Source organism: Pygocentrus nattereri, chromosome 26 (assembly GCF_015220715.1).
Source record: "Pygocentrus nattereri isolate fPygNat1 chromosome 26, fPygNat1.pri, whole genome shotgun sequence".
NCBI classification, from domain to species: domain Eukaryota; kingdom Metazoa; phylum Chordata; class Actinopteri; order Characiformes; family Serrasalmidae; genus Pygocentrus; species Pygocentrus nattereri.
In genome coordinates this window covers 10,550,438-11,083,026 of record NC_051236.1, presented here as the reverse complement: position 1 = coordinate 11,083,026, position 532,589 = coordinate 10,550,438, and the positions used below count along the sequence as shown (strand labels likewise).

Genomic DNA, 532,589 nt, shown 5'->3' with positions numbered 1-532,589 from the left:
TGAGGTCAACTTAAGAAATATTACTGATCTGAAGCTTCACATTTGAATTTCCCATTCTGCCTTAAATGGTGTGATAGTTACATTCGGACACCTGTACAGGTGTCAGAAACTAAACTGCTCCATTCATAGTTTTTCTTGATTGCTTACACACATTTCATTTTCACAAAAAGAAATTATGCAGGTGTCTCAGTGAGCCTCCTGCCATTTTTGGACTAAAGAAAAATCAGGTGTGCAGAATAGAAACAATAAAAATAAACATGTGAATAATTACTCAGTAAAAGGCTAATTCAAAACATTCACAATACCTTGTGTGTAAATAAGTTAGTAAGTAAGTAAATGAATAAATGAATAAATGTAACTGCATTCCCATTTGGGCAAAGTGATCTGCAGTGATGTGGCCAAACAGTGTTGTAAAAAATCTTCTATAATCTACTTGAATACATTCTTCAGTCTTGGCAGTTCCTGACTCACACGTTCTCAAATGTATCCTCCACAGCATCGAGCATGATGACCTGCTCATGAAGACTGTGCTCATAGACCTTCCAAAACCAAGAGAGAAAAAACTTTTTCATGTAGATTTAGAAATGGTGAAAATGGTGAGAGAATTTAAATAGAGGAAATGCTTTATACTTTATTAGACACTCGTGTGTCTTTCTCTATTTGTGTTATATTCTTTATGTATTTTGGTAGTCATGGAAAATCCCATTTTGCTCTTATTTTTCCTCATTCTCTCACTGATACAGGAGTGTGGAGAAAAACACTGTAATGTTTGCCCCATTGCAATCAGAGCTCTGTAACTAATTTACAAATATATATAACTTTTGCCTTTATCTTCTCAAAAGGTTTAAAGAGAGAATATCATGAAAATTGTGATTAGAGATTGAGACCAGTGTTCATTGTTCTGTAAAACGTATGTTCATAATCAGAGAGAAATGCAGTTAAATGTGTTCAGAACATAAGTAATGAACACAAGATTCAGATTTTCTGTCAGCATGCAATAATAGCCTGTAAGGTGGTACAGATCATTCAAACAACAAGCTGCAGAATAAGAATTCAACCTTCAGCCTTGTTGCAATTAATATATCAAACTGCATTTAGCAAAAAAGAATTTACTTTAGCATTTAAAATGGTTTCATCTGAAAACATATATTTATATCATGACATGTACTGAAACCAGAGAGAGAGAAATGTTTATCATACCCGTATGTACATTTTCAGCCAAACTGCCCGCTATTTAAATGCAAACAGAAAGCGAGTCCCCCATCGGAGCTCAGCTTCAGCCTCAAAACTCTCAGAGACTTCTGTTTTCACTGAACACATTTCCTCATGTCATTCGCACACATCAGATCAGAGTCTGTTTGCTATGTGTGCCTTTCACTCTGTCATGAACATATTACTGTATATATCATTTACATGTTATCAAATAGCACTACTGATGAACATGTTATTCATGTCTAACAGTTACGGCTAAAGAGTGACATTGTGTGTCTGAGGGGCTGCTGTGGTATAGAAGAATGCCAATGGGGACGACATATGGATTGATTGTAGTATCCTTTATTGATCACATTCTCCATTTCCAACAGGAAACCAGCAGTCTTTGGGTCTGGAATACAATGACTATGTGTAGTACCGAATTTCAGTTACAAGTCATAAGATATGTACTTAATAGGAATACATTGTACTTGGCTAAGCTAGGCTTATTTGGCTCATATATGAAGTTTTAAAAATATAGATTCGCTTTTGTGTGTGCTGAGGTAATATGAGGTATGAGCAAAGACTTTCTGTCCTTAACTCCTGTCTGTGGGCAGGAAGGAAAAGACAGGGAACTTAGTCAAGTGCATTCAGTGGTTGCAATGTGTTAAAACAGTGTCAGACACCACTGAACTACGTGCACAGAGAGAAAATTGCTCCAGAAATTGCTCCCCACAAAATCCTGTATCATGGCAAACTTCATTTTTTTAATTGATGTCGTACATAAACACCGTTAAAGATTCAAAACATACAGTTTATACATAGAAAACAAGCCACAAAAACAGCCTGTTCTGAAATCATCATTTCTGTGATGTCATGAAAGCCAAGAAATATACATACATCCACCTATTCAGCCTACAGCCGATTAGTCCCTCCCATTCACATGGGTGTTATAAAGAATGTTTCAGTACTTTTAAGTTTAATAAGGAACAATACATGGCAGCCAATCAAAGCATAGATCATTTTCATATACCAGCCTCAAAGGAATATTAACAAAAATAGTCTGTTTAATTTTAAGGGATGAAAAGAGGTTTGAAATGGGTCAAGCAACTTTGACTGTTTTTTGGTGTATAAAACCCCACTAACATCATAAACTGACATCCAGGAAAAAATATAAAATGCTGGGAAAATGTAGAATATGGGCCCTTTAAGTTCTTTCCCTGTAAGGAATGAATTAACTTCCTTAGACTTATTTTATTTAACTAAGGAAATTGCATCAGATTGCAATCATTTCTGGTCTACATTTATGTCCTTGCCCCTCCAAAGAGTCATCCAACAAACTTCACTTGAGCTAATATAGTGATGGAGTGGCCCTTAAGACAGCTTCCAAGGCGAAATGGTGTGGACAAATCAACAAGAGGACAGTATTGAAATGAATGGTCAATGTCTGGTGGGTCCGTTACATCAGGCATTCATTCAGTGCAAAGGACAACCAAGTAATGAACATGACAATTTAATTTAAGGTCACAGTAATGTGTGTAATCACAGTAATCTGACCTCTCAGATAGGGGCAGTGCATAAAAATAGCTTCACCTAAAACAGCCAGAACTCCACCATACAACAGGCTCAAGAAAGTGGCCTAAACGCAAATCCATTCAGGAATTCCATGCAGACATGTGCAGTACAGTGAATTCATACAGATGTTCATACAAAGACATACACATCTGCATTGTGTGAGTTTAGCTAAGCTCAGGCTCTGCTGAGTAAACAGCGCCATAGCTGAGTTCAGCTGTAGCATTGATAAATAATGCATATCAAGACGGCATTTTTACAGAGGAGCACAGAAGCATAAGAGGGAATGGAGGATAGCTTCTCATCTGTTCGGCCATGCGTTTCCATGACAACAGCAGAGTGAACAATAAGCCAGTTTTATGTGTGCATGCTTCCTATCAAGATCCCTAATGCTCAGACTGGCAAGATTGATTCTTTCAATACAAATATATTGAAATATGTACATTTTATATATGTACATATTAGCAGATTATTTAGTCTTTGCATTTTGGAATACACATGTTAAATTACACAGAGCTTGTTTAATATCTTTTCTTTTAGACAATGAATGTTTTTAAGCATAGATATTGAAACCTGTGCATGTCTTTTCCATTGTGGACACCAATCCCCTGTTTAAGCTTGAAAGGCTTTAGAATAAATGGCTTTTCTCTCAGCAGTGTCTTCCTGTAGTGTCTAAAAATGATTTAATGAACTGCCACCACAGAGGGCCCTTGGGGTGAATAAACAATTAAATGCCTCAGTGTCTGGAGCGAGGGAGGATCTCTACAACCGCACCAGTAGAAAGGTGGGAACTCTACCATTTTTACTCCTTATTGTGGGTCCTTCCTGGCATGCAGAGGTAACGATGGGGTAGGACTTCTATGCAGGGTTGTGTGTGGTCACGTCCTGCAAGGCACAGTGAGCAGAGATAAGCCTCTGTGCCTGCTTTGTCTCAGAAATTACTTTAATATCTCAGACGGTGAGAACCGACTGCTCCACATTCGGCACAAAAACAGGTTAGGGTAGGTTGCCATGACGACTCGGCTCGCTTCGTCCTGTGCTTGAGCTCCAGGTAGAGTCTCTCTCGTCCTCATCGGCTCTCGAAACCTGGAGGCAATTTGAACGCAACAGCCAGAGCGACCTATATTTCAAACGACAAAGGCTTCGTGTACTATGTCATCAGTTCATGCTGCAGCAAGGACACATGAAGTAGGGAACGTCCACAGATAAATAAAGACAACTGGGCATCATGGGAAATCATTTCCAGCGTTATTAGCTAATATACACCACCAGCAAATCATTTAGAATGACAAAGGGAAAAGAAACTATGTTAAAAGTGAAGCATAGAGCTGTACAATATGGACAAAACACTAGTAATGTGATGATTCTGCTACAAATCATACTTGTGAAAAACGCAATATATTACAAATGTATGGTGGATTGATAATGTTACACAGTAAAAGGCCTGCAATAATACTCTTGTTGGATTACATGAACACACACATACATACACACACACACACACACTTTCTAAGCTGCTTATCCTTCTGGGTCGCAAGAAACCGGAGTACCCAGAGGAAACCCACACAGACATGGGGAGAACATGCGAGGACCCCGGTCAGGGAATCGAACCTAGGCCCTACTTGCTGTGAGGCGACAGCGCAAAACTGTTTTCATTTAACTGTGTTCATTAAATTCTGAGTAACAGTGAATCTGCAGAGGTTTCCTCAGGGAAGCAGGATGATCTAAACATTTCCAACCAGAAAAGGTCCTCCGTGAGCAATCAGTGATATCACAGGTACACACAGCCCAACTAGTCATGACTCTCCATTAGAGTCTCCACAGCCTACAGCTTTTCACACACACACACACACACACACACACACTTTCTAAGCCACTTCTCCCTCAGGGTCACAGGGGGGTGCTGGAGCCTATCCCAGCGGTCATCGTGCAGAAGGCAGGATATATCCTGGACAGGTCACCAGTCCATCACAGGGCGGGCAGACAGACATGGACTGTGGGAGGAAACCAGAGAACCCAGAGGAAACCCACATAGACACAGGGAGAACATGCAAACTCCACACAGAGAGGACCCCTGGCTGGGGAATCGAACCCAGGCCCTCCTGTGAGGCGACAGCGCTACCCACCGTGCCACCATGCCGCCCTAATCAAAACACTAAAAAAAAAAAAAGAAGCTCACGTAGAACTGTGAATGGTCAAAATGCTCAGACTGTAAAGGAATTACTTTACTAATTCTGAAAAAGTAATCTCACTACTCATTACTTTATTTCTATGTTACTCTATCAAAACCACAAATCTGTGCTAACTGGAAAGTACAAAGGAAGACCATGTAGTTGATTTAGTAGTCATTTATTTGGGGATACATAGAGAAATCAGGGTAAACATCTTTTAAAAGGTTATTTAGATTATGAGAGAGAGAGAGAGAGAGAGAGAGAAAGAGAGAGAGAGAGAGAAAATAATATAATATGCTAATTATCTAATAGAAAAATACTGCCATGGACAGGAATACCATAGTAAAGTTGATAAATGTCAATTTATAAGCACATTTCTTTATTAAATATGTGACCATCAATATTTTAAGAATTTTAAGAAAGCAGATGACTTTGCATTTGTTCTAGAATACACATTTTGTACTGTGCAGGGCTTATTTTATATCTATTCTTTTAGACTATAAATGTTTTTTAAGCATAGACATTGAAAAAGAGAGACAAATACCAAATATAAGCCTAGCGTTGTACAGTAAAAATCTGCCCAAAACTCAATATTTTGTTGTAATAACGTAAAAGATCAACGTAAAATAACGTAAAATAACGTAAAGAGCTCTGATCGTTTAGCAGTGCTCTAAAACATTTATCATGACTCTCACATCCAGATGGAATGGCTTGTTTTTTTTTTCAGTTTTCAAGCTTCCTTACTTGTTTTTAGGATTTTGTTTTCAAGATACATTGATGATAAATGCTGAATTCCTGTAAACAATCCACATGATGTTTACACGCCCAGCCAAATCCCCTGCCTGCTTTTACTGCTTTTGAACAAGGCACGGCTTCTTATGCTTGAATAAAATCGTGAATTTGGCTGACGCTAAAAACCAAGACACTAGCCAGGAAAAATGGTCCAAAAGAAGTGCCTGGAATAAACTCTTCATGAATACACTAGCTGTGACGCTTACAGAGCTGTTTCTGAATGAAAATAGAGTCTGGTGTGTTTAGGTGATTGTGAGACTCTCTCTTCTCAAGCATGGAGAGCTTCATCTGTGATTAGATGCTTAATTTCAGCCGAGGTTTAGCTGAGGTGCTTCCTGCGCTGCCTATATTTACTAAAAAGTCATGCATTCACTTATTACAGACATATAAGTGACACAAATAATGTAGTTCTTATCAAAGGGGAATTCCACCAATTTCCCAGATTTTCTACGTTTCCGTGTGTTGAGATGTTAAGTAAGTCAGAGTGCTTTGATGTGATATAGTTTAATTTATGCGTTATCCAAAATGACCATTGAACAAACACATTTTCTGAGTTCTTATATATAATTTTGATGGAAATAATATAGTGGTAGGTCTAAAAAAATATTCTTTGGGTGCTGTTTTGCCTTACAATACCCAGCATGCGTCTTTCTGCCCTGCATATGATTTAAAAAACAATTTACAGCTACAGGTTATTGCTAAACTATCATAAAACAATGTCTCAGGTATGAGTGTATTTATAATCATTTTGTGTAATAACTTTCTGTGAGGGAGTTTCTGGAGGACTTTTTAAGATGTCCTTTTCCTATCACAACCACTGTAAACAGAGCTGCACACATCAAACCACTCTTAATGACTTTGTTTACACTGTAGTTAATTAATCATCCAGACATTTTGAAAAGTCATTGGAATTCTATCTTAAGTCACTTATTGTAACGTTATTACAGGAATATAAACCATAATGCTTTAAAGTGATCACATTACTATAATGTGGAAATATGGTTAGGGGTTTCGTTTGTGTATTGCTGCCTTCCTCAGTATCAGTATTGCAAAGGCCAAAATCATAAATGATTCATCATGCAGTCCTAGTGAAGCCTAGTGCACTTCTAGTGTGGTGTTTTCATTTACCTTCAGCTGACAAGGGCATAGAAAGGTGAGGAGAGGTCAACTGCCAAGCTACAGAGGGTATATAGGGAAAGCCATCAGTAAGGCCTGTCTGTCTTACTGATGATCTTTCTAGAAAATATCACAACCTGCTACAGACAGCAAGACATTGAGATGAAATATAAGATGCTGCCACAACTGCAAATGAATGAGAAGACGGAAGACCTTTTCTACACTGTGTCCCTGATCATTCTTCTGGAATATTGACACAGCACAGAAAAGAGATTTAGACGGAATATAAGATGCCGCCACTGTAGATGAGAGCTCTTTTGCCCTCTCTCTGATTTTGACTTTTGTGGCCGTGACAGGGTATTGGATGATTGACCGTGCGTGTTTTTTAATGGGTTTGTCCACAAGCTATGTTGAAATGTTTGCTTAGTGAAGGTCAAACTGTTTCAGCTTATTGTGATACAGCACACAGGGGGATTAGAGAATCAGGCATTCAGGAGCATCTCCCTTTACCAGAATTGAGTCACATAGTCACTATGATTACATGGATGATGAGTCAAAGAAAGATAGAATTATTATAAATATAACATTATGCAAAATCCAGCTATAAGACAAGTCGATATTTCCTTCACCTGATCAAGGCAGGAACGTTTGTAGATAAATGTAGATAAAAACAAAATGCAATGGTACGCAGATCATTTAAACCCTATATTTAATTGAAAATAGTACAAAGACTACATACCAAATATTGAAAGTGAGAAATTTTATTGCTTTTTTCGAAAACTATATGCCCATTTTGAATTTGACGGCAATAACACTTTCCAAAAAAGTTGGGACAGGAGCGACAAAGGCTGGTAAAATTGTGCAATGCAAAAAAAAAAAAACAACAACAGGTCAACACATGATTTGGCAAAAAAAAGCATCGCAGAGAGGCTGAGTCTTTCATGGACACTATCCTCCGGTCTAAAGACCACTCAGCTTATTATCAGTGCACAGTTCAAAAGCCAGTATTCATGATGGTATAGGGGTACATTAGTGCACATGGCATGTGTAACTGGCATATCTGTGAAGGCACCATTAATGCTGAATGATATATATATATATATATATGTTTTGGTAATATTTGCTGCCAAAACATGTATATATTACAACAGCATTACTAAAAGAGTCTGGGTGATAAACTGGCCTTTCAGCAGTCCAAAACTGTCACCACTGAAAACATTTGGTGCATTATGAAATGAAAAATATGACAAATGAGCCCCTGAACTGTTGACCAGCTGAAATCCTGTATCAAACAAGGAAAGGAAACATTTCACTTTAAAAACTACAGCAATTGTTTCCCTCAGTTCCCAAACACTTACAGAGTGTTATTGAAAGAAAAGGTGATGAAACCCGTCCCACTATTTTTGGAACGTGTTGTTGGCATCAAATTCAAAATGGGCATATTTTTCACAGAACAAAAAACAATTTTCAGTTTCAACATTTGATTTGTTGTCTTTGTAGTATTTTCCTTTAGAAATATGGTTTACATGATTTGCACATCATTGCATTCTATTTTATTTACATTCTGCACAGCGTCCCAACTTTTTTGGAAATGGGGTTGTATTTTTCCTTCTGCTAAAGTATATTAGTGAGTAAAGGACTCTTTTACTCTGTTACATTATAGCAATTTATATTCAGTTACTAATACTTTTTGTTTAATTTCAATGTTTTGATGGCGGCAATACTTGTAATTGGCACTGTTTTGTAATTGGTAACATCTCTGACTTTTGAGCTTTGCATTTTAGACCAAAGGAATCCCCAAAAATGAAGAACAGAGTTGCACTTTCATTTTCTATGCTGAAAATCCTGGATGTAGTAGATACTCAGTACTTAGGTAGATTTTAGACCTGCTACTTTTGTATTTCTACTCAAGTTATTTTACTTTTACTTAATTATTTTATGTATCAATACTTTTACTTGAGTACTGATTTACCCATCTCTATCCTCCTCTGAGCCTGATCATGAACAGTGTTGGCGTTTGTTTTGATGCTGCTTCAGTAGCTGTAGCCTCAGACAGCAGTATTTGGTAGTTAATATCTCTAAAGAACATCAGGCTGTTTTCATAGTTCATTTTCTAATGACCCACCACAGTTTGTTTTTGTTTGGTTCTTTCCTTTGGTTCAAATTGTGAACTGCACATGAACTAAATTACACATGTGGGTGTCTGTTTATTGATCAGAAGTTTTGCAGGGATGCAAATATCATTATTTTATTGCTTGTCTCTCATTATTTATAGCAGCTTGCAGTGCAGGAATGATATGAGTGCTTGTAAAGAGTAACATTTTTTAACTGTACTGATATTGGAGACAGTACAGCGAAGAAGTGCACTGGAAAAAAACAAGCTCTGGTGTTGAATTTCCTTGTGAATTAGTTTGGTTGAGTTGTTTGTCAAAACCAAATTAAAGAAAAGCTGGACAGTCTGCACCAGCCATGGCAAGTCAGAAAGCGCCTCCAAGCTGAAATGTCTGTTGGCGCTGGTCAGCACTTCATGTCATTTAGTGACAGTGGAGGTTTTTTTGTGCACGTTCTCCAGTTCTTTGACAAATAGTGGGTCAAATGCCCGCTCGCCACCATGGTTCTGGTGGCCCTGGTGTGATATGCATGAATGTCAAGGGGAGTTGGATTCCAGGCTGAGTCATAAACATTGACAAGTCTGCACAACTTTAATGAAGTGACAGGTGTAGTCTGAATGAGTTGAGAGAAGTTGTGTGGATGTATTTATGAAAAGGATTTGGGTGACTATTGACTTCTGTTTGTTAGCGACTCATAACTTCAGCACTAAAGTAAAGTAGCAAAAATTTGGACACTGAGCTTTTCTTGGTTGATGATAAACAAATTTTTTGCAAACCATTCTTTTAAATGTTAAATGAAATGAACGAAAATGGTTGTACAAGTGCTGTTTAATGCAACATTTTTTTGGATTTTACCAGATGATCCAATGATAAACATCACCCACCAAAGTCCTTTGAATGTTATTTTTGTTCCAGAGCTTCTGAAGCTGCTAAAATGCAAGTTACTGGTGGGAACAAAGATGGCCAAGCTTTCTTATTCAAATTCAATAGCAGAAAGGAATATTTACAAAGTTGCTGCTCCCTCTGCCTCTCCTTTCAAATTGATCTGCTGTTTTAGGATCATGCTCAGGTTTCAATTCCACCTGGACTAATTTCTCTATAGATGAAGGGAGAAAGGCAGAAAAAAGAAGTGATGATGTCACGATGGGATAAAGAGTGGTGAGAAGTGTTAAAATTGGAAAAATGAAAAAGAAACAGGACAAGAGCAGAGTGATGAAATGAAGCAAAGAGAGAGAGACACAGACAGAGAGAGAGAGAAAGGTAAGAGTAAGCTGTGAGATGGAAAAGCACAGCATAAGGCAGTAGAGAGGCTTCCAGCAGGGTAAGACTGGGGCATGGCAGAGAGCCAGCCCTTCACACAGGCACACAGGGGCCTGCCAAGGACCAGGAGCCAAGAGAGTCTGACAGTGACCCCTCCACCAGCTCTCAGTGCTGCTGCTGGACTCACATGCTTCAGAGAAACTGCCAGGGACAGGTGGATTGATACTAACACTTTTGAGAATTGAGCATCACATAAAACCAAGTATCATGTTCTTTTAACACTTATTTTAATATTTATTTCTATGAAACCGAGTGCATATTTAATGGTAAAAAAGAAGGAGAAAAAGGGGATTGCAGCAATAATTGTGCAGGACAGGAACTGCTTACCCTTGCGCTGTCTTTCTCTGCTCATACAGACACATACAGTGCAGAAGAAGTAAAGCATCTTTTGGAGTTTGTTATTTAACCTCAACTTATTGTTGCTTTTGTGACAAATTCTTACATTTCTCTGAAAGGGTAAATTTTAGGAGAAGTAAAATGTTCTTCAATTTAATGTGTAAATGAGATTTGAATGGAACTACTAATATATATATATATATATATATATATATATATATATATATATATATATAGATTGCAGCTATAACAGCTTCAACTCTTCTGGGAAGGCTTTCACAAGAGTTAGGAGTTTATTATTGGAATTTTTGACCGTTCTTCCAGAAGCGCATTTGTGAGGTCAGACACTCATGTTGGACGAGAAGGCCTGGCTCGCAGTCTCCGCTCTAATTCATCACAAAGGTGTTCTATTGGGTTGAGGTCAGGACTCAGGTGCAGGCCAGTCAAGTTCTTCCACACTAAGCTCGCTTATCCATGGCTTTATAGACCTTGATTTGTGCACTGGTGCACAGTCATGTTGGAACAGAAAGGGGCCATCCCCAAACTGTTCCCACAAAGTTAGGGGCATGAAATTGTCCAAATTCTCTTGGTGCTGAAGCATTAAGAATTCCTTTCACTGGAACTAAAGGGCCGAGCCCAACTCCTGAAAAACAACCTCACACCATAATCCCCCCTCCACCAAACTTTACACTTGGCACAATGCAGTCAGACAAGTGCCGCTCTCCTAGCAACCATCAAACCGAGACTCGTCTATCGGATTGCCAGATGGAGAAGCGTGATTGGTCACTCCAGAGAACATGTCTCCACTGCTCTAGAGTCCAGCGGTGTCGATTTACACCACTACATTCAATGCCTTGCATTGCGCTTGGTGATGTACGGCCTGGATGCAGCTACTCAGCCATGGAAACTCATTCCATGAAGCTCTCTACGCTGTTCTTGAGCTAATCTGAAGGCCACATGAAGTTTGGAGGTCTGTAGCGATTGACTCTGCAGAAAGTTGGCGACCTCTGCACACTGTGCGCCTCAGCATCTGCTGACCCCGCTCTGTCATTTTACGTGGCCTACCACTTTGTGGCTCAGTTGCTGTCGTTCCCACTTGCCTCCACTTTGTTATAATCCCACTGACAGTTGACTGTGGAATATTTAGTAGTGAGGAAATTTCATGACTAGACTTGTTGCACAGGTAGCATCCTATCACGGTAGCACGCTGGAATTCACTGAGCTCCTGAGAGCGACCCATTCTTTCACTAATGTCTGTAGAAGCAGTCTGCAGGCCTAGGTGCTTGGTTTCATACACCTGTAGCCATGGAAGTGACTGGAACACCTGAATTCAATGATTTGGATGGGTGAGTGAATACTTTTGGAAATATAGTGTATGCATCATTTGACAGAAACAAAATTACTTGCAGTAACATCTATATCAATACATATAGATTACAAACTAACTTCTATATGCCTGAAAGTAGCAGATGGCCAACAATTATTATTTGTCAGTTCTATGATGTAAATACAGTAAGCCAGGTAAGCAGCCGCTGCCCTTGGTACAAATATATCATAGCATCATTACGATGACTCATATACATATGACTCATTGGGCCGCTATCACTCCATCTTCAGCTTTATATTTTTCCTTGAACGTGTTCTTGAAAAAGAAGGTTCTAAGAAAAAGGCTACGTCAGATTCATGATGTGTTCTTAAACCACAGAACTGTTTGCTCCTTTGTGCTTTTGAGTGTGTGTGGATTCTGTTCTTACCTTACTTACAAATCCCAAATAAGAAAACACTAGTGAACGTCAGAATCTTTGTGAAAACTGCATGTTTTTTTTTTGCAGGCGTGAACACAAGGTTTGTTCCAACAGCAATGGAATTTCAAAAGGGCGTCTTTACAGGAGATCACAAAAACATTTTGATGTTAGTTCATGCAAAATTACATTATAATATACAGTAATAATGTTGGATACTTTGGTTAGTTACTTTGGTCAAGTTATCATGAAATTTGAAAATGAAAATGGACAATGACTACAAAAATGCTGATACAAGTTATTGTTTATATATCACCCATGCCATTTTATTACAACCTGGTAATAGTAATAAAACATTTTTGATGTCTGTAATCAGACACCAAATGATTTAATATTTTAGTAATAAAACTTAGACCCACTTACAAAAAGAGACTGTCTGTATTTGCGTTGGTGTTACTTGCTCTCAAAAAGAGAGACAAAAACTGGAGATGTTACCTATATCTCGCCTACCAAAGACGCACACACGGCATCGGCCACAGAGGTCACACCAGGCGCTGAGCGTGTGGGAGTGGATGGGGGAAACAGGTCAGAAGTCTTGAGACAAGACAGAATGTGTCCATATGTGTTTGTGCACGTCGTCAGAACGTAAGAACATCACGATACAATAAACGGTTTCTCTTCCAGCAAAATGTGAGTCAGCAGTTTATTTAGTCTCTGAGGATCTGTGTGTGTGTGCGTGCTGTTGAGCAGCTGGTGTTTAAGATGCAGGATTGATTGAAGGTTCATCTTCACTTGGGGTAAAGTTGTTTTTTTTTTAATGAGCAGAGAAAGCTCTCATTTACTGCAGTAAAAAGGGCGCAAAACAGAAGCGAGTCCTTAGCTTGTCCAAGGTGAAAACGTCCATTAAACTGCGTCTGATACACAGATGAAACGTCAAAGACTTCAAACAGTGACCTCTAGAGTCGGACAGAAAAAAAAACAGCCTGCATCTGAAGAAGCTTTCATCTGTAGGTTGAAGATACACAGCAAACACAACCAAGAACTCAACCTTACAGCTAAATAAAGGAATTACACACAAGTAGAAAAGCAGTGAGAATTTCTGATTGGTGACTTTTTATCTAACCTACTTTTATTATTAAATACTATGCAAGTGATAACCACAGTTGCATAAGTGATTGCGTATAAATGTTTATTAAAGGAAAATTTTACCTTTTTTTCCCCAAACATCTAATTAAATGGTGATATAAGCAAAGCTGATCAGAGTTTTAATGTGAAATGCTTAATTGTAGGTTGATTTTACTGTGGTGGCAACAGGAACCCAGGGTCACAGTCTACAGTGCACATATAGCCTTTCTATTTTTCTATCCAAAACCACCAATGAACCAAAACGTCTTCTATATGAGTGCTTATTTGTCAATATGTTCATATTTCAATAATTGAATTACACTGATTTTTTTTAATGCTGGAATTCCCCTCTAAACACTTCAGTCATTCCTTTCACCACCACTGTAGACAGTCTAGTTTCTACAGAATCTCTAGAAGTTGCTAGAATGGAGCATTTAACAGCAAACCACTCTAAATACGTTTGTTTACTTTGTCTTAATTATAAAAATTTCATAAATAAGATTTTAGTACAAACAGTGCTGTACTGCACATGGCATGCAAACAAGCTTAAATGAATCATACTGAGATTTTAGTTGAATAAGTAAATAAAGTAATAAATAAAACTACTGATAAATTACTGCCTGTTGTAAAAAAAAAAAATTAAATAAAGAGAAGGAACAAAACCCAATGTGCAGCAAACTGTAAAGCTTTCAAAAGAACCCATTTCCAAAATGTCTTTTAAGAAAGAAACTAAGAAACTAAGAAAAATGGCAAGAACAAAATCCTCCAAATCTCATGGACCCTTTCCCGCCCCCAACTAACCTTTCTTTTCACAGGACAAAAGTGGTCAGAATGAAATTCTTCCAACTGAACACACTCATGAAAAAGCTCAGATGAAAGGCAGGAGCTGAGTGAACCAGAAGCAGAACCAGCAGGGATTTATGATAAGAAGTTAATTAAAATCTTTATTTCATTACATGTGTTACATTCAATACCCAATGTGTTTCTTTAGGACACATATATGATAGGCATAAATACAAACGAGCGTTCTTTTTTGTGCCTTTCCTAATAGAATGAGTGAGCGAAACTTCACACCCTCATATTTACAAGTAAAGTCCAACTTTATACAAAGTCGATGCCTTAAATATTTACAGAAGAAAATAAAGAAGAAAGCACATCTCTAATCAACCAAATAAAGGTCCAAGTCTTGAGAAGCGGTTTGCTGAAGTCGTTTATATTCTGATATTCTATATTCATTTTCATCAGCTGGGAATTTTGTGATTTTCTACAGACACAAAAACAGATGTGATTCATTATCTTAGGAATACTTGTCAACTGGTTATGATGTTCTCTCAACATCAAACTTTCCAATTGTGAGGAAAGGGACTCATAAGAGCAACACAAGACTTGTCCTTTACTGACTAAAGGCATTTTCTCTTTTTAAATGGAGGGAAATGAAAGAAAATGAAAAAAGCAGGTTAACCTGAATGAGCATCATGGACCAGGTACAGTAATGTTTTAACAGTCATTCCTTTCAATCGACTATTCTCTGTAGTGACCTGTGTTTTAAAAGCTGTATGTCAAAAATACATGACAGAGACAAAATGACATGCCAAGCATCCCTCATTAAATGAGAGATGAAACATGATTTCCTGTGGATCAAATAATCTTTTTTTTTCATATATATTTCTAAAAAAAAGGATGAAAAATGAAAATAACGTCTAAAAAGACCAGTGTTTCTGACATCCAGCAGAAATTACAAAAGAAGAAAAATTAGTGGCACCTACATTTACCAGATAACTTATAAAATAGGATGAAAAACAAGAGGAAATAAAGGATCGAAGCCCTTATGACTGTTTGAATTGAAATCGTGTTTGGAAGGATCACAGTCAAGCTGAACTAAAAGACACTAGCTGGTGAGGGTGACAAGCGAATCCCACCACAGGTTTAACTGCACAAATCTAGAGTTGAAGGAGGACGATAGTAAGCGCCAAACGTCTGGGATCTCTACAAGTACTGGAGTGATCAGTAGTTTGTCAGTGACTTTAAAATCTCAACCACTTTGGAGGACCTTTAAAGTCATCTTCACAACCGTTAGATAAATACATAAAATGAAAAAATCCAAACATTCTCTGAATGGAGTATTAACGTTAATAAGGACTTCTGTGAAGTCAAAGTCCACGGATGACAATATTTGAGAGAGAGAGAGAGAGAGAGAGAGAGAGAGAGAGAGAGAGAGAGAGAGAGAGAGAGAGAGAGAGAGAGAGAGAGAGAGAGAGAGATAAAGCTGAGGTCAGCTTGTTGGAGTGCACTGAATTACATGACCATGTCAATGCATATGAAGAATGGTAAAACCACCTGAGTTTGAAAAGAAAATAACATTATGCATCAACACAGACGTGTGTGTGTACATATCTGGAGGAGAAAAGCCAAAGTCAACCTATCTAAACTCCACTGCTGACACTGACATTAGTGTTTACTATGGATAGTGTTCTTAGAGTAAATTGTCTCATCTTGCATCTAATGCCTTCTCCTTTCCAGTCTTGGATGACGTAAAAATAAAAGCACATGAAATACAGTAATGAGAAAAACGGAAAAAGCATCCATTCTGGCATCAGCGTTTGGATCAGCTAGGAAGCTGTCATGGGGCAATGGCTGTAGCCTTTGACAGCTGAGAGACTATGGCCATTTGGCAAAAACAAAAACAAAAAAAAAAAAAAACAGCAGTTCCCCATCGATCATGGAGAAGAACCTCTGTGTGTATGTTTAAGGGTTGAGGCTAGTCTCTCCGACCTCCTGAAACAGTGATGTGTAGAACTCAGGTTCCAGCTGCTTGTTCCGGTAACGGTTAACAATTTCAGCTATTTTCTGTTTCCGTCGTACATGAGGAGGACTGTACGAATCGCTCTCCAGGCGCTTTCTCCGACAAGCATTTATCACCGTCTGTCTTACTAGGAAGCCTGAAAAAAGCAGAGGATAACATAGTTAAGCTTTCCTGTCAAGTTAAAACTTTCCTGTCAAGCTGGTTATTTAAAAAAATAAATAAGTAAATTGCCTGTGCAAAAGCATGTGGTTACAGATTTTATCCAATATTTGTTGAAGCCCTACATCTTTCATAATAAGTCGAAAACTGACAGACTGCAACAAAATTTTAAATCATAATCAGTGAAATTTTCTGTCTTGTACAGATGTGCTCAAAATGAGGCTAACCAATAAAAGCTCCACTGTCACGGGTGCAGTCCAAGCAAACGTGCATCAAGATGTTAATAAAGCAACAAAAACTTATATGACAAACAACAGAGCGGCAATAAAAATGCAAAAAGGTCAAAGAAAATTTATGGCAGACCAAAGCTGAAAGGCTAGGGAATAATGGTGATTAACTTTATCACCTTTTCAACATAGCGACCTTTTACAGTCATCATTTTCATTTGCCTTGGTATAGAATTAGATTTTAGAACCATTTTGCCAACTGTGTTTGCACACTGGAATTAGACCTCCGCATTTAACCCACCCGTGCAGTGAAACATGCATGCACACTAGTGAACACACACACTAGGGGGCAGTGAGCACACTTGCCCGGAGCGGTGGGCAGCCCTATCCACAGCACCTGGGGAGCAATTGGGGGTTAGATGCCTTGCGCAAGGGCACTTCAGTCATGGCTTGTCACACAAGGGGATTGACCGGGCTTCTGGTCACAGTGCTGGTTCCCTAACCTCCAGCCTACGACTGGCCCACAGTCTAAATATCTTAGTATGCTTGAGGAGACGATTGATATCAATTGCTAACAGTTCCCTTCTAATTATATTTTTCTCACAATTATTTTTCTTTTAATGTGCAGAGTTAGTCCGTGTCTCGAATCGGTCCTGATCTGTCGTCTGGCTTTAGAACATTGTCTTTTCTCTTACCCACCATCAGACTTGTTGAACTAATAAAGCCATGCCAGGCATCTTTTCACATGTTTAAGAAGCAGTTTTTAGGATGTAAACATAATGGGGTTTACTCTGTATGTGTCTTTTAGTTGCAGTACTTAATAGAAAAATGATATTCATCATTGCTTTAACTCAAGAAAACCATACTCATTTCTCCTTTTTCAGTCTTCTTGTATTCTCAAAATATTGAAAAATGCACAGACTTGATTCAACTACGTTAAAAATTGCATCAGTTTTCATACTTGGTGAGAACAGACATTAAGGCCCTGAGTTTGTGCAGCAAAACTGCTTTTTACATCTCACAACTTACATGTGAATGCATGTCCACGGCCATTCAAGCACACTGCAGCTATGCTGTCAATGCTGATAATTAATGATCTTGACATGCTGTAGATCAGCAGGTCAAGCCAGAACAGTCAAGCCAAATAAGAGTGAGCAGATACTGGTAAACAGACACATAAACAGAAGCCTACCCAGTGATCGCCTGCTGACCACCATGTTATCCACTAGTGGGATGACCATGCTGAACTTCCCCATGGCTCCATGCAGCTTGATCCGGAACAGACCCGTCTTCAGTGGGTGGATGAAAATGACTGGGACATCCTTCTCTGAGGAGCTGGGTCTGAGACAAAGAATTTACAAACTTATACAACACAAATCAAATCAAATGCACCAAACATGCACACCACCCTCACAAGTTTGGGGACACTTAGGTTCTACTTTTTTTTTTTTTTGGGCCAAAAGAGTTATAAAGCTGTGTTTTTTCCAATAGTTTAAAAATAAACAAATAGAAGGCAAAACTTCTTCAAAGACACTTTGAGGAAAATGAAGCTGAATGTACATATTCAGGTATATATTTTCTTTACATAATAAAGTGTAGTAAAAAGTAGAAAATTTCAAAATAAAGCAAAGTATCCCCAAACTACTAATGAGCAGTATAAATCAGAGTTATGAATACTGACCTGGAAGCACTACTGTTGACCGCACTCTCCACTCCTGTGCTGGTCTCTGCCAACAACTCAGACACAGGGAAGTTTTCTACAAGGATACAAATCACACTCAGGTCAGACGCTTAAGACCTGTATTGACTGCTCACTAAAAGATTGTTATGTGGTTTAAAGAGCTAGACAGCCATGCATTCAGAGCCCTACATGCTTCCTGAGGGAGGCTGAGAGTTTTTATTCAGCCAATAAACACTGAATTATTTAATCTTCCAAACAGCAATGATTAATTTGTGAATAATGGTCTGACAGGTAAACATATTATTGTTATTATTACTATTGTTATTATTTTAAACAATAGCGAGCAGCCACAAAACTGCTGTCTGATATCCGCATACACATTTTTCTTTTTTTTTTTCTGAATTTTATTTTTTCACCTCTAAGATCCGCTTATAAGTTCTATGTCACAAATTGTTCTGATGATGTGACAGTTAGTCCACAGAATAAAACAGCATATATACTGTGCCTATTAGACTAAGATTTGTACATGAGCTCTGTTCTGATTGGTTACCTTGTATTGTGCCTTATTCAAAAAGCAGTCTGGGCTAAAACACTTATCATTTTAATGTGAATGAGTGGGGCTAAATTGTTTTGAAACTTTAACAGTGTTTACACATTACATCAAACTAGAATATTTCAATAAAGCAAAGAAAACGTTTTCCAATATACAGACCCTAAATCACAATGTCATCATAATAAAGATCATTACAAAACCTGTATTTATTATGTCTTATTTTGGATTCATATCCTCTCAGCAGTAGTCTCTCCAATGCACAACCATTTTTGTTCCTTTTTTCTCTTACCAATGTCATCATATCGCTCCACCCAGACTACCAGTACTTTAGTCTCTGGACCCAGAGGAGGTATACTTCTGCCTGATGGCAGCTTCTTACTCTTCACTGTGGGAGACTGACACAAAGAGACCAATCGTTACACAATACAGTAAAGAAACACATATATCCCAACTGTGTTTTTGACTCAGACACTGTGCTGATATTGTGGATGTCCTGCCTTTGAAACATGTTATTGGATGTGTCAAGGGCAGACACGCAAAAAGAGAATCTTGTTTGCTGTACAGGGATTTCTGCTATGGGAAAAAACATCAGCAAATTGTTTCCCTGCAGTACGCAGTGCCAAATTCTAACTTTCTTACACTAGGTCTGCAACTGTGCAAGTTTCTGTAATACCAATTTCTCTTCTGGAAAAATGGCTGGCTCTAAATATGGTCACCATGGTGCACGTGTACATGTTTACCCGTTGTGTAGGGCCCATGTTGTCCGAGTGGTTGGGGAAGAGCTCCAATGTGAGGTTGGGTTGTTTCAGCAGGCTTGGCAGCAGCTCCATCTGAGAATCAGAGTCTGCTGTGGGGAAACTGTTCTCTGATGACTCCGCTAAACATGCCATCGTGGGGAAACACAAACATACACACAATTCTTAATGCATTTTAATTATCAGTTTAGTTAACACTAAATTAAAACACTAGATTTAAGTATGATTTTTTTATTTTACTTAATTAACATGTATTTAACACTACTACACAGACTCAAAATATTTTTATTCAGCAGTTATTTCATTTTCCTTACTACTGACTGGTGCCCCACCAGACTAATTGAATTTGAACATATTCACAAATATCTACTATTAATAACAAAACGAGTATTTTACACTGTGCTGCGTGAGATCCAGAGTCTGTTTGGTCAGATACAGAACTAAAGGCAAATCAGATTTTGTCAGCTGTAGTGTTAACATTAGTCCCACAATAGTTGATGTGGTAGCAATGTATACTTTATTATTGTGAAGTTTTTAATACATTTCTCCTTTTTCAAAGCAATAGATCACTCATTTTTTATACTGAGGCATACGTTTGTTAATTAAGAAGATTCACTGGCTTGGTGGCCCTGATTGGTGAGTGCAAACTATTATATCTGTCTACCTGAAAAATGTATTATTATTATCATTATTATTATTAATATTATCACTCGGGAGTAGCCACTGATCATTGCAAGAATAAAAACATGAACATACAAGAAATTAAAGCTCTGAAGGCTCCATATTTACCAGAGGAGTCACTGAGTGAGGGCACCACAAAAGCTATTTCAGTGAGGGCATCAGCATAGTAGAGAACCCTTTTCTCTCCATTAAAAATCCCAACTCCAGTGTCTCCCACAGCCACACACTCATCTGCAGCAAGAAAAGGGACCAAAAAAACTCTTTAAATCAATATTTAAATCAATAATGTCAGTAGTACCAGCCTGACAGACAGAAAATTATACCTCATCACCATGAACATCTTCTGCATTAGAATTATACAGTGGAAAGCCGAATTCGGATTGCTGACCGAAGTGTGTACCTGGTGTATCAGTGCCATTGGATGTGTTGATGGTCCAGCTAGTATACACACTCCCAGTCCAGCCTGGGTGTTGTCCTACTTCAACTGGCCAGCCCAGAGACAAGAGAAGCTCCACAAAATGTGGCTGCACATTCGCAGAAGACTCTACATTTCTCAAGATCTGCAAATACACACAAACTCAGTGTACCACAGACAAAAACTTTAATAGGACAAACACTTTCTCCTTATAAGTTGTTTAAATGCCACTGGTGGCTTAAAGAAGGTGCACTGCTATGACCTGCCACTGACTTACCTCTTGGCTGCTCTTCTGTCCTGCCTTCATGTAGAAGATAAAAACTGTGTCACAGGGACGGCATGGCAACAAGTCTAGGTAGCCGATGTCATCAAAGAAGCCTGACATAGTTGAGTCTAGAGCAATGAGGTGAGGAGGCAAACGGCTATTACCTGGTTCCTGGAAACAAAATATACACACATAAAATAACACACCCCAGTTGCTGGTCTAATATTATTCACTAGTTTGATTATTTTTGCATTTTCTGCAGCATCAGCAAAACAATCAGTCTGGAATGTTACAAATTTAAAGCAAAGCAAAAAACATTCAGCGACAAAAAGCAGTAAAATAAAATAACACATACAAATAAAAAAGGCACACACAAAAGGAAAAACAACATATATGACAATAAGCTATCCTCTAAATAAGAGAACACCTATTATGTATAGTACTGTGCAAAATCAGCGACCACCCTTTCAATTCAAATATAAGGTATTTTCAGATCCAGGAAAAAGCAGAAAACCTATATTTAACTGAATAATTCACTGATGCCTTAACAATTCAATATAATATCTATTTTCTTTTTTTCTATATAGTGTGTCCAGTTTTTGGCTTTATTATTGCTTACATTATTTGTGTGAGTTTCTGTTTTCAAAGAAATCTACAGGGGTATTTTTCCACAGTTAAGTTCAGTGTTGAGTTGGTTATATTTTCTGCTTCTCATAATCTGAGTAACATTAAAAATTTAGACTCATCAATCGATAAAACCACATCTCATATGCTGAATTTCACTGGTTCTCCTTCCAATCTAGTTCTTTTCTCAGGAACATTCTCTTGACAGCTACACAGCCTCAAAGCGTTGAAGGATGAACAGAAACATGTGATTTTTTTCAGAAATGAAGCAAAAGTGGATCTTAATTTTCTCCTCTCTCTCAAAAATGAAAGCTTTAAGTGCTGTTTATCTATTTAATAAAATTTATTTTCTACCAAGTTTTGCAAAGTTGTTAGGAGTCCCATTTTCCCTGTATCTTTTAATCATATTTTGAGCTCCAATTTTGGAAACTCTTGTTTTTTTTTTTCCCATTTGTTTGTTTTCCTTTGCCTTTCCTTGTGCAACTGAACTGAACTCCTACAGCTAATCTCCTTTGAATCTCTTTTAACCATTTTGGATGCAGAATTCTGCAAGGCAGTGAAGGTGTGCATGGGTAACTGCTGAGATCGTTTGTCTGAAGGGGTGTCAGTGACTCCTTTGGGAACTTTTATTGGGAGGACACAGCTGTAACTCACTGGTTTGAAGACAGGAAGGATGGAAGAGTTAAAGTGTCGGTGGAGCACAAAAGTAAAGAGGACAAATAAACACTGACAGATTTAATCTATTTAGAGTGTGAGGCATTTGTTTTTTGTTAAGTATATGTTTCCTGCTTTTTCTGACACTGAAAAAACTTGATGGCAGATTTTGACTAGAAATTCGATAATCAAATTGGTGGTCTCTGATTTTGCAAAGTGCTGTGTAGGCTAAATGGGAATATGCTGCATAAAAGAGAGTATAATACAGACTAAACCAAAGCATAAGGCTTAAAGAGAAAACACTGCTAAGAAAGGGAGGAGGGGTTAAGTCTGATAGCTTCCAATACCTTGAGGGCCTCTAGCGACAGGAAGCCAAAGTGTGAAAGAAAGAGGCGAGCAGTTTGGAACTCCTGTGCTGGAGGAGGAGGTTTACAGTCGGTCAGTGGATCAGGGAAGGGTTTATTCCTCCACAGATCCTCAGTATAGTGCTCCAAAGCGGTCTCATACTCCATCTGCTTCACCATCACACCACGCAGCTTATCATGCTGCAGCTCCAGCTGAAACATATGCACACATTGGCTAAGTGAAAGTACCCCTGAATGGCTTAATACATTTAATACGCAACATAAGAAGTGGTTTATGAGACAGTAAATACTGACTACCCACATTCTCTTTCTAACATACTCTGAAAACAATGAAAGGATTAATAAACAAAAATGTATCCTTTCTACTGAAATTCTAAGAAAGAAAATTCCCTTTTCCCATTAAATGACACATAAAGGTGGCTTTGATCATGTTCACCATAATATCTGTCACCTAAAACAAACACAAAACACAAACACACCACTGCCAGCTTAGACCAAACTGTGAACCTTGCCCGCCTATCCACACCCACATATACCTTATATACATATTTTATAGTCACATTTTCAATATATCTAGTATTTCAGCTATAATGGGCACAAACCCCTAAAGGCCTCTTAACAGTGGATTTTCACAATATATATAATTAAACAATATATATAATAAAACATTAACTTTTAAATACATACACATTAAAATGAATGTCTTTAGGTTCATGGTGGCTTTTGTAGTTTGTTCTGTTTGCTCCTTTCAGCTCAGTGCGCTAAGCCAAATCAGTTTTTTTTTTTTTCTTCTTTTTTTTAAATCAGAATGGGCCAATAGCAAGCGTCTAGTCCTTCTGAGTTGCACTGACTAAAAATTCTAACTTTATCATTACTGGTTGGTTGGTGGTTGGTATGGTGTACAATTCTGCCTTCTACACTGTAGACTAGGGCTCAATTCCCTGCTTGCGCGAGCACCCAACACTATACCAATAGGTGGTAAGACTATGGGCAAGACTCCTAACACTACCTTTGCCTACCTGCATAAAATGATCAAATTGTACATTGCTCTGGATAAGAGCATCTGCCAAATGATGTAAATGTAAATTTTGCTTGATGTTCATAGCGTATTTCACACTGAACAAAGTTTTCAGTGCGTCAAAATCTGTTTTTGTCCATAAAAATCAAAAATCAAGTGTGAAAAGCCCTTGAAACAATTAAACATTAATCTAAAGTTAAAAATGAAAACCACTTTACGTGACCAATATTCCTCAACAAGTGGTCCTGTCTCTATTTTCAAACATGATCCCAATATAATTTGTGTTAATGCTGTTAAATGCAGCTGCTTAATTTAACTGGCAAATTACAAAGTCTTTGTCTTCAGTGTGCCCATAATAACAGCAAAGCAAGTAATTATTGTGTGTACACCGAGATGAGCAATTTGTGACAGCGCACCACATCCCCACACTCGTGTTCAAACTCACAACAGAATCTGAGTACTTCAAGGCTGTAGCACAGGACATGTAGGATTCCTGACAGTCAAAAAACACAGCTCAACCAATTCTGGTCTTATTTAAACAATGCATGTACAATGTCACGGTTATTTCATCAAATACTTTTACGCTGATAACCCCAAAAAGCACAAAACTGTCATTTTAACGTCCAAAGGTGAGATCATTCTTACCTCCTTATCCACTATATCATGCAGGTCTGGAATGCTTAGGTCAGCTTTCACAAACGGAATCTTGTCCACCTCTTCTGGGAACGGTCTGTGCTTAACATTAAACCGAATCCCCACGTCATTTTTGGGAGTTGGCCGACCCTCTGGAACAAACACCTGCTGTAGGATGAGGGACACTGAAAATGAGAAACTGGTCTACAGTATTTTCGTTCACTGTGTTTTATTTGAAAGAACAGCTTTGTTGTATGTAAGATGTATTACATTGTATTGTATACACTGAAATGAGCCTTTCACTATGATTGTTTTTAGTATATTAATGTTTTAAGTATATTAATGACCTAACTATTTGTGAGGATATATATTACCTTCTGATTGGCCCTGGCCCCTCGAGGCTGATGGAACAGTTGCATGGTCCAGGCATGACGACCACACATGCCTCGGATGAGCATTGTGACAGATGGACAGGGGTCTGAGCAAACACACATGCACAGCTGTGACATCATCTTCACTGTATGGTAAAAACTTTTCTCTCATTATTTCTTTGATGGCCACTGCCATAAATCATTTCTAGGTATAACTTTTTAAATCATCACTAAGCCGTCAACATTAATATTAAAAACAGAATTTTATTATTTAAAAATCTAACTTCTGTAAGCTAATAACACTAGTTTTCATTTATTCTACACACAATATACATACATCTGCAGCATCATCCCAGCATACGTAAGCTTAATATGCTTTACTCACTCTGCTCATTGCCGAGGGGCTGCTCCAGCATGGCCAGAATGACTGAATTGTCGAGGACATAGTATCTAAAGTTACTGTGAGAGGTGGACGTCAGCCTGGAGTATTTAATTAGCGTGTCCTCATTTAGCAGGCTGCAGGGGGAGGCAGGGCCGCTTGGGGATGGGAAAGCCCCCACCACCTGCATTATACTGGAACAGAAGAGAACAGAACAGAGAACTGAGCGATATGGCAAATAAAATTGGTTCAGCAACATCTGCACTTACTGCAATTACTGTATAAATATCAGTTCCTAAATCTCAAAGCTCTGTCACATGACAAAAAGGCGTTGGTTCAATCATCAAAGGTCTTTTCTTTTTGTAGCTAAGGGGAAAGTGCATGTATCTGAACAGAAACCAGTAAAGAGTCCACCAGAAAATGTTTCTTTTTGTGTGAAAAACACTGATAGTCTATTTCATTGACTACCAGTTTTATTATAACCATATCTCACTTTACAGCATGTCAAACTTACCACGACAATGTGGCTTCGGCCGCGTCTTTGACCCTCATGGAGGCAGGGTTATGCTCTTTGTCACCTTTATACCTCACTTCCTGTTCACCTGTCTTTGACTTGCTGCCCGAGATGCCAAGTTCCACAATTTCTAGCACCTCTATTAGGCAATCCTGCAAAACAAAAAGACAGCAGATATGCACTTGATCATACTACGAACATCACATATGAACTATGAAGCATCACATATCATAGAAACTAAAATTAAATTATTATTATCCCAAAGAAAACAGAGACAGAAGACAAACAAAACCTGTTTTTAGCTCATTATATTACTATGATAGCAGTCACTGCTTCTACAACCTTAACTTGATCAACTGGATGTACAGACCTTCTCATTGAGCATGTCAGGATGTTCTGTGAGCCACACACAGAGGCACTGGAATGCAGCTACGATCATAGAGTGCAGGTCTCTAGAGTGGAGGGGAGCAGGTCTACTGCACTGGTACACAATATAGCCACAAACTGAACTGACAGCCCGCTTACGATCCGATGACTCCACACTCGCCTTCACCTAACAACAAAAACACAGCACACAAGCAGTACGGTCATAAACATTCACAAAATAATCTAAGTTTTTGTACAACAAAAAAATAACGGGCTGTTTTGAAAAACTAGGTGCCCCCAAACTTTTGACAACCAATGCTGCCATCATATCACAAAATAGTTCCACGCACCTTGGCAAGGCCGGCGAGAAGCTCGAGAGCGGCGAGCGAGATGCTCATGTCAGGTCTCCACTGTGAGTTTAGTCTTTGGGTGACCAGATGTATGCTGCGGATCAGCAGGCCAGCCGCCGTGTCTGTGTGGAGAGCTGGGATATAACACACAGCACGCCACAGAGAGCGGGTTAGTCACACACACACACGCCAAGCCAAGCACAGACACACAGCCAGCAGCCAGCAGTGGTAATGTCATACATACAAGCACACGTATGCACACATGCATGTATTCTAACATACATACACTAACTGCACACGCTACACTATGTCATTCGTACACATCAACATCTAGGGATGCACCGATCTGACTTTGTCTCTTGATACAGATTCAATTATCTAACCTCAGGATACCAGCTGATACAGAGGACATCTGACTACTTTTTCACTAATAGAATAGAATAGAACAGAATTCAACTTTATTGACATTGCGTAATTTAAAAAGGGCCCATATTCTATATTCTTCTTGTATTTGATTTTCTTTCTTGGAGTCCACTTCTGACATTTGTGCATGTTTATGTACCGAAAACAATCATAATTTATTTTTACACTGACATTTTCCAACTTTTTTTATCTCTTAGAATTAAACAAGCTTTTGTTATTGTTCCTTCAAAATTGATATATGCCTTCTGCTCTGCTTGGATGCCCTGTACTGTGCCTCATTCAAAAAGCAGTGTAGGTAGAAATATTCCATATAGCTTCAACAGTACTGGAAATGGCTAAACTGCTACAGCCAAATTAGGTGGATAAATGTGAACGTCATGATAAAGCAACATCACAAAAATAGTCGTAACAGGCTGCTTTCGCAGCATAGCTTCCATACAGAGACAGTCTGGCCAGGGGCGTGAACAATACATTTTGGAACTTCTTTATGTACTGCAACAAACTCTTTTACTTAAAAAAGTGAGAAAAACATTTCCATGATATTTCCATAAACACATGCTGTTAAAACTGAAGAGTGTATTGAAAATTGATGTGAATTTTTAAAAAATTCTTATTAATCAAGGACTTTTTAAAATGAGGTTCACTGGGATTCATATTACTTCATATTAAATCATATTCTTCCAATTTATTTTAAGGTCTCAAAATCTAACTGATCATGGTAGACATCTTGAAAAACATCCAAATCACACCAAAATGACTATTTTTCTGTCCTACATTAAATTGATGAAAATGCAAAAGCCTGAAATAGTTGCTGATGAAACTGACATGAAGCACAGCAGAATTAGTGAAGCACTACTGCACAGGGCTTTTATTCTGATGTGCTGTCATGTTCTCTAAAGTTAGCCTTTTAATCTGACCTGCTGCATCACTTCACAGAGCCATTACTAAAAACACAAAAGTGAACATTTGATGGATAAATCGTATCGAAAAACATGGTTCTATTTTAGCGTATCTGTGTCTAAAAAGAGGATAGAAAGTAGAACTGTCTCATCTGGTCACAATCTGTTTAGCATCAGTGCTAATCCTGAGTTAGTGTATCAGATCAGGTGCATCACTATCAACATCAATGATCAGATGAACATGGCATTCTAAAATAAAAAAAAGTATGAATATAAAAAAGGTCATATACAACCCCAATTCCAATGAAGTTGGGACGTTGTGTAAAACAAATAAGAACAGAATACGATGATTTGCAAATTCTTTTCAACCTATATTCACTTGAATACACTATAAAGACAAGATATTTAATGTTCAAACGGATAAACTTTATTGTTTTTTGCAAATATTCACTCTTTCTGAATTTGATGCCTGCTACACGTTCCAAAGAAGTTGGGACAGGGGCATGTTTACCACTCAATACCACTCAATAAGTGCTTGGGAACTGAGGACACTAATTGTTGAAGCTTTGTGGGTGGAATTCTTTCCCATTATTGTTTGATGTACAACTTCAGTCCGGGGTCTCCGTTGTCATATTTTGCGTTTCATAATGCGCCACACATTTTCAATGGGAGACAGGTCTGGACTGCACCCAGGCCAGTCTAGTACCCAAACTCTTTTACTATGAAGGCATGCTGTTGTAACACGTGCAGAATGTGGCTTGGCATTGTCTTGCTGAAATAAGCAGGGACGTCCCTGAAAAAGACGTTGCTTGGACGGCAGCATATGTTGCTCCAAAACCTGTATGTACCTTTCAGCATTAATGGGGCCTTCACAGATGCACAAGCTACCCATACCATGGGCACTAACACACCCCCACACCATCAGAGATGCTGGCTTTTGAACTTTACACTGATAACAATTCGGACAGTCCTTTTCCTCTTTGGCCCGGAGGACACAACGTCCATGATTTCCAAAAACAATTTGAAATGTGGACTCGTCAGACCACAGGACACTTTTCCACTTTGCGTCAGTCCATCTCAGATGAGCTCAGGCCCACAGAAGCCGGCGGTGTTTCTGGGTGTTGTTGATATCTGGCTTTCACTTTGCTGGGCAGAGTTTTAACTTGCACTTGTAGATGGAGCGACAAACTGTGTTCACTGACAGTGGTTTTCTATCCGTTACAGAATGACGTGGGGTTTTTAATGCAGTGCCGCCTGAGGGATCGAAGGTCACGGGCATTCAGTGTTGGTTTTCTGCCTTGCTGCTTACTTGCAGAGATTTCTCCAGATTCTCTGAATCTTTTGATGATATTATGGACTGTAGATGATGAAATCCCTAAATTCTTTGCAATTGAGAAACGTTGTTCTTAAACTGTTGGTCTATTTGCTCACACAGTTGTTCACAAAGTGGTGAACCTCACCCCATCCTTGCTTGTGAACGACTGAGCATTTCAGGGATGCTCCCTTTATACCCAATCATGACACTCACCTGTTTCCAATTAACCTGTTCACCTGTGGAATGTTCCAAACAGATGTTTTTTGAGCATTCCTCAACTTTCCCAGTCTTTTGTTGCTGCGTCCCAACTTCTTTGGAACGTGTTGCAGGCATCAAATTCAAAAAGAGTGAATATTTGCAAAAAATAATAAAGCTTATCCGTTTGAACTTGTCTTCGTGGTGTATTCAACTGAATATAGGTTGAAAAGGATTTGCAAATCATCATGTTCCGTTTTTATTTATGTTTTACACAATGTCCCAACTTCAATGGAATTGGGGTTGTATTTAAAGTGAAGTTTTGGTTCTTACGCTAGATCACCTGCTACATACAGACTCAAACAACTAGCCCATTTAAGACATTGCGTGCAACATTTAAAAAGACACCATGCCTTGTAGACAAAAAGCACTGCAAAGCATACCGTACGTTCACAATATTCAGACAAACTTCAGAAAAACAAAGTGTGTAACATGAAGTCCATTTGAGACAATCCATGCATTTCATGAGAACGTCCCATTTATCTCTAAAGAAACAATAAGCATGACCAGGTGAAGACAGCTGCCAAGTCTGTCTTTTCTGAATCATCTATAACCTGTTTTAGCCAAAAGGCCAGCACTGAGTCTCTGAGGACTTACCGTAGTCTCGCAGCAATGCCTGGGCGGGTCTCTCGCTGTCAGGAGTTGTGGCCTCTGAGCTGCCTGCACTGGCATTACTGATTCCACTGTTATTGCGACTATGGCTCTTAGCCAAAGAATGACTTCCATCCACACTTCCCTTCACATGGCAAAAAACAGAAGACAGCGCTACATACATTTTACTTTTCCTGTAGTATAGACACCACACTCCATAGATACCACAATGCACAGCAGTGCTTACTTACTGATTACGAGTATAAGGAGAAATGTAGTCAACTTACTACTTCAGCTTGGGCACCTATAGATTCCAAAAGTGCTGAATCCTGAACAATATTCAGCATTGCAGCTGTGAAATGAAAACATAACATACATTTAACCATCTCAATGGCTCTATAAGAGAGGATGATGGACAAAGATCTAATAAACTTATCCAAAAGTGCTAATAGTTGCAAGATTCTAACTATATAACAGCCAAACATTATCAACACACACTAAAATCAACAAAATTCATAAACAGAACTATTGAGGAAACAAACCTAATATCATCTGTGTATTGATGGGATCTGTCTCTGTTTGCAGGGCACCAATCAAGATATTCACCAATCGCAGCTTCAGCGAGAGGAAGGTTACCGCTTTGTCATGAAGTGAGTTGTCATCATTGCTGAATTTACCCTCCAAAAGAACCTGAATATAGTGAGATTAAGCAACCAGTCAACTACGTCAGTCACCTCAGTTAGTAACAGAGATAGTATGAAAATTTCACATTATGAGTTATCAAAATGAACAGTTTTGGTTCCATTGTGATAAACACTGAAAATGTTTAAAAAGCACCAAAGTTTGACCACAGACACAATAAATACAAAACAAACACAAAGAGCACTCTGTAGAAGCTCAGTACTTACTTCCACAACTATTCATTTAATTATTTTCTTAAAGATGACAATCATAATTTGTTCATTATTGGGTTTTATACCATGGTGTTAAATCTTTCTATTCAAACTGTAAATGGAATAGTTAAGCACTCATTAAACAAAAAGACACATCTATCACCAACAGTTTCTACCTCCGATTTGACATTGCCAAAATGGTGTGGGAGAGGCAGCATGGACAGCAGAATGTTGATGGAAGCTCTTCTAAGTTCAGTGGGGTTCACATATGACTTAAATTTGGTCAATTCACTGTAAAAGAAGGAAAATCGTTAAGACATTAAGGCACTCAAAACTATTCAGAAACATCTGGACTAACATTCAATTCTAAAAAGCATTTGAGAAATTAAATTCCATTGTGTTATCAGTCAAAGAAAAAATGGATCCTTAGCTAATGTAGCTATTATGATGTACTACCAGAGAATGTATACTGAGGAGAACTGCCACTCAGTACTGTCTCCACCAGAGGGCGCTCCTGAGTGATTCCAAAATTAATGGGTTAAGACAGAGCATTTGAGTAAAATTATTTCATATACTAGTTTGTCAATGCTAAAACATTTTATATTTATGACATTTTTAATGTGATTGCTGTATTATTAAATATGTGTGGGACATTCAGAAGAGTTGTTTTTTTGGTGAAGCTGGTGTGGCAACTCTAACTTGTTAAGTGGTTGTGTTTTTTTAAGCTAAATATACTTGTTCTAGGACCCCCAACCCCTCTCCTTTCATCAATTGCCAACTGCAAAAACAGTAGTAAAAGCAGTTTCTCAATTCACAGGACAGTTTACTGCTTGTACAAAAGGTGGCCCACTAAGAGTGAGCATTCATTCATTCATTCATTTGTTCTCAATACAAATTTATGCAACTTACTCCAGTTCATTTACTATAATACCTACTGCATACATCCAGTAATCACAAATTCAACAGCTCTGCCATGGAATTGCTTCATTGCAATGGAACATGACTAAAGATTTATTGCTACTTTTTCACACAAATGCTTAGGTAACAGGCTTTTTATGATTGAGCTTTAAAATATTGTGCATAGAATATATTAATTTCAGGAACACAGAACAGCATAAAACATTTTCACACTGCTGTTACATTTTTGAGTGATTTTGAATTCGAGTTACAGGACATTCTAATGGTACAATGTTCAACGTCAGTGAGTGTGAACTACACCCAAACCTTGTTTGATGTAGAAAAAAGGAAACATAGAGGTAAGTTCACTTGACAAATGGTTAGAAACTAATCTAATCTAATTTCATTTTCAGCTGTATAGCTCCTTTCACCCCCATTAATAGAGGACTCGCTCGCGGACGCCCTTTAGCGCTTTACAGTCATGTTTTTCATATATCGGGAGAAATAAGAAGTGGCCAGGCTCGACTTAAACTGGCTTTGAAAACAAGCAAACAAACTGCTAACATTCATTTAGAAATAGACCAGGTTATATATTGAGAAGCAAATGTTTTCTGTCCTCACCGATCAGGTAGAATAATTTCCAGTGCAGATATAAAGTATGGAACCACTACATTGATCCCTTTCAGATCAGAGCAAAACAGAGCTGAGGAGTTCAAAATAATACTGGCCAAAACTGGCCTGCAGATGAAGTCAGAAATCTGAAGGCCTTGGATGAGGACCATGTAGAACCTAACAAGAAAGAAGAAAACGAAACAGCCGAGTTTATCACCAAAACCTTGCTTGGACAACATACACAAGCATTTAAACAATACATTTTGCCTTATACAATCATACATTTTGCCTTATACAATAATTATATGGATAAAAAGATGATTTCTGTTCAGCCAATGTTAGGATCCAAATTTAAAAAACACAATATTGTTTAACTAAAGAGCAGAGAACAATAAACTGATCATCTAATGCTTTCATCATATTACAGTGCAAAACTGCTGATGGAAACCTGATGACAAATCTTTCCTGTATGCCATTTTATCATCACATCTACTGTACTTGCACATGTTCATGTACTGCAGGCTACTGCAGGTTACATAATTAGTTTCATTTAGGTGTCATGTTTTCATTGCACTGTGAGAGTTTCAGAAATGTCAGAAATACTACAACAGTAATGTGTACATACAGTCATATGCAAAGGTTTTGGTCAAATTACATGTTTATTGCTTTATAAAATATCCTGCCTTTTTGTTTTTTTCCCCCCAGTATGTAAAACTCAGCAAATAAATAGAATTTTACACTCAAAATGACAGAAAATACCATATGTGAGATTGTTCCCTACAGAAGATGTTTTCTCACTCAACAAAACATGTAATTTAATCAGGAACATTCACACTCTTGCATGCAACTGTATCTAGCATTCGGCTACAATTCACTACAAATGGTTCACCAATTACTCTACCTGGACAGGTAAACAGGTAGAATTTCCTCTCCTGTTTTTTTGCTGCAGAAGATTCTGCAAAGTGTTCCACAGGCCTCCGCTCGACCAGACTCATAATTGTCTGGAAACTCATTGGCATCAAACATGGGGTTTGACACCATGGTGTCAGTAGACAGCTGAGAGCCTTTTCTCCTCAATTCAACTCCAGCCTGAGTTGCAAGGGCTGAAAGAAGGAAAAGGAAAAGGAGAAAGAGAAAAAGAGATAGAGAGAGCAAAAGACAGGAAGACAGGCAAAGTCTAAGTGACGGCTTTAAATGCCCACTAATAAAAAGGTATTAACAGGGATTACAGACAAAGAGATCCACAGGCCAAAAAGGTCTTTGGAGACTGTGGTTAAACTAAAAATACTGTGACATTTCATTGTTTTTAAGTACTGCTCAATAAGTTTCATTTTACAAACTATGATCATTTAAATAAGTATTCTTTATGTTGCAGACCATTACCCATTTTTGTTACTATCCTTGTACTGGTCAATCAGTTGTTCACAGCATATGATCTGGTCATATGTTTCATCATCTCTAAAAGACAGTAACTTACGAGCAACTTCAAAAGCACCTTAATAAAACCTCTATACTTTCATCCTGAGTACAATAGCTTTTTTAAAATCACACAAAAAATGAGTAATAGAAATTTTCAATCTGTGAGTACAACATACAGAAAAAGACAAGCTCTCCTGGTCAGCCTCCCTGTTATCAAGCACATTGGTTCAGAGTTTTTAAGACAAATGTGGAAAAAGACAAATTACTGCTGGTCAGCATCTCTGAATAACACAATAAAGGCACAATATGGCAGAAACAATTTGCACACACATCCACAACATGCAGAAATATCCATACAAAACTTAAAATAAAAATAACTAACAAAAATAATCAAATGATAACCAAAGAAAAGCTACTAATGTAAAACACCAGGCGAAACTGAGGATAATGTTGGTTGTGGTGTTTCTTTGGAGAAGATCGGTTAGTAGAGGTCCTTTAGGTGGATGATATGGGCAAGAACTGGTTGTATGATGGAAGGTTAAGTTGCATCCAAAAGGATCAATCACAACAAACATTCTCAGCCCTTTACAAATGGTTTGACCTCCTAATTATCATTTCATAAGGGGAATTCAGAATATTTGTTGCATTTGAGCCAATGACATTTGGGCAGCAGTCAATGTACTTCCGGACCCCTAATACCAGAACCAAGCAGTGTATGGTCAAATCTCTTGCCCCAAGAAAACAATACTGCGACAACAAAATGTGACAGTGTCAAAGCAAAAGATAAATAAATTAAAAGAAAATTAACCAAATAATTGCAACTGGTAAAGCTTGTGTTCCTACTTACAAGATTTATAAGAAAGAAGAATTTGGAAAAATGTTGCTGCAAGATAACAGAGATAAAATGGAAACAAATCAAAGAACAGCAATAATAGAGATCCAGAAACTATGAAGAATGTCAAAATGGTTCTTTGTTTGGTTTTGTGACTTCAAATACTTTGATAGTTCTAAATCTAAAGCTAGGAAGCAAATGTAGTGCCTACAACAAGATACTGTGTTTCAGTTATTCGTCATGCATGAGTAGAAACAGAACGAAAAGGAAATAAGCAAACATAAAATGGACAATCAGCCTACCTAAAACTACCCACAATTCAAAATGAAATAAAGTGTTCGCCATTCAGCTCAGAATACTTTCAATGAGTTCCTGAAAACAATCTTTAATAGGTTTTTTTCCCCAAGTATTAGACAGGTTTTACACAATTTGTCAAATCACTACAAATGATCTGACTTGACAGTTCCATGTGTATTTGACAGGTTCTTTGTCAAGGCTCAATATGGTTTCCAAAACAGTTTCCAAGACTCCAGGTTTGAGTCTCTAAATACTGTTATAAATCAGTGGTTATCAAATAATTCCTCAGGGATGCCAGACAGTACAGATGTCTGCGCCAACCTAAACTGCAACACACAGGGATAGAACAAAAACCTAGACTGCCTGGGGGACCCTGATGAATGGCTTCAGAACCAATGTTATAAATCACCTTGATTACATTGATTATAAAGACAAAATATGCTGCAAATCTTCACTAAAACAATTAAGAAAGTCACTTAAAATCTAGCAAGGCTGGATGGAATCCATAAGCTTTCTAACTTCTTGGACTTTGTACCTCATTAATGAAGTAATACTACCACCACCACTACTACTACTACTACTACTACTACTACTACTACTACTACTACTACTACTACTACTACTAATAATAATAATAATAATAATAACAATCAACACCAGTAATGATGACCCTAAGCACTACTATATGGAAAACTGTTCTTACACACAAGTATGGCCAAATATTCAAAAGGCAAAATGTTGTTCAACATCATAGATATTGTTCATGACAGTTCATTTTATGAAATATACCTAATATTCACTTTTGTTGAATTAAGTCTTCTCTGGTAAAAAAAAAATATCCTGCTTGTCCTGCTTTACTAAATGGTTTTAAATGTTAAGAAAATGCAAAAGTATACTATATTATATTATACAGACCACTTCTGTGGTTATACCCAAATCCTCAGGACCTATTAGCACACCTTCTTGTTCTGAGTTTTGAGAGCTAATATTTCCACTTCCCTCACAGGAGTTTTAGGACAATTCAGCACATTATTACAAAGTTTCTATCAGGTATTCTGAGCTGATCATTCTGCTACCCTCATGTCACAAATGACTCCAAGCTCCAAATGTGGTACAATCTTGCAGGTAGGAATAGCCTATTTTGTATGAGAAAAAGAAGAATGGAAAGAAAACACTAACAGGAAAAGGAAGAGAGATAAATGAGAAAAGGAAAAATAAAACCAAGTTACTGCAATAAGATGTAATTAAAACATTAAAGGTCTGAGCTCAGTTAAGATCTTACCAGTCATACTACTTTCTCTGCTGAGGCCAGAATGAAGTTTGCAGTGGACAAGTGCAGCATCAAACAGCCACTGACCAAACAGGTTCAAGACACTGTTGACTTTTGGCCTGGTAGGAGCAGGCAGAGGTCGAGGCTCTGAGCTCGTCTGGTTTGGACTGGAAAGGGGAGAGGTGGAGGAAGGCTGATGCGACACTTTGGACTGGCCAGTCTGGAAAGTCAAGCAGAAAAAAAAATTGCTTAGAAGCTTAAAGACTCAACACACAAGACAGCTCTGCTGCTGCTATTATAGAGGACTTCACCTTTTACAAAGATATTACGTATCTGTGTAGAAAGGGTTTATGGGTATAGCTTGTAGAATCCTAGTTTGAATGACTCCAAAATTTTAAATATATATAATTTGCAAATCTTACTGTGCATTTAACAAATGTTCATTAGGCATCTGGTAGCATTGGAGGTGGGATGAAACCCAAAAAATTCTCAATCTGAACTAATGCAAAATTAAATGGAGAAGTTTGAGGATAGATTTGCAGAGCAGAAGTGTGAATACTTAAAACAAAATGCTGATGACTGGCAATGACCACAATTAGTTCAGGCTTCAGATGCTTCAGCTATTACTAGCGATAACAATCAAGGTGTAATTTGATACAATTTCTTACTCACAGCTGTCCAAAACAAGCTGAGAAATTCTGTGGAAAGCACATATTCTAAAATATTTAATCCCTTGCACATTTGTGTTCATAACTAAAAAGAGGAGATACTTTATGATTCAAATTTGATGAAAAGTTATAGTTGTGCAGATTTGCTTTGCAGGAAAAAAAAACTGTTACATTTTTGCAATGTTGTCATTCCTTAACAAAAGAAAACTCTATTTGTTACACAAGTCTTGCAGGGTTAAGTCAAATGACTTGAGCGCAACAGCAGACAGAAAAGTCTGGGGTGCCCTTACTAACACCCCAGAACAGGAAAGACCATATGAGATCAGCTAGAGCACAACAGCATTACAAACATTTGCTATAAGAGTTCCAACAATTACACAGTTCATCTGCACTAAATGTTCTTGAAACTGCTGATCAAGGATTGGTCTTTTGAGCCACTCCATAACACATAAGAGAAAGTGATCATAGGTGTGCGAGATAATCATCATCGGATACACACAGCCTACCAGAGATAATCACTATAACTACACAGCACTTAAATAGTACAGCTATATTGTTATATTGTTATACTAGATCAATATCTTTCCTTGTATGGTCATACCGTTGTGGTTTTGCTGGTAGTCTTGGTTACTGCTGTGGGTCTGTGCCTGCGGCTATGAGGGGGTGTCGTGTTGGTGGTCGTAGTGGGCGGTGGCATGCTAAGTCTATTAACAGGAGTGGGTGGGGCACTGTCTGACCGAGGTCTGGATATACCTGGTAGATTGAAAGAGACACATGCACATACCCACGCACAAAAATGAGACAGAATCAAAAGTTGTGACAATGACAAGCAGCTGTAAGCATCATATACTCAAACATGCCAAATCTGGCCTCCAGCCTTAGTGGTGCAGACTTACTTCTAAAGAGATAAACCTGTCACCACATTGGCTAATTCAGAACAGACCTGGACACATCCAGTCATTAAGCACCAGTTTAAATCCCCAATATTTGTAACCATCAACAGTACACTTGAGCATGTCAATTCTGCACTATAGTATGGAAAAATGCAAAAAAGACACAATAGCACAGAAAAGTTGCTTTTGCCATTACAAAGGCCAAAAAGGAACATAAAATTAGCTATAAGATCTACACTCTATGAATCAAACACCAGGTAATTAAAAAAAAAAAAATCAAGAACTACAAAACAATCATTGTAGATTGAATGTTTTGTATGGTATTAGTACATACATGTGCATGCACATAAAAAAAAAATCTAAACATTTACAATGCTGTACGGTAAGTACTGATTGGGTGAGTAGAGCGATTTGACACTGATTAGGCATTGTCCAAAAAAAACCCTTCTGTCCACAGATAGTCAGAAAAAGTGCAAACAAATGACCACTACTGCACACAACATCAGCAAGAACACACTGGCATTAGACTGGTGAGATCTTTTCCTTCCTAAGACACTTCAAGGCCTGTAGACAGATTTTGATTCCCTACACTCTCCAGAGGTTCCATCACAGAGACAGACTTACACCTTGTCCTAACAGCAAGCACTGCTTTTTTTTTTAAACAGACATGATATCTACCTGGTGCAATTGCATTTCAAGAACAATGTCATATACAGTAGCTGCAATATATGTATAGGGTACTAATACAAGATATCACCCAACATTTGAAATGTCTCATTTTTTTCTTTTTTTTTTTTTTAATCATCACTGGGGACTGTTACCATGGTAGCTCGATTGCCCTCATTGGGCATAGGTCTAATTAGACAATTATAATAACAAAAAAGGTAGGCTAGGACAGTTTAATAGTGGACTTCAGTTGGCAGTTAGCAAAAAAAAGGCCTTAAGTGGTGTTTCAACAATAAGAGCCAATCAAAGTGAATGAAATTACACCAATACACAGAGGTAAGCACAACATTAGCAAAAACAAAGATAAAAATGGAGTAAGTGGCTCCTGCATAAACAATTCTTCATGTTACATCATCTCCCTTCAGGTGCTTCGCCTCAAGAATACACCCATCAATCAGCTTAAGAGAGTTGCTTCTAATAACAAGACTGCAGAGGGAAGCCTTCAAAATTAAATCTACAGATACAATCTAGAAAACAGACTCAGGCACTTCTTTTAAGAACTTGCCCACTACAATGCAAACAATGCACCTGCTGAAAGTGAACATTTAATGCATATAAGGATATTCCCACTGAATTTATTTATTCTCATAACCTAGTTGCATTATATTAAGTATAATAGGCTGGTCATAGATGTAGATATATTCCCTTCTTTGCTCCATCGCATTGATTAGTTTCTCCTCATCCATTTTGTTGAGAAGGAACATCATCGGGATGCATTAAAAATAGAATCAGGGTGTCTGTTGCATCGCAACACATTGCTTTCTGATGCACATGGATGATACAGACAGCTTTAATGATTATAATGGAAGTGGTCAGGTTTTTTTTTTTCATTTTGCTCAGTCTGCTTGCTGTTAGGACAAACGTGTCACAGTTCTTCTAAGGCAAGAGTGTTCAACTCTGGTCCTGATTCAACTCATCTGTTAATCATTTGATTTAGTGGGTGTGTTTGAGTAGGGAAAGGACTAAAGTGTGCTAAAACCGGCCCTCCAGGACCAGAGAATAAGCATTCAGACACAGCGCTGCAACCTAAACAGCCCAGCGAATATCTGCCTATTCATGCTGCTTTCCCTATTACCTCGGTACCCAAGGCATCAAAGATATAGCATGTTTTACGAATAGCAAACGATATATTTCACAACATGTAAATGATTTTGTGCTCAGTTTGGCGCATTACTTGCACATGCACCATTTTAAACCACCCAATCAAATTCCAACCCAAGCAACATTCTGATTCACGTAAAAGGTACCACATCATGACCATGTTAAAAAATACCATAGGCTGGTAGCCTGTCACGAAAATTGTTCCTAGATACAGCAACACCTGGAGACAAACAGGATTAAAAATGCAAATATATCAAAAATATTGTTGCACACTTATACATATACAAAGATCATCTTGAGAAAAATCTTATGCAAAGCAGAAGAATTTACAAGTTTCATCAGGGATTAGAAACAAGTGATGTCAATCAAATTTTAATAATCGTTTCAGTTCTCTTACATTTTCACTTTTTTGACAATTTTACTTTAGCTATTTTTGCCTGGACTGTTTCTAATCCCTGGAATTTGTGTCACAACAATCTCCAAGACTCCAAGAACGCAAGCATATGTTCATTGAAGCACACCTCAACGCGACCTACACACTACTCCATCCACAAAAAGAATCAGGTATGATGTGAGGCTAACCCGGTACTTGGTTAGTCATTATTTGATTAGGTTGTTCAGGTTTAGTATACCTAAAGAGGGAAGTCTCTCTCGAATATAGCTCCTAGACACTGTTGCTCCTGAGAAAGAAGAAACATAATAGTTCCACTGATGCAGGGTTAAAAACATCTCAACCCACACAGGTCACCAAGAGACACAAAGTGTTTAGTAATTTCTAATTATACCTATGGCACACGCACTACTAATTAGTCTGTAAAGTAAAGCAAAGAAGCTTGAAAGCGATGTAGAAAGCACAAGAAGTAGAAAATTTCAGAACATCTGCAATGTTGTGAATTTGAAATTTCTTCCCTATTGATTGTGTGAGTAGACTTGATGCCCAGCATGAACTTTCACAGAGTGACAAGCTTCAGCAACACTAAATGGAGGGCCTTTTACTTACAAAGACCACAAAAGCCATGGTTTGACTCTTTGTGAAAGGATCAATAATGTCATTATTTTATTGGAATGCATTTTGTTGAATCAAGTGGCTGAGGTGCAGTTTGAACATTAATGGAAAGCAAACTGTGCATCTAACAGTCATTTTAGTGAACTCCTATTGCCCAGATTACATCACGGGAGTGTAAACAGAGGGTGCACTTTTTCTGAGTACCATGAGAGGGCAGAGTTTCATGACTCTTGTTTTTCTTAAACACTGCCACACCTAGAGGAGGAAACAGAATCATACTGTGGCACAGATTATAGATCACAAAAGTTGAAACTGGGACATTAACAAAAACAGAGTCAGACTACTATGCAAATCAAAATGAAAATAAATAGTAATTTTATGAACTAATCAAGTCGATCAGACGCTACACTAAACATAGTACTTTTTAATTTCATTACACAATATTCATTTAAGGTTGAAAAAATAAATAACTACACTTAATTCAATAATATCTCTCTTAAAATGGTACATAAATCATTGACAAACGAAGTATGAGTTCTAAATACTACAAAGGCATGTTGTAGGCACCTGGCCATGATATGGATATGGTGCACAATTAACAGGGTGAAAAATGTCACTGTAATATGCAAAACTGTTCTATCTATTTCTATGGTCATCATCACTGATATGGTTGCAAAGAATACAAGGCATCTCATGAACCAAACAAATAAACTGCCACAAAAATGAGTACCTGACTCTGTTCTTGTTAATACCCTTGTGTCGCATGTCATAAATATGTAAGCAAGGCTACAAACTTTTATGCTTAAGTTTACATGAGCTCAGTCAGTCTTACCTAGGAAAGCATCCACCAAACAGCTGATGCCCCTCATGGCCCTGAAGAAGATCTGAGGCAGCTGTTTGAGGCAGGGGTGCTGGATCACCTCCTGAGGCACACTGCTCACCCCAAGCAACTGCTCTTGAAACTTAGGAGTTGAGCTTACGATGACAGGGTTACTCAGATCCACTGGGTTACTGAGGGTGGAAAACAATAAAAGAGTACATGTCTACTTACTCCTATTCTGATGCAGGTACAGCCTCAGGAAAGACCATGCCTCATATGTAAAATTATGCAAAGGACATAATACACCTGCCACAATCAGTTCCACCACACTAAAATGTGCAAAATACATCAGACACAGTCCTGAGCTAAAAATATATGTGCTCATGCAGTCATATACAAACATCTGAACACCCCTGGTCAAATTATGTTTTATTGATTTCTAAAAGAAAAACAACAAAAAATTAACACATCCTCTGCAAGGAACTTAAATTGGCTTTATCCTGCAAATATTAGTGCAGTTTTTATTTCTTTGTCGAGTTAAAGGAAAAAATAAAATGTAAAATGTGGCATAACTTTTCCACAGGTCATTTCATGTTTTATTTTTTCATTATGCTAAATTCAGCTAAACTGTTTATTAGCTGAGTTAAGGATGGTCACATATGGACCAACTGGGAAAGATGGTCCACATGTGAATCTCAGCAGCCTGAAGAATGTGCATTAAACCGTTCATTCAAATGTGCAGGATTGTGTTGCCTGTGGAGGATGTGTATACAATTTTATTTAGAAAATCAACAAAACATATCATTTACCAGCAGTGCTCAAAACTTTGTATATGACTGAACATGTCTGTAGTCACCAACCCTCTGCCTTGATATGTACTTTCCTGCACAGTTTAACCCCAACCTGTATCTGACAAGCTGCCTCCACTCATCTAACCCTAATTCATCTGTTCCAGCCAATCAAGAACATCTGAAGACATTAATTAGCTGGAACATGTGCAGCACATTGTGGCTGGAACTAGACTCTACAGGAAGGCAGATCTCTAGGACCATTGGATTATTGGGTTATGCCTTTGTGCTACAGCAACTGTAGCATTGAGGAAAGAGCTTAAAGTTGTTTCAGGGGAATCAGCTTGAGAAGATTCATATTAAATGAACTAAATTAAGTATGTGTGTTGCTGCATACCTGAGCATGTGTAAAAAACGGTACCAGGTCTGCGCCACACAGTCATTGTCCATCTCTGCAGGAATGAGACTAGCATCCTCATCTGGCACTTTGAAAGGAGGGAAGGATGGTCCATATGTGAACCTCAGTAGCCTGAAGAACAGATCCATAGTGAACACAATATGTACGACAAATCTTTTATTTAGTCAGTGAGCTACAGGAAGTAACCCTTACCTCATAAACAAATAGCTTATTAAAATATTTACAAACCAAAATGAATTTCAATTTAAAAATAACAGTACAATGAGCATCAAAATATGTCCATTTTTGAAACTGTTGGGATCTTCCATTTCATTCCATAGTATAATGACCTGGAGGTGAGAGCGGCGATAACTTTGCTCCACTGTTCCACCACTGGTGGGTGGTGTCTCCAGTTAGCCAGCATCTCCCTGGCAGTCTTCCAGTATGGGGGGGTGGGGAAACAACGCGTGCAGGCCAGAAACCAGACCTCAAACAGTACACTGATAAGCTTCTCTGCTAGCTTCTCAGCTATCCCACCTAGAGGGGACCAAAATAGCAGGCTTGTAAACACTTTTGAAAATAGCATGCAACAGATAACATTCTTATTGGGTCAAAATAAGCACTGGGTGTCTCGGAATGGTTCGGTGACAATATGAAACTGTGTGGACACTGTGCAGCACTGTTCTCGAATGGACAAGAAAACCTTCATTCTGAAACATGGTAGGGGGAGCACCTACTGACCTCCTACAGTAGGTGGGGCAAGTAATGTGTCATTGATGCGGAGCAGGAAAAGAAGCAGCACCTCCCAGGTTTCTCTAGCCATGCTGGAAGAATCTCGGGCCAGCTTCTGCACTGCGGACAACACCTGCTGACACAACCTGAAGTGCATTGGGCTGAACTGTTCAGGCCTATGATAGAAGGAGAGTATGTAGATTCACAATCAGGCACTAAAGTTATATTACAAGCTATCAGAGAAAACACTTGTGCACTGCCATTTTTTCTTTGTTGGTAAACTCTAAAAACAATTCTAAATAAATCCTAAATAAAGCAGGTCCCGTCTGTAGGCAATGTGGAATGTGTTTGTTATTAAATAAATATTTCAAAGATACCCAGTATAGTACTTTGTAATAGTATTACCACATTTACCATGAGCACTGAAAGAGAGAATCTACTTTTATACTATAACAATTACAACAATGAGTTCTGTTTCTGACTCATTCATCAAAAACATCAAGCAAATACGGTTTGCAGTCAATACATATAGAGCAATTCAAGCAATCTGTCGAAGTGTAGCACCTGTTCTTACTTAAAATAGGTACACATAATGTCAATTCTTTAATTTCTTAGTGGTATAAGTTTATACTTTGAAAGTGATTCAGTTTATGCTATAAACTGGCTAAGAGGTCCGTCTGTCATTGGCAATTTTAACAGTTCATCTTTTGTAAAAATAATGATGACACTGCTGCTCCCTTAATCACTTGATCATAACTGAACAATTACCCTTTTTTCTAACACTGAATGAAAGATACTTTAAAGAATAAAGAATTTTAGCAGGCTAGTTGGTAAAGATGTTAGGTTTCCTAAAACAACAGAGTCTCCATATTGATTTAAAAGCCATAATTATGTAAACTTATATTCCCATAATTTTTTTTTTATGTTTCTGCCAGCGATCTGGAAATGAGTAGACTACCATTAATGCACACATCTGTTCCTAGCTGAAGAGAACAGAAGTGGTATATTTGATCAATTAATCACTTACACACACACACACATATCTGGTTACCTTGGTAGGAAGAGGTTGTGAAGATGTTTGAGGATAGTTTGTACATAAAGGTTGGGCTCTTTGATGATGGGTTGGGGTATGGAGTCTCGTGGTGACACCAGTGCCATGATCCAGTCAGTATAGACATCCACACACAACTTAACTGTATCTCCATCCAGAGGAAGAGTCAGCCCATAACACAGTACTTCCATAGTCCATTTCACCTAGAGTTGACACATGGAAAATAATTAGAGACTGTGAATGCAAAGCTTTTACACAATTGACTGGTACACAATGGTGTGGTAAATGTGTATTTCAAATATCACAAAAATTTCCAAAGGCTACCACTTTTTTGCACAACAGAAGACCTCTGAGGCTCCTGGTTCTGCACTTTGACAATCAATGTTGGTGAAAGCAGGTGGACACATTATGCACAAAGGTATCCAGAGACCCTTTCTAAGTAGTGAATTCACCTATTTTAAGGTACACAGTTGACACAGACATTCAATTACATGCACACAACTTGTATAATCTCAATTAAAAGCCATCATGAATCTACACCAGGAGGAGCTCATGAATGATCATTTGCCGTAGTAACTATTAAAACGACAGACTTAGTTTTCAAATGATGTTAGACTATCCAGTATTACTTTATTTTAGATTTAATTAAAACAGTTGTTTTTAAAAAAGCAGTTTAACTAAAGACCGAACAGAAAGCAGTGCTATGCTGCATTAAACCACATTATTGATTGATTGATTGATGGCAGTGGATCATGTAGGCTATAGCCTATAAATATGTTTGCTAGCCAACAGTTACCTATGTAGTCAGTCCCCTGTTGAAAAAGCTTTAAAAATGCAAGTTACCAACTTATTGTTGATTTTTGTTAAAATTATGCGTATGAACCTCTAGTTGGCCTTAGTCAGGGGTCATGTGCGCTCGTTAACTCGTCTTCAGCTAATATGTGATAAATGTAAGCGAGTAGGCTACTTTATGTGAATGTCATATCTGTTGCATTTGGCTGAGCTTTTTCATTCAATAAGGCCTAAAGCCTTGTTGATATAAAATGCAGAGCTGCGATTGCTGTTTTCACAGGTTGTGTCTGTGATTTTGGTTTGTCTGTTCACTACTAATCGCAAACTGGTTACCGGTCAAAAATAATTTAATTCACATGCCTTGATGGGAGGACGCAAAGTTATCTTATGGACAGAACTCTTTTACTCTTTGTAATTCCCTAAATGGATATTGCTTATTGCTATTCGCACATTCAGCTTTCACTAAAGGCTTGAACATTTTCACAACTTTTCACTTCCTCCAAACAAATAAATCCAAATACATGAAGGAAATAAAGTCACAGTCAGAAAGGGTGGGCCATCTCTTTCTTTCGTGTGTTCTCTTACACTGTAGAAAGAAATCTGCCCACAGTAGAATAATATCTCAAACATTACAGCAAGTCCTGGTGATAGACTAGCTACTGCACAAAACTAACAAACAGACAAAAAAAAAACATGCAATTATTTTTTCTAATTGCTGACAATGCTCATCTAAAACTTCAAAAACAGGCTCTGTGCAATAATCCAAAAGCACTATCTGCTGGCAGAAGGCATGAGGCCTGTGTGGAAGCTTGGGGGTGGGAACAGTCAATAAAAATCTGATCCAGGGAGGGAGGCAAAAGGGAATTCACAGGATATCCTTCTACTGTTATCAGGCTGCACAGAAGCCTGCAGGAACCACGGCTACAATGTAACAGAGGGGGAAGTAAATTCTACCAATTTCTTAGTTGTTTTTTGCTTCTCAATGTAAATCCTCCTTGGGTTTGTGAGCTATCTAAATTGAATCTTCTATTATTTACTGCTATTTCTACACAAAATGAAGTGAGATACATACACGTACACAGACAGTAGTCAAAGGAAGGGTCAGCACTTACATACCCACACAAACAAAATACAGAACTAAAGAAAACGATCCATTCAATCGATCAGCAAATATAGGCCTGAAGAAGCTCCTAGGACGCCAAACGAGCGACAAAGTAGTTTCCTGTGCAATTCTTATGAACATTTCCAAGGCAAATCATGTAAATACATTGAACAAAGAGAACACTTTTGCTCTGCTAGGAGAGAAAATGCCTTTACAAAAATAGACACACCATGGCCCTGCCCTGCTAGTGATAGTGACTTCACAACCGAATGCTTCAAAGAGACACTTTTCCTCAAAATAGCTCTTGTATTATTTATAAGATTACTTTTGAAATGTCAAAACACAAAAGTGGACGAAAAACAAAACAGCTAGCATATCATCACTGTCTGAACCTCATCCAAAACAGTAACTTTTCAGGAGAGGGTAAAAACAAATATTTTACAATAATTTTTTAAAAAGACAAATAAATCAAATAAAATAACATTCATGTAATTGGTTTTACAAGGTTCTTTCCCAACAAGGATGATATACAAACATGGAATATCAGCATTGTCCTCCAAGTTTTTGGCAGTGGTAGTTTCAGGGCAGATATCTATTAATGTAGACATGATAGCCTGCAGTCTCTTACTAACAAAAACAGCGTTTACTGCCCAGTGTAACTCAGTGGCCTTAAGAGTGTTTGCAATAACATAATATCCTTTTTTAGTTTCCAATACTGATACTAACATTGAAAGCTTAAGAAACAGGCAATACTGATCCAACACTTTTTCTTTAAAAAGTACAAATCTACTACTCTTCTACTTTAACTTCACTTAAGACAAACATCTAAAAGTAGGCTATCATCTGACTGAATCAGAATCGTTCTTTTCATCCAACTAATAATCAATTCAGCATTTTCTGTTGACATCGGTTTGATATTGATACCTGGAATCGGACTAGTACCATCTCTAATAAATTTCAATTCATATTTTAAATCAATTAAATCCAGGCATACGTGCAAAAGAAATACAGCAAAACTCTCCTGTACACTTTAACATCACATACTATCACTGGGGGGCACTGAACAATTTGCAAAAAGGTCAGTTTGTTTTCAATTTCAAGATGCTGTCTTGTTTTCTCCTTTAGACAAACACTCCCACCTTACCTCTTTATCAGTCTTGAGGAGGCACTCAGGGGACGTAGCTCCAAGGCTGCCCCCTAAGGGGCGTACCACTGCATTGGCCACTTCACGGCCAACTGTAGGTGGGTAGGAGTGCAGCACGCTCAGGTGGCCTGGATCGCTCTGGACCACCAGGTGTAAAGACCTCCACTCAGAGTACATGGCTGAGGCTTCTAGTGGATCCAGCTAAGTTCTGAAAATGCAAGAAGCACCAAACATCAGGTGAACAGCTCATAAAATAGCTGAAGAATGAGTGAATTTAAAGACAGCAATACAGAATTGAAAGATACATTTACAGATATCAGCATTTTGTGATTAATCAATTATGAAAAGCTGCAATAATGCTTACTCTAACCAGAAATAGGCAGAAAGGGCCAGGAAAATCAGGATTTGCGTTTAACATTCTGTGACCAGCTCCCACTGCTCATTTGCAAAGCAAAACAAGCTAAGCAGAGGGTTACCATGTTTTGACAACAGCGAATAGTTCATCGTCTGCCTCTGTTCACCTACCACAAACAGAACAGTAATCTGAACTAGGGAACTACTCCAACAGGGTCTTCCTGTCATTATATGTGGGCTACACAAATAATCATCTATTCCTGTGCACAGCAAATCCAGTCTCTTCAGTTATTTAACTGCAAAATACCAGAGGTACTTCACTCCATTTAGTAGTAAGACAGCAGCAAGTGCTCAAATAAACTATATACAAAAAATTTTAAAAAAAAGGTAATATCATTGTACTGAGAGAAGCTGCATTCATTATACATGCAGTCTGGCTGGCATGGATCAGTCTGAAGCATACATGGTAGCTTTAATATGACCAAAAGCTCTGAAATGTTCAAAATGAATCTCGATTTAGTAGCACAACCCCTGAAGTACAACAAAGCAGCCAAGTATAAACTATTGCAACAATGGTTTTGGAATGTTGATACGGCTGAAAGCTGTAACACACAAGAAGTGCTGATCGGTATTGACACATATCAATGTCACAATGTCTTCCAAATGTACCACAGTATCAGATGACATTCAAGCGTTAATAATGATCCCATGCTTCCTGTGTACTGGTGCTAAAACAAGGTCTTACAAACCTGACATAGCTTGACTGCTTTGTTCTGCTTTGTCTTTATCTTAAAATGACACCAAACAGAAACTTACACAGTACTGTAAGCTCTATCCAGACAGAGCCCACCTCTCCAGAAAAGAAATATACTATTTATTCATCCATGTATTTGATAACCTTCTTTCGAAACAAGCACCCAGCAAATGACATGCCTTACAGTTAATGGTCAGGTCCTCCTGAATTCCATGACCAAAGTGCAAAAAAACAAAGTATATTATGTGCATTATCATGCTTACAGTGGTCATTAGGCATCAACTACAACAGTAAGAATATAATTAAAATAAAAAAACAACAGTGTGCCAGTATCATGGTATATGAGCCCCCTAACAAAGCAGTTCTTAAATGATATGAGCTTTGTGACCAAACTCACATTTCAGATTAAGTGACCCTTATTAATCCCACAATGGGGAAATTGAACCCATCAGCGCAGTGAGACTCCACATACACACTAGTGAAACACACAGTAGAGGGCAGTGAGCACACTTGACCAGATCAGTGGGCAGCCCTATCCGCAGCGCCCGGGGAGCAGTTAGGGGTTAGATGCCTTGCTCAAGGGCTCCTCAGTGCTGTCTACTCAGGGGATCGAACCAGCAACCTTCCGGTTGTAAGGCTGGTTCCCTAACCTCCAGCACATGACTGCCCCAAATGGCTGTTCAATGGAGGTTTTAATCAATCAAGACATTAATATGACTCAACACAAGTCTAGTCAAATAATGCAGGCCGATCTTTAATTATGTTGTTAATTAAATATATTCTGAAGTCTATCATAGTCATAGCTGTTTTATTGTCCAAATCATGGAGGCCTACAAAGCCCACTAATTAGCAGTAAAAAGCTATAATTGTTCTATTTCCTATGTGAAAAAAGTTGTGTGCTGTGTCTGTACTGTTTAGTCTCAGATGTTCCCCTTGAAATATGAGTGCTTTGAAAAACCACAGCTGTTCATTATAAGTACAAATGGGGATGCACTAATCACTGCTATACATAATTAAATATCACAATACTTTCTGTCCAGCTGGAAAGAGGCAGCACATGGCTGAAGTGATCTTAGTCAGTAGCATACAGCTAAGTTCAGCACTGAGGATGAACTTATTAAAACAAAAAGATCAACTGACATCACTGATATTCTCCAGGTTGTTTCCAGACATTCCTATCCTACACTGATCTCCACACTGTTGGAAAGGTATGTTAATATTGAGACAAAACCATTAAAAATCTGTGACAGAACTAAATGGGTTTCCACATTCCACTGCCATAACACTGTTTATCATTTCCAACTCACTCTGTTAAACTGACACAACAACCCACAAATTTCAACACAACCACCTCAAACTGAATGGAGAAGACTACAGGAACAAGGGGCTACTTAACAGAAACCGTAATGGACACAGATACCTACACAGATCAATCGTAACATTAACCCACCTCCTTGTTTCTACATTCATTGTCCATTTTATCAGCTCCACTTACCATATAGGAGCACCTTGCAGTTCTACAATTACAGACTGTAGTCCATCTCTTTCTCTGTATACTTTCATAGACCCCTTTCATCCTGTTCTTCAGTGGTCAGGACCCCCACAGGGCAGGTATTATTAGGGTGGCATGTAATTCTCAGCAAGGCAGTGACACTGACATGATTGTGGTGTGTTGCAGGGCTGCAGGAGTTTTAAACACCTCAGGGTCACTGCTGGACTGAGACCAGTCCACCAACCAAAAACATCCCGCCAACAGTGTCCTGCGACCACTGATGAAGTACTAGAGGATGACTAACATGAACTGCGCAGCTACAGATTAGATTCCCTCTCTGACTTACCATCTACAGGGTGGATCAACAAGGCAACTAGGTATTAAACAAGGTGTTTAAAAACTCCAGCAGCACTACTGTTTCTGATCTATTCGTACCAGCACAACGTCAGTGTCACTGCAGCGCTGAGAATGACCCACCACCCAAATAGTACCTGCTTAGTGGTCGTCCCGACCAGCGAAGAACAGGGTACAAGGGGGCTACCAAAGGATGCAGAGAAACAGATGGACAGTCTGTAGCTGTAGGACTACTAAGTGCACCTATGTGGCAGATAAATCTGATCAAATGGACAATGAGTAAAGATACCAGGAGGTCATAATGTTATGGCTAATCGGTGTGTATCTCACACAATGACAGGTTAAGAGAACACAAGTACATGACAGAACGTTTAGGAGCTATCTTCAGTACCTCTTCTAATCGGGAAAGCTTCATTTACGCTTACAGTTACAGTGTGCCATGTCTACAAATACAGCCAGTAACTGCCCCTGCAAACAACTTTACAACCACGGCGATGCTATATTTGGCTAATCCTGCTAGCTAGTTAACTCGCTGAAACACCACAGACAAGTAGGACTTCCGTAGCCCAAGCTAGTTAGCTAGCTACCTGGCTTAGCCTCGAAGCTACAAAACAACTCGGTGATGCTCAGAAAGGCATGAAGCTAAAACGTGACCTACAAATAATCGAATTTTCTCACCGCAATACTCCACTCACGTTGTCTGTCCGCCCAAACCTGACTGACACGCGTCAGCCTCCCGTTTCTTTCGAAAGAAAGACATCGCTAATCTCGTCTTGCTAGCCGTGTCAGTCAGGCAGTTGAACTGCTAACAAACCGAGCGCGGAATGTTCAACTGCAGTTCACCTAAACTGAGATTAGTTTGCGCCGTCTAACTGCTGTTTTAGGATGAGACAACACTGGTCAAAAGTCCGAAGGTGACTCTCCGAAATGAAACCAACCACCATCCCTTTCTTTCCAGCTTTAGCAAAGGACGCTGGCTAGTAGCACAGCCACTAACGTTAGCTGTACAGCTAGCACAGCTTTCTTGTCGTGTTTGATCAATCACATGATTTGACAGATTCACACTTCAAAACAACGTCCCGTCTCTAAACTGGCGGGTGTACGAGCGCTGCCGCACACTGTCCGTTTTCTCTGAAATAACCCAACATGAGCAACTGAAAGGCAAGGTGAACTCTTCTGTGCGGTTCCACTCTGGTAGCTCGGTATTAGCCATGCTAGCTCGCCCGTTCGCTCGTGTTATTGTAGGCCGCAATGCGGGACAATCTGGCAGGCGACACGCACAGCTCTTCAGCGCAGCAACGACAAGGACAGCCGTCAGCTAAGATTACCTGCTTCGGGTGTCATAGCAAACGCTCGCAGCTTTTCAAGAATTCTGCCCGGAGAAACTTTGCAGCATCTTTGTCACTAACTAGCTGGATCAGATCCTCCTTCCCATCGTCATCCAGCGGTAGGGTTTGGCTGCAGCCCCGAGAAAATGATCACCTGCAGGGGGCGCCACATGGAGCTCAGAAGGCTGGAGTGAGGAGTAGAGGGATCAGGATGGGAGCAGGTAGTGAGCACAGCAGGGCTCGGCGCTCCAACTGGTTTCCTTTCGATCCGACACTGAGGTTAGTATTCCTACGAGTACCAATAGTTTTAATTAATTACTTTATTTCTACAATGAAAACTGAAAATGCATAGCCCCTAAAGTGACATGGTGATTATTTTTTAATAAGGCGTGGCCACGATTTGTTATATTTAGGCCATGAGTTAAGTTTGTGGTTGCAAATGAATAAATTGAGGACACAAATTGGTATTTTGAGGCCACACGGCCACAAGAAACTTGACTGGCCTCAATATATTAACTTGTGGTCTCAATATATTAATCTGTGGCTTCAATATGTTAATTTGTGCCCTTGAGAAACTGAACTGTTGTAATAATAATAATAGTTATAATAATAATAAATTGCATTTATATAGCACCTTTCACAAACCCAAGGTTGCTTTATTATACTAACTCGTGGCCTGAAAAAATTAATTAGTGGCTATGCTTTAAAAATAAAAAAAACACTGTCACCTTAAGGCCTCTGTAGGAACATAACGTCATCAATAAAACTTATTTTAAAGTCTTTTTGTTAGTCTTAAAAGTTACTACACTTTAGGTAAAGTAAAAAAAATAACACTTGCAACATCTGCTGTAAAAATATACAGACCCACCTTTTGCAGTAGTCTCTAAAGTGAGATTCCCTGGTTTAAAGACCAGACAAGTGGCATAAAGGTGTTTATATGAACATTTCAAATGACAGACAAAGCAGCAGACAGAATGGAGCATATTACAAGAGCACATAACAAAACAGCTGAACAGCACATATTGTCAGCATCAAGTACATCAACTGAGAGGTGAACAGAACACACACTAACTTAATCCTCTCACAAACCAGACTTCACCAAATAAACTAGATATATGAAGTTTCCAAAATAAGACAAAGCTTTAGCTATCAAGCTGAAAGGTCACAACAAAGAGGAAAAAAAAGTTTGCACAGTCCTCAGGGTGTTTACACCTGGCTTTTCATGTGGTCAAGTGAATTCCAATTTTTTTTTTGATTTCTTCAGGTTTGCATATTGATGCAAGGTGTAATCAGGCCCTATATTACATCACCTTTCATTTGAACAACATTTAATAATCGTCTGGGGACTGAGGACACCAGATGATGCAGTTTTGAAAGTTGTATTTTTTTGGTCTTCTTGCTTCATGAAAGTCAGCTGCACAACCATATGTTGTTGCAATTTTTAACCATGTATTTTCAGTGGGAGGTGAGCCTAGCCCCCTCATTCTCCGATTACACAGCCATGCTGTTGTAACTCATGCAGAATAAGCATGGATGTCAATGAAAAAAGACAGTATGTAGCAAGCAGAATGTGTTCCTCCAAAACATGCAGATGTCTTTCAGCATTAATGGTACCTTCACAGATGTGCAAATTACCAATACTATGGTCACTAATAGCCCAGACCATGACAGACCATGACTTTTTAAACTTACTCTGTAACAAAATCTGAATGGTCCCTTTTTCCATCATTTCCAGTCCATTATTTCCAGTCCATTATTTACTTAAACAATCCTGAGCCCATGTAATGATATCCATCACATAAACAGCCTAATTTTAATACAGTGGTGTTTGAAGGATCAAAGGCCATGAGCATTCAGAGATTTCTCGGGAGTTCATGGGTCTTTTGATGATATTATTCACCACTGAGGGTGAAATACCTAAAATCCTTGTAATCCCTTGTTGAGGAATGTTGTTCTTAAACTAACGGATTAATTGTTCACCCATTTTTGGCAAAGATAAGTGAACCGAGACTTGCACTCCTTTTATACCTAAGCATGACTGCATCACCTATTTGAGAGGTTTTTGTTTTGTTTTGTTTTTTTGTTTTTTTTAAATATCTTTGTTTTGTGTTCAAATTCAAGAATGAGTTTAATCACAAAAAAAGCAATGATGTTGAGATAAAACAGTAAATATCTTGTCTTTGTACTGTTAAAATATATTTAAATATATTTGTTTAAATTTATGTCAAAATGTATTTACAGGTCACTGCTTTCTGTTTTTATTTGCATTTCACATCCATTCAGTCAAAAGTACTCTTTCCTGTGCTATGAGCCTGAGTATTAGGAATCCAGATGGCAGCGAAATAAAGACCACCCCCACAACTTCTATCTGTTGTAAATATAATTTATAAACGGCCTTTATTTCTTTTAACCCTTTGATCAGCTCCACAAACACACATCAAAATAAAACCTACGTATGTACTAGAAAAATTGATATGTATTTCAGAATGGTTATTTGTTCTAAATAGGTTCTGGTGATGGGGAAATAAAAATAATAATATCAAAGGTGTGTTTTTGTTTAAATAGATGTCAAAATGGACTTTCAAATCGTTGCTTTCTGTTTTTGTTTGCATTTCATATTTAGTCTCACTTTTTTTGGAATTGAGGTTTGTACAGTGGTTGTAACCCAGACTGGTACAACCAAATAAAGTAACACACAAATATAAATTTGATTAAAATGACATACATTCATATATCACTATTCAGTGTGAGCGTGGATTATGTCTGCTTAATATTTAATTTTTCAATGTTATGTATGACTTATAAACTACCTTTATTTTTTGACCCTCCAATCAGTTTCACTGACATACATCACCCCGCGACCCTGATGGAGAAGCGGCTTAGAACATGGATGGATGGATGGATGACATACATCAAACAAAAACAAGTATGTAAGTAGAAAAATAGTTAACTATATTTCAAAATGCTTACTCCTTTAAAAAGTACAACCAAAGATAGTTCATGTGCAAAATAAACATACTAATATCAAAGGTGAGGTGCAGTTAAAAACCCTGAAAACCAGTGAATATCCATGGCACTCATCGAGTTATAAAGCCTGCAGTGTAGCCTGGTTATGGACTCATGTCCATAAAAGAGTGTCATGAATATTCAGTTGTTTTCATGGTTATTTCTCAGCTCTCAGCAGTTATTTCTCTTATTTGCTGGTGGTAACTGGTAGCCTTATGGACAAAATGCCTCTGTTAGTACCACAGGTGTATTTATCATCTCTAGATCAGTAGATAGCCGTCATAATTTGTTGTATTCTTTGTATGGATAATCGACTAGTGGAAGTGACTGAGACAAAATTCAATGGGCCAATCAGCAGCTAATAGAACTTTGGCTAGTTAAACTATCCTTCCCATCATATTGCAGGCCTAATATTTTAACTAGCCAATCAGATTGCTGAATTAAAAATCCAACAGTCAGATCAGAGCACAGGTGGAACAATTCAGCTAACTAATCAGATTACACAAGGAAAAAAAAATCAAGGCAGATTGCAGAAGTGAAAAGTCAACAAGCCAGTCAGATCATAGGACTGAAAGTTCAACCAACCAGTTAGAAGATAGGGGAGACAGTTCCACTAACTAATCAGATTGCTAGGCAGAAAATTCAGTCAGATTATATGATTATCAAATTGTAGAATATATAAGGGAAAATTCAACCATCAGTCAGGCAACACTGAAAAAAATCAACTAGACAATCAGATTACAGGAGAGAAGAGCAACTAACCAATTAGAGCTCAGCCAGTCAGACTGCAGGACTGGAAACTCACCTAGCAAGTCAAATTACAGGAGTGAAAATCCATCTGGCCAGTCAGATGGCAGGGGATAAAATTCACTACTTTTTTTTCTATATAAATCATAATCCCTAAGGTCGAGTTTAAATAAAGTATGCGTGTGAAATATGACTGACCTTTCAGAGACATTCAGCATCTTTCCAGAATAATGAATTGTAATACATGTGATTGGCAGCATGTGATGCAGTGACACCAAGAGCCACAGTAAATTATTACATATGTTGCCCTTAACATGTCTGAGATGATTTTGATTTGCGTTCATAAATTCTCTATGCTGAAGACCTTCTGAAACATTTTAAATGAGCTTCAAGGCTTGATGGTGGCTGGACTTGCACGATTAACAATTGCAATTGCAAAATTCTTCCCTCATATTGTGTCTCTTGTCTGCAAAAGCGGATTGTGGAAGTGAAGTGGAATTCAACTAACCAACCAGATTGTAGCTAAGACAATTCAGCTAGCAATCGGAGCTCAGCAATCATATTGTATGACTGAAATGTATCAAATTGCTGAAGGAAAAAAGAACAACATGGTCAATCAGATTGCAGGATTGAAAAATCAACTAGCCAATCAGAGCTCAAAAGGGAAAATTCAGCAGGCCCATTAGAGCTCAGCCAGTCAGATCACAGGACTAAAAATGTAACTAGCCGATTAGATGGTAGGAAAGAAAATTCCACTAACTAATGAATTTGCAGGACAGAAAAGTCAGCCAATCAGATGACAACCAGCCAATCAGATGACATGAGGGAAACTTTAACTAGCCTGTCAGATTACACTAGCCAAGAAGATTGTATGGGAGAAAATTCAACTAGCCAGTTTGATGAGGGCTGGACATAAACTATTTAACACTAATTTTGGGGACTGTGTTCAAAAAGGAAAGTTGTAGTGATGTTACTTGTCTTAACGGCCTGTTATGATTCTCCCATCCACTAGATGGAGCCACCTCCACACTGAATATAGCTCACAAATACAGTTTAACACAGTCCAGTGCACATTTGCATTCTCTGTACAAGAATAAAAGGTACATTAAAGCAGAAAGAAAGGATGAAAGAAAAGCGTGTTGTTGCTCACATTCCTTATTGAGTCTGATTGTTCTGGGCAGCACATTTCAATTATTTTTTTTTATCCAAATGAGCGAGTTGTCCTTGGGAGGTACTCTAATTTAGTAAATCCCTCTGTCTTTGCTGGCATTGAGTGGGCCTCAGGTATGCAGATGTAAATGTACATGTCAGCAGAACAATTATGCTTCCTTCAGGCCTTAAGTGCTGAACAGAAAGGCTTGATTACAATCTGATGATGAGCTTGTTCTTTTGCACACTGTCGTATTGTCTTCAAACATTACCATCATTCATATCTACATTTTTCCATACTAAGAACGTATTGTTCTTTATCCTTAAGGTCTGACTGATCATTTGACGATTTGATATATCAGTTTGTGGCTTTATATAGTGCAAGCTGTAGCCTGCCACAGAAAGACACACACCCACAAAATAGCTTTTCAGAAGCCTAGTAGTGAAAAAAGAGAAATAGCAGTTCATTGTACGAAAGAGGAATGTTATCTCAATGACAATACTCCTCTTGTGCTGCTGTGCTCTGTATTACTTTGTTGCTGATTGCTTAATAACACAATGTCATTGTCTGACATTCATTGCGTTCCAGAGGAAAGAGATGCTATGCTATCATTAAAGAATGTTCATTGTATATTTTCTCCATAATGTACTCCAGTCTATATTTGTTTATTTCATCTCTAAGATAATCTTGTATATATGCAATCATATCAGTACATCTTGTTATGTTGCCAGAGTAATCTAATGCAGGAGTGCACTTGAATTGACACAGACATAGATTGTAGTCGTGCACTGATCCAATATACTGGATCCGCCCTGGCACTGATGCTGGGAATGTGCATTCTGATTAATTTTGATATTTGAGCATCTCTAACCATTAATGAACAGACAATTGGTTAGCTGCAGACGAGGAAAAGCAAAAAACAAAACATCACAAACAGACTTCAGTTGAAAATTATGTAGAGGCTTAGAGGCTAACGGGCAAAGAACATACCATGCAACAAATGGATGTGACGCATCCATAACATGTCCAGTGTGCTCTTGTTTCTTAGTGGCACAGTATAATATTGTGGGGTCCACCACAAGGCCGCACTGCTGTGGGGAGCTTAAAAGGGATGTTTGTTGTTGTTTAGCTATTAGTATAGTTGTATTGTTTATTGTAATTATGTCCAAGGAGGGTGGGATTTATTGAGTGTGTTTATCTAACCTCCTCATGTATCGTGTCCCCCTTCAAGTCAACTTGGTGATGGACTTAAGTTAACGACTTAAGGACGGTGGTTGCTTCCCAGTCCATCAGGCGGCTGCTCCCAAAGAGACAGAGCCTAAAGGGAAAACAGATAGACATGCTGCTGACAGAGTTGAGCACAAAGGTTTGACAGGCATATCCAGCGTTCAAGAAGGCTGTTCAGAAGGAATTGGCCCTGGTACACTTCCTGAACACACTGCTGCCAGGGGAGCTGTGAAGGCATGCTCAGCCCGCTGCACCGGCCATCCTTCAAGCATCTACCATTGAGGTAGAGAACCCAGAGCTCATCCTCAGCATTGAGATGCTGTGGTGAGCAACACAGTGCTACATAGCAGAGGAGTGTGAAGAAGAGACGATGTGCTGAGCAGCCCCCAAGCAACTCGTGTGGTGGTGGTGCAGGAAGCAGGGACATCACACAGTAAATGATGCAAACCTTAGCCAGCCAGGAAGATCAACAGCTACTGTAGATGAGTGGGGTACACCTGACAACTGGGAAATGATGACCATCCAACTCAAATCCGTTACCAGCAGCTGAGTTGACCTGAGAGGGAGAAGGCAGCTCACGGTCATGGTGGGGGGCCTAAGCCAAGTTCTAGCTCGCACCTATACAGGATGCATGCACACTCGAGTTGGATTTCCTCACAGAAACTAGGGCTGTGCTCGACCTCAAGAAGGAAATGCTTGGAGATGGGACAATTGAAGATTTTTGCAGTGGACAGCGATGGATCCCCAAGAGTCAGAGTATGACAGCTCACCTAGATCAGGGTATGCTGAGGAGCTGGTGTGCCAAGAGAGGACTGGGGGCTCCCACTGTCAAGGAGCAGGCACTCTGCAGTACTTGCGCTGCCCAGGAAAGTGGATAGGCCAGGACTCCACACACTTCAGAGACTGTTCAGACTGTGTGGGTCACAAGGGCAGCCAACCCTTGGGGAGTTGTGTGGTGTCCGCTATGGGCCACACCACCATGGGGAGTTTTGGGGTAGTTATTAGTTAGTTATTTAGTTATTAGTGTAGTTTTTTGTAATTGTGTCAACCCTCCTCATCACTTATATTTGTGTGCTCTAGCGTAATCCATACATCTAGTACTACAGAAATGTAGAGACAACAGTGGCTAAATTATGGCTAGATGGACTGTTCTGGACTATAATAATAGAGTCTACCACCAGGGCTCATGGGACATGTGAAGTAGAGTCACACAGTGCTCAAATATTTTTTTCCATCTTCCCGGAATGAAACATAATACATATCCAAATAGTGACCCTGAGATCTTGATCTGTTTTTGAGTACCTGTGTACATCCATAACTGATACAGATTGCATCTCTGGTAGATGTGACAGATCCTTATTTATGTTTTATTCTTTGCTACTATGAAACTAGGGCTTCAGCTAGAGGGCTAGAGCACTGGTACTGGTAGTTCAAATATTGGAATTAGTATTAGGAGATGTTAAGACTGGTTTGGGTGCATTCAGACACTACACCTTAACACTACATGCTCCATCCACTGGAGGGGCTCACTTTGTTCACTGAGATCCTTAAACATAAGCAGGAGCAAATCTTTAAGAGATGGCTTCTTGTGTGGATGCAGTAGTGGGATCTAGCAGCAGGACATGTGGTGGAGCAGAGGAGCACCCTAGTCCTTCATCAAATGATCCAGGAATTGTTATGTTCTGTATTGTGCCTCTATTTACCCTCCCTTTTGAACAGTTTCTCATCTCAAGTCTTAGGCTGTTTTTTCTACAGAGTCAGCCCTTGGGTTGCCCAGGGATCTTCAGGTGAGGTGGGTGGTTCCTCCCACTCAGCTGACACTGACACACTTTAGCCTCAAAAACCTTACTTCCTCACCAGGGTAACTGCAACACGTAACCATTAGCCAGTCCCTGAACTTCTTTAGAGAGGTTGCTTTATTTTGGTGGGTTGCTGGAATTCGTAGCAGAGAGAAAAAGTTGAATCACTGCATGCTTAGTAGATTGTACAATCATTAATAGGCAATATAGTCATTTGCATGCCACCAAAGTGCTGTTTAAGCAGTCAGTTTGGGATGCATATGTAAGTGCGTTTCAAGCTGGATTTTCTACCTGCTAATGACAAGCAGCCATGTGGTGGGTTAAACAGCAGCTGTCACCTAAATCAGCATTAAAGGACTTCAGGGTGCAGCAACAGCCAACCGGGGAGGTTGATAATGCCTTGACACGTAAACAGGGGGCAACACTGTTAGAAAGACCGAACTCAGCTCCTGCCACAGCCACAAGGACTCCTACCTCTCTCAAATGACAGTATGCTTTTTTTATTCCCAATAACTACCCTGTGGAGTGGTGCTTGTCGTTCTCTAATTACTTGTGTTGTCTCAAAGCTGCTGTTGTTGTTTTGGAAGTGCTAAGAGGGTCGAGCGCGACTTTTAGTGAGAAGTAAGACAGTTAAAGCTCCAGGGGGCATAAATAATACAATGCTACACTTGCTCAGAGACAGAGCGAAATGAAAACAAACACATTTACAGTGAACTAGAGAGAGAAGACAGAAAATAGAAGGGGTGCTTTAGCACAGAGCTTTTTTGCTCCCCTCAAGATCAAAAGCAGAGTCAAAGTGGAGCAGAAAAGGCCTAGAATGAGCCTAGTCATAGCCAAACTGATGTTTACAACATTTCCACTTCAGAACTGTCATCATTTAAACCATATGTGCTGTACCGATCATTAAAACACGTGCATGCACGCATGCACACAGGCACAACCTATATCTTTGCACAAGCACGTACAGATACAGTGATGAATAAAATATCCCAGCCTACATTTAATAAAGAGAATAGATGGAATATATAGAATAAAATGCAATTCATGCACATGACCTTGAATTATACAACAGAGTCCAGTCCTCTTCCAAGTGCAACTCAAAGACACACAGAGGTCCCTAATCCGTGCATTATGCATGCAATATTTATCAGATCTCTAAATGCAACCATTCATTCCATAGGACTATATTTAAACTTCCACTTTAAATATTAGCGGAATGACGGAGCGCACACAATTCTGTTTATATAGCGAATTTAATTCAGCCATAAAGCTTTTCTGAAAGCCTTTCCGATCATCCATAATTCATCAGTGATTTCACTTACACTTTGTTTTGTGTGGTTATCATTACTTGAAAGGTCATTGTAGATACAGAGAGGAACGTGGACTTCTTCCACTGTTGTATGACAACCATTACCAAGCACTGACTTACCACTGTGCTAGTGGTGAAAATAGTGACAAGAAAATGTTTTTGATTAAATGTAATTTCTGTAAAAAAAAAAAAAAAAAGTATGCATAGAGACCTTTTGTAAACATCCATTTATGTATTACCTAATTACTAATGCCCTTCTAAGACTAATACTTCAGCCTACATTTTGTCATTTCTTATGTAAGGTGGTATTATATAGCGCAACTGCATCTCTCAGCTTCATTGGTTTCTAGGAAATCACAATTTTGTATCAAAGTTCAAAGTTTTATTTGTCATATACATAGTCATATGCGGTACAACTAACAGTGAAATGCTTGGATAACTGCCTGCTCACATGAAGCAATAAGGCAATAGAAGCAGCAGTCAAATAATAAATAAAGAAAATAAAGAAATATACACAGTGAAGATATGGATGTGCAATGTACACATGGCATGGCATCAGTTTTGTGTTGACTGGAGACTGGGGTTCAGTTCCCCACCTGGGTAAACACTCTACACTATACTAAGAGTCCTTGGGCAAGACTCCTAATACTACCTTCAACTACCTGTGTATAAGAGTGTCTCCCAAATGTCATAAATGTAAATGTGTTGTCTTATCCTTAAGTGTTCTCTCACTACAATACCCAGCATGCATTACGCAAATACCTAACACCATTCTCGCTGCCAGCCACTTATCTGGAGGCCAATTAATACTTTTGTGGTGCTAGCATAGTAAGTCGTTAAACCCTTTTCTTTATTGAAGGGATTAAATAATACATACTGTCTTGTATGTATCCCGGACAAGCCCCAACATTTGTCATGACTGGCTGAACATCATGACAAATAAAAGGGAAGCACATAGTGAATAAATGAAAAAACCTCAAAGCTGTTGTAGTATATCAACATTTTCTTTGACCTCCAAGATACATCATCAGAAAGGGGTTTTCCTAGCCTTTAAACCTGGAAATCTTGCTCTAGGGACTAGGGACTAGGGACTCTGCGACATGAGAAGAGTAGGTATGTTTACACAGAGGTAGCAGTGGTTACATTTTTCATTTTGACCAGAATGTCCATTCAATAATTTCAGGAATATTGACATCAAAATCTCATCTCTAAAACTTTATACCAGAAGAAAAAATGTTCTTACCTTTTATATGTACATTTAATATACTGAGATTGAGTTCCAAGCAATTTTGCCTTTCTATTGGCCCATTCATCAGGAAAATTTCAGTTGTAAAATGCAAAAGTTTGGGCACCCCTGGTGCAAGTACGTTTCATTGATTATGTAAGTGAAAACAAATTAACATATCCACACAGAGAACAAATTCTGCACATATTAATGCATCATTGCACAATTTCTGAATTTAACATAAGCAAAAGTTATGCCACATTTTATATTTTGTTTTTTCCTGATATTTTAAACTCAGAAGGTAAATAGAAACTGCATTAAAATGCTGAATCAAAGATAGATTTTTAGATTTGTAGAGGAGATATTAACAATTTGGGATATTATGACATTGGTATATGACTGTAACGAAAGAAAAATGGAGTTACAAGACTTCGGCGTGATATAACTGTGATATGCTTCTAACTGCTTTGCCAATTGAATTATTTAGAAACTTATTATCAGCTACTTTAATGTAAAATTGAATTACTAATAAAATATGAAAGAGCTATTTCATGAGCTTCTATGTGCTTGTTGGAGAATCAGTGACAAGTTTCATGCTAAATCTTTTGGTACTGAAAGTGCTGGTGGGAACTGAGAGGTATGCAGCACGTTTGCATTTTACTCAGCAGATAGTTACACACGTGAAGGCCACGGGTTTTCAACATTGAAACATTACGAAACTGCTTCATTTCTCCCACACCACCGCATGCTCTTTCTCTGTATCTCTCTCTCTGTGTATGTCTGTCTCTCTCTCTCTCTCTCTCTCTCTCTCTCTCTCTCTCTCTCTCTCTCTCTCTCTCTCTCTCTCTCTCTCTCTCTCTCTCTCTCTCGCTCTCTCTCGCTCTCTCTCTCATTTTCTTTCTCTCTCTGTATCTCTCTCTGACCTGTCATTGAAGGGAAACCCCCCCCCTTTCTCACCAAACACCAACTTTTTCTTAATATCTTTGGCATCTTTTTTGTCTCTTTTTACTAGAACAAGCACCTTTTTCTTCTGTGGCCACATCTAAATGTCATAGCAGGGGTGGAAACTCAGTGTCACCAATGTGTGACCGTGGACTGTCCACACGCTCATATGTCTTTCTATTTTCCATAAATGAAACTCATATTACAAATGAAACTTATAAGGAAATGACTTGTGATCAAATCATTGCAGGGGATTATACAACAGTACAGTAATTGGTGAGTAAAATTAGCTTAGATTTGTGAGAATTCATGAATGTTTCTCACATGAAATGTTGTTGATTTATGTGGTGTAGACCAGGGCCACCCAACGTGGGGCCTGTGGGCTAAACTTAGGCCATGAAGACTTTTGATTTAGACCACCTGGCACTGCTCCCTCAACCACTGAGAGAACAAACATTTTTATGTTATAGTTTCATCATTATTATCCATCCATCCATCCATTTTCTAAGCCACTTCTCCGTAAGGGTCGTGGGGGGATGCTGGAGCCTATCCCAGCAGTCATCGGGCGGAAGGCAGGATACACCCTGGACAGGTCTCATTATTATTATATTTTTTTATATTATTTTTTGGAAGTATTTAAGTACAAAAATGCAGTGCATTGTAATATTATTATGTACTATATTGTTATCAAATAAATTTTTAAGAACTTGATTTGAAACCTATGTACCTTCCATCCTATATATACAGGGTTTTGTCTTTTTTGCCCACAACTGACACCCAATGCAAAAGTTTTGGTGCCCCCAGTGTAGCCAACCCTTTAATCTGGGGCTAATACATGTTGGATGGTGAAATGAGGTGAATTATACATATCATAATCATTACAATCGCTTGTACTTTCCCGTCATGACAGACTTCACATCAAATTTCATCTCCTGTGTGCACTGCTGTTTGTTGCTCACAGACAAATGAATGCAAACAAACAAACCCAGTCAGGATCTCTAAAAATACATAGCATGAGAGAGGTGACAAAGATTCTGAGAATATGCATCACTTCTCTCTCTCTCTCTCTCTCTCTCTCACACACACACACACACACACTCACACTCTCTCTCTCTCTCTCTCTCTCTCTCTCGCTGTCTCTCTCTCTCGCTGTCTCTTCCCTCATTTCAGCCAGCACAAATCAACAGCACATATAAACAGGGCCTGGCTGCTGAATAATGCATGGGGAATCTACGTACCTTTATTCCACACTCAGGCCTTCCCCCCTTCTCCGCAGCGTTGCGGCAAGCTTCTCATTTTCTGTGACAATGAAAGTGAGCCGTGGCCGAGACTGATGAAAAATAACATCGCTCTTGATATCTTTGCAGCAACCCCCCCTCCTACTCCCCCCTCTCCATGATAAGGAGCGATTGTAGTATTTTAGGCGAAGGGGTTTTGCACATGGTACCAAAAAACATCACTTTGGTGTAAGAGAGCTACCATTTGAGAAAGCATTAGAAAATTCAAATGCAATTCACGTGCCTTCGCAGTGTCTCTACATGGGAACGCAACCTGAATCTGTTCTCCAACTTAATTTGGAGATCGTAGTAATGAATTATTGTTTGTTTATTTGTTTGTTTTTTCCATTTGGTAGTTCCCATATTGTTTAACATAATCAAAACTGTCTGTGACATGGTTTTAGACTCCTATTCATAATGGTGAGCCTATTATCATTATCATTTAGCACAATTAGACAGTCAATTATCAGACATTTATCAAGGCAGTTCAAAAGGGCATGCATGTCATTTATTCCTCTCATGGTCTGAGATTTAGTAGTCCGGTTGCTCCTCAACTAGGTTGCTTGACAGGGTCAAATATGCCAAACTCCATAACATTAACAGCCATCACGTTAGCCAGCGTACGAAACTAGCATTGTTAAGAAAGATCACATCATGACAAGGCAGCCGAACGTTTCTGCCCCCAACGGAAATAGCAACAAGGTTTACTCATAACACTCATATGCATTATCCCTCAGCCTAAAAGCACATAAAACAACACGAGAGTGCTCCTTTTTTTTTCTTTCTTTTTTTTTCTTCATTTGCTACGATCACAGACGCCATCAGAGCTAATAGGCTTTCCAATGCAATTACTGCTCTTTGGAATCAGGTAACCTTTAGAGGATGATTTCAAGAGTGACTCATCTTTGCCTAATTTTAGCGGCCTGCTCCACACTTGATTGGCCTTGAAGTAGACAATTAAATAAAATATGACACAAAATGGCAGAAGGCTAGATGGAGAAGCTATAGGCTTGGACTCTGGGCTTTATCCTACTTAGTTTGACAATGCATTCAGCTCTGAACAAATGTGTGACAATTTCTCTTTTTATTATGTTGCCTCAGAGCAGGTCGGTCTTCATACATACAGCAGTAATGATGCTGAATAATGTGCACTTTTTAAATGGAACAAATGACAAAGTGCCAAAAAGCGGTGCTAAATAGGACTAATGTGTAGTGTTTATATTGTGGAATATATGTTGCATAATGAGTGAATTCCAGAATTAGCGTTATTCAAGATTCAAGATTCAAGAGTTTTATTGTCATGTGCACAGCAGAACAGGCAGTTGCACTGTACAATGAAATTCTTACTTTGCTGTTCCTCCATTCACCATATATACTCTTAAGAGAATAAAAAAAAGAAAATATAAGAATAACTCTATGACTGCTAATTGTGAAAAATAAGTTCATACAATATTGTGCAAAAGGCAGAGACCACCCTTTTGATTATTTAACTTCTAGTCAAAACAGCCAATACAATGTATTCATTTTTCAGCACCAAAAAACACATTTTAGAAACTTAAGATGAACAGTTCTGGAGTGAATTCAAAAGGATGGGATGATGGTTTTATATATATATATATCCCTCCCATCGACCCACCACCAATGGGAGGGGCAGTAGTAGGGGTTCGGTGCGTTGTGGATCGGGCAGTGTCCGAAGGTGTGGGCCTTGGCGTTCTGATCCTCGGTTGCTGAAACTAGCTTTTGGAACTTGGAACGTTACCTCACTGGCGGGGAAGGAGCCTGAGTTGGTGCGCGAGGTTGAGAGATACCGGCTAGATATAGTCGGGCTCACCTCAACACACAGCTTGGGCTCTGGGTCCAATCTCCTTGAGAGGGGCTGGACTTTATTCTTTTCTGGAGTTGCCCATGGTGAGAGGCGGCGGGCAGGTGTGGGCTTTCTCATAGCCCCTCGACTCGGTGCCTGTATGTTGGGGTTTTCTCCGGTGGACGAGAGGGTAGCTTCCCTACGCCTTCGGGTTGGGGAACGGGTCCTGACTGTTGTCTGTGCTTATGCACCGAACAGCAGTTCAGAGTACCCAGCCTTCTTAGAGTCCTTGGGAAGGGTGCTTGAAAATGCTCCTCCTGGAGACTCTATTGTCCTACTGGGGGACTTCAATGCTCACGTGGGCAATGACAGTGAGACCTGGAGGGGTGTGATTGGGAGGAATGGCCTCTCTGATCTGAACCCGAGTGGTGTTCAGTTTTTGGACTTCTGTGCAAACCACAGTTTGTCCATCACGAACACCATGTTTGAACACAAGGATGTCCATAAGTGCACATTGCACCAGGACACCCTAGGCCGCAGTTCAATGATTGACTTTGTAGTCGTGTCATCGGACTTGCGGCAATGTGTTTTGGGCACTCGGGTAAAGAGAGGAGCTGAGCTGTCAACTGATCACCACCTGGTGGTGAGTTGGATCAGGTGGTGGGGGAAGATGCCGGTCAGACCAGGCAAGCCCAAACGTATAGTGAGGGTTTGCTGGGAACGTCTAGCAGAAGAACCTGTCAGATTGATCTTCAACTCACATCTCCATCAGTACTTTGACCAGATATCGGGGGAGGTGGGGGACATTGACTCAGAATGGGCCATGTTCCGTTCCTCCATTGCTGAAGCGGCTGACTGTAGCTGTGGCCGTAAGGTAGTTGGTGCCTGTCGGGGCGGTAATCCTCGAACCCGGTGGTGGACACCCCAGGTGAGAGATGCCGTCAAGCTGAAGAAGGAGTCCTACCGGGCATGGTTGGCCTGTGGGACACCAGAGGCAGCTGGCAGGTATCGACAGGCCAAGCGATCTGCGGCTTCAGTTGTCGCCAAGGCAAAAACCCGTGTATGGGAGGAGTTTGGTGAGGCCTTGGAAAGTGACTTTAAGTCGGCTCCGAAAAGATTCTGGCAAACCGTCAGGCGACTCAGAAGGGGAAAGCAGTGTGCCACTAGCACTGTATATAGTGGAGATGGTGTGCTGCTGACTTTGACTGAAGACGTCATTGGGCGGTGGAAGGAATACTTTGAGGACCTTCTCAATCCCACCGACACGTTCTCCAGTGAGGAGGCTGAGTCTGGGGACATGGGAATAGGCTTGTCCATTACTGAGGCCAAAGTCGCTAAGGTAGTTAAGAAGCTCCTTGGTGGCAAGGCTCCAGGGGTGGATGAGATCCGCCCTGAGTTCCTCAAGGCTCTGGATGTTGTGGGGCTGTCTTGGCTGACACGCCTTTTCAACATTGCGTGGACATCGGGGGCGGTGCCACTGGATTGGCAGACTGGGGTGGTGGTGCCTCTTTTTAAAAAAGGGGACCGGAGGGTGTGTTCCAACTACAGGGGAATCACACTCCTCAGCCTCCCTGGCAAGGTCTATGCAGGGGTACTGGAGAAGAGAGTCCGGCTTATAGTCGAACCTCGGATCCAGGAGGAACAGTGCGGGTTCCGCCCTGGTCGTGGAACACTGGACCAACTCTTCACCCTCTCCAGGATTCTGGAGGGTTCATGGGAGTTTGCCCAACCAGTCCACATGTGCTTTGTGGATCTGGAGAAGGCATTCGACTGTGTTCCCCGGGGTATTCTGTGGGAGGTGCTTTGGGAGTACGGGGTACATGGCTCTTTGCTACGAGCCATTCAGGCCCTGTACAAACAAAGCTGGAGTTTGGTTCGCATAGCCGGCAGTAAGTCAGACTCGTTCCCAGTGAGAGTTGGACTCCGTCAGGGCTGCCCTTTGTCACCGATTCTATTCATAATTTTTATGGATAGAATTTCTAGGCGCAGTCAAGGGATGGAGGGTGTCCGGTTTGGTGACCTCAGGGTCACATCGCTGCTGTTTGCAGATGATGTGGTCCTATTGGGGACATCAGGCCGCGAACTTCAGTTTTCGCTGGATCGGTTTGCAGCCGAGTGTGAAGCGGCTGGGATGAGAATCAGTACCTCTAAATCTGAGACCATGGTTCTCAGGCGGAAAAGGGTGGAGAGCCCTCTCTGGGTCGGGGATAGGCTCTTGCCTCAAGTGGAGGAGTTCAAGTATCTTGGGGTCTTGTTCACGAGTGATGGTACAAGGGAGCGGGAGATTGACAGGCAGATTGGTGCTGGGTCAGCAGTGATGCGGGCTCTTTACCGGACTGTTGTGGTAAAGAAAGAGCTGAGCCATAAGGCAAGGCTCTCGATTTACCGGTCGATCTACGTTCCCACCCTCACCTATGGTCATGAGCTTTGGGTAATGACCGAAAGAATAAGATCGTGAATACAAGCGGCCGAAATGAGTTTCCTCCGCAGGGTGTCTGGACTCTCCCTTAGAGATAGGGTGAGAAGTTCAGTCATCCAGGAGGAACTCGGAGTAGAGCCGCTGCTTCTTCATGTCGAGAGGAGCCAGCTGAGGTGGTTCGGGCATCTGGTTAGGATGCCTCCTGGACGCCTCCCTCGGGAGGTGTCACAGGCGAGTCCACCTAGGAGGAGACCCCGGGGAAGACCCAGGACACGCCGGCGCGACTATATCGCCCAGCTGGCCTGGTAGCGCCTCGGAATCCCCCTTGGAGAGCTGGTGGAAGTGGCTGGGGAAAGGGAGGTATATATATTATTTATATTTAATAGCCTTAATTGAACAACAACAATAAAGACAATAATAATTCCAGCAGTGTTTCTGTTCCTAGAATCAGAATAATATAACAATATGTTTCATTCTTTTATGTATTTCCCTTTGTCATTTAAGCTAAGTGATACTTTATTAATCCCACAAATGGGGAAATTCCACCTCCGCATTTAACCCATCCGTGAAGTGAAACACCACATACAGACTAGTGAATAGACACACAAACTAGGGGGCTGTGAGCACACTTGCCCCGAGCGGTGGGCAGCCCTATCCACTGCGCCCGGGGAGCAACTGGGGGTTAGGTGTCTTGCTCAAGGACACCTCAGTCATATGTTGTCGACACTGGGGATTGAATTGGCAACCTTCCGGTCATAGGGCCAGTTCCCTAAGCTCCAGCCCATGACTGCCCCAAAAATTTGCGACTTAACAAATATTGTCATATGATATACAGTACAGTGCAGGCAGATACCACCCTTTTAAATTAAAATTTCAGTCAAAACAGCCATTAAGTCAAAATTATTAGTTTTTCTGAGTCAGGAGAAAAGCAGGAAATGTATGTTTATCAGAAAGTTATACAAAGTCCATCAGCGCTAAGTATGATACACTCTATATACACTCGACTTTTACTCCATCCTTCTAATCTTAAAAACCACCAGTTACAGCTGTGTCTTCCCAACAAAAGCTGTTCTCAGAGAAGTCACTGAGATTGTTCTCCTTAAAAGAGACACTAACATTCACACAAACAACTATTCAAACTCACCTTTTTCTTGTATGCATCTAAAAAGAAGACATTTCTGAGCAGATTAGATATAAGATACCCACTAAGTGAAAAAACAGAGAAACTGAGAAAACATGATTTCTATCAAGCATGCAAGTTCTGTCCCCACAAAAACTTTCCACAGCAGAGAGAGGAGAAAATCAAGCTCCACTTTTGCTTCAGATCTGAAAAAAACTCAAATCAGATGTTTCAGTCCGCCTTTCCACTGTGAGAAGACAACTCAATGGGTCTTAAAGGATGTATAGCTTTCAAAAAGCTGTTACTGAAAAAATGAGAAAGTTCACTCTCGAAAGTTGGCTGCATTTTCTGCTTCTCACAATGCAGGTTATCCCAAAGACCAATTTACATCTCAGATGTCTAGTTTTGGTGTCTTGGTGCAAATGTTCTGCTTAATTGTGTCGCCTGAAATGAATGAAACCTGTAATAAAGGTAAGAAGTGGACACACTAAAAATAAAGATATAAGATTGTCATTTTATTAAATATTTTTTTTCCTCTTTTTACTGACACTAAAACACATAACTTGTACTTGACTGTAAATTAAATTAAGGGATGGACTCTGACTTTTGCACAGTGTTGGATATAAATATGCACCTACTTATATTGGCTAACAAAACAAACCCGTTCTTTATGTTAAAAGGTCTATGACCAATTTCTTTGTCTCAGCACAATTCGCTAAAACATGCATTGCACATCTACATATCTATATATGAAACACATTCAAACACGGATTGTTCAAAGCATTTTCATTTCATGGTCTAGCGCTCTGTTAGCATCTTTGGCTGTGCTAGTTGGTAAGACTGAAACTTGACTGGTGGTTACTCAACAGTCAGGGTGACCTTTAAAAGAGGAATGAAGTGTGCTTAAACGTGTCAGGTTCAGTAACAGGCTCGTATTCACACAACTTCTGGCCTGTCCTGCGCTTCACAATCAATCAACGTTACTTTCCACTAATCCCACATCCCCAGACTTTAAGTGCTTTTGGACATCTCCATGGTAGAACACAAGAGGATGAAGGTTAAAATAGCTGTCGTGTCAAATTAACATGTTTTGGCAAACAAATTTAGCGCTGTTTAGTTAAACCACTACTTGGATTGCCTCATTGTATTTCAGCAACGTTTGCAAGCACTCTATATGAGCATTTCTGCAGCCAAATGCATTCATCTCCTGCATATATTTGTTGTATAAAAGGCGAGTAACCTCTGACTGGTATGGTTTTCTGACAAATATTAAGCTTTGCCGAGCACTCCTACACATTCTGACCTACTAACTTTAAAGTGAACACAATTACTGTAAGGGAAGTTGCTCACTCATCATCTTCCAGTGGACCAGAAGATCTAGAACATAGCTCGTTCTGTTCTCTACAGTTAACACAGACGATTGCAATTAAAGCAAAAGTGGGACCTGACAGGATTCAGACATTTGAAAACATGGTTATCTCCTGCGGTTTTGCCAAAGAACAATAGGCTCTGAGAAGAGCCTGCGAAAATATTTTGTTTTGAAACATGTGGCTGTTTTTTAGGTTTGTAACTACAAAGGTGTGAACCAAATAATGCAAGAAAGACCACAGCTCCTTTGTGTGACAAACATTGCATGAGGTGTGGTTCATGTATGCTTTCAGTATGAGCTTGTAGTTTGGCAGCCTTCCCAGATATCAGTGTATCTTCAGAATATCGTTGGTAGATGTTCTGTGTTTGCTCAGTATGTGACGTACGTGTGTGCTGTGCAACCTGGTGAAACTAGAATAACTTCAAATGGCTTCAGCTTGACCCTCGAAGCTCTGCTTTGCCATAAAACTACAGCTCGTTTTCCTCCAGAATTAAAAAAAAAAAGAAATCTGCTGATATTTCCCTATACTTTAAAAATGAAAATTAGAAACTGCACACTCTTTGATGTTTTCTGGGTTTTTTTCTCTCTCATTCCTCTCCTCTTTTAAACCATTTTTTTTCTTCATGATTTTCTCTTTGGTTGGTTCCAAATTCCTAACCATCTGTGGGTATGTGATACTTCTCCTCAGTACAATGGGCCTGGGAAGGAAGACAGTGTTCCACATAATCCTCCAATTCATTCAACTCTCACATCATATCATGCAAATGGGGCTGCCGTTTCAGGACCCACAATCCTGTTCCAACCGTATGCCTGAGTCGGGCGCGATACAACAAATTTATTATGCATGCGTTGCGCTAAGCTTATGGTAATAAGGTATTAAATTAGTGCTGGACATTATTGCTCTTCCAGATCATTTCTGTTTGAGAGATTTTTCATAAAAGTCACTTGGTGCTAAAAGAAACAGATTGGGAGGCAGATGAGGCAAAAATTCATATTTCTCTTCCAATGTTTTGAGCATTCCGCTCACTCTCGGCGCTTTCATGCTACATTTTTTTCCCTTTTTCTTTTTCAAGAGCATACGTTTCAGGCCTCAACACACAATCAATTACCAGTGTTGTCCTCTGTTAAATCACTGACCATGATAAACCTATTTGGACAATGCAGCAACCATTTAATTTCACCTAAGATGAAAGAGAACACTTAAATTACAATCCTCCCTCAGTCAGATGAGCCACGTCTTACCTTTGTTTACAAAGCCCCGGCCTAACAGTTCCAGATTCTGCTTTATTGAAATGATCAGGCGAAAAAGTAGGCTGCAATCTGAACTTTTAAGTTGCAGAGATTCAATCAGTGTAGCATAGGCTACATACCCATTTTCAAATCACTGCTCACATATGGAAGCATTCAGAATGATGCCTCATTTATCAAGCTTAGATTACAAACGAATAGCCCTCAAAAGTAAATTCAAACCATCTGTGTTGATGACACCTGAATAGCCTGTCTGAAAGCCAAAGAACCACCATTAAAAATGACTTCTTGTCAAGAAGTCATAACAGTTTGTGACAAAGAATAGAACATGCCTGGTAACCACTCTAGTGCTGCTGAAACATGCCATATAGGTTTGCCACTTTTTCTTTTGTATTACTGCACTATAAATGAAGATCTATTTATCTTGTCAGATTATGAAGACTGAGCTGTTATGACAGGTACTAAGAGTAACAACATATGTTTAACTAATTACACTCACATTGGATTAAGTCTAGAATGATTGTCTATACATACAAACCCAATTCCTACAAAGAAAACAGCACAAACACAAGAAAACAAATGCATCACCTCATCAACATCATTGTTTTTAGGGCTTTGTAGGGCCATCATTGTTTTTAGGGTAGAAAGGCCTAGTCCTTTATGAGCAAAGATGGAGCAAGGCTTGCCACTCTGCCAAAATGCATCACTAAAATGTACAAGAGTTTAAAAACAATGTAGAGATCAATAGCAAGTATTTTAGATATTTCACCCTCCACGGTGTATAATATCATCTGGAAATCTGCAAAAATACCTGTATGTAAAGGGCAAAGGAATGCTTTTAACCTTAGACTTCACTGTATTCAACATAGCATTCTTCTGTGATGGATATCATCACATGGGCTCTGTGCTGCTTGTTGTCACACATGCAAGTTAAGACTGTACTCTGCACAGAGGAAGTCATATGTCAACAACATTTCAGAAGTGCTGCTGACTTCTCTGGGCTCAAGCTCATCTGAAATGGGCTACATTTTCTGTGGTCTGATATATTGACCTTTCAGATTGTTTCTGGAAATAAAGGTATATAGTGGTAAACATGCTCCCAGCTGTGTGTGTGTGTGTGTGTGTGTGTGTGTGTGTGTGTGTGTGTGTGTGTGTGTGTGTGTGTGTGTGTGTGTGTGCTTTCATATATATCCTATGTGGAAAAATATCCCTACAGGTTTCCCTGAAGAACTAAGAGTGAGTCTCCTGAAAACAAGCTGTATGGAATTTAGTCATTAACACTAATTATATATATATATATATATATATATATATATATATATATATATGAGAGAGAGAGAGAGAGAGAAATGTGAAAATCAAAAAAATCATTTACTTCAAATATAAAGATATGTTTCATAACATTGGTGAATAAAGTTGTGGTGCTATTAGAGCCATATTTAATAAAAAGGACTGCATCCATGTGGTTCGACAATGATTCATACAATTTATTGATGAAGTCATCAGGAATAGCAAAGAATGCAGTCCCAGAGTTCATCAAGATTCTTTGGTTTTGTCTTCCAAGCTTCCTCTTTCATCCTACCCCAAACATGCTCAATGATGTTCATGTCTGGTGACTGGGCTGGCCAGTCCTGGAGCACCTTGATCTTCTTTGCCTTGAGGAACTTTGATGTAGAGATGGATGTATGAGATGGAGCACCATCCTGCTGCAAAATTTGATTTTATGATTTTTATGATTGGGAATGTAATAGGTAGCTAATACTTCTTGATATTTTAGGCTATTGATATTGCCTTCCACCTTGCAAATGTTTTGCACACCCCCATACAATGTAACCCCAGACCATGATCTTTCCACCACCAAACTTAACTGTTTTCTGGGTTAATCTTGGATCCATACAGGCTCCAGTAGGTCTCCTGCAGTATTTGCAGTGGCTGTGGTGTAATTCAACTGAAGATTCATCTGAGAAATCTTCTGCCACTTTTCCAGCGTCCATGCATTTAGCAGGCTGTGGGCCTTGGCAAATGCCACACGGTTTTTTAATTGCCTTTTGTTTAGTGCTGGCTTCTGGGCACTGATTCGACCATGGGGGCCATTTCGAGACAGAATCCTACAAACTGTTCTAGTTGACACAAGGACTTGAGGTGACCAGGCTGAGAGGGTCTGGCTTTGGATTTTCTAACCAACAAACGTTCCTCCTGAGCAGTTGTCTTGTGGGGCCTACCGGACCTGGGCTTGTCAAAAACATCTCCAGTCTCTGCAAATCTTTTTTAAAATCTTTGTACTTGACACTGAGACACATTAAAGGTGCCAGCCATCTCTGCAGTGGATCTGGTCTTCAGCCTCTTGATAATCAAGGCTTTGGTCGCAGGGTGGATTTTTGGCATGTTGTCAGAGGTCAAGTTGCAGTTCAAGTGAAGGTCTGGGGTGCTGGGGTTCTTTTTATAGACACCCACTAATTAACTGATCAATTAGTGAGCACAGGTGAGGCTGTAAACTAGGATTGGGTGCATTATATGACAAGGCGAGAAAACTTTTGTCTTGCCAAAATCTGACCTTTCTGTGTTCATTAAATGATCAATATTTCTGCAGTGAAGCAAATTTATTTTTGTAAATTAAACCTCATTTGGGAGGGTTTCAGCTCACATATGAGTCATTTCTAAAACCAATGGATGAATTTAAAGTCAGGTTATAAGCTTTTGTTTCCACAACAAAGATAAGTGACAGAACTTCTGTCAGGGACTCTATATATATATATATATATATATATATATATATATATATATATATATATATATGTGTGTTAATGACTAAATTCTGTGTGTCCATCCTTTATTACAGCTTGTTTTCAGGAGACTCACTCTTAGTTCTTCAGGGAAACCTGTAGGGATATTTTTCCATATTTCCAAAGTTCAGCATTTTCTGCTTCTCACAATCCAAGCAATTCCAGCACAAGCATTTTTATTTATATTTATTTTAATGTTAATTATTTTCAAACAAAAATACAAATTTACTGCCCAGATAAATGTTAGATACCTTTACAAATGATTTTCTCAGATGGCCAGTATATTTTAGTTTAAGGATGTGTATATAATTATTATTAATTTACTGGTCTTATTTTCATAACAAGCCTGAATAACAACAAAAGGAAATCCTTTCTTCTATCTACTGGGATTCCAGCACCAGTAAACACATCTTACAATGCCAGCGTTTCCTGAAGAACAAAAGGCTTTGCGCAAAGTTTGGTTTACAATATCTCTCTGATAATGTTCTGCTTGTAGCCTATAAGGGAAAGCACAGTATTCTAATCCAGACCAGAGTATGGAGGTGTTTATGGTCATATGCAGGTGGTGTGACTAACAGAACATAACTGTGTGTTTCATAATTACCTAATTACACTTGTCATCATCATAAGGTGAGCTACACTGTTAAAACAAAACTCCAGCTGGAGTTCTACAGCTTGCCTCTACAGGAAGTTGTTCTGTGGCTTTAATCCAAATTTGACTGACTTAAAACATGAAAAAACCACATGAGACACGTTTGCTCATTAAACAGGGATTTTGAAGTTATTTAGCAAGCCTTAACTCACTGTTCACATTACTTGTCAACACAGACAGCATGATATTGGGATTCTGGCATTTTTAATGGAGCTTTTAAAATATGACATGTTTTCAAACTTGAGCACAAACACTATGCCTAACTCAAAATGGAGAGTATTAACAGAGAGTTTGTTCCCCTTTGCTGCTGTAACAGCTGCTACTCCTCTGGAAAGGTTTTACATTAGATGTTGGAACATTGCTATGAGGATTTGATTGCATTCAACCACAAGAGCATTAATGGGGTCAAGTACTGATGCTGAATGATCAGTTCTGGATTACAAAGGCCACTCCAACTTAACCCCAAAGGCATTGGATAGAGCTCCATCACTCCAGATCCATCACTCCAGAAGTAGTCCTGGTCTGACTGCTTCACAGTGCAGTACTGGTGGGCTTAATACCTCTCCAGCTGACTCTTGACATTGAGAATCCCATTCATCTAGCAGTGCTTTTCTATTGAAATTCAATCTCAAAGTGTTTATTGTCATTTGCACAGAGGAAACAAGTTTCCTTATATACAATGAAAAGCTTACTTTGCTCCTTGCTAAGAATGCCAAATATAACATTAAAAATTCAACAGAGTATATATACAAGCATATATATTAATCAAGAAATAATGCACTAAATATAGGCTATTAATAGAGGTTTTTAAATTTGCAACAGGTTAGCTTACAATGTATAAATTACAGTGGTATGGATGGATAGTGCTGTGCCTTGCCGGGAACATGATTATCTGCAGCAGAAATGAGTGGTAAAGTGCAATAGTGCAGTTGTAAACATGTGCTACAGTAAAGTGACAGTAGGTGCAGGTTATTCCTGAGGAAAGAGTTCTTTACCAGTGGGATACACATCACACGTCTGTACCTAAGTCTGGGCAGACCGAAGTGTGAATAGTTATTTCTGATTCAGAACTCTGATTGTGGTGGGGAAGAAGGAGTTCTTTAGTCTGGAGGTCTTGAACATCATACTCCTATACCTCCGGCCTGAGGGCAGAGGTTTGAACAGTCCGTGCTGGGGGTGGGTGGTGTCTTTGATGATGGAGGCAGCTTTCCTTTGGACTCTATGGTTGTAGATGTTCTGCAGAGAGTGCAGTGGAGAATTGGTGATCTTCTCTGCAGTCTTCACCACTCTCTGTAGGCATTTACGGTCCATCACAGTCAAGCTGCCGTACCACACGGTGATGCAGCTGGTCAGGAGGCTCTCAATGACGCAGTTGTAGAAGTTGCTGAGGATCACCGGAGACTCCTCAGGAAGTACAGCCGCTGTTGACTGAAATTGACTGAAACAGTGTGTGCAAAGAAAAGGCAGCTCAGATTTTGAAATCTAAGTGTTTTCATAGAAAGGACATGTTGTTGTTTTACATTGTTTCTGTAGCCTGTGCATGATGTTGTGTTGAATGCAACCCAAGTCCAGCCTACAGCCTGTTCAGACCGTCTCCATGGTAACAAATTTTATAGTCTGTGTTTGGAAGGTAAAGTAAAAGCAACTATGAAACTCCACAGTTGACAATATAACTGGTTGCTCATTTTCTAGTTTTATCAAACTTTAGTAGCCATTTTATTCTATGTATTTAATATATTCATGTGTTTGTTGAACATTTCAATAAGTGAGCTCAGTTAAAAATGTCCATGATAAATTTGTGCATTAGCCAGTGGAAATAATGATTGTTACCAAGGTAACTAGCCTACTAATGTCAGCCATTCACTGACTGGTAGATGTCTAAATTCATCAAAATGGAACTGAACGGCCACTGGACAATTTTCACCTTCTAGCTAACAAGATTGTTGAGTTTTTCTGTTGAAATAGAGGTTGTTTTGATGAGCGTTTGTTCTTCTACTCTGCCTTGTACTCTGCTCTGATGAAAGGCTTGCTTGGTGGTTGCAGTGAAGGTCATAAACATTAACCTTTAGTAGATGTTTTTTATCGTGCTGTTTTGTTAACTTTTAGAAAATGGCTATGCCTCTTAGTTTACAAACAAATTCAGTTAGGTTTTTCAAAGCACTTGCTCCCTTTTCCTTTTCATATTTTTATCAGCTTTCATACGGTTTCTCCTTTGTGTAAGAAATCTACACGGGGTTAAGGACTGAGGTTAAGTTGTGATGATTAAACAGATGTATTTGTAACATGCAATCAAAAGTACTGCTCCTGGAAACAATGCAGAATGTAGGTGTTTTTGTTTTTTTTGTTTTTTTTCTTTCAGCTTTGGTACAAAGTTCAGAGACCCTGATGTAAAGAAAAGTTAAGCTTCTAAGAAAAACAACCTTGACTTTAAGCCCCTGTTTACATGGCTTCAAGTGCCTAAATGTTTAATAGTAAAGATAGGGTGCAGAAAAAGTGTTTACCAGTGTTATGTTCAAGACATGTATTTAAATTAATTTAGTGTTAGATAAATGTTAAAGGGAATTTCAAGCTGCTGCCTGCGTAGAACTGTGTAGGCATCTCAAAATGCAGAATGATTGAGAGTGACATCTCTGAGGCAACATAAACAACCCAGTCAGTGTGCTTCATCCCTGCACATTTGGGGCTCCTCGCCAGAATTATAGAGCACTTTGCTCCTCTTGCCTTTTTGAATGGTGAGTAAAAAGAGCAAAGTGTAGAATGAGCTGTTTAATAGTTATTTTAAAGATCTAATTATATTTTCCAGGTAATGTTCGAGAACCTTTTCGAACCACACCTGTAAAGTACAGTTGTGGGTAAACACTGTGAGCCTTGGTGTTAGAGGAGGTTAGCTGACAAAATACTAAGCTAATGTATCATTTCATTCTTACAGTTAATCTGGACCTTTTTCTATGATGTTCCCATAAATTACAAACGTTGAAGTTAATTTGCTGCTGTTGGAACAAAAACTTGTGTCTCCAAAATGGTAACTTTACAGGAGAAGGAAACAACCAACTTTACTTTTAATGCAAGTCAGTGGAACCAAGTAATTTTGGGCCATTTCTTTGGGTCCACAAATTTATACACAATGTAAAGGACAACAGACATGTTCAAACTATTTCAAAAACTGAAAAACTGTTTTGTTCTGACAGCAGCAATTTGCTTATAGTAGGATATTGCAACAGGTGGCTAAAGCAAGTAGGAAGCAGCATCTAGCTACAAACAACAGTGGAATGAACATTCAGGACAAACATTGTTAACAAATTTAGAAAAGCTTATATAACCTGCTTGTTGGAAGTATTGTCTGGGACTCGGATCAGCAGGAGAGCAGTCAATTTATGTGAGGGAGAGGACCGCGAGTAGCTGATGTAAACATACTGCTAGCTCTGATTAGTACTGTGGCAAATGTCAAACAGAAGAAAACAGCAGAAAAAAAACAAACATTACAAAATAAAAGTAACAAATATCACAAAAACTATAGATTATAGTTCAAAGAAAATCCTGAAAATGAGTAGACATGGGCGTTGACAGAAAAACATCATGTTGGGGTCAGAAAACAAACTATATTCACTGTATTAGCTAATTTAAAAATTTGCAAGGTATATTTCATATTGACTCAAACCCACCCCCATATTTCCATCCCTGCGTATACTGCTGTCTAAATGTTTTGAACGTCAACTCTGTAGCATTGTTGCACGTTATTATTGTTGCTTCAGCGTGAATCCACATAGGCCAAATATCTCGCATGACTGTTAAGGGGCCATTAAAAAAACAACAGTTTTCTGTATTTCACTACTTCCACCCCGACCCTTACTGTTTCTAGTCTGCATATGTTTTTGAAGCAAACCTGTCCTCTCCAAGCAAACCTCCACAGTGCTTTTCTAAAGTCACTTGCACAAAATAATGACCACAACCATCACATTGCAGGTTCTGCCATCCAGATCAGAGTGACCAGAGTTTCCAATTACTACCTCTGTGGCAACAATGTGGAAAACTGATACTGTTTTTACAGCATTGTGGCCCACTACAGAACTCAGACTACATTATTCGACAGTCACTCTTAAAACGAAAGTAGAAAGTAGGAAGTAGGAAAGTAGGGTGCGAGCTGTAATGTACTGTCTTTTCTAAATAATGTCTCATATTCCGCTTTGCACTTAGTAGGCCGCTCACTGTTGCACTGCATATCTAATGGGTTTAATCTATCTAAATAGTGAATCACTGTAGATTTACATCATCAATCAGCAGCTCACTGTTTATTTGCTAATCGTGTTGATTCTTAATAGAGATAAGAGTGAGAGAGCGAGCGAGAAAGAGAGCGTGAGAGGGGGCCTAAGCATTTCTAATGGAGGCAGTCACGCATATTACTCTCACTACGCTGGGGATTGACTGAGCATGCCACATCATAATTGTCCTTATTTCTTTAATTCCGTCGTATTTACTCAGATTAAATCCTCACATTAATAATGTTTTCATGACTAACTAATGGCTTGCACCTTGCCAAGAATCGTTTTCCTCCACCACTAATTCAAATTGGTCCAATTAATCATGTGAAAGGTAATTAGCATAGTCAAATGAGATGTGAAGGCTTGTCAGTGCTCGGGGGATTTGCCTTTTCTTTTCCCCTGTTTCTCGATACAAATAAAAAATTAGTCAAGGGTGGTGGTAGCGGGACGCCCAGGCATGCGCGCTATAATACTAATGACTGTGTTTCTTTGTGGTGAAGCGCGTGGGAATGACAGCCATATTCATCCACACTGCTGGCACATCAGCCCAGCTGAGATGGAGACTCAAAGAAGAATCTACATGGAGGAATGAGAATGGGGAGCAAGAAAGAAGGATAGAGGGACAGGATTGGAGACAGGCATCTCTGTATGCTGCTTTAGGCAAGATTTTTGTTGTTGTTTTCTAGGCAGGAGGGAGTGTTCAAATGGCTTGTGGCAGTTCCACTATGGGTTGTTTTTTTCCAGTTCATACAGAAGAAAGTATCGGTGTAATTTACCCAAATTTCCACAGATAGCCCAGAAACATCATAGCACGGACAGGAGTGACACTCAATAACAATAACAACACTGCACACAGCACACAGCCAGGATTTACTATTACTATTACAGAGAGAGCTCTGTGTTCAATTAATTACAGAAAATCATTCACTCAAATGTATTACTGACTGTAAAAAAAAACACAGATATTCCTGATTCATAATGCATTAATATCACTTGGATAATCCCCTAAATTACAGTGTCTCTAGATGTAAAACTCATTCAATTCAAACTGGGCTTTAATGTCAGCTTCACCTGTATACAACTCAGGTTCTTGGTGGCTCAAAGCAGTAGCTAGTGACATTTCAGTTACTGCACTTAAAGGAGACTTGCACTCCTTTTTCAACATTTCATGATGAAATAGTTAAGATGTAAACTAAGAGTGGTTTGAGAGTGCAAGGCTCCATTATAGAGGCATAATAGTTCACAATAGTGGCAACGGGAACCAGACCTCTGAAGCTTTTAATGCCTCTTAAAGCTCCTTCATGGAAAATTATTACCTGAAATGGTTTTTATTATGTTGGCTTGCTTTACAAGTTTTTTATTGGATGTGAAGGTTTTAGTTGAAAACACACAAGAATAATATATAATTATAGTTAACCTATAAAAAAACAAAAAAAATATATCATATATATATATAAAACCGCGACCCTGTTTGGACTAGCGGGCAACGATGATGATGATGAGATATATATATATATATATATATATATATATATATATATATATATATATATATATATATATATATAAAGATACATGTATTATCCATTAGTGTTGGAATGCTGGACAATGTAAAACCTAATAGTCCCCAAAACATGCCACTATTTTACCACTTTCAACATTACATATAACACTCTCCAACTGATATAATACTCATCAGCTGAGTTAGGTGAGAATTTTAAAAATGACTGGATTAAAAATTTGATGTGGTTTTATTTCTCCAAGTGCTTTTAATGATAAAACATTTACATCTGCTGAAGAATATTTGTAAGAAAAGGACATTTCTTTTTACTCTTATTTTAGTCTTTAACTTTTAGTTCGTAACCCCTTTCAATGTGACTGACTTTCTTTCTGTTCTGCTGGTTCAGCACCTGTTTTGCTGTTGTTCACATCTCTCAAAACAAAACAATAAAATAAGTAAGTTCTGTATGAAAGAAAATGGCGAAGAAGGTGGGAATGAGGTTACAAGTCACTAGCAAAATGAGATGCGCAATTAAGGCTTAATTGTTACTGAGCTACTAGATCAGCATTTGTGTTGTGGCTGGGGCTTTAGTGGAAATGCACGAGAAGTCAAGGTTCTCTAAACGAGGAAGCGATGCAACCACAACAGCATCTCTGGCACAGGGACAGCGAGGTCAGAGGAAGTGTTTATACCCTCCCCCATCTCTGTACAGGTGGTAGGGGGCTGAAATGTCACTTACTGAAGAAGCAACCGTCAACACACTTCAAAGCATTCTGGTTAACTCTGCGTTATTTTAAGCACCTGCACGCTGCAGCAGCGCTGTGCACAAGATTAAGTTGGACAAGCTTGCATCTTTTCATGCATCTAAGGAAATTGATGAAATACTGGAGGTGGAAAGAGCTCTGCATCAACTACTGTTGAGGATTACTCAGAACAGTTTTGAAAAGGTCGAAGTGATTGCGTGAATGAGATACTCTGGCATTTCTTCAGTCTGTTTCACCCAAAGGACAGATTTACTGTGTTACGAATTTGTCCAAGTTAATTGTACAAATCTACAGTTTAAATGGACTTATAAAAAAATGTTGCTATTATTGTGTATACACATTAGATACAGTAGATGCAGCTATTTTGCAATATATCCATAGAACATAATACCATGAACAGGGGTTCAAATAAGGTCTGACGAGTGGGGGGACCAACATCAGGAGGCAGCAGCCAAAATACAGCAATGTAAACATAAAACAGTGTAAACAGTGTTTGACTGCAAGTGTTATCACATTGTCACAATGTCTAATTCTGCATATGCAGGAATAATATCATCATGTATTCTGACACAGTCGGTGTTTTATCTTTAAATTGTGGTAATGAAATTCTTAGTCTGATCTACAAGTTACTATAAATATTTTTGCAAAATACTTCAATAATAATATGTGATGATAATGAAGCACTATTAATAACTGTTACAGCATAAATCATCACTGTACAGTAGATACTTGTTGAAAATGACTGCAAGAAAGACAGGTTAATGCTTCTTTCTCTTTGTCATTGATGACTTTAACTAAAGGAAATAAGTTATTTTGGATTTAATTTGAGTTATATAATATATTGCAATAACTACAAATATATGAAAAGTCTTTCACAACTCTGAACAAAGTGAAATGCTCTCGTATGAGGTAACTGAAGAATCTGCTTCAGATACCAGACTTAACAATGGCATCTAAACATAATTTTTAGTAGTAATAACTGACACACATAATATTGATGTAGTGACGTTAGCTCTTAGGCTGACTGCTTGTCAAAACTCTGTCCACTTGGTGGATAAAGCTGAGTATACACTCTAAGGCCTAGGACACACCAAACTGACATCTAAGAACCAGCACCAAGACTGTCCAACTGATGATCTCCTTCTTTCATCTCAATCACGCTGCAAAGACTGCAGCTGATGGCTGATGTGTACTTAATGTGCCTGCGCGACTGCGCAACTCTATAGCAGCAGTTGACCCTAGTCTAAACTGTGAAACTGCAGTATACAACATACATATTGTTTCAGTGTCTTATAATTGTCCATGTTTAAGCAAAAGTGAAAGTAAACCACCATTAGCTTGGGCATTCAAGTAGCAAAAATTGCTAAAATGTCAATTCCTAGTGTGAAAACTTTGATGCTTACACTGCCATTGAAAAATTCCATGTGTGCCTTCTTGCTTTGCTTTCTTTCTTGCTTTTATTTCTCTCTTTCTTGCTTTTCGCTCTCTCTAACAGCTGACTGCCAACACCAATTCGACATGCAGTCAGCCAAAAAAGAGCTGACGAGGACCAACTAGAGCCAACAGACTCTCACCAACAGCCTGATGGCATCTGATGGCCAACAGTGGGCTTGGAGTGTCCCAGGCCTCACAGCTGTATCTGGAGTTTTGCCTGTGGTCATTACCTGGTCAGTAATACAGTAAAATGAGACCAAAACTCTATCAAAACAAGAATGCAAAAGAAAACAAAAAGCTCTGACACCCACTATACTATATGGAGGTGGACTGTTGATGGTTTGAGGCTGTTTTGCTGCTACTTGTCCGAAGGCCCTTGTTAAGGTCAAAGGCATCATGAACTCCACTGAGTATGAAGAAGTTTTGTCCTAATAAAAATAAATAAATAAAACTGGCTGCCTTTGCTCGGCAGATGCACATTGGTCACAGTGAGCCCCTCCAGCATGATGGACTTACACAAAAATAACTGTAGATTGATATGCACTCTCAGTCTGCTGGACTGACCCTGCACTGAACTTATATAAATGCATAAAATAATGTTTTGTGTATTGCCCTTATCATAACAAATCTTCATAATATTTTTGTTTTATTATCATTTATTTATTTTTGAATAGAAATATTCACAAGTGCCTTTTTTTTGTTTAAAGATTTAATTACATTGAAGAGCTTTTAAAAGGGACACAGCGTTCACACAGGTTGTGGTGCTTTATTAGCTGTTGTTGGCCACAGCTGTGCCATACATAAGCAGAGTTTTCTCTTTACTAACAGCTCATTCACTACTCAGCTCACATTCTCTCACATATCCCCCCTGGTCGGAACTGCCCCTGTCTTCACAGTAAGAGTCTTTACCTTAATAACCTGTAAATAAATGCTGAAGAATTAATAACCAAAACTAACGTTTGCAAAAACATTTCTTGAACACACTATAATGTTCATGTACATTACACTGTAAGCTATTTGTACTTTTATTTCACAGTCATTTTAAAGATTTTATTCAATTCTAACTATTGTAAACACAACATTGTGGTGCCCACCATGGACTGCATTGCCATGGGGACCTTGGGTGGTGTGGTCATGCAAAGTAGGGTGGGTTTTATATGTATGTGTTTATCCACATATGTCATGCCCTGGCTGTGTTGGGGTAGTGCTGGGCTGAGCGGTTCCCCACTGGTGTTCAAAATAAAAGAGCATTTCCATGTTTTCCATGTCTTCTTTTGTGCCAGCACTGCAATATGTTCCTTATATCTACAGTACATATCTACATGTTGTTATAGAAAGAGAATGCACAGTGTAAAACTATAGTAAACTACACATATTAGAATTACAGCAAATACAGTCAGTTCAGTCATCATAAAATGTCTTAAAAATGTATAGGGCCACCATGAACCAGCTCTAGTGCACCTTGCTGTACATTCTGCAAGTCACTGGAACTGCACTTGGAACACCATTCTTCCACTGCCTTAATTGGTGTTTTGATGATGATGGTGGTGGTGGTGGACAGTGCTGTCTCCATGTCAGTCCAAAATCTCTCATAGGGGTACAAATAGGTGGAGATCTGATTATTGTGAAGGCCATGGCATCTCATACACTTAATTTTCATACTGAGAAAACTATTTGATGACCCGTTATGCCCTGTGGATGGGGGCGTTACCATCTTTGGAAAATTCATCTGACTTTGTTACTATTGCCCTTATCTCTATGACCAGTGCCTGTGGTTTTGCCTCACTTAACTCTCGAATGAGCATTCATCTTTGTAATAAAATCTCTCACTGTGTAGTTATAGATGCGCTGCTCTAGCTGATAGTCTGTTCATGTCCTGTATTGACATGTTTTTTTTCTTACTTATGGTAGTAAAGCAAGAGCATCACAGTCACTGAATGTTTGCTTTTGACCACAATTTTCAGCCTTATTTACTGACAAATTTCCTATAGAGCTAAATGCAGATGTCACTTAGTCACTGTTCCTATTTAAACAATAGCCAGTTGAGCAGTCTAAGCTCCTGCCATCCAAAATTGCGGTCAGCTTGTCCGGCTCTGTGTTTCTATACTGCAGCATGGTAAGATGTTAATTGCTTAATTGTAGCATGCAGTACACCCGTCTGAAAGCATCTGCACTTGTTATATTTCTCCACTCATTTATTTAGGTTTTTCCATTAATTTGTCGCCCATCTGCATATACACCATCAAAGCTGTACTAATCCACTTTATGGTTATTATCTCACTTTTTTGTATTATTTCTAATGCATTTAAACTTTCCATGTACAGTTACATGCAAAAGTCTGGGTGCTAAGTTGATTTTTTGTAAAGTAGAAAAATATAGTCACTAAGTCAAATTAAATGTGGCCTGTGCAAAAGTTATGGCACATTTAATATTTTATGTTTTATTTGTTCTATTAAGTTAAACTACATAAAAGAAGTTATGCACTAAAATTTGCAAAACATTGTTACATTTAAATGTTATCCCTTGTAGAGAAAAGGATAACTTATTTTCACTTAGGACATCAACCAGACGTGTCCCATAAGACTATGCATTAGTTCATTTCATTAAATCTTGCTTGTTTTTATGTTAATACTGTACAATTTGAAACAATGTTCTTATGCTTTCACGTAATGACTTTTTGCAATGCATTTATGAAGGATGCAAATCACTGAGACCCTTAAAGCCTTTAGGGATAAACAAAATACTGAGTCTATGCAGTTCTCTACACTGATCATATTTAGGATTACATTCCCCTAGCATTTGAGTCTGACTTCAGCTGTCTCCACAAACCTGGAGCGTCATGTTCTCTCCTCATTCACAGTGTGAGCTATAAGCAATGGAGGCAATTTAGCCAGAACTCCCAAGTATTGATCAAGGCCCAGTGAAATAAATAGGCTGCCAGGCTCCTATCACTCAGAGCTGACAGCGTATGAGTAGCCGGACCTGCTCTCAGCAGCTATACTACATCTCGCACAACCCAGCCTGTCATTAAAGTCCACTGTACATCACGCTCTGCTGCTTCCAGTCTAAGAACAGAGCAGATCTCCATGGTGTATAGATGTACGCAACATATGGATATGCTGAAATGCAAGGCTAATAGTAAGACAGGCTTTTAAAGTGTCATCCAGAATTGAGCGCAAGATTTTTTTTAACAGTAAATGTGAAAATGAAAGGAGTAGACCAGCATTTTTCAACCTAATGTCTGTCTGTAAGATCTGTTGCATGGTGCTGATTTCCATGGTTGACTATTTTCATGCATTGATCCTGTAATTAGTAAAAGAATAGAAACTAAAAATAGACTAAGAGTAGAATCCAGTGAGTAGATGCTGAAACACCTTCCTATCTGCTTCTGTTCTGTGTTTTGAATCAATTGTTTTTCTCCTCTGTTCTGAGTACAAGGAAATTATTATCTATGGTAATAGACATGTGCTGCAGATTGAGATTAGCTTGAAATGATGCAATATTCCTTTAACATTGCAGTATATGTTTCAGAATAAGTCAAGGGACTAATTTCCTTTCACAGTCTCTAGACCTCCAGAGGTCAGTGATGCTCTATAGCCTCCTAAAGATGAAGAGTTTAGTCATTTGTGATTTTTCTTCCATGTTATTTTTGTTGTATGTTTTGATATGATGCCATATGACTCAAATCATGCTGTAATTTGCGGTGAGAAAGATCAGAAGGAAAAAAAAATTCTAAACATGGATTTCTGCAACATACAATTAAAAACAGAGGGTTTGAAAATGTTATTTTTAGAAGCACAAACACTGCCAATCTCATTGCAATGGCATAAATGTTTGATATTAAGTAAATTAGATCTGTAGCTAAAAACATTTTGTAAATGGATTTTTATCAGTAAGTCAATGCCATTAGTGGCCCTGGTCGCCTCTGCCTTGGGGGTCAGTAATTAACTCCAGTCAAGCACAGCTAAACATTTTTGACATTTTTCCTCGTCCAGAATTAACTGTCACAGCGGAGAGAGAAAGTAATCTTGTCACATCGAGTTTATATAAGGACTGCCGAGTGCGGTCTGCTTACTCTCTCTCTCGCTCTCGCTCTCTCCCGCTCTCTCTCCCTCTCTCTCCCTCTCTCTCCCTCTGTCTATGTCTCTCTCCCTCTCTCTTTTTCTCAGTGATGCCTCATGATGAAAATGATGGAAAGTATGACAAAGCACAGACTCGCCTAGATGTGAGCTACTCCTCTGCCACCAGACTTTTTCTTTTTCATTATTTTCTATTTTTTCCTCAACTTGAACCAAATGTAGCTTACACTCTGTGCAAATGACTTCCCACCTTCTAAAAATACGGTACATTCTCAGCTTATTCGTTTGTAGGGTTTTTTTGTCCAGGTCATGATTTTTTAAATTGTTTTCATACTGTAAAACGTACCTTAATTTATTTTTATAATTCAGGCTAAATGAGCAATTAGCTAGTTTACTCCAGTGAACAGCACGTTCAACTGTAGACTACAGTGAAATTTTCTCACTTGAAAGGAAAATGTAACCTTCTAAAACTGATAGCTCCAGTTCTAAAATCTGATTGGCTGAGGCAAATTTAAAGGCAAATTCATTTTTATGTCAAAATATTAAGAACAACGGTGCTGCTCAGAGTTGCTTGCATGACCGTGAAATGTAGATGAACCAAGGTCGAGAGTTTTTACTAAAGGTAAAATTGCAACATTTTAGCAATGTTACTTGAATGTCATATAAACTTCAAATGTTACTAACATAACATTACAAATCACATAGAGATTTTCAAAGAGGTGATCATTTAGAAACACAGACTACATGAAGCAATTAAAGCTTCTACATGAAAGACTACTATATTATCACATAGGTTGTTGATATGTGTTCATGATTAGTCTATTTAATAAAAAATGTGAATGTTCATGAATTGATTGGAATATGAAATGATGGAGTACTGAAGGTTCTTATTATAGTAGTGCTGAAATTATAACTTTTATAACTTGCTGTAAAGCACAACCTCAACACATATTAACATGCCACTAACTATAGTTAATATATAACATTAGTTATTAATTAGCTCTCCAAAAGCCTAGTGTTTGAAAAGTGGTGATAATTTTTTGAGGTAGAGAATGTTATCAAAAAGTACTGTGGATTACAGTAAACTATCTATAGTATTCAGTATAACTTAAATTTATGAAATGGGAATCCATGGTATCTAATTCATATTTAAATCTATATTGTATATGTTATTATTGCATATAAAAATATATCGCATATAAATAACATAATGAATTATACACTTATACACTGCACATATTTGATGGGTAATAAACAGTAGTCAAACTTAGCACAAAGTACAGTAGACAGCATGTATAATACATAACTTAGTATTGTATGTGTATTTCTTATTTAACAGCAAACCTAGAAACACAGAAATATAGAAACTCATGTGACATTAGTTGGGAGTTACAGAGGAATGTTATACACTGTTCTATTTAGAGGACTGTTATACAGAATGAATACAGAGAAAGCGTCTCAATGTGTTAGCTTGACAGTTCCAGAGATCCAGAGGAGAACCATTATTGCCAAGCTTGCCTTGGAGGTAAAAGAAACTCTCAGACGACGACTAGCTGGTGGGTCTAGTTTACTTACAGCTAACTGCTTTAGCCTTGAGCAGAGCACTTAACCCCAAACAGCTTCAACAAGCCTGCTGTGTCCAACCCTGTTAAATTCAGGACTAAGATTTATTACAAAAGACCACAGAGCTCCCTATTGAGACAATTATGGTAAATTGCCATTAGCAAAAAAAATTAAGTGCTCTACTATCATATAATGTGGTGCACAAGACAATCATGACAACAATGCCTTTTTTAGAATGTGGACTTGAATTATATGAGTACTTTGTATTCTTTTATTTTCTTTTCTTAAAAGAAAATCGGATTCTGTGCAGCAAACTTTTTCAAGTAGCATTTTTCCTGTCTGAAGTGGCTAAATCTATATAGTAATGATTGGCACTTTCTATAATATTATGTGTTAAAGAAAAAGATTTCAAATACATCTGAAGATGCATCTCCTTCATTCAGCTTAAGTGAATGTAGCCTTTCTTTTTTCATTGCATAGAACTGAACATGAAATAGTCATGATTTTGTAATCATAAAGCAATATCTGTTCTGCACACAGTAGGCATGTCTATGTATGTATGTATGTATGTATGTATGTGTGTATTTTTCTATCTATCCATCTATCTATCCATCTATCTATCCATCTATCTATCTATCCATCCATCCATCCATCCATCTACACTATTGTGCAAAAGTCAGAGGCCACACTTCATTTATTTAATGCCTGGTCAAAATGTCCATTTATGACATATTATTCATTTTTCAATATCAGTAAAAAGCAGAAAACATATATTTAACAGAAATCTATACAGAATCAACAACTAAATATAATATCAAACTTTTATTTAGCATGTTCAGTTTTTGCCTTTATTGCATATCTTATTTTTCAAAGAACAGTTATTTCACACCTCCAAAGTTCGGTCTTGGAAGTTGTTTGCTTTTTCTGCTTCTCACAGAAATACTCCAAATATATTCAGTAATGTTGAGGTCTGGACTCATGGCCAGCAGCTTCTCTTTGTCTGTTTCCTTTTCTCAGTAACAGCTTCTTGACAGTTATACATCCCTTCAGACCCACTGACATGGCGTGGAGCTGTCAGATAGCATTGAGTTGCCTTCTCACAGTGAAAGTATGGACATAGGGCGTTTTCACACTTGTCCGGAATACTTGAGTCCACACCTAGGACTGACTGTAGTCATTTGAGGGAGGGGCTCTTTATTGCTGGTTTGCTTTCACACACAAGAAATTCATTCAAATTGTAGATCAATTGCACAATTGTATATATCACTTTTCTGGTTTTGATTATTTTTCTTGTATTAAAACACTCAAGCAGAACAGTTGAGAGTTTTTATGAGTTGTGGCCTTTTGCATTTCAATGCCTCTTCACTCCATACATCCATGAGACATTCTTCTCCTACACTTTCCACAACAATCCTTCCTTCGAAATTTGAAAAGGGAGGTGATGTGATAAGTCGAAGTAGTCATGAACCACTCATGCAACACCATCCCTCAGTCATCTATTCATATACATATTCCTAATTCTGGATCCAGGTTTGAGTCGGGGTGATACATAACTAGCTACATAAAGAAACAGAAGATGCTTTTGCTCAAATGGTTGGCATACATGACCAAACATGTGATAATCTTGCTGTAAAAACATGCTTTAATGTAGTCACACACTATAGCTTAATGGTGCTTAGTGATACAAAAGCCTCTACAATGGTGCCTCTGGTCAGAGTCCCAGTGAGATGTATGAGAAGCATATGCTGAGGTAAAATCTGGACATGTTATTGGGGGCCATTTTATGGAGCACTCTCTCCATCATACAACTCAGAGAGATGGAATTAAACTGTGCGTTTGGGGGAAAAAAGCCTGCCTCAAAGCTTCAATAAAAGCCATTAAATATCCCTAATAAACAACTGAAATGGTCTATAGCATGGTTTTGGAGGGAGCAGAGAGAGAGAGAGAGAGAGACAGAGAAAAAGAGAGAGCAATCAGCAGTTATAAGAGGAAGTGCTGCTCACTGCAAGTCATTTAATTAGAGCGAGAGCTTGTTTCACTTTCTCTAATGAAACACAAAAAGATCTGTGCAGCACAGATCAGTTTTATGCCATTTTCATGGCTGAGCATGAAAACAAATCTAAATTAAATGAAAGACAATGAAAACACAAACTAAAGCTCTCTCTCTCTCTCCCTCTCCCTCTCTCTCTCAGGCTAACGTTTCAGCTTAAATAAGTCCTATCATCTCCATGACAACCGTTGTGTGGGTAACATGGAAACATATTAATGTAAAACCATGGCAACGTTTTCCAATTGAATTAAGCAGCACCTGTGCACATTACAGAGAGAGAGAGAGAGAGAGAGAGAGAGAGAGAGAGAGAGTGTAAGAGCACATAGCCGGGCTGCTACTGGCAGCTGTGCCTGCACTCGTTTCAATTCCATGTTTATTTTCCACTGAGTCGGACATTTTGTCAGCAGATACGAACATTCATTGTATACCTATAACAACAAAGAGCCCTTATATAACATACGAACAAAAGAATATTTGCCTTTTCAGTTCTGCATGCAGTGGAAACAATGATTGGCTGCTCTCACATTAGAGCAAGGTTATGTCTCTTTATATGTAACATTATATGAAGTGAACTCAATTTCGATTTTGGTGGTAATGATTATGATGTAGATAATGGTAAGAAAGCAGAGATAGAGAGAGAGAACAAGAGAGAGAGAGAGAGAGAGACAGAGGTGGGGGCTATAAAGGGGTAGAAAATGAGAAGGCAGAGGGGGGAGGGGCTGACTGGGGAGAAAGAGAGTGGTTGTCAAGTGTAGAGGAAAGAGGAGGAGAATCAAATCAACAATGCATTTGCTGGTGAAAAAAGGTGTTTCCAGGCTACTGTTTGTCATTACCTTTAATGATGGCATAGTTTAATATATTGGTGCACAAATGAGGAGTGGAAGCATTATATAAACAAATGCAAACAAGACCTACTGCAAAAGTTTTATTGTTTTATTTATACCTTAGGCTACTAGTTTATCTATCAGCCAGTGCTGTGCAGTCGTGCAGAAGAAAAGCATTCACTGTGTAGATGGAAGATTTTGTTTTCTGTTTATGTTTGTTTGTTTTATGATTTTTGTTCTAATGGAGAGAGACCCATAGCACATAGAACAACATCGTGTATATAGTCTCAACATTGTAGATTATTAGCTATAACAGAACAACAACAGGATGTGCAGCGTATGTTAAAAATATAATAAAGGGCCCATATCCTACATTTGTTTTGGTCCATTTGACTACAATTTGCATGATCTTTATTCCTTAAAATTAAACAGGCCGTTAAGACTAGAACATATATGTATATATGTGTGTGTGTGTGTGTGTATATATGTATGTGTATATGTATATATATATATATATATATATATATATATATATATATGTATGTATGTATGTATGTATGTATGTATGTATATATGTATATATATATATATATATATATAATGTATTTGCTGTCCAGCCCTCTATTGTGCCTGAGTCAAAAAGCAGCCATGGCTGAAACACTCCTTTTAACTTCAGTGTGAAAGAGCAGGGCTAAACTGCTAGGCTAAGATAAGCAGATATACATTTGTTTTCTTGACATCAAAAACAGTCAATTCACAGTAGATTGTTTTTGCAGGTTTCATATACGGATTGCATGGACAGTGGATATGTACTTATGACATTTGGGTTTATGCACCAAAAACATTCAGAATTATTTTTACATCTTACAGCTTGGAATTAAACAGGCTGTTTTTGTTACTTTGCCTTTTACTAATATCTCACTGCTGTGGGAATAAAATCTCTGTTGAAACAGTCCAAAAACTTCATTGGCAATGGGCGGGGCTAAACTGCTGTAGGGTGAACAAACAAATATATGTAAATGTTTTGTGTAACATCACATATGAACTGGTTGTGATTGGTAAGTTTTGATGTTTATAAAGTGCATCCAACTTTTTTTATTTAATTAAATATTTTGCCATGAAATGGTCCCTTTAAAAGGCTGAGCTGTTAAAACGTAAACTGAATACATGATGGAGACCCAAGGCTACAGTTTTGCCTTTTTTAATGGAAAAGGAGCAAAATTAAACAGGTGGTGTACCCATAATGCACGGCCAAAGGGGTCCACCACTAGATTCAAGGTTTGTTATGTATGCTGGTCAGAATTTACTGACTAAGAGCTTTCTTTCCTTCACAAACACATCACAGCAGCATGGCAGTGTAAACCCATACTAACTAGATTCTTTTAATTAGACCTAGTTCAGCCAGGAACCACAGAAACCTACTAACTCACCTTAGCAGGAGAAGATATCATGTAAGGGTTCTTCTACTTTCCTCAGTCAGCTCTTCTCACAGCTTCTGAAGGTCTTCTGGAGGTTTATTTGACTCCTTACTTGGATGCAATAAGGTGCAGATGAGGCCTGTTGGAGCCTCTGAATATTTTTTGAACAAGTTACTAAAATGTTTTAGCTTTCAATAGAAGGACAATTTGTACACATTTGGGTTAATTTACAGTGGATGTAACTAAAATGCATTTTTTTCAATTTATTTGGCTTTTAATGTTCACAGCATCAATATGGTAAAACAGTTTGCCTTTGAATGCATTATAATAACTTGCATACTTTCTGTTCACTGACCATAGATGCTGTTCTCTACATAGGAGTGAATAAGGAATTCAGAGCAGTTTTAGAAACCGAGGGTAATTAATCACTGGGGTTATCACCTTCCATTCTTCAGGGACTACTCTAGAGTTAATTGTTAATTGAGTTATGAGCTCTACCACAAGGGGCACCGCGAGCTGCAGACGGCATGTGCTCAACCCACTGCTGTTCCTTTTATCCTCTCACAGCTCATTTCATTTTCACACAATTAAAATAGAGTGAAGATCCATTTTGCTGAGCTGGGAACAGACTGAGATGGTGCAGGTCAACCTCTATAGAACACAAACTGACTCATATGATCACACCAATCACAGGCACAGTTTTAACAGGAATATCTCTACATAGCTGTAGAAAAGGTCTTTAAAGTCTAACCCAAAGTGGAAACCTAATATTAAAAACATTTATTGTCTTATAAACTTATATATACCACATTGATATTCTTTGTTTAGCAAATGTTGCAAGCCTAGACCAGCTTTACAGAAGGTTAGCAAAAATGCCTTTCAATCTACAGAGACTTTCTGGTTAGAATATCTAAGCTTAGAGTGCATTCATTTCAAATGATATTGATTTTCAATGCGTGGTAAAGACCACACTGTTAGGACAGACTAGATGTAATCTTTTTGCCATGTTTTTGAGCTAATATTAATAAGATCTCAACCTCCTCCTAGCCACAAAAGCATGGCTGAGCTACATGGCGTTGCATTTTAAACTGGAAACTGGAAACTCTACTCTTGTCAATACACACTGTGCAATATATCATACCCACTACCTTAATGACACACTCACTGTGCGCTTCAGACTGTAAATACTGCTGACACTCCTAGTTTTGTTTATGCTTATTGCATTGTAAAGTACCTCATACCACTTCTCATATAAATACAACAAATCTGTTGTATATTCTATATAAATATGCAAATAGATATATTTCTATTTCTACTCTATTATACTTTGCTCTAACTTGTCTATTATTCATTAATTTCTTCTAACATATAAGTTTATGTGCTATCTATCTATCTATCTATCTATCTATCTATCTATCTATCTATCTATCTATCTATCTATCTATCTATCTATCAGAATAAAATGTAGCATTAGATCATTTAGATTTGTGAGATATGTTGAATGAAAGTTTTGAACATTTTATAAGTTTGATTGATTGGCAAAGAACCCTTTAACCACTAAACTCCTGGCTTCTTACATCCTGAGGCTTTTTACTCATGGAACTACATGTAAAACAGAAATCTGAACTGGCGGCTCCTGGCTGTTTAAGGAACCCTAAAGGCTTGTATGTGGGCCCAGACTCTTATGACTAGTCACTAGTCACTATGATCAGTCACTAAATAATGCAAAAAAAAGATTAATAACTGAATTAAAAAAAAAAATGAAAGGGAATTAAAACTGCAACCTTGCGGTTATGGATATTAGTGGACCATCAGCACCTCACTAAAATTTCATATCAAACCTTCCAGAACTGTTGAAATATGCTGACCTGGTGTTTCAGTCTGCACAGAATGCTAACTGGTTGCCCTTTAGGAAATAACAGTTGCATTGCAAACCCAACAACCCTTTTAATGACCCTTTAAGGAGGGCAGTTAATACATAGATTCTTCAGAGAGCCTCCTGTTCACAAAAACAACTCATCCAGTCAGGTAAAGACTGTCATCGTCCCCGTCCCAATCCAAGAGTGCTCCGTCTCTCCAGAATTTTGCATGCGCATGTCTCATCAGCACTAAAAGAAATGAAAAATTCTATCGTGCTAAAGATTTAATACCCGCCTTCATCTTGACTGTAGCATAATTGCAGAATGTTATGTTCTGCGCTCTGAAAAATAACAGCCCTTATGAATATTTATGATAAATATAGCTATTTGTGATAAATATTTAATAGTAGCTCTTTCAGAAGACTCAGGCTTTGCACAGACCAGAGTGCTCACAGGCTGAGAGAGAGGCTTGCTTACCCTTCTCAATCATTAACTGCCCAAATTAGTGCAGACTATTTTGAATTAATTACTGACTGAATGTCAGAGTTTGAGCTTGCGGCCTTCATGTGGGTTCTTAGCAGTGTTTGTGGACGTTATCTCCTTATTTGGTGTTTTGTTAATGTGTATGTTCTTAAAAATAAAGGTGCAAAAAGGATTCTTTGAAGCAATACCATAAAAGAACTACTTTTGGTTTAATGGATGGTTCTTTAGAAAACCGGTTCTGTATATGGGATGTGTGAGTGTCAAGAACCTTTTTAAAGCTTAAAGAAGCTTCACATAATGTAGAGGTCCTACAGCAAGAACCTTAACATTATGTGAAGAGTCTTTAAGCCATTGGAGGCCTCTTCACATTCAAATCTCAGTGTAAAGAACATTTTTAAAGTTTTAAGAACCTCCATGTAATGTAGAGCTTCTAGGGCCAACCCTAAAATTGATATAGAATCTAAACATTAGGTGAAGGATCTTTAAACCTTACAGGGTTCTTCACACTCAAATCTGTTTTTTAGGGAACCATTTTTGCAATTTGGGCACGTAAGTGTAAAGAACCGTTATAAAATGGACAGAGCCTTCAGTTAATGTAAAGAGTCTAAGGAGAACTCAAATTTGTTTTGAAGCTTTGCATTCTGTGAGGGTTCTTCATGCTCAAGTCTCATAGTTGTTTAGAGAACCATTCTTGCACATGATAGGTGTGAGTGGGAAGAACCTTTTCAATATTTGAAGAACCTCCACATAATGTAGAGGTTCTAGGAAGAACCTTTAAATTGGTATTGAATCTTTACATTAAGCGAAGGTTCTTTCAACTTTTAAAGGGTTCTTCACACTCGCACTCAAATCTTATGGTTCAGAACAGTTTTTCTACATGGGATGTGTCAGTTTGAAGAACCGTTTTAAAGTTTAAAGAACCTCTGCGTAGTGTCAATATTCTAGGAAGAATACTTAAATTGGTGTAGAATCCTTACTCTCAAAATTCTTTAAACCTTCAAGGAGTTTTTTGACTTTCACTATTTCTTTTTTCAGACATGATGCTTTTTGGTAAATGGCATGTGTGCGGGAAAAGAACTATTTTAAGGTTTCAAGAACCTCCATGTTATGTCAAGGTTCTAGGAAAAACCTGTAAATTGGCATAGATTCCTTATATTATGTAGAGGTTCTTTAAACCTTTGAAGGGTGCTTTACTGTCACAAGTACTTTTTCAAGACACAGTTCTTTATAGAACCACTTTTGTATGTTCTTTGTTGGCGATAAGGGAACTGTTACTACGCTGTTACTGCAGTTTTGAAAAAGGATGGAAAGAAGAAAAAGGGCAAAAAAAGAGGATAAAAGAGTGAGTGAGTGAGAGAAGATGAGTAAAAGCGTATTTGAGGACAGAGAGAGAGAGAGAGAGAGAGAGAGAGAGAGAGAGAGAGAGAGAGAGAGAGAGAGAGAGGGAGAATAAAAAGTGAGAGAGAGCCCGATGCGGTAATATAATCATGGAGATAAAAGGAAAATCCTGTAACATGCACTGACACACTGCTTACATCAAGAGCAGCGAAAGAAATGGGAAAAATGTACTTCTGATAAAAAAGCCATGTTACTCTTAAAATATTAATGTGTCAATGAAAGCCTCTAACACTTTCTGAACACCATCCTCTCTGAATCCATAAGCAGCTGCCCTCCACATAATGGTGAAAAACAACACTTCCTCCCTCTCTCTCTCTCTCTCTCTCTCTCTCTCTCTCTCTCTCTCTCTCTCTCTCTCAGCTCGGTATAAAAAAGGACACACATAAAAAGGTTGAAGGGTGTGCTGCGTATCAACATGTTTTCCATTTTTTTGTTCTGTTATGCACTGCGCACCGTGTGTGTTTGAGACTTTATTTTTCTCACTTTTTTTTTTCCTCCTCTTACTTCCTGTGACTCAACCATGAGGGAGGAAATGCCAACCAGCTGTACCTTATTTTTGATGCGAAAACATGTCTTAATGCGTGGCCCTCCGAACAAAAGCAGGAATCTGCTGCGCTGTTTTTTTTCTACCGCTCTTGTAAATTCCTGCACACCTACTTCATTTGCCCGGGCCTATTCAATGGCAAAGTGCAGTTAAAGGGCTTGCATAATCTTTGCTTATTTAAGTGTGTCATGAGCTGAAAGTAGCTTATATAACTTTACTAGATGGCAAAAGTCTGTTGAGCGCTCCCTCTGTTGATCTAAATTGTACACTCCTGCATACGGGCACACTCGGCCTTGATATACAATAAACTGGGCTTCGGCTGTGATAGTGTATTTGTGGTGTTTTTCATCAAACAGGCCCAGCACCTTTTAAAACTGTTCAGTTACCAGACTGAAAAACACAGTGCTTCATGCTGCAGTGACACAATGAATCAAAGTTCAAAAGCAGCTCTTGTGTTCAGCAAAGCTAAGACTGGGTATCATTTTACTGCGGATTTTCATCGAGCCCGGGTTTGTTTAATGGGAGTGGTGGGCCTGGATACCGCTTTCTTTATGTTGCACTAGATGCTGATGTGAGGAGGGGTACGCCAGAGCTGGCTTTTGGGGGCTGAGTTTTTCCAAACATTGGCCCTGTTCCACAGAGAACACTGTGATATTGTCAAGATAAACCTGTCATTCTATATTCTTCTGGATGAACTGCTGGAACATTGCCGGCACGTTACATAACCCGAAATGGCATTCCTTCAAACTGGAAATCTTCAAGAGGTGCTGAAAGAAGTCTCTCCTGTTCTGCCGTGTTAGAGAAGGGAGAGATCTGCTCTGTGTGGCTGGTTAAAAAAAAGCAAAGGACAAAGCAATTTTACTTGTTTGCACATCATTGCAGTGTTGTTAATAATGTGATGTTTTGTAGAGTATGTTTGCAAGAAGGTTTTACATTAAGGAGGATGTACACATACATACACATACACAATATATTGTCTGGATTTTTTTTTTGTTTAATACATCATTTGAAAATGGAATGTGTCAAATGATGAATGGAACAAAACGGCCTAAAACCACTTGAAAAAAACATCCTGTTACATTAACTTACATTAAATTGAAGTATGTTTCTTCTTATTTAAATCAAAGCATTTTCTGCTTTTCACAATCCATGTAATCCCAAACACATTCAGTGATGCTGAGGTCTGGACTCCAGGGTGGTCAGCCCATTGGTCTGAGAACACCAACAGCTTTTTTTTTTTTGTTCAATTAGCATTTTTTTTCTTTTTTGTCTGTTTCCTTTTCTTGGTAACAGCTTCTTGGCAGCGACACATCCTTTCAGACCCACAGAATTGACTTGTCTTCTCACAGTGGAAGCAGCTGTGGATGTGATGGTAACAGATTTGGTGATCTACCAGGTCTTGTGTGCTTGTTAAGAGTCTCATTTTCTCTTCATTTATCCATTTTTTTAACTCCAGTTTTGGAGAGTTCTATGGGTCCCTGCTGGTTAAATCCCATATAAATAAAAATAATGTGAATGTATGGCTACAACTTAGTAAGGCATGGGAACTAGATAATTCAGCCATAGGAACAAGATCCTAATGCATAACTACAAACTACAGGCGTGGCAACGAGATAAGCTGTGATCAACTAATAATACAGAGCCCTGCTGGTGTCATTCAGTAAAAATAAAAACAATGTGTGGCCACGCCGTAATAAAGCATGAGATACTAGATAATTGAGTCCTGGCTATGACTTAGTAAGGCATGAGGATGAGATCCTAATGCATGGCCACCACTTAGTAGGCATGGAAATGAGATAATTAAGCCTTGACCACAGCTTAGGCATAAGGCATGATCTCGTTCCGACACCTTACTAAGTCATGGCCACACATTATTTTCATTTTTACAGGATGTCACCAGCAGGGCTTCGTAGATTTCTGTTGTTTTCTATTTATCACTTTTGAATTTGTAACTAGATGATCTACATGTAAAGAACATCTATATTCAAGGGGAGATGAATCAGAATGTGTGTGTGTATGAGAGTGTAATGATGAGTCCAATCATTCTGAGTGTCCACAAACCCTGCTGGTGCTCTGCTGAGCTCTACATTTAGCTTATTAGTTTTAGTGAGGTGTCCAGTGTTAGGCCTCGCTGCTTCTACTATCCGATAAGTGCCCTGCTCCTGCGTCTTTGTATCCTTAGCAAGGCTAAACGCTTTAGCTTCCCTCTGGGGACATAAGGACACGAGAGTGACCACAGATCTGTGTCTTCTTTTGCTAAGCTGGTACAGATGATGAAGGAAAGAGAGGAAGAGAGAGAGAGGGTCTGTGTATATGGTTTGGGAGGGAGAGTAGTAAGTTAAGTCAAGGTCTGTTTGTCACCGTAATACATTTTATTTCTAAAACTCTGTAATCTGACCTGAAAGGCACCATGGAGGGAATGACATTAGTAGAAATGTGTAATCTTATAACTTCAGAAAGGCAACATTTCCACACGATAGCTTTAGAAAGACATTTTCTATAAGATATAAGTGTCTGAAAGTCTTTTTTATGCCTGCATGTAGGCCATCTGCTAGTGGCTTTTTTTATTCCTCTGAAATTTTAATACGGATTCAGAGTTGAACTGATGCTTTGTAGTATCGGGAAGGATTTTTTTTTTTTAGACATTTTCAAGGATGAATAAGATCAGAGCTGGAAATCTAATTTAGCAGCAATCCAATCTGAGATATCTATGGTTAATTTGATTGAATTCCAGAGAGTTCCATCCATTCTGTCTGTAATACAATTACAAATATTACGATTGCTATTTTCTATGGCTCTCCAAGCAGGAGTGCAGAACAAATTTAGAGATGTTGACTAAAAGGAAACCTCATCAATTGATGTGTCACTATTTTAACATCAGGCCGACATCAGACATTTGTTGATGTAAATATTCTTTCGGGAAAAAGCAATATGACTGAAAGCAGACAGGCATGCTTGAATTACATGTCTTTCAGGCACGGTGTGTGCGCTGCTATAAAACAAAACACTTGTGAAGCCCTAGAAGAGCTTGACCCAACAGACATCCTATTAAATATACTACACTTCACTCTTCGGAAGAAAAAAACGATTCTTTGAGCAATACTACAGATGAACCACTTTTGGTTCCCTAAAGAAACATAAGGTTTTCACAGAACATAAAGGTTTTCGACCTATTTAAGGGTTCTTCCTATAAACTTCACATTCTATTTAGGGTCTTTAAATTAATCTTATTTTAAAAAAATTCTATAAGGAATCATCCTTTGAAAGGTACATTTGGGAACCAAAAGCGGTTCTTCTAAACACTCTTAAAAATATAGGTGCCACAAAGGGTTCTCTGTGTGATGCCATAGCAGCACCTTTGCTATCCTAAAGAACCTTTAAATGGGCAGTACTTTTGTACATGAGAGGAACCATTTGAGAGTTTTATGTACCTCCACATGATGTAAAGGTTCTAGGAAGAACCCTTAAATTGGTAAAAAAGACTACATTTTCTGAAGGTTCTTTAAACCTGTAAAAGCTTTATACATATACACTCATATAACTTAGGCATAGTTCTTCAGGGAACCAAAAGTGGTTCTTTTATGGCATTGCTAAAATAACCATTTGTGTAACCTTAAAAGTGCATCCTTAAAAAAGTAGTTATTCAAAGGTTTTTAGGCACGGGTTAAATATAGAACCGTAACCATTTGGACGCTTTAATGGTTCTTCTCTATGATGGAAAGCCTGTTGTACATGGTTCTTTAAAGAACATTTTAAAAATGGTTCTATACAGCACCAAAAGGGTTTCGCTTTTGTTGCAAGTTCTAGAACCTCATGTACTATACAGAACCCTTTTGCTAAGAGTGAACAGCACCTGTTTGACACCTTTATTTTTAAAAGCCTTTGCTAAAAGCGAGGAACACTTATTAAGTTCCACATGTTCTCCTCTGGAAGCTTATACTGCTTCAAAATAGCCTCTAAATTGCACAACTGTTGCAAGCTAAAGGATTATTTTGCACAGGATGGAGGTTCTTTTCTCCAGCACTCTCCTCTGCTGGTGACCTTTACTGTTTAATACTCCATGTTTGGTAAAGGTCAAGCTTGTTGTGGCTCCTCACTGTGGATTTTGATGCACAATTGAAAATGCTGGGAGAAGCGCAGTGATGTATAAATATTTCCCTGATGCTGTCACAAACACAGAAAGGCCAAATAATCATGATGAGATTTATGGTTTTCCATGAATGCATCTCTGTCTCCCCCTCTCTCCGAGGAATTTTGTTTGTCCGCACTTCCAAAAAAAGTGACAAAAGCAATTTATTATGCTTAAATATTTTACAGCGGATTGCACGGCATAACACTACTGTCATTGTGTTAGCATCTCATAAGAACGCAGTGCATTTTGGTTGGCTCAGCAATGCTAACCGATGCCAGGTTTTAGCTTGGAGAGATGAAACAGCGGCCCCAGACGCTGCAGCGCTGTGAGAGTGAAAGGTTGGAGTCTAATAGAGAATGGGTGAGTCGCATGCTCTTATGCTGTGATGCACATTGTGCATATGGTGGGAGAGCATTGATTCTCAGGCTATTCAGACATCGGCGTACACCAGTGAGGTTATTTTAGCTTCAAGCCAACAATGACAACTAGAATACCACTGCACAATATTTATAGCCTGTCCTTATTGTGAACCTCACGCTTCTGGTGAAGTTCTTGGTGCTGCAAGCCGCGTGTTTACAGTACGTAGATTTTGCTACAAAAGAGGCAGTTGGTCGTTCATTCACAAATGGGTTCGTGAACAGATTATGACCATGTCAATGGCCTCAGTGTTTCAATGAATGTATGATATTTATATGTATGATCTGATATGCAAACGATGCTTATATAATGCATATAGATTACAACAGGTATAAAAACAGATAAAAAAAGATACAACTAACAAAACATATATCACATTTTGAATGTATACAGATATATGTAAACATGTATATGATTACCATGAAACAGAATAATAATAGAGAGTCAAAACTGAGTTACAGCAGCAACAACAAAAATACTGTAAAAAAATGCAGATATTAGGAAATAATACATGAACAAACTACAAGTTTTCAAGACTTAAGTCCCAAAAGGGAGATTTAAAAAATCTTTCCACATAATTAAATGGTTAAGATGTAAACAAGGTCATTCAAAATGGTTTGGAGTGAAGTGTTCTGTTCTAGAGAAACTTTTTTTTTCACAAAAAAAAAAAATTTCACAGATTTGTTCACAGTGGTTTTCAAAGATTTGTTCACAGTGGTGGTGATAGGAACCAGACGTCAGAAGAGTTTCATGTATGCAAGCTACCAAGTTACCTATCCAAGCTACCATTTTACTCAGTAAAAAGCTATTACAACTCTATTGCCTGATGCCTGGGACATTGTTTTACAGTAGTTCTAAGAAGCAGTTTTGCCCTAGAACATATATTTTTATACCCATTCACGACAAAAGACACATACAAGGTATAAAAATTAAGTTTTGCCACTATCTCACCATTTTCAACATTACACTTCAAAATCAGTAGAAATGTAGGTTCACTGGTCATTTTAGATCGTAAATAAGATGGCTATATTAACAGTGTAGACATTATGGCCTCTGGTTCCTGTCACCACCACTATAAATAAATCTGAGTCAAGTTTCGCTACAATGCACCATTTCACACAAACCACTCTGAATGTCTTTGTTTATGTCTCAGCAGTTGAATTATGCAGAAAGATTGGTGGAATTCCCCTTTAATGAGATTTCACACGTGCACATGAGTATATTATACATGTAGGCACAGTTCTAGCTAAGATAATGGCAACGTAATCACATTAGTATAACTAATATGCTACAAGGCTTATGATACACCCAAACAACACTGTGAGGGAATTTATAAACCAATTATGTTAGTGTAAGGACATTATATCAATAGCCCTAGAAACAAGACAGGAAATGTATTAAACTCTATGCTAAGCTGAACCAGTCAGAATGATAAACAACACTGACCTAACCTTAGACACATGTAAGAACAGTAGACCTTCCAGGTAATTAAGCTTTGGACTGTAGCGTGTTTTGAAAAAGTTTCTATGTCATGACATAAACGCTTCAATGATGCTACGTGTGTGTGTGTGTGTGTGTGTGTGTGTGTGTGTTTAGTACTAAACACTGGCTCAGTGCTATCAGTGGAATAAATGCTCAATTACTCCTTGTGTTTCTGACAACCGCACTTTTATAAATAAATAAGTGGTTGTAAATTAAATTAAATTGTACTACATGTAATATTAAAGTTTATGCTTATGTATATTGCTAAGCAATATGAAAGAACTCTTTAGCGCTGCACCTTTAAGACAGCTATTTTAAGATAATGAAGACACCACACTTATCTATCAGAATCAGGGCACACCTGCATTACAGCCTCTGCCTGGTTTCCTGATCACTCATTAAAGACCACATTAATAACTAGAAAACTACGCTATGGGGTTAATGGGTTTGTGAATGAGCAGAATTAGCACAAGATAATTTGTTAACATAGTGGGCACCAAATGCAATTAATGAAAAGGAAAAGAGCGAAGTTTGAGTTGAAGTAAAGAAATAGTAACATTACAATGCACAAAAAATCCATATATTTAATGTGCCATAAGGTCTTGTTTATGACTTTTAAGGGTCTCCATCACATCTTACCCATGTGTTGAAACATTATAGCATATCTGGCCCACCTAACTCTGAGCTGAGGCAGGATAACGTCAAAGCCCTACGGTCATGTACAGCTCAGTTAGTGGAACATATTTTTCTTATGCAATTCTACTAGAAACATTAGGAAATATTTAAAAGTAATGTGGCTCATCGTCTATTGTGTGTACTTATGCTGTTTATTGTTTGCACTGACAGTGTAGCATTTTTATATTTGGTTATAGGAGTTAAGAATAGTTTGATTCCAAAACGCATTATAGGCCACTTTCAAGAATTTTCTTAATTGCCTTTTTAACAATATATTTTTTGGGAGAGGATTTAGACATACAAGAAAAATCTAGGTCATAATTATGATTAATACCACTTTTATTCTTTTCAAATTGTTACAAAACAATACACACACTCAATTATCTATCTATCTATCTATCTATCTATCTATCTATCTATCTATCTATCTATCTGTACAGATACAAATACAGATATGTATTTGTGTAGTTGACATATATAATAATAATAATAATAATAATAATAATAATAATAAAATCTACTGTAATGCATGACCCTTAAATAATAATAAATAATAAATAATAATGAATTACATAAATACATTACTGAATGAAAATTATGGCTTTAAAAAAAGTCACTTATTTCTCAAAGAAGCAAAATTTCAGACAAACTTTTTTTTTTCTGGGAATATGAGTAACACGGCATGCAACTCATATGTACATTCATACATTATATGTTATTTAGTGTATTGTATTATTACATGTACATATGGATTAAATGCTCTTTGCATCAAAACGTGACCTTTTTATAAGTTCACTGCTGTCTCTAATGGCTGTATTGTACAGTATTTATCACACACACACACAGACACACACACACACACACACACTGACGATATTACACTGTAAGATGCCTTTTGTTCACCTCGTGTGGTGCTTCACAATTCTTTCTTCTCAGCTCGGTCTCCTCTAGTCTAAACATGAGAGGGCTGAATGCGTTAAAGCACCCTGTCAAGCCCTGCATGTTCCCTACAGAGCACAGGCATTAATCAATTACAGCAGGCTTGTGAGGAGAAAAGAGAAAGATACATCAGTCCATACTTCTGCAATATGAAAAGTCAGTCTAAGTCGGTCAAAGGCAAGTCTTAATCCCCCTCTTCTCATCTCTCTCCCTCTCTCTATCTCTCCTTCCATCTGTATGTGTGTTATACGACTAGGAGAAATGGACTTACTGGTTAGGTGGTGATTTTCTGTAGCAGCTTGAAGAAACAGAGTGAATATTTGAATGGTGGGGAGAGAGAGAGAGAGAGAGAGAGAGAGAGAGAGAGAGAGAGAGAGAGAGAGATTGAAAGCGAGAGAGAGAGAGAGAGCGAGCGAGCGAGAGAGAGCGAGCGAGCGAGAGAGAGAGAGAGAGAGAGAGAGAGAGAGAGAGAGATTGAAAGCGAGAGAGAGAGAGAGAGAGAGCGAGCGAGAGAGAGAGAGAGAGAGAGAGAGAGAGGGGTGAAATAGAGAGAATATGCACATTTTATCCAACAGGGACTTTCACTTTCAGCCTTTCTGAATCAGCCAGCTCTTTCTCAGGTTGACAGAGTGGATTGTGAGAGAGTTGAGTGGATGAAAGGCGAATGTAAAACGGCAGAGAGCCCAACGATAACCAAACTGCTGATCTTAGTCATTTCGTTGGCTCTGAGTCAAGGCTTTTGTTGAGGGAAAATTCAACTCTTCGGCAAAAGTAGAGTGCACTCGTTTTGATTTTTAAATGTCACAGTTATTACGAGTAAGCAAGCCTCTGCATTTATTATTCATAATGCAAACAGTATGAGTGTTATTTAGAGGACGTGAGAGCACAGACTGAGACTGAGAGCACGTGAACCTCATGATGCACTACGGCGATTTCAAATCAGTTTAATGAGCGTTAAACAAACTCTCACCACGCGTTGGGCTCAGTAAGGAAAATATCAGCCGGCTTTTAGAACATGTTGCACTTCTCACATTCTTTAAAAAAGGGTTCAGGATTCTTCGGGGCCATAGAAGAAGCACTTTAGGTTCTCTAAAGAACCATGTTTGAACAAGAGATTAGCACAAAGAACCTTTTAAAGTTGTAAAGAACCTTCATACATACAGTTTAATGTTCTCCTTAGAACTTTTACATTATGTGGAAGTTCTGCAAACATAAAAACTGCAAATATCTCATTTATAAAAATGGTTCTCCAATGAACCATATGTTTAAAAGATTCTTTAAAGAACCATATGCAACAGGTTTTCCTTCATTTAACCATGCAAAGAAGAGTGCAGGCTAGAAACTATACACACAAAAACGGTCCTGTATAGAAGCATGGTTCTATTTAGTACGTATATAGTACCAAAAAAACTAAGTTCAGTAGCAATAGCAGAACCATATTTTGGTGCTACGTTGAACTATATTTAAAATGATCTCTGACAAACCATATTTTTAAAAGATTCTTTAAAGAACCATATACAGTAGTATTTCCATCATTTAACCATAAAAAAAGAAAAAAAACAACAATGGTTCTTGGGAGTTGTCATGGTTCTATATATAACCATTGGACCCTTTTTGACATCTTTATTTTTAAGATTGTACAGTAGAAACTGGATATTCAGAAAAAGGGTCCTTTATAGTGCCTTCATTAAACCAAAAAGGTTCTATAACTATAGCACAACTATATTTTCGTGGTACATAGAAGCATTTTAAAATGGTCTTTAAAGAACCATTTACAAATTTTTTTCTATCATTTAACCATGCAAAGAACTATGGTTCTATATGTAACCACTGGCTTTACTAAAGAAACCTGTTTGGCACCCATTTTGAAACTGTATAGTCAAAAAAGGGGTTCTATTTGTGTAACAGTTTATTCCATCCCCTAACCATGCAAAGAACCATGGTTCTTGGGGTTGTCTGGTTCCATGTATAACCAAAGGCTTTACTAAAGAACGCTTTAGATTGTATATAGAACCAGGGTGCATTATAGTACCATTTTTACAAGTTTTCCATGATTTAACCATGCAAAGAGCCAAGCATTCCAATGGTTCAGTAGGCTGTCGCAGTTAACTCTAATAACTCTGCCAATGTGCTTCAAACTGTATAAAATGTCTTACTGGTCTCACAGTTATGATAACATACTATATACAGTAATTATGTTAAAGGGCAGGGTCCTGTTGTATTTTACAGTATAGAACAGGCTATTTAAGTTTATATACAGTCTAAACATGCAAGTTCTCTCTATTATGTGAAACACAACAACATTTCCCTCATTACTGTGTGGAAAATGTACAGAATGTAGGCGTTTGAAAGCTTCATCTGGAGCTATTTTTTGGGCCTGGAATAGGATTTCATACTCTCATTGGTGGATGCCAGTAGGCAGAAAAGAGGAAGACGAGATCAGAAAGGAATCGACCCTCGCAATAAACTCAAAGCTGCACTACACTTCACTAAAAGAAGCCCACAAGCTATTTCACCCAAACAGGTTCACAACAGACATCTAGTCATATCAGCAGCACAAAATAATGTAGATGCTGAAGGCTGCCATGGCAGAGTCCAGGCTGTTTACCCTTCCTCAACTCGGAATATTTTATAGAGCCGTGCAGTGGTCAGGCATCGGGGGTGTGCAGCATGCAGGTTAGTTTCCACCAGTGACCACACACATTTAGCAGAAAAGGAAGAATTTTGGTGGGGTGGAAGGCCGGTGTTAACAAGGTGCTTTCCAGCCTTTGATAAAACGAGCTCGCTCCCAGAATCTCAATCGAGTCTTGCACCTCGTGCAAGTCCGTTAGATGCTCTGGATTCTGAGATAGGTCAACTACTTATCAGAGCAAGCGTCCATTTCCTCTCTGTCATACCAAAACCTTTTTTATCGTATCTCTGAAGTAGTGACTTTATAGAAGAAGAAAAGATGTTCTTTAACCCTTTCAACTGTAGATGTTATTCACTCAATGACCTAAAGGTGTATAATTAACTAACTACTATAAATTGTTCATTAAACTGAGATGCAAGACAGAATTATGACCGTGAGGAGCTGAAAGCCTTTAGGTAATAAGAGGGGTTAGTATACAGTACTGTGTGCAAAAGTCAGCCAAGAAAATCATTTAAAATCATGTCTCTCAGCAGTTCAGTAACAACAACAGGTTTTCCCATCAACATATCAACAAATACAAATGCATACACAGTTGTGTGCAAAAGTTTGGCCACCCCTAGTCAAATTATATTGTTTTTTTTATTTTGAAAATAAGTGAACACACCCTCTACAGAGAACACACTTTGATGTATTTTAATGCTGTGCTGTGGTGCATTTTATATTTTGTTTTACTAATTTTTTTTACTTTATATTAAAATCAGGAAATCAACAGAAATAGTGCACTAAAATATGCAGAAAAATTCCATAGTTCAGTTATTTTCATATAGGAAATCAGGAAATAGGAAGTTTTGTTTTCAAAAAAGTTATTAATATCTGCGCTAAATGTATACAGTTAAAAGAACACAGGTTTGTTTATTATTTGTTTATACCTGTTTATTCTAATGTTTGAACAAATAAAGTCTTACTGCACAGACAAGTGGCTTTACATGACATTTTCTCAGACCTTTGCAGGTTAATATAATATACAATGAACATGCCATTTGATATATTATTAATTATTCAGATATAGAGTAAAATAATCAAAAATCTGAACATTTTTAGTTCAAAAATGGAAAAATGATTTTTGATCTGATCTGACAGTGACAATTTGCTGTCTTCTCAAAAGAAACATTCAGTATCTACTCCTCCGAAATTCATTTTACAGTAAGTAGCAACAAACTCAAACTTGAGCAACAAACTCAAGGTTCACACCAGCAGTTTTAACCAAAGCAAGCGCAAGTTGCTGTACCAACTGATCCTGGTGTAATTTCCAAAAACAGTGAGGTGTGAAATTTATGTTTAGCATCTGTGAATTTCTGAAGTGAGGCTAAACGCACCATTTTCCGATGATCTTTGAGCCACAGTGCTTCAGGGAAATTTTGGGGAAACCCATAAAATTGAAGTGATAAAGGGGCATGAAGGAGTTAAATAAACATACATGTACCATCACTCAACTGCCTCAAATACTACCTACCGCCTCTATTCGCCCACTGTAGTGCAGTAACGCACCCACACAGGATTTCCCTGCTCTGCCTACTCACCATTCTCAGGAACAGCTTTATTATTTAGCATTGTTACTATTTCATACTTTCACTTGCAGTAATAGTACAGGGGGCTGGCATGCGTCTGCCAGTCATTAGACAGAAGAAGAGGAAGAAGAGGAGGTTAATCATCAGCGGCATTATTAGCTTCCACGCGAATAGCTGAACTGAGGCCACCATGTTGGTTTATAAAGTTGTATGCAAAAGTTGGAACAACCCTGTCCAAATTACATGTTTTGTTAATTTTCTAAGTGAAATAAGTTACATATAAATAAAAATAAGTCCTCGAGGACTTATTTCTATATAAATAGAAATAAGTCCTCGAGGAGAGGCTTAAAAATGGTTAAACAAACACACCAACATCCAGAACATCACTATTTATTATTTATATGATATATATATATATATATACACTCATTAGTAATTAATATTCTATAAATTTTGTTTATTCAAATATTAACACTTTTCTCAGCAAATAAACACATACTACTCAAAAAAATGTGTCTTGGGTGCCTAAGACTTTTGCATAGTACTGTGTGTATATATATATAAAATGTCTCACAAAAGTGAGTACATCCCTCACATTTTTGCAAATATTTTATTATACGTTTCGTGGGACAACACTACAGAAATTTGGATATAGCTTAAAGTAGTCAGTGTACAGCTCAACACACATGTCTACATAGCTGGAAACACAAGTGAGTACACCTCACAGTGAACATGTCCAAATTGTGCTCAAAGTGTCAATATTTTTATGTGACCACCATTATTATCTAGCACTGCTTTAACTCTCTTTGACATGGAATTCACCAGAGCTACACTGTTTGCTACTAGAATCTTCTTCCACTTCTCTATGATGATATCATGGAGCTGCTGGATGTTAGACACCTTGCGTTCCTCCTGCTTCTGCTTGAAGATGCCCCACAGGGGCTCAATTGGTTTTAGGTCTGGAGACATACTTGGCCAGTCCATCACCTTTAGCTTCAGCAAGGCAGTTGTCATCTTGGAGGTGTGTTTGGGGTCGTCATCAAGTTGTAAAACTGCCATGTGGTGTAGTTCCTGAAGAGAGGGAATCATGCTTCAGAATGTCATAGTGCATGTTGGAATTCATGTTTTCCTCAATGATCTGCAGCTCCCCACTGCCGGCAGCACTCATGCAGCTCCAGACCATGATGCTACCACCTTCATGCTTGACCATAGGCAAGAGACAGTTGTCTTGGTTCTCACCAGGACACCACCACACGTTGGACACCAACAAGTTTATCTTGGTCTCGTCAGACCACAGAACCTGGTTCCAGTAATACATGTTCTTGGACTGCTTGTCTTCAGAAAACTGTTTGCAGGCTTTCTTGTGCATCAGCTTCAGAAGAGACTTCCTTCTAGGACACCAGCCACGCAGACACAGTTGATGCATTGTGCGGCGTATGGTCTGATCGCTGACAGGCTGACCTCCCTCTCTCCCTCTTCTTTCACCTCTGCAGCAATGCTGGCAGCACTCATGCATCTATTTTTTGAAGCCAACCTCTGGATATGACGCTGAACACATGGCCATGCTGAATATCCAGTGGCCAGTATAAGCGAATTGTATCCAAAACACCAAATTTTACAGCCCTACTCCCCATTCACACCTAGAACCTTGTAACTCTAACAAGTCACATGACACCAGGGAGGGACAATGACACAATTGGGCACAATTTGGACATGTTCACTGTGTTCACTTGTCTTCACACTGTTGACTTGTGTTGCCAGCTATTTAGATGTTAATGGCTTTGTGTTATTTTCAGAGAACAGTAAATCTGTACCACTATACAAGCTGTACACTGACTACTTTAAGCTATATCTATGTTTCATTTCTATAGTGTTGTCCCATGAAAAGATATGATAAAATATTTGCAGAAATGTGAGGGATGTACTCACTATGTGGTTTTGTGAGATACTGTATGTGTGTGTGTGTGTATATCTATCTATCTATCTATCTATACATACACAAAATGTGTCATAACTATTGCACAGACCAATAATGTACAAAAATGTTCATATATATATGTACAAAAATGTTCAACATATTTTCGCTTAGAAAATCTGATGGTGTGATTCACTTGAATTTGAAATGTTAGAAGTGATTACAAAAATATTTACCCCCCCCCCAAAAAAATCATTCAAGTTTTAAATGTAAAAAGTGTGTTTCCAAAAAACTACATTAAAAAATCTAAAATCATGGAACACTGAATTGTTTCTTAGAGAACTGTAATCTATTTGAATCACCATCAAGGCTTCAATTACCATTAAATATTTATAAAGCAGCGCTTGAGTATTTATGAGCAGATTATGTCAGTATTTACAAGATGACTTTTTACAAAGTAAAAGTCTGTATTGTGGGGATGGAACACATTATATCACAATACTTCACGGCATTTTCACGATGCATGATAATAAATTGGAAAAAACAAAAAAGAACCCATATTGCAAAATTATTATAACAATTGCTATAATAATAAAAAACCTAAAATTGCAATGATTTTTCATAAACTGCACTGAATTAAATCTAATTAAACAAGGCCTAAATACAAGTTTGGGCACCCTGATCAAATTACATTTTAAGCTTTGTCAATTTTATAACCCGAAAATAAAAACAAAATTACGGCTTATTTGATAGGCTTATGTAATATGCATGTTGAAAATTCTTATACAATAACTCCAGCATAAAGCTCTATTTTTAAATTTATTTACTGGTTTAGAAGATGGTTAAAACAGGATGGGTTAATATGTTCTTGAAGCTCATATATGTTTTGGCATCATCCTGATTACTTTTTGCATTACAGTGTTCAAAATGGTGAGAATCAGTCAAGGGTGAGACAATTCTACAAATCACTGCCCTCTGAACCAAAGGAGTTTGAGAGATGCATAAGCTAGATGCTTGATATCAAGTGGGGAAATAAACAGCTGATGAATAATAATCCTTCTAATCCTCTGTTACATGCTGTTCCCAGGTAAAGCTTTCTCCAGTTGTCCAAGCAAACCTACCGTGGTTGTAAACAGTTTGCTGACAGAGACAGAGTAAAGAGTTCTTTCCAAGTACATGAGATTCAACAGTCAAAACTCTGTATATGCATGTTTGAAACCAAGTTTTTTATGATTATCTATGCCGATACCTAATACCTCAGATCCCCCAGCTGAACTTCTCTGACTTTCTGTTTTAATCACGCACAAGGGTGGAAAAATACAGAACAACTGTACTGAAGTGAAAGTATGAGTACCTCATCAAAATCTTAATCGATTAAAAGTGGAAGAATGGAGCTAAAAATACTTGAGTGAAAGTATCTACACAAACACCCAGAGGTATGTAAAAGTAATAGATAAATGTTTTAAAAGTTTTAATCTTGTTTTGAAACATTTATTTTTAAAATCAATAGCTTAAATTCAGTTGTCCTTTTCTGGTGGTATATGATGCCTTCACACAAAGACTGAACATATTTGTAGTTTTTAAAGAATGAGTTCAAATGTACAGGAACTGACAGTCAAAAAGAGAAGAATGTGATTCAGTAAAAGACTTTCAGGTGTATTTGATTCTATTTAATCTACATGTTTTCAAACCGTTCAGGTAGGTAACACTGATTGATTAAAGGTTGTTTTTTATCTGGCTCTGGGTGTCATCTATGCATGTTAATCATTCGTGATTAATGTCCACCGTCTAAAAATAACACATTATTTGTTTCATTCTAAAGCTGTATAATTGTGGCTTGGAGGGCAATACAAACCTACACATATATCTTCCACATAACATAGACAACATGGATTGCTTTAGCTTGTCTTTGCTAAGTAGAGTATGTATCAGACAGATACGTTTGATGACAAAAGTGAGTAGGATGTATAATTACTCATCTGTGGTCCTTGTAGCTCTGAGCAATGGAAATAAGCATTCACTAGAAATGTGGGAAAACAAGGGCATATAATAATATAACTCATAATAGCAATGCCATAAGAGTAAACCATGATATTTTCCAGGTAAGGTAAGCGGACACAATCTTTTCTAAGCATTTTCCTCTGTAGCACAGATCAAATTCTGTAACACAATGTTTATAAGCTACCCGCTGTCCAGCTCTATCATACTGCATTTACACTGCAGCAGAGTGAGGCTTTGTCAGTTAGCCTTGCTGTAATTTCTTTGTAGGGCAGCAGTCCTGTATGGGGGCTTATATGAGTGGCAGTAGGGGGGCAGGTAAGGAACCAAAAAGATGAGAATTCTAAACTGTATGGAAATGAGAAATAAATTTTGAAGTGGCGTGTTTCATTATGTGTCACACACACAGCCAATCTAAATGCTGAAATCGGTGATGAGAGAAGTTGGAAGGAAATAATTACAAAGGTTGAGAACAATATTTAAATTAATATAGTTAAAGCACAACACTGAGTGAGAGATTACACTAGAATTTTAAAAAACATAAAAAATATTAGGCCTTTTTCACCTGTGGCTCATCAGAGCATAAAAATTGCCTACAATTCTGCATGTACTTTTCCACTGGACAGCTAAACTTTCTCATGTTTAAAGACATGCCCCAAATCAGCAGATACCAAGTAAGTGACTTGCTTCTCCAATGTAAATTGGTTTATTTGTTTATCAATGCGCATTAATCAACACAAAGTAAATGTGCCAATGTTGGCCAACTAATATTTAACTGTAGTCCATGAGGCCTGATGTTATTAGCCCAGGCAAAATGGACAATTTACACAATATACACCCTTAATAGTTCAGCCATAGACTTTAGCTATGCAACGTGGCCATCTCTACATGACATGACTCTTCCCATTAATGTTTTTTTTTTTCTAACAACTGTTGCTAAATAGGGTTGTGTGTGAACTCTTACACTCTTACTTTTAAGGGTACCGACTCACCATTCGGTGCCAAATTTTGGTTCAAGTCTAACACACAGTCAGGGCAATGGCAAGCCGAAAGCAGTTTCAAATGTGGTTACACTTTTCAAAACTTGACAGAGACAATGCTGTCTTCAATATTTGTAATGTGAAATGCATGTTGGCCATGGCAACACATCTAGCCTGAGCAAACTCGTCAAACACCAAATGTATCTAAAAGCTGAAGAGTGTATTTGATAGCCTGAAATACAAGTCCCCCACAGCAGCTGCAGCTATCGTTAGCAGCACGCCTGCAGCCAGCGCCAAAGAAACTGAACCTGCCATGGATGACAAAACTTTAATTGAGGCATTGACAACTTGGTGAACATCTTCAGCTGTTGGAAAAAATGGGGCTTTTTCTTTCCTTTTAAAAAAAAAAAAAAATATTGAAGTTGAGAAGTTTGAACTTACTGTTCACAACTTATGAAATTATATTTTTTGTTATTACAGAGAGAGGAAAGTACCAAAAATGTTCAAATGTGAAGGGTACCCAACCCTATTGCTAAACTGGCCAAACTTTACAGAACATCGCATTAAGTCTAATCAGAAATTGCAGCACGTATTTCTCAAAATACCAAATTTGAGAGTGCATTATATTATTTATTTCAAATATTATTTTGTTCCATGCATGGGAAAGGTCACACCTTTGAGACAGACTGAATGTTGTGTAATCAAGCTAATCTTAACATGATGACAAAGTCATAACTGTTTCTAACTTGCCTTTTGATTAGATACAACAACATAGTGGAGCTTGATAGCCTAGTACTTTAAATAAGAAACTTTTTAAGCAATTTTATGAAGCCACAATAAAGAACATCGGGTCTCATTTATCAAGTGTTCTTAAGGATACATTTCTTCTTAAAACCCATTTATGCAGTTTTCACAAAGATTCTGACATTCACCAATGTTTTCTTATTTGGGATTTGTTTTTAGGGAAGAACAGAATTGACAAGTACAAGATTGACAAAAAATTGACAAGAGTACAAAGGTGTGAACAATTCTTTATCAGGAGTAAGGAGGAGCTTTCTCAAGAACACATTTAGGAAAAACTTATTTTTCTACTTCTCTACTGTAACGTTGGCATCTTTTCCACTGTAGGTATCAAACATTTTCCAGAGCCATATTGTGCTGTGCTGTTATTGACTCATGAGACATTTACAGTTCTTCCATTTGATGTGTTGCTAAGAACCAGCCAATAGCAAAGAAAAACTACACATGACAGTGGCTCAGAGGTTAATAGGCTAACAACTACACACAGCTTAACTCATGTGATTCTTGCTATCACCCCAAAGCCAGTCACTTGACTTTGTGCTCTCAGGTATGAGTCTTTATCTGCCAAATGTGTTACCATGATTTTGTTGGAACCAAGCCTGTACACGCACCAGCCACTTTATTAGGTACTTGCTAGTAACGGTTGGACCCCCTTTTGCCTTCAGAACTGCCTTAATTCTTCATGGCATACTTTCAACAAGGTGCTGGTGTAACAGGGAGCGAGAAGGCGGACACATATGCAGAGATAAGCGAGATTTATTAAGGGCAAATCCAAAATCAGGGTCGAGACAGTCCAGGGTCATGGAGCCAACACGGATCGCACGAGAATTAGACATGACGAGAAACACACCAAACAAATCCTAATCAACAAACAGTACAAACAGAACATCCAACACAGCAGATAACACCAACAAACACAAGGGGCAAACACAGGACTTAAATACAACAGGCCTGACGAGGGACAGGTGGAAACGATCAGGGATGGAGTCATGAAACGAGAGAGCTGGACCAAAACAAATGCACATGGGCTAAACCAAAATATGAACACAAGGACAGGACTGGGAGGGGCCAATCATGACAGTTGGAAACATTTCTCAGAGATTTTGTTTGTGTTTGTTTGTGTTTATTTGAGTTACTGTTGCCTTGTGGAACCAGTCTGCCCATTCTCCTCTGACCTCTCACATCAACAAGGCATTTTCGTCCACACAACTGCTGCTCACTGGATATTTTCTTTTTCGGACCATTCTCTGTAAACCCTAGAGATGGTTGTGTGTGAAAATCCCAGTAGACCAGCAGTTTCTGAAATACTCAGATGAGCCCGTCTGGCACCAACAACCATGCCACGTTCAAAGTCACTTAAATGACCTTTCTTCCCCGTTCTGATGCTTGGTCTGCACTTCAACAAGTTGTCTTGACCACCTCTACATGCCTAAATGCACTGAGTTGCAGCCATGTGATTGGCTGATTAGCTATTTGTGTTAACAAGCAACTGAACAGCTGTACCTAATAAAGTGGTTGGTGAGTGTATTGTGGTTGGTCTGCTAACTAAGCTACCATTAGCTTAACAAACAGGCTACAGCCTAAACCAAAAAAAAGTTTCTACTTTGGGCTTTTACTAACACCCTTCACTTGTCTTTGCTCTCTCAAAGGTGGGTTTTTATTGTCTACACTTGTAAGAGCAGTTCACCAGTTTAGAAGGCCAGGGCCCACTGGCGGGCCAAAAGTTTTATTACAGACTTCTATAACCTAAGAATAGCTCAGTTTGCCCTGAGTTGCCTACAGTTGCCTGTAGTTATTGAATAATAAGCATTCATATGTAATAATCCTGGGATTTTCTGAGGGGTCAAACCTGTTCTGTGGTGAGCACAGCTACATCACTTACAACTGGGCAAGTCAGTGGACTGGGCATACCTAAATGCAAGACAGGGTGCACTTGTCACTTGAACTTCAATGAGCACTATCAGTTAAAAATCATTGAACACTTCTCACTACTGTAAATATATTCTAAATTAAAACTGCCCTCTTATTCATTACATGCTAATAAACGAAGTTCAGAGCTGATGTGTCTAGAGTCAAGTGAACTGAAGTAGCATAAGGATAAAAAGCTATTGCATTATAAAGAGCATAATTACACCTACTTACACATAACTAGTTTATGCTAAGTTTTGTATGCTGTTCTGTCAGGTTTTTATACAGTACTGATAAATATGAATGACAATGGAGAGAGTATCAACATGCCTAACCAGCTTAAAGGTAGACTTAGCAAAAACCATTAAATCAGAATATAATGGACTTTACCACCTGTGGAGAATCACAGCAAAGATGCCACATTACATTGAGCTACACATGCAGAACGAGTGTTCATGATTGGTGGGTGAAGCTGCAATGTGGGTGGGCTCAGGGACTTGCCTGCTCTGCACTTGTACAGAGAGTAAACAGTACGGCAAATCTCAAGGCATATACAATGCATGTTATGAGAAATGCAGGGGAATGAATATGTTTACTGGAAATGTCCTGTCACTGTTTTTCTGTCAGTCAAAAAAATTGTGAAGAGATGGTTCACATTCAAATGAGGGAGAAGCTTACTGTGAATATGAAACCACGTGAATGCATAATATGATTATTTTTGAGTATTATGAGTATTTCCATGTCTTTTTGGCTTCTTTTGACTGATAATTACTTTTTTCTTTTAATTTCAATTTTTTCCCCACTAATGTCGACTGTTTGAGCAAAAGCACTCCATCTGAATTCAGTTCGCCCAGGTCAATCATAAACAATTGTGAAATACATCTAAGAATGATGAGGCACAATGAGTGTAATGCGAACAGCGGATGCTTTTGTTCAGCGAGGCGACCCGTGACGAAAGCTCAAGTTGACAGGCTCAGTTCGGATAAACCAGGAGTTCACTGATGCCCTCATCATTCTGACGTTAAATAACACTTGCGTAACCTCTTCTTATTTATCCCCTTTTGCTTGTGATGGACAAATATGGAGAGGAATATACACTCACACGCCGACCTATTATGCTCATAGAGGCTCAGAGGAACATGCTGTGCATCTGCATTGCATTTAACAAGCAATCGGACAGGACTGTGAATTAAGCTGTTTGAGTGTGGTGGGGGAGTGTGTGAGAGAGAGAGAGAGAGAGAGAGAGAGAAAGAATGGGAGAAAATAAATGCATTCATCTAAAAAAAAAAGTTAATTATTGCCAGTATAATTATTTTAGAAAGTTTAAGCGTCCTCTAATGTGGTCCGTTTCCTTTCATTGACACTATAAAAGGAGAAGCTCCATTTGTTCTTTTAATTGGTTAAGTGGTGGAGTGATTAAGGCAGACTAAAGCTGGGATGTAATTGTGTAATTGGTTTCTGTTGGTTGTTGCACAGAAGCCAATCAATTGTGGTAAATAAAACTAATTTTGCCATATTTGTTCCCTTTTTGTGTAACACCAGGGGATGCAGAGAAGGGCGGTGCCGCACATTCCAGTCCCATGATGCCATAGCAACCCGCAGCTTGTTAAACGCGTTAACGCGCACAAACATGCAGCATCTAAACCATGCAGGCGCATACATGCGCGATAACACATACACATTCACCCTCCCTCCACCTCTAAGCTGTTGCTTCTGTGGATTGGCTCCACATGCCCACGGAGTACCCCATCTGTGACTTTTATTAAACAGGTTCCCACCCGAGGACCCTGTCCCACACAAACACACACACACACTGCGTGCTGCATAACAAGCAGCTTGATGCACACACTGTCCTGGAGAGAATACAAGTGTCCTACTGTGATGACAATGACAGCTCACTCTTGCTCACACACATACACACCGTGCTCAAAAACAAACACGAAGACAAACAGAGACAGGTGCATACTGTTACAGTGAGGTTATATATAGTGAAGCATGCAGAAGTATATAATATACAGTATTGCACAATGACATTCATTTTTCAGATCATTCTGAGATTACATTGAAGATAAACCACTTGCAGGAGAAAGGGGAAGGTCAAAAGAAAGTAAGACAAGAAACCGGGGTTTCCAAAACTGGAGTTAAAAAATAATAAAAGATACAGAGAAAAAGAGACTCCTAACAACCACACAAGACCAGGTAGACCAACAAAACTGTCCCCATCAGATAAACAGAACTTAAAAAACAGAAAATCAAGCTCCACTCTTGCGTCATGTCAAAAAAACCATCCACAGGTGTTTCTGGCCATCCTTCTACTGTGAGAAGTCCAGACCTCAGCATCACTGGATGTGTTTGGGATTAATTGCATGAGAAAATCCAACTTCTAAGACTGAACTTTGGCGGTGTGGAAAATTATCCCTGCAGATTCCCCTGAACAACTGAAAGCAAGTACAGTGGAGATTGTAAAAAAATAAAGCATGGACACACTAAATACTAAAGAAAATTATTTTATATTTATTTGTTGAGGCCTTTGTGTAATTTTCTTTTAAATCTATACTTTCTGCTTCTTTCCTGAAAAATGAATAATGTACTAAATGAAAGGTGGTCTCTGACCTCTGCACAATACTGTACACAAACACAACTTTTACTACCATTTAATATGACCTATGTGAATGAATGTCACTGGCTTGTTTATTCCAGCCAAGACATGTCTGGTGTCCAAATTTTGTAGCTTTAGTTTAGCCCTGGAGCTGGGGCTAATGTTATTAAAAAACACTGTCAACAGACACCCAAATATGTACTGTAAAATACTCACAACGCTCCCAAACTGCATCCAGGTCTTCATTAAGGTTGCACAGACTTGGTTGCACAGACTGTGGTTTAAGAGACAGTATGACTTACTGTGAATTATTAAATGAACAAAAATTCACTGTGTCAATTCCATCTCCCTTTTGTCTACACAAACGTCACTTAAGCATGGAGGCCATAGATTACAGTTTACATTTTCTAACTAAAGATATATGTTGGTAATCTAGAGTCTCAATGTCAGCGTGACGTGTGAGAACATGAACGGGAGTTGGATTCTGCAGATAAATCGGAATCTGGCACCACAACTGGCGTCTACAATGGCTGCCTCTAGCATCCAGCTACACAGTGGTTCTGTTCATTTTTGTCAGTGTCAGTAAGTCATACTGTGTCCTAAACCACATCAACAAGTCAGTGCAACTGTGATGAAGACCTGGATGCAGATTGAGAGAAACTGAATGTACTATATGTATAGAAATGATTTGGGTGTCTACGCTGGTAGAAATAAAGGTACCATGCAGGTACACGATTCGTTCCTCAAGATACAAACAGTGTAAATGTTCCCTCAAAGGTACAACAGTGGTTTTAAGGTCCAACTGTGTACCTTAAATAAGTTTTTCCTAGTGGAAAAGTTGATATTTGTATCTTTTTATAAACTAATGTTTTAAAACAGAACAATTTAATAAAAAGCCTGGAGACGAGACGGGGGATGTGGAGTCAATACATCTTAGAAAATATCATTTCAGTGGATTCTGGTACAATTATGTTCCCTGAGTAAAGGTACTGAGATGTACCCCTGAGGGTACCACCACAGTGACGAGAGGGGTACTGCCCCAGTGACAGTGTTGTACCTTTTGTATTGCCTTCTAGTGTTTGTTAGCAATATTAGCCTCGTAGCTCCAGTATTAAACTAAAGAAGCAAAATTTTGACACAGAACATGTTCCAGCTGATCGGCTACATCTGGGGTAAGTTAAAAAAATGTGTAAACGTTTGGATTTTTTGGATTCTTTAATATGTTCTGGTGATTGTAGTGATCCCCACTGCTGAGCTGGTGCACCTGGCAACATAGATGCTGTTTCAATGACTGAAATCACCTACATGTTTCCTTACACTGGTCACACAAACATCACAGATAAAAAGGAATTGAAAAACATTTTAATCTATTTGGAAAGTTTGGAAAGTGCTGCGAAAGTTAGCTACATATTCAGCTTGTGAACATACTTCTATAAAGTAACTGTGGACACTTTCATGGTAACATCAGGAATAAATCTGCCTAAAGGGAAGGCCATTTAGGCACAGGTCAGACAGCAACAGTTACCTACCTAGCTAACATTGATTTATACAAATATGGTGAAAGTCTGTCCATGACATTTTTATTGACCAAGTTATATTTTGGTTTGTCCATCTGAATTTTCTTAATCTTCTTAATTCTCAAATCTTAAGCAAATTAGTCAGTAACTGCATGAAATAAATGTAAATTTTAATTTCATTTATTTATTTTTTTAAGTTCCCCCCAAATGAACGGAACATGTGTTTTATGATCTACACATATTGCCATATGCTTACAATTTACTGCTGAAAGCCAAAAATCTTAGATGCTCTTTGTATGATTTTATAAAAATATTTTTACAGAGCAGATCACTGAAGAGACGGCATCTGTTTATAGTTTATAGCCTAGATTTGTGGGAAAATGAGTCGACTTTCAGTAGACAAAAATACTGGCAAGTCCAGCTTCTTTTATTATAAGGGTTTAAAATGACATCACCCATCTATTTAACAGGGAAGAAGACTCATATGACACCCACTTTTTGAATGCAGCTTATGAAACATGAAAGTTATGAAGAACATGACGAAGTGCATTTTGGAACCACCGGTGGTCTCAAGGAGTTGAAGAGGTTAAGGGACTCTTTAGGATAAGATATAGTAGATGAAAGTAAGCAAAACAGAGAGCTTGTCATCACAATTATTATAATAATGTTACATCTAACTGCAGCTGTCATAAAATAGAATACTCAGGGTTATGGCAGGTGGAGGGGATCTCACTAGAATACCTTAGTTAAACACAGTAAGCTAGCTAGCTTTGTAGATGCCTACTATCGCTCTTTGCAAAATGATCCTGAATAAAATAAGTAGAGCTGGCCCAAACAGCATTTTACAGGCTGAATTAGAGGTGGGCGGTATACTGGTATAAAAGTGAATACCAGTATAAAATTCTCTTGTGATATGAGTTTTGCAGTACTGTGGATACCAAGATAAACCCAAGCACAGTAAAACAAAACAGTGCTGCCCCGAGACAAACTAAACCTGAGCATGAACACTTTAGATATCATTTAAGCTGTACCGTATTAATATGTATTGTTGGGCATATGCCATGTGTAAGTCATGCTGCACGGTTTTTGCACATACTTTCCATTTTCACTTGTTTGTTTTACTCAGTGAACAAAACAGATTTTTCCTCTTCACCCAGGGTTGCCAGATTGGCAGTTTCCTCTTATGTACAAATGATACAGTGGCATAAACACCTTTGTTTGGTCTACTTTTTCATAATAATACTATTTTAATAAATGTGTTTTTACACCGTTTCAGACGTTCGAGTTTGGACACATTCTAGGTCATTCGCACATACAGCGCTTGTGCTGTTGAGTGGAGCAGCAAGAAACGTCTACAGATCTAATTTTTACCAAACAAACAAATAGTTAAATCTGTCACTTTGCTTAATAAAAAGAGATTAAAAGAGCACTGTACATTTGGCTCAACTGTTTCAAGCCTGGTGGATGAGGAGACTGATAAACACGATGAAGAACAACAAATCAGCTCATAAAACCCATCCAATGGTTGTGGAATAAACTTTCCATGATAAACTTAACAAGCCTGGAATAGTGAGTTGTGTTTGTTAGACGTAATAAACAACAAAAACAAGGTGCAAAATGAAATTGAGGATGAGTGAAGAGGTAAAAATAAACACGAGGAGAGGCTGCAGGAGAGAACCACTAAAACCTGCTTCTGTACTGAAGAAGCTACTCGTGTTTTTTAGTATATATACAATGAAGAATACTTTTTAGTTGCTGCAATAATAATAATAACAGTTACAGTGGCAACAATACCAGTACCAGTATTACTATTGTTATTATTACACTTTTTTGGTATTGTGATATCATATCATTATAGTCTGAATAGTAGAAAATACTGTGATATAAATTTGAGTTCATATTATCCACCCTTACTTCAAATGATGATATTTCTGGACAAATACTCAAATACCTCTCAAACCCACCCACAAAAACAAACATATATACATCGTCTGTAGTCATTTGTCTGACGAAACAGGGGAACAGCAATGATGGTCTAAACTATATTTTAAAAAATAATTTATTTAAATATGATCATCTTAGAGTAGCAGTTTCAGAGCAGCTCCTGCGCTGTTCTAACGGTGTGGAGGCGACTCTTCTCTGAAACAGCTTTAAAAAAAATCTTTCATCAAAATGATCACACCTGTTATAAAACTGTATAATTAGGAAAGATTGGGGGAAAAAAGCTGATATTTTTGTCTGAATAAATTCCTTCAGAGGCAGTAAGGACTTGATGAATGGTGGGATTTGGATAAGGATCACTGTACTTACAAATATGAGATGAGTCACCAAACTTGTCATATCTTCTCAATATACCAGCATCTTACAGTGTATTTCTGCACTGAGCAACTTCTTTATTAAAAGCACATCCACATATGATTTCTTAAGCATCTTTGCTCTTTTAGCTTTACTGGATGTGCGGACAGCAGCACAGCTTGTGCTCTGAGACGAGGTGATATGGATGCCTGGCATGAATTTATTATGCATTCAGCTAAATTAGCTGTTTTTAACATTTTCCACATATTAACAATCACTACTGCACCTAAAGGCATTTGCTGATGAAAGTCATTTTCATTCAATCCATTACGCTCTTAAAAATATAGTTCTTTAAGGGTTCTTCAGTAAAGGGAATGGTTCTATACAGAACCATTTCATACTTAAATGGATTTTTGCAATGTGGAATGGTTCTTCAAACTGATGGAAAATATGGTTCTATATAGCACCAAAAAGGTTCTTCTATAGTTACGATCAAGCTTGTAGCAATAGAAGAACCCTTTTTGATGCTATATAGAGCCATTTTCATAAAGGTTCTTAATAGAACTATAAAAAAACACTTTCACCATCACTCAGAAACATCTATTTTAGGACTACACTGTTAGAAATAAAGGTTCTGTGCAGGTATATTTTTCAATCATCAAGGTTAAAACAATGTAAATGTTCCCGCAAAGGTACAACTGTGACAGTTTAGCACCTTCTTCATGAGAGTTTGTATATAATAATGTTTGTGGCTTAATAGAAGGCAAAGCTTCCGAAACCTAAATAGAGAAATGAATGCTAACAAAACAAACAAAAAACTAAAGCGTTTAAACTATGAATGACATAATGCATAAACAAGCCCTAATTACGTAAACAAGATCAGATGACCCCAGGGTGGACCAGCCTGGCATGGGGACTGCTATGGTCACCACAATGACAACACAATGTTACTGTTGTTGAAGGAGCTCTCAGAAATCTTTCAACTCTTTTTGCTGCAGGGAGTCGATGACCATAGACAACGATATCAACACATTTCCTTGTGCTTAGAAAACAAGTTGACTTACAGTAGAAGCCAATGGGCAGATGCTCATGCGAGTGCTGTTTATGTGCATTTTGACTCTGACTGGCTTTTCTGTACAAAGAACCATGTGAGGTTGGGTTGGAAGATGCTTTAGAGTATTGCTTCAACGTCCTGCTCATTTCATGTGCATCGCATACATTTTCTAGCATTGTTAAACCTCTTTGTGCCTTTCTGCTCTTTCTCACACAGCCTACCCAACCCACTCAAAGCAGGGCTGCTTTGAACTGCCGGAGTTCTGTTCTCTCTCCATTCTGCAGTCACTGAGAGTTTGGTGGAAAACTACATGATTCATAACCCTGCTGTAACAAGTCAGTTTGCGGGAATCAGGTGTTTGGACCCTTTTCACCTCTCACTGACCCCTAACTTCACCCCAGTCGTCTCGAGTCTTGGCTGGACGTTTCTTTATCTGGCCTATACTCACCACTGCTCTCCACAGTGGGTGAAGGTAGTTGGCAAACGGCTTGATGCCTCTCCTCTCCTCTCCTCCCCCCTCCCTCTCCCTGCCTCTCTCCTTCCTCCCCTCGTTCCCTCTCCCAACGGCAGAGGTCGCCTGGCATTTCACATGGAAGGGAGAACGGGAGGGCGAGCAGTGAGCGCGTGCTTACATTCTCCTGCTCCATGACAAAGCAGAGAGAGAGAGAGAGAGAGAGACTGGAAAACCAGACCAACCCCTAGCCAAACAAACTGCGTTAGCCTAGCAGCATGTGCACGCGACAATTTTAAGCAACAACAACAAAATAGCTGAAAACGCGCGCGCTCTCCAAAGTTCGTCCTTTCGCACAAGAAACCGAACCCCAAAACCCCCCGCTCCCCCCCAAAAAAACTCGCGTTTTCGCACGAGCTTTAAATAATAGTTAGTAAAATATCGTCAGGCATCACCGCACGAGCTTTCTCTTTTTCTTTCTTTCTTTCGCTGAAGTAAAAAACCGCGAACGGATGTGAGGAAAGAGTGCTTGGAGAGAGAGAGAGAAAGAGAGTGAAAGAGTGAGAGAGAGAGAGAGACTCAACCCCTTTTTCTTTCAATCGTTCTGTTTCTTTTTGTTTGGGTTAACAATAGAGCGAGTGAGGGAGAGAGGAGAGGGAGAGAGAGCGCGATAGAGAGAGAGGAGTTAGAGAGAGAGAGAGAGAGAGAGTGAGCGAGCGAGCGAGCGAGAGAGAGAGAGAGAGAGAGAGAGACTCGCAGACGCTGAACCTGTGTTCATGCCTTCAGTGTAGCGGAGCGGGCGATGGATGTGAGATTTTATCCTGCACCCCCTTCCAGCGTGGGCTCCTGCACGCTGCCTACCGACTCCAGCCTCGCCTCTCTGGACTATTACCACTGCAACAAGGTAAAAACACCCTGACCCCCCCACCCCCAAATCTACATCCACGCTTCTGCCGTTCCTGCACCTTACTTTCTTTCCTCTCTGTTGTTTTTCTTCTCGCTCTTCCAGAACAACAAAAATGTTTTGCCTGTGTATGTTCTTGTGTGTGTGTGTGTGTGTGTGTGTGTGTGTGCGTGCGCGCGCGCGCACGCGCTCCAACGCGCGTCCTCTCTCTAGTTGTCGTGCCCACGCTTATTAATTAATTGCGCGGTCGTGGTCGAACCGGTTGGTCTCCGCGTGCGCGCGCGACTTCCACTAAGCAAGTAAATGATTAAATGTGAAAACAAACGAAACACAGATGCTTAAACTTAGTTGGAAAGAGCTCCGGCGCGAGAGGCGAGACGAGGCTGGGAAAAGCAGAAAAGCCCCGTTGGAAGTTGCACGGCGAAGCGCACGAGCGAGAGCGAAACGCTGACGCAACGCTGTTTGTATTCGGACACGCGAAGCGCTGGCTGTTGTTGTACTTGCTGTCGCTGCTGCTCTTGTTTGTGGGACGCTGTCTTCCTGTGCTGCTTAATTTCGTTAGATTCGCTCCTCGCATCCCGGTGCCGCGGTGACGTAGCGGCGGGTGCACGTGCTTAGAGGAGTCCAGCGATTCATCAGCCGCGGATCTCCGTCTTGGGCCAATTATTCGCTAAGCTACTCCGCTTAAGGAAAGTAGCATTGACTAAACGGGATTCGGCGCACTACAGTGCTCGTGCAGTGCGCGCACTGTACTATTAGCTCATGTGGCCGCGCATTGCTTTTCACCAACGCCGTGCGTTGCACTAATGCTACATACACGCTTAGTGCCACTGTAGGCAGTTCAGTCGCGGCTCGACCGTGAAGTAGGTAGATGTTCTGCGAGTGCGTGTGGCCGCAGGCTGCTTAAGCCGCTGGAAGTAATGGAGCCGCAGTCTTAGATGCGTTTGTGCCTTTTTTTTGGGTCAAGTTTGCCGGTGGAGTGAAAAGCTGCGGACGCGCACTTTGCGCGCTCGTTCCGCCGCACGGACCAACTTGCATCGCTTAAAAGTCCCGTTTCTGTGTTTGACGCTGAGGATAGAGAGAGTTTTAGAGTTTGGCCTACAAAGAGGTGTTGCACCTGTTATAAAACCTTCTGGGTTGTGCTGGAACTGGAACCACTAGTGACTTCTTAAGCTGAGCCTAATTGATAAGGGACTCAACACTGTCTGCCTAATGATGGCACTGAACTCACCCCCACACTTGAGAGAAATGTGCATGTCATATGTAGACTTAATACATGTTCATATATAATGCGTGTAATATGCATCAGATTGAGAGCTGCATGAGAGGTTCTAGCATGACATTTTTGTGTAGCGCAGTCTGAGCAGTTCACATTAACGCGCAACATCGTTCAAGCATGTAAGAACCTTAAAAATCTGCATTTTCTATTATATTCGCTTATATAAGGTCAATCAAGTGTCCGTCATTGAGCTGCATTGTTCGCTGATGAATATGTCTTCCGCCCACATTCTGAGCGCAACAGACTTCGCAGAATGGCAAACTGTGATGGGAGTAATTTGCCACGGTGGGTTTGATTTAAAAATACATAGATAGTAGGCTGTTATTTTAAGCGAATCACTGGTTCCACTGTTTATTATGGCCAGTGGAGAGAAACAGTCATCATCCAGAGTTCACATTCGATCTGGTGTCTGGTTCCCGCATTGAGCATTTGTTCAAAATCACAGCCATAAAGTGGTCACATTTAGACTTCCCTGAGCAAAGCAATGAATAAAATTGCATACGCCAGATGGAATGCTAGATAAAGGCAATCAGTAATAGTGGCTGCAAACATCATGCGACTGAGCTATAAGTGAACTAATATAGGGTGGTAAATAGATGGAAAGCCTTGATGTATGAAAGGCATTGCCTTGCTCTTCAGCCTGCGGCATTTGCTCTTAAACTTCTCCATCTCGCCTATAACTAACTCATAATTTGGTGATGTGTGTTTATAGAAGTGTGTCATGGAGTTTAGCTTGTGGCTTGGAACATATGGAAAAGATCAGCACGCCAGCCAAGTGGAGTACAGTATACTGACTCCATATGCTGAAAAGTGATCTTATGTGAGTGGACATTATGCAACAAATTTGAAGGGAAACGTCTGCTCTCCTCACCACAATGGCTCTTTATCCGGCCCTGCTTTAATAACGCAGACATTAAAACATGACTCTGATAGAGGGCCGGCTATGAGTTTGTGTAATAAAAGCTAGCATGGAGATGTGCGCTGGTGTTCTGTGGCGTCCCATGAACCGGAAACGGTTCTGAAAAACTAGGCCAACTGTGATGGGTGGCTCTCATTTCCTGTTACTACCACGCTTAGGATGCTGGCTGCTGAGTTCCCACACCTGTAAATGTCTTTTTTCTCACAGTGGAAACGTTACCATGAGGCACTTGCTGCACAGGAAACCCAACACTAGAAGTAGGGAAGGAGAATTCCCATTCCAGCTAGAGAGTCTTGTCACTCTAGCTCACCTGAAGCTGGTGGATGTGGTGACCAATATGGCGGTGCACATTGCTTGTTGCTATGGGAACTTCAAACTACATGCCAAGATTAGGTTGTATGTGAATGGACAGGAGTGGCAAAGCCACAGTCATCGAACAAAAGAATAAATGTGGGCTTCCATTTTGAAATTCTGTGGTCTTCAATACAGCCCAAGCACAAGCCACTTACACGAGGCTACATTATATTTCCATTCAGCGTCCAAAAAAGGGAAATAAATACATTTCATACATATATTATACATGCATTCAACCTGTGGATGACCGTCAGGAACAGTAGGCTGCAGACATTCCAGTTGCCCCCTATAAGAATGCTGCTTCGCGTAGTATGTTTAGCATGGACAAATACCAGTCAAGTGAGAATTTGTTAGCTCATCATTTATCTTGTAAAACTAAACACATATAGCTTCAACACAGTTGTAGCTCCAGTTAGCAGCTAGCATCAAGTTTCTGGTGACGGTATGGCATAGACGTGTTGCATTTTGGACAAGGGAACACGTACAGGTCAGTTGTTTTCTTCTAGTGGATTGTAAGCAAGGCAGTGCTAACTGAAGTAATTCAGGCCTTCTTCTGATGTTCTACAAAGGCTGGAATTGAGGCTTGCTGGTCAGTTTTATACTAGAGGTGGATGATTTGGCAAAAAATGTAATGTAAATACAATGTGAATACAATGATTTTGTTCAACATTTCACACGCTGCAGTGCACTAAATTGAATAAACAAGCCCAGCAGTGCTGTTTTGTAATGAAACATGCAATTGACAATATCCACAACATGATCAGAAAGGCATTCTGTGGTATAATGTGATGTAATTTACCACGGCAATGATACAGATCACCATATCGCATATACGAATGCTGTTTACATTCACTAACATGTGCAGCTCTCTCTTACATATGCCTCTGAGCTCAAGTTCATTTTCTATAGAGTTGTTAGTCATACTCATACTTTTTGCCTAATCTTCTCTCTCTCTCTCTCTCTCTCTTGCTCACCCGTCCCCCCCTCCGTTGTGAGTGGGTGTATTGTTTGTTAAGCATACTCTCTATGCATTCCTCCAGTAAAGGCCATTTCTTCATAAATGCATGTTTTGTCCAGAGAATATTTGCAGAATGCATTATGACTTGTGCATAGCCTCAGGCCCATTCGCTTCATTAAAAAATGAAGTTGGATAGGTTATGAGAAGCTGGCCCACTTTCCCTCCCCCTTTCTAACCTTATTGTAAAGTATCGGCATACATTACAATTCAAAGACTGAAATTAAACCAGACAAACATAGCTGGAGTGCAGGCAGCTCTCCCAAGCTGAAAAAACGGTGCATGTAAGTTTTCACAAACAAACAAGTAAATAAATAAGTAAATAAATAAATAAGTACTAAGAATATAAACTGGCAGGGAGTTTGTCAAACACATACGGTAAACAAGACAACCTGAAACAAGTTTGGAAAGATAATGTATGAAAACGTGTAGCATACACAAAATACATGTTTTTGTTATATAGCATAGTATGGGCCTACTACGCAAGCACATAGTTCTGTACCTGTCAAAAAGGAATGTAAAGAATAAAGGCCAGTTTATCCAGTTAACACCAGCTTATGCTGATGTTTAAATAACAGGCGAAAACTTTTTTGACCCCATTTTCAGTCTGATTCAGAGATTCGTGAGTGGGTGGGGATTGCATGCTATCTGTTACATACCTGATGACTGTAAAAGACCTTGATTCATTTAGGTAGAGTTTGAGGTCGCATTAGTGGGCTCATCACATTATTCAGAACATGCTAAGTCTCTCTCTCTCTCTCTCTCTCTCTCTCTCTCTCTCTCTCTTTCTCTTGTTGTCTCTCTTTTGCACTCTCTCACTGTCTTGCTCTCTTTCTTTCTCTCTAGCTTTTACTCGGCCGCTTAAACCAACTAAAAATAACTCTCAGGCAGTGCAATTACTGGAAATGGGTAGCAGAGTGGTGAATCTAGGAGTGCAAATGTCTTTGGTTTAAATAAGGCATAAAACAGAATTAATCTTGAGCAGTAAAACACATATATAATAATAATAGTATAAATGTATGTTGTTTTAGTATGCTGTAGAGGTGGGCGGTATAACATACAAAAGTATAACATCACATCAAAACATCACACAATTCACATACAGCATTTAAATAGGATTAAACAAAAAAAGCAGCAGCTATCAAAACCATGAACACTTTGGATTTTTTTTTTTGCTCGGTTTGTGATGAAACATGCTGTTAGTCACTATTCTTTGTGGTTTGACACTGTCTCCAATACACTTAGGAAAGCATAGCATGACATTATTTATCATGATAATGATAAATATCACCAGATTGCTCACCCCTATTATGCTGAATAGCAGAGAAATGCTGTTTTGTGGCCACGTGGGTACGGTCTATGTATGTTGGTATGTGTGTGCAACGTATTTAAATTGCTAATACACCCTGAGGCAAAATCTATGGAGCATGTGATTCGATAGGAATAAGCCTCAGGTGTACAATTGTAACAGTGATTTAACACTGGTGTGCAAAGAGCACTTGTGCATGTGCGCACGCACGCACAGATACACACAAAATCTTATCTAAATTCTCATAACTGATAGCTTTGCATAATCTGGATTTTGTCTACCACAATGACGTATTTAAACCATTATTGACTAGCGCGGTCTAGAATAGTTTGTATCTATTCATATTCACCATCACAGCAAACTAAATTGTTGTCAGTGTAAAGTAAAAAATGCCTCTTGCTATTTGCTTAACCGATTCCCCACAGCACGGCCTTGTTTACAGTCAATATGTGTTTTTTTTTACTTTTTTTTCTCTCACATGACTCAAGCATTGTGGAGATATGAGATGTGAAATGCGTTGGTAGGCCAAAGCGCTGCAGCTTGCACACGCCAAAGGTAATTAGGCGGAAAGAGGCAGTCTTGGCCTATAACTGGCTCTAACTGAGTTTTAGGCTGCATCGGCCCATTCATTCATTCTGCTGACTGGAAAGATCCATGTTGCAGTGGTGCTGTGCTCTCATCAGGCAAAGAGCTAAGCCATGCATATCATAAAGCAAGGAATGCACCACTGGATAAAAATGCTGGGGGGAGGGGGCAGGGGCAGGGGGTTGGAATGAAAAGATCAGCTCTGTTATGAATATTTATGAGTTTGAAATGATGGCCATCAAACTTCTCTGTGCATTGTCTGAAAATGATTTGATCAGCTCCCAAAACACCAGATGAAATGTTAAAAAAGCTTTAAGCTCAAAGACCAAATTACATGTTGTCACTTATTTTACAGTCTATGCCTTTCATATATAATTATAAGTGTGTGTATATATATATATATATATATATATATATATATATATATTTCACCTAAAGTTATTTTTTGCCTCTTGTAAACCACATACTATGTTAAGAAAAAATGTGAAATGTCATGATGCGTACCCTTGTGCCTGGTGAGACCTTTCTAATGGTTTGCACTCTGCACTCTGAATGAGTCAGAGCCATGCAGTAGCATGTGTGTTACTCTGGTCTGACACTGGCTTGCTGGTGTGCGATGTGGGGGCCTGTGCAGACCTTATGCTTCATGGAAACCCAAAGTGTCCACAGCATCTATCCCGCTCTATTTGCTGTGGCTGGCTGACTAATATCAATTCCTGGCCGACTTTTTCCGAAATTTAAAGGCGTCTGTTACGCATCGATCAGTCAACAAGCCATGATTAACAAATGCAAAAATAGCACATCCTATATTCTCAAAAAAAACATTTTATATATATATATATATATATATATATATATATATATATATATATATATATATACACACACACACACACACATACAGTTTGTAGTAAATGTAGTTGCTGCTTTTTGAAGCCTTGCCTTGTCAGTAGCAGTGGGAGTGCTAGCCTAGCAGTGCGCTAATTGGCCTTGGCAGAGAGACAGAGTTGGAGCTCTTGTGAGGGGGGTCGAGGCTTTGAATGGCTGCTGGCTGGATGCTGAATAGCAGGCTGATTCACTAATGCACACTGTAAATAATAATGATGCCTGTCCACAGGGAGAAGAATGCTGTGGACTTCTGTTGAAACTTGCTAAAATAGCAGAGGTGAAAAGAAAAGCCTTTTCGTGTGTAGAGATGCCAAAGCCTGCTGAGAGGATCTCACAGCCTGTAATGTACGATAGTAGTTCCAGGTGCTTCTGGATGAAAATACTTGTCCATACTGAAGATAGATTCCATTGTTCGATTTTTGGGAAAGCAGAGATTATTTCATAGCTAGACTGTCAAAATGAATCTGTGTGCTTGAACTGTAATGGCTTGTCATGGTTGCCTTTGCTGGGTAAAACTGCATTTGGGTAATAGCGTTTAGAACGTAATCGGATGCTCGAGACCGCTTCACTTATAATTACAGTCATTGGAACGAAGTGTATGTCTTATGAGCGCCCGTAAAGACACAGATTGAAGATGACCTCAGATTGAACTACTGAAAGCAACCCAAAGAAGCCATATTAATTCAAATCCCCGTCAGCACTTAGGGCACTTTGATCAGGATCAGTCAGTCCTTGATGTGGGCCTGCGTTTCCTACCCATCCGCGTTACAGAAACGGCGGTGTGCCGTGGTGCTCTAAAACACCCCTCGCTTCAGGAAGTGGTAGAGGGTTCGGCACTAACTCGCACCCCCCTCCTCAATTTGCATCATATTTCTCCTGCTCCTTGTTGTATCAGTGGGGGAGGGTTAACTTCAGTGGGTAAGGGAGTGGATTTTTCTGGGGTGCATTATTTTTCAAGGGTCTGTAATGTCAATCAGTGAGGTGGAAACCCAAGAGGAAGGAATGGCGGGTTATGGGTTGTGGGGAGGGGGACGTCAGATTTCTTTCTAAGGCACACTATTTTTCAGCAGACTATAATGTCAATCAGCAGAGTGGAAACCCAAAATGAGCCCTGCCACCAGATGTTGCCGCACTCCGACTGTCACTTGAAAGACAGAGGTTTATTGTTCTAGTGCACCCGGCGTGGTTCAGAACTCAGAACCCATAAACTGCTGACTGATGCTGCTCTCTACTGACGTACCAAAGCCAAACAAGGCCTAAACTGTTTCACCCTTTGAGAAAGTCACACGCAACGAATGACGTGGACATAAAAGTGTTTCTGTTTACCTTATTTGCTGATTTTTCTTATATGCCATTGTTCGATAAACAAGCACAGTATATCAGCCATGATAAAAGAGCAGATGGATGGAGCTGTTATGGCTGTTTCAAAATGGCGCCAAGCACGTCAAAAAAAGGCCTTTTTCTGTGCGTTCACTTCCGTTACAGGCAGAGCCATTGTTTTGTACACCCTCGTAGTATGGTATCTTGTGTAAGTTTGAAATAGGAAATATCTTTGTGGCAGCAGAGCCTCAACCAAACAGGATGGCATCTCACAGTTAGCACAGTTTCTTTGTCACCCACGTGTATGTGGTTTTCAGTATTGCACTTTTTGGTCAGGAAGTGTTTTAACCCCTGCGCAAATGTGTGTGTGCTGAGAACACAAGCAGTTGGAGGTATGAAGACTTTTGTGAATTTGCTCTAAGTTGCCTGCATTTTTCAATGACTGTTTATATTAGCCGGATGCTGTAAACCACTTGCAAGTTGCTGCAAAGACACCTGGATGTGATTGAAATCAAACTGCCGGTGTTTTTTTTATTGGACTGATTAGATTGACTCTGTTTTGCAGTTTGTTATATATCTGTAAATCAGATTTTCAGTTTGCATCAGTGGTTTTACATTGCCTCATATGTAATGAACTGTAATTCAGTTTACTGTAGCAGTCTTTTCAGATGTAAAATCCAGAGGAGTTTATCAGTCAACTGTTAAAATACTGTTGATTTGAGATGTGCTTCTGCTAAACTTAAACCAACATATGAGATAGTAGTAAAAAGAAAAAATATCATCTGTATGTAACGGTGAATGTATGCATTGTGGATGGATCATTCAACTGCATTGCTTTTGTGTTGGTTGAATGAGTTAGAATAATATTGAATAAAATATGTAATAAAATATGCACTCCGTTTTGGATATATATATATATATATAAATAATTGTAAGGGAATGTTAAGGGAAGTCCTGATCATGATTTTTTAAATGGTCAATGCCAATTCTGATTTAATTTTCCATAGAAGCCCATTACCAAGGTAGAAGAGGAAAAAACGTTATTTTTTGTCTTCCCTGTTTATGGCAGAATTACCTAATATCTTTGTTTTTTATCGAAATAGTGATATATTTTCTCGCGATTTTGAGTGAATAAATACATGAAAAAATACATTTAAAATGAATTCTGACATGCTATGTCAAATTAATAGCTCATAATAAGTTATTAGATTTCAACAAGGTAAGTTTGTATTACAATGTAATTATTTTGACGTAACAAATCAAACTTTTAACATTCTGCTGCCGAACATAGAAATGTTTTTTTCCCCTCCTCCTCCATAGATTTTCTTACAGTCAAACTGACTGACTTGTTTTTTTTTCTTGCCGATAAGCGCATGAAGCACACAAGCACATTTACCGCGCCAGAGTTGCAGTATGAATAATATTAATTGCTCTGTAATATATATCAACAATTTAAAGACTTAAATTAAAAATCTGTTTAAATTTCATGAATTAAATAAAGTGCTACATCAAAAGTAGGAAGCAACTGACAATGAGTCATGCATAATTACGCTCTGACATTTCAATGCAGATGTGGCTGTGGCATTCAAATACAGTGTGAGTGCCTCACCTTACCTGCCTCACATTATTTACATCATAAAATTGGCGCAGAGATCTGCCAAAATCAAATGAATGAATTAGCTGATTGCATGTTTGGAGCAAAAATCTAGCGAGTCTGATTCTGTGTTATCCTAATAACTGTATTTAACAGGTACAGATTATTCCACATTTGTACATGTCAAACAGGCCAGTGCATAGTGCTCCAAAATGAAGTAATGCTCAAAGAAGAGAATGATGACATAAAACTGCTGATTCTAATCTCTCCAACAGCAAAATGCATGAGACAGCAGTGGTTTAGGGAACTGAGTGCTAGTGGAGATTCTGTGATCCCAGGGTGGGCACCAGAGATGTTGACTTAGTACTAAAGGCTTTCTGCTGGCCTCTCTGTGATTGGCTATTCTTGTGGCCGTTTTATTCTTGTAACCCTCCAGTTGTTCTGGTGGTAGTGTAACATAGCCTCAGGCCTCCTCCACTGGACACAGTGCTTACTGCTGCTTAGCTAAATAAAAGGTGGTCCAGAAAGCTAGATAATCTTATTGTAAATGACTGTGTCTGTATTATGATGTCCCTTTCGCATTCTGAATATTTGGCATTTATTTTGGCTTTCATTAAAGCCTACTCTCCTTTACCTTCACCATCGTATGCTCAGCTTGTTTGTCTTCCCTGACTGGCGTTCTCACTGTTTTGCTGTTTCTGATGAGGGACTTTTTAAAGGAAGCGTTACATAAATACAATGAAACTGCTTGCCTTATTTTTAGCCCACCCGCTTCACAGTGTAGACCTTTCTCATCTGTGGCTTTTCAGAGAGCCCTGCAAACTTGTAGTTTAAGCTTTTGAACTCGGCTTGCTCAGAAATCTTTGTTCGGCGCGCGAGCAGGCATTTAGGATTATTTTTTTAAAGGGCAACATCTTGTTTTTGTACTGCATTTTGCAGTTCTTTCTTGTTTTTTTTTTTTTTGTTTTTTTACCAGCTGCTTTCTCCATTCTCGAAAAACTTTAAACATCAACATTTGAAATTGCACAAACCTTTCTGTCGGAATCAAAACCTTTGTAACCTCTTTGCGCAATGCAGCTTTTTGCCATGGAGAATGAATAGATGTGTCTGGGCACTGCAATGCAATAAGAAATGATTTCAAACAAAAAAAAGTTACTTATAAGATGTGCTGGCTCTAGTTTACTGCACTAATTTTTATGTATACCTTATGGGAAATAAACTTCCACGTACTGGAAAACCTAGACTGTAAAAGCACACATGCTGCACAAGCTGAACACTAACGTTAACTTTATTTGCAATGCTTTCAGCTGAGAGTCCAAACAGATGTAAGTCTGCAGTAATCATAAAAAGCATGCTCTGTTATAAAATACATTGGAGTTTTTTCATTTTAAAGTTTTTTACTTTTAAGTGATGCTAATATGATAACAGATGTTCCTTATATTTTGGAATAGAGCTTTATGAAAAATGTCTTTTTGAGTGATGTGATGCTGTAATTTTGCTAATATTTATGGACTTGTGGATATACGTTTAAGAGCTGCTTTGATCACTAAAGAAAGAAAAAAAGCACAGACTTTCATTAGAAAATTAATTGTGTGAGATTTTCATGGCGTCAGCAGTAGTTTGTGTTTTTCTTAACCTTGAAGTGGTTTAGCATGAAGCCTTTGAGTCCCATAGTGTTACCATGAAATGCTTGTGTGCAGTATTAGCATGAAGTAATAGCTGACTTTGATGTAGCTTTATGTGAGGGAGTTATTTTGGTAGCTTGCCGTGGTCGCTTAACATAACAGAAAGTAGCTCGGTAGTGTGAAATAGACTCTCATCACCCTCTTTTTATCAGGAAATGAAACGTTGAAGAGAGGAAAGAGAGCCTAGAGTAACAGAAAAAAGGGAGAGACAATTTCATGGAGGTTTGAGTGCCTGTAATGTGGAAAAAAGTTTGACATGGCCTGGGAGTTGCTGATATTGTATCTGTGCCGATTATCAGAACATTTGGGAGAAATGTGAGGGACATGTGGAAGCTGTTCTGATGCCTACCTGAGGGAACTGGTCCTGAGGCCGGGGCTAGCATGAACTGCTAAAGCTAGCTGGGCATTCACCACAAAGTTTGCAAGGTTAGCTGAACTGTGACCGACCACATTCTCCCAGTGGGGTTTGAGGAACAGGGTAGTGGTCCAGTCGGTGCTAAAGCGTTTCTTCTCTCAATGATATCATCTGTGGAAGTACAAGAAATGAAAAGGCTGTTCAGCGCAGCAGCGTATTCCAAGTGTTCTCAGTCTTTCTGTCATTTCTGAGAAGTGGGGCTACAGCTATGTAGATTCCATAGGCTATGCAAAGTGTATATGGGATAAATAAACAGAGCGAGAGAGTGGTATGTATTGGAGGGAAGGAATGCAGTGGCTGGCTTTATTGAGAAAGAGAGAGAAAGAGAGAGAGAGAGAGAGAGAGAGGGAGAGGGAGAGTGAAGGGTTGGGCAAACACAGGCAGTTGTCTTAGCTTCCTATGGCATGTCCTGAGCAAACAGTGGCAGAGTTGGCTGGCTTTAAGCCCAGCTTAGGATAGCTCTGGGGCCTCCAGGAGGAGCTACCCCCAGGGCCCTGATATACACACACACACACTGCATACTCATGTACATACTTTGTTCTAATATGCTATACGTTTCAGAACACTTTTACCACAAAAGATGCCGTGAGTATTTATAGAAGAGTCATTTTTGCTTTTCTGAAGACCCTTTCAATGGATAAATCCTTAAAGGGCCTGCACTCTGCCTTTTCTTGTATTTATATTTGTCCCCTGAGGGCCACTTATAACATTTGTGTGGTTTTGTGTATGAAAAGCAGTCATAATTAATTTTTACATTACCATTTTCCAACCTTTATTCATCTCTCAGAATTAAACAGACTGTTTAATGTTTATTTCTGTGTGGATATATGTAAATGAGCTCTGTTCTGATTGGTTGCTGTATAGTGTGGCATGTTCAAAAAGCAGTCCAGACTGAAATGCTCCTTATAGGATTATTGTGAAGGGGCAGAGCTAAACTGTCATAGGCTAAACAGGTGGATATATATATATATATATATATATATATATATATATATACATACATGAATATGTCATCACAAAAATGGTGAATTTAAAATAATGGTGAATTAAAAAAAGTTTTTGCAGCATGTGAGGAATGTATATACTGGGCAGTTAATCCTTTAAATGGCCCAAATTGTGTAACTGAATAGTAAGCTTTAGTATGTAATAAGCCTGGTATTTTAAGGGGTTAATAGCACACTTTGGTACTATTGCAGACATTTTTTAAAGAGAGTACAGTAAAGAGTGTTGGACCAAAATGAAATAACATTATAGGCTTAATGGCTTGTTTATAGGAAAAAATATGCTTTGAATTTTTTTCACTCAGATGTGTATATAATTTCTACATGAATAAAGTTTATTACATCAGTACCGTATGTCTTTCATTAACTTTCAAGAGCAGAATGTTTATGCAATGATGGACTACTGAGCTACAATTTCTACATTTTATTTATTTTACTCATTTGTAACCCTACTGCAGTCGCTGCTGTCGGAACTAAACATTGTATCTCCAAAATGGCAACTTTACAGGAGAAGGAGTAAATATACTTTACTTTTAATGTTAGTCAATAGAAACAGAAATTTTTCCAAGTAATCTTCGACAAATTTCTTTTGGTCCATTTATCATGAAATATACGCAATGCAAAGGCCAAAGGCTCTGAAAAGCAACAAAAATAGAGATATGACAACAGCAGCACAATGCTTTATTTCTGTATAATACTAATCTCTATAAATGCTATATTTCATCTATCTGTATGTATCAGCATTGGTAGATATGTGATTGCTAGATATTGAAAAATATGTGACATTGGCATCCACCCATAATTCAGTGCATTCCTAGTAATATATTTTATTCATGATTAAAAGGGTTCTATATATAACCCTGTATAGGCAATGTATAGAACCTTTAGAAAAATGGCCCATAACATTTCTCTTACTGCAGAATCCTGTTTAGTGTTACATAGAACCATTTTAAAGAACCTTTAACATAATTGAGAAGAAGCATTTTGCCATGCAAAGAACTATTTAGGCATTTAGATGCTTCTTTGAGTTGTCCTAGTTCTATATATAACCATAGCCTTTACAGAAGAACCCCCTTTTTAAGAGTAGAATGGTTTACATATGCAGAATCACAGACTGGCTGTACTGTATGGTTACAGAATTTGCTCATGTCACGTTTTTGGCTGCCGATGAACTCTCTTGATAAGATGAATAAAAAAAATCCCCCTCTCCACTTCAACAGACAGTTTACTCTCTTATTGCAGTGTTTACAGTTGACTGTCCTATGTGTGAACTTTGAGCCATACAGGGACCATACGGGGACCCTCCCAGCCATAATCATAACACCTCCAATTTCCTGGAACATACCAATGAATTCAGTTTGCTATATTAAGTGTTTGTGTTAAGCACATGAGTTCTATACTTATCCAGCAGTCTGTCAGATTCTTATCTCGACTCATAGTCATTTAATTTGTCTCAGGTTTATTTTTAATGGTACGAAGGAGTATTCGAGCTTTAGTATGATTATAATAAGAGACTCTGGAGGCTCTGTTTACAGACTAGTTTCTTTTCTTCAAGTTTTGATCCCTGCGGAACTCTCTGTGTGTATGTGTGTATAAATGTGTGTTTGTGTGTGTGTGTGTGTGTGTGTGTGTGTGTGCCGGTGTGGAATGTGATGTGTTGTTGTAGCAGAGATAATGTACAATCACAGTGCAAACAGAAAGCTCTCTCATTCCAGCTCACTCCTAATCACTCCTAATCTTTGACACAAAAGACACTGGAATCTGTCCCCCTCTCTCTCTCTCTCTCTCTCTGGCTCTCTCACTGTTTCTCTCTCTTTTCTTATTTTTTCTTTCTCTCCTTCTAGCTCTTCCCTCCTCTTTTTCTGTCTCATTTTCTGTCTTTCTTGCTTTCTCGCTTTCCTCGATGTTAATATTTGTCCTTTTTTCCTCTCTAATTCCTTTTTCTTTTTTCTATTTTTTTCTGTCTTTTCATCCCTCACCCTTTTTTCCTCACTCTTTATTTTTCCTTGTCTTTCCTCTTTTTCTCTCTCTCCATCTATTACTCTGTCTCTGTTGCTGAATCTTCTTCTTCTCTCACATTCTTTTCTCTTCTCTCTCTCTCTGTCTCATTCTCTGTCTTTCTCACTTTCCTCAATGTCAATATTTTTCTGTCTTTCCTCTCAACTCTACTCTTTTTTCTCTTTTGTCTCTCTCTCCTTGTTTCCTTCTTTGTCTTTCCTTCTCTTTCCTCTTTTTCTGTCTCTCTATGTTACTCTGTCTCTATTGCTCTCTCGTCTTTTTCTCTCACTCTCTCTCTCCCCCTCTCTTTTTCTGTTTCTCTTTCCCACTCTCTCACTTTCTTTTTTCCTCCCTCTCTCTCTCTTTCTCTCTCTCCCTGTGTGTGCGTGAATGGTTGGATGACAGATTGGAGGGGCGTGTGGGTTGCAGTTGGTAATCACATACAGCATAAAGGCACTATGGCAAAGGAACTGACGGCTGTCTTTATCATCCCCTCTGCATGTTGGAAAAGCCATTTAGTACAGTTTCACTCAATTGCAGGGTAGATGGCTTTTTGTTAGCATTGAAAGAAGGTGCACGGGAAGACATTTCCCTCTGATTGATGCTCTTGCACAGTCCGGTTTGCGATGTTTCCTGGCTGTTTTGATGTTATAAAGGTGATTTGATACATTTCCGTTGAGTATAGAGATTAATTATTCACTCGGCAGGTTGTTATGACTGTTGTCATCAACAGGAAGTGCCTTTTGTTAGAGAGAGAGAGAAAGAGAGAGAGAGAGAGAGATATTGAGGGAGAAAGTAGATTATGAAGAAAATGCCTGTTAGTGTATGTAGCCTCAGGACTGCGTATGTTTTGTTTGTAACCAGTAATGTTCTGTAATTGGCTGCAGACTTTTGAAGGCCTCATGTTTACGTTTGTGGCATCTTTTCCTTTTTCACATGTTTGAGGTGAGGTTCCGTTTTTTTCTTTTTAAGACAAGAGTTTGATGTCGTTTGTAAACATTGTTAAAGTCTCAAAGCATTTGCTCCACACAATAAATTCTTTTTGTGGTGTCACCAAAACCAACGCATTTGCATATAACCATCTTTTCAGCCTGCAGCACGTTTGCTCCGCCCATACGTAGTGAAATTATGAAGTGTTCCAATCTAGACAGAGCTCATTTACATGTCATTGCTGTTTTAACAGGTAACTTTCCAGGGAAAAGCAAAAATATTGGACCATTCCTATTGGTCCAGTCATCAGAAAATGTTCACACAACATGAAGGACAGCACTGTGTTTAAAGTATTTAAAAACGAAATGCAAAAAAAAGGAGATAACATGGTTTTGATGTTATCAAAAGACAGCAAAATGATCTGTTAATGGCAGAGTAATGAAGACAGCCTGTTTAATTCTAAGGAAAAAGAGACACTGTTAAAGTATAAAAATGAATTAGGCTGTTTGTGGCACATAAAACCACACAAGCAGACCAAAAATACAAGAAAACAGCCCATAAGAAAAAGGTGCTATATGGGCCCTTTAATCCCAGTAAATCAGGTGATGAAGAAAGAACACTTGAACGGATAACAGTTCAGCTAAATTTCACTCTACCCAACCCAGATTCCAATCAAGCACTGTTTCCCCCCAAACTACTGTAAATCCAGAACAGGCTGCTACAGTACACTTACTCTGCGCTCTGTTCTGTAATTATCCCGAACCCACAGCAATCCGTTTTGTATAAACTCTTCGCCGTTTCTTTTCTCTGCTGCTGCTTTTTTCTTCTCTCTCAGCCTGCTGAACCTCTGACCCCCAGTGAAAACGAGATAAAATGTTTGTTTTTCCAAACGCGGTTACGGCGCTCACTGGCGCAGGGTAAACTTCAAATTAAGAGTGCCAAAAAAGAAGGCACAAAAAAAAAAAGTTCGGCTGCTGTTGCTGGCATCTGGTCTTAACCAGGTCATCTTCGTCAGCCTCCTTTTTGCATACTGGAGCTAAACAAACAAGCGTCTCTTAACACTTTTGTGATTGACTTTTTAAAGGCGGCTAATCAGGAAAGCCAGATGATGCTGCAAATTGGACTAACAGACACTGCTTCTGTATTTTTTGTGTGTTTTTTGGTGTTTATTTCCCTCTGTCTGTTCTTTTTTAAATGCCCCTAATTTACTCTCCTGCTGTCAGCTGCGATTAGGGAGAAAAGAGGGAGCATGTAATGCAACAAAGTCACAGTGTTATTGAAGCGCTCTTATTTTAGAGTGTATTTCTTTTCCTTTTTTTATTTGTCTGAGCTGAGGTGGAGGAAAGCAAAGCACCTATGGCAGGGCTTTTTGGTGGGCTGAATGCACCATGCAGTTTTGGAGTGTTCCGTGTCCAAACTGGCTGCTTGCCAACGTGCATGCATCTATTTTATGTAGAGAGAGAGAGAGAGAGAGAGAGAGAGACTGATAGATGGAGTATATTTCTAAGGAACGCTGCAGGGGGAATAGCACAGTTGAATATTTGTAATCCTTGTTTAGGTTTTAAATGAGTTTAGAGATGAATTTATTCTCCGTGCCCCAAACCCCCTCCTTTTTTGACATTTGGAAGCTACAGCTCTAAAGCCATGACTCTGTAATCTTTCCTCTATTTCTCCTTTTCCCTTTTTTCTGTCTGTTATTGATGTGTGGTTGGATTATAAACTCTTAATGAGGCCCTTTCCTTTATTTCCTGTACAATGAGTGCTATCAGGCAACTCTGCTTTAAGGACAAAAAGAAAAAAAAGAGTGTTTTTGTGAAAATGTTATTTATAGTTTGCCCTCATTGCGAATAACACCATGAGTACTGTCAGCGTCGTAGGTTTTCCATTATTGACTTGTCAAAATAAAAGGTACAATCAAACTGCTGTTTTTTTGAGCATCATAGCTTTGGGGGAAAAATAAAAAATGACCTTGTGATGTAAGAAAAATGAATGACGGAAGTGTGCAAATAAACATGGCCCCATTTTAATGACAGAGAGCGCCCCTCCCTCCCTCCGCGAGTGAATAGAAAGAGCCAGCTAAGAGCAAAGCAGAGGCCCTGCTCTAATAACAAGAACACCATGGCTGTATCTGTGTATGTTTAAATAGACCTCAGGAATTTTAAGAGGAAAGAACTGCAGATCTAAACGAGAAGGCACTCCACTGTTAGCAAAGTTCTGCTAAATACAGGACATCAGGTCGTTCCTCTAGGCTGCATTTGGTTTGAGCTGATTTCTTTCCATTGGGCGATTTCATACTTTGAGCTTGAATACAATATACAGATATTGTTGCATCCAAGACTTAATACCGTACACATGCAAATCACATAAAGCTGAATCTGAATGACCTCTGATGGGCTTTGTATGTTCATAAAACTCTTTATGATAAATCTTCTTTCTTCTTTTTCTTCCACAAGCTTTCAGGAAAGGAACTTTTCAGCCACCTTTAGCTTCAAACTGGTCAGCCTAGCTGCACGCTCTGAAAAATGGCTTTATTGGCTGTGAACTTTGTGTTCTTGAGGAAGTGAGAGGTGTCACAATTGAAAAGGTGTCAGATAAGGAGCTGAGTACAGTGTGTGGCAGTCAAATTAAAAGCACCCTCTAAAGAGAGGAGACAAAAGCACGGCCGTCTGCGACGTAAAGAAACAAACTCTGTCTGTTAATGTATCAGCTGAGGCCTTTCTCTCCAAACTCCCCCTCCTTCGGTAATAGCATTTCTGTGTACTTGTCCTGTCAAATCAGCCCTGGCTTTTTCCGAGCTATTTTCGTAATATTCTATGTTCGGCGCAGAGAGCAGCTCTCACAGAGACGAGAGCAGAACTGCAGAAGAATATCAAGCCTTCACTCCAGGTAATACAAGTCTGTCTAAAACGTGTCAGAAGGATATTCTTTTTCAAACTGCGTACAGTGAAAACTTAAAGGAAAACTTCAGTGAAAAATGTATACAATTCTCCCCTTAGATTCAATCTAGTCGACTAGCTAAGACACTTCTTGTCTGAAGTTTGCTGCTTTAGTGCACTGAAGCTTATATGGTAATATAGCTAGCAAGTAAGCTTACTCTAGTGAAACATAAATCAACACACACCCCAAATCGTGTCTAATTGCTAATGAATATCAAATATACATTTATGTGGGTTCTGACACTGTGGCACTGTTATCTATAAAAATCTGCAAGAGTATGATAAACATTTGTCCCTGCTGTAGATAACCATATGTAATGCTGTGTCAGAAACCACATAAGCAAGACTATATAAGATTACTCGACAACTTGACGTGGTTGAGGCGATTGTGTAATGACTTAGGCATGCTATTTTCACAATGCTAATAGATATTCATTATCTTCTATCTCTTGTTAGCTGCATTAGCCTCTTAGCTCCAGTGCAAAACCAAAAAAAGCAAACCTTAGACACAAAACATGACTTGGCTGAACTGGGTAAATTTGATTATTCATTGAACTAATTTATCAAAATTCCTGCATGTAATCATAATCATTAAGATGCAGTTCATTCATTCAATCAGTTCAAGTTCATTCATGGAAAACTTAGATTTCTTACAGTAGTGGTGATGGGAACAAGGGGTCCAGATGTTTACAATGCAAATATAACAATTTTATTTACTATACAAAATGACTAGTGGACCTATGTGTGTCTTCTGAGTTTTTATGTGTTGATAATGTTGACAATGTTGGTAAAATAGTAGTAAATGATGATAAGTTTTCTTTGGTGTCTACTTTGCCTTATAGCATGCCTGGATAGCATGCCTGGATTTTAAAACACAAGAATGTGTTTTAAAATTACATAAACCTTCTCAAACCTTAAAGCTGTACTATGTAAGATTTGGAGTTTTGGAGACCTCTCTGGAGCAAATGTGTAATTGCACGCATTATGTGCGGAAGAATATTTTGTAACATCAGTTTTGCTTCAGGCCTCTTCCCCAAGCAGATGAATCTGATGATTCGAATGGGTTGAAAGAGTATTGAAAGAGAACTCAGTCAAAGCTTGGTGCCTTCCAAGGATGTAAGTGAATTATTTGTAAAATTGTGTAATATTGATTTTGTATTTGAGACCTAAACATTGAGCCGGTCATTTTGAACCTGTGCATGACATTAAGATTTATGACGTAGTCTGAACTTTAACAGCTTAGTGGTGTTTTTTTTTCCAATTTCAACAAAAAATCTTATATAGTGCAGCTTTAAAACTTTTTGTGAACTTGTAAAGGCTTATCCATTTCATTATACACAACTTTGAGGAAAACTTTTCCCCTTTGAATGACTTCTTTCAGTCTTTTACCACACATTTAGGTTTCTAACTAAAAATGTTCCTTACACGTGTATGTCTTCTGATGCTGGGCCTAGGTGTCGCACCAAGAACACCCACTAAAACACATAAAGCATAGGTTGCTCACTGACAGTGAATAGAATAAGAAAGATGGCTGGCGCTGACTTGCACAGTGCACACTGGATCACTGTCTGAAGGTATTGTGTGAGATCAGCGTTGTTGTACGAGCGCTCCACTGTCCTGGTGTTACACTCCACATATGACAGAGAGAACGCGAGGTGCAACATAAAGCTTTTTTTTCCTTTGTGATGGTGCTTTCTCTGTATTTCTGCATGAAATCCATCCAGGGTCTTAATCCAACAGCCATCTGGAATAGCATGCTAAATCAGACATCAAAAGCCTTCGCAAAGCCGCCGGTGTTTCGCCCGGAGAATCTAGTTCCTCAAGCGAAGTGTTGCGCTTTACAAGTGTTACGCTTACACAGAGAGAAGGAGAGAGAAGGAGAGAGAGAGAGAGAGAGAGAGAGAGAGAGAGAGGCTAAAGTGGTAGAGTGTATGTACGCCAAAGCCTGGGGGGCATGCGTGGGGTGATGCTTTCATGTGCCTCAAACGTGGAAAGACAAAAAACACAGAGGCACAAACACACGCCTGGGTCTTTGTAAACGTTGCTGTTGTCGTTCGTGGCCAATGTGTAAAGAGAGGCAGAGAGTGAGAAAGAGAGGAAGGGTGACACTGCTGGCTATACCAGTGTGAAAGCAGAGAAAGAGTGAGAAAAAGAAAGAGAAAGAGGTAGAAAAGCCCAGTGACAGTTATGGGTTGGGGAGAATGGAGAGAGAATAGGGCTCCAGCGCTCGGATTAGAAGCGTAACAGCTGGTGTACAAAGCCAGGATACAAAACCTCCAACAAGCCCCTTAGGCTCATCATTTGCTCGCATAGACACAATAAAACATGCACACTCGGAATCATATACACCAAGACACACATGCCCGTATACATCAACATACAGCCATGCTCTCACATAACACAGACTATTCATATAATAATAATAATAATAATAATACGGGTAAAATAAATACAATGTACAAAAGCAAAAATGTAGAATATGAGTCCTTTGAATCAAAGGGCATTTTTAGATATTATATTTATTATTTGATCAGCACTTTTCGAATACAAGGCATTCTGTAGGTTACATTTATTATACATTTAATAGTCATCTACAGCTCTGTTCACCATTCTGGACACATCTAACATTTCCATATTTTGCTCCAGCTTCCAACTATTTATTTGAAAGCTATGAATTTGCACATGACTTGCATATGGAAAGTGTTTATTAAGACTTTCTATATCTTTTTATTTGTAGTTAAATGACCGCTAAAGCTCACTAACACTCTGAGACTACTGGTCAAGAGTTCTTTTAAATTCATTTGTTTGGCTGACCCTTTACAGCATACACACACACACAAGGAAGGAACCAGAGCAGGATGGTACATGTGTTAGCGCTGATTATGACTTTCTCTCCTTTCTGGAGTGTCTGTATTTATGTCATTTAGCCTGAAGGTCTCCTTTGAGTCAGCAGTGAAGTCTCTGACACCTCTCTATCACACCTCTTAGCACATCAGCCTTTTATTAAATGTGTACAGTGAGTTAATTAGGGATTACAAGATGAAACTGGCTCCAAGGACCTCCAGCCCAGAACACACACAAGCTTCTACTCCGGTAAGGCCTTGCCTGCGGGTCGATTCGCGATGACGGCTGTGCTGCCAGTGGCGGCAGCTGCCTCGTGTTCACTGAGTTATTAAAACAATCTTGTGTGATTAAAAATGCTAATTTCATTCTGTATCGTTTTGTGAGTTTACATATTTTGTTTTATTAAGCAAATTAATTATACGGCAAATGAAACAAGGCACAGCTGATTGAATCGTTTGTGCGGCTCGCGCCCGCGAAGCCGATTTGTTTCGGGATACAGAATCCGATTACGTTAATAAAAAGAAATCAAATAGGATGGCGGCCAGGGTGCCTCCAGTTGCCATTGCTTTGACGCTGGGATGCTGCTGGAGTAACCTGAGGTTGATGTAACTGCATTTCTTATGTGTGTAAGCTTTGAACCTGCAGATCTATGGCAATAATATGTTGTATTAAGTTTCCAGCTGGAATTTGAACAAGGGACTAGCAACCACCTGGGATACCATAGCAATGACCTAGAAGTGACTTTACAACCACCTGACATACTATAGCAACAGCCTAGCAACATCTTAGCATCCATCTGGGATACTATAGCAATGGCCAGCGACGCTTTTACAAGCACTTGGAATAGTATAGTAACAGTCTAGCAACTCTTTAGCAACCACCTAGAAGACCATAGCAACTCCTTTAACTCCCTCTATAGTTTATTTTAGTGCCTATAAAAAATAAATGTTATATTTTCCCAGTAATGCTAATAAAGGTGTAGTTCCAATTTATATATTTTATAAACATTTATGTGTCAGCATCATGCATTGAATTCCCATATTGACACAATTCCCATATCGGTCCATCCCTATTTACCACAGTTATTCATAAAAATGGATGAAGGTACCAGCAAAAATCAGGTTCCAAGATAGCTCCTTGACTATGCTAACTACTTTTATCAAATATATCATACAGAAACAGTTGTCAGACAACAAGCATGTGTTGGGCTGATCAACTGCATTTGAGGTAAGAGCAAAATTCTACAAATGTCATTTTTTTTTGCTGAACTGTCACTTTAAATGAGCCACATTTCCCCCCCATCTGTATCACTTAGTTAAAACATACAGTAGGCTTTTAGGCTTTTATCTCTCCCTCCTTGTGCTGTGCTTATGCAAGCCCGTCATGTTCCTCACCCAAATGAATAACACATGTTCTCCAGCAACTGACAAGGGTCATCAGACCTTGCTGGGCGGAGTAGTCGGTCAGCGCCTAAAACAGGCTGTAATGCAGTCCCGCTCAGATATTTAATATGGCATCTGATGGCGAGGTAGACGCTAAGCCTTGATTATATGCCCTCATACAATGTCCAATCTGTTCCACCTGCCATCATATCCCCTGCCCTTCACTGTGACCTTTCGCTCAGCCACTTAGTAACCCGCCCTAGCGCATAAGCAAGAAGAATGCTCTGCTTTGCTTTAATAAAAATGGTTTTAAAAAGGACTCGCAAAGAATGAGATCCCCCCTTTTTTGTCAACAGCCCTGTTTTGATTTTTCCCCTTGAGGGAGCCATTATGAGTATGTAAAATATTTGTGGTTTACTTTACTATGATTGGCCCAGAACAGAAGCTACGAAGGGATTCCGTTGTGGGCTTGGCAGGTCCTGCAAATCCACGGGTGAGGTTTGATGGCTGTTCCTTTGACTTGTAAGATGGCTGCCAGTTTCCTGGACACACACTCTATCCCCCTCTGTCTCTCTCTCTCTCTCTCTCTCTCTCTCTCTCTCTCTCTCTCTCTCTCTCTCTGTACCTCTCGCTCACTCTCAATCTTCCTTGTTCCTTTACTTAAGCAGTGACATTAATATAAAGCAAGCATGAGGGCAGGAGGCTCTATAAGTTATCACTCTATCATCTCTTCACATTTCTTCTCAGCCAATCCTCTCAGGAAGCTGGCAGCACAGCCCTGAAGTCTCAGCAAATTAAGAGAAAGCTTTAGAGAGCTTGGCTCAAATCCAGCACTTTTTTTTTTCTTCTATTCAGTCGTTTTTCTTTTTTTCATGCAGTGGTCAAATTAAAATCTCTTTTTTTCTTGTTTTCTTCAGCGGGATCAGCTCTTTTACACTTTTATTGGTAGACGTGGATGTGTGCGAGGGAAGGGAGAGAGTGACAGTATTGGAGATGGACTATTTGCGCGATGCTCACACCCTCAGGCTGTTGCATTTTTTTTAAACAAATGCTTCTAAACAGCAACCACATGTAAATGTTTTTAAGGATTTTATGTGCTTTTTTGCCTCCTTTGTACCTCCATCTCCTACCTGCACCACAACTGCCTGCCTCTAGAGAGCACATGTGCATGCTATTGTTTGCTATGCTCACGATTTTGCGCTAAGCTAAGTGAACTTTCCATCCATCCATCCATCCATTTTCCAAGCCGCTTCTCCGTCAGGGTCGCGGGGGGGGGGTGCTGGAGCCTATCCCAGCAGTCTTCGGGCGAAAGGCACGATACACCCTGGACAGGTCGCCAGTCCATCACAGGGCAGACACACAGACACAGACAGTCACTCACACACTCACACCTAGGGGCAATTTAGCATGTCCAATTGGCCTGAGGCATGTCTTTGGACTGTGGGAGGAAACCGGAGAACCCGGAGGAAACCCACGCAGACACGGGGAGAACATGCAAACTCCACACAGAGAGGACCCCGGTCACCCGGCCGGGGAATCGAACCCAGGCCCTCCTCGCTGTGAGGCGACAGCGCTACCCACCACGCCACCGTGCCGCCTAAGTGAACTTTCTGATCTGTAAAAGTGTCTTAACTATGTTAAGAGTTAAGAAGTGAAGCTACTCAGGTTAAATTCACAACATGTAATCACAGCATCTGCCTTTGTGGTTTATATAGTTTAAACCGATGTTTTTGGTAGTATATCCAGAGCTAATGTTACCTAAAGCTGATCTGATTGTTACCAGCAAGCTAATAGAAGTCTTTTGCTCTTACTCTGTGCAGAATGCGCAGTGAGACAGATGTTTAACACTATTTGTATGTAATCTAAGCAGCTATATGTATGCTTTGTCTCTCAGTTAACCGATCTAAACATCTCCCACCTAACGGAGTCACAGACAGAGGAGCTAGCGAGATCTCTTAGCAGAGCGCTAGCAGTGTCATAGAGAAAAAAGCATGCGTTAATATGTATGAGTATGTTTTGCATTGAAAAAGTGTTATAAAAATGAAAGTAACAGGTGCGAAAGGGTGAGTCGGCCCATTATACACATTTTTTTATTGTAGCAAGCAAATATTTCATTGTTAAGCGCATATTTAGGATTGATTTTTCAGTTAGCAAAAAAGCAGAAAACATATATTTAACAGAAAATTACGCAGAAGCCTGAACAACTAAAGGTTTCACTCTTTTCAAGAGACTTACTGTCAGTTTTTCAAAGAAATCTACAGGGATATTTTCCACACCTCCAAAGTTCAGTCTTAGAAGTTAGTTGCATTTTCTGCTTCTTATACTCATGATCTAAGTAATCCCAAAAACATTCCACATGTCGAGGTCTGGACTCCGGAGTGGTCAGTTGTTCTAGAACACCAGCTGCTTCTTTGTTTGATTTGCAGATCAGTCTCCTTTTTGACAGCTACACATCCTTTAAGACCCATAAGATTGATTTGGCCATTCACAGTGGAAGGATGGGCAGGAACACCTATGGATTTGTAAAGATTTGAAGCAGGAGTGGAGCTGATTTCACCTCTCAAAGACGAAAGCTTTAAATATTTTTATCTGATGGTGACAGTTTTGGTGGTCTACCAGCTCCTGCACGACTGTCAGATGACCCATTCTCTCTGTATCTTTAAGAATTTTTTGAACTCAGGTTTTTTCACTTGTTTTCCTTTGACTTATTTTAGCAAGAGGATTATTTTAAATTTCCTCAAAAGCATCTGGAATTTATATTTTATACTTAGTGTTCAGTTTGAATAGAAATTCTAAATATTAAGAGTGATCTTTTACACAGAACTCTGTATAGTCATGTATATATGTGTATGAATCTAGTCATGTTCCAGTGCTCCGGGCTGTCCAGATGTCTCACACATAGCAGGATCTTTTGTGTGTGTATGTATGTGTGTGCTCATCTGCACGCGTGTGTATGTATGTATGTGTGTGTGTTCGAACTGGCCCCTAAATGGGTCACTCAGCCTGGATCACCCAGCCCACACACACAATGACCCCACTGTTCTGCCCTTATTACAACTCACCAGGTGGCTCTTTGGCAAGGCCATGGCCAAATAACACTCAGTCTTTCTCACTTAGACACACACACACAAATGAGCTCACTAGACATGTACATACACACACACACACACACACACACAGTGAAGGGACCTCGAATAGGCATGAGGGAAATTACCTGTGCTCTAAATATCTTGCACTGAAAAAAGTGATGCATTGAATTTACTTGATTTTGAATTTAGATGTACATCATTTCCACACAGAGAAGGATTACTGGTTTCTGACCTCAAGGCCAGAGAGGGCTCGAATAGTCAAATCCTCAACAGACTACGGCTGAAACAATTATTATTCATAATGTCAACAGCTATGTTCGTTGTCAATTTTTTATTTACATTTTCAAAATTGCTAGAGTGAGCTCACAACTTAACCTAAAGAGGGCAGCAGTTCACCTATAGGGTCTTATTTATATGAGCAGATAGTTCGAGAAAAAGACCAATTATAACCGAAAGTTCAAAAATAAGTACAGTCTGTGGGCATTTCCTAATAACGAAGGATAAAGTAGTCACATACAGCATATTGAGGCTGTCCAAAAATGATTTTATTCATTGATTTATTTTAGCAACAGTTAAAGATGCTGCAGCATAAAGAGCTATATTGCTAAGCTGCATATTTATAATTACATACTTTTGGAAATAAAGTTGCTGTACAGGTACATTTTTCATGCGTGAAGGTACAAATGATGTAAACATGCCCTCAAAGGTACAACAGTGGTGTTACGGTCCATATTTGTACCTTTTCATAACCTAATGTTTTAGAACAGTACAATAAAATGAAAAGCCTGGAGACAAGATGGGGTGTGTGGCATCAGTACAACTTTCTAAGACATTTTTAATTTTATTACTAAAAGGTTTTTCATTTAAATATCGAGTGAGACTACAATAATAAGATTTTAATAAAGTTGTTATATTACATTGGGTAAAGTTGTTATATTACAAAGGGTAAAAAGGCAGTTTTTTTAAATAAAGGCAATGGCTCTGTATAGAACGATTTGCATGCTTAAATGGTTCTTTGCATGGTGAAAGGGTTCTTCAGATTGATGGAGAATATGTTGTAAATGATTTTATACAGAACTTTTTTGAAAAGGGTTCAACGTAGCAACAAAAAGGGTTCTGCTATTGTTACGTCTGTTATGTCTAGCTTCTAACAAAAGAAGAACCCTTTTTGGTGCTATGTAGATATATATTTTCAGTAAGATTCTATATAGAACCATCTATAGTACATACTCCATCCATCTAAACAACCTTTTCATGCTGCAAAGAACCATATAAGCATGTAAATGGTTACTTTGAGTGTTCATGGTTCTATACAGAGGCATTTTCATTACTAAAGAACCCTTGAAGAACCATCTTTTTAAGTGTGTTGTCTGCTTCTGTTTTTGCATTACGACTCAGCTTGGCTTACAAGAAAAAAGGGAAATAGTGATTCAAATTTGTCTTTAGACACAAATAAAGCACAACCTGTTATGATGTAGGCACACTAGTATATTACACACAAAACAAAGTATTCCGAACAAAAAAAGTATTGTTTAATCCCATTGTTTAATCTTGTTTATTTGTTTATTTATTGTTACTAATAGAGACTGGAGGCCTCCAAAGATGCTTTAGCCTGGGGGCCTCCCAACACCATAATCAGTCTCTTTCAGTTTGCATACGGTAGCTGTGCTGCTGTATTGCATTGTTTTCTTGGAAGTGTTGGACACAATTCAAGTAAATTCAGTGAGGCACTTTTTTCAGTTAGAAGTTCTTAGAAAGAGCCTTTCATTCAGACGTTAAATCAGGAAAGCTTGGTTTGTGGGGAAGTGGCAACTTCTGCATTAGCCTATTTTAATATCTCATTTTGAATTCATAGTGAAGAAAAAAAGAACAGACCCAGCAAACCGTTCACTTCACAAATAATCACTGATTGATAATATCCTTCTGCTCCTAATCATGCTGTCGAGGAACCAAACTGGAATCAGCCATCCGATTTTGGAAGAAAGCGCTTGTGTCAAACACAAGCCAATTATTTCTCCCCGCAAATCAAATAATCGCAGAGGCGTGACGAGGCGGGATTTTCTGCTGTCAAGCAAGCCTTTTTACGGTGTTCATTGCAAACGCCACCAATCAGTTTCACGCCATTCAGTGCCACAGTGAATCCGCACCAGATCCGGGCATCCTTTCAGAACTGGAGAGGGCTGGAATTGAGTCTAAATTAAAGTGGATATAGAGGGCCCAAATTGAGAAATCCATGCATGTCCCAGATCTGGACAAGGGTTTGCTTGTGTATGTGTTGCTTTCAGAAAAATGTCCTGACTATGTATCAGAGAAAAACGGGGTAAAACAGGGACAACCTAAACAACCAACAAAATGATTTACTTTATAAAGTGTTTTTTTTTTCTTTCAAGAGCTGCACATTTCATTTTTAAAGCTGAAAAAGCAAAACCATTTCTTTCAGGTTACTGAGGCTAAGGTGAGGGTTAGAAAATTCATATTACATATACATATTGCATAAGCATAGTATGTATGGGACGTACTTTTATTGCTAGTAGGTATTTGCATATATATAAACACATATGAGGCATATTATTACATATAGATACTTACATATGTTTTCTTTTTACAAATTTTAATATTAGCATGGAATTTGAACATATCATTGTGTGAAATTACTTGGAATAAAATCTCTACATTTTTGCCTCCATGTGCCTCGTCACATTTTGCAGATGTGACAATGTGGGACATATTATTGTATATAGGTACTCGCATAAATGTCATATTTATGAGATATTAGTTATAATGCTACTATATTAATATTAAATATACATGCTTACAAATATACACAGTATGTATGTATGATCACAGATCCTGACGTTGTATAAGAGCAAACGTGTGTGTTTAGTGTTTGCATATGTGTGCATATATGTTTGACATACAGAGAGAGAGAGGGAGAGAGAGAGAGAGAGAGAGAGAGAGAGGGGGGGATCTTCCTCTTATTTGGAGCTGAGTTTGTTATTTAAGATTCACTTTCTTTCTGTCACTCATGTCGTACCTCGTGTTGATTTTGCTCTGACTGGAGTGCAAAATAAGGTAATGCAGTTCTGCCTAATGCATACAGAGCGATCCACTGCCTGCATGTGCTGAGTATGTGTGTGTGTGTGTGTGTGTGTGTGTGTGTGTGCGTGCGTGTGTGTTTGAGTTATGGTGTGATTATGTGGCTAAAAGCTGCCATGTTGAAGAGCCATAGTCACGTGAAAGCATGCTCACATGGCTCAGTGCAGCTCAGTCCATTAACATGAAGAGATGAGAGGAAAAAAACCTTTCAGACAGATACAGAGAAAATGCTCTCTCTCTCTCTCTCTCTCTCTCTCTCTCTCTCTCTCTCTCTCTCTTTTCTATTTTTTCCTTCTCTCTCTCTCTCTCTCTTTTTTCTTTCTCTCTCTCTCTCTCTCTCTCTTTTCTCTTTTTTCCTTCTCTCTCTCTCTCTCTCTCTTTTTTCTTTCTCTCTCTCTCTCTCTCTCTCTCTCTCTCTCCCTTTTTTCTTTTTTTCTTTCTTTCTCTCTCTCTTTTTTCTCTTTTTTCTTTCTCTCTCTCTTTTTTCTTTCTCTCTCTCTCTCTCTTGCTCTTCCTCTCTCTCTCTCTCTCTCTCTCTCTCTCCCTCTCCCTTTTTTCTCTTTTTTCTTTCTCTCTCTCTCTCTCTCTCTCCGCTCTATAACTCATTCTCATTCGCTCTACCTCTCTGCCTCACATTCAGGGACATTCTGTACATACTTCTAAAATGCATATGTCTCTCTTTTTCTCTTTCCCTCTCTGTCTCTCTCTTTTTTCCTCTCTCTCCCCCTTTTTCTCTTACTCTTTCTATTTCTCTCTCTCTCTTTTTGTCATACAGGGACATTTTGTACACATGTCTGAAATGCATACATTTCATTTGTGCTGTCTGTCTGTCTCTGTCTGTCTCTCTCTCTCTCTCTCTCAATCTCTTTCACTCTCTCTGCCTTTCTCTCTGTCCTCCCTCTCTTTCTCTTTACCATACAGGGACATTTTGTTCAAATATCTGACATGCATACATTTCATTTGCTCTCTCTCTCTCTTTCTCTCTCTCTCTCTCTCTCTCTTTCTCCACTCCCTTATTACTCTCACTCGCTCTCTATGTCACTCCACACTCCCTTTCCTTCTCTCTTTTTCTGTCTCCCTTTCTCTCTATCTCTTTCCCGTATGGGGACATTTTGTACATATATCTGAAATGCATACATTTTATTTACTCTCTCTCACTCATTATCTCTACCATCTCTCTTTCTCTTTCCTGTACTCTATTTAACTCCTTTGCTCTCTCTCCCTCTCTCTCTCTCTCTCTCTCTCTCTCTCTCTCACTGTCTCTCCCTCTCTCTGTTTTTTCTCTGCCTCTGTAAAGTTGCTCCTCGAAGGCTGGTCGTTTAAAGCATGGCTGCAGGTGGGAGTGAGCTGAGATATTTAGTTTCTTTGGTGTGAACAGTCGAGCTGCTAATTTCAGCTGTGGTCAAATATCCCAAAGCCTTTCGCCACTCTTTTTACTTCCGAATACCTCTTCGCAATCTTTCTTCTTCTTTTTCATCCCACGATGTCACCACAAATGAGCTGCGATGAACCAAAACAGCAGTGTGATTTTACAGAATTGGTTTTGAGAATGAGGAACCTCCATTGAGGTCTGAGTGTTTGTTAGCTGGTTTCTTCATGCGCCGAGCTGGATTCAGCGTCAGTACGCTTTGTAGTGTGTTTGTAGCTCAAGACGAACTAATAAGAGTGCTGAGAGTCAAGGACTCTGGTGTTGAATGATGACTTCTGAGTGTGAGATGTCAGAGAATGTGCAGCATTAGAGAGCGTGTGGTTTCTTTAGGAGGATTATTCAGAGAGGACTGAATTAGTAGACCAAAGGCATGTGAGCAAGTCTCTGACTAATGTATGGATTTAACTATCTCTCATCTGCCTTCCATTAGAGCTAAAACCTATATCGATCTGGATTCATTTAAGTGTTGATGTGAAAGAGCATACATGATGCTCTCATGCAAGAAGGTTGTTTTTTTTTCTAATACCACAAGGTTTTATATGTCTCTTGCTCATTCTCTCACTTTCTTTCTTGCATGAATAGATGCAGAAAATGTTTTTTCTCCAAAAACTGTACAGAAAAGGTCAAAAGTTAGACACTCCTGCTTACAGAAAGGTTTCTCTTTTATTTTTAGAATTTCCCACATTTTAGAAAAGACATCAAAACAGTGAAATAATACATGATACATGTGGAATTATGCGGACCATTCTGTCAGAGTAGCCAACCCCCCCCCTCTTTTGTCTTGATGCAGCACATTTTTAGTGTTTTCTCAAGCAGCTTCATGAAGAGCCACCTGGGATGTTTTTCCAGCAGGCTAGAAGATGTTGCTGTCATAAAAAAAAACCTTATATCTCCAAAACCATAACTTTTCAGGAGAAGGAAACATCTGTAAAGGTTAGGATGTAATGTGGTGTTAATATAAAGTAACAACTGCAAACATCTGCGACCATAGTGTTACATTGCAACTGTTAATGAAGAGTGCTGTGAGCAAGTCTTAGGCAGCCAAGAAATTTGTTTCTCTTGGCAGTATTTGTGTATTTGCCAGAATTAGCATTATATAAACATTAGAGTAAATGCATATAAACATTAACATAGTAAACATAAAAATAATCTTTTTTTAATATTATCATGGTTAGAGTACAGTTGGAAGAACACAACTTTGGTTCCTGGATTCTTGCTTAACTGTAGCCATTGCGTGGATTTGTTCCACCTGATTTAATATAATGAAGGATTGATTAGATAAACCAGGCACTGGATGGTAGCTGTAAATACTGGAATTCCTAGAGGAACGCTGTGAAAAAAAGTTAAGCCTACACACACATATCAACTCAGTGTAATATGTATTTGTTTATTTGTGTTCATTCTGGTGTTTTTAAAGAAATAAAGGCTTTCCAGATAAATCATTTTACATAGCATTTTCTGAGGTGACCAGGATGTTAACGCAGTACTGTACTTAAACAGCTACATTAGCTTTGCATTACAGGTGGCTTGAAAGGTTTGCTTGATGTCGGTGAAGTGTTCACACAATGTTTTTTACCGTGTTTGTTGACTTGTTTAGTATAGCATTTAAAAAAGGGTTTTCATTTTGGAAAAAAAAATTCATGCTGACAATTTTTTTGACAATTTTATTAGCCTTTTTCTGAAACTCAAAGCTCAGTCTGTGTGGGCTAAATGAACACATGGAACACATTTTAAGGTATTTTCTTCACAATTGAAATCACAGTATTTGCACTTTCTAAACTAGTATTTTAAATTTTAAATCAGTTACTTATTTTAATAACATGAATCAAATAAAGTGCTGTATCAAAAATAAGATGCAACTGGCTGAAATACAGCATGAGCGTAGATAGATATTTAAAAATAGACCACTTCATTAATCCCAGAGGGAAAGTCGTCTGTTACAGCAGCAAGAAATTCAGTAAAGAGCAAAACAAGAGCAAAAGTATCATTGCTATTATACAGATGCATAAACAGAAGTACAAATGTATAATATATACTAAAACAATCACAAAATATTCAGATTCAGATTCCTTTATTGATCCCAGGGGGAAATTGCAGTGTGAATGTGCAGTATGAAAATAAGTATGTTAAATTACATAAATATGCAGATGACAGTGCAGTGGTGCATGTCATGTCCAGTGAATGAACTGAGTGACAGTGCATAGTAAAGAGTAGAGATATGCAATGTCCGGTTTGAGCTCAGTGAGTCTGTCCTGTTGAAACATCTGCATCTGAGCATGTTTACCTGGTTCATGTTATTTATAACATAAAATTACAGTGCAGATAACAACAATACATTGTTGATTGCTGATTGCTGATTAAGTGCTTGGAGCTAGATTTCTTCCTATTCTCTTTCTGCATCCTTTATTTTTCTAGTCATATGCAAAGGTTTGAGGGGTACAAATAAAATGTTTTGTTGAATTTTTTTTTAAGTGCGACCCCTCCACTACAGAGATTTGAATATGCAGATTGTGTGCAGCTGTTAGTGCACAAGTTGTAATTCTTTGCTGAGTTTAACAATGTGGGGAAAAAAATGTTTACACAGAGCACATTTTATACCTTTTATGTTAAATTCAGCAAATAAACAGTAAATGTGCATTTAAATGTGCATCTCTGTAGAGCATATGTAGTTATTTTAATTTAGAAAATTAGCAAAACCTGCATGTAATTTCACCAGGAGCACCTACACTTTTGCATATGACTGGATTTGTTTGAAAGGCTCTTGGATCAAAGTGTCTATAAGATTGTTAAATAACAATCCTGTCTCAATCCTGATATTCACTTATTGGCTCTTTGTAAAGACGGTGCTGTATGTACTACTTTACCTCCAGCATACAGAGGTAACAGTAGCAAGGCGCAGGTTATAGCCCTTTGAAAGGCCGGTGTCGAGGAGGTATGTCAATAGCAGGAAGTGTGTGTGTGTTGGGAGGAAAAAGCTGCCTTGGGTACAGGGGGGTAAAAATAGGGCATTGGGCAAGTAGGCAGGAAACCAGCGAACTGTGGCCTCGTAGAGGAATGTCTTCTGGAGCTCAGAGATAAGAGTTTTAACTCTCTCCTCTCTTTTCTCACACACACACACACACACACACACACGCATCACACGTACTCTCACACATACACACACACACACACTTTGTCTTGGATCTAAACGTCTAAATGCCACCATTGCAGCCATAGAAGCTCTCCTGAAGAAAAAGCTCTTAACTTTAATACCATCCACAAGCTGTAATCAGCCGTTTCTCGCTCTTCTCTGGCTTTGACAAAATTACAAACCCCCTCGTGTCACATTGCTTTTTTTCAGAATGTTTATGACTGCAGATATATATGCTGATGACTGTAAGCAGACAGAGGTGAACAATGAAACATTCGCGTGTCACTGGAGATTTATACCTAATGCCGTTTTTCTCCCACACAGATTAATCCTGCTCGCAGACTGCAGATTTCTCATTAGGCAGCTATTTCAGTCTAGCTGTCAGTCTTTCTCAGTTAGCCAGATAACTTAAGCCAAGAGTCAAGTCTGTCCAATAAAAGAAGAGGTGGGGGGTCATTCATATGGACAGCCTTCACTTTGTATACTAAAAGGAATACTCCAGCAATTTAATCTGTATTTTTCATACCATCAGTTATTAGGAACAATATTGTGATCCAAAACCTTGTATCTCCATTTTTGTCCTACGTCAGTTATAATTGCAACTTATAATATTTTGTGTGGTTATATATACCAAAACAATCATAATCCATTCATATGTGACCATTTTCCCTAATCTCTTTATATATAAATGTGTTGGTTTTTGTGACATCACAAAAAGAGTATATTCAGAATGGTCTGTTTTTGCAGCTTCATTTCCATATATGAGCTGCATGGACTGGTCAGTGTTTCCTGCTGCTTACTACAAAAATTAGAAAGCTGTCCATGATAAGATTGTGATAAAGTCAATGTGAGTCAGAAATCACAATGCATTTTCTTTCTAAGTGAAACATGAGATCATAGAGGCTCGCTGAGCTAGCTCGGGGTGATGGGGTGGTGTTAGGGGGGAGTTAAAACAGTTGATGTTATTGGTTGAGAATTTTGTCCTTTAAGTGGTGTGAAATGATAAATTGTGCTCATAATGACCAGAAACATTAACACTAACAGGGTCAGTTTTGATTTCAGATTGACTTTAAGCAATTTCCTTGAGTGCCATCATAATCATATTTCTCATCTTCTCACAGCTCTGTGAACATACAGCATGTTATAAAGGCAACACTCCTCATAGCAGGAGCATCTGGAGGCAGTAGAGAGCATTGCTGCTCAAGGTTGATGTTGAGTCGTGCGAAAGCCGGGAAACAAACTCTTATCAGTTTTCATCCTGGAGAGGCTCGGCTGATAAGAGGTTGAGGAGAGGGGAGCCATCGGCAAAGCTTAAGGTAGAGAGAGCGAGTTGACATGAAAATAATGGACAGGAGAAAATACAGAAAATGCAGCTTCATACAGAAAATGCAGCCACGTCTTCCTCGTCTCTTGGCTCTGTTTCAGATGGCATGACAGTAGATAATTGCACACATTACTATATGGCACTGACAGCGCACCACTTAAAGAAATAGTCTGACAAAAAACAAGCATACACAATTTTCCCCTTGTCCCAAACACAAAGACATGTTTGGTATCTGAAGTTTGTGTCTTTGCTTGGAAGCTATAGCCCTTGCATTAGCAAACTGCTTAAATCATCGCCCTTCGAGTTGTTAAAGGGGAATTCCACTGATTTTTCCACTGAAACTCAGTTTGAAGTGAAATGCTCATTGTAGAGAATACAGAGTCGAAGTGGTGATGATAGGAACAAGAAGTCTGATACACTCCTAAACTCGCTCTTACAGAAAGTTATTACATGAAATGGTTATGAATACATGGCCTGATGCTGAGATATTGTTTTAGGAAAAATGCTTCAGGCCAAAAAGCTGTTAGTGGGAGAGATATACATGCAGATTTCAGATTTCACCATTTTACATTTATCAACATTACATATGAAAGCTCAGAAGACATATATAGGTTCACTGGTGGTTTTGGACAGTAAATAAAATGGCTATGTTTGTGTTGAAGACATCATGACCCTTGGTTCCTATCGGCACCACTGTAAAAAGTCTGAAAGACTTTGTTTACATTTTAATGATTGCATTATAAAGGAATTTCATAAAATTTATAAAATATTAAAAATGGGTGGATATCCCCTTTATGTAATCTAAATTTGTCTTTCTTATGTAGTTTCAGACACTGTATGAGATATTGTTATGCATAGCTGCATAGTGCATGCACACTGTATAGCTAAACATTTTGAAATTTTGAATTTGTACTTTTGCCATGTTTCTCTCTCTCTCTCTCTCTACATATATATATATATATATATATATATATATATATATATATATATATATATATATATATATATATATATAGATTTTTAGCCAGACTTTCCCTTTAACAATGAGCCCACTTTTTCCATCTAAGGCCAGAAAATTGTGTCTTTTTGCTTGACCTCAGACTTTGAATCAATACTATAACCCACTGAATCCTGACACGTATCACGTAGCATCCTAGATGCTGCAGAGGAATATTGAAAATATGTTGTTATTTGGGTCCATATGGCTGGTGTGATGGGAATCTTCATCCATCTGGCTTTAATGAGTTAGTGTGTATGCAGTTGGCCCACAGTCGTGTGAGTACAGTAGGAGCATCAGTGTTTTTGTGATTACAGTGAGCTGATGAGGAGCTAATAGATAATAGTAGGATGGTACGTCCTGCCTTCGCTTATGGCCCTCAAAAGCCGCAGGATCTGTTTGGACATCTGTCTTCTTCTCTTCTAGCTTTGGCTACTTCTTCCACCCTCTATCCCTCGCTCTTCCCTCTCTCTATCTCTCTGTCACTATCTACTTACTCTATTTTTCTCTCATTTTTTTATTTACTGTAAAATCAGCAGTCTCTGTTTATGCCCTCCATCATTCCATTAGCCTTGTATTTTTCTCTCTCTCTCCCTCTCTCTCTCTTCTCACTCCGTTTCTCGCCCTCTCCCCATAGGCCCAGTGGCATGCCATTACTGGGCTAATGAGAGCTGTCCACAGCCAGAGAGAGAGAGCACGACCGACACACACTAACCAGCAGTGACACTCTCATTATACAGCTGGCACCCGCCGAGCGAGGGACTCCCTCTCTCTCTCTCTCTCTCTCTCTCTTCCCTCTTCACATCCTCTCCTCCAGCGTCCTTTTCTTTCCTTCCCTCCTCTCACTGCTCTGTCCTTCTCTTCTGCCTGTGGAATTTCTTTCATGAACTTGAAAACTGCTGTCATGATTTGTAAATCACAGTCAGAGATGACATCACATGAAGTCCAGAGGCTTAGAGTGGCTCAAGAGGTCCAGTATGTTTCATAAAAGGAAGGTGAAGCCTAGTTATGACTTGCATATCTCTGCTGTCATAAAAACAACTAAAGTGTTTTTTTGGGGGAGGGTTTTTGCATTAAAAGTGGGCATTGTGTAGACCAACAGAAATTTTGGAAAGGGAACAACGTTATAGTATGGGTGTTAAAAGAGTTAAAGGCCTCATATCATGGAAAATAAAACTGACCACACTGATTTATAAATAACAATTTAATATAGCCTATTGTTCAACTTTCAAAATGGACAGTTGACTCCCCAGTTCATACAGTCTGTATATGGAAACTAAGCTTTAAAACCCTTTTTTGTGATGTCACAAAAACCATTCACATATCTCCCCAATTCAGCCTACTTAGACTGCTTTTTATATAAGTTGCAGTACATAATAGCCATTCAGAACACAGGTTATTTGACACATCACCAGAGGTCACATCAACCTTAAAGGCACAGTAATAAAAACAGTTCATGTAACATGAATTATGGCTGGTTTTGGTACATAAAACCAAAATAAAATGCAAGAAAACGCAATATGGGCCCTTTAAACCTGATCGTGGACTAGATTTTTCATTAGAAAACTATTCAGGTCTAGGATGGCTTTACACAAGGCCAAATTTGAAGGGGTTCAGAATGTTACTTATTTACAAAGATTAAGCATGTGCATTCTGACTAATTTTGAGAATATTAAAGGATCTGCAAGAGTTAGCGAGCAGATATTCAGTTTGACGCTGTGTTTTCTCACTGATTTCATGTGACACAGCGTAACAAATGGTAGTGATGCTGTGTCACGTATATGTTCGTATTTACGTATTCAAATACTGATTCAGACATTTGAGATTGGACCTGATGCAGGCGAATCAGATATCAGCTATATTACACTCTATTTCTGTTCCTTTCTTGTTTTTCATGTTCTACTTTCGCCTCTGTCATAAGGGTGATGTGAACAGGTTTTATCCACACCCTGCGGCAGTGAGACACATTTTCAGATGTTAACGATGAAATCTAAATGTCTGCAGTGTGGAACTGTTTCACAGTGAAAAATGAAAGCTTGAAATATCTGCCTCAGCTGAGTTTGAATGAGCTACGTTATGTCTAAACACTGACAGGTAGAGTCAGTGAGTTAGTGGCTATTGCACTCAAATTGAGTCTGCTTTCTTGCCCTTGGTGTTTCTGGTCTGTGCCATAAGCCTCCAGGGGAAAACAGGAAAAATTAGCAAGCTCAAACATTCCTACATAAACAATAGGGCAGATCTTGGCATTAAGACAGAGTTGGTGGTGGTTTCTGCATGTGAGATTAATGGCTCGCTTTTGCATATGCTAAACCTGAATGAAGCCTGGTGCTTTTGAATTGATGCCATCTAAAGTACACTTGAGCGTGCAGGCACCTGATGTGCTTATGGCACGTCACAGGAAACAAGGGCACTCACATGCACACGCACACAGAAGGGCACAAACATGCACTGATAAAGACAAATACATTGTGGTGTTACATGCTGTGTGTGTGTGTGTGTGTGTGTGTGTGTGTGTGTTTGGTAGGGACTTCCCCCTCTGCGGTCTGAAAGGTAAACACAACATTACCGGCTAATTGAGCTGCCAGATATTCCCGGCCAATCAGCACGCGGGACGGTTGCCGCGGTGAGCAAACAGGGAAGGAGGGAGCAGTAAACGAGCGCAGGGAAGGATATGGAGGGAAAACAATGGGGCCTGGGCAGTGAGCCAGCGAAACAAGCAGAAACGGATGCCATATTGCTGTAGCTTATCGCTGGTGTGAAGGGGATACTTGCCAGGCAGGAGTAATGTGCGTATTCTGATATTCAGGACTGCTTTCCTTTTGACTTTCCTCCAAGGCCAAATGACTCGGCCTTGTCCAAGCAGTCCAGTGGTGCCCGAATCACGGTGTTCTCCTACTAGGGCTGTCAACAGTACCAACGAAGCAATATATTGATTATTTTGATGATGGAGTAATCAAAGTCAAAAAGGCCAAACAATGAAAATTGGCTTAACTGAACTGAAGCAAGCCGTGTACAGCCTTTCAAAGTATGGTCCAAAAGTCTGAGACCACACTGGAAATCTGGAATGTTTAATTTAAACCTAGCAAAACAGCAGAAATTTAGGCAATTCTGAAAGCTTTAAAACAAAGAAAAGCAAAATGAAGAAGGCAATATTCTGCACTATTTCTAGGTAACTATGCAAACTTAAACATATCGTATCTGTGACATTGAACATGTTAAGACTTTTGTACAATGCATTTTTTTGAGTCTTATCTCTTCCATTGAAGTATGTGTTCAGACTTGTAGAGTTTGGGAAGGGGGGCATACTGTATCATGTTTACATTCAACATTGTACATGCATGTATGTATGCATGTATGTATGTATGTATATATAAACACAAAATATATATATACAAACAAAACATTGTACCATTTTTATTGTTTTTCATTTTTTGATATAATTTGAAAATGCCTGTTGCCCTTTGTATGGTGTGTAAATTTAATGATGAATGGACCATAAGAAACTGTCAAAAAGGTCTGGTTTCATTGACTTACATAAAAGATAAGGTGCATTTTTTCCTTCTGCTGTGCAGTTACCATTTTGGAGATACAATGTTTTGTTCTGACAATAGCAATATATATATATATGGGGGGGGGTTATAAATGGTGTGCCCATTGTGCTCTGTTTGTTACTGTAATAGAGAGGAGTAAGATATTTTAAAATATGCATTGTCATCATGCAACTTTCTAATCATTGTTCATCAAGAAAGTTTTTTCAGTCAATCATCTTTTTTAATTATTAATTGCTGAGTTATTGTGACAGCCCTACTAGAAGGAACAAACTTGGAACAAAACAAAAAAAGGCAACAAAGCCCCTAAAGCTCATTTGTTACTGTTTTACCTACGGCTCACGCTTGCCCAGTACCCTTTGGAACAGGGCCATGTCGATCTAATGACAGGTTTATGTAGCATGTATGGCAGGTGTAGGGACCTGGTTTCAGTTTTAACTGTGTAAACACACACACACACACGATCACTGTTTGCTGTGTGTTGTCAGTGATGCGAGACAGCTGGCTGGGTTGTATTACCTGAAACGTAAGTCCTCTTATGTTGTATCATTTACACCCATCTAGCATTAATGGAGTGTGTGTGTGTGTGTGTGTGTGTGTGTGTGTGTGTGTGTGTGTGTGTGTGTGTAAAACAGTCCGTTCAGATCAGTAGAATAGACATGCATGCTTAAGTCTTCACCAATGAATGGAATCTAAGGCATTGCCCCGTTGCCCCCCTCACTCCATCTCTGGCAGATAAAGACCCTCTTATAGTATCTGCATTGTGCTAACACACATGCACACCATTCCTGAAAACTGTGTGTGTGTATGTGAGTGTGTGGTGGTGGTGTGGATTCTGTTTATGTGATGGAAATGGAATAAACATCTTCACTGCAAAAAATGATACTGTGGCAAATGGAATTGTCTTAAAACAAGCTAGTGTATCTATTTTTGTCATTGTTGTCATAATTCCAGCCAATTTCTTGACATTTTTAAACATTTAAATCATTTTATCTATTGAAATTGTTCAGAAATATATGAATACATTAGCTTATTATGTTGGCGTTGTTTCCTTATTTTATTTAGTGTTTGTAAGCTTTGTCTTTACCCTTCCTGGCAATTTCTTTCAGAAGCATATTCATCACTGTTTTAACCAAAACATATTACCGTAAGCCCAAAAATGTATTAATGATGGCTGTGGTATTAGTAAGTTAGTAAGTTTTATTTATAAAGCACTCTTAAAACAACTTGCATTGACCAAAGTGCTGCACATCAAATCAGTCCACACATAAACAACACAATATATAGGAAATTTTAACATAAATTATGAAATGAGTTACATAAACTAGGGAGAAAGTTTTAAAATAAATAAATAAATAAAAGGAGATAAAATACAGATAAGATGATGAGTAAAAAAGATAGAAAACACAGACTTAAACATGTAGAATTACCACAGCCCCTCACTATTCAAAGGCGAGTTTGTATAAGTATGTTTTTAGACTTGATTTGAATGTAACATTAACTAGGTAGCATTAGCTAAAAACTGAATACACACACACACACACACACACACACACACCCACTCACACACACACCCTGAAGCAAGACAAGTGATGTAAGTGAAAGATGTTAAAAATGGCACAGTATTTAAACCATGACAAATAACCAAATACACAATCATCTTATTTGCTGTAGTTTTGGTTGTTGAATGACAGCCAAAGCTGGGTGTCCTCAGTCACTCATCTACCCGCTGTGGCTCTGAGAGACGGAGATGAGCCGAGACTTTTTAACTGGTTTGACTGATTCCTGTAAAATAGGAACAGCCACACATGTATACAATTATAGCATAAAACACTGAAATAACTCACTGAGTCATCAAACCTAAACAAGACTGATGTTTGCTTATTGAAGTTATTTCACTTGCGATTGAACTTGGATCCCTAAGTTAGTATTGGAATATGAACTTGGCCATACACTCAGTAAACTAGCTAAATCTTTCACTGCTGTCTAAGTAAGCAAAAATCCAGTCTTATCTAACTTTCTTTTGGACATCCATCATAAAAAAGGGAGTACATATGTGTAAATGTTTATTGCAAATTGAAAACTGGATTTTTTTTAATGAAAAAAAGACAAATTTGTGATATTTTGACCAGGTTTATGTCAAAGGCATGATGATATTGGAATCATTTTGGTATCGTTATTTGTTTAGATTTGATGTCTCAAACTGATTTTTGGTGATATGTTTATTGTACTGTGGAAAAGTAAATCGTATGACTTACTGCATGAATTATCTTCATTTTATTCCTTTAACTGTATGTATGACAGAAATAAGTGTTACGTTTCTTTCTAATGCTGAAACAGGCATTGTCCCAATTTCTGCATTATGTAAATGTTAATGTATCCGCATTGGCAGTTGCATATATGAAAAATGTTGGATATCGGACTCAATCTACAGTTCCCTTTTCGGTACATCCCTAATTTTAAGGCTTTTTTTAACTGGATGGAGTGGCTGATATATTCAGCAAGTTAAAGAGGCCTTATGCGCTCCTGAGTGACGCAACCATCTAAGCGTTAGCCCTATCATCAGGAGATCACGAGTTCAGTCCCTTGTGATGTTACAGCCATTCGTAGCCAGGAGTCCAAGGGAGCACAATTGGCCTCGCTCTCTCTGGGTGGGTAGGATGGCCCCCCTTCTCCCCCATCACTCAACACGATACTAGTCGGTGCAGGCGTCTGTTAGCTGATGTAACAGATCTGGCGGGTGGTGCTTTCCTCTGAGTGCGTTCGGCTGCGTGAGCGGCAATTCATAAAGAAGCAGTGGCTGGTTTCACAAGCCTTGGAGGAAGCCTGTGCTAGCCTTCACCCTCCTAGCATTGGTAGTATCGTGTGATTGGAGGAGTCCTAAGTAGCGGGTGGAATTGGAAATAACTAAATTGAGGAGAAAAATCGGGTAAAAGGCCTTATGCATGGGCCTTATTAATCGAGGCCTTATGCGTGCTTTTTCATTAAGTTATTAATTAGTTTATTTACAATAAATATGTCTCTTATGCCTTGAAATAAAACAGCTCCTATATCATAACCTCCAAACTGGAAACTTAATAAGAGCAGGATGACAGTTCTTAACTATCATTTTGGACCATGTCCGTTGGTCAGTTAGTCATGAGACATGTAAAGGCTGGTGTTGTTAAAAGGTGTAAAGAAAAAATGAATTGCAAGGTTTTGACATGACAGTGACACTACACTGTACAGTGTAAATATTGTAACAAGCCGTACTGAGTGCGCTCTCCATATTCTCAGTTCCGGAGCAGGTATCCAAAAGCGCAAATATGAGGCATTTTGAGCGCGTCTTTTGTCGTTTGCACAGACCACAGAGCCTTAGCAGGCACTTTCAGTATTGCACAGGCAGTTTATCATTTATATCATTGTGGTGTGAAGTGCTGACATTCAACAACAAAAGAAAATGTGAATCATCTCCTCAGTGCGGCTGCACAATGTTCCCTCACCATTCTAAACGGCGGAGCTGTTCGGTATTGGCAGCTGAGAGAGATCGCTTATTGTTAGAGCTGGAGGACGGGGTCTGGTCAGTGTCCTCCGGTGCCGTTAAGGTCAGCGGCGAAGCTTCAGAAAGTCCAGTAAGTGTCATGCACAATACCAAGATGCAGGGAGATTGTGAGGATACAGTAAGCCATTGGTCTTAGCTTATGTAATAGCATTACTCATAGGGTAAACATAGGCCTGCCAGGGTTTTTTACACGACTCTCTATGGAGCTGTTCAAGTTTATTTCTAGAGAAATAACTCAGGTACCACACACACATGCACACACACACACACACACACTGAGGCAGGGTTATTTGTCTGTGTGCTGGTTAAAGTCTGTTGCCTGTCTGTTCACAAGCTCATCACTTATGATTACGGAGGCAGAACAGTTTTATGAAGTTTATGAAAACATTTCAGCTCCTCATTATTAAACACTTACACTTGCGTGGAGTCATCAGCGCTGCTTTAAACATATGATAATTTAATCGTTTTAGTGTGCTTCATAAACTAGAACTATTAAGAACTTGTTGATGGTGCTGTGCTGAAATGAATAATAATATTGCAACACTGAAATGGAGTCACGTACACATGCACATGTACATGCACATACACATACACAGGGGTGGGAAAATGACCGTATTATTATTATTAGGGACGCGCTATGATTGTGATGTCATCTTTTTTCAAGTAGGAATTAATTATCATATTTTTTTCTTATTGCTGCCGTCAGACCAAAACCTTGTATCTCCATTTTTGTTTTTCAATTTTTGATATCATTTGAAAACACCTACTGTCCTTTGTATTGTATGTCAATGTCAAGATGAATGAACCAAAAGGAGTGGCCCACAACTACTTGGAAAAATGTCTGATTCCATTGGCTTACATTCAAAGTCAAGTATGTTTTTGAAACAAGGTTTTGGCCAGACAGCAGTGATATGGTGGATATCATTAGCACTTAAAGAACATTGACCAACTGTGTGTTTCATTAAAAGAGCATCATTAGTTCTGTAGGTTTGGTGAGCATCTTGAAGGCAGATATAACTCAGCTCTATTGCTAACTAGGTCTACTACTCAAGCTAATGTTAGCTTGTTCCAGATTTATCTGACAAATAGCATGTTGGCATGACGTCCACTGAGGAGAAGACAATGAGTTCTCATCAGCATCCAAGATGATACTGGTTAGCTCTGTTAACTCAATGAAAAATATTTTTAAGCATGCTATCAGTTCTTACAGTTTTTAGTGGTCTACATCATTTGAGTACAGTTATTCTTTATTATGTATACATTAACTTACATTAAAATTTAAGAATGTTTTTGGGTTCTATAAAGTTACTATTGGCGAAAATGATTTGTACAGTGACAGCATGCGCAGTTTTGGGATTCATGACTGCTTTTTACGTTGATGAGTGTACTGCAGTCCTTCTGTGTGTGTTTCTGTGTTTAGATGTCTCCAATAGTTTCAGTGCATGTTGATCTCTCTGTCAGCATGGACTGCAATATGCAGTGTCGTCCAACATGAGACATCTGCTGTGGAAAATACACCCCATGAGATCATCACACACACAACACAGATCATAAGGTCCGGTACACAGGCTAAAACTGCAGCTAGGGCTGTCGCCAGGCTAATTCCAACGGCTACAACCATAAATGTCTGACATTTCAGAACATGCATTACAACTTGGACTCATAGAATGCACATTTTATCTATTTATGATTTACAGCTACTTTTTATGAGATGCTCCTCTGCCATGTGGATTAAAGTCATAAATAATGTAGTCAAACATAAAATCCCTGGAATTCTTTCCTTCACTGAGAAAAACAGTACTACGCCGGTTGCACATGCATAAAATATATTGCATCATAATTGCTGTCTTTCAGTTTATTTACTTTTGCAATTATTGTATTATATTTTATTCATGTGCAACTGATGTACATATTGAAATCAAGGAAATCTACTGTTTTTGTCATTTGAAGTGTGCAGTGCATTTCAGTGCAGTTTCGTCCTAAATTACAGGTTCAACTGTTCGCAGTAGAACTGGAATCCTGTATGATAAACAACTGTATTTGAATTGTCAGAACTTCAGAAAGAAAAAAAAAACTTCCTCTTAGTTTTTATTTTTCATTGCGGTATGACTATGGCTGATTGTATTGCATCTGCATTTTGGCAGAAAGAAATTTGGACTGCTTTTCTCAGGCAGCATGAGTGTGATTCAGGCAGGGAACAGATGGTTGTAAGTAGATTGCGTTAACGTTTTGGGAAACACTTTCCTTCTTTTGTGTGCCATGAGTCATGCAAATGGTAGATTATTTTAATGCGGTGTACATGTTATTACTGTGGAGGCAATAATCCCCAAAGAAAGGAACAGAAAGCAGGGTTGAACTGAAGAAAGCTCCCTCCGCAGTTCAATTTGACTTGTGACTGCAGAGAAACGCAGTTGGGCTGGCAGCGTTTTATAACGTATTTAAACTTTTCTGGAATATGATGTTTGTATAACCTAATGACGTCAGAGCGCCACACACATTCGCCTGTTTCTCGGATTGGGTACTTCAGTGCTGCACAAACTGATTTAAGTGCAAGTAGTGCATTCACACTGGGATATGAAACAAGTCATAGTGTAGAGTGCAAGACAGATGATGTACTAGAATCACTGAGGAATGTGCACATTGCACACTGTTTGCACTCAGAGGCTACAGGCTGTCACACGGAGTGGAAGGGGCGAAGTCATTAGGGGAAGTTGCTGATTAAAATGCAATGAAACTTCATGTTAGTTGACACACTTTTCATGTTATTTGGTTTAACACAGTGAGGTACCTTGAGCTAGATGAGTGTTTTTTCTTAATGATAGTTGTGGGGTGGTGAGAGGGGCAGGTGCAACATATTTTTGGTTATTGTGTAAATTATTATATAGTTATTAGGTAAATTCCCTGAAGGTGAACAAGAATTCAAGAGCTTAAGGGGTTAAAATTGATGGTTTAGGCTATTCTTGCAGTATTTGTTTTGAGCCACTGCTGCCCTGTACAAATCTAAGGACTGTTTAGTGAAGTAGATGGAAGTGGAAGAATACAGTGGAAGTATATAGCATGTTGAATTGTGACAGACGGCTTGGGTTGTATTTAATTCAAATGTGTACATCATGTCCAAATCAATTGTAACACATTACTGAACGGCAGCATTTGTAAGGCTACGTGGCACCTCCATAAGCCTGACTGACATGAGTGACATATCCCTAAACATTAGTTGTCATTAAGACTGCTTTTTTCCATTTTGATGGAAGTAATGTGAATTAAGTACGTTTGCTGTTATTTTTCTTTTACCCAAATTTCTTCCCAATTTAGTCATTGCCCAGCTCTATCCCCCATCACACAATGCTACCAAGCTGGAAAGGTTAGCATGTGCTTCCTCTGAGTCATGTAAAGTGGCACAGCATGTTTACAAATGCAGCAGCAATGCACAGCTCAACATGTCAAATGCATATATTTTTATTAGATTATTGAAGTTGGATTTGCTGACTGGCCGCCAGTGCATCAGCATTAGCTCACTCATAAGGAAGGTATTATGCTGGCTACCATTTAAGGAAGGCTGATTAATATTTGTCACTTTTCTGATGCAAGGCAGCTTACAAATATAGCCCTACATGCAATAGCATGTACTTAAAATTTCATAAATGTAGTTCAATAAAGTTCAATAAATAGTAAAATCTATTTACATTCACTTGGATTGAATTTTTTTTTCCTTCTCCTATATAGTTGCTTTTTGAGATAGGATGTTTTGTTTTGACAGTGACAAAGTGTTATGTGTGCTATAAATGTCCCATTTCTTTCAAGGATTTTTATTGCCACATTCCTTAACTGGATGGTTAATAGGATTTTTTTCACATGGTGTTGGCAGTGCCACATTTGGTCACTTCATTTCAGTCCAAGAAATCTGAAAGTTAAACCAGTGATGTTAGAGTTTGACCCCTGCCCTATCACCACCCCCCCTCCCCCTCATATGTATATACATGGGTCTGCTGTACTGCAAAAGAGAAAGCCACCAGTTGCTTTGCCAGTGATATGATATGACATGATTCATGCATGATGTAACTGGCTTATTTTGTCTTATTTGTGTAATGAGCTCAAGAAGAGCTGAACCAAGCAGGATTCTTTAACAAACACATGTGCACTCACACACACACACACACACACACACACAGAATGTCATATTACGTTCTCCCAAATACGCTGTCGCTGCATGTTGTACATAGGCATTCACACCTGAGACATAAAAATCACTCACACACACGCATACACATTCGCACACACTAACAAACAGCAAAAAAAAGAAAATGGGCAGAAAACCACATCAGCCAAAAAAAAGTCAGCCAAATGACCACAGATATTAGCTGGACGGTCTCCAAAGAGCATGTTATTTTTTTCCCCCTTGCCCTGTGGGAATAGACTCTGCTGTTCTGAACTGTGCTGGGCCTGCACTTGGAATACTGAATCATTCAGCAAGAGAGAGAAAGACAGAGCGAGAGAGAGAGACAGATGGGGAGCGGTCTAAAGAGCTTTCAGTCAAATCACTCAGTCACTATATATCATTACTAGCAAGCTAAACATTACCAGCATTCTAAGAACTGTGAGCTCTTGGAAATTTATTGCATGTTTGCGGATGTACGCAGGTGTAGAGGACAAACAGTTACCTGGTTACCTTTCTGGAGGACAACGCTGATACTTCAGGATGACAACATTACATGCGATCTCTCAGACAACATATGCAGGTTCACTCGTCATTTTGGATAGTAGATAAATAGCTATATTTGTGTTGTAGACATCAAACACCCTGAATCCCATCACTACCACTGTAAAGAAATCTAAGTTAGCAATTTTCTCTATTATGAACCATTTCACATTAAACCACTCTGAATGACATTGTTTACATCTCAATTTAAATTATGCAGGTATTTTGAAGAATAACTTTTAAGGCCGACTGTTCAGTAACTAGTACGAAACTAATGTGTAAGCTATGAAGTTGTTAGTGTAAGGAACCGAAGTGTGCACTTTTAGGGGTTAAGTAGGTTTTAAAGTGCTAGTCAGTTGTTGAGAGGAAGTTGGGGTGTATGTGTGATGCTGGTAGAGTGATAGCTGTTTTGTGTTAACTTTATGCTCCTGTCCTAACAGAGTGTAAACAACTACATCCAGGCCACTGCTCTTTTATGGATATGTAACCCAGGGTTACTGGTTCGTTTCTATAGCAACGCCTGACGGCAACACATTTGTGGATCCAAACACTAAGTGCAATGACCTGTGCTTGTGTGTATATGTGTTTGTGTGTGTGTGTGTGTGTGTGTGTGTGTAGTGGTGATGTTGAGTGGGGGGGTGAGGGGGCTCTTTAGAAACAGAAGTATTGAATTGCAGGTGCACTGTTCAGTAACGACACCCCACCCCCACCCCCCCCGCCCAAACCCAGCTCCCTCGTTCTCTGTGTTATCCTAATTAGAACCCCCTGTTACACACTCACACACACACACACACACACACACATACACACAAAGCAGCTGAAATACTATTTTCTCCATTTGCATAATGAGGATTCACTGAGCCTGGGAAAAGCTGGCACTGAAGAGAGAGAGAGAGGGAGAGAGAGAGAGCAAGAGAGATGTTTGAGAGAGAGAAAAAGAGAGGACAGAGAAAAAGAGAGATGTGAGAGAGAGAAGAGAGAGAGAGAGAGAGAGAGAGAGAAGAGAGAGAGAATGAGAGAAGACTTTCAGTTACAGATGCTTTGGATAATGCTTTACTACCACCTCACCAGACTTTGTTTTCTCCATTTTGTTTTTCCCATACATTGCTGACGTAGGTGTCAGTTTTATGTGTCCAGACTGAGTCATTGTTCCGGTGATAAAGGTGTGACTCTTCATACACTGACAGAAGCACACAAGTCATCACATTGAGCAACGAACACACGCCCACACACAGTTCACATACAGCCACAATTTATACCTACTGAACATAACAGGCATCAGAAATGAAATAATTTCAATATTTGAAAGCTTTGATTATTAGAACATTGTGTGCTTGATTATTAAAAAGCACCTTTTTAGGTACAAAGTACCTTTTTAGGCCTTTGAGGACACAAACACTGTCACTGTATATATACCATCATCACTGCCTTTTCTTAGGGAACATATTTCTTTTGTGCCGACTCTTATATTTTAAGAGGTTAAGAAAATATATACATTTGTATTTTTCAATAGAAAAGTAAAGGTAATCACCCTTTAAAACTCTTATAAGGTACGCAGTTATATGTGTCATATCTCTGAGGGTACATTGATGTTGTTTGTACTCTGGGTGGACTAAAATCTACCTACTATTTTTGTGACAGTGTACCATCTGTTGTAAACACGCCTACTCATACTCATCAAAAGTGCCATAGAGTGAGATTTTCCAGTTTAAATACAGGAAAACCCCCTTCTCATGATGTAAAACTAGAAGCACCTCGGGGCAGATTTTTGGGGGCGGGCTGTTCAAAATGTTTCTTTTTTCTGTCAGCTAACTGGGAAATACAGAGCGAAGCCAGATAGCTAATGTTACTACTAGGAAGCCAAATATTATACCTGTATTTATTAGCCTCTACATTAGTGTCTATGGCAGCAGTCTGGAGAGGGAGTCCCAATTGTTGTGTGATATATTTGTGTAATGCATGCTGGGAATTGTAGTGAGAGAACACTGCTGATTGATCTAGAACTCTTTCAAACTGAGATCCTTCCCCTTCAAGCTGGGCTGTGCCAGAAAGTTTATACAGTGTATATATATATATATATATATTCATATATATATATATATATATATATATATATATATATATATATACAGAAATATAACTTGAAAAATCACACCAGAAAGCCTTTTAAATACCTGAAACACAACACTGACTTGCAAAAGGGGTGAAGGAACATGTATATTTCAGCTCTTTGCTCTTTCTTTCAGTATGCGTCTGTACAAAGCATACGGTCATGCTGTACTGCTGCTGTTTATATTTCTACAGGGCAAGCTCATTTGTTAGCCTTTACCAAGGCTTTAAAGTGTTTGGCTTGGCTCCACACACAGTTAACAAAGGTGCTAGTTCCTTAGACCGTTAAAAACTCTCAGACGCAGAGTTAGGTAAAGAGATCATACAAGCACATGCACGTACAAGCCCACACTTTAACACTACATACTCTATGTACCCTATGTGCAGTATTACAGCTATATCTGATATCACTAAGTGCATCTTGTCCTCGAAGCATCCCTCCAGCCAGGCCTCTGAATATAGAATAATTCCACTGGCCTCAATGGCTTTCAGACCATAATTGCAACTTAATCTCTGGCCCAGTGCAATTTGCATGGTAATAATATCCAATATTCAAAATGTAATAATGCTCTTGTGGTCGAGGCCTTGCATTTGCATCCGAACTCCAGCAGCTGCTGCTCCACTGCTGCTCTCTTTGATGCAGATGTTCTCTCTCGCTCGCTCTCTTTCTCCCCCCCCCTCTCTCTTTCTCTCTCTCTTTTTATCGCTTTCACTTTTATATATGTTCTTAATGCTATAGCTTTCTCTTATATTTTTATTTTGCCTGGAATGATTATTAAATAATATTATGCCCCCTCTGGGTATGTACGAGTGTCCGCAGGGTGTTACCTCGTAGAGTTCCGCAGTAGATGGATGAGCTCATTGACGGAGAGAGCTGGGCTTAGGCTATTTTAGGCATATTTGCATGGAGAAGCTAACAGATGGAGCAGTGCAATTTAAACTCTGAAATCAGCGTGATTGGTCGATGTGTGGATGTAACACAGGAGGTTTTGTATAGTAGTGAAGGGTTGTGATTGGTTGTGTGGTCAATTTGTATGTTTTACTCGCACAGGTGATAAATGTATCAATCATATCTTTCCAACACACTTTCACCCCAATGTGTCCGTTTGTGTCCGTTCTTTTAGCTGTGGCTTTAGTGAAACTTCTGAATGTTAATCGCTGTTTTAACTCCATGTGGTCTACATGAAAACTAGATATTTCAGTAGTGCATATTTGGGGTGTAACGATGTATTCAGGCCACAGTTAAATTCGATTCATGATACAGAGTCCTCACTTTGGTATTCTCATGATATTTCTCACAAACAACATTTGAAAGAAGAAAAGGATTATTATAGTCATGTTGTAGCACAACTTACTAACAACAGTAGGGTTGGGAGGAAGTAGGAGAGCTGGGCTGGGAGGTTGGTTGGTCCTGCTCATTTGGTGTTTATACAGTGTACTTAGGCATTAGACAGCATAACTAGCTAAATTTCCATTCTCCACGATGTGTGGTCACATTGCCACGATGCAAACTGTCAGTTTTGAGCTGCTATATCAGAATGTCACTAAGCATTGTTACACCTCTAGTGGTTAAGTGAACAGTCACATTTAAAAATGGGCAAAAATGCATTGTGTAGTTAAAAAAACAGCCATTGTAGCAATCTTGAAGCCTGCCCATTTTTGTGAACAATGGTACGCTACAAATCAGAAAAATTTTTGGAGACTCAGAAAACACTAGGGATGCTTGATTGGAATTGGCCGAGATTTTCATTTTCATTGATCGGATTAATTATTAGTTATTTTTAATTATATCAAATTTATTATTTTATTTTGGCTAATCTGTGTTGCATTTAAATGACTCTTTGTGCTAAATCGCCAGTCGCCTCATATGTCAATGTAGTACATCACTTAATTCATGTCATTTGACTAGGCAATTTTTCATTTTCTTACATGTTTAGTATAGTGTAGTGGGTAGCACCTCTGCCTTTTATGCTGTAGACTGAGGTTCAACCCCTGCCTGGGTAAGCGCCCTACACTATACCAATAAGAGTCCTTGGGCAAGACTCCCAACACTACATTTTCCTACCTGTGTACAATGATCGAATTGTAAGTTGCTCTGGATAAGAGCATCTGCCAAATGCCATAAATGTAAATGTCCTAGCGGTAAATGTCAGATGCCAGAGGAATTTCTGGTTAATAACTAATAATAATAAACACGTAAATTGCAGGTTTAATAGTTTATTCGATGCTCTGTACTTTCATCCAGCTGTCAAAATGAATTTCAACATGCAACTGAAAGTTGTAAAGAAAACAAAAAGGTGACAACTTCAGGGAGGCCAAAGGTCCAAAACAACAAAGTACTTCTTTCACTGACCCACATGTACGTGTAGGCCAGCAAATCGCAACTAACAAAAATTGGTCTGTCGACTGGCAGGCAGCCAGGGAAACGGAATTGTCCGAGGCCGAAAAAAAACCAAAAACGCTTCATATTGACTAATACCAAAAGCCTTTATAGCCACAGCCAACAGGAACAACCAAACACATGCCGGTAAAAGCGGGACGTCAGTCATGCAGTAGTGCCAACCTGAAAACACTCCAGCCCAGAGGGAGAGACTGACACAACCAGACGTAGACCTGAACAATTTAAGAATTAAAAATGCTAGTTTAGCTCTTTAAAGATCAAATAATGTTAATCATGCTGCAAATCTATTAGAAAGTGCTGGAAATGTGCTGGTGTGTTTCAATTAGCCCACATAGTGTAAGCCAGTCAAAAAAAGGCTAATAAAATCAGCCACCAGCCAGTTTGACCGAAAGGAAATCAGAACTGGCCATAAATTTCATGATTGGTGCAGCCCTAAAAACCTCATAAGATGGTCAGTTTGAGGCAAGTGTGTGATGACTTGTAGGCATGCATCTGGCACAGTGCTAAACAAAGGCTATAAGCTTCCATGACTTACAGCGTTGTAGCACCAGTGCAAAACTAAAGAAGCAGACTCCAAACACTAAACATGTATTGACCAGAAATTGTGTGTATAATTGTGTTAATTTCTTTAAAGTATCTTATCTTAAACAGCATCATTATAGCATAAAATGCCTGTAAATTGTGGACTTTAGCCATATAAACTGGAAGAAAACTTTATTGGAAAAGGGGAAAAACTGTGTAACTCTGATTTCTTGTTATCTATGATTACACTCTGGTTTATTGTATGATTACACTATGATTTAAGCACCAGGTAAACTCCACTTTCAACACCCCACACAGGAATTCACAATCACCTAATCTAACTGCTCCTCACTGCCTGTTTGAAACCTCCAGCTTTTCAGGTGGGTGGGTGTGAACGAGCTGTTGTGCACCTAGCACTTACAGTAAATGCCATGGCCTTACTGACACGTGCAGTGGTTAACAGGAGCGCTGAAGGTGCAGAAAAAACCCTTACAGGCCTAAGTTTAGAAACGTGAAAGATAAAGAAAAAGAAAGACAGAAAGAAACAGAAAGAAAGAGTCCCATCAGTCAAAAGTACAGTCGCAGCGGCCGACCTGCTCCACCACATCTGACACACTAGCACTGTCACTGTTCTAATAACAGCAGTTTGGAAGTACTTGTTAGTACAGTTACATTCAGACTCCACATTCTTCTCAGATCGATGTACAGATTTAGAAAGTCAGAGAACAAATGCGTGTGCGGTTTGGTTTTTATCATTTTCATGTCAGCACAGGAAGTGTAGGACATCTCAGGGTGAGGGTATTTTAAAGGGGCATTCCAACGCTTATCAGCATATTGATTATTTTCACAGTGAGGCATAGTTATCACACTGTCTGTGGTTCGTAATCATGTCCTAATAAGATCCATATCGGCTAAATTTCTTGTCAGAAATACTCAGGGGACAAAAATGAGATCAGCCATGGGATTTTTTATGTCTTAGCTGTGAAATCCCTTCTATTTTGTAGAATCATGTCTGTAATCGACTTGATGATAAAGACAGGTAGCTTGAACTTTTGAAGGAGTAACTCAACAAAAAATCTCATTTACACAACTTTCCCCTTTCCCTAAATGTCGTTGATCAGCCAGGACTTGTTTGCGTCTTTTAAACTGAAGCTACATGCTTTTATAGCTAGGAGGCAATGGAAGCTTATATGCGCCTTAGAGCTTTTTATATTTGAGGTAAAGGGAAGTTTGCGTAAATCAGATTAACTGCTTTTTTTAAAGAGGTTGTGCCCAAACCTTTTATCTTGCCCAAGAGCAATGTTTGTGTTGGGCCGAGAATTGAGTTTTTATTGATGTATTTTATATGTTTATGTATTATTTTGTTACTAAATACTTCAAAATATAATTTTGAAAAAAATAAAAAAATAAGGATTCAACAAGTACATTGAATAAATATATGTTCTCCTATTGGATGAACCTTCTAGTGTTACAAATCAAATCTCCTCATGGGCCGACTTGCCAACTTTGGCAGCACAGGTTTAAATCTTTAAGGATTGTTCGGGGAGCGGGAGATGGACACGGCAAGAAACGTCTACAGCTTTTTTTTTAAAGGAATGTTTTACATGTTAATTCTGATGATTCAGCTGCAGTGCATTTGTAATGAGAGCAAAAGAGAGAGAAGGAGAGAGCCTGCAGTACTGGGGCAAGCTCGAGGCTCTAATTAGAAGTGGCCAGAAGCATCTGTTAATCTTTACACTACAGTTTCTCTGTAGCTGGCCTAATGAAAGAGAGAACTACAAGTTGTATGAGCTGAAATGTCTCTATGCAGTGTGTGTGTGTGTGTGTGTGTGTTTGGCACAATGTGCTGTGTGAATCATTAGATGCTGGACTGCTCTGGCTCCGAAGCCAGCTTGCCAACCCTCCCGCCGCTAGTGTTTTCCCAAGCCCTCGTCACACACGGCGCGGCGTGGAGGGGATTCCTCACCGCAGGGCTCAACACTGTTTGATCCCATCACTCCTGCCGTGCTTAGAGGCGGAATCCTTCACACGCTCATAGACTCCGTGTTTCAGAGCTGGTGAAGAATTTTTTACTTTAAGATGCAAAATGTATCACCGACCTGGCCTATAACTCACTCACTCATTCATCCACTCACTCGCTCAATCACTCACTCACTCAGGCAGGAATGCAAGTTCAGTAGGTGCTTTTAAATCTGGATTAAAAGCGTGTTTGTTCAGGCTAGCATGTGGCTCATGTGTGAGGGCTCTTTTTACATTTATAGTTTGTATTTGTGATGTTATTTAATTTAGACCAAAATATTTTATCTTCCAAAAGTTTTGCCATGTAACTAAAATTGAAAGTGCTATAGAAAACAATTATTATTATTATTACATTTACATATCCTTCACAAGGGGATGCTGCTGACAGCTTTTGTGTGTTTCATTGAAAGAGAGGAAACTGCCACCCTGCCATCATTCATAAGCAGTTTCACATTTAGCTGCTTCAGGGCTGCTCTGTAAGGCTTAAGTTTACTTACCTGATTGCTAGATAGCTAGCTAATCATGAAAGCTAATTATTATTTCTAAGTGATTTTTCATCCCTGTTACCAAGTGCTACTAATGGATGTTATGATGTCAACATATTGTGGCTGGTGTAACCTCCCTGAAATGGAGAGAGGAGAGAGGGAAAAACATTTCTTAATGTTGAAATAAGTTACTTTGACAAGATTGTATTCAAAGTTATTTTGGGCCATTTCATTTTAGGCCATTTCTATAGAATGACCAAACAGAAGTCCTGGCCTATTTCTTTACAATGGCCCAATGTAAATAACCCACATGTTAATAAAGTGCAACTGCTGTTTTTGAATGATCTAACAAAATGGGATTATGAGGTTTTGATATGCCAGTGATGATAAGAAACATGGTTATACATTATTCAAGATGTTAGTGTATGCGTGTCTGATGCAACATTATGCCCTGAAAATAGAGGTCCAGAATTCTTGCTGTCTGTCTGGATCTCACACCCGCAGGATCACTCAAATGCATGCATGTTCGCAGAAGCAAACAGCATGTATGTGAAGTAAAAAAGGCCTGGAAACGTACTAAACATGCCCTAAATTGGAACATAGGAACATTAGTGCAGGATGTATTTAATGCTGTTGCCGTTGCAATATGACAGTGACTGCTTAGCCTCCTGATATCGGAAACTTTCACTCACCATAATGAAAATAAACTTATGGAAATGACCACGGGCAAAAAAGCACCAGGGGTGCATTGCATGAACGACGCTGTGTGTCCTTGATTCCTCAAATAAAAGTAATTTCTAGCGCTGTCAATGGCCATGACACTGAATTGTCGTCCCTGTTGTCGTCCTCTTTTTCTTTCTGTCTCTCTCTCTCTTTCTCTCTGTGCTCCTTGTCCGCCCTCTCTTGTTCTTTTTTCTGTCTGTGCTATCACACTTTACCTCTCCCTACACCTCTCTCTCTCTCTCTCTCTCTCTGTTTCTCTCTCTCTCCTCTACAGAACAGATACAGTGTAGGAGATCGTGCTAGGCTGTACAGCGGTTTGCCCGTGAGGCCCAACCCTGACGGGAAAAGACTGCCCTCTTCAGGGGTGAGACCCTCCATCTCTCTCTCTTTCTTTCTGTCTTTCTTTTTTCTGTCTCTATCTCTCCCTCTTCATCCCCTTCCCCTCTCTAGCACCCCCTGTAGTCAGTAGGTCGTTTTCTCATAGCGGTTTTGCGGTTAGAAAGCTGCCAGGCAGAAGAGTCATGTGATTGACTGACAGCCAGCGCGAGTCACCATGACCAGCAGCATCCCCGTGGAGTCACACTTTACACCCACGATAGCCTCCTCAAGCCTCACACACAGAGCTTGAGTCAGAGGGAGAGCCCGTGAGAATCTCCTAAATACAAACTGCCTCTGAGGGAGGGCTTTCTGCGTACCATACCTCAGTGCTTCTCAGGCCTGGTCCTGCAGCACACCCATCCTGCACGTTTCCATCTAATCCAACCGATCAGCTAATAGACGAATCCATACCTGTAAAATCTAGTGACTATTGCAAGGCTGGCAAAAGTTTCATTTGAAAAATTGTGGCATGTTCATTTTTTCCCCCCAAAATAGATTAATTTAGAGTGTGTTATTCATTTCACATGATATTTATTTTGTACATTTCTGAAAGGTCACGTTGTTATGACAGATCTGGTGATTTTTTTTTTTTGTGGGTGGGTGTGTGTGTGTATGTGTGTGTGTTACAGAACTAATGGTATTTTGATGGCAAAGTTTCCAAGCTGACTAGTTTCCATAAGCTACAACATTATCCAACTCAGCAGCAGAGCTTTTTAAACTAACCGCTGTAATCATAATAAACTTCACAGTTGTGTAAGTTTGAACACCTCCCGTCTAAAGACATATTCTGTTGATTTTTTTTTTGTGAAAATAAGTAACACAGTAACATATAATGTAAAATATAATATAAAAGCCACATTTTATGTTTTATTTTTTACAACATGTTTAATTTAGCAGATAAACAGCAATTGTACATCTCTGTAGAGGATATGTTCACTTTTTACACTTAGATATTCAACAGAGCATATTTCGTCCAACCTTGTAACGACTGCTACTAAGGAACGCAGTTGAGGGCAGAGCATGGATAGGTCAGTTAACAAGCCCTTCTTGTGTTGAACTGGGAATGTTATGGTTCTTTCCGTCTTCATCAGCTCATAAAGATGGAAAATTGTCGCATTGAGCTGCAAATCATTTGTCGTTGGATGACGATCAACATCAGTTTATTGACAGTTTGACAAATTAACAAAGCATATATCCTCTGGAATGTTCGCTGCAAAAAAGTGATGTATTATGGGATGTTTACTAATAGGAATGCCTGTTTTCAATTCTTTACGAACATTTTAATGTAAACATTGCATCAGTGATACGTTTATATTGGTTTAATGTTTACCAGCTTTATCTACTTTGTTTGAATTAGTATTGGAGAATGTACTGACTGCTAATACATCACAGCTCATGAAATTGGGGAATGCCAAGTTCACCACTGGTCTTAATGGCTTCGTCAGCCGTTTGACTGCAACTTCCTTCATTACTCAGATATTCATGAATTGATAAGTTTACCAGGAACATCCCGACACATGATTAGAGAAATTCACACTGTTACTCCAGGACAAGGGTTGAAATCCACTGCTACAGCTGAAGTGGGGTGAATGTGGTAAGGAGCTCTTAGGTCGAAAGCCCTTATTTGCTTGAGCAGAAAACTAATATATATATTTTTATTGTTATGCAGGATTTTACTCGTGTGAGTGTGACCTGAACTGAACTACAGTTTGCGCTTCGTCACGAACCACAAAATATTCAGTGCTATGAGTCTCGGAAGAGGGAAAAAAAACATTTAAACTTCAAAGATGTCTCTTTGAAGCTCCTCTACTCTCACATGTTGAAGCTTTGCTTGAATTTCTGGAGCCATTTTGGCGCAATCTGTACAGCTTCCATGCCTCCATTTTGTATGTGAGCAATGATGCATGCAGACACTCTGTACACCCACTTACACTCACACACACAAAAACATCCATAGCAAGTGCAAACACACCCTAACACTGTTTTTTTCCTCCAACTGGGGTATAAAAGTCCTTACGAAGCATTTTTCGCATCCACTCACACACACAAATGACTCATCACTAGAGTGACATTGTTTGACATTCAGCTATAACAGTTAAAAAGTTTACTTTTTCATTTTCCTTTCCCTTAATGAACAGACTTACTTAATGAATAATAATAATAAAAAAAACATACTCATTAAAAAAAAATTATCAAGATTTTAACCCAGACCTTTTTCTCTGCAGTGCATTTATACGCATACCCCACGTACAGGCCCGCAGACAATGGCATAAAGAATTCCTTTTACAAAGTCTCCGTAACTATCGCTGCGTTCTGAATTATCTTTTCATTGCACTGCTGATGCGAATCCCCAGTGAATCCAACGTTGTGGGTGGGATTCTTTCTTTTTTTTTTAATTATAAAAGAGACGGTATTGATGTTTCAGAAGGCGCCTTTTTAAATCATTTATCACCGGCAGAGTGCTAACAGAGCATTTCCTGCCAGCACACTGCCCACTGTTAAAACTAGCTCTCATACGTTATCTCCAGCCAATATCGTAAGAGCAGTTCTGCAGGACGATTCTACACAAATCATTCCAATGAGCGCCGTGTCAGGAGAGAGAGAGGGAGCGATAGAGAGACATCGAAGGATAATTGAAAGGTGTTAGCATTGTATTTTTGATTAAATAATTTTATGATTTGTCTATTAAGTTAAAGTTTATTTACTCTTAATGTAATGAGTATCATAATGCCATTAATGTTATTAAAGAGAGAGAGAGAGAGAGAGAGAGAGAGAGAGAGAGAGAGAGAGAGAGAGAAAGGAGGCAAGAGAGACAGGTCAATTGAAAGAGCTAGATTGTGGATTTTTAATAAAGTAGACGTTTTTTTACCCTTTATGTTACGAGTGGAGTGTGATAATGACATGCGTGTCATGAGAGAGAGATTAAGATAAAGATAGATAGAAATAAAGATAGAGAGATGAGTTGAAAAGGCTAGCATTGCTGCTTTTTAAACTTTTTTTTTATTATTTGTCTTCAAATTTAAGTTTATTTACGCTTCATATTATGAGAGCCATAATGTCATGAGAGAGAGAGAGAGAGAGAGAGAGAGAGAGAGAGAGAGAGAGAGAGAGGGGTGGGGATGGGTAAAAGAGAGATACATTAAAAGGGCTAGCATTGTATATTTGAATAAACTAGATGTTTTTTTTTTATATTTCTTGTTATTTGTATAGCAAGTTAAAGTTTGTTAGTTTTTCATACTCATCATTTCATCCCAGCCTCATTCCAGTGAGTGCAGAGAGAAAGAGAGAGAGAGCGAGAGTCACAGAGAGTTGAAAGGTGCTGGCATCACCTGTTTGAATGAAGTAGATACTTGAAAAAAGTATTTTTTATTAGTTTTTCTTGCACATTTAAGCGGATTTCCCCTTAGACAGGTTTTTTTTTTATTTCCATGCCGTCTCGTGCTCATTATAATGACTGCAATGTCGGAGGGGAGAGAGAGTGAGAGACATAGAGATAGGACTACACATATGTTTTTTTAATATATATCATTTTTCTAGCAAGTTAAAGTTCATTTACCCTCAAATTTGTTTTTTTTTTTCATCCTGGCCTCGGAGAAACAATCTAAATAAAGAAAGAAAGAAAGAAAAAAAACAACTTTATTTTTTTATTTCTTCTTTTTCTTCTTCTCAGTTTCCGGATGTGCGCGCATTTCCATATGAATGCTTTTTGAAATTATCTCTCTTTTATCAAACATCTCCTCTTTCCTCCTTTTAAGAAGTCTAACCAAAGCGTCTGCATGGTTTAGCACAGAACAACCACTTAAGCAGCTTTTAAAGGAAATGTGTCGTTTCTTTCTTTTTTCTTCTTTTTTTTTTTACTTTTTTCTTTCTTTCCGCTACCACCCCCCCCCTCCCCCCCCAACACACCTCCCCCCCAACGCCCCTCCGCATTGCTCATGTCAGGTGTTGTGGTAGAGTGAGGAGGATAGGGGGTGGGGGGAGGTGGGTAGTGAGGGTTTAAGGCCTTTGTTCAGTATCTCTATATCACTCCACGCAGGGTTCAGTTAAAAATGGGTTCAGCTGAACATCCGCTGTTCTGTCAAAAAATACCCCCCCCCCCCCCACCCCCTCTGCTGCTCACCTTTCTAACAGACATACACACAGCCCTGTGCAGAAGCATGCTCGCCCGCGTGTGCACATGCAAACACACACATACACCGTTACAGCATACACAACCTTGCAAAACATGCATTCACACATGCTGGGTTTATTTCAGGATTTTATTTCTCAGAAACCTGCTTCTCTGTTTCTCCCCCCTTTTTTCTGGTAAAGGGCACAACTCATGGCTTCATGGTATCACTATAGCAACTCCACAGTGCCCTTATCCTTAAGCGCGAGGTTCGGCACGCACAGCCATGGCTGCCAAACCCGTACCCAAAGAGAACAGGCAATGGGATTACTGCTGCTGGAGAATATAATCTCACATTTCACTGGCCAGCAGCATACGCAGTAATGTACCATGCTAACATTAGCTCAGTCCTTAATGCAGAAACAATACTAATAATCTGGCATGAAGAGTGGAAGGCAGATTGCTGCTCTAATGCCTGAGGAAATACATTAGAGTGGACTGCTATAAAGGGGGTCCTTCAAGGGTTCTTTGGTAAAAGCTTGTGTTATATATAGAACCAAGCCTCCCAGAACCATTTCAATGCTTAACCCTGTAGAGGCAGTCTGAGAATTTGGCAGTGGCCCCTTTAGCTCATTTAAATCTACTGTTAAAGCTGTTACGATGCCTGTGTGTCCATGTTAGAGTGAAATATGTCAGTGTGTGGAGTTGGAGCTCATTGTGTGCTGCTTGGTTTCATATCACTGTATAAAAGATGCACAAGGCCTTTATTTTTGGATGTATTGATATTTTTTCCATTCAGAGCGCAGTTCAGATCAGTAAGCACAGAGTAATGTTAAAACACAACTGTCATTTTCAAAAGATGTACAAAATGTTTTTTTGTAGTACTATTTATGTGATAACCATGTACTGTACATATTTTCATTGAGCAAATTCAGTATGTTGCTTTTTCAGCATGCACCTTATTCTGTTTTTGAGAAGAGATAATGATTTAGGAATTTAAAGTTTAATATATTTTCCTCTCTGTAATTATGTTAGAATCAATGAAAATCTAATTATGTGCAGTTGTTAGTGCTCGCCTGTCAGATGTTGTTTTGAATAGAAGCAACGTCCCAGGCCTGCTGTCCCATGACTATTTTTAAGGTTTATGATATGATCAAGATGAATTATTGATATCTGCAACCATTCTGCTCTCTCTCTCTCTCTCTCTCTCTCTCTCTCTCTCTCTCTCTCTCTCTCTCTCTCTCTCTCTCTCTCTCCCTCTCTCTCTCGGATAAGCTGCATTCATATGTACTGTCCTCCCCCTTCCCCTGTGGTCGTGTAGTTAAGCCCTTAGCTCTACTCTTGGCTTATGCTGATAGCTTCTACAATAGTGCACAGTAAGAGCTGTAGTCATATGCAAACAACAGTGCAGCGCTGGCATCCACTGGGCAAACAGGGCAGAATAGAACTCCATGTAATAATAACCTGCACTGGACCACAATCGGGTACAATGGCACAGAGCGCAGTACGCAGCACAGTAACATACAGCCTTCCATTAGAGCTGTGTATTCTCAGCTTATCTCCAAGAGGAATTAACTTAATCTTTTGGAAATACGATATGATTTCCTTTTTTGTTGTTTTTTTACTCCATCGCTCTCTTGTTCTGACCAGAGCGCTGGATAACAGCAGGTTAAATTTGGGTTAATTGGATAAACAGATTTTCTCAGTGTGTTGCAGTTCTAAACCAAAACTGAATGTAGACTAACAGCTGAAACATCAGTTAGCAAAGTAATATTTTCAGGCACTTTTACAGAAGCTTCAGCCCTGAAAAGGCAGTACTTACCCAGTTTTGCTTTGCAATTTAGTGTAATTCTATAATTCTATAAATAGTTATGTAATTAATTACGTGTGCATCTTATACTGACAGATTCTGAAATGACAGTTCCAAAAACATGGCAAAATATAAAGATGCTCAATGCTTTTATCTCCTTTAAATCAGCTGTCAGAGTAGTTACATACAAAATGTGTGTAATACAGGGGTTTCTGGGAGGTCCTGGACCCCATAATTAATCTCTTGGACACCTCTTCTGGTCCCTGAAAATAAATTGATTCTGAGGTTATGCTAATTGTTGGGTAAAAGTAGACACTTAACTAAAAATTCAGGGAAAGATCATTATTTATCCTTTAATCTTTAATATTCTTAACAAACTATGCAGCACCAGTCTGACTCAGGGGGGCGCTGTAGCACATTAGCATGCCCAGTTGGTGCTTGATAGCCTAGCAACTGTAACTATGCTCGAGACATTACAATATGCCGTAGCATATTTTTAAATATAAAAACTTTCACAAGAGACTGGTGAAAATAGTGAATTGTTATTCATTTCTCAAACCAAAGACACTACAGGAGATGTGGATGGTCTCGGTTAATGTGAGCAAGACTGCAGGAAAGAATCTTTTAAAAAGAAGAATTATTCAACCTTCAATTCAGTTCAAACTCCTTGGTGCCACTGAAGCTAGCCCCAGCACTGTTAAGGCGAGTAAGCAGTTAGCCACGCTACAGTAACCAGCCAACATGGAACCCTCCAAATACCAAGGAGCATGTGAAACTGGAGCTTTCTGTGTGCTACAGTGTTTTCTTCACTGTAGTGGAGAAGCACTGTGCCGTCTTTATTGTTGGATGCACTGCCTTTCTGAACAAATTTGCACATTTAGAACATAGTTCAGATCCCCCAGTTGTTATTATTGGCAGAGTTAATCAGAGACAAAAAAATGAGGTGTTTCTAAACATAGAGGAGCCTTCACATCAAGTCTGTTGCATTTATTAGTGCAGGAAATGGACAAAAGAGGAAGAAGAAATGGATTCCTGGAGTGGTAGTGATTATAAGTAACTCATTTTGATGCACATTTTCTTGGACTGCATCCATGACAATGGAGCTCTGATTGGTCAGTCAGATTTTTAACACATACAGAAAATCTGGGTGGCTCTGATTACTTTCACTCAGCATCACTGTCCATCAGTTTCACGCTTGAGATGAAAGATGGTATTAATATGTCTGTTATTTGCAAAACTTGTTGTGTATTTTTACATACAAAAAATAGGCCTTAATCCTATTTAACCACGTGTCTGAGAATTTGACCCCTTAAATGGCCCAAAGTCTTATTACACTCTTCTATAACCTAAGAATAGCTTCTATAACCTAAGAATAGCTCAGCCAGGTTGTATTGAAGTCTCTGTAGTTACTGAATAATAAGTCTTAGCATGTAATAATCCTAGGATTTTAAGGGGTTAATCTACCGCCAGAAGAACTGCAGAGCATGCATGTCCACACTGGCCAGAGTGACACACATTAGCATTGAATGGGAGCTTTCTGCATGATTTTCTATCACTGTATAAAAGATGCATTAGGATTCCTGTTTTTTTCCGAGTGAGTGTGCAAGCTCATTCAGAGCATGATTTGGATCAGTAATCACATATTATTGATTTGTTTAATCAAAATACAGAGAAAAAATATGAATTATTGCCATTATTGCCAGAGTATTTTTTACATATTAAACAAATGCAATAGCAGCATTAAGACATAGTGTTATTAAAAGAGCAGGTTAAACTGCAGAAATGGACACTTTTTTGCATTGGCTTGAAGGGATTCATCAAAGTACAATTGAATATGACTGAAATGTATTGATTAAAAGGTAGTTTATGATACAAAACATATTTTATCAGCTCAGGTTAGATCACGCACTTTAGATATCAAATAAAGGCCAGAAAATCTTCATATCAATGACCCTAACTCTCTTACCTTTTTACAGAGAGAGTAGACTAAATTGAAAAAAAAATCCTAAAAGGTTACGGGGTTAAAGCTAATTGACAATAGCAGCGTTGAATGAATTGCTGAATATCAAGCTAACATCATTACTGACAGATGCTTGTGTGCCTGCAGTGAAGGAAAGAATTTCAGTTTTAAGTTTAACCAGCAGACTCACAGGTGGCTCTCTTTTGGTCTGTGAGTGTGGTCAGTGTTCCTTATCTAATTCTGGCAGGACACAGGGCCTGTTGTTTTGTGGCCACAGGGTGTGTATGTGTGTGTGAATCTAATAGATCATAGGGCAGAAGTCTGGTACCACCTTTACCCTTATTTTTTTTTTTTCTTTTCTCAGCGTTTGTCTGAAATACTATCAAACCCATCACCATCACTGTTTTGCTTTCATCCTGACCTTCTGCTCTCATTTGCCACTCTGCTATTCCCTGTTCTTCACCCTCTGCCAGGGAGAAATGACACATTCCACCCTTTTTCCTCAGGTTTCAAGTAAAAATCGACCCCCTTCCCCTCCTCTATACACCTCTGCTCTCGCACACATGCCTCCCCTCCCTTCCCCTCCCCTCTTCTGTCTGATTCAGAAGGCTTGCATAGTCAATTACGTTGAATTTTTGAGAGATGGAGTGAGTCGGGAGTTGCCATATTTTTGTATAATATTAATATTTCATAAGCACCATTCTAGGCTGCATATCTAAGAGAGAAGGGGAGCCTATTAGATTCTGCAGCGGCGGGACATTATTCAGCCTGCACAGAGGAATATACAGCAGCTGCAGAGACTGTCATTACAGCTAGTGCTCTTTATTTTTATCCTGATTGAGGGTAAAAAAGAAAAGAAAGAAAGGTGGAAATGATGAATACTGTACTGGCAACTCTGGTGTTTGTTTGATGTGAGTTCAAATTCAGCCACTTGAATGTGTGTTGCCAGACTGGAGCACACAGAGACAACAGGTATGCATCGAATAGCATGTCACATCCTTGGAAATCTGCTACAGTATAAAGAACACTGGAAATTAATTGGAAGTGAGTTAAAGGGCCCGTATAGCAAATTTTCTTGTCTTAGTTTTTACCCCCAGAGGTCCATTTATGACGTCGGTGTGTTTTAACGTTCCAAAAACAGTCAACATTCATTTTTACCCAGCAAATCTCTTTTCATTTCGTCGAGTTAAACAAGCTGTTTTTGTTACTTTAAGACTGATGTAAGATATATGTAAATTACATTGTTCTGATTGGCTGCGCTCTGTTATGTCTTGTTTAAAAAGCAGTCTGGGCTGAAACACTCCTTACTTCATATCAGTGTGAATGGGTGGGACTGCTGTAGGCTGAATAGACACATATACACAAACACTCTGGTTTTTGTGGCATCACAAAAGCAATTCAGTCAAAATCGGCTACTTAATTTCTCTATGTGGACTGCATGGGCTGAGGAGTTTTGACATTTGCATATTAAAACCTTATTATTTTTAAAAAAAGGTGAGGGGGTACATGGCACTTTAGTTGCGGTAGAGGGCTATTAAAGTGCTCATATCTTGGGAAAAGAAAATTATTTTCCTGAAAAGTTTTGAAATATAGCTGTTCCATTTAGCATTTAAGTTTAAAAACATACCAATGACTCAGCAGTTGATACAGTACATATGTGAAAATTAAGCTGCACAAACAAGCTGATTTGAATTCATTGTTTTTGTGATGTCACATGTATTTTTGCCTGTTCAGTAGAGCCGTTTAAACTTGCTCATTCATGCTGAAGTTATGAGGAGTGCGTCTGCTTATGTGAATGAAGCACAATACAGGAAACCCATCACATCAGAGATCATTTACATACATCAGTCTTAAAGGTGTAGTAACAAAGAGCCTGTTTAATCATCAGGCATAAAGAGAAGTTGGAAATGATGGTCATGTAAAAATACATTTTTTATGTTTTTTGTACGTAAACCCAGACAAATATCTTAAAAGGACCTCCAAAGAAAAAAAAAAAGACAAGACAAATATAGGATATAGGCCCTTTAATTGGAGCGGAATTGGATCGGCCTGAATGGAAGGAAAATAGCAGAACAGTTCGGAAAAGGGAGAAAAACAATCGATGGTGAAAAATGGAACGATTGATTGAACTTGCTTGCATGTTATTTCTCAACCAGATGAGATAGATATACACTACTGCAAACACTCACGGCTTTGTGGAAAGACAAATACACACTCCTGTAAATACGCACACACACACACAAATGTACCCAGCAAACACATACTAATGCACTCGGTCCAAATGTATTAATGTAGTCTGCCAGCTTTCTCTGAAATTCAAATGTAAAAAAGGGGTGGGGGTGTTCTCTCTGTTTCTCTCTTTCTCTCTGTCTGTGTCTAGGTCTCTCTCTCTCTTTCTCTCTCTCTCTCTCTCTCTCTCTCTCTCTCTTTTAAAAAAAACTGCCATCTATCTATTAGTGTACCGTAAATATTACATGAGCATTGGATCTTACTGGCTTTGGCACGATAGCGAGAGAGAGAGAGAGAGAGAGAGAGAGAGAGAGAGAGAGAGAGAGAAAGAGAGAGGAAAACAGAGAGAGAGAGAGAGAGAGAGAGAGAGAGAGTATTATTTTATTCCAGCACTCCTTGTTTATTGCTACTGTTCATGACCTACTTCTATCCTTCCCTAGTCAGCGTAGCGCACTCCAATCTGCCCCCATCTCAAACGGCCGTCCCCGCAGTACAATTACTGTGCAAAAGGGATCCCAAATGGAGATGTTTGTACTAAATAACACACGTGTAATTAAGACCTAATGAGCTCTTGTCACTACGGAATGTGCAATTAGACTAGTAATAGAAAATCTCAGCACAGAGCGAGAGCAGCAGAGAGAGAGAGAGAGAGAGAGAGGGAAAAAAGGGAGGAGACAAGAAGAGGAAGGGCTGCTGAAATGAGGAGAGAGAGAGGGAGAGAGAGAGAGAGGGAGAGAGCAAAGCAAAGGTTCCTTATAAAGAGCAGTTCAGTAAAACATTGCTCAAATATGCTCAATCAGCCAAGACGTGTTTGGTGTTTCTTTAGTTTTGTGCTGCAGCTATGAGGCTAATGCATGACTGCGTGCCTGAATCACTGCGCTCTGACCCCAGTCCATGTCAGTTTAGATCTAAACCAAAAAAATCTATAAATTTGTTAATTAAAATATTCTTAATCGAAACATACATTGAACTGTTTGGTACTTTTACTGCATTGATGAAACCTCACGGCCTACACTGGCTTTAATCAGGTTTGTTTATCATGCTAAATGCTAGCTAATTAAAAGCGGCACACAGTAGTTGGATATCTAAAGAGAATCGGCCTGCATGTAGTGTGTCACCAGCAGCATGTGGTTAGCCTTTGTTCATTTCAATTAGATGATCCTTACTGCTGTCACACTGATAGTCAAAATTTGGATGTCAAGACTCAGTTCCTAATTTTCTCTTATTCCTGAGAGGGAGGCTGCCTATGACAAATTTTCCAAAGCAGAGAAGGAGCGATTTTATGGGTGGTGTTAGGGGCAGGAAGTTCAACATCACACCACACATCACATCACTTACGCAAAAAAGAAACAAGCACTTGTTGCACTTCCTTATGGTGGAGAAAGATGGAGAGAGTCTACCAAGTTTTGTTCTTCCTACTCAGCCCAGATAAACATTAGCAATGTTAGCAAGGGCCTTGGCCACCTCAGTAATTAATAACTGTGACAACTGCTCATTTCTCCTTTAAACTAAGCTCCAGGCTGCAATGGTGAGAGGTGCTCATCGTCTGTTTTCAAGGTTTTTTAGTAAACATCTGTGATAATGTGTGGCATGGTAAATATGTCAGTGAATTAATAATCATCTTCAAGTGGAAATATGAGCAAAACTCTACCGTACTGTCCCACTTATACTCGCTGGATCAATTTTACCTGCATTTTTTCTGATTGATTATCTCATTCATAGTGACACATCAAAACTTCACCATTAGAACACAGCCTAAATGAAAGCGTGCTGGCCATTTAGCTGTCCAGAACAGAAGGAAACTTTTTCAGCTGGCACTAAACTTCAAACAATAAATGCTTTTTCAAAGCAAAGCATCTTAATTTTGGCCAGAACAACACAGCGGTTTGAATGTGTGTGGTGTGCTGTGGCTGCTTGCTGAACTGAATCCCTTAATTAACCCTCCTGTTCTGTTGAAGGTCAGGATGATGAAACCAAGCAGCCTACACTGACTTTAATCAGTCAGTTTTGTCATGCTAAATGCTAGCTAGTCACAAGTAGCACACAGTAGTTGTACATATAAAGAGAATCGGACTGTTATTCCTAAAGATAAGGCTGTGTTCAGATGATGCAGCGTATTCCGTGAAAATCCATGTCTGAGCTGTGAAGAGTCTGTCTGTGACCAAAAAAGCATACAGGTACACCCTTTTTAATCATTTTAGGAGCATGAAACTATATCTGCTGGACCTGTGGCTCATTTAGTGTGATTGGAGTGAAAAGCATCAATTTGACCTGGAATAGAAGAGACGTCTTGTTGATATTAATCAAACCCCATGACAGAAAATCTGTAAAAATGTTGAAAAAGTCTAAATAAGAATAAATACAACAAATGTGTTGAAATAAATATTAACAAGAATTAAACCATGATCTGTAAGGGGTGAAAAACTTGATTTCACTTAATATTATAAGGGATGAAAAACGTTTGCCTTACACTAAATATTGATTACATTGATATTAATTGAGACACAAATAAGAGTTTTTGTTATGTCTTTTGTTTTAACTACTTTCGGATCTTCAGACACCAAATATGTCTTGTCTGTTTGACTACTTTTGATGTAAAATTGTGTAATTGTGTATGTTTTTTGCCAAACCATTCCTAATACAGCCAATGTCCTTTCCTATCTAAAACAACATCACTGTAGCATTAAAAGAAACAGGAATTCATCAGAGCTATACACTCTAGGAGTGATGGGAGAGATAGTTCTGTCCTCTTTGACCTCCAGAAAAGCCAGCGGGGCCCCTAGAAGCATAGGATACAGTTTTTTGTTTAGCATTCCTTCTGTTTTTATAAACATGTATCGTTTAAACATTTAAAATGAAAAGGTTCACATGCCTGCTGGAATGGAAACTAATATGAGCCCAGTATGCGCAGTGAACTCCTACAGCGCGGTATTTACTCCTTCACAGCTCAATCTGATTACGTTAGTCTTTACTGGCGCTAAACACTGGTGACCTTATTGTTAGCCTGACCTTGCTGTATGCAGTGGATGTGTTGCAGTTGACGACTTTCCACTTGTGGACAGGTTTTAATATTACGGCATAGTCAGTTTGTACATTAGGAATACAGTTATGCTTTATACTCTATTATTATTACACACAGAGCAATTGAACGATGCCTTATAGCATCATATACATAATAGAAAACATGCAGGACAGCCATGAAATGCCATTATGTTAAAACTCGTTGGGATAAATGGAGCAAGGGATGAAATGGATCGCTGGGTAAAAAAGCTGTTTCTCAATGTGCCCATACACTTGTTTACACACAGAAATGCACTTTCCATCACCTCCGCAACAGTATTGATGTTCTAAGCTTCTCATCACGTACCTCTGAAAGAGAACCATTCACATTGAAACGGAGACAGGATGGAATCTCTCTCTCTCTCTCCCTCTCTCTCATGTCCTTGCTGTGTTGGGCATGCTCTGTATATGAAATGGTTTGATGAGTCTGCTTGTAGAAGACGCTCTTTGTTGCGTCCACTGGGATTGGCCTTGAGAGACGTGCCTTTGTTGTCCTTTAGATCTAATGCGTGCTGCTCTAATAGATTTAATGGTAGCAGACGACAAGGTTTATGGGCTTTTATATCAAACACACGCATACTCTTATGCACACACATACTCTGTATGGACTGTAATTTAGAAAAAGCCTAATTCCTTGAAATCTGAACCAATCACTTTGATGCCAGCATAGTATGTTCCACTAGTTCCACTAGGAACTAAGGATAGAAGTAGGTCCACCTTTTTATATGGAGAATTCTTTCTTTACCCTTGAAAGTCGAAGGCTTATTGTATCTTGAGGCTAATTATTCAGTAACTCCATGGTCTACAGTGCAATCTGACTGTTATTCTGTATATAGTATATAGTGTGTAATAGACCCTGTAATAGACTCCTGCCCATTTTAGGTTGATGCAGTAACCGACACAAGAAAGCTGAGGAGGCCATCAGTGAAAAAAAATGTGATCATTCATGTACATAAATGTAAAAGACCCTATGTCTGGTCAGATATTTTGCTCTTGACCCTCTCGAAATGAGCCACAATGATCCTCTCAAAGAATTTGGGCCTCTTAAACTCTGACACAGTGCCTTGTGTTGCTGTGTTGTCTGTCACCATATGAAAGATGCAAAATACTGTACATCATCACAAAGAAGGGAGGTGTCTCAGTCTGGCTGGAGTGTGCCTTTAATTAGATATATAACAAATGGCATTCTTCTAGATCTGTAATTTGTAGTCAAAAGTAATGTATCACAATATTGCACAATATGTCATACTGAACTATACATATCACACATATAATTCTGGTCATAACCCTGGCATTTTTAGAAAATGTAAGTGATTATACAAAGCATATTTATTTAGTAGTGCTCAGACTGAACTATTTATCATCAATTTGGAAGAATTATTTTAGGCACACTCAAATTATTTTACCAGGCAGGCTACATGTCAGTTTACCGGTCAGTCTATATGCCAACCCTCATCTGTGGTCATGAGCTTTGGGTAATGCCCGAAAGAATAAGAATGCAGACATAAACAGCAGAAATCAGCTTTCTCTACAGGGTGGTGGGCTTCACCCTACTTGATACGGTGAGGAGCATGGTCATCCAGAAGGAGCTCTTAGTAGAGCCGCTATACCTCCGCATAGAGAGAAGCCAGTTAAGGTGGTTCAGGCATCTGATCAAGATGCCCCCAGACCACCTCCCAGTGGAGGTTTACCAGGCACAGCCTACTACCTGGGGACGTCCTAGGACCCGCTGGAGTGATTATATCTGCAAGTTGGCCTGGGAGTGGCTTGGGGACCCTGGGAATGAGCTAGAGGAAGTTGTGGGGGACAGGGTTTGTCTGGGATTCTCTGCTCTTGCAGCTGCTATCTGTTTTATGAGGTTAAAGATGATGATGATGGTGAGAATTATATCGTAGCTCCGGTATTGTGAAAATATTGTATCGTGGGGCCTCTAGTGATTCCCATCCTCTAGTATGCATGCACTACAGCATCTTAAAAAGGCATGTTTGAAATGTATTTTGCATTTATGATTGACTATTCTCCTGCCCTTTGCAGCGTCTTCAGCATGTGACAGATGTGGCTGAAAAATGCTCTGTGGAAGCTCTCATGTCAGCACTTTCGTGTAATTGCTCGTTCCCGAAATTAGATTTCAGAATCTCGTTACTCTAAATCTCTTCTCACTTTATAAACCTAGTTAACTCCAGGCTTTGTTTTGTCTCTCTCCCTCTCTTTCTCTCGTTTTCCCTCTCTCTCTTACTCTCCGTACAAGCAGAATTGGGAAAACAGTGCGATGAATGAGGCCGCATGAGTGCGATATCCAAACACTGAGGAGTAATTAAGACCAGCAGATGATGGCAAATGATTCTCCAGTGGTTGCCTTGATTGCTCACACATACACACGCACGCGCACGGGCACGCGCTCGCTCACACACGCTCTGAGAGAGGGTGTAATTTGTGAAGGTGTCTGCTGGAGTCTCCGTTTGGATACATTTGCATGTTAATTAGAGAGGCGGTTCAGCTGTTCTGGCTCATTTCTCCAGCCTTTAGTCCATAAAGAAACAATGATCATTCTCCTCAGCGGAGCAGCACGGGTGCGCGCGCGTGTGTGGGTGTGTGTGTGCTTCTATTTTGCCTGAATAAACCTGTGGTTCTTCAAGTGTAACCATGCAATCACTGTTTCAGCCTTTTTCTCAGAAGAGCAGGAGAATGGAGGGAATCTGAATGGGTGTCTCTCTCTATCATGTGTTTGATTGGCATGTCATTAGTCATAGTGCAGAACCACAGTGAGGTGTCAGATTTTTATAAAGTGAGAGAGAGAGAGCCTGAGAGAGACAGACAGACAGAGAGAGAGAGAGAGGGCTGCACGAAAAGAGGACATAGAGAAAGAGAAAGAGACTGACAGACAGATACTGAGAAAGAGAGAGAGGGAAGGAGAGAGACTGATATACCCTGAGACAGAGGGGGAGACTGATAAAAAGACACTTATAGAGAGACGGAGACTGATAGAGAGACACAAGGAAAGGAGAGAGAAAGAGACAGACAGACTCATAGAGAGACATTGAATGACTTGGAGAGAGAGACTGGTAGAAATTGAGAGAGAGAGAGAGAGAGAGAGAGAGAGAGAGAGAGAGAGAGAGAGAGATTGTAATAGGGGTACTGTTCTCATTTCAAGCACTAAATTTAAACCACACTCACACACACACACACACACACACACACACACACACACACATATATGTGTACCAGTTCATGCAGCTTTTTTCAAAAGAAGTTGCTTGTGGCAGCCATCTTGTTTTCAAGGTGTTGCACTCCAGTGACACACTCGCAGTTCAGAGCCGCAGTTCAGACTGGGGCTTATGAAACTGAGAAGTGTCAGGACACCCGAGAAGAAACACAGTGAAACACTGTTCTGCAGAAGCTGTGCACTTGTGCCAAAGCAGCTGTGGTCTTTTCTCATACACACAGACAGACACATTTCTGTCTATTTATAGAGCCTCTCTCACCCTAATTACATTTACATGTACTAGTAAGTGCAATATATAAACACAGTCCTTGTAGTGAAATAGTTAATCCTATAGGGTCAGTACATCTACACTAATCTGCTCTTCAGCATTAATAACATGATGTCTCAATTCTGCTGTTGCATTTATTTAGTATGTAAAGAAGATAATCTAACAGAGCTGAAAACTGTGTCATGAACTACCTTTTTAAGCAATAAAGGATGGAAGTGTAGAAATATACTCCACCTTTCATTGCTAACCTGATTGGGCAGAATTCTGTTCTGAACATGCTGCCACATTTGCAGTGCATCTAACAGTAAAGGCAGCATTGTGTTTCTTTTATACAGTGATGGAAAGCACAGAAGCACAGAGTCAGCGTCCACATGCTGATCCGTTTTACTGTGACAAACCTGGTCACATGTCGTAACTACCCTGGGGGCAGATTTTAATGAGTTAAAAGGAACAAAGCCAAAGTCTGTGAATGTAGCATTGAAAACATAAAACATTAAACACATTAAATATGGCACTACTGGTGCATTTTACAAAATATTGTGATAAATATGTGAAAAGCATCATGAAACACTCATTTTACACGCTACTCATTTAGATATAAAGGGAGAAAACTTTCCACATCATTTAGTGAATTTATTTCCTTTTACTTTTGATTTAAGCCAACTCTTCACAAATATGCTGTTTTTGAGCTAAAAGATGGGAGGTGAGAAATTGACTGGGTTAGAAAAGTAAGCTGATATAATCCTTCTACTTTGGTATTATTAGATCTTTGATACCATTGACCACAGGATTTTACTCCAGCGTCTTGAATGCTGGGTTGGCCTCTCGGGCACAGTTTTAGAATGGTTTAAATCATATTTAAGTAATAGACAGTTCATGGTTTCACTTGGAAATAATTCAACAAAATGATTTGCTGTTTCGTGTGGAGTACCCCAAGGTTCAGTCTTAGGGCCTTTGCATTTTTCTTTGTACATGCTACCTCTAGGTGATGTCATTGGGAAGCATAGTATAAATTTTCATAGCTATGCTGATGACACCCAGCTGTACGTTTCTATTCCTTCTGAAGATCAAGGCACTGTGGACAGACTAACCAGCTGTGTGTCAGATATTTCTCAGTGGATGTCACAAAATTTTCAACAATTAAATCATAAAAAAACTGAATTACTGATCACTGGTACAGAAACTCAGAGAAAAAAGATTTTTGAAAAACTTGGTTCTTTAGCTTCATATACCACACCTGCAGTACAAAACCTGGGTGTGATCTCAGACTCTGAGCTCTGTTTTATCCCGCATGTAAACACGGTCACTAAAATAGCTTTTTTTATCATTTAAAAAATATCGCTAAAGTTTGACCTTTTCTATCTCAGAGTGACGCAGAAAAACTTGTTCATGCATTTGTTACAAGCAGACTTGACTACTGTGACGCTCTTTTTACTGGACTTCCTAAGAAAACTATACATCCCTTATAACTAGTACAAAATGCAGCGGCGCATCCTAACAAAAACAAAAAAGAGACATCACATCACTCCAGTTTTGAAAGAACTGCACTGACTGCCTGTATCATTCAGGATAGATTTCAAGGTTCTGCTACTAGTCTTTAAAGCTCAAAACCTAGCACCTGCTTACAATTACAAATTGTCTGTCTGTTTATGTTCCGGCACGTAATCTAAGATCTGCAGATAGTGGCCATTCTACAGATACCCTCTGTAAAATACGGAAAATATGGAGAGGCCTCTTTTAGTTATGCTTCTAAATTTTGGAACTTCCCACCTTTTATTAGACAGTCAAGCTCAGTGCTCACTTTTAAGAAGCACCTAAATACGTATCTCTTTAAACTAGCATTTAAATAAAACTGAATGTCTCATGGTGTTTATCTTGTAATTTAATCTTTTTCTTTTTCTTCTGATTCTATTTAAATACTAGTGATCTCTTCTATAACTATGTTTTATCACCTCTCTGTAAAGCACTGTGAGCTGCCACTGGGATGAAAAGTGGTATATAAATACAATTATTATTATTATTATTATTATTATTATTAGGTCATTAGCATTTGTCTCTTTATGTTAAATAATTTAGATTAATTGTCTTTCAGTGTATAAATTTCAAGCCATCATTGATTTCAGTAGTTTCATTCTTGATTTCATTTAAAGCAGTGATAGCAAAACACTGAGAAGTGCTCAGAGAAATGGAACAGTACTGGAAGTTGCTGAGCAATGATGCATGCTAACTGAATGTTGGTGCTGCACAACGCAGCACGTCCGGTGTGCAGTCAACTTTAGACAGCTCTTTTGCATATTGTTATGCTTTTGCAGTGTCACTTCTGCAAAGGCAAAACACTGTAATAATTCCCAACACCTTAAACAGAGGTTCCCAGTCCTGGTGACTACCTGCTCTGCTCATTGTTGCACTTTCTCTACTCCCAACACATGATGCAGCGCATGAGGGGCTTAATAATGAGATGATGAGCTCTCCAAAATGGTAACTTTACAGGAGAAGGAAAAAACATAGTTTAATTTTAATGCAAGTCAATGGAACCAGAATTTGTTCCAAGTCATTTTGGGCCATTTCTGTTGGTCCATTCATCCTGACATGAAAGGGCAGCAGGTACTTTCAAGTAATGTCAAAAACTGACTAATGGGTATACAAGGTTTTGTTCCCGACAACAGCTTCATAGTAGTTATCAAATAACTAGGCACACACAATCAGAGTCTGCCAAACATTAAAAATAATTAAATAAAATACAAATATAATAAATAATACAATAAATACAATATAAAAATGCAAATAAAAAAACTGCCAAAAATGGACCATCAACCAATTTGGCTTTAATAAAATTGGAATTGGAATCGACTTTAAAACTCTTGATTTATGCATCTCTGCAAATAGTCTTTACTGAATAATAGACTGAATCATAAGCTTGGGCTTCTGTAGGCTTTATTTTAAAAAGAGTTCTCAAAGTTAACTTGCTGTATCTTCTCTCTTTGCACCTGTTCTATCAGTTCATCTCTCCAAGAAAGAAAAAAAGTCCTGCTGTTTTTGGCTTATATCTGTAATCTTGAGCTTTGCCTGCAAATTACATAATAAACACAAGCAGACAACTGCTGGAACACACTCACACCCGGCCTGGTGAGAGGCTGAGGAGCCTGAGACATTCCAAGATGTGTGTTCTGGCCAAAGCAAGAGTGTTAATCACTCCCTGTCTCGCGCATACACACACACACACACACACACACACTTGGATGCCTGCAGACACACACGCAGGCATGCTGACTGGATCGCTCTGCTGTGTCAGAGGCTGCCGTGGGAGCGAGCGATGGAGCTAAAGGCCGTTCTGCCCTCTTAGCTGCACTGAGCTGTGTGGTTGCGGGGGGGGGTGTGTATGACAGTAGGCTCTGCTGGTGTAATTAACGCTTCCATGTTTCTGACACCCCCTGCAGTCACCTCACGTGACACTTGTGTCTCTCTCTTTCACACTCACACACACATTGTTCATCTACACCCCTGACTGGCCTAATTACCCCTTAGCTAATGAACTGTAATTACAACTGCAGAGCTATGGGAGCTTCTGAGAAAGTCAGGCTCTCTCTCTCCCTCTCTCTGTCTGTCTGTCTCTCTCTCTCTTTCTCTCACTCTCTGTCTCTCTCTCTCTCTCTCTCTCTCTCTCTCTCTCTTTCTGTCTCTGTCTGTTGGTCTCTGTCCATATAAAATTTTGCACCAAAATGTGCAGAGAAATCAACAAAACATGTAATTTAACTTTTGCATACAACTTCGCAATGGATAGTATTAGTATCGATGGCTATCAGAATGGTGCTGATATCAGCAGAAAATGCTGAATTAGGTGGATTCACTCTTGTAACAAATCTGTCCTGAAACAGTACTCACTCGAACTGTGTGTGTGATGATGTTCAAATCAAATCATGTTTATTGTCAAATCACAATTACACAGGTGTGAAGGTGAATTCTTAGGTGCGTAACCCCCTTATAGTACTTAAATATAAAAAAAAAAAGAAAATAAACACACATATACACAAGTGTTGTATACCGTTTTTGTGTAGGAAGTTATGAAATAAAAGCTACCAGCAGCGTTGGTATGACATTGTGATCAGCAGTTGATAGAGTGCAGTGGGAAATACTGCTGCCCTCCATCCGGTTGCTTGGAGTTCAGTTCCCTGCCTGGACAAACAGACCCTGCACTATTTCACACTGTGCACTAATAATGGTCCTTGGGCAAGACGGCTAATGACGCTTTCACCTACATGATGAAACTGTTAGTCTGTTAGCTGTTAGTTGTTAACTGTTAGCTGGACAAGACCGACATCCAGATTATTAAATCATTTGCAGTATGCTAAAGCTGTTGTGCTAGTTTGTTTTTATGTAAACAGCACCTCTGACTGACCAACTCTCTCTCTCTCTCTCTCATCCTCCAGTTTGATGGTGAAAACATGTACATGAATGAAAACAACCAAGAGTTTCTTTCCCCGAGTCAGGTAAGAGTCCTTTTCAGTTCATTTTCACACACTCTGGCGTACTGTGCAATTTGATATATGGTGTACGATACAGTATGGCCTTGTGGGAAATTCTCTATTATTCTCAGTAAGTGGAGAATTCTCATGCGAATGTTAATTTTCAAAAAGATGTCAATGAATACATGATGTCATCAGCTAGGGCACACACACACACACAGCTGTGAGGAACACATGGTAGGGCATATGGTTGTGTTTGTGTTTGGGGATTTGCTGAATTAGTTGTATCTCTCCTCTATTAAATAAACAGAAGGAGAAAGAGAGAGAGGGAGAGGGGAGAGATCCTCTACTTCTCTCATTCTCTCAGTCCGTCATGTACACACTTTTTCCAAAAAGCATAATTTCTTAGAAGTCATGAAATCCCTGTTGCCTTTAGGAAGGCTATTATATCGTACTATGATTCTATTATTATATTAACCCCTTTCACAGTAACCGTAAATGCAGTTTCAGATTGTTTTGGAGACTCTCAGTTTAGATTACATTTTGAACTGAACTATTTTATCTGACACTATTAATAAAAACATGCAAAACGTTGATTTCTAGGAGGCCCACAGAAATGAGGCAATTCATACGTCATATGATTTTCCCAACGTTGTTGCTTAAGTATTGAATGTACATTTTAGAGCCCGACCGATATATTGATCAGCTGTTAATATTAGCCAATATTGATGCTCTTGGTTTAACTGGTATTGGTGAAAATGTCACTTGTAATGCAAAGATCATTTTGGTGGTCGCAGCATCACAGAAAGAAAAAAAACAAGACAAAAATATCTAATATCTAATAATAAAAATAAAAATAAGACGTGATAAACACAAATCAGTTCGATCAAAAAATGTGTATATCTCTAGACTCAGTGCTACAGTATTCATATTATTGAAGACTGTGCCTTTCTGCTGTTTATTTGAGTTTAAGAAATGTGACCATTTACAACTGATGTGTTTGACAGTTCACATGACAACCAAATGACTGTATCGCTCAGTAAAGCACTGTTTAACTAAAACTGTTGGGAATGTAATTAAAATCTGAAATATATGTTTATAAATTGATATAAGATGATATTATCCGAATTTTTAACCCTTTAAAATCAGTCAGCCACAAAATGTTCACACCCCTAGGGCGCTAGTATATTCACAATAAGAGTGCTTTACATTCACTGATGTTTCTGCGAGTCTTTTTAATTATAGAAGAAAACTGAATTCACACACAGATTCCCTCAGTGAACAGCCTTCAGGAAGTTTCTGCTTTTGATGGCAGAGCAGGGCATTATGGGTAGATTCCCAAAGATGTGTCTTTGCTGCTAATCTGGGAAAATATGATTAAACAAGCCTTGTTGTATCCAAATTTCGAGCTGTGATAGAGAACCTTGGACAGATGAAGGTCAGCTGTTGGAAATCTATGATTACTCTCTTACAATCTTCTTAACATTACGGTGTCTTTAAGAAGTGTGTAAACCAAAGCTAGTTTAATGTACTAATGAGGTTCAGTGCAGGCTAAAAGGTGGTGTGTTTTGTTTTCCCAGAGTGAAAAAATCATAATAAAATAAAATATAATAATAATAACAATGGTAGCTGCTAAATCTGGAGTTTGACTGCTTAGGTACATTGGTGTTGATTGATGTGATATTTCGATACTCACGCACTCATGCGTGCACACACACACACACACACACACACACACACACACACACACACACACACACACACACACACACACACATTCTGCTGTAGATATGGAAGGTCTTAGGGTGACTATAAGCACTCAGACTATAGACTCACAGGGAAATGGTGATCTGTAGTGGAATAAAAAAATAAATATTCCACTCAGCTCAGGTAAAAGCAAAAGTACTGTGATTTAAAAATACTCAAAAAATTGCAAGTCCTGGGGGAAAAAAGCAACAGTAATTCCTGGGGAAAATGGCTAGAAAATGGAAAAGGCATAAAAGAACGAGAAGCATATTGCTCTGTTTCAGTAAAACATACTGCTGCCTCCATTTCTGCTACTGCCATTCTATCTTTACGACCTGATGGAAGGATTCTTATGTTATTCATGAGAGAGAGAGAGAGAGAGAGAGAGAGCTTATACTCTTCTTTTCCCAGCTTATCAGATCTCTCTCTCTCTCTCTCTCTCTCTCTCTCTCCTTTTGTTTCTAGCTGTTTACTCAGGGTCTGTTATATTTGACATCTGTCTTCCTCTCCTCCGCTTGACCAAGTTCAGGCAGTTCAGACTGATTTTCCTTTTACTGCTGTAATGTTCCTGACACACACACATACAGGCGTGCGCACACAGGCACCCACACACATTCTCTCTTTGTAATGCTCTTGACAGCAAGACCAAAGCAATGCTTTCAGGGAAGCGAACAATCAAAACATGCTCCGAATGTCTTTCTGTTTTATCAACTCAAAACAAATAGCCTTCTCTCCTTCCTCTTCTCCTTTCTGTCCATGTTTGCTTCCATTTGGTCGGCCATTACCTTTTCAGTTCATCCCTTATTGCACAGAAGGATTTTACTATATGTCTTTTACTTTAAAAAAATAATGTCACTTTGCACTACCATCGAATACCCTTTAACATGAAGGTAAATGGCTGGGCAGTCTGTATGACATCTGTATGACTGTCATAAGCAATGGTGCACATAGATTTGGGCTCCCTTTGTATTTTTAGCATGATTTCATTTCTGTGTAATCTGAAAGTCACTGAGATTAGCTCTAGATTATTCCAGATGATAGCCCTATTTAAGAGTATGGTCAGTGTTACGAATAAAGTGGATCCTTCCTGAAGATGTATTAAATGTAATATAAAAGCAAACAGACTAAGGCATGTCATTGACATTAATGAAGTTTTAATAAGGGTTTAGTGAATCATGTTAAATTCAAAAGAAATGCTCTATTTTCAACCTAATCTCTGCGATGTCTGCAGTGTCTGTTCATGCAGACGTTCTCCAAAAATCTGTATTTTTATAAATATAGGTTATTTTTATTTAACAAAATCATTTTGCTTGTTGTATTGAAATATATTCTAGTACTACTCTTATTTGATTTTTAAGTTGGTTAGGACTTTAGGAGCTGAACTGAAAGCTTATTATAGAACATCTACTAACATAACGCTGCCGAAAACCTCATATCTCTTCTTTTGTTGGGGGGGTTTTGGTTGTTTTTTGACATAATTTGAAAAAATGCCTATTGTCCTTTACGTTGTGTATAAATTTAATTAAGAATGGACCAAAAAATGTCCCAAAATGACTTGGAAAAAAGTCTGGCTCCATTGAGGTACTTTAAAAGTAAAGTAGTTTTTTTCCTTCCTGTAAAATGATCATTTTGAAGATACAAGGTTTTCTTCCAACAACAGCAATAAATAGGAAGTGACAATAGAATCATCCAATAATGTGTTGATTTACAGTGGCTGGAACCAATTTCAAATGCAAAAAAGTCAATCCAGGCCTTGAAATAGTATGGAACCCTGGAGGTTCTAGATATATCACTGACTGTGAATAAGGAGTATAGACAATATAGGGAATGTTTTAACAAGCTTTAAATGTCTGTGTTTAGTCTAGAATGACCAAGAAAAAGTACATGTGCACCACCATTAGCTTAGTTATAACTATTAGAAATCCCATAGGGGTGCTAGCATAATTTAACATAACTTAAAATATAAAACATAACTTGTTTTTGTGTCATTTATTGGATGACACAGCAGACAGAGATTAGGTTAAACATAGGCTGTTCCTTCAAGCTGACCTACATCTAGTGCTTCAGTCAGACACAGACACAGTACAGAAACACACACTCTATCATGTGCTAGCTCTGTTCTCAGTTCAGGTACATCAGTGCTCCTTGGAGTCTCTGTATTGACCCTGGTTGTCCTCTAGTGACCTTTGGCCCTGTCTGATTGGAGGGGAGAGGTGGCCTCCTCTTGGCCCCTAATGAGCCCTCTGTGTGTTCAAGGTCAGGCAGGATCGCCGCAGCAGCCAGCGTGAACAAAAGAGTCTGGTGCCCACTGAGGGCTGACCTCCCGCCAAGAACAGATCGATCGCGACCAAACGAGAGGGAGAGAGAGAGAGGGAGAGAGAGGCCAAGAGAGAGAGAATTGAATTAAGAAACGCAGAGACAATATGAAGAAAGAACTGATGGTGAAGAAAAAGCCTTCAACATAGATTAGAACTTTTCTCTGCCTCATACTGTTGGATTCTGCCTCAGAGCTAACTGCAAAACATGCTTGCTGAGAACAAACTGCAATCAGGCTACCAAGTGAAGCTCTTTTTTATTGATGGCTATCTGATTGGGCCAGCATGCTTTTCACTTCCTTTTTATATCTCTTCATCAAAAGGCCTATATACTGTATTTTTCTTGTTTTATTTTTTTCCTGAGGTTTATTCAAAACATTTTTCTCTGTTTATTTTTTTAGTTATATACCAAAACTGCCTCTTCTCTGACCAGCTGCTTTAATTGAGCCTCATTCAAAGAGCAACCTAGGTTAAAAAACTCCTTGAAAATGGGCAGCGCTGAGGTGCTGTAGCCTAAAAAGGTGGACATATGTAAATGTGTTCATTTTTGTGATAACTAGCTGTTTATGCAGCTTTATTTCCATATATGTATAGAATGGGGAGTGAACAGTATGTTAACCAGTTTGTAATAACTATATGAAATTATTTTATTCCAAAAAACGGATAATTCAGCACATTTAACCTGCTACAAATAGATGACAGAGTACAGTGAGTGCAGTAACATCCAAAATGTATGAACTATGGATATTGGATATCGTAAGGCTAATAGAGATATAGACAGAGGGTCATGTTCCATTAAGAGCCTTTTTCTCCAGCACAGGGCAGTGCTTAAAGTGTTATACAACACATAAAATGTGTTATCACAGTCCCAGCCTAGATACTTGCTTGCTTTTATAAAAGAAAGGCAAGGGCCTCCACTGATCCAGCTTCTATGAGAATGCCTCAAGCCTGGATCTTTGCTTCTGCCTCTTATCTGTGCAGGAAATCAGCAGTAGCATTAGCAATAGCATTAGCATGCTTGGCCCCAGAACATAGCAGGAATAATTCTCTAATGGCTTCGGCTGTTTGGACATGCAGCCGAGGCAGCGGCATAGATTATAATCTCGCAATTAGTGAAACAAGGTTTTATTGATTGCCGACTGGGTCCTCAGAGCTCCGGCTGCCAAGTAGGGCTGCTGATTGAGAAAGCAGAGCACGGAGAAGGAGAACAGAGAGAGGGAGGGGGGAAACGAGGAGAGCAAACGGTTTGTCCCAAAGAAGAGTTGGCTATGAAGGCAAACTAGGGCTTCAAAGGGAAAGGAAGCGCTATGTAGTGCTAACGGATAGGGGGAGAGAGGGAGAAAGACGGAAAATCTTTCTGACAGAAACTCTGTGAGAAGTTTGGGACAGGTGTATCATCCTAACTTCTTATCCCCAACTCATGTTAGCCACTGTGGTAGGCCTACATGTCACTCCTACAGCATGATAGCCTCTCCTGTCTAGCCTACAACTTCCTTTTCCGCTCATGTCTCATGTCTAACTATTGCCATCAAGCAGATCAACACAGCTGTAGGAGAATATTAGCAGCCCAATGCGGCATAGTAGCTGCCAACAGTGGCTAACACATATATGTGCTAGCACATATACAGGCTTGGGGGGCAGTCCTGGGCTGGAGGTTAGGGAACCAGCCTCGTGACCGGAAGCTCGCCGGTTCCCAGAGCCGACAGTACATGACTGAGGTGTCCTTGAGCAAGACACCAAACCACCAACTGCTCCCAAGGCGCTGTGAATTGGGCTGCCCACCGCTCCGGGCAAGTGCGCTCACTGCTCCCTAGTGTGTGGGTGCTCACTAGAGCGTATGTGTTGTTTCACTGCACAGACGGGTTAAATGCGGAGGTGAAATTTCCCCATTGTGGGACTAATAAGGGTCACTTAAACTTAAACTTAAACTTTGGGATTACTGCCATGTGCTAACTAAACTCATGGTCAGCTAATGTCTATGTACCCCAAGCAGGATAGTAGGTATGTTAAGTTTATTTTGGAGCTGTCTGCATCTTACATATGACAGGATATGAGGCTCTAGGCGTAAATTATTTTCTTAATAGAGCTGAATCGCACATGAAATGCTGAGATTTCATATGCAAATATGTTTTGCTACATTATGCGTTATGTTGATGTGAAGCCTTTGACAACATTTCAGTCCAGTCAGAGTGAGACGGGCAATAGTGAATTATCTGAGTTTTCAGCTACGTGCTTGCGTTTTTAATTACTTTAAAATGATGGCAGACTCAGGAAAATGTACTTCTTAAAGTACATGTGTTCTGAGACATAAGCTGGACACCTGTCCCACCGCCGTCTTTGACATTTCAAAGTATAAACTTTGGCTGTGTCAAAAAAGGCATACAATGTACTATCCATACTATTCTAAAGGCTGGACTTTTAATGGGGGTGTAATTGTAGTTCTTAATTAATGCAGTTCTGACATACTATTTAATATGCTAATACGCTGTTTTCCTCTGCAGACGGATTTCTACTCCAGCCATGTTCAACGGTATAAACTTTCGCTATGATGTGAACGTACATGCGCATAACATACTTAAACTTTCTGATTGGGAATGTAATCAGATACAGAGGTGTACATGGCTATTATTCTTCTATCTTACTGAATATCTACAAGATTAACCACCTCGGTTAATCGGATAGACATTATATCCCGAATGTCCTCAATCAGACTAGTCTATTCTGACTAGTCTGTTCTGATTGAGGTGTATACATGGACGTATTCCATTTCAATTGAGCTTTTACTCAGATTATTAACGGATTATTAGGTTGCATGTAAACACGACTACTGTTCCAAGATCATTTCCCTGTTACCAAAGCAAAACTCTACTCTCAGACAAGTGTTTCATGCTAGCACACAGGATTCAGATATCCTTTTACAGAAGCAAGTCTTGGAAGTCACTCACTCATTTTCATCTCTTGTGAATTTGCACAAACTGTTCAGAGCTGCTGAGATTCTGATAGGCTGACATCATCTGTCATGACACACCTGAAAGATCACAGGACTGTATCATTTTATCAAAGCCTCAAAGGCCGCAGTGTGTAGGTACACTGACATTAGCTCATTTTTACAAGTCTCTGATTGGAATTTGCAGTCTAGTGTGACTGACAGGAAGCCTCCTGATTGGCTACGATTGGGGATTTCATATCATTGGCTTGTTTTTCACTGATTAAAGAGTCGCCATGCCGCCGGTAAACTCCCGCCGTTTTGTACGGAGGAGTGTGTGTGTGTGTGTGTGTGTGTGTGTGTGTGTGTGTATTTTCTCCCTGCTGGTCCGAATTACGGCTGAGTGCATTACCGTGATTTACTACTTCCTCCCGCTGTTTAGATTGAAAAGAAAGAGAGAGAGCAACAGAGGGAGAGAGAGAGAGAGAGAGAGAGAGAGAGAGAGGCAGGCAAGTATGCACTCACCCCTCCAACCCCACCTCTCTCCATCTTTTGTGAAATGAAAACAAAGAGAGAGCCTGCCAAAATATTTCTATAGCCGATCGCTGACCAAGCAGAGAGGCAGTCAGAAGACAAAGCAGAAAGAGATGGCTGGCAAGCTGGATTTGATGCCACAGCAAAAACCCTCATCTCTCTCTCTCTCTCTCTCTCTCTCTCTCTCTCCCCCCACTCTATTTTCCTCTGTCTTTTATCTCACTTTCTCTTTCTCTACCTCTTTTATCTCACTTTCTCTCTCTCTCTTTTATCTCACTTTCTCTCTCTCTGTCTCTTTTATCTCACTTTCTCTGTCTCTCTCTCTTTCTTTCTCTTTTATCTCACTTTCTCTGTCTCTCTCTCTCTCTTTACCTCTTTCTCACTCCATTTTCCTCTTTTTATCTCTCTCTCTCTCTCTCTCTCTCTCTCTCTTGCTATCTCTCACTGTCTTTCTCCCTTTCTCTTCCCCTCTCTTTATCTCTGATACACTTTCTTTCTCTCTTACTGTCTGTCTTTCTCTCTCCCTCGTTTTTTTCTCACTTTTTCTCTCTTGCTCTTTTCGTCTCTCTTTTTCTCTTGTGTTCTGTCTCTCCATATTCTTATCTTTTTTCTTTAGCACATACTGTCTCTCTCTCTCTCTCTCTCTCTCTCTCTCTCTCTCTCTCTCTCTCTCTCTCTCTCTCTCTGTGTCTTCCTGTTTCTTCTACCCCTTCTGTTTCTTCTTCTCTCACACAATCTCTTTCTCTCTCTCCTTCTCCCCGTTTCCATCTTTTCTCTCACACTCTCTCAAACCCCCTTTCTCTCACTCTCTCTCTCTCACTCCATGTTTCCTTGTCTTTTTCTCTCTTGCATACTCTGTCTTTATCTCTCTCTCTTTCTCCCTGACCCTCTCTCTCCCTCACCCTTTCTTTCTCTCTCTTTCTGTCTCACATGCTCTCTCTTTCTCTCTGTACCACTCTCCTTGTTTCCTTGTCTTTTTCTCTCACACAGTGTCTTTCTGTCTTCCACCACCCTTCTCTCTCCTCTCTCTTTCTCCTCTCTCTCTCTCCCTCTCCCTCTCCCTCTCTCTCTCCCTCTAACTCTCTCTTACACCCCCCGTCCTCCCTCTTCCCCCCTTATCTCTCTCTCTCTTTCTCCTCTCTCTCTTTCTCTCTTTCTCTCTCTCTCTCCCTCTCTCTCCCCCTCTAACTCTCTTACACCCCCCCGTCCTCCCTCTTCCCCCCTTATCTCTCTCTCTCTCTCTCTCTCTCTCTCTCTCTCTCTCCCTCTCTCTCTCTCCCTCTCTCTCCCCCTCTAACTCTCTTACACCCCCCCGTCCTCCCTCTTCCCCCCTTATCTCTCTCTCTCTCTCTCTCTCTCTCTCTCTCTCTCTCTCTCTCTCCCTCTCTCTTTCTCTTTCTCTCTGCCCCACATTTCTCCTCATCACTCTTTGGCTGTTTAGAATACCTCTTTGACACCGGATTGCTAACAAATGCAACTGTGTGTTTACTTAAGGGCCGTGGCTTGCCAGGTCCACTCCCATCCCTGCTTTAATGCTGCTGCTGCTGATTGGAAGTGAATGTGACGGCTGTTTTAAAATGGGCTTTTATTGGGCCACACACTTAAGCGCTGCTTTACCATATGTATACAGCTCACTCTATCAATCCACACTGCATTCTTAATGTTTAAAACCCGCACATAAACACTTCGCTGCTTATTCATCTGCTGTGCACTCTGAGAGACGATGTTCGGGCATTCATTTCATCATATTTTATCCAGCACTATTGCTGTTATGCTCCGATGTTTTACTCTGAATATAATTCAGAGAGGAATTTAATGGTGCTCAACTCACAGACAATAGCTTTAAAATCTGGGTAATGTTATTTTATAGAATGTAACTGTAGAAGTATTGATAGTAAGAAGAGGTGAGGTACAGTTTGAGCGGAGCAGAGAGTTAAATTGCATAATTATTTTTATGTAATTAAATAATGACACAGTTAATTATGTAGTCAACTTCCTTTCACAATCATATCGTTTACATCAAAAGTGAGTTTTCAACAGCTGAATTGGGGCAAAATTATCTAAATAAAAAATGCAACTTGTAACTGGCGCTGTCACATCTTCAGAGGGCAACAGTGAGTGTTGCTTGTTTGTCTGAACTTGAGTTGTTTATGGCACGACTTGGGAGTTAATAAGTATACCACTGCTGTTAGAACAAAACCTCAGATCTCCATCATGATCATTTTACAGGAGAACGGGAAAAAAAATCTTTACTTTGAATAGAGGTTAATGGATCCAGATTTTTCCCAAGCTTTTTTGGAGCATTTCTGTTGATCCATTTATAATAAAATTTTGGCACATTGTAAAGGTCAGCTAGCAAAATGGAGACACAAGGTTGTGATCCGACAGCAGGGATCGACAGCTAGAAAGCAAGATAGCTAGTCAGCCATCTGTCCATTTTAGGCTTCTACTTTATTAGATGCAAAAGAAAATTGTAGTTATTTATGTGGTTATTAATATTTGAGTCTGCACTTCTGTAATATTCTGTGCATTGAAATGACAAAAATTGTATTTTTTAAAGAATGGTTTCCATCTCACAGAACCAGACCAAGATTTAGATCATAATCATAATCAAAATCTCTTCTTTTCTACTTACAAACACAATCAAAAGCATGTATTGAAGAACCTGCATAAAATCTGCACATTCCTCGGAATCGCAAAGGAGAAAAGAAGGAGAGGTGTTTCAGTGATTATACATCCCACAGAAAAAAATAAACGTTGACTGTACATGAATTAAATTAATTCCACACACATGAAATATGTTACATTAACTTAAATTTGAATTTATTTAAGTACACATAGTTCTTCTGTTAATGTAACATGTACCATTCATGTGGAGCCAGTGAACACGTCCGAATCATGTCAATTTAAAGCAACCATTCAGCAATGTTTTTTTTTTCTTTCAGTTAACAGCGGCAACAAAAATGATTTGGATAGTTATGCACTGTAAAAATGGCTCATCAGGTCAACCTAAGAAATTACTTCATGTAGTAACAATCAATTCAACTAGTTTTATTCAACTCAAAAATTACATGGACTGAAAGCACCGTTCATTAAAAGTTTTTATTTAGTTTGAATAAAACTAGTTCATTTACTTCTTACCACATGAAGTAATTTTTTTAGGTTGATCTGACGAGACATTTTTTTACAGTGTAGTTAAAAATGTCTTAAGCTGATTGTGTCAGGAAACAACAAAAAAAAAGTGCCATTTATTTTAATCAGGCCATTCTAGGCATGTATTTTTCTTTGCAGGGTTGCATCCTGAATATATTTGTACACTTCTGAGTTCATGATCCTATCAGTGAGCACATGCTCACCTACACCAGTGAAAGAAAAACAGCCCCAGACTTTGACTGCACATCTCTGTGCAGTGCAGTAGTTTTTCTCTAAAATATCATTTTGTCAAACAGGTTAAGAGTAACCTAAAGAACTTCTTTGACGTTTAAAAAGCATTAAATGCTTAGAATATGTCCAAATACTGTGTACAGCCACTGTAAGTGGATTAAAATGTATGTGAAACAGAAAATATACAGAAATATGTTTTATGAAATATTTCAGCAGTATGTGGGTGGCAGAGTCAGGTCTGCAGTGTGTTCTGCAGTGACGGCCTCAGAGCCTCAGAGCTAGAGCATATAGAGCTGAGAGAGCTGTTGGTGACTGTCAGGCTGAGGACAGATATAGACTTCATTGACAATGTGTCTGTTCACATTGACAACACACAAACACAGCTGGAGAGGCCTGATAAACACAGAGCTGGACAATAAATTAGTGTTTATGGTAGATCTACTTTACTTTCTGTTTATTGTGTTTAGTGTGTGTGTGTGTGTGTGTGTGTGTGTGTGTGTGTGTGTGTGTGTGTGTGTGTGTGTGTGTGTAAAATGGAGAAGGAAATTCTTTGAACCAGACTGTCACCATACACTTATTACAAATAAAGTTGTTTTACTTTCACACACACACACACACACACACACACACACACACACACACACACACACACACACACACACAAACTGGAGACAAGCGCGCCTAAAGAATTCCCTGAACAGTCTTCTTTGTGTTGCTCTGTCTTTACAGTCAGCCTATGCATTGTTAGAGCACACATTCTTTAATTGGGTGAAGCTGAATTTGTTTATTGAAACATGTTTATCTAAGCACAATAGCAATTGTTTATTTACAAGCACACAGGCTTCATTGTGCTAAATACAATATCGTTATCACAATGTGAAGGTAGTAAACAGGGGTGGAAAAAGTATAGAGATGTTGCTTTAGGTGATATGAGTGTCAAAATCTTGTTAAACTAAAAGTGGATGTGCCAAAAATACACGAGTGAAAGTAAAAAAATAAAAAAATTCCAGTCTTATTACTTACTGTGGCTTATTACTCGGAAACTACCGGGACTTCTATACAAACTGGCTGAGCTATTCTTAGGTTATATAAGTATATTTCTGTGTGCTGCATTTCTAGCACTGTGTAAAACATGCACAAGACTCTGTTTCTTGTTGAGTGTGCTGTGTTTTTTTCTGAGAGAATAAAAGAGCACAGTTCAGATCCAGTCAGCACTTTTTATCAGTTTTTTTTTAATAAGAGTAACAATGGAAGAGTAAAAAGTATTGTTTTCTCTTGGAAATGCAAGTAATTAAAAGTATTCAAAAAGTACAAATCCTCCAAAATGATGCCTAATTATAGTAACAAAGTACAATTACTTATAATTAATAGCCCCACCCATTAACCCCACCCATCCAGTCTACACCAGTTTTACCCCACCCATTCACCTACAGCAGTTTAGCCCTGCCCATTCAGCCTACAGCGGTTTAGCCCCGCCCATCCAGCCTACAGTGGTTTAACCCTGCCCATTCACACTGAAGTTATAAGGAGTGTTTCAGCCCACAGTGAGGCATGATTAAGATATAAATCTTAAAGGCACAGTAGCAGAAACAGCATGTTTTTATTGTCAGGTAAAAATTAACAATAATTGTTTTTGTACAAAAACATACAGAAATATGGGGGAAAAATAAGATACAAGGAAAATGTAGGATATGGTCGCTTTAAAGGCAGGAGGTGTGTATTAATGCTGAACTCTGAATGTGGTGCTCGATGCATCAGTGTTGATTTTACAGAGCGCTTGAGCTGTGTGTGTATGTGTGTGTGTCATCCTGAAGTACTAAATGCTTCATGTCAGGCAATAAGTTCGATTATAGCCCTCTCTGTTGAGATGGAGAAATCAGAGTGAACAACTGAACCATCCCTCTCTCTCACCCCCCCCACCCTCCCCCATCTCTCTGTCTCTCTCTTTCTCATGCACACACATTTCAACTAAGAACAAAAGACACAGTTATTCTCCTGATTGATTTGTTGATTATTATGAAAGATAATTTAGTAATTCATTATCCAGTCTTGGCATTGCTGACAGATTATATTGAGTTTTCTCTGGAGCGTTATTGTCCTTAGAGAATAAATATAAACTCATCAAATCTGCAATTCAATCAACCTTTATTTATTTCAGCTAAACATCTGTTAAACATCTCTCTCTCTCTCTCTCTCTCTCTCTCTCTCTCTCTCTCTCTCTCTCTCTCTCTCTCCCTCCCCCTTTCTCTTTGTCCCCTTTTCTTTTCATTAGTCCCATTCTTCTCTTCTTCATTTTGGTTGTCTGTCTGTTCTCTCTGTAACGTTTGAGTAGCGTTTCTCTTCCAGTCCACTGTGCAGTTATAATGACCTGTTAGGGATGGAGCCACACAGCTCAACCAGTGCTCATGTCCCAATAGAAGAGCAGAAGAAGAAAGAGCCACATTGTTCCTTCTTTCCTCTGCATATCTGTTCTTATTTATTATTGTGTTCCTGTTGTTCACTCTTACTTCTTGATCCCTGAGTGTTATTTCTAATTTTCTCTTTGCTAATGTGTGAATCATGTTAATCGAACTAATAAGCTTTATATATATAATATATATAAATATCTATATATCGGAATAATAAATATATATGTCGGAATAAAACCTTGTATCTCCATTTTTGACGTTTTTCCGTTTTTGACATAACTTGGGGAAAAAACTATGGCTCCATAATTATGCATAACTTACATTAAAAGTAAAGCAGGTTTTTCCTTCTCCTGTAAATTCATTGTTTTGGAGATGGTTATGAGGTTTTCTTCTGACAACAGTGATATGTATTTACATATGTGCAACACTTCTAGCCCAGCAGAGTGAATGTGGGATAGTGTGAGATATTATGAAGGAAGTAGTGAGGTTCCATGCTCCTTAAAGCAATAGTTCATTGAAATTGCAGTCAGTCAAAGTTTTTGTTTTCTTCAGGAGCTACAAGGCTAACGTAGCTAGCAAGTAATAGAAGTTATACACCACCAATTAGCACTTTGTAAACAACATACCTAAATCATCACACACTGCAGTTTTCTGACTAGTGATTGGGTCATTGTTTCAAGTCTGAACCTACAAAAAAATCCTGTGTAGCACAGAATTGATATGCATTTTGTTCAATAATGACCATAAAAGATATAATTCATGAAATTAATGCGGAGCGAATTCAGAACACTTTGCGCAATTGTCTGCCGCTCCACTCCACTCACACACTCTCCTCAAACAGACTTGTTTATGTGCTTTTCTGAACATATACACCTGTTCCTCAAGGGTTCTCGAGTAAAAGCAAGTAGAACCAGGACAACTCAAAGAACAATTTATGTTTTTCCCTGGTTCAGTGGTTCTTCTCTGTGATGGAGAACCTCTTGTTTATGGGGTCTTTAAAGGCCCTTTAAGAAAAAAGCTTTCCACCATTCGGTTTACTATATAGAAGAATGTATGAAATGGACAAAAGTATTGAGTGTGTTTTTGAATAATGTACGTTTTCCAAAGCACTATACAGAATTACATTTAATTTTCTGCTCTCTGTAGGCAAAAGTAATCAACCTATCAAATCACAGTCATAAAGCCTTGACCTCACACATGCTTTATGAGCTGTGACAAAAAAAGTTACCACATGTCTAGGGCAAGTCAGAAAAAGGTGACCTCCTGACCTTGAGAGTGAAGGGAGGCAGTTTGTGGAGGGATGTAAGTGTAGACGACTGGTGTGAAGTACATTTCTGGGCTTTGATAGATGAAGGCTTCAAAATTTCTGGCTTTGTAGGATAAGAAATAATGTGTTCTTAACATGTATGCATAGTATTTTAAGTTGAGAGAGATGGAGAGAAAGAGGGTGAGAGAGGGAGAGAAAGAGAGAGAGAAAAAGATGAGAGAAAGAGAGTGAGAAATGACAGAGGTAAAGAGAGAGAGAGAGAGAAAGTGAGAGGAGCAGAGAAAAGGGTGAGAGAGAGCAGAAGGAAGAAAACGGTGAGAAGGAAAGAAAGAAGAGAAAGAGAAAGAACGTCCCGGTGACCCTGACGGAGAAGCGGCTTGGAAAATGGATGGATGGCTGGATGGATGGAGAAAGAACGTGAGAAAAAGAGTAGAGAAGGAAAGATTGAGAAGTGAAGGACAGAAAGGGAGAGAGAGAAAGTGTGAGAGATAGGGAGAGAAATAGTAAGAAAAAGAAAGAAGAGAGAGAAAGAGCAATAAATAAAGGAGAGAGAGGGAGAGGAAGAGAAATAGGGTGAGATAAAGAAAGATTGTGGGAGAGGGATAGAGGCAGAGAAATATAGAGGAGAACAAGAAAGAAGGGAAAAAACAGAGAGAGAGAGAGGAGTAAGAGTAAAGCAAGGAGGAGAAAGAAAGAGAGAGAGAGGCAGAGAGAAAGAGAAAGAGAAGGAAAAAGAGGAAGAGAGAGAAAGAGAGGAAAAGAGAGAGAATGAGAGAGGAAAAGAGAGAGTATTGTATTGCAGTAATGTGACTCTGGTGTCAGTGGACTTGCTTTGTACGCCAGAAACGGCAGATATTATATCAGAGTGTAGAATCGAGAATAGAGCACATGCACACACTGACGGTCACACACCAACACATGCCACACACAAACAACAAACACATTGAAGCTCTAAGAAAATATGGGTATCAGCAGATGGTGTGTAGGCTCCATATTCACAGCTATATCCCTGGCTTAATAATAATCAGCCTGTACAGTAACTGCTGTAATTTAGTTGAATTTAGCAGCTTGATTAATTAATAGTTTCTCACTGCTGAAAATTTGAACCCATTCCACCTTTTCAGTGGTCAACAGAGAATAGGTAAATATTTGTGTGGGCTGCTGCGACATGCAGTGTTTCTGGGAAAGATGTTGGTATGAGCACAGGCGCAACGCTAAATGTACCTGACGGTAATATGTGCTCACGATGTACCTGAAACTAGCATACAGTTTAACAAGCCTCCACATAGCAAGCTGCATACCTACTACCTGTATCATGAAAGTTCATTTTATTCCAGTGAGCAAAATCTAATTTGTGATCAGTGTACTTCTTACTACTTCTTCAAATTTGACTTCTTCTTTAGTTTAGTTATGGAGCTATGAAGCTAACACTACTAACACTAGAAGTCAGTAGTCACCCAAACTATTTTCATTAAATATATCCCCAAAAATCCTCTCAACGTGCATCCAGGTCTTCATTAAAGTTGGTCAGACTTTCCAGTGTAGTTTAGGACACAGTATGAGAAGCCAGCTTAGACAACAGGTGTCATGCCACATTTCACCTCCCCGCTTAATCTGATTCCCCTTCTAGCGCATATATGTAGAAGTGGGTAATATGACAATAGATACAGTTCCCAGATAAATGATCTAACAATGCAGTACAATACATTATGCTTTTCTGAACATATTGTGGATTTAGTACTTGGAAAACGCTGACAAACTGCACATTTCATAATAAAGAGAGCAAAAATATTCCCTAGTGGCGGCACGGTGGCGTGGTGGGTAGCGCTGTCGCCTCACAGCAAGGAGGGCCTGGGTTCGATTCCCCGGCTGGGTGACCGGGGTCCTCTCTGTGTGGAGTTTGCATGTTCTCCCCGTGTCTGCGTGGGTTTCCTCCGGGTTCTCCGGTTTCCTCCCACAGTCCAAAGACATGCAGTCAGGCCAATTGGACATGCTAAATTGCCCCTGGGTGTGAGTGTGTGAGTGTGTGAGTGTCTGTCTGTGTCTGTGTGTCTGCCCTGCGATGGACTGGCGGCCCATCCAGGGTGTATCCTGCCTTCCGCCCGAAGACTGCTGGGATAGGCTCCAGCACCCCCCGCGACCCTGACGGAGATGCGGCTTAGAAAATGGATGGATGGATGGATGGAAAGATATTCCCATTTATCTGGAATTAGTGCAACATAGTATGTGAAATATTAATAAAAATCATTGTGTTCATAGTTTTTGATAGGATCTTTTTTCTCAGTTCCAAATAATCAGATGTATGAAAAAAATTAATATTGTAACTTTTTGTGTATCATTCAAATTACTCGAAGTATCACAATATTAAATTTTTGCCATATCGCCCACCCTACATGCAAATAACACAGGCATTTGGATGCTAGATTTAAGAATACTAGTTATGTATAAGTCGAAACAGATATCGCACATGTACTCTGTAGTGAAGGTTTGTTCATTTTTATAGTTCACAGTAAGTCCTACTGTGATCTAAAACACATGACAAGTCAGTGCAACCTTAATGAAGACCTGGATGTGGCAAACACATCACTAAAAGCCTACAAATACAAAATTTGGTCTGAGGAGGCATCAACATTCTGTCTTTACCATCAACTGGAATATCATTGTGATCACAAAAATGAGAACAGCTCGAAAATATCTCTGTCTGATGGGGTTAGTCAGTGTTTGCTTGACTTCAGCTTAAGTGACCTGAGCCCTACTAATGCTCTGGTGGTCTCTCGGCTGCATTCAACATCTAACAAAATCTTTAGAGATCTAGACATAAATAGTTCCAAAAATCAATCATCAGTCAATGTCAACAATCGAGCATGATCAAGGGCAAAACTGTAGAATTCATGCTTCACCTGACTGTCTACATGTGCCAGAATGATGGGAGCAGACTTGGTGTGAAATGGCTGAATGTTTTTCTGTATATTCTCACTATCCAAAGGTTTCTTCTTCGCTGGCTCAGCCTCTTTCCCCCCATAAATTCGGACAGCCAGGATGCCATAAAAGCTAACCCTGTTTTGTTTTTCTTTGCTGTTGTGCTGTGTAGTTAAATCATGAACCACACAGCACACCATGGCTATCCATATTGTAGTATGTCAATAATATAGTGGCGGCAGCAAGTGTGAAGTCAGTCTAACACTATCTATCACTCCCATTTTAAAAGAACTGCACTGTATCATTTAGGATAGATTTTACAGTTCTGCTACTAGTTTTAAGGCTTTGGATGACCTTAAAGCACCACTTACATCACAGAGTGTTTGTTTAAGTTCCAGCATGTTATCTTAGATCTGCAGATACTGACCTCCTGCTAACACCCTCTGTAAAATACAGGAAACATGGAGGGACTCGTTCAGTTATTCTGCTTCTAACCTGTGGCACTCAATTCACCTTTAATAAGAAAGTCAAGCTCAGTGCTCACTTTAAGAAGCATCTAAAAATCTTTTTCTGATTTTCTTAGTATTTAGTTAAAACTCTGTCTTGTGGTATTTAGCTTTTAATTTGATCTTCTTATTATAAATGAATACTTATAATTAATTTTATCACTACTAAGCTTTTTCACCTGTCTGTAAAGCATTGAGCTGCCACCAACATGAAAGGGTACTGTATAAATAAATATAACTATTATCATTATTATTATTATTAGTAGTAGTATTAGTAGTAGTAGTAGTAGTAGTAGTAGCAGTAGTAGTATCTATAGCTACTGGTCGATTCTATAGGTTTGACAACAGTACTGGTATTATCTATAGGTGCTAGCATTTCATGTGGGTTACAGCATCTCTGTGTTGCCCCACCCTAAACCAAAATTTAGCCTCTGGTCTCCACCCTTTTTTATGTCTTGCATAAACCTCCTTTAAATGTATATGTATGAGGAGAAGAAGCATATTCTGCATTTCTGCATGTACACACCCTATTTATGGAAATATGTCTGATTTGCGCCTCAAACTGACACAAAAAGCTTTTTACTCTCAAACACAGACACAGAAGTGTGTGTCTGGTCTTGGAGTAATTTATGATGAGTGCTGACCACCAGCCAAATAAAAACAGATGACGCTCCCAAACGTCTGCTTCGATAAAGGCACACACGCGCACGCCTGCACACACACACACACACACACTGGGAATCAGAGATAAGTGGTGGGCTTTGTTTGTCTGTATGTGTGTGTGTGTGTGTGTGTGTGTGTGTGTGTGTGTGTGTGTGTGTGTGTGTGTGTGTGTGTGTGTGCAAGGTTAGGCTGTACAGACATAAATCACATGTGTCACTTGACTTCTATAGGCAGATAAGTGCATATTAGAGAAAGAAGAGGAATCTGTCACCATACTAACACACACACACACACACACACCTGGTCTGTCTTATTGACACACCTCATAAACCCTGAAACCCAGACTGCTGCAAATTTCATTAACGTTAAAGACAGCCAGGTTTGTGCTAGACTAAAGGAATACTGCAGAGACACAAACGGCATCACTAATTCAGAGATATTATTTTAACTAACGTAAAAAATAAAGCTCCCCCGCAGGCTGTGGTTGTTTTAGATTTAAGCAGATATGAATGTGAATGTCATGTTTATCCTTCTCCATCTGTTCTATAAGGTCACATATAACACACACAAAAAAAATCTTGATGCCTTTTATAAACACAACTGAATCTAGGTTCTAAAATGTCGCCCAGTTTCAGGTTGAATGTCAATACACTACTGCTCAAAGGTTTAAAATCACTTTTTTAAATGATGTAAAACCAGTTTTGTCGTGTGATATGATTCTATCATGGGTTCACACTCCATAACTTCAGGGATTTTAACTAAACTGTATCTTTTAACGTGAAGAAAGTTAGTCCAGTGTGGTGAACAGAGCTGTACATGATTCCATTATAAAAGAAAGCTGTATATCATGAAGATATCTGTGATAGAATGAACATCCAAAATGTCTCAAATTCAAATCATGAAGCAGATAATGTATATCACTGTGGTCGGAACAAAACCTTGTGTCTCTATTTTTGTAATTTTTCAGTTTTTGACATAATTTGAAGATGCCCATTGTTCTTTACATTGTGTGTAAATTTCTTGATGAATGGATGAACGGAAATCACTTGGAAAAAAGTCTGAATCCATTGACTTACATTAAAAGAATATTTGTTTTATTTATGTAAAGTTCTCATTTTGGAGAAGGTTTTGTTCTGGAAATAGCGATAAAGAAAATGTTATTAGAAATTATAGATGTATCCTGAAAAGGCTGCACTCACATTATGTGATGTATTAGCTGTGTATTTCTTCCTGTAGAGTAGTTGAGCTAATAGCACTCTTCATATGTTCTTCTTAAAGATGGACCTCTTCTGATTTCTCAAAATTCTGCATAATTAAATGGCTAAGATGTAAACAAAGCCATTCAGGGTGGTTTGATGTGAAATCTCTGTGGAAAACGTATTGCTCATAATTGCTCACAGATGCTGGTGATGGGCACCAGACGCTTGAAGAGATTAATACCTCTGAAGTGTAATACCTCAGAAATGTTTCACATGGAATGGTTACAAACTCAAACTCAAGTGTCCAAAGTAAACATTTTTACCACTATTTTATCATTTATCAGCATCAACAGAAGACATGTAGGTTCACTTTTGGTTTTGGGTAGTAAATAAAATGGCAATATTTGCATCACAACCTGGTTCTTATCACAACAACTGTAAAGAGCTGGTAACTTTCTTGACCATAAACCATTTCAAACCATTTTTGATCACCTTCATCTTTACTTTTCACATGTCAATGATTGAATTATGCAGAAAATCCCTTTAAAGTGAAGTGCTTGAATGAAAAATTGCTCAGTTTGAGGCTCCTGAGTGGTAACACCACTCTAAGCGTTGGTAGGTTCGATCCCTGGTGATGCTACAGCCATCCGTGTCGGGGAGTCCAATTGGTCTCGCTGTCTAGGGGCTTCGTGGGGAGGATGGCCCCACCTCTTCCAACACCACTCAGTGCAATGCTAGTCAGTGCAGCCATCTGTTAGCTGATATAACAGAACTGGTGGTTAGTGTACTCCTCTAAGCATGTTCAGCTGTCTAATGATGTAGCGTGAGCGGCAGTACAAAAAGATAGGTGGCTGACTTCACAGGTCTTGGAGGAAGCCTGTGCTAGCCTTTGTCCTCCTAGCTCTGGTGGTATCATGTGATTGGGGGAGCCCTAACTAGTGTTTGGAATTGGATATGACTAAATTAGGGAGAAAACTGGGGGGAAAATCAGAGAAAATAAAATAGCTCAAGTTAAAGCTTAGTAGAGCTAGATACACAAGGTGTCAGTAAAGAAAAAGTGGTATCATGCCATCTTCTGATTTTTCAAATGATGTATATTATTTATCATTTAATGACATCTTGCTGTTCCTACCAAATATTTAAAAAGTGAAATAAATAAATAAAGCATCTTAAAATACATTCTAGTGTCTAGATTATTGTATTGAAATCTACACGCACACACACACACACACACACACACACACACACACACACATATATATATATATATATATATATATATATATATGTTATTTAATAAAATAACAAATTATTTACATGAGAAGTGAATTTTTGACTTTTGAATAGTAGAGTACCTGCTGCGCGAGTTATGCCTCTTGTTTTTTTTTTTTAAATCCATTTGCGTAATAAAGTTCTCAGTGTAATAAACTGGATGGAAATAGCTTTATGGCCGAGCGGCATCTGTTGTGTTAAGACTGAAGCTCATATGGTCATATGGTTGGAGTTCTAATCAGTCCGCCAGCGTACAATGGATTAGATTTATGCCAGAGATGCTTGGAAACCTTCCCAAAGTAGACAGATTTTTTTTTTTTTTTTGCTCACCCCAGCCCCCCCTCACTCTCCCACTCTCTCCCTCTCTGTCCTTTCACAAACTGTCTGCTCATCTGTTTGTATCAAAACAAAAGGTGTTGGTTTGTGAGCGTGAGCTCTTTTCCACATGGCCCCATTTAATAAAGCAGCACTAAGATGTTTTTGACATACCAACCGCACATTGTAAATATTCTGAGGAATTTGATAGTGTTCATTTCTGAGTGGCTCCTCTGCTCCAGTTAATGAAGGTTCTAAATTGAAACCCTCAAACTCAATGCATGCACCATCTTGCATCCAAATTGAGTTCTAATATCCTTGAAAATTGGAGGGAGGGATGGGTGGGGATGGTTAAAAAAAGAGTACAAAAAGAGAAAGAGACAAACAAATGGCAAAGTCGATGTGTCTTCCCATGGAAATAAAAACAACTCGCCCTATTAAAAAACACTTTTCTTGTTTAGACTTTTAGCTTTGAGGAGAGTGGTGGGGGCGCGTACATGCATTAAATCTGTAATACACACAATCGCATTCTGAATTGAGGCGTATGAATTATGTATTTTTTCCAAACCGTTCAGCTGGGCATGTCCTTGAGATTTACATTTCGGCGTCAAGGGCGTTCATACGAGCTCAAGCCTAGTGCTACTTTTGATAAATTCTCTCTCTCTCTGTCGCTCTCTCTCTCTCTCTCTCTCTCTCTCTCTCTATCTCTCTCTCTCTCTCTCTCTCTACCCCTCTCCAGCTGCAACAAAAAAACATTTCAGGGAAGCTCTTATTGTCCGTGTCTCTCTGAAACTCGGTCAGATGCACAAGCGTTTGATGAATACGGCCTTTTACTTACTTAAGATAAGTGATGAGTCAGCCTTGTCGGCCATGACAGTTTGGAGAAGGGCTGAAGCAGTTACAGGCTCTGAAAGGGAGAATCCGGTAATGCAGCGCTCCATTCCAGCTCTGCCTGTAGAGAAGGTTTATTTATGCTGTGTAATGAGGACAATTACTTTCCAGCTCCCAAGCAGTGACAACTCAGAGAAAATGAACTACACTGCACACTGTGCAGACAATATGCATGTATGTTTAATGGCAATACATTTAAAAGTTAAGATGCATGGACATTTGAAAGAAATTCCACTGAGTTTTCAACATTTCTGCACAATTCAGTTGTTGAGATGTCATTCCGAGTGGTTTAAAGTGAAAGTGTTCTTTGTAGAGGGACTCATTTCTGTATAGTGGGGGTCATGATGTCTGCAAGACAAATATAACGATTTTTGTTGGTTTTGATGTCCAAAACCAACACTGGACCTACTGTGTCTCCTGGGTATTTATATGGAAAAAAAATTTAAATTGTGGTAAATCTGAAAATCTTTAGGGACTATTTTCCTTACAGTGCCCTGCATGTATCTCTATTCCATAAATGGATTTCATAAAAGTATATTTTAGGCCGAAATCTCTCAAAACAAGCTGAAAATGTCTCAGACACCGGGATCTTTGTAAGTATTTCATGCAATCACTTTCAGTGAGGGAGCTTTTAGAGTCTAATTTCTAATTTGATTTTTAATTTAATGCTTTTCTCTCTTTTAAATCTATTGTTTAATCATGTTTTAATCATGTGTTTCATTTTTATTCCTGTTGTTTAGTTTACTTTTTAAACAACTCTGTATTTTCTAACTCTGTATTTTCTCATTTGTACAGTACTTTGAATGACAGCAGAGTATGAAAGGTGCTATATAAATAAACTTGCCTTTTCTTTGCTTTTTAGAGGCATGAAACTCTTCCTATCACCACCTCCATGATCCGTTCTGTAGAATTTAGCATTTCACACCAAACCACTCTGAATGACTTTGTTTATATCTTAATCATTTAATCTTTCAGAAATATTGAAAAATCAGTGGAGTTGCCCTTTAAAGGAATAGTTTTCTGCAATATCAAATGTACACAAAGTTTGCTGTTTTCCCTTTTGCTCTGGAATTACGAGGCTAATGTAGTTAACAGGTAATGGAAGCATTGGATGTTGCATGATGCACTGTTGTCTATAAAAATCAACAAAACTGGTGAGGTTATTAATTATTAATAATGCAATATAACCCGCTTTGTTTGGGTTGCCTTCTAAAGAGAATCTACTGATGTTCAAATTATTAACAGACTGACTGGAGAGATGCAGGAGATTCTCAATCTCAGTCAGTGGAACAAGGTCAGGTTTAGGATTAGGACCATCTTGACAGGCTTTGTTTTGAGGTTAATGTTAGGGTTAGGATTAGTGCCAGGACTATATAAGGTGGAGTTAATAGTAACAAGTTGGGGAAATTAAAACCAAATTTGGGGGATCTACAAAGCATCTACAGAGGGCTATTCAAATGAAGCATTACTTGTTATTATCTGCTTGTTGGTGACATTACCCTTGTGGTTCCAGTGCACGGCTGAAGAAACGGTTCAGTTAATATAACTATAAGTTTAAGAACAGATGGAAGAGATTTTTGTGTTCGTTTTTGTTATTGTTTATGTGAATTTGGTGCATTCAGTCAATTGTGCAGTCATTAATGAGACTCTGCCTTCAATAAAGAGTTCTGCACTGGGGTGAAAACCGTTAAAGTACGTGATGGTTATAATAGATAAGCGCTGTGATTGGAGTAGATAACATCATGACGTCATGTGTGACATTCTTTCTTGTTAATATGGTCAGACTGTGGAAATGTTTCTCTCCCTATTTGTATCTCTGACAGAGATGTAGCAGATCTATGTAAAAGTAGGCGGTAGACTGGGTCCTGTTAGGTCAACTCTCGCTGCATAAGAGCAAAAACACTATTCTGGACAGTTAGATTTGCGATTTTTTGTGAAAGTGTGTGTGAGTACAAGAAAAGCCTGAAGTGCTTCTGCTGCATATTCATGAATTCGAATATGAATGTGATTGTGTATATTTTATGTTCTGAAGTCAACAATGTTTTAATGAGTTGAGTTTAAAGTGAAGTCAGAATCTGTTGCATTGTAACTGTGATTGGATCTTGAAACTACTTTGTCCACTATTTGCAAGTGACTTCAAATCCAACTTTATGTGTGAATTCATCTACTACCCTAAAAATCAAGGTGCCAAAAAAGGTTCTTTGAAAAGATTCTATTGTCTAATCAATTTTGGTTCCCTAAAGAACCTTTCAGTCTATGATTTTCACAATTGTTTTAACGTTTGAAGAACGTAAACATGCAAATTAAGGGTACATCCAAACCACGGACCGTTCAGGAAACTTCATATTTAAGAGCATATTATGGTTGCCAAACATTCCACAGTGTTCTACATGATGTTTCTGGTCCTGATTTTTGGCTCAGCTGTAGTCTCTACAATACAGATATGCTGATATGCTGTAATACATGGCCTTATTGTCGGAGGAGTGACTGTGTTGTCCTGTTAACAAGTTTGCAAAATGTGACTCCGTTCTGGCTGTTGAGAGGTTAACGCAGTTTGCACATTTAAAGCGTTGTTTCTGGTAATCCACAGCCTGGTTGTCAGAGATCATAGCGATGTGAGAAATCTCCCGAGGACGCAGCGAGGGACTCTCTTCACACAATGCCCCTCGATGTTTACAACAGACAATTTAGTTTCCTTCCAACAATTATGAGGGAAATTGAATCTCAGGAAATGTTCGTTTTCGCGTCCATTAGACCAAACAATAACAGGGAGGCCCTGAAGCTTTACAAAGACATCTGTCTTCAAAGGGACCATTTAGAAAATTAATATCCAAAGCCTGGCAGGACAATGCAGCCAATGAGCAAGTCATATTGCAGGCGGCAGCATTTTCTTTTCACTTGCTGTAAACTTTGGCTGGGGGAACGATGGCATTCTTAAGCAAAAGTGGCCAATCAGTGGCCAACACAATCGCTCTAAAAATACACATACCTTTCCATAGACCCATTATGTAGTTTATGGGTCTAATTTTAGAAGTTTTTCATTTTCAAGAGATATTCCTGATAAGTTTAGATACACAATAATCCCCTTGCACAAGAAAGGGGAAAGAAAAAAAATGGAGAAAAATTGTTTCCAAAACTTAAGTTCAAAAATGAAAAAGATACAGAGACAACAGCCATACTCCCAGCAACCAGGCAAGACCTGCACTTAAAGCTTTCAAAATGCTGAAAAAATCCACAGGTGTTTCTGTTCATTCTTCCACTGATCACCACTCAACACTATGGGTGTATAGCTGTCAAGAAGCTGTTACTGAGTAAAGGACAAATAACATTTGCAAGTCAGCTGCAGCTGCTGGTATTCTCAATGGACTGACCACCCCAGGGTCCAGACCTCAGCATTATAGAATGTGTTTGGGCTCATAAGAAGCAGAAAGTCCCACCTGGAGGTAGAAAAACATCCCTACAGATTTCTTTGAGATCCTCCTCGAAGGAATGGAAGTTGGAATAGAAGGTGGACACATAATACTAAAATAGTATATTAGTTGTTGATGCTTCTGTCAAATCCCCAGATAGCAAGCATGTCACCACTGTCCAAAAATACACACACACACACACACACACACACACACACACACACACATATATATATATATATATATATATATATATATATATATATATATATATATATATATATATTAACCCTGAATTATGCAGAAAACTAAACATCGCAAAAAACATATATATATATATATATATATATATATATATATATGTTTTCTGCATAATTCAGGGTTAAAATTTCTTGCCATTGCTGGTCCACCCTCGGACCACCCAGAGTACTGTCTGCATACAAAGTCTAGCTAGTTTTTAATCCCCTCCTTTAAATACACATGGAATTTTATTTAGGAAAATAAACTAAGACAAATATTACAAACAGCTGAGGAAAAGAAAATAAGGAATGCAGTGTTGTTGCTGATACTGTGCTAGATTAAAATGATTTACTAAACTAATTTACAGTGGTAAAAAATGAAAGAAATTAAGGAAGAATAAGAAAATTGTGAACTGTGAGTGAAAGAGAGATAAGCAGTGGCATTTTGTCTAATGCTCTGCTTAACCTCCAGAAACATAGACCTAGAGATCAAAGGGACACTGGGCCGCTGACAGCAAGGCGTGGTGGGCCACTGTCCTCTTGCTGTCTGGGTCTATGTTTCCTGTTTCTGAAAAACGAATAACTTGCAATGGTTTGTGATTTGTCTTTGACTGAAAAGGATATGAATGAAAGGGTGGTCTCTGACTAAAACACAGTAGTGTAGACTTTTTCACTTTACTTTTCGTTTGTGTCTTTTCTGTTACTCTGTGTTACTGCCACACTTCAGGCCAAAGAGATTCATGTATAAGATATTCAGCCTTGTAGAGAAGGTGAATTATTGGGACATCATAACAACAGAGGTCTTTTATTTAAGTAATATATGCTAGGTAGGTGAAATCGGAGGTCCTTGCTTCTGTCCTTTTCCACGGCCGTGGATTTGCTAAAAGTATTTGTTTGCAAGATAAATGGCCGGTCGGTGAGAGAAGATGACAGGCAACACAAAGATGATATTGAATTGATTTCTGAAATGTTGCAGAACTGACTGTTTGATGTATACGGGCAGACATGAATCATAAAAATTCTATTAAAAAAGCTCTTGAATGGTTGACAGCGGAATATTATTTCTGATGATTAATTTGACTCAGTCATTATGGAAGGGGCTCCAGTCAGATCGCCTCCCACAAAATTGCTTTTCATTCCCCCTTGAATAGCCCTGCTATTTCTCTCTCTCTCTCTCTCTCTCTCTCTCTCTGTCTCTCTCTGTCTCTCTCTCTCTGTTTCTCTCTGTCTATCTCTGTCCTTTAAGTTGTCTCAGTCTTTCCTTTTCTGTTGAATGTAGAGTCACATTTTTCTTCTGTCAAATCCAGTTTTAAATGTACCTGGTTGATCAGTGGAAAATGCAGAGTTGTGCATTAGTATGTAAAAGAAAAATGAAAAAAACCTGATAGCAAATCATTCTTTCATCCGTGGAAGTGGTAATCTAATGATACAGTAGCACATGCTGATTGCAACTATGCATAATTCCATGTTCTAACCATCTTGGAGCAATTTGGAGGTAAAATCAGAATGACTAATTACTAATCAGGGCCTGTTTCCCAAAAGCATCGTACTGTTAAATGTAGTCTTGTAGTCCTAAATGTGAGCTAGACTGTGCAATAATACTCTGTGTTCCAGTTTATGAGCTTTGTGCTTTGCCACTTTTTGGAAACTCAGCTCAAAATTACTGTACCAACAACATTGGTCTCATTTATACGTCTTTCATATTATAGATTTTTCTCTTATGATAAATTTTTAAGTTTGTAGACATCACAACCATGATGGATTCAAAATAAGCTGCTTTACAGTGTTTATGTTAGGTTAGGTTTTCTGTTATGTAAGCCCTACAATGTGAACTTTATGTTTTCCATGTTTGTTCTATAACTTCATAACAACATCTCCTCTTTTTACTTCTCCAGCAGAACTACTCTGGTCAGGGTGGAGGCAGTGGGAACGGAGGAGGTGGGGGTGACGAGGATTACGAGATTCCCCCCATAACCCCGCCAAACCACCCGGAGCCTCCTTTGCTGCACCTGATGGACCCGGAGTCCGGTTACCTGTGTCACTCCCTGCCCCACAATGGCCTGATCAACCCCTACTCCTACCCTGAGCTGCCCGCCCTCATGATGTCCAACATGCTGGCACAGGACGGCCACCTGCTCTCCAGCCAAATGCCCTCTGTGAGTTACCATCGCGGGATACCAGTATGAGGGACTGGCAAGAGAGGGAGGATTTGAGGGATGGATGGATGGATGGATGGATGGATGGATGGATGGATGGATGGATGGATGGATGGATGGATGGATGGATGGATGGATGGATGGATGGATGGATGGATGGATGGATGGATGGATGGAGGTGGGGATGGCTCGGGGGATGAGGGGGATTCTCATTTAGCATCTCGATGGCTTTACGTTGTGCACAATTACCGGATCATACTGTAGACCTCCCTTCAGAGTTTCATCATGTTTTTCTACATATGAGCAATTTTTACTTAATTTATTTACAGGTTTGTTTTTAGGGAAACGTAATAAATTGAAAACGCATGTAAGACAAGTAAAAGTACTTAAACGTTAGTTATCTATCTTTATTTAGGTTATTCAGAGGCTTGCGGGATTTTCAGCTTTGGGTGACCAGAGCATGGCAGGTTTTGAACGCTTTTGAACGCTATCTCTGTGCACTACTTCAGTGCATTGTTCACACTTGATTCATTTCCAGCGTATCTGCAAACTTTCTCAGTGTTTCAGTGGCTGTGTTTACATACAAAGATTTTTGCCAATCCGATTGAATACATTTCGAGTTTAGATTCAGACTGAGGTGTTTATCTGCTCACTCTACTCAACAGTCTGATGGAAAAATCTCAGTTTACATGCACACTAAAAGTAATCCAATCCAAAATTATGAACATATGTAGAGAACGTCTTAGTGTAGACATTACCATGACAATGAGCATCATGTGAGTCCAGTCAGAGTCAGATGAGCAGCAGTGAGCGAGGCTTGTGTTTTCGATCACTTTAACATGATGTCAGATTTAGGAAAACATACTTCACATGTACTTATTAAAGAAGCCTGGGAGGAAGTCATCGTGTTAAGATACATGAGCTGGACGCTCGTCCCACTGCCATCTTTTAAAGATCACAGCATTAACTTCGTCTCCCCTGCAGACCAGTTTCTGCTCCCGCTACGACGCATTGCACATGCGCAGAATATACTTAAACTTTCTGATTGGGAATATAATCAAATACAGCCGATTACATGGTTAATATTCTTCTATTTAGTGGATTATATGCAGGATTACCCATCGTTTAATCGGATAGACACTGTATTCTGAATGGCCTCAATCGGACGAGGCTATTCTGCCTGAGGTGTATACATAGGATTACTAGGCTGCATGTAAACATGGCTACTGTAAATAAGGGGATAGGAAAAAGTTGATGAAATATATTTTTGACTTACAGATGATTAATTTACAATATCCATAATATATTGACAAACTAAAGACAGAGGTGTCCCAAGACTTTTTAGCACTGTATGTGATGGAGCTATGAAACAGCAGAATGATGAAAAACAGAAAAAAAAAGATTTCTCTGTGGTACATCTCAGTGTGACACCTGTGACATATAAAGGCTTCTGGGTAAATTCATCAGTGTCAGTTATTCTTCCCGTCACCAATGATCAAAACAGTCTTTCTATCGCTCTATCAGCGTACACTACAGGAAATTCCTCTAGATCCCTGTTTGCCACTCAGCTCAGAAGCCTTAAGAGAGTCCATTTGAAGTAAAACTCTTGAATTGCTGGCATAAATGTCCCATCTAATTGCTTTCTAGACACGCTGGCGCTGTGCCAAGCTGTCTATACTTTACAACTATAATGAGCAATAATGTAGTCTACTGTTCAGTGTGAATTAGGAGCAGTAATAGTTGGAAGTTATTTTATTACTACTATAGTAGCATTGTAAAAGTTTCAATGGCAAAAGATTCTGCTGTTTTGACTGTAAAAATGTTCTGGCTTGAGCCATTCGAGCAGCCCTACAGCTGTGTGCCATTATTTTAGTACCACTCAGATTGGAGACGCAGCACTCTAGCACAAAATGGAGAAGATTCTTTTACCTTATGCATGTATGCATGGCTTTTATGTATTGAAATGTTTCTGTTGCTGCTCCTCGTATGAAATATGTGGACAATTTCCTTTCTGACATCGATAAAGCTGAGGAACGGAACAGGTAGGTTTCAGGGACTTATATTTGCCCCAGCGACAATAAATTCAGCATCATATGGCCCCTAAAGTCATTACACTTATTTATTACAGCCACTTCTCAAGCTACGGGAGGATCTTTCTGGTTTGTACACCAAAGTCTTCTCATTTATTGTGGAGGTGTTAGGCTGGCAGCAGTGCATTGAAAGCTATATTGCGTATGAGAATTACTCACAGCTGCTAAACAGAGGCTATATATGTGGTGTTTGAAAAGGATAAAAAGGATAAAAAGGCCCCCTATACATTCTCATGTGTACTACAGCTATATTATTCTGTACTGTGTAAATGAAGGTGATGAGAGTGTGCGTTCCTATTCATCGTTGTGCGTGATTTTTGATCTCTTTGAAGCAGTGAGTTTGCTTTGTGGTAGCTTCATGGCCTTGTTTTCTCTCACCATAGATGCACCACACCTTAACATTTCTACCAACACTGTTCTCATTTGTATAGACACTGCGGTTCAGAGATCATACCAAAAAACCTGAACTCCAAAGCCCTCTAGAGTGTTTTCATATAGTTAGAACTTGAGAAGGCCTAGTAACAAAGAGCAAGTTGCTTTGGTGTGTCATTTCGGTGCGTCGTTTGACGTGGCGTGCTGTTTCTGAGGGTTTGTTTGCGCCACTTTGGCTCCCACATAAACAGAATCCACCGTGATGAAATGTATCAGATGCATCAAGAGGTCAGTGCATATATTCCATCACAAGAAAAGAGGAGAGGAGGAAAAAAAGGGAAAAAAAGCCATTAGGGTTCATCTTCCTCCCCCAGCTCCTCTGCTAAAGAGAGATAGAGAGATCTGTTTTCATTAGAGTGCTTTAGAATGAGGTAGAAGGAAGCAGGGAGAGAGGAAGAGAGAGACTGTCAGTGGAAAGAGATGAGAAAGAGAGAGGGATGGTTGAGATAGGGGAAGAAAAAAGGAGGGAGTGAAAAATGGTTCAGTGAATGAAGAGGAAGAAAAGAGCACAGGTTTGAATGGAATGTCATCAGAACTCAGATGTTTGTAGGACTTTTTGAGGCTGTGGATGCAGCTTTCATTCCATTAGCTGTTAGTAAGATTGAGCTTTTAAGCACGGAAATTTCCTTCGCCAGCTCATATTTCCTGTCAGGTTTTACATGAAAGCTAATTTTGATATTCGGTTGCTTGATTGTTTCACTGACTGAAATACAGCAGAGAAATGGTATTATAATGTGATCCAGCATTGTATGTTAAGGGTAGTGCTATCACTGTTGATTGCATTAGTAAGTGACTATTCTACTGATTATTCATCACTCATTTTTGTGGTAGCCATAAAATACAACTTAGGTCTGTTCTGGAGGAACTGTGCAACTAAACTTTGCATTTTTTTCTTTAATAATGATGATGGAACATATTTGGAACAATACGGGATTTTAATCTTTGTAGGACAGCAAGCAATTCCAAATTTATTAAAATTGTTTTTATTGTGTTTTTTGTGAGTTAATTTTTAATAGCAAGACATCTGTAGTCCATTTTATCTCTGCATGTCTGTCTTTGTGGAGAGGTGTTAAATATTCTCACCCCTTGTTCACCCCTCATTGCTCACTGGCAGCTCAGCACACATTCAGAATGTCAGAGAGAGCCAACGGTGTCTTAGTTAATTTGATAACAGAGCTCCAGGAAAAAATATTTTATTGATTATATTTTTCAAAACATTTGGATTCCTTCCGCCAGGCAACCAGAGAAAGCATGCAGTGGTGAAATTAAAATGGACATAAAAAAGAATTAATATGAAGAATATAAAAAAGTAGGACTCTCAAAGTTAAACCATACATTAATAACATGTTAATAATGTGTTTGTACTAAATTGTCAATGCCACTAAGCCTTTAACACATTTCCCTAGTTTGACCCTTTGGACCATCCGTAGCAGTCCAAGCTAAAGCAAGTGTAATTGTATGCTGCATGTTGCTATGACAGACTCTTCTATTGTAGTTCTCTCATTCAAATACCACCTTAAATGGCTTTTTAAAAGAAACTCCTTGGAATAGAGCACTGGATTATGGATAAATCAACAAGCAGCAAATAAACAAAAGCAATGGCATAGTAGAAATTTTCCTTGTGCAGTTTCCATGAGCTGTTTGAACATGAGCGAGAGGCTGCGGTCACTGAGAAGTTGGAACTTTTGAGTGTATACGTGATATGTATGTTACATATACTTTTTACCTGGAACATGCAGCCACTGTTGCTCTCACTGGACATTGGAGAAGAAAGAATTTAATATTCAGATTCACATGATGACAATAATGTTTGCATTAATCATTTAACTATTGAAAGTAATACATGTATTCTAATAGAACAATGTACTGCTTTTTAAATGGAAATTTCTTTCTTTAGGGTCAAATAAGACCAAATGTGATTAATCACGATTCATTATTTTAATCATTTGACATTCCTAAAAAAACACTGAAGGCATATAATTAAGTGTGTCCAACAGGCTCTGTTACTTCAAAAAAGACCAGTGGCTGAATTTAGAATTGCCATTATGCTAACAGCCCATCCATCAACTAGCTGATTGTTTTAAAAATGAAGATTGATCGGATAATCGTAACAGCCCTAGATAAACAGTCTAGCATCTGCACATTTGATTTGTTCAGCTCTCGCTTTCTCTTTTTATCTCCTTTTAATTCTGTAAGCAAGAAAACTCTGAGGTCATGAGTGCAGGCCAGTAACAAGAGGGATGACGTTGAGTCTCTGGTGCTACATTAAGAAAAACTAAATTGGTACATTGAGGGATGGAAATTCATCACCTTGGTGCATGTATGCCCTTAAGCAAAGCTTTTAACCTCAAGTTACAGTAAGGGCAATCCAACATGAATATGCTAGCAGTAGTCTCAGCTGACCCCCATCCCCTCAAGTTATCCATTGTGAGTAGATTTAAATGCTGAATTGTAATTCTGTGTGCAAGATAGATATTTGGTTTTGAAGCAGCTTTGTATCTATGGGATTGTTTTAGACAGTGAATATATATCGGGGTCATTTAGACATTGATCTCAATCCAAAAAATGACTTTAAAGCAAGCCATGCATTAATTTTTCAACTGCTAGCTCAAACCTCTATACACCAGCCTCATCAGTTGATTGAAGCATTTGCCCATTTGCCAAAAGGCCTAAGATTCCTTCAGGAGAGGGTATCAAATATTTCCAGATGAACATGATATCTGCTCTTGATGCACTGATGCACTTGGCAAGCCCCCCCACTCGTCTCGCTAATGCGCTAGCTGTCATAGCATCTTCCATTGGCCCCAATGCATTAGACATTTAATATCCACGATCAGGTGGCATTGATCTTATCAATCAGAGCCAGGAAGGTACTGTACAAATTTTCTGAAGAGGGAAGAGGGGATTTGATCCCAGTAAGGGCTTAGTAAACAAGGATGTGATGAGGAACATTAAGGTAAGGTAAGGTTTACAAGCTACTTAAACCACTCTGTTAATTCAGCCATCATAACGTCAGTCTCCATTTTCTACATTGTGTGTTTTATAATAAATAGATCAATAGAAATGTTCCAAAATTACTTGACATAATACCTCTTTACATTAATTTTCATGAAAAGTTAAGGATTTTTACAGTTTTGTGTACAGTGACAATAGGTTTTTATGATACTGTTATTTACAGTTACAGTTATAAATGATAGTTGTTTCTCTGCTGCATACACTATCATGAAACTATATATTATAAACAGAATGTTTTACTTATTTCTGATCATCACATATCAGCACATGTTCTTTGGCCAGTTTGGTCCCCAGTTTGACATGCCTTTCTTAAGCTATACTATGTCTGATTTGGGGATTTGGAGACCTCTCTGGTGGAAATGTGTACTGCACACAATTTATGAAAGAACATTTTTTAAGTTCTGCTTCGGACACCAAATTTGATGGTGAGTGTGTTGAGTATTTGAAATTCAGTCAGAGGTGAAGGGCATGTCTTCAGAAGATGCAGGCAAATTATCTGCAATTGTCATCATGTCTTCCTCAGTATCGACAATATTGATTCACAATATCACAATATTGTTTTTGCATTTGAGACCTAAACATTGAACCAGGCCTTCTTTTTAAGCTTATGTGTGTGACTTTATAATGTAAAGATATATGATGTGGTCTGAAAAACTCCCACCACATCTAATTAAATTATAATTTCAGGCTTTGCTGAGCGGTTAACAGTAGTGCATGGCCACTGTATTTTAATGTGTTTTTTTATTCAGTCAGTCTATTTCTCATTTCTTTTTAACAAAAAACTTACATAGAGCAGCTTTAACTAGCTGTGGAATGGGATGGCATATGCACATATAAAAGACACCATTTGTTTCATGTGGATGTATGAGCAAAGATACTGTCGTTTTCACTCAGAGCTACACAAACATTTGTGAGACTTAAAGCGGAGCCCCTGTTAATTTTCAAAATGTAGGCATAATTAGGTAATTGGAATGGAGTGAATGTGCAGTGCTCCATTCTAGAGAAACTTACTGAGTCAGAATTGTTCACAGTGGTGGTGATTGGAACCAGACATCTACAGAGTGTGATGCCTCTTAAAGCTCCCTCACAGAAAGCTGTTTATAGAAAAATGTTTATGAATATGCTTCCATACATTCTGACATTGTTTTACGATCATTTCAAGATAAGTTTTCGTTCTAAAATGCAGTTTTAATAATCCATTCAGAGGATATATATATATATTTGTGTGTGTGTGTGTGTGTGTGTGTGTGTGTGTGTGTGTGTGTGTGTGTGTGTGTGTGTGTGTGTGTGAAAATATTCTCCAAAGAAAAATTCTTTTCAGATTTATCACTATTTTACTCTCATCAATATTACATATAAAAGCTCAGAAGACACTTTAACTGGTGGTTTTGGATAGTAAATAAAAACACTGTGTTCATGTTGTAGATATCAAAACTCTCTGTTCCTATCACCACCACTATAAGGAAATCAGTAGGTTTTGTTTATATCTCAAATGCTAAATTTTGTAGTAGACCTGTATCATTTTTTATATGTTGCTATATCTAATTTAATTGCTATTTTGCCATTTAAATTGCACTCAGGTCTATTTTCATTCCTTGTAAAGGCAGAACACTTGTTCATGCCTGGTCACATGTTTGGGCCTCATGTCGTAAAATTGGAATGGGAAGAAACTCCCAGTGTTGTCTGGCTACTAAAAAACAGAAAGGCATTTTCATGGCTCATTTGCTCAACCGCTATGAGAAGGAAGCCTTCATTTCTGGTCACTGAGTGGCATTCCATACCTGCTTTCATTATATAATGTTCAATTTTTCTTAATATTTGGTCAGGGTTTAATGGAAGATTGTGCTTAGTCGGAGCTACTTACTGTATATCCAGAGCAGCGGAAGTCATGGTTCAGTGTATATATATAATTGAAAGATAGTAAATGTCCGTGGCACCTATGGTGCTGGTATGCTAATGCTGTATTCCAGTTTACAGTTCAACAGATTCAAAAGGTCTCTATTGGCAAGAAAGAGAGAAATCTAAAGGATTAGCTGGAATGAAAATCAGATGATTTAAACTTTGTGGCTTGTGGATGCTAATAAGAGGCTGTTGGCATTCACCTATTGTAAGTGGCAATAGCACTGGCACAAAACCTGCATATTTGAAGTATGAACTTCAAACCTGACTGTGTATATAAACCACTTAGAGAAATAAGTAGGACAGTTATGCACATTTGCTGTTGGATTGAATTCCTGTCAGTGAAGACAGCTCATATATGTGGCAATTGTTCTCATACACAAATGAGTTACGCTGAATGTAAAGAGTGTAAGTGGTTATAATTCTTTCAAATGTGAGAAAACCTGGTTTACAAGTCTGCTCGTAAATCGCTGACGCTCTTCTCACCTCCGAGTTCATTTGCACACTCTGCGCCATCTGCTCTTTTGCAAGTGGTTATTCTTAAAGTATATTCCTGATGCCATATGCGTAGGATCCCGCTGCTTTTGAAGCCACTTCCATAGTGTAAGTGAAGGGATGCACTTGGATGCAGCGGTACATCTGCAGGCCTGGTAAATTCATCATGCCCCGAATTAACTGGACTGCGGTCGGCCCCAAGCCATAAATAGCCTCAAGATGATGGCCTAGCAGAATTCAGAGGCTGTTTGTGGACATTAAGACTCCAACCAGCTTTAATCAAATGTATTTATGTTGAATCGGACCCAGGTTTTCTAAATAAACGTCCAGCCAAACGGCTGACTTCATTCGTCATGTCTGACGCTTGTCTGCGAGGCTAAGGGTGGTGCTTTCACTTGCATGTTTCGTGTTGAGAAAGGGGGAAAAAAGGAAGAAAACAAAAAGCAGAACATTTTTTTTTAAAGAAAAGCATGAAATATTGTCTCGATTAATCAGCTGCAGTCCAAAGATATTTGCATCAGCGCACAATCCCAGAATTACATTCTCAGCGGAAACACTTTATGGAACTATTAATAACTTATATTTTTTCCCTGCTTGTGGCAGTTGGAAAAGCATGATAGAAGGCATTTTCTGTAAGCAATATTACAGAGATGATTGATGCATTCACCAAACACAAAAAAAAAGAAAGAAAGAAAGAGAAAAAGCTTCCCTGTTCTGTGGGCTCTATGAAATCCGAGCACGGAAAAGAGGGGGAAGAAAGAGGGAAAACCCCTCCCCCTGGTTTTTAAACAGCTTTCTTTTCACCTTTTGCGATTATTTATTTTCAAATAGTCCTTCAGGGTAATGTACCATTTTCTTATTTCACACCGCTATTTCCCATAAATGAGGCGAAGGCGCGATAAATCAAGAGCCAAACAGAGACTTGTGCGAAAGCTCGGAGAGGTCTAAAGATTTATGTAACACATTCATGTTTTCCACTTCTTCATTTTAGTGCTGCACTGTGAAAGCCTGCCTAATAAAAGGCCCTATTAATATTTCCTGTTGCCTAGCAACCACAGGCAGCAAGTAATAGCATTCCGTGGAAAAATAGATGACCGGGCCGATAAGGAAAAATTCAATTCTTTTATTATCTCTGGGGAGAAGGTGCCTTATTTCTTTCCCTGCAGTATGATATGAGACTGCGCTTGTGTATTAAGAAATGTTTTAAAGAAATAGAAGTTATTTTCCAATTTCATTATATCACAAATGGGGAGGTGGGGAGAGGGAGGGAAGCACTCTGCTTTCCACTGAGAAGCCCTCTCTTTTCTCTAATAAACTTAATTAGCCTTCTAATCAAGGCACAATGTATGGATTTAATTTAGTTTCTTTTTATATGTTAAGTGAGATTTCCTGAGGGGGAGGGTCTGTAGATCCACATTCATATGCAGTTTGCTTTGCTCATGCATTTACTTGTAGGCCTAATAGACTCGGCATGGCGTTCTTTAAGAACAATATTTTAGGCTGAAAAATGGAAGACTGGCAGGGTTTATGCTCTCTAATATCTGAGATCTTGATGCTTAATTCACAGTTAACAGTTATTCTTCCCTCATTGTATTATTTCCATTTATGACATTTGTGTTAATTACTGTTTATTACACAATTACTGTTTATTTGCTGAATGTAACTATGTTGCCCATGCAAGTTTATAAATAGCAAATCGAGCAAATAAATAGAAACTTAGCCCTACAATTTGTTAGATAACTGTACCCTATAGAGAATGTGTTCACTTATTTTCTCTTAGAAACTCAATAAAACATGCGTTATAATTGACCAAAGGTGTTCAAACTGGTGAAAAGTAAGTATTTGTACATTTTCATAACCAAATGTTTTAAAACAGCAATGAAATAAAAAAGCCTGGAGGCGAGACGGGGTGTGCGGAGTCAGCACAACTTAGAAAATATCATTTCAGTGGATTATGGTAGAATTATATTCCCTGACTAAAGGTACTGAGATGTACCCTTGAGGGTGACAACAGGGGTCCTGCCCCAGTGACTATTTACTACATTTTTTTAAGAGTGTATCTCATTCTTAAAGCAGTTTGAGGTGAAACACTCCTTATATCATCAGTGTGAACAGGTGGAGCTAAACTGCTGTAAGCTGAATATACAGATGCATGTAAATAAGCAGAAAAAGTCAGTTGAAAGTACAAATTCTAACCTTTTAATTGTGTTTGTAAGAACAAGAGGGCATATTCCACTATGATTTCAATTTAATGAAAAGTTATGGGGTGCAGTCTTCTTTATATGTTTACCATGTATCTGTCATTGCTTGACTTTGAAAAAGGTAGAAAAAGTTCAGAAGTGTGGACCCGAACCTGTCAATGCAAGACAAACGCATGTGTAATTTATTACATGATCATATTTAAATAGAAAAGAAAAATATCAACGATAACTCCAACTTATAATAAGAGGAGTTTTTCACCATTGTCTACTGTTGTTTACTTTGTGTCTTGTCATCGCTGCCGGCAGAGGTGTGTCGGCTTTGGGAAGGACGTTGGTGTTGTTGCTGGGAAAACAAACTCTGATTTGATTGCGAGTCAGCGTACCAACAGCATATCCTCAATGTCTTTATCTCAGCCAGAGAGAATGAGATAGAGACAGAGAGTGGAGGGTGTGGAGGGAGGGAGGGGGGGTGCACTGCTATTACTACTGCTGTAGATAAAGCCCTATTTTATGTATCTCATTTGGCCACCGGCTCCTCCATCTTATCATAGCATGAAATCGTGTCCGTATTACTGTGCTGTGTATCTCCTGCATGCATCAGCTGACTACTGCAGCTCCTTCCAAACGACATACTTTTAGCTCACTGCCTGCTACTGAGGGGGAGGGGGCAGAGAGAGTGAGAATATGATAGAACAAGGGATGATGGGAAACAGAAAGCAGAGAAGAGGAGGAGAATTTGATGCCCTCTTCCTCCTTTTCCTTCCAGTTTCCAGAAGATCCAAGAGGAAGGTAATAGGATGGTGTAGCAACTAATTGACCTGTTCATAAATGTACTCTTTAAAAACATCTGTTGCTGGGTAGTCAAGCTTTACAAAACATTGGAAAAAGTCCAGTGGCAAACTGTCTATTAGTGCGAAGCCTTCAGCTCAAGCTACAAACATCAAAACTCAAAAAACCCACTTCTGTGAAAATGCAGTTTACACCCCTATGGAGTTTCTAATAGTATGCTAACGCTAACACAAAGCTGGCACATTCCTATCTGCCCTAAACTAAAATTACTGTGTCTCAAAATCATAGGTTAGCATAATGGCAAATTCACTGTTGTCATTTCCATCCTGTTTAGTTCTGATTAGCTACAACACTGTCCAGCTCAGAAGCACAGCGTTTTAAATGAGAAGCTCAGCATTTTGCAGTGACTCTAAATTATGATCACTACAGTTCTCCATTAGCTGGGATGGGATTTCTGCTAACGCTCTGTAAAACTTTCCAGCCCCACTACAGTGGCTACGAAAGAGCATGTTTCTGGACAGAGCAAGAATAGGTCAATTCAGAGCTGCATGTCAAACTACAGGCCTCTTGGCTACTTCCTCCATTGTAGAAGATTGTGGAGGTCAAATGAAGGCTGCCGCCTAAAAATCTAATTGCCTTTCGGGACATGCCCTCTACATGTCGGTAAACAAAGATGAAGCCTGTTTGTGTGCTAGTAAATTTTTATGTCATGTCAAATTCAGATGCTTCTTGAAAATGAACTGATATTATTTTGGCTTCAAAACAATTTACAATATGTTGGCCTGTTTTATAGTATACCAGGGAAATTAAAGGTGTCTCATTAAAGCAATTAAAGGTACAATTTGTAAGTAGATTTTTCCATTAAAAATATAACACTGTGCCAGTATGAGTTTGCATGGTTTGTGTTTAGTTAGAGGAGTAAACAGTATAATAGATGGAAAAATCAGCAGTTTCCTCAGTAATATTGCCTGTAGGCTGGGATATGTATTTGACGCCATAGAGATTTCATTCATAAATCATTTCACATCTCATTAGTAGGCTGGGAGGGAAATCAGGTTGTGTTCTTCCTAAATGATGTGTGTGGAGAAGTTTGGTGGGGAGTTCTCTGTCTTGGAAGGCGCGTAAAAGTTCAAAAACACATTTTGTCTCAGTTTATCAAAGAGAGACTGTTATCCATTACAGCTGGCAGGGACTTCTGGATCTGCTGCCATTTCACTGTTGAAGGGAGCAAATGTGATTAGCTGTGTTCACTGTGCACTACAGAAAAAAGCTTGAACCAGCAGTAAATCCCACCTCATCTCAATTGCGTGACTTGATTAGCTGAATATTTTTTTAAATAAGCTCTGCCTTGGTCAGCAGGCCCATGCAGTGCCTAAATGACAATAATTTGAATTTGAATTATGAGTTTTAGGTGGAATTTCACAATTTTATTGACTGCTGATGAATAGTTTGCAGACACTGCCAATAATGTTGATTTACACTGCTATTTTTCGGGTAGTTAAGAAAAAATGAGTATGTTAAGATAAAACAGCTATTTCTTAATACTTTGGGGGCATTTTGTAATACTCTGCTTCATGGGGTTCCCTTTAAATGTTCAGTGTTATAAGAGTACTGATGTACAGAGCCCTGCTGGTGACATCCTGTATAAATAAAAATAATGTGTAGCCACAACTTAGTAAGGGATGGGAAATTCCCATGCCTTGCTAAGTTGTGGCCATGACTTAATTATCTCGTTCCCATGCCTTACTAAGTCATGGCCACAAGTTAAATCATTCCATTCCCACGCCTTGCTAAGTTGTTACCATGCATGGATCTTGTTTATATGCATTACTAAGGTGTGGCCACGCATTATTTTTATTTATATGGGATGTCACCAGCAGGGCTTCATACTGATGATACCCATGATATACTTAGAAAAGTGTGTTGTGTTGTAATTTATCACAATAATAATAGTATGTCATCGAGTTGCCAGCTCTATATTATACTATCTAGATATTTATATTATATATATAATGGCTCCCCAAATAATGTTTCTATTCCAAACTACTGGTTTAAGCACATATTGATTTTTTTAGGCCCTATTCTTTGAGCTGGTTTAAACACCCTAATGGTTTGAATGCTGATGAATGAAAGTTCTTACTTCTGACTTGTGTTAATCACCTTCAGAGGGCAGCAGTGAGTATTGTTTACATATTTTAGTTTAAGCTGTTTCTTTCATCAATTGGAAGCTACTGAGTATCAACAAGGTAGCTAATTGGCAAATTTGGAAACAATGAACAAAAAGCACAATTAAATTCACAATTATTTATATGACAGTTAATCATCAGGCCTTAATCTTTCACGACAGGCCTACTGATGAGTGCTGACCTTACAACAAGGGGACAAAAGTGGTAACATTTCTGGTATGGCATAATCCCAAATGTTGTGCTGTCACCAAATTTGTCACAAATATTTGTGTGATATTGTTTTTCTAAATATAAGTCTGCTTAGTCTTATTTTTTTCTGTATAGTAACATTACAATATCAAAGTTATTCAGAGTAGTTGGGTGTAAAATTCTCCATTCCTAGAGAAACTTATCAGATCAGAATTTTTCACAGAGGTGGTGATGGGAACCAGACATCAATAATTTAATGCCTTAGAAATGTACCTCTCAAGAGTGATTGTTTTACAAAAAGCTTTTGACCTAAATAGGTAAAATTGTCCACACAGAAAAAAAATTTTTTGGATTTACCACTATTTTACATTTATCTCCATCACATATAAAAACTCTTAAGACACAGGTCAGTTCAATGGTGGTTTTGAGTAGTAAATAAAATGGCTTTATTAGTGTTGTAGACATCATGACCCCTGGTTCCCATCACCACCACACTGTTAGAAAAAAAGGTTCTGCGCAGGTACATTTTTTGTTCATCAAGGTATAAACAATGTAAATGTTCCCTCAAAGGTACAACAGTGCTTTTAAGGTCCAGTTGTGGACCTTAAATAAGTTTTTTCCAGGTGAAAACATTTTCATAACCAAATGTTTTAAAACAAAGCATAGAGGCGAGACGGGCTGTGTGGAGTCAATACAACTTATCTAATTTCAATGGATTATGGTGCGGTTATGTTCCCTGACTACAAGTACTGCGATGTACCCTTGAGGGTACCACCTCAGTGACAAGAGGGGTACTGCCCCAGTGAGGGTTTACTACCTTTTTTCTGAGAGTGTACAGTAAAGAAATTAGAGTGGATAAGTTTCTCTACAATGAACCATTTCATATCACACCACTCTGAATGACTTTGTTTACATCTGAATGATTGATTTATGAATCATTACAGCAACACTTTATTTGTCCACTGTAGCTGCTTTGTAGATGCTCAGTTAATCATTACCTAACATTCAACTAAATATCTCTTCAGTGCAACTGAACTTGATAAAGATTCTGCTAAACCTTATCCTAATCCTAACCATAACCCCAAGGCAAAACCTAAACCTAACCCTGAGCTTATTGTTGATGATAATCAACTGAGTATCACCAGAAAGCTTGTTAATAATATAAATATCTGTAGATCATCTATAGGGGACCATCTAAGTAAAGTGTGACCATCATTACTTATGTATCATTGATTTTAAAATTGGTGGAGTTGTCCTTTAAGCTGTTCCAACCCAACAAAAACAGGTTAATAACATTTTGAAAATCCCTAAACTTCACCGAACTTGATAACTACTAATACAGAATTCACTCTTCAGCTCTGATTCCTGTTTGCCAAAGTTGAATATGAGTGATATTGAAAAGCTCTCGGAGTTGTGCTCCAGAGAGCGCGTGAAGCCTGTTTAGACAGTGAGAGTGTCGAGGCAGATGTGTTTGGAGTTGGCAGGGGGTTTTGGACCGACTTTTTGGAGTGCTGCTCTGCTGTCACACACACATGCAGAGCATGTGTGAGGAGTTAACACACTCGCTAATCATCTTCAAATGAACCTAATTGTTGCTGCGGCGCCCTGCTGAGGAGTGTGCGTGCGCGTGTGGCGTGTGTGAGGGGCTTCTTTTTCCTCATTAGACGCAGCAGAAATGTTCTGTCTTACTGTCTGGATCGTGTGTTGAGTCTGCTGCCTCTTTTCTTCATGAACCTTTCGAAAGCTGTCATGTCAAAGCCCTCTGAGAGCGAGAAAGAGAGAGAGAGAGAGAGAGAGCTGAACAGATGAACGTAAGAAGTGAGCAGCTGTTTGGAGACCATATTGACATATTTTTCCTATTCTTCTCTTTTCAATTAACCATATAATACTTTCTGTATCTCAGTCATCACTGGAGTATTTACAGTAAAACAGAATTATTATATTAAGTTGACGTTTCTCCCATATTCTGACTCATTATCAGCCTGACGTTCACACTGTAAGCAGTTAAACACAGAAATAACATGGACTGAGACTCCGTGTTCTGTCCTGTTCTGCTTTTTCTCGCTTTGCTCATCTTTTTTAGCTCATTAAATCCTCGACTTAGTGCCGTCGTCAAAGAATTTACAGTTTAGTGCTGAGGACACGATTTTCTCAGCTGGCCTGAGCATACTGACCAGCTCACTCACACCCTCACTCTTGTGCACTTTGCCTCTTTCTCTTCTCTATCCCTTTGCTTTTCTCTCACTTTCTTTTGCTCTCTTCCCTTCTTCTTTCCTCTTTTTCCCATCCCTCTCTCTCTTTTTCTTTATTTCTTTCTTTCTTTCTTTCTTTCTTTCTTTATGTCTCTCTTTTCTCCCTGACTTTTTCCTTGCATGTCCCTCCTTTTTGGCTGTCTGTCTCTATATCCCTGTCTGTCTCTCTCTCTCTCTCTCTCTCATTCACACTCTCATTCTTTTGTTTTCTTTCCCCTTCTCTTTCTCTTTTTCCATCCCTCCCTTTTCTTTCTTTCTTTCTTTCTTTCTTTTCTCCCTTACTTTTTTTCGCTGCATGTCCCTCTCTTTGTCTGTCTCCCTCTCTCTCAGTACAGTGCTCTGTTGGCATAAATGTATAAATGTTACAAGTTGCATTATCAATAAACATAAATAAGAGACAAAAATAGTGGTACATGGTTGTTATTTACAAGTAATTAGCCAGTAGTTTTATTTTAATTTTAGGTTTTATGTAAATAAGTCTTACTGCTTGTGATGTGTTCTCTCTCTCTCTCTCTCTCTCTCTCTCTCTCTCTCTCTGTCTGTCTCACACATGCTCTCTCTCTCTCACTCTCGCTCATGCGTTCTCAATCTCTCTCTCTCTGTCTCTCTCACTCTCTCACACTCTCTCACTCACTCTCTCTCTCTCTTACTGTAATCTACCTGGACACAATCAGCCCCATTAAAGTTGATAATTACTGTAGGTTAAATCATGATGCTGTTACGGAGTCACAGAGCAGTCCTCTGTTTTGTGTGTGTGTGTGTGTGTGTGTGTGTGTGTGTGTGTGTGTGTGTGTGTGTGTGTGTGTATATACTCTATAGGGCTTATTCTTCCAACGTACATGATGATAATCCCTTGGTCTCTCATGTGTAACCGATCCAGTCTCTCTTGCCTGACGCAGCACATACACGTGTGCAGAGAGAGCAGGTCCACTCTGCTTAGCGATTTAACCAGCTTGTGATTTATAAATCCACTCCCTTATTAGCGCTCTTAGCTGTGTTATAAATGACCCTCTGGGGTCTACCGGCAGACAGAGAGAGAGAGAGTGTATGAGAGAGAGAGAGAGAGAAAGATGGAGGAGGTGAGGAACAGTGGAGGGTTTTCATGTTCTGCCCTCGGGGCGAGCGAGGAGTCGTGGGGAGGGCAAGGCACGGCAAGGTTCCTTCTGGTTCTGTCTCTCTCTCTCTCTCTCTCTCTCTCTTTCTCTCTTTCTCTCTCTCTCTCTCTCTCTCTCTCTCTCTCTCTCTCTCTCTCGCTCTGTTTACGGCGCTTGTGAAGGATCAGTCTCCGGCGCTTGGCTAATTAAAGCTGCCATGGCCGCGAGCCTGCCGGGATAATGTTCTATTATTATAGTCATTTGTTTCAATTAAACGCTCTGTGATTTTACAATAGCAACTGTGAACCTGCGCCGAGTGAGCCATCACTCGCAACAAGATGTCTCCAATCACAGAGAGAGAGAGAGAGAGAGAGAGAGAGAGAGAGAGAGAGAGAGAGCAGGAGAAGGAAAGAGGGAGGGGAATGGAGAAAGGGAAGGACAATAGGGATGCCAAGATGCCAAGATACGCCCCATCACCCAGCGGCTATTAGACTTGGTTCATTCCACAACCTTCTGAAAGTGTCATAACTGGAGCTACAAAATATTTCAGCTGGTTGCTTTGCAGACCACACATCAGATTACAGTGAGGCCTTCTCTGTATGCAGTGATGTATCAGGGCCTTAGTTTTACATGCATTGAATCCATTGCTGGAATTCCAGTAGACTGTATTCATTATTGTGCTTCTGTAATCCAAGCTCATCCCTCGGGTAGTGATATTAAGGGAGGCTAAGCAGAAGAAAAGAGAATTAAAGGTAAAGTTTGTCAAGGAATAACATTACAGTACATTATACATAATACATTAAAGTCTACCCTAAGTCAGGGTTCAGCAACCCAAATGTTAAGAAGAGACATTTTTTTCCTTTCAACAAAAATAAAACCATTTTGGGGGTCACAACATGTTATGCCCAATTTACCATCTTGGCTGTAAATATGTGCTAATGTACTAGTATTGGCTAAAAATATAATATAAACAAAAACACAGATTTACTTTACTCTGTTTTAAGCTTTAGCTCAGCTATAGGCTTTAGCTCAGCTCAGTCAATTTTCTCACATCTCCAGCAGGAAACCTTTCTTCAAAAGTAGAATAGTTTCTTGTAAAATGTCTCTCATTGTTTGACTTTAGTCATCTTCTTATTCACCAGCTTCTTGTTCTAATTATTTACATTGTTCTACATTATTTGTAAGTCGCTTTGGATAAAAGCGTCTGCTAAATGTAATGTAATGTAAATGTAATGTAATGTAATTTTCCCATTCCACCTTAAATGGTGCCTGAGACACCGGAATGTAATTGCTTCACCATTTAAGATGGAACGGGAAAATTTGAAAAAGAAGCTGGTGAAGGAGTCCATTTATCTCCAAATTATCTATGTTTGTCTTAAATCTTTCTCTTTGCCTTTTCATTAGCTACTAACTAGCTTGTCTACATTGCTATGGTGACCAGCAGTCTGCATGTTAGCCTTCAGGGTTAAGGGTTGAATACACAGTTCTACATTAACTCCAGTGTTTAAGATCATTTATTGTTAAAACTGTGTTGAACGATCAGCAGAGCTTTATTTTACTGCAATGGAGGATTGTTTTATTCTTACCTAAAACTCGAATTCTGCTGTGGAGCTGCAGCAGGGTGGTAAAAGAGCCACATGAAGTGCACTTGAAAAAATGAAGCTCTGAATTTGCCTGATTTAAATGTATTAGCCAGTTGCGCGTGAATAAAATGTGTTACATCGGCACAATTCTTACCAGTAACTGAAGGTCAGCAGTATTGGTTGAATATAGTATAGAGTATAATCTTGTAGCAGTGATTGACACATTTGAATCACGTAAAACCATGTAAAACAACACATTTTAAAACAGTAAGGATGTAGGCAGGCAATTTACCACATGCTAATTCATAGGTAGAAGCTTTTGGTTGCTACATTAGCTTCATAGCTCCAGTGCAAAACTAGCAAAGCCATATTTGGACAACAAACATATTTTGGCTGATCAACTACTTTTGGTGCATGGGGTGGGGTATGTAAAGTAATATTAGCTTTATGTGGTTTGTCTGTACTATCATGCGCCTCGCCCTCCTAGCATTAGCTCAGGAGTGCAGCTGAGTTTGTTCAGGCCTGGTGGATGAGGCCAGTGACAGTCCAGTCCATGCGAGAATCAGAGCCTGGGTCACAGGATCACTGGAACAATAACGCTGAGATATTCTCTCCAATTCTCTCCATTCTCTATCTCACATGTACAAACACGCACACAATGCACTGCCTATAATTGGATAAGAGCTGCTGTTGTTGTTGTTTGGGCCCTGTTTGACTATGATGGACACAGTGTGGACACAGAGAGTTCTGGGTACAACAGAGAAACAGGAAATGAATCAGAGAACTTTCCAGTGTTTTCACTGCCAACACAAAATGAACAATATGCTGTGTGTGTGTGTGTGTGTTTGTGTGCTTGAGTACATGTGTGTGTGAGGTACAATGGGTTTCTCATCACGTCACAGAGGTAATTTAAAATGCCTGTTCCACATTTATCGGGGTGGGGGGGGCATTGGGGCACATGTGTGTGCGTGGGGGTGAATAAACGTAAATTTATGGATCTGGCCTTATCGTGTGTATATCTGGATATTGGCACCGCTGTTGACCCTTTGTATTAGAATGCAGAGGGGACCAGGACTGTTTGTCTTGGCCTCAGAGACAGTAATGGCCAAATAAAGGCAGTTACCCAGACACTACCACCCCCCCCTCCACCACCCCCGCCGTGGATGATACCATTTAGTAATTAGCATACAGTACCTATGGCAACGGCTAACCTTTGTAAGACTCTTTCATAATGTTTGTACAGCCGTCCCCAACCTGCTTTATATAGCCTCAACTGATGACTGTTAGAGATAGCTCGCTCTCTCTCTCCCTCTCTCACTCCCTCCCTCTCCATCTCTCTGGCTCTTGCTCAGTCTCTCTCTCTCTCTCTCTCTATCTCTCTCTCTCTGTCTCTCTTTAGCACTATTTCTTTGTCAATCTCTCTCACTTTGACACACTCTCTCTCTCTCTCTCTCTCCCTCTTTCTCTCGATCTCTCTCTGCTATTCTTTTTTTCTTCTGACTCTCTCCTCACTCTGTCACTCTGTCTCTTTCTCTGTCTGTCGGTCTCTCGCTCTCTTCCCCTTCTCAATTAACTGCATCACCTTCTCATTTCATCCCCCCCTATTTTTTTGCCTCTACTTGCTCAATCTGACATTTTTAAACCCCCCCCCCCCCCCATCCCCCCGCTGATACAGCAGCAAACAACATACAAAACAAATATTTGGTATCTACTCTAAACGTATGGGAAGCAGCCGTTGCATGTTTGTTTAATGATTCACTCGGACTCGTTTGTCAGAAGCGATAGTTAAGGCGGGGTGGGGGGGTGTTAGTTGAAAGTGTTGTGTCTTTATTCCTTTGATTACGCTCATGGCTCAGAATGAATTGAACGCAAATGTAACTCTAACTAAAAGGGCTGGACTCGCTCTCACAAAACTCAGATGTGTTTATCAGTTGGTTTTGCTCTGAAATTGTTTACTTAATACAAAATGTAAAATGATGACTTTTAATGTGGGAACAAATAAAGGATTTTTTTGTTTTATTTCAGAGAACATTGAGTGTTGTGATGATTTTAGCTTTAATGTCTTATTGTAAGGGGACCTGATATGTCAGTATAATAATTTTTTTCATGTGATTTATTATGTGATTATGTGAAGTTCTGCATGGTTTGCTTCCTTGTATCTCTACAGTGGTAACTTTACAGGAGAAGCCAGTCCATTAAATTAAATCGGGTGTGTCGCTGATGATTTTTTTGTTTCCATCTCCATTTTTGTTGCTGTTATTTATTTATTGATGTTATTTATGTTATTGTAAAATTGCCAGCTGCCAATGCACCAACTGAAATGACCAAATATTTAGTAAATTGGTAAAGTAACCAATTTGAAGATATTAAGTGTGTGTGTATGTATATATTTATATATATATATTTGTATATTTATATATACTCATGCTCTAACCGCCCCCCTGCCTTTTTTTTTGCGCTCCACTTCCTGCTTCAAATTGGAGCACCAGTCCATCCAGCAGGCAATGGGAGCAGTAATTCAAGTCAATGCCACTGAAATGATATTCAGAATTTAAATCATGGTGCTGCTATGCCAGTTTTGAAACAAATACCATAAATTATTCAGATTTTTTTTTCAGAGAGAGAGAGAGAGCAGATTGAAATAGATTGGTGCTCTGCTCGGCTGACTGTGGAGAAGCGATGATGATGATACCTTTTGTACCCCCCCTCCCAAAAAAGGCTCCAATCATAGGCTCATACTGGAGCAGTGATTTGAAGGTAGAGGCTCTCTCTGCTCTGCTCTCTTGTCTTCTCCTGTTGTTTAGAGAAAGCTATAGTGTGCTCAGATTAAAGAACAGGGTTGACGCTTCTAGCCAGCGGCTGTTGCTATGGAAATAGGGTTGCACTAGCTATGATAGGCCATTCATGTTTGATTAATTGGTTTTTCAATGCTTCTTGGTTTGTGAAAGCTCTTAAAGAGCAACTCCACTGAAAATGGAAAATTAATGGATTTTCTCTCTCATTCTCTCCCTCTCGCGCTCATTTTCTCTCTCCCCCCTCTCTCTTTCTTGCTCACTCTCTCTACTCACACACACACACACACACACACACACACACATACATACACATACTTTCTCTCTCACTCTCTTTTCTTTTCTTTCCCTTCTCTTTTTTCAGCGCAGAAGCTATTTTGTTGCGTTTGAAATGTGAAGTGATGGAGTTTTTGAAATATGATTTGAGGTTGGAGGTTGTGTTTGGGCTCTGAGGAGGTGAGGGGGAAGGGAGGGAGGTTTTTTTTTTCCGGAGTAAAATTTGAAATGCAAAAAGCACTGCTTTTGTTCAGAGTTTCCCCCTTTTGTGTTACCGACAGTGCAGAAACACAGTCTAATGTCCTGTAAATACAGCTCAAATGCAGCCACCAGCTGCAGCCGCGCAGCGCTCACTTACTTCCTCAGTGCACTGCTCGTAGTGTTTTTTTCTCCCTTTTTTACTACGCAGAAGACTCTGCTGAGGCCAATTAGCACGATTACAGGCCCTGACAGAGATCACAGCCCCTCCTCTAGTGTTTACTAAGACCCGCTCCATCTCGACCCCTCTAACTTCATCAATCACTTTAAAAGCACTAAGTTCCTATGTAATGTATTATTCAGAGCATGAATGTTTCATGGTGCTAATAAATGCTAGTTCATCAACTTTTGCTCATTTTTGCATTGGCGATGCACTAAGCATTCCTATTTATGTGTAAATGAATACATGCATTTGCTGCTGTGGAACAGACAGCTTCTCACATCTCTCATTGAGCAAAACTGAAACATGGGCAAATGTAAAGGAAAATATTACACATGCTGAAATAGAGAGTTTGCATAAGATTTCTAAGTAAATAATGAAAAAGAAAAACTTCTGATTTATGTTTTACATTTTTTGCTGCCCTGTTTGGGCTTCTCCGAGTGATCAGAAGTGTGTCAGTTTCGTGACCTGCTTTATTTGAACTTGCGTGTGCGTATGTGTGAAGAAAGTCTGCGGACGTATTGTCATTAGTTGAAGCATTCCTCCTGCGGTTGCTCACAGATTGTCTTAAGATAAGCCTTGATGGTGTAGTGGGTTTCTGAAGTGCCTTTGAAAGTCATGCTGAAAATGGCATGTGGTAAATACCTTACTGTAAATGGAGAGCTTATCTCTGCAATCTTGCACGATCGTGTCTGATATATCAGGTCAGCCAGTGGCAAAGTGGAAATGATGCTACTTTATAATGTCAGGTTTTAAATGGAGCTCTCTGAGTTAGTTCTTTCTTTTAGTCTTGTGAAGTACCTTTGTGGTTTTGAGGATCCATTTGTTAACAAAGGCACCTTTGAAGAGTTGTTTTCTGGAGAGTGAACATGTGTACAGTATTGTTTTAGTTTGTCCTCTCCGCTGTGTTGATCCCACCCTTTAAAAATCAAGAAGTTCAGACTTTTCAGGGATGCTGGCTTCTAAGTGTATGGAGTATGTCTCACAGAGCCACAGGAGGTATTAACTAAGTGGTGGTGAGGTAGGAATCAAGCAGATTGCTTCATAGGGTGAGAGAAGATCAACTGGGTTGCCACAAAGTGTGAGGGAACATTACCCTCGTTGTTTTATAGGTTAGACAAAGCAGATTGCTACAAAGGGTAAGTGAAGTTAAACCAGATTGCTATAAAGATTGAATGGAGATCAGCCAGTTTGCACCAAAGTATAAGGAAGAGATGAACCAGGTTGCTTCAGCAAGTGAGGGAAGATCAATCAGATTGCTTCAAAGAGTGAGGGAAGGTTCCCCCAGTTTGCTCTGAATAGTGAGGGAGGGATCAACCAGGCTGCTACAAAGGATATTGGAAGATCAACCAGGATGCTATAGGGTGAAGGAAGATCTACCAGGTTGCCACAAAGGGTGAAGGAAGGATCAATCAGATTGCTAAAGGCTTAAGGAAAATCAGCCAGGTTGTTATAGGATGAGGAAAGGATCAACTAGGTCACTATAGGGTGAGGGAAGATCAACCAGGTTGCCACAGAGGGTGAAAACAGGATAAACCAGGTTGCTATAGGGTGAAGGAAGGATTAACCAGTGTAGGGTGAGGGAAGATCAACTAGGTCACTATAGGGCGAGGGAAGATCAGCCAGCTTGCCACAAAGAGTGAAGGAGGAATCAATCGGTTTGCTAAAAGGTGGAAGGAAGATCAACCTGGTTGATGTAGGGTGAGAGAAGATCAACCTGGTCACTACAGGTTGAGGGAAGATCAACCAGGTCAGAATGGCATGAGGGAATATCAAGCATGTCAGAATGGTGTGAGGGAAGATCAAGCAGGTCAGAGTGGCATAAGGGAAGATCAAGCAGGTCAGAGTGGCGTGAGGGAAGATCAAGCAGGTCAGAATGGTGTGAGGGACGATCAAGCAGGTCAGAACGGTGTGAGGGAAGATCAAGCAGGTCAGAACGGTGTGAGGGAAGATCAACTAGGTCACTACAGGGTGAGGAAAAAATCAACCAGGTCAGTGAGGGAAGATCCAGCAGGTACTACAGGTTGAGGGAAGATCAACCAGATTGCCACAATAGGGTGAGGGAAGATCAAGCAGGTCACTATAGGGTGAGGAGAGATCAACCAGGTTGCCACAAAGGGTGAAGGAAGACCCAACCTTTTTGCTGAAAGGGTGAGGGAAGATCAACCAGTTTTCCACCACAGATAATTATTTGGAAAAAATGGTAATTTACATCACTTCCTGAAAGTGATCCCATTGACCATTCCAATACTAATGACAAAGCCAGTGCCAATGACCACAGTGCACCTGAACAAGTGCACGCTGCACCCATCCCTTAAATTTTGCCTTACTGGCTTAATGGCTGCATTGTGACTGTGGTTAAAAAAAGACAAAAATCCAATACTAGAGTTAACATTTGCCTGCCATAGCCAGGTAACTCAAAAGTCAGCTGCCCGATCTCCTCGTAAAGTCTGGTCTTCTTCTCTCACCCTTAGATGCAGGCGCTGGCTGGGCCAGACAGCGGCCGCTACCCCCCGGCCAGCCACATGCCCATGCTAAACAGGTCTTCTAGGATACTCCCCCACCCAATGAGCGCTCTGTCCCAGCTCAGCTCTCAGATTGGCCGAGGCTCCTATACTCGTGGCTCCCCCTCATCGCCGGGAAGCCAGTCGGCCACGCCCTCTCCTTCGAGCTCCGCCCAGGAAGAGGAAGCAGATTACCTCATGAAGGTACAGGGAAGGGAATTGGACTGTGTTATCTGTTTGAAGTGCGGATTGCCTCAAAATGCTGAGGATCAATAGTTAATAGAGGCTCAGGACGTGTAGTTTCAGATACTTAGATGACTAACTTGTTTAAGCGGGTGTTTAAAACATTTTCCCTTTCGTACGAGAGGTTTTTTTTTAGTTCATTTAGAAGTAACTGTGATTGTCAAATGCTTCTTCCGCAAGTGGCCCTTTTATATTGTTTACAAATTACAGCTATTCAACTTCACATACAACCACCTTTTGTTCTTCCCTTTACTAAAACATGTTGTCTTTTCTCTTTAGTTCTCCCGCACTCTCTCACTCTCTCTCTCTCTCACTCTCTGTCTCACCCTTTTTCTATTTTTATTGTCCTAGAAATCCAATTACTCCAGCTTGTCCGTCATCCTCTTCCTTTATTGAAAGTGTCAGTTGGAATTTAATTTGACTGCGGCAGTAATGCACTGGCTGCTAGAAATCCCTCATTATCACGATGCAGCATGCTTAATTGGATCCAAGAGTAAAAAGAGTGAATTAACTTACACAATGCTAAAATGACATTGTTTTAGACCAGCGGATTACACAAAGGTCTATTAGAGCGGAACACTGTTCACTAGGTGTGCTCGAGGCTGTGTAAATTTGGACGTTCTTAACGTTCTCTGTGTCTACGTCATTTAGACAGATCGTTTTGTTGCTGGTGTTTGTGGTGTAGAGCACAGTTTGGAGAGAAATGAGTATCAGCATGTATTGTCTCTTGTAGCGTTTTATTTTCTGCCCTCACACACACATACTCATACAACTCAACATGCATGCAGTTTTCCTGAAGCATTTTTTTTTCTTGTTTTTTAAGATGAATTCCACAACATTTTCAAAATTTCTACATAATTTAATCACTGAGGTGTAAACAAGTGATTTAGAGCAGTTTGATGTCAAATGATTAATAGTGGAGAAATTTACCAAGATTTCCTTATAGTAAGGATGATACAAACCAAGAGTTGCCATGTTAAGAATGCTAATAGCCAATTTATTTACTATCCAAAATGGCCAATGAAACTACACGTCTTCTAATTTTTTATATATAATGTTGATAACTGTACAGTGTTGGTAACTCTAAGGTATACTTTTCTTTGGCTGCTGTTTTGAGTCCAGAAAGCAAAAATCCTACATGGACACCTCCTGAGCTTAATTAGAGAGACCAGGCAGTTGGAGCAAATTCCAGGAGAGGATTTGTCCTTTTCTGGAGCTGAACTTTTTACTTCTGTTTACAGCGCATGTACCTCTCCACCAAGAACATGTTTTTAGGCTTAAAGCCTATCTCAAAATAACTGTGACACAGTGTCTCGGGCAACATATTTGTAACCATTTCATGTATAAACTTTCTGTGATGAAGCTTTTGAAGGCATTATCAAACATTTTAAACGTCTGGTTCCTATCACCACCACTGTGAACAATTCTCGCTAAGTTTTTCCAGATTTCACATCAAACCACTGACTTTGTTTACATCTTAAATATCGTTTACAAGGTAATTATTTAAAATTGGTGGAATTCAGACAGTGGCATATTGTAACTGTCATGTCAAAACCCACCATTTACACTTTGTAAAGACCAATAGGAATGGTTCACAATTACTTTAGACTTAATTGTTGTTACAGTAATGCATGTTAAAATTAAGAAGTGTTTTTTTCTTGTTACATGAAGTTACCTTTTTGAGGTAGCACTTATATGTTCCTATAAAGAGTAATGGATTTAATGAATGTAAATCCATATAGTAAGGTAAGTCTTGGCTGCTCTCCAGGCAGCTTTCTCAGCACACATGGCTCTTTCTCTCTCACTCTCTCCCTCTACCTCGGGGAGTGTGAGAGAGCGAGCATAAACACAATAGAGCTGTAACTGAATCAGGGAGGCTTTACTTTTGCATATTTATCTACAGCTGTGCACCAGGTACACACACACATATACATATATATGCAGGGTGAGAGAGTGCGTGTGTTCTTTATGTGCATATGTACACATATCCTATATGTGAGAACACACACATACACACACACTATTGCTTTAAATACTCTGCTATATTGTACATTAGAATGGCTTAATTTCACAAAGTCTTATGCAGGATTATAGTGAGCCTAAATACATGCACACTGCACAGTATACATCCCTTCACTTTCTCTCAGAATAAGCACCACCCACCTTCATGTGTGTCTGAATGACAGTGTGTGTAGGAGACCACGTTTGAACATTCAAATCATTTTTATTTGTGCAAATCTGGCATATCTTGTTCTCAGAGTGAGGATTGAGAAATGAATAATATTAATAGGGGAAACATTCAGATTACTGTGACTTTTTAACTCACTGTCACCAATGAAACATGTAATATCCATAGATTCTTAACTGATGCTGGCTTCTGTGCATTTAAGAATGGTGGTATCGCTGTTTTATGAAAACATCTTGACCGTTTTTTAAGTTTATGTTTTTTAGTAATAATAATGATAATAATAAGTTTTATGTATATAACATAAAACAGATTTACAAAGTATTTTGCTGTGCATAAAATTATAAAATAGGAACAAAATATGTATAAAAAAACAAGCAAATGAAAATAAAACCAATAACTTTTTAAAACAATAAAAAAAACATAAAAAATGTTATAATAAAAAAATTTAAATACCAGCTGCCCATTGTAGACACTTCTTGATGAATGGACCAATCCGAACAGTCCAAAATGACTTGGAGTTACATTAGTAGTAACAAAAAAGTCAAATTAAGAATAGAGATGCACAATATATAAGATGGAGACACATCTTTTGCCACCAAGTGGGAAAATTATTATTATCAGCTTGGTACTGGAATTACACTCAATAATAGAACCAACTACTGCACTGATGTGCATTCACCATTAGTCAGACCTTCCGTCTCATTAACTCACACAAATGGGTAACATAGAGGATGACACCCCTCACTCAAGAGACTACAGGCTTCATTTATGAAACATATAGAATTTCATTTTAAATTTGTTCTTGAAATAAGATCTATGTATCACTGATTTATAAGCATGCAATGTTGTAAAGCCTGTAGCTCTGCTGTTCATACATCAGGTTGGTACACTGAGTTTGCCTCTGCTCATTTTCACATCAAATTCACTTTTTTAAATCACTACTTAAACATACCTTTTTACATACAGGCATTTTTAGATCAAATCTGTGCATACAAATGTTTCATAAATGGCCACTAAGGTTCCATTCATGTCTGCCAAAAAGTTGTCCAAACACCCCTATGACTTTACAATGACTTTAACAAGTAGGGTTCGATTAAGCACCCTCCTGTTATAGCAAAGGGAATCCTGGGGCATGTGAATGGCTATATCTGATAATTAATGTAAAGGTTTATTATTGAAAGTTGAACTGCAAGTAAGCTCACTGCATTCCATATGTATTTATTATAGAAAAAATTGTGAAATTAAAATACAAAATTAAGTAAAGTGATTGTTTATTGATATCACTTTTGGACATTATATTCCATTTCAGTGCATCCCTAGTTAAGAAAACCTAACAAAAAACTTTTCCTACTTCTATAAAGATGCCGATTTGGACATATAAGGTTCTGTTGCATGATAGGAAGTAAGGCTATACAGTTTCATTTTTATAGTGCAATTACATGCTAGAGGATTCTCCACCTGTTTCAGGCTTAATCTCGTGGTGGCACTGATGAAAACGCTGACAACTGTGAATAGTGTTTTTAAGCAGCCTTTAAATCTACTGCTGTCCCAGAAACCTCTTTCACTCGTTAGTTTGCACTCCCTACTTTGCCTGAAACATTTCATGGCTTCTCTCTCTCTCTCTCTCTCTCTCTCTCTCTCTCTCTCTTTAAGTTTCCACTCGTTTGAATAATGAAATTGTTTTTGTTTTAAATGTGCGGCTGAAGAAACAAATATTAGTGCTCGTCCGACAAGAGATGAAGCCATGTAGCACTGATTCAAATGGGATATTAACAATGCCTGCTCAGCTCGGGCCACGGTGGAGCAATCAATTTTGCCCTGAATATTTCAGTGCTCTTTCTCCAGGGCTTCTCTGTCCTGTGTGCTTTTAACTCTCGTGTGTATGTGTATGAGAGAGAGAGAGAGAGAGAGAGAGAGAGAGAGAGAGAGAGAGAGATTGTCCATAACCTGTCAGAGCAGATTACACACAGTGGGTCTGAGTGAAAGCACTCTCTGGATTTCAGTGTATCCCATTTTTATTTCATGATGTTTGCAGATAAAAGAGCAACTCACATTTGCATAGTCAAACATATGCATAACTAGAACCTCATTACCACTCAGGCTTTCAGAAGCAGCAGGTATGGAATTACAACCAGTGGATGCTCGCTACTCAATGTATTCACTCGTACTCAGTATTTTTTTTTTTTTTCATCTTCGCTCGGTAACTTTTAAACTTTTGAACTTGTGGCAATGATGAAGATGATAGGATAAAAATACAAGATGGTAGATTTATTGTAATCCATACTGAGTACAGTAGAATTAGTAAAGACGATGTAAGAGAATGAAACTAACGACCCTAATAAACTAGAAACAGAACTGAAACAGAGACACTGTGTCATGCAAAGCATCAGAATCTATTTGAATGTTTGTGAAGTATCCTCAGTCTATTAAATGGGAGTGAGCTACAGGCCAGGTCTATATAATATTTGCATGTAAACACAAACTCAAAGAATTAACATGTGGACCAGAACAAGACTAACGAACAACTAGAAGGGCAACAGGAAAACAGATTCTATACTGCACAAGTAATTCCAATTCCATGCAAGACAAGATAGGTATCTATACTGGCAAGTTTGAACAAGAAACACAGTTGAATACATACTGAGTGAGGTTGCAAACAAAACACAGGTGAACAGGATAAGAAGAGGAGGAGCTATGGGGAATAAAAGAGAAGGCAAGGGCAAAGCCTGACTGGATAAACTGTGACAACTGGAAATAAACGAACAGCTCACAGTGTAAACCCTTTCATGCATTTATATTCAGTAAACCATTGAAACTGAAAGTTGGTTTCAACTGATTTGACCACATCTAATTCAATGGCTGTCATCCAAAAAAACCCTCAGTGTATTTTTTTTGCTTATTTCAGGCATGGATGTCCTACATTAGCTTCATCTCCTCTTCTTTGTCTATTGTATCTACATATATGACTCAAAGGTGTCTTTAGACCAGGGCTGCCCAAATGGGACAAATCTGTGGTTTTGTGATGTCCTGCAGGGATGTTTAACATGTTTGAGTTGGCCGACCAGAAGGTTGCCCAAACTCCCCCATGCCTTATGTATTTATATGTAATAAATCTAGCTAGCTGTTTTGTTTTTAGGCCCATGGCTCACCACAAACATTAACCTTTGGCCCCTTAGACCCACTTCTTTAGACTTTTGCCCTGGGTAAGTTAAATGTCATAAATGTAAAGTTAAGTGTTCTTTATAGTAAACTATAGTAATTGTCCCATAGAAGTGCCTGTATTCTATAGCTCTTGTTCATAAGGGAGCGTTTGTGTGGTCTCCCTCTTAAACTGCTTTCTTTATGTTACATGTTCCACCCATTAGCTAGTATGGCAAGAACAATGAACAATGCAGTTCAAAACAGGTTTCAGCTGTTGTACGCAACATACTGCAATCCTCAACATATTATCCCCTGCTATATTAAAGTACATCCTGGCGCTGGGTTTAGTGGCTGGATCTGCGTGTGTGTGTGTGTTTAAGTCTGTGTCCTCACACTGTCCCTCTCTTTTCCACAGATCACGGGGGAGAAAAAACCCTCCGCAGACATGATGAAGCCCAAGCCCAAGCCTCAGAAGAAGAAGAAGAAGAAGGATCCCAACGAGCCTCAGAAGCCCGTCTCGGCCTACGCTCTCTTCTTCCGGGACACTCAGGCAGCCATTAAGGGCCAGAACCCCAACGCCACCTTCGGAGACGTCTCCAAGATTGTGGCCTCCATGTGGGACAGTCTGGGAGAGGAGCAGAAACAGGTGAGGTTTTGCCCAGTTTTGCCACGGCCTGCAAGTGTGGAGGATTGTAGTGCTTATGCTTGTGTTGGCCTGCTCATCTTAATATGCCATATGAAACCCCTCAAGGCAAGTTGTTAGATCAGAAGGATCAAACTCATGTCCTTAAAGCAACAGTGAAAATGTGTTTATACCGGTTTATGATAAAAATGGACAAAATGTGGAAAAAATTGAAGCTTCAAAGTAGTTGCTTGTAGGGCTGGGTACTGTTCAAAATGTTTTGATATCAATACTTCAACTTCAGTAATGACTGCTTATTGATGCTTTTTTTAGTATTTTCTTTTAATTAACAGTCTGAAAGTGGGCGTGGCTTAAACCACATGAGTGTGAGATGTTGGAAGTCAGTCTGCAGGCAAGGCTTTCAAATAAGCATGTCTATAGGCTCATGGACGCTGATAAGACTGACTGCTTAGGTATTGAAATTTGACACTCCACTCAGGGAAGGGGTCCGAAGCACACCCAACATTACAAAATCTCCTTCCACTCATTGTGGGTAATGATAATTTTCCACCAGAGAGGGCTAAATCCCTAAAATTTACATAAGAAATCAAAAGCCTAGACTGCATTTCTTGCCCATCATTGAAGGCCATTCCAAAGTGAGAGATCCTTCATATACAGCCTAGAAATGCAGTCTACATTCTGAGGGATTTCTAGGATGCAGCAGATGTATTCTTCCAGGGCTTCGGTTACCCAAATTTCTCTGCACCACGACACAAATGAAGAAAAAAAAACAGCACCAAGAAAATGTTTAATTAAATAAATGTTTTAATTAATTAAAGCATTCGTCCACATATCGTAGTTTATTTAGAAGTATTTGTATGTATGTAGTTTATCGTATCACATAAAAACATCTTCATTTCCATGAAAAAATGAAAAAGCAGCAAACACAATGCAACAGGCTCCCTTTTCTCTCAGCAGTTCCCTCACCCTGAGAAGTGAGGCCTTTCTGGTGACATCACCATGCAGCCTCATAGGACTATTTAATTTGTGTAACCAATAGGCCACTTCCAAGGAGGAAGAAGTACCCGCCCTACTGTGACTACAGCTATAGTGTAGCTTTAACAGCTGTGCATGATTAGAGGCGAAAGTGTGATGATTTAGGCGTGCAGTTTGCACAGTGCTAATTGGAGAGCTATAAGCTTTCTTCATGTGTTAGCCTTGTAGCTCCCGTGCAAAATGAAAGAAGTGGACTTACACCTATCATGTCTTAGTCAATCTAGTACATTTAGGGTAAGAGGGAAATTGTGTTATCGCTTTTTAGCAGTTTATTAACTTTAACACACCTGAGAATCAAGATTTGGGCCCTTTAATCATTTACATCCCTACTCTGCACACTGCTGTACAGTTACAGAGATTTCTGAAGTCCTGATAGTAGCAGAGCTTAAGGGTAGAATTTAAGACAGCCTCAGCTTGCTGTGGTCTAGATCTGTATAATTTTATTTTACTGCTGTCAGAACAAAACCTCATCTCCAAAAGGGTGACTTTACAGAAGAAGGAAAAAACATACTTTACTTTTAATGTAAGTCAGTGGAACCAGAATCTTTTCCAAGTCATTTTGGGACATTTCTTTTAGTCAATTCACCATGGAATTTAAACAGAATGTAAAGGGCAACAACCATTTTCAAATTATGTCAAAAACTGAAAAATGATAAAAATGGAGATACAAGGTTTTGTTCTGACAACACCTTGTACTTGAGGATTGTTTTACATATCTGCTTATCAAAATATATCAGTTTGTTCAGGAAAAAGCAGTTATCTTAGCTTTCGTTTGTGTGTTTGTGTGTGTGTGTGTGGATTTGTATGTGCATGTGTTCTTCAGTAATGAGCTGTGCATGAAGCAGAGTGATGATGTGTGTGAGAGACAGAGAGAGAGAGAGAGAGAGAGAGAGAGAGAGAGAGAGAGGGCCACTGTATTTTTAGAATATCCTCCATAACAAAGGCCTGCTATTGCATGTCAAATAAAAGCACCTGTCTCCATGACAGAGTGCAGACCACTCACCCCACTGCCATGTGATATTTCTCTCTCTCTCTCTCTCTCTCTCTCTCTCTCTCTCTCTCTCTCTCTCTCTCTCTCTTCTTTTCTGTGGGCTGCTGTGTGTCCTTTTATGTGCAGTTAATTTTTGCCTCCTTCCCTTCTCCCCTCTTCACCATGAATCTTCATTTTGCCGCTGACACTCTTGAATGTGAATTCCTCATTTCCTCGGCCCTTTTATTTATATCTGTTGCCTGGTGATTTGATCATGCTGAGAATACAAGATTAGCCATCGCCCGGCGCCCTTCTTTTCTCCCTCAAGGACATCTGCTCTCCGAAATGTTATTGTTTGTGCTTCTTAACCCTTCATCCACCAGGACGTTCAGACACTGATACAGATTTGTGAAAGCCTGTTCTTTTTACTTATTCATTGCATTTAATTGCTTCGTTACTGCAGACATTAGACATGAGGAAAATAGGGTTTCCTCTGAAAATCATAATAAGGTATCCTTTCCCTCGGCGAGATGGGGAAGATTTGGATTTTTCCTTTTTTATTTCTTTTTTTAGCCCATGACTCAGTTTTGAAACTTCAGAACACATCTGTTACATATCAGTGGAGCTGATGAGGTCATCCAGAGATGGCTCCCAGAGCTCTAATTAGCGGCAGTCAGGTCATCTTTTGATGACATCATCACCTGCCACCAATCATTCTCAGTGCCAGTATATCAACATTTCTCCTTCAAAGTGAGATGCTGTTAGATATATACAGTAATTTAGCAAAAAGTCTAATGTACACATTTGACCGTTTTTGCTCCAAATGTAATCAAATGTATATTTGTAAAAACATTTTTGCAGGTATTTTTAAAGAAATTATTTGGCAAGAACATTTATTTATGCTTTTATCTCCTTATCCCAAATGTCTAGAGTGCTTTTTTTACTGTTGCAGTAGAGCTACAAGGTTAATGTAGCTAATAGTGTTGTAGTCAAGTGTACTAGATGTGTTTCCAGGTCAACACTAAGATCAGGAGTGGCTGAGAACGAGATGAGACTGAGACCAGAGTATGATTTTTTTTCCCAGAATATAAAAAATAAAAGAAGAAAAGGGGTAAAACTGAAATGAGTAGTTCTTTGTGCATTCCTTATCATTTGCTATACATCATATATATATTAACACATCATATAATGTTTTATTTTACAATATTATTGTAAAATATAACATTAAATAATATATAGCATAAAATATTATTATTTATTATTATATGATGGTCTTAATCCAGCTTTGCATCATAACTTTCAGGAGGAAATGATGACGAGATTCTTATTTCTTGTTCAGAATCACTAAACTCAGTGAATGTCTTCTGAATGTAAACCAGTTACCTTAGAAAGAACCATTACACTCAGTACATCGGCCTCAAGACCAGTTTCCAAGTCCCCTTCACCCCAAAACAGAGACAAGAGTCCAAATTATGTTGAGAGCAAGACCGGACTCGAGTACTACAACACTGGTAGCTAACACATATTGGCCATTTATGCCCCAGCAATTAGCACCGTGAGAACAGCACATCTGAATCATCACACGTAGTTAAGCTCTCTGAGACAGACTTCCTTATGCTTATTACTCTGAAGCACACACTGCGATTTATAAAGATGGACAAAAGTACACCCAAAATTCAGGCTTGAAGGCTGCTGTGGTTTTTATCTATATGTCACTCTTTTACTCCCAAACCCCAACTCCCAAATTTCAGCTTGTGAAATGTATTCATTTTTTTAAAGATCTTTCTGATTTCTTTCAAAGTTAAAATATTTAAAGTTTTCTGAAGTTTAATTTTGAAATAAAAACCTTTAGTTTAAATATGTCTCAAAGTCTGAAAATCAATGTCTAACATTAATTATTACTACCAAAACACACATTATCTGCAGGGAAATAAACTTTTTGTGCTGTAATTAAAAATATTATGATTTTATGTACAGCTGTTCAAAGCTGTTTTGCTAGCCACATACTGGATAACGTTTTTGAGTTATGCATTTTTCAGTTTCATTAATGTTGTGATTGTTTTGGTAGTGACAAATGGAATGCTGAATCGTTTGTTTTAATAAAGTAAAGGTAATTATGGTAAATGGTTATTCAAAGCAAAACGATTTCAGGCGAAAGTCCAAGTTATCGCTGCCTTTGAACCAGTTCAGGATGGTCCATATCTGAAATACTACTGCATGTTTCTTCTCCCAAAAGATATATTTTACACATCTTTCTGGAAGAGCACTTATGTTTATTATTTTTTTAACGTGAAGTACATTTGATAACCCCGGCAGCTGTTTTCGACGTGATCTGCAGATAGGAATCAGTAGTGAAACAGCATGTAATCCATGTCTCTTCTGTCCGTTCTTATCCTTCCAGCATGCTAAGAAAGAGTGGAATGGAGAAGGGGTGAAGGATCCTTATCTGCCTCCAGAATAGCCTCTCTGATAGGCCCATTAATGGATGATTGATAGAGCTCCTCTCCAATAGATGACTGTCATTTCTTTTAGTGATGGCCCTGACCTGTCACTCATACCAATGAGGAATATGTTAAATGGCTCGGGACCGTGATGCCCAAGAAGCCGTAGTACCGGCCTGTGCTGCCCCTCAGTTATGTCACGTGTAGCACCGATAATAACCCTCTCCTCCTGAGCTTTTATCCAGTAGGCTGTAGTTGCTGTGGTCCTGCAGTCCCTCCATCCCTGTTTACCTTTGGCCTTCAGTTGGAGCCTCTAGAGTTCAAAGAAATGCAGGAATTCATCTTGTTGTATGTGGAACACTGTGAAAAAAACCCAGATATTCAAACAGAAGCACCCTCATCATTGTCTTTGTTTTGTGTTCGTGTTCGGTTTGTTGTCGTGTCGTCCTTGAGCCGCACCAGCCATGTTTTAGATGTTGGGGTTCTGTTTGTTTGTTTGTTTGTTTTCCTTTGCCTGCTTACAGAGGTTTAATAACCCCATCTTTTCATATTAATTCTCATGAGATTTGGTGTTTCATGCTTTGGAGTCAGCCTCATTAATTTGAGTGTTTCTGAGATATACTGTGTGCTACAGCGAAAGGTAACAATGCAGAATAAAGAGTCATCATCACTGCACTGTAGCCTACAGTGCTACTGTAACTGCTCAGATCTCTAGCAGCAGGACTGAGGATACGAGATTAGAGGAAATATTACTGCTGTGCTGCAGGATTAGATTTAGATGAGACTATTCAGTGTACCTTAGAAGAGAGGGAAGGGGGGGGCAGTTAAGGTATGGTACAGTTAAAGTAATAGACATCAAAGGACTTAGAGAGCAGTAAGAGTGAGAGAAATATTAATAGAAATAAAGAAAAGGAGTGACAGGGTGAGAAAGAGAAGGAACAAGACAAAAGGAATAGTGAGAAGGAGAGAAAACTGAGAGAGAGGAATGAACAAGGTGAAAAGTTTGAAAGAGAGCAAGAGAGAAAAGAGGGAGAGAAGGAGAAAAACAGATGAGGAGGGAGAGGGAGAGAACCAAATGACTGAGGGAAATAAAGGAGAGAGATAAAGAAGTGAGAGAGACAAATAGCAATAGAAATAAAGGAGAGTGACAGAGACAGAAGTGAGGGTAATGGAAGAAGAAGTAAAGAAAAGAAGTGACTGGGGGTAGAGAAAAGAAAAGAGTGAGAAGGAGGCAAATGAAAGAGAAAGAGAGAGAGAAATAGTACAAGCAAAGTGAGTGAGAGACATAGAGAAATGAAGAAAACAAGAAAGAGTGAGCAGAGAAAGAATTCAAGAGTGCAAGAGAGGAAGAAAGAAAAGGAAAGGAAAGAGATTAAGAACGAGAGATAAAGAGAAGAGTGTCTGAGAAAAAGACGAAAGGTTGGAATAGAGTGAGAGAATAGAGAGAAAAGTATGAGAGAATGAAAAAGAAAGAAAAGTTAGAGCAAAAGAGGAGAAGGGAAAGAAAGTGAGAGGAGTATAGAAAAAAAGATGCAAGAAAAGAGAAATGAGTGAGAAAGAAAAGGAAAAACCGGGGAAAATGTGAAAGACAGAAGGAGAGAGTGAAAGAGGTAGAGAGAGAGTGAGTGAAAAAGAAAGAAAGATAGAGCAAGAGAGAGAAAATTTGGATTGGAAAGAATGAAAAAAAGGAAGAAAAGAGTGAGAGAGAAAGAAAAAGGGAACATGATGAAAGAAATATCAAGACAGCCAAAGAGGAACAGTGACAGAGAAAAAGAGAGAGGGAGGGATAAAAGAGTGGGGAAGAGAAGGGGAAGAGAAAGAAAAAACAGAGAGAGAGAGTAAGAAAGAAACAAGAGGAAGACAAGAAGGAGAAAGAGCAAGACAGAAAAAAGTGGAATGGTGTGAAAAAAGAAAGGCAGAGTGAGAGAGAAGAAAGGTAGAAAAAAGAAAGACTAAAATCAAGGAATGAAGGAATGAGAAAAAGGAAGGGAACAGGATGAAAGAAAAAGCAAGAGATGGAAAGAGAAAGTGAAAGAGTGAGGTAGAGAAAAAGAGCAAGAGAAGGAAAGAGATAAAAGAGACAATGTGAGAGAAATGCAGAGAGGGAAGGAAGGAGAAAAAAGAACTAGAGAAAGAAAGAAAGCGAGACAGAAAGGAAAAAGGTGAAATAGTGTGAAGAGCAAGAGAGGGAAAGAGAAAAAAAGCAGACTGAGCGAGAAGAAAGAGAGAGCAAGAGAGGAGAAAGAGGAAGAAAAAAAGAACAAGAGAGAGAGATGGATATTTCCATATTTCTTTAACAGCATCCCTTGATGTAGAGTGGTCCCTCTCTAACAAGCTCTGTGTGTGTATGTGTGTCCTCTCTCTCTCTCTCTCTCTCTCTCTCTCTCTCTCAGGCCCCCCTCCCCGAGGGTATACGCCCCTTCCCTCGTGTCAGGAGGTTCCGCGAGTTATTGTCTTCCATAATTAACCGGTTATCAAACAGGAACATTTCATTAAGGTACAATTACCAGATAATTCTGCGGGGGGACACCCGGCATGTCGGGATTAAGAAGGCAACATGTGCTCCCTCGCTCTAGCACATCCCCTTCCTTATTTCTAATTCATCGCGACCTGCTCCCTCTCTCCCTCTCTCCCTGTCCCTCTCTCTCTCTCCCTCCCTCTCCCTCTCTCTCTCTCTCTCTCCCTCTCTCTCTCTCTCTCTCTCTCTGACGGCTTCAATTGCTAATGAATCCGCTCACTTTGGAATAATTAGAAATCCTTAGGCGTGCTAATTTATTTAAGAGTTGCTGTCGTTAGGGCCACTCATTAGCTCGGGTTAAATTAATTTGAAAGCAGAGCTGCCGGGAGCTCCTCGGGAGTTCATTATTACAAAAGCCACACAACCTCGTTCAATATTTAACTGTCAGGACGCAGGCTCTCAAACTTAGCCCTGGCTGCCTTATCTGAAAATGCTTTAGACTAATAATCTACTAATAATAGTGAGGGGTCTCTGTTGCCGTTTGTTTGGTGTTTTTATGTTTCAGCCGGTGTGAACGGAATAAAAGAAGTCACTTACTGGACGGCCTTTTAATTTAACCCCAGACAGCTTCCAACTTTGTGACTTTCCTCCATATTCAGATTAGTCAGATGTTTCAGTTTGTGTATGTATGTTTGGGAGCTTTATGTTGCTTGCTGTGTGTGTGTGTGTGAGTCTGTGTGTGTGTGTGTGTGTGTGTGTGTGTGGGTGGGTGTGTGTGTGTGTGTGTGTGTGTGTGTGTGTGTGTGTGTGTGTGTGTGCTGTGTTCTCAGTAAGGAGGGGCTCAGCTCTGTGTCTGTATACATACGTGTGGATGTACGTCTGCTGTGTCTGCCACGTGTCTGTGTTTCTGTCATGCATATGTTCATTAAAGCTTAATGGTAACTCTAGCCACAGTATAGCAGGCAGACCGGGCCCAGCCATATGTAAATGTTTAAATCATTGTTCTCTCCAGTCCTCCATCTTTCCACCCTGTAACAAGCTCCCCAGGGAGCGATGGCAGCGTTATTTTTTTTTCCCCCTAAAAAACACACCATTGCCATACTCATCACTTTAATGTTGTTCTTTTCTCATCCGCGCCGTTACACCTCTTAATACAATGTGACAATGTGTTTTGTTTTTTTTTTTTATATATTTTCCAACCAATTTAAGCTGTTTTCCATCATTGTTTTCTTTCCTTAGCAGCTTAAACACCACTGCCATTCTCTGTAGCACAGGGCAGTGTTCATAAGGCTACGTAAGCCTTTCTTGACAACTGACGTAAACAATGTAACATAAAGAAAAGAAAATAAACATCGTTTTTATGTGTATATATAAACATTTATAGTCTTACTCCAACAAGCATAACTTTTGAAAACTGACTTAAGCTAGACTGACGCTTGTTAGAAGCCTTTATAAATGTTAATCACAGTTGTCATAATAGGCTTATGTAGATGCCATGTATCCTTATGAAAGCCGAATGAATGTTATATATTTATTACCTTAAAGGAAACCAATAAATGACAAATGAGGTTCAACATTTTATTTCATCAGATTTAATCACGTACAGCATAAAAATGAACATGAACTCCTCTGTATGTGTTCTATACAGTCTCACAAGGCTTTGGTCCACTGCAGCCATTTTACCATATACAACAGTGCATTGATGACCTCGCCCGTAAATGTGTTCAGCCAATGAGAATCTTTTTATTTGAATACAGGATCAACACTCAGAGCGTTTCTTCACAGATAGAGAATTCTATGCTGAAACACACTATAGAAACGCTGAATTTTCCTCTGCACTATTATAAATAAAGGTTCTGTGCAGGTACATTTTTTATTCATCAAAGTACGAACAACATAAATGTTCCTCAAAGGTACAGCAGTGGTTTTAAGGTCCAGTTGTGTACCTTAAATAAGTTTTTCCAGGTGTAAAGTACATATTTGTATCTTTTCTTAACCAAATGTTTTAAAACTGAACAATAAAATAAAAAGCCTGAAGATGACACAGGGAGTGTGGAGTTAATAGAGCTTAGAAAATATAATTTCATAAGTGGATTATGGTACAGTTATGTACTGCCCCAGTGACAGTTTTGAGAGTGTGCTCATCACAGATGTCTTTCAAAGAACACAAGGAAGTATATTTAATTGAGAAAAAAAGAGAATGTTCCCCTCTATACAATGTGAGACCAGTTTACCATATTGTCTTTCATTAGCTCAGTTGCTATTCTCAGCTCTACTCAGTACAATGTGAGAATGTTTTGTTTTTCACCAATTTAGATGATATTTTGTGCAAAAGATTTTCTCCCATCAGTTTAGATCAGCAATTGATTTTCTGTTGCTGTTCTCATCACATTAATGTTGTTTTTCTCATCAGTTTCTCATCAACTAGTGCCACTTCTCTACTTAGTGTGACAGCATTTGTTTTCCATCAGTTTACTCCATATTGTCTCTCATTGGCTCATTTTTGGAGTGAATGTTTTTTTTTTTTATTGTCATCAGTTTAAACACCATTGCAATACTCCTCCATTTCATGTTGTTTTTCTCATCAATTAAAGCAGTGCTGCTTCTCAATTCAGTTTTTGTTGTTGTTGTTTTCCTTTTCACCAATTTAAACCATGTATTCTCTCATCCGCTAAAGCAATGCTGTTGTCGCGCTCAGTTTCTTAGCGAATGGATTTTTTTTTCAGAGACGGTGAAATGATTGACATGCCATTACATTAGCCTACATTCCAATCTCACCATTTCTCGGTGACTTCATTCCGTTGCTATAGATTGCCTTCCCTGTTAAACCCTGTCGTCTTTTTCTTCCCTCACTCTCTCTCTTTGTGCTCTTTCTCTGATGTGACACCCACTCTGATAGAACGATGTGTCTTCTTAATGGACTCTCCTGCAGAAATGCTAAAACCCAAAATGATTTCTTTTTCTCTTTTTTCGGAATGTTGTCTAAGCGAGCGCTTCTTTGGGAAGTTTATGAAATTACCCTTCTAAAACGTTACCACATAATTGAGTTTTGTGCAATAATCCATATGGGCTGGTGCAGAGGAAAAAAAAGGTTCATAGGTTTTTGGGGTTTTTTTTCGACTATGATAAGATATTGAGAAGTATGTTGGACATGGGGGATCAAATGTGGTTGACATGACACTGACCACATTCAGGTTAAGTGTCTGAAGTCCTGTGTGTCTCTAATCACTGTTGTCTTTCTCTCTCTTTCTCTCTCTCAGGGATATAAGAGAAAAACAGAAGCGGCCAAGAAGGAGTACCTGAAGGCCCTGGCAGCGTACCGAGCTAGCCTGGTTTCCAAGGTAACCTAGGGAGGAGGGGGTCATGTCTTTGATATGTACGGTCAGCGGTGATGGGGGGATGAGGTATATTATACATTAGATGGAGTATTCAGCAGAATCTCCAGGGAGGGGTTGTCAAGGGAAATGTGAGAGCATTTTGTGGGGTATGAATGTGTGCAAGCATACGAGGAATGGGACCATGCACAATTAGACCCCTTAGTTTGGGGAATAAAGTCTGTAGCACTCTTAGCAATCTTAGCAATAAGAATCCTGTGTAGTACCAAAAAAGATTGTATGACTTTTTAAAAGGCTGTTATTAGTATAATAACCATGATGTCGTGTAATAATGTTAAACATATAATAACTATTTTTAAAAAGGGTCTTTATAGATATAAACATACCACTGTCAGAGCAAAACCTCACCCCCATTTTAATCCTTTTTCAGTTTTTGACATAATTTGAAAATCTCTCTTGCTGTTCGTATTGTGTGTAAATTTAATGATGAATGGATCAAAAGAAATAGCCCAAAATTTCTTGGTAAAAAGTCTGGTTCCATTGACTTACATTAAAAGTAAAGTAGGTTTTTCCCTTAACATTTTAGATACAAGGTTTTGTTCTGAGAGCAGTGATATGCAGTAGGTTTCCCATCATAGAGAAGAAAGTGCAAATTCTTTGAGTTGTCAGAGGTCTATATCTAGCCATTGCCTTCATCAAAGGACCCTTCAAGAACCATAATTGCTTACATAATGACGCAGTATTCTTTTTTTCTCCAACCAGGTGAAGCTAATTTATGAACAGTATGTGGAATCCCCTGGATTACTTTTAACTAAATCCATTAGATCCTCACATACTGATACGTTACTCAATTTGTCTTCATTTCATAGCACTGCAAAATCCATAGATCGATAGCGTATTTCTAATTTACAGAAAGCAATTCATCTCAGGTTGGTTTCAACAGGAGCCACGTAATGGATCGTTTCATTGCATATTTTCATCTACATAATAAAACACATCATTTTCATACCCCTAATTTCACAGCCATTGTTTTCCTTTTCAAAAACATAAATTGCATTTTCATGCTAAACACTCTCTCTCTCCCTCCCTCACTCCCTCTCTCTCTCTCTCTCTCTCTCTCTCCCCCCCTCCTTCCTTTTCTATACTTCTGTCTCTAAGCTCTTTGGCCCAAAACAAGAGGCTTGATTAAGCCGTGAATGGTGTATTCATCAAGCCTCCTCCCTCGGCAGCTCCTATTAAACGCCTTTCTCGTCCTTCGTCTCGCGTAATTAAATATTTCGTCAAAATCTGTTTCTCGCAGACACTTTGATTGATGCGTCTGTGAACTAGCAGGCACTGAAAAGAAAGAAAATACCGAGCTCTGAAAAAAAAGGAACAGAAATATGAAATAACCACCAAAATCCACAGCACATTCAGAGTCTTCAAGGCTTGAAACATATATTTATGTAGCGAAAATGACTGTTGTTCTTAAAGGATGTTATTTTTCATATGTTTCTTCGGAGAGCTGGTGGAGAGCATACTTCAACCGAACTGAAAGACAGAAATGATTGTGTGCGGGCTGGAGCAGTGGGTTTTTTTCTGCAGCTCTTGGATCGGGTACGCACCTGGCGGCATTTTGTAGGTTAATAAGTTATTGTGCGTGTTTTGTCTCTGTGAATGTGCGTCGGCTGATTATGGCAGCCCGTTTTTAAAAGAGGCCCTCCTCCTTCTTCAGGCGTAATACTAATGTCAAATGATATATTAGCATTTCTCTCAGACACATCTGGTGCGAAAGCTGATGTATTTTGGTCTTGCATCTCATATGTAGCGCAAAATTATGTGGGAAAAAAAGCAGAAGTGAACGAATGCTTCGAGGTGCTTGTCTAAAATTGTTGCACTGTTTCTTGACATATGAGGTGGTTAATTGAACGTCATGAAATGTATCCTATGTCCATACATCCGTGGCTCTGAGGTTTTATGTAAACGCAGGCTTTTCGAGCGATGGTATGGCATATAGCGATAAAAAATGACTTCCTGGAGGAGTTCCAAGCCCCCTTGTTTAATTTTAAGATGGATATGTTTGGAAATTTCCAGGAGCAGGTGACTTCTATCAAACACACGCACTCACATACATCCTCTCTGTTGATTTTTTTCCATGCAGTCTTGCAAATGCATCTCTCCCTTCATCCGTCTACAATTTTCATATCGATCAGTCCTGTCTCGCTGTTCAATATATATAAGTAGTCTGATCGTAGATCACGCCGGTTATTGTGGCAGCTAACGAAAGCCTCTGCTTTTCATCATACGCTATAAACACTGCCATTTAGAATCTGTGGGTCTGTACTGTAGAGAACTTTAAAGAAGCAATTCATTGCAATCATTTCTTGCAAACTGCTTTGCACGGTCTGTGTGTTTTACTCCGTTTTTCCTACTTGGAATTATGTGTCTGTTTTTGCAGTGCATGCATGAGAAGTTTTGTCCAGCAATGTTATTACAAACTAAGTGACATAACTGGTTTTGCTTAAATTGGAGAAGAGCCTGGGGCAGTTCTCCTTTTTCAACACTCAGTTAAACTGCCTGAATTTGGAATTACAGTATAATGTGCTCTTTTTTTATATTCTTGATTTAAAGCCATGGTCCAGCCAAAAGTCAAATCTAACTTTCCGCATACTCAGACATAGCCAGTCAGCCTGGACATGCTGTATTTGGTGTCTAAAGCTTTTATGCACCAAAAAACAGCCATCATACATTTTATATGACCATTTCCAGCCCCTCTTTATCCCCTAGAATTAAGCAGGCTGTTTAAACAGCTTAAAGCTTTCTCAAATGAGCTTCATTCTGATTGGCTGCCCTGCATTTTTCTTAATTCAAAAAGTAGCACAGGTGAAAATACTTTTTATACCTTCAGCCTGAATGGGTGGATAAACTGCTGTAGGCTGAAGAAGCGAATATACAGTCATATGCAAAGGTTTGAGCACCACCAATCAAATGCATATTTTCTTAACACATCCTCTACAGGGAACAACGTAAATATGCAATATTTTAACATTTTAGTGCGCAGTTGAACTGTATCTGCTAAGTTGAATCTATCGGAAAATATTAAATGTGCCATAACTTTTGCACAGGCCGCATTGTGTTTTATTTGTTAAATTCAGCAATTAAACAATACTTGTGCATTAGAGGAAGTGTTAATTCTTCATTTTAATTATGTTCTTAATTTTCCACTTAAACCGTCAACAAAATGTTCTATTTGATTGGGGTGTGCAAACTTTTGCAGACATGAAAAATTGATGGATAGCAATGTTGACCACCAAAAAATGGATTCAGAACAAGCTTGTTTTACATTTTGAAAGGATGGTCTGAGGAGTGAACATGTTTTGAAACTTTAACTTTTGTTCATTATTCCATAATATGAGCCATTAAGTCATCAAAACGTTATCTGAAATCATATTGGGTTGTTAGGTAATGTCAAATAGACTTGCTTATGTCGTTTCTAACACTGTATGACATACTATTATCTATTAAAATGGACAAAAATCCAGAGAAATGTCAGGCTTCGTGATGTTTTTTTGCTATGCTGTGCATAACAGTGAGTCATATGGTGTTAGAAACCACATAAACAAGACTATTACTTAACATCTTCATGCGGTTTGAGGCAAATGTGTGAAGATCCAGGCATGCAATCTGTATGATGCTAACTGGTGACGATAATCTTCCGCTACTTGTTAGCCACATTATCCTCTTAGCTTGCACAAGTAAAGAAGCAAACTTCATACATCAAACATGCGATTGGTGAAACTGTGTCAATTAGATTTTGGCTGAACCACCGCTTTAAGCTCAGTCTGTGCTCTGTGATAAGTTTTCAGACTTCTTTGATCTCTGATTGTGCTTCTTTCCATCCATCTTTCTCTCTCTCTCTGTCTGTCTCTGTCTGTCTCTCTCTCTCTCTCTCAGACCTACAATGACCCAGTGGAGAGCAAAAATGCCCAGTCCAGCCAACCCTCGTCACACATGATGCCCCCCAACCCTCCGCTGTACAGTGTGCCCCCCCAGCCCTCCTCCCCCTACCTGGGCCCCAGCCCCTTCCCTCTGTCCGACCTGCAGAGCTACGCGGCCGGGGCGCCACGCCACGGCCTGCCGCGCTCAGCCATGCTGCCCGCCCTCAGCGCCTCCCCACCCGCCTCCTTCCAGATCAGTCCCCCCCTGCACCAGCAGCTCTCCCTGCACCAGGGCTCCCTCCTCAACCAGCCTATCCGCATGCAGCAGGTCCAGTCACAGCCAATCATCTCCCACCAGATGGGCCTCCAGGCCTCCCTCCACTCCCCGCCCCCAGGACAGCAGGTTAGTTCACGAAGAAGGGGCAGAGTCAATGCTACAGAGACGCTGATGCTCAGGAGATTCTAATTCCTGTCACAATAAATAAAGCAGCTAACCTTAGAAACACATTTGAAAGTGTTTACTGCTCTAAAGTTTGGCCACACCTGGCGGGATATAATCTTAAGGGTCTCATCAGGCAAAAAATCTAATTTGCATCTAATTTGTTTTTTTCTCTTAAGCCAAATGAGACAAGACATGTTTGGTGTCCAAGGTTTGGTTCTTTAGCACAGAAGTTAGGAGGCTAATGTAGCTAACAAGTAATAGATAGTTACATCCCTTCTCAGTAATGTAAAAAGCACACAACTGTTCTTAAATGAAAATATGGGCACTGCTTCAAAATTTTACCCAACTAAAAGGTAAGTATGAGCCAAACATATGGCTTCACTTTATGAAGATAGGACACTGTAGCCCCTATGGATTATCTACAGATGTTCAAATTGTTAACAAATGATCTGATGAACCAGCAGGATTTGGACTAGGTTTGAGTTAGGCTTAGTGTTAAGATTTAGGTGAGGATTAGTTTAGGATTAGTTTGGCTTAGGGAAGATAAAACCTAACTTAACAGACATTTAGTTAGAATGTTAGTAAAAATGGTAGATATTATTAAACATTACTACAGTTGAATGTGCAGTTGAATAATCACAGTTCATCCAGTGCCCACTGATCTATAGTGTCATAGAATAGTGTCTACACTGTTAGAAATAAAGGTACTGTAAAGGTACACATTTCGTTCATCAAGGTACAAACAATGTAAATGTTCTCTCAAAGGTACAGCAGTGGTTTTAAGGTCCAATTCTGTACCTTCTGTTTTCCAGGTGAAAAGTACATATTTGTACCTTTTCATAACCAAAACAGAACAATAAAATAAAAAGGCTGGACACAACACAGGGTGTGTGGAATCAGTACAAGTTAGAAACTCGTTTCAGTGGATTATTGTACAATTATGTTCCCTGACTAAAGGTACTAATATTAACCTTTTAGGGTACCTCCCCTGTGACAAGAGGGGTACAGTTTAGTCATTTTTTTCTGAGATTGTATGAGATTTGTAATTACTTAGATTAAAAAAAAAAAAAAAAAAGGGAAAGGGAAAGGGGGCAGTCGTGGGCTGGAGGTTAGGGAACTGGCCCTGTGACCAGAAGGTTGCCAGTTCAATCCCCAGCGCCGATAGTCCATGTCTGAGGTGTCCTTGAGCAAGACACCTAATCCCCAATTGCTCACTGGGCGCCATGGATAGGGCTGCCCACCCCTCCGGGCAAGTGTGCTCACTGCCCCCTAGTGTGTGTGTGTGTGTGTGTGTGTGTGCTCTCTAGTGTGTGTATGTGGTGTTTTGCTTCATGGATGCGTCAAATGCTGAGGTGAAATTTCCCCATTTGTGGGATTAAAAAGTGTCACTTAAATACTTTGAAGACCCAAATGAAAATATAAGGAGTACAATGTATGTTATGTTCTATTCTAAATATAACTGAAGTACAAATCCTCCTAAATAATGCTAAGGTAGCAAGATACAATTACTGAAGTTTTTTCCAACCCTGTCCCTTACTTAACCATTTTGAAATGCATATTTTGTTTAGTTTTTACACTAAACATGTCTTGGGGGCCGACTATAATTGGGGTATGTGCAAATTGGATTTATCACCAAACCTGTTTGATCGCACGGTTTATGCTTAAATGCTTATATATAAATAGCAAAGTTGATGCCTATAAATGAAACCCCACTGAACAATCACTAAACAAGTGTTCCTTCTAACCTTTAGAGAAGATTAGAGTTTGGATAAAATTGAGCTAAAGACTTCATGTCGTTCTAATTACTTTGTGTACCGCATTAAAAGTTCATGCTTATGCTTGTTTATTTGAGCAAATCAGCTGTGTTGTGAGGTGAGGTGGGTTTAAATAGCACTGTTTAGTAGAAGGCCTATATAGCTGACTCTGACTGTGCACTTATAAAAGTCGACGTGTCTAAAGTTTCGACTGGTGCTGCAGGTTTTAAAGATCCCCCTGCAGTTTGTGCAGCGAGTGCTCAGGAGTGGTGCTTTCAGATTTTAGAAGTGCTACTAAAAACCCTGAGCCGCCACCTCCCAGCAGCTAAAGTGAAGAAAAACACAGCTCTCCTATAGTGTGTGTTTACAGCGGGTATATTGTAATGAAGTGTGATGTTTTGGGGTGGGGGAGGGGGGGCTGTTTCAGCTCAGTTGGTGTGTTGTTTTGCGAGATGGAGGTGTGTATGGAGGTGTCATCTGAATCAGCAGAGACCTGCAACGTGTGAAGCTGAGTGAAAGCGTCTGATTTTAGAAACTGTCTCTCTCTGCTTAGCACCTCTCTGCAGTCGTAATTGTAAAAAAAAAAGCAACCAAAAAACATTTAAGACACAGGAGGGAGGTTACAGTTTGAAGATTGAAATTGTTGAAGTGTAGCCCCCCTCTTCTCCCGTCTTGTCTTTTTAAATTGCTTATCACTGTAGAATTTGATGAAAAAAAATCAATATTTTGAATTACTGTGGTGGTAGCAGTAAATGAGGGTTCGCTCTCTCTCTCTCTCTCTCTCTCTCTCTCTCGCTCTCTCTTTCTCTCTCTCTTTCACAGGGCTTCTCTCACTTACAGTCAGAGTATCAGAAGACTGTGGGTGGCTCTCAGTCTCCTGGGGCTCCGAACCCAGTGGGACAGAATCCTGACTGGGACAGTGAGTACTGCAATCGGGAGTGTGGAGGAAACCACTGCAGGTGTGTGTGTGTCTGTGTGTGTGTGTGTGTGTGTGTGTGTGTGTGTGTGTGTGTGTGTGTGAGAGAGAGAGGCTTCTCTTCCACCCTTGTCAAACACAGATCCCATATCAGATTAGGGCTGGCAATGAACTAATTAAACTTGATTATTCAGTTAAAGATAAACTATTATAATAGACCCTCTCAGTGAATCAGCAATGATTAGCAATTTGAATGATGATGATGATGCATAAATTCTTTTACTGTTCCCTCTTACAATTTTTATGCACTTGGCAGGCAGTCTTATCCAGAGAGACTTACGTTTTAATCATCTTACAGATGTTGGAGTCCGAGGACTCTTATTAGCATAGTGTGGTGTGCTTGTTCGAGCAGGGAGGAGAACCCCAATCTAACCCTAAAATGCCACATGAAGGGCCGTGATGTTACCCACTGCACTATACCAACCACTAAAACAGTAAGCTTAATGGATTTACACAGTTGTATAGGGCTGTGCGAAAGTGTCGGCACCCCTGGTCAAACAACGTTTTGTCTATCTTCAGCGTGAAAACAAGTGAACACATCCTCTACACACAACACACTTCTGCACATTGTAGTGTACAATTATTGTTAATTTGCTGATTTTAACATGCTGTAAAAAATGAAAACATAAAAAGTGGCCTGTGCAGAAGTTATGGCACATTTTATGTTTTATTTTTTTCTAACAATCCATGGTAATATTGTGGATAAATTAAGGGTTTCATTCCCAGGTGTTGTATATCCATGTGTAACAATTTTGAATATAATGAGTTGAAAAGAATGACAGCTGACAAATAGTGGAAAACACATTTTTATTACTCTAATAAAGGAGGTATTAATCATAATATAGCACTAGAATTTCTTGTATGCACAAAGCCCACTCCCAGCAACATAATCATAAAAAGAAAGTTCTTGAAAGTGGTTGATGATGTATTTCGGACAGAAACTCTTCAAAGAGAGTTAACAAATTGTGCACTGACATTTGCAGAAAATGGCATATTCAAGTGTGTTCTCTGTTGACTTATTTTCACCTAGAGCATCAAGAAAACATGCAATTTGTACAGTGTACAAACCTGTGCATACCGCTGTATATTTCTTTATACCTGCCCACCTCTTCTAAGTGTATTAGAATGTATCTTACTGTTCAGTTAAATCCTTGATTATTGTTTGCCCTCTTTCAAAACCTCTGATTAGTAGTTAATCATCAAAATGACCAGTATATTAACCCATCTTTAATATTTTCAATAGTGTCAGCATGTTATCAGATACTGTACCTGTTACATTTTCGCTGCATTATTTGACACAAGCTGTTCAGATCTCTTTTCTGAACAGCCTGCTTAGACATTCTGTTAGAATAACAGATGCAGCAGAAGAGCAAAAGAGGCCCTTTCTCATTAAGAAGCATCCATTCCTTTCTTCTCAATGGGCGAGCCTACATGCTAACACCAAACCTGCCTGTTATTTTCACACTGGGTGGATTTGTGCAGCTTCTACTCTTGAAGATGAGCTGTGTCCACCATGAGTGGGCTGTTTACTTTTTAGGCCTAGTTCTGCTAGAAGTGTTTGTTGAGTTGCTGACATTTAGACGGTTTTCCCAACAAGCCTCAGAAGCCTGCCTTTGCGGGCTAGCATCATGCTAGGCAGGTTAGTTTATTGTGAAAATGGATAGTTAAGATTCTGATTGGCTGAGCCAAAGTCACAGTAAAAAACTTATATATAACTTATGCATTTATAGCCATATGCATTTGGGCATCCCTGGTCAACTTTGGGGCGTCCCTGGTCAAATTACATCTTTTGTTGATTTTCTAAATGAAAATTTGAATACACACTTACTGTTGATTTACTACGTAGAGTGAAGAAACATGCGAGTGTGAAACGAGTGCAGAATATTTATTGTATGTTCTGCACTTGTTTCACACCATTGTGCACTGTGTGCCTGTGTAAGTGATGATGTGTGTTGCACTGTGTGGCCTGAAGAACAATTTCATTCCAGTGTACCAATGTATGTAAGTTATATTGAGGAATGACAATAGATTATCACTTATACAGTAACTTATTGCTGAATCTAACACATTGGAAAAGAAAAATACCTAAAATTTGTTATTTTTTCCCAGTGTATTCTCATCACACAAATAGAACCTATACAATAAAATGTTCAGAAAAATGTAAAATACCATGTTTATGTTTGTTCTCTGGAACTTATTCCCACTTAGAAAATCGACAAACATGTTATTTTATATATTATTCTTTACTGATTTGTTAAAGATTGAATGGTTTAGTGATTTGGTTGCCATGCAATATAAAAATAAAACGCTGCAAAAAGGTAGCTCATAAACAGCCCACATTGGTTTGGCTTTCCAAGTTTAAAAAACAATAATGTTGTGGCACAAGGTAATGATTTAAAACTACTAACATTCATTTATTTGTTTATTTATTTTTAATATATTACTAATTTATATTGTGCCTGCAATTGGAAAATATCACAATATAAATTGATGTTCATATCGCCCACTGCTACAAGCACCTGGACTGGGTATGTGTGTTAGTGAGTGCCCTTTGCAGGACAACACCATGACATGGCAATGTCCAAAGTGGGATGATTCCCATGTCAGGCGTAGCAATTGTCTGACTAGCCTTACCAGTGTCTGTCACCAAAGAGATCACACTGACAACCTCACTGCCCAGTAAACATTCCTACTTTCCAGACACTGCCTCACAGAAAGCCTGTAGCACTAGTCCCAGAATACACTCATCATGTAGTTATGAGTCTGCTAGAAGAAGATGTCAGGCAGGCTTGAATCAGCTGAGCTGTGTGTGGTTATTAGATGCACCAGCCAGGCCACTGTCAGCACACTGAGCCTCCAAGTGCCAGTGCTTCCTCATTTGTGGTGGTATTTTGCTGCCCAGTTCTGTGGTCTGCTCTACTCCCCATATGTGTGCTGTGTTTGACTGAGTGACTGGGAGATGGCCTTAAGTGTCATAAAAAACTTTAATATGTGAATAACAATAACCTTTGAGGCACACTCTTTAAAAAAGGCTCCTGAGTGATTCTAGGAAAAACATTGGTAACCTTGGCGTGGTTCTTTGTAGGTGACTAATACGTTTTAACAACATATCAGTGAAGTAGCAGTAGTGACGCATCAGAATACACTGAAGTAAATATCTTGTAGATGTTCTGTTGATTCATTACTTACATTAAGTATATCTGTTGTTAATATGTTTCTTCCATTACTCCAAACATAACCTTACCCAAAACCTAACCATAACCCTGGCCCTAATTCTAACCCTAACCTTAACCTCTGCCCAAAACCTAACCATAACCCTGGCCCTAATCCTAACCCTAACCTTAACCTCTGCCCAAAACCTAACCATAACCCTGGCCCTAATCCTAACCCTAACCTTAACCTCTGCCCAGTACCTAACCATAACCCTGCCCCTAATCCTAACCCTAACCTTAACCTCTGCCCAAAACCTAACCATAACCCTGGCCCTAATCCTAACCCTAACCTTAACCTCTGCCCAAAACCTAACCATAACCCTGGCCCTAATCCTAACCCTAACCTTAACCTCTGCCCAAAACCTAACCATAACCCTGGCCCTAATCCTAACCCTAACCTTAACCTCTGCCCAATACCTAACCATAACCCTGCCCCTAATCCTAACCCTAACCTTAACCTTAGCCTAAAACCTAATCGTAACCCTCATATGTTTTTGACATGTTACTGACAGTCTGTTGAGTGTTTGTTTTATTCATAAAGGACCACCCAAAATAAAACGTCATCAAAACCTTTCATGGCTTTAGAACCTTTACATTACATAGGGTCTCTTCAGACTTTCAAAAGGTTCTTCATACAGGCACATTCAATTTACAGAAATGGTTCATTAAATAACCACCCACAGAAAAGTTTTTAGAGTTGTATGTTTTCACATAGAGTACTGGGTAAAAGTCTTAGGCAGCCAAAATGGTTAACTCTAATTTCTGTTGGCAGTAAATGTGTTTTGTAAAACATTACGTATTATTGTAAAAAAATACTACAGCTGTCACTATTGATTATATTATTAATCAAGTAATCTAGCCATTACTTTGATGGTTATTGAGCAGTAATATCCTTTAACAATGTCTTACATTATGCTTTATATGACATTTCTAACTATAGACGAATGTGCATTATTGATGTCCTGCTGGTGTGGGTTTCATCTTTTTTCAGTGAAGCACACAAAAGTGAGCGGTGCTGATAGCTCCCCCTTGTGGAGAATGTTTAGACAGCTAAACATGAGCTGCGGATCCCCTGTTTCTCAATCAAACTACTCACAACTCAGATTTCCTTGAGAATGTAAATTTTAATTGATGAATTTTTAAATTGAGTAATTGTGACAAATAAACCTAAATATAATAAAAAGCGACAATAATTAATTAAGGAAAGTAAAAAGAGAATACAGTTTAAAGAGCTCACGTTTGGTTCCTAACTACTCACTTTCCATCAGCTGAACCTGATTTAGTTTAACGTGGGACGGCTTTGATAAATTAGGTATTAGATGGTAGCTGTAAATACTGGATTTCCTTGAGGAGGGCTTTGGAAACACTGAAATGTGTCAAATAACAATGTGTTGTTTATGCATTTATATGTATTTATTCTGATATTAGCATACTGCCCAGAAATAGTCATACATTTGATTTTCTCAGATGTTTAAGACTTTTGCACAGTATTTGTGTAGTTAAAAGCGTGTATTTACCTTGTCATGTTTGAATTTTACCTAATGAGTTTTGCACAGTGACTCGAGTCAAACTGTCATGACATTCAGTGCTAATCTCACTTCTTTCTGTGTGTTGATCTTACAGTGGCAGCATGATAGGCAGGGACAAGCCACTCTACCTCACTTGAAGTGAATTGAGGAGGAAGAAGACAAAAAGTGATGAAACAACACCAGGGAGTACCCTACACCTCTCCACCCTTCCCCGACACCCTCCGTTTTTTTCCTCAGTGTCATTTTTCATTCGTTTTTAGAAGGATGTGTGCGCGTGTTCTGAAGACTACTAGTGATCCTCTCATTTTTTTGCCAAGCACTTAAAATGTATAGGCCTCCCACTGGAGACCTTCCAGAGCACTCATTCTTTCTCTGAATAAAGAAAAAAAGACAAAAAAGAGATATATAAAAGGAAAAAAAAAGAAAACAAACAAACAAACAACTACCGTAAAACTGGCCCTCAGGGCAAATGAGCTTTAACTAAAAGAGAGGAAAGCTTTCCTCTTCTCGGTTACTTTTTCATGCTCTCGTTTTATGTTTTATTTATTTCTTGCTTGCTACATCGCTTTTTTTTTTTTGCCAATAACAGGTCCTGTACTGTAGAGAAATGCTCTTCTGATGAAGTCATCAAAGGCCGACAACTTACTGTAGGTCCACCTGATGCTCTGTGAATTTTGAAGATATTAGTAAGGACAGAAAAGGAAAAAAAAACAGAAAACAACTGAATAGATAAATGAATTTAACAACTTCTTTTTGTAATTTTAAAGACCTTCAGAGGTCTTTAATGATCTGTCACAGTGTGATTGTAAATATCACTTTTTTGGGGATCAAATTGGGAAAAATGAAGTCCAGATATTTTTTTCTTCTTTAATATGACTTATAATTCATTAATTTGTATTTTAAATGGTATCTTGTGAGCGTGTGCTGGTATGTGACTGAGCGCGTGCGAGTGTGTATGTACGTGTGCGTGAGTTGTAAAATTGATCAGCCTGTGCAGGTGATATCGGAGGAGTGTTTCACATAAAACACAATCTTGCATTAAATCTGTGCTCACTGGTGGGATTTTCAAATAAAGACGGATGGCCAACGCCATGTCCGACCGCATGACCTGGCTCTCCACTTGGGTTCCGCGAGGCGCGGCTCTGGCCGTGTCGTTTAGTCGGAAGCCTCGACTGCCCGAGCCTGGTTCCGTACGCAGGCTTGTTTTAAGAAATTCTCTATCGATTGGATTGGCTGTCGTGTCTCAGGTTGTACGTTTCAGATGGGAGAAAACGGGGAGGGGGCAGCTTTCATGCTAATTGGACCCCAGATTTGAAACAAAGGTCTGGATTAAAAAGGCAGTTCTTCTCGCCTGCTGTGACCAATGAATCCATACCAGTGCAACATTTAGAAGTGAACTAAAATACGCTCAATGTGAGATATTACAGCACACATTTAAAACAACAGTGGGTCTATAGTTTTCTAGTAGCTTTGCTAGGTGTTATATTGTGTTGATCTCATCCTTAAGTTTTGTGGAAAAAAAATTACATTTGATCATTTAGTCAAACTTTTCTTTCTTTCACTGTAGCATAATATTTTAGTTTGGGGGAAAAAAGAATAACTTTTAAGACATTTAATTTGTGTACAAACCTGCCAATTGTAGTTATTTTATTTGTAAAGCCAGTAATGATAATTATTTTAAATTGTTACCAACTTATCTTTTTTTTTTTTTGCAAGTTGCCCATCAGTTATTTAATTGTTTAACAGGTTTCCTATCTATTTATGAACAAAATGAGATCATTTTTGCTTATAACTACATTATTTGAATTTTCTCGTTTGTTTGCTTGTTTTTTTTTTTTTGGTTTGATGCTGATTGCTTTTTTTGTTTTTTTTTTTGTTTTTTTTTTTGTTTTTTTTTTTTTTTTTTTTTGTTTTTTTTACTTTTTTTGATGCTGGCCTTTTCTTTCCTTGCCAGCCAGGTCATTTTGTGTCACTATGCCTTTTTTGGTTCATTTGTCCGTAATAAAAAAAATGTTAAAGGTGAACTAATGGTCTTTATTTCTTTGGTAAAGCAGCACCACAACACAGTAAAGCACACATGAAAGCATAAGTTTATATGAAAAATCATGACAAACATAAAAGATTTCTCATTAACACTTCAGGTAAACATCAGTAAACATGGTTGTATCTATCCAGACAGATGGAGCTCAAATCGTCACACTGAATGGGACGTGAATTCACAACCTGAGCTGCGCTCATACACACTATTTTAGGCAGAAACATCGACGCTGCATAGAACCTGCACTGAGAACAATAGTTTTGGATCCTGTAGGTCGATTTCTTGCATGCTGAAGCAGTGCAGAATTAAAGCGATACTGTAGGTTTGCCATGCGTCCCACACCCCCAAACCCCATTAAATGTTTTATTCATACTGCAGCAGGCACCTCTGCTAGTATTGAATTGGCAAATAGATCATTATTGAGCAATCGGAAACCTGAAGCACCATTTCGTGCTATGACACACATTATGTGGAAATTTCAGTCATACATTCTTAATGAAACACAAGATAATGGGGTGGGGTGGGGGCGCATGCCAGAAATGCTTTGTGTATGTTGTAGTGATGCTATTTGTGCTTTCGCTCTAATGCGCGGTACTCTTTCACGTGTAGTACTCTCTCTCTCTCACACACTCACAGTGCTTCTGTAGTCGTTCACAAGATGCTGCAAACAAGTGCAGCAGGTTAAATGAGCTGCATCGCTGGGTGTTTGAGTCTAAGCTTCTTTAAGCTTAGATGTCATTATAGATCAGTAACTCAGTAACTTATATCCAGCATGCACCTCCAAATAAGAGCTGCTTGGAGAATTTCTCAAATGATCAGCTGATTGTACAGTAAATCATTCAGCCTCTCAGGGGACCAACTTTTGCAAAAACAAATTTGCTCAACTTGCTCAACTCAAATGGAACATGTTTTGAACAATTTTCTTTTTTACACTTTTACAATTAAACTTCTGAAATTCTTCAATGAAATATCTTTAAGATCTGAAGTTACAAATTTTATAGAAACTGCAACAAATATTTTAAAATGTAAGCATTAAATTTCATATAGCTAGAATTTTTGAAGATGAAATGAAATAATGATAATAATTTTATTCATTTATTCATTATTTAAGATGAAATTTGGAATTTAATGCTTAAAGGTTTAAGCGATTTTTGCCGTTTTAGGCAATAAATTCCATACTGAGGGGAATTATTTACATTCAAATAGTACAAATTTTAACAATCAATTAGCATCAAAACTTTAAAAATGTAAGCATTTGAAGCAACTCCATACTAAGAAATCTTTTTTTCACCAAAGATTTTACTAATTTTTATACATTTAATACTGTCAGAAAATCTTGATCATTGAGTATTGTGGCTATTTAACTGACAACTTTGAAGAAAATGTAGTATTTTGACCATAAAACTTGATACTGATGAGAATTATTAGTATGAAATGTACCTTTTGGCCACCAATTTACAACAAAAATCTAAAATAAACTAGCATATAATTTCATACTAGTAGGAAATCATTAAATTCAACTGCTGCAGCTTTTTTAACAAACAATTTGCAACAACTTAAAGCTGACAGCGATCTCGCACAAAAGGTCATATGTTGCAACTTTTTCATGTGCAACAGTAGCTGGACAGCTGGACAAAAGAACTAAAGATGAGAGACAGTTTGTTTCTTTGCTACATGGAAACTTTCCACTTGTGTGGTATCTAAACTTTTTGCGGTGCAACGTGCACCGAACAGCCTCGTTGACAGGAGAATTTTTTTCTTTCTGTCTCTCTCTCTCTCTCTTTCTTTCTCTCTGGCCATTTTTTCCTTCTTTGATGTGGCTCTGTAACGTATGGGCTCTGGTTTCCATGTCAACATTTTTAGCTAACGAGACCACATATGTAACTGGTCTAGTAGTCTTTAAGAGAGCCAGTCAGTTTCAAGCAAAGTCCCCCCTGTCCTGCACGTCCCTCTCCCTCTCTCTCTCTCTCTCTCTAACAATAGCCCAGTCAGAGAGAGACAGACAGAGAGAGAGACAGAGAGAGAGAGGGAACGAATGAGCCCAGGAAACGTGGGCGGATTTGACAAGAAAAGAGTTTCAGTCTCTGCCTTTTATAAGAGGTTTCCTTTTCTCTTTTTTTCTTAGATTCAGCAAAATGAAAAAAAAAGTTTCAAAAGGGAGAACTTTGCAACCTGCATGAGGCCTATGATAACCATCCGAGGCGCCTGATATTTCTGTTCTGTGAATTTCTGCAGAAACGAACGTGTTAGCTTGAATTGGTTTCCTTTCTTCATCTTTTATACTTAATGCAGAACTACTGTGCATAGCTTTGTTTGTGAGAAACACATCTTTGTGAAGATGCTGTATAAATCATTTGAAGCCTTGCTTGCACTGAGGAGATGTGGTAAAAACAAGGTCTTGAAAAAAACGTAAAAAATAAAACGTCCAAAAAATACTGATATGATTTTGTTGGTTACATTTTCATAAAGATTCTGAGAAATCAGAGCACATTCACATCCTCAAACTTCAAATAAGCCTCAATTTTTTAGGTATTTCATTTAGATTCAAGTATTTTTATCATGATACCTTCAAATAGAAGGCCAGTCTTTATGTTTGACAATGGAGCAGTCAAATTCATTATAAATCACTGACGGATGCCTTTTCATAAAGATACTGAGTAGACGCTATATTGCAGGGACACAGCTTCAGTTTCCCTTTTAGACCGTTTTTAGGCATTTGTTGACTTTTTCATTGAATTGTTCTTTTTTAAATAATTTATTTCAACTTTTTTTCAGGCTTTTTATCATGATACCTTCCAAAAGGATGACCGTGCCAGTCCTTGTTTTTCACAATGGAAGAATCTAATTCAATAGAAATCCTTTTAATCCTTACTACAATCATAGCAAAAAGCATTCTGTATTGTACAAAAAAGGTTCTATGCGTCAGAACATTAGTGGAACCCTTTTTGTGCTAAATAGAACTGAAGCACTTTTAAAAATAACCTTATATAAACATGAAGGAGAATCATGCAAAGAACCATTCATGCATTCATTTTAACTGCTCCCAGACTGTTGTATGTATAACCACTGCCTTACTAAAGAACCTTCGAAGTACCACTTTTTTAAAGCTGCACTGGGGGAGATTCGTCTTTCGATGAGTCTGGTTAAACATCTTTAAAAGTACCAAAAATACCAGTTCAACTAATGATTGTTTTCATAAAGATTCTAAGTAGACGCTGCTTGCAGTGACACAGCCTCAGGTTCATTTTTCAGGCCTTCTTTAGGCATTTATTGCCTTTTTCACTGAGTAGATATTCTTTTTAAATCATGCTTCTTCAACTTAAGTTCATTTCATCATGATACCCTCCAATAAGGCCAAGCCAGTCCAGGTATTTGACAACAGAAAAGTTTAATTGAGTAGAATAGAAATTCTCATCGGCCTCGCTACAGTCATAGAAAAAGCATTCTGTATAGCGCAAGAAAGGTTCTATGAGTTGGAACAATAGTGGAACCCTTTTTGTGCTAAATAGAGTTGAGCTGAGCCCTTTTAATAAAACATACACAATCATAAAGGAGAACCATTTAACCCTGCAAAGAACCATTTATACGTTCAGTTTAACTGTTCATGTAGTTTGTGGTTGTATATAAAACCACTGCCTTTACTAAACAACCTTTGAAGAGTCATTTTTTTAAGGGTGCATTGGGGAAGAGCCATCTTTTGATGGGTCTGGTTTAAATATCTTAAAAAGTATAAAACTGTCCAAAAATGTATCAAACCAGCTAAGCTTATGGTTACATTTGCAGAAAGATTCCCAGTAGATGTTGTATTGCAATGACACAGCTTCACTTTCCTGTCTCAAGCCTTTTTCAGGCATTAAATCATTATTTTTCTTCGGATTGAGGTATTTTTATTAAGATACCATCAAAAGAAGAGCAAAACAGTCTATATTTTTAAAAAAGGATCAATTTATTTCAGTATAAATCATTTTAATCCTAAATTGCTAAATGTCTTAGGCCTTTTTTAGGCAATAATTAATCAGTCAACATTTTTGAATTATTTTTCTTCAGATTAAAAGGTCCATATCCCTTATTTTTTCTAGTATTTTCCTCTTTGTTTCTGAGGTTTACTTATAACATACGCATGGGCTTTATTCATAAAAATGGCCATAATTCATCTTTGCATGACCTTAGAACTTAACAGGCCGATTTTATAAATGACCTCTCCTCTGATTGGCCTGGTATCGTTGGAGATAAAATTTTGCAGGTGCATAAATATAAACATAAACATTTTTTTTTTCACATCACAACAACAGTGAAATAAATACAGGCTGTTTTTTCTCATTTTCTCATGGATGGGGAGTGAATGGTAATTATTAAAATCTTGTATCATTTTATATTACATGTTATTTCAAAGTGGTGAGGAAAGTTCAGTTTTTCATTATATGGGCCTTTTCATGGTGAGGTATTGTCTATCATAATACCTTCGAAAAAGAAGGCCAAGCATATTCAATGGTCTTTCTGTGTTATTTGTAGACTTGCGAGGACCAGGCCCTTGAGTCTGAGGTCACAGTCACTGATAAAATGATGGTTTTGTGTGAGGAAAAGGCAATGAATTCAAGAAACAAAATTATCTCTATGATTTTGCATAGTGCATCTGTGTTAGTAATTGGGACACAGTTGGTGTCTAGATCAGGCGGTAGATAATGCTGTGAGCACATAGGTCTGTGGTGGCAGGATGTCTGTGTTTGAAAGGGGAAAAGGGCCTCTTAGTTCATTAACATCTTTTTGATTGTTTCTTTGTGCCACTCTTAGTTCTCAGCAGCCCACACCACCCTGATATAAGCTTTGTGAGTGGCCATGTTGGAACTGAAATAACAGCCTCTTCCCGGGCCTCAACCGCTCTCTCTTAACTCATATCAGAAGTATGAGTCAAAACCAGGAAACCACAAAGCTGAGCATAGTTCTCACAGCACTGTCTAATGCTTTTTTGTGCCACTGCTGGTTTTAGAGGTCATTACAGTGAGCTAGTGCTAATACTGAAGAACTCTAAGGCCTTACACCAGGCATTAAAAGATGTGAAGTGTAATCACAGGTGCTGCAGTCAGGCGCTTTCACTTGCTGAGGGTGAATTGCAAGGCCAGAAGACTTTCTGCACACCGAAGCTTGTATTCACAGGGGAAATTTCCATTCATTCAGATATTTTCATTCTTTCTAACATACAGTTGTATGCAAAAGTTTGGACACCACTGGTCAAATTACAAATTTTGCAATTGAAAAGAAGTTCACACCAACTCCAAATACCAAACATTCCTGCAAACTTTAAAGGACCATTATGATTTATTTGTTGAATGTCACTAATGTCAAAAACCAAACAAACAAACAAACAAAAAAACCCTGAATGTTTGGACACTCTTTCAGTTGATCCAGTTTTTTGAATGGTGTCAGAGCTTATTTGGCTCATTAGGCCATAATCTGAGTCAGGTATAGACAACTTCCAGAACATGACTCTAAAATATCTGAAGGTCTTGTACTTACACTCAACAGCTATCAAGGCTCATCTAAGCAGCTGTTGAGGATTTGAAACTAAAGATAAGGCTATTAAAAGATATCTAAACACTCCCTGCTTACAATTAGCTCTGAAATGCCTTTCAGAAATGGAAGGAGAACTGTCAAAGTCATGACAAGATTAAGAAGACCAAGAAAAATCTGATAGAACTGCTCGTAGACTGGTCAGGTATGCAAAGCAAAACCCCCACCTCACTGCTAAGGACCTGCAAAAAGATAAACCAGTCACAAAATGTGCAATTCAACCTCTAGATACGCCAGAGGCATTTTGGAATTAAGTTCTGTGGTGCAGTACAGTGGTTGGAGAAAAAAGGAGAAGTGTCTTATGAAAAAAACAACTGCCAACTGTTGAGCATTGTGGTGGATCTGTTATGTTCTATCATTGTGTGGTAGCTATTGGCACAGGAAATAGCGCTGGGATAAAGTGAAGGATTCTACCAAATATCAACAAATCCTGGAAGCTGACCTCCAACAGTCAGTGAGGAATAGATGAAAAGAGGTTGAATATTATAAGACAATGAACTAAAACTGAAATGTAAACAGACTCTTTCCAAGTGGTTGTGAAGTAGTCTGTTGTAGAGAAACTCTCACTTTGGCTTCTTTACAGTGGTGGTGATAGGAACCAGGGGTCACAATGTCTACAACATAAATATAGACATTTTATTTATTATCAAAAACTGCAAGTGAACCTAAGCATGGCTTCTGAGGTTTTTATGTAACACTGTTTATGGTAAAAATAATGGTCAATCTAAAAAATAAAGTTTTCTTTGGGGATTATTTTGCCTCAAAACACCCTTCATGTGTCCCTCCATCAAAAATTGTTCCAAATAAATTATCATTTCGACCAAAACCTTATCACAAAACTACTGTAAAACAATGTCTCAAACATCATAACCATATAATAACCATACCATATAATAGCATAATAGCTTTCTGCGAGGAATCTTTTAGAGGTATTAAACTCCTCGGATGTCTGGTTCCTATCACCAGCACTGTGAACAATTCTGACTCTGTAAGTGAATTATGTCAAACTCTGGAAAAAATGATAGCATTCCTCTTTAAGTTGTAGGAGTATGTAAATATGTATATATTTTATTTAGTCATATTTATTTTGGCTAAATCAATACATTTGGCCTGTAAGACCTTCTTAACCTGGTGACATGTACAACTTTGGGTGCTTGAAACAAACTGAAACCAAATTGCACTTGAGTTGTATAATGTAAATTATCCTGCAACTCTCCTGAAACTCAGCCACAACAGTCACAACCGTCTCAACTTTGTGAACCAAGTTTCATAAAAACAAACCACCAGCCAAACATTGATAGCATGTGATTATGTCAGCCGACACAATTCAAGAAACTGATTTTACTGGATCACTGGACAGAAAAAAAAAACAGAAGCTGCTTTATTGGTTGGTTGAAAATGAGATCTTCCACATCTACATGAAACAAGGTTGGTAGTTTTTTATGTTGTCAGTTTCCTGAGCCATAATAGCAACCAAATATGTTTCTCAAAGCCAACGTTTCAGTAAACAACTAACTAGCCAGCTAATGCTAATAGATGTCTAGAAGGCTGTTTGTGCCCGTGTTTATTCTTCCTTGATAGTCTACATTTATCATGATCTCCGTATTTAAATCCTTCATTTCCCCTCTCTTGACGCTCTTAATTTTACAAAGAGAGAAGATTCCTTCGAGATTCAAAGGTTGAAAATTACTGCAGTTATGGATCTAAACTGCTGCAGGCTGAAGAGGCTGATTTATGTAAATGTGTTTTTTGTGACATCACAATAACAATGAATTCAATAAAGGCTATTTTGCAGCTTAGTTTCCTTATATGGATGACTTAATGGACTTTTAGAAACTATAACCATGTTTACATGCTACATCAAACTCTTCTTTTGAAAAGTGAACACTCCATGATCATGGTTCTCCATGATACTGGCATTTTAAAGTCAGTGTTAACAGGAAATCGTTTTCCTTGCATACCAGACATAGTTCTGAGTGAAATATGGTATTGGAGAGGGGCTGAGCTATCTGGGCGGTTTCTCTCAATGATAGGTGGGGTGATGTGAGGGGATGGTGAATCAAAATATCATTATTATGCATTTCTTACAAGTAGAGTTGGTCACTGTAATGTTCTGCTTACTGGACGTCCTAAGAAAACAATACATCCCTTAGAGACTTAAATGTAGCAGCATCTCAACAAAAACAATGTAGAGAGATCACATCACTCGCATTTTAAAAGAACTGTGCCGGCTGCCTGTATCATTCAGGATTGTTTTTAAAGTTCTGCTACTAGTTTTTAAAGTTTGAAATGACCTTAAAGCACCACTTACATCACTGAGTGTCTGTCTGTTTATGTTCCAGCACGTGACCTCAGATCTGCAGATACTGACCTTCTGCGAACATCTTCAGTAAAATACAGAAAACACAGAGAGATATAAACACAGACGGTTATTCTGCTTCTAAACTGGAACTCAATCTCAATTCACCTTTTATTAGACAGTCAAGCTCAGTGCTCACTTTTAAGAAGCATCTAAAAACGTATCTCTACTTTAGTGTTTAATTAAAACTCATAAATCTTATAATTTCGTCTATAATTATCATCTGTCTCTAAAGCACTTTGAGCTGCCACCTGCATGAAAAGTACTGTATAAATAAAATATGATGATGATGATGATGATTATTATTATTTAATATTGTCTTTTGTGTTTTTCGCCAATTCAGATTGACTAAAACAGACAGGTATCGTGTTCTTAACACACAGAACATTGGCAGAACAGTACAGATCCTGTTTGGGTGTCTGCGTCTGTGTGTGTGCACCTTTAATTTTCCTAATCAGGTTTATTCTCAGCCCCTCTCTGACCCTGTGGCTGTGATGCTCAAATGAAAAATAACACAAATGAGAATGCTTGCAAAAAAGAATCTTTTATTAGATTATCAAATTAATCATAACAACTCAATAACGCCACACATGGAGAGGAATGATTTCTTCCACAAACTGCCCTAACTGAATTAAGGATTTCATTTATTATTGCTGTGCATTTCTACGTGTGTGTGTGTGCTAGAAGGGGGGGGGGGGGGTGTAGAGAGAGAAGCAGTGCACCACTGATTAAAGGGACTAAAATATGAGGTGTATCATGTCTCTTCGTGAACACACACACTTTTTACATACTCTCAAACACTCATTGCTGCACACCACCATCGAGTCAAAAACTTGCAGACAAATGTTTCAGCAAACATTACTCACTGAAGTTACACCTAAAGCTACACCTTTCACCTCACAGAGAACATCCAAACAGAGAGAGAGAGAGAGAGAGAGAGAGAGAGAGAAAAGATATATAGAGACCGAAACAGGAAAACAGAGGAGAGAGAGAAAGAGAAAGAGAGAGGAGAGGAGAAAAAGAAAGGGAGATAAATAATGGAGAGAAAGAGAAATAAAAGCAAAAGACAAAAACAGAAAGAGAGAAAGAAAAACAGCAGATAGAAAGAGTGAAATACAGACGACAGGAGAAAAAGATGGAGACAGAGAACATGAAGACAGGGAGAGAAAGAAAGAGAAATACAAAAACAGAATGAGAGAAACAAAAATAGAGGAGAGAGAGGGAGAAATAGAGAAGAGAGGAAAAAAGGAAAATGAGACAGAGAAGATGGAGAGAGAGAAATAGACAGAGAGAAAGGAAGAAGAAAAAGACAAAAACAGAGGACATAGAAAGAGAAAGAACGAGATTGATAGAGTAGAGAGAGAGAGAGAGAGAGAGAGAGAGAGAGAGAGAGAGAGACTGTGCAGTGATTATTTTTGGAGGCATGATGAAAACTGGTATGTCTAATACAACCTTGTTGCACTCCCCCCTCCTCTCCTTCCTCTCTCTCTCTTTTTCTCCCCTTCTTTCTCTCTCTCCCCCTCTTCTCCTTTTTACTGCTTCTCAAACAAGAAATTCCAATCTCTCCGCATTACTCAGAATTCTGCTCACAGCTCTTTCCTCTCGCTCACTTAGAGCAGCCTGCTTTAAAATTCATAACTACATTCGCAAGTATAAAAGCAGCACAGATGGAATATTTCCAGGAAGCTTACTTGAGCAAAAATACAATTGGCTCTGGCATATTTAATAACCCTATCCTGCCTCTTTAGTACATGCAGTAATAATAACAATAATAAAAAAAGAGAGGGAGAAAAAAAGTCAAACCATGTCTTAGCATGAAATGACTACCTATAATTCCAGCCGCCGGCAAGACGAAAAAAATGCAGAGGGGAAAAGAGAGAGAGAGAGAGAGAGAGAGAGAGAGAGAGAGAGAGAGAGAGAGAGAGAGAAGATAGAGGGAGAAACAGAGAGAGAGAGAAAGAAACAGAAAAACAGGATTGAGAAAAAGAGAGAAGAGAGGAGAAAGATAAAGGGACAGAGAAGATAGAGAGAGAAACATATAAATAAAAATAGAGAGAGAAGATGAGGGAAAAAGAAAGGATGGAAAGATGAGAGCAAGAGTGACAAATAGAGATAGAGAGGAAGGAGGAAAAGAGAGGGAGAAAGACAGAAAAGAGAAATAGAGATAAAGAAGAGGAAAAGAGATAAAGAATCAGAAAAAAGTGAAGGACAGATAGAGTATGGGAGAGAGAGAGAGAGAGAGAGAGTATTTAGTGAAATAGCTTTAATTGATTTGTTTTAAAACCAGAGTAGTTCATTCTGCTTTTATATGTATATTTTGAGCAGAACCCTGCGTAGTTCATATTAATGACTGTTTTTCCACTGGAGAGCGTTTCAGTGTAATTAGATATGCATTGTGCTCTCATGGTTTTATTTGTGAGTCTCTAATGAAAAAATACCTCAGTCAACCACAAAAGATGGTGAGAGAGGTAAGAGACAATGGCATCCTTTTCCAATATGGATTTCACTGCTGCACTTTGAGAATTAATCTCATTCTCTCTCTCTCTCTCTCTCTCTCTCTCTCTCTCTCTTTCTCTCTCTCTCTCTCTCTCTCTCTCTCTCTCTCTCTCTCTCTCATTCCCTCCCCCAACAACTCCCATTGTATGTGTGTATTAGAGAGAGGGAGAAAGATTGTGTGTGTGTGTGTGTGTGTGTGTGTGTGTGTGTGTGTGTGTGTGTGTGTGTGTGTGTGTGTGTGTGTGTGTGTGTGTGTTTTGTACATGAGCGAGCATTGTGGGACGTCCTGAACTGAATTAGGTCATCTCTTCAATCAGAGCTCTCTCCCTCTCTCACTCTCTCTCCCTCCCTCTCCCTCTCTCTCTCTCTCTCTCTCTCTCCTCTCTCTCTCTCTCTCTCTCTCTATATATATATATATATATATATATATTATATATATATATATATATATATATATATATTATCCAGTAGAGACACAGAGACCCCTACTGTTTCACAGAGGGACTTCTTCTACACACTCTTTCCTCTTTCTCAACACTTTCCACACAAGTCGTCTTCCTCAAACTTGTTGTTTGTGCCTGTTGTTGTTGATGGTAATTAGTTTGCTGATGTCGTTAAAGAGATCTGTGGGATTCTTAGTTACTTTAGTACCGTGTAGAGTCTGATTAGAAATAGCTGCTGATCTGTCTGTGTTCTCTAACAGTTCCCCACAGTATCTGTGCTGTATCGCCCCCTGGCCACGTGTTAGGTGTACTGCACTTCTCCAGATTTTGCAGTTTTGCTGTTTTTGTAAGACTCCAGTGCTTAAAATCTTCATAAAGATATTTTAAGGTTCCACCAGTGACTGCAGGTACTAAGCCACGATAAAGGTGTAAGGTGTCCTGAAAGTGTGCATTTATGTAGTGTGTGTGTGTGTGTGTGTTTGCGCGTTCCAGTAGGGATATGAGTGCTAAATTACAGTTTACTCTTGCATTCCCCGAGCGTGAAGTTTCAGTCAGGCAGACAGAGGGACAGCCTCAGGGTAAATGAGAGTGGGAGAGAGTTTATGGCCCTGTGCTTACACACACACACACACACACACGCACACACTGGTTTGTATTCCTGCATTAATGTTTTGTTCCACTGACTGTATTATTGTAACTAAATGCTGCTAGGCCTACACCTCACCCATACCTAACCCTGAAGGGGAATTCCACCCAATTTTCTGAAGTTCCTCATATTTAAATTGTGAAATGCTGTTTTAGAGGAGCTTACAGATGAAGGTTCAGGGGTGGTTTTGGTTAGTAAATAAGACATTGTGACGCCTGCTTTTCCACTGTGAAGAAATCTTTACAGCTTCTCCACAATAAACTGCTTCTCTTCAGACCACTCTGAATGAACTTTCCAATGAATGCAGACATGATGAAAAATAGGTGGATTTCCCCTTTAACATCAGTAAGTGAGAAAACATATTTCAGCTCATTTACTTTTTCAAATAAAAGAAAAAATATTATACGTTACCATAACTTTTATGACCAATTAAAATCTTTGTCCTTTTACTTTCTCAAATAAAAGCAGTATTTTTTTGTTAAAGGAATTAATAAATAAATGAATAGAAACAATAATATTGATAATAATGATATTAATAAACCCTCATAACTGAAATTCTTTCAGCTTTTACTGCTGTATTTTATGTAGAAAAAAAGTAAAAATAAATGACAATAAATAAATGTAACTGTGACTACTAATATAATAATAATAAGAAGAAGAAATACACTTGTTCCTGTTGCGCTGTCAATATTAAAAATGTTTTCAAATTTTCTATCATCCTGTGGACCGTATCCTGTGGATCTCTGCTGTCAGTGATCTGTGTGAAATCTTCCTTTCTGTAGCTGTAATTTTGCTTTTAAAATAATTCGGCCAAGCCACAAAATGAAAATGACCTCCAAATACATTTGTGACCATCTTTTCTGAAACGGCCACGCTTAATTTCCATGACTCGCCGCGTTCTGGTGAGGAGGAAAAGATGAAGTTGTCCTACCTAAATGGATTCTGCAGACATACAGTAATCCATCTAGAGCTGAATAGTGTAGCTTTTCATTCTATACCAATCATTAGCATGAAAGATAGAGACAATGGCCTTAATTGAGGGAGAGAAAAAGAGAATTGAGGGAGGGAGAAAAGGAAAGATGCAACCTTTTCTTAATGCACAGCCTCCCCCAGCCTCCTCTGCCAATTTTCTCTCTTCTTTCCCTCCTAAGTGGCCTTCTAGTTTTTATCTAATCAAAATATATTCACTCCATCTCCTCACTTCTCTCTCTCTCTCTCTTTCTCTTTCTCTCTCTCTCTCTCTCTCTCTCACTCTCTCTCTCTCACTCTATCTCTCTCTCTCTCTCTCTTTGATCTAAAAGACTGATTGGCAATTTTTCCAGCTAACTGATATAGAACACCGACGCCGGCTGCCAATCTCGCGGCCCTGCTGTTGCCATGCCAACAGTCACGGGGTAAAAAGGGGTGAAGAAGGGGGTTTGGTTTAATACACATCCTGATTTGGTAGTCTGATGCCACATGTTATTATTTTCCATTATTCGCCAGCCTTTTGTCACACAGCGCACATAGCCATTACTTCTAATACCTGTCTGTTTATAGTTTCCGGCAGTGCTAGTTTTATAATGTATTGTGTTTATGTTTTTCTTCCTGCTTTTGTTTCTTTTTATTGTTATTGTTAAGAGGGAGATGATAATATGCTTCCTTTCAGCCGCTAGACATCCAGAGGGTTTCCCCTCTTGTATAGTTCAATTTGAAGCTGCGTATTTCATAAACAGGCAAGCAAAACATTGGTGTGCCAATAATTTGATTCACAATGCTGTATATAGCCCTGAACTGTTCTAGTGCACAGTATTGTGTGGTGGGGTGGGGGTGGGTGGCTCAATCCTGAACATAGTCTTGGTAGACTTGGTGTGGTCCCTCCATTTAATTCACCCACAATGGAATTTCTATTTACACTTGTGTAACAGTACTTCAATTACATCTAATAGCATTTAAACACTCGTCAGCAGAAACTGGGTGTAAGTCAACAATTGTTTTATTACATTTTTATGTACAAACAACCCTGCAAGGCACACTTTTGTTTAAATAAGAATATACAATACAATTGTCTTTAAGAGCAAACATATTTTAGTTCGAAGTATATATTAATTTGTAGTATGCTTTCAAAAAGGCCACATGATAGATGTTCTCTGCTTACAGTATCCCACTGACCAGACAACTGTGAAACAGCTGCTTCTATTTTCCTGTCAAACGTAAAAGTCACAAAATAAAAAGTCCACTCTGCTGATAAAGGAAAAAGTCCTGACCCTAAGTGTACTTGATTGCTGAGGACAACAAATAAGTTTGTTACAGAGCTCTGGCCCTGACTGTCAGTATGGTAACATACTAAACTTTATGGGAGTCGGCAATCAAACAGAGTCAAACTCAAAACTCAGAATCTGAAAGTTTGAAGGCATCATTAAATTCAGCTGATTCAATGTTGCATCAACACATACCGTCATCTCGTACCTCTAAGTCCTGAAATACACAAATGTTAGAAAGAAAATTCTGAAAAAAAGAAGAAAAAAAAACAACAACAACAAAACACATCCCTGGTATGGCTACAGATAAGTGACACCAGAGATTTACTACACTGCAGGACAAAAGTGTGGAAGCAAGTGGTCAAAAATATTTTACAGTAAAACTGTCAAATGTAGAACTAGAAGAGGATGAACACATTGAATAAACACACTTCATTTGGTGTGGCAATGGAATCCAAAATGGTTGTTAAGGTTTTGCTAGGGCACTGCTATGGTATCCCAGGTAGCTGCCAGCATGTATATAAACATAGCTTAGAAATGCCTGTTGCCCACTACATTGAGTGTGAATTTCACAATGAATGGACCAAAAGAAATGACCCAAAATTACTTGGGAAAAAATCTGGTTCCAATGACTTGAATGATCTTTTTGCTTCTTCTCTGAAGTTGCTATTTTGAATATATGCGGTTTTCTTCTAACAGCAGCCATATATATATAAATATATATATATATATATATATAATATTTTTTTTTATTTTTATTTTGTATATTTATATATGTATAAAGAAAAAAATCCCAAAAGCACAAATACATTATTCCTGTAAAGCCTCTACAATGCTGCAAAGTTTCATGGTTCTAGCTCTAAATCTGTGACCTGTGAAAATAATACAAAAAAGTATAGAATAAGAACAACTTAACAACCAACATAACACATTTATTGACATCTAGTTTAACCCTGTAAGACAAACTTTCTGCCATTTAATCTGCTCTACTCTGCAATTGTGATTTCTCAGTGTTTTTTTTTCGATATAAACAGTACATAACCTAAAAAAAACTGAAAATGTGGGGTTTTTTATTGACTAGTTTGACTCACATATTTCCATTAATGTCTCTCCAGATGCATGAAAAGGAATATGTGACACATCAGTTGTGTTTTATCATTACTCTGATGAAGCTAAACAGTAATAAGCACTAAGCAATCTGAACTGTGCTCTAAAGTTTTTGTGAAAAAATCACAATAATAAACAAAGTCATGTGCATGTCAGCTGTAATTCTGGACAGACTCCTCTGGCAGCAGATTTAAACAAGTTTAAAAAGCAAAATTATCACCAAATTCTCACAGTATGCCGTGAGACACTTGTTTTGAGTTATTGCTAAAGGTACTCCAATATGAAAGCTTTCATGATGGTGTTTGTTGATAACAGTCTCTTACATTGACTGGTTTTTAATTAATTAAAAACTCTTAATTTAATTAACACACCTGATTGAGTGATCATCTGAATGGGGGAATCAGGCGGATTTGATTAGAGCTGCACAGGATAATCACCAGGAGCTAAACAAATTATGGATGTTTGTGTTTAAAAAGTACAATTTTCATTAGTATTGCTTCCAAACTTTTGGCCTGTAGTGCAGATGATGTCACTTCTTGCCACTAAAGATCAGGACAGTAACCCCAGTTGTCAACATTCCACCCTCCCACCTCTGCAATGCTAGAATTCCTTTATCAGTACTTCCATTATAAGTGTTAAATATCAGTAAAATGTGAATTTCATAATTAATGTTTAATGACTGGATTACATAATTAGAGAAAGGTGCCTCACATAAGTTTAGCTGTCACATCTATCTGAAGAATGTTCTTTTTAGACTCCAGATTGAAATCACATTTGCTTAAACCCATCTGGTTCTAAGTTTGGACAAGCTGCCAGTAGACAATCATTTGAAATGAAATGACCAATATCTAAATGTGGTTTATATCAGAATAGAAAAGAGTTAGATCAGATACACTATAAGACAAATCAAAACAGAATCAAACATGATCTCCCACCTAATCGAAGCAGAGAAGAATCTGTAGCAGTGTTAAATGCATAACTCTCTGAATTTTACTCATAAAGAGGCATCCAGGCTGCTCTGTGTACTTCTGAGCCAAAAATCCCCAAAACATCCACGTATTATTTCCTCCACATCAAGTCATATCAAAAGAATGCTTGAAAACGCTAATGTGGTTAACACTGAGTTTCCACTAGTTGGACCCAGGTTGATGTTATGCAAACTGGAACATTCTATTTAGTTTCCACTGGCTTTCTTTCATAGTTAGCTTCCAGTTTTGGGATTAACTCTACCTTAAACTACTAGCTTTATTTTTTACTTCTCTGTCAATCACCTCTCCGAGCCATCTATCCATGCTCTGTGCACAAATGCCTTCTTTCCTAGCAACTGTTGCAAGGTTGGACAAGCTTTTTTTTGTGTGTGTGAAAGTTCACGCTGCTAGGATTGGTCAGGTATGTATTTTTGATATGTGATCAAAGTAAAATTAGCATTCTTTTTTGGTTCTAAGCCAATTTACTGGAGCACATGCATCCATAAAATGTTATTGTACACCACTATAATCACAGGGGAAAAAGTCAATACATAAACTACACAGTTTCCCATTATAATCTTGATTCTTGGGCTAAACTACACAACACAAATATTATGGCCACACAGATTCACTACAGACACTACATTTCCCACATTGCCCTATAGCACATTGCCCCAGCTGATCTCAATATGGAGCTAGCAGTATGTGGACAGGGAGCCTTTAACTGCATTGACATACAAGCATTTTTCTATGTCAAACAGCAAATCAGCCACTTGCAGCCCATCAAAAATGCACATAAGACCACCAAATCATAGGTATTGGTCAGGTGAGCAACTTATGTAGTCTAACTGAATTTAATGTATCAATTTCATTTTCAATTTCAGTTTTATCTCACAACAGTTGCCACGTAAGTATGCATTAGCGGGTGGAGCATGGAAAAATCTTATGTTCTTTAAATAATTATGCAGTTTTATACAAATTGATATGATATAAACATGTATTGTGTGTGAAAATCAGTTTCTCCTATAAAGTGAAATAAAATGAGATTCATTTCATGGCTTTAGATTGTTTGTTTGGCCAACAGTGGCAGGATTCCACTGATGGCAGCCTGCAGCAGAACTCTTGTACTGATGCTGTTTGATCTGCCTTCTGCTTCCATTGTCGTGGCTCCGATTCCTATAACCTGTGACTAAGGCTTCACATAGCTGCGTGTTTGGTGAGTTTAGGACATCAGCGGTCATGCCAGCAGGCCCAGCCGCTTCACCTTGGCCGAGAGGAAGGAGTGGATGATGAAGACGATAGTTTTGGGGCAGGCATGGAGGTCCAGTTGCTGAAATACCGAAAGAAAGAAGGTAGTGAGTGGGATTAGAGTAAATTAAAAAGGGGATAAAAACAGACTACAAGGAAAGATTTGAGAGAAATGCTGTGAAAGTCCAAAGAGTCCAAAGAAATAGAAAAGCGTCCAAAGAATAAGAAAGGGAAATAAGAAAAAAGTCCCGAGACGGGAGGGAGAGTCATTAAGAAAAAATGTCTGAAAACTGGAGTGGAAAAGTTGGTCCAAAAGGATGGAGGAAGTCAAAAGAGAATAGCTATGAGAACATAGACCTGTGATCAGAGATGAAAGAGAGAGAGAGAGAGAGAGAGAGTGTGTGTGTGTGTGTGTGTGTGTGTGTGTGTGTGTGTGTGTGTGTGTGTGTGTGTGTGTGTGTGTATGTGTGTGTGAGAGAGAGAGAGAGAGAGAGAGAGAGAGAGAGAGAGAGAATATGAACTGAGAGGGAATAAAAGAGCATAGGAAAGCGAATGGCAGCAGAAAAGTTTAAAAAGGGGGTAAAGAGGCTTGCATGCAGGAGACGTCTTAAGACTGAAGAGAAGAAAGGAAGGGAGGGAGGGAGGAAAGAGGCTGTCTCACGATCTCAGCCTCCGGGCCTCCAAAGTCGAGGAAGATCATGCGCACGCCGTCGTCGGAGGACATGCGCAGGCGCTCGAATGGCTGCTGCAGGAGGATGTGCCTGCGGACCCCGGCCTCCTCCGTGAACAATGAGAAGCCGTTGTCTATGTGCACACTCAGCATGCACTGCTGACCGTTCCAACTGCACGCTGCAGGAAAAAGAAACAGAGGGAGGGGGATTTTAGCAAATATTTAAAGAAATAGATCAGTTAAAATAATTTTCCACCTGACTTTAAATGCAGCATTCAGCCAAGACATCTTAGGTGTCCAATGGTTTGCCACTTTAGTTTGGCTTCTTTAGGTAACAAGTAATTTAAGCCAATACCTCATCAATTAGCACTGTGCAAACTGCACACCTGAGCTTGCCTATATACCTCAAGTTGTTAAGTAAACTCAAATACACCTGCTTAAGTGAGTGAATACATACTGTTGAATACAAATGAGCAAAAGTAAATTGCATGAAACAGCCATAATAAGGCCTGAATTTTCCTTGAATCTTTGTCCAGTATTGTAAGGGGAAAGCTGTGTAAATCTGATTCTTTTTTTGTTGATAAATTTAAATTTGCATTTTTTTTTGACCATTTAAAGTTTAAACCATTTGTTAAATGAGGACATTGCATGGTAACAATATTGTGTGCTGTTTGTCAGATAAGATTTTCTACTTGTATTTTTGTTAAATGAAGATAAAATAAACAATGAAACAAAGTTTAGTGCAGAAATCCTTATCATTTGAAATTGTTCACAAACATTTTGAACAGCTGGTCAAATGACATCTTTTGTTGATTTTCTAAGTGAAAATGAGTTGACGCCCAACAGGAAACAAACTTAATCAAGGCATTTTTCTGCTAATTTTAGTGCACAATTCATACTTATTTGCAGACTTCAACATATCACTGTTGATGGAACAAAACCTTGTTTCTCCATTTTTGTTGTTTTTTGGTTTTTGAAATAATTTGAAAACTGTTCCTCTTTACATTGTGTGTAAATGGACCAAATTATGTGGCCCAAAATGACTTGGGAAAAATGTGTGGTTCCACTGACTTACATTAAAAGAATAGTATGTTTTTTTTTTCCTTCTCCTGTAATATATTTACACACACACACACACACACACACATATATATATATATATATATATATATATATATATATATATATATATATACATACAATACTCACAAGGGATATTTGGCTTTTGGGTGAAATTTCAGGATGAACCTAAAATGCAAACTTAAACTAAACACTAAACTTTTGAATGCACATGTCCAGCTGTTCAATGTTTCAGTACTTTCTGCACAACTTCCTGTTCTCTAACAAGAAGCTTAACGGCAAGGTGGTGGTGGTGATGGTGTTACAGTGTGGGCAGGTGTGTCTAGTCAATACAGAACCGCCCTGCACTTTGTGAATGGTACAGTGACCCAGTGGCCCATACTACTTGAATAACATTAATCCTGTCATTGTGCCTCTGCATGAACAACACAGGCCTCATTTCATCTTCATGGACGACAATGCTCTATCTCATCGAGGTCGCATCATTAGGGAACGGCTGCTGGAGACTAGGGTACCTCAAATGGAGTGGCACTTTCTCCAGACCTGAATCCCATACAAAACCTATGGGATCAGCCAAGTCGCCATGTAGAGGCTCATAACGCTGTACCCCAGAAACTCAATGATCTGAGGGCCGCCCTTCAAGAAGAGTGGGATGCCATGCCTCAGCAGACAATAAGTCACCTTGTGAACAGCATGAGATGTCGTTGTCAAGCTGTAATCGATGCTCAAGGGCACATGACAAGTTATTGAGACATTGACTTTTTTTGGGGGGTATACCCACCACTGTTGTTGGCTTTTGTTTGAATAAATTGTGTGAAATGAAGAAATCACCATTTCATGCTTCTAATTAAAAGTCTTACTTTCATGATATAATATCACTGTAGCGTCAACTTTTTACGTTTTCCACCAATTTCACCCGAAAGCCAAATATCCCTAACTTTTTGTAAGTAGTATATGTGTGTGTGTCTATATATATATATATATATATATATATATATATGTGTGTGTGTGTGTGTGTGTGTGTGTGTGTGTTTGTATATATATATATATATATATATATATATATATATATATATATATATATATATATATATATATATATATATATATATATAGCAGATCTCAGAAACGGGCCTTCGTCCAGCAAAGTTTTCTGCTTTCTTTCATTGTTAGCTTTCAGTTTTGGGATGAACTCTACCTTAAAATACTAGCTTTATTTTTTACTTTTCTGTCAACCGCCTCTCCGAGCCATCTATCCATGCTCCGTGCACAAATGCCATGCAGAAATTGTAGTGCACAACTTAGCAAAATACAGAAACTTACAGTGCCTCAATAATTACAAATTACTTTTATTTTGTATGTGAAAGTTCATGCTGTTAGGATTGGTCAGGTATAGATTTTTGATATGTGATCAAAGTACAACTAGGATTCTTTTTGGTTCTAAGCCAATTTACTGGAGCACATGCATCCATAAAATGTTATTGTACTAACACATTTGTATTGTACTACACAATACAAATATTATGGCCACACAGATTCACTACAGACTCTACATTTCCCACAATGCCCTGTAGTCAAACTGTATGCCAGCTGTTCTCAATATGGAGCTAGCAGTAGATGGACAGGGAGCCTTTAACTGCATTGACATACAAGAATTTGTCTATGTCAAACAGCAAATCAGTGATGGGTCTGATTGAGCTACATAGCCAGTAGAGGGCAGTCTTTGTCTGAGCTTTTAAGCAGTACTTTGTCATGAATGGTTTCTTTGTGTATTGGTTTATGGTTTATTGTGGTATTATTGTATTAGACTGTTAATTGACCATGTCTCATGCATTTCATCTTCATACAACCATACAGTATAAGCTGGGCAGTCTGCTACACATTTTTCTTTTGCGCAATTGAGAGACCAATGAAAGAAAGAATTCATAAGACAGTCCAGACAGGTGCAACACACAAGATGATCAGTAGAGGGCACCATCATCCTTCAACTCTTATCCAGCTCTCCACACTTCTGCAGCACAGCCACAATATCAGCTTAGATCTTTTATAATAGCTTAGTAAAGTGCTTTATGCTAATTTATCAAAGCCACATTTATAGCCTTTTTTATCCTTTGCTATCTTAAATTCTACTTGCGTGCCTTATTTAAGCCTACTTTCATCCAGCGCCTGGTGTTGTGTGGAATGATAATGACAAAATGTGCCTTTTTTACACGGGAATGAAATCAGTACTGCAATTTCTGGCATAATCAGGAGGATTAGAATATGTTTCAAAACTATTTTTAACATGCCCTTACCAACTTTGACTCTTTTAACAATGTGGAAGTACATTACACCTACTTTAGAAAAGTGGACATTCAAGCAGAGGAGGGGACAGTGAGGCTAGCGATGACCTCTCAGTGATGGCTCTGTTTTTTCATGTGCTCTTTCTGCTTTGTTGTTTAATAAAGAGCAATTCCTCATATCAGAAATACGGCTTCATCTGACCCTTTTTTCTGCGCAGTGCAATAATTCTAAGTATCAAGCTAACATAATACAGAGTAATAAAAGTTGTATCAGCAGACATGTTTAACATATGGGGAAGTTAGAACACAGCTAATCAAATACTATAGCTTCTTCTAATGATTTCTGGGCAATTTCTGCCACCGATGTCAACACTCGTGTTCACCCTGTCCCTCACTCCTTGAACTGATGAAGTAATGCAACTGCCCTTAAAATGGGGCAAATAGTGAGACCAAGTTCACAAGAATGAGTACTGAAACGGGTGGAGGGTCGTGGTGTAATGCACATATGAGGAACTGGGAGAGAGGGAAGTACCTGTGGTGACTTCTTGTATAAGTTCGGCAGCGTTGTGGCAACCCTCTACCAGCAGATGGCTCCAGGTGGACAGGTCTTTGGCAGTGTCCACACGGAACAGGTGGGTTTCCACACCTTGCTTAGTGCCCAAACGGAGGCCGAAGGTCAACTCAGAATCCTGCACAGATGAAGTCTTCCCAGGTCCTGAGTGAACGAGTCTGAAGAGAGAGAGAGAGAGAGAGAGAGAGAGAGATTAATAGGTATCTGAATGGATTTGGTTATATGTGATTATATGTGGATTGCATTGCGTGTGGGACACGGTGTGTGGGATCTGTCTTTTTAGCAGAGGTTTGCAGTAAGCAGTCATTTTCAGTTACATGTAATATTTTGAGGTATTGTTCTGTTCATCATAAAATTTTTACAGTGTAAAGAGCAGCCGGCATTTCAAACAAATGTAAATCCGTAATAAATGGTGTATATTGGGCAGTATGTCTACTTCCACATTTAGTGTCTAAATTCCACATTTAGTTGGGATTTTATTAATCATCAGTTTTGATGATTCAGCTCCTAGGCTGTTTTTTGATGCTCACATCTTTCTTTTTAAAACTTTGATGTTTTATTTAAAACCAAAGGAATCCTAAAAGAGAGAAGATTGTCACTTCATTTTATGATAAATGGACCAAAATAGATGCTCTAAAACTGCTTGGAATAAAATCTCTTTATATTTACTTAAATATTATTAGAAGCAAAGGTTTCTTCTCTAAGCTCTCAGAAATAAAGGTAGTAAACTGTCACTGGGGCAGTGCCCCTCTTGTCACTGGGGTGGAACCCTCAAGGGCACATTTCAGTACCTTTAGTCAGGGAACATAACTGTACCATTGAAATGATATCTTTAAGTTGTACTGACTCCACACACCCCATCTTGTCTCCAGGCTTTTTATTTTACTGCTCTGCTTTAAAACATTCAGTAATTAAAATGTACAAATACATACTTTTCACCTGGAGAAACACTTATTTAAGCTTCACAACTGGACCTTACAACCACTGTTATACCTTTGAGGGAACATTTACATTGTTTGTACCTTTTTGAATGCAAATCGTACTTGCACAGAACCTTTTTCTTCCTATTTCTAACAGTGTAAATTATTAATTTTCATGTATTGTGAAGTGTGCACTGTGTGGCTGTATCTACAAAAATGCAAATATGCATTTAGATTCACTATTAACAAATACAGGTGATGCAGATGATGCAGCAGATTACCCTGCTTGATGTGTGAGTGCGTACCTGGTGGTAATGAGTGGATGGCTCTTGTCTGGGCTGTTGAGGCTCTCTCTGCTCTCCGGTAAAGAACTATAGAGCATCAGATCTCTGTCAGTTAGCACAGCCAGTACCGGCCTTTCTGATCCCTAGTGGCAGAACATGCACGAAAAGATTACTTATAACTGCGTCATTCACTCATGCACACAAACATCATTCAACAGCACACAAAAACTTACCTGCTTACCTGTACTTAGACTGTTGTTGTACTCATACTGTATTACAAAATATTTTACTGTACTATGCAACGTATAGTTCACTTGCGCTTTAAAGTGGTCCCAAGGCTATATGAGCTCCCTCAGTTATGCTACACTATTGTACAACCTGGATCAGTATAGGCATACACCACAAATCTATCTAGCTTGCATCTGTTAGCAAATTCTTGAACATTAATGCACACTGTTACACACTTAAGAGAACTCATTTTTCACACCAGTGCAGTACTGCTCATCACCCACACTGAACTGAACAACACATTACAGCATTAACAGGCTCCAGTTGCAAGGATAACAAAGACGGCAGTAGATGAATATCTTTAAATTACAACAATCCGGAATAAACTAGTGAACTGGAAAACAAACATCATGGTAAGAATACCAAAACATGCTACATGCATACATGTTTGGTTGAGAATAACATGTTAAAAATAATTAGATACATTTAAAAAAATCTATTTAATAAATTAAGACTTTAAAACTTGACCTGGTTCTCCCAGAATGCAACATTTTAAACAGTAATCTGATGTATTTAAATTAGGACCACCATAGGATAACTACTGACCAGATATTACTTGGAAAGTGGACAGTGGTCTCAACAGTGACATGACAGTTGCATGTTAGAGGGTGTTGTTTTTGTATTAGTGCATCAGACACAGTGTTTCCTGGAGCTTTTAAACACACTTAATATCAATGAGAATAGCTCAAATGAAAAATATCCAGCCAACACTGACCACTGATGAGGATGACCGTGCATGAAAGAAATATGCAAAAGCCTCAAACACAATGTAGGTATTTCCAAAAAACTGGGCAGAAAATATTTGACAAAGCATCACAATCAGACACCATCCCTCCTCACACACACACATACAAACCTGCTCTATGATCCAGCCGACGTGTCTGATGTCCAGGCCTTGCTGCAAGGCTCTGAGGTCATCTTTAACTGTGGACAGCTGTGCAGCGCTGGCCGTTTGGATGGCGTTATACCATGACTGAGCCATAGCTGGGTCCTTCGCCCTCAGAAACACTGACTGCTTCCTGTCCGCTGACACCACCTCAAAATACCTACAGTCACAGAGAAAGCATAAAGATGCATTAGGCCAAGTGTTTTGCAGGGTTCCCACTATTTTTAAGAAATCATTTTCAACAGATTTTCATTTCATTGCCTTGTGCACACAACAGCTTTTTCATTTTAAAATGAACAACTGCTGACATCCTTAACATTAAAGTCTATGGTATAACGCAATCCCTCAACCCCCCTCACTGACTGAGTGACTGACACTTACACACACAAACCCGCCATCATTTGATCAAAAGTTCAGCTAAAACATTAAAAATACACATGACATGCATACTTCACTCCACCAAGCATTCTGACACAGCGTCCATGTATTTCTGCACATGCGGTACTGCATTCCAAACTATAATTGAAATGAATGGACACTCAAAATGGGCATTAGCGGCTAAAATATGCTAAAACATGCTGCAAAGAATATGCCAAAATATGCAATTTTCAGGTGTTTTCCATTACTAGAAAATGAGTCCACAACGTTCCAGATTTTCCATGTTTTCTAGGATGCACGAGGACCCGGTTTTGACATCATAATACAAATATTAGTTTCTCCAACATATCCAAAATCCCTGGAATTCTGTGCCGGCGGAATATTAAGAGTGACAGGTGTTTTTAAATCCAGATTAAAACTAACATCAGGCTAGCATCTGCCTAGCGTATTGGGTCTCTTTGAACTGGGTCTCTTTTGTTCCTCTACCATTTGTAACTCTACCATTTCACTTTTTCATGTCATTTTTTTTCACTTTCATGTTTTTTTATTTCCCTGTGTAAAGAGATTTGAGTTTATGAAACTAAAATTTAAAGCGTTGCATAACTAAGATGAAAAGTGCTATATAAATAAATAAAGTTATTATTACCCGACTGTGCTGTTCTGTGTAGGAATCAAAAGACAGCCTTGAAAACTGAGACTGGATGTCCTTTTGTTCTGCACATGCCTCAGAATCTCAAAGTGTCAGCTATGGTTGGCTGCCAATGGCAATTTGTGATATAAATGCCAGCTTCATCTTTGGCATCCTTGGGTATCTCAACACTTCCAGTGCTGGTATATTGCAGGTGTTTGTAAGGCAAAAGCTAAACAGCTTGCAAACTGTTCTGCTCCCTTTTGACCCTCAGAGGGAGATAATTGTGGAGGAGACAACTGTATGAGGCTGTTTGGATAACAATATTTGAAAAGTTTAATCGCAAAATACTCTACATCCATAAACACTTTCTTATTTCTCTAATAAAGGTTCTATTAATTATAATATAGCGCTGATATTTTTGCCTATTCCCAGCTACATATATAATTTAAAAAATCTTTACCCATTTAATGGAACAAAGGCCTGTACTAATGAACTGTTTTTGTGTGCTAGTGTTGTGTTTTTAGAAACACATAGATCTATTTGAATACATTAACCCATCCTTGCTCCACAAGGTTCCTTCATAGCAACTGTTGCTAGGTTGGACAAGCTCTGAAGAATGCTGACAGTAAACCATTCAGCCTGATGAGAAATTGTAGTGCACAGGTTTTGTCAAAGTATTTTAGATTTAGAGTGCATTATTCATATTAAAAGTAAGGTTTGAGTTTTTAGAGATAAACTGAGTTATTATCATAATCTGTACCAATATGTATAATCATTGTGACAAAATCTTGTATCTCCTAAATGTTAGCTTTATAGCAGGAGGAAAAAAAACATTCTTAACTGTGGAAGTTAATGGAACAAGATTTTTTTCCAAGTAAATTTGGAGCAGTTCTACATCCTTCATGAAATTTTAACACATTAGTTCAGCAGGAACTTTTAAAATACTGTAAATACAAATAAATAAATAAATAAATAAATAAGTGGGCGGTGCATGAACTGGTCACTTGTCTTTATATGGAATGAAATAAAGTATTTCAAATGTGTGAGTTTACCTGTCCTCTGTGTCTGGGGGGCACTGTTTGCGGGTGGCATGGCACATTTTGAGTGGGATGGTTCTGGTCTCCGTGAGCGCTGGATCAGGTTGCTTCTGTGGAGTGGACGGTGGGGAGTCCATCACGGGAGGAACACCTGGAGATGCACTTTTAAAAAACGCAGACATCTCCTTTATGTACTTCACTGAAGAACAAGAGGAGAGAGAGAGAGAGAGAGATGCTGACATCACCACTAAGGCTCATATCTAAATACATCCACTATACATAAAATCTACATCCATTAGTTGTATTATTATTCGCCCTTACTACATGCAACAGTGGTAAATGATTAGCAAAAACTGTGCACTTTTGCACACATACTGATGCTGATTGCAATTTTTGGGGACTAAACATTCCAACAACTGATAATACAAACCGATTTACATTCATATTTATATTTTAATTCTATAATCCAGTAGTTTTAGTTAAGCAATGCTTTACTGACAGATACAGTCACATGTGAGAGTTTAAATATCCCTGATCAGATTGCACGTGTCATTGATTTTCTGAGAGAAAACAGGTTAACGCATGTTCTACAGTGAAGTAACTTAAATATGGCACATTTTCTGCACAATGTCTATTGATTTACTAGGTTTAACACATTGGGATGTGCTGGAACATTTGCACAGGCCACATTTTATGCTTTTCTTTTATGTTAAAATTAGTAAATAAACAGGGATTGTGGATTAAAATGTGTAGACGTGTTCTCTGTAGAGGATGTGTTCACTTACTTTCACCCAGAAAATCAACAACAACAAGTAATTTGTCCAGGAGTTCCCAAGCTTGTGCACACAACTGTATAGTTTGGCAGTCAGTTCTAAATTATTACACTACTTAAGGTTACTACAAAACTTGTAAATAATATAAATACTGTAGAACTGGGGGTGGGGCCAACTTTGTGGTTTTTGTTTTTCTATTATGATGTGTATTTATATTATGACTGTGTTTAACATTAATTGCTATCATATAGTTAAATACAGAGTTTCTCATATTGGGCTTCCCAGAGGGATGACGGAAAATTGTATATTCCACTGTTTACAACAAATTTGCTGGTGAAATTTGCTGGCGATAGCATCATATTCCATTATTCAAGTGTCTGTTAAATTTCAATTTTCCAAATTTTGTTGAATTTCAGGCACACCCAATATTATACAACAACATATTTAAAGAGTACAGAGCATTCCACCTAAAAAAAATCATACCCATTGATTATTTGCTGTGATGTCACCCCAGCAATGTGTCTATGGCTGCACACTGCCTTCAGTTGTGTACTGCTATAAGACATGGGACAATGTTTCCATTCAACTCCAGCATGTAAACGCAGCTCTACACTGTAAAAAATTGACTACATGTGGTAAAATAACTAAATCAAACTATTTTTTTATTCAACCTAAAATACTTTGAATAAATGATTCTTTCGATCAGTGTACTTTGTTTAATTTAATAAAACCAGTTCAACTGTTATTGAATGAAGTCCTTTCTTAGGTTACCAGCAATGCTGCAGATCATCTGCAATATTTTCAATAACTGATAAAACTGCTTCGACCAATGTTACCAACCGATACTTCAGTTTTTCCCTAACACACACAAAGCTTTATCACAATTGCAAAAAAAAATTAAAAATCTCTGAAATAGTACATTTACAGGAGCAGGCAAAACATTCCTAACTTTTAATGCAAGTTAATGTTCCAAGAAATGTTGGATCGTTTCTATTATTCCACTCATCATGAAATGCTCATGTGGTGTGAAGTTTAATTGACATATAAAATTGGGGGAAAGGGAGTTTGGGTGTTAATGTGACAGCTGTGGGCTGCATACATACAGTATCCTTCAGTGACATAAGCTCTGGTGAACCCTAGTGGGCCGGTGCACCCCACCTGCAGCCCAACCACTACTGTTCAGTGTGGTGAAATAAACAGATGCTGCTATGATTCCCTCAGGACCTACAACTTCTCTCTCTCTCTCTCTCTCTCTCTCTGTTGCTCACACGCACACACACAGAGGGAATATAAATAGCAGACGCCACTGAGGGGCACAGATAGTGTTTCAGTGCAAGAGTGAAGAGTGAGGTGTCAGGATGAGTGGTGGTGGAGGGGGTGGGAGGGCTTCCTCAGCCCAGAATAGAGTGTAGCCCATAGCTCGACCACTCCCACACATGTACCTCACTCAGTCAGCATGCATGCAGCAGCACAGTCTCTCTCACACACTCTCTCTCTCTTTCTCCAGCTTTTCACCTGTTGGCCACACACGAATGGTCACACACACACACAAAGAGCGTTAGCAAATTTGTCTATGTGGTCTCACACACTGTCTGACAGTCTCTAACACCCATGGCTGCCAGTTTACATTTGCCTGTGCAATACTTTCTCACTCTGTCCAGACATACACATATACAGTACAGTGTAAATGTCTTAGGCAGCCATGAACATGAAAAGAAATGTAAATAAACAAAAATATAGTCAAATGTTTTATAAAAAAAATATTTTAAAAATTATTTAAAAATATAAACAATTATAAATTAAATATTATACACAAACAATATTCCAGCTTCGAACTGCACTTCAAAAATACTGGTATACAGTCTCAAACTCAACTCCATCTTCTGGAACTGCCGTCTCAAACCAGTGTTTATTCTAACATCTTACTTATCTGCCATATTACTCCACTTATCTGACTTTCACCTTATTGATCCCTTTCTCTGCCACTATATACCCTTTAACTGCTGCAGCACTCAGCACTTTAACTTTAGACCCATACTTTAACTTTAGACCCATACTTTGCACACTGTAAGGTTTACAGGTATGACTGTGTGTGTGTGTGTCTGAGTGAGTGATGGTATAAATGCACTTATTGTTTTATTTTATATTTACTTTATTTTTTTCACTATATGTAAACATCTGGAGTCTGCTCTGTGCACTGTGAGCTCCTGTAACCAAAACCAAATTCCTTGTGTGCATAAGCATGCCTGGCCAATAAAGCTTGATTTTGATTCTGATTATTCATTGATTAGAAGAACATCATAGTTATCAACCTCTAGATACATTAAACCTCATATTTACAGCCTCAAAACTGTATAAATGTGCTGTTATGTATATAGACAATTTCTATTATTTCTAAGATCATTAGCAACGATACTTTCTTTCTCAACTGTGATATATGGTTGTACACAAAAGTTTAAACTCCCTAGGTAAATTACATGTTTCATTGATTTTGTTTAAGTGAGAACAAGAGTACACTTCTAGTGGAAACTAAGCGACTTTAATATCATTTTTCTGCACATTGTAGTGCACAATTGCTATTCACTTCCTTTAGTTTAGTGAGTTAAACAAAAAATATAAATGTGCCATTATTTTTTCCTCAATATTTTACTTCAGCAAAGAAAAGTAAAATATGCAGTAGTGTGTTCTCTGTGGAGGATGTGTTACTTATTTTTCACTTAGAAAATCAACAAGATATGTAATTTGACCAAGGATGCCCAAACTTTTGCACTGTAGTCCTCTGGTAATAATACTATATACTTCATACAGCATCAGAATTGTATGTCTACTTTTTTGACAGTTAAACAGCTGAAAACTTTCTTACAGTTAAACACAAACGCAAACAAAAAAAGAGCCAGTCTGCGTTCAGAACAAAAAGTCTCTGATGACGCAGCATCATCTGCACAGTGAAATCCATATTTTTGCAAATCATTAAGTTAAAACTCCAGACACTTTTTTCTACCAAACGTACAGCCTGAAGGCCGATTATGGGTCTCATCTGGACGTCCTAATTAATTTAGAATCCACGTTTTATGGTTATTAGTATGCTGTGGATCATACTTGGCTTTCTGCAAAATCATGACTGACACAACTCTCCAGCAGTCACTCCTTATCAACCGTCTCTGAGCAGTACTTTTAACAACTTAACAATCCATGTTTATTTCATATAAACTTTCATATAAGTTAATTACATGAAAGTAAATTATATGAAAATAAGCCCATCTTAACCCCTTAAATGACCAGGGCTCACCGACAGGTGCAAAGCTTTATTACACACTTCTACAACCTAAGAATAGGTCGACCAGTTTGCAATGAAGCTCCTGTAGCCTCTGAATTAAAAGCCTTAGTACAATAAGCCTGACAATGTAAGGGGTCAATACACAAGTACTGTTTATTTGCTAAATTTAACATTTTGGGGGAAAAAGTAAAACATAAAATGTGGCCTGTGCAAATGTTTTAGCACAATCTATACAGAAACATTTTTTCCCCCAATATGTTAAACTCAACAATAAATAGAAATTCTACAATTTTATGTTTGTTCCTGCATAGTTTTTGCACAGAACTGCACAGTTTGGTGATTTTCCTGCTCTTAACCCACCAACTAAACCTGGTAATCAACTGCTGAGTTGAATCAGGTGTGTTTGAGCTGGAAAATCACCAAACTGTGTGGTGCCCTTGTCCACAAAACACTTACAATGGCTCTCAATAGAACTGTGAACACTCAAAGAACCCTTGGCATGATTAAAGTTTTCTTCAAATTGATGGAGAATGTGTTTTATATGGTTATATACAGAACCTTTTTGAAATGGGTTTTATATAGCACCAAAAAGGGTTCTTCTATTGTTGCAGGCTTGATATCACAACAATAGCAGAACCCTTTTTGGTGCTATATAGAAACATCTACAGCACATTCTCCATCAATCTGAAAAACTCTCGCACTATGCAAAGAACCCTGTTGTGTTCATGGTTCATTTTCTTTACCAAAGAACTGTCGAAGAACCATGATTACAGTGTCTGACTGTGGTGTTAGTGTTTATTCCTCTTTGACTCAGTTTGGCTTGCAAGAAAAAGAGAAATCATGAATCAAATCTTGGACAAAAGTCACAAAATACACACACATCAATAAGGCTATTATAAACAAACTGCTCAAAGTGCACAAACACTGGAAATATTGTTTAATCACACTTTGTATGCATTACTGTCGAAGTACTGGGCTCTCCAAAGGTTCTCGTGCCCAGGGGCCTTGTAAATCATGTTCCATGTTGTGGAGTGTTTGTAGGCACATACACACATACAACTGCTTAAATATGGAAACTCACAGACATCCTCCTGGAGGCACTCACACACACACACACACACAAAATGAAGCCTCCACATTGTGTACACTGCAATAAAATCTCCATTATATTTCACCATAGTGGTATCTCTGGTCTTCAGAACAGCCCATCTCCTTCCCAACACTAAGTATACCCAACAAAAGATTTCTGACAGTCAGCCACAAACACGGGTGTAAATGAGAGGATTTCTGGGTGTATTTTTAGAAACAGGGATTTTGTCTGTACAAAAGCCTCTCAGGACCTGATAATAAATACCCTTTTGTGAAATTAAAAGACTAGGCAATGAGCATTTCCCACTTATCACAGATAACAGCCATGCAAGTGGAGAAAGAGGAGAGGAAAAGAAAGAAATGAGAAAGTGGAGGAAAGAGCAGACGTCAGAGTTAAATTAGGGGGTTGGAAACTTATGCTCAGCTGTGAGGAAAAACTGTGCTTAATACAGACCAAACGAAACCGAGAACACCATAACCAATACCACATTAAACCAAACCACCAATTCCCCTCTTCCATTGTAATGCTTCAACCAGCAATAGCAAAGTGACAGCAAGGGAAAGGGAAGAGAAAGAGAGGGGCCCTTTTAAACTATAAAGATTCACCTAAAGTTTTCATAAATCTTCTGGAAGTTAAATTCCTAACCTTTCCTACACAAAGACAATAAACATCCATTACTCTGACCTGTAGGAATTGTTTATTTCGAGAATGTTGGTTTTAGGTTCTTCTCATTGCTGGCTGTCGCCAGGCGGAGAGGCCTGGGCTGGTCGACATGGCAGCGGGTTGTTTTTCTTGCTGCCTCATTGGGCAAACACAAGCCACTGTTGCCAAGTCAGAGACAAAAAAACGTCCTATAGCAGAGTCCCTCGGCTGCCTGGTTGCTGTGGGAGCGGCTGGAATGCGTCGGATCGGCTACTCTGTGACTCCTGAAGCATGCTGTGCTCTGTGAAAGCTCTATTAGCCCAGGAATGTCCCTCATAACACCCCCACAAAAATGTGGCCATAAGAAAACACACACAAAACTCAATCAACAGCCACAATGGTGCCAACAAGGGTACAATTATCCACTGTGTGTTTTTTTCCCTTGTTTACACAGATAACGGGCTCTGCTGTTGAGCTGTTTCATTATCTACGCAAGAGCCAACTCTATGAAAATGTGAACTTGTGTGAACTTGCATGCTGATACTGTAGCTACAGCGGGAACAGAGCGGCACATGACTCAGTCTGCTGCAACCCCCAGAGAGCGCATGTGTAAATTAGCGACTAGCAGAACCCAATTCATGCAAGATGTCCCGCATCGACACCATCTCACATGAGCTCATTAAATGCCTGTCCCATTGCCAGTTACAGTCGAGCTTCTGGAGAGAAAGTGGTTCTTTTAAAAAAGGGGCTTTCATCATAGATAGAAGCTAACACTGTTTTCATGACATAGCACAAAAGGGGCCATGAGGGCTAATGATGTTAATTTCGTTAAGTGTGAGAATTCAGTTGAGGGAGGGATACCGATCAGCTGTTCTTCGAGAGAAGCATTTTGTTACCAGTGACTTGTCAGTGAATCTGAAAGGATCAAAATAAATTCAAACATGGATAGAGATCTGGGTCATATGGCATAAACACTAACTTTGTTCAAGATATTTTCACAGTATATGAGATGTAACACGATATTTTACGAGATTTGATTAGTTACAGAACAGACAAAAAAGCAACACATTTAAAATCCTGATTAACAGAAGTAACTATGGTATCTTTGTAGTGAAACATGGAGCTGGTCAGCGTTACTGAAAGGACAGTCTACATAGATATGCTTTCCTTTATTTTATCCATTCTTTTAATTATGTGTACTTTTTTCATGTTCCTGTAATCAGGATGTGATAAATGGGACTGTGGGAGGAAACCAGAGAACCCAGAGGAAACCCACGCAGACACGGGGAGAACATGCAAACTCCACTATATATATATCTATATATATATATATATATATATATATATATATATATATGCACACACAGAGAATCAATTCATACATCTGAAGACCACAGTAGCCAGTGTTCATTTCAAACAGTGTTAAAGAAAGCTTCAGGCTCCCCAAAGCAGGACGACCATTTTAATGGAGAATTTCCCAACGGGCTGCCTCTCTCTCTTCTTGATTTGACTATAATTCACAGACTTGTGTTATGTCTCTCAGCATGAAATGCCTCTTAATTCCTCTGTAAGCAAGACAAGCTCACATAAACACAAACCCAGGCACAGACACAGGTCACAGTTACTAGAACACGCTGGCTGATGGCTTTTGCAGCCTACATGTCTGGAGCAGCTGAAGGTCACGAAACTGAAAACTTAATTTGTTCAGAATTACAAGACACTAGAGGTAGCACTGGCCTTTCATCAAAGGCATGGCAGACTAAATTGGCTTAGCTACTGTGGTGAACCGCAACACACTGTGTCACACATTCCAATTACATCTTCACTCAATAGTCACGTATTACTCTCACAGCATGCGAAAGTATGGGATAAATGAAACGTTTCTTTGCATATGTACACATCAGCCCTCCACTCTTTATACAAACTACACTGCTCAAAAAAATAAAGGGAACACTTAAACAACACAATATAACTCCAAGTAAATCAAACTTCTGTGAAATCAAACTGTCCACTTAGGAAGCAACACTGATTGACAATCAATTTCACAGCTGTTGTGCAAATGGAACAGACAACAGGTGGAAATCATTGGCAATTAGCAAGACACACTCAGTAAAGGAGTGGTTCTGCAGGTGGGGACCACAGACCACTTCTCAGTACCTTTCTGCTTTCTGGCTGATGTTTTGGTCGCTTTTGAATGTTAGTGGTGCTTTCACAGTCGTGGTAGCATGAGACGGACTCTACAACCCACACAAGTGGCTCAGGTAGTGCAGCTCATCCAGGATGGCACATCAATGCGAGCTGTGGCAAGAAGGTTTGCTGTGTCTGTCAGCGTAGTGTTTGGTTGGAGTTAGTGGCTGGAGGCGCTACCAGGAGACAGGCCAGTACACCAGGAGACGTGGAGGAGGCCGTAGGAGGGCAGCAACCCAGCAGCAGGACCGCTGCCGCCACCTTTGTGCAAGGAGGAACAGGAGGAGCACTGCCAGAGCCCTGCAAAATGACCTCCAGCAGGCCAAAAATGTGCATGTGTCTGCACAAATGGTTAGAAACCGACTCTATGTGGATGGTATAAGGGCCCGACATCCACAGATGGGGGTTGTCCTCACAGCCCAACACCATGCAGGATGTTTGGCATTTGCCAGAGAACACCAGGATTGGCAAATTCGCCACTGGAGCCCTGTGCTCTTCACAGATGAAAACAGGTTCACACTGAGCACATGTGACAGACGTGACAGAGTCTGGAGACGCCATGGAGAGCGATCTGCTACCCGCAACATCCTTCAGCATGACCGGTTTGGCAGTGGGTCAGTAATGGTGTGCGGTGGCATTTCTTTAGAGGGCTGCACAGCCCTCCATGTGCTCGCCAGAGGTAGCCTGACTGCCATTAGTTACCGAGATGAGATCCTCAGACCCCTTGTGAGACCATATGCTGGTGCAGATGGCCCTGGGTTCCTCCTAATGCAGGACAATGCTAGACCTCATGTGGCTGGAGTGTGTCAGCAGTTCCTGCAAGATGAAGGCATTGAAGCTATGGACTGGCCCGCCCGTTCCTCAGACCTGAATCAATTTGAGCACATCTGGGACATCATGTCTCGCTCCATCCACCAGCGTGGCGCTGCACCACAGACTGTTCAGGAGTTGGCGGATGCTTTAGTCCAGGTCTGGGAGGAGATCCCTCAGGAGACCATCCGCCACCTCATCAGGAGCATGCCCAGGCGTTGTGGGGAGGTCATACAGGCACGTGGAGGCCACACACAATACTGAGCCTCATTTTGACTTGTTTTAAGGACATTACATCAAAGTTGGATCAGCCTGTTGTGTGTTTTTCCACTTTAATTTTGTGTGTGACTCCAAATCCAGGCCTCCATTGGTTAATAAATTTGATTTCCATTGATGATTTTTGTGTGATTTTGTTGTCAGCACATTCAACTTTGTACAGAACAAAGTATTCAGTGAGAATATTTCATTCATTTAGGTCTAGGATGTGTTATTTGAGTGTTCCCTTTATTTTTTTGAGCAGTGTATATTCGCTATTACGGTCATTCTCTAGAAACGTCCACTTTTTCATCTATCCATAGGAGTCACTGGTGTTACTGATCGTCACTGGTGTTACACATAAGAAAGGTAACACCAGAGACAGTAACACTTTTAATGACAATTTTAATGAAAAATGCATTTTACTAAATGGCTTCTACAGAGCATCAAACCACATGTTGTCAGTCATGGAATATCCACTAAAATATGTAATTGAATCCACTTGTATTCTATTTTTACAATTACCTAAGAATAAAGTAGGTCATACCAGTGACTTTAACTAAAAGCTTCATATGAAGTCATGAGCTAAATGAGAAAAATTTGTATAACTAAAAAGACTACATGGACTTACCATGTGCGAGAGATTAAGTAAGATATTTTTTGTTAGAACACTCAACTTTCATTATACATTTTACAATATTTATTTGGCATTTGTTTTCTTTATGTCATTTTAATCATATATTTCATGGTCATGTATAGATTATTGCAGTACAAATTGAAGAAAACGTGTTTTTTACCTCAAAATATGGCCTCACCCTTTACACATGACTGTGAGGATGAGCTTGGAATTGTACATAATTGATTTAAAAACCAATATTGCTAAATTGAGACTCAAGAAGGAGTAATTGTTAAAATAACGTATTGATTTATTTTAAAATATAAACCAAACATGTTTTTCAAGTGTAATATAGCTGTAAATGCCAGGGACACAAAAATGGATGTTTCCATATAATCACTGTACTTCAGTAAATCCAATTAAATGGCTAATTATGATCTCTTTATAATCAAATGTAGTTGCGAAGTGTTCTTTAAGCAATGGTGATATCCACAATATGCTCAGGAAAGTATATTGTGATGCAATTTTTCCTGATAACAATAGAATATCGTCATATGGCCCACCTCTACCTACACCTATTATTTTTTTTTCCATAATTGGTCATTTTTACATTGTATTCTTGAGACAGTAGAATAGGCTTTAAAAAACCTTTTCTAAATCACTATCCTAGTACCGTCACAGTTCCACTGAAGCACTCACTTTCCTTTTTTAATACATATATGTGATCCGTTATTGACAGCAAAAGTGATCATCTCATTCACACCATAAGCACCAAATGAGCAAACACTAACAAATCTGCAGGTCTTCACCTTCAAAGCCTTGCAGCTCTCCTCAGAGACATCATAATCCAAAACATGGTGATACAGCAAGAGGCAGAAAAAAACTCCTCCATTCAAGCCTTTGTTACTCTGTGTCAGTAATTTATACTATTATTCTGAAGATTGGGAAAAAACTTGAGTGTCAAATGAGGCCAACATCAAGACTGGGCTACAGAATGTGGGAACAGTGCTCTTTTCAATTTTTCTAAGCTGTTCGAGGCAAAAATGGAGCGATAATTAAAAGGTTAATGGACTGTACTTTAAGAAGTGAAGGCAAAACTGTAATATGAGGAAGATCTCGTCAGCTTCTGCTTTGTGCTAAGGCTAAACCTGCCTTGTTGAAGTGCATTATAGGAGATGATGTAGGGTCTTTCTCTTAAACTTCAGTTACTGCACAGCTTTGTTAACTTACTTGGAAATGGATACAATACTATAGGAACAATACTATTCACAAATCAAGTATAATGAATATTTAATTATAGCTCAATCGGAACAGAGTAAGTCGAACAGAGGCTGTTCAGAATACAATTTCTATCCGATTGAACAAGGTGGTTAATCCTGTAAATATTTAGTTAAATAAAAGAATAATAGCCATGTAATCGTCTGTGTCTGATTACATTCCCAATTGGAATCGGAAAACGGTCTGCAGAGCAGACAATGTATATGCTTTGAATTGTAAAAGACGGTGGTGGGATGCTTACATATCTTAGAACATGCTGTCTTCCTCTTGGCCTTCTTTAATAAGTATATGTGAAGTATGTTGTATTTTAAAATATAAATAAATTGTAACCCTAACATGGAAATCATGCAATGCTCATAGAAAGTGGAAACGGTCACGTTTTGGATTCCTCAAAATAATCGCCTTTTGCCTTCTATTCTAACAGATGATCCGTCTTTGACTCTTCTGTTCAGCTCTTTCCATATATGTTCTATAAAGAGACTGGACATGCTACATCGCGAGTCCCAAAACGGGATCATAAGAAGGGTCTTCATACTTTGCATTCCAGAATGTTCCATAAAGGTGTAATGGTGTAATGATGCATGAAAGGTTTAATGTCCTTTGACTAGTGGTTGGGAGTGGGGTGAATGAAAGTGCTTTACTTCAACCTGGTGATGGAATCACTTTAGAATTTATTAGTATTGTTAGTATGCATGGGGCATTACCAGTTTGGTCAAGGGGATTATTATGGGGTATGCAGTTTGCACAGGCTCTAAGCTGCCATTACTTGTTAGCAAAATTAGGCTCACAGCTCCAGTGTAACTAACCAAGGAAGCAAACTTAGAACGTGTTTGGCTGATTAACTCCTTTTGGGATACAGGGAAGGAGTGTAAATGAGATTTTTGGCTGAAATATCACTTCACACTTCTTCTTATTCAGCACTCTCTACAATGGTTTCTTGGCAGTGATGCTTGCAGTGAGGCCAGCTTCATGCAATTTCCTGGGAGCAGCTGATGTTAAAATAACCATTTCTAGAGGCATTTACCTTGTGTACATTGCTGGTTTTGCATGGATTTGGTCACTGATTTTGCCTCATATTGGCCTACCTGACCATGTTTAGTTGTGCAAGAGAGGTTCTGCTTCTTTGCTCAGGATTCATATATGTGGCTATAGTACCTGTTGTCACGATTGGCCCCTCCCAGTCCTGTCCATGTGTTCATGTTTTGGTTTAGTCCATTTACGTTTGTTTTGGTATCTAGTCCTGCCCCTCGTTTTGTAACTCCACCCCGATTGTGTTCACCTGTCCCTCGTTACCCTTTGTTACTTAAGCCCTGTGTTTGCACTTTGTCTTTGCTGGTCTTTGTATCTGTCTTTGTCCTTGCCTTGTATGCCTTTGTATTGGTCTATGTTTGTGTGCTTGAGTCTGTTTACAGTTTGTCATGTCTGAACTGTCCGTATTGGCTCTTTGACCCTGGACCGTTATGACCCTGATTTTGGATTTGCCCTCAATAAAAGTCGCTTACCTCCGCACATGCGTCCGCTACCTCGCTCCCCGTTACACCTGTATTATAAAGAAGGTGGTCTCATCCTCATACGCAGAACAGCAGGGTGGGAGGGCTAGAGGTGGGGGAGCATTGCTACAGTGTTGGGAGGGGTTTTGGTCATTGAATGTAGCTTGGAGAGATGGATGTATTTACACCAAAATGTGTCTCAGACCACCTCCTGAAGTAGTTTGAATGATCAAATATGTTTTTGATCATTTACATTTACACCTCCATTTTTCCCTTTCATCCCATTTTTCCTATTAAACCCAATACAATTCTGATCCTCAATGCGCATGAAATGATCAGATGCAAATGGGGCCTCAGAAAAAAAATCCAACAATACCAACAATAACAACAGCAACAAAAGTAACAATAGCAGTGAGCGTTTGGTATTACAGTTACAGAAAGCAGGCTGCTGAAGCAGAACGTCAACAAGCAGGAATTGACTGACTCAGGCTTCTGTATGATGCTTATTAAACTCAAATGCCCTGAAGGAATGATGAGTGAGACATCAGTGAAAACAGCAGCAACAGCAGCCTGAGGGAATGCTTGTTTGAGAACAGTGGGCTTTCGGATGCGTGAAAATTCCTGTTACCCATCGCAGCTTTTCCCACCAGACGAGGGGTGAAAAAGACCAGAATTCACACACATGTACAGACTCACAAACACAGCTTGGATGTTGCTGCTCTCTTCTCAAACTCATACACATAAAACATGCACACATTCACAAACACACGCTGTAGAACTGCCAGAGATCGGCTCTGCTTGGCTCTGAGAGTTTATTTGTTACCATGAGTAATTGAGCCTACTTCATCCTGGCACATCATCTGCTCCATATCCTCTCTCTCTCTCTATCTCTCTCTTTCTCTCTCTTTCTCTCTCTCTCTATCTCTCTCTTTCTCACATACGCACACTTGCACTGTATCCTAATTTGTCATTGCTCTCTCCTTCAGCTCTGTGGCTATTGTATTGCACCACCAACTCCTATTTAATTAATCAAATAGTACACTTCCTCTTTTTGCTAACACATCATTTGAAGGTCTCCTTCATAGAGGCAACACATGCATAAGCTCTGAATAACATATTTGTAAACAACAACTGAGTAATTTACAAATGGTTTATGTTGTTAATTGCATGACATTTGGTGCCAAAAGCTCATAGGAATACAATGTCTATCCGACTGAACGAGGTGGGTAATCCTGTAAATATTCAGTTGCACAGAAGAACAATAGCCATTTAAACGCCTGCAACTGATTACGTTCCCAAATAGAAAGTATAAATACGTTCTGCATGTGAGTCATGTCATAGTGAAAGTTTGTAACGTTCAACATGGTGGGAGCAGAAACTGGTCTGACGATGTTTATAGATTGAACTGTGAAAGACGTCGGTGGGACAGGCATCCAACTTATGTGTCTCAGAACACAACGCCTTCCTCTCCGCCTTCTGTAATAAGTACACGTGAAGTACGTTTTCCTGAATCTGACACATAATTAAAAACACAAGCCCTGATCACTGCTGCTCATCTACCTCTGACTGGACTCAAATAAGGCTCATTGTCACGGTAACATCTACACTAAGTGGTTCTCTACGCAAGCACGTTACTCTGGATCTGATTACTTGTAGATTTTCCACCAGACTGTTGAGTCAAGTGAGGTATAAACACCTCAATATTAATCTATATTCAGAATGTATTCAATCGGATTGGCAAAAATCTTTGCATGTATACACAGCCATTAATTAAGAATCATCCATCCATCCATCCATTTTCTAAGCCGCTTCTCCGTCAGGGTCGCGGGGGGGTGCTGGAGCCTATCCCAGCGGTCATCGGGCGGAAGGCAGGACACACCCTGGACAGGTCGCCAGTCCATCACAGGGCAGACAGACACAGACAGCCACTCACACACTCACACCCAGGGGCAATTTAGCACGTCCAATCGACCTGACTGCATGTCTTTGAACTGTGGGAGGAAACCGGAGAACCAGGAGGAAACCCACGCAGACACGGGGAGAACATGCAAACTCCACACAGAGAGAACCCCGGTCACCCGGCCGGGGAATCGAACCCAGGACCTCCTTGCTGTGAGGCGACCCACCACGCCACTGTGCCGCCTAATTAAGAATCATTTCCAAGTAATGAAACATATTTCAAACTAGCGTTTTAAACTAGGTCTAATATGTTTCATTTCATTACTAATTAAGAATCATTTCCAAGTAATGAAACATATTAGACCTAGTTTAAAACGCTAGGCCTAATTAGGAAACACTTCACTTGAACCCTGTTACATAACGTTGACATAACCATGCCATTCACATGTCATGGCTGATGTCATATGCATAAGTTGTCATGACAGATTTTGTTTGGTAATGTAACAGCATCATATCATCATTACTGTTAATTGTCATGACAGATGGCATGTTTGGATGGATTACGGTACAATTGTATTTCCTAACTAAAAGTACTGAAGGCATCTCAATGACAGTTTAGTTTACTTTTTTCTTAGAGTGTTGGGACCCTTGGTTTAAGACCTCTTATGTCATTTGCTTCATAATATCTTGTGTCTTCTTCCAACTTCTTGCACAAGCTGTTATAAATACATAATTTGATGCTTATGCATGCGTTATTAACTCCACATGTAGAGAGCCTTTGAAATTAAGTGTTACCATTTTTAGTGCAGAAGTAGAATAACTGTACTTTTATCCACTGTCTTCATAAATATTGTACAGTTGAAGAAGGAGTAGAGTGCAGACAGAGAACGTCTACACACACCAGCAGGTTTGCACACCATCCTTCATAGCTTTCACTATCCATTTCAAAGAGATCTATTACAACTGGTAAATGCTGATATGGCACTTTGCAGTCTGCACTTATCATATCCAGTAAACAATTTTCTTCAATCATCTCTCTCTCTCTGTCTCTCTCTGTCTTTCTCTCCCTTGCAGACATTTTTCTCTCTTATTCTGTCTATTCTCTCCCATTCTGAACTTTCTCACACCTAAAATGAACTAATATGCCACTATAAAAACAATACTGATCATTAACACCTCATACTCAGTCCAATCCTATCTGGCTGATATATTAGAACAAGTGTTGCTCTATGAGCTTTGGCAGCCTGCCTCAGTCCACAACTCTGCTTCTTGCATTAATTAATTCATTGAATTTGTGCCTAGTTTTACGGCTGATGGCTCAGATAAACAAACTGAGAAACCAGTAAACAGTGTTTTGAGAAAAGCTCAGATTCCTCTTATTTTTATATTGTGGACAACATGCTGCTGTATGACCAACAGTTGTATGCTAAACTTTGAAAAACCCCTGGTCAAATTACAGTTTGTTGATTAACTGAGTGAAAATAAGTAAACAAATTGTCTACAGGGAACAAACATAAATATGAAATTTTTCTGCACATTTGCTGTGTTTAATAGGCTGTTAATTCATTAATTTGTTGAGTTATTTATGAATTAATTTAGTTAAATAATTAGTTAATTAATTACTTCATTCATTCATTAAAAAATATTTTGTTATTTTGTTTGTCTGCAGTCCAGCTGTTTACTTACTATGGCCACAGGATGACTGCATACTTCATTTGAATATTAATACAATAGATCATAATTAATTCTAACATTCCAAACTGCAGTTGATTTCCCATCTTCAGACTGATATATCACCTTTTTACACCACTATTAAGCGTTATAAGGCTTAGGACGTGTCATATAATTGCAGAGTGTAGGTATGTGTGAGAGTTGATGTGTGTGTCTGTGGGTGAGAGAGAGTGTAGGATGAGGTCAACCACGAGAGCAGCTGTAGCTTTATGATTTCATCTGCCATATTTTATGGGTACATTTACTCGACCTTCCTCTGTTCTCTGAGTCATATGGAGACTCCACGGTCAAAATGGCACAGCAGCCACTGATGATTTTCAATTAGAATGAGGTTAAAACCATAAATCCTCTAACAAAATAAACCTGAACCTTAGTATTGCTGTTGTGTACTTCTTGTCCCATACACCTATACAGGGCTTATACATGCACATATATATATATGTATATATCTGCTTATCCAGGATTACTTCTGAAATCAAGGGTATTAATAGAGAGTTTGTCCTCCTTTGCTGCTGTAACAGCCTCTACTCTTCTGACAAGGTTTTAAACTAGATGTTGGAACATTGCTGTCAGGATCTGCTGTTTGTTTGTTGTTGTTTATTGTTTATCTTGGTCCTTGTTTAAATTTTCTAGAACACACACATAAAATAAATAAAAAAGGTCTTGCATTAACAGAAAGAAAACTAACAGAACAAAACAATACATTCATACACACTAATGATAGTACCTCAATTTTATATTTATTTTAAGTTGGACAAGTGAAAAATTATTTCATTGCAATCAGCCACAAGAGTGACCTCAGGTTCTGATATTAGATGATTAGTTCTAGATCAAACCCCACTCCTCCTCCCAAAGCTACTGGATGGAGCTCCATCACTCCAGATAACACAGGTCCACTGCTCCACAGCCCAATGCTCAGGGGCTTTGTACCCCTGTACTGACACTTGGCATTAGGCATGGTGATCTTAGGCTCATGTGCAGCTGCTCCAGACTGTCCCATTTTACTAGCATTGTATTTCTATGTGGATTATACAAGCTGTGTCAGCAGTGGGTGCGCCTTATATTTGCTGAATTCACTAATTAGAAGGGCTGTTTAGACACTTTTGCATATTGCTTTTTTAGAGAAGCGAGTCATCTGCAACAGACAGATAAGAGAAGGGAAGTTTTCAGACACTTCAGTTAAAACTTCACATGAAACTACAGTCGATGAGATGAGGTTAACCTCTTTCCAAAAACAAAGCCACTTCTCTAATCAGGAGCTCTAGCTTACAAACAATGACACACAGCAGTTTCAACACTTTACAATCAGCCAAAAATGAACTGAACTAGCTGAAGGCACTGGCTGCTCAACAAAGCACCTAATTCAAATTATTTCCTCTCACAGTGGTGGTGATAGGAACCAGATGTCTGAAGTGTTCGTCACTAAAAAGTTGTGTCACAGGACGTCATTACATAAAACGGTAATTAAATACTCATTATTTATAAACTGATTAACTGGTCATTAAGCATTAGTTACTGATTACGTACTCAGTAATTAGTAATTAAGCACATTATTAACTGATAGTTTAGTTTGTTAGTTCTCATGTTACTTAGGCTACGTTTACACAGAAGGTAAAAACGGCCTAAATCTGATCTTCTCAACAAATCTGTTTTTTTTTTGTTTGGCTGTTCACATGTTAAATGTGATCTGTATGTGACATCAGTCTGAACAGATCAGCTCCTAAACTGACCCGCATGCGCAAAAGAGCAATACTTCACGTGGCTCGTCGAGATGTAAACAATCATGACTGCCAATGAACGCCAGTCGCTCTCAGAGGGTTCAGCTTCATCTTCGCCTGCATCACAGGAGCCATCATGAAACTTCACTGACTGACAGCTAGGCGAGCTGACTAGTTTGCCATGAAACAGACACGGTCACTTCTTAAGTTCGCCTCCTCAGATTTTTTCAACTTTTTTTTTTTCGTTCTCTTACCGCGCATTCAGCCATTCCTTTCGGAATCTCTCCGAACACGGATATAAACGTTTATGATATGCATAAATTACAATCTGGCTGTTCAGATTGAGTCACATTGCTGCATATCAGATATGTATTGGATTTCAGCACCACTTGTGCGTCAGTGTGTTTTTTGTTGTTCACACTGACCACTGACACACATCTGTCTCACATATGAAGAAAAAGATCAGATTTCGGCCACTTTTACCTGCTACTTGAACAAAGCCTTATGTACACAAGTAAACACACTTATCAGTTCATTATCAGCGTAATAAGCAGCAGTTAGCACACATTTAATGAGTAATTAAGCTGTGCAATAAGAACAAACTAAACAATCAGTTAATACTGTACTGAATTATAATTACTGAGGACCTAAACAGTTACTAATGCTCAATGAGCATAAATAATGGGTATTTAATTACTTATTAGCATATAACTATCAATTAATTTGTGACCCTTAATGTAAATTGTTCCCCATAAAACTGTTACAAAGACGCTGCTTGAAGTCTGAGACACTGCTATATTAGTTTTGCAATAAGGTTTAGTGTAAAACTTATATTTTAAAATATAAGAGGTACATTAAGAATATGTACATTTAAGAATAAGAATAATTCAAATATATCACTTTTTTAACATTATCAATGTTGCATATAAAAACTCAAGCTTCACTTTTGGCTTTGGAATAAAAAATGGCTATATTTGTGCTGTAAAGAAAATCTGAGTCATTAAGTTTCTCCATAAAGCCACATTTTCACATCAGAAAACTCTGAATGACTCAAACTCAGTTTTGGCTCATCTAGATGTCTCTTAAATCTAAGGCTCAGGAGGGCCCATCTATGGAAATACTGTTGGTGCAGCCCGACTGTGAGCCCATGCTGATCTAAGTGTTCACTGGTTTCCATGCTTTTCTCCACCTCCTGCTGTTTATGCACGTGTCTGTGTGGGTGTGTGCAAATATTCATGTGCAAACTCACGGGAATCCCTGTCTTTCCTTTTCCTTTGTTGTTTGAATCTGATCGCTTCATATCCATTGAGCCCCCTTTCTTTTCACCAATTTATGCGTCATAGATTTTGACAGAATCTCCTGATTGGGAACTTCAATGAGCAGACAAATTCAGCTTTGTATGATGGAAAGCTGGAATACTCCAGCTTTTAACCTGTGGCATCTGTATCATACTGCTGATAATGGACAATAGTTTCAGTTTGTTTCCATGCAGTTAGAAAAGCAAAGAAAACGCACTGATGTGAAACTCACTTATAATGGAAGCCATTGTGCAGTTTCTGGATTCTCTCAAGAAATGTTTGAAATATGTGTCTAAATAAAGAGAATTTGAAACTAAAGGAGTTACACAGTTTAACAGTACAGGTCTTGAGACAAGACAGACTAAAAGAATGCCTTACTAAAGCACTGGAGAAACAAACGGGAGCCTAGGAAAATACTTCTCACCTCACTACGCTGGTAACAACAGCAAACAGTCTTCCATCTGGAAAATTAGTTTAATCTCTTTTCACCAAAGAGGTCATGAAAGTGTCTATCTTCCGATTCTTTTTTGACAGGATTCAACATCTGCTCTAGTATCTTCTACAAACCCTATTCCAGAAAACGTTGGGACAGTAGATAAAATGCAAATAAAAACAAAGAGAAGTAAATTGGCTTGATCTGCATTTTAAGAAAGAAATAAGAAGAATTTGATGTCAACAGCACGTTTCAAAAAAGTGGAGACAGGGCAATTTAACACTAGAAAGACTGTGAAATATCCAAAAAGCATCTTAAACAGGTGAGACAATGTGGGCTCAACGATACTTTGACAAACCATTTTTAATAAAACACCGTCCATCACTGCATCCACAAAATGCAGGTTAAGACTGTACTGTGCACAGAGGAAGTCATATATCAACAGCATCCAGAAACACCACTGACTTCTCTGGACTCGAGCTAAACTGAAATGGGCTGATGCATAGAAGAAACGTGTATTGTGGTCTGACGAGTCAACTTTTCAGATTTTTATGGAAATAATGCATGTTGTGTTCTCCCGACCAAAGATGAAAAGGACCGTCCAGATTATTAGTAATGTGGCTCCAAAGGTTAGGGTCTGCAATGGTATGGGGGGGGTATGATTGGGTAATCTGCACATCTGTGACTGCACCTATAACCGACTGCACACATTTTGGAGCAACATAAACCTTTGTGATTTTCAAGCTTAAAATACAACAACAAAGGCCCTGTAAAGTTGCACAGCTGAAGACTTGTATAACAAAAAATGGCAAAGAACTGGTTCCAAACTGGATCAACTGGCATCTTAAATCCCCAAATATTTATTTGAAACATGTTATATCAAATACAATGTTTCTGTACTGTATTCAATGCAGTACAGGTCAAACTGAATGTACTGCTTTCTGTTTAAATAGCATTTCACACACTTCTCCACACTTTCTGGAATTGGGGTGTTATTATAAGATTTTTTTATTACATAAGAAATTTTTGGGTACAGTATTGTTGGAATCAAAAGAACGGACCCAGAAAGGTCTTTTTAAGACACAAGACAAGGCCTAATGTTTTCTAAAATTTTTCTAAAATTTCTAAAATTTACTCATAAGACTCATCAAGCCTGTAGTATTTACATTTTGCAAATACTGCACTAAACTTCTCATTTCATTGTTAAAAGTTGGCTGGAAATGAAAGGATTAAACACCCCTCAGAAAACTGTCCAGTTTTTCCCATCGGCATTTACAGTTTGAACACCCCAGTCAAATTATATGGTTTGTTAATTTTCTAAGTGAAAATGAGTTAAAATGGTCTACAAGGAAAAATATTAAATAAAGCATTTTTAACAGACTTTAGTGCACAACTAGTAAAATACCATAACTTTTGCACAGGCAAATTAACTGTGCATTGTTCACTTCTATTCACTTAGAGAATCCACAAAACTTTTAATTTGACCATGGATGCCCAAACGTTTGTGTACAACTGTAAAGAGATACTATGCTGGTTACACCTGAACTGCATTTCACAAATGCACTGCAAACTCAGAAAGCACATGCAGCACAGAACAGAAAGGTTTCTGGCAGACCTTTAAAAATGGAATATGCAATATAGAACAGAATCTAATTCCTACGATGGAAAATCACAGACTTAAATTGATAACACAAAGACTCACATTCCAGTAAGTTCATGCTTAACTTGGCTGGCTAGTTAGCTCTGACATACCAAAGCTGTGCTACAATAGTCAGTCATATCTGGTATTACTAGTTGAAATTTTACAATCTCAGCTAATTTCTGCTCAAAAAACAACATACTTTTACTGCAGAATGTTTATGCTTCATACATTTGAAGAATTGGAATGACTCCATCTTCTTTAAGTGTCCTCTGGAAACATTTCTGTTGTGTTGTGATTGAATCTGCAGCATTTCTGAAGTTTCATGTCTTTTCTGTATTTGCATCAGGTTTGTGAAATGTAGCACTGGTGAATTCATGTTGATGAGTGTCTTTTCAGTCACTGTAAGATACAGTCAGGCAAGCCTCCCCATTGTCTGTCATGAGCTTCAGATAACATATAGAATGTCTTTAACAAGCTTCATATGTCTGTGTTTAATCTAGAATAACCCAAAAAACTTTTTTATTTACTTCTTTTTTTGGACCAAACTAGAATCGGTCATACACTATAGATGTATCAGACAGGGGTTTGTTTGAAAAATGCTAGAGCTCACATTTAACGTGCAACTAGCTATTAAAATGGCTTACCCTCCAGGATGACCTCCTTTCCGGTCTTCTTTAGGGCCTGTACAGCTTCATCATGTGTAGCTTCTCGCAGGTCACATCCGTTGACCGACAAAATGGCATCACCCACATAAAGAGCCTCAGTCTGATCGGCTGCAAGTCCTTTGAAAATCTTCGAGATTAAGATGGGCATCTTATTCTCTTTACCACCTGCAAAGTGTCAAACACAGTCAGTGCTGCCGTACTGTCATTCTCTAACATGACTCACAGAACATCACTGCAAACTAGAATTCATAGGAATTTTAAAGGAAGGACGGTCTTTATGACATAAAATGATATAAATACATAATATAAAAAAATGTAAAACTTTGAACGAAACTGGAAATATTTAACTAAACTAACTTAACTAAATGTTACACATTTCATTGATCTGCATCAATCTGAAGAACCCTTTCACCATGCAAAGAACCCTTTAATCATGTAAAGAACCCTTGAAGAACTGTATTTTTAAAGAGTGTGTATATCTCGCTATTGATTTTTTGGCCTCAAATGTGGTTTGACAGGCAAATTAGACTTTTCTGCATTGTGGTCTGTATTGCGTAAATGTCAAGGCTCAAGTTTCGTTCCAGTGTCAGTGCTGAGATTGTTTGACATCCTTTTTCTCAGTTCCCTAATTGCATTTCTTATTTCTTACAAGAGCTCCCCTTTTCCCACAACTGTTCACAGTTTCAAGCCGACCACATCCGGTAGGTTTCTTTGCAATATTTAGTCTGCAGGAAAATCTGCACGTTAAATTTCGCTTAATTTATGCCTAATGTTAAATGCTGTCTTATTAAGACCATGACATTTGCGTTTAAATATATAATTTAGCCATTCATGTCCAGTGACTAGGTTTAGTATAATAAGAGAAAATGCCTCAGAAGTAGTGCTGATTGTTCTTAAAGTAAGGATATGAAAAATTGTAGCATTCATTTGATTTTTTTTTTGTTTACATGTAAATTGCATGCTTTTTTCATAAATGTTAAAACGGGTGACCAAACGACAAATTCAGAGCGAAAAGCTCACTTTTAAGTCATATGGCTTGATTGACATGAAAAATGTCTTCAAATTTGTGCTCAGGCAACCTCTAATATGGACCAAAAGAAAATGCAGCTCAACTGTGTTGGAAGGTCATGTTGTGAAATAAATCTGAAGCTAGGTTTGCTTTACAAATAAGCATCATTATTTGATGTTTATGTATTTTAATGTTAAAATTGGAAAACAATCTGGCAATCTGAGAAACATCTGCTGAAAACCCTTTAACCTTGTGCATTTTGAAATTTCATGCTAACTAAAGCTTAACATCTTCATCCTTTTGTACAGATCAACTTCATCAATCTGATATGGAGCGAAAGATCATTATCTAATAGACAGTTCTGAACCTCATTCTAATAATTGGGCGTCACTGCAAAGAAGTGAATTTGCTTTGCATCTGTGAGTTAGAATCCCAAAAAATGGCCACTCGCAAAAGGAGATCTGTAGAACCCAGCATCACGCTATGCTACCTCTCATATTCCATCCTCATTATTGTGCCAACCTCTGAATTCTCCCTGAGGAACTGTATGATTCCAGAACCCTTCAATTACACAGACAAACTGACTGTGCTCTGCTACAAAATGGGTCTCCTAGCTTTTCCCTCAAAGATACCCAGCAATGTAGCGACTTTAGTCATATCTTTCAATTACATCTCAGAAATCAGAAAGGAAGATCTCAGCAGGCTGACATTTCTGACACATCTAAATGCTTCCAACAACAACATCTCACACATACAAGAAGGTGCCTTTAGAGACTCAAAAGACCTGGAGGAGCTGAATCTTTCTCAGAACCGACTGAGCAATGTCTCAAGAAGTTGGCTGGAGGATCTGCCTAAACTCTCTATAATACGGCTTGATGGAAATTTGATCAAACACATTGAACCAGATGTTTTTGCGTCTCTGTCGAGTTTAAAAGTTTTGAATCTCACTGACAACAAGCTTCAACAGATTGAGAGAATCCAGCCAGCATTTGGGTTGAATACTCTACAAGAGCTGTATATTGGAATAAACAACCTCAACATTTTCCAGTCCAGCGATGTGTCAGTGACGTCCATTTCGCTGAAAATGCTGGATCTTTCGCAGAATCTCTTGACAAAGTTTCAAATTACAGAAAACATTTTTCCTGCCCTGGAGTACTTAGACCTGTCCTACTGTAGCCATAATGGAAATCTAGACTGGATCGTTCCAAATGCAACAATGCTGAAGAAAGTAACAACCCTCAAACTAGACGGAGTGCGTATTCCGGAAGAAAAAACGGCAGCCATTCTTGGAACTTTCAATACAAGTCTTTACAGACTAAGGATGGATGACATTAAGCCAATTAAGCCTGACCGTCTTTTAAGTGATGCCTGCTCCAGTGTTCTGAGAGTCCTACACTTTGGGGAGAACAACATCTCTTCCCTCACCAAACACATGATTGCACCCTGCTATCTTCTGCAACAGCTAGACCTCACAAGCAATAATATTTACCACATTTCAGGAAAGACTTTCATGAATTTCACCCAGCTAATCTCTCTGCACCTACAGCACAACAAACTGACCAAGCTAAATGGTGCTTTTAACGGCCTTCCGAGGCTTGAGCTTCTAGACTTGAGTGCAAACAAAATCAACAAATTAAACTGCCCAGACTTTGGAAATCTGATAAGTTTAAGGAATCTGTACTTGTACAATAACAAATTATCTTCAGTCAGCGTGTGTTTGTTCAAAAACCTCAAAAACCTCCAAAAGCTGAAGCTAGGAACAAACAAACTGTTGACCATCAGCACATCCTTTTTTGGAGTATTATCAAACTTGAAGTACTTGCAGCTCAGATACAACAAAATAAGTTCACTCCAAAAAAGCACGTTTGCTCATTTACATTCTCTTCAAACATTAGATCTGGTTGATAATCAGATTTCTGAGATTGACGAGTACGCATTTGAGGGATTGGGAAATTTAACATGGCTTTCTCTTGCATCTAACAAAATAACAAAAAACACAATAAAGAACAAAAATGTGTTTTCAGGACTGTTTAAGCTACAACACCTTGATTTAAATAGCAATTACATAACATTTGACAGAGAGCATTTGACATTCCCACCATTCGTTCATTTGAAATCCCTTCACACATTGGCGATTAACAGCCAGCGCCACCACGGCCTCCAATTCCTACCTAGGAATCTACTTGAAGGCTTGACATCCTTAAAGATTTTCTATGCTGGAAACCTCAACATCAGGTATCTGTATAATGACACATTCAACAACACCCCTCACCTTTGGCACCTGGATCTCACAAAAAATATACTGTCAGACAATAGTGCTCTTTCTTCACAAGCTTTTCACCCAATCCCTGAGCTAACAAGGCTTATCCTGTCCAGAAGTGGGCTGCAATCTTTGGACTTCCTGATCAAAGCAAACCTATCTAAACTCTCTATCCTGCGGGCTAGTGGAAATAAGCTTGCATCGATCAACCAGACTTTAATAGATTCCATTCCCAGGCTCAAATTCTTAGACTTGCAGAACAACACTTTCCCCTGTGACTGTAGCAGTGCTTGGTTCATTGACTGGTCACTTCTTAATAACCAAACCCAGGTCCTTTACCTGAATAAGTACATCTGCAACTATCCATCCGCAATGAGCAAGAACAGTTTAGAAGACTTCAACACTGAATCCTGCATTGTGGATTACAGCTTCATTTGCTTCCTCTGCAGTTCTTTGATAGTTGCCTTCACTCTTGTGGTCTCGTTTGTCTGCAGCTTCCTGAGGTGGCATCTGGTCTACACATACTATCTATTTTTAGCTCTCCTCCATGACAGGAAAAGGAAGCAGCAGCATGGTTTTCAGTATGATGCTTTCATTTCCTACAACACTCAGGATGAGCCCTGGGTAATAAAGGAACTACTGCCAAACCTAGAGGCTAACCAGGGCTGGAGACTATGTCTGCACCACAGAGACTTCCAGCCAGGCAGGTCCATCACCGACAACATCATTGACGGGATCTACAACAGCCGCAAAACCATCTGCTTGATCACCAACAACTATTTAAGGAGCAACTGGTGTTCCCAAGAGATTCAGGTGGCCACATTCAGGCATTTTGACGAACGGAAAGATGTCCTGATTCTCATTTTTCTGGAGGATATTCCCACTCGTCACCTCTCTCCATATTATAGAATGAAAAAGCTGGTGAAACAACAGACGTATCTCTGTTGGCCCAAAGCAGGAGACGACACCAAAGTGTTCTGGCAGAAAGTGAAAATGGCCATGGAGACCAAGTAGACTGTAGATGAAGAGAGGCACGATCTCTCATGGCATGATAATGGATGCTAAGTAGAGACGGCATCACAGTGCTCTATGCACATTGAGTTTAATATGTATGCTTTCATATTCCTGGATTTGTGTAAGGTGTGTAAATCATCATGCATATACCAAATTGTACAAAACTCTTAGGCACCAAAACAAATGGTTGAAAACCATTTATCTCAGCAGTAAATGTGTTTTTTGCCAGTAAAACGTTAATATTAATACAAATACATACATACAAATAAATACATTAAAAAGGATGAGCTTTGGAAATGACTAAGCAAACACACTGACATACAATCAAATCAGTATTTATCGTATTAATGTTATCATTCTAATATTTGTGTTTTTCTGAGCAAATAAACATTTACTGCCCAGCATTTTCATCTATAATTTTACTAGGTGCCTAAGACTGTAGTATACAGTATACAGTACTGTATATTTCATATCGCTGGTGTCAGAAGAAAACCTTGTATCTCCATTTTTCGGTTTTTCAGTTTTTGACATTATTTGAATATAACTGTTGCCCTTTACATTGTGTGTAAATATCATGAAGAATGGACCAAAAGAAACGGCCCAAAATGACTTGGACAAAAAGTCTGGTTCCATTGACTTACATTAAATGTAAAGTAGATTTTTTCCTTCTCCTGTAAAGTTACCATTTTTCATCCAACACCAGCGATATACAATGCTAAATAATGATGTACAATTTGGACTATTCATAGAAGTAAATAAAGGTGTAAAATTATAATTATAAACTTCACTATTTTTAAAAAAGTGACCATTTTTCCTGCAGAACGTATAATGGAAGGCCAAACATGTTCTCAAAACAAACATCTGGGGATAGTCATGAAAAATTAGGGCTTAATGTTGGTGGGAACATAGATTTATTAAGATGGGAAGATACAGCAGCTTGCAAAGGCAGAGCTCAAAGTACAGAATACTGGCATGCTTGTAAACTTTATCCACCCAACAACAAGCTTTTTGTTAATGCCATGGATGTAAGCTAGCTGGCTGAAATAGTCCTCCACACAAAATCCAATTAAGCACATGGATGCGTGTTGTATGTGAAAGTACGTTTACATGAGATGAAAATAAAGGCATTACAGGAACAGTGAAAGAAGTAGGCAGCTCACTGTTGCGACAATACAGCTGAGGTAAATTTAGCGTACTAGCATACTGTTAGAGAGTGTTTTTACAGGCCAAAACGCACTTATTGCCAAGACAAATAGTTTAAAACAATTTTCAGGAATGCCTAAAGCTGTATGCCTGACAAAAAGACAAACTACTGGATTTGAATTTGAGCCAAATAATGCCAACAAACCAACAAACATCTGTCATTTAAACTAGGTTTTCATCAGTTTCATTGAATCGATTTCATGCATTGAACTGAAAACTAAACTGAACAATATTTCTGATATATTTATTTTGAATTCATTTGATTTTGTTCTGCTAGCCTAGCCGTGTGTTTATTCGCTTGCGTTATTGATCACACTCTGGATGTTAAAAGGTGCGCAAAGTGGACGAATATGGTGGAGAGTTTTAGAAGGAAAGTCCTTGTTTTGGACACATTTCGCAGCTCACCGGAACCAAAATTTCAGGTTGTTCCCAGAAGTATTCTCACTATAAGCTCAGACTAAATACAATGTGAGCAGAACATAAGCTGATTCTAAAGGATTCAGCCAATTGTTTCCACAGCAAGAAGCTGTTCATGGGGAAATATTGACAATAATGTAAGATGTGAGCCAAGGCTCTGGCTCTCAGGTGATGAGTAATGTTGAGGACAGCACATTAATGCACATGAGCTCGCTGCTTGTCTCAACCACCAGCTCCTAGTAGGGACTTGTGAGGGCCGGATAGAGGCTAGATGCAAATTTCTGTATGTGTTTAAACCTGAGGATCGGATCATTCCAACAAATATTCAGTGCAATACCTTTCAGGAAACTATCACACTGCTTGTTTTTTAAAATAAATATAAATTATCTCCAACACTCGTCCAAATGGCTCCCTAAACTCTTTTTGAACTGCTTCCCCTTCAAAAGTGTGCTTTGTTGACTACTCTCTTTTGAAAGTGTGCTAAAAACAGACTGCCACAACAGAAAGAATGCACTTATTATACATGAGATACAAGAACACAGCGCCTAGATAAGTATAACATGAATACAATTTATATTATTCAACGGAATACATGCATTTAATCGTATTTACACCTATAAATAACATTTAAACACTGATTAACTAACATTAAATGTGAGTGCTGTAAGTTGTAATATGAGTAAGTTGTAAAAATTTCAGTATTTTATTATTGACCATTTTCCTGCGTTAGATGTTCTCTCCCTTGCAGTGATTTATGTTGAACGTTTCTACACAAGAATTACGGTTGGTTTCGACCTTGAGCTGGAGTGTGGTCCAAAACGCATAGATTAACAGGCATAGATCTTCTTCAGTCCACTAAGGTTATGCAGGCAGTATATCTTTGGAAGAACGGCATCTTTAAATCAAGATTAACGATCATTTTCAGTGAACTTTAGGTGCCCACTGCTATTGGTTTCAAGGGCTCCTGAGTTTTAAATGCCCATTTCAGGATGCAAGGGGGCAGAAATGACCCCCTTTAGCTTTCCTCATAAAGCCTGTTAATGGGAAACAGGATTTTAAACATTTCACATCACAGTAGTGACTCACATACTTTGCTTCTGTTTTCTGTTGTTTTGTGAAGCCTGTAAAGCAAATTTAACCTTAATTCTTTGTATGATTTTATTTTACTTCCTTGGGAAGAAAATGTCATTTTCTAGGTGCTGATTTTGTATGCTAATAACCTCTGCTCTCATTGGCTGTCTCAATGGAGGTGGCAAGATAAGCGATGAGGTCATTGTACCTTGGTGGAGTTTAACATGTTTGAACTTTTAAGCTTGTGATAACATGTCATTGCACAGCAATGTTAAATGCAGGAACCTGTAAGTAGCTTTTGCTTACCCATGTGCTACATCTATGTTCATACTGATTTCCACTAACTTGTTAATGGGTTTCAACGTTGGCATCAACATATACGAACAGCACTGGAGCCAGTTAGCTCAGCTGAACGCCCAGGTTAGTGTACTGATGACAAAATATGTTCAAACTAGCCCACAAAGATGGAACAAAAAAGAAGCAATGTTTGCTCTATGTGTTATTACATCACTGTTTTAAACTGTTGTGCCCTTCAGACATGTCTTTATGTGACAAGTATGAAGGTAAAAGTATGAAGGTAAAAATATGAAGGTAAAAATATGAAGGCTGGGTGAGTGGACGTGGTTATAAGAGCAGAAATGTTTGCAGAGTGATGCAGCTACCTATAGAATTACATGCTTTTTGTAAAAGGTAAATACGCTAATATGGCAGAGTCTAGATACAATGGCCCTTATTCATCAAAAGCTGCGTAAAAAAGTGCAGATTTGACCACATTTAATGAAGGACAAGCTACTCATAAAACTTTCGTACGATGTAAAAATTCAAGTGCAAATGATGAATCAGCTTCAGGGCATAAAAAGCAAGTGCTAGTCTACCAGAACCTCATTTACTTGTCATTTATACAAAGCACAGCCTAATTTGTGCAGATTTTTGTGAGCCAACGGCTGCGCTAATAGGCGGAGTGAGTGCACAACTTAGTGGTATTAAAATCACAATGACTGGAAAAAGTAAAACATGAGATAAACAAAGCACCTTCGTTTTTTAAAGACAGTAGAATGATGTGATTGTGGCTTCTGCACTAGCTGTGTTTCGTATTTTCTATTCTTTGGGAGGTGTCATAAGATCTTTAATAGGAATAATTGCAGCAATGTTTCAGCAAAGTACATCTACCTTTGTACGACATTCCCTTGTGCACAAATGATTAGGTATTATTGTTATTTTCTTTTTGTATTCTTTACATTATTGGCATTGTGGATGACACTGATCACAGTTTTGGTTAGTTGCTTGGTTAGTCAAGCATAACTAACCAAACTAAACTAACCAAGATATCAGACTCAAATTTACACACACACCTACAAAATGTGAGTTTAACTGTATAGATAGGCCAGAGATGAAACTAATGAATGACAAAACTGTTGCTAATATTCCTGTGCACTCGTTTTACAATCAGAATTGACTGCATAGAACTTTGATAAATAACAGTCAGCATGACGTAACGTATAAAATGTTGAGAAGGATTTAGCTCTTGTTACATCACTACAGTGGCAGACATTCGATTGTATTCTTAAAATGGAAAATGGATTGGGTTGAAGAACTTTTCATTATGTCTTCTTGAGATGTCACCTAATAACCCCTTAGCTCTTTGCAGTTGCTTTACTGGTTCTGCTGCTGACCTTTAACCTTTTAACAAGACAGCTACAACTTTCTGGGTGGTCTGCCACTGCCCTAGATACAGTTGGGTAGGCACTAATACTGCTGGTAGGTCTGAAACTGTGCAATTGTCCTAGATGCTATTGGGAAGCTTTGACCCCTCTATCAGCCCCCACAACTCTATCAATCTTTTCTCCACTTCTATGATAACGAGTGCTTAAGAAACATATTATCCTGTCTGCGCATCCTGTCCTGTCAACTTGTACATGACCATACAACAGAATAAGACGGGGTGAAATAAGTCTGTGGTGTAACTTTATGTAAATAAAGCAATGAATGTTTGGTGTCCAAGGTTTGCTTCTTTAGTTTTACACTAAGCAACTATTATCAGTGGTGTAAAAAACTGTACTTAAGTAAAAGAAGTATGAAGCCAAAAATACACTTGAGTGACAGTCAAAAGTATCTGCATTTAAACATGCTCAAGTATAAATAACAAAGTAAACATTTAAACAGATGACTTAAGTTTTCATGGTTGAGTGATGTGTGGTGCCGTGACTAATCAGTGTTTCTCACACAAAGACATACAGAGATTTCTGCAGATTCTCTGAATCTTTTAATGTTATTATGTACCGTAGACGATAAAAAGCAAAAGTTCTTTGCTGTTTTACATTGAGAAATGTTATTCTTGAATTGTAGCATTCGTTGGTGCAGTCTTTCACAAAGTGGTGAACCCCTCTTCATCTTTTCTTCTGAAAGACTCAGCCTCTCTGGGATGCTTTTTATACCCAATCATATTACTGACCTGTTGCCAATTAACCACCAGGTGGTTAAATTCAAATTCAAATGGGCAACCATTTTTCAAAAAACAATATAGTTTCTCGGTTTATATTATATTTAATATGTTGTCTTTGAAGCACTGAATCCCAACTTTCTTTGAAATAGGGTTGTATAAAATTACAAGCATTCACTTACAGCAATACTAAAGTAAATGACATCTTCTAAAATAACACCTGCATATAGTAACAAAGTACAATAATACAAACAATTATTCAATCATTCAAGAGAATAAGCATTCTCATAACAGTTCCACTATTGCATTGACATCACATAGACAGCTGACAGCTTTTCAAATGACTTTACGTGTGCCTACATTTGAATTGGCAGCAATGGGAATGGGACCTCTACACTTCTGCACAAAGCATTCTCTGTAGCATTTTGACCTTTGAGGAAAAGAATGGGGTCACACAAGTCATTCATACACGTAATAAGAAGGAAATGGATGACATTTAATACACTGACTGAGAGAGGGAGAGGGAAAGAAGGTAGTGATTTCTTCACCAGGTTATTGCATTTGCTCTTGAGATTGTTACTTGCATTAACCTTTGGAAATAATACAAGTATTACTGTCATTTTGCTATAGATCATGATTAATCATTTTGTGTAGTTAATCATGCTGTCCAGCTTAGTTTGCCAAAGGGAGAATGACTCACAGACAGGTGTCAGCCATTGCTCTCAGCTGGATATGATGTCTCATGCTGGCTAAGATAATGTGGTCTTATTATTCAGTACATTCTTTCTGGCGCTTTATTAAGGTAAAAAAAATTAATAATGAAGAATTTTAAAATAAATAAGTAAAACAAAAGTTGGCACTGACTTTGTCTTCTATTTATTAAGTGACCTGCACATTATTTGTGGTCCTAATTATACACACAAATTGAATGCTTGTACTTGGGGCAAATTTAATGCTCGTACTCGGGGCAGTCGTGGGGGTGGAGGTTGGGGAACCAGCCTTGCGATCCTCTGAGCCAACAGTCTGTGACTGAGGTGCCCATGAGCAAGGCACCTAACCCCCACCTGCTCCCCGGGCGCTGTGGATAGGGCTGCCCACCGCTCTGGGCAAGTGTGCTCACTGACCCATAGTGTGTGTGCTCACTAGTGTGTATGTGGTGTTTCACTGCACGGATGGGTTAAATGCAGAGGTGAAAATTCCCCATTGTGGGACTAATAAGGGTCACTTAATCTAATACCTAAAAAGACTTAGGAACTGAAGGAAGCAAGTCTAAACCAGGTCTGAAGTTGTGTTGCTGTGGCTTTGCAGCTGGATTTTACTGGCTGAAGGTGCTGAAGGTAACACTTTAAAAGACATTTAAAAGCTGTGCTTGAATACAATGGCAGATGTATGTCCTTTTATCGTACTAACGCAAATGTAGTATCAACTAAAAGTTCTGATTCCTCACTTTGAATAGAATTTCTCTTATTTTAGAGTTAGTCTGAAATATGACAGGGGCAGTCATGGGCTGGAGGTTAGGGAACCAGCCCTGTGATTGGAAAGTCGCCAGTTCGATCCCCAGAGCTGACAGTACATGACTGAGGTGTCCTTGAGCGAGACACCTAACCCCCAACTGCTCACCAGGCACTGCCGATAGGTCTGCCCACCGCTCCGGGCAAGTGTGCTCACTGCCCCCTAGTGTGTGTGTGCTCACTAGTGTGTATGTGATGTTTCAGTTCACTAATAGGTTAAATGCGGAGGTGAAATTTCCCTGTTGTGGGACTAATAAGGGTCTCTTAATCTTACTATTCATACTGCAATAGTTTTACACAGGGTTACACAAGGTAATTGTGTAATTTTACCACAGAATGTCTGTGATGTTTATGACCACTACAGTAAGAAATCTAAATTAAATCTATAAATCTAATCACAGGAAGGGGAGCAGCTACTCAGTTTACACATTGCCATCACACCAAAAATGATCCATGCACAAAACATTCAGGTGCTCACAGTAGAAAGCATGTCTTAAGTGAAGGCCATGTGTCATTAATATTGCCAGCGGCTTGGAAATTTACAGCCAAATCTCAACATCGCCAACGACATTGTCATTTAACATTTTAATGTTTGAGGTAGGATGATTCAAATCAGAGCCAGAGATTACAGGCCAGAGATTACAGGCAAATGCTTTCTCCATAAACCTCCATATTTAAAGCTACAGTGTGCAAGACTTGGGGATTTGGTGACCTCTCTGGTGGAAATGTGTAAGTAATGTGTGGAAGATGTAATCTAATGTCAGCTGTGCTTTGGATCCCTCACCCTGAGCGGATCAATCGATTATTGTGAGTTGACTGAAAAATTAGAGAGAGAACTCAGTCAAAACTTGGTGAGGGATGAGGATGTAAGTGAAATAGCTACTACTGTCATAGTTACTATTGTCACGTGATGACAATACTTTAAACGTTTGATGAAAAAATGCTGCAAAATCCTGCCAGACATTATTTCATCCTTACAGGGCAACTCACCGCAGTGTACAGTCACTTTTATTTTAGCATGTTTTTTTTCCTGACTCAGTAATGCTACTTCTTTCAATTTCAACAACTAATTTTCCACAGAATGTGATGGAATATCTACTGACATGGTAGTGTAACCCGGAGTTATAATAAACACCTGTATTATTTATGTTATTATGTTATTTTTTCATCTGCTTAGTTACTGCTTAGTAAGCAATGAAAATACTGAAAGAGCGCACTGAACATCTACTCAACCGCTACAGACTAGACTGTATTTATATTTTGGCTGCTGGAAAGCAGCAGATGTCTGGAAGCCAACGGAAAGACTTTTCAATGAAAAAACAGATCTGATAAAGGATGCAAGATCATGCAAGTCTTTCTTGGTCAAATTTGGACTTTCAACAAGTGAAAGAGCAAAACTTGCACGAAGAGCTACAATAAATATAGACTGCACTTTAGACTCAACGCAAGGTCATCTCTCTCTCTCTCTCTTCTCTCTCTGTCTTTCTCTCTTCCTCCCTAAAATAAACAGCACCAATCTCTCCACTCCTCCTTGCTCTCGTTCCACAGCTTTCATGTTAAGCCAATGGCCAAGATGAGCATTATGGGTAATTCTCCAGTCAGCTGTTGGCAGTGGGGTGCAAACCCACCCCCCATACAAACACTGCCTCAACTCTCGCTACAGCCTGGAATTAGTTCCCTCTACCACAGACACAAACATGCTATCTAACCACTCTCAGAGGCTCAGAGGCATTAATGTTAATTACCAGAACTGTATTTATAGTAATCCTGTAATATATAGTAATAGTGGAAAATGTTAATAATAATGTGTTCTGGGCCAGATCACAAAGTTTTGAAGGGTTCTAATACAGCCTAAGCATTCTCCCCTGTCTTTACTGACCCCGAGTCAGCGTTTTCTTGTATATATATGTGTGTGTGTGTGTCTGAGTATGCATTCAGGCACACAGCGTACAAGTATGTGATGAAAGATGTAGAGATTGGGCCCAGGGGGCAGGCCCGGAATCAAGAAACCACCTTTTTTGGACATATTACTTCTGCTACTGCAACATGCCAGTTATTCAGCTCCTGTTCCACTCATTTTAAGTTTTGAGCCCATTCCATGCATCAATGTAAAGCAGGGTGCTAAATGGTCTACTCCCTGCTGATCCACAACCATCTAGGAGTGGATTAAAACTAGTATAGTCCTGTGGATGACCTTTTCAGAGGGTGGACGTCTGCGAACATGGACAGCAGACCACTTACAAACCATTCTGCAGTCTGGTTCACTGCTTATTATCCACGAAATACCTGAAACACCACATTAGATTGAGGTCGTCCAAATAGAGCTGTTAACGTTGGAAACTGTTCTATGAAACGTCTGGCAGATTTTTCTGAACGCTCATCGAGTTTAAATCCTCTGCTATTGAGGGATTTAATGCTGTGGAGACTTGAGATGTGAAAAGTGGAGCAAACTTGTGGAGAATGTAAAAGAAAACAAAACACTCTCAAATAGTTTCAGGGCAGATTTTGCAGGTGTGCTAATATCTCGCTTTTCTGGCTTTAAGTTGTGAATGCTACTTACACGGCTCATAAGTCGTTATTAAGGCTCGAAGGATTTCATTAGTTGCCATGGGGAGCGACACTGGCCTAAAGTTGCAGATATAAGTCTTCAGATATTTTTCCCTTTTAAAAGCTGATTTAGTTGAGAAATTGTGTTCCTGCCTTTATTTCATCGTGTAAGTACATATCATTACTAATAGTGATTACAGTACTTGAGGAATTTACCGTTTAGTTTTGTCAAGCTACACAGATCTGTCGAACTTCTGCACACTAGCGTTAGCTCTCCTGCTATACTGACCATTTAAAACTTTCTTAGCAGAAAGACGGTGTTCTTACCTTTAATACTGATTCCGAGCCCCCCCACGTCCTGCTTGGTGACCCTCACGGTGCGCTTCACGCTGCTGATATGTTCTGGGACGTTGGGGCAGCTCAGGCTGCTCGGTTCCCCGTTCAGAGGCGCCGCGGCCGGGGCTTTGCTCTTACCCGAGTCCTCGCTCGCCTCAGCGGGACTCACAGTGAGCGCGTCCCCGCTTAGCGCTGCCAGCACACGGCTCCAGCGCTCAACCGCCACGCGCAGCTCCAGCAGCCCGCTTTTGGGAGCCTTCAGCGCGGCCGCCATGTTCACCACGCATTCCTGGAATACCGCAACACGGACTGGCAGTCCCGTAAAGAGATAGGGGTGGAGAGAGATGCCCAGAGATAGGCTGAAACCCCCTCCTCTCTCTCTCTCTCTCTCTCTCTCTCTCTCTCTCTCGTTCACTAGTACCAACTTTATGGAGTCTGTGAGTCTGGTGCTCGAGCAGAGACCAACAGCCTACAAAACCATGGGACCACTTTTCAAAAAATTCTGCCCAATTGAAAAGATGGTTCTTCAAGAGCTTATTAGGTGAGGCGAATCTATATAGAAGCATACGTTCTGTCTAGAACCATTTCATGATTAAATGGTTCTACACATGGTGGAATGTTCCTTCAGATTGATTGAGAATGTCTTGTATATGGTTCTGTACAGCACCAAAAAGGGTTCTGTTATTGTTGCGATGTCGAGCTTGTAACAATAGAAGAACCCTTTTTGGTGCTCTATGGAACCATTTCAAAATGGTTCTATATAGAACCATAAACAACACATTCTCAGTCAATCTGAAGGAACATTTCACCATGTGAAGAGCAATTTTAAATAGAACTCATGGTTCCAAATAGAAACATTTTTCTTGAAGAACAATCCTTTTTTAAGAGTGTGTATGGTTCAAGATGTAAACAAAGTCATTCGGTGTGGTTTGACCTGAAATGGGTCATTTGGTGAGAAACCTACCCACTCCTTTTACAGTGATTCCTTTACAGTGGTGGTGGTCAGAACCAGGGGTTACGGTGTCTACAACACAAATATTTTATTGACCATCCAAAATGACCAGAGAGTCTGCCCATCTTCTGATTCACATTTACGGCATTTGGCTGACGCTCTTATCCAGAGCGACTTACAATTTGATCATTTTACACAGGTAGGTCAAGGTGGTGTTAGGAGTCTTGCCCAAGGACTCTTATTGGTATAGTGTAGGGTGCTTACCCTGGTGGGGGATTGAACCCCAGCCTACAGTGTGAAAGGCAAAGGTGTTACCCACTACACTAACCAACCATCCTGATTTGTATATGCAGTGTTGATAATGGTGAAATAGAAGTTTTCTTTAAGCACTGTTTTGCATTGTGATGCTCTGCACGTACCTCTTCACAATGAAAGTGTCTTGAAGAAGACATTGTAGGCCATAGCCTTCTCCCAAATGTATCATAAAACAATGCACTAAGGCATCAGGCAGCGTATTTATAACCACTTAATGGAGTATCTTTCAGTGATGTAGCTTTTAGAGGCATTAAATGCATCAGAGGTCTAGCATTAACATTACCCTTCACTGGAACTAAGGCCCAAACAATTAAAAAACAGCCTCAGACCATTATCCCTCCTCCAACAAACTACTGGTTCTATACATTGTGGTAGGTGGCTTCTCCTAGCATCTGCCAATCTCAGATTCATCCATGAGACTGCCAGATAGTGAAGTATGATTCATCACTCCAGAGAACGTTTCCACTTCTCCAGACTCCAGTGTGTGTTACATCACTCCAGCCAACACTTGGCATTGCACATAGTGATCTTAGACTTGTGTACAGCTGCTTGGCCATGGACACCTGTTTCATTAAGCTCCCAACACATGGTTATTGTGCTGATGTTGCTCCTAGAGGCGGTTTAGGATTCTATAGTGAGTGCAGTAGCAGAGAATAGGCGATTTTTATGTATTATGCGCTTCAGCGCTCAGTGGCCACACTCTGTGTATTTGTGTATCTCGGGTGAGCTGTTGTTGCTTCTAGATGCTTCCCTTTTATAATAATAACACTTGCAGTTGACCAGGGCAGATGTAGAAGAGCAGAAGTTTTATGAACTTATTTGTGGCAAAGGTGGCAACAGACACGACAGTGCCATGGTTAAAATCACTGATCTCTTCAAAATGGTGCATTCTGGTCTACGAAGATTGCATGGCTATGTACTTGATTTTATAAACCTGTTAGCAATGGGTGTTGCTGAATCATATTAACTCAATAATTAGTAAGGGTATTTGCATACATTTGGCCATATAGTGTATTTTGGGCCACCAGGTGATAGGACTTACTTGAAGAAAGTCTTGTTTGTTCTGGAATCCTCCCACTATTGAATGGCTTTCTTATTTAATGCCATGTGTTCTGTAGGGTTTATCACACTGACTTGGAATACTTGACATTACTACACAGAAGAACAGCTGTAGACTATAGGAGGCCCTAGGCATGTCTTTACTTTGGAGGCAATCATTACAGTGTAAGTCATTACAGTGATGAGACACAAGAGCTCATTCAGCTCAAGACTCATCGTACCAAAATGCACCACAGAGCGCCACAGGAAGTCATTCTTACCTGTGGCCATCAAACTCCATAACTCCTCCCTCAGTGTGTGATTCAAAAAACTGTTCATATGTGCAATAACAACAATTGTGTGTGTGGAGTACTTAAATCTGGTGTACATACTGTAAATTCTATATATTATCTTAAATTATTAGGAAAGTGTTTATTTTTACATAAATGGCTGCAACTGTAACAACTGCAATTTCCCCCTGGGATCAATAAAGGAATCTGAATCTGAATCTGAATCTGAATTATGGTGTAGGTAAGCTGGCAGTGTGTTAAAGGGCCCATATCACAAGAAACTGAATATTCTTAGCTTTTTTAAATAAGAACTTGCTGTAATATGTAAACAAAGTTTCAAAACACGCCATTTACACTCCAGTGTATACAGTCCACATTTGGAAATTAAGCCTGTTTGCAATCATCATTTTTGTGACATCACAGACAAATCTTAAACAAATCTGTCTATTCAGCATACAACAGTTTAGGTCAACCCAACTCTGTTTATGTGTGAATAAGGCACAATACAGAGTAGCCGATTAGTACAGAAGCCATTTGCTTACATGAGTCTTAAAGGCACGGCAACAAAAACCGCCAGTTTAATTCTAATGGATAAAGTTGGGGTGGAAATGTTCATGTAGACATGAATTATGGCTGTTTTTGGTTTGTATAACCACACAAATGTCATAAATGGACCTGAAGGGGAAAAATAAAATACAAGAAAATTGCAGGATGGGACATTTAAATCACAAACGTACATTAAAACACAAAGATATGAGGTACATATCATCTCTTATGGTAACTGCATGCAATAAATAAAACATTTTTTTCTCATTTTTAGATGTTAAATATCTCATTGACCTGGCCGGTAACTCACTCACATGTTTAGAAGGTTATACTTTGTCTACAATGTCCTTATTGGAGGGAAACTATAATGTCCTCATTGGTTTTGTTTGGAGCACAGGAAAACAGGAATGGGATAGATTTCTAAAGCTCAGTTCATATAACATATTACCAATGAATCAGTTCTTGGCAAGATATTGGTAAAGATAGGGTGCTTGCCCCAACCAGGGCAAGCACCCTACACTATACCAATAAGGGTCCTTGGGCAAGACTCCTAACACCACCTTGGCCTACCTGTGTAAAATGATCAAATTGTAAGTCGCTCTGGATAAGAGCATCAGCCAAATGCCATAAATGTAATGTAAATGTATCTTTGGCTTTTCTGTTCTATGTCTCCACCTGGTGGTGATGAGTTGTCCTGATAGGTGAAACTCTACAGAGAGTTTATCAGGCCTTTTACAGGGCACGTGCACAATATAAAATCTGCTTAATGGTGCTGGTGATAGGAACCAGGGGTTGTGATGCCTACAACACAAATATAGTTAATTCATTTAAAAAAAGGCTTGGAGAAACATCTTTAAGGCATCAAAAAAATCCTAATCAAATCCTAATTCATTTTAAGTTGTCATGCTGGACACCACGATCAAGATTTCATGCTAAACTGACTTCAGATCCTAACTGTGAATCTTGCTCTTTAGGGGGACCTGGTTCTTTGAAACATATGGTTTGGGATTGTCCAGGAGTCTATTCATTTTGGAAGAGGGTGACTTCAATTCTTTCTAAATGTATAGGAAAGGACATTCTCCTTCAACCTTTTTTTAGCTTCTTAATGATGATTTACAATTACAGCTCAATGAGAAACAGTGGAAAATTATGTTTGCTGGTTTGACCACAGCAAAAAAACGGATAGTTCAGCGTTGGATGCCCCCTCATATATTGCATAGTGGAAAATGGTTTTATCTTCATGAAAAAAATTCAGGAAAAAAAATGTATCTTCATGATACAGTTATGACGGAGCTTTCTACTGCTAGAATTCACAATGCTAAGGCTTCAACAATCCAAATATGGGAAAATCTGGCTAGTGACATTAGTGAATTACTTAATGCATGAGTAATGGGTTTTGAAAATGGTAAATTAGCAGTATAGAGTACACAGATTCATCTCTGTTTTCACTCTGGTAACTCCAGCACGTTTTTAATGTGTACACAAGTGCATGTATCTATGTATGTGGACACATATATTAAATTATTGTAGATTTGTATTGTAGATTTATGGTGTTTATCTTTTGTTTCTGTGTTAATGGGTGGATGGGAGGGTGGGGGTGGAGGGAGGGAGTTCAGGGGGGAGAGCATTTACTTGTATCTGTGTTGTCATTGTACATTTTGTTTCTGTTTAGTATGGAAAATAAAGATTTGTTCAGAAAAACAAATACAGTTCATTTATTTACATAAATAAAACACTAGTGAACCTAAACATGTCTTCAGAGTTTTTATATGTAATATTGATAAAATGGTGACAAATCTGGAAATATTTACGTCCTTTGCTTAAAATTAAGCCTTACAACCTCCTGCATGTCACGCTATGAATTCATTTTTAAAATATACTTTAGACTGAAATGAGGAAGTGTATTCATAGTCATTTGTGTAATAACTTTCAGATGCATTAATAATGTCAGATGTCTTGTTCATATGACCACTGCTATAACCAGCTATATGGACAACCGATCCTGAAAGGCCTCAGTTCTGCACAGTTAACTGTTGTACCTGATTCAACTTTAGAACTGACTTAGGGTGGTTTGGAGCTGTTGCAGCCAAAACTGGACTGAAAACATGATTGATTCCTTCAGGATTTAACTTATGAATATAATATGATTATGAATATATGGATTGGTATTTGTGCAAAATGTGTTCATATTCAGAAAACACGGCATTTTAAATGAGAGCAATGAGAAATTTTTGCAGCTTTGTTGTCATATATGTACCATATGGACTTGGGACTGAAGGATATGTCTTACAACAATCATCGTTTACATACGACACCAAAAGATTTCATTAATAAACATCAAAGGTTTACTGATATAGGTCCATTAAGTAAACATGATCTAACTTTAAAATACTGTGATCCTAAATTTGACCACAGAACACAGTCATATATTCACCCATGTAGTCTAGGATTAGTTCAGTTTGAACTGATGAACATGACTGTTCACACACACACACACACACACACACACACACACACACACAGAGTGCTTCAGGGTTTAATTCCCCAAAGACAATAGCCAGTTGGAGTGGTATTGTATCTAATCCAGGCTTCTACCGAGTGTCCATATGGAACAGGATCAGCGTGTCTGCCTGACATTTACATACTTACTTCCAGATCTACTCTGTAGCTGCGTTTATTTATGGTAATGATTCTGTCTTCTCTCATTTTCGCTACGGTGCTGTCTGAACAATGAGTTTATGGCCATCTAGTCTCTCTGTTTTCTCTCTGGACCTTTATATTTAGAAAGCATATTTTTAGCTACACAGCTGTGAGTCAGTGGATGTAGTGGATGTAGTTGTTGTCATTGTATATGTAGCAACATGTAATGCGACACTGAGTTTGAAAAGCGCTCTGTTCCTCTCTTTGGAACAAAAACTAATTTCTCCCAAAAACTTTACAAACTTTACAAACATTCTGAACATATAACGGATGTTTATGTAAAACATTTGACTCCAAGTCATTTTGGATCATTTCTGTTCATACATTATTATTTTCCTTACACTGTAAAGGGCAGCTGTTTACAACTTATATAAAAATGAAAAAATGAGGTTGGTTAACTATTGATAGTTTGTTCTATTGATAAGAACAAAAATAATAATCACATTATATTTAAATAGTAATAATTTATTAGTATTGTTATGATTGAAAACATCAATAACAATAAATGATAACAATAATAATAATATTAATAATAATACATTACTATTGTACTATTATAATATATGCATTCTTGATTAATACAATGCAATTAATAATGTTAGTATTATCGTTATAGTTATTATTATGACTATCATCATCAGTATGATGATGATGATGACTATTATTATTATTATCATCATCTTCTTCACTATGGTTATTGTTATTATTATTATTATTATTAATAACAATAATAATCATCATCATAATGTCATCGTTGGTATTAATAACATTATTACAGTGGTAAGTCTCTACACACAAGTTGCACATATACCCGATCACAGTAGGTCTCTTTAACTGTCTGAAACACAACCCCCTCATATCTGCTCTACAGTTCATATATGCATGACCTTAATATAAATGTAAATGTATGTGTGTGTCTGATTGATGAGGAGGACGCCTGCATTACGCTAACAGATGATAAGCCGTCTTCAGTTTCCATCTGGCCATATATAATCTTTCTGTTTTTCTGTCTGGACATGGCATGTGCCTGTGTGTGTGAGCGTAGATGGCTTTACTCTGGAGGTTTAACCAGGCGTCTGCCGGCTGACCTTGTTGACCCTGGTCTTTTGCTTTGTACCGAAGTGCTCGAGAGCACAGCAGGTACACTCACATACACTCACACACACACACATACACACACACACGTGCACGCTGATGAGCCGAGGCTGAAATGAACAGCAGGAGAGCAAGATGACCAGAGATGAGGACGAGGGGAGGCTGGAGGGTGGTCTTTTGGCATTGTTATGATGGAGAAACAGTACAGACACAGTCAGGCAACTCAGAATGTGTATGTGTGTGTGTGTGTGTGTGTGTGTGTGTGTGTGGCACATGCCTGGGTCACACTCAAGCTGTTGCTCAGTGACAGACCTGCTGGTGCTCTAAAAAGACCAGTGACAAAAGACTGGCACACTCAGAGAGGCAATCCCAGCTGTCAAATAAACACACATGCGCACGCTGCCACGAGTCAGATCAGCAGGGTGACTTCTGCAGCCCCGTCTCTTTGTTAATGTAACACTCGTTCTCTCTGGCAGGCCTTCGCTTTAATTTGTCCGTTGCAAATTATCATCACAAAAGGCCTCCCAAGTGACATGTATGTTAAATTCATAGAGCGAATGCATACTAATGTTCTGACCAACGATTTTTGTGACAAATTTCAGGTCTTATTGAAAAAATATCACAGCTTGGAGTTCAGTATCAACAGTTTGGGTTAGTACACATAGCCTACTCCTGAATGTTTCCGCGTGTGAAAGTAAAATATTAAATGAAATTACATAATGGAACATATTTTTTAAACATATTGTTTACATTTTTGTTTGTTTATTTGTTTTGGTGGCAATTAGCAAATGTAGAACTCAAATACCAATGTAAAGCTTGAATGTGAAGCATTGAAGTGACTTAACTACTCAGGCTGTTGAATCTATAAAGCTGTACTGCTGTGGGTTTAAAAAAAGGAACTAAATTTGATGAAATCAGAAAATAAAATTCAGCTGAATTAAATTAATGAACTGGACTAAACTGCACTGCCCTGTACTGATTTAGGATCTAAACAATCTGTAATAAATGTACATACAGAACAAACAACATCTATGAGGAAGGTGTCTCTCTCTCTCTCTCTCTCTCTCTCTCTCCTCTCTGTCCTCCCTCTCCACCTCATTCACACTGGTGTTAATTTGTTGTTGCAGGCTGGCAGCTGTGCAGCATGTTCTGGAGCAGGTGGCTGGCTCGCAGGGTGGACAGGGAAAGAACGAGTGGCATGTGTTTGCGTGGGCGGCGGAGCAGGGGAGGGAGAGAGGGGGGAGGAGCGAGAGGAAGAGAGAGAGAGGACTGAGAGGACACTCAGCATCCATATATCCTGTTAGAAGAGGCGAATAATCTATGAGGGTTCAGCTGGCTGTCCTGCCCTTAATTACACAATGGGTTACTGTAATCCATACAGCTACACTGACCCTGCCACCTATAGACATGACACTTATACAGCTATCTATGTATGTATCTATCTATCTATCTATCTATCTATCTATCTATCTATCTATGTATGTATCTATCTATCTATCTATCTATCTATCTATCTATCTATCTATCTATCTATCTATCTATCTATCTATCTATCTAACTGTGTATCTATCTATCTATCTATCTATCTATCTATCTATCTATCTATCTAACTGTGTATCAATCTATCTATCTATCTATCTATCTATCTATCTATCTATCTATCTATCTATCTATCTATCTATCTATCTATCTATCTAACTGTGTATCAATCTATCTATCTATCAATCTATCTATCTATCTATCTATCTATCTATCTTATTGTTATTTATCTATATATCTTACTCTATCTATCTATCTATCTATCTATCTATCTATCTATCTATCTATCTATCTATCTATCTATATATCTCACTCTATCTATCTATCTATCTATCTATCTATCTATCTATCTATCTATCTATCTTATTGTTATCTATCTATCTATCTATCTATCTATCTATCTATCTATCTATCTATCTATCTATCTATCTATCTTATTGTTATTTATCTATCTATCTATCTATCTATCTATCTATCTATCTAACTTTGTATCTATCTATCTATCTATCTATCTATCTATCTATTGTTATTTGTCTATATATCTCACCCTATCTATCTATCTATCTATCTATCTATCTATCTATCTATCTATCTATCTATCTATTGTTATTTGTCTATATATCTCACCCTATCTATCTATCTATCTATCTATCTATCTATCTATCTATCTATCTATCTATCTATCTATCTTATTGTTATTTATCTATCTATCTATCTATCTATCTATCTATCTATCTATCTATCTATCTATCTATCTATCTATCTATCTATTGTTATTTGTCTATATATCTCACCCTATCTATCTATCTATCTATCTATCTATCTATCTATCTATCTATCTATCTATCTATCTATCTATCTATCTATCTATCTATCTATCTATTGTTATTTGTCTATATATCTCACCCTATCTATCTATCTATCTATCTATCTATCTATCTATCTATCTATCTATCTATCTATCTATCTATCTATCTATCTATTGTTATTTGTCTATATATCTCACCCTATCTATCTATCTATCTATCTATCTATCTATCTATCTATCTATCTATCTATCTATCTATCTATCTGTTGTTATTTGTCTATATATAGCTCATTTTTGAGGCTGAAGTTTTTCTCAGTTACATAAACTGTTTTTCAGACTGAGCTTGTGATCTCTAAACACATTAATAGGGTCTGAACTCTGATGGATCTGTCTTACACCTGCACGCAGACAGTCATCACACCCATATTGCCTTCCTGTTTTAGCGTTTTTGTTGCATGCATGTGAAAATGTGCTCTGCTCCAGGAGCGTGGAGAAAAAGAATCATCTGGTAGAGATTCATTTTCTGGAAGGACCTTGAGGGCAAAATCTGAACACCAGGACGCGACACCAGTGTTTTTGTATATGCAACATTTTTACACATAACTAAATCATATAATATTATACTTTCTCACCTAGAGGTTACTTTGCACCACCATTTTTGCCACCATGTATTACTTTTGTCCGCATTCGATTGTCATCATATCCCATGATGACTGTTGTTCTGTTATGTTGTTGTACTGTGTATTTAAAGAAAGGCACAAACATTCAGAGCTCTTTGAAATCCAGAAATCAAGTGTAACGTTGATATTATGGTCCACCTGACAGTATCATTTCTGCAGGTCACTTTATTTCTTGGCAGCCTCCACAAGTCCATTACATAGTATTCTATGTAGGTGTGTTCTCCTGTTCAGATACGGAACATCTAATGTTTCCTTCCCTTATCTGACAGCAACAAAGGAGGAGTTTCCCGGCCGACTTACCTTGACGGACACACAGAAGTATCACAGTATCACTGACAGTTGTGCACACTTCACATACAAGTTCTCAGATTGCCTAAACCCATCTTATCTCTCTCAGACAGGTCCCCCAGAGTGTGTGAGCATGGACATGTGACTCGAGAACAGTAGATGTCCACCATGACAGATAATACCCCAAATGTTTTAATTAGTAAAACTTGCTTTATTTCATATTTCAACACTTCAAGGTGCCAAGTATCAAAATACAGCCTGTACATTTCCACTGCCCAAGGCTAAACACATTTGGGGGTAAAAACCTTCCTTCAGGTGACGCTGCAGGCTATAATGATGAAAAATAAATCAATTTAAGGGCCAGTTTCTTAGATTAAGCCTCAGCTTTCACTCAAAATGGTCACCACAGGCATTAAAAACTTTCATCCAAGACTAGGCTTAGTCCACATTGGGGAAACTGGCCCTGGCATTTCAAATGAATGTAACTGAAGCGGCATTTTTTTTTTTTAAATATTGCCACAGAGATAGATGGGCATGAATAAATAATGTATCAATAAATCAACAGGTTTCCAAAAGCATTAATGACAAAGACAGAAGGGGAAATAACTGAGCAAAATATCGACTGCATATCCCTAAGTTTTGTGACAGAAACAGAAAAGCAAATAAATAAATAAATAAATAAATACCCCAAAGCTCATGACAAAAAACTGAAGGACAGAAAAATGAAAGCATTTGAATTTTCTGATTGTTTCCTTGCGTGCTCCCGCGTTCCCAAGTCCCCCACTGTCACAGACACAGGTTCTGTGCAGGTACAAACAATGTAAACGCTCCCTCCAAAGTACAGAGGTTTCAGTGGACTATGGTACAATTATGTTCCCTGACTGAAGGTACTGAGATGTACCCTGGGGGGGGGGGGTCCACCCAGAGGGGCACTGCCCCAGTGACAGATTAGTATCCTTTATTTCTGAGAGGGTGTGACAAAGACTGAAGAGCAAAAACAAGTAAGTAAATAAGTGGATAAATAAATAAATAAATAGCTAAATAAATAAATAAAGCTGCTAGTTGTTTGCTTGCCTATTCCTAAAGCGAGGAGAGTAAGAGGGAGGAAAAGCTCTTAAGCCTAATTGGGAACAGGTGGTCTCGGCTCTCTCTAATTACGAAGTGACTTGCCACACGTGGAGACACGCGCTGACTCACGTCTTCGCTGATGTTGGGAGGTAATTAGTGAGCGGCAGCCTCGTCTTTCCTCCATCATCGCCTTCGTTTCATCCCTTCTCGCTTTGAACTCTCGTGTTAAACGCGCCCTGTCACTCACCGCAAGCTCCGCCCCCCCTGCAGGGCTGCCGAGGGCGGGCTGATGGAGCTGCTCTCCCCCGTCTCTGCTCTCTCAGCCTCATTTCAGTGTTAAACGCTTTCTCTCAGCGATAGCACCGCAGCTTGCAGTGAGAGTCGCGGTTCCGTCCAGTTCCAGCACCTCACGACGTGGCCGAACCATCGTTTTTAACCAGCTTTGGTGACCGAAGTCCGCCACGGAGTATGGTTGGGATTCCGGGCACTTTTCAGTGTAAGCTGCCTTTACTTTTAATAGTTCTGTGTTAACGCTGGTTCCTCAGGAGATAAATCTGCTGCTCTTGATTCACTGAGAGAGAAGCTCTGTGCTGTCACTGGCCGAGCTGCTCTCTACAGTCGTCATGCCGTGTTAAACACTGTTTAAAAACAGAATAACTAGGTAAATGTGGTATGTGCTTATTGTGGGGGAATGAATTTTATTTATTTTTTTTTCCACACAGTGTTGTTGTTTTACAGTCACATCTCCCTTTTAACTCACAGCACGCTTAGCAAACAGGCTAAAGATGGGCCAGTGAGGTAATTACATTGCTGTTGTGCTGATTGTTCTAGATTCAAAATGTCTAGGCTGCGTTCTTTATCATAGTTCACCTGTTTATAATATGCAATATAAGCACAAAACATCATGTATATATCATTCATCTGCTGTTTTTGACATTAGAATGAGTTCAGGTTTTCTGGACCTTCAGGTAATTTAGAAAACTCTGGCTTATTAAGCGTTCAGCTGGTGCTTACTAGTGAATTCTTTCTAAAAGAGCAGCAGAAAATACCGCAGATAAGCTGATAACATGACCAAAGTCGTGTTTAGGGGGAAGCTGAATTAGATTGCTTTATCGTTCATGGTGTGTGACATGTCACCTAACATATGATCCTGTATGACTGTATGATCCCATAGTATCTGGATCTATTCTCTGCAGAACTGGGCAAAATGATCTTTATCCTCATCGTTATGTTACTATAGGCTAGTTAGTAACATGCATTTAACATTAACTGGATTCAGTTCAGTGCAGTATGTTAAACGTTGAATGAAAATGACTGTATTCATAGTTTTTTCTTTTTTTTTTTCTTTTATGTGCCTTGACTGGTTCTCTTTTTCAGTGTTCCAACTTATCAGCTCATAAAGCCGAACCGAGCTGTGAAAATGTCTTGGAAGTATTTTGGTATTAGATTTTTGCCGTATCGGCCATGCTTTGTATATGAAATATACAGTTTTGAGCTCTTGAACTGTGCATTTGTGCTTGATATAAACTACACTCAGATGTCATTGCTGGTCAGTGTACAGTCTGCTAAGGCTGTACCAGTGTGGCTGTCCTTGCTACTGAGGTGCCTGTAGCCCTCTGAACCATGTCCAGTCTGGCCTGTGAGAAGTGATCCGAGGGGGGTTGGCTCCCTCTTCCCCGTTCTCTTCTCATGCTGGAGGATTTGGAGCTAATCCACTCGGCAAAGTTTCACACCATCTGGACCTTACCGCTGCTGAAGAACAGAACTGCAGGAGGCCTCGTTCTGTGTGTATATGTGTGTGTGTGCGTCTGTCTTGAGGGGTATCATTGCCAGAAAACCCTGCTCACAAGGCCTGGGGGCTGAGACAGGGCATTGTTTAACCCCAGGGGGTTGTCCTCAGGGTAAATAACAAATGTGGTCCATGCAGGCTGATGCAGGCAGTGATGCTGATGATAATGAATTGGTGTTTTGACTGCCTGCACCACTAGAGGGCAGCGATATGCCCCACAACTCTCAGTGGATAATGATTATTGAGCTTTACAGCTATATTAAATACCCACATGCACAATGGCACCAAATAGGCTGTGTACATGTGTGGATCAGTGTGTGAGCACAGTTTCATCATCTTTTTCCCAGAATCTTGCAGCACATTAAGTTGTGCTAAAATGTTTGTTCTCTCATCCTCTTCTTTGTTGCTGTTTTGCGTCTTTCAGTTAGATTCAATTGGATATATGTGTGGCCACTTGGACAGTGGGATAGTTTTCCCCTTTCATTTTAGGTGTGTGTGTGTGAGAGAGAGAGAGAGAGAGAGAGAGAGTGAGTGAGTCAGATTCCTTTCCTCTGACTTGAAGAAAGGAAACAGCACACAAAGAGGCCCTTCAGGTTTGAATTAGAGCTCTAATTGGTTTTGGCTCTTGCTGCTGGGGGGCTCCAACTCTGGCAGGCCGGCACTTTGGTCGCGTGGGAGAGTTTGTGCATGTCAGAGAGAGAGGGGGAGAGAGAGAGTGTGAGTGAGACAGGGGGTTCTGGATCTCCCTCCAGCACCAGCAGCTGTAAGCGTTTAAGGAAGCCCCGGGCCAGGAGAGGCTTGGCTGGATTTGACTCCGCAGTTTCTCCCCTTTCGCCCCAAGTCTGCAGTTATCAGGCCAACCAGCACACTACAGGCCTTCATATATATGTACATATGTGGCTGTGTTTGTGCCACTAGAGGCTAGTTTCTCTGAGTTTAAGCCTCAGTGTTTGACTAAGAAAGCATTTGGATTGGAAAGGTTCCACTGAAAATGAAATTATGGCTTGTCTCACTTTCCTTCAGCCAGGGCTGCACCATATGGACAAAATATCATATTGCGATTTTACTGGACCACTTGCAATTTTGTTGCGCTTTGCACATGTTAACTACATAGCTGTGAAAGACTGATCTGCATGATTTTGACCATAATTATTTACGGTTTTTAGATGAATGCGGGGATTCAACAAAATTCCCAACAGAACTCATCCAGGAACGTTTGTGATTGTTCTGAAATAGACATGGTACAACATAATTTTTTTTCCTTTTCCAAAATGGATATCAATACTGAAACCGTGAGAATGGGCCGATATTGAAACTGATCTGAATTTCTTTAAAGTTAAGTATCTTTAATTCAAGCACTTCAGTGTTTTCTCTCTGGTATTTGATTCAGCAGTTTCATCATGATCTCAATACCTGGGGCCTGTTTCATGCAGCATGTTCAACTTGGACAGGATTGATGACTTAAGTTTCAGTTTTGCAGAACCTAACAAACACAATCACAGTTAACTCATTCCACAACATAGGTTAACAACTTTCTCTGTAATCCCAAGTTTAGGTATTAAGGCCGTGATTAATCCTTGTGCGTGTGCACATGAAAGCGTGGCGTTTATGAGGAATAATCAGTCATGTGAAACATGAGGATTTGAGTGGCTTAATTATGTAGAAAGTAAAGCGATCATTAGGAAAAAGATGTTGCCACTGCCTTAATGCTTATTGGATTAATAATTACTATATATTCTGTATGTGTGTATTTATGTAGTATGTTGCCTTGTGTGGCAATGGAAAGCCATGTTCTCTGAAGTGGTGAGACCTGGCTTGTGACTGACTAAATCCATTCTATTATAGCACAGTGTTGCTTCAAGGCAACAAACATAAGTTCTGCAAATTCTCATAACAAAGAAAATTGATACTGAACATTAGAAAAGAGGTTTAAATGTGCCTGCTAAGAGATAGTGTGTACCAAGTACATGCTTTTTATTGACTTACTCAAACGCCTTTATTTATTATTAACCCTACCGTTGTCTTTAAATATATCTAATGTTATTGTAAAGTGAGGAAAATGAGTTTGTTGCCCTGAGGCAACGTCATGAAATAGAGGGCTAAGTGTTTGATTTCACAAAGTAAAAAAAGTTACCTAAACTATTGGAAGGCTGACCCTCGTTGCTTAGATACTCACCCACCTTGATTGGTCAAAGAATTGTTTCTGAGCAGAAATCCTGAACTTCAGAGCAGGTCTGGCGTGTGCAGCACAATATGCATTGGTAAAAAGTGATCCTCTGCTATGAGATGTCAGGAAGAGACCTTTTGACTGCCACGTTGAACAATCTTAATATATACGGACATTCAGATAACCCCTCTGAATGCAGAGATTAGGCCTCTGGTATCAGACTAGGACATCTTTATTAAGGATGCAACAAAAGATTAAGTGATTGGGCAGAGGCATATTTGTATATTGCTGCCTCCTGCAGTATCAATATTGCACAGGACAATTGCCGTAATTATGCACAAGCAATATACTGTGCATCTCTGACTGAAGCCTTTCAGGAGCTTGGAAGTTGCTGGACCAGTTTTATGTGGGGGTTTGTCCAAAATGTATAATGAAAATAAGTAATGCTGGTTATGTGATGCCAAACTTGAGCACCTGGACGTTTGGCTGTGTCTTTTATGGCCTTTTCCGCTACATAAAGAGAAAGAAAATGAGCTATTGGCTGGATCCATCGCTGTTGTAGCCTCTTGTGTGTAGTAGGTGTGCTGATAAAAGAGCAAAACAAAAGAACGTATGTGATTAGGTAAGTCCATTTAGGACTGATGTTCATGGGCACACAAGAGGATGACTGTTGTAATTCTTTGATTAGCAACTGTGCAACTGATGTGCTTTCGTGTGTTTCTGTGAGAGAGAGTTTAAGAACAGATTATCCACGAAGGGAAACGTGATGCAGTAATTGACATCAGCTCCGCCAGATGTTTCTTGTTGTGCGGCGCTGTGTGGACAGGCTGGGGAAGATGGGATCCAGATGTGGCAGCTCCTCCGCCAGCGCCTATTGCCCAGAACGGCAGTCTGCTGGAGACGGGGGCTATTAGAGGGACTGGACCTCCTGGAGTCAGGCCTGTGTGTGTAGTTTAAAGTCACGGATATGAGCTTGTCTTTTATGCTGATTGCTGCCTCCTGTCTTTTTTAAAGTCGTTCATATGCTGAGCTAGCCTTTGTTCCCAAGCAGTAGCATCTCCTGGATGCAGCTTAACACTGAGCTAGCATTAGCTCCGCTCTTTGGCTTGAGAAAGTAGTTTAGATATTAGTTGATTTATAGTCATAGCCTTAGAATGAAGATTTCTTTGCTAGTTTCCATATTGTGAGAAGATTGATGTCTTTATTTTAGCCATTCAGCCAATAGCTGTGCTGCATAAAATGTAATATATGAAGGATGAATATCTTGCATATAGTCAAAATATAGGCACTCTAGTAACAGAACCTCCTGTCTGCAGAATGGTACCTTTACAGGAGAAGGATCAACATTGCGTCTGAATGTAATAAATGTAGGGACATTTTGTTCTGAGTAATTCTAATTTCTATCACATAATGTAAAGGCCAACTGACATTTTCAATAATAGTGGCCATCCAGCATCATGGTCATCATCTGCCCAATCTGGACCTCTCCATTCACTTTTTTTTTCATTATGACAGGGGAGACAGTTTTGCTTTTTCGCTGTTATAAATGCTTTACTTTTATGTGTTTATGTAGATGTCTTCTTCCTTTTTCGAAAAATAAGCTCCTCGGCTTCTTATTATTAACTGTAGTGGACACTGGCCCTGCAGGACCAGAGATGAGTACTTTGTTCAAGAGTTTAAGAGTAGTGCATTGTGATTGGTTCAAGGGCTGCTACAAACTGTATATGAAATCTACTCCAGTTCAGTGAGTAGCTGACTATCAGTGGTGGCAAAAGTGAGCTTTGAAGAGCCCTCCTTCTCTCTCTCTCTCTCTCTCTCTCTCTCTCTCTCTCTCTCTCTCTCTCTCTCTCTCTCTCTCTCTCTCTCTCTCTCTCTCTCTCTCTCTCTCTCTCTCTCTCTCTCACTTTTTCTTTCTTTCTTTTTTTTTCGTTTTCTCTCAAGCTGCCCCCCAACCCACCCCCCGTTTTTATCTGCTTCAGTGGGACTCTGAAGAAAGGACAAAGCCGCTAGCCAGTTGAGTAGACTGTCATAGGGGGAGTGCTCAAGGAGTTGTGAAAGAGGCTTATCACCACATTAAGCTTCTCCTATTAAAACACACACACTCATCACCTTCATCCAGCTCGAGCCCACAGCTTCACACAAAACCCACACTGAAATGGTCCCCCACGTCATCACTGTGGACTTCTCTAAACCTGTCAGTCCTCTCTCTCTCTCTCTCTCTCTCTCTCTCTCTCTCTCTCGCCTGTGCTCTCCCTCACTGTCCCTCTCTCTTGTTTTTCCCTCCCCCCGTCTGTGTCCCTCTCTCACTCCCTGTCTTCGATGGGAAAGCCAGCTGTTCTGTGGCTGTCAACGGCCGATGGATTATTTAAAAAAAAAAAAAGCAAAAAATTCTTCACTCTAGACTGTGAGAACTCTCACTGCGTGCTGACAGAGTCTGAGTGTGTGTGTGTGTGTGTGTTCTTGTGTGTGGTGCAGATACACACCTCCTTCTCAAACTCAAGTTCAGACTGATAGGATGCTATAGGCTACATGTTCATGTTGTATATGAACAAAACTTTGTTTCGTATCTCCATGTTAATGTTTTTATTTATATATATATAATGATCAAAAAGATTAATCCGATTTCAAAATGATTTCACTTGTAAATCGTTACAGATCAATGCAGTAGGTTGTAAATTGTTTAAATGAGCATAAAGTTTCTTATGTAATTTAACGTAATGTAACGCCATAGTCAAATTCAGCCCATACTCTGAAAGAGCAATGAGTACAGTGACGCCCAATATGCTCAATAACGTGAGTTCGGAGATCATCCAGTGTTGTGGTACAAACAACGAATGCTCTGGGCAGTTGAAGGTTCAGTGCCTTCGAAAATCACGTTACACCATGACCGATTTCACTCTTACTGAACCGAATTAATTTTTTGGAAAAAAAAAAATTATATATTGTGTGTGTGTGTGTGTGTGTGTGTGTGTGTGTGTGTGTGTGTGTGTGTGTGTGTAAATTACAGTTCATGCTTTTGGTTTTCTCCCCCTTGTGTCCCAGTCCTCAAATGTCATTGTATAGGCCTGTTTGTGTTTACGTCCTGCTACCTGTGCTTTGTGGCTGTTTGTGTGTTGTGTGTGCCTGAGGGATTGTGGGGGAACTGTGCTCTTGACAAGCCAGAACAGATCCTGCAGTTCAACCTGAGGAAAGGCATGTTATCCCACTCTCAGTGTCTCTCCTTACAGCCAGGTGCTCTGAACACACATCACAGCTGAGCCACCTGCACTGCACAGGTGTGTGTGTGTGTGTGTGTGTGTGTGTGTGTGTATGTATATGTATGTGTGGGGGGGTAATAACACAGCTGCCTCTCCTGCCCCGAGGCCAACAAGAGGCAGGGAGATGGATTAAAGGATAAACTGCAGGTGAGAGAAACAGAGAGGGAGAGATGGCGTAACTGTGTTCTTTGAAGACTGGCTATATCAAAATGGTCGCTTTTGAGTAAACAGGGATACTCAAAAGTGAGCTTTGAAGAGCTCTCTCTCTCTCTCTCTCTCTCTCTCTCTCTCTCTCTCTCTCTCTCTCTCTCTCTCTCTCTCTCTCTCTCTCTCTCTCTCTCTCTCTCTCTCTCTCTCTCTCTCTCTCTCTCTCTCTCTCTCTCTCTCTCTCTCTCTCTCTCTCTCTCTCTCTCTCGTTGCCTTCCTCCCTTTCACAATACTGCTCTTTGTGCTTGTGGAGTGGAGATGCTGTCCAGACTGTTCTGTCCTTAAAGTCCAGTGCTAACTCCACTTGAAGCTTATGACCTCTTCTTCTTTATGATAGTCTTTCTTTTTCTCTTTCAGTTTCTCTCTACCCTTATGTCTTTCCTGCTAAGGTTCTTTTTCATTGTCTCTTTTTTTCTTGTTTCTATCTGTTTCTCTCTCTGCTGTTCTGTTTTTATTTATCTGTCTTTTTCTCATTCATTTTTTTTCTCTGTGTGTATCTTTTTTTCTTTCTCTCTTCCCTGCTTTTCTTTGTTCTGTCTGTTTCTGTCTCCCCTGCTATGTTTATCTTTTTCTCATTTGTTTTTTTCTCTCTCTCTCCTCTCTCTCTCTGTTTCCCTCTCCACCTTTCTCTTTTCTCTGCTTTTCTTTTTTCTCTCTCTTTGTGTTTCAGTCTTTTCTCTTTTTTCTTTCTGTCTGTGTCTTTTTCTCTCTGTTATTTAATAATTATTTAATGTCTCATTCTTTTCTGTGCATAGTCACATCTCAGTGGTTATATAGATATTAGTGAGACTGCTTGAGCGTTTGATTTGATTATTATTGTTCTCTCTCTCTCTCTCTCTCTCTCTCTCTCTCTCTCTCTCTCTCTCTCTCTCTCTCTCTCTCTCTCTCTCTCTCTCTCTCTCTCTCTTTATAATATATGTATAATAATGTATAAAAGTAGTAATGCGTTCCTGTTATCCTAATTCCTTGCAAGATTTTGTTTTACAGCTAGATGGTTTTAGTAAGTGCTGAATATGAAGGATATGATGCAGTTTCAGTAATAATTTCATTATTTAATATTGAAATTTTATGTAACTCTTTTGTCCTTTGAACTACAGTAATAAATATGTATTACTGATTCTGCCCACCCTGTATTACTGTTGGCTTTTCCCTCACAGCTCAGCTGGTTTATGAGCTCGAGATGAATGCTGAGATGAACAGAGGTACAGTTGGCAAAGAGGGACAAACAACACAAAGCAGCAAAGTCATTAAGAAAAGCAAACATGTTTTTTTTTTATTGTAACAATGAGAAATAGCTTATTATTTGGTAGTAATTAAGACAGTATGACAGGAAAGTGTGTGTGTGTGTGTGTGTGTGTGTGTTTGTGTGTGTGTGTGTGTGCGTGCTCCATCTGTGCTCTTGGCTGCAGGCTGTGGAAACTTTGGGATGATGAGCCAAGTGAGCTTGTGACCCACCTCTCAAATTTTAAGTGCAGACTCATGTACAACTCCCTAAAATACACACACACATGCCTGTACACCCATGTGTAAATACTATGTAAAAATCAGAGATCACTTTTTGTTGATTTAAATTCCCAATTAAAAGCTTCTCAAGAGGTCTTTCTGAGATAATCCACATACGTAAGGAAGAGGAAGGCCAAAAAATTATTAATGGAAATAGAGAATGGCTATAACAATGCAAGACCTGGTAGACCACCATGACTGTCCTCATCAGAAAGATGTGTAGATGTATCAAGGAGCCCTCACTGAGAAAAGGAAATAGACAAAGAAGAACATTTGCAAACCGAATGAAGAGGCTGTTGGTTCTCAGAGAGCCCAGACCTCAACATCATTGAATGTTAGGGATTACTTGGATTGTGAGAAACCAATTTCTAAGACTGAACTTTGGAGGTGTGGAAAAGTATCCCTGTTTGCTTTAAGAAATGAAAACAAGTTATTATGGTGGCTGTAATAAAGGTAAATATTGGACACATTGAATAAACAAAGTTGATTTTATATTTAGTTGTTGAGACTTCTGTGTAATTTCCTGGTAGGAGTGTTTTCTGCTTTTGATAATGATGCTGGAAAATGAATAACTTGTGCTTAATGGCCACTTTGACTGAATGTTAAATAAATGAAGGGTGGTCTCTGAATTTTGCACAATACTGTATTTACCTCAGCTACATGTCAACAGCACACAGTCACACAAGTCACTGCATATGCTTTCTCTCTGAAATCAGTCTCATATACACAGTAATGCAACACAAACACGTTCCTTCCACACATAACCTCTGTGTGTGTGTGTGTGTGTGTGGTGGGGGTGGGCAGGGTGCGTCGGGCTTTACTTAAACTAATGGCTCCCAGGCGTGCAGCATGGCCAGACATACTGGAGCCGAGAGCAGAGAGAAGGAATGCCACTCCAAACCCGGAGAGAGAGGGAGAGGAGGGGAGGCGGGGTATGTGGTTGGAAAGAGGTTATTTTGGCAGGGAGGATAGAGGTTTTGGATAGGTAAAACTGGAATGTCTGTCTACCTTTGCTTGTTTTTCTCTATTGTGCATGAGAGTCTGTAGCACGTTCTCCAAGTATTCTATAAATGCGTACTAAATGGCCAACACTCATTCTATAAAAGGGAATTTTCTCCGGCTCTGCTGATAGGTAGACATGTTTATCATTTTTGAATGGAATCCAGTGCATATTTCTAAGCTTTCGCTCTCAGTTTCAAGTCAAAGAGTCGCTAAGGCTCTACAGTCATAACTGAGCTTGAAACCGGGCCCTTTTTGAAACAGTGTCATAGTTGTGAGACTCTTTTGTGTTAACCAACATCCTAAATAAAACCATGATGTGCCTCAGTGCTCACTCACATTGAAATTGACTGTCTGCCTCCCTAGTGTATGTACCAATAATCAAGCCTGGTGAGGAGTGCAGATCAAAATGAGCTGCAGGCTGAATGATGGTCATGTTGAAGTCTGCAGAAATAAACAAAGATGGCTTTGTTTTGGCTGGAGATTCCACCTCCTGTATTGCCGATCCACCCTGAGAAACCTGAGTCATCCTACCTGTGGCAACTTGAGCATGAATTGAACTGCTTCTCTTTTTCTTTTTCTTTTTCTTTTTTTTTAACATAAACACATACTTCGATGCAGGCTACAGATCGCAAAGAATTGATCGCAGATATCTGTATTGGGCTGATGGCAATAGAAAAATGGATCGAAAATCAGAGAGAAAAAAGGAATCAATCAAATTGTAAAAAAGGAATTAATCAAATTGTATGCTACAATATCTGCATTTTACTGCATTTGTAATCCTTGAAAAACAATTTTTTTCATAATGCTAATTCAGGTTGTTTACATTCCACTTTCTATATTACAAAAAATGTTCATGCATAAGCATAAATGCATATGAAAAACTTCGATACCTGCATCGATTGGATTTGGAGAGTTGTGAGTAATCAAGTATGTGGAACTGCGTAAGAAAAAAACACCACAATAAAATAATCCACATGGGAGTGTGTGCTGTCCCGTGAGTGGGTCAGTTTCATCATGGCTCATCTCAGCCTGGGAAGAGAAGCACTTCCCATGTGCAGCTGTGTGAAGAGTGAAGATCAGCTGCACAGCTGTTTCTGCGGATATTGTGCACACACATGCATCCTAAAATGGTCGTGGTGGAATAGAGTGAAATTTGTGAATAGAGGATTGTGGTACGTCTCTCTCTATCTCTCTCTCTCTCTCTAGCTGTTGTTCGTTACTTTGTTCTGCTAAAAGTAGATGGGGACAGAGAGGGAGCGTGTGAACTCAGGCAGATGATCTCTCTCTGATTACTCCAGCTCTCTAAATCATCAACTGAATGCACTCTGTGCACCTGCTGAAATAGAGATGTGCACCTGGTGAAACAGAGCTGTTGCTCTAAAGTAGCACACGCACACATATACACTCACCCACATACTGTAGTACGTCACTGAAGGTGTGTATCCATCAAAGTCATTAAGGAGGTTCACAGATGCTGAGTGCACTTGCAGTATTTAGCGGTTAGTTTGCACCTCATCAAGGGAGACATCCAGCACCTTGTGGTCTGCTTCTCTTTGACCCTGTGTGACTGTCATTCCTGCTTTCTCTTGCCACCGTTTTAAAGAAATCTGAGTCTGTATATGCTCTTTTTCACATGAAACCTCTCTGAATGGCTTTATTTACATCCCAACAACTGAATCATTTTGAAAAATCAAAATGCATGTTTTGGTAAAAAATGAGCAAAATTAGTCTTTTTGATTGGATTTACTGCTACACAGTGAAAAACAGGGTTGAATAAAAAATCATTGTCAGCCTATTTGTATAGTTTTTTTTTTTTTTGTCTGTCAAATCTCAGAAAAACTGAATATCAAGATGCATATCACGTAACATGAAAATGCCTTTTAGGTATGAAGTTGTATTTTTGGTTTTGGTATTTGGAAAATATTTCATTTGCTGTTAGCAAAATGGTGGCAAAATAATGAACTCAAAAGGCTTACTATTTTGACTTTAGTTGAATAGATTGTTTTTTCATAAGGTGATGTTTGTGAAACAGCATGATGAAATTATTATATTCTTTCTAAACCATCTTACCCCTGAAACTGATGGGTTTTGGTTAAAAAATACATTTTAATAAAAAATAAATAAGTAGAAAGAGAGTAACTGAGTATTTTTCAGTATTATGAAACTAATACCAATACAGACTTACTACCTATAAAGTGATAAGATTGAAGTGTAGGCCTGCATGCAAACCCTTGCAGTTTAAAGGGTTAAACAGTAAAACTCAGTAATAAAGATCAGGCGCTCTAATGAATTGGCTCTTATTATTTGGGTCTTTTTTCCACCTCCCTCCCCTCCTCCCTGCAACTGGCACATACTTTGTTTGACCTTTTAGTGCCAGAACAATTAGTTATGTTAATCACTGGCCCGCCTCACTAAATACATTAAATAGATTATCAGCTGATTGGCCAGGAGCCACTAAGTGGGCGTGTCACTATCCCAGCAGGAAACACTCTCTGAGTGAGCCCCGTGAAAGAGGGGGAAAGAGTCTGTGTCTGTGTGTCTGTGTGTTTGTGTGCGAGAGAGCAACTGAGATCATTAAGAGAGGAGAGAAGGCAAGATAGCAGGGGGACAGAAGAATGAAAGAAAGTGGAGAGACAGGAATGGAGTGGGCTAGAAGCTGAGAGAGAGAAAGAGAGAGAGAGAGAAATAAAGAAGTCTTGCTGGAGCTTTTCAACCATCTGGGCTCCATCTGGGTTTCTCCGGCTGTGAGAGGAACTCTGCTCACATATGTGGGGGGCTTACACACACATGCCCCACATATGAAGGAGAGGAACGAGGGCACGAGGGGAAAAAAGGAGCCTTGGAACGACCCCAGTGTGTAGGACTTGCTCGTTTTATTTTTATTTTTTTTGGAATAAGGCAGAACGCAAAGCAGACCATCCTATAGAGGAGGTGAGGTGAGGTGTGCACTGTGCCTTTGGCTTTTATTTCTACATTTTTGCTTTTAAACTAAACCCAGCAACCTTGTTTATTTATAATGTCTTTCTCTTTAAGCGCTGAGGAAAATGAGAAATGCTGATGTTTACGTTGCTTCCATGGTGCTAAATTGCAATCATTCTTATATCACAACTGTCTTCTGTCAGAATAGCCTGCTTTGATTACATCTGGATACAGAAAATGTTGACCTCATGGTGACTACATTTAAACTTTTACTTTGAGTAAACATTAACAGCCCCAACAGAACAGTCATGTTTTATCTGTCATGCCAGTATTTTTGACTGAATATGGTGTTGTATGGGATGCTCTTGATGTTTGATAATTCATGTGGTACATGCTTGAAACCAGCAAAGAAGAATGCCATGCTGAGGAAGTCTAAGGGTTAGAGATTTTCCTCTACCACTGACCCTCATGACCCTCATTCCCTGTATCCATGTGATCCAGCATCGCTCTATCACACTAACCGGAGCTCTGTCTTACCTTGCGACTAAATAAAAGCAGTAAATGTTTTGAATGTATTTTGCAAGCTGTGGTGTCTCAAAGTAACAAAGTGAACATGTAGCATCTCTTAAGTGAAAGTGGGATTGTGGTAAGATGCCTTGCAGAGTCAGTGGAAGGGGATGAAATGGAATAGAAGAATTATGCTATGCTAAATAAACAGCGTTTGTTTTTTTTTTTTTTTTTGATCCATAACAATTTAAAATAGTTTCTTCTTGGCAAAATTTTCATTGTTTTCATTTAATATTTCATTTGCAAAAGTGATTAAAATGCCCATACAGATATGGATTGGAATGGAATAGATTTTAAGTGAAAGCACTTGAATACATCCAACCATGGCAAAACTGTATTTAGCCCCATCAGAATCCATGCAGATGCTATGTAATGCAAAAACAACATATAAGTAAGATGTAATATTACATAATATGTAATACTTTGTTATTACAGCAGCAAATTATGATTTATTGATCAGATTTATTGCATTAGGACCCCAATAACCAATTCTGAGCATTTCCCTTAGCTGTAGTATTTAGTAACGTGTAATATTCAGACTTTTGCTGGATGTGGTGCTGCATTGAGCTGGGAAAGTGCTCAGGGCTGTGTTTGTTGCAGACTGCTTGTCACTGCAGGCCTGCGTAATCTTAGCAAACACAATCTCCAGGCAAGCCCTGACAGACATATACCAGAACCCACTGCATACTGTCAGACTGACAGCCGTGTGTGTGTGTGTGTGTGTGTGTGTGTGTTATTTTCCCTGCAGACTGGCTGTCTGCTTTGCTGTAAATTTACAGAGGTTTGGACTGTGTATAATGGATAGCCACCGTTTATCAGCCTTCCATGAGGGAGAGAAAAGAAGACGTTTTCTTGCAGTGTGTGTGTGTGTGTGTGTGTGTGTGTGTGTGTGTGTGTGTGTGTGAGTGTGTGTGTGTGAGTGTGTGTGTTTTACAGTTTACATAAAGCACATTCTCCAAAGCTTATGACATTAATCTGAAAGTGATATCTGTATTTTCTTGGGAGAAATATATTAATAATTCTCTCTTTGAGGCACATGTGGACACAAACACACATGGGCCAGCTGTTGACCAGCATAGCCAGCAGGAAGTACCGGATTAGTTGTGCAAGCTGGAGCTGCAATAACTGTTGTCATGTCATCAGAACAGCTATTGATCCAACCGATTAGCTCTGAAACAGCCGCTTTACGAAGCTTGTGTGTGTGCGCCGCTCAATAAGGCTATTGTCCCGGTCACTCCCTCGACTTGCCATTATGGCCCTGGTCCTCTCTGGGTCAGCAGGGTTTAAAGGGGCATCAGGCATATTCTCTGATATAGGGATGGGCCTTTTAACAGTTATTGCTATTAGAATATCTGAACTGGGACGCCAGTGGTTTTCAAGTAGCCCAGTGAGAATAGATAAAAAATGAAAATATGGCATGTTAAACATTGTGTTTAGTGTAGCTAGAATAAGAGGTGGACCATACCTCATCACTGGGTTGTATTGTAGGTTTATGTGATTTTAATATACTATTAGTTGACCTATAGAATGATAACAACAAATGATGCAAATTGTCATCTTTTTGAATATGAAGTTTCATGGCGTAATGATTCTCTAATGAAGGTGGTATTATTCACAATACAGAATTGATATTTGCGTTCACAATAATGTATATGGTGAAAAAAGAAAACTCCTGAAAGTGGTCTATAATGTGTTCTGGAACAAGACATTTCATATATTGAAATATTTAGGTTTATTGGACATGAGACATCAGCTTACATTCTCTGCGATTCTTCACACAATCAGTAAAAACGTATTTAAAAATGACAATGTACAAAATGTAATATGTTGATCTGAATATTACTTTAAGTAAATGAATACTAAGATTAATTTTTGTGTCCATATATTCAAATAACCACGCCTAGTAACCACAGCGGTGTGATCACTGACCCCAAACCACAGTCTAACCCACATCATCCACCAGAGACCCCTGGGATCACCACAGTCAGTTAATCTTCTCCTGGGCCCCACAATTAGGCCGAAAGAACCAGGGCTTGACCTAACGTTCACAGGCACTGTGTGAAGGACCCAATGAAGCCATCTCCCTTTTATAGGACTGTCTTGAGTTATTCATGTTAATGGATACACAAAAAGTGTTTATTAGTCTATTATATCTGCTTGGGACAGAGGACACATACATGCAGTGGATTAGTATGAAAAGGGGGGAATTTTCAAGAATGAAGAGAATTTTTCTCCCAATTAGATTTATAGGTTGTGTTTCTCAGCTAAATTAGGCCGTGTCAAAGATCAAATATGTGTCCACAATGACTGTCACATGAGAAGATTAACGTCATAGTCAATGGCATGTTTCACACCTGTTCTTGAATTACTCAAGCACACGCACGCTTTTCTGTCATGAGTAGTGAACTGAGGACACCTGGTAAACGGACAACTCCAGCTATAAAACAGAACTACGTGAGGAGTGTGGGGCTCTGAGGTATTTGTCTTGGTAAATGTAACAAGGTATACAGACAAATAATCAAGCGAAAATGCCGTAATGAATAAGGAGCAAATAAAATTAAATAGAATAAAATATAGAAATGATTCTGTGTAATAGTTCTATGTAGCAATTTCGAACAGAAAATGAGCCAAAAGAAGTAAGAGCAAAAGATAAATATATGAATATGTACATATATTCACTGTTGATTAGATGTATAATCCAGTGAATGCACTATATTATAGAGATATGTGGGCAAATGAAGGCTTAATTAAATTTTGTGTTAAAGTTTGTGTCTTATTTAGTATCTGTCAGAGCCACTGAGTGACTGATGAGAGAGCCAGTCACTTAGAGAGACGACACTGATCCAGTGGAGAGAGAAACTTATTCTGGGCTTTTCTTTTGGACGTAATGTTTTTTATGTACTTTTACACATCGCACACACATACATGTGACACTACTCACTCGTGTAATACTGCAGCTAAGTAATCCTATGTTTTTGCATATTAAAGTAATATAGAATTTAATTTATTATTTTAAATGGGTCAAATCAGCATGAGTTGTTCTTTCATCAGCAGGTGAAGTGTTTTGAAACAGGGGTGGGCAGTGTGGTGATATTTATGATTTCCCGAGCATATTGTGGATATTCTGGAAGAGCAGGACATTGAGGCAGTGCTCAGGTACTGCACAATTTTACAAATTTTTATGTGATATTTTTCTGTAATGCTAATCCAGATATATGTAGAGCTACATTTCTACATTTTATAAATGTTAATCAATCTGCATCAGCAGATATAGGCATAAAAAGTATCATTAGAATTTATCCCATATCAGTGCATCCTTATTTATTTTCAATGTGGCACTGCCACACTTTTCAGACTCTTTAAATCTTACATAAAATGAAATATGGTGATGCATATTCTGAAACTGTCTTAAGGTATTGTAGCGTTATATTTTTGCCATATTTTTGTTTCTTCTGTATGTTTACTGCAGTTTGTTTAGGGGTCATAGTGGAGTCATAAGCACACATGCAACAGAGACAATGTCAGTGTTTCTATAGAAATCCGCTGCTATTAGAATGCCATGCAGATTGCTCTTGTGATTTTGTTATAGAAGAGCTCTGATGAAGCCCTGAGTATTTACAGGCTATAGATAAAGGTCATTTGAATAATGTTGATAAGAGGGGCGGTCAAGATTGACTGACTGTGCTTTAGTGTAATGTGTAAGGCCAAACTAGTTGAGAGAGAGAGAGAGAGAGAGAGAGAGCGAGAGCGCAACCTGTTGCAGAGCTCACACACATACATGGCCGCCAACATTGCTGGAGAGGAACAGATGTGTGTGCATTGTCAGTGTGTGTGTGGACTGACAGGCACCAGGTGCAGCCTTTGTTTTCCTCGCCTTTGTCTCTCTCTCTCTCTCTCTCTCTCTCTCTCTCTCTCTCTCTCTCTCTCTCTCTCTCTCTCTCTCTCTCTCTCTCTCTCTCTCTCTCTCTCTCTCTCTCTCTCTCTCTCTCTCTCTCTCTCTCTCTCTCTCTCTCTCTCTCTCTCTCTCTCTCTCTCCCCCCCAACCCTCCCTCCCTCCTTCTGCAGGGACACAGGTGACTGTTGGAGGCTCCAGCTGCCAGCATGCTGCCCCATTAGGTCCATATGGTAGCAATGCAGGAGAAAGGGGGATGGGCAGAACACACTCACTCTCCTAAAGAAGTGATAGCTTAACCCCTTTGTATCAGTGGCTCCAGGCTCTGTTTTGAACCCCCTGCCCACCCCCCATGTGGGGTTTGTGTGTGTGCTGGGTGCCCAGAGGCGGTACAAGGCTTTTCACTCTTTTGTCGTCATGTGTTTAAATGATTTTCCAGTCTGGAAACGCTCAAGTGCTTTTAATGGAAATTCGTATATCATTTTAAACAAAGGCGGAGCGGGCCTTTTTAAATAAGCTCTTTGTGTGAGTTGTGCCAATGTTAAGCTCTTTAGCCAGTGTCAGGGGGAGTAAATATCTATACTTATTCATTCACATATTCATGCTGATGGACTTGGTTACGCTCTGCAGTGCACTGTGAGCCTGTGCTTTTATGTCCCATTGAGCTTTGATAGCTGGTTTGGAGAAAAAAGCACCTGCTTTCAGTGAGTTGTGGGCAAATGAGTTTTGGGCATTTTTATGGATGTAGTAGATGTAGTAGATTATTTAACAGCCTAAATATGTTGTTGCTGTTGGAGCAAGACCTTGTCTCTGCAATTACCCCAAAATGTCTTAAATCTCATTATATAATCTCACCTTAAAGGCCCCATATCCTACATGTATTTTTCCCCCGAGATCCACATTTAAGCAGTTTTATATATCCAAAGCAGCCCTCGTTCATTTTTCCAACCTTAGAACTAAACAGACTGTGGCACTGTGTCAATAAGACTGATATATGTAAATGACCTCTACTCTTATTGGCTGTCCTGTATTGTTTTAATATCTTATTTAAAATGCACTCCAGACTTATAACACTTATAATGTCCTTATAATGTCTATGTGAATGGACAGGGCTGAACTGCTGTAGGCTGAATAGGGGCACATGTAAGTAAATGGGGAGAGAATGACATGTTTAATACATCATGTTTAATACATCAAACTCTTTTATTATTATTATATATAAGAGCCATTCAAAAGCTAAGTTTGTTTGTTTGTTTGTTTGTTTTTCTCATCCTATAAGTTACCATTTTGGAGATAGCATGGTTTATTCCACCAGTGACGATATGTGATGTGATTTTAATTATAATGATTTAAAATGGTTCTATTTTTAAAAACTATAATTATAATAAGGACATGTGAGGGCAGGAGTTTTCGCTTTGAGGTCACATGGGCAATCACATGTCGTCTGGAAAACTCTATGCATTAATAGCAACTATAACTTTGCAATTCATGACCTGATGTGCAGATGTGCCTGTGGGCTCATCCTCCCTCAGAGCACTGACAAAGCTAAACAAGTGGATTTAAATAACAAAAGACAGGTGAAAGCAGGCCTGTTGGTTTGCATAACAAAAGTGCACACCTGCGCCTATAAAAGTGCTGCTCCACAAACCCGAGTGTTCTGGCCACAATCTCGCTTAAAGCTCTCTAATGTGGAGCTTTTTCGTTTCAGCAGCGTTTGCATCATCACTCCACAATCTTCATGTACTTCACAGCACACACAGCACACTAGAGCCGATACTGATCCTGCAGAGGGCTGTGATGTGAAAACGATGCTCAACCATAGCAATTCACACAGCTCTAGTGAAAATAATGCAGATGCTCTCTATCTCAAAGTCTTTCTATCTCTGTCTCGCTCTGCCTCCTTCTAACTTTCTTCTTGGTTTCTGTTCTTTTTGTTTCTCTGTCTCTCTTCCTCTGCTTTTTCTATTCTTTACTGTTGCCTTTGTCTTCTTTTTCTTTATTCTTTCTCTTTTTTCTGTTTCTCTTTGTTAGTGCTTCTCAGCTTCTCTGTTATTTTCTAATTTCTGTTTCTTTCTAATTTCTCTCCCTCTCTCTCCCTCTCTCTCGCGCTCTCTCGCGCTCTCTCTCATACAGTAATGAGTACTCGTACATGCAGTAGAGGAACAGTTGGTGTTCAGAGAAAGCAGTACTTTTCTCTGTTTGTTGTTGTTGAATCAATATTGAGCCGGAGCAGATAAAGCTAGACTGTGTTAACAGCAGTCTGTGTTCCTGCCTGTTGTTCAGCACACCTCACTGCCCTGATGGACACATAACCCAGCTGCTCCTTGTGTGTGTGTGTGTGTGTGTGTGTGTGTGTGTGTGTGTGTGTGTGTGTGTGTGTGTGTGTGTGTGTTTAATATGGCATGCTCGCTCGTCTCCCAAATGTGTCAGTCTCAGGTGCACAGCAACGATATTTCCTGCTGGGCGACTTTCAGTTTTACCAAGAAGAATTGTGGGCGGATGATATCTGATCTTTTTTATACACATGGCTACCAATTTTGATACATAAACATTTCTAAAATGTAGGGACTAAATAAGCATTTCCAAGGAATATAACCTTTATTTCTGTAGAGTTATAAACGCAGCAAAAAGAATAAAATGCAGACATTTTAATGCAGTAGCCCAGCCACTTAAACATTCTGCTTCCTGAAGTTCAATAAGTGTCATCAAATATCAGATTTGTTAAGCAATTATCTGCCGAAACCGATATGACTCCGATATGATTGTGCATCCCTAATAGAAAGTAAAGTGAACTAAAGTAGTATAACGATGCTGTCTGAGCAAAATCTTGTATATCCATTTTTATCATTTCTCAGTCTTTCTCAGGGGGGGTCTGGTTCCATTGACGTACATTAAAAGTAGAGTCAAATATATTTATTTTAAATACTTGATTTGAAACCTTCCTACCTTCAATATATGTGTATACTGTTTTGTCTTTTTGTCTTTTGCACACCTCCATGATGAATTTGGGCACCCCTGGAATAGTGTGTATAGTGTATATATGTATAGACCATCTATTACAGTGCATTTGAGATTCTGGAGAGATTTCTTGTAACAGAATGAGGAGAAAGGGAGGGTGCATATGTGTCCTATGGTGTGGCACATAACCAAACCACTTGGCATCCATACTCCCAATCCCTTTCACTCGTCTCTCTCTCGCTCTCTCTCTCTTTCTCTCTCTCCTTCCTCTTTTCTTTCCTTCCTGCCTCCTGGGAAGAAAACAGGTGGGCAAATGGAAGAAAAAATAAATACACTATTTCCAGTCAGGCGTTAAGATGGACAGACTTAGGAGCTGAGGGACAGTTTGAAAGACTGAAAGCAGGGCTCAGGTGTGAAGTGTTTTGCCTTGCGGACTCTGGGCAGAGCGTGTTTGTGTTTAAATATGTGTCACACCTGTGACTGTGGTGGTTCAGTTCACTGGGTTAAGACGATTTTATTTGGCTGCTCTCTTGTTTGTTACAATAGACTAGTCCTTATTATTCACTGAGGCTTACTTTTCTAATCATGCATGCCATGATCATTCATTGAGTTATCTTTGTTCACTTGGTCTGGAGTAAAACATATGGGTGAGGAGCTGACAATTGCATTAAAATTGTTTTACTCTCCAATGCAAAGCAGACAGTCCTCTTTTTAGAACCATACTTGGTTGATCCCTTTCATAGACGTGCATTCACCCCATTAGTCCCAATGAATAAACATTGAACAAAATGGCCTTTTCACAAAGAAAAGCCCATCAATCTCTGAAATGTTGTCTCATAAGAAGCGTTTCATGACCTCTGACAGCTCGATCCGTGCTTGTCTATTAGCGGCTATTCTAAAAGCATTTTCAGTCATCTGATATACTCGGAATGGAGCTGATAGCTCCTCTCACGGCTCTTTTCTAGAACAATAGTTCCTCTAATCTACGACTGCTGAGCCTGGTGGTCCATTCAAAGGCAGAAAGTATGCGCAGAGCCCTCAATGGCTTTTGTGAAGGCTAGTTAGCGAGCGTGAAATAGCCTAACCGCCCTTTTCTTACCAAGGGCTCAGTGATGGTCCATTCTTTGCTGGGACAAAGCCTAGTTCATTTGCACCTCAGCTGTGGGGCCTCCACGGTTCTTAAGAAAGAGCAGAAGACATCTGGTGTTCACCAGCTATGGGAGAGGAGTTCCTCAAAGACCCTCAATTTTTGTTGTTTATGCTATGGTCCTGAGAGATGAGGGCAAAGGTGTAGTAAAAATTATTTTCACTTATTATTAGCAGTGTTATTTGCAAACGTGTTATGAACAACTGTGTGATGAAGTATTTCTTCAAGGCTTAATTTGAAGTTTGATCTGGGGTATTTCACAAAGAACACTTTCTCAGAGAATCAGCTCAGCCAGTGAGAATACTTAAGCCCAAAATGAAGATTGCCGAGTAGGAATGTTACTAGGAATGGACTAGCTTGACTTTGAGCTCAAACTATCTGATCCATCCTACTTTGTAACCTGTTTTATTAGGATTCATTTGATGAATGATTCCCAAAAGATGATACCATTGCAGTGTATCTTTAAATCATTTTATAAGTCTCAGTATTTGTGGCATCGTCAGAGTATCCCAATTTGGACAGATCTTTAAGTCGGGCTGAAACACTTTTTGTAGCTGCAGCATGAACAGGCAGGGCTAAACTGCTGTATAGGTGGATATGCATTGGTTTTAGTGGCATAACAAAAACAGTCAGCAAAGAAATATGTTTTTCTGTGAAATGGGCCAATCCAAGACTGATGGTGGATGTGGGAGTTTTATATTTCTACTGGATAAGATCTAAACTGGAGCTTATGAAGCTTTATCTTTCCCTGTGGTGGTATTTATATTAGAATAAATATGATACTCCACAAAACAAGGAAAAAAGAGTTTACAGTGAAACATTAAAGTCTGAACATAATGAACACACAAAATAATCACTCATTTCTCTCTCTCTCTCTCTCTCTCTTTCAGACAGTGGAGAGAAGAAGGTTCCTGCCATGCCCGGTTCTCCAGTGGATGTAAAGACTCATTCCAGACCGGCCGTGTCCGCCATGCCCCCTCTACCCTCAGTCAACCCCAGCGGGCCCCGGCCTGCTGCCTTCTCTTCAACAGCCTGTGAGTGTTAGACACTCAGAGCATATTAAAGAGCTGGCATGCAGCTCTCCCCTGTTTCCCATCTGTTGCTAAGCACACAGTTTCTCTAGAGCACACCTGCGCGTGTTCCACAGTTTGTCAGCATACTCACATCTGCCGGAGTTTAAAGAAGTTGTGGAAAGAAAGCCTCTGTAGTGTTCTAATTTAAAATAAAAGGTTTATAAAAATGTTATTACCAGGGTAAATTAGCACATTTAAGCTTTTATAACTTGACACCAAATGTGTCTCCAAAGAGTTCACAGGAGAAGCAAAAACCCAATGTAAGTTTGTGTAACAAGATTGTATTCCATGTCTTTTTGGACCATTTCTGTTGGTCCAAAACACTACCAACACTACCAAAATGGACATACAAGGTTTTGTTCAGACAGCGACGTTATGCTGTAAATGAATACTAATAATACTTATTTTACAACAACTAAATTAATAATGGTAATAGTGATGATGATAATAATAGGGAGATAACAGTACACCATTGTTCTGTATTTGATTATATCATAGCATACAGTATCACGCTGTTGCAGAGTGGCACTGTACTTCTATAATATTGAATGCTCTAAAACACAAAACAGAAACATTAACATTTTATGAACATTTTGTCCCCTTTTTTGTTGTATTGAAAATTGTATCGAATTGAGACATTGTAATATATTAATCCAACACCAATAATAATTTATATTAATTATAAATGGTGTATGTTTTAAAACACTATTGGTTGGTCGATATTTTTCCAAGGCTCAATGACAATTTCATTCTGCAGTGACCAATGGGATGAACCATTCCCCACCCACCCTCAACGCTGTCCCATCCCCACCTCAGCGCTACAGCAATGGACCATCCTCGTCCTCTTCCTCCTCTTTGGCCAATCAGCAGCTTCCAGCCACATGTGGTGCCAGGCAGCTTAGTAAACTGAAGCGGTTCCTCACCACGCTGCAGCAGTTTGGCAATGATATCTCACCTGAAATCGGAGAGAGTGTCCGGAGCCTTGTCCTGGCCCTAGTGGTATGTACTGTGTACTTGTTTTAAGTGTGAATGAACACATTTTTTCTTTAACTTTAGAAAAGTGCATCAGGTCATTTCTTCTCAACAGAATTCCACAGTCACTATTGAGGAGTTCCATTCCAGGCTCCAGGAAGCCACTAATTTCCCCTTGAGGCCATTTGTCATCCCTTTTTTAAAGGTAAATATCAATCAGTGCTTCTTTTTTCAACCATTTTTCTTCTTTGCTCATATTTGCTCTGTAGTTTTGCTGCTTTCCATGTGTTCCATGTATGTGTGTCTCCATACTTTTTTTTTCCTCACACTCTGTCATTTGAAAGTCATAGCTCTGGAGTGCAGCCTGTTGACAGTGGAAAAGCGCACAGCATCCATGTCCTGGAAGCCAAATCTGAATAATATTGTTTGAAGCCATCTGTCTCCACTCTACTTAGTGTCCTCTATATCTCAGCGTGACCAAAGATAAAACCTTGTGAAAACTGTCAGCAGTGGCCCCGAATGAGTCCTTGAGAACAGACGATTAATCCTGTGGATAAAAAAAAAAAACTCGAGGAGCTGTTGATGCTTTTGTAGCATTTGAAGTCAGGCAACGTTTTTTTGGTTTTTTTTTTTTTTTTTTTTAATCAGCAGTATGAAGCTAGGCAAGGCAGAAGGATTTGAGAATAATGGCTTTATGCTCAGGGGGAAACCAAAGAAGGCTTAAGTTCCAGAACTGGACTTAAAACTTCCTCAAACGGAATGGTTTTGTTTGGATGTTGCACCCAATTTCATTTGTGTCTGGCTTCGTTATGGTTAAAGATTGAGCTTTATCTTAAGATACCATGGGGTAGGGTGAAGTTCCATTTGCCTGCAAAAGAGAGAGGGGAGATTTCATCTCAAGTTTCTTTGATTTATGTCTGTGTGTTCCTGAGACTTCTGTCATCCCCATGAATGGTACTCAAAGACGGATCCTGAGCGTTCGGAAGTGTGAAACACAGCTATAAAGCGTTCCAGCTCCTTTTATAGGCCTGCGCGACATATGGACTCCAGCTTAGATTAACACGGGCGTCCAGAGCATTGGCCCGCCATGGAAAAAAAATTCTGTCTAAATGACAAGCAGCATGTGTAGTGGCAGAAGAGCGAGAGAAGGGAAGTGGGGGGTGATTATGCACAGTATGGTCTTAATTAAAGGGGAAAAAAGAAAATACATCTAGAAATGTTTAACTGACTAGGGGTGTTTGCAAGGCTAGGTTAAGGCCAGGTCAGAGTTAAAGCAGTCTCACCTTTAACCATTAGAAGTTGAAGTCATTTTGGTGTACTATTCAAATGTAATTACACAATTAAGTTAATAAGTTACAAAACGAATGAAATTTGCGTTGGATTCACATTCCATTTCAGCAGAGTCGTGTCTGCACTTTCATCCTTTTTGTGATTATGCCAAGACACGACAAACATGGCTAAAGCTTAATCATGTGTCTTCTAAGAAAATATAACTGTATGCACACTAATAGTTCTACATAAACTCAGATAATAACAAAATGCCAATGTCATTGATTGAAAGTTTAGAATTTTTTGATGGAATTTTTCTGTTTCAGTGAGCTATGAGTAAGAAATAATACCAATAACATACACCACAATAATACCAACTTACAATCACATCTTTGTTAGCACTGAAAAGTTTTTTCAATGCCTAAGGGTTAACTGTAAGGTTAACTGTTAGTGGATTAACTTGGATTAACCACTTACTCAGTAATTTATACAGTAAATTGCCCAAATGTACAGTAGTTTCTCTGTTTTCCTTTAACAAATAGACGCATCAGTGTTGACAGGAACCAGCTCCTCAGCAATCAGCATGTCTGTTCTCATAACTTGGTCTACATACCACTCCAGCACCAGGAATGTTTTGGGTCTGTTTCGTCTCATCTTGACAACTCTGCGATGCTTTTCTCCTCCCCTCCACTCTGGCGTTTTCACATGGCAGATTTAGTGCGTATTTTGTCTGGAGCCGTCTGTGCCAACAGCAGTCTGGAGGGGAGTGTAATGCGAGCAGAGCATTTTGTAACGCTCAGCAGACCCCCCATCAATCAAAGGCTGCGTCCAGACGCCACAGGCCCAGACATGGAGGCTGCTTTGAGGTTTTCTCCAAGCAAGAGATTGATCTCAAGCCCTGATTCAGGACCATCTTGTGTGTTGGTTCAGATTAGCCATTCTAAACAATCACGAGGTGGAAAAAGATGAAAGTGATTATATATCCGGATATATCAGCTAAATCCCAGTGTTGTGAAGTTCTCTTTAAACTTTATGCTACTTTGGTATCTCAGATTTAGAAACTGAAAGAACAATTCACATTCTACGCAATTTTCCCCTTCCCTCAAACATAATTGATCAGCCAAGATGTTTGATATCTGTTTGCTGCTTTAGTTGTCCATTGGGCTAATGTTACTAACAGGTAATATGAACCCAAATCCCACCAATTAATGCAGTGTAAAAAACTGCATGCCTAAATCATTGACAGTCATCATGTACCTGCATAAAGTTATTAAGCAGTTAGAGATAAATTTCATGATGATCTACCAGTTTGACTAAGCTTTCCCGTGTTGTGTTACAGGCCAATTTGCCATTGCTGCAGAGAGAGTTGTTGCACTGTGCGCGAGCAGCTAAACAGACTCCAGCTCAGTATCTCTCCCAACATGAGCACCTGCTGCTCAGCACGGCTGCCCCCTCACCCGCAGACTCCACCGAGCTGCTGCTAGAACCTAGCGACAATGGCAAAAGACACAGCCCTAACAGGTACCCACACTAAAACATAACAGTATGAAGGGGTCACCAGCAACTAGGAAATGTATGACCTAAACAGTAGACCAGTGAAGTCATGCATAATTTTGTAGTTGGATCATTATTTTTCATGCTCACATTAGAGACTCTGGGTCTAACCTTGCATTCACACCGGCAGCGACACGACATGACAAAGCAACTGGAGGTCATTCATTTTCAATGAGAGCCAGTAACAAGAGGCAGCCCAACGTTGGCATCACAAAGTGGGCAGGGTCAGTGACATCACAAGGTTGACGAGTTTACTTTAAGTTTATGCAAATAAGGAACAACGTGGTGTGGTGATTGCAATAGGAACTGAGCATTGAGCAGCATGGTATGCGATTTATCTCCACCGCTGCGAAATAGTACGCTACTTTTATGGTTAGTGGATAATTGTTCCTAATATAGATGGAATAATAGTGGCCATGCATACTGACTGCACAGACACAGGGATTGAATAAAAATAAGCACAAGCAATTTCTCACCAGGATTTTTATGTTTATCAGGAAAGGATCTGATTTGTGCTTGGTGTCAGTGAAACCATGGCAACCAAGAGTCAGTTTGAGCTCAGAAACACCCACAGGCAGTGAGTGACCAGCAATGTGGGCAACAAGAGGTGAAAAGTCATGACCGGTGTGAGCGCAGAGTTAGCCAGTTTTCTCAATAGGAAAAATAAATGCCATTTTTCTTACACTCTGTTGTAAACAAGTGTTACAAAGCTGAGGTTGTTAAGGAGTTTAATTATGAATATTGCTACATATATTCTGTCACATTGAAATCACTTTAAAATACTAAAAGACCTAGCATTAAAATAAGTATCCTACTGCACCATAACACTGTATAACTACACCAGCTACTCAAATTTGATGTTACTACTTCCAAAGCAACCTGACTACAACAATTGGCAAAGCTGGTTGGTACAAAATGTTTTGGTGAGGTTGCCAGTTTTATGGCATCTATTCAGTGCACAGCAGGGAAAGCTTGCATGTAGCAATACTTGTATTATGACTCCAGTGACCCTGCAAATCAGTGATATTTCAGGGTGAAATTGTACACAAGACTGAACATATCGGCTATGAAATACTTTTGTACCCATGGGGTGCAATAGTTAGAATTTTCGGAAGCGGCATTCATTTTCCTATTGTGACAACTGCTTAGAGTTTCTAGTGTGGGCATGATCCTGAGTACAGAATGAGAATATGGCTTCACAGGTCTGTATGTGTAGCGCGCTACACAAAAGAGAAGTCTACTAGGTTGTCGCAACATGTGAATTCCAATAACGTAGGATCATATACATTTACCACTCATAATTTTTAGCTATTCAAGTGCAGCTTCCTTGCGGTAAATGAGCAGGAGGACTGTTAGTGACCAAGTTTAAAAAATGTTTGAACGCACTATTAGTTCACAGGTCAAGATTTGTGAGACCACCAAACATTACTTTGGTAACATCCCTTGCTGTATGATCAAAATTTCCCTTCATTATTTCTCCTCTCCATTCAGAGGGAAAGAAAACGGCTTCCACGAGCGACCTCCTGCCCCTCTGGAACCTCCAGCAAAGCGGATCTGCACCATTAGCCCTGCCCCCAGACACAGCCCTGCCCACCCCCTGCCACTGCCTGCTCAGATTCACCCGACTCCGCCCCCTCTTCAGCATTACGCCCTAGATGACATCACCACACCTCACCTGTACAGAGAGCCGCACCGCATATTGGAGCTGCGAGACCTGAAGGATAGACCACGATTGCCAGGTAAACTTAATCACACAAGACATGTGACTGTCATTAACATTCAAATAACAGCAGCAGTCCATGAACAAACTGTCTCTGAGAGTAGCCCATAATGTTTAGAAGTGCCATGAGATGAAGTAGGTGGATAATGTGACTCGATGGGGTGAATGGATGAGTGGAAGGAATGAATGGTATGAATTTGGCTTACAGTCTATGATGAATGGCGGCTCTACCAAGTAAACCTCCCTCATTCAAAGTAACTGCAGAGGCAGAGAGGAGAGTAAAGTGGTGGGTTGTTTAAGCAGGGTGACACAGGCATGAGGTAAATCATGACTATATGTTCGGTGCTGAGCATTGAGCTCCAGCTAGTTCCATCTGCGCTGCACTCGACCTTCACAGGAGTCACCTGAGAGCTTTTGAACTCTGTTAGGACAAAAAACATCCCAGAAACATCTCTGCGCTGATGGTGGCCCCTCAGTGTGTGTGTGTGTGTGTGTGTGTGTCTGTGTGTCTGTGTGTCTGCGCGTGCGAGTGTGTTGTTAAGAGTCTCACTTTGTTTAGAAGTGGCCTACTCTTCTCAGCCGGAGCGACTCCCTGAAAGAATTTGTGCGTGTGTGTGTGTGTGTGTTCTGACAGCTGAGTTCCAGATGTGGTTGTGTGTGCTGTGGTCCTTTCACCGTCTGTTTCTCATCAGAGGAGTGCTCTCTCTCTCTCTCTCTCTCTCTCTCTCTCTCTCTCTCTCTCTCTCTCTCTCTCTCTCTCTCTCTCTCTCTCTCATCAGAGGAGTGCTCTCTCTCCCTCTCACTCTTTCTTTCTCTCCTCATTCTTTCTCCCTTTTCTCTCTTCATTCTCTCTTTTCTCTCTTCATTCTCTCTCTCTCTCTTCTGTTTATTGTTTTTGTCGCTGTCCTCTTTTCTCTCTTCATTCTCTTTTCTCAGTTCATTGTCTCTTTTCATTCTTTCTCTGTCTCTCTCTCCACTCTCTTTTTCTCTCTTCTCTTTTTATTGTTTCTCTCCCTTCTTCTCATTCTTTCTCTCTCCTCTCATGCTCGCTCGCTCGCGCTCTCTCTCTCTCTCTCTCTCTCTCTCTCTCTCTCTCTCTCTCTCTCTCATCAGAGGAGTGCTCTCTCTCCCTCTCACTCTTTCTTTCTCTCTTCATTCTTTCTCCCTTTTCTCTCTTCATTCTCTCTTTTCTCTCTTCATTCTCTCTCTCTCTCTTCTGTTTATTGTTTTTGTCGCTGTCCTCTTTTCTCTCTTCATTCTCTTTTCTCAGTTCATTGTCTCTTTTCATTCTTTCTCTGTCTCTCTCTCCACTCTCTTTTTCTCTCTTCTCTTTTTATTGTTTCTCTCCCTTCTTCTCATTCTTTCTCTCTCCTCTCATGCTCTCTCTCTCCCTCTCTCTCTCTCATTTATTTTTATTTTTTTTACACCGTAGAAGCTTCTGTGAACATAAGGTTCATCTTCCAGTCAGACCATCAGTCATGTATTATGCGGTTGGTCTAATAGGTCTGAATTCTGTGTTTTGTGATCAGGCAGTAACGGTGGCTACCACGAGGAGCCAGTGGACCATAGACTGACGGAGAGAGAGTGGGCTGATGAGTGGAGACACCTGGACCATGTAAGAACTTCTCAGCAGTTAATAATGCACACTTAGATCTTCTGAGTACACTTTGATCCATTCAGCGAGTCTAAACACAGAAACTAATCCTGCTGTATGTGACCTGCTTATTAGAGAGTGCTTGAGAAGGAGGTATCAACTCAGAGTATTTGCTTTCAGATTCATATGTTGGAGTGAACAGTTTGTTTCTTTTAAATACTTCACTTTATAGAAACATATTATGATTAATGTTGGAAAATTCACACTTCAAATGTGTTTTTAGTTTATTTTGATTTAGTTTCAATGAATTTGGACATGTTAACCCTATTAATGCTATTTGGGCAGACACCGGCAGAACCTGGGTATTAGTTTGTTAGAAGAATACCTAATAATTCATTGTAGGTAATAAATAATAATTCTCAAAATTAACAGCTGAATAATAACACAATGGCTTCATAGGTGATAAGTCATCTGTGGCTGAAGAGAAAAGGATCCGCATTCTTCTCTAAAGAAACGTGTGATGGTTCCAGGTGCTGAACTGCATCGTGGACATGGTGGAGAAGACGAGGCGTTCAGTCAGTGTCCTGCGCCGCTGTCAAGAATCGGACCGCGAGGAGCTGAATTACTGGAGACGGCGCTCCAGCCAGCAGGAGGGAGCACACAAGAGCACAGCAGCTCCCGGGACGGCACTGTTCTCCAAAACACACAGCCCTCTGTCTGCTGAGGGAGTCAACTCCGGTGAGTCAGACCCCTGATTCTCTCCCTGAGAACTGGCTCAGAGCAGACACGTTTCCTTCGAGTTTCACTACTGTTCAAAAGTTTGGAATCACTTCAGTAATATGAAACCCGTTTACCTGCACTCACTTGGTCATTTATATTAACATTATTTGTCATATAATAACTTCTTGTCCCAAAATACATTGAGACAACTAATACTATTCAACTAATAGGCTGAATAAAGCATCTAAAACTGCTTTTGGTGTTTAGATTACAAGGTAACTTTTCAGGAGAAAGAAAAAACATTCTTAACTTTCAATGGAAGTTAATGTAAAAATATTTTAGTCCTAGTAATTCTGCAGCATTTCTCTTGGTCCATTCACTTTGAAATTTTGACATGATATACAGCTGATGTTTTCAAATTGCTTAAGAAAAAGTAAAAATGAGACAATAACAATATTACATAAATAAATTAAACACTGATATGACAAGAAGCTCTGGAATTTTGAACAGTAGGGTAAATCTGCGCTTTAGTGAAATGGTACAGAGCTGTTTGGCTGGGTTAGGAGTGCCTGATTTGAGTGCATTAAACACCCCCTCGAGGTGATCAGAGGTATTACAGCAAAGCTCTCACTGCCTGGCAGCTCTGACTAATAGCCACAAGGGTGTGTGTATGCGTGTGTGCGCCTGCCTGCGTGCCTGCTGAGTGAGCAGGTGCTGCTCGTTCGTGTCCAGGCTGCTACAGTAGGAGTGTGTGTTGTTTGAGGGCGCAGCTCTGGCTCCCACTCACCACTGCCATCTGTGATCAACTCCTGCCCAAAACCAAGTCGTCTTCTTCAATACTGATCACTGCTGACCCCTACATCTCCTTCTCTCTCTCTCTCTCTCTCTCTCTCTCTCTCTCTCTCTCTCTCTCTCTCTCTCTCTCTCCCTTTCTGTGTGTGTGTTTCTCTCTCGCGCTTGCTGTGTGTGTTTCTCTCTCACTCTCTCTGTCTCTCTCTCTCTCTCTTTCTGTGTGTGTGTTTCTCTCTCCTGTTCTCTCTCTCTCTCGCGCGCGCTCGCTGTGTGTGTTTCTCTCTCTTTCTGTGTGTGTGTGTGTGTGTTTCTCTCTCGCACTCGCTGTGTGTGTTTCTCTCTCTCTCTCCCTCTCTGTCTCTCTCTCGCACTCGCTGTGTGTGTGTGTGGCTCTCTCTCTCTCTCTCTCTCTCTCTCTCTCTCTCTCTCTCTCTCTCTCTCTCTCTCTCTCTCTCTCTCTCTCTCTCTCTCTCTCTCTCTCTCTCTCTCTCTCTCTCTCTCTCTCTCTGCCTCTCTCTCTCTCTCTGTAGTACAAGTTCAGCAGGGCTTTATTGGCATGTTATAAGTCACATTTTGCCAAAGTAATTTATACAAGAAGAGGGAAAAATACAAATGTGACTAGAAAACTGAATGGAACTAGATCTTCTTTTTCAAGATTAGCTAGCAGTAAACCAAACTGAAAAGCCCATATCCATTTCTAGTGTTATACTACATCCACCACCCCACCCTCCCAGAGGTCCACTTAAAACGTTTGTGAGAATTTATGTGTCAAAAGCAGTGTCATTCATTTTTAAATGCCCGTTTTCCAACCTCTCTTTATACAGAATTAAACGGACTGATTTTCTCTCTCTCTATGTCTCAGATCCTCAGCGGGAGCTCTCTCTGCGTGCTGCTCCTGGATACGTGCCTGATGAGATCTGGAGGAAAGCTGGTAAGGGCGGCAACCCAGTTGCACCCTGGGAAACCTGTTTACTACCCCCCCCATACACCTGTTCCTTACTTTCAATATTACATCTCTATAAGCATTTATCTTTTTGTAGGCTTTTTGAGAATTATTTCAAACACAGAAACATTATATCAAAAGGACAGAAAAAACAAATCTATTCGTTTTGTCTTCATCATGTGACCCATTTACATCCACACGGGAAGTACATTTGCAGTGGTTCTTTGAGCTTCACTGAACACAAATCTGCAAACAAAATCAAAATTGGTCAGTTTGGCTACTGTCAAATGTCTTTATTTAGGGTGTAAATGGGTCAAATATTTATTATAACAGTCATTTAAATGTTTTTATTTTAATGTATTTTAATGCAGATATTTTTGGAGATTATTTTTTATTCCACATAATTAATAATTATGAACTATTTCTGTTGATCCATTTATCATGAGATTTCTAGCTAATAGCAAACATTTTCCAATAGTGTAAAAAATAAATAATAAAAACAAAGTTTTCATATGAAAATATGGTCGTTTGACATGGCTCAGTGCATAACCTTTAATCTTTGCCCCTCGTTTGACCCCGTAGAGGAAGCAGTGAACGAGGTGAAGCGGCAGGCGATGGATGAGGTGCAGAAAGCCGTGGCAGAAGCAGAGCAGAAGGCTTTTGAGATGATTGCAGCAGAAAGAGCCAAGATGGAGAAAACCCTTGCCGAGGCCAAAAAGAAAGCCACAGAGGACGCCATTCAGGTCATCAATGAACAGGAGGACTCCAGTGAGGTGAGTGAGTCTGTTCACCTGTCTATCCGTCTGTCTGTATACGTGTGTTTGCCTGCCTGCCTGCCTGCCTGCCTGTCTGTCTGTACATCTATTTGTCTACATATGTATGCATATGTTCTTATGTCCTGTATTGACAGAAACAGTCAGAAAATCTGTGAGAATGAGATATGAAGCTGTTTATCTGGACAGTGGGCATTTATTTGTTTGAAAAACACAACATTAGAATATATACAAATAGAAAATATCTAATGAGTCCGTCATTAAATCAAATAAGGCACTGGTGATGGAATTTAACAAATCTGTGCGTGGCTAGAGTGCAGCGAGAAGTCTTGAACCAAACCTGTGTTCTTCAGTGTTCTTCTGACTAACGTATTAATAACTTTTTTGAAAACAGAAAATATCTTGTTAATTTTTAATTAATTTATGTTTATAAGTATTTGTTTCATTTATTGTTTGATTTGTGGTGATTTTACAGGAAATATACACACTGCTGAAATGAGTCATTTTAAACATTTTATAAATATTTAAAAGTCTCTGAGACTTTTGCATAGTTGTGTATATACACATACTGCCTGTCAAAAGTGTGAGGACACTTGGCTTTTCAAAATGTTTTACTAAAATAAGCATGCTTTATTTGTCGGTTTTATAGCGTACTAAGTTTTAACCAGGTTTTCTTTTAGAAAAACAATATCACACATGAAAATGTTTGTACTAATATTAGTGACAGTCCTACCTGATGATATTGCCATTCCCCACACAGTTTATCCTCTTGTCATGATATCATCATTCGTCAGCACTCAAACCTTCACGGTATTTGAGTGAAAACTTACTTTTAAGGAAAACATACTCTTCATGCCGAGGAGGATGCTCTGGTAAACATGAAGCTGAGTGTTTTAAAATATACCCAAAGTAAATGGAAGTAGCTGTTAGCAAAAATATTTGTTTTCAAGAGCCAGTTGTCCCCAAACTTTTGTCAGTATCCATTGACCACGTTATGTAAAACTACCTTGTATCCATGCTCATTCATTTTATCAGGGCTTTTGAGCATATAGTTGCACATCTTAGTTAATCAATTCCAGACTGTCGTGTATCTGTTTCTCTGCATTCTCTATCTGTCTGTCTATCTATCTTCATGCATGCAAAGACTTGCAGCAAGGTTTATTTTATGCTGATTTTCTCTCTCCCATTCTCTCCCCGTTATTAGTGCTGCTGGAACTGTGGACGCAAGGCCAGCGAGACGTGCAGTGGCTGTAATGCGGCTCGCTACTGTGGCTCCTTCTGCCAGCACAAAGACTGGGAGCGGCACCACCTCATCTGCAGCCCTGGCCTGCAGGCCCAGCCCAAACCGGCCCAAACTGGCCTGAGCGCCCGCGTCCTGTCCAAAGCACCAGAGAGTCCCAGCCTGGAGAAAACCTCCAGTACCTCCAGAGCCTCCACCCCACCAACCCCCGCATCCGCCTCCGCCTCCACTCCTGACACCAATACACACTAAAGCAGAGAGATCTGCACATATCAGACATTAGAGCGCCAGGAAAACAGCTACGGACTTCAGAACACCATGCCCACAGAAAAGAGGCAAATTCTTGGAAGCTGTCAGACAATTCAACAACCAGAAGTGGAATATGATGTCTCATCCCACATGGGATGTGTATAAACTGGCTAGGAAATGCACACAGAGAAGCTTCAGCACATAGATGGCAGGAAAAAGCTCTGCCGTTATTTATAGATGGATAAAAAACAGCTGGGATCGGTGAACCTACTTTATGAGGATGAAAATGTGACTTTTTTGCGGTTTATGTTTGTCCTCTTTGAGTTAATTATAGCAGAATTTTGTGTTTTCCAGTCAACGAACAGAGAAAAGCCTTTCCACAAGACTTCATCTACTGCCTTTGTACTGGTGTTACTCCTTCTCCTTGCACAAAAAAGTTATCGTCAGTCATTTTATTCAGTGTGCATATGGGTGCATGTGCGTGTATGTGCACATGCGTATGTTTCCAGTGCATGTGTTTAGGATCTATTCAAGTGTCTGTTCATTGTCAGAGCAATATAGAGGAGCAAGGAATACCATGTGTCACCAAAGTTGTGCTCCATAAAGATTATGTGTTTGTATATTTTGATTAATAATCGGGAGGTGCAGAATAAGGGTCTGCTTTTGCTGTCTAAGCACCAGGGGACAGCAAATAAAAACAGGGCAGTGGTACGACGGCTAACTTTGCATGGACTTATTGTTTCTCTGTGTTGAGCATGGCTACCAAACTGGTACTAGAAGGACCAGTCTACATCTGAGTGTTTACCTGTATTGAACTGAGCATAAACTCAAAGCAATGTGAATGGAGAACTGGTACGAAAATAACGAGGTGATTTAAAGTCCAGTTCCCAGGGCTTAACACCACAAATACCAGATCTTGTAGCCACTACATTAGAATACTATCAAAGGTCTTGTTTAATGGATTTTTTTGCGAGTGTTCATTGGTTGCAAAGAAAAACTACAATCTTAAAATAAAGGTTCCCAAGTGATTCCTGGCTTGTAATAACCACTTTCAGTTTCAGGAAAAACCTTTCTTTGGTATAGAACCTTTACATCAGTGGTCAGCATCCCTATTCCTGGAAATCTGCTTGCAGTGTTTAGTTCCAGCCTGCGTCTAACATGCTGCTCCCCACTTATCTAGCACTACTGCAAATGCTCCAGCCAGTCGAAAGACATTAGTCAGCTGGAGCAGGTGTGGCTGATTGTGTTTGGAACTCGGCTCTGCAAGAAGATGCATTATGACATATTATTACATTTTTAAAAAGGTTCATTCGTGCTTTTCTTTTACAAAAATGATTATCAACCATCTATTGAAATGTTCATTGAGAAACCAAAACTGGGCCTTCCATGACAGGGGTGTCAGGCTAGGTACATTCAGGTTAGCGTTTTCTCTCTTCTAATAATCTGAATTCCTCATGAAGGCCTTGCTAATTAGCTGATGAGCTGAATCAGGGTGCTAAATTAATCCAGAAGCTGAGTCTGCTGAGCTGTGGAAGGAACTCAATCTGTCACCTCACTTTTATGGCATCACTGCAAAGAACCCTTTTTTTTCTTCTCAAATGATGTAAAGTAATTCATTTGTTATTGGTTGTTGTGGTTTCTAAAAGCTTTTAACATCACAAGAAGCAAGTTTGGTCCAAATCTGTGCCAAAGTTAAGAAAACATGAAGATTTAAAGTTAATTTCAGAATCTAAAATGTTTCACACTTAAGCAGTCAGGCTGTCGCAAGGCCACACTCAAGTGATCCATCAACTGCCTTTGATAATTCTTGGAATTTTCTCATGTGGTGGCTTCAAGATGCTGTGATGGCTGTCAACACTTCTTCAGGTGATCAAGCATCATTGATACTAACTAACATATTAAAGCATCATAGATTCTACATAAACAGTGTCATGTAACATGACCCCTCTGTGAAACTACATCACGTTTTCTGGTATTGCCTGTAGGTGTTGCAACTCAGAATATCTAAATCTCAGGAGCATATTGTATGTATATAGGTTTATTTCCTCGTCACATTTAGAGAGGTTAAAGTATCAACTTTTTTGTTTTTCACATTTATATCTCTCATCAGCTACCTTCTTTTCACGTGATATGTAACAGAATGAATTCCATTATTTTTTCAGTATGAAATGACTTAACTGTAAAAAGTATGATTATGAGAAAAAGAAATCTGTATTTTGTGAGCCACGTTTCATTTGGTTTTCTCACGACACACAAAGATAATCTTGGTATGTAGGCAACATGAAATAAAGAAATAAACCGTACTGATTGACTGAGTTTCTTTTTATTTAAAATAAGCCAAAATGTCTGCAAGATGTCACTGTCATAATAAAATCTCTTACCTTCTGTCAAAACTCTTCTTAAATGGCCCACATCATGGAAAAATTGCCCTTTAAATTAAGAGTTTAATGTATGTTAACACTAACTTTCCAGGCCATACAGGCAAAAATGGCCCGGTTTTAATTTGCCTGTGATGTCATGAAAACCAACATATTTACAGGTAGCCACCTATTCAGCCTGCAGCAGTTTAGCCCTGCTCTTTCACACTAAAGCTATCAAATCAGACTGCTTTTTTTATCAGGCACAACAAAGAGCAGAACAAGTCCTCAATGAATGGGGTGGATGGAGCTAAACATAGTTTGTAATCACTTGCCCAGAACAGAGATTTTGAGAAGTATCAGGACGTGTTTCACTAAAAAAGCACAGAAAACTTTGTATAGCTCCTTTTTTTCTACAGCAAACAGGCTTTAGGCAGCAGGACGTTAGCATTACTGCTACTAAGTGCTTATTGGTTGGCAAACGGAGCAGCTCATTGGCTGTTTGCACTCAGTGACGTTGTGAAAGTTGAAGACGCACTGTTTTAAACTCCTATAAGACAAGGTCAAAACAGCAGTGTTAAAACCAGCGTTCAGGAAGTGAATGTATTTTTTTACATTAAAAATATTTAAGCATTTAAAAACTATGATTTTGCTCAAACACTCCATCTTAACTCATTTCCAACTTGTTCAGTAGCGCCCTCTAGTGTTTGACAAAACCAGAAGAAGTTACAGAGTATAATTCTCCTCTCCAGGTTCTCTAGGCTCCTTATGTAGATATGAAGGGCTCATTTTAAGCTAACGAAAACACGACGATTCATAGTTACAGGTGATAATACACTAATGAAAACGTGCTTTTGTATACCATATTCCTCTTATAGATAAAAGCTAAAAGATCCCCTAAATCTTACACACTGCCATTTTAAAAAGGCACTTTTATCCTGCAAGGCTACATAACAGACTACATAAAGACAATCTTTGCTTTTATGATTCAATGACGATCACCTTTTGTCGTTGCGTTACTCCTGGTTATCATTAATTATTCAATCCTCATTTAAAACCAATGCTAATGCTAAATGAGCTATAATTCAGAACCCAAGTTCTCTCATACAAAAGACTGAAAATATCCACTAGGCTTTGAACATGATGAGAGGCTGCAGGTGCAGCTGTTGATGAGCAAAACATGGAGGGGGAAACAACTAGCCATACCAACTTCAGCCACCAGATGGCAGAATCACACTTCACTCTGTTATATGGATTCTGGACACAAGCTGACCTTTAGTCTGACCTTTTTCTTACACCAGTCCAAGCAGTGGGCAGAGGAGCCTGAATCCAAGTAAGAGTATTGTTACATCTGTGAAATAATGACTGGAGTAAAATACCAAAAACAAAAGAGATACAAACACAGCAAATCACAGACTACCGAAGTACTGAGGAGAACTGCAGTGGATCTTAGCTCATCCAGCATCGATCAGCATAAAAGCTTTATTATTCGGCTCTGTTCTTTACTCTTTTGGATCCTCATAGTTTAAAATGCTGAAGCTCCAAAGTCAGAGACATGAGCAACAGTAAAGCCATCCAGATGCTGCCACACACAAAAAAGAATTACTAAGTAAATCTTAATGACTAAAATATAAAAAATACATTTAAGCCCTCATAAATATGCTCAAGCAGACATAAATATAATATAATAAGAATATAATGGAAATACTCAGAATAGTACAAACCCATTAAAAGTTTACTTGAGTTTATGTAACTGAGTACAACTAAGTTACTACCCACCTCTGCACAAACTGCAGCCTTTACTTTAATTTCTTTCTTTTAATAACTTTAATTGCCTTTTAATTTAAGCATAACTGGACAGTCTGAACAGGTCATTACTACCAACACCTGTGCACAATACAACGATTTCCCTCATGCTAAAGATTGTGGATTTAAATGGCCCACATTATAGAAAACCTCACTCTCTTTGCCTGTTTCAAATAAGTATAACCCTTAAAATCCCAAGTTTATTACATAATAAGGCTTATTACTCAGTAACTACAGGGATTTCAATACAAACTGGCTGAGCTATTCTTATGTTATAGAGGTGTGTAATAAAACTTTGGGCCTGCCGGTGGGCTCTGGCCATTTAAGGGGCTTATTACAGTGTGAAGTTTCAAAATGTATCATTTACTCCTCAATCTATACAGTCCACAAATGCAAACTAAGCTTCAAAAACAGCCAATTTTGAGTTTGCTGTTTTTACAATGTCATAAAAATGCAAGCAATATGGCCCTCCCAGAAACGCTGAAGCTTTAAGAAGTGCTTCAGCCAAGAGTGCTTTTTGAGTGCGGCAGAATACAGGACAGCCAATCAGAACAGGGCTCATTTACATATATCTTTCTTAAAGTCACAACAGGTTAAGAAGTAAGGATGGAAAATGGTCATGTAAAAAATGTAAGTATGACTGTTGTTGGTCTATAAAATAATGAACAACAAAAAATCTGTAGGATATAGGTCCTTTTATATGTACCCATCAGCCATAAGAATATGGACCCAATCATTTTTTGATTTAACACACTTTTAGGGTGATAAGATCTCTAACTTGAAAGGCATCTTTATCTATAATGCATTATGTAATATTACTTTGCGTCATCCATAATACATGGCATTGCTTAGATATTCTCAAAAGTTTAGAATGAAAACTTTGAAAATGAGGTGATAAATATGAATAACTAGAATGAAATATTGAAAAGTGGTGATTAAATCTCAATGCAAATGACATCTCAAGGAATTTTTATAGCCAATTACAGTAAGTAACTCCACAAATGCAAAGTTCAAATGGAATCTCTGTGTTTAATAGAAAACTACAGGAGGAAAACAGGCCACTGGTTGCAGAGGAGCTAAAAAGAGCGTTCAGTAGATAACAATGTTAAGACGATCCTGTAGATGGTCCTGCTGAATTCTATTAAGAATGTGTGCAGTTAAAACACACCCGAGCAGAGGATGTATTTCCACTTAATGCATTAAACATTGCTCCCAAATGTCTGTCAGAAATAGTTCTTTGTCTTTTAGCGAATAAAGAAAAATTCAAGGACTTGCTGCTCCTTGTTTGACTGCTCTATGGTGCTGTAGATCAAAGAGAATCAGCAACCACCTCAGGAGCCCCCTGATAATGTGACGGATTCGCTGAAAAAAACAAGAGCTTTAAAATATATCCGAGGGATTTTAGTCTATATCCTGCAAAGACCTCTCTATTGGTCAAACAATAAAGTGACAGAGAATAATTCATAAGGCAGCTTCTGACTTTATGCACTCTGGTCCATAACATCTGCATCAGAACAGGTACAGGTGGTTTAGTCTGATAATGAAGATCTGAGTTAATTGCAGAGCTAAATGAACATATGGCAGACTAAAGAGACTGGACTCATTAAGGGCTTTGCTATTGACCCGCATGGCTGATCTTAATACTTGTTCAGTTAAAGCACATGACTCATCATTCTGTACTGTTGCATAATTACCCTGCAAGGCTGCACAGTTAATGTCACAGTGAGCCGAATGGATAACTGTGAAAAGGCTCGGAGCAGCTTAGCTTTACTTGGCTTGGTTTGTTCTGTTCGTGATTTATTTAAACTTTTAGGAGTTTGTTTCCTGCACATCTACCCCCACCATCCCCTTATCACCATCACTCAGATCTGCTTCAAGTGCTTCATGGCATTAATTGATATCTGATCATGGTTTTGTGTAACACAGAGTCAGAGAAAATACATACGTAACCATGCTTTGTGCTAATATTCCATGTGTGATCATTTGACAGACACTGTTGTATCTCTGATCGGTCATTGGAATGATGTAAACTAATTGGCTAGAGAATGCTGAGTTCTGATTGGTAAGCCTCACCTGAAAATCTTCTTTAAGGTGTCATGTGCACACCCTAAAGAAGAATTTCAGGTGAAGTATACACTCACCGGCCACTTTACACCTTGCTAGTAAAAGGTTGGACCCCATTTTCTCTTCAGATCTGCCTTAATTCTTCGTGGCATACTTTCAACAAGGTGTTGGAAACGTTCCTCAGAGATTTTGGTTGGTTATTTGAGTTACTGCTGCCTTTCTATCATCTGGAACCAGTCTGCCCATTCTCCTCTGACCTCTCACATCAACAAGGCATTTTCATCCACACAACTGGATATTTTCCCTTTTTCGGACCGTTCTTAGTATCTTCTTGTGCAGTAGATCTGTGATGGGTGATATTACAGCCTCTTAACTTCCGATGATGAAATATAGTAACATGATTGGTTCTATATGAGATTCTTCAATGGCACACATGAGAGTTTGATTATCAACCAGAAGCAGCTGTGATTTCTTTGGCACTGCAGAAATGCGCCCAGGCTTCATCCACTGTTAGACTTCAGCATGTGAATAGCTGCACTTACAAATGACTCACAAAGGAAAATCCACTGCTTCGCCTTTTGTTCTTTGCCCATCTCTCCATCTGTCTGTAATGGCTCCACGTTCAGAATCGCTCTGTTTGGAAAAATAGAAAAGCACTGTGCTGTGTGAAATAGATGAGGTTATGGTTTATTACCTTTTTATTACTGGCGCTCTCCTGGCTCAGCAGGTTCTGAGATGGTGTGGTCCTTGAATAAACAGACTTTACCGTGATTCCTTCACTCCCATTCAGTCATATTCGTTTGTCACGCTCTGCTGTCTGATTGGGTTATGCAACAAATCGTTCTTCCTCCATCCAATCACAGTCTCCCAGTGACAGAGACCGGCCAATGGGTTTCTGAGGAAACTCTTATCTTTGCCCACAGACTTGTTCATTCTTCCAGTTGCATCCTTCATATGAATCTCACTGCAGAACATTTGCTTGACACTTGAGGAGCTTCTGACACGACACAGAAAGAGGTGATTAATTCCACAGATTTAGGGAGCAGCATGTTTTGTCACTCTGATGCCAGGAGCACAAAACAGAGGGGAAGATATACAGGAAGTGGAGAAAAATAGCTCAGCTTGAGTCAGCCTCTCTGACATTTCCGCCTGTGTCAATTCTGCCAAGGCCTTCAGATGTAACTGTCACAGAAAATCCTATTTAGCTTTTAATCAAGCAAACACACACACTCTATTCCCCAGAGGAGAGGAAGACTGGAATTAGACAGGCAAGGAGTGTTGATGTGTGATCCTGTATTTAGTCCTTTATGAGGACCAGATGTTGAGCTTAAAAAATTCTTATTACAAAAAAACTACACCTCAATTATGTATTACTTTTCTGATCATCTGTTTACATATGCCTGCCTGAATAATTTGATATTTACCTATATAATGATATTAATAAAAATAAACAATAATAATAAACAGTTTTTTAACACAAAGCATCAATCAAGGTTGTTAATGAAATAGTATGTGAATTTGTGGGATAAGGGAAGACTGAAAAGAGGGTAGTTAGAATCAATTGCTCCCTTCAATTCAGACAGCTCTGACCTGCTCTCCTAATAAAAACCTGATTTCTGATGGACAACAACACAAATTCTGGTCAGGATCTCAAAAAAAACGCTTTTTTTGCAGGCAAACCAATTGGTCACTTCTAGCCTTCATAACTTCAGAACGGTTTAAAGTGCAGACATTATCTACATATCTGGACAATCAGTAGACCCACCCCTAACTAGCAACAATGACGAGCCGTAATGTCAGCATCAATGAGTAGTCCAGCTTGGAAAATCACCTAAGATGATGATATTATTGCTCTACTTTTTGGCCTTAATATTCCAACAAAGGGTTAAAACAGCGACATGATCACTCACATCCCACTCGGTACTGTTATATTTCATAAGACAAACATTATTAAAACATGAATTATATCTAGCTCTGTCTTTTAGTTTACATTGATTACGAGTATTAATACATACATATATATATATATATATATATATATATATATATATATATATGTGTGTGTGTGTGTGTGTGTGTGTGTGTGTGTGTGTGTGTGTGTGTGTGTGTGTGTGTGTGTGTGTGTGTATTAGAGTTTTAACACTCGGTGTGAATTCAAGAGGACAGAAAATCAATAAAATATTGTCCATCTTCTGCTAATTGTTTACTTTTGCTCACAATAACCAATAGAATTAATGGACTTAATTCAGCTCACAGACACTCCAGACTAACAATTTCTGGAAAAGTATCAGAGGTGACATTTGTTTTCAAGATAAGCAAAAAGTTACAAAATTTTGTAGGCACCAGATGAGCTTTTGATCAGAAATGACCCAAATTCGTAAAGATATCACATTTTTGTTAGCATTTATATGTCAAATAATGGCATACCTAAGTAGTCCAGGGTCTTCCTGAAAATAATAACATATGGCTTGTGTGACTGTCACATGCAAATACTTTATTATTGCAGTTGTAATTGTAATTGACTCAAAAATGACCAAATACCAAAAATTACCCAAAAATTCCAGGGTTCTAAAGGCTAAGGAGCAAACAACATCACATGTTGTCCGAAAGAAACACTATACAAAACACTATGAAGTTTTCAGAAAATGTGGTCACTATACCTACCATAAACACAGGGGAGTTTTCTTTGGGGGATCGGTTAATATTATGTTATATTATATTATATTATAAAAATTTTGTGTGCTTAATTCCAAATGTTTAAGACACTACTACAGTATTTCTATACTACCTTTCAGAAGTGGAACTGACAAACATACAAAATATACCTGAAACAATAAGAAACAATGAAACAATGTTTAATTTGGTGAGCTTCTATTTCGCCACGAGATAAAACAGTAAAACCTTACTATAAATAACCAACCCAGAGACAGACTAAGTCCAGTTTGCTGGATATTTGCATTGTCATTGATGCTCAAGGGGGCAAAACATGATATTAAGAATCAAAAGTAGGCAAATACCATTAGTTAATGGACGCTCGATTCAATTTATAGTAGTATAGCACAACTAGAAGCTTCCTCACGTTGATCTCTCACTTCAGGAGAGGTTATTCTGCCATTTACAATACTTGGTCATTTCTGCAATATCCTGTAATACAAGCTGATACACCTGAAAGACTCACATTCACATACTACAGACTACATTCATGAAACTGAACTACCAGCTGCTGGGATGGATATTTCACTCCAGCAAAGTGCTTCTGAAGGAGATGCCATTAGTTAATGGAGAGATGAGGAATGCTTAGAATGCTTTCCCACCAGTGAACGATCACTTCACCCCTGCCTCTCACTCTTTCTCTCTCTCTTGCTGTTCCTCAATCCACAGACCCACACTGTGTCTGAGAATAAATGTCACTTGTGATGTACTTCGCCTGTTTGCACCTATACATCCAACATGACTCTTTCTCTCACTCTCTGGTACCCAAGACGCACAATGTGGCTGCGAAGGAGAATATAAATGAGGCTGTGTGAGATGTATGGGTGAGTGCATGTGTATGTATGTGCATGAGAGTGAGTGTCTGTGTGTGTCCGTGTCCAATTCAGCAAGAAAGATCATAAAGCCAGCGGAGCAGAAAGGAGAAAGAGAGAGAGTGAATGAGAGAGAGAGGGAGAGAAGGTGAGTCATGGAGAGATGCATAATTTCTACATAGACAGCTTCCGCTCACCCTGAGAACAGGAGAAAGGAGATATTTAAATCTGTTACAGCCAGAAAGAAGGGAGGAAAAGACAAGAGAGAGAGAGAGAGAATGATAGAATGTATGAGGGAGAGGTAGTGATGTCCTTTTGCTTCTGTAATTTCCTCTGTGTGTATTTGTTCAAAGAGAAATGGTGGTGTCAGCTCACACAGCAGAGCACAATGAAGGCCTTTAATAACTGGCCAAAAGTGGAATAACTCAGAGGACCCCATTCACTCTCTCTCTCTCTCTCTCTCTCTCTCTCTCTCTCTCTCTCTCTCTCTCTCTCTCTGTCTCTGTCTCTGTCTCTCTCTCTGTCTCTCTGTCTCTGTCTCTGTCTCTCTCTGTCTCACTGTCTCTCTCTCTCTCTCTCACACACACACACACACACACACACACACACACACACACACACACACATACAATCACACAACACTACAATCATCCTTGCCTGTACAGCCTATCATAATGAACATTTCTAGCCCATCAGTTCAAACAGGCTGTGTTAAATGGACCAGCACTGTTTACAACAGCAGCGTTAAAATGGAGCATTCACAGCACACATTTCTGTTTCTCAGTAATCTTTAAAAAGAAACGCCATCTTTGTCATTTTCTTTAGAAGAAGGAAAGAAAGCCGGCTGACCAGCTCAGTTAATAGGCTTCCCTGACAGTTTTACTGGAGATAATGAACAGATATTCTTCAAAAAATAACTCACAGAAAGTTTCCAAAAAGAAGTGCAGATTTGAGTAGTTTCTCATTAGAGCCTCGCTTTGAAACATCTTGCAGTTTAGATGATCTGAATACTGCAATGCATTTGGAAAACAAGGCCTTGTTTAGAATTCCACTGGCCACAAAAGCAAAGCAAAAACAAGTGCTAGCCGACTGGATGTGTGGTGAAATCAGAATCAGAATCTGATGAGCCACTGCCAGCACAGTCATCTCTACAATTATTGGCACCCTTGATGTAGATGGGTATAAAAGTGATTAAGAAATGTTATTGTGGTTGATTAGCTCACTCTGGAAATATGAAAAAATCCAACCATCAATTTAACAAAATATAGAAAACAAAAACCATCGTCAAGATTTTTTTTAAAAGTCACAATTATTGGCACCCCTAAAAATTCTTATGAGCAAAATGGAACTGAACCATGCTTTCATTTATGTTTCACTTTTTTGAAACTCCACCAGACTGTTAAGGACCTCTTGTGTGGTTTTATTCATACCTCAAATCTGGTTTCACTGAGGTAAAACTGAGGTGAAAAGGAAGTCAAATTTCCCTTAAATATGAAACACAGATGCTGTAACCTTCATGAATCAGGCAGCAGATACAAAAGTAGCTACATGACTGAAAATGCTCATGTCCACTCTCACCAGACCTGCTTAGAAGAGACTGCAACACACAGTGACACACAGGAGCACAGCTAGACACCTCCTCCATGCCAAGAAACTATTTGAAAGGCGTGCCAGTGATCTGAACGCCACAATGCCTTTGGAAAATAAGGCCTCATTTAGAATTCCACTGGCCACAAAAACAAACCAAAAACAAGTGCTAGTCGACTGGATCTGTGGTGAAATCAGAATCTTATGGGCCCCAATGCCACAAAATGAATACCCCTCCATATGAAATTACTTTCAGTGAATAAAAACCACAAAATATTGTACTTGTTTACTCTTTATTACATCTCAAACAAGTTGATCCATTCAATGTCAATCCACTCATTAGCCTTGACCTAAATGTTGATGTTAGACAACCTACTTACGAATAATAATGTACCATAATATTATCATGTTGCAGGTCATCAGAAATCCGTCAAAAAACGGTTAGGGTAATGGCTGTCTGTGAGGAAGGTAACAGGTGTGGTCCAGTGCTGTGCAAAAGTCAGAGACCACCATTCACCTATTACATTTCTAGGCAAAACTGCCATTAAGTGCAAGGTATTCATTTTTCAGGAGATATTTCTGAGGACATTCAACATAAGAGATTTCCATAAGAATGAACATCAAAAGGAAATAAAACAGGAGTTCCCAAAAGAAGTTCATAAAATTATTGAAAAATACAGAGAAAATGTCTCTCCTAACAACCCTGCAAGACCTGGAAGACCACCAACCTGTTCCCATCAGATAAACAGCACTTAAAGCTTGCATCTTTGAAAGAGAAGAGAAAATCAGGCTTTACTCTTGGTCCAAATCTGAAAAATCCCCAGTTGTTTCTGTCCATTCTTCCACTGAGGGAACTCAACACTATGAATCTGAAAGGATGTGCAGCTGTCAAGAAGCTCTTACTAAGAAAAGAAAACAGACAAAAAAGAACATTTGCAAATCAAAGAAAGAATCTGCTGCTGTTCTCAGAACAATGACCTGACCACCCCAGAGTCCAGACTTTAACGCTGCTGAAAGTGTTCGGGATTACTTGAATTGTGAGAAGCAAGAAGTGCAACTAACTTCTAAGACTGAACTTCAGAGGTTGAAAGCAAGTCTCCTGAAAAGAATGAAAAGCTGTAATAAAGGTGAACACTGCATATTCTTATATGTGTTTTCTACTTTTTCCTGACACTGAAAAATGAATAATTTGCACTCAATGGCTGTTTTGACTGGATGTTAAATGAATGAAGAATTGCAAAATTAAGGCTGCATCATCCGAGGCAAAGTCCTTCAGTGAAGCCTGCAGCCTGATAAATGTACAGCCAGCCACCCATACCCCTCACCCCCACACACAAATCCATATTAATACCCATCCTCAGTGCTCCTGTCTAATGTTAATGCGATTCACAGCCTTAATATCTCTTGTTCTCACTTATTCACACACGCCTACACACACATCACATACACTTAGATTACATAAAAACAGCAGGAAGTGACGGGACTGGGCTTAAATCTCTGGAACATCTCTTTGGTCTAACACACATTAAAGCCTTATATCACCACAAAACACAGCAGCCAGAGCCTCAAAACATCTCTTGGCATTTCTACTGAGACTGAGCGGCAGATGTACTAAGCCTTTAGTGCCAGTTTTGAATGCAATTTGGACGCATTCTGCCCAGGTGTTATTTACGAAACTGGTGCACAGGCCTAAGCATGATTAAATGCATTATAAAATGCAAAATGCTCTTCTCTTTCTTATGCATTCGAGAGAGGGCCATGTGAAACGTGGGAGGATTGCACAAAAAGTGAGAGGATATATTATACATTCAGCTAATTACATATCAGGGCTGATTTGCTAAAGTTTGCAGCCGGTTTTCCTCTGCCTTTTAACACTAGGGGCATATTTGTTTTGGGTGTCAAGACATGCTACTGAGAGTTTTCTTCTAACAATGGCAGCAGACACCAGTGAGAGTCACAAACTTGAGCACAGAAACAATGTTTAACATCAGAATAACTTTGTTTACACTCTCAGAACCAGACATACATTTGTTTTAGTGCTAAAGAACTTTGATTAACACCACCGTCTCTTCATCACTGAATTTTCAATTTCTGTTTCGTCGGGAGCTTGTATATGGCTCCCTTATGGCACTTCTTAAACTTTGCTCCATGTTAGCGAGCAGTTAGCAGATGGGGCTACTCTAACAGGCAGTTAGCCTAATAAGCTGCAGTCTTTGTAAATCCAGCATTAAATCCAGGTGCATTGCGATTGCATCAAGATGTGTTGAGCTTTGCTTGTAGACTGAAAAAAAGGTACTAAACTGTCACTGGGGTGGTACCCTCAAGGGTGTGTCTTAGTACCTTTAAGTTGTACTGACTCCACACACCCCGTCTCGTCTCCAGACTTTTCATTTTATCGTTCTGTTTTTAACACTAGGTTACGAAAAGATACAAATATGTACTTTTCAACTTATTTAAGGTACACAGTTGGACCTTAAAACCACTGTAGTACCTGATGACTGATGACATGAAAATATCCACTGTCAGGGCAAAGATTATGAAGTTTAAAACAAATGGACATGCCTAGAAGAGGCTGCAACACAGAGTGACACACAGGAGGACAGTTAGAGAAGCAGCCACCACTCCAAGTATCGCTCTTGGAGATTTGCGGAAGATCTGTGGTCGACAAGTCTCCAAAACTACCAGTAGACACCTCCTCCATGCCAACAAACTATTTGGAAGGCATGCTGGTAGAAAGCCTTTTCTTTGTAAAGCTGCTTTGTGACAACATCAGTTGTAAAAAGCGCTATATAAATAAATTTGATTTGATTTGATTTGATTTAATCTAACCAGAAACATGAATACCTGGAATTAACTAAACACTACTGGAATCTAAGGCCCTGGAGGATCTGGAGAGATTCTGTATTGAGGATTGGACTTGGATTGCTGGCTCTGTATTGTACAGTCTTATCAAGCATCACAGGAGAAAACTAATTGTTGTTATGTGGCTTATATAGGTTGCACAAAGTAGTAAATGTAGGTATGCCAATAATTATGATGTTATTTTGTTCACACACACACACACACACACACACACACACACACACACACACACACACACATACATCTAAGCTGCTAATCCTTCTGGGTCGCAGGGGGTGATGGGAGTGCACCAGGCGGAGTGCAGGAAACACCCTGGCCAGGTCACCAGTCAATCGCAGGGAAGACACATAGACATACACCATTTGGTTTTGTTCATTTTTTTAAATACATTTTTGTTTTCTTAAACTAAATTTACTTCAGCTAAAAATGAGACATTTCAGATTTTCAGTGTGAACCTGAACTCATTTAATATGACCTTTTTCATATCATTCTTTACCAAGGGTGCCAATAATTATGATGCCTGCTGTGTGCGCTCAGCACCAGTGTCTTCCATTCAACGTCTTTCTGTAAGTCCTCTATACCTTGTAGCTATAAGCCAACAATTACCTTTCTTAGCTTTTTTCTCTGAAGATTCTGATCAAATTAGTATAACACAAAATGGCCAGTTCAACTCATTCTATGCGTTATGAAACCACAGGGAGGCAGATGAATCCAAAGAGTGAATTAATAATAAGAAGTTGGCCTATTTTCTAAATGGTTTTAGTTCTTCTCAGCTTAAGTGTGTTTGAGTGCATTTGCAGGTGAAGCAGTTTAACAGAACAGATTTCTAAATTTCTACATTCTACATTCTTTAGGGTGAAATGACAAACTCAGTGCATGCGCACTACATGTCCAAAAGATTGCAGACACTTCCTCATCCAGTATCAGTATCAGGGTATCAGTGTTCTTCCTTGCTGCAATAACAGCCTCTGTTCTTCTGGGAAGGCTTGCTAGATCATTGCTGTGATGATTTCATTGCAAGATCATTAGTTAAGTCAGTTTCTGATGTTGGATGATATATTCTTGATCATCCAACTCTATTCCCAACTCATCTCAAAGCTACTGGATAGAGCGCTCCATGATGGTAAACTATACAGTTCCTCTGCTCCTCAGCCCAATGCTGGGGGGTTTATACTGTTTAGCTGATGCTCAGCATAAGGCAAGGTGACCTTAGGCTCTTGAGCAGCTGCCCCAGATTGTCCCATTCTATTAACAGTGCTTTTGTATAAAGATCATACAAGCTGTGTGGTGCAGTTAAACATTGCCAGTGTCAGCAATTGGTAGATATTTAGCCCCTTACATGACCAGGGTCCACAGACAGGCCCAAAGTCTTATTACACACTTCTATAAGAATAACTCAGCCAGTTTGCACTGAAGTCCCTGTAGTTACTGAGTAATCAGCCTTAATATGTAATGAGCCTGGGATTTTAAGGGGTTAAATCAGCAATGTCTGAAACTTATATTCTAACAAGCTTAAAAGTTATCCTACTCTTCTGCTTCTGTGTAAATGCTAAGCCCACAAGTTTCAGCTGTTCTTACAGCGTTCCTGCACTGAACTTGTGTTAGAAGGAAAGAGCTCAAGAGAATGTTTTAAAGTTTGGAACTGGCAAATGAGCTGATGGCTTCCTTTGCACTTTCTCCAAAATGAAAACTTTCCGAAGAACAGAAAAGGAAGCGAACTCTCATAAGACCAGAGTGCACAGTTGTGCTCATTAGCTGTGCTTAGGAGAAAAACGTCAGCTCAGTCTGGGTCAAGGACAGACACTGTGGATTTGTTGGTAAAGTTTGAGACCGCTACTCTCAGATTTGTCAAAACCGACTGTGTTCTTACCCGTCATTGAGACTTTAACCACTGTCAACCTCATCTGAGGCGGTTTCTCTTCCTTTGTCATGTCCTGTCATGATTTTTCTCCCAGTGTTAGTCACCGTTTCCCTCCTGCTGAATCTGAACCTACCACATCATTACATCCTCTCATGATTTTGACACTTCTCCCCAAGACACATTATACCTTTCAGCTGTTTCTATAACTGACAAACCTACGATCTTTCCCAGTGGTCATACTGTATCCACTCCATATGGCTCAGAAGATGGTAGTTTTCATGATCCATAAGTGATTATAACATCTCTGTTTAAAGGGATATATATATATATATATATATATATATATATATATAGAGAGAGAGAGAGAGAGAGAGAGAGAGAGAGAGAGAGAGTAATTTAAAGTGGCTTAATGTGAAATGCACCATTCTAGAGTCAATTGCTCACAACAGTGGTGATAGGAAACAGAAGTCTAAAGTGCTTAATGCTTCTGAAAACACACTACATGACATAAAACAAGATTTACTGCTATTTTGCCATAATTCACTTTACATATTAAAAATGTAAATTCAACAGCAACGTTTGAATAGTTGAGTTGTCATCACTGTAACTCATGGTTTCTGCTGTAAAGATATCTAAAGTGTAGGTTTCTCCAGAACATAAAACCACTCTGACTGACTTTGCATCTCAGTGATTGAATCATACAGAAATTTTGAAAACTTGGTGGAACTCCCCTTTGAAAGCTTGAAATCTGTTTCTAAGCAAAATCTAAATAGTGAAGTTACGTGTGCTTTGTGTGCGTTTATGTTTATGTGGGAACATCTTTTTTTTCTTCAAGACTTTTGGAAAAGTATTCCAGGTGGCTCCTCTTGAAGCTGCTTGAGTGACCACCAAGAAGGTGTAAAACTGCACCAAGCAAAACAGCATTTTTTGATCTGTGTGGTCTCTGCATTCTTTCATACCTGTACTTTTTTTTTTTTAATTTTTAGGTCTTACTAAGAAGCCTGTTTAGTTTGACTGTCACAATTTTTTGCGCTACAGAAGCGCATTAGCTGGCTGAGGGTTTCTCGAGGGGCTCCAATTAGCCTTATTGACATGGAGCTAAAGATCTATGACACCTAATTACTGTTGTTTCTGTGCCTGAGAAATCGCTATTACAGAGTCATGGTAGGATTTATGTGCAACTATAAAGCCCTAATGAGGCTGCTGATGGCAAAGAGCGTCGACAAAAGTGCTTCACACAGACAAAAGAGCTCAGTCATTTCTGTCAAGTGCTGCTAGGCCTTTTCATAAGACTCTTTCATACTCCTGCTGGCTGACTATCTTCTTCCTTGTCAATGCCAAAAACTTATTAAAACTCTCTATTCACAGCACTGAGGTGTATAAAGCAAGAGAACATTGAAAAGACTTTTTTAATTTGCAGACTCCCTTGAAACTGAAACTTCTTTGAAAGCTTTGAAAAAAGTCAGTTATCATGACGCAAAGAATGATGGGAACTATGCGGTACACAAACAACTTTTTAGTTTTATTTCTTCTCATATGCTTAAATACAATGGATGTAGACCTGAAGTAAATAAATACATAAATAAATCTCAGCATAGTTCTTTAAGTCAAGCAGTTTAACACAACATGTACAATATATCCATGATCTGGAAACAATATGAGAAAGGAAAGAAGTGATTCAGAGAACTGGTATACTTAGCTTAAATTAAACAGAACTGTTTGGAACATTAACGTATCAACTGAGGAACCACAAGGCAGAACAGCAAAGTTCCACATAAGGACTACTCTATCCACAGAATTACACAGTTCGATCTTATCTTCGGAAAGTCGCCTTGAGCAAGCATGGACGGTGGCTTAAGTCAGCTATGTCTGAAACTAAAGTTCTAACAAGCATGCAATCTTATATCTATTTTTGTTATGTCTTTTTTGTTATAGATGGTACCCCAAAGCAGAAAACACCAAGTCTGAAGTCGCTGAAGCGAGTATTCCCTTCTTCCCACATATTTGTGTTATTACGGTTTTAGCTCTTCGGTTTTTCTAAATCTGTGAGCCGTTGCCACATCAAAGGCGCGGTAGCTTCAAAAGCTTCGCCACTGGCTTGTGCACGGAGCAGAGAAAGTCACTTTAATTTTCTATACATGCTAGAGAGATTAGAACCATGCCTGGTTACTGTTTTCTTTTCTTTTTTTAAATTTTCGTACAGATGGAAAGTTGAAGGAACACAAAAACGAAGCCATGGGGAACACGTGAGGAGGAGATTAGTACGCTTTTGCCTAGCTTGGATTGAGGCAAACACACGCAGGATTGGTTTCAGATTCCACTTTGTTTTTTTGTTAGTGGTTGCATACTGCATTTTTTTTTGGAGTTAATTGTTTGTCATGATCCACCAGGATGCTGAGAGAGAGAGAGAGAGAGAGAGAGAGAGAGATTAGGGATAGAAAATATGCATGTTAAAACAGATCGCATGGATTCATTTCCACTTTTCTAAAATGTCTAACATAACGGCTGTGACTGCAGCCTTAATGTAAACACGTCTTTCCCCCTTGGGGGCCAGAAAATTGATTCTGAAATGCATTTTTATGAGCAGGTCTAAAAAAGTCTATTAAAAGCACACATGCACACGCAAACACTCACGTACCAGGCATTAGCATGGTAGAGACGAGTTCAGGGTCCTCCAGCATGTCTATGATACAGCGCTGGAAAGTCTTACTGGCCTCAGACTGCAGGTAACTGAAATACAGCAAGAGACAGACAGACCTTATTATTTTCCCACCCTGACTTGTTAATTAGTGGTCTGGAACATCACTCGCCACACCTACATATCAGCCGAGGACCTGAGGAAGAAAACAGGTCTGTGTGTGTGTGTGTTATTTATTTTTTCTTTTTTTTGGTGGGGCAGTATCTCCTAGGAGATGAACCATCTGCTCTTCGGCAAAGTGTGTCTCTTAAGACTACTGAATCTGGCAGCACATGAAAACCACAAGGGAACACACACATTGACCTGCTTTCTTCCTAATGCTGAATTTACAGACACACAGTCTACATACGCTTTTGATTATCTGCACAAAGTCCACAGTTTCATTATTAGTTCAAGAGCTTTGACTGGAAGAGGCCTGACTGACATGTTAAACCAATCACTGACTGCTGCTGTTTGGGCTTAGTGGGCCTTAGTCGCCCACTAAGCATTTTCTAGGTACAAAAAAAGCCCGCTATACAGTCATATGCAAAAATTTGGGTGCCCCTGGTTGAATAACATACTTCTGCTGATTTTGTAAATGAAAGTATGTTAACACATCGTCTACAGAGAAACACACTTGTACACATTTTAATGCACAACTACTGATGATTTGGTGAATTTAACTTAGAAAAACAATAAAAATAAGTTTTATATAGGTTTTTACTTTTTTCCCATGCTTAACACAAAAGATAGAAATATATTTATCTACTTATTCATCCTGCAATAGTTTACCTCTACCCATACACACAGAACTTCTAAGGAGAGCTCTGAGTGCTTTTAAATGAGACACAATACAGTGTAGCCAATCAGAACAGAGCTAGCTTTTTTGTGAATTTTAAGACACAGGAACTAAACAGCTTGTTAAATTCTGAGGGATAAAGAGAGGTTGGAAAATGGCCATGTAAAAATGAATTATGGCCATTTTTTGCTGAATAAAACCACAGAATTGTTATAAGCGAACCTTAAGAGGAAAAATAAAATTTAAAAAAAATTAGCGCTTCAGCTTAGTTTCACTTAGAAAATCAGCCCTTATTGGCACTACAGTGTTTGAATTTGAAGCTCCAGCTGTGGTCAAAAGATGGGGGGGATCTGTAAAAGTGAGTTGCAAATAGAGCAGGCTATGTCACTTTCTACCTGTGTCCAAAGCCAAAATCAGACAAAAAAACTGTCTTCAGTGATCTGTGAATTTGTTGGTTACAACACTCTTTTACTACAAAAGCTTTAATGGACTGTGTCATAATGTGAAAGCAAGCATCTGCTTTAATGCATCCAGAAATCAAGGGTAAGACATAAATGGTACATATACATGTTCATGCCTGCTGTGGCAGTGTGCTTCGGTCCTGAATAGTCAGGATTAGGATTTTTAGCTGTGTTGTTTTTCCTCGTCTCGGCAGTGTTGCATATGGTTATGTGAATGTGTACACAGTCTTGCTACTGTTTTGTGTTTGGAAACTGTATACTACTGGTATATAATTTAGAGGTCTTTGGATGTGTAATGTTATTGCCCAAACAATACAGTTGTTAAGTGATTGCAGAGGGTCAGACATGCTTGAAATATCATTTCTCATATCCTCTCAGCAGATCTGTGAGGATGTCTCATTTATTAGGCAAGCAATTGCCTCAAACAAAATTCCTGAATATATTTCAAGCATGAGATGCCATTGAACTTTCTCCAATCCAAGTTTCTCAGCAGACAAACTAAGGTCGTCTGGAAGAGTTTACACGCTTCTCTGATTCAATCTTCCAACAGCGAGTGAAAGTGAAGCTTTCAGATCCTTGAAGATAACTGCTTAGCGTTCAATAGGCATCAGAAGGTCTTTGGGTGGGCCAAACGGGCTAACAGACACTCACAAGGGTTCTGTGTTATACAAGTACACTTTCGCAATTACACACATACCTCATCCAAGAAAGGCGATCTTGCCAGAACTCATATATTATGTAGCAACTCTTCTCAGGCAGCTTCTGGATGGACACGCTGTAAGAAAGGAGGGATGGTGGTGATGAGTTTCTAATCAGTGTCAAGCAGCTGCACCAAACACCAAAACATCAGTTTCTTCAATTTCTTCTTTTTCCCCTGTTGTGACAAGAAAATTTGCTTTCATTTGCTTTGGGCATTTATTTCCTGCTTGGTGATGCACCGCATCTGCTGATGATTTGAGCTTGTAGCATTCCCCTCTGGAGAACAAAAAGCTCATTAGATAAACCAATCATCACTTATAACTACATTTCACTTGGGAAATGAGCTAAGAAATCGACCTGAATATGGAAAAAGACTTCAACATTACAGCTTATAAGGGTAACTTTAAGTGGTGGGTGGGTTGTTAAAGGGGTACTTCAGTGAAATAAACATTCGGTCCCACTTTATATTACATGTCTCTAATAACTGTGTAGTTACATGTGAACAACATATGCAACAACAATGTAACTACCAATGATTTAGTCACTGTTAGAGATTACAGAAGTACACCTTATGTAATTAAATGTATATCAACCTTAGTTGACCTTAGTTACACAAGGGTAATTACATTACATTTAGCTAACATTTGTGTTGCTAGAACTGTGACACTGTAACCACTTTAAACCATTCTGTAATGTGACAGTACAGCAGACGTCCCCTTATCTTAAAATGTAACTTTTATGACATGAATTAAATGTGTTGCATTACCTCCGAAGCAATTACTGTGCCATTATTACACAGTAACTACATAATAACTACACAGGAACTGTCCACTTATTTAAAAGTGTAACTTTACACTACAGGAAAGTTCCTGTGTAGAAGATACACTTGTGTAAAAACATGAGGCAAACTGAAGTTGATACACATGTATAATTACATAGGCTGTACTTCTGTAATCCATCTGTAACAGTGGGTAAATCATCAGTAGTTGGTATTGCTGCATATGTTATTCATGTGTAACTACACAGTTATTAGAGGCACAATATAAAGTGGGACCAAACATTTGCAGTAGTTTTACACCTTAGCCCAAATGTAGACAATCAGCCAAGGCATGTTTGGTGTCAGCAATTTTGCACAAGACTAATGTAGATAAGTAAACACAGTGGAGCTAATGTACTAATGGAAGGTTTCCCCCACCTAGGCTGCATAAATCATCACACAATTGCCTCAACTACAATTCTTTTGTAAACATCAAGCTTCAAAATGGTTGGACTGTGTACTATTTTTAGCTATATGATGCATTTGTCAATTTTTAGGAAATTTTTGGGATTTTTGAGAGCATCAGAAAGCAGATAAGCAAGAATATTTTAGATGACATAACAACTCAGCACAGTTTGAGAAGTGTGTGATGAGTCAGGCATGTGGTCTGCACGATGCTAACTGGTGGGTTACAACCTTCTATATCTTATCAGCTACATTAATCTCCTAGCTCCAAATCTAAGACGGAAAACAATAACATGTCTTGGTTGACTGACTACATCTGGGATGAGAAAAAAAACTATATATATTTCATTCTTTGCCAAACTTTTCCTTTATCAAAGCTGAAAGCAGAGAATGATCTCCTTTATAGCTTTAGGTATGTTTGATTAATGTGTCTAATGTGTATCGAGGTTGCAGATGCTTGTTTAATGTATATTGTTGCTGCCCCAAAAAAAACAAAGTATCTCTAAAAGGGTAACTTTTCAGAAGAAGTCAAAAAATTGATTTTTAAGGAAAGTTAATGTACCATAAAAAGTCACAGCGTGGTGCAATGCACAATATGCAAAGTGGATTCACAGCAGCATAAGATTAATGTACGAACAAAACAAAAACACCTTTTCACATTTACTTCATGTTTTTAGCTTCTGCTGATAGTACATGCATACCTGCAACTAACTAGCCTCAGTGGCTAATGTCAGCTCATCAAATGTAATGTTAGGCTACATATAATAAACCAGGAGATACACTGTATAGTACAGAGCAGTAAATGAATGCCATACTGAGGGAGCGATTCAGTAATGAAATCCATTGTTAAATCTGTTTTAGGATGCTTTAAGGACAAGTTGCATACACTGACAATGTCCATGTCAGCCATAAACATAGTAATGTTTAATGCAAAACCTTTGGCCAGTTACTTCCCCTAAGATTTTAAGACCTTACTCACTCAAACAGTGACAAAATGGAAATTGATAAATAATTAAACATGTGCTAGAATCAAGAAAATAGGAAAGGTGACAGGTTAAAAAATAAAAACAAACTAAATGATAAATGAGGAAGTAATATAAACTTATTGTAATGTCCGGGAGTGATGATGAGGCAGACGCACGTGCAGAGAGAATATTTATTTATTTACACGGACAGATGGAGGGACATACATGACAAAAAGAAACACAGGATAAACACACAAGGTAGGCCGGAAGAACGACGTTAAACACCACAATACAAAACAAAGACCAAACAAAGACCAGCAAACTAACAGGGGAAAACACAGGGCTTAAATGCAAGGAAACAACAAGGGTTAACAATACACAGGTGGATAACACAGGTGAGCACAATCAAGGGCGGAGTCAAGAAACAAGGGGGCAGAAACAGGGAAGAATCAATACAAAGAAAGCACATGGACAAGACCAAAACAAAAAAGCACATGGAGGACTGGGAGGGGACAATTGTGACACTTTTTAATTTGTGTCACAATTGGCCTCTTTGTGACACAAAATTATTTTATTATCTTTGGAAGTTTGAAGACTTCAGTAAATAATAAGTTTCTTTTTACCTCGATCATTTCTTTTACTCAATCATGTTTTTGATTCTGCAACAGTCTCAACTGAGAAAGCATAATTGTTGGATAAGACGATCAATCGAAGAAGAAAAATAGTTGAGAAATAAATATAACACTAATATAAACAAATGCAATTTAATAATTTCCTTGTGAGTTTTCAAATTCAGGTTTTTTTGTACCATTTTTTAGTTAGTCTGTTTGCCTTTAATTTTGCTTATGCCACTTCATGCAAGGCCATGTAGTTACACAGCACAAGTGTGTAAAAATTCTTATATGTGTGTTAATTCTCACTGAAGGTTGTCGCTCTGGTTAGTCGTGGAATCAGCATAGCTTTTCAGGGTCTTCTGGAACTCTTCAAGATTGTCCTCTGTCACCGTCATCTGCCTCTGCACCAACAGAATGTTCTAGATGGAGGACAGATAGAGGAAAAAACACAGAGAAACAGTGAGGGCTGCTTATAAAAAAAAAGAAAGATGGAGAGAAGAGAGAGAATGTGTCTGAGTGAAGATAAATACATCTAAAGAACAAAGCCAGACTCCCTCAAAGCTTATTGATTAGATAAGTGAACCTGCATTCTCAGCTTTCTTATCTTGTCAGCATAGACAGTAGGCATGGCCAGGATCTAGAGCTATATATAAGTGATATGGTTGCAGTAGCTGTGCAGGAGATGGACACTCACTGATTTATATGTGCTGGCCAGAGGGTCTTCTTTCAGGGGCTCCAGCTTAGGACTCTGGTAACAAAAATGGGGTATTTAGAAATTATAATCTAGGCTTGAGACAATTGATGATAGTACCATGAATTGCTGCTTAGATCTATCATGATCGCCAATCAAGTCAAATGATTGTAACATCAGGAAACACACTGTTTGTCAAAGATGAAGAAAACAACAAGTTATCAATGTGAACAAAAGCGAAATTTACAAGCTTTTTGAACTCAGCTCCTCAGAAGACTTTGCTGATGTCCCTTATTCTTTATCACGTCATGTAATGTGACAGCACACTATTTCATGTACATTATTTTAAAACGTAAGGAAGGACAGGAAGGTAGATTACTAGATTTTATTTTAAATGAATATTTCAGTGTACTATTGTCAGTTGGCTATGGTCAGTTGGCTATGGTCAGTTGGCTATGGTGCACAATCAGATAATATTGCACACAGTTTGTCTGTAAGTGTTCTCCTTTAAGCCCAAAAAGCTACTGTGTTATTGAATGAATGCTTGTAGAATTGTTGGATACCAATATGTTAGATCTGTAGATGGGGCAGTCATGGGCTGGAGGTTAGGGAACCATCCTCGTGACCGGAAGGTCACCGGTTCGATCTCCAGAGCCAACAGCATATGACTGAGGTGTCCTTGAGCAAGACACATAAGCCCCAACTGCTCCCTGGGCGCTGTGGATTGGGCTGCCCACCGCTCCGGGCAACTGTGTGTGTGTGTGTGTGTGTGTGTGTGTGTGTTCACTAGAGTATATGTGGTGTTTCACTTCACGGATGGGTTAAATGTGGAGGTGAAATTTCCCCATTGTGGGACTAATAAGGGTCACTTAATCTTAATCTGAATCTTATGATGGACAAATTGGAGGATGGATGTATGGAAATTAAAAAGTGATAATAAGCAGGGAATCAGACACATTGATATAGTAAATTAGCAGAGGTATGCACAGTATGTATAGTGTAATGGATGATGTATGGATGGCTGGACGGACGGACAGATGGACAGACACAGACAGACAGACAGATGAATATGCAGAGTTGGTCACCTGGCACTCCAATTTGTCAATGAGCTGTTGCAGTCTGTTGATCTGAGAAGACCAATGATCATCTGTATCCACAGTGACACCTGGGAGATAATACACACCAGCACAGTGCAAAATATAACATCTTGAATGTAACCAATACATTACTGTAAGCAACAGATTACTGTAAGATTATAATAAGAATCTTCTGTTTATGTCTAGACATGTTTACTTACTTCAAGTAAAATGATCTCACTGCACTGACAGGAACTGAATTCCGTCAAGCATTATTTCTTGAAAGAAATGATTTTACTACACTGATAGAGTAGAAAAATCACTTCATACTATAAGATCACTGAAAGTAAGTAAACAAATATTTCTAAACAAATTAATTCTTATTATCTAAGAATAACACAAAACACTTATAATCTTATGATATTCTTACTTTTGGTAACAATTGCCTCTGTTCAAGACACGTTCACTTGCCAAGATGTTTTTTGTAGTGCACTCAAGAACAGACAAGCTTTTGTGCTCCTGCAGGTCCACAGAGAAATTGCTGCAGGCCTCTCAGTGGGAGGGAAGGACAGCTCTCCTCCCTCTGCTGTTTTCTTGTTTTCAGGCATTTCAGGCAAAGCTCCAGGTTCACTTTATACAGCTTTAATCTCAGTAAACTTTATTTGGATCCACTGCAGATGGTCAACATATCATTAAATTGCATTTAAGTAATTATCCTTTAATATCACCATGACTTTTTAACATATCAGTAACCTTAACATCAACCTAGAATGTAATCCTAATGCAAATCCTAAACTTCTAAGCCTAATTCATGATCTTAATTTGAATCAACTGAATTTTACCACTTAATTTTGCGTTTGTAGATCATATATAAATGCCTATCCAAAATAAAGAGGGATCCAAATCTTTAAAATGTTTAAACGGTTTAATTAGCCCACAAATCACTGCCTTCTTCCTGAATATGCTTTGTTGGCCAAAGGCATCTTACAGGGGCATTGTTCTTTGTACTGTGATACAATTATATGTTAACATTTACTGATTGACTACTGTACACCAGTCAGCAAAAACATTATAATTACTAAGCCTAATACGCTGATGGCCCTCTACATGCAACCAAAACACCTCACACTCGCCTGGGCATGGATGGACTCTACAAGACATCTGAAGGTGCTCTGTGATGTCTGGCACCAAGATGCTAGCAGAACCTTTAGGTTCTGTAATTTTCAAGATGGAGAGGCTGGGGACTGGACTTCTTGTTCCAGCACATCCCATGACTGCTCAATCACACAGATCTGGGGAATCTGGAGGTCAGGACCATACCCTGAGAACTCTTCTTCTTGTTTCTCAAACCATTCCAGAACACCAGAACAGGATAGTGGCTGCACTATCCTGCTGAAAGAGGCCACTGCCATTGTCAATTACCATAACAATGAAGGGATGTACCTGGTTAGAGTAGGAGGCACAAGGTAAAATTGACATCCACATGATTTCCTGGACCAAGGGTTTTCACAACAGAACACAGCCCAGAGCATCACACTCTCTCTACTGCCTTATTTCCTTCCCATAGTGCACCCTGGTGTCATCACTTCCCCAGGGCTCACATGGACTCAACAGACCTGGCAACCTTCTCCCATCACTGCAAGGTCCAGTCTGATACACGTGTGCTTATTGTAGGTGTTTTTGATGGGAGACAGGTTTAGTGTGGGCACGTTGACTATTCTGATGCTACAAAAGCAGCTTACAGAGGCAGTAAGCAACAGGTGCAATGTGTGTTATGACTCCTCCTGTAACCATCATTAAAAATTTCTGTGCTGTAGTAGACCTTCTGTTGGTTTAGAACAGATGGTATAACCTTCATTGCCGTTGTGCAATGTCCTGTCACTGGTTCATGGTATTTGCCTCCATGGACCCCTGCCCATAAGTGCTCACCACTGCTGACTAGGACCATCCCCACAATCTTTGCATGTGTGTCATGTATATTCATGTATGACCCAGTTGTCTGGCCATAACTGCTCGGCCCTTGTCAAAGTCACTGAGATTATCTCGCCTGCCCACTTCTCATGCATCCAACATGTCCACTACAAGAACCAAATGTTCATATACTGTCTATTATATCCCTGACCTTGACCTCTTGACTAGGCTGCTCTTACAAGATAAGCAACATTATTTTGGCTCACCAGTATATTTTTGGCTGCCTGAAAAAAAATGTGGTGTATTAGCACCAATTACAGGATCAAGTGTTTTTATATCAACCTTCATGAAATTTTACTGTTATAAATTTTGCTAGTGTGAATATAAAGTGTATGTGCATAGCAGATGCAATCAAGACTATAGCTCTTGAGACAAAGACTCAGCCACAACAGCCACAACCGCAAGCCCCTGACCCTGACCCTCAGCTTTCAAAGTGCTTTAACACTCAGGCTAATTTTATGCTGTCAAAGCGAGACCATGGCAGGGCTCATAACACAAGGCTAATGTTTCTTTGACAGTAATTGCGGCACTGATAACGACTGTCAGGATAGGCGAGAAGCAGACATCGCTGCAGAAACACATCAGCAGCCAAGATTTCAGCCTCCGCTAGTGTTTAAACAGTGGCACAGAACTAATTAGACGTGTGGATGGGTTTTACTGAAATTTCAGAAGACACTATGGTTAAGAATGAGACCAAGACCAAGGCTGCAGTTTCATAGTCAGGATAAAGAATGTGTGTTCATTAGGGGTGTAAACACATTAGTGCGTTGATTGCATTGAGTTGAAGGTGCTGACTGAAACTGCCTTGATTTTGGAAAGTTAAAATTAATTATAAACTTTAATTATTATTATAATGTTTAATAATGTACTGTATGTGTATACATTTTGGTCAAAATAAAATTCTCTGGCTACATTATTTCAAATCATAATAAAACCCTACGTCTCCAAAATGGTATAAAAGGAAGAAAAATGCTCTTAAAGGGCCCATATAATGGAAAAAGTCATTTTAAAAATAAAAAAGTTTGATGTAGCTTGTTAATGTTTCAAAACATACCATTCCTTCCCCAGTCCACACAGTCCTTATAGGAGTATATAAATAACATTGCTTTAAATTCATGCTTTTGTGGAGTCACAAATGCCAACATATTTACATATTTCCACTTATTCAGCCTGCATACATTTAGCTCCTTCCATCCAAGCTGATGTTCTAAGGAGTTGTTTCGGATTGGTTTTTAAATGAGGCAGCCAGCAACAAAAACAACTGAATTTTAAGGGATAAGGCGAGGTCTGAAAAGGGTCATAAAAATTAAAAAAGAATTTTGGTACACACTAATGTAATAAGTGGACTTAAAACAAACAAATAAATAAGAAAAAAACGAATTGATAAATAATAAGAAATAAAAAGATTTCTGAAACTGTAACTAAATAATAGTGAAATCTGAGACGCATGATGATGCATTAAATCATTTCCTAAAGAACCATAACCAAATCAAAAGTCAGACAACTGCGAGACACTAACTCCCCTAGTGTGCGCTGTTACCTGTAGTAAGAATGCCAGAGTACGGATCCGTAGGAGACAAGCACATGTTTTTCTGCACTCTGCGTCCGCATCTTCTGTTATTCTTCTGTACAGAGAGATGCTCTGGAATCTTCACCTCAGCCCTGAAGAGAGAAAGACAGAGAGAGAGGGAAGGATGGAGGGAGATGAAGGAGGGAGGAAGAATGACAGAAAGTGGAAAAACAAAGGATTCCATCAGTCCCAATAGTTAAAAGCATTATATTACTCTTTATAACTGTCAGAGGCTTGCATTCAGCTGCTTTGGTGATGCTGACACGTCAAAAATCGAGAAAGGAAACACTCAATCAACATCCATCCATCCATCCATCCATCCATCCATTCTTCTAAGCCGCTTCTCCATCAGGGTTGCGGGGGTGTGCTGGAGCCTATGCCAGCAGTCTTCGGGCGGAAGGCAGGATACACCCTGGACAGGTTGCCAATCCATCGCAGGGCAGACAGACAGACACAGACAGTCACTCACACTCACAACCAGGGGTAATTTAGCATGTCCAATTGGCCTGACTGCATGTCTTTGGACATGCGGAAGGAAACCGGAGAATCAACAACAATTAAACAAAATTAAGATGAAATTGGTAGAAGATATTAAAACGACGGTGGGTGCAAGATGGATGTGGTAGCCTAGAAACTGCTTAAGAAGAGAGAAAATAAAATATTTGAGTCACGGTCAGCGGCAAAGAAACAGACACCTACACAAAAGGGACGCTGAGATTCGTTAAGAATTTCCCAGAGAGTAACGGGTTTCATTTCAAGAGTTTGTAGTGCATGAAAGAAAAGCTGTTTCCATCGCTTTAAGTTCTTAAAGCTGACCTCACATCCCCCTTTAAAGACACTAATTGCTGTATTAGGCTAGAGGAATAGAAAGCAGTCCTGCCGGTGCTGACTTTAGTGAGTGTGAGTGTATGTATGTGTGTGTTTCTCACGGTGCAGGGCTGCTCTGCTCCTCCACCGCCTCCATGGCACACTGCAGAGACATTTGAAGAGACAGCAGCTGGCTGGATGTCTCCCTCAACATGAAGCGCGTCACAAACTGCCCCAACACGGATGAACCCTGGTACTCCTACAGAGAGAGGGAGAGATTTATGATATGCCAGAGCATCACAAACTCCTCACTATTACCTCTTTATCCTCATCAGCCCCCTTACCATTGTCACCGATATTAATTCGTCTACCAATTTATTCTTCTCAATATTCATTCTTTATAGTAAGACCACAAGTAAACCTACTAAATATGTCTGGCTATATACAGTTAAACCCTAATAAGCAACAATGTATTTGGAACAGTCATGCCAATAAATCTATCTGAACAGAAATTAGTCAAAATGAGGACAGTGAAGACAAAACTGTTAGGGAAGTTTCAGTACTCTTCTCTTATTTCCTCACTAAATTCTACTAAATGTATCAACAGAGCATCAAAGTAACAGAGCAGCCTTTCTCTACTGCTTATACAGTTAACTGTGTTTGTTTGTTCCTTACCCCTCATGCTCTGTAACTCTGTAACTGCAGTGGGAATCTGTATAGAGTTCAGTCGGAAAGGGGCACAATTATACAGTTTTGCCCTGTATTCCAGAACACTGAATACATTGCATTACATGTAAATCCATACTGGGTGAACTATATAGTCACCAGTGTAATCAATACATAGTCTCTGGATTTTATGGGACCATACATAATTGGACAATTAGCTGCTTGGATGATTCTTGGCCAGGTGAATATCGTATCATCATTAGTTCATGCAAATGAGCTACAGAAGGTCCAGATTTAATTCCAGTTGACATCATACATGGCTCTCATCTTTCAGCACTTCATATGTAAATCATACTGTGTTTTGTACTTCTTGTTAGATGCTAACTGCATTTCACTGGCTTTGTACCTGGACTCTGCACTATGACAATAAAATCGAATGTAATCTAATCCAATCTAATCTCTGTTAATGTCTTGACATGAGTAAAAGCAAACAATTTAGCAAATCTCACAAGATTACAGAAGTGGGTGACCAAAGAACACAATCTTAAAGAAAGAGTGCTGAACAGATGAGGATCACTCTTGAGGACAGAGGCATGGATGTGCTGAAGGCCACCAGAAGAAGTAGAATACACCAGCCTGCTATAAATAAGAGTACTGGACAACCTAAATCTTGAAACCTATGTGGTTTCAAGATTTCAAGATGCAAACAAAGGCTTATAAACAGAAAAGGATAGTTATACTGAGTCCCTAGTGTGCCTAATAGGCTAGCAGAGGTCTGGACAGATGAGGCATAGATTAACCTGCACCAGTGTGATGGAATGAGAAAAGTGTGGAGAAATACATCGTGATCCAAAGCAAACAACCTCATCTGTGAAGCATGATGGAATAGGCATGTATGGCTGCCAAGGAAATGACTCACTTGATTTTATTGATGATTTGACGGCCAAAGCCAACAGCAGGGTGAATTCTAAAGTAAACAGCAGCATCTGACCCAACCACATGCCTCAAAACTCAGTGAAAAGCACCTCACCTTGCAGCAGGACAGTGACATGCTACTAAAGCAACTATAGACGATTCTGAAATGTGGAGCGAAATTTGACTGGATCTGTTGGTTACGCAATCTGAACTCCACTGAACATGCATATCACTTACTGAAGACAGAGTCAGGCTGAAAAGCCACAAAATAAGCATAAAACAGAATATGAATGTATTACAGGCCTGGCAGAGCTTGGTGTGGTCTTTGGTTACCGACTTTAGGCAGTCATTGATGATAAAGGATTTGTTGTTTAAGATTACAAGATGATGTCCATTTGTCCTTGAAAAGGATGGACATTGTCTAGAATCACAGAGATATCTATACGATCACACAATATAGATGCAAATATCCTGCCTATTTTTGGGGTCCCTCAGTTTCTGCACTATCCATTTTTGTTCTTTAATAACATTGATGGAAGGTATTTCGATGGAAAGTGTATGATGTATTACAAAACAGAGAAGGTCCTTTGAAGATAAGCAGCAAATCAGCACAAGTGTTTTATTGTGTTTAAAAGCTACTTTTTATTGTGGCAGTTCTACATGATTTTTTCTTTTATGAAGAAGTGGTGCTGTCTGATTTATCTTAGCAGTTTTGCCCACTTGCAGCTGAGCACAGAGTCCTAGTTAATCTGATAACAGAGTTATGGGGAAAGATATTTTATTTGATTATATTAATCAAAAAGTACATTTTCCATTCCGCTGGTGGAATGGCCACCGTGGGTGGGAGGATGGGGGGCTGCAAAAAGGGACTACCCTTACAGTTGTTCAACGTCCTCACTGTCATGTCTTCCCCACTCTGGGAAGACTTGACCTGGACTCTCCCTGGCTCTGCCCACTGTCCTCCTCTCCCACCCACCTGCAGCTCATTTCAAGGACATTAAGACGGCGAATTAAACTCCTTAGTTTTCACTGAGGGATTGTGAAATTTCTGTGTTCCTAACCTGCTTCTGAGCTTGTCTCTCGTGTTAGAGCTTTCCCTGTTTTTTTACCCCTGCTATTCTCTTTGGTTTTTCGAACATGGATCTGCCTCTAATTTTGCCTACCTGTGTTTTGACCTCTGCCTGCTTTGACTAAGAGTACTGCAAAGTCCTTATTAAAGCTACTTCGCATTTGCAACCTGCCTCTGCCCTCTATGTTACACTCATAGTCATTCGAGATTCTTTTCAGAGCCATAACAACAACTATTGGGCTCTTGTCCAATTAATGGATTTGAGCATCACATTCGTACACTACAGTTTCACATTCTTACATGCAAATGCAACCAAGCAAACAGCAAGTATGATGTATAACGCAATTTATCCTCTAAGCTAAAGGCAAATATTTAACATCCTTTCCTTAATCCACATTATCACTATTTCTGTTTCTCTTTTCTAGTGCCACAACGTTGTGGGAAGAGAAGACACGCATGTCACATTGCAGCAACCCAAAGACTGTATAGGATTAAGAGCTTAATACTAAACAAAATCTAGCCAAACTCTGTTGAACATACATGCAGCACATTTGTGTCAGCAGTTGAGGAAATTGCTTTCGTTTTATTCTTTTAGGCGAAATCCTCTTGTAATCAATCAAGAGCTTAGTACCTCTGGGATCTGTGACTAATAAATGATATGATCACACTCCCCTACTGCACTCTCAGGAAGCTATCTTGTTGAGCAAAAACTTACAATGAAGTCTTATTAAGTCCTTCAGCATCTAATAGATGCACAACCTCAGCATGACAAATGAGGTCGAACAAGTTTCTTGATCAGTCAGTACACTGCAGTCCCACTGCTGTCAGATTGCACCATCTGAAGTGACATTTCCTGTGAGCGTGTATGTGTATGTGTGTGTTTGTGTGTGTGTGTGTGTGTGTGTGTGTGTGTGTGTGAGAGAGAGAGAGAGAGAGAGAGAGTGAGAATATGTGCCCACAAGTATGTGTCTAAAATGTGAGTCTGTTAGGCCTGTTCTGGTCACAGAATCCCATTATTTGGGTAGCTATGTGGAAAATAACCACAGTAAACAGCTAAACCAGGTGGTGATATGGATGGAGTTACCTTTTATTTGACAATGATGAAGCTCCATCTCTCACTCTATTACAGTGTTTGCTCCTGTGTCCACCAAAGGAACCATTTAAAAATTACCTGAAGAAAAAGTGTTGCTTTATCTCTGATGTACTTAAAATGATATCACCATTACAAACACTATTACTATTACTACTGCAAGCAATATTTTCCTTCAGGTAATTTTGAGACGGGCTCTAACTCCAAAGTGGATGGAGGAGCCCGCAAATTGATAGCGTGTGAGCCGAAATGTAATCTTGATCAAATAAAAGTAAATACAGTTCAGCAAAAGCTGTGGTCAAAGTGTACCACCACCTTTAATTTGGCCACAAAATTGTAATTAACCTAGTCAAAAAAAACAGAATTGCAAATGTTACACAAAGTTTTCAATTCAATGTTGTGGCAAATTCTAAAGTGCTTGGCTTAGACAGATTGAATGAGAACTGATGCATGACAGTGTTTCTCCTTAGAAGCGAAGCTGTTTCGTCTGGTGTCTGAAACCTGACACTGAGGATGTGCTATAATGTACATTGTACCATAAACGGCTTTTACAAAGCATGATATCTGAGCCATTCAACCAGCTCAGCTCACTGTGCAAGAATTTTAGTAGGTGTGCACGACATAAATCAATATATGAACAGTGTCTGGTTCTTTGGACTAAAGTGCTGTTTACCATCGGAGTTCCACCATTAAGGACCCATATTATGCAACTCCAATGTTTTTTTTGCTTTTTAGAAATATGACAGTTTGAGAAAGTATGTAAATATGGTCAAAATTTTTTAAAATTTCATTCACTCACCAGTCCATATAAGGCAACTTAGCTGCAAAATGCACTGCTTTTGTTATGTCATGAAAAACAGTGCACTGACATTTATTTGCTTATTCAGCCAACACCAGCTTACTCCCACCCATTCCCACCAAAGTTATAAGGACAGGATTGCTTTCTAAATGAGGCTTGATACAGGGCAGCCAATCAGAACAGAGCTCATTTACATATATCAGTCTCTCACAAAAACAGCCTGTGGCAGTAAAGGATATGCCCTTTAAATGTTCGATTTAGTCTAGAATTAGGCTTAATCTGAGTCTGGAACACTAACCAATTGTTAAATAACTACTATACAACTAATATTTGATATATAATATATTAAACTAGATAGTTATAGTTATAAGAGTGAGGATTTGAAGCATGGGCCCAGAAGTTGGAAGTGAAAAAAGTTGGTTTTATCTGAGTATTTCTAACACCACTGCAAAACTCTTCTCCGACACTGTTCAGATGTCTTTCACTGACTGACAACTGATGCACGACTCGTTTCCACTGCATGTCAGTTTAAAATGCCATCTTCCTTCAGCTGGAGATATTCAGCCTCAAATATGGGCCACATTTCCATTTGCACCATCTCTGTAAATAATTTATTCATCCCGCATCTTTGGTTTTCAGGTTTTGAGAAAAGAACTAAGTGTGTCAGTTAAAAACAACATTTTCAAATATGCATGACCTTTACAGAACATCACTCAATGTCCTGTGTAGTAGTGTTACAGACCTCATAATTAACACTCATAAAAGAGCCTTGTCCTGGTTCTTTATTCTTTCAAGTCAGGCAATGCCTCAGCTACGTCGCAGTCATTGACTAACTGTGCCCATTTCATTTTGCTACTCTGCCAAAATCTACAGGGTAAGAGCTTTCTGCTGCAGCAGCAAAACATCTGCAGCAGGGGATGATGGACATCAGCATAATTTGTTTTCCTGCAAAAATTTGCCCATGCACGATTCTAATGTAAATGAGTGTAATTATGTGCAATTTAAAACCATCTCTGCTGGTTCACCTGCCAATAAGGTAAGCAGCAGCACAACAATTGAATAATTGCAGGTGCCATCGCAGTTTAGAAGACAGAACATTTAGGCAGAATATTATATCTTTAAATTCCCAAATTACAATTTAAATAATAAGCAAGCATATAACCAGATGTCCTTCTGCTCGAGATGAGTAGCGGATCTACACTGAGGCATTGATCTGAAGGTCTAACTGTCAAAACAATGATTAGCACACTCAGTTACAGAACACAGAAGAGCTGCCAGCTATCATAAAGATCGAAACCATGAATACGTGTAATAAATCTCTTTTGTGGTTCTTATTGAGAAGGCTGCACAAAGAGAGATGTATGGGGTGGTAGATGGTTGGATGGATGGATGGATGGATGGATGAAAGGATGGATAAGAGCATGTAATGTATCCCTCCATCTATTTGTCCATCTATTCATTGTGTGTAGATGTGTGAATGGAAAGACAAATTAATGAATGGGTGGTTGGACTGACAAGTAAATCCATCTATTCACCACTCACTCATTCATCTGTCTTGTGGATACATGGGTGTGTAGATGTATAAATGGATAGATAGATGAATGGAAGGATGGAGGGAGGGATGAATGGATAAGGAGATGGATAGATTGATTAGTGAATAGATGGGTAATCCTTCCATCCATCCATCCTTCCACCAATCCATCCATTCATCTGTCTTGTGGATGGGTAATCCATTCATCTGTCCATCTGCTTAACCACCTATCAATCCATCCATCCATTCACCCCCGCATGAATGAATGGATAAGCAGATGGATGAATGGACAGATGTACAGACAGATGTACTGATTAGTAAATATATATGGGTGAATATGCAGATAGGGTATTCCATGCATCCATCCGTTCATTCGTTCATCTGTTCATCCATCCATCCATCCATCTTCTTATCCACCTGTTTATCCACCTCCCACTCAATAATATGTTTTGGATACACTGGTTGATAAATATGTGAATAGACAGAAAAATAATGGATTGATGATGGGTGAATAAGCAAATCTATGAATATATGGATGGATGGATGGGTAAAAGAATGATGGACGCAGGAATGAATGGACAGATGCGTAGATAAGTAAATCGTTGATGAATATGCACAAATAGATGAATGCACAGATGGAGAGGTGCATATACAGGATTAGATAAAGTATCAATCAATCAACCTTTATTTTGACTTGGAAGTACATTGAGGGCAACCCTCATTTTCAATGTAGCTGAGCATTTACAAAAACAGGGGTAGGCATGAAAATAATATCTATATTTAAACATTTTAAATTAAAAGTAAATTTAAAAATAACAGTGAAAAAAGATATAAATAGATAAAAATAATAATAAAAATAAAACTTGAGGTTTAAGATCGGAAGAAGATAAGAGATTAATAAAATAAAATAAATAAATAATTTTTAAAAATTACATGTAAAAAATGTTAAAAAAGTATGGATGCTAAGACAGATTTACATTTAATGTTATATTTCTTAAGATCAATCCCCAAAGACTAAACTCCTCAGCAGTGAAGAATATTTCAGTGCACAATCACCCCAGCTGCACTTTCACATCCAGCCTGCCACATCAGGCGAGCTGTTTTACATGGACTTTATCTAAGCCAACAACAAACTCACTGAACAAAAGCAGTTCAAAAATTCCCCTCACACGCACAGAACTGCAGTCTTTCCTCCTGAGGCCTGTCCTAATGTGCTGACAAAGCACTACAGATGCACAGGCCTGCGCCTCAACGCCACAGTTCCACCTAGAGTGATGTTCCGCTTCTCCAAACAAAACCCAGCTTGCATCAGTACACCAGCACTTCAACATGCTAATTCATGCAAGCAGACAGGCTTGAATCTACACAGAGTGATGTTTATTGCTTAAAACAGCCGGTATATTCAGCCCAATGAAAGTTTCCATCTGTGGAGGAGGTTCTGCCTTTCTTCACAACAGAATCACAGCTCCTTGGTTTTGTGGTAGTGGCTGCATATTTTTGCACTGAATTCTAACGAGACTCCAGAACCATCTTCATTTACGCAAATGCATGTTTTGAGGGCTTCTGTTGTTATCTCACCTCTTTAGTTTTGTCCATTGCTTTCAGGATGGCAACATTGAGCTTCTCTAGAGCTGAGAGAACGTTCAAATACTCCCCGAGATGCTGAGAAAAGTAATCTAAAAGGAAGGAACAGGACGAGAGAACAAAAGAGAGAGAGAACGAGAGGTGGGACAGTACGGAATGGACACATCAGCACAGAAAAGTTGCAGTTTTTAGCTGAAAAACAGCACCTAGTAGAAAAAAAACTCTCACCCACTATAACACACACCCAGCTCTGGAGGAAAATTTGGCCAAAATTCAAAGATTGACTGAGAACTGCACTTAAACAAATGAGAATATTCCTCTCCGGCTTGATGTCAATTTTGACGTATGGCCAAATGAATTGAATGAAGCCAATGAAGCCAATTTATTTTCAGACTGGAGGTTTACTTTCGCCAGGCCACATCATACCGTTTAATTCCCTTCTTTTAACATTAGAAATGTGAACATTGTATTAACCTTTTTATAATGTTTGGTGAATTGTCACTATTTGAATATTTGAATCGCAAAACATCACAAGAAACAGTATTCTATTACAGGAATTAGAGGCTTCACAAGGTAAACAGAAGGGAATTATTCACACCCACCTGAGAGCTTGTCTATATCAAGGTTGCTAGAAAGGAAGGAAAGGAAAAGCAGAAAATGAAAGGAGGGAAAAAAGGTAATTGAATTTGAGCAGATTCAATGATTAGAAAAGGAGCTGTTATTGCTGAAGAGATTGTCTCCTGAAAATGTTACCAGAACCCTAAAAAACTCATTCCTGAACGCATTTCCCAATTCATGTTCTTTCATTTTGCATTTCTGGTTGGGGGTGGGGCAGGTTTATAATTACATACATAATAACCTATCAAGATAATGATCACATAATAGACATCTTTTTCTTTATTAAAGACAGTCATTAGAACTGTCAACTGAAAAATAAATATATAGTCAGGCTGGCCCTCTTAGCAGCTTCCATTCATTTATCTGCATATTTAAACAGACCCCAGTTCACAAAGCTAACAATGCAAATGCACTTAGATTTTTAATTATGCTCTGGTGCAATCTAAACTGTGCCAGTCCCCCTAATGTGTGTGAACTGTCGCGTCAAATCTCAGCTGAAAGCAAAATGCATCTGGAGCATTGGAGTTTGGGCTAAATAACTGCACGGACTTGCCTGGAGGCATTAATGGACTTTTAATAGATATGAGAGTCAGAGGGCTAAATTAAAAGCAGAAATGGATCTGGTTAATGACTTAAATAATTGAAGAGCACACACAAGCTGTGTCCAAACAGGCACACTAGCACAAAACCACACTGCAAAATGGCATCTCAGTTTGACCTTGATCGGCCAAGGTGATGGGGATTTGTCATTGACTGACAGCTCCGGCGGGAAGACTGTAAGCTTTCTCTATTCATAATGTACAACACCTGGATGAAAGGGTAAAGAGAGGATGAGAGGCTAACATCCTGTCTTTACTAGGTGACAAAGTCAAATTTGAAGTTATGGCTGTTTAAATTGCTCAAATGTGCATGTAGATCAGGTTCACATGTGAAACATCTTTATCGATTTTGTCCATTTACATATTGCTGCTCTGGGAACAAAACCTTATATCCCCATTTTGGTCATTTTTCAGTTTTTGACATAATTTGAAAATGCCTGCTGCCCTTTATATTGTCTGTAAATGTCATGATGAATGGATGAAAAGATATGGCCAAAAAATCTGGTTCCATTGACCCACATTAAAAGTAAAGTATGTTTTTTCTTTCTCCTGTGAAGTTATGATTTTGGAGATGCAAGGCTTTGTTCTGACAGCAGCGATACGTACGTCCCATAGTATATCTGTTGGTCAGGAATGTTGGTAGATATTGAGGTTAGGGATGCCCAGTGATATCAGAATCGTATAAGTATTGGCAGCACTACACAGACATTTAGATAAAATCGATATTTCAAAATGATTTTGGACAGGCTTCTGACAGAGGTGAACACGTCTGGCTTTTCTGGGTCATATTTTTTGATCCTTTGAGATGTTTGTAACAACCATACTATATAGATCTCAATGATATAAAGCAATACAGCTTTCTGCACAAGGACTTATTTCATTTTTTGAGAGTTAAGAGCTCAATTTTCCATGTTTCATGTGATTGGCCGTTGGATAACCTGGATAAACCTTGTCTAAGCTGACAAGGCTGGCTTTGTGAAATACGGCAGTAGCAAATTTGAACACAAAATATAGTTAAAATGACAAAAGCATGTTAAATGCACCCTTAAGCATGTGAAAAGTCTAGCCTTTAAAAACAATTACAAATTCAATTAAAAATAATAATTTACAGAAACCAAGGAAAAAAGCTAAGAAGTCTGAACCCCCCCACCCATATTGTTTATATGATTTGTGATTTTATTTGAGCTCTTTATTTAATTAACTTTGACGGTTTACCTCATGCTACTCTGTATTGGAAAATAGCTCATGGTGTTTCCATTAACATGTTTTTAGACCAAATGAGAAATTAGAATTATATAAGACAATTCACAGTAATCATATCAGTCAATAAAACATTATGTAAATAAAACTATTAGTGTCTAACTATTTAACCGGGAGGGTGGCACGGTGGCGTGGTGGGTAGGGCTGTCGCCTCACAGCGAGTAAGGCCTGGGTTCGATTCCCTGGCCAGGTGACCGGGGTCCTCTCTGTGTGGAGTTTGCATGTTCTCCCTGTGTCTGTGTGGGTTTCCTCCGCGTTCTCCGGTTTCCTCCGACAGTCCAAAGACATGCTAAATTGCCGTGAGTGTCTGTGTCTGTCTGTCTGCCCTGCGATGGACTGGCGACCTGTCCAGGGTGTATCCTGCCTTCCGCCCAAAGACTACTGGGATAGGCTCCAGCAGCTCCAGGCGACCCTGACGGAGAAGCGGCTTAGAAAATGGATGGATGGATATTTAGCTGGTGTCTAATTCTACATATTGGTGTTAAACGCTTAACTGCATCAAATTATATTGGCCACAAAACATACATTTATATTAGTCAGGCTGTAAGGTAGAGGCAATGATTTGTAATCAAACGCTTCTATTTCAGGAAGCAAGGAAGAATAAAGCTGTTCCAGCCCTAAAGTCTGGTGCAGGGGAGGAACATTAACCAGCCTGAATAATGCACCAACCTCTGTACATCTACAGTCTGGATTAATGTTTTAATGAGGATGGGGGAGTTGGGCTGCTGTTGTGGAGAGACTCAGATGCTTGCTGTGCATGGAACAGGTCTCTATTCCAGGACTATGGATCTCTAATTTACTGTAGGCTTTTGAATACAGTAATTACTGAGAGATTGGTCTCCCTGATTGCAGATTGTGCTACCTTTTAGAAAGAGCCTGTGAAGTGTTTTGAGACGCAGAGGGAAAATTTTAAAATTCAAACCCGTTCCCATGCGCCAATACGGTCCTGCAGTGCAGCGCTTTTGTGAAGCTTGAAATGGAGTCGCTCCTTTATTCTGTCGACACCAAGGCCTCCAGCTAAAGAAATTTCTTTTCCTTGAATCATGCATCTCGTCTCTGCCATTGCCTTGATCTTTTTCCATGTTCACTTTCAACTGTTTTTTTATTTATTTATTTGCTCATGCTTCTAAAAGCAAGCCATGCCGCATGTTGCTGTGAACAGCAATTAAGAGGAACCAGGTGGATGCCTCCAAAAGCCTGGGCATTGAAGCCTATACAGAAAGCCCTGAGATGTAAAATCAATGGGAGAGGGTACATACTTTGCCTGTCGGCCATCAATGGAGTAAAACAGCTCCTGAAGCTCATCAGTCGTGAGAATCCCATCAGCAAAGTATGCTTTGAACTCCTCAAAAGAGAGCTTGCCATCATCTACAATAAAAGAGGGAAAGGGTCTGGTATTAGTTTAATACAGCCAACACATTTAAAGCACCAGCTTGCATTTTTCTGCCTTTTTATTTCACTTATTGTTTTTTTTGTAGTTTATTAAACTATTAAAAAGGGTTTATTAAACTAAAAACATGAAACAAACCTAAACACAGTATTTTCTGTTCATTTTAGTGCACAATTTATTTGAGTTTCATACATTAAAAAAATAAAACATTAAATGCAAAATGTGCCATAACTTTTGCACATGTTTATTTCTTTTTTCCAGTATGTTAAATTTTGCAAATACAAAGTCATTCTGCATTAAAATGTGCAGAAGTGTGTTCTCTGTACAGGATGTGCAATCGTCTCTTTTAGACCAGAGCCCACTTTTTTGCATATCACTGCTGTCGGAACAAGACCTCATAACTCCATTTTTGTCATTTTTTAGCATAATTTGAAACATGTTGCCCTTTACACTGTGTACAGTAAGTTTCATGATGAATGAACCAAAAGAAACAGCCCAAAATTACTTGGAAAACATTTCTGGTTCCATTGACTTACATTAAAGGTAAAGTATGTTTTTTCCATCTCCTGTAAAGTTTCTTTTTTGGAGATATGAGGTTTTGTTCCAACAGCAGTGATATGACTGCATGCAACTGTGTCCGTTTTCATAGCATCACAACAACAATTCATTCAAAACCTTGTTTTGCAGTTTGGTTGACTATATAGCCTATATGAACCAGGGGGTGAACAGTATTTTGAAATTCTTGAACTGCATCTAACTGATTTAACATCATTCATGAGGTATTCTGCACCCATGAAAGGCTGCACGGGATGAATACTGATTGCTTAATGTACTGTCCTAGACACAATGTTACAAAACACTTTGCTTTTGCCATGACTTAGACACCAGAAGGCAGCTTTAGATGTTATTACACAGGTCACCAGTGTTGACAGACTCCTAGTACCAAGACTTACCTTGTTAGGCGATGAATCAATATTACAAAACAAAAATGGGGAAAACTTTAGATTTATTAAGACAGTACTCCTCACTGCCAAAAGAAATGCATCACTACTCTGTGTAAATCATCTAAGCCCACAAGCCTTTCTACAAGGATAAAAAAGTATCCTCCTCCATTCCTCCTAAGAAAATACTCTTTAATTTAAAGCAAACAACAAAATCGGATTATGAAACATCAGGACGGTTTTCTGTCCCATTTAAAACCCACAGCACTCTGGACATCATACCTATATGACACACTCAGTAACAACTGGTGACTGTATTTGTAGTCAGCCTTAATCTGTACACCAACCTACATTCTGTTTGTTTGTTTTCAGTCTTATTGTATAAGCTGCCTGAGTAAGGATGAAAGGGTGGTGTGGGTGGGTTAGAGAGCTTTTATATTGTATCTGCAAATTCTCTGATAGCACTTAAACACACTCCGGAACCCTCAGAGCCTTATAGGCCTTATGATTTCTGTAAAATAAAAAAAAAAGAATCAACAGATCTGTTGGAAGTATTGGAGTAATTCTTTTATTTCATCTTTAAGTTTTGGCTGGAAACAAAAGGGTGAAATCCTTAAAACATCCAACAGAAAATGATCCAACTTTTATCTTCTGCTTTATGTAGGTAGTTACAGGCAGGGGTTGAATTGGTGCAGAACACACAAGATCACAATATTTATGTGAAAATCGCATATAGTTGATCCTCTGGTCTAAAGTGTGTGCGTGAAGCAAAGTGTCATATCAAGTTCAGCCAATAAAAAGTCATGCTGCTGCAGCAGGGCTGTCCGCCCAGTCTCCACTGTACCAATTGTCAGTACGCCACACATTTGGAATGTAAAGCAGCCAAGAATCTGCACAATCTGTAATAAATGAGGTGTTTTCCTTTCTAACTTTCTTCAAAAGTTGGCAGGATTCATTTGGATATATGCCTTACTCAATGTAATTAATGCTATTCAATGATTTGTGTGTTCACTGCTGTAAGTTTCAGTCAGTGGGCTCAGTTTAAAATGTTCACTGTAATTACTGTTAGTTGACATAACTCGAATATAAGGTAGCGTAATGATTGATTCTCAGCTAGCCTGATGCTTCAGCCATTCACTGAATGTGTCTAAATCTAAATGCATCTCATTTAAAAGTAACAGGACACTGAATGTTTTTGACAGTCTAGATACATCATGAAAGTGGTGGTTTAGTATTTCTGATGGAATAGTGGTTGGTTTGACAGGCATATGATGATATGCTTTGTTGTCTCTGCTTTGACGGAAAGCTTGTTTGGAATTCTGTGTGTTATGTAACTATTTAATGGTGGTTTCAACAAAAGTGTTTTTTCTATGGCGTCTATTAACTTATGAAGAAATCAAGTGATGTCTTTAAATAATCAAAGAGCCAGATTTATTCCATTTTCCAGACTGTTCTTAATAAATGTTAATGCATGTTTTCCCCTATAATAAAAATAAAAGTTTTCCACCAGTAAAATCTGGTCCATTTCCACCCCTGGATACAGAACACACCTGAACACAGGCCAAGCTAACTCTCTCATTGGTTAGGCCTTAAGGAGCTGAAGTGAAGTCTAATGTGTCAAATTAATCATCAACATAATAAATACTGACAGTGGAAACAATCAGTCAATCACTCACGTTTTGATTTCCAGTGGATGCAGTGGCGCAAAAAGGGGGTATGCAGCGTATGCGGCGCATATGGGCGCTGCACTAGAGGGGCGCCAAAACGATGCCGGAAAATTATTTCTAGTCTGCATTTTCTGTAAGAGCTGTTTGTTCAAGTATGATAATACACATCAAAAAACAGCACAGCACTAATCAGGCCCCCATCCACTTCTCAAAGTGGTTGAAAGACAGCAGGTTGGTCAGTTTATACACTTTATTCACCTACGTCACCTTTGTCTACCAAAACGAGACTGTAGGCTACGAAAGTAGCGTTGGACCACTGGGTTCTAGCAAAGCTGCCTCACTGCTGCGTTCCCAAATGCACTTATTCAAAAATAAAGGAATCTAATAGAGGTCAAACCTTCCATAGTTTCCCCAAAGATCCCGTACTTGACCGTGAATAGATTCACACAATTAGAAGAGATCGCCTTTTCAGTTTAAGATGTATGTTACTGTGCTAGCTAAGGCTAGCCATATTAATATTACCCAGCCAGCCAGATGAATGATAGCAGTGAGGCAGCAAGCTAACGTTAAAGCTAAACTTGGTTCTCCAGCTACGACCTGGTTAACCCTGAACTGGTTATTTTCTCAGTTTAACTTCAAAACGAGTGACATTAGTCGAGCCATAGCTCTTTATAGTAGCCTGTTTAGCTAGCTAACCTAGCTAGTCAACATTCTAGTTAATATCCTAACCGTGGCAGCCTGGTCTAAAGCTCAGCTCGCTGGTGTCACTAAATCATCTTAAACTCTTAGTTTCTAGCCACATTCAGACACATTCAGCCTGTAACTGTTTTAGTTGAGTTTTCCTTTACATTTTTATTCATTTTGTCCTTTTATTTATTTAATTTTCTGTTTTACCTTTTTATTTATTTTATTCCATACTTTTCGCCTTTTACCTTTTTATTTCATTTATTTCTTCCTTTTATTTATTCTGTCTTCTGTTTTACTGTTTATTTTATTTCCATAATTTACTTTTTTATATAAACTTGGTGTTTTAACCCTCTTTCTTTGTGCTTATATTTTATTATTCTAATTATTAATCTCTATTTTATTGCGTTACATTTTAGCCTGTCCATTTATCAGTTTATTCTGAATTATATTATTTCTTCTTAATTAAATCCTCATTGCTTGTTTTTTGCTCTTACCATTTAATTTGTATTCTGTTTATAAAGTTCCTTATTTTAGCTTGCCTGCTTAAATATTTGATTTTAATTTTAATTTTTTTCAGTAACTTTAAGTTAATATATATTTGCAGATAATATGTTTGCATCCACCTCAGAAAGTATGTAGTTGCAGCCCTGAGTGGATGGGAGACATTTTGTGAGGAAAAATGTCACTAGACCTTCTGGAAGTCCTACACCACTACATCACTGACTATAAATGCAAATAGTAACCTGGCCAATTCATGTAGTCAGCTGTTTAAAATGCCAAACAGAGGCAGCTAATGTAAAATTGCTACAAGGTAAAATATACGATCATATGTTTATTACAAGGCTGTGAATGTCTGTATTTAATCCAGAATGACCAAAACATGTACATGTGCTATTAGCTTTAGTGCTAATACACTTTAGTATCCCATAGGAGCACTGGCAGAAATTAGCTTAATGATTGCAAAGGTGTTGTTTTTCCACATTTTTTGGCCTTGTTTTGACATTTATGGTGGGAACTGAATACCTAGCTCTAATATCCACCGTTCACGACTAGCAAAAAACTTAATAAACATACTGATAAAAAAGCAATATATGTTTTCACAAATGGTCTAACTGAGATTACATGGAAATCCAAAATTTCTTTCAAATTGATACAAATGTTATAAGCAAAGTTGTTTAAAATTTAATGAATACTGACCCAACCCCAACTTGTACCTGTTTCATACTGTTCATACACCAGTTATATTCTTACTAGCATCTGTAGGATTCAAGCATTTGTAGCATAATTTGTAGTATTACTAGCAATTGTATTTATTATTTATTAATTGCATTTATTGAAGTTTAACATAGTTGAATCATCCAGGCACATAAGAATTAAGGCAAATACAACGTCTAAATGAATCATGCTGTTGTTAAACACTGCTGACTTAATCAGGTTCGAAGAGTAACACTTCACAAATCTCAAAAGACAAATTCTAATTCCTCAGATTTTTTTAGCCTGTTCTGTGATTTTCGCTCCGGAGTGTGATGTCCAATACGCCATCTAAATTAGCACAAGTCACCATGAGACAAAAAGCTAGTCAGTCACATGAGTGCTCATCACTCAGATGATGAGTATCATAGATCATTTCTGATACATGAAGTACCATCTGGCTCCGGTGCCCTTGGATCTCTGATTGTGCGGGTGTTAGAACTTCTGTCATCAATCACGCAGCCAGAGAGCCTAATAGAGCGCGGACAGGGGAGGAACTTGAGTATCAAATCACCAGCCTGAATCCTCCTCGCCCAGATTGGTGGTGACACATGATCTAAATCACGGCAGCCCCAAGCATCATTGAGTTTCTCTCTCCCTGGGCTCTTTGGCCCCTTGGTTGCCCCAAGAGCTTCATTCGTTTCTCCAATCATTGAGACCCAACGTGAAAGACTTGAGCTTGATTCCATTTGTTGCCCTTCATGAAATGGATTTTCAATGCAGAGTCACAGCTTTAGCATCAGGAGAATCAGAGGGGAGCTGGCTCTGAAGCAATAATCAATTGAAGTTCAGGCGTCAAGGGAAGAAGTACTCCTGGGCCAGAACCTGCGCCACCTCATCGGTGGTGAAATGTGAAGTGGCTCGCTAGGCCTCCCCTGTTGACTGCCTCATTTGAGCTGAGAAAAGTTCTGAACGTAAATCAGGCTGAGACTGCTGAGAGATAGACTGCTGAGGGAGATGGAGATTGAGTCAGAGATCCAGCGGGCAGAACCAGAGTAGAGCCAATCCGATTTATCCCCCACAAAAAGTCTGCCTGTGTGACCCCGCACAAAAAATGAGTGGGATGATGTTGAGAAAAAAAAAAAGGAAAAAACTATATACAGCAGTTAAGCATACCAAAATGAATGAATATGGAGAATGTCAACTGGGGTTATAAATGTTTTGCCTGTTTTACAGAGAACTGATTTGAAATAATACATGCTGTCCCTGCAGTTTCATAATCTCTTTGCCAAAGGTGAATAATACAGTAATATTTTAGATTTTTCTCATTCATTTGTAAGTTGAATATAATATAAAAGTAAGAACATTTTGTCTATTAATGGACTGTTTGACATTCTATGGCTAGGCTCTGTATTACCATCGCTCTTCTGTTTACAATGTTTCTCTACACCAAAATCATCGGCATATACACTCACCGGCCACTTTATTAGGTACACCTTGCTAGTAATAGGTTGGACCCCCTTTTGCCTTCAGAACTGCCTTAATTCTTTGTGGCATACTTTCAACCAGGTACCATTGGCCTTTTGTGTTAAGCAGTTGAACAGGTGTACCTAATAAAGTGGATAGTGAGTGTATTTTAAAAAAAATTTCTCAGTTTCAACATTTTATATGTTGTCTTTGTTTTTTCCTTTAAAATATGGTTTACATGATTTGCATATCATTGCATTCTATTTTTAGTTACATTTCACACAGCGTCCCAACTTTTTTGGAAATGGAGCTGTAATTGAGTGAATGCAGCAATGTAAAAAAAACTTTTAAAGGCTCTCTCTCTCTCTCTCTCTCTCTCTCTCTCTCTCTCTCTCACACACACACACACACACACACACACACACACACATATATATATATATATATATATACACATATATATATGTAATGTCCTTAAAACAAGTCAAAATGAGGCTCAGTATTGTGTGTGGCCTCCACATGCCTGTATGACCTCCCTACAACGCCTGGGCATGCTCCTGATGAGGTGGCGGATGGTCTCCTGAGGGATCTCCTCCCAGACCTGGACTAAAGCATCCGCCAACTCCTGGACAGTCTGTGGTGCAACGTGACGTTGGTGGATGGAGCGAGACATGATGTCCCAGATGTGCTCAATCGAATTCAGGTCTGGGGAACGGGCAGGCCAGTCCATAGCTTCAATGCCTTCATCTTGCAGGAACTGCTGACACACTCCAGCCACATGAGGTCTAGCATTGTCCTGCATTAGGAGGAACCCAGGGCCAACCGCACCAGCATACGGTCTCACAAGGGGTCTGAGGATCTCATCTCGGTACCTAATGGCAGTCAGGCTACCTCTGGTGAGCACATGGAGGGCTGTGCGGCCCTCCAAAGAAATGCCACCCCACACCATTACTGACCCACTGCCAAACCGGTCATGCTGAAGGATGTTGCAGGCAGCAGATTGCTCTCCACGGCGTCTCCAGACTCTGTCACGTCTGTCACATGTGCTCAGTGTGAACCTGCTTTCATCTGTGAAGATCACAGGGCTCCAGTGGCGAATTTGCCAATCCTGGTGTTCTCTGGCAAATGCCAAGCGTCCTGCACGGTGTTGGGCTGTGAGCACAACCCCCATCTGTGGATGTCGGGCCCTCATACCATCCTCATGGAGTCGGTTTCTAACCGTTTGTGCAGACACATTTGTGGCCTGCTGGAGGTCATTTTGCAGGGCTCTGGCAGTGCCCTGTTCCTCCTTGCACAAAGGCGGAGGTAGCGGTCCTGCTGCTGGGTTGTTGCCCTCCTACGGCCTCCTCCACGATTCCTGGTGTACTGGCCTGTCTCCTGGTAGCGCCTCCAGCCTCTGGACACTACGCTGACAGACACAGCAAACCTTCTTGCCACAGCTCGTATTGATGTGCCATCCTAGATGCGCTGCACTACCTGAGCCACTTGTGTGGGTTGTAGAGTCCGTCTCATGCTACCACGAGTGTGAAAGCACCACCAACATTCAAAAGTGACCAAAACATCAGCCAGAAAGCAGAAAGGTACTGAGAAGTGGTCTGTGCTCCCCACCTGCAGAACCACTCCTTTATTGAGTGTGTCTTGCTAATTGCCAATAATTTCCACCTGTTGTCTATTCCATTTGCACAACAGCATGTGAAATTGATTGTCAATCAGTGTTGGACAGTTTGATTTCACAGAAGTTTGATTTACTTGGAGTTATATTGTGTTGTTTAAGTGTCCCCTTTATTAGTTTTTGAGCAGTATATATATATATATATATATATATATATATATATAACCATGATGCATATGTAAGACATTCAGACCTAGAAAATAAGCAATTACTTTTACTGTTTAAGGGTGCATTTACATTTACATTGATTTATAAAGCACCTGTACAACAGACATATTTATGTTTACCTTAAAATGAATGAATATAGAATGTTAGTGTTGTCTATATTCTAGGTGTGAGTCATTCTGGAGTTCCTGTCAGAGCTCAGGGTGGGAGAGAACCGAACGTTCTTCATTTGAAATCAGAAAGGCTGCAGGACCAATATACATATTTGTGAGTCTGCAGCTGGAAAATGATCAGCAACTAACAGCTAAGCACTAACCACAGAAGCTACAAACTAATAACTCACTAAAACTGCCATCTAATCTGCATGTGTGAAAGCGAAATTAACTCAGGTACATGACTAACAAGGATCATACAGGACTTAACAACAGTTTGTAAAGGACACTCACTTCACACAACAGCACACGATAAACTGAGGGAACTCAGGTTTCTCCTGAACGCACAGCGCTCTGAAGGGGCCAAACACTTTTATAATAAAACAAACTTTTATAATAAGAGAGTTTGCATTGTGCTGAAAGCTGTTTGTGTCACTCATATTGGGGAAGAACCTGTGCAATTGTCCAGTCAGCTGATTAAATGAAATGAAATAAAGATTAATTCCAGACTTTTTTGATGTACCCCAATGTCACTTTACTGGGGGTGGGTCTACCATAGTTTGGGAACCACTGCTACAGAAGTTAAAGTCTAATAAATTCTCGTTACATTTGCTATTGTGCGTCATAAACATAACATAAAATAACCTATACAAACATCTCTGTAAACATCCAAGGACAATTCAATGGATAGTTTTTTTTTATATATATAAATGAGATGTGCGAACGGGACAAATTAATTTAAAGTTTAAGCAACCCCCACAATAACGTAAAGGTTCTATGCCAATTAAAGTGAATTTAAAACTGAATTTCATGCCAGGAGCCATCTGGGAACTGGTAAAACAGGGAAAGTACTAAATTATGCACAGCAGTGTTCCTCTAGGACCAGGACGAAAACCACTGTAAATAATATTCACCTTCTGAAATATTTGTCAGGTTTTAGTGGACATTCTATATTAAGACATTCACAAATGTAAGCTGTTTCTACAAGTGGAAATTCTGCATTTCAAACTAAAAAGCCTGGACAGAATACAAAGGTGTGCCTCTGGAGACAATCAAGGAGACAAAAAACACTTTCCAAATGATCAGAGGCAAATTACCCAGGAGGATGACAAGGGACATATTGTAGCATGTCAAGACAACATCCAAAACTCTACCTCTCTTCAGCTGTTTCAAGGGCAAATTTGGCAGCCATCTGGTCCCAAGCAGCTTCGCTGCAGAACCTATCACTGATTAGAATCTTTAATCGGCCTCCTCTCAGACTCACACACTTGGCTCTATTAAAAGTTCCAGACTGCCTCTGCCTCTATCTTTAAGGAGATTAGCGACTAGTAAAGCAGGCAATTTACACTTTAGAGGGGAAAAGGAAGACGAAACATCTCTGATATGTCTTGGTCCTAAATCCTCTTATCTGGAACACAAAACAACAACTTTCTAAGCTTATTTTTCTCCCCTGGGGTATCTGTATTATCGCTGAAGCATTTAGAAAACTAAAAATTAAAGAGACCACTGACACAAAGCTTTAAAAAGTTTTCTGCAGTGTGCGTGGTCTTGGCAATTCTAGGGAACAATAGTTCAGCAAAAAATCTAATTTACACAATTTTGCATTTACTCCAAAAGGAGTTTTATCAGCCAAGGGATGCCTGGTGTCTCATCAAGTAAGGTGCACTTGCTTCAAACCACTCTGTGTTAAAGAGCCTTTCTAGTCTAAAATAGATTTTAATATGTTATTTGTTGTTATGCAGTATTCTGTAGCACATATTGATGAGGCTCACAGCTCTGAGAGAATTTACAGTTTTTATATTATTTTTTAGATTGTATATTTTTATGCATCATTGATAATTCACTTGGGCGGCACAGTGGCGTGGTGGGTAGCGCTGTCGCCTCACAGTGAGGAGGGCCTGGGTTCGATTCCCCGGCTGGGCGACCGGGGTCCTCTCTGTGTGGAGTTTGCATGTTCTCCCCGTGTCTGCGTGGGTTTCCTCCTGGTTCTCCGGTTTCCTCCCACAGTCCAAAGACATGCAGTCAGGCCAACTGGACGTGCTAAATTGCCCCTAGGTGTGAGTGACTGTCTGTGTCTGTCTGTCTGCCCTGCGATGGACTGGCGACCCACCCAGGGTGTATCCTGCCTTCCGCCCGAAGACTGCTGGGATAGGCTCCAGCACCCCCCCGCGACCCTGACGGAGAAGCGGCTTAGAAAATGGATGGATGGATGGATGGATGGATGATATTTCACTACAATAAGCAACCATTGGGAATCTCTTGGGAACAGAGTTAACCAATCCTGACTGTTAACCTGATCGATACACCAATAAACAACACCAAGCTAGCTTCGCTGAAACCTTGAAACGAATTCAACTGAAGTATACCTGCGGACTGAAGCATACTGTAATTTGGAAAATATAAAGAGGCGAATGCAAAAAGCCAGAGCAATTGGCAAGCATACTGGATAACACTCTCGTCCCACACACGAGAGACAGATAAGGTATCTAGATAGCTGGCTACCTTGCTAACTTTAGCTTTTAGCTTGTTGTCTGACAAGTAATTTCTGTCGCTAATCCATGTAATCCATCCTCTCCATGTAATGACGATTTAAAGGCCACGGGCATATGACTGTATTAAGATATTTGGCTTCTTAGCAGTAACATTTGCTATTTGGCTTCCTTCTTCATTCATCAGCTACCAAAACAAACAAATCACTTCAAACAGTGTGCCTAAAAAACCACCATAAAGCAGCTTTTAAAAGTTCCTTCCACCTTTCTAGTCTTTAAACCAGACAATTCCATGCTCTTGACTATTACAGCATCAAAAATTCTTTCTAACTTGAAGATACATCATCAGAAGGGGGGTTTCCAGGTCTTTGAACCAGAAAAATGTCACTCTGCAGACTACTGCTGCTGAAGGATGTGTGTAGGAATGTTTACAACAGATGTAGGGATGCTTACATGTTTTATTTAGTGTCCTTTTAAGTAATAGCAAATAGATGTGTTTATGGTTTCTGACACTGTGCGAAGCCTGTATGACAACTCAACATAGTTTGAGGCAAATATTCAATGGTTTAGGTGGGCACCTTTGCATTGCTTCTTAGTTGCACATTGCTGTTGTCAGAACAAAACCTTGTATCTCCAAAATATTAAGTTTACAAGAGAAGGAAAAAACGTACTTTCCTTATAATGAAAGTCATTGGAACCAGACTTTTTTCCAAGTATCTTGGGGCCATTTTGTGTGGTTCATTTCTCATGAAATTTACATACAAATGTTAAAAACAACAGGTATTCTCAAATTATATCAAAAACTGAAAAATGACTAAGATGGAGTTCCAACAGCAGCAATATATTGGCTGATTGCTTAAATTTGGGGTAAAGGAAATTTGTAGAAATTTGATTTCTCAGTAATTTATCATTGACATTTTCTTATCCCTCCGCCTGATGACAGCTGGGATAGGCTTGTGCGACCCAGGAGGAGAAGTGGCTTAGAAGATGTGTGTGTGTGTGTGTGTTTTCTCCTCCCAGTCAAATTCTTGCATTAAGGTGCAGAAAACAGGAAAAAGGTAAGCACACAATCCCTGGAATGCTCAGTCATGAGGATGCATTCTCATTCACTATTACTGTGAGGTCAGGCCTAAGAGGTCTCCACAGTGGAGGCGTGCTGCCAAGTGAAAGTTCTGGCCCTTGTCTAAGAGCTCCCCTCTGCACTCTGCTGTCCTGGAGACATTTGATTCCTCAGGGACCGCCTCTACTCTGCCGCTCTGTCTTATTGACTCTGAGCCTAACGTGCAATGGTCAGCGTATTTCTTCACAATTTATGGTCCTTTGATTGCTCTGACTTTTTTCAAAGCGGAGGATGAATCATAAAGGAGGCTGAAAGGACAGAATGTATTTGCTGCTTCCACAATTTACTCCGTACTGCCCTTTTTTTTGTCACTGTCACCTAGCCATGCACCAGTTCAGTATGATGGGGAATGCTGAAGAAGTAGGAAAGAAGTTGGAAGACGCAGCAATATAATTGAAATATGACATTTTGTTCATATTGTACATCAACACTTTAGAGCACTGCTGCTTCTCAATTTCCTGACTGAGAGCGATGTATTTTTTCTCTCTTATAAAGCTAGATATTTTGTATATCCTTAAATTGCAGTGCTGCTATCCTTATAACAACAAATCAGGTCACTCAAGAAAAAGGGGAAGAAGAACAAAACACATCTCAAACAGAAGCCAGAGGCATTAATTATTGATCACTACTGTCAAAACAGCCATTAAGTACAAGTTATTACTTTTGCAGCATGGCAAACAACATATATTTAACAGAAAACTGCTGAAAAAAAAGCTGTGTAACAACTTTTTTGCATTTTTTTCTGTATATAGTGTGTCTAACCTTCGTTTTTATTGCTTTCAGTCTTTCAAAAAAATCTGCAGGGATATTTTCCACACTTATTAGGTCAGACGTTTAAATTTTCTGCTTTTCGTGGTCCAAGTCTCAATCAGGGCGGCTTACAATTAACTTTTACACAGCAAGGTGACAGGAGTGTTAGGAGTCTAGTATTCCAAAATACATTCAGTGATGCTGAAGTCTGGACTCTGGAGCGGTCAGTCCATTGTTCTGAGAACACCAGTAGCTTCTTTGTTTGATTTGCAAATGTCCTTTTCTAAAGCAAGAGCGTAGCTTGATTTTATCTTCATCTTGTTAAAAAAACGAAAGCTTGAAGGATTGTGTATCTGTTGGGACCAGTTTTGGTGGTTTATCAGGTCTTGCACGGTTGTTAGGAGTCCCGTTTTCTTTCTTTGCTTTGTTGAACTGGGAAATGCTTGTTTCTTCATTTATACTCCTTTGTCTTTCTCCTTGCTTATGCAAGTGTTTCATCTTATATTAATCTCCTAAGTAGTATCTCCAGAAAAATGAACAACTTGTATGGCCATTTTGACTGGAAATTAAATAAATGACGAGGGGTCTCTGACTTTATCACAGTACTGTACATCTGTAAGTATGAAATGCAATGTCCACCCACTGCACAGCTGTCACTCTCTTTCCTTGCTAGCCACTTCTTGTTAAACAAAGTTTATTTGTTCATTCAGTGTTTTATGAACCATAACATTGTGATGGTTATTACAGCAAGCCTCATTATATATCATACTGGCCTGTGCTTGGACAGTTTTATTAATCTTTTGCTTCAGAACCTGTTTAAGGCTAACATTGAAAAAGAAAACAGTACTACAACTAGCTCAGTTTTTCACGGAAATTAGAATGATCCAAGCAGTGTCTTAGCAGATCTGACATTTTAAACTAATGTGGTCTATTAATAACAGCAATAAGAAACAGCATTCAACTTTTTTCTATTTCAGCTTGTCCTTACAAGCACAACTCAAGTCACTCAGCATAAAAAGAGGTAAAAAGAAGAAAACACAACGCAGCTACAAGCCAACAGCTTTAATTATTGATCTGTGGCTTTTATGAATGCAAGATATGGAGACTCAAATCTCAAATCTGGTTTTTCCAACCATCCCATCTGCCCATGGAGCGGTTCTGTTCACTCCTCCTGTCTCTAGCTTCTCGCTGTTGTGCCTTTGCGACTTCCATCTAGCTATCTATCTTCGTTCCCGGCTCACTCTCCTCTATTTTCTCTAAATCTTCAGCCTTCATCTCTCGAGCCTCCTCTTTTTGGCTTATTTTTCTGTCCTAATCCTCAGTTTACTGAGGAGTCTGTCTAAACTTGGCCATTAGCACTGTCAGATTAAGTCAGCAGACGCCATCTGAGCAGACACTCGCAAGCCTCTTCACAATCTGCCCGCCCGCCTCAGAAAGAGAGAAGAAGGGGAAAAAAAACACGCAAGCAAACTGAAGCAGACATGAGCAGACAGAAAGAACATTGGCAAAGGGAGGGAGAAAGCAGACAAAAGAACAGAGGGAGAAATGAAAGAACCGTAGGGAGACCGTCACACCATGATTCCATCTTATTATGCTTTATTGTCTTAAAGGAATGCTCCAGTTTTTCATGGTTTTCACCCTATTTCTTTGATGACACATCTGTAGCCTATGACCATAACTTCAATGTGTTTCCCTGAATTTAGTTAAAGAAACCATATAACATTAAAATGATTATTTAAAAAAATTATGTATAATATTATTAATTAATTAGAAATAAGGGCCGTGGACCAGTGCTGATAAATGTGATTTGAATTTAAGTGCAAGGAACTTGCTGTCCATGGTAATCGACCATGAGCTACAGATGCAGCAAACAGAGATTAGGTTGAAAAGGGCTGGAATGCTGCTTTAACTCTCCCTAAGCAAAACCCTACAGATCACAGCATCCCTGTGGATCTCTTCCTCTCTCTCCACTCTCCTGTGCACTGAAAGCTCCAGTATTTTTGGCTCTGGCCCCTTGAGCAGAAGCAGAAGATGACATACACAGGGCGCTGTCGGACGTGCTTGACGCGCTGTTTGTCATTTGATTGGCCAGCGGTGCTGGGCTGAGGCTGAAGCTGACCTTCTTTCAGGCAGAACGGTTCAGTTATATAACTGAAGAAACCACAGGGTGACACAGAACATCTCCAACAAGAGAACGGGATAAAGTTAAAAACGTCATCTACACGATTTTCCTTTTACCCCAAATTAGATCGATCTGCTCAGACAGGGACATGTAACTTGGCTCCTAGCGGGCCACTCTCACTCTTCCCTCAGTTCAATATATGAAGGCCTTGCTAATTAGCTGAGGAGTTTAAGCAGGTGTGTTTAATGAGGGAAAATGCTTAACTCTGCAGCACTGGGGCAGTAAAGGGGCAGTTGTGGGCTGGAGGTTAGGGAACCAGCCCTGTGACCAGAAGGTCATCGGTTCGATCCCCTCGGCTGACAGCCTATGACTGAAGTGCCCTTGAGCAAGGCACCTAACCCCCAATTGCTCCCTGGGCAGCATGAATAGGGCTGCCCACCGCTCCGAGTAAGTGTGCTCACTGCCCCCTAGTGTGTGTGTTCACTAGTGTGCATGCATGTGGGTGTTTCACTTCATGGATGGGTTAAATGCAGAGGTTTGCAAAACACAGTTGGCAAACCTCTACTATAGTCAGACCACCCTGAGCTAAGGATATATTCACATTACCAGGCTGAAGTGGCACAATCAGATTTTTTGGCTATGATGTGATACAGATTTGAGAATGGTGGCTGTATTCAGCCTTTAATAAGTAATTAATAACTAACTTAAGTAATTGCCATTTTTCATGGTTTTATAATAAAATATTCTGATTAAAAATAGTGAAATAAACCTCTGACCCTGAAAATTGTCAGGAAACTCTATGAGTGTTGTAGAGCTCTGCTGGGGTCCAAAGGGTTTCATATACAAAGCTTCCATATACTAATTAGAGAAATGAACATAAACAAATACTCAAGTATTTGAATTATTTGTTCCAGCTATACTCATTCCACTTGAAATCTCAAGGGGCACTTAAATAATTTTGCTAGAAGAGCTCAGCTGACTCAAATGTTTGCAAATGCCTGCAACACTGAAACTTTGAGAAATTACCAATACAGATCTCCTTTAAAATCCACTTTGTTCTAAAATGGAGTTATTTAATTTAACTTCACTTAAGATCTGATAGAGACTAGCGACTAGAGACTAGCAACTATCATGCTCAAACAACTAAATCACTCTAATACTCTGAAAGAAGTAGAACACAGCCAACAACATCACTGTCATGATTGGGCCCTCCCAGTCCTGTCCATGTGCTTTTTGTTTACTTTTTCATCCATGTGCGTTTGTTTTGGTTTCCTAGTCCGGCCCCTTGTTTCGGTTCCTCCGCTCCTGATTGTCTCCACCAGTGTTTCCGCCTGTCCCTCGTTTACCCTTATGTATTTAAGCCCTGTGTTTTCCCCTGTCTGGTAACTGGTCTTTGATTGAATTGTTTGAACTTTTTGTATGTTCGTGTTGATTGTTTATTGTTCTGGTTGTACTGTTTGATTGTACTATTTAATGCGTTTGTCTTGCTAGTTGTTTTGCTTGTTTAAGTTTTGGATTCTGTGATCTGTTTGATTTTGTCATGTCTGACCCATATTCTCTCCATGTTGGCTACATGATCCTGGACCGACTATTATGATGACTATTACCCTGGATTTGCTCATAATAAAAGTCACTTATCTCAGCGTATGCGTCCACCTCCTCGCTTCACACCACAATTACACTGCACAGTGTGAGTGAGTGCTGTTTAGCCCTGTGGCTAATGCAAAACACCTAACATACCTTGATTAAATTTGAGGTAAGGAAAGGAATTTGTGAACAAGGTTTTTCACTGAAAAACCACTTTAAAGCAGGGCTGCCTACAGTAGGAATGTTTGATTTGGCCTGTCAGAAGGCTTTACTAACCCACTCACTCAATCAGAGAGCAATAATTTTATACTCTCTTATTTTCCCCTTTTAATTAGTATTTTTCAGGTATTTTAGTAACACAATGAAGAGTTAAGTTATAAAATACACATTTGCAAACTCAAACTTTGCAAACTGAAACCTGCCTACCTTCTTATTTGTATTGTTTTGTCTCCTTGGCCCATAGCTGCAAGTTTGGGCACCCATGCTTTAACAAACCTGAACATAAACCTTGCATGAAACTGTGATGGCAGTGTTTTACATTGGGTCATTCTGCCACAGTCCAAGAACCAAAACACTATGGATGTTCTTCAAGCTAACCCAAATCTCTCTCAATCACAGGAATAGTTCTTTAGGGGTTCCACACTCCAAAAACTCTCAAAATGGGAGCAGAGCAAAAACCCAACAGATCTGACAGCAGCTCAATTGAAGTGAAGTAGGACAGACTTTGAACACCATTGATTCCTTTTGGTGACTTTTTCCAGTAACTAGTTTCATCATGTCTTTAAATAAACTTGTCCCAAGTCAGCGACAGATACAGCTCTCAATGGGGAGGGCTAAAACTCAACTAAAGCCTAGGCCTAGTCTCAGGAGGAGGACGCAGGCCAAACCCTCTCATATATCACTCTCTTTTTGCACTCCATGTTCTACTTAGCAACCATGCTCTAGTTAGATTTGAGAGAGCTTATGTGTCAGCCACGTTGCCTAGACACTAACTGATCCACAACTTGCTATTTTTCCTCAGCCAAGGAAAGGTGTTAAGGTAGCCTTTGTTCAAATCATCAAGTAAATAGCATTCAGACTCCCTCTCTTTCTTTCTCTTTTTTTCACTCTGTGATTCATACTCTCTCCCTCTCTCAGCACTCCTCCATCCTCTCCTGCGATGGAGGGATGATTGGAGTGGAGAGGTAATTGTTGTTTTTGGTGCGGTGATTATGACCTCGGTGAAGATGCCGTCGCCCCGGCAACAGTCGCTCATTTCTGATTTGTTTGGACAGTGGCGTGTTCCATTCCACTCTCTCTCTTTCTATTAACTCCACTCCTCCCCCAACCCACCGCCACTTTAACGCTTAACTCACTCAGCCATCCCCTGAGATCTACTTTCCCAAGTTAATTAGCTGGAGCAGGTTTGGAAGACTGTGGCTGGAACTAGACCCCACTGGGAAGGATTGGAAACCACTGTCTTAGATTTGTATACACATTACCATTCAAAAGTCTAGAATTACTGTTTTCATATACGATGGTTAGCTATGACCACATAATCTGATGATCTGAAAGGTGCTCTGCCTGTGTTGCTGTGTCTGTTAACAGCACATTTATTACTCCACTGACCACTGGTTGCTATGTAATTTAGACATTACTCCAAGAACTACTAGAACTATCTTTTTCGTAGAATAAATTGTCAACATTGCTTACTTCACTTTTTTTTACTTCACAAAACTGTTATATAACATTACTGTTGCCGATGGCTCAATCTCTACGGAGTCTGTTTCCCATAACCCTTCACCAGAAGCCACTCCTCCTACTTCCGTTTCTAAGGCTCACCTGTGACTTTGTCTGTATAAATTTCTGCCAATATCATGGATATCTTTAGTATATCTAGTTCACTGACTAACTACATATTTCACCACAAAGAGAGCATAATTAGTCCTGTTTCACTGAATTTTGTGCAGTGCAGGATGTGAAATATTGAATTGTACTGAAAGTTTTCAATAATATTTTTTAAACATGGCCCTTCTGGTTCTTTTTTCTCCTTTCCAACTTATGAGATCTCAAAAAAATATGATAGTGTATCTTGATCATAATATGTTTTTGTTATATTTAGATCATCCACCTATGTTAGAAATAAATGTACTATGCAGGTACATGATTCATTCATCAAGGTACAAACAATACAGGTGTACCCCTAAAGGTACAATGGTGGTTTTAAGGTCCAATGGTGTACTTACATGAGTTTTTCCTAGTGGAAAAGTAGATATTTGTACCTTTTCATAACCAAACATCAGAAAAATAAAATAAAAGCCTGGAGACGAGACGGGGTGTGCGGAGTCAGTAGAGATTAGATAATATAAGTTCAATGGATTCTCTTACAGTTATGTTCCCTGATTAAAGGCACTGGGACGTACCCCAGAGGGTACCACCACAGTGACAGTGTCGTACCTTTTTTTTTTTTTTGGAGAGTGTAAACTCTGTGTCTTTGTTCTCTCTCTCTGTAAACAGCCTCATGTTTATCTCTTCTTACTCTAAATTCAGGTTTGCCAAAGTAGCTCTTGCCTTGATTGTTCCGTTGCCTGCCTATGTTGTGGACTCCTGTAGTGATGAGTGAAACAAAGCCTCATGTAACACGGAAGTCATATTGTGATGATTATGGTTCAGTGTTACAAAACATTTGACACTAATCCTTCTACATCTACTGGCCATCTGTTTACTATTAGTCGTTCTGACTATACAGTTCAGCTCCTCTTTCCATCTATCTTTCTACTGATGAAGTGTCCTTATTTCAGGTGAATGACAATAACTGTTAAAGGTAACAATTAGAATTATCAACAATCATTGATTAGTAAGCTATTTGTAGTGGACAGCGCTTATGATTGTAGGGTAAGCTAAATATGTTAGTCATGGTGATTGTGCTTATACAACTGGACGTTTGGTTGGGAATACAGAAAGATCTACTCTATCGTGGTTTTTCCTCATTTTTTGCTCAGCATTTTTTGTTTCGGCTATGCTAGGGCTAAGACAACTGCTATTACTGCTTATCATCTCCCCAGCACAGATACAATGCCTTCACATTAAACTGATGCTGGTCTATGTTTACTGTTGTTATCTCTCCTCTCACAAAAACCCTCAAAGTGGACTGCGCTCGAACCACTTTTAAACAATCAGATGATTGACTTGGCCATGTGTAAATCACAGGTTGCGGCTCCAGGTTTCAGTGGCTCACTGATGCGTCCTGAAGCCTCGGCTATCTATGATCATGTGATGTTTGCACCACACTTGGGAGCAGAGCTTTAAAACATCTGCGCTTTGAAAGCTCATAGCACAATGTTTTCAGTTGTTGACACCTCTCTGTAAAGCACTTTAAGTTGCCACCAGTATGAAAAGTAAATAAATAAAGATTATTATTATTAATATGATGTTCATTAAGCAATAGAACATGAGAGGGAGCATGTCATCAAGAAATAACATCACAGCTGTGATTTGTTGCTATGAAATAGCTCTACACATAGATGGAGAGTGTGCTGTAGATGATACTTCATAGAACCTTTTTGAAAAGGGTTCTATATAGCACCAAAAAGGGTTCTTCTAATATTACAAACTTGGCATTGTAACAATAGAAGAACCATTTTTGGTGCTATATAGAAGCCTTTTCAAAACAGTTCTATATAGAACCATCTACAGCACAATCTCCATCAATCTGAAGAAGTATTTCATTATGCAAAGAACCCTTTAGTCATGCAATTGGTTCTTTGAGTGTTCATGATTCTATTCAGATCATCTTTTTTAAGTGCGTTTAAAGGGCTACAACCAAAAGTTGTCTAATGTTCTTGTGCCCTGCGTGTGATAAAGAGCTATACAGGAGGATGTTTTCTCAAAACATTTTTCCAGCTCATTTACTGTATCATGCATGGCGATTAGTCTACGCTGTCGTGTCTATAATTACCCAAGCAGCCATTCGCACACACATGACACAGCTTTCCCTTTGTTTTCTTTGTAAGGCAAGTTAGCAAAGTAGGTCGTTTCTAGATCATGATAATCTCTGATGGCTTTGCTGTATTCTTGCTGAAATTCCCCCAAAAAAATATTCAAATGCCTGTAAACAGCACTGAACATGCTTGTTTACTGGTTAATGACTTAAGTTAATTAATCAAACTGTTTAACGCAGGCACTGATATTCGTGTGCACCCCATGAGGCGCTTTTAAACTGTGAATCAGCCCGCCTATGCAAAATAATATCATGCAAATCACTTGCTCATGGTGGCTAAGCAAACCAGAGGAGAACAAGAGAGAACATGAAAAGGGAGCAAAATCCATCATGGATTGAAAAAGGCACACTCTTGCTTTTCTCCTTTCATTCTTTTGGATCAGAACAAGGCCAACAGGGGAACTTTTACAAACTGCTGTGTGACTTGACATCGAAATAAACAAACTTTAAAAGTGAGGCAGCTGAAATGTGAGGAAGCCCAAGTAATTCTGTCACATTCTAAGAAATGAAAAGCTTTTTTTATTGCAAAAAAATAAAAAATAAAATAAAATCAGACCTACCGTTTTTGTCTGCACGCCGGAAAATCTGGGGAAAAAGAGAAAATGAGAAAGCAGACAGTCAGTTTTTCGCAGTGGGTCTCGCCTGAACACAATTCAGAGCATGGCTTGGAACATTTATGCTGAACAACAGAGATGACCACACGTGCATACGTTTTATGGACATGCAATTACATATTTATCGATATAAATTTATCTTTGCAATAAATTATGCTTACATGTAAGTTTCATTCTGCTTTGAGCTTCGAGGTGCTCATCTGATTGTTTTGTTGTCAAGAAATTATAAAAATGTATCAAAAATGCAGAACATGCAAAGGATCTCCACTTCTACTTATTAACACAATGTTGAAAGCTTAGAATCTGCACTTTTAAAACAGCTTCCCAGCTTCTTTGAATAAATGTCAAGTGAGAAATAGTTAGTGCTGTCAAAAAATTAGAATAAATTATCATGATTAACTGCATTATCATGTTTAGTTAATAGAGTTTGATGACATTTGTCTTATTGTCAACGTTGACAACTTTGATGTAAATAGCAGAATGTTTTGTTGGGCCTATATGAGCGGATAAAACAAGCTTCATCAGGATTCATTCAAGTGCTTCCTGTATATGTATTTTACCATTTTTATTACCAAAGTCCAGTGAGGGAAATGTTCCAATGCATGATACAGCAAATTAGTGTTTTTATCAGATATATACACTTCACGGTTCCAGCTTCTTCATGATTGCAGCCTCTTGCTGTTGTTCATACAGCTTGTGGATTCTCGTTATAAGTGAGGCTTTCGAGGGCTCTTGAGGGCTGGTGAGCACTGTCCAGCTTAGTCTGCTGAAGGTGCTGATAGTATCTCTTGAAAAACCATTTAAAGGCTGTATTTGAACAAGAATTGGAGATAATATCATAGCAACATAAAGTGTAAGCAATTGGGCTTCAGTCTGCACTGAATTCAATCACTGAGATGTAAATAGAGTCAGTGAGAGTGGTTTTAGAGAAATTTACATCAGAATTCTTTACACTGGTTGTGATAGGAACCAGATGTCTGCAACATTAAAGGGTTTGATTTACACTAGTCTGGAAATCGTGTTTTGACCTTAAACCTATTTTTATAAACTCTGTTCATGCGGAGAGGCACAGGCAGGAAGAAAACATTTTCAAAGAAAACATTTGATTCTAATTGAGCACTACCATTGTACCATTTCCAATGTTACATATTAAAACTCAAGTGGCGGGTGTAGGTTCACTGGCAGTTTTGAACAGTAAATAAAATGTCTATATTTGCAACATCGCAACCTCTGGCACTGTAAAGAAACCCAAGTCAGTAAGTATAGAACGAAGCATAAGGCATTAAAACACTCTAAATAAATCTCTTTGGTGGAAAATGGTACATTCTACATTGGTGGAATTCCCCTTTTACGTGTTAACTTTGACGGACCTTATTAGCACTGAATTGCATCACATAACTGGGATAGAGCTAACATTTTCCATCTCTTGTATTTCTATTTTTGCCTAATGAGCTCTTTGTTTGAGACAAAACAATGCAGCTGTCCTTTGTCAAAGGACCCCAAATCACACGAGCATCTACAATACGCATATGAGTGCGCACACATTCTTACGCAATCACACATTCTGATGCTCCCCGTGGCTGGGGAAAGCGATAGCCACACTCTCAAGGACAGACGGTGCCTCTAGCCCAGGACTCAGCTGCCGGGTGATTATCCTATATGTACCCTGCTAATACATCTCCGTGTGTGACTGTATATCGGCCAACTGCAGAGACGCAGGCCAGAGTACACCAAGCAAAGCGATAAACAGCCACGCACAGACACCTACTAAATTACACCGAGCCACAAACATAATAACTGCGCTACTTTATGCATTAGCTTGGTTAAACACTAATGGACAAAACAACAATGACTCAGGTGACTGATACTGATATAGCAGTAATGACTCAGATTTACCATTCAGACACCCTTACATCCAAATAGACTCAGTGTTAACCCTTCAGTGTGCATCACTGTGGCCCTCAGAGATCACCTTAAATGGACTATTAAAACGGAGTAACTGCCTCCCACTAATAAAGAGGAAATTGACCCACACATACTCTCAAAAAAGCTGAAAGATCCTGCTTGTTGCCGATTAACTTCCTTCTCTGGGTGGTCTCTGTGCATGCCAAACTATAGTGCTGGGTGATCATCTTATCATCAGTATACCAGTACTATGGTCATGCAACAATACTGATTTTTAGATTTTTAGTACCGACAGTTGACAAGAACGTCAGTGCAATTCATGTCAAAGTAGAGTGAGACAGAATGCAATACACTGCTTTGAAAGAACTTTATACATAACACATAATACACCACAATATACATAACATGCTAGATAAATAATTCAATAAACAGTCATTTATCTTTATGGAAATTTGGTTTCTTGGTGTGTAAGACCTTTCTAGCACAGGTTAGCAGTCCACAATGGGGCCGTCGTGGGCTGAATGTTGTCCCTGTGACCGCTCCGGGCAAGTGTGCTCACTGCCCCCTAGTGTGTGTGTGTGTGTGTGTGTTCACTAGTGTGCATATATATGGGTGTTTCACTGCATGGATGGGTTAAACGCACAGGTCTATTTCCTTTGTGTGCAAACACAGTTGGCTAATGGTTTTGAGTTCAATTAACATGAGTTCTTTAACTCTACTAATCAAAACTTAAATATCTGATACTGTGATATATTTGGAGAAAATGAAGAATATTATCTATACTGCCCAGCACATCTGTGCTCATTGGGATGGGCGATTACTGGTTCATGAACAGTATACACCTGTATACCCAGTATACAGGTGTAGAACTCTCCCGAAGCTAGACAAACGAAACTGACGTGCTTGAAACCTAGTCATTGACTTTCTCTAAACCTATTAATATGCTTTACTTAATTAAAGTACTGAGAGGGTAACCTAATCACATTTTGTGGATTTTCTAAGTAGAAATGAATCCTCTACAGACAACACGCTTAAATATGCCATTTTCAACACATTTTTATTTCTATTTATTTGCAGAGTTTAATATATTACAAAAACTGAAATATAAAAACGTCACAACTTTTGTGTGAAATGTCACTTTATGTTTTAAGTACATATTTCAAATGTATGAGCAGAAGTGTGTTCTCTGTAAAAGGATGTGCTAACTTATTGTAACGTGGAGCGAGGAGGCGGACGCATACGCTGAGATAAGCGAGATTTATTAAGGGCAAATCCAGGGTCATGGTCAAGACAGTCCAGGGTCATAGAGCCAACACGGATAGATCGGGGGGCAGACATGGCATAAACCAGAATAAACACAGCAAACAGAGAATCAAACAACAAACAGAGACCGAGATATCAAACAAAGACCGGCAAACACAGGGCTTAAATACACAGGGATAACGTGGGTCAGGTGAAAACGCACATGGAAGACCAAAACAAAGGAGCACATGGAGTAGTGGGAGGAGCCAACCGTGACACTTATTTATCACTGTCTTGTTTCAACAAAACACATAACTTCACCAGGGACGCTTTTTTGCATACAAATGTAAAATTCAATGATAATCGTACCTTTCCTAACTGTAATAACTCCATTAAGCCTGCATGATTAATATCTTTTTAAAAAGTCACAGCAGGAGGATACAGTACAATTTAACATATGCACTGGTAAAACACATTCAGTTATAATCTGCTGAACTATCTGGTGAAACATTATGTTTATGTAAACTGTAACTGATTTGGAAATATCAAAGATTATACAAATAGTGAAATGATCTCAATGTGTATTAAGCTAATTCTTCTAAAGTATTGCAGATATTTGCATTTTATAAGTTGTTTTTTTGCACATTTTTCTCAATTAATCAGCAAAATAATGTGTACATTACTCAAATACTAGTATTATTGTTACCAATTTGTTACCATAGTTATTATCACAAGTGTTTCCATTTATCAGAACAGGACATTTTTATACCATCCCATCTCTAGTTGGCAGTAACCGAATGTTAGCAGCTAAGTGCAGAATAATACATCATTACCAATTTGTCTTAAAGGTCATTGTGAGCTTCCTAGAGAGAGATATTGCCTCTGATAGCTCTCTGGCAGGTGTTGAGACAGTGGGGAGACCCAGGTCCCACTGACTCCTTTCCTCAGAGAGAGAGAGAGAGAGAGAGAGAGAGAGAGAGAGAGAGAGAGAGAGAGAGAGAGAGAGAGAGAGAGAGAGAGAGAGAGAGAGAGAGAGAGAGAGAGAGAGAGAGAGAGAGAGAGAGACTCATGTAGCAAAGAATCAGATAAACTGGGGCTTATTTGGACAAAGAGCATTAGTTAATCCAAAAGTCTCTCCCCCGAAGCGCCAATATTTCATTACCATTAAACGAGTACTGCTTCTAACAAGGGCTGTGAGATCTTAAGCAGCTCTCCAGTTCTCTCTTACTGTCAACTGGCTTTACAGATTTGAAAATATGGACCCAGAAGGAGCCGATGATTACCAGCCTCTAAGAGTGCAGGAGTGCTCAAAGCAATAACTCCCGCAAACAAAACCTCCATCCTCCACAGAAAGCAATAAGCACCAACTCTCACCGCCACTTTCTTAAAGCTTTAGCCCTGCAGTTATTGAGGAATAAGCAACTGTTTGTCTAATTTAATTCTTTCTTTTTTTATTAGCAAGTTATGTTTTTCATTTCTCTCCAAATGGATTGCCCGGCTCTCGGAGACAAACATGAAATCGATTTTCCATGTATAATTCCGATTAGGCAGTCCATGTGAAATCTTAATTTGGCTGGGCTGTGCTGGGGAGCAAGTGCATAAATGTGGGGTTTGTGACGGAAATGGGGTACAGCGAATGATAGAGGAGGATGGCGGACAGACTCACTGAATTATTAAATATAGTCATGTATAATTCCATCTATTGCAAATGGTAGTATAAATAAGAAATCATTTGTTATAATCTGAGCTTGTTGTCATGTGCTGTTGCAGGGGAGGCAACAAGACTGCCCAGATAACTCATAAACAGTCAAATAACTTTTTAAAGCCTACTTTGTTTTAACTGAGCTCAAAAATAAAAAACTACAGATGTCTGTAAAACACTACAAAACATTAGAATAAAGGCAAATAAACCAAAATGCCTTAAAACATAATATGTTTTGGTTTGAAAAAGTTATTATTATGCTGGCTAGAAGAATATAGTCAGAATATGGGGTTTTGTATTGATTTGTTCAATTTCATCAAATGATTTAATTTAATGGAGGGTTGATTAGATAAACTAGATATTGGATAGTAGCTGTAGATACTGGAGAGCTTTAAAAGTGGTAAAGAAAACACACGCACATTTAGACACCACATAATGCTTATTTGTATTATTCTAACATCATATATTTTCACTGTTGGGACAAAACCTTGTATCTCCAAACTGGCAAGATAAAACATTCTTATCTATGAATGAAACAAGACCTGTTTGCAAGTTATTTTGGATTACATATTAAAAGAGGAAGGATATTAATAAAATGGTCAAAAGTGAGGAACAGTGTGAATTAAGTAAACATTACAGCAGCAGAGTTTTTCTCATGTGCCTTATCATGATATATTCCAAACATATTCTGAATACATTACTTTTTTAAATATCGCTGCTGTCGGATAAAAACCTTGTATCTCCAAAATAGCAACCTTACAGGAGAAGGAAAAAAAACTACTTTACTTTTAAGGTAAGTCAATGGAACCAGACGTCTTTCCAAGTCTTTCTGGGCCGTTTCTTTTGGTCCATTCATCATGAAATTTACACATAACGTAAAGGACAACGGATATTTTCAAATTATGTCAAAAACTGAAAAATGATAAAATACATACAGATGTTTAGTGGTTCTAGTGCTTCAGTGGAGTGTATGCTAAAGGGTATACAGTATCATCCTCACTTCATCACATGAAGCATATAGCTACTGCAGCTGGAGAACCACCGTGACTCATCAGATAGGTTTCATTTAATTGCTATTAAGATCAGACAAATTCAGCTCTTCCCCAAAACAGGATCTTGGCCTGCAGCCGAAGACAGAGCAGAGAATATTGACTTTTCCATCTTTTTCACTTTCACTGCAATCTCTTCTCTATAAGCCCATAACAAGCCTACTTGGGAAGACAGCATAGCCCAGTATGACAAAGGGCTTTTACTGCAGAATAAGGGAGAGAGAAAAGGATTTGTTATATTCCAGCATATATGTCAGTGCATGCGCATGGGTGCACGTGAACATGGTGTTCATGTGCTCACCCTGCATATCCCTTCTGCCCAAATCTGTTAGGCTAACACATACTGCCGTGCAGTTGTCAGACCCCCTCTATAGGAGCTTATTTAACCATGCAGAGAGAACATCTGCACCTCTCGCCAATCTGCCGTTGGAGGTTCTGTGCCTTGGCCACCATGTACCATTCTACATCCTAAGGCAAAAAGAGGTTTAACCAGAAACATATTTCATACTATTTCATACCACTTTGTGTAACGATCTCACTTTAACATGCATGCACATATACACACACTTTGCATCAACTGTACTAGGTTAAATATGACAACCTGCAACCCAAAAACATGTCACATTCATCAGGACCTCCTACGCTGTGCTGGGCATTGCTCTGGGTCACTTACGTTGCATTTTGTACTGTTTCTTTGGCAGATGATGTGTCTTAAAGGCAAACTCACTGCTGCTAAAACAACACCAGGAGAACCAAACCTCACCACAGACTTGCTTTTATGGAGTTACATCAAATACGAGAAAACCTGAAAACCTTTATGAAATGTTTGCAGTTAAAAAGAAATGGCACCCTAAGTGGTTTTATGAATCAATATTCATTGATTGTGTTCTCTCTTCACCAAGTTACACCACATAGGCCTGCAGCTGGATTTTGCCATTAACAAATATGCCATTTATGCTTTGAATCCGTGCAGTCCAAACGAACCACTGAGTCTGTGGGATAATTACACCTGCCCAGGAATAGAACGTACCTTTTCAGGGGGCACCGGTGGTCTGTGGTGATTTTAGATAATATCACCGATATCAAAAATGACGATAAGCAAAGGGCAGAATAAAATCACTCGAAGAAAACAAATGTGCATGAGCTACTCACATCGTGGAAAATGGAAAGTCCGTGGTTCTGCTGCAGCTGCTGTTGTTGCTTGGAGCGCAGATGCTCTCGCTTCGCCGACTGGAGACACATTGTGATCATCTCCGTGCAGGCCAACATCTTCAACCAGGTTATTGACTGGACTGAAAAGCTGATATCAATTTAATTAGGCAGAATCGACGCTACCTGAGACAGATTTTAGCCCGGTTGTACTGAGGTACAGCGCTGTACGTGCTGCTGCGAGCTCCCTCCTCTCAGCTAACGCTGCTGATACTGAGCAACTTTCCTGCGCCTGAAGTTCCGCCCTCTCCGCCGCTGATTGGGCCTCATCTCCTCCCAACAGCCCGGCTCGTCCAATGGAAATTCACGCTGTGATGCGAACCGCCTTCATTAAGACGCACATAGCGTCTCTAAATCACATTAGAGTGTCCAATTAAAAACACAAACGCACAGGCTCCACGAGTGCATCTGACTCCTGGCCCTGGAGAAACCCTGCCCTGCCCCACATTCAACTTCTGCTGGGAAGGGTACCTCAGCACAAATACTGAGAACATCTGAGCTCCATCAAATGCCTACATGTCAGTGTAAAAGATATAGACACTGTGCAAGGCCAGGTAGACCAGCAAATCTGTCACACCAAAAAATCCTCAAGCGTTTCTGTCCATCTTTCCACCGTGAGGAGTGGATTCTAAAAGCTGTGAGGGGCTGTTTATAAATGAATAAATAAACAAACAAACAAACAAACACAAATCAAGCAGGGGAGCCACTGGTGTTCTCAGAACAATAACCTGGCCACCTGAGTCCAGACCTCAACATCACTGAATATATTTAGGACTATTTGGACAGTGAAACGCAGTAGCTTAGACTGAGCTTAGAAAAAATATCCCTGTAGATTTTCTTGGAAAAGTGAAAGCAAGCGTCCCTTAAAAATGAAAGCTCTAATAAAGGCAAGGGTGTAGACAATAAATACAGAATATATATATATATATATATATATATATATATATATATATATATATATATGTATGTATGTATGTATATATATATATATATATATATATATATATATATATATATATATATATATATATTTATTTATTTGTTGATGCTTCTGTGTGGTATTCTGTTAAACAGACCTTTCTGCCTTTTTCCAGTCACTGAGAAATGAATTACTAGACCTCAGTGGCAGTTCTGACAGGAAATTAATTAAATGAAATAAAAAGAGGAAAATACAGGTGCTTACAGTCTTAATCTCAGTGCAGTTTGGAATTTTATGTTGGGTGAAAATCCTGAAGGTTTACACACAAAGACAACACTGCTATCTGGCGGCGTCTGAGGAACACGAGCCAGAATACGGGTGTTGGACGTCTGGCCCAACATGAGCCTGTGTCACACATTAAAAGCAGTAACTTAGTGTCTGTGTGTGATTTATCCAGCAGGCTGTGTTACTGAGCAGCATTGGTGTAAGCTGAGTGTGATGATCCTCGGCTCCTGAGTGTGTGTGTGTGTGTGTGTGTGGTTAGTTTGGAGCCGTCACCAACCTCACTGTTACTGAGTCACATGACGGAGTGATGGAGGCCGCGGCGGAGGACCTTTGGTCTATGGAGTAAAGATGGCAAAATACATCAGCCGAACGGAAACGTGGGTGTTTCCCTTGCCTGCGGTTCTTGATCGGCGAGATTGAGCATCACAGATCACTGATCAACATTCGGTAAGATTTTATTTGACTGCGAAAAACGATAAACAGAATAGCTGCTTGTTTTGCTAATATGGTTAGCTGGTCGGCTAGCGGGTCCCAGTCTGACAGCGGCGGCTCTGTAAATGACGACTGAGGCGGCATTGGCTCTGAAAGAGCAAGTTAGCTACTTCCTCATTGGTTTGGATGCCAAATAACCCTCTTATTTATCTTATATTGCTTATTCTATCGACAAAATTCACCACCTGTTGGGATGTGGGTGTGCAGAGCCGGTGTTAGGTTAGCTGTACATCACAGCGAGCTTGTCAATCAGTCCCACCGCTAACTAGCTACCCAGCCTAGTACGAGGCTAAAGTCGACTTCGTATTCGCCAGCGTCTTTTTCGTATTTTAATGGTGCCGCTGTAAGTGCTGTACCATTTAAGGTGGAACGGGAAATTTGAAAAACAAGCTGGCGAATAAGACGCTGACTCCGGCTTCGCTAGCTAGCCAGCTAAGCTACCTTAGATAGCATTCAAACGCGAGTAGCCTGCGTTGTAAGTTACCCGCGGTGACAGCAGGGAAGCGTTAGTTTTGTTTTGTCGGACTGTAAAATATCCAACGTTAATATTGGTCACAGTTTAACCGACCGGCTTGTAAATCAAATATTTGTTACTGTACGTTAATATTCAGTGTGTCTCCTTTAGTGCTAGTGTGGTTAGCCAGTTAAGTTGTCATCTTGAGTTCACTGACTGCGTAACAGCGTCTCCCGGTTTCCGCTGACACTTGCGGGTTTAACTTAGTTGGCATAAATGGCATAAAATAACTTACATGCTGGTTTCTATTTAGCTGACAACGAGATTAACCTCGTCTCTAATTGTTGACTTTAGAGTCTTGTTGTAGGCAAGAAACGGGCAAAATGAAGATATTTATCGTTAATTAAGATCAATTGCGTGTGATTATCGCGGATTACATAGCACTTACATACCAATTTTTACACAAGTCAGACTTATTTTTCTATAAGTCAGACCTTTATCACAAAACTATAAAACATAAAACATGTCAGACATCTTGTATCAAAAATCATTGTTTTCGGACTTTTTCCATAGTATATTTATAAGCATAAACATGGCCCTGTTGGTTAGGGTTTCCCCCCCAACTGACAAGATCTTAGGAAAACTTAGGAACAAAATTATGGTGTATTGTGAAAATGTCTTGAAGTGTCATAATGTTATGTTTTTGCTATATTGTCTGCTCATGTTGGCAGGTATTTGCGCCAAGCTCTAGAAATAAAACCAAAGGTCACTGGCATTACTTTGTTAGTGGCCTCTGATGAGTAGTCCTTGTCAGATCCTTTCAGTTTAAAAGGCATTATGCTCTCCATATAGAGCTATAATAGCAAGGCCCAGGCTATTATGTGTAAAGAAAGCACTGTTCTTGAGATCTATATCAAAGTAGATTGAATTGAAAATAAATGGAAACTTTCCTACATTATCTGCTGTCACAGGCATGTCGAGAGTGCTCTCTGCCTCTTTTTCTCTTATTAACGTGACTAATAAATCATTATTTGTCAATTGTCCTTGTGGAAATGTTCCACTTGAAAGGCAGCTGTTTTTACAGCAAAATCAGTATTGCACCTACAGTGCATGCACTGTTCATGTGTGTGCAAAATAAAGCAGACCCATTGTCTGGATTCATCTTTAGTATGTAACCAGTATGTTATGCAGCCCAAGCATTAATGTCTCTATAGCATCTATAAAGTTTCTATAAGGTCAAGAAACCATAGTGCACCTCTGACTTTGGATTACATCATCGCTAATCTGGCAGGGATTACTGTAGACTTTTCCTGTTTCCAAATGAGCTCCTAGTGTCTTAAGTACACGCATCGCACGTAACAATAAAGACAATGTCTTAACTCTTCAGAGAGGTGATTTCTTACCAGTGATTTAAGACCAGGTTCATCTGTCCTTACTCTTGAGTTTGATGCAAGAAGCATTTACATACGTTTGATCTCAGATACAGTGATGAAAATAGCGCTTATGGAAAACAATGTTTTAATAATAATCTTGCTTAATATCATATCTTCAGTGTGTACATATGTGTTTCATTCATTTCTGTGTATTCAGCTTGCCTCATTTACTATTATTCATTTATTTATGTTTATTTATTTATTCTTCCTTATCACTTCTTTACCACAGATTCATCTAAGACCCAGCACATGCTTTTAATGTCTACACAATGAAGGCCCAATTACAGATCATAGGTGAGCATTTCTAGAGGCACAGCAGCTACTGCAACAGAATTTATATCTTTAACAGTCGGTCTACCTTCAGTTCAAGGTCATTTTTCTCTGTGTTTATATGTATACATTATGGTCTTATCTCATCAGTCCTGTCAGCGAAGCTAAAGGAGAACAAGAAGAACTGGTTCGGACCCAGTCCATATGTGGAGGTGGCTGTGGATGGGCAGTCTAAAAAAACAGAGAAGTGCACCAACACTCACAGCCCCAAATGGAAGCAGCCACTCACAGTGTAAGTTTCAAAGTACCATTTAAAAATACAGATTGAGTGCAGGACTGAAGGGTTTTCTCAAGTGCTGAGGTGCTGTTTTTGTTTTTCTTTTTATCCCCCCTAGGATTGTTACCCCCTTTAGCAAATTAATTTTTCGTGTCTGGAGTCATCAGACTCTCAAAGCGGACATTTTATTGGGAATGGCAACTTTAGAAGTCAGTGAGACCCTGAAGTCCAATGACATGAAGAGTAAGTTCTGCTTCCTTTCACATGTGGGTTTTATATTCATATGTACTGAACATTAAACCACAGATTAATATTTTGTGTGTGGGCTGTGCGTATGTGACATGCTTGCTGTATTGCCACTGAGAAAGGCAGGTGAACTGGCTTACTGCATTAAACACAAAGGCTCTTTTCAGAAACGCCGCACGTGTTGGCCACATGACCTTGAAACGCCCACTATGAAAAATATAGCCTTGAAATACAAGCCAGACCCTAGACCAGGCCAGCAGGGGCATTATTTATTTGAATAATTGAAAAATAGTGGTCTCACCACAGGTTATCGTCTCTCTCTCAGATATTCTAAATATACTGCATGGTGTAGGATACAACACAAATACACAAGGTTGGGAAAGGATAATACATAATAATAATAATAATAAAAACAGGGAGCAATCCACTTTGACCTGTATTCAGACAAAAACGATGCTAAGGCAAGATATGTAATTTCTTTGTCAACTTCATTGTTCTTTTGTAAATAACATACTCATTCTGTTATTTATTCATTCAGCACCTTCCAAATACAGTTGTGACAGGGCAATTTAAATCTCAGACATGTTAAACAGGGGATGCAGTCATGCTTGGAGATACAATGAGCGTCTAGGGTTCTCCTTTAGAAGCTGTAGCCAGTCAGCAGCCTGTTCATGTTGTCCACACACACACAAAAACAAACATACATACACACACACACACACACACACAGAAACAAACATACACACACAGACACACCCAGCAGGCCATGTAGGGGGAGAACAGAATGAAGGAACATAGCAACTTTTATTCCCCACAGGTTCACCCCAACACCATATGTGTAGTATAAATGTGTAGGGGGTTTACAGTATGAAATCTTTGAAAATGTGTTATTTTATATGTTCTTCACAGAAAATATGAGCAAAGGCCAAGGAATCCGAGATTTAAATATTAATAAATCTTTTTTTCCTTTTGGTAAACAAACATCACACACGTGTTAGTAAATGTGGCTCCACATAATATCATTGTAATATCATTACTATAAGTGCATAATGCACTATATCGCTAAAAGTATTCACTCGTCTGCCTTCACACGCATATGAACTTGAGTGACATCCCATTCTTAATCCATAGGGTTTAATATGATGTTGGCCCACCCTTTGCAGCTAGGAACGTGTGTAAAGGGCAAGGTCGAAAACTCGAACTGAATGTCGGGGATCTTCAACTCTTCAGACAGCTCAGCAATAAAAACTGGTGTGATTCTGTGGGACATTAGCTCAGAAGTACTTATGACAAAATGTTGTCAGTAAACACTTTGTGTTTACTTAAGACAGCACTATGCACATTGAAAGCCATTTGCCAACAATGTCCAGATACGCTGTTGATTTGTGGAAATGTATATTGTGGTCTGACAACTCGGCTGTCCCAATTGTTTATGGAAGTAATGGACATCATGTTCTCCAAGCATGAGTAACCAGCAGATCTGTGAACGATGTCTTTTTCAGGGCCCCAATGCTCATTTCAACATGACAGCGCCAGGCCGCGATCTGCACATATGCTATCAGCATGGCTGCATAATCAGAGAGGGCAGGTGCTAGGCTGGCCTGTCTAGAGTGTAGACCTGTCCTACTGACAATGTGTTGTGCATGTTGAAGGGCAAAATATGGCAGTGAGCTCCCTGTATGCTGAAGATTTGTATAACAGACGAATGTCGAAAAATCTGCTTTCAAAGCTATTGATTGCTGTCTTAGTTATTCTTACGCATTATTAAAAGGAAAGGCAAACATGCTCCTGTCACAACTTTTTTGGAACATGTTGCAGGCATCAAATTCAGAGTGAGTGAAATATTATTTATGAAAAAAAAACAATAATATAAAACATTAATTTGTTTTTTGTACTGTTCTTACTTTAATAAAGTACAGTTATGTAGCCTTATTCTCTGTCACCACTGGTTGGTAGATTTTTGGAGGACTTCTTTAGCTTGCATCTTCCTTTGTCTTGTACTCTTTCTCTAATGGTGCTCTTCCCTTGTGTCAGTCTGTGAGGTGGTGCGGACTCTGCCGCTGAGTGCAGAGAGAGACAGCAGTGACGTAGTGGGGGATTTGTCTGTGTGTTTGGATGGAATGCATGTGGATCCTGAAACTTTCGCCTCTGAGGAACAGAAGCACAGTGAGACATCTGTTTACTAAGAAAGCATCATCTGTTTTCAAATTTACCCTTTCACTTTGATATAAGTCTTCCACAGCCAGCATTCTAACTTAAAACCATTACAAAAGAGTCTGCAAAACTGGTCTGAGATCAGATCATATTTGCAACTTCTGCAATGTAGTACATAAATTCATGGTGCACCTTTTTTTTCCACCTGTAATCCCAGATGCTCTTCCAAATGGAGAGTCCAGATTGAATGGGGATGTGGCTGGCAGGTATGTCAGTCTTCTGCTTTTTTTTTCATACAACAAAATTTCTGTTAATACATTTCTATCTAAATGTTGTATTAAAATAGCAGCCAAGATGTTTGCTTCTTAATATTTTTATCTGACATTTTGTCACTGTTAAGATTAAGGTATTTATCCCCTAAGATGCAGTTTGGTGTGTCAGCATTTGTTCTTATATCAAACTATAAAATACAGGATTCCACATAAGAAACTTATGGCCCATATCCATAACTTCAAGTTTCCAAGTATTGATCTGTGGATTCTGCAGCAGGCCAATGTATAATTTATCTGTTAGACAGATTTCATTAATTACGCACCTACATAAACCCATTTCAAACTTTGTCAAATTTTGTTTTTGTCAGATCAAGTCGAGATTCCTCTCCGTCCAGTGACATTGCTGATGATCCTTCTCTTCCCAATGGCCATGCTGTGGGCAGTACAGGGTCTCCGTCTCCTTCTTCAGGAGCTCTAAGACCACCCCGGCCACCTAGACCACAACGCCCTCCCCCACCCTCCCCTCAAAGACCACCCTCCTCCACAGGTGTGCATCTGCTTTCAGGGGTGGGCTGAACTTCTGCCAGTTCACGGCGCTTATTGAAGTTTAAATGAAACTTCTTTGACTTAGTGTATATCTTTATAGTAAATTATCACTAAAATTAATTTTCTGGCATTATATTTCACAATCATCAAAATGAAATATGGAAAATCTGTATTAATTCTAAAGACATATTTAGCCCAAAAAGTAATGTTACTAGTACTCAGTGAAAGCTAATTGGATGAGATTTTAAAATACTAAATTTAGACCTTAACATTTCCAAATTTATTTTTACACACAGACTATATTATTTTGGGTGAAATGCTTTAATATAATGTATTTGTTTTCTCTACAGCCTCTTCAACAGGCTCTACTCCCACCCATGGCAGCGGTGGTCCTAGTCCAGAAACATCCCCACGCGTTTGTGTGAATGGTGAGCCAGCAAGCCAAGGGTCAAACTCTGGTCCAGGTTCTGGGTCGGGTCAGGTACTCAGGGTCAGCCCCACTCCACCCAGAGTGTCTCCCATCAACAATGGTCCTCTTCCTCCTGGGTGGGTTCTGGTTCCTCTTTTTAAATCATAACACAATGCTCATTTCACAAGAAATGTCAATCACATTTCTTACTTGTAATCTGACAGTGGTGTTATATTTCTTACTGTCTCTGGTGAAGGTAGCACTAAGATTGTAGATGTATCATTCTTAGATGATCAAACATTCAGGAAACGTATTTGCACTGCAAAAATGGACTCCTCCATGGATGTTCTGTCTGTATTATCTGACTTGTTCGTTCTCTCTCTCTCTCTCTCTCTCTCTCTCTCTCTCTCTCTCTCTCTGTGTGTGTGTACATGCACACACGCATTTGTATTATAGCTGGGAGCAGAGAGTGGATCAGAATGGTCGTATCTACTTTGTGGATCACATCGAGAAGAGGACTACGTGGGAGAGACCAGAACCTCTGCCTCCTGGGTAGTGTAGTTCCTCTAATAAAACTTATAATTAGAATGTAGCCATGCTATATTGTTATTTGTTGTTACAAACACAAAGCAGATGGAAGTAAACATAAAATATAATTGTAAGGAATTGGGGGAAAATGTGTAGAGCATTTAAATGGACGCAGTGGTCCTAACTGTACTGTTTTGAATGGTTGTTTAGAGGTTGTTGCTTGATTTTGTTGTAGCTGGGAGCGCCGGTTGGACCCGATGGGCCGGGTGTACTATGTAGATCACATTAGTCGGAGCACGACATGGCAGAGGCCAACTGCAGAGTCTGTGAGGAACTATGAGGAGTGGCAGAACCAGCGTAGTCAACTGCAAGGAGCCATGCACCAGTTCAACCAGAGATTCATCTATGGGGTTAGGACACACACATATGTTTTAACCCTTTACAGTTCATCTGCCATTTATAGATTCAGTGGCAGATCTAGAAGGTTTTAACTGGGGTGGCAGTGAGTTGTGGCAGGGGTGGTACTAGAGCTGTGTGTGTTGATTTGTGCCTGTAGCTGTATGTCTTAAGACAAGATTCACATGCAAGACGATTAACATATAGAGTGAGATTTCTTTGGTTCAGACTTGCACACTTACTTCTGAGTTGCACACTAACATATGGTTGGAATGTAGGCACTTTGTGCTTATTACAATTTGCGTTATATGTTAAAGGCTGCAGAACTGGGATAGCACCCCATAGATCTGCCCCTGCATTGGTTCTTAAATTGCATAAATAGCTAGACTATGAAGGTATCTTTATCCATTTCTGTAAAAAAAAAAAAAAAAAAAAATTTCTTCATGTTAGTTTTGAATGTGTTCATTTTTGCCTGTGTCTCTCTAACCCTTCAGCTCCAGGACCAGCTGGCACCAACTGCTAATAAAGAATTTGATCCACTCGGTCCTTTACCACAAGGATGGGGTAAGACATGCACAGATTCATTCCCAATTACCTTCACCACTGACTCAAGTCACAAACTCACCTCAATTATATGAACCATGGAATGGTAAATTGGGTATTTTCATGCTCATGGCAGGCAGTGATGTTTGTTTTCACTTGTTTGATATATAATATATTCATATGTGTGTGTGCCTTTTCTCACTTACAGAGAAGCGGACTGATAGTAATGGAAGAATGTACTTTGTTCATCATCCTACAAGGTCAACACAATGGGAGGATCCTCGCACACAAGGGTAAGAATCAACATTGTGAAAATAACTATCTAGAATCAACATATAACCTTCTATAAATGGCCTGACTAATATACCATTACCCCTTCCAGTTTCTGCAAACTTTACTGTTGCCTGCTGAATCACCAGTGAATCATTTGAATCATATGGCAGAGAATGAATTTCTCTCCTAATTAGTAGGACAGAGAATATTTAATGATAATATAATTGTATGCATATGTGTGTGTGTGTGTGTGTGTGTGTGTGTGTGTGTGTGTAATGGCATATTGCAGATCTTTTAAAATGCATTTTGTACTGATTTTTAGGTTGTTAAATGAGAAGCCCTTGCCAGAAGGATGGGAGATGAGGTTCACCGTGGATGGGATTCCATATTTTGTTGACCACAATAGGAGAAGGACCACCTACATTGACCCTCGCACAGGCAAATCTTCGCTGTGAGCTCTACAGTGTTTTTTCCATATTTTTTCATTATTGTGAGAATATATATTGTCTTATTTGGAAATTTAGAAACTACATTTCAAATGCTAATTAAATCAGCTGTGTAAAATTGCTTCATAGGACACTCAGTAATAAGCAACCATTTCCTTTTATTTAGTCTATTTTCTGTTCTAACTTAGTTTTTCTTTTTGACACGCAGTGAGAATGGTCCTCAAATTACCTATGTGCGAGACTTCAAAGCCAAAGTACACTACTTCCGCTTCTGGTGTCAGGTGTGTTATGAAATTGTGATGATGGAGGTCCTTGAAATTCATATTATGTATAATTTTTAAAGTGATTCCTGATTCATCCTTTTGAAGTCACATGGGTTATTTATTTTTGTTTCATCAACACAGCAACTATCAATGCCTCAGCACATCAAGATCCATGTCAATCGTAAGACATTGTTTGAAGATTCCTTTCAGCAGGTCAGTGTGAAGGCTTTTAATGTTTAATGAAGTGTTAAATTAGACTAATGGTTCCTTCTGCTTCTGGATTCCTAATTAAAAAGCTAGTGCAGTTACTAATTCAAAACTTAAACATTGATTTCATAGATTATGAGCTTCCACCCACAAGATCTGAGACGGAGGCTGTGGATCATCTTCCCAGGAGAAGAAGGGTTAGATTATGGAGGTGTTGCCAGGTATGTTTATTATTCAGCTAAAAACAAACTTAAATTTGAGATGTTTGTTATATTTGTATTTTCACATTTTAATTGCTGACTGGCTTTATCAATATCTGTGTCCTGTTTCCTGATATAAACCTTGATTTTAGAGATAGTTTTAGAGAAAATTAATGCGATTGCGCACATTAAAATGCTAATTCTATTCAGATTCATGTGGCTTTTACCCTCTTAATTGGGTCACAAATCTGTAAATTTCTTAGCCCCAGTTGCATAACATGAGATGCAATGTTACTGTATTTAATATTGAAGCACAATGGCCTACTTGGAGCTGCTGCACCAGTTGTGGTCTACTGTAATAACTGGGTCATCTGCAAAGATAAGCAGAAAGGAAATGGAACAATACTTAGGTTGCAATGCGAAAATAATGTGTGCCTCTGTTTCTGTATGTGTGTTACAGGGAGTGGTTTTTCCTGTTGTCTCATGAGGTTTTGAACCCCATGTACTGTCTATTCGAGTATGCGGGCAAAGACAACTACTGTCTGCAGATCAATCCAGCCTCTTCTATCAACCCAGACCACCTTAAGTACTTCAAGTTCATCGGACGATTCATTGCTATGGTAAATGTTCAGCTTTGTTATATACAATCATATTCAAATAACTGGTATCAATCAACTTATGTTTAACAAGAGACCTCAGATGTTTTGTTGCAGTGTATCCAATTAATATAATGTGTCCAACTATGACCACTATTAGCCCCCCCAATTTACTTTAATTAAGATGCACTTTACCTGCTACCCTGGAAGGATGTAGTCATTCACCACATCCTTTTGCTCATACACTGGGAACTGAGCTTAAACTGCTATTCAGAAATATTTTTTACATAACAGATGCACACTATTGGCCTGCATCACACTGGTCAAAATGGTGAAAAGTGAAAAAGAAAAAGTTAATTCAATATAACTGCTTGTTTCATCATACTGTATGAGTTTCGTTCAGTATTAAACAACTTTTTGTGTTTTCCTATGTTACCTCAGGCTCTGTTTCATGGGAAGTTCATAGACACTGGCTTCTCTCTGCCATTCTATAAGCGGATTCTCAACAAGCCTCTGGCTCTAAAAGACCTGGAGTCCATCGACCCAGAGTATTATAACTCCCTCATCTGGATCAAGTGAGTGATAACTATCAACAGTCAGCATCTTAATAATGTATAGTTAGCGTGATGCACTATATTTCCAAAAGTATTCACTCACCTATCCAAATAATTGAATTCAGGTGTTCCACTCACTTCCATGGCCACAGGTGGGTGTATAAAACCAAGCACCTAGGCATTCAGACTGCTTCTTCAAACATTTGTGAAAGAATGAGTTGCTCTCAGGAGCTCAGTGAATTCCAGTAAAATGACAGCGCGGAGTGAGTGGAGGCTGAGGTGCATAGTGCGCAGTGGTCGCCAACTTTCTACAGAGTCCATCGCTACAGACCTCAAAACTTCATGTGGCCTTCAGATTAGCTCAAGAATAGTGTGTAGAGAGCTTCATGGAATGAGATTCCAAGGCCAAGCAGCTGCATCCAAAGCACCGCCACTGGACTAGAGAGCAGTGGAGACGTGTTCTCTGGAGTGACAGATGGAGAATCGTAATCTGGCAATGCGATGGTCGAGTCTAGGTTTGGCGGTTGCCAATAGAACATTACTTGTCTGACTGCATTGTGCCAAGTGTAGAGTTTGGTGGAGGGGGAATTATGGTGTGGGGTTGTTTTTCAGGGGTTGGGCTCGGCCCCTTAGTTTCAGTGAAAGGAACTCTTAATGCTTCAGCAGGCCGAGAGATTTTGGACAATTTCATGCTCCCAACCTTGTGGGAGCAGTTTGGGTATGGCCCCTTCCTGTTCCAACATGACTGCGCACCAGTACACAAAGCAAGGTCCATAAAGACATTGATGAGCAAGTTTGGTGTGGAAGAACTTGTCAAGACTCTGTGCAGGCCAGTCCTCTACCCGATAGAACACCTTTGGGATGAATTAGAGAGGAGACTGCAAGCCAGGCCTTCTCGTCTGACATCAGTGTCTGACCTCACAAATGCGCTTCTGGAAGAATGGTTAAAAATTCCCATAAACACACTATTAATCCTTGAATTCCCAGAAAAGTTGAATCAGTATCAGAATACTTTAGCTGTTATAACTGCAATGAAGCTGTTATAGCTGCAAAGGGTGGGCAAACATCATATTAAACCTTATGGATTAAGAGTGGGATTTCGCTCAATTTTATATGCGTGTGAAGGCAGACGAGCGAATATTTTTGAAAATATAGTGTATGATGGCTGTAGATGTCCAGTTGTGCTCAAGGGAGAGTATGAATAGGGAATATGCAGTGATATGTTTTTTAAACTCTTATTTTTGTTCTTGCATTGTTTAAATTTCATTACATGCATTACATAACAATACAAATAATGTATTTGGTCACATACTTCATTACTTTTGCATTTCTTTTACATTCTGTAAGGGCAGATTTTTTTGTAATGACAATGTAGAAAATGTTTTCAAAAAAACAAGAGTGTATACACAATAATTACCCTGTTTGCTGTTGTCAGAGATGTTTGCAAAGTATACAGTTTGTGTTATCTACAAACCACAGGTTTGACAAGGTGATTGCTCCTCATATAGAACCCGGCACAAAGTATTTTATTGGAAATGGAAATTTACTCACTGGGTGATAGATTAGGAGAAATGTGGTTTGGGGATTGTCACAATCATGAGCATGATTATAGGAATAGAGAGAGGATGATTGGGTTCACTCACAGCTAATTGACTGTTGCTGCTGAAGTTTATAATGACGTTTACTAACAGAGGGAATAACAGTGAGGGCTGGAGATGTTGTGTTTTTTTCCTGCTGATGTTGAGACTGTTGATGTTAACCCACAGGGAGAATAATTTGGAGGAGTGTGGGCTGGAGATGTATTTCTCTGTGGATAAAGAGATCTTAGGTGAGGTCACCACACATGAGCTGAAGCCAGATGGAGGAAACATTCTTGTAACAGAGGAAAACAAAGAGGAATATATCAGGTAAGGGCTTAGATGTAAGATGTACTGTTTTTGGTAGAGATATATGAATAATTGTGAAATAGCTTTAATATTAATATTTCCCATATACCTGACAGTGTTGACTGCAGAATGTGACTTGACAAATTGAAAATTGGTTTTGTGTGCTTCCCCAGGCTAGTGGCAGAGTGGAGATTATCCAGAAGAGTTGAGGAGCAGACTCAGGCTTTCTTTGAAGGTTTTAATGAAGTCTTGCCCCAGCAGTACCTACAGTACTTAGATGCCAAAGAACTGGAGGTACAGACCATTACACAGTGGCTCAGTGCTTATTTATGAACTTGTAACTCAGGACTTTATTGAAAGGTTTCTTTTAAAATGTGTTCTGTAGGTGATGCTGTGTGGGATGCAGGAGATAGATCTTGCAGACTGGCAGAGGAACACAATCTACAGACATTATGCTCGCAGCAGCAAGCAGATTATCTGGTTCTGGCAGGTTAGTCTGAGTCTTTGTTCACAAAGCATCTGTAAGTACGACTCCTGGTCTAACTCACCCTTGCATATAAATATATTCATCAGAAACTAGGAATGTAAAACCTATCCTAGCTCAGCCTTTTAGCTGCTCTAAAGCTACTTCTGTGCTTTTTATGTCACACTTGTCTTTTCACTGGAGTCCTACAGTGTTTGTTTCATCATTGTCCATAAAGAATTAGTTGCATACCCAAATATACAGATTTGGGACAGTATATGAAATGCAAATAAAAAGACATTTTGACCTGTATTTAAACAAACAGTTCAGACAAGATATTTAATGTTTTTCCTTATCATTATCATTTCCTTATCATTGTCATTAATCCTGAAATGCTAGTTGTCTTACAACAGAATGGCTGCATAATCAAAGAATATGGGTGTTAGCCAGCCTACAGTCCAGACCTGTCTTCCACTGAAAATGTATAGCGCATTATGAAGTGCACAAAATAATAATGAATGCAACAAATGTCAAACATTGTGGTTTTTGTACTGTTCTCTGTTCTATAAAAGTCAAACACATTGCACTAATCACTGCTTTCTGTTTTTATTAACATTTCACATACTGTCCCAACATTTTTAGAATTAAGGTATGATTTTGAAGGAATTTTATCCTTCTATTCTTGGCTTGTTGAGCAGCCTTCATTGGCATCTCTGACATTAATGCTTATCCTGCCTGTTTATTTTCACCGTCCTTGTCTTGCTCTTTTACTTTCTTCATATAGTTTGTGAAAGAGATGGATAATGAGAAGAGGATGCGTCTATTGCAGTTTGTAACTGGAACCTGCAGACTTCCTGTTGGCGGGTTTGCTGATCTCATGGGTATGTTTGGTTTAGTTGATCAGTTATTTTACACGATTGAAATTGCACAACAGACATGTAAAGCATTTGCAGATTCTCCCTTCGAATGCAGGGAAGTAATGTAGGTTTAGACAATGAAGTAGGGGATCACAAGAGGAATGCAAGATGAAAGTGGCTTTTGGGTTACTGAAAACTGTTATGTTAACAAATAAATCTTTGATGTTCAATAGGGAGCAATGGGCCACAGAAGTTCTGCATTGAAAAAGTGGGGAAAGAGAACTGGCTTCCCAGGAGCCATACATGGTGAGTTCATACCAAAGTAGGGCTGAGATTACCTCTTACAGGATTATCTACACTTTGAAGCATTTTGAACGGTGCCTAATCTCAAATACTTCTCCATCCACACTACTTGGGCCAAAGTGTCTACTTTTGATCACAAGGCAGTATATACAGTCAGGTCCTAATAGTTTGGACAATGATGAAGTTCCTGTTATTTAGCTGTCTAGCATAACATGCTTACAATTAAATAGTAACCACAAGCAGCCCTTTAACTTTGATTTGGGGGTATTTATGTCGAAATCTGATGAACAGTGTAGGAATTGCAACCATTTTCACCCATTTTTAGACACTCAGAAGTAATTGGACATACTAACAATCATAAATTCAGTTGTTGTTTTTATTTCCTGGTCAAAAATCTTTCGTGGTCAATGACTGCCTGAAGTCTGGAATCCGTAGACATAACCAGACGTTGGATTTCTTCCCTGGTGATGCTGCATCGTTTGTTCTTGGGGTGTTTTGCCTTTAGTAAGTGAATTGCATACGTGATTGGGCTGAGGTCAGGTAATGGCCAGTGTGACCAGGCCATTGCAGAGCTTTGCTTTGCCAGTATGTTTTTGAATATATATATATATATATATATATATTTTTTTTTTTTTTTTTTTTTTTTTTTTTAAAGTATTGTCCGTCTACACTGTGACACGCCATCTAACATGTTTTGATCATTTGGCTGACTGAGCAGATAATATGACGCTTTAGAATTCATTCTGCTGCCTTTGGTCTTCTGGGCCTTTTGGTGTTTCTGAGCTCACCAGTGCGTGCTTTCTTTTTAAGAATGTACCAAATAGTTGGAAACACCTAATATTTTTGCTATCACTCTGATGGATTTTTGACTTTAACACTGTAGTAGGTTGAATTGAAAAGAAAGTGGATGTAGCTTGAAAATTTTAACGAGTACAACTTCTAAGACCCTTGCCCTCCCTCTCTGCTGCGCTCCAGCCCTGCCTTCAAAGCCCCTCCCTGTAGAGGAGGCTTCCATGTGCGCACATGCTAGCAACCATGGCAGCTAAAAAAGGCCAGGTAAACAGCATGGAACACACACTGGTAAGAACTTGAATTAAAATCCACACAGCTAGATATGACAGTGTGTTTATTTGTGTTTTCCGAAGTCATTTACTGAAGGTATTGGGTTTGACTGAGTGAGAGCATGCGTGGGCTGATAGTGTGAGGAGAAGGGTGCACCCACAGCCTGTGCATGAGCAGTGATTGACACTCTGCCAGACACTCTCTTGGCTCTGATTGGTTGTTTTGATTCGGTCATAGTGAATTTTTGCACTAGGTGGAACCAGAGGAGCGATGTTTTTCACAGATTGTGTGTCTCCTATACAAATGTCAGGACGTAGTGACAGTTTTAGCAAATATGACCAACATTTATTTTTATACAGCTTACATATTGCAGCTTGAACAGCAGCAGATTCCAAATGCAAATGCCACACTTGAAATCAATCCTAGATCATTTGTTGCTTAATTATAATTGAAATAATGAGGGGATAGCACATACCTGGGCATGGAACAGTTGTGCAGCTAATTGTCCAATTTCTTTTGAGCCCCTAAAAATGAAGAGGGGGTTATGTTTGGAAATGGTTGTAATTCCTACACTGTTTAAATGATTTGGATATAAAAGTAAATTAAAGCTTGCATTTCAAGCTCATATTCACTATTTTTAATTTGAGGTTTTAATTTCAGCTCCAGTATCCTGTTGTAGACAGCTAAAATAACAATGACCTCTAAATGTTTATGGACCTGACTGAAATTGACTACAATATAAATGAAGCCCTCTCTCAAGTAATGCTTAATTCCTTCACAGTCATTTTATCTCACCCCTGTTGTTATTAGAATTGTGTACGATTGAACAAATTGTGCTTTTATTCACATTCATTTTTTTTCCCCCTTTTGTGTCTGCCGTGACAGCTTTAACCGTTTGGATCTACCCCCCTATAAGAGCTACGAGCAGCTCAAAGAGAAGTTGACATTGGCCATTGAGGAGACAGAGGGCTTCGGCCAAGAGTGATACAATGATACTCTCGCATCTGCTTGGCACAGGACATCATCAATGCGTCTCTATGGCAGTGTAACTGACAGTCTCACCTGAAAGAATGCTGCTAGTTCTGAGAGAGAGAAAAAGAGTGTGTGATGGAGAAGCAGGAGAAATGAATGAGATCACCCACATCCCTTGGGCTCACTTTTCCCCTTCTTCAAAGTTTCACTCATTCTTGCGGTAATGCTGCCTTAGTTAGTAAGTAATCTATGCACCAGAAGGCCCGGGCTCGATGAACTGAATCCTGCTTAAGACATGCACATGGTCCAGGCTATGCACCCTACTCCCTGGTTGGCTGGATTCACGTTTAGGATTTTCCAAGACTGTTTGACCATTTCTGATTTTAATCTTGTACATGTCTCGATTACAGACCGACACTTTATTGTTCTAGCAGAACTTGAAGTAGTTCCCCTCTGTGAGATTGTGCAGTGTCTGTGTCTGATAGAGCTGTTCTATATGCATGAATATACACAATAGTTTTGTGGGTTCTCCATCAGCGAGGTCACCCCATCCACTGACTCAGAGGGTGACTGAATGTGATCAGCTTTCCAGTTCCAATAAGGATTTTCTTGCACCAATAAAGCACTTTGAGAGATGAGATCAGTGGTTGAAATGTGAGAAAACTGCTTGATAGGTAAAGCTGGCTCATAATCATTATAAGGGATTTGGTGAGGAATTTAGGAGTAACTGCATTGAGTCTTGATTACCAGAACTGGAGTGTTTATAATGAAAGTCGTTTGCATCTAGTGACCCAAATAAGCCAAAGACGTGAAGAGAGGTGGCGTATACTGGTGCAAGTCAGGTTTCATTACATCATGTTGTGCACGTCCCGCAAATGTTCTTCTATGAGAATTTTCCAAAAAGAATTGGGGCAGAAATATGAAGGGTGAAGTCATTCTTAAATACTGGGCCATAAGGAATATAAGCAAGATGCTGTCAAGATACTAATAGATCATTATTGTGTTATTAGTGATATGAAAATTGGTGACGTCATGCACATCAAAGGGGAATTCTGTTAGTTTTCAAGATTTCTGTATAATTAAATTAAGAGTGTTTTAATATGAAATGCTCTGTTGTAGGGAAACACGAGTCAGAATTGTAATTATTCAGCGGTTCAGAACCGGACATTGAAAGAGTTTATTGCTTCTAAATAGCTGATTCACAGGACATTATTGATTTGAAGCAGTTATGAGTAGGTTACCTGGTGCCTGTGACATTGTTTCACAAAAGTTTTGAAATAAGGTTCTAGCATAAAACGTTATGGTAGAGAGGTACATGCAGGGTGTTCTAAGGCAAAATAGCTAAATTAAAAAAAAATTAAATAAAAATAAATAAATTTCAGATTTTCCAATGTGTTACCATCATCAACATAACATATAAAAAGCCAGATGATGCGCACAGGTCTGGTAGTTTTGGATAGCAAATAAAATGGTTATATTTATAGACTTGGCAACCCCTGGTTGCTATCACCACCACTGTAAAGGAATTTGAGCAGATTTTTTGAAGTTTCTCTACAATGCAGCATTTCACATTAAACCACTCTGAATGGCTATGCAGAAGTTTTGAATTCACCTTTTAACGCATTTAGAAAAGTACCTTCCTGGGTTTTAATTCTGGTTATCGTGCTGTTGAAATCTGAAGTGAGACTATTTTGATTTGATTCGGAGTCTGAGTGTGCACGTGTCACTTTCTGGAAGAGTCTAGTTTTCTTCTCTGAGTGGTTTTAGAAAACTCAAACTGTGATGAAAAGCTCTGTCCCTTTAAAGCCCATCTTATGCTTTAATTTAAGAAACTGTGGTTGAATACATTCACCAGTAATGGGGGGATGGGGTTGAACCTGATTTCAATGAATGGATCAGCCATTGCAAGTCTACTCCTGCTGAAAGGTGCTTTCTTTCCTTTTCTTTCCTATTTTATTATTGTTATTTTAAAGCACTTCATTAACACTGAGCTTCTCTGATGCTTAGGCTTAGGAGCCTTGTTCTGGGAAATTCAATGTATGTTATGTGTGTAGAAACTATAATGTTAATATAGAAATATAAATAAATTGCTGTAAAGTTAAAATTTCTAACCACATAGTTTGAAAGGCCATAGTGAATCGTGTCTTCAGAGATTTCATTGGAAGGGTATGTCAGGTGGGGAGAAAAACAACTTAAAAGATTGTACTTACAAATAGTGAAGCTAGTGTATCACTGGCATTAAAACCTAATATAGAGATTGAGGATGATTGGAAACACTTTTTCTATTCAGTCTATCTTGGAATCTCTTGAATATACCATAGATTGTGCTTCACTGAAGCATGAGCCAATGTGAATGACATAGTGTAAATTCTTACATCATTTTCCTGAATTGGTTTTGCTCTTTCATAAAGTTGATATTCCTACAGATGAGTTTATCTTAAGTATCACCAACTGATTTCATGTTTTAGCACAAAATAGTATATACGAATCCATTGGATGTCTAAATGCTGGAAAAGGGGGAATATCCAAATGTGTCACAGTCAAATGGACTTAAAACGCTGGACATTAAACAGGCATAAAACGGATTTGGTTTCATAATTTGTGAAAACCTTTCAATTTGCAAAGGTAGAGACTAGTTTTCAACTGTACTGTTTTTTCTGTTAGAGCTTCACTGTAATTCACTGTTCAGAGAGTTGCCCCAGGAGAAGTGGTGGAAACTTTCCAGTATGCTGTTTACTTTCTGATTTGTCCTGGATTTGAGTCTCTGTACCCAAAAACAAATGCATATCAGTAATGTTGGAGTGTACTTAATTACAGAGTTGATCATTACAGTGACACCACAGGTTTCCTGTGCTGGGTCCCTTGCTTGTAGCCTTTCCCAACACAGCATGCTTAATTACAAGGCACTTTTGTCAACAAACTGATGTAATAATTATGAATGGACAGCTATATAAAGCTTAGTGCTCCAGTGAACCCCCCCCCCTCAACTCCCCCTGTCTTAAAACAATCGTAGGGTTGAACATGTAAGCAGAAATGACCGTTTCACCTCTTTATTTTCTTATCTTAACAAAGGCATTGTAAATCATGTAACACTTAGCTTATATCTTTTAAAAAGTGGGGTTTAATGTTTTGAATGAATTTTATTTTTCTTATGTGGATGTGTACAGTTAGATGACTCTTGATGAAAGATCAGTTTATTCTGAACTGAAGAAATAAATATGTACTGCATCATTTCTCTTGTGCTGATCATGTGACGTCCATAAATTGCACTGTCCATCTTGCACTGTATTTGGCAAAAGCAAAAAAAAGCCCTTATGCATAGGTAGGTACCACCATTATCCTAATAATAGAAATAGTAAAGGCAGTGTAATCAAACAAGACAAGGGAAGATCAGGCTTACCATGTGACTGCGTGAGTGCGTGAGTTTCAGTTGCATGGGATATGTAATATTTGAGGATCTTGCAGATCCTCTCTTTCTCTTGCTTAGCATATCTAGCTTAATGGCTGTGATATGGAGCAAAATCAATGATGGTGTTTGCATCTGTTTGGACAGAATGAGAAAAGGAGGCACTTATGCATGTCAGTTTGGGGAAGATCATGCATGGAATTATTCTGTTTAAGCTGTTTTGGAAAGACATCTACACATTACATTGCCCCCTACTGGCTACCTTACAACATTGACTCTGCAAGGCCATTAGCTTTAGTGTTAATAAAGAGCACTTCAGGCAGCAGAAATCATGCCCTCTCTCATGTCTTCTACTTTACCAAGACACTACATTCAGGGTCAGAAGTGGGATGCTGCACCCTTGCGTTAGGAAGTAGAACGTAGCTTTGAAGAACAAGGAAGGCAGAGCTCTGTGAAAGACAGCACAGTGAGGCTCAGCAGTAGAGAGGCTGGAAAAAAATGAGCCAATGAAAGGTAAGATGCACCTTAGCAAGCAGCATAGTGTTGCGCGGTGGAGGAGCATGCATGCTTTGTGGCCCCTGAGCGTAGTAGCTGTGCACCCCCGCACCCCTAACCAACATTATTTAACAATTCACAATACTTAAAGCAGCCACTTTCATCCAAACAACTTGACTGAACTGTTGGGTAAACGTTAATTCACTGATATTACTGTATTCTAATCTTTTGATGGGGTCCCTAGGTGGGCCTAGACATTTTGACTGGTAAACAACTATGTCAGGTACAACTGAGGATCTCTGTCACCAGCACACCTTTATGTGTAGACCATATACAGTCAGGTGCTTGCCATAGGTCAGGCAGAACACCTCAACTTTCCACTGGTGGTAGGACATCTAGAAATCCATCTTCGATCCAGCACCAGAACTGTGTTCTTCATCTCAACTGGAACCAACATGGAGCAGGACCAGCTAGATCATCACCCAAAATACAGAACCTTCATTAAAAGTTAAGATATGCTTTTTGCCTACTTTATTCCTTATAAATCCTTCCACTTTAACCTTTATATAGACGAACAGGGTTAATTTTTTCAGCATATGAACATAACCTAGTACATTGTTTAAAAAGAGCTTTCAGCATAGCTGGCAGCAACCACAGACATGGTGGTGTATGCCTATATCAACACTGCCTGCTAAAGTTAGGACTAGGGGTGACGGGTGGTCATGTAGGGACTGGAAAGGGCAACGGTGAAGGTGGGTTTCTCTGACCTTGCTGTTTCCTAAAAATGGTGAGCATTTGTTCCAACGTCTTCAGAGATTCTGTGAAAATACCAGAGATTAATGAGCTACTTAGCCTTTGCAGATCTGTTGTAAGCACTTAAAAACATCTTTGAGGAACTTTGCAGGTAAGACTTCAATACAGCAGGAGGACAGCTTTAGATTCTGTGAGAATTTTGTCACTGATAATACTAAAGTCAGATATTTTAACAAGATTTTTTCTGTGCTGTATTATGTGAGGAGCAGCTTCATTTACTGGTAGTGAAGTTACTATGGCCTGTCTGATTCTGATTATCTGGCCTCTGAAAAAGCAGCAAATTCATTGCACTTAGACTGAGAGAAACTCAGGATCTAGAACAATAGGGGGCTTTGTCAATCTACCAACAGTGGCAGAGTACGAGAGTGGTTTATGTTCTTGTTTATAATATCCAAAAAGGATTGTCTGGCTATTTTTGTTTCTAGGTTCTAATATTTAAGGCTTTGTCTGTACATACCATAGTGAATGTGGAGGCCAGATTTTCTCCATTTGTTTTTATACTAAAATGCAATTGTAATATATCCAAGCTGCCTCTGAAACTTTCTCGCTTTCACGTACAAATGTTATTACGCTAGTACTATGCAGTATTTTATTTGGTTATTTATTAAGATAAAAAATTAAGTATTTACTCAACAAGAGGTGGGTTGATAGATATTCTGCAAGTTAGTCAACAGCTTAATAATAAGAGTCAATTACCTTAAGATACTGTATTGTTTACTACTATGAATGAAGACACACAAGACACTATGCACCAGCGGTTATGCTTTATTAAAGGCTGTAGTCAGCAAGGCTTTAGGCTAACAGCTAGGGCTGACATTAGCTCAAGTCTGCACTCACTCACATTCGAGCCCCAGCTGACGAGTTACAGACATAAACACAGAACCCAATAAGAGTTCTATAAAAGAGTTGATCAAAAAAGCTTAGAGAACAACAGTACAGAACACACAACCTGGAACTGACATGTACATATTTCTTGAACCAACTACAATATGAGGAATTTTGACAAGGTAGAACAATTAGAACACAAGCACAGGGAAATAAGGCGTACCCACTTTTAAATTAACAGTGCTAAAATCTGAATAGCATAAACATGCTTACCATAATGTTATGCTAAATTATATGGACTTTGTTTAAATGTTTAGATAATTCAAACAGATCGATTTACAATGCGATGAGAGACAATATACACATTACTGATATCAGTCTGCTGAGACACAGCCTGTTCACTCTGATCTCCCTGGTTCAGAACAAACTTAATGAGCTGAGCAACGACCAATAAGATTGTTAATATGTGACGCAGATACTGACTGTGTGGGGCTACAGACTGCAATACAGTGCTGAAACGCGCATGAATGAATGCGTGTCTTCCCTGCGATAGACTGTCGAACTGCCTTCCACTCAAAGACTGTTGGGATAGGCTCCAGCACCCCCTCGGCCCAGGAGGATAAGCGGCTTAGATAATGGGTGTCTGGTTGTGTAAAGCATATGAACATATTACATTAGTTTAAATGTTTAAGTGTAATAACCAATAGGAGGCTGATTCAGAACTAGCCTAAAACATATGACTGGCTTAAGAAGAGGTGAGAAGTGAGTCGACTCAAAATGCAGCAGATTTCATAAACATGGAAGTAAAACATAAAATAAGAATACCCTGTATAACAAGCACACACAGGCCTTTATAAGAATATTTTTACATTTCAATTTTTTTAATGAACGTGTTATTATTATTTTCATTATATGTACAACCTTTATGACTGCCAGATGAAGCTGGCTGATTGTTGTTTTGAATAAAAAAGAAAAAGCAAAAACAGACAAAAATACACTTTGCCTAGTAACGCAGTTCATTGCAGAGAAGCTCCCTTAAAGGGGAATGCCACCGATTTTTCAAAATTGCTGCATTTTTCAATCACTGAGTTTTAACAAAGTCATGCAGAGTGGTCCAATGTGAAATGGTAGTAACAAGAACAAGTGGCTACATCCATCCATCCATTTTCCAAGCCTTTTCTCCGTCAGGGTCGCTGGAGCCTATCCCAGCAGTCAAGTTTAGGATGTCTAATTGGCCTGACTGCATGTCTTTGGACTGTGGGAGGAAACCAGAGAACCCAGAGGAAACGCACGCAGACACTGGGAGAACATGCAAACTCCACACAGAGAGGACCCCGGTCACCCGGCCAGGGAATCGAACCCAGGCCCTCCTCACTGTGAGGCAACAGCGCTACCCACCGCGCCATTAGTGGTTACAGTTTAATATAATTTTCATATTATCATATTTAATGCTTTATTGTGCATACATTCATTCAGAATCTCTCTACTGCATAGTTTAGCCTCTTTTGTCTGATAAATGTAACTTCAATGAATTTAGCTCATTGAAAACTCTTGTGCATGTGCAGAATTGTTCAGTTTAAGTGCCCAAAAGCCAGGAAAATGGAGTTAGACTATCTGGCTTTCACTGTGTAGATAGTTATTATTGGCCTAATTTATTCAGGATGTCAGTAAAGACACTGTACTTAATGTAGGCTTATTGGATGACCATTTGAATTTAGAGCCAGCAAAAGTCTTCTAAGCTGCCCTCGATCCACCGGACACAAGTCTGTTATGTTCTGCAGACGGAGATGACATCATCTGCCTTGACGGCGCCACCCCTGAGGTAGTCATCTAATCCCAGTTACATAAAACTACAATTGACCAAATCAGGACTGGACCATTAAGACCTGTCTCTCTCCATCACTGACACACATCACTATTGTAAGCTCAGGAGCTCCTCTGGATGATCCCACAGCACAACCTCAGTCTCCACCAGCAGCCCCTCATCACCTCAGTTAACACTCAGAGGTCAGACAAGTCCAGCTCCATCTGACCAGAGTGCTGCTGAGGTAAAATTTGTTTTTAGGTCTAAATACACCTTCTGCTGCCTTTATGTGGCAGTAATAAACATGAATACATGATGTTATAGGCTGGAGACGCTGCTCCTGCTGAGGCTTATCGGGTGCTGGGGCTTTATCGTAAGTACCATGGCTACTTTGATCACTTTTTTTTTTTAATCTAATGGTCCATGTACATATGAAACTTATTCACAGCAACTACTGTACCATCATGTGCATCTCCAACTTTCTTCTCAAGCTCACATCCCTGCGCCAGGCCTTTTCTGTAAGTGTACCACATAAAACTGGATTCTCCCTTTTAAGTTTCCATATACTGCAATGTAGTATGGTTAACTGTCCTTGCCTTTATTCTTCTGATGATATCCATTTCTTCACTTCATTTTGTAGATCATTCTGAGCGACCCCCAGACCTGTAGTTCCATAATTGCAGCAAGCAAGACAGTTCTTGGAGATCTGGCTACTCTGTACAGCGGGGTAATACATGCTAGTGACAGCTTTAAACGTGTGATGTGCTTAATGAGTTGAAATTAATCAAAAAGATCAGAATAATGAATTAATGAATTATGAATGAACCTGTTGCTTCTGCAGAACCTGGGTGCCTTCCATCACACATATACGACCAGCTGGTGGCTGTAGCTCAGAACACAGCCTATCACAAGGCCATTAGCTCAGAACTGGTGTAGACTGGAGTCAGTTCATACTCAGCTTTTGTCCAAAACATGGCTACATTTTTTTACCAGTGTGTTGGACTAGGACACTAATGTTTCTCACCCTTGCAGATTCACTTCAGCTTCATGGATGGGATGTTTGAGTTGGTGGTGCTTAGAGTGTTTGGAGGAGCAAGGACTCGGATTTCCCCAGTAAGAGAATCAAGTTTAAGTTTGTGCCTGTACATTCATCAAGTATGATTAACTCTTCATACCCATGTAGTCATATTTAGTAGGACATAAAATACTGACTCTGGTAATAGATCAGTGCACTTATACGTTCCTTTTCTTTCTGTAACTGTCCCAGCCTCGAGGAGGACTCCAGTGCCTCCCCCTAGTAGGGGTTATATGTAACACTTCATCTAGGAAGATTGAGTAAGTGACAGGATCTGTGGCCCCATCCCTGATACTTTTAGTCTCAATACTCACCCGTGTAGTATGTTGGTGCCTATTTTGCTACAAGTGACAATCAGTGTGTATGTGTGCTAAAGATGTGGAAAGATGGGCTTCGGGAATCATCTGGATCAGGGTAGCAACCTGAAGTGTGAAGCGTCCTCCACACCCCAGAAGCAAACACAAACCCTCTCCAGTGTCCATAGAAAAATCAACAGCAGGTTAGAGCTTTAGAAATGCTCAAGAAAAACCCTTCAAATAAACGCTGATTCTGAGTCTGCTACAGTCTCTTCATCAAAAAGGCAAGGAAAATGCTTCCTCTGCCTCTTACAGCAGAGTAAGATGTACTTCACTTTAAACTGGCTGATCACGGCTCCCGAGCGGGACGACTAAATCTGGGAGAGAATCGGGTAAAAATAACAGTTTAAAAAAAACTGGCTGATCACGAGGCTGAACTCACGCGCCATCTCCATAGAAACACGCAAAAAAAACATTTTCCTCAACTCCAGCGCAAACGCTGCAGCTGGAAATAGTCCACAAACCAGAACGCTATCAGCTCACCTTTTAAGTCCTTGCTTAAGGATCGCTAACCGCAAGGCAATTTTACAACGGTTCAACAGAAAATATGAGCTTGAAAACCACACACAGAAAAAAATAATAAACACGGAGCTCCTCTCAGGCGGCACGGTGGCGTGGTGGGTAGCGCTGTCGCCTCACAGCGAGGAGGGCCTGGGTTCGATTCCCCGGCCGGGCGGCCAGGGTCCTCTCTGTGTGGAGTTTGCATGTTCTCCCCGTGTCTGCCTGGGTTTCCTCCGGGTTCTCCGGTTTCCTCCCACAGTCCAAAGACATGCAGTCAGGCCAATTGGACATGCTAAATTGCCCCTAGGTGTGAGTGACTGTCTGTGTCTGTCTGTCTGCCCTGCGATGGACTGGCGACCTGTCCAGGGTGTATCCTGCCTTTCGCCCAAAGACTGCTGGGATAGGCTCCAGCATCCCCCCGCGACCCTGACGGAGAAGCGGCTTAGAAAATGGATGGATGGATGGAGCTCCTCTCTGTCACAGCGGCTCTCCAAGCCCCGCCCACGATGATGGCCAGACCATAATATAAAAGATCCGCTTCAAAATAAGAACCTGTGTTATATTCCTCTGCTATTTCTTCATGCCATTTACATCCTTGTTTAACAGCAACGTTGTTCTCTTTCTCTCTCAGAATGAGATGAAGCTTCTTCTAGATGACATCTTTGCTGGAGAGGTGTAATTGTACCGGCTTCCTGAGTCTCTAGCCACTGCTGTGTGGGAGAGCCTGCAGGCCATCTAAGATGTCTCCCTTCCTTTTGTATCCAGCATTGCAGCTTCTTCAGTTTTTGTTAGTCTCCTTTCCCTTCACAGACCCTTTCCCCCCACTCCTCCTTTCTGATGTTTTATTACTGATGTGTTCAGTATTGTTCAGTATTCAGTGTCACAACCTACTTCCGGCGCCGCTGTGGGTGGCAGCCTTTCCGGTATGCTGTATTTCCTTCGGGATCAATAAAGTATCTATCTGTCTGTCTACCTACCTATCCATCCATCCATCCATCCATCCATCCATCCATCCATCCACTTACCTACCTCTCTCTCTCTCTCTCTCTCTCTCTCTGTCCGTCCATCCATCCATCCATCCATCCATCCATCCATCCATCCATCCATCTACTTTTAGTAAAGATTTGCATCTTTTAAAAAAGTTTTTAAAAGACTGTTTACTGTTTTTAATATTCTAGTTTTTCAGCCTCTATTGGCCACATCTGTGCTTACAACGAACACGATTTTTAACACATTTATTTTGTTACTTGTTAACTCAGAACTCACGTTAATAAAAATCATTAGCTCGGCTGATCAACCACTTTTGTAAACTAAAAACTTCCTTTAAGTGAGACTGTTTGAAATAACTATACAAGCATCTGTGCTGTAAAATTGTAGTAGTAATAACAATAATAATAATAATAACAATAATAATAATAATACTAATACAAACCGTTTCGAAAGATTAATGAAAATGATTATTGTTCCTATTTTTAGGGATCGATTCAGGTTTGGGGTTGGAGTTTCCGGCGGAACACATTGCCGCACGGACTCTTTCCCGCTGAGCAGTAATAAAGAAACAGGCCGGGCGGAGCGCAGAGGCGGCTTCGCGGGGCAATTTTTGAAAGTTGTTTAACGGAATCCGGTGTAAATCGGAGCCATCCCAACAGCAACCATGGTAAAACCTGATTAATTTTGTTGTTTTCTCTGTCTGTGTGTACATTTTTCAAGTATTGCGTGGAATCCTGAGACATATCTCGCTAAAACATTGTCATAGCGACTTCCCTGTCCCTACGTTGTGGTTACGCTTAGTACTCGAATATGGCGAGTTAGACCGGGGCCAAAGGCGTTCGAAGGGTTATAGTGATATTTCGAACACGCTCTCTGGTCATATTTGCTCACCATGTAGCTGCTGTCCACTGTATAGCGTGAAATGTTGGTGTGGAGGAGTTTATCATTCATTTCAGGCAATGAATGGGATCGGTGCAAGGCTGAGTTAGCCGAGGTGCTAATGTTACTGCTCAGTGCCGTTGAATAGCTGGTGGCTTCATATAAAAAACACCGCTGTCTCTTCACCTTATAGCTATTAACTTGACAGTCTTTGTCAACTAGACAGCTCAGCTAACGTTTCTATCAGGTCTACACGACTGAAGTAGCCAATAAAGTAGCCTAAATGTCCACAACCTTGGTTAAGTCACTGTTTACGTTAGCCAACCATGTTAGCTAACTTAGCATTGAGAGTTTATTGTAGTTATAGCAGTGGTGGCTAACCTAGCTAAGCTTGTGGGCCATGTAGCTTACATGTTGAAGTTTTTCACTCTTATCTACACTATTAAAAGATGGTTCTTAGGCTTTTAGTAAAAGCAATGGCTCTATTAGAGCCGAGTTCTGTATAGAACTATTTGCATGTTGAAATGTTTCTTTTATATGGTGAAATGGTTCTTCAGATTGATGGAAAATGCTGTATATGGTTCTATATAGCACCAAAAAGGGTTCTGCTGTCGGTGATGTCAGTTTTGTAACAATAGGAGAACCCTTCTTGGTGCAATGCAGAACCATTTTCTAAAAGGTTCAGAGTACCATATGCAACGAATTCTCAGTCTGTATCAGTCTGAGGAATCATTTCACTGTGCAGAGAACCATTTCAGCATGAATTGGTATTATATTGAACTTATGATTCTAAATCGAACTTTTGCCTTTACTAAAGAGCTCTTGGAGAACCGTATTTAAAGTGTATGACTCTTTTTTTGGGCTATGTTAAGTAACATTTTGTTTTGCAGACGGTCGGAAAGAGCAGTAAGATGCTTCAGCACATCGACTATCGGATGCGCTGTATATTGCAAGATGGTCGGATATTCATCGGGACGTTTAAGGCGTTCGACAAGCACATGAACCTCATTTTGTGTGACTGTGACGAGTTCAGAAAGATCAAGTAAGGCATCATAGACTGAAAGCATAACTTGTTCAAGTATTTGCAGTCACTTAATGTCTTTGTTTTAGGTAATGGTGTCTAAATGAGCAAAACAGAACTTTGCTGATTTAAAGAGCTTTTGCTATGCTATGTCCCATTTTAACATGACTTGCCCTGCTCCAGAAGCATGGTTCATTGTGCCGTATTATAAAGTTAACTGCTTCCCTAATTTCTTAGGCCCAAGAATTCAAAGCAGCCAGAGAGAGAAGAGAAGAGGGTGTTGGGTCTGGTGTTGCTCAGAGGAGAAAACCTGGTCTCAATGACTGTAGAAGGACCTCCTCCCAAAGATGTAAGTCACAGTTAATGCTCAAACCCTTCTGTAGTTCATGTAATTGGCTTTACATGTCTCATGTGGTGGTCCTTTTACAGACAGGAATTGCCCGTGTGCCCCTGGCAGGGGTTGCTGGAGGTCCAGGTGTGGGTAGAGCAGCAGGCAGAGGTGTACCAGCTGGAGCTCCAATGGCCCAAGCTCCTGCTGGTCTAGCTGGACCAGTCAGAGGAGTTGGAGGTCCATCACAGCAGGTGAGTAGTCTTCAGCTTCAGGTTGTTTTCTTGCACACCAGAAGGAACGTTTTTATATTGTCATGTCTCTGCTGTATGGGTTGAACAAGTGCCTATGCATGTTGTATATGCATAGTTGGCATGAGGGTACACCTGCATCCAGACTGGAGGACACGAATGTAACTTTTATTTATTTATTTTTTATTTTTCCCCTCAATTTGCTAAATTGCTGTTTAATTTCTTTTAGGTAATGACACCTCAGGGCAGAGGCACAGTGGCTGCAGCTGCAGCAGGAGCCAGCATCGCTGGGGCCCCCACTCAATATCCTCCAGGCAGGGCTGGACCTCCTCCACCCATGGGAAGAGGAGCGCCACCTCCAGGTATTCTAAACCTTCTATCTACTTGCAACCGCTCTCGGATCAGTTTAAAGGGGAACGTTGTGCAAAGGTTTAGCCCCCTTGTCGGTTTGCAGAGTAAAGTGGCTGTGCAGATTCTGTAGCCATGATGAAGACTTATGCAAACTGAGACAGATGAAGAGGCATTTCTGAAGCAGGGTTACTCTGAGCTCAGAATCTCATACCCTTACAGACTGTTGAGACTGTGTTTATGGGCTCAGTGTCACAATATGTTGGTGGTAACTGTAAATGTTGGACTGAAGCCTGTCCTCACATTCTCTGTAGGTATGATGGGTCCTCCCCCTGGTATGCGGCCACCCATGGGCCCTCCAATGGGCATGCCCCCAGGCCGTGGTGCCCCTATGGGCATGCCACCTCCAGGGATGAGACCTCCACCACCAGGAATGAGAGGTAAGACTAACTTGGAGCATTCTTCTTTTTTAAAAAAAGACTTTTGCTGTTTGTTAACTGCCGGTTAACATGACTGTCATCTCTATCTCCACCAGGACCACCTCCCCCAGGCATGCGTCCCCCCAGGCCTTGATTCTCCACACTGGACTCAAATGTGTTTTGAGGCTTTTCTCTTCCTTTTGCAGGAAGCATTGGCTGTGGGCTCTTGTATAGTTTCAGTTCATTGTTCTTTTTGTAACTTTTTTTTAATAAAGTATTTGATTTATCATTTTAAAAAGACTCCTGGAGTGTATGCTTCCACTGCTTTTTGCTTCTTGTAAATTTAAGTACATTTTCAACTGCTGATTTTACCGGTTGATGAAAGCAATGGCCTATAGACAAGTAGTTTTGAGTGCTGATGGCCAATTTTGCTTAACTTGACAAACAGGATGGCTTATGTAATGTATGAGCAGAATGTTGAAGGCATAACAGGTTGTGGGTTTTTTTATTTATATTTTTTATATAAAAAAATATTCACTGCAAGTCTGTAGTGTTATAAAGCTGGTTAGGTTTAAAAATGGTTTGTATTTGGTCAACAGAATGTGGCAAATAGCTTGTCATACCCTTGCAGGGGAAAAAAGAAACTTCAATGTAGTCTCATAAAATGAAGACCACTTTCAATGTGATCACTGACCTTTTTGTTGGTCTTAACATGCTTTTACAGGTGCCTCATGCTTAATCTGTGTGTGTAGCTTATTTCCTATTAAGAGCCATCATGACTACTCAGATCCCAGAGTGCTGGCGTATCAATAGTTCCTAGAATTCATAAGGCTGCAGCTGGGGGAAGAGCTTTTTCTTATAAAGCCCCCAAACTCTGGAATGATCTTCCAGAAAATGTTCGGGACTCAGACACAGTCTCAATCTTTAAGACTAGGCTGAAAACTCACTTGTTCAGTTTAGCTTTTGGTAGGTAATGTTCCCCCTTAGATAAAGGAAGCAGATCCAGGGGTCCATGGACACGGGGAATTATAGTAAACTGAGACGCTGGTGCTGTCGTCCCGCTGCTCAAACACGCGGTCACTCAGGTTTGTGGAGGGTGGAGCGGAGGGATGCCGAACTGTCTCAGAGTGCTGCCGTGTCTGTGTGTCCTTCTGGTTCTCTCCTTTTAGTTAAGCTGTCATAGTCAGATCTGCCGGAGTCGTTAGCCACACTCTGTAAATGTTTACATTCCCTGTTTATGTACAAACGGACAGAATAAAACTAATTCCCTCTCCCTGCCTTTTTTCGAGTATACAATCGCCCACATGTCCGGCTGGACACTGAAGGACGACTGACGGTCAAGCTCTCCTGCTACCCACTTCAGACCAGCTGCCCACTCCCCAGCTACCGCCACCTACCTTGGATGAGCTGCCCACCCTACACTGATGTTTTCACAGACTCCTAGTTATTCCTAATACCAATATTACTGCTATTAATATTAGTAGTATAATCACTTGTCGGTAGTCCTACCAGAGGAGGACGGGTCCCCCCGGTGAGCCTGGTTCCTCCCAAGGTTTCTTCCTCAGCTCTGAGGGAGTTTTTTCTTGCCACTGTTGCCCCTGGCTTGCCCCCCGGGGGTTTTTACATTCTGTGAAGCTGCTTTGTGACAAGATCCGTTGTAAAAAGCGCAATACAAATAAATAGATTTGATTTGATTTGTGTATAAACTGTTGAAACCAACCTTTTTTTGAATCAGACTGATACAGGACGGCCAGTCGAAACAAGATTATTTGCACATCAGTCATTGAAGTATAAGGGATAAAGCTGAGTTTGGAAAATGTGTAGGTGTGGCGGTTGATGATGTAAGCTACACAGAACCATAAGTGGATCTCGGGGAGGACAAGAATACGGAGCCCTGCTTGTGACATCTTACATAAAAATTAAAAACAATGCGTGGCCGCGACTTAGTAAAGCGTGGGAGCGAGATCCTAATGCCTGGCCATGACTCAGTAAGCCGTGATCTCGTTTCGAAGTCGTGGCCACGCATTAGAATCTAGTTCCCATGCGTTATTTTTATTTATACAGGGTGTCGTCATCATCAGGGCTCCGTAAAAGACATGTAAGATATGAGCCCTTTAAAATAACCCATGAAGCAAAATCCACAGAGAACAAGCGCCATTCTTCATCTCGCCACACGAGGGCGACATCGCTCAGTGGCCTCTGCTGCTGCCGACAAGGAAACGCGTGCGACGCAGTTCCTGGAGATTTTCAACACACGTGTGTGCTGTGCGTGAGGAGACTGGATGGACTGCGTTAACGCGAATTAACGCGTAGTTACTGTTATTTATCTGCGGTATTAAGTACCTCAGCACTCCACCTAGCCCACTAGATAACACGCCGCTGGCTTAGTCTTTGTCCTCCTCACAGCGCTCGCTGCCTTATTGCCGGCGTGCTTGGCTAAGCGGTAGCTAACCTCAGCCAGGGGGTCTGGACAGCTTGTGCGGACAAAATGTTGTCGGATTTTGATCTCATCGGAACCATTGAGGACGACACAGATGTACATGTGGAGAGCGAGTCGGGCTCCGACGGCGAAGAGGTGAGCACATGTCCATTTGTTCAGCTCACTGGCTTCATAGCCCAGCTGGGTTGAACCTCTTGTTGAAACCCGTGGGTATCAGCATTAGGGGTGTAACGATTCACAGGATTCCTGACTCGGTTCGATACGATAACACGGCGGGGTCTCGATTCTGCGGAGTCCCCCAGGTGGCATGGTGATTATTTTTGATAAGTCGTGAATACAAATTAATATATTGAGGCTACATTTTTCCTGTATTGAGGCCACAAATCATTATTCGAAGGCCACAAGTTTGAAACTTGAAAAAGTAGTGCCTGAAAAGCCGTCGTTTGTTCAAATCTACAAGGGGCAATCCACTGATTTTTCAAAACTGTTGCATATTTAAACTGCTGATGTGGCAGAGGCATTCAGAATAGTTTGATATATGATAGAAACTTTTCAGGACCACCACTGAATCTGCACATCTTGTTAGTGTTATGTATTATGTACTGTATTTTATGACTGTACACTATACACAAGCTGATGTGTGCTTTTGCACTTCTCCCTGATTCTGATTTTGAGGAGGTGATTCTCCATTAAGTGTGATCAGCATTTGCTCCAGTCTGTTGTAATCCGTGTACTGTTTATAGAAAGGACTACTTTTTCACTTGTTCATTATTCCTCCACCTCCTCAGGAGCAGCCCATAGTCCTGAATAAGGAGAGAAGGGCATTGAAAGGACGAGGCAACGGAGTCTTCAGTTTTGACTTTGAGTTTGGAGAGAGCGAAGGACTGTACAGCGAAGATTGGGCCATGGCATCTGTTATGGCCCAGCTCAAAAAGAGAGTGAGTACAGAATAGTGAAAGGTGATGCCCTGTATGTCTGAAAGTATTTAGAGACCCCTTTTAATTAGTGACCTCGGCTAATTAAAAGTGCACCCATTGCTGGCCAGGGCATTCTACTGCACACACACAGCGTGTATAATCTCCATAGAAAAGCATCGCCCAATAGAATAGGACTGAGCAGCAACACAAGGTCACCATCTCCATTGCTGAGCGTCAGCTAGAGGGGTATAAAGCTCCCCAGCATCTATTATACAACAGTAAGTTCCAGCCACTTGAACTGATTGGTTGAGAAGTGTTCTAACTGCTTATATTTTGCCATAACATCAAAAGTTTTTCACGGGCACTGTATCACTCCACTGAGACGCCGTTGCTAAGCAACGACTTTGATAACTGAAGAAGACGCTCAAGCCATTTGAACGTTTTTACTTCTTACTTTGGTCAGACTCTGAAGATGAGACAACACTGAATTCCCAAACTGTCCTCACCACAGAGTAGATTTTCAGTCAGCATCTGAGACAGAAGAATAGCTAAACAACCTGGAGTTAGCCAGAAATGTACCCAATACCATTCGACAAACAAAATGGGCTGTAAGATGCTTTACAGACTGGCTGGAACAAAACAACATTAATACTGATCCAGCACAAATGGACAAAACTGAGCTAAGCTTGATATTGTGGAAGTTTTATGGCTCAGTCCAATTTGGTCAGACTCTGAAGATGAGACTACAAATTTGGCGAATGGTATTCGGTTAATTTCTGGCTGATTCCAGGTTGTTTAGATGTTCTTCCGTCACAGCTGCTGACCAAAAAGCTTGCTCAATGTGCTCAGTGGTAATGACGGTTTCGGAGTTCAGTGTAATGAGATGGAGAACGAACTGCTGGCTGTGCAGCTAATGAGTGGAGTTCGTTACTCTGGAGTAGCAACAAGCTGCTTGTTAAGGAACTATAATTTGGCTTAAGGAACTGCTAACATTAAACATATTAAATGCCGCGTTCACAGCCCAGTGTTTGTATTTATTACTTTATTTAACGGTTGTATTAAAGCAATAGAATACTCAACGTCGTGTGTTATCGCAAATAACGTCACAGTCGTGCTGTGTGTGATGACACCCTCCCTCTCGTGTTCTATTGTTTAAGTGTACAGCCTTCCAGAAGAGTAGAAGCCAACACCGACTCCCCATTAATATTTCAGAAGAAACATTGGCTGAGGATGTGTCTGCTGACGTTAGACAGATTTTGTGCATGTTGTCTGTACTGGTGTTGGTATTGCACAGCTGATTTATAGTGTTAGCAGTATTGATGGATAGCACAAAAAAACATGTAATATCTGCTTAGTTGTGTGTCCATTGAGTTCTTCAGATTTTAAAGAACTGTTCCAATTATATTTACATAGAAACTGAACAAATAGCAGGTTTCCTCTCAGTAAACATGGTGTCATTAACAACATTCCAGCCAAAACAGATGTTCAGTTTGTAGTTACTCAGGAATCATTAATTGATTTACTTTAGTAGTGCAGACTTAAAATAGTAATACATTTGGAAAATATTGTGAGATACATCTAAAGCACAGCAGATTCAAGACAGCAGTAAGTTCCCAGTTGTAGTAGATGTGTTGGAGCAGCTGAATTACCAAACTATGCTGGGTTCTCCCACCCGATGACCGCTGGGATAGGCTCCAGTACCCCCCACCCCCGACCTGAGGGAGAAGCTTAGAAAGTGTGTGTGCTGGGCTCTCCAGAACTGATATTTGACCTGAGTTCTATGTGGTGACTATTGCTCAGGGATAATGGTATCCTAGGACTATACTTGGTTACTTTGTTGACTTATTCTTCTCCTCTCTGTTCTCAAGAAAGCACCCACCACGCTGGATGAGAAGATCGAGAAAGTGCGTAAAAAGCGCAAAATAGAGGTAAGTCCATGACGTCATATCCAGGTGTCAAGGATGTGTTGATTGCACTGTGACCCACACTGACTGTAATGATGGTGTTCAGGAGAAAGCTCACAAGGAGGGCAAGAAAAGTGATGCTCAAGTTACCAAGGAAGAGGAAGATGGTGAAGAGGATGAGGATGATGAAGATGGTGACAATGAAGATAATGGTCATAAAGAAGAGGATGGTAATGAGAGTGACAATGGAGATGATGAAGAAGATGAGTTTTCTTCAGGGGATGAAGAAGTCCTCAAAAAAGCTGGTAAGAGCAATAGAAATGCAGATTGAAGTGTTTATTTTGCTACTGTTATAGACATATATCCCAGTCTTTAGGATTATGCATCATTTTTTACACCTGCATTCTGTCTTGTGTTGGTCCACTTTGTTCTTGTAGATACGCTAAGGGAGAAAGGCAAGAAGGGCAAAAAGAAGGTTGCAGAAGATGTAAGCATTAATCATATTTTTATTTGAACTACACAGTGAACTAAATGGACTACAGTGTATGTGGAGCACGCTGCTCAAGTTCAACAGGCTCTTTGTTTTTATACTTCTCTTTTTTTCTGCAGCCTGAAGCCTTCTTTGAAGATGCCTCACAGTATGACGAGAACCTCACATTCCAGGACATGAATCTTTCCAGACCTCTGCTGAAGGTCATATACAATGTTTCACTTTTGTTGAAAAGTTCCCCAAAGGCCTTGTTCAGTGCTGTGAAGTTTGAATCAGTGTTTGTATTTTATTTTATCAGTATTTATATTTTATCAGTTTGTTTATGCATTCAAAGGTTCCACAGTGGTTGAATTCAGCATTAGAACGAAGTTATTTGGTAAATTAAAGGGTTTCACTGAAATTCAATTTCTGAGGTAACAATCAGAAATGAACTCTTTGCTGTGGTCAGTACCAGTTTGACTGTACATTGGCCACAGATACATCTTGCACCCTTTCAGATTGCACTGTCCAGTATCACCATAATTTGAAATGTGGATGTCATATAACTACAAACTTCAAGAAAAGTGAAGTAGACTTGTATGTAATTTTGACTGCTTTCTTGTGGTTTCTGCAGGCTATAACTACTATGGGTTTTAAGCAGCCCACACCAATCCAGAAGGCCTGTGTGCCTGTGGGTTTGCTAGGGAAGGACATCTGTGCCTGTGCTGCTACTGGAACCGGTAAGTCACAAGTGCTTGCCTTCTATTCACATTCTGTTAAAAGGGGTAGCTGGACCGTTTGATAGGCATTTTGTATGTACTTGCTTTTAGCTTCTAGCCATTTTGTTGGACATTTGATTGAGTATGTAATGGGAAAACTCCATTCCAAGGAGAAGGACATTTGCCACTACCAGACTCTCTTTTTCTGGTCTTAAAGCTCACAACAGTGTCCAAGTGCTCAGCACTTCATTCTAGAGCGTTCAACTTCAGGAATATAGGAATAAACAGTATGTCCTTGGCCTAGTTGGTGTTAGGGAGTCTCAAATCACCCTGAGGAAGTTCTAAGGAAGGCCATTACCTTCTACATTTAGTGAATTGAGTTTTTCAGTTCTAAGTAAAAAGTCTTTCAGTGAGGGCTTTTGTGTGATGAATTTGCAAGATGAATTTTGGTCAGTTTTGTACATAAAAAGGAAAGAAAACTGTAGTATGTAACTTTTTTTTATAATACATGGATATGAACCAGGTATGCCCAGTATAAAAAGTCCTCACCTGTTAGAATTTTATATAGTGAAAATTTTGTTAGCCTTGCCCATCAGATTTTCAGCATTAGTGATTTTCCTGATTTTATAGTAATATTTCTTCATGCTGTTTGGCATCTGAACACACGGCTGACTATTCAGCTGATTCACTTATTTGCTCTTAAGTTGGTCAAACTGGCATTTTAAATTCTAAACGAAAAATTAGTTCAATCTTTATCTTGCATTAAAAGTATGAGGCAACTGGCTATTTACGACAGTGCAACAACAATTTGGTGTAGCAGCAGCAGCAGCAGCATTCACTTACAGAATGTTTGTTTTTACCTGACATTATATATGTTACAGCATGGCATTGGAGACTCTGAGATTGACCGATTTTTAATTGCGCATTCCAATAGAAATGCTTTTTCTCAGATGAGTGGAAACTGAACAATGTATTTTGAACCTCGTGCTTAAATATGGTAGTGCCTTAACCCTTTAGATGTTCTGTTACTACAATGAAGCTTGGTGTTCACACTAAGCAATTCAGGGGAAATCAAGCATCACTGGTATTTGCATCAAGCAGTAGTGTTTGTGCTTATACCTCTCTACCCCTCACCAGGTAAGACTGCTGCCTTCATGTTACCTGTACTGGAGCGTCTCCTCTATAAGCCGAGGGAGACACAAGTGACCCGCGTGCTGGTGCTAGTGCCCACCAGAGAGCTGGGCATTCAGGTGCACTCTGTGGCTCGCCACCTCAGCCAATTCACCAACATCACCACCTGCCTGGCTGTGGGTGAGTTGTCCTCTCTTTACCTTTTTGAGTTCATTTGTGCTGGGATGCAGTTTTCTTATTTTAATGCTGCTGGTCATTTGCATGCATAGATGCTGTTGACTAGAATCAGAATAAGAATCAAGCTTTATTGGCCAGGTATGCTTACACATACATTTGGTTTTGGTTACAGGAGCTCACAGTGCACAATACCAGACAGACGTTTACATGTAGTGAATAAAAGTAAACAAATATGAAATATAATAAAATAAAACCGTACAATGTGCAAAGTATGAGTCTAAAGTTAAAGTGCTGAGTGCTGCAGCAGTTAAAGGGTGTATTGTGGCAGAGAAAGGGATCAATGAGGTGACTGTCAGATAAGTGGGTTCTGGCTCTGTTTATTTTTAAGACGTTCATATGTTTGAATTATGATATTTCTTTTTATAATGTAGTTAAAATCATTTTACTTGGTGTTTATTTTATGCAGACATTAATGAGTACAGTTGTTGTTGCCTGAGCAGTGCAGGAGATGCACTATATACTCCTATGTATATTTGTATTCAACACTACTCGGATGCTCACTTTAGCCTACTACAGATTAGTTTTTCAGTGCTACAAGCAATTCTGTGCTGTTTACTGTCTAGATTAGTGACCGTTCGGGATCAGATTCATTCCTTTTCTCACTGTTGTCCGAAACATAGCATAGTTGGGAGAACCAGTTTTGGCCAGATGAACTGCACCTTCTAATCTCTGTACTGCTCTGCACAGACTTGAGAGAGAGAAGGAAAATGGTTGACATGTTTGTAAGAAGATGTCTATATAATAAGGACAAAATCTCTCAAATCAGGTTGTTGATGGTGTTTTTTTGCCCTGCTCAGGTGGCTTAGACTTGAAGTCACAGGAAGCAGCCTTGAGGGCAGGTCCTGACATTCTGATTGCAACACCTGGTCGTTTGATTGACCACTTGCACAACACTCCATCTTTTGAACTGAGCCAGATTGAAGTCCTTATTCTGGATGAGGCTGACAGGTGAGACCAGCTTCAGCAGTCATGCCTTTGGCATTCCTTTAAACTTTGGTGAAAACAAGCTTTTCATTATTAAAATCTTATTTGCATATTCTTAACTAGTGACTAGTAGCAGTGAATTATTAGCAAGGTTAAAATTTAAACAGGAAATAGTTTGTCCAGTTGTTTAATGAAGTTCTTTTTTTCTTCTTCTTCAGGATGTTGGATGAGTACTTTGAAGAGCAGATGAAGGAGATTATCCGTCTCTGCTCCTATCAGAGACAAACTATGCTTTTCTCTGCTACCATGAGTGAAGAGGTATTTGTCTTTTCAGAGGGCCAGTTTCAGGGCTCACAGACATGGTTAATGCTTTAATAGGTTTAGGCACATACTGCATGGTGTGCTATGGTCATTTACCACCATTATTTTCCAACGTGTATTGTAGGGTGCAGGAGGACATGCAAAGATGTGATGCTACATGATTAGATTTGCAAATTGTAGATAATTGTCTGGGAAATGTCTGAGTCAGTTGAACGGCATGAGTCGTTATTTGAACTTCCGAAGAAATAAGATGTTCATTATTGCTCCCTCAGGGAATTTGCCTTGGAAAGTCCACATGTTCTGGAATTTATTCTAATGGAAATGCAAATTTGAAAATAGTGTTTCAGTTATGTATTCAAAATTGCATTTCCCATGGGAGTGTGCGTTATTAAAGACATAATTCAAATGCAAAATATGTGTTTGCATTTGCACATCAAATATGTCTTTTTGTATGTCTCAGGTGAAAGACCTGGCCTCAGTGTCACTAAAGCAGCCAGTGAGGATATTTGTGAACAGTAATACGGATGTTGCTCCGTACCTCAGACAGGAGTTTGTGAGGATTCGGCCGGCCAGGGAAGGAGACAGAGAGGCTATTGTGGCAGGTGAGGCAGAGTCTTTTTCCTCCCCTCTCCTCCTCTCTCTGTCCTTGAAGGAAGTCTTTCATAGCAGAGTTACTTTCTTATCATAAAATGAATTAAATTGTATCTGCTTCTTGTTTTTGCTGGCGTGTGAGCAGCGCTCCTCACTCGGACCTTTCAGGATCATGTGATGCTGTTCACTCAGACCAAGAAGCAGGCCCACCGCATGCACATCCTCCTCGGCCTCATAGGGTTAAAGGTCGGTGAACTCCATGGAAACCTGTCTCAGACGCAGAGATTGGAGAGTCTCAGGTACAGCACTAACTTTCAGACGAAAACACTGGACACACTGAACTAAAGGCTATTTTAAGTACAAAAGTATAAAATTTGATGGTACTAAAGTGTATAAATGAGAATTTCTATTTAAAAATTACATTTCTTAAATGTTCCTCTTTGGTCTCTTCCATAGGCGGTTTAAAGATGAACAGATTGACATCCTGGTAGCCACAGATGTAGCAGCCAGAGGTCTGGACATTGAAGGAGTCAAAACAGTATGTTTCTTAGACTTTACAAGTCTAAAGGTTTTATTTTAAAAGCCATTTACATGTTTGGCAGTTGTATCCCTTTTATTCAGTGTACAGCAAGATCATCAGGATCTTTTATTTAACAAATAAATTTGTTAAAGCAGGACTTAAATGTATGGACAGTTGATTTTATTCTAGTATTTTATTTACCTTTGTTTTATATTTTATTTATCTGTGCGCTGGTGATGATTGTCACTACACAGTAACCGGCGCTGTCCTGTCAGGTTTTGTTCTACACTTTGGGCGGTGGATGGGCCAGTTTGTTAGTTCCCGAAAAATTGTGTTGTACTTTGGTCAGTTTTGCACTCAAAACATAATAGCGTGGTTGAGTCGGGTCAAGTTCAGGCAGAATTTTTTTTCAGGGCCCGAAGTGGGTACTTACTCAAAATACAGTGCTCTCAGTCCGGTTGGGTCGGGGACACACAACTCTGTATTTTGGTTCTTAGTGTGAACACCAAAGCTATAAGAAGAGTAACATACTCACTAACAAATGTATTAGCTCAACCTGTTCTATGTTTCAGAATAAACACACATTGTTGAATTAGGACCCTCTCGACGATCATTCCTTTAATAGACAAAGTAGCACTGAAGGAAATCTTTTTTCCGCACATGACCGTTCCCAACCTCTGCCATATGCAAATGGACACAATAAAATGTCTGCCAGTTGTGCTATTGATTTTTGACCTAATGTCTCAAATTGGGAATGATATAGGACATTTATTTACCAATATTTAAAGCACAAAATATGACCTAATAAAGAAATAGAATAAAAATCAGCAAGGGAGTCTCCAGGATTGCAAGAGCATTTAAAGAAAAATGGAGTACTTAAATAAAGTAAAACAATAGAAAAATGTTTCACAATATGACAGTACACCTGAATAAACATGGTACATCACACATAATTTAAATATAATAAATAAAAGGCTTAAATAAGAAAAAACAACCTGTAACTTGTCCTGTCAGAATGACACTTTCTCATGGTTGCTATCAGCACTGTGATGTTTGTTTTGAAACCAGCCTTGAATAAAGGATACACACGTATTCATTTATAGGACTTCATACTGATGTTCATCTCCACTGTTGTGCCACTGTATCCCACTGCTGGGAAAGACTCTTCATTTGACATAAATGATTAACAGTTGTTTGTTTTTTTTTTTTCACATCCTCAGGTTATAAACTTCACCATGCCCAACACGGTTAAGCATTATGTGCACAGGGTGGGCCGCACAGCGCGAGCAGGGAAAGTGGGCCGATCCGTGTCTCTGGTTGGAGAGAGCGAGAGGAAGATGCTGAAAGAAATAGTCAAAAAGGCCAAAACACCTGTCAAAGCTCGCGTTTTACCCCAAGGTAAAGCACAGTGGAGAAGGGTATAGAGTGCATCTTTAGTGTGTAGGTAAAACTGCATTAGGTGCTTTAGATGAGGATTGTTTATCTTGCACTGGATAGCGTTTCCCCAAATGATGAGTTAAAAATGAGTAAAAAATTAGGGGGAAAAAAGTTCATTTGAGGAAGATTGCTAGTGTCTATTCTTTTCTAAGTTTTTTTCTGTGTGTCGGGTTGTTTGCCTACCAGAGGTGATTCTGAAGTTCAGAGATTTGATTGAGAAGTTGGAGAAAGATATATATGCTGTGTTGCGTTTGGAGAAAGAAGAGAAGGAGATGGTGCGCTCAGAAGCTCAGGTATGGCACTATATCTGTTCTGAAGACACATTCAGTGCTCATCTTGCTTTTCTTGGCTAAGGGTATGTTTGTCTGTGTGTGGGTCCGTCCATGTTTTAGATCAACTCAGCCCAGAAAAGGCTAACACAGGAAGCAGATGAGAAGCAGCCAGCGAGGACCTGGTTCCAGTCCCATGACGAGAGGAAGAAGGAGCGAAGTGAGTTAGTTTTCCACATAGCTGCAACCTGCAATGTACTTACTGCACACACTAAGGAATAAAATCGAATGTTTCCCGGCAGTGAGTAAAGCTCTGCAGGACTTCGACTTGGCCTTAAGGGGAAAGAAGAAGCGTGCCCAGTTCTTGAAAGAAGGCAAGAAGAAAGTGCTGTCGGTAAGGTTTCCTCTTACAGCTACTATTGTTCTATTGGCTCGTCAAATTATTAACATAATAGTAATAATCATGATTAATTGCATTATTTTGTGTGGTCAGTCGTGATTAATCACATTTGTCTCAAATTTTTGACTCATTTTATTATAGTTATGAGTGGACAAAATGAAGGTTCATCAGAATGTATTAGTACAGTAGTCTGCTGTTACTAGACCACCTCCTCTCTGTACGCTGACCCGTCTGATATGACCCGTTTACTCAACGACTTCCAGCTTATAGAGTCAACGTATATACACTGCTCCAAAAAATAAAGGGGACACTTAAACAACACAATATAACTCCAAGTAAATCAAACTTCTGTGAAATCAAACTGTCCACTTAGGAAGCAACACTGGTTGACAATCAATTTCACAGCTGTTGTGCAAATGGAACAGACAACAGGTGGAAATTATTGGCGGTAGCATAGTCTGTTAAAGGGGTCCTCTGATGTTTGTGATACTACTGGTATTGTGCTGTTTTGCTTGTTTAAGGCCAGGGACACACCAACCTTATATTTAACAACGGGTACTGACTCTGTCTGGCTGATAAATACCTTTTGTCAGCCCTGTAATATATGAAGCATCTCTTGCTTTATTTTGTCACTGTGCTATCAGAGCTCTAGTGCATGTGGGTTTATTCTCAGTAGCATTCATTTTTATTCTTGTTAGGAAAACGATTATCACATTAGTTGTTTAAATTTGGATATGTCAGTAGCACAAATGGTTAATATATCTGCTCTTGGTGATGTGGTAATGCTTGCTGCTTACACTGTTTTTTAATGAGATGGCTTCAGTTGCAGACATGGCAACAAGCAACGGGCCTTCAGGCTGAAATTAGGCCTGGTTTGGCAGGTCAGACTAGGAAGATGTATTAACAGTTTTACTGCTGTTAATAATTTATCATGTTATACATTTACCTAATAGAATATGCAACAAATAGTGCATTTGATGAGTGGCTTCACAAATTATTCCTTAGTGTATAATTTGTTGTAAATGGTTTTAGCAGTTTGTACATTGCTTTTCTAAACAAAGCTGTCAGGGTGCACCCTTTCACTTTTGTTTCTGGTTTATTCTTCCTGTTTTTGTGCGTACCAGGCTGAGGAAAGAGCTCAGTTTGAGATGCTGAAGTCTCAGATGTATGCTGAGCGAGTTGCAAAGCGTGACCGCAAGCAGAAAAGAGCCAGAGCCGTACCAGAGGACGATCCCAAAAAGACAGGTGGGCGCTTATCTTGGTTGTGGACCAAAGAGTGCCAATTAGTCCATTGGGTTTGATCTAGCATTTAGAATATCCCTGTCTGGATCCCAGTGTTCCTGATGTTGCTAATTCTTCCATTCTTTTTGCTCAGCCTTGAAACAAAAAGGTGGAAAACCTTCAAAGAAGTCTGTGTTTGATAAGGAGCTCACCAATGTCAGCAAGAAAGCCCTGAAGCAGTACAGAGCAGGGTATGTTTCCTGTAGACATACATAACTGCTATATTATAAACATAAAAAGCAAATGAGTTGTGCTGATCTTTTAATGTGCTTTTGCATTCTTGTAGGCCTTCTTTTGAGGACAGGAAAAGACTTGGTCTTGCTCACAAGAAAGGAGGACGCTTTAAATCCAAAGCCAAGTATGTTATACATAATGGTGCTGAACACTGTTTTCCAGTTCAGGTGTTCAGCATGATTAATCAAAATGTGTTACTTTGGTAAAGTACATGCTTTGTTCTCTAGGTTAATCTGGTCTTTTTTGTACATTTATTTTCAGATTTAGGAGGAAGTGAAGTGGATGTTTTGGTGGATGGAGCAGAAAAGGCAATTTGTTCTTGCCTGGTGTCAGCTATCAGAAACCTTTTATAGGCCTGAACTGTTACAGAGGGAATAGCAGTTCTCTCAATACAGGAACAAAAGCCAGTTTTACCCTCAAATACATAAGGAAGCAGTATGTCAACAAGTAATTCTTCTGGATTTCATTGTATCTGGACTGCTACAGCATGTACTCTGAATAGGCATCAGTGCTTTGTCATCTGATAGGGGGACGTGTGAGGATGATGCAGTTGTATGAGCCCTACAGCAATTAAAAAAAAAAAAAATTTATTAACTGCACAATTTAACTGTTGACTCACTTGAGTTCATTAAATTCATGTTTTATCACATTTTAATATGTCCCATCTTCATTGTTTTTTAATTGTACACGACACAGTCAAATTCACTAATCAAAAGCCCACAGGGGGTACACCAGGGGTCTACATGGCTGAAGCTGCCCTATGATGCTTTAGACATGCATAGCACAGAATGGATGCCCTTTTTTTTTTTTTTTTATTAACTTACTGTTTTTAGTTAATAAATAGGACAAAGTTTCAGAGCGCATTCTAGGGCTACTGAAATATGCGTGATTGCTATTGGGGCATTGCAAAAGAAGAAATGAGAAAATCCACAAAACATTAAAAAGGCTGAACCTTTTTGAAACAACTTTGTCCTGTGCTTAAGTGTCTAAAATAAATAATCGTCAGAGTTCAGTGGTGGTGATAGGAACCAGCCATCAGATTCAGATTCAAGCCTCTAAGATGCATCACAGAAGGCTGTTACATGAAGTGGTTATCAGTATGCTGCCTGATGCCTGAGGCATAGTTTTACACTAATTTGGATTTAGGTTTTGTCCAACATGTACTTCAGACAAACTAACATGGGTATATTTGTGTTGTAGACATTGTGGCCCCTGGTTCCTATCATTGTAAATTATTCTGAGTTGGTAAGGATCCAGAAAAATGCATGTGTGTGTGTGTGTATATGTCTAGGCACGTATACACGCACTATATGGCAAACAAAATGTGGATACCTATTTTTTGCACCCACACGAGCTTGTTAGACATCCCATTCCAAGACTGTGGCCCTTAATGTGGTGTTTGGAACTCTAGTAAGTGATGCAACAGAGGATAGGCACTATGTGCTTCAGCTCTTGGCAACTTCACTCTGTGAGTTTGCATCATCTATCCCTTTTGAATGAGCTGCTGTTGCTTCTAGACACTTCCCTTTTACATTTATAGCATTTAGAGTTGGCTGGGGCAGATCTAGTGGGACAGAAATTTCACAAACCATGTTTAGTCACTGAGCTCTTCAGTATGACCCATTCTACTGCCAACATGGTATGTAGTGATGCTGAATACACTGTCTAAAATGTGTGCAGTAATGTAAAGGAAACATTCAGAATATATTTAGAATACATTTAGAGCACATACTGATGAGACATGCAAAAAAAACCTCCACCTCTGCTCTCACAATTCCCTGTGCAGAAGACCAGAACAATGCTGATGCTAATCACTCACAAACACGTCCACTACTGAGCAGATTATTTGATCATCCCTTGAAAGAGTTTTAATTTGAGTTTAATAGCTGATTTTCACATTGATTTCTACTCAGGCTTTAGCAGAGCTCAATAACACTGAGGTTAATTATTGACCATAATGTTGGTTTATCAGTCTACTTAGGCTTTAGCAGAGCACAGTAACACTGAGGTTAATTACTGACCATAATATTGGTTTATCAGTCTACTTAGGCTTTAGCAGAGCACAGTAACACTGAGGTTAATTACTGACCATAATATTGGTTTATCAGTCTACTTAGGCTTTAGCAGATCAAGTAACACTGAGGTTAATTATTGACCATAATGTTGGTTTATCAGTCTACTTAGGCTTTAGCAGAGCACAGTAACACTGAGGTTAATTACTGACCATAATATTGGTTTATCAGTCTACTTAGGCTTTAGCAGAGCACAGTAACACTGAGGTTAATTACTGACCATAATATTGGTTTATCAGTCTACTTAGGCTTTAGCAGAGCACAGTAACACTGAGGTTAATTACTGACCATAATATTGGTTTATCAGTCTACTTAGGCTTTAGCAGAGCACAGTAACACTGAGGTTAATTACTGACCATAATATTGGTTTATCAGTCTACTTAGGCTTTAGCAGATCAAGTAACACTGAGGTTAATTATTGACCATAATGTTGGTTTATCAGTCTACTTAGGCTTTAGCAGAGCACAGTAACACTGAGGTTAATTATTGACCATAATGTTGGTTTATCAGTCTACTCAGGCTTTAGCAGAGCACAGTAACACTGAGGTTAATTACTGACCATAATATTGGTTTATCAGTCTACTTAGGCTTTAGCAGATCAAGTAACACTGAGGTTAATTATTGACCATAATGTTGGTTTATCAGTCTACTCAGGCTTTCGCAGAGCACAGTAACACTGAGGTTAATTACTGACCATAATGTTGGTTTATCAGTCTACTCAGGCTTTCGCAGAGCACAGTAACACTGAGGTTAATTACTGACCATAATATTGGTTTATCAGTCTACTTAGGCTTTAGCAGGAACTTCTGTGTTTGTAAAGAAGCCTTTAATTGATAGTCTTTAAATCATAGTTTATAAATGCTTAAGCAGTTTTAATGAAAACAATCACATTAGCATAAAACATTTTAAACTACTACCATTATTTTTAAAGAGCTTTTAAACTCAAGTTATAGGAGTTTAAAACGTCACCTCATATACGTCCATGATGCCAATTGGCGTGATCAGCCAATGAGCCACTCCACTCCAATGGAGCCAACACCAGCCAATCAATGCTCACTAAATGTCAGCATTAAGCTGCCCAAAACCCATTTGCTGTTGAAAAAAGGAAAAACAGGTACGTTTTCTTTGCTTTTTGGTGAAATACTTTCTAAAATTAATGAAATGTTTGGGCAAATGATTAGAAACTGTTTTAACTTGGTTTTTAGCCGTTGAGATCCATTTACTCCCATTCTGTGAGGCTTGCAGGCACCCTCTTCTGTTTTGCAGTGCTGGCTTTTATATAACGGGGGAAATAGGAAGTGTCCAGGCTCATCATAAACTGGCTCTGGTTCAACTGTGCAGGAAAAGCGTTTAGAGCCGCATCAGGAAACTTCAAAAGGCTGCAAAACGCGTTCAGAACATTCCATCATGTAATATTTTATAAAAATTTATAAAAATGGCTACCAAAGCTAAAATATAACAGCAGCTTCTCATTTGAACTTTCTGTACTTACACTGAGGTGCCTTAAATGTATGGGATGCAAATCCAGCCAAAAAAAGATGTAAATTCAAACCTCTTTTTTGCCATTTCTTTTTCCAAAAATCTGCGCAAATATTATTTTTATTTTCGTCACAAATGTGAAGCCTGAAAGTGCAAATGTAGGTATTTTATTTCATTTTCAATTTTGGCAACATATTTGTGCAAGAAAAGGCAAATAGAGATTTACATTTTACTGTTTAATTTTAATTTGTTTTTGGCCGGATTTGCCTCCCACATAAAAGTGGATTGAATTTAGAATTCTCAGGAATTTTGAAATCATCCTTATTAATTATCCTGTCTGACCTCTAACTTGGTTACTTTCTGCCCTATGGTTGTATAAACTGGAGTTTGAGCCTTCATTGCATGAGAATGTTAATTTATATAAAGTAAGCGGAATAAAAACATTCATGGTCAGTACAAGAAATCACTGCGTCACTGACTAGAGGACCAGCCAGAATAATGTTTCTGAAATCTTATTTCACTCTTTGCCATGATTGTCAATAATTCCTCTCTTCTTGCCGTCAAAGCACGTCCTTCATCCACCAACAGCATCTTTTAGGTATGGAAGCAACTATTATTTCTTTTTCAACTGGGTTACTGGTTTGTTTTCACTCATTGTTCTGCCAGTGTAGTCACCCGAGGTAAGTATGTCTGTGTTTGAATATTTTTAATCAGATGTCAACACGAGTATGTCTGTCTTCCTTCTCTCATGATGACTGTTGACTGACTGTAATAACGACTGGATGAATGAACAGTTTCATTATTTTTCCAAGTCCTGTTTGATTGTCTTTTGCTCCTCTTTTACTTCTACACTCTCTATTAACCCACCACATTTTAGGCTGAACTTGAATAAAAGTAGAAACTCTTTTTATTTTTCTTCCTCTTTTATTCCACAACTTGAAAGAGAACAGTTACAATTATGTCAATTCCACAATATCCTGTAACAATCTAGCACCACTACCCCCCCCCCCCCCCAACCCCCCCCCCCCAACCCCCTAACATAATGTGCTGAAAAGATATTAGTGGTTTTGTATTTGTTTCATTTTTGGAACAGTTATTACATTTTAATGGAAGATTATGGTAAAATAAGAATTTTCTCATGTGCTGAATTAACATGACGGCGTCGATTCCCGGGGAAAGTTCCAGTTTGATTTCAAGCTGCCTTCAAATGTAAAAGTACTGAGAATTATTGCACTTCTGTTGTTTTTAATACTTCTGTTCAGGAGGCCAGCAGGCATTAGAATGAACTGTTTCTGTAGAATGACCTATATATATATATATATATATATATATATATATATATATATATATATATATATATATATATATATAATACACACACACATATATATATACATTGTATGCATTTCATGATGACCCATATATATATATATATATATATACACACACAGATAGATAGACAGATAGATAGATGGATGGATGGATGGATGAATGGATGGATAGATGGATAGATAATGCCTGTGAGCCTGAATTGCCTAAAGGGTTCTCACCAAAACCCAACAGGACTCTAAACAGGCTGTTTTAAACCGGAGCTCAGCAACACTATCAGTTTTGTTTCTCTTTTAGCCTCGCGGTGGTTTCGGTTATGACTTTCATCTCTGTCATTCACTCCTCCTCCTCCACTCCTCCCTCAGCGCCGAGCTCGAAAACGAAACCTAGGCCGGCTTTTAAGCGCAGCGGCAGCTGAAGCCCCATCAGAACAGCAGAGAGAGAGGATGTGCTAAACCCCATCGACCCAGAACAGACCCCGTTACGCAGTCTGTTAGGACAGTTGATCAGTCTTAACTCTCAGTTTATCGCGAGCGTACTCGCGTCTATTCCGTGTAACATCATTTCTGTGATATCCGTTTCTCCGTAGCTCGACACCCCGGTGATAAGCTGCGGACTGTTATTCTCCACGTCGCTGGAACCGCGTCTTCATCTGGCGTCTTCATCTCAAGCAGGTCTGTGTATTCCGTGATCTGGCGGTTATTGTGTGGGTGTTCAGGTGGGAGACACTGAGAAAGTTACGTATGCGGAGCAACGCAGTGCTGACCAAGCCTTAGATTCACTAAAGCTTACTGTGAACTGGTAATGGACACTAAAGACATCAGAATCAGCTCAGCGCTTTTGTGGAAAGGGCAGTTTGAAGAGGCTGTGTGTATTTTTTACAGCTGTTACATCATTGCTAAGAAAAGAAACTATAGTGACGCCCCTTGTGGCCGGAGGTATCTCGCTGTCATGAATAAGCGATGTAAGGGACAGGAAGTGAATGTGTTCGCCCTGCGCTGAGCGAGCCGCCGTGTTTTCCGTGGCCTTATAGTTTTGACAGGCGCTTGTCGTTACTGTCAGCGCTTTATACTGCATTTCACTGACGCGGCGCTTTATACTGCATTTCACTGACGCGGCGCTTTATACTGCATTTCACTGACGCGCTGTTCTCTTTACGATCTCAATAAAAGTGAAATGAATGTAAACATTTACACATGTTCATTTACCGCTGCTCATGTAGTTTTGTGTGCTTACTTGCGGCATTTGGAACCTTCTACCTAAGTACCTCTAAAAAGATGGTTCTTCAAGGGTTCTTTAGTAAAAAAAAAGGTTCTATATGGAACCACAAACTCTTAAAGAAGTATTTGCATGATTAAAAGGTTCTTTGCTTGGTGAAATGGTTCTTCTGACTGATAGGGAATGTGCTGTGCATGACTCTATATGGAACCTTTTTGAAAAAAGAACCCTAAACAGAACATCCTCCATCAATTTGAAGATCAATTTCATGTGCAGAGAATGCTTTATATATATATATAAATAGAACAAAACCTTGTATCTCCATTTTTGTCAATTTTATGTTTTTGACATAATTTGAAAGTACCCGTGGTCCAATTTCATGATGAATGGACCAACAGAAATGACCCAAAATGACCAAAATTGGAGATACAAGGTTTTGATCCGAGAACAACATCATATATATGTGTGTGTGTGTGTGTGTATATATATATATATATATATATATACAGTATTGTGCGAAAGTCTTAGGCACCCAAAACACTATTTATTTGTGTTGTTTGTGTTTATTTACTGAGAAGTGTTAATATTTGAATTAATGAAATGAATACAATATTAATTAATAATGAATATATATATATATATATATATATATATATATATATATATATATATATATATATATATATATATATATATATATATATAAAAATAGTGATGTTCTGGATGTTGGTGTGTTTGTTTAACCATTTTTAAGCCTCTCCTTGAGGAAGCCCAGTATTACAGTATTATATGTAGTTAAAAAGCAGCTCCTGGTTTGACCAATCAGTGCTTCAGTAAATTGAGCTCATGATGTAATTGATGATAATAGCAAGTCTCTGTGGCGGCTGTGAAGGTGTCCAGGAAAAATATGGACCAAGAAATTCTTGTTACTTTTTATTATTTTTATGTTTATTTGAATTATGAATATGACTTTAATGTATATTGTGATAAACTCACTGCTCAGTTAAATTGTTTAAAAATTTGCTTAGATGCCTAAAACTTTCACACAGTACTGTGTGTATATATATTACTAGGATACTTCTATTAGGAGATGACTCTAACACTATTACTTATTTATAAATATTTTGTTTCCGATGTTGTTTTTAAAATATTTTTGTTGTTTCTATGAGTGAATTTGAGAGATTTTGATTTGTTTACTCTTCAAATAAAAATAACTTTATTAAAAGATTGCTATCCCATGTTTTCAGATCACTAATGAAAAGCAGCTTTACTCTGTAGGTCGAGCTTCACTTTAGGCCTCTGCATTTTAGAGCAGGAAGTGAGACTGCCTCCACAATTCTGTACGTTCTCTACATTTATATCCTACCCTTCCACTAATACATCACAGGGTGTACATCAGTACAGCACTGCCAGTAGGTTCTAACCATTTACAACAAATTCTAAACCAGTTCAGATGAACATCTTTGGTAATGTATGTAGCGTTATGTGCACATTAACGTTTCTGTAAATAAAATCTTAATAAAAGATAAATGTAGCCACATTTATCCAACAATTCATGTGGCAATATTTAGGAACTTTAGTTTAAGTAATGCACAACAGCCAATAACTTAAGAATATACATGTTTTCTCACTGATTCACTGCAACTTAGGAATGTTGTGTATACAGTTTGTGACTTGAGGGAGTCAAATTAAATGCTTTGTTGATTTTCTGAATGAAAACGAGTTTAATAATAATAATAATAGTAACAACTATTTTTATAGCACCTTTCATACTTAAAAATGCAGCTCAAAGTGCTTCATTTATGTAAGACAATAGGTAAGACAAAATAAAAACAACTGAGAGAAATGCTTATTTAATAAAAATGGTAACAATAATGAACAATGAACAGAAATATGAACAATCAAACATAAAATAAAAGGAAAATAGAATATAATAACCATCAAATGAGAATGAACATAAGAACAATATATTTACATATAATAAAGAACTGTATGAAACAGACATCTAACAGAATACTAAACTGAATAAAATGCCATCAGTTGCTTTTTAACTCTAGTAACAAAAGATGCCTGATGAATATTCATTTGTTGAGAGCTCCAGATATTCTTATTCCACCAGGCATTCAGAGATGTATGTAGACGCTAATCCATTAAGAGATTTAAAAACCAGTAAAATAAATTTTAAATCAGTTCTAACTGAAAAGCAGTCAGTGTGATGAAGCTAAAACAGGTGTTACATGTTCTTTCCGTTTTGTTTGAGTTAGTATTCCAGCTGCCGAGCTCTGAGCAACACATTTTGTACAGGAAACAAACTTAAATGTGATATTTATCTGTAAACTTTATTTATTTGCTAAAAATATAATCATGAAGTACAAAATGGCATAACTTTTGCACAGGTCAAATGTTATGTTTTTTTTCCTTAATATGTGAAATTCAGTAAATCACCAAAAATGTGCATCAACATGTGCATAAGTGTGTTCTCTGGAAAAGATGTGTTTACTTACTTTGACTTAGAAAATCAACAAAATATAATCTGACTAGGGGCATCCAAACCTTTTCCCATGATTGTGCATGTACTGATGTAGAACCTGTTATTTGTTGGAAAGTGTATGTTGTAATGTAGGAAAAAACATTATATACATCACTTGCAAACATGAATGCACACATCAAAAATGACATGAACAGTAATTTCTATGCATGTATTCATTTTTTTGGTCCATAGTCATTAATGGTCAGTTAATGGTGAATTAATGGAAGTCATTATAAAATGTTACTCATTTATTTACTGATAGTTTTATTAATAGCTTCTTCAGAGCATTACAATGTTTGTTGTATCTCCTGAAGTGCAGAAGAAGGCTGTGTTGAAGCATGGAGAACAGACAAAGAGGAGGTGGCAATGAACAACCAAGAAGAGGTATTTTTCTTTTTTATTATTCTCTTTCTTTCATCTTCTTGCTTGTTCCATGTTTTAAATCTTTATTATTATTTTTTTTAGTTTTCTCTTTTTATGTTCAGACTATGATGTCCAAAAAGTTGTACTGTATGTCCAAAAGTTTGCAGACACTCTAACATTTCTACTAAAATCAAATGTGTTATTAAGGAGTTTGTATGCCTTTGCTGGTACTCAGTGGTCCCCATCACTCCTCAGAATGCAGTTCCACAGCTCCACAGCTCAGTGCTGCGGGCTTTATACCCATTTGAAGAGTGACCTTAGGCTTATATAAGACTGCTCTGGAGCATCTCATTCTACTGACAGTGTTGTCAGTGGAGATTATATAGGCATGTGCATACACTGCACCCTTAAGGGCCAATGCAATAAAAAAAAGTCCACTTTTAAAATTTTTTTTTTTTTAGACAAAAGAGTTTTATGTGGCATGTAAACATTGGTAAAGTTTCAATACATACAATTCACCCTGTAGTCCATACAGTCCATATATGTAAACTAAGCTGCATGAACAGCCTTTTGATTTTATAGTTTTTGTGATGTCACAAAAACCAATGCATTTACAGATGCCTGACTTTTTAGCCTGTAGCAGTTTAGCTCCTAACACTACCTAGTGTTTCAGCCTGGACTACTTTTTGAGTGAGGCCCAATACAAGCCTATCAGAGTAGAGGTCATTTACATATATCACTCTTAAAGCCTGCTTAATTCTAAATGACAGAGATTGGAAAATGGTCAAGTGAAAATGAACTTTTTTTGGTACATAAACCCACACAAATATAATAAGTGGAGTGGAAGACATTTCTGAATAAAACAGAAACAGTAAAATCTCACAATTAATGATCCAAAGAGTCACAATTAATGATCCAAAGTAATGTATGTAATGTATATTTATTGAAGACTCACGGCCAGGAGAAGCTCTTGGGAAATACCCAGAGATCTCCAAAGTCAGACCAAAGTTCCAAAGTTTATATATTCCCCAAGTTGTGTGTTGTTACATTTCATTGATAAACAGAAAACAAAAAACGTACAATTCATAGTTTACACATCATTGTCATTTGATGAAACAAGGGAGCGTTAACATGTATGCATAATTAACAAGGAAGGAAGCTCATATATGGTTAACATGTGTTCTCACACCTGGTTTCTTTGAGAATGAGCTAGCCTGCAACCTCATGGCCACTGAACAAAGATTCACTGTCAGCTAGCTAGACCTCAGCAGAAGAAAACAAGAGATAAGAACTAGGCAGAGTGTGAGGAGTAGCTGATTGGTTACCTTCTTGCACCCAAAGAACAGTGACAGCTACTCTGAATTTATGAGTAACATGCATGGCATTTAAAACATACATACAAGCAGTGTGGCTGGCTATATTAATCTCATATATCATGAGTGAAATATCTGGATACATATATCATTATTATTGGTTATGAAATCACAGTGGACATGCCGGAAAAAGATAAAATTAAATAAAAATATAGGATACGTACCCTTTAACCTCTTTATGTGTCATAATTAATGTTTGCCAGTGTTTATGAATAATTATAGGGTCAATATAGACACCCAATATGTCATATGAAAGCTTAGAACCTCTGCTTGCCAGCTATCTAGCCAGTTTAGCTGAGGAAATAACAATTTTGGGCGAAATATACCTTGTTAGCAAAAGTTTTATTCAAAAATAAGCTTCATATTTTTTATATTTGCGGTTTTTATAAATCCATATTTGATCCAATGTGGGCATGTTATACATCATTCAAACCGTCTGGCTCTCCGGATTACGACGCGATGATCTGTTTTACTGTATGACGTAGGGTTTCCGAATTAGAGCCAAAAGAGTGTGGCGTTTCAAACAGGAGATTTTTTTCCCCGAAAACTCAGCAGCCGTGCGTAATGACCCCTGGCGGTCGGCGGAACACGTCACACGCAAACCGCTTACAGCTCCGCTTACCTCTCCTTGTTGGCTTCAAAATGACACCACACGTGTATTTCAGGTAATGCATTCGGTAGTAATCCTCTTTTTTGTGCAAAGAGTGCTTGAAAAAAACAGAAGGCAAAAATCTTTTATGTCTAATTTAAACCCAAATTAAAATATGTTCTCCTTGGGCTATCACTTACACACATGCTCGTAAAGCTGAGATTCTCCCCTTTCCAACGACACCTCAATCAAACCTGTCGACCAACCAGGTGTCACGTTAGGCGGACGCGCAACAGGGGAGGTGGGATATAACCCAGAAGATTAGCGCCAAGAGCGCAGCAGGCACGGTAAACACAGCTTATTTGGCTTTTATAATACAGTTGAAATTGTTGTTATAACAAAATTTTGTCAAATAATGTAAAGAAATACACCATAGGATGTTGCCATCAAGAGTTGGTAATACATAAACACTTTTTTCCTGCAAAAATTGTTAGAAAATTAGTTTTTTTCAATTTGGAAAGGTTGTGGTCCTTTGGAGACCTCCAAAGGGACATTTGGAGAAATGTACACAGACATGTATGTACACTATCTACTCTAGAGTGAATAACTTCTGATCAGTGAGGGTAATCAGTTTAAAATTTTACATGGTAAAAATTTGACCCCAAGGGGCAAAATATGGAACTGCAAAAACATTTCATGGACATGACCTCTTCAGTTTATGGTCCCTAAAAAACAAAAAAAGAAATTTTGAAAAGCGCCTTGTTTTTTTTTCCTATTTTTACCATATTTTGGCCATTATAGTTTAATTTCAATAATTTCAAGTGTTTTCAATTAATTTTGTAAAGGCTTTTGAGTAATAATACTTCTTAAAATTACCTCTGGATTATATAATATTTGAGTAAAAAGCATTTATATTTGGGTATGTCATTTCAGGCGAAAATTGGCAAAAATAGGCTTGGAGTTTAAGAGGTTAAAGTAGCTCTTCGAATTCACTAATTAGAAGAGGTTTCTGGATACTTTTTGTACATACTGTACACTTTTTGTATCTGATCCCACACTCTTTCTGTGTTCCATTGGTACAGAGCCTGGACAAAGAGGGGAACATGGGATGCCTAACCAGGAAAGACAGAGAGATGGTACAGGCAGAAGAGGAGGTGCAGGGGAGGGAGCAGGTAGAGGAAGAGGAGGTGCAGGAGGAGGCGGCAGAGGAAGAGGTGGTGCAGGAGGAGGTGGTGGTAGAGAAAGAGATGGTGCAGGAGGAGGCGGCAGAGGAAGGGGTGGCGCAGGAGGAGGAGGCGGAGGAAGAGGAGGTGGCAGAGGAAGAGGACAAGGAGGAGGTGGCAGAGAAGAGGCAGGAAGAGACAGAGGCGAGAGGAGAGGAGAAAATAGAATAAACCGAAGGCCAGATATCCAGAGGGAGAGAAATGGAGGTGGAGTGGCTCAGAGAGGCAGAGGAGGAAGGGGAGAAGGAGAAGGTCAGAGAGGAAGAGGGGACCATGGGAGAGGGAACAGTAGAGATGGTACCCCTGAGGTACGCAAATTAGGGTACAAAAGATTGGAGGAGCTGCTGGAGAAAGACGCCTCCGTGGTCGCCATTACTCTCTCCTCCAGTGCAGAATTGAAGGCTCTGCTGGACGACAGGACTATGCGTCAAGACCTAGTACACCTGCTCTGCCAGGTTCTTCGCAAAGCCTTTCAGTCCAAGAATGACCGCACAATATTACTCCATCTGGTTCAGGTGGTCAAGGATTCTGCCTTCTTCCAAACCGTGCTCCCACACTACGTGACTGGAATAATGATCGATTATTCCATCCCTGCCCGGAGGGAGCAGTACCCTCTGCACTTGGATAACATCATCTGCCTTTTGGCTGACGTGGTCAGCATGTTCCCTTATAGCTCTGTACGTTCAGTGTCAATGCTGCTGGCTGTCCTGAAGCCAGGGGTCAATCTGCTGCGAGCCTCTGGCATAGACATTTGTGATACAATCAACGAGAACCTGGAAAAGATCCAGGGCATGGTGGACCACCTCCAAGAGAAAGCAAGAGAAGGCACTTTGAGGTCAGACAACTACACCCTCCTCATTGGCAATGAGGATGCCCCTCCAGATGGAGAGGACTTCAGGAATATGACCATCTACCCAACTCCTGAAGAATTCCAACAAGACCAGAAACCTTTTCTGCGACCCAACATTATGTCACAAAGCTACCCCAGTGCCTACGCCTACCTGGACACTCATTTTAGGCTTCTGAGAGAGGACTTTGTAAGGCCATTACGTGAAGGCATCCGGGAGCTGCTCCGAAGTCAGCGCGATGAAACTCTTGGCAAAGTGCCAATGAGAAAGAGGCGCTTTGATGACATCAGGGTCTACTTTGATACCCGAGTGATTGTACCACTCTGTACTCCGACTGGCACAGCCTACATAGTGCAGTTTGATGCACGCCCCCTTGAGGTCAGATGATAATAAATGTTTGCATTACATTATAAATAAATGTATACATTTTTACATTTACAAGTTTTGCCTAAATGTGAAAGCTCTGGCTTAATTTGTATGTCTCAAATGTAAAAACAATATTGTAAGACATGTTGACAATAGTGAATAATTCACTTACATCCTAAGAAGACAGGTCGTTAACCAGGTTTTGACTGATTTGACTGACAGTTTCATTTGCTCAGGGAAGGTGTCTGAAGCAACCAGCGTTACATAATGTTCTTCCACACGTTGCATGCAATTACACATTTCCACCAGAGAGGTCAAAAATCCCCAAAAACTTACATAGTGCAGCTTCAACTCAAAAATATGAACTTTTCAAAGCACATTTTAGTCACTTCCATATGCCATCCTGGCTCAGTCACATATCCTATACTTCACTATACAACCATAATGGGAGTTTTTTTTTCTACACCGCACTTCATGTACACTTACAAACATGAATATGAGCTCTCAAGGTGTAAAGATCAGATAAGTGCAAAAAAATCTGATTTGAGCAGTGAGTCTTGTAATGTAACCTTAAAATCCTGTTCAGACTGCATGATTGATGCATGTTTTTTTTAGAATTACAAGTATTTACAACTCATAATGTTTATTCATGGATTGGTGTTGTTTTTTTCTCCACTCTTTAATAATATAAACTCATGTGGATGGTAAACCTCATGAACCAGTTTAATTTCAGTTAATTTTCATGAGAAGTTAGAGGTGATTCATTGATTTATTTTGTGCACATTTGTTATTCACAGTTTGTGCGCTGGGAGAATTCCAAACGGCTGCTGTACGGGTCCCTGGTCTGCCTGTCTATGGACAATTTTGAAACGTTCCTTTTTGCTACAGTGTCTGACCGCGATCCTGCTTTGCTAAGAAAGGGCGCAGTCCAGCTTAGCTTCTCTAGAGACAGTCGAGCTGAACTGGCCAGGATCCCGGCTTCTGAATCTTTTCTGATGGTGGAGACGACTGCATACTTTGAGGCCTACCGTTATGTCCTGGAGGGGCTTCAGGAGCAAGTAGAGGAGGATCTTCCCTTTCAGAGGTATTACTTGAGTGTAAAGTGGTGTGAACATTATAAAGTTATTCAAGTATGATGTAAATGTGAGTGATCTTTACAACAACAGAGTTCTTTCTGTCTACGTTTTAGGTACATTGTGGAATGTAACCAAGATGTCCTCGCTCCGGCTTACCTTACGCAGTTAAGAACAACGTATGATCTGTCTTGTATTGCTGTGGAAGACCATAAGGACAATATGAAACCCTTTAACCCCCTAATTCCTAATGCCTGGCCAACTGAGGAGGACCTGGGCCTGGATGAGAGCCAGCTCAAAGCTGTTAAACTGGCCCTCACCAAAGAGCTGGCCATCATACAGGGCCCACCAGGCACAGGTATGGGAATGCAGATTATGATAAATTCAGAAATTAACCAGAAATCTCTTCTAGAGACTACTCTTCTACTCTTCTATAGTGCTACCTAATCTAATCTAGCTGTTCCAGCTGAATAACATCTTGAGTACTTCAGTAATAGAGCAAAATTTATAACATTTCTAGAGGAGGGCAGCTGACAAATATTGAGCTCAGAAATACCTATAGGTCCAGTTTATAAAAGATCAATTATGTTCCTAGTGTTGAGTGTAGTAGTCCAGTATGTTGAATTTGGTAAAGAAAAGGGACACTACTGTCAATTAGCCTAACTCCCCCTGTGATGATTTATTCTGCAGGGAAAACATATGTGGGGCTGAAGATTGCACAGGCTTTGCTGAAGAACTCGGAAGTGTGGTCAGAATCGACCCCGATGCTGGTGGTCTGCTACACCAACCATGCTCTAGACCAGTTTCTGGAAGGTATTGGATGACTAATGTGCTAAATATGTCTCAGGGATCTATCATGACAAAGTCAATAAACTATGACTGTATTCCAAAAGCCCTGTAATGAGAAGGTGATGTTGTGCTCATTTCAGGGATCCATGGCTTCTTGAAGAAAGGTATTGTAAGGGTGGGAGGGCGCAGTAACAGTGAGATACTGAAGCGTTTCTCTCTGCGGGAGCTGACCAGGTCATCAAGCTTCCATAGGGATCTGCCACCACACCTGAAGAAGGCCTACTCTGAGGTGAGGTGATACATATGCAAAAGTTTTAACACCCCCAGTTAATTTGTATGTAAATAAGGTTACACATCCCCTACAAGACACTTACATCAGCATTTTGATAGTGCACAATTTCTATGAATTTCCTAAGAGTTTAACATACTCTAAAACATCATAAAATGCACCATCATTTTTACACAGGCCACAATTTTACATTTTACATTACATTTTATTTTTCCCCAATATGTTAAATATATCAAATAAACAGTAACAGTGCATTAAAATGTGCAAAAACCTGTCCTCTGATGAACATATGTTATTAGACATGATGTAATTTACAGTTCTTTCATAGCCTGGACTGTCAAAGTTCATGCTTTTAATATTACAGTCTTTAGGATTTATTGTATATTATTAAGTCCTGCTTGTTGTCCTTAGATCCAATCAGAGATGCGTACTGCGGAGGTTCAGATTCAGAGGCAGTCAGCTCAGATGGAGTGCAGTCTGCGCGGAATCATTAATGAACACTTCCTGCAACAGTATATATCTGATGAGCACTGGTACAGCCTGAATCTGCTGCCGGTCAGTCAAAAAACCCCTGCCACATGCAATTATTGAAACAATAATTGGTATTAGTAAAAATGAAATAACATCGAATGTTTACTTACTGCTAGCTGACATTATTACTACTATGTGTAATTCATAGAATTTGTCTTTATCTGTCTGTCTGGTGCAGATGATGGATGAATTTCCGCATGTAGGAGAGAAGCTCTCGATGATGAAGGAGTGGCTTGGCCTTGGAAATTCTGTGTTCCAGCAAGCCGAGCAGGCTGAGCAGGCTGCCGCCAATGGTAATGCAGGTGAGGCTTTTACAAATAAAGATGAGTTTACACACAGGGACAGTTTTAGCTGTTTGATCTTGTAAACTCTTCATACAACCAATTTCTTGGTTCTGAAAGAGCACAGTACAGACACACGTTTCACTAGATGGCACACTCTTATCAGAGAGAAGTGGTCACCAATCCTCTTCTTGGAGATTTCCTGGATCCTGGAGACTTTCCTGCAGACTTTAGTTCCAACATGCTGCCCCTCCCCTCACCTAACACTAATGCATCTGATCCAGCAGAAGAACTTCTGAAGTTTCTTGACAGGTTGTGGTTGGAACTGGATTCCACAGGAAGGTAGATCTCCAGGACCAGGGTTGGTGACCACTGTGATAGAGTGTATTAATAAATTCTCCTGTTTCATGTTGCAAACTACTGTAAGAGGATTGCGTTACTCACGTAACTGGTAAAATTGCATTTTTTTATTGACTTCAAGTAAAGATAAGCAAACACATCTTATACAGAGAATACACATCTGCACATTTTAATGCAGTTACTGTTTATTTGCTGAATTTAATATTATTAATGGCATATGCATAAGCTAATAAAGCAAATAAATAGAAATTGTGCACAAAAAATACAGAAAATACCAAAATTAAGTTTGATCTCTGTAGTTAACTTGTGTTAAATTATTTTCACTTAGAAAAAACAACAAAACATATAATTTGACAATTGGTGTTAAAACTACATTCTGTATTTTGTATTCTCTACACTTGTATTACATTTCACTTGCTTTAAAACAATAATAAACATGAAAGTAAAGTAAAATGAAGTGCAATCCCCTGTTCTCTCTCCCATACCAGGTGCAAATGAGGAGGGTGTGGCAGCAGAGGAAGAAGAGCTGCTGGAAATGGATGAAGAGGCAGCTCTGATCCAGGCAGAGAGGATTGTGGTGGACGCGGAGCCTCGGGAACGAAATGCCCGTGAGCGGAAGATTGAGCAAGAGGAGAACTTGGCAGAGCTAGCCGAGATCATGCTGGCAATGAACCTGGACCAGATTGAGGAGCAGCCTCCGCAGGAGCAGCAACAGGGACAGGGACAAGCTGCTGATGAGGAGTGGAAGGTAAGATACTCATGGAATACTCATGACCTTAATGTTGAGTCTGAGAGTGTTTAATAACTAACACTTTTGTGTAGGGCAGTGTTAATGAGGATACACAACACCTTCATAAGCCTTCCTTACAACTGAAATAAACCTATACAGACATTTATAAGGACTTATTCTAACAAGTGTCAGCTGTCATAACACTTGCTGAGGTGAAATGACTACAGAAACTACAGACTACAGAAACATTACTAACTTTTATGAATCTTGACGGAATTATTGGACAGTTTCTATTGGTCCATACATCATGAAATGTTTACACAATGAAAAACACAGCTGCTGTTTTTTTAGGCCAAAGCACGTTTTGACATATTGACAACAATATGAATTCGGTACAAGAAACACCTCATTGTTTCTTCTCTCATTCCAATTTTATAAGTTCCACTTACATGTTGGAGCACTTTGTAGTTCTACAACCACAGACTGTAGTTCATCTGCTTCTCTACATACTTCATTAGCCCCTTTAACCCTGTTCTTCAATAGTCAGGACTCGCACAGGACCACCACAGAGTGCGTATTATTTGGGTGGTGGGTCATTCTCAGCACTGCAGTGACACCAACTTGGTGGTGGTGTGTTAGTGTGTGTTGTGCTGGTATGAGTGGATCAGGCACAGCAGTGCTGCTGGAGTTTTTAAACACCTCCGTGTCACTGCTGGACTAAGATTAGTCCAACAACCAAAAAATATCCAGCCAACAGCATCCTGTGGGCAGCGTCCCGTGACCACTGGTGAAAGACTAGAGGATGACCACCACAAACTGTGCAACAGCAAATGAACTATCATCTCTGACTGTACATCTACAAGGTGGACTGACAAGGTAGGAGTGTCTAATAGAGTGGACACCATGTTTAAAAACTCCAGCAGAACTGCTGTGTCTGATCCACTCAGACCAGCAAAACACACAATAACACACCGCCACCCCATCAGTGTTACTGCAGTGCTGAGAATGATCCACCACCCTAACAGTACCTGCTCTGTGAGGGTCCTGTGGTGGTCCTGACCACTGAAGAACAGGTGTGCCTGTATGATATATAAATAAACTTTGACTTGATGTGACTTAAGTGAAGCTGATATAATAGACAAAGAGTGTAGATACAAGGGGATGTAATTAATGATAAGTGTATGTTTGAAATTGGAAGACTTATTTGTTAACTTTTGTAATTGCTTACAGTTTTCAACTCTTGAGAAACATACTGAGCATCATTTAAGAAATGTATTAATGATCTCTTGTCTCTTTGGATGTATAGGTGCAGCCCCACCAGAAGAAGAAGATAAAGCAGATGATTCAGAAAGAGCTAAGGAAGAGTTCAACCATGAGTGAGGAAGAGGAGGAGCAAGTGACGAATGTGTGGCAGCTTACTCTAAAAAACAGATGGAAACTTTATCGGTAATTACACACAACAAACAAAAAGAAACAAATAGATAAGATCTCAGGAAGCCACACCTTGCATTGATTGTGTGAATTGTGTTATAACTGTTTGTCCACTAGATGGCAGAGTATAACCATAACAAGATAAAGAAACAATAGGTTTGAGATTGGAGAGCCTGTTTCAAGTGAGACATAGGCCAATCAAGGTTAATGATTTGACTTAGTTTTAAGATTCACCCTTATTCCTCTGCTTTTTCTCTTTGTCTCTTTCTTTCTCTTTTTATTTTCCTCCCTCTCTGTAGTCTCTGGGTCCTCCGGTATAGGATTGACCTTCGCACAAAATCTCTTGAGGCTGAACAAGTCTATCAGGAGGCTGCCGAGCGCCTCTCGGAAATCCGCCGCAATGAGGATCTGTGCGTGCTTAGGCGAGCCAAAGTCATCGGCATGACCACCACGGGGGCAGCCAAATACCGTCAGGCCCTGCAGGCTCTCCAGCCCAGGCTGGTGGTTGTGGAGGAGGCAGCTGAAGTGCTAGAGGCCCACACCATTACCACGCTAAGCCAAGACTGTCAGCACCTTATTCTGATTGGAGATCATCAACAGGTACACCCAGCATATAGCGTACAAACTCATGTATTTGAAATATACAAAGCTATAATAAAGAGGATGTTTTAAACCTTTAAATGCATAACTTGGATCCCTAGCAACCCATGACCTTATTTACCCCTTGAACCACATCAAATGTTTCAGATTATAAATATTCTTTTTTTTATTGTCAATGAAATATTTTTAGAGTTTTACACTATTTTCCCTATTTTCACTATTTAGTTTATAGATTAGTTTGTGTTAGATATAAGAATCACTTCAGTACTGACCTGATGCTGACTAAGAAGGATAGCCAGAAGGATAAGTGGCTTAGAGTGTGTGTGTGTGTGTGTGTGTGTGTGTGTGTGTGTGTGTTTATATTTTGGAATATATTGACTAACCCAATGATGTCTAGTAGCACTAGTAGTTGACAAAAACTCAATGCATATAAGGTTTAAAAGCACAGTTACACAATTGATGTACATGTGGAGCTACAGTTTTGCTCCTGCATGAAATTCATCAATCCCAGTCCTGCGGAACAAAATGTGAAGTATATGTGGTCCCAAGGTCTAGCATTCAGAAACATTATGTACATTTTGGGGCCTATAGGTCACCCAGTAAAATAGAAAAGCTCATTTGCTTGCTGCTTTTCCTGTGTCTGGTTCCGTTGAATTGATTTTGGCTCACTTGCATGTTCACAGCTGAGACCAAGTGCCACAGTCTATGAACTAGCCAAGAATTTCAACCTGGAGGTCTCCATGTTTGAGAGGCTTGTTACGATGGACTTTCCCTTTGTCAGACTTAATTACCAGGTAAATTCAAACATCAGTAATCTGATTATACAAATCAAAATATGGCTGTTAAATTTGTTGTTATTACCTCAGCTAAATATTGTAAATAGTATTCTCAACTTGTGTGTGTTTTTTTAGCATCGTATGAGGCCAGATATTGCTCGTCTTTTGACTCCCCATATCTACTCAGAACTGGAGAACCACTCTTCTGTACTTGAATATGAGAACATCAAGGTCAGCCTCTATCCCATTTTCTTTGTAATAATTAAATGACTATAATCTAAATAACAGAGCTGTTATTAAGGGATAGATTACTTGTTGTTACAATATATCTGAAATGTCATGAATTCACCTCAATATTCTTAATCACTTGCAGGGGATTTCTACAAACCTCTTCTTCATGGACCACAAGCACCTCGAGGAGGAAATAAAAGATGGACGAAGTCATCAGAATCTTCACGAGGCACATTTTGTGGTGGCTCTGTGCCGCTACTTGTTATGTCAGGAGTACCAGCCCTCTCAGATCACCATCCTTACCACCTACACTGGACAGCTTTACTGCTTACGTAAGCTTATGCCCTCCAAAGAGTTTACAGGAGTCAAGGTTCATGTTGTTGACAAGTACCAAGGCGAGGAGAATGATATTGTCATATTGTCATTGGTGCGCAGCAACTTGGTGGGCAAGGTTGGATTCCTTCAGATACCAAATCGTGTTTGTGTAGCACTTTCTCGTGCCAAGAAGGGACTGTATTGTCTTGGGAACATGGAACTGTTTAGCAAGGTGAAGTTGTGGAGCAACATACTTCACACTCTGAGGGAGAAAGGTCAGGTGGGTCGTGCATTAACATTGAGCTGTCAGAACCACCCAGAAACACGGACCTTGGTGTCTCATGCTAAAGACTTTGCAATGGTCCCAGAAGGTGGTTGCAACAAGCCTTGTGAATACCGCCTGGACTGTGGCCACGTGTGCATCCGCATGTGCCACCCTTATGATGCTGACCACAAGAAGTACAAATGCATTAAGGACTGCCCTAAAGTGCTGTGTGAACTTGGGCACAAATGCCCTCGTCGATGCCATCAGAAGTGTGGTGATTGCATGGTACGTGTGGAAAAGGTGATTCCAAAATGCCAGCACAAGCAAATGATTCCCTGCCATCAAAGTCCTGAGTCATTTATCTGCAAAGTGCCTTGTCAGAAGACACTGAGCTGTGGACATCTATGCCAGGCAAGTTGTGGAGAGCCGTGCAGTGCCTTTTGCCTGGTACCAGTTCTCATGAAGTTAAAATGTGGACACACCCAGGAGGAAGCATGTAGCACATCCAAGGACCCCACGAAACAGCCACCCTGCAGGACCAAATGCAACATAGTCCTAAAATGTGGGCATCCCTGCTCTGGAACTTGCCACACATGCCGCCAAGGACGCCTTCACAAAGCATGTACATATCAGTGCAAGAGCATTCTTCCCTGCTCACATGAGTGCAGAGTGCCCTGCACAAGAGGCTGTCCACCATGTACACGTCCTTGTGAGAACCGCTGTATTCACAGTGTGTGCAAGAAGAAATGCGGACAGCCTTGTGTCCCTTGTGTTGAACCCTGTGAGTGGCGATGTCCCCACCAGAGCTGTACTAAGCTCTGCCATGAACCATGTGATCGCCCACCATGTTCAGAGAAATGCAACAAAGTCTTGCCCTGTGGGCATCCCTGCATAGGGCTTTGTGGAGACCCTTGCCCTAAGAAATGCCGCATATGTAATCATGATGAAGTGACCGAAATCTTTTTTGGCAGTGAAGATGAGCCAGATGCTTGCTTTATCCAACTAGAAGACTGTGGACACATCATTGAATCCACTGCCATGGACCATTACATGGGTATGGACAAGGATGAAGAAGCTGATCTTGATCAGCGGGCAATCCGACTGAAGGAGTGTCCCAAGTGTCGCAAGCCTATACGCAGGAATGTGCGCTATGGTGCTCATGTCAACCGCAGTCAGGCAGAGATTGACAGGGTAAAGGTGAAGATCATTGGCTTGCAGTCTGACATTACGCAAAAGCAGAAGGATCTCAAGTTGTTTTTGGAGAGGAAGGTCAACTTTATGCAATACCTTCCAGCAGAATATGCAAGGGTCAATGAGAATCTTCAGAAGTCTGATCTGTCTCTTCTAGACCTCTGGCACCAGGAGAACTTGATATCCTTCCTTGAGCGTCTTGGAAAGCTGATAAAGATGCAAAAAGATTACATGTCTTTTGAGAAGGGTCAATTGTTCTCATTGCGTGTTGGTGAATGCCTCAAATTTCTGCTTGACTCTACTCAGAGATTCTCAGAGCAGCAGGTTGGAGATCTAGAAAGTGAAATGAAGAGGCTCGCTCACCTGGCAGAACTCAATATCCGCTGCAACAAGGCTGGATACACAGTAACTGTGATGTTGGTCAAAGTTAATGCAAAGGTGAGACAGGCACGAGAGATCCTGGAGGACAATCGACCATTCACAGAGGAAAATGACCTTGAAGTGAAGAGGATTTTTAAAGAGCTGGATGCTTATCTACCTTGTACTGGCCTGGGCATCAGTGATGAAGAGAGAGTGATGATAGTCAAAGCCATAGGGCTGACACCTGGCCACTGGTTTAAATGCCCCAATGGCCATGTATATGCCATCGGAGAATGTGGTGGTGCCATGCAAAGCGGCCGGTGCCCCGAATGCAAGGCAACAATCGGTGGAGCCAACCATACTCTCACTGCAGATAATGCTCTGGCAACAGAGATGGATGGGGCACAACATGCTGCCTGGTCAGAAGCTGTCAATTTGCAGAATTTTGACCCCATGGACTTTTAAAGGGCTGATATGCTATTTTGTTTTGTAAAGCACATGTTTGTGGGATTTTATGAACAAAAAACAGTTGTAGTTTCTTTTACATGATGCTCTTTATCTGGCCTTTTGTTACTGAGCCATTAAGACTAGTGTATATATAAATGAGCTCTGCTCTGATTAGCTGTCCTTTATTGTGCCCCATTCAGAAAGCAGTGCCTCATTCAGAAACACTCCTTGTAACATCAATGTGGATTGGGGGGCTAAAGAACTGTAGACTAAAAAGGCAGGTACATGTAAGTGTGTTGGTTTTTGTGACATCAGAAAAACAACTTTCCACAGACTGTACGGACTCAGGAGTGAATGGTACGTTTTGAAACTGTAACAACATTTCCGTACTATATCAAACACTTATGTAAAAAGTGAGGCACATTCAGGTTTCCATGATATGGGCCCTTTAACTTCATATACTGTCTCATTTCTGTTAATGTTTTATCCAAGTAAACAAGAATTACATACAGAAGACATAAGACACACTGTATTAGAATAGGTTGCTGCTTTTATGAATAGTGCTTTTAATTGCTAAATACCTTGAAGTGCTATGTATCATCTGGAGAAATGAAATTGTTTTTATTTTTATTTAACACTGTATACTCTTAGCAGGCCATGTGCTTTTTCAATGTACATCTCGCAAATCTCTCTGCAAATTGAAAAATGTAGTATTACATTCTTTGCCATGGAAATGCTCTAACCTTAAAGTAAATACTGCATTTTTTTCTAGACCTCACATGTGCACCTATTTCATACCAACAGGGGGCAAGAGTGTACTGATAAATGTTAAAGTTGAGGATGAGAAATAGGCAAATAGAACAGCCTAAATGAAATAAAAAATGTATCACGAGTTACTTGCATGTGTAGAGACTGATTTATGTGTCTGTATGCTTATGCCAAAGCAGTCCATACCTTCTTCTTCCTAACGCTTTCTCTCATCAGTAACACTTCTCAGTGATTGATTGGAACTATAGGCTCCCTCTCTTCTCTGAACTATTTACTGAGACCTGGCCTGCATGTAGGAGCTCTTTGAGCCTTGTAGACACACTCTGTCATGAAGTAGCAAGGCAAGGTCAGCAAGTTTATCTTAAACTGGGAGAAAACAGAGCACAGCTAGCTGGCTAATAATAAAACATTACCTGTACTCTCAGCCTAAATTGCTGGCAGCCAGGCATCGGCCCGAACACTAGCTGCTGTCCACCAAGCTGTGGGGTGCAGGGATAGCTTCCATTTAAGCTGTTTCGCGGCAGCTTGCATCAGTTTATTATATGATGAATGTAGCCTTGTCACAACACAAACTTAAATGCAAACTCACCTCTTTTAGTTCAGGAAAAAACACTGACAGAAGGACAGAAAAGAACAGTAGAATATGAGCAAAAAGCAAGCAAATAAATGGATTCATGGTATATATGGCAAGAGGTCTTAGATGCAAGTCAGAAAGGAATCAGTGACCACAGAAAAAAAACCCTATAATATCCTCAAGGGGCTCTCTTTGCTCTCTATCACACCTCTTTTTGGAAGAGCACTGTTGCATAGCAGGGAATCATTTTTTCATACTGATGTGCTGCTCTGATAGGATTCCTATTTTCATTTTAATCCAAGAAAAGTAGATTATGAAAGGACTGAGGCATGACACATGATTTGGGGTGGAGGGACTACAGATGATTCTGCTAATAATGAATCACTGTCATTGTGGTTAATGGGGGGGAGAGGATTGCCTAAGTGCCACACAGATTGAAGTTTAGAGAGGTGAATCTTAACACGCTCTAACTCTCACTGGTAGGGCTGATGCTGTGTTAATGCAATTAGGGTTAAAGCACCTCACTAGTGAAACAGCAGGACAGACTGAGGAGGACAGTTTGTATTACAGATTTGCAGAATTTAAGAGAATGAAGTTTAAGAAAATTATGTATATGGATCATTTTATCAAAGTGGTCCAAACTGCAGTCCCACAGAAAAAAAAATACTTAAAAGGAACTATTAAGTATCAAGACCATAGATATTTTAAATGATTATGTTGTGATTAATTTAAACCCAAGGCATTAATTGAGATAGTAATAAGCTAATTATATACAAACTCATACTTTCTATTGGGACATGTCTATTCCAAACCCAAACCCCAAAATTTCAACCTGTGAAAATAATATTTTTTTTAATATTGTTATAAAATATCTTTTTGATTTCTTTTCAAGTACAGGTTTAGGTTTATCAAGAGTTTAAATGTTAAGATAAAAAATGCTGTTTCCATGTCACTACTGAAACACAATGACTCTTATTCAATCAGCGGAGGCTTATTTTAGCCACACCCCTGCATTTTAGAGTAGGATGTGAGACTGCATCCCTGTCCCTCATGGCCACACAGTCAGCAATTAGATCCTATTGTTTTGAAGTAAATATTAAGAAAAAGTCTGAAAATCAGTGTGTAATCAGTGTGGAAGGCCTGAAACATATTTCACGAAAGAATACAAACAGAGATGCTTCGAGCTACACAGACGCGTAGTTGCGTAAAAAAAAACGAGCAGTTGAGTCTCATGCCAAGATGACTTATGTAAACATGAAAAATGATGATATATTATCGTCTTTCCATTTTAACAGAAGAGGTAAAGCAGCTCAGTCTCCTCTACGTGTTCACATTTATCTGTTGAGGCTATTGGAATGACAGTAGACCCCTCTCTGATTTGTCCTCTATCGCCCCTTTCAGTATTGCATTTTAACCGCAGCACAGCAACATAACAACATATGCTGAGATTGCACAGAGCATTTACAAATATGTTGGCCTAATGCTGTTATTTGCATTCGTGCACTTGTGCCGAGTATGTTTCTGGCCCAAGAATTGTCCCAAGCGAAACACATCATTTCTACAATTAAGTAAACATTTTTGTGTTTTAATGAACATTTTTATGTGTGTACAGCTGTTTAAAGCTGTGTTT

General features: G+C 39.2%; 10 protein-coding genes across 26 annotated transcripts; 7 read left to right on the top strand and 3 right to left on the bottom strand.

Annotated features, from left to right (window-relative positions):
- Window positions 1–14,393: 14,393 nt before the first annotated feature.
- On the bottom strand, window positions 14,394–51,631 carry ralgapb (Ral GTPase activating protein non-catalytic subunit beta). 6 transcript variants are annotated; one of them, XM_017705230.2, is made up of 31 exons: window positions 51,495–51,631; window positions 47,213–47,420; window positions 44,175–44,377; window positions 43,133–43,299; window positions 42,742–42,928; window positions 42,392–42,523; window positions 41,219–41,397; window positions 37,262–37,413; window positions 36,005–36,212; window positions 34,441–34,476; window positions 33,076–33,277; window positions 32,184–32,351; window positions 30,842–30,956; window positions 30,315–30,462; window positions 30,060–30,124; window positions 29,779–29,917; window positions 26,290–26,423; window positions 25,944–26,126; window positions 25,574–25,725; window positions 25,066–25,253; window positions 24,684–24,787; window positions 24,322–24,477; window positions 22,641–22,850; window positions 21,028–21,186; window positions 20,736–20,895; window positions 20,444–20,566; window positions 19,640–19,776; window positions 19,189–19,294; window positions 18,347–18,422; window positions 17,858–18,006; window positions 14,394–16,415 (listed from the first exon to the last, which is right to left on the bottom strand). In XM_017705230.2, the coding sequence occupies exons 2-31, from the start codon at window positions 47,387–47,389 to the stop codon at window positions 16,222–16,224; spliced, it is 4,509 nt and encodes a 1,502-aa protein (XP_017560719.1). In that variant the 5' UTR covers window positions 47,390–47,420; window positions 51,495–51,631; the 3' UTR covers window positions 14,394–16,221. The 6 variants fall into 6 exon arrangements, with proteins under 6 accessions (XP_017560719.1, XP_037390814.1, XP_037390815.1 ...); XM_037534917.1 differs by having other exon boundaries at window positions 24,322–24,474; XM_037534918.1 differs by having other exon boundaries at window positions 26,290–26,411.
- A 74,153-nt stretch (window positions 51,632–125,784) lies between these two features.
- Window positions 125,785–285,749, top strand: tox2 (TOX high mobility group box family member 2). Of its 7 annotated transcripts, none has more exons than XM_017705234.2 (10): window positions 125,785–126,014; window positions 181,852–181,941; window positions 203,041–203,100; window positions 230,969–231,226; window positions 255,412–255,645; window positions 261,429–261,659; window positions 271,821–271,901; window positions 275,829–276,215; window positions 278,831–278,967; window positions 283,820–285,749. In XM_017705234.2, the coding sequence occupies exons 1-10, from the start codon at window positions 125,913–125,915 to the stop codon at window positions 283,860–283,862; spliced, it is 1,623 nt and encodes a 540-aa protein (XP_017560723.1). In that variant the 5' UTR covers window positions 125,785–125,912; the 3' UTR covers window positions 283,863–285,749. The 7 variants fall into 7 exon arrangements, with proteins under 7 accessions (XP_017560723.1, XP_017560722.1, XP_037391028.1 ...); XM_017705233.2 differs by having other exon boundaries at window positions 125,786–126,014; window positions 230,966–231,226; XM_037535131.1 differs by lacking the exon at window positions 181,852–181,941 and having other exon boundaries at window positions 125,786–126,014.
- Window positions 285,750–299,232: 13,483 nt separating this feature from the next.
- On the bottom strand, window positions 299,233–347,837 carry snta1 (syntrophin, alpha 1). The gene is made up of 8 exons (XM_017705239.2): window positions 347,469–347,837; window positions 333,649–333,834; window positions 311,881–312,064; window positions 309,790–309,979; window positions 308,667–308,788; window positions 307,403–307,599; window positions 303,500–303,687; window positions 299,233–302,920 (listed from the first exon to the last, which is right to left on the bottom strand). The coding sequence occupies exons 1-8, from the start codon at window positions 347,749–347,751 to the stop codon at window positions 302,828–302,830; spliced, it is 1,443 nt and encodes a 480-aa protein (XP_017560728.1). The 5' UTR covers window positions 347,752–347,837; the 3' UTR covers window positions 299,233–302,827.
- LOC108431831 (toll-like receptor 13) lies at window positions 334,348–338,447 on the top strand. The gene is made up of 2 exons (XM_017705237.2): window positions 334,348–334,370; window positions 334,987–338,447. Exon 2 carries the CDS (start codon window positions 335,118–335,120, stop codon window positions 337,950–337,952), a length of 2,835 nt encoding a protein of 944 aa, XP_017560726.2. The 5' UTR covers window positions 334,348–334,370; window positions 334,987–335,117; the 3' UTR covers window positions 337,953–338,447.
- An 11,161-nt stretch (window positions 347,838–358,998) lies between the features above and the next one.
- cbfa2t2 (CBFA2/RUNX1 partner transcriptional co-repressor 2) lies at window positions 358,999–395,406 on the top strand. Of its 3 annotated transcripts, none has more exons than XM_017705240.2 (11): window positions 358,999–359,292; window positions 381,095–381,238; window positions 382,035–382,276; window positions 382,365–382,454; window positions 384,858–385,039; window positions 386,564–386,811; window positions 388,322–388,407; window positions 388,917–389,124; window positions 390,761–390,829; window positions 391,424–391,614; window positions 392,819–395,406. In XM_017705240.2, exons 1-11 carry the CDS (start codon window positions 359,265–359,267, stop codon window positions 393,104–393,106), a joined length of 1,776 nt encoding a protein of 591 aa, XP_017560729.1. In that variant the 5' UTR covers window positions 358,999–359,264; the 3' UTR covers window positions 393,107–395,406. The 3 variants fall into 3 exon arrangements, with proteins under 3 accessions (XP_017560729.1, XP_017560731.1, XP_017560730.1); XM_017705242.2 differs by lacking the exon at window positions 358,999–359,292 and adding an exon at window positions 371,251–371,652 and having other exon boundaries at window positions 392,819–393,106; XM_017705241.2 differs by lacking the exon at window positions 358,999–359,292 and adding an exon at window positions 371,251–371,657 and having other exon boundaries at window positions 392,819–393,106.
- A 15,254-nt stretch (window positions 395,407–410,660) lies between these two features.
- Window positions 410,661–462,171, bottom strand: necab3 (N-terminal EF-hand calcium binding protein 3). Its single transcript, XM_017705244.2, has 13 exons — window positions 461,891–462,171; window positions 454,787–454,811; window positions 434,107–434,215; window positions 430,973–430,998; window positions 430,365–430,462; window positions 422,839–422,975; window positions 421,880–422,001; window positions 418,378–418,457; window positions 417,296–417,349; window positions 416,908–417,020; window positions 413,799–413,876; window positions 411,803–411,894; window positions 410,661–411,558 (listed from the first exon to the last, which is right to left on the bottom strand). The coding sequence occupies exons 1-13, from the start codon at window positions 462,005–462,007 to the stop codon at window positions 411,530–411,532; spliced, it is 1,080 nt and encodes a 359-aa protein (XP_017560733.1). The 5' UTR covers window positions 462,008–462,171; the 3' UTR covers window positions 410,661–411,529.
- Window positions 462,172–463,263: 1,092 nt separating this feature from the next.
- On the top strand, window positions 463,264–482,484 carry itcha (itchy E3 ubiquitin protein ligase a). Its single transcript, XM_017705243.2, has 24 exons — window positions 463,264–463,598; window positions 465,760–465,824; window positions 465,951–466,092; window positions 466,196–466,320; window positions 468,358–468,489; window positions 468,695–468,743; window positions 469,118–469,296; window positions 469,646–469,841; window positions 470,161–470,256; window positions 470,468–470,642; window positions 471,123–471,192; window positions 471,380–471,464; window positions 471,767–471,895; window positions 472,099–472,171; window positions 472,295–472,366; window positions 472,493–472,581; window positions 473,021–473,180; window positions 473,598–473,731; window positions 475,477–475,617; window positions 475,770–475,890; window positions 475,982–476,086; window positions 476,844–476,940; window positions 477,150–477,222; window positions 479,167–482,484. The coding sequence occupies exons 2-24, from the start codon at window positions 465,800–465,802 to the stop codon at window positions 479,264–479,266; spliced, it is 2,568 nt and encodes an 855-aa protein (XP_017560732.2). The 5' UTR covers window positions 463,264–463,598; window positions 465,760–465,799; the 3' UTR covers window positions 479,267–482,484.
- Window positions 482,485–490,035: 7,551 nt separating this feature from the next.
- snrpb (small nuclear ribonucleoprotein polypeptides B and B1) lies at window positions 490,036–493,062 on the top strand. The gene is made up of 7 exons (XM_017705175.2): window positions 490,036–490,185; window positions 491,288–491,439; window positions 491,656–491,767; window positions 491,848–492,000; window positions 492,227–492,359; window positions 492,660–492,785; window positions 492,881–493,062. Exons 1-7 carry the CDS (start codon window positions 490,183–490,185, stop codon window positions 492,916–492,918), a joined length of 717 nt encoding a protein of 238 aa, XP_017560664.1. The 5' UTR covers window positions 490,036–490,182; the 3' UTR covers window positions 492,919–493,062.
- Window positions 493,063–494,973: 1,911 nt separating this feature from the next.
- Window positions 494,974–507,213, top strand: ddx27 (DEAD (Asp-Glu-Ala-Asp) box polypeptide 27). Its single transcript, XM_017705245.2, has 21 exons — window positions 494,974–495,339; window positions 495,993–496,142; window positions 497,990–498,049; window positions 498,132–498,330; window positions 498,463–498,512; window positions 498,635–498,718; window positions 499,129–499,234; window positions 500,351–500,524; window positions 501,379–501,529; window positions 501,724–501,823; window positions 502,287–502,428; window positions 502,563–502,716; window positions 502,874–502,955; window positions 504,158–504,335; window positions 504,561–504,667; window positions 504,767–504,863; window positions 504,946–505,037; window positions 506,168–506,288; window positions 506,419–506,515; window positions 506,611–506,682; window positions 506,820–507,213. The coding sequence occupies exons 1-21, from the start codon at window positions 495,253–495,255 to the stop codon at window positions 506,833–506,835; spliced, it is 2,319 nt and encodes a 772-aa protein (XP_017560734.1). The 5' UTR covers window positions 494,974–495,252; the 3' UTR covers window positions 506,836–507,213.
- Window positions 507,214–511,766: 4,553 nt separating this feature from the next.
- On the top strand, window positions 511,767–530,513 carry znfx1 (zinc finger, NFX1-type containing 1). 4 transcript variants are annotated; one of them, XM_037535070.1, is made up of 16 exons: window positions 511,768–512,112; window positions 513,935–513,996; window positions 515,501–515,570; window positions 518,594–519,960; window positions 520,746–521,032; window positions 521,138–521,379; window positions 521,712–521,834; window positions 521,951–522,099; window positions 522,511–522,654; window positions 522,809–522,932; window positions 523,760–524,019; window positions 525,308–525,447; window positions 525,732–526,032; window positions 526,716–526,826; window positions 526,944–527,039; window positions 527,182–530,513. In XM_037535070.1, exons 3-16 carry the CDS (start codon window positions 515,525–515,527, stop codon window positions 529,633–529,635), a joined length of 5,844 nt encoding a protein of 1,947 aa, XP_037390967.1. In that variant the 5' UTR covers window positions 511,768–512,112; window positions 513,935–513,996; window positions 515,501–515,524; the 3' UTR covers window positions 529,636–530,513. The 4 variants fall into 4 exon arrangements, with proteins under 4 accessions (XP_017560739.2, XP_037390967.1, XP_017560736.2 ...); XM_017705250.2 differs by lacking the exon at window positions 513,935–513,996 and having other exon boundaries at window positions 511,767–512,112; window positions 515,506–515,570; window positions 522,809–522,923; XM_017705247.2 differs by lacking the exon at window positions 513,935–513,996 and having other exon boundaries at window positions 515,506–515,570.
- The last annotated feature ends 2,076 nt before the right edge of the window (window positions 530,514–532,589 follow it).

Bases quoted from the DNA above. Each gene is read 5' to 3' on its own strand.
- ralgapb (XM_017705230.2), bottom strand. From the start codon at position 47,389: ATGTACTCTGAGTGGAGGTCTTTACACCTGGTGGTCCAGAGCGATCCA. The intron at 37,414-41,218 runs GTAAGACTGACT...TCAATCTACCAG, and splicing joins TTTGGTGGATGCTTTCCTAG to GTATATCCAGACCTCGGTCA. The intron at 30,463-30,841 runs GTAGAAACTGTT...CACTATATTCAG, and splicing joins TTGGCAATGTCAAATCGGAG to GTTCTTTTGGAGGGTAAATT.
- tox2 (XM_017705233.2), top strand. From the start codon at position 125,913: ATGGATGTGAGATTTTATCCTGCACCCCCTTCCAGCGTGGGCTCCTGC. The intron at 126,015-181,851 runs GTAAAAACACCC...TCTCCTCTACAG, and splicing joins ACTATTACCACTGCAACAAG to AACAGATACAGTGTAGGAGA. The intron at 271,902-275,828 runs GTAACCTAGGGA...TCTCTCTCTCAG, and splicing joins GAGCTAGCCTGGTTTCCAAG to ACCTACAATGACCCAGTGGA.
- LOC108431831 (XM_017705237.2), top strand. From the start codon at position 335,118: ATGGCCACTCGCAAAAGGAGATCTGTAGAACCCAGCATCACGCTATGC.
- snta1 (XM_017705239.2), bottom strand. From the start codon at position 347,751: ATGGCGGCCGCGCTGAAGGCTCCCAAAAGCGGGCTGCTGGAGCTGCGC. The intron at 312,065-333,648 runs GTAAGCCATTTT...CTTGTTCTTCAG, and splicing joins AAAGGAGGTCATCCTGGAGG to TGAAGTACATAAAGGAGATG. The intron at 302,921-303,499 runs GTGAGACAGCCT...TCGGTATTTCAG, and splicing joins GAGGCCCGGAGGCTGAGATC to CAACTGGACCTCCATGCCTG.
- cbfa2t2 (XM_017705240.2), top strand. From the start codon at position 359,265: ATGGTTGGGATTCCGGGCACTTTTCAGT. The intron at 382,277-382,364 runs GTATGTACTGTG...TCTTCTCAACAG, and splicing joins GCCTTGTCCTGGCCCTAGTG to AATTCCACAGTCACTATTGA. The intron at 391,615-392,818 runs GTGAGTGAGTCT...CCCCGTTATTAG, and splicing joins AACAGGAGGACTCCAGTGAG to TGCTGCTGGAACTGTGGACG.
- necab3 (XM_017705244.2), bottom strand. From the start codon at position 462,007: ATGTTGGCCTGCACGGAGATGATCACAATGTGTCTCCAGTCGGCGAAG. The intron at 430,999-434,106 runs GTATGTACCCTC...CTTCCTTTCTAG, and splicing joins ATTGATGGCCGACAGGCAAA to CAACCTTGATATAGACAAGC. The intron at 411,559-411,802 runs GTACGTGAGTGT...TCTCTCTCTCAG, and splicing joins CTCTACCATGCTAATGCCTG to CATCCTGGTGGATCATGACA.
- itcha (XM_017705243.2), top strand. From the start codon at position 465,800: ATGAAGGCCCAATTACAGATCATAG. The intron at 471,193-471,379 runs GTAAGACATGCA...TCTCACTTACAG, and splicing joins TCCTTTACCACAAGGATGGG to AGAAGCGGACTGATAGTAAT. The intron at 476,941-477,149 runs GTATGTTTGGTT...GATGTTCAATAG, and splicing joins CGGGTTTGCTGATCTCATGG to GGAGCAATGGGCCACAGAAG.
- snrpb (XM_017705175.2), top strand. The intron at 491,440-491,655 runs GTAAGGCATCAT...CTAATTTCTTAG, and splicing joins GACGAGTTCAGAAAGATCAA to GCCCAAGAATTCAAAGCAGC. The intron at 492,360-492,659 runs GTATTCTAAACC...CATTCTCTGTAG, and splicing joins AAGAGGAGCGCCACCTCCAG to GTATGATGGGTCCTCCCCCT.
- ddx27 (XM_017705245.2), top strand. From the start codon at position 495,253: ATGTTGTCGGATTTTGATCTCATCGGAACCATTGAGGACGACACAGAT. The intron at 504,336-504,560 runs GTAAAGCACAGT...TTTGCCTACCAG, and splicing joins AGCTCGCGTTTTACCCCAAG to AGGTGATTCTGAAGTTCAGA. The intron at 506,516-506,610 runs GTATGTTTCCTG...GCATTCTTGTAG, and splicing joins CTGAAGCAGTACAGAGCAGG to GCCTTCTTTTGAGGACAGGA.
- znfx1 (XM_017705247.2), top strand. From the start codon at position 515,525: ATGGAGAACAGACAAAGAGGAGGTGGCAATGAACAACCAAGAAGAG. The intron at 521,033-521,137 runs GTATTACTTGAG...TCTACGTTTTAG, and splicing joins GAGGATCTTCCCTTTCAGAG to GTACATTGTGGAATGTAACC. The intron at 521,835-521,950 runs GTATTGGATGAC...TGCTCATTTCAG, and splicing joins TCTAGACCAGTTTCTGGAAG to GGATCCATGGCTTCTTGAAG.